The sequence below is a fragment of the Cervus elaphus genome, chromosome 22 (genome assembly GCF_910594005.1).
Source record: "Cervus elaphus chromosome 22, mCerEla1.1, whole genome shotgun sequence".
Classification (NCBI taxonomy): domain Eukaryota; kingdom Metazoa; phylum Chordata; class Mammalia; order Artiodactyla; family Cervidae; genus Cervus; species Cervus elaphus.
The window spans coordinates 41,390,301-41,967,016 of NC_057836.1; the positions used below are offsets into that span (position 1 = coordinate 41,390,301).

The window sequence follows — 576,716 nt, forward strand, 5'->3', positions numbered from 1 at the left end:
ATTATGTTAAAAAAACCTGCATTTAAGTTACAGTTAACTTATGCATACGGAGGTAAAAACTCTTTCATTATTTATATTTGAAAGCACTTGTTTAAATCATTTCTGAAATCATATAGTGTAGTAGATAACACAATTACAGAGGAGTAACAACAGTTAGTTACAATACAGTGATACAGGGATAATAAATCCAAAGGGAGCAAAAGCTCCTTTTAACAAGGTCTGAATGGACGCATTAAAAACTATGCATGTAGTTTCTTCTAAAAGGTACATTTATTGGAGTAATGGCCAAGGAGACTAAGACAGTTGAACTGCTTCCTGAAAGGCTTCTTGAGGAGGACTGGGTTATGGGACATACATCGGGGAGATGGAAGAGATGTTACCTGGGTGAAGGCCCATCTGAAAAAAATGTGGGGTGACTTCCAAGGTGGAGTGATGGCTGGGGAATTCTTTCTGCTTCAGCTGGGATACTTGGAACGCTGCTCTTTCACCCTCTATCTCTGTGGTTTTGTAACTCAGCCTCTTCATTATTAATGAATTCTAAAATGCAGGCAAGCAAACCAATGAAAAAAGTTTTCAATTTACTATTTAGCTGAAGCTTCTAAAAAATGACTTGACAAATTAAAGGATTCTGAAGAGCATTACTAACGAAGCCCCAAAAGTGTTTGTGGTGATGGAGGGGCTGATGCTCTTCAGGAAACCTGTGGATCGTCAGCGCCACCTTTTCTTTTACATTCACTCACCTTTTCACCTTTCTCTGTCTCGATGCTCCCGGCAAGATTTTTTGGTTGAGTGAGATAAGGCCAGACTTTGCGGCAGAGCCTCAGGTAAGCATTCTAGCTCTGCAGTACCAAGTGACCCAGCATAAGTTCCGCATCTCAGGTTCCTTATCTGAAATACTTACCTCACTGGGTAGCTCTACAACATAAGTAAGATCATTATCAAGGGCTCAGTAGCGTCTTGAGACACACGTGTGACCCTTGTGTTACGCGTCTGCGAGGATGGCAGGCCCTGTACAGAGTTCAGAGTAGCTGTTACTATCTCTTCTTTCCTCCGGAGCCCAGTGCGTGTGCCCCACCGGTGAGCGCGGCTGACCTTCGGAGCCCTCCAGGTCTGCGTCTGCAGGTGAGCGCCCCGTTGGCTCCAGTCGGCCGGTGGCGGGGGAGGGGAGAAGGAAGCGGGAGGGGGGAGGGGGAGAGGGAGGGGCGGAGCTGCCCGGGACGCTCCCGGCGGCACCGCGCGTCCTGGGCTGCTGCCCGGGAGAGACGAGGAGGCGGCAGCAGCAGTGGCGCCCACAGGCCGAGCTCTCGGCGCTCTGGGGGATCTGCCGGTGATTGGTCCAGAGAGGAGGGGGTAGCGGTAGCCAGAACCCGCCGCTCTAGCGGCGGCGTCAGGTGAGAGCGCTAGCCGCAGAGACTCGGGCGTGGCGGCTACCGCACAGGGAGTCGGAGCCAAACTCTCGGCGCGGCCTTGCGCGTCCTGGGAGGAAGGGACGCGGAGACACTTGCAGACGACTCGACGCAGAAGTTGCCCCTGTCGAGTCGCACCGAGCGTGTCATGCAAGCGACGCCCCCCTGGGTCAGGTCGCCCCTCAGGTGCCCGCCGAGCGCGCGCTCGCGGCCGGATGAGGGCGGGAGCGGGCGCCGAGCCGCGAACGAAAGCGGTCAGATGAGCGGCGAGGGCGACTATAACTTCAGGCGGGTGGCGATTCGGCGGAAGTCCAACCCCTCCTACCTGCCGCTCGGGACCCCCCGACCCTGGAGTCGGCCGTCGTCGCACCTGGCTTGGGCCGAGTCGGCCACGTCCAGGGGCCAGGCCTCGGCAGACGCCTCAGGTAAGCGTCTCGGGAGGTAAGGGTGGGCGGGGGCGTTGTCGCAGGTGAGTGACCGCCTTTGCTCGGCAGGTGCGTCGGGTCCGCAGCAGCCTTGGGAGCCGGCGCCGAGACCTTCCCGGGGGCCCGCGCCGGTCCGCCCAGCCACTTAGCTAATTGTGTCCCTTCCCCCAAAGGGCCTAGGTGGGGGCCCGCCTGGCGCCGAACTACCTGTCCTGGAGGTCACTCACCAGGGAATTCCGGAAGTAAAGGATAACTTTAAAAAACAAACAAAACCGTTTGGTTAGGAATTAATAAGACCTGTTTTCTACATACTGAGGTTTAAGTTTTTTCGCTAAATTGCTTCGGGCAGACGTTGTGAATGTTGTGAATGCGGCAGGCTAGATCCACCCTGGTCCGGCAGACGGGTTTGAGTGACTTCGGACCAGCAATGCTGAGTGCTCTAGTTTTTCCCTTTTGAAAAAGACGCTTGAGTCTGAAAAACTGCAGGTGTCTCAGAAGGAAACATATTCTTACTATCAAGAAATTGAATTTTATTGTGTTTTTGTGTTGTTAAATTAAGATGATCCGTAATGTGGCATTTGAATTCTGAATTCTCATTGACTCTTAGTCTTGGAAGAAATCCTCAGACTGACCTATTCCAGCCCACAATTTTTCTCCTTCTTTCTTTAAAGGCATTCTGTTCTCCCTAGGCAGGCTTGAAGCTATGTAGGACACGCCAGGGATTTTTCTCTTGAATTGCGAAACTTTTCTTTAAAATCCCTGCCCCCCGTTTTGCGCTCCTACTGTGAAAAACCAGAGATGGCTTGTATGTAGACCAGTTATGAGGCAGAAACCTTGTTTGAGTAGTGGAAATAACAATTCTTTTATTCACTTACACTCACTTTATTCTTATTAAGCAAAGCTGTTATGATGGTTTAAATGTGAAGTATTGGAACTTTAAAATTTTTCTCTGTCCTTGTCCTGAAGCTGTAGTATTCACAGGGCAGAAAAACATGATGGATGATGACTTACAAATTTATAGCTACATTAGATAAGGGAAGAAATAATGATGTGAGAAAATACATAAGTGAAAGTCGCTCAGTCGTGTCCGACTCTGCGACCCCGTGGACTATACATATGCTGTCCCTGGAATTCTCCAGGCCACGATACTGGAGTGGGTAGCCTTTCCCTTCTCCAGGGGATTGGTAATTGAATCACAGTGCTTTAGCTGTCAATTTCCTTATCTTCAAAGTGAAGACTGGTGAAATAATCTCTAAAATCTCTTCCAGATTTAGGTGTGAGTCACTCTAAAATGAATAGAAGAGGATTTTCTTTCATTTTCAGTGAAAATTCATTACTTTGTTTTGGAGTTACTATTTATCAATTTTTAAATTGAGTTACTTGATTTCTTAATCATCAGCAGTTTTCAGTTTGAGGGTAAAGGGATCCAGTTTCTTTACATCATTATTACTTAAAAATCAGTTCAGTTCAGTCGCTCAGTCATGTCCGACTCCTTGCGACCCCATGAATCACGCAGCACGCCAGGCTTCCCTGTCCATCACCAACTCCGAGTTTACTCAAATTCATGTCCATCGAGTCGGTGATGCCATCCAGCCATCTCATCTTCTGTCGTCCCCTTATCCTCCTGTGCCCAATCCCTCCCGGCATCAGGGTCTTTTCCAATGAGTCAGCTTTTCGCATGAGGTGGCCAAAGTACTGGAGTTTTAGCTTCGGCGTCAATCCTTCCAATGAACACCCAGGACTGATCTCCTTTAGGATGCACTGGTTGGATCTCCCTGCAGTCTAAGGGACTCTAAAGAGTTCTCCAACACCACAGTTCAAAAGCATCAATTTTTCGGTGCTCAGCTTTCTTCACAGTCCAACTCTGTGACCACTGGAAAAACATGACCATACATGACCACTGGAAAAACTATAGCCTTGACTAGACAGACGTTTGTTGGCAAAGTAATGCCTCTGCTTTTTAGTACTTAAAATTACTGTTACTTAAAATCACATGCTTAGTTTCAAACTCTGAGTCGGTGAACAGAAGTTGAATTTCTCTCCTAGAAGTAGGAGTGAGCAGTCTGTAAACCATTTCTACAAGGCAGCTGTGCCTTTAGAAGAGTCCTTTCTTCTTTTCTATTCTCTTTTTTCCTAAGGAGAAAATCCAGAACACTTTTTTTAAAAAATTGAGGTGGAGAACCTGCAATAACTTTTGTAGATCTGTTAGGTTGTCTCAATGTTGTTTAAAGAACTCAAAAGTTTTTGTTGCTGTTATTTTCAAGGTTGAAAATTAATTACCATGTGGAATAATTGTTTGTCTTTACCATAGTGTAATCTGTATTATCTGTTGGAGAGTGATCTAATGTTTTGCAAAGTAGTCTGAAACTATTCGGTTTGGTGAGATGAAAACATTTTAGAAATTGCTTCCTTTTTTGAGTCTTATCTTCCTCCCTATGAAGTTTTATCTGTTATCATTATATAAGTAAGATCCTCCCCTCATCAAAAAGTAAACCATGTTTAAATTTCCAAGAAATGCCAATTTACTCTGTAGTACCCAGAAAAGTATTTATAAATGAAAACTACAACATTTAGACCCATTGCATATGTAGTAGATATTACTCATAATTGAAATGTTACTTTCTCTGTTGAAGAAGGAACAAAAACTGAAAGGTCAAGAATGTAGAGAATTCAGTTTAATGATCTTGTGTTATATTCTATGATTGTGAAAGCCATTATTTTTAGAGTTCTCTGCTTTTTCCTAAAAAAGAAAAAGACAGAAGACAGTCTACTGACTGCATCTTCCATTTATATCTGAATGGGAATGTCCTCATCCAGGTGAGGTAATTAAATTAAGATATAGGCTTTGGGGTCATATAGCGCCTGATTTCAAGTCCTTACACTGCCAGTTGTATGAACTGAATCAAGTTTCTTAATTTCTCAGTTTCTTCATCTGGACAGTGGAGATAACAGAACTTTATAAGATTGTGGGAAGGATAAAGTAAGCTTATACTGATGAATGTCTGACACAAAACAAGCAATACAGCACATAAAAAGGAGTCATTATCCATCTGTTTCCCAAAGTCTGGCGCTGGGACTGGCACATAAGAGACACTGTAACTACTTCGGATGAATGAAAATCCTTCTCCTGTGATGTTCATGCTATTTATTGAGTGCATTTTCTGTACTAAGAACTGTGGTTTGCGATACACATATAAGTATGTATGTGCGCGAATTTATTTCACAACAATTTTAGTAGATAAGGGAGTATTATGCTCATTTTCCAGCTAAAGAAATTAAAACCCAGAAAATTTTAGTAATCTTGCTTGGAATCTTAAACTAGTACTTGTTAAGCTAGTTTCAAATTCATGTGTGCCTGGTATTAAAGGCAGTGCTCTTACCACACTCACATAAAGCATGTAATTCCATTATGTTAAAAACATATATTTAAAGGTATATTTTATGCATACAGTAGAATGAAAATTTTCTTATTTTGTGTGTGTGCATGTTTTTTTTTTGTTTTTGGTCCAGCTTTTTTTCTGTTTTCCCTTTTTTCTTTTCCATAGTCTGAATATCCAAAGCCCTTGGGGTTGAGGGAGAGTTTATCTATTGAATATCATTGAAGGTAGCTTATCTCCTCAGTTATTCCTTAGTTTTATGGGAATCTTGAAGAATCTTTATTGAAGATGATTTTCTGTAGAAAATATATTTGCTTCTGCTTCCAACCATGGCCGCTTTGATTAGCCAAGCATTTCTCAGACTTGAAGAATGTGTAAATTTAGCTCAGGTTTGCTGAGGGAAGATCAGCATTGTTGTCATTAATTTTTCCACTTAGATTTGGTGTAGGTTTACAGACTTCTCTTGGATGGAAGGCAGATTTTTCCTGAAAGTGAAAGTGGCTCAGTCTTGTCTGACTCTTTGCAACCCCATGGACTATCGTGGCCAGAATAATGGAGTGTGTAGCCTGTTCCCTTCTCCAGGGAATCTTCCCAACCCAGGGATCAACGCCAGGTCTCCTGCATTGCGGGCGGATTCTTTACCAGCTGAGTCACCAGGGAAGCCCAGGAATACTGGAGTGGGTAGCCTATCCCTTCTCCAAGGGATCTTCCCAACTCCAGAATCGAACCGGGGTCTCCTGCATTGCAGGCGGATTCTTTACCAGCTGAGCTCTCAGGGAAGCCCTAGGCCATTCTTTTTCCAAGGTTGTTACAGTAAGTCCTTCGTTGTGGGTTCCAGGTTCAGTCCCTTTCGAGTTTTACAAGCTCAAGACCCACGTCCTATCCTACCAGAGCGGAAGTTCCTGGGCTCTAGGTTCTACCACCTAGGTTTAGGTTTATTGGTTTTTTTCTTCTTTTTTACTGTTGTCCTTAGGAATCTCCTTTGTTTTCTTGTGATTTCAGCAATGCATTTAAAAGTATATCTGTTGTAATTTATTCAACATCTGGGTCCTTTGTGGTCAAGGGCTTTCCATACAATTTGATATGCAGACTTCCTATAAGTAGATTTCCTTTTCCCAGTTCTCACCCTTGTTAGGATGGAAGGCAGATTTTTCCTGAAAGTGAAAGTGGCTCAGTTGTGTCCGACTCTTTGCAACCCCATGGACTATAGAGTCCATGGATTTCTCCAGGCCAGAATACTGGAGTGGGTAACCTGTTTCCTTCTCCAGGGCATCTTCCCAACCCAGGGGTGTTTTTTCAACACATACTCCAATATCCTGTGCACTTTTTGAGGACTGACTTTTACCTTTGTTGGAGAAGGAGGGATGAAGATTCAGGTTATAGCAGTAAGAGTAATTGTAGGCTTCTCTGGTGGCTCAGCAGTAAAGAATCTGCCTTCAATGCAGGAGACACAGGTTCCATCCCTGGGTCAGACAGGTCCCCTAAAGAAGGAAATGGCAACCCACTCCAGTATTCTTGCCTAGAAAAATCCCATGGACAGAAGAGCCTGGCAGGCTATAGTTCATGGCGTCGCAAAAGAGTTGAACATGACTTAGGGACTAAACAAAACTGTAAGAGTACTTGTTTTTATTGAATGCTGGTTGTGAACCAGGACTGTTTGTGTTTTACTTATTCTTATGACAGCACTGCAAGATAGATGGTATTATCATTTTAAGGGAAAGGGAAAATCAAGTTTCAGTGCTCTACAACCAGTCTAACCTTCTGAGAGAGAATTTGAACCAGGTCTCTCTGATTCCAGTACTCACATGCTTATAATACTAGTTCTTAAGATTTTTTAGGGCTTTGGAGGCAAAGTGCAGTGCAAGTACTGTGTTTCACATACGTTAGGGTTAATGTTGTTTGTTTAATGAATGCATATTATATTTGAAACAGTGATCTAAGCAAACTATGTAAAGATTTATAATAAAGTGGTAATGGTGATCTTATCAGTTATTCTTAAAAGCTGCTTAAGATTGACTTTGAAATAAGAAAAGTCCTTCAGAGGAGCAGAAACCAGGAAGAGTTTTCTTATTTCTTGGAAGGCCAAGAGCAGTTTAAAGAGTAGTCAGTCGTCTTTCAGTGAGTAGCCACACTAACTTGTGAACCTGGGAATGTTGAGAGAGTTTTAATCCATAATTACCTTTCTGCTTGCAGAAATGCTGCTTGCCCAAAATGTAAGCTCTTCTAGGCACATATCTTCCCACCCTTTTTATCCACTTCCTGCTTAGCCCTCTGCTCCCCTTTGTTCTTATTCAGTTGCTAAGTCCGGTCCACCTCTTTGCGACCCGATGAAGTGCAACATGCCAGGCTTCCCTTTCCTTCATTGTCTCCCAAAGTTTGCTCAAACTCTTGTCCATTAAGTCCATGATGCTATCCAACCATCTCATCCTCTGCCACCTCTTCTCTTCTTACCTTCAATCTTTCCAGCATCAAGGTCTTTTCCAGTGAGTCAGCTCTTCGCATTAGGTGGCCAAAGTATTGGTGCTTCAGCTTCAGCATCAGTCCTTCCAGTGAATGTTCAACATTGAATTCCTTTAGGATTGACTGGTTTGATCTCCTTGCTGTCCAAGGGACTCTCAAGAGTCTTCTCCAGCACCACAGTTTGAAAGCATCAATTCTTTGGTGCTCAGCCTTCTTTATTGTCCATCTCTCACATCTGTACATGACTACTGGAAAAACCATAGCTTTGACTGTATGGACCTTTGTCAGTGAAGTGATGTCTCTGTTTTTTAATATGGTATCTAGGTTTGTCATAACTTTTCTTCCAGGGAGCAAGCATCTTAATTTCATAGCTGCAATCACCATCCGCAGTGATTTTGGAGCCCCCCAAAATAAAGTCTCTCACTGTTTCTACTTTTTCCCTTCTATTTGTCATGAAGTGACATGATGCTGAATGCCATGATCTTCGTTTTTTAAACGTTGAGTTTTAAACCAGCCTTTTCACTCTCCTCTTTCACTTTCATCAAAAAGTTCTTTAATTCCTCTTCGCTTTCTGCCATAAAGGTGGTGTCATATGCATATCTGAGGTTATTGATATTTCTCCTGGCAATCTTGATTCCAGCTTGTGCTTCGTCCAGCCAGCATTTCGCATGATGTACTCTGCATATAAGTTAAACAAGCAGGGTGACAATATACAGCCTTGATGTTCTTTCAGTATTTGGAACCAGTCCATTGTTCCATGTCCAGTTCTAACTGTTGCTTCTTGACCTGCATACCGATTTCTCAGGAGGCAGGTAAGGTGGTCTGGTATTCCCATCTCTTGAAGAATTTTCCACAGCTTGTTGTGATTCACACAGTCAAAGGCTTTAGCATAGTCAATGAAGCAGAAGTAAATGTTTTTCTGTAGCTCTCTTGCTTTTTCTGTGATCCAGTGGATATTGGCAATTTGATATCTGCCTTTTTTAAATCCTTTTTTAAAGCTTTTCTAAATCCAGGTTGAACATCTAGAGTTTCTTGGTTCACATACTGTTGAAGCCTGTCTTGGAGAATTTTGAGCATTATTTTGCTAGCGTGTGAGATGAGTGCAGTTGTGTGGTAGTTTGAACATTCTTTGGCATTGCCTTTCTTTGGGATTGGAATGAAAACTGACCTTTTCCAGTCCTGTGGCCACTGCTGAGTTTTCCAAGTGACAGGGTAGAAGGACGTGCACTCCTCTTCTCCTATGGCAACTCCAAAATTGCAGCTAACCATTGAATAACCATCGACAGGAGAATGTTGGATGCCACCAAAAAAAACATACCCCACATCCAAGGACAAAGGGGAAGCCCCAACAAGATAGTAGGAGGGCCGAAATCACGTTTAGAACCAAACCCCATGCCCGCCAGAGATGCTGTGAGGGCTCAAACAAAACCTTGTGCACACCAGGACCCGGGGGCCCCACAAGAGACTGAGCCAGACCTGCCTTTGAGTGTTTGAGTGTCTCCTGCTGAGGTACAGGTCAGCAGTGGCCTGTGACAGGGATGGGGCTCTCACTACAACAGACCTGGGAGGCACGGCGTGTGAGCCCCAGCATAGAGCCACTGAGCAGAGTACCCACAAACTGGCAAACAGTTATACCAAAGAAGTTCTTGCACTGTTGCGAAACTTCTAGGGCCCACAAGAGATTTCCCAATCTGGTGATCTGGCAAAGGGACTGAGAACCTCTGGAGAATTTGACTTTGAGGGCCAGTGGGATTTGATTACAGAACTTCCACAGGACTGGGGAAACAGACTCTTGGAGATCAGAAACAAAACCTTGTGTGCATCAGGACCCAGAAGAAAGAAGCAGTAACCCCACAAGAGACTAAGCCAGACTTGCCTGTGAGTGTCCAGGAGTCTCCAGTGTAGGCATGGGTTGACACTGGCCTGCCGTGGGTTCAAGGGCACTGAATACAACAGCCCCGGCATAAGTCCTTCTGAAGGAGGTTGCCATTACCTCTGTCATACTGAGGCCAAACTGCAGGGAGGGAACACAGTCCCACCCATCAACAGAAGATTGGATTAAAGATTTATTGAGCTTGGCCCCAGGGCTTCCCTGGTGGCTCAGACAGTAAAGAGTCTGCCTGCAAGGAGAGAGACCCGGGTTGGATCCCTGGGTTGGGAAGATCTGGAGAAGGAAATGGAACCCACTCCAGTATTCTTGCCTGGAAAATCCCATGGACGGAGAAACCTGGCAGGGTACACACCATGGGGTGGCAAAGAGCCCATCAGATTAAGACCCAGACTTCCCCTTTTCCTGGGTATTTTTCTTCTGCCCTCCTAGAAAAAAAATCCTTCTGAATTCATTCCTGCCAGCCACCTCAACTTCTTGGCTAAATTTCTCCTTGTATTTCCTGTGCCTGCCCCACCAGTCCCTGAATTGAGTCATTCATTGCCATTGCTCCTCAAAGTCCACTCAAGGGCTCAGTAAATATTGGGTCAACAGAAGAACCCCAAAGTAGCGCATCATATCTTGCTTCAACATAAGAATTTTCTGACAATGCTGACAGAATATGAAATTGATTTCCTTTGATGGTTGTGAATTCCCTATGAAAATATTCAAAGAGGCAGGATGCCTTGGCGCCTGTAGCGTAGACAGAATGTCAGATGTAACCTTTTCTGACTAGTAATCCCAGGTTACACACTAAAATATTCTGTCCGTGATCTTAGCTGTCCTTCTGTATCTACACCATTCATGTACTCTTTTATCAAGAATATGTACTGATTTTGTGCAGGAGTGTATCATTAGGAAAGGCATGGGAATAGTATACTTTGTTCTCTTTGAGGTTTCATGGACTAGATGTCCTTTTTAGTGTAACAGTTCTGGTTATTCCTGGCATCCTTTCTGATACTGTGATATGTCTTGGCGCAAGAATTTGTACTGGAGTTTGTAGGCCCTGGGTTGCTCCTCCACTAAAAGGCCTCAGAATGCTTTGTTACATTGTCAATAGTTTCATTACATCTGTCATTTCCAGTTCCTGGTGTCCTCTCCTTGAGCAGCCTTTTTTGTCTTTGCTTGTTATTTCTCACTATTTGGGAGCCAAGATTTAAACTCCAGCTCTTAACCGCTGTACTTTCCTACCTCCATACATTTCTTATTGCCAGATTTTTAATATCTCTAAATATAAGAATACTAATTATTGATCTTTAGTAATGGGAAAGACACTGTTTCTGATATTTTTATCCAGTTTTTCCGGAGTCTTAAAAAGGGCAACTCTGGTCAACTATAGTGAATGAGGAAGGGGAAAAAAAAGACATATCAAGGAAAAGGAGAAACAGTCTTAGAAACAATTCTGAAGATGGAAACAAAGCATAGCTTCTGGTCTTTGCTGTACAACCAGACCTCTTGGGAATACATACCTAATTCAGGCCCTACTGCTTTTTCTTACATCTCATTAGCAAGGTGATGGTTACATACCGAATTTTGAAATTATGTAAATAGTGTTAATTTTCAAGAATTCTGTTAAATTTGAGGTGTTCTGCAAAAAAGAGGCAAAACTGCATTTCTCCTCTTTTACCCCATTTAAAAAGGCTATAATGAGTGGCTGTATAATAGAAGGTATAGGATAATATAGAGTGTATATCTTAACATAATACATATCAATACAATATACATATACAGGTAGATGTATGTAGTTTTAATATATCAATACCATGATCCTATTGGTATATGTTGGCAAACCACTTTAGTTTTTTTAATTAAGAAAATGACGCATAGCTCTTTTCACTCTTTAAATATCTTGGTATAATAAAAACTTGGATGTGAGTAGTTATACTGAGAGAGGCTGTCTCCCATAGAAGAACTAGGGAACTGACTAGGGTGCTAATTAGAGGCCCTTATTGTCCTTTTACAGAAAGCAGTAAACTCAGGCCACTGGTTATGAAAACTGTGAAAAGAAGGGAAGAGAAGGATTCAGGAGGAAGCAGGGAGGAAACTGCCAGTGATGGCAGTCATTGTTCTGAAGTCAGTGTGGTGCCCAGTATAAGCTCATTTTCATGGAGAATTAAAGCCCATTTCTGAGTTTTGGAACTGAATGACTGACTTGTATATTTTTGTTAACCTGGGGGATTTGCCTTAACCACATTGTGGGCATTGGGGAGGTAGAAAAAAGAAATAGAAAATTAAAAGATATTCACATAACTGCCACCCTCAGTGGCAGCGGTCATCAAACAATGTCTGAAGGCCTCTGATGAGCCAGCTGGCAGGGATGGGGCCAGTGCTTCTCTTCCTCATGGTCTTGATGGTGGTTCATTTCTATAAACTTCCATCTATAACTGATGCACTAAATGCCATATTTCAGAACAGTCATTCCTGCATGTCTTTGTTAATTGTTCATTTCTGGCATAAATTCCTGGGTCACTACAGTTTATATTTTTTCATCTGGAAAAGGGATTTTTATTCTCACTCCTTAGTTTGGGTCTCAAAGCTAGTCCCTTACAGTTAGTTCCTTCAAATGCTATAGTGTTTCATTCAGAAAATAGACATTTGGACATTGAGAAAAGTTTAGTAGTTTATGTCTGCTTATTTTCCTTTATTCAGAAACTGCCACTCTCAAAATAGGTTAAAAAAGAATAATTTTCCTTTATTGATTTTTTTCTTTTAATATTTTCCCTTTGTTCTTATGTTAAATAAAACAACTTTTTATCGTAGACCTGAAAGTCTTGACTAACAGGAAATTTCAGTTAGTTGAAATCTTACTTTCAGTGTTTAAAATGTATTGAATTCATCTACTTCACATTTTTACTTAAATATACCTTCTCATTGAGGCCATTCCCTGGTCACTGTATTTAAAAGTGGAAGGCCCACTCCTCTACTCCTTTCAGTTCAGTTCAGTTGCTCAGTTGTGTCTGACTCTTTGCGACCCCATGGACTGCAGCACGCCAGGCTTCCCTGTCTGTCACCAACTGCTGGAGCTTGTTCAGACACATGCCCATCGAGTCGGTGTTGCCATCCAACCATGTCATCCTCTGTTATCCCCTTCTCCTCCTGCCTTCAATCTTTCCCAGCATCAGGGTCTTTTCCAATGAGTCAGTTCTTCACATCAGGTGTCCAAAGTATTGGGATTTCAACTTCAGCACCAGTCCTTCCGATGAATATTCAGGACTGATTTCCTTTAGGATTTACTGGTTTGATCTCCTTGCTGTCCAAGGGACTCTTATCGCGTCTTCTCCAGTACCACAGTTCAAAAGCATCAGTTCTTCGGTGCTCAGCTTTTTTTATAGTCCAACTCTCACATCAGTACATCACTACTGGGAAAACCATAACTTTGACTAGATGGACCTTTGTCAGCAAAGTAATGTCTCTGCTTTTTAGTATGCTCTCTAGGTTGGTCATAGCTTTTCTTCCAAGGAGCAAATGTATTTAATTTCATGGCTGCAGTCACCATCTGCAGTGATTTTGGAACCCAAGAAAATGAAGTCTGTCACAGTTTCCATTGTTTTGCCATCTATTTGCCATGAAGTGATGGAACCAGATGCCATGATCTTAATTTTTTGAATGTTGAGTTTTAAGCCAGCCTTTTCACTCTCCTCTTTCACTTTCATCAAGAGGCTCTTTAGCTCCTCTTCATGTTCTGCCATAAAGGTGGTGACATCTGAGTATCTGAGGTTATTGTTATTTCTCCCAGCAATCTTGATTCCATCTGTGCTTCCTCCGGCCCGGCATTTCACATGATGTACTCTGCATATAAGTTAAATAAGCAAGGTGACAATATACAGCCTTGAAGTACTCCTTTACTTGTTTTCTTTTCTTTTTTTTTAACTTGTTTTCTTTTTTTTCTACAACACTTACCATTAACTCTTTATTTTTTAAAATCTGTTTCTGTCCTTCCATCCCCATCCCAATATACAGTAAATTCTATGAGAGCATGGTTTTTTCCCCCGACATTTGTGCTTTATTTATTTATTGTTTAAGCTTTTTGTTTTATATTGGAGTAGCTGATTAACAATGTTGGATAGTTTTGGGAAGAGCAGGGGATTTTTTCTGTTGTGTTCTCTTTTCCAGAGGCAGGGAGCAATCAGGATACTCAGTGTGAAAACTACCAAGCCTGGGCCTGAGGACTTGTTCTCAGTGGCTGGTCTGTGAGACAGGGAAGGAGGTGGTGATTGTTCATATTTAGGGTTAAGGTAAGCGTTTGACACATCTTAGGGGTCGAGTGCCAGGTCTGGGCCCTTTGCACCAAAGCGCCAGCAGCCATAGCAACTGAGACAGCATGCTGCTGCTAAGTCACTTCAGTCGTGTCCAACTCTTCGCAACCCCATGGACTGCAGCCCCCCAGGCTCCTTCATCCATGGGATTTTCCAGGCAAGAGTACTGGAGTGGGTTGCCATTGCCTTCTCTGGAGACAGCATGGACTGATGCTTTAATGGGAACAGGTGGAGTCAGGCATTGGATTAAACTGAGTTAAGAGTAAAGGAGAGACAGGAGTTGGCATGAGGCCTTCAGTTCGTCAAGTTGAGCTGTGTATACAGAGAAACTTTTCATCATGTCTTGTAATTTGTTGAGTTATTTTGACATGAAGATGAAACTGCGTTAGCATCATGAGAGCAGTAGCCATACTTGTCTTGTTCCCTGCTGTTTACCCAACACTCAGTAGAAGTCTGTTTCATGTTAGGTGTTTGTGAAATTCTAACTGAGTAAGTGAATGAAATCCATGTTGAGTGCTACATTTCAAAGTACATGTTTTATGCTGGAAAGGGTGTGGAGAAAAGGAACCCTCCTACACTGTTGGTGGGAGTGTAAATTGATATAGCCACTAATGGAAAAGAGTATGGAGGTTTCTCTAAAAGTAGAGTTATTGAATTTAAAAAGTAAAGTTACTGAATTAAAAAAAATTCAAAGTGCATATTTTATGGCCAATATGTAAATATCTAGTTAATATACAAGATTTATCACTATCTTATCTCGATTTTTTAACTCAGTTTCTTTATTTTTCCAACATAGCATTCCTTTAAGTAAGTTTCCTTGATAATTTTGAGAGATGATTCAATTTAAAAGTGCATTAACTATATAACTTTCAGAACTATCTGTTTTATGTAACAAAGTATTTTCTAATTATAGCTCTTGAAGTTACAGTACTATTAATTGTTTCTTTGAGACAGGTTACATCTTTGGAAATCTCTTATCATGGGTTGAGGGTGGGATGCAGTGAAAAAATTCTTTGGCAAAGCAAAGGAATTGACTTTCTTATTGTAATTTAACCTCAACTATATAACAAGCTAAGCCTTTTCCCTTGGTTTTGTAATGTTCTGCACACATTCTGTTCCTTTTCAGCTCTTTTAGTTAATGCTATGTTCTCTGACTTTCTGTCTATACTTGTAAGATGAAGAGAACCTTAAACCACAGTAATATATTTTGTGCTATTAGTTTGCATTAGATGTTCCTTAGCCACAGAAAAGTTGGTTGTCCTATAACTAAAAAATTCGGCTCAGGTGAACAGTAACAGTTTGAATATAAATAACTCTTTACAACTGGAATATTTAAGTAGTTTCGTTCCCTCTCTCTATGGAGAAACTCATGCACATGAAAATAATTTTAAATTTGTAGGCTAAGTAAATTTCTTAGCTCCTTTGAAATAGTCTGACCTTTTCAAAAAGAAAGCTTTAATCATACTGTCTTCTTTAGGAAGGTCACTTCCTTCCTGTAAAGTAGTATATTTTTGCTTCTGAGCCCACTCTGGTTTTTTTCATGCGTATAATTAACTTAATTACCTTCTCAATTCTTTATGCCAGGAAGATGGAAACTACTTTAAACATTTGTATCAATAGATATTAACATTTAAAATTATAAACTTGTGAACAAAGTTCAACTTTATTCTAATGCAAAAATATGCACAATATGATGAGGCAAGATATGGTGTTTTGACTGAATTTCATGCACACATGTATAAATCATGGAATATGGACAAGATTAAAAAAATCAAATATTATGGTGACTGATGGAAATTTCTGTTCTGACTTTCTTGAAACTGGTGTAAAATGGTTGAAACATCTGGTTCAGTAATCAGACTGGCATATGGCATTTAGTCGTTAAGTCATGTCTCAGTCTTTTGTGACCCCATGGACTTTAACCTGCCAGGCTCCTCTGTATGGAATTTCCTGGGCAAGAATACTGGAGTGGGTTGCCATTTCCTTCTCTAGGGTATCTTCCTGACCCAGGGATCAAACCCAGTTTCCTGAATTGAGAGGCAGTTCTATACCAGTGAGCCACCAGAGAATCAGACTGGGCCTTAGGTTAAATACTGCCTCTGCCTCTTACAGCTTTCAGTGGGTTGTGTAACCTCCCTCAGGCCATTCCTTTATAAAATTGAGGTAATGAAAGAATATTTATTTCATGTGGCTGTGAAAGATTAAATGAAGTGATGCTTATAAAGTTTGGTACTTTTCCATAGTCACTGTGCAGTAAATGGTAGCAGTCAATTATGTGTATGTATTTTGTATGTATGTGTGTGGTGTGTGTATTGGAATTGGCCCAGTCCTTTTGAAGATGTCTGATAAAACTAATGTAGCAAAATTTCTAGACAGATACCCATGGTATGTATGTATGTATGTATTTATTTATTTTTAATTTTTTTCATTTATTTTTATTAGTTGGAGGCTAATTACTTTACAATATTGTAGTGGTTTTTGCCATACATTGACATGAATCAGCCATGGATTTACATGTGTTCCCCATCCTGAACCCCCCTCCCACCTCCCTCCCCATCCCATCCCTCTGGGTCAAATAGCCATGGTATTTAAATGAGTAGAATCAGTTCAGTTCAGTCGCTCAGTTTTGTCTGACTCTGTGATCCCATGGACTGCATGCAGCATGCCAGGCTTCCCTGTCCATCATCAGCTCCCAGAGTTTACTCAGACTCATGCCTATCGAGTCGGTGATGCCATCCAACCATCTCATCCTATGTCGTATCCTTCTCCTTCTGTCCATAGTCTTTCCCAGCATCAGGGTCTTTTCCAGTGAGTCAGTTTTTAACATCAGGTGGCCACAGTATTGGAGCTTCAGTTTCAACATCAGTCCTTCCCATAAATATTTAGGACTGAGTTCCTTTACGATTGATTGGTTTGATCTCCTTGCTGTCCAAGGGAATTTCAAGAGTCTACTCCAATACCACAGTTCAAAAGCATCAATTCTTTGGTGCTTAGCTTTCTTTACAGTCCAGCTCTCACATCCATACATGACTACTGGAAAAACCAAGCTTTGACTAGATGGACATTTGTTGGAAAAGTAATGTCTCTGCTATTTAATATGCTGTCTAGGTTGGTAATAGCCTTTCTTCCAAGGAACAAGCATCTTTTAGTTTCATGGCTGCAGTCACCATCTGCAGTGATTTTGGAGCCCCCCAAAATAAAGTCTGTCACTGTTTCCATTGTTTCCCCATCTATTTGCCATGAAGTGATGGGACCAGATGCCATGATCATGGAAGCAACCTAGATGCCCATCAGCAGATGAATGGATAAGGAAGCTGTGGTACATATACACCATGGAATATTACTCAGCCGTTTTTTCAATGTTGAGTTTTAAGCCAGCTTTTTCACTCTCCACCATCACTTTCAAAAAGAGGCTCTTATTTCCTCTTCACATTCTGTCATAAGGGTGGTGTCATCTGCGTATCTGAGGTTATTGATATTTTTCCCAGCAATCTTGATTCCAGCTTCTGTTCATCCAGTCCGGCATTTCACATGATATACTCTGGATATAAGTTAACTATGCAGTGTGACAATATACAGCTTTGATGTGCTCTTTCCCAATTTGGAACCAGTCCATTGTTCCATGTCTGGTTCTGTTACTTCTTGACCTGCATACAGATTTTCAGAAGGCAGATAAAGCAGTCTGGTATTCCAATTTCTTTAAGAATTTTTCAGTTTGTTGTGATCTACACAGTCAAAGACTTTGGTGTAGTCAGTGAAGCAGAAGTAGATGTTCTTCTGGAATTATATTGCTTTTTTTATGATCCAATGGATATTGGCAATTTGATCTCTGGTTTCTCTGCCTTTTCTGAGTCCAGCTTGAACATCTGGAGGTTCTCAGTTCACATACTGTTGAAGCCTAGCTTGGAGAATTTTGAGCATTACTTTGCTAGCATGTGAGATGAGTGTAATAGTGTGGTAGTTTGAACATTCTTTAGCATTGCCTTTCTTTGGGATTGGAATGAAAACTGACCTGTTCCAGTTCTGTGGCCACTGCTGAGTTTTCCAAATTTGCTGGCATATTGAGTGCAGCACTTTCATAGCATCATCTTTTAGGATTTCATATAGCTCAACTGGAATTCCAGCACCTCCACTAGCTTTGTTTGTAGTGATGCTTCCCAAGGCACACTTGACTTCGCATTCCAGGATGTCTGGCTCTAGGTGCATGATCACACCATCGTGGTTATCTAGGTCATATATCTTTTTTGTATAGTTGTTCTGTGTATTCTTGCCACCTCTTCTTAATATCTTCTGCTTCTTATATCCATACTGTTTCTGTCCTTTATAGTGTCCATTTTGCATGAAATGTTCCCTTGGTATCTCTGATTTTCTTGAAGAGATCTCTAGTCTTTTCCATTCTATTGTTTTTCTTTATTTCTTTGCATTGAGCTCTGAGGAAGGCTTTCTTATCTCTCCTTGCTATTCTTTGGAACTCTACCCTCAGATGGGTATATCTTTCCTTTTCTCCTTGCCTTTCACTTTTCTTTTGTTTTCTTGGCTATTTGTAAGGCCTCCTCAGACAACCATTTTGCCTTTTTGCATTTCTTTTTCTTAGGGATGGTTTTGATCACTGCCTCCTGTACAGTGTAGGAACATCTGTCCATAGTTCTTCAGGCACTCTGTCTATCATCAGATCTAATCCCTTGAATCTATTTGTCCCTTCCACTGTATAATCGTAAGGGATTTGATTTAGGTCATACTTGAATTGTCTCCTGGTTTTCCCTACTTTGTTCAATTTAAGTCTGAATTTTGCAATAAGGAATTCATGATCTGAGCCACAATCAGCTCCCAGTCTTGTTTTTGCTCACTGTATAGCGCTTCTCCATCTTTGGCTGCAAAAATATAATCAGTTTGGTTTCCATATTGACCATCTGGTGATGTCCATGTGTAGAGTCTTCTCTTGTGTTGTTGGAAGAGGATGTTTGCTATGACCAGTGTGTTTTTTTGGAAAAATTCTATTAGCCTTTGTTCTGTTTCATTTTGTACGCCGAGGTCAAACTTGCCTGTTAGTCCAAGTATCTCTTGACTTCCTACTTTTACATTCCAGTCCCCTCTGATGGAAAGGACATCTTTTTTGTTGTTAGTTCTAGAAAGTCTTCTAGGTCATCATAGAACTGTTCAACTTTAGGTTCTTCGGCATTAGTGGTTGGGGTATACATAGACTTGGATTGCTGTGATGTTTAATGGTTTGCCTTGGAAACGAATAGAGATCACTCTGTCGTTTTTGCTATTGCAGTCAAGTACTGCATTTCATACTCTTTGGTTGACTATAAGGACTACTCCATTTCTTTTAAGGGATTCTTGTCCACAGTAGTAGATAAAATGGTCATCTGAATTATATTTGCCCATTCTGGTCCATTTTAGTTCACTGATTGCTAAAATGTCGATATTCACTCTTGTCATCTCCTGTTTGACCAGTTCCAATTTACCTTGATTCATGGCCCTAGCATTCCAGGTCCCTATGCAGTATTGTTCTTTACAGCATTAGACTTTACTTCCATCACCAGTCACAGCTACAACTGGGCATTGTTTTTGCATTGATCACTTTCACTTGTGGAGGCAATGTGGCGTAGAGTCAACAGGTTTCATATTCACATATGCCTTTGTTGTTGTTGTTAAGTTGATATGTTTTGTCTGAGTCTTTTGTGTCCACATGGTCTGTAGTCTTCCAGGCTCCTCTGTCCACGGATTTCCCAGATAAGAATATTGGAGTGGGTTGTGATTTCCTTCTCCAGGGAATAAGCTGTTGATTGGGTTAAGAAGTACCAGGGATTGAACCCATGTCTCCTGCATTGGCACGTAGATTCTTTACCACTGAGCCACCAGGGAAGCCCAGCAGATGCCTCTATTTGCTTCTAACATCTTTCAAAGAGAAATTACATTAACATGTCTTATGAATTCCCCATTACCCTTTTGGATATTTTCTATCTGACCAGTGCCTTTTCATTTTCAGCTAAAGTGAAATATCTTTTCTAGGTGCACAATCCTGCTATCACACATTATTTCACTCTGTTATCCTAGATACCATATATATATGTGTGTGTGTGTATATATATATAGCAGGTATATAGCTTTTGTTACTGTGAAGATTATTTTTCACAGTTTTACTGCTCTCTGTTATGGCAGGTAGGAATGTGTTCTTGAACCGTTTCTTCACATCTTAGAAAACATTAAATTCTTACTTGCTTCATAGAAATGGTTTGGAAATAGAGTATCTTTTAAAACTGTGCTTTCATAGGTCATTCCTGACATAACATTATTAATCTCTAGGACATCAGCCCAACTTGAAAAAGGAAAGAGTATCTGCTGTTAAAATAATGTGGAAAGCTCTGTACTTTATTCATGTTAGCTTTCACTCAGCAAATTCTTTAATGAACTTGGTTTTAATTTTTTCACTGTTTATGCATGGCAAATAAAATGCCACAAAAGAGAAAAGGGATGACAGTTGATGTGATGGAAAGTGGCTACAGGAATGTGGTTTTAGATATGACAGTGGAAATTGTCTGACAATCTGGTATTAAGAGTAGAAATAGCTTTCAGTACCACCCGTAATTTCAGTAATGGATAGTCATTAAATATATCCTTTTCATCAAAAATGTTGAACAGTATTCAGCATTGTAGAAAACGAGTTAGTATTTAATTTCCTAGAAATTTCAACTGAAATATTTTTCAGCTATAGTTTCATATACCAGTATAGTATACATATATGCATATAGTGTAGTTTATACAGATATAATGTAAAATAATTAGAAATAGTGTTCCGACCATTATATTAATATCACAGCCAGGCATCTCTTTTCTTCTTTGGTTTCCATTGGCTGCACTTCTTAGGTCTTTGTGAGATCTAAAGAAACTGTTTAATTAAAGGGTCTTAAAATTTTATTTAGCAAATGAATGTAGTTAACAGAATTTTCTTTATTGATAATGATTATGATGTTTAAGATGGCCATCAATAAGGTATTTGGTTAGTGCTGGATTTCTCAAGTCAGCACTATTAATGTTCTGGGCTCGATAATTCTTTGTTGTGGAGTCTGTCCTGTGTGTTGTGGGATGTTTAGCAGCATCTTACCCTCTATTAACTAGATACCAGTAGCTCTGCTGCTGCTGCTGCTACTAAGTTGCTTCAGTCATGTCTGACTCTGTGTGACCCCATAGACGGCAGCCCACCAGGCTCCCTTGTCCCTGGGATTCTCCAGGCAAAAACACTGGAGTGGGTTGCCATTTCCTTCTCCAGCCAGTAGTTAGACATAGCCAAATATCCCTTGAGAGCCAAAATTGCCCCAGTTTGAGAACCACTGGCTTAGTGTAAAGGCATTTAAGTTAGGTGGGAACTTTAAGTATGAACCAAATGCATTGTTAGTTATTTTAGCTATGCAGAGCAGTCTCCAAAGTAGGCTTCAACAGTACATGAACCGTGAACTTCCGTATGTTCAAGCTGGATTTAGAAAACACAGAGGAACCAGAGATCAAACTGCCAACATCCGTTGAATCATCGAAAAAGCAAGAGAGTTCTAGAAAAACATCTATTTCTGCTTTATTGACTATGCCAAAGCCTTTGACTGTGTGGATCACAACAAGCTGTGGAAAGTTCTTCAAGAGATGGGAATACCAGATCACCTGACGTGCGTCTTGAGAAACCTGTATGCAGGTCAGGAAGCAACAGTTAGAACTGGACATGGAACAATAGACTGGTTCCAAATAGGGAAAGGAGGACGTCAGGCTGTATATTGTCACCCTGCTTATTTAACTTATATGCAGAACATCATGAGAAACACTGGGCTAGATGAAGCACAAGCTGGAATCAAGATTGCTGGGAGAATTATCAATAACCTCAGATAAACAGATGATACCACCCTTGCGGCAGACAGCAAAGAAGAAAAAGAACCTCTTGATGAAAGTGGAAGAGGAGAGGGAAAAAGCTGGCTTAAAACTCAGCATTAAGAAAATTATAATCATGGCATCTGGTCCCATCACTTCATGGCAAATAGATGGGGAAACAGTGGAAACAGTGACAGACTTTATATTGTAAAGGGGCTCCAAAATCACTGCAGATGATGACTGCAGCCATGAAATTAAAAGACACTTACTCCTTGGAAGGAAAGCTATGACCAACCTAGACAGCGTATTAAAAAGCAGAGACATTGCTTTGCCAACAAAGGTCCGTCTAGTCAAAGCTATGGTTTTTCCAGTAGTCATGTATAGATGTGAGAGTTGGACTATAAAGAATGCTGAGCGCTGAAGAATTGATGCTTTTGAACTGTGGTGTTGGAGAAGACTCTTGAGAGTCCCTTGGACTGCAAGGAGATCCAACCAGTCTATCCTGAAGGAAATCAGTCCTGAATATTATTTGGAAGTCCTTCCAATGAATCAGTCCTTCCAAAGAATATTCAGGACAGATGCTGAAGCTGAACTCCATTACTTTGGCCACCTGATGGGAAGAACTAACTCACTAGAAAAGACCCTGATGCTGGGAAAGATTGAAGGTGGAAGGAGAAGGGGACAACAGAAGATGAGATGGTTGAATGGCTTCACTGACTGAATGGATGTGAGTTTGAGTAAACTCCGGGAGTTGGTGATGGACAGGGTGGCCTGGCATGCTGCAGTCCATGGGGTCACAGAGGGTCAGACAGGACTGCGTGACTGAACTGAACTGAACTGATGCAGAGCATCCAGTTACCATCATTTCTGGTTGGTTATTTTGGATACCTTCTGGTCTCACTCTTTTGTTGTTGTTGAGTAGAGAAGAGAACTGCCTGTGTTTTCTACTTTTCCCACATTGTCCATATTGCCTCTTTAAAGTTCTGTAAAAGATTTCTGTGACTCACAAGGAAGTGTTTTATGAGTTGTTTTACTAATACATTGTTTTACTAATAGCTTCACATTGTAGAAGCTTCTAGAGTTTTTGGCAGGCCATATGATTCTAGTAGAATGCCAAGTGCTGGTTGAAGGGAAGAGCACTTGCAACTTGCCTGATTTGTACCTGGTGCCCTAAATTAGCTGGTTCTCTTGAATTAAATCTCTGGGTGCGCTGAACACCATGGGAGGGAACACCAGATAATCGAGGGAGATGAACGTTACCAGCCTTTATCTTCCTGGCCAGAGGGGATGCTGTTGGCCTTGCTTTTTCATTTTCTTCTCTTCTCATTCCAGCAAGAGTTTTAGCATTTTCATATTGGTTTTGCAGTAGCACGAACCAGGGATAGGCAGAAGCACTAAGAAGGCTGAGGCTATGGGGATGCTGTGAGGGAGTTTTAAATAGGCCCAGGAATAGTGGCAGAATGTGAGGAGTGCTTGGACAGTCAGAGGGGATTTGAAGAGATATTTCTATAGAGTAGACATTTTATTCATATTCATATTTGAGTCTTGTACATGCCAGGTGCTAAGCAAAGAACTTGATATACACAGCTTCAGTTAATCTTCTCACCAACTTGCTGAGGCATGTGCTGTTACACTTATTTCACAGATGAGGAGGCCAAGGCCTTAGAACAGTGACTGACTTGCCCAAAGGCTGCTAAATGGTAGAACCAGGACACGTCCAGCCCGGTCCAGTTCTGAAGCCTGCAGTAGCAACCACAGCATTATTCAGTTAATATGCTGCTGCTGCTGCTGCTAAGTTGGTTCAGTCGTGTCCGACTCTGTGCAACCCCATAGACAGCAGCCCACCAGGCTCCCCCATCCCTGGGATTCTCCAGGCAAGAATACTGGATTGGGTTTCCATTTCCTTCTCCAATGCATGAAAGTGAAAAGTGAAAGTAAAGTCTCTCAGTCGTGTCCGACTCTTAGTGACCCCATGGACTGCAGCCTACCAGGCTCCTCCGTCCATGGGATTTTCCAGGCAAGAGTACTGGAGTGGGGTGCCACTGCCTTCTCTGTAATATGCTGCTAGAAATTACATTTCTAGTTTGGAAGCTTTAGAGACACAAATAGTAGAAACTTATCTTTTATTCTAATTAAATAAGGAGAAACTAAAGTTCTTCGGACATGTCAACTTAAAAAATATTCACAACCTGGAAGTTAAGAGTTATGGTGTATTCAGTGGGAATTTTTAGGATGACAAGCCTAGGAAGCAGCATCTCAAGTAACCTTGAGCAACTGCTCTGAGCAGGCGAAGGGAGGAGCTGTGATATATGGGACTTTTGCAACAAAGGGAAGGTAGTAGGAAGACGAGATTACTGTTAATTAAAGAAAACTAGAAACTGAAAGTTTCCAAAATTTGGCACTTTTCTGTGAGTGGGAAGATGCCAGAGTCTGGACTCAGTGAAATCATTCCTTTGATATGAATGTCAGTTATCTGGGGCTGGTAGCCTGTGTTTTCCCTGTGGGGAGTGACTGCAGTCTGATGCCTGCTAGATGGCAGATATTCTTCCCTTCACTCAGGGCTCACCAGCTCACTATTGGCAGTAGCTGTTGTCTGTGACATCCTTTGCTTACTGATAGGTCAGACCACTGAGAAGAGGAGAAATATAGCACTCTCTGGCCCTGTGAGAGCCTGTGTCTTCTAGCAGAATAACACTCGTTCCTTTTCTCCTCATGTGTGTACATGTGTCTTCCTCGTTTGGGTTGGTAGGTTGTTAATATAGGTGGATATTTAGGTAGATTTCTTTTTTTTTTCATTTTTTGGATAGATATTTTTTAATGCTGTAAAGCAGATTACATGCACAGTAAGTGTTAATTTATGGTAAGATAAATCTATACATCATCTGGATATATCTCAGACAGTGTTCTTGCCCACTACTGTGCTTAAATAAAAACCTCTACATTGTTCTTTTCTTAGCAAATTACTTCAGGTGATCACATTTTATGAAGCAGTAGCCTAGTAGCCCTCTGGTTTTATGGTATGTTTTATGATAAATCAACTCCTGTGACCCTCCTAGTTACTGAAAGTTCACTGAACTATCAGCTCTGGGATTTGATCATAGTGACTCAGGCTCATTCTAATCTCAAATGGCCTTGGTTTGTAGTGGCTTGAAGCAGGGTTGTAGTTACCGGCCAGAGACTGAAGTTAGGCCATGGCAGTGAGAGTGCTGAATCCTAGCCACTAGACCAGTGGCCAGTGACACGGCTCTGGCCCTTTGATTTTGCAGAAATGAATTTCCTCAAAGGCACAGTAAGTAGTGAAACCAGTGAAGTGTTCATTTAGGAAAAAAAAAAGTACATGTGGATATACACATGGGTGGGCTCAGAGAGTCATGCTTTCATGGTAGTTTGAATTACTTATATGGGGCATTTCTTTTGGGTTTCCTTTGGCCAGTCATCTTGCTTCGCCTGCTTCTGAGTCTATATTTAGTATATAGCAGTACACTCCCATGTGTCTGTGCGCTTCTCTTAGCCAAAGTGGATTCTAGCTCTTCTTTTGCTCCTGCTGTTTGGGGTATCTGCCCAGCTGCCCAGCCTGGGGTCCTTCTGTCTCTTATCTCAATTCCTGTCCCCAGCTGTTCCTAAAAAAAGTTTTATCCTTAAAGTTCTTGTTGTGTATTGTCATATTCCTTAAAAGTTTTTGCTTTTCTTTCTAAGAAAAGAGTTTGTGAGAGACACATGTCAAGAAAATCTTTCATTCTAGAAGAGCATGGTACTGATACTGATCAAAAGGCCAGGTGAAAATGAATGATAAAGCTTTCAATTTCATTTTTTTTTTTTTGCATTTGACTGTGATGACAATTTTGAAGAAGCAATAGTATTTGAAAGGGCCTAAAACCAAACTAAAGTAATACATTGTGACAAAAAAAAAAAGTTGACAGGCTGGCTTTTAAAAAAGTTTTTTGAGGTAGAGTTCAGATGCCATACAGTTTACTCATTTGAAAGGGATAGACTGACTTCTGAGATGGAGAAACTTTGAATTGATTCGATACTATCCCATAGAACTCTGAATTAGGCAGTGATTTTTGACAGAGGAATTTCTTCTCTTCCTCAATGCTTAATTGTGGCAAGTTAAGAACTGAGGCAAAGATCAAACAAAGAATGGGTGATATTTCTTCAGAATTCAGAAAGGTTTGGCAGCCTTTATGAAGATACTCTGTCTCAGTTTGTAACCAAATTGTGTAACATTGAAATGGTGATTGATAATATAAATAGATACAGTTGACTTACTCATGCTATCTTGCACAGAAGCTTTTAGCAGAGTGGCATAGAAGAGCAAGGGTCATTGATGAATAAGTTCCCATGCAAATATGTACCTTCCTCTAACATTTACCAGTTGAAGACTTTGGGTGTGTTCATAATTGACAATGAAAGATTGTGAGGTGAATGAAGTGTAAAGATTCAAATTTCTTTTAAGAGATAGGAAAGCCTGTACTTGGTATAATAAGATTTGTTAGAAACAGAAGGTGTTGCTAATGAAGTTTTTAGTGAAACAGTCTTGTCTAGTTGTTGCAAGAAAAAAAATCCTTTAAAAACATATACAATATTCATAATATGACTCTAAAGATAACTTTTTATATACTTAGTATTTGTAAAAGCCTATGTTGAAATTTTCTTTTTATCTTGCTGTTTCTGTGATATAAAATAATTATTTAGGAAATTTGACTTTGACTTATGTAATTCTTACCCTTTGACCATTGCTTAGGAATGATTAGATTGCAGATTGGGGGTTGCCTATAGTACAATGGCTTTTTATATGTGTAAGAACTGAAGGAAACATCTCATGCTAGGACACTGAATAAAATCTGTTGTTTCTGTTAGTGCTGAAAATGGCAGTCAGGAAGCATATTTATTGCATTCTGTCAGTAGGTCTTTATGCATTGGTTATTTTGGAACCAAACTTACACATTTTATATAAATAATCATTTGGAGAATGAGGCATAATTTGAGACTGGGAGTTAGGTAAACTCTAAGTTGTGAATAAGAGACATATTATTTCTAAGAGTCTAAAATTTATCTGTTAAGCACAGGTTCAAAACAGCTCACGTGAGGACTTCCTGCTTGTCGAACTTCCAGTTTTTGTAGAGAAGCCTAAAGGCCATGTAAAATTTCTCAGTGATTGCAGCTACTTTTAAACATGTTGCTTGGTTTTGTTCATGTGCAGTACCTGGCCTAGGCAGAGTGGGATGTGATTCTGCCCTCATTGGAGAGAGCATCAATAGTACATGATCAGTACCTATGTGATCACTCCTAAAGCACATAGAGGTGCCAAGAATCGACAGCAGGAGCCATAAGGAACAGTCCAGAGAGGAGGAGGGGGCACCAGTCCAGGCCCTGATTTGGCCTTGGGTCAATCAGGAATGTTTGCCTTGCCTAGATTGGGAAAGTGTGCATGCGTGTGTGCTAAGTCCCTTCAGTTGTGTCTGACTTTGTGACCCTGTGGACTGTAACCCTCCAGGCTCCTCTGTCCATGGGGATTCTCCAGGCAAGAATACTGGAGTGGGTTGCCATGCACTTCTCCAGGGGATCTTCCCCACCCAGGGATCAAACCTGTGTCTCCTGCATTGGCAGGTGGTTTCTTTACCACTGGCACCACCTGGGAATAGGAAATCACAGGCTAGTTATTGTGAGTGCAGTTAATTTAGCCACCAGCCACAGGCTGAGATATTCCAAGTAAAGCCCTTCTCAAAATCTGGGTAAGCCACTTCCCACAAAAAAGTAAACAAAACCCACAACAAACTCCTCCAAACAAAAAATGAAAACAACAAACAGAAAACCTCCTCAAGTGCATCATGTACTTTTCTATTGGGGAGCTGCTGCTTGGTCTACTGTTCTTTAAGTAATCACCCATTTTTCATCTGACGAGTCACTGGACTGAAAATAAAACCTTCACACATCTGTAAGTAAAGAAAATTTTGGCTCAGTACTGGGAGAATTTATGTCTTTGGTCTCTTAAATTTTGTTTTTCCTTCACCATACTTTCATGTTTTAGAATTACCTTTATATTTCTCAAGGAGTAGTTTCTGGGGTGTGGTTGGATGACTCAAATAAAGGCTATTAAAGTTATTCTTTCACCTTTTCAGAGTTAAAGTTTATTGTCCTTCCCTTTAAGCATTAGATTGCTGATTTAAAGTGACACCATTATATGAACACAGTTGTGCTGTATTAAATGAGACTGCCATTTGAAGTATGAGCTGATCGGACACAACTAAGAGTTGAGTGTACAGTGAAAGGTTAACATTCTAGTCTTGGGTCATCCATTAACTTACTCAGTTACAGGGTAAATCACTTACCTTGAGTGACTTGCATTGTTTGTTTCACCTGTTAAATAAAGTGTAGTCTGGCTGAATACTTAATAGGGCAGGGTTTGTAATACCCTGTAATACAAACAGAAATTCTGTCTCTTCCCCCATGGCATTCTTAATATGTTCACCGTGGAATCTTCACACATAACAGGCATGGGGGAAGGGACAGCATTTTTTTTTTTTTTTAATTCTTCTAACACCACAGAGGGAGGGAATTTCCCTTCTACATTGGTTAAAATCGGTGTAGAAGAGGACCTCTGTGCTGCCCCCCGCCCCCATGGTGTTAGAAGAGGGGAAGAACACAGATATGAGACAAAATCTGTTTGGCAGAAATGAGAAGTGAATGCCTGCCTGCTTGCCTGATCTGTCCTTAAATCTTCAGGTTCCTCAGATCGATACCTTCTACTTTTCCCTCACTTGCTCATTCACTTTGGTCAATTCATTCAGTTAGAATTCACTTATTGGGCTCCTACCAGGTTTAAGCATGATGAGCTTGGGCTCATGCCATGATATTACTAGAGCAGTGAATAGAAGCAGATCACAGTGCTATATGGTATTAGAAGTACTGTGATGAATTTATGTAGAAGGTATAGTGGGAATATAAGAGAGACATCATTTCTGTCTGAGCACATGGAACAGAGTCAGATGGGCTCATAGGGGAAAGGGGGTGTTTTGAGCTTGGTCTTGAAATATTAATGTGTATTCAGCAAGGGGAAGGGAAAAATATTGAAAGGAAGAGAACAGTAGGTCATGGGGAACATAGGAGCAGACTGATCACTTCCTGTAGGCTGAATTATAGGAGAAGACGTGCAAGAGGGAGGCAGGGAAAAACTGGGGAAAACCTGAAACGATAAGACATCTCCTAAGACAGAATATTTTTAAAGCAGGATTATAAATTAATATATTTTAATGTTATATTTTTTTTCCTAAAAGTATACTAAATCTTTTCAGTTTAGTTCAGTCGCTCAGTCGTGTCCGACTCTTTGCGACCCCATGAACCGAAGCACGCCAGGCCTCCCTGTCCATCACCAACTCCCGGAGTCCTCCCAAACCCGTGTTCATTGAGTTGATGATGCCATCCAACCATCTCATCGTCTGTCGTCCTCTTCTCCTCCTGCCCTCAATCTTTCCCAGCATCAGGATCTTTTCCAGTGAGGCAGCTCTTCACATCAGGTGGCCAAAGTATTGGAGCTTCAGCTTCAACATCAGTCCTTCCAATGAACACTCAGGACTGATCTACTTTAGGATGGACTGGTTGGGTCTCCTTGCTGTCCAAGGAACTCTCAAGAGTTTTCTCCAACATCATAGTTCAAAAGCATCAATTCTTCAATACTGTGCTTTCTTCACATCCATACATGACTACTGGAAAAACCATAGCTTTGACTAGATGGACCTTTGTTGGCAAAGTAACGTCTCACATCCATACATGACTACTGGAAAAACCATAGCTTTGACTAGATGGACCTTTGTTGGCAAAGTAATGTCTCTGCTTTTTAACATGCTGTCTAGGTTGGTCATAACTTTCCTTCCAAGGAGTAAGAGTCTTTTAATTTCATGGCTGCAATCACCATCTTCAGTGATTTTGGAGCCCAGAAAAATAAAGTCAGCCACTGTTTCCACTGTTTGCCCATCTATCTGCCATGAAGTGATGGGACCAGATGCCATGATCTTAGTTTTCTGAATGTTGAGCTTTAAGCCAACTTTTTCACTTTGCTCTTTCACTTTCATCAAGAGGTTCTTTAGTTCTCCTTGAATTTTTGCCATAAAGGTGGTGTCATCTGCATATCTGAGGTTATTGATGTTTCTCCTGGCAATCTTGATTCCAGCTCATGCTTCCTCCAGCCCAGCTTTTCTCATAATGTACCCTGCATATAAGTTAAATATACAGCCTTGGTATACTCCTTTTCTTATTTGGAACCAGTCTGTTGTTCCATGTCCAGTTCCAACTGTTGCTTCCTGACCTGCATATAGGTTTCTCAAGAGGCAGGTCAGGTGGTCTGGTATTCCCATCTCTTTCAGAATTTTCCAGTTTCTTGTTATCCACACAGTCAAAGGCTTTGGCATAGTCAATAAAGCAGAAATAGATGTTTTTCTGGAACTCTCTTGTGCTTTTTCAATGATCCAGCGGATGTTGGCACTTTGATCTCTGGTTCCTCTGACTTTTCTAAAAACACCTTGAACATCTGCAAGTTCATGGTTCACGTATTGGTTAAGCCTGGCTTGGAGAATTTTAAGCATTACTTGACTAGTGTGTGAGGTGAGTGCAACTGTGTGGTAGTTTGAGCATTCTGTGGCATTGCCTTTCTTTTAAATATTCATAATACTGTTGGCTATATCATTTGCAAATATCCTTTCCCATTCCATATACAGCTTTTTCATTTTGTTGATAGTTTTCTTCTCTATGCAAAAACTTTTTAATTTGATACAGTCACACTTTGCTTTTGTTTCCATTACCTGAGGAGAGATATCCAAAAAAATACTGTTAAGACTGATGTTAAAGAGTGAACTGCCTCTGATTTCTTCTAGAAATTTTATGATTTCAGGTCTTACATGGAAGTCTTTAATTTATTTTGAATTTATTTTTGTGCATTGTGTGAGAGAGTAGTCTGGTTTGATTCTTTTGCATGTCGCTGTCCAGTTTGAAAACCATTTATTGAAGATACTAAAATTTTCCCATTGTATATTCTGGCCTCCTTTATCATAGATCGATTGACCATATAACTGTGGGTTTATATCTGGGCTTACTATTCTGTTCCATTGACCTCTGTGTCTATTCTTGTGCCACTACCATACTGTTTTGATGACTGTAGCTTTGTAGTATAGTTTGAAATCAGGGAGCATGATACCTCTAGCTTTGTTTCTCTTTCTTAAGATTGTTTTGGTTATTTGATATCTTTTGTGTTTCCATACAAATTTTATAAGTATTTTTTCTTTGTGTTGTTCAGTCACTAAGTTATGTCTGACTTTTTGCAACCCCATGGACTGCAGCACACCAGACTTCCCTGTCCATCCTGTTCTTCTCATCTCCTGGAGTTTGCTCAGACTCATGTCCATTGATGATGTCAGTGTCCATGTTGACACTGATGGTGTCATGTCCATGTCAGTGATATCATCCAACCATCTCATCCTCTGTCATCCCTTCTTCTGCCTTCAGTCTTCCCCAGCATCAGGGAAAGAGTTGGGCTCTTTTCCAATGAGTTGGCTCTTCACACCAGGTGGCCACAATATTGGAGCTTCAGCTTCAGCATCATTCCTTACAGTGAATATTGAGGGTTGATTTCCTTTAGGGTTGACTGGCTTGATCTCCTTGCTGTCCAAGGGTCTTGCAAGAAGTCTTCTCCAGCACCACATTTTGAAAGCATGAATTCTTCAGCACTCAGCCTTTTTTATGGTCCAATTCTCATATCCATACATGACTAGTGGAAAAACCATAACTTTGACTATATGGACCTTTGTCAGCAAAGTGATGTCTCTGCTTTTTAATACACTATCTAGGTTTGTCATAGTTTTTCTTCCAAGGAGCAAGTGTCTTTTAATTTTGTGGCTGCAGTCACCATCCACAGTGATTTTGGAGCCCAAGAAAGTAAAGTCGGTCACTGTTTCCATTTTCCCCCATCTGTTTGTCATGAAGTGATGGGACCAGATGCCATGACCTTTTTTTTTTTTTTTTAATATTTATTTATTTATGGGGTGCTCTGGGTCTTCGTCACTGTGCAGACTTTCTCTAGTTGAGCTGAGCAGAGGCTGCGGTGCATGGACTTCCCGTTAGAGAGTGCGGGCTCTAGGGCATGTGGGCTCAGTAGTTGTGGTGCATGGGCTCAGCTGCTCTGGGGCATATGGGCTCTTTCCAGGCCAGGGGTTGAACTGGTGTCCCTTGCATTGGAAGGTGGACTCCCAACCACTGGACCACCAGGGAAGCCCCCAGATGCCATAATCTTAAGCCAGCTTTTTCACTCTCCTCTTTCACCTCATCAAGAGGCTCTTTAGTTCCTCTTTGCTTTCTGCCATTGTGGGTTCTGTGAAAAATGCTATTTTGATAAGAGTATTTTCTAAAAATGGTATTTTGATAAAGATTGCATAGATCTGTAGATCGCTTTGGGCACTATGGTCATTTCAACAATAATTTTCCCAATCTAAGAAGACAGTGTATCTTTCCATCTGTTTGTGTTGTCTTCAGTTTTCTTTCATCAGTGTACAGGTCTTTTACTTCCTTAGATTCATTTCTAGGTATTTTATTCTTTTTCATGTGATTGTAAGTGGGATTGTTTTCTTAATTTCTCTTTCTGATAGTTTGTTGTTAGTGTATAGAAATTTGATGGGTTTATGTATATTAATTTTGTGTCCTGTAACTTAACCAATTTTATTAATGTATCCTAGTGTTTTTTTGATGATGTCTTTAGGATTTTCTAGGTATAACATCATGTAATCAACAAACAGTGACAGTTTCACTTTTTCCTTTCCAATTTGGATTCCTTTTATTTATTTTTTTTCTTGTCAGTATGGCTAGTACTTCTAATACTATGTTAAATGAACATGGTGAGAATGGGCATCCTTGTCTTGTTCCTGATCTTAGAGGTAATGCTTTCAGCTTTTCATGGCTGAGTGTGATGTTAGCCAAGTGCCTGACATATATAGCTTTTATTATGTTGCAGTATATTCCCTTGATGTCCACTTTGTTGAGGGTTTTTACAATAAGTAGAAGTCAGAGTTAAAAGATTTATTACATGTAGAGTAATAGACATAAGGATCTTGGTGGCAGATTTCTCCTCTGAAGTAATGTAAGCAAGAAAACGAAGGAGCAGCACCTTTAAAGTACTCAAAGAAAGAGTTTTTTTAACTTATTTTTCTGTACCCATTGAAAATATCTTTCAAAAATAAGAGTGAAATAAGGACATTTTGAACATTTTCTAGGACTTCCCTGGTGGTCCAGTGGCTAAGACTCCATGCTTCCAATGCAGGGGGCCCTTGTTCAATCCCTGGTCCAGGAACTAGATCCTACATGTCACAACTGAGAGTTTGCATGCTACAACCAAAAGACCCCATGTGGCTGCAACTAAAAAATCCTGTGTGCCACAGTGAAGAGTGAAGGTTCTATGTGCAGAGCTAAGGCCTGGTGCAGTCCAGTAACAAATGAATATTTCTTAAAAATTAAAAAAATAAACATATTCAGACATATAAAAGCCAGAGGAAGTCATCATCAAATAGATGGACTTTCAGGTACACTGCTTGATTGGGCAAAGATGATTTGACCATAAATAGGCAGACGTTAGCTTGGTCAGTCAGAATGTCTTTCTAGTGTCAACTACAAGTACTTGGTGCTTGCCAAGAGCATTTGCCACCTGCCTCTGTGGAGATTGAACCCTGGGCTGCTGCAGCTGTTGACCTTCAGCATGCCTGAAGGGAGTTCAGGGTGGAGAGTGAGGCACTCTGTGCTGCAGGGAAACTGGTAGAACAGGTCTTTAGATAGGTATTTTTCAGGAACTGATTTTGTAATCCCAATCCTTGCATCACCTCATATCTCGAAAAGCACTAAATCCCTTCATGGTGACATCAGCTCCTTGTGACTAGCAAAAATCCTTTTGTAAAATGAGCACTTGATTGCATTGAACTTCCCCTTCATCAAAATCTTATATATTAACCTTCCCTCACTACCTCTTTAGAGCAGTTTCTCAGCTATCTGAGGTGCTGTCTCTTGGGCTGCAGTCCTCATTTTGCCCCAAATAAAACTTAACTCACAACTTTCATGTGCATCTTTTTTAGTCGACACTAGGAATAGGGAACTTGGACTGAGAAAATCATATTAATATGTGAAACTTGGATCTCTGTGTGGTAAACCATGGGGACTGAATAACAGAAGGTTGTGAGCGGAGAAAGACTAGTCCATGAAATGAGATACAGAGGTGAGGCTGGCTTTTGGATGTGTTCCAGTTCTCTGTTTTAGTCTTTCCTGAGCCCATGATTGCATTCATCTCACACGCTAGTAAAGTAATGCTCAAAATTCTCCAAGTCAGGCTTCACCAATACGTGAACCATGAACTTCCAGGTGTTCAAGCTGGTTTTAGTAAAGGCAGAGGAACCAGAGATCAAATTGCCAACATCCACTGGATCATCGAAGAAGCAAGAGAGTTCCAGAAAAATACCTATTTCTGCTTTTTTGGCTGTGCCAAAGCCTTTGATTCTGTGGATCACAATAAACTTTGGAAAATTCTGAAAGAGATGGGAATACCAGACCACCTGACCTGCCTCTTGAGAAACCTATATGCAGGTCAGGAAGCAACAGTTGGAACTGGACATGGAACAACAGACTGGTTCCAAAGAGGAAAAGGAGTACATCAAGGCTGTATATTGCAACTTATATGCGGAGTACATCATGAGAAATGTTGGGTCCATCATTGTTGAGGTATTCAGCATGTTTTCTCAGAGAGCTTTAAGGCCTTGCATTTCTGTTAAGTCTTGGAGGAAAAAAATGTTTTTTTTTTTTTTTTTTGAAAAAAATGTTTTTAAAGTTGGTTCCTCTTACTATCTAGAGTGCCCAGGAAGCCAGAAATTGTTGAAGAAACAGGGAAACAGTGGCAGGTGCCTCAATGTTGGTATGAGAGTACAGGAAAAATTAAGAGTTTCATATATGCATAATTTGCTTTTCTAGTTTTCTCTACAAAATACCCTGTTTTGTTATTAAATAGATAATATCTTTGATTTTGTCCTTTCATTAATCATTAGTCTTTTGTAAGCCCTTTTAATCCTTTTAAAATCACTGATGTTTTAAAAGTAGTGCAATGTGATAGATTCCAGCCTCTGAATTCATACCAAATGATTGTTTTATACAAGTTTTGATTGTTATTGGTCTGTATCTCTAACCTAGCAGTTTTTTTAAAAAAATTATTTAATTCTACAAGGTTATAATCATGCTTTTGACCAGATATTTTGCTGATAAATTTCTTAAATTGACTAGACTCCAATTTAAAATCTCAAAAAATTCTTTTAATAGTTACCTTAAAAAAAATCCCCCCATGTTCTTGTTTTTAACAATGTATCTTGTGATTCTTTGTAGTTTTCTTCCTTTCTTGGTGAAGTAACAGAGTATTAAAGTCTTTCATGAAGGTTCTGGTGATCTAAATACTCTTTGCCCGGTGCTTTGACCTACTTAGAATGGTTCTTTGTGCTGGAGAGCATATTTATCCCCAGGGTTATTTCTGCTACAGAATTGCCCTGGGTGAATGCCTTGAAACTTCCCACTTACAAAGTCTTTTATTACACAAACACAATGAAGCTACATGCAGCCAAAAAGAAGTGAGGAAGTTTACATTGTGCTTGACTTCCTTGAATTAAGTTTTATTCATAGTTCTACAGACTCTACTACAATAATATTTTGAACAAGAATTTCATAGAAATAGCTTTATGCATTTGTTTAATAGGGCATCGTATTGATACATACAGAGAAAAGTTTGCTGAGAACTTTTAGGCATATGACTTTATGCCTAAAATTGCCATTTTTAAGAATATAGCATTGTAGTCCCTTACATATTTAAAGATGAACTATGAAGATAATTATATTTAATATATAGCATATGATTGAAACTGCATATAGTATACATTTTTAATGTTTGTACTTATTATTATTGATTTAAAGAATATTTATTTGGTGATACCGGGTCTTAGTTGTGGCAGGTGAATCTTTTCATTGCCTCATCTATAATCTTTAGTTGCGGCATGTGGTATCTAATTCCTGGACTGGGGATAGAACTCAGGCCTCTGCATTGAGAGTGCAGAGTCTTAGCCACTGAACCACTAGGGAAGTCCCAGTATTTGATTTTTTGATTGACAGAATATGTCATTGCCTTCTTTAGGGTTGGATCACTTGCAGTAGATTTTTTCCCTAACTGTTTCAGGTTTTTAAATGCAAGGAGATACAGAGATTAGAAAAAGAATCACTTAAAAAAATAAAATAGCTAGGTTATGTTCCATTTGGTCATTATCAAGATTTGAATTTTAAGATATGTGATGTTTGTTACAGTATGATGAATGTAGAAGTGTTTTTATGTACCTTGACCTCTAGGAGGCATCATGATCTAGTGTAAAGTTTCTGGATCCTGAATAAAGCAACGGTCTATGCCATTTTAAGAATTTTCCTGCGTGACATTTTTTTGCCCTCTGAATTGTAAAGTCACACTGGGAATGAATAAGATGACGGCTGATAGAGTCCTGGAGAAAGAGATTTGGTGATTTTGTCATTCTCTTTGTGATTACCTGAAAAGGAGTTACTGTGACTGCCAGAACAGTAGCCTAGTGATTGAGAAAATAAAGGAATTAATAATTTAATGAATAGGTACTTTTCCATTTGCAGATCACTGTCATCAAAGTACTATGTTAAGTGTTGATTTTAATACCATTTGATTAATTATATTTAAAATAGCAAATATCATAGCTCTCCTACATTAGCAAATATAGTTCTCTTACAGCTGTTATTAAGAGCTGTCTAACATTGGTTGAAATTCAGGAGATACATTTTATCAGTTTCCTCATTGTAGTTAGATACTTTTGCATGGGATCAAAATGTACTCATGACATGTGACTTGCTGGCTTCAGGAGAACAGAGAATGTGAATGTGTTGTATGAGGACAATGTAAGAACAGTAATCCTTTCGTCTATTTTCCTTGCTTTTCCTGTTTTCATGGCACCTGAATAAAGGCTATTTAGTGACTTGGCTGAGAGTATTGTAGTAAAAGGATAATGTCCCTTGGTTCTCCTGGAATTACCACTTTTAGGAGAATTTGTTCTGCTCAAAACTCAAAGGTATTCAGAAGGCAAAGGAACTCATTGGTAGGATTTATTTATAACCGTATTAATGAGATTGATATTGTTATTAGCATTAACTTAAACTTGGATCTGTTTCAACCAAAACCTGCAAAGTTCAGCATGCTCTTTTATGTTCAAATGTACTTAATCCAGAAAGAATTAACCAAGGTAATAAAAACTTATACTAAAAAAATTGATAAATGTTAAGAAAAATAGAGTGCTGTATGTTCTAAAGAAGTTCACTACTTTTTCCAAAGAGGGATGGGGTCGTTTAAGATGGAAGTTTCTGTGAACAAGTAATCTGACATTTTCTTGTTTGAATGATCTGAGATTTTTGCCTCCCTTTTGTGTTTAAGACACAAAGCTCTTCCGTCACCTAATGAGCTGGGCTACTTTTGCCTTAAAATAAATAAATAAATAAATGTTCATTGTTTCTGTGTTGCCTGGGTAATATTTGGGAAAAAAATGGAAATGGGAGAACATGAACCAGTAGGTTATACTGGTTTAGGTTATGAATTATGTAATAAGCAGGCATGTACTCGATGAAGGAATTAATTTGGAAACCTTTAGATTTTAAAAAGCAAAACAGGGCTTCTATTCTCTACTTTCCATGTACTCTATGTTGTCTTTAGAAAGTTACTTTCAGGTAAACCATAATTTTTATCAAGAAAAACAGTGTCATTTTATGCTTTTTGAATTATTTATTTTGACTGCTGTGCTGTGCTTAGTTGCTCAGTCATGTCCGACTCTTTGTGACCCCATGGATTGTAGCCTGCCAGACTCCTCTGTCCGTGGGGATTCTCCAGGCAACTGCGCCTGGTCTTAATTGCAGCACTCAGGATCTTCCATCTAGTTCCCAGACCAGGGATTGAACTCAGGCCCCCTGCATTGGGAATGTGGAGACTTAGCCACTGGACCACCAGGGAAATTCCAATAGTGTCATTTTAATAAGTATTCCATTCCAATATTGTTGATTTTTTTTTTTTTTTAGATTTTTTAAAATCAAAGTGTAGTTGATTAGTAATGTAATTTCAAGGGTACAATACAGTGATTTAATTATTTTTTCAGATTATGTTCCATTATAGGTTATTGCAAGATAGTGAAAATAACTATACAGTAAATCCTTGTTGCTTATATAAACAATACAAGAGACAACTCTACACATGGACATTAATGGTGTCAATGACCAATACCGAAATCAGATTGATTATATTCTTTTCAGCGAAGATGGAGAAACTATATATAATCAGCAAAAATAAGACCAGGAGCTGATTGTGGCTCAGATCATGAACTCCTTATTGCCAAATTCAGACTTTACTTGAAGAAAGTAGGGAAAACCACTAGACCATTCAGGTATGACCTAAATCAAATCCCTTACAGTTATACAGTGGAAGTGACAAATAGTGGTCAAGGGATTAGATCTAATAGTGTCTGAAGAACTATAGACGGAGGTTCGTAACATTGTACAGGAGATGGTGATCAAAACCATCCCCAAGAAGAAGAAACGCAACAAGGCAAAATGGTTGTCTGAGGAGGCCTTACAAATATATTTGCTGAGAAAAGAAGAGAAGTAAAAGGCAAAGGAGAAAAGGAAAGATATATCCATCTGAATGCAGAGTTCCAAAGAACAGCAAGGAGAGATAAGAAAGCCTTCCTAAGATCAATGTGAAGAAATAGAGGAAAACAGTAGAGTGGGAAAGACTAGAGATCTCTTCAAGAAAATTAGAAATACCTGGGGAACATTTCATGCAAAGATGGGCACAACAAAGGACAGAAACGGTATGGATCTAACAGAAGCAGAAGATATTAAGAAGAGATGGCAAGAATACACAGAACAACTATACAAAAAAGGTCTTAATGACCCAAATAATCACTGTGATGTGATCACACATCTAGAGCCAGACCTCCTGGATTATGAAGTCAAGTGGGCCTTAGAAGTGTCCCTATGAATAAAGCTAGTGGAGGTGATGGAACTCCAGCTGAGCTATTTCAAATCCTAAAAGATGATGCTGTGAAAGCACTGCACTCAATAGGCCAGCACATTTGGAAAACTCAGCAGTGGCGGCTTGACTGGGAAAGGTCACTTTTCATTCCAATCCCAAAGAAAGGCAATGCCAAAGAATGTTTAAACTACCACACTGTTGCACTCATCTCACGCACTAGCAAAGTAGTGCTCAAAATTCTCCAAGTTAGGCTTCAACAATACATGAACCAAGAACTTCTAGATGTTCAAGCAGGGTTTAGCAAAGGCAGGTGTTGCAAGCTGGTGGAGCAGAGACCAGAACCTGCTCCATGACTCAAGGGTGCTGCAAACTGTGCCCTCTCGATTGTCCTAGTAAGCATGTCGGACAGACATTCTTGGGGCAAGACGTGCTCTTTGCTCCACTTCACTGCTTGCCCCTGCGTCTCTCCCCATGGAAACAAAACAAGATGTTCCTGATCAACAGCAGAGCCTTAACTCTACTCCCTCTTGATGGCGCGATGATCAAACTCCCCAGAATAGCTATTCCGTGATGATCTCATGGCATCCGGTCTCATCACTTCGTGGCAAATAGATGGGGATACGATGAAAACAGTGACGGACTTTTATTTTCTTGGGCTCCAAATTCACTGCCGATGGTGACCGCAGCCATGAAATGAAAAGACACTTGCTCCTTAGAAGAAATGCTATTACCAACTTAGTGTGTTAAAAAGCAGAGACATTCTTTTGCCAACAAAGGTCCATATAGTCAAGGCTATGGTTTTTCCAGTAATCATGTATGGGTGTGAGAGTTGGACCATAATAAAGAAGGCTGAGTGCTGAAGAATTGACGCTTTTGAACTGTGGTATTGGAGAAGACTCTTGAGAGTCCCTTGGACTGCAAGGTGATCAAACCAGTCAATTCCTAAAGGTAATCAGTCCTGAATATTTCATAGGAAGGACTATACTCTGGACTTCCAATACAATACAATAAAGGACTGTACAATACTTTGGCAACCTGATGCAAAGTCTGAGTCATTGAAAAAGATGCTGGAAACTCTAATGCTGGGAAAGATTGAAGGCAAGAGGATAAAAGGACCACGGAGGATGAGATGGTTGGATGGCATCACTGACTCAATGGACATGAATTTGAGCAGGCTCCGAGAGTTGGTGACAGACAGGAAAGCCTGGCATGTTGCAGTCCATGGGGTCACAAAGAGTTGGACTGAGCGACTGAATGGAACTGAATTTGTATCTGTCAATATCATGCTTTTAATTTGTCTCTCTTACCCTACTATTGCCCTTTGGTAACTGTAAGTTTCGTTTTAACTAGAAATCAGAGTTACATGGAGGAGAATTATTATGAAATATTTATATTATAGCTGAAGTGCACCTAGGGTTATTTTTGTCCATTAACTTAATTCATGACTATACAGCCAAAATAATAACACCTAAAGGTGTCATGATCCTTTTAAGATAGGGAAATGCAATAACTAGGTTACTTTTCTTACCACTTAAAACTGTCCTCATTTTGGAACTTGTCTAATCAGTGCCACAAGCATACATCACAATACACCATAAGTGTGTACAGATTGTTAAAGGAAATTTCTAACTTCTAGTTGCTAGATTCTTTTGCAAAAAAAGATGGTTTTGTTTCATCTGTCAAATTAATGTGAAATAATATGCACTGTTACAGCATTCAGGGAGCTTCAAGATGTCTTCTGTGGACCTAAAACTGAAGGGTTGAGTTTAGTGGGTATCTGTTTATGTATGAGTGTGATGGGCTATTTCATTAAAAGTAGTCAACTTATTAGGCTCTATTAAAAACATTATATATATTTTTTGTGCCCAGAGCAGCTTGTAGCATTTACAGATAGAATACAAATTTCCATGGAAACAAGAATCCTAGGGCTGAAAGGAATCTTGGAGAGTGTCTTATTCTTCCATACTCTAGCTCTGTTTCTAGGTTCTGGAGTGAGGATTTCTGCTATTGCAATTAAATAAGTAATTAATAATTAACTTTTATAATGACAAGATTGCTTTCCTTTCTATTAGGTAATTAATTGAATTTCTTCATTTAAATTTTTTTGCTTAATTAAAAAAAATTTTATCATTTGTTTGCTTGGTAACACTAACTGAATTCAAAGTGAAATTTGTGCTAGTACAAATTAATGTAAATTAATAGAAAAATTCAGGCAGCTTATTTTTTTGTGGTAAATCAATACTTTATCCCACAGGAACATGTTCTGAAAAGATCATCATGAATTTCAAGTACTCCCATCACCCAGTAGTTAATACAACTAGTGGTATGGTCCAGTGTTCTGACTTATCAGTGAGGCCTAGAGAAATTTAATGACTCAATTAAGGTGACCCAAAAAATCAACAGTAGGGTTACGGCTCTTTTCAGTTCAGTTCAGTTGCTCAGTCCTGTCCGAGCTTTGTGGCTCCGTGGATTGCAGCACTCCAGGCTTCCCTGTCCATCACCAACTCCCGGAGCTTACTCAAACTTGTGTCCATTGAGTCGGTGATGCCATTCAATCATGTCATCCTCTGTGGTCCCCTTCTCCTCCTGCCTTCAATCTTTCCCAACATCAGAGTCTTTTCCAGTGAGTCTGTTCTTTGAGTTAGGTGGCCAAAATATTGGAGCTTCAGCTTCAGCATCAGTCTTTCCAATGAATATTCAAGCTGATTGCCTTTAGGATTGACTGATTTGGTCTCCTTCCTGTCCAAAGGACTCTCAAGAGTCTTCTCCATCAGCACTGTTCAAAAGCATCAAATCTTTGGTGCTCAGCTTTCTTTATTATCCAACTCTCACATCCATACATGATTACTGGAAAAACCATAGCTTTGACTAGACAGAACTTTGTTGGCAAAGCAATGTCTCTGCTTTTTAATATACTCTCTAGGTTGGTCATAGCTTTTCTTCCAAGAAGCAAGTGTCTAAAATTTCATGGCAGCAGTCACCATTTGCAGCGATTTTGGAGCCCAAAAAATAAAAGCCTGCCACTTATCCCATTGTTTCCTCATCTATTTGCCATGAAGTGCTGGAACTGGAATCATGATCTTAGTTTTCTGAATGCTGAGTTTTAAGCCAACTTTTTTACTATTGTCTTCCATCAAGAGGCTTTTTAGTTCTTCTTCGCTCTCTACCATAAGGGTGGTGGTATCTGCATATCTGAGGTTATTGATATTTCTCCTGGCAATCTTGATTCCAGCTTGTGCTTCAACTAGTTCGGCATTTTGCATGATGTACTCTGCATATAAGTTAAATAAGCAGGGTGACAGTATACAGCCTTGATGTACTCCTTTCCTGATTTGGAACTAGTCTGTTATTCCCTGTCCAGTTCTAACTGTTCCTTCTTGACCTGCATACAGATTTCTCAATAGGCAAGTAAGGCGGTCTGGTATTCTCATCACCATAAGAATTTTTCAGGTTTGTTGTGATCCACACTGTCAGAGGCTTTGACATAGTCAATAAAGCAGAAGTAGATGTTTTTCTGGAACTCTCTTGCTTTTTTGATAATCCAATGTATGTTGACAATTTGATTTCTGGTTTCTTTGCCTTTTCTAAATCCAGTTTGAAGATCTGGAAGTTCATGGTTCATGTACTGTTGAAGCCTGACCTGGAGAAGTTTTGACCATTGCTTTGCTAGCGTGGGAGATAAGTCCAATTGTGTGGTAGTTTGAACATTCTTTGGCATTGCCTTTCTCTGGGATTGGAATGAAAACTGACCTTTTCCAGTCCTGTGGCCACTGCTGAGTTTTCCAAATTTGCTGACATATTGAGTGCAGCACTTTCATAGCATCATCTTTTAAGATTTGATATAGCTCAACTGGAATTCCATCACCTGCACTAGCTTTGTTCGTAGTAATGCTTCCCAAGGCCCACTTGACTTCACATTCCAGAAAATCTGGCTCTAGGTGAGTGATCACACCATCCTGGTTATCTGGGTCATGAAGATCTTTTTTGTATGGTTGTTTTGTGTATTCTTGCCATCTCTTCTTAATATCTTCTGCTTCTGTTAGGTCCATACCATTTCTGTCTGTTGTGCCCATCTTTGCATGAAATGTTCCCTAGGTATCTCTATTTTTTTGAGATCTCTAGTCTTTCCCATTCTACTGTTTTCCTCTATTTCTTTGCTTTGAGCTCTGAGGAAGGCTTTCTTATTTCTCCTTGCTATTCTTTGGAACTCTGCATTCACATGGGTATATCTTTCCTTTTCTCCTTTGCCTTTCACTTCTCTTTTCTCAGCTATTTGTAAGGCCTTCTCAGACAACCATTTTGCCTTGTTGCATTTCTTTGTCCTGGGAATGGTCTTGATCACCATCTCCTGTACAATGTCATGAACCTCTGTCCATGGTTCTTCATGAACTCTATCAGATCTAATCCCTTGAATCTGTTTGTCACTTCCACTGTATAACTGTAAGGGATTTGATTTAGGTCATACCTGATTGGTCTAGTGGTTTTCCCCAGTTTCTTCAAGTAAAGTCTGAATTTGGCAATAAGGAGTTCATGATCTGAGCCACAGTCAACTCCTGGTCTTGTTTTTGCTGACTGTATAGAGCTTCTCCATCTTTGGCTGTAAAGAATATAATTAATCTGATTTTGGTATTGACCGTCTGATGATGTCCGTGTGTAGAGTCTTCTCTTGTGTTGTTGGAAGAGGGTGTTTGCTATGACCAGTGTGTTCTCTTGGCAAAACTCTGCTGGCCTTTGCCGTCCTTTATTCTGTACTCCAAGGCCAAATTTGTGTGTTACTCCAGGTATCTCTTGACTTCAAGAGTGCATTCCAGTCCCCTCTGATGAAAAGGACATCCCTTTAGGGTGTTAGTTCTAGAAGGTCTTTTAGGTCTTCATTGAACTCTTCAACTTCAGGTTCTTCAGCATTATTGGTCGGGGCATAGACTTGGATTAACGTGATATTGAAAGGTTTGCCTTGGAAATGTACAGAGATCATTTTGTCGTTTTTGAGATTGCACCCAAGTACTGCATTTTGGACTGTCTTGTTGACTATGATGGTTACTCCATTTCTTCTAAGGGATTCTTGCCCACAGTAGTAGATATAGAGCATCTGAGTTAAATTCACCCATTCCAGTTCATTTTAGTTCATTGATTCCTAAAGTGTCCATCTTCACTCTTGCCATCTCCTGTTTGACCACTTCCAATTTGCCTTAATTCATGGACCTAACAATCCAGGGCCTCTGCAGTATTGCTCTTTACAGCATGGGACTTTACTTCCATCACCAGGCAGATCCACAACTGGATGTTGTTTTTGCTTTCGCTCCCTCTCTTCTTTCTTTCTAGAGTTATTTCTTCACTGATCTCCAGTGGCATATTTGACACCTTCCTACCTGGGCAGTTCATCTTTCAATGTCATATCTTTTTGCCTTTTCATACTGTTCATGGGGTTCTCAAGGCAAGAATCCTGAAGTGATCTGCCATTGCCTTTTCCAATGGAGCACATTTTGTCAGAAGTCTCCACTGTGAGTCCATCTTGGGTGGCCGCTCACTGCTTGGGTCATAGTTTCACTGAGAGTTAGACAAGGCTGTGGTCTATGTGATCAGTTTGGTCACAATCACAGTCAGTGATTGTGATTTGCATTCTGCCTGTCCTCTGATGGATAAGGATAAGAGACTTATGGAAGCTTCCTGATGGGAGAGACTGACTAAGGGTGAAGCTGGGTCTTGTTCTGATGTTTGGGGCCATGCTCAGTAAAGCTTTAATCCAATTTCTGTTGTTGGGTGGGATTTTGTTCCCTCACTGTTGTTTGATCTGAGGCCACAGTATAGTGGAGGTAATGAAAATAACAGTGACCTCCTTCGAAATGTCCCATGCTGGGTTCCATGCCCGCACTGCTGCACCCAATTCTCTCGACCCTGCAGCAGGCCACCACCGACCCACACCTCCGCCAGAGGCTCCTGGACACTCACTGGAAGTCTGGGTCAGTCTCTTGTGGGGTCACTGCTCCTTTCTCCTGGGTCCCGGTGCACACAAGCTTTTGTTTGTGCCCCCAAGAGTATGTTTCCCCAGTGCTCTGTAAGTTCTGGTGGCTCTACGTTGGGGTTAATGGCGACTTCTTCAAAGAGGACTTATGCCACACCCAGGTCTACTGCATCTAGAGCCCCTGCCCCTGCGACAGGCTGCTTTCGACCTGTCCCTAAACACAGTTCTGGCTCAATCTCTGTGGGGTCTCTAGGTCCTGGTGAGCTCAAGGGCTCTATTATACGGCTTCTAACTTTATATTCATTGTTCTAGATTTAATAGCAATAGTTCACAGGTAGTATAGCAGAATTTGAAGTCAGCTTTTTTGTTTGAGAAGGACTTGCTTATTGTTCACTTATGTAATTTTCATTTTTACAGATGAAACAGGTTTATTACTATTTAAGGGATTTGTTTAAGTTTGCTTAAGTTTCTCTGCTGGTTGAAGACGAAGTTGGGTCATATACTGAAATTGCTGATACTTCATGAAATTGGTTAGAAATTATAAACAAGAGTGATGGTACTTTCAGAAATCTCTTGAGTCATTGACTCATTAGAATTACAAAATTTCAAGAATTTAGACATCAGGAAGAATTTGGCCTGCAGATGGATATTTGAAAGAGAGTATCATTTTGGTTGATATATTGTGGTTATTTTAGAATATTTGAATACTTCTATTATAAGGATTACAGAAAATATTTTTAAGGCGCTTAAAGACACTTATAAAGTTTTGTAAAAGGAAACATATGCATTAAATATTTGTTTTGAAATAGCTTAGATCAGTATGAGAAATCAAAGTATTAATTATGTAACTGACTAAAACTGTCATGTTTATTTACAAAATATTTTCCTTCTATAATTTTTCGGTCCTTTGAATTTTCAATTTAATATTTAAAAGAAAGCATTCTCATTTTTTAAAGAAGCTTCAATATTTAAAATCTAGATTATCAATCTCATAATGTCTAAATGTGGATGATCAGATAGTTGCTGAGATTCATAAAGACCTAAGGATGGGTGCAAAGTTTCTGGAGTGTGTTCAGTGTGTGAAAATCCATTGAGCATATGAGCACCTTTGTCTGTGTATGTTATACTTCCATTGAAGATTGGAAGTGGAAATCCCCCCAAAGAGCAATTATATTTCTTGAATAGTTAATCTTATTTTATTTCTTACATTGTCATTAAGTTATTATTTTACAGATTTTTCCCCAAGTCTTTCCAACACTTGAAGATCCTTTTGTTTTAAAGTTGTCAGTATGAAATAGCAGTGAGTATTATAACAGCATGACAAAGTGCTACAGGAGCTTCTGGGAAGAAGAGACCACATCTTTCCAGGGCAGTTTATGAAGTAAAAATTGACATTTTGAAGGGTTATTAAGAAGTTATCATACAAGGAATAAGGGAAGAGGGATTTAATTTTAAAGAGTAAAGAACAAGGGAAGTGGAGTGAGGTTAATGATTGGAAGGCGTTATGCTTTAGTCTGACAGGAAAGGGTCAGGGCTTTTTGAGGGAGTACAGTGCTAACCCGTTACCTTTCTTGGTCTGTAATGGACTGTCATGGCTGTTGGTAGTAAAATCAAATAATGAGACTCAGAGTCTGTTGGAAGTCAGTTACTCACATTCTTGGTTCTAGCCATTTTTGCTTTTTTTTGTTGTTATTGTTTGTAGCTTCCTTTTAAAAAAGAAATCTCTGGCTCCTTTGCTTTAAAGATTTAGGTTAACTCCTGCTAAAGGTGGGGGTTGGCAGATTTTGAGTAAAGATCTGTGTAGCTCTGGCAACACGAAGGAAAGTGTTTCTGACCCCAGACTTTCACAATACGTACTTTGTATATCTCCATCAGAGTACTTTTCACTTTATGCTGTAATTTTATTTACTTGATTGTCGTGCTGGGAGACTGGTGCCTTCAAGGGCAGCGACTGGTCTTATCATCCCCAGTGCTTCATATATGGCAGGTAGGCAATGATTGCTTGCTAAGTGAAGGGAGGTATATGAGACCATGTATGGAAAACATCTGACCTTTGGGTGGGGCTCCAGAATAAGGCATAGTGTGAGCATTGCTAAGAGATGAAGCTGGATGTACATGAGTTTGGAGCTAGACTTTTTATGCTACAGGCTTTTTATACCATGCTAAAGAGTTTGGATTTTCTCTGTAAGGAGTTGTAGTGCCATTGAGGTTCCTGAGAGGGAGTGGGTAGCAATATGCTTTATAATTTAGAAAGAAACAGTTGTAAGCAGTGTAGAAGATAGACTGAAGGAGGGGAGAGGCTGACATTGGTCATGAGGCTGTTTTAAGATTTGAAGGTCAAGTGGGTATAAGCTGTGTATACACTGGGGGTTTGTAAGGCAATCCAGGTGTTGGGAGAAAATATTAGAACTTCTGGTTATTGTTTAAAAAATAAGCCTTACTAACTTCTATTATATATGTTGAAAAATCGTTTTATGTGTTTATGGTGACTTCCTGATTTGAATGTCACACTGTCACATGGCATATCCCATGTGGTAGAGAAGGCTTCCTAAAAGGAAAATGGAAATTCTATGACTCAGAGAGATGGCAGGCCATTTTGCCCTTTCCTTTTGCTTTTTGCTAAACAGTATAATCTTTAAGTATTTGGTTTAGTGAACTTACAGGGTATATTTAGCTTTAACTAAACTCTCATAAAATGATACATGATATCAAATTCAAATACTGTCTTAAAGAAACCACAATTTGAAGATAAGCCTAAGAATACAAGACACATGAACATTACGTAAACAGTACAGTTTATTCTTCTAGTAACTGAGTCATATTATGATGTTAAAAACAATCAGACTGTCTAACCATTTAGGACAAGAAGGTGAACAAAAAGCAAGCAAACAAGCAAAATTACCATGAACATTATTTGAAGTCTGAATTTACATCTGCTCTCGCTTTTTAAACATTTTTAAATTTATTATTTATTTTTGGCTGAACTGGATCTTTGTTGCTGTTCATGGGCTTTCTTTTGCTGCAGAGCGGGGTCTTAGTAGTTGAAGTGCTTGGGTTTAGTTGCCCTGCAGCATGTGAAATCTTCCTGAACTAGGGATTGAACCCATGTCCCCTGCATTGACAGGGGATCTTTACCACTGGACCAGTAGGGAAGTCCTTCTCTTGTTAAGTATGTTAAGTTTTATCATGTCTTGAGATAGTATTAACTAATACTGTGAGGCCAGTATTTAAAACGCCTTTTGTGTCATCTTTAGCATCTTATTAAAATTTCTATTTTTGTATATTTTGTAATATAACATAAATATACATTCCTCAGGTGCGGAGTCAAAAGTTTTAATTGGTTGTATGATGAAAAAAATTTGAGATGACTGGTTGAGAGAAAGATGCTGAAAAACTTAAGGGAAAGAGGTCATGGAAGGATCTATTCAAATTCTACTACATATTATAGATTATGTGGTTTCTTTTGCATATTTTATGTGTTATAATGATAATGGTAATCCTATGAAGTAGATACTGCCATTTTATAGATGGCAAAACTGAGGCTCAAAGAAGTTCAATACCTTGCCTAAGGACACAATTTTGGTGTTCAGTATTTCAGCCTAGGTCTCTTTAAGACCCACATTCTTTCTACCTATTGTTTCTTTTGAATAACTGGGCATTTGAAAATTCAGTTAGCTGAGATTAAAGAATATAAGTAAGTAATTTTATCCAGTGGATTACTCGTGAATTCTTAATGAAGTTATATGTATAGTAACCCTACCTATCCTATTACCCTAGCTATTAGGTGAGACGTAATCCATATATGATGTGTATTATTAATTTCTGTCTCTGGGGATCCATATCATATTTATCACGTTCAAAGTTGATATTGATTCTTCAAAGTTTATGTTTGATAATAGAATATTCATTTAGGAAAAAATATTTTACCCTTGAGAAATTATCATATTTTGAATCAGGATCATGTGGGAAAAACTGTTTTAGGCAATTAAATACAATTAAATGGTATAAATACACATTTACTGACTTTTTTTTGCCCTTTTCAGATAAAGATTTTCATGGTCACTTATGATTCATGTATTTTCAGGATTGTAACAAAAGCTTGCAAAAAATTTCTTCAATCATAGAAGCTAACACAATGAAGAAAAATGCCACAATGTTTAAGAGGCTTTTTACTTGATGAGTTTAATCATAATTCCAGAGATTCCCCGGATGGCCCAGCGGTTAAGACTTGGACTTTCATTGCCGTGGACCTGAATTTGATTCCTGGTGGGGAAACTAAGATCCCACAATCCATGGTGCAGCCAAAAAAACCGAACCAACCAACCAACCAACTAAACACAACAAACAAAAAAACAAAAACAAAAAAACCTAGAAAACCCTAGGAGATACAAAACAGTTCCATACACACAAAGACTTCCTTCGCAATAGTAATATTTCCATCTATTTATGTTTCTCTGATTCTTTTGATTTTTAAAAAATATTTATTTATTTATATTTAATTGCACTGGGTCTTCATTGCTGTGCATAGCCTTTCTCTAGTTGTGGTGATCAGGGTCTTCTCTGTAGTTGTGATTTCTAGGGCTTCTCATCACAGTGACTTCCCTTTCTTGCAGAGCAGAGGCTCTACAGCACGCGGGCTTAGCTGCTCTGTGGTACATGGGATCTTCTCGGATCAGGGATCAAACCCGTGTCGCCTGCTTTGGCAGGCAGATTCTCAACCACTATACTACCAAGGAAGCCCTCTTTTGATTTTTTTTTTTTCCTTTAAATTTTTTTTTATTGAAAGATAATTGCATTACAGAATTTTGTTGTTTTCTGACATGAATCAGTCATAGGTATACATATATCCCCTCGCTTTTGAACCTCCCTCCCACTTCCCTCCCCATCCCACCCCTCTAGGTTGATACAGAGCTCCTGTTTGAATTTCCTGAGCCATACAGCAAATTCCCATTGGCTATCTTATTTTACATGTGGTAATGAAGGTTTTGATGTTACTCTTTCTATACATCTCAGCCTCTCCTTCCCTCTCCCCATGTCCATAAGTCTATTCTCTATGTCTGTTTCTCCATTGCTGCCCTGTAAATAAATTCCTCAGTACCATTTTTCTAGATTCCACATATGTGCGTTAGAATACGATATTTATCTTTCTCTTTCTGACTCACTTCGCTCCGTATAATAGATTCTAGGTTCATCCACCTCATCAGGACTGACTCAAATGCATTCCTTTTTATGTCTGAGTAATATTCCATTGTGTATATGTACTACAACTGCTTTATCCATTCATCTGTTGATGGATATCTAGGTTGCTTCCGTGTTATAGCTATTGTAAATAATGCTGCAATGAACAGTGGGATACATGTGTCTTTTTCAACCCTGGTTTCCTCAGGGTATATATGCCCAGGAGTGGGATAGCTGGGTCATATGGTGGTTTTATTCCTGGGTCCATCCTAAAGGAGATCAGTCCTGGGTGTTCATTGGAAGGACTGATGTTGAAGTTGAAACTCCAATACTTTGGCCACCTGATGTGAAGAGCTGACTCATTTGAAAAGACCCTGATGCTGGGAAAGATTGAGGGCAGGAGGAGAAGGGGACAACAGAGGATGAGATGGTTGGATGGCTTGATGGACATGGGTTTGGGTGGACTCCAGGAGTTGGTGATGGACAGGGAGGCCTGGCGTGCTGCGGTTCATGGGGTCGCAAAGAGTTGGAGATGACTGAGTGACCAAACTGAAGTGAACTGAATTAAATTGAGTGCTGAATTTTGTTAAAGGCTTTTTCTGCAGCTATTGCGATTATCATATGGTTTTTATGTTTCAATTTGTTAATATTATATATCACATTGATTGATTTGCATATATTGAAGACTCCTTGCATTCCAGGAATAAACGCAACTTGATTGTGGTGTATGAGCTTTTTGATGTGTTGCTGAATTCCGTTTGCTAAAATTTTGTTGCGGAGTTTTGCATCTATGTTCATCAGTGATATTGGCCTGTGGTTTTCATGTTTTATGTTGTCTTTGTCTGGTTTTGATATCAGGGTGATGGTGGCCTTGTAGAATGAATTTGGAAGTGTTCCTTCATCTCCAATTTTTTGAAAGAGTTTTAGAATGATAGGCATTAACTCTTCTCTGAATGTTTAATAGAATTCTCCTGTGAAGTCATCAGGTGCTAGGATTTTGTTTTTTGGGAGATTTTTGATCACAGCTTCAATATCACTGCTTGTAATTGGGTTGTTCATAATTTCTGTTCCTTCATGGTTCAGTCTTGGAAGATTGAACTTTTCTAGGAACCGGTCCATTTCTTCCAGGTTATCCATTTTATTGTCATTTAGTTGTTCATAGTAGTCTTATAATCCTTTGTATTTTTGTATTGTCTGTTGTAGCTTCTCCTTTTTCATTTCTAATTTTGTTGTTTTGATTCTTCTCCCTTTTTTTCTTGATGAGTCTGGAAAAAGTTTGTCAATTTTGTTTAGAACCAGCTTTTAGTTTTATTAATCTTTACTATTGTTTCTTTCATTTGATTTATTTCTGCTGGGATCTTTATGATTTATTTCCTTCTACTAATTTTTTTTGTTTTTATTTTTTTGTTCTTTTTCCAGTTGTTTTAGGTGTAAAGTTAGGTTGTCTAGTCCATGTTTTTCTTATTTCTTGAGGTAGGATTGTATTGCTATAAACGTCCCTCTTAGAGTTGCTTTTTCTGCATCCCATAGGTTTTGAGTTGTCGTGTTTTCATTGTCATTTGTTTCTAGAAATTTTTAAATTTCCCTTTGCTTTCTTCAGTCACCTGTTGGTTATTTAGAAACATGTTGTTTAATCTCCAAGTGTTTGTGGTTTTTACAGTTTTTTTCTTGTAATTGATATCTAGTCTCATAGAGTTGTGATTGGGGAAGATGATGATATGATTTCAGTTTTCTTAAATTTACTGAGGTTTGATTTGTGACCCAAAATGTGGTCTGTCCTGGAGACTGTCCATGTCTTCTTGAGAAGTAGGTGATTCTTCTGCATTTGGGTGGAATGTCCTGAAGATATCAATGAGATCCATCTCATCTAATGTATCTGTTAAGACTTGTTTTTCCTTCTTAATTTTCTGTTTTGATGATCTGTTCATTGGTGTGAGTGGGGTGTTAAGGTCTCCTACTATGATTGTGTTACTGTCAATTTCTTCTTTTATGTCTGTTAGTGGTTGTCTTATGTATTGAGGTGCTTCTGTGTTGGGTGCAGAGATATTTACAATTGTTTTGTCTTCCTCTTGGATTGGTCCCTTGATCATTATGTTGTGTCCTTCCGTATCCCTTGTAATCTTCTTTATTCTAAGGTCTATTTTGTCTGATAGGAGGGTTGCTACTCCAGCTTTCTTTTGCTTCCCATTTGCATGGAATATATTTTCCATGCTCTCACTTTCAGTCTATATGTGTCTTTAGGTCTGAAGTGGGTTTCTTAAGACAGCATATATATTGGTCTTGTTTTTGTATCCATTCAGCCAGTCTGTGTCTTTTGGTTGAAGCAGTTAATCCATTAACTTTTAAAGTAATTATTGATATATATGTACCTGTTCCCATTTTCTTAATTTTTTTCAGTTGATTTTGTAGATCTTTCTTCTCTTCTATTTCTTGACTATATAAATCCCTTTAACATTTGTTGTAAAGCTGGTTTGGTGGTACTGAATTCTCTTTAACTTTTGCTTGTCTGAAAAGCTTTTGATTTCTCCATCAATTTTGAATGAGATCCTTGCTGGGTACAGTAATCTTGGTTGTAGATTTTTACCTTTCAGTACTTTAAATATATCCTTCCATTCCCTTTCTGGCCTGCGGAGTTTCTGCTGAATGATCAGCTGTTAAGCGTATGCGGTTTCCATTGTATGTTACTTGTGGCTTGTCCCTTGCTGCTTTTATGGGACTCTTTGTGCCTCTTGGACTTGATTGACTATTTCTTTTTCTATGTTGGGGAAATTTTCAACTATAATCTCTTAAAATTTTTTCTCATACCTTTTCTTTTTCTCTTCTTCTTCTGGGATCCCTTTAATTCAAATGTTGGTGCATTTGATATTGTCCCAGAGGTCTCTGAGATTATCCTCAGTTCTTTTCATTCTTTTTACTTTATTCTGCTCTTCAGAAGTTATTTCTACCATTTTATCTTCCAGCTCACTGATTCATTCTGCTTCAGATATTCTGCTATTGATTCCTTCTAGAGTATTTTTAATTTCAGTAATTGTGTTGTTTGTATATTTATTCTTTAATTCTTCTAGGTCTTTGTTAATTGATTCTTGCATTTTCTCCATTTTGTTTTCAAGGTTTTTGATCATCTTTACTATCATTTTTCTGAATTCTTTTTCTGGTAGTTTGCCTGTTTCCTTTTCATTTATTCAGACTTATGTGTTTCTAGTTTGTTCCTTCATTACTGCAGTATTTCTCTGCCCTTTCATTATTATTTTTTTTAACTTAATGTGTTTGAGGTCTCCTTTTTCCAGGCTTCAAAGTTGAATTCTTTCTTCCTTTTGGTTTCTGCCCTCCTAAGGTTGGTCCAATGCTTTGTGTAAGCTTCCTATAGGGTGAGATTTGTGCTGAGGTTTTGTTTGTTTGATTTTCCTCTGATGGGCAAGGCTGAATGAGGTGGTAATCCTGTCTGCTGATGATTGGATTTGTATTTTTGTTGTTTGTTGTTTAAATGAGGTGTCCTGCACAGAGTGCTACTGATGGTTGGATGATGCCAGGTCTTGTATTCGGGTGGTTTCCTTTGTGTTAGTTCTCACTGTTTAATGCTCCCTACAGTTAGTTCTTTGATAGTCTAAGAGAGTCAGTGCTCTCACTTCAAGGCTCAGGGCTTGATGTCTGGTCAGGAACAAAGATTCCAAAAGTGGTTTGTTATGGCATTAAGTGAGATTAAAACAAATATCCAAAAACGAGAAACCAAAGATGAACCTCCGACAAATGGCAGTTACAAAAAATCAGCCAACTAATAATTTAAATAATGGATATACACATATACATATACATCCATGAGCACAGTCAAAAACAGTCCAACAAAAATAAAGTACAGTAGATTGACCCAGTAAACAAAGGAAATCAAATATTATATTTACCAGTTAAGAGCAAAACTAACTAAAGCACAAACTGGAAAACAAAACTAAATCAAGGTGTCAAGTGGGGAATAAAGCAATGAAAACAAATCTAACAAATATGTTGAGAGGAAAGGAAAGAAAGAAAACAAAGAATAGATATGCAGCATTAAATAAAGGTAGATAAAGAAGATGTGTATACATTAAAGATTAACTGCAAGGGGAAAAGAACAGTAGGAAAAGCAAACAAAGAAACAAATGTAGAAATAATAATAGGTTTAAAAAATTAAAATTAAAGAAAAAAAGAAAAGGAAAACTCCAGAGAACTGCAAAAGCCTGACATAGAGGCAGAGGTCTATAACAACCATAAAAAATGTGACTGAGAAGAAAAAAAGCTCAAAAGTCTAATTAGATTTCATACTGCCAATAAAATCAACAACTACAACAGAGGGGAGAAAAATAGCAAAAAAATCCAAAAGAATCTATGGAACAAGTCAAAACGTAAGAATAATATATATTTTTCTTGAGTCACTGCTGTCAGAGTCCTTTCTGTCACTGGGAGTCACAGTCCACCTCACCTCCCTAGGAGGCCCCCCAACACTGTGTTGATCTCTGGACCTGCTGTGAGGGCAGCTCAGATTCTAACCTGGCCCTACTCCTGTGTGTTCTCGCCTCCAGTGTCCACAGCTATCAGAACTCTTCTGTGCGTTTTCTTTTGTGGGAGCTCTCAATGACCTTTATATATTCCATAGACACAGAGTCTGCCTAGTTGATCGTGTGGATTTAATCTGCAGCTTGTACAGCTAGTGTGATGGCTTTGGGTCTTCTTCCTTAGCCACACTGCCCCTGGGTTTCAATGGTGGTTTCATTTCCACCTCTGCATGTGGGTTGTCCACTGGGGTTTGCTCCTGAGGCAGCCCTGGAGGACTTGGGTTTGCCCCTGTGAGGGCCAGGTGTGGAGGTGGTGCAGCTGCTTGGGTCGCAGGGGTTCTGGCAGCACCAGGGACTCAGGGGGGTTGGCGGCTAGGGCAGCAGGAGCTATAGTGCTCTAGAAGGGTATGGCAACCTGTATTGGCCAATATGCTCCAGTATTCTTGCCTGGAGAATCCCCTCCCCGACAGAGAGGCCTGGCAGGCCACAGTCTACAGGGTTGCAAAGAGTCGGATATGCACATAGACGTAAAACTTTTTTGCCTGTGGCAGCTCTGCCCCAGTGAGAGTTGAACTGAAGGTGGCACAGCTGCTTGACTTGCAGGGACCCTGGCAGTGCCAAGTATGCAGGGACATGGACTGTCTCCACCGCAGGAGTTATGGCCCTATCAGAGTCTTTTTTTCGAGCCTCTTGTAGCTGGCAATCAGAAGGCCTCTTTGGCCAGTCTTTCTCTGCAGTTCAGCCCATTCAGGCACTTAGAGGGCTCCCTTGCCTGGGGTCCTTCTCTGTTGTTTGACGTGTCATGTACATAGAGGGGCTCGCCTGGGTGTGGTCATACTCTTTAGTTTGGCACATCAGTCACTTAAAGGAGCACCCTGGGCAGGGTCCTACTCTATAGTTCAGTGCGTCAGATGTTTGTTGGGCCAGCCTCTCTATTGTTCAGTTGCCGATGCTGGCATGTGGGGAGAGAGAGGCTATGGTGATGGCTCCACCCACTATGCATGGCTGCCAAACTTTCCACCACAGTCTCCTCCCTCAGTTTCCCTCCGTCTGTATATCTGCAGTCAACAGCAGCCCTCACCCTGGGATTGCTCCACAATCCCTAAACTCCAACTCCCAGCTGCTGCACCTTCCAGGGGACCTACGTCCCTGTCTGGGATATGTGTGGCTGCAGCAATGACTGTCTGATTCTCATTCCATTTAGGCCGCCACGGATCACCTGTTTCACTCGCAGCCTTAAATGTTTCTCCTCTGACTTAGACAATTGCCCTGATGTGGGGATCAGACCCTGCTTCAGTTTCCCCACTGGCTGAGGGCAGGTCCAGTCCTACTAACACTCCTGTTTTTCCCCCTAGTTCCTTTGTCCTACCGAGTTTTGCATGGTTCTATATTCTATGTATTCTTTTCTACTGGTCAGGTACTCCTGTCTGCTCTCAACTGGTGTTCTGCATGTACTTCTGTGTCTGAAGGTGTATTCCTGATGTATCTGTGGAGAGAGATGTATTCTTTGTCCATTTACTCCTCTGCCATCTTGTTCTTCTGATTTTTTTTTTTTTTTTTTTTGGTGAGGTGATTTATCTGCTGTAAATTTATACAACTAGCAGAGTGGAATCTGAATCCACCTATTTGCACAGGTCACTGAAAGATGCTCTAAAGGGAGCAGAAACCTTCCTGGGGTAATTTCAGGAATGTTGGGTATTTTTAATATGGAAGTAACTGCTTCTTTTGTTTGGTTTTTGCCCTTTGCCCTGTGACTATTGTCCTTTCCTTTGGGCTGTGACTTTTTCTTTTTCTTTTTTTTTAACTTTTTTAGTTATGGATTTGACTTGGTTTCTGCATTATATCAGAGGTAGGTGGTTAATAAAAATAAGCATTACATATGTCATAGGAAAATTGGTATAGAATTTACTTCTCTATTTCCAATGTGGCAGCCTTAAAAGTCGTCACACCTTGGTCCTTAGTTGGCCTTTTCTGGTGAGTGTCAAATACATTGTGCATGCAAAACTTTTAAGTGCTCAGTAATTAATTGCTGTTATTATATTGTTTTCTCCTGTATTTGACTCGCTCCCTTTTTCTGATTCAAGGTCAGTAATTTTCACTATTTGCTTATACATTCTTTCCAGGGTTTGCTTACTTTTTAAAATGAATGCCATTGAACTTCTGAAAATAGTTGGTTAGTTGCTCAATCGTGTCTGACTCTCTGCAGTCTCATGGACTGTAGCCTGCCAGATTTCTCTGTCCATGGAATATTCCAGGCAAGAATACTGGAGTGGGTTGCCATTTCCTTCTCCAGGGGATCTTTCCAACCCAGGGATTGAACCCAGGTCTCCTGCATGGCAGGCAAATTCTTTACCATTTGAGCCCCAGGGAAATACTATTGAACTCCTTCCATGCACTAAAATTTGCCTTCTTTTTGATGTTTGAGGAAGCTGCTCTGTACCTTTATTTTAAATGAAACTTAATTCCAAATATTTCTAAAAATAAACAAAGACTGGAGGCAGTTTATAAGTGCTAAGATACATGGGACTCTACAACCCCCACCCTCTTCCCCATTGCTTTAAGAAAGCAGAAGCTGGGAATAGTAAGGGAGAGAATGCAGTCAGCACTTCACTGGCACAGTGCTTTAAAGTTTAGTAAAAATAGAATGTAGTAATCCCCGTTTTACACAGGCGGAAATAGTCTCCAGAGAATATAAATAACAAACATTTCAAGGTTGTAAACCTCTAGTAACTGACACAGAGGGAATTGATCTTTGATTTTTGAACTGTTGCACTGCTTTTTCTTGAAAAGTGTAACCTGTATATACAAAAGGCTTAATTTGGGGTCTGTCACATATTCAATTCTTCTTTTCTAAATGTAGTTGGCTTATTTAGTTGAAATATAGTTGAGTAGATTCTTATTAAGAGTAGATTCCCTTCTCTCTCTTTCTAAACTTTTGTAGCTATCAGTGAAGCAATTAATTAAAAAGAAGCAAAGGGGATAGTTGCTGTGTTTCCTTTCTTTGGGAGAAGGAGCAACTTGAGGAAATGAAATGCCCTACATGAAAAAGCTAACCACGCTTTTCTCTTTTGAAGGTAACTGGGAGTCAACTGAGACCTGTAGAAAGCTAGAACTGATTCAAAGGGTTCTGTTAAAAGTTTGAAGATTTTTTTTCCTTTTTTTTTTTTTAATAAGTAAGCATTTCTAGAGCTTAGCTTTGCATAAGGCAAGGAGGCCCTGAATACAAATAAAGCTATAAGGGGAAGTTCTGACAAGTTTTGCACAGTAAATGCAGAGATGTATTTATTAAGTAGTAGCAAGTCTCATCAAGGCCCTTGAGCCTATGTAAATGGTTGTTGGGGTGCCGTTCTTATATGCTAAGTTGTGAATGCCCCATCACACCCCAGAGCTGTGGCCTTGAGTCTAGTAGATGGATAAATTCTAAGAGTTCATTTTCTATTTTTATGGGTCTTTTAGTCTCTTTAGGATCCCATCTATATATTTTACCATTAAAAAAAAAATGCTTGCAAATGCTTGATGGCTTCTCAGGTTGATGTTTTTCTTCATAAAACTTCATCTTTTGAAGTTTCTCTTGATAAAACTTCATCTCATGAAGTTTCTCTTAAAGAAGACAAGTTTTGGAAGATGGAGGCATCTGAAGGCCAGATTCCAGTGAGGAGAGCAGAGAGAGCTCCCAGGTTTGCGTCTCCTGCCTGGTGACAGAGGAAAAAGTTTGTTGGCTCAGGAAACGGCCCTTACCTGTTTTTCTCTGGGCTTCCCTTGTGGCTCAGCTGGTAAAGAATCTGCCTGCAATGTGAGAGACTTGGGTTCAGTCCCTGGGTTGGGAAGATGCCCTGGAGAAAGGAAAGGCTACCCACTCCAGTATTCTGGCCTGGAGATTTCCATGGGCCGTATAGTCCATGGGGTTGCAAAGAGTCAGACACGACTGATCGACTTTCAGTTTCTTTCTCTTGAACACCAGGAGTCTGCATTTGCTATAGTCATGTGAATCCTGCTGCCACTAGGTGGCAAGACAGAAGCAAAAATTCTAGGCAGATGTGTAAGGTTAGGAAGCCTGCTCAGCCATACTTCACTGATGGGAGATATGGCGTGGTCAGTTGGGGTGCCACATTTGGAAAGAACTTGAGACATGGAGTTTATCTCTCTACTACTGATTTTAATTCTGCCCCTGGTAGTGAAGTTTCTGGTGATGGAAGTTAGTATTTAGCATGTATGGTCTTAAAAGCGTGAACCATAAAAGCTTAGCTTTTAGAAACTTTGTAGAGCTCTACCATCACGCTGGGAAGGCATTGTTATTGTTATTCCTATAGATACACAAATAGATGTCCACAGAAGTTGGTTTTTCCAAGATTTCACAGCAAGTCACTGGTTGGTCTTGCTCTTTGAATTACAGTTTTGTGCCAATTAAGCTATTATTTTAAGTGAAGCCTATTTATGAGGAAAAATAGAGAATAGAAGATGTTTTGGATTCTGCTTTCTGGCTTTCCAGTCCTGAGTAGGGCCCTATGCAGCGCAAAGCAGGCTGGTCACAAGTGGTAATGACTAACTTGCCAGTCCCGTGACAGTAAGGAAACAACCTTCATTAGACGGTCACTTAAAATGCAGAACTATAAAGTCCTAGCAGTTACCACATTGTGATAGTTACAGAATTGTGAAAATGAAAAGAGGAAGCCTATATGTGTGCTTGGCATATAACCTGAAATTAATAAAATAAAATGTTTTTCCCTCTGAAGCTGCCCCTCGTATTTGTTTCTTTGTTTTGAAAATATGTTAGTTATCTGGGCATATTAATGATTGGTTGGAACCAACATACTGAAATGGGAAAGAAAACTTTCTTCTCTAGAAGAAATTGTCTTCCTTTTCTTTGTCACAGCAGTGAACTTTGATTTTTCAAAGTAGTGTTACTGTGGAAATTGAATACATAATACTTTCCCACTTATTTTCAGAAGGAGAACAGTCCATCACTATGCTTCTGAATAGCGGCTTTCAAACTTTTTAACTATAACCCAGTACTCTGTGTGTGCTTATACATCTGTGTTTGTGTCTGAAATAAAAGTTAATCCTTTCTGTGTGTTTATATACTCTACTATTTTCTATCAGATCCACTAATAAGATGCGAGCATAGTTTGAAAAATCTTAGGCTGTAGAGAAAGATGAGAAAACATTCATTTTGGGATTCTTTTTTTTCTTCCATCTTAACTAAAGTCCTTCCAGATTGGCAAATCCAGGGTCACATTCAAAATAAGATGAGAAGGTTATACCTCTTAGAACATGTAAGTGCTTCCAGTAGTACCTGAGGAGTATTGACATTTTTCTATCAGCTCACTTCACAGTTAACTGTGCCCTACCTATGATTAAAGGCAGTGAGAACAGAAAGAAAATGCAGTGTAGGTACCGTGAGACACAGCTAACGTTTTTGCTAAAACTTTTACTCACCCTATATTTCTTTTGTGGGTCAATTGTAACCTCATTTCTTGCAGCTCTTGGATCAGTGGGCTTATGTTAACTCACATCATCTAACAGACCCACTTGAGGTAGCTTTGGAAATTCAGGTGTCAACTGTTTTGTTTTCTTTGAAATATAGTTGATTTGTAATATTGTGTTAATTTCTGCTGTATCGCAAAGTGACCCAGTTATCTATAGATTTTGTTAATATTCTTTGCCATTATGGTTTATCCCAGGATATTAAACATAGTTTATTGTGCTGTAAGGTGTGAACTGTTGAATGGAACAGATTGCTGCCTCAGCAATAGATAGAATAGGCCAGTAGTGTTGTTTTCTTGTTCATAACTTGCGGTGTGTGATCTTATTTGTTCCCCCCAACCCTGTGAGAGAAGAGATGAAATTACCATGTTTATTCAAAACCATCATCACCAGTGAAAAACAAGCAAGCAAATAAAATCCGAGGATTCAAGAGCTTAGCTAGCTTGTTCAAATCACATAGCTATGGAAGAGAGTAGAGCTTCAACCCAGGCCTGTCTTATTACTAAAAATCTTGATCCCAAAACCCTTCATAATTTAAAATGTTGATACCGAGAGTACTTTTCTTGTGGATTAAATACTACTTAAAATACTAATTCTTTGGAAGACAAATTAGTTCAAAGAATATAGCACAAGAGGGGCTTCCTTGGTGGTCCAGTGGTTAAGACTTTGACATCCAATGCAGTGGGTGTGGGTTCAATCTTTGGTTGAAGAGCTAATAAGATCTTACATGCCTTGCAGCCCCAAAACCAAAACATAAAGCAGAAGCAATATTGTAACAAATACAAAGAAAACTTTAAAAATGATCCACATTGTGTGTGTGTGTTGGGGCGGGGGGAGTCTTAAAAAGAGTATAAAGCATAAGAAAGTATCATTCAACTATCATTGTTTAAAGGTAAATAACCATTCTTCTCAACTTTGTACTTCAGATATTTAAGATGCCTTTAATTTGGAGGAATGTTGATGCAGTCCCCACAAATACATTTTTTTCCTCTTTGTAAACAAAGCTGGAAGCCTGTGGTAAATACCCATGTTTTTTGGTTTGTCATCTTTCCTGTTTTTTTTCTGAAAACCTCTGAAGTAGAGGGGGCATGTGGTGGAGATATTGTTGGCAACACTAAAATTTGAAAAGCTGGTGTGAGAGTTTAAGTAAGAGCTCGGATCTTCTGACAATCGGCTGACTTCTTTGCAGATGCATTAATCTATTTGGACAGAGTAACTGAGTGTTTTGAGTAAAGGCCCAAGGTTGAAAATGGTAGAGGAAGAAGACCTCATAATTCACAATGTATCTTTTGCTTGGGTTTAGAGTATAGCCTTGTCAAGACTATTTTGTCATTTTCAACAGCGTAATCACATGAGGCAACGAGGCAACGGAGTAATCCCATGAGGGAGGGAAAGGTTAAGTAAAGTTCTGCACTTACCAGCTATTTCATATAGCCAGTAACAGGTAGAAATATTCTTTAATACGATTTTCTTTTCTGCCCCGTTTCTTTTATAGCACTTAAATTTTGCATGTGACCCAGTGAAACATGTTATGTCAATAAACAATGAATTAACTTTGGTTTTTATATGTTTGGTCTCATCCAGCTGAAATTCATGATTCTACAAAAGATTAAAGAAAAAGGACACTGGGATGGGGAGGGAGGTGGGAAGTTCAAGAGGGAGGATATATATGTATACTTATGGCTGATTCATGTTGAGGTTTGACAGAAAACAAAATTCTGTAAAGCAATTACCCTTCAATTAAAAAATATGATAATAAAAACTTACAGAAAAAGAAGGACAAGGTGAGGAGGGCATTAATATTTTATACCCATTGGGAAGCTCATAAATAGTAATAAGGTGGATAAAGTGTATTGAGAGTACCCAGTGTGCTATGCAGTGTTCAAACTGTTTTATTAACCATTTTATCTCATGAAATTTTAAAACTCATGTGAGGGTAATACCATTGTTTCAAATTTTATAGGTAAAGAAACCTAACCACTAATAGTTTAGCTTAATATTGATTTGTAAGTGATCAAGCAGGTGGCTGAGATGGTAAAGAATCCACCTGCAATGCTGGAGACCTAGGTTCAATCCCTCGATTGGGAAGATCCCCTGGAGGAGCGCATGGCAACCTACTCCAGTATTCTTGCCTGCAGAATCCTGATGGACAGAGGAGATTGTGGGCTGCAGTCCATGGGGTTCCAAGGTGTTGGGCACGACTGAGCAACTAAGCACACAGCACACAGAGCAAGTATACTCTGACTTGAGAGCCTGTGCCTTTTATAACTCTTATTGTTATTGTTCACTCGCTTAGTCCTGCCCGACTCTTTGACTGCAGCACTAAAGGACTGTTGCATGTCAGTCTTCCTACTCCTTCATCATCTCCCAGAGCTTCTTCAAACTCACCTCCATTGACTTGGTGATGCCATCCAACGATCTCATCCACTGTAGTAACTTTGTCCTGCTGCTTTCAGTCTTTCCCACCATCAGGGTATTTTCTAATGAGTCAGCTCCTTGCATCAGGTGGCCAAAGTATTGGAGTGTCAACTTCAGCATCATTCCTTCCCAATAAATATTCAGGACTGATTTCCTTTAGGATGGATTGGTTGGAACTCCTTGCAGTCCAAGGGACTCTCAAGAGTCTTCTCCAACACCACAGTTCAAAAGCATCAATTCTTCAGTGCTCAACCTTCTTTACAGTCCAATTCTCACATCCATACACGACTACTGGAAAAACCATAGCTTTGACTAGATGGACCTTTGTAGGCAAAGTAATGTTTCTGCTTTTTAATTAGCTGTCTAGGTTGGTTATTGCTTTTCTTCCAAGGAGCAAGTCTTTTTTAATTTCATGGCTGTAGTCACTATGTGCAGAGATATTGGAGCCCAAGAAAATAAAGTCTGTCACTGTGTTCATTGTTGCCTCATCTATTTGCTGTGAAGTTATGGGTCAGGATGCCCTGATCTTAATTTTTTGAATGTTGAGTTTTAAGCCAGCTTTTTCACTCTCTTCTTTCATCTTCATCAAGAGACTCTTCAGTTCCTCTTTGCTTTTTACCATAAGGGTGGTATCATCTGCATATATGAGGTTATTGATACTTCTCCCTGCAGTCTTGATTCCAGCTTGTGCTTCATCCAGCCTGGCTTTTCACATGATGTATTCTGCATAAAATAAGCATGGTGACAGTATACAGCCTTGATGTACTCCTTTCCCACTTTTGAACCAGCCCATTGTTCCATGTCCAGTTCTAACAGTTGCTTCTTGATCTGCATACATAATTCTTAGGAGGCAGGTAAGGAGGTCTGGTATTCCCATCTCTTTAAGAAATTTCCATAGTTGGTAGTGATCCACACTGTCAAACACTTTAGCATAGTCAGTGACGTAGAAGTACATGTTCTGGAATTCTCTTGTGTTTTCTGTAATCCAACAGATGTTGGCAATTTGATCTGTGGTTTCTCTGCCTTTTCTAAATTCTGCTCGGACATTTAGAAGTTCTGCTTCATGTATTGTTGAATCCTAGCTTGGAGATCTTGAGCATTACCTTGCTAATGTGTGAAATGAGTACAATTGTGTGGTAGTTTGAACATTCTTTGGCATTGGCTTTCTTTGTGATTGGAATGCAAACTGACCTTTTCCAGTCCTGTGGCCAATGCTGAGTTTTCCAAATTTGCTGGCGTATTGAGTGCAGCGCTTTCACAGTGTCATCTTTTAGGATTTGAAATAGCTAAGTCAGAGTTCCATCACTCACCTCCACTAGCTCTATTTGTAGTGATGCTTTTTAAGGCTCAATGGACTTCCCAGTCCAGGATATCTGACTCTAGGTGAGTGATCACACCATCATGGTTATCTGGGTTATGAAGATCTTTTTTGTTTAGTTCTCCTGTGTATTCTTGCCATCTCTTTTTAATATCTCTGCTTCTGTTAGATCCATACCGTTTCTGTCCTTGATTGTGCCCATCTTTGCATGAAATATTCCCTTGGTATCTCTAATTTTCTTGAAGAGATCTCTAGTCTTTCCCATTCTATTGTTTTCCTCTATTTCTTCGCATTGATCACTTAGGAAGGCTTTCTTATCTCTCCTTGCTATTCTTTAGAACTCTGCTTTCAGATGGGCATATCTTTCCTTTTCTCCTTTACCTTTTGCATCTTTTTTCTTTTCTCAGCTATCTGTAAGGCCTCCTCAGACAACCATTTTGCCTTTTTGCATTTCTTTTTCTTGGGGATGGTCTTGATCACCACCTCCTGTACAGTGTTACCAACCTCCATCCATAGTTCTTCAGGCACTCTATCAGATCTAATCCCTTGAATTTATTTGTCACTTCCACTATATAATCGTAATGGATTTGATTTAGATCATACCTGCATGGTCGAGTGGTTTTCCCTATTTTCTTCAATTTAAGTCTGAATTTTGCCATAAAAAATTCATAATCTGAGCCACAGTCAGCTCCTGGTCTTGTTTATGCTGATGTATAGAGTTTTTCTATGGACCACAGACTTGTCTAACTCAATGAAACTATGAGCTATGCCATGTAGCGCCACCCAAGATGGACGGGTCTTGGTGGATAGTTCTAACAAAACAGGGTCCACTGGAAAAGGGAATGACAAACCACTTCAGTATTCTTGCCTTGAGAACCACATGAACAGTCTGAAAAGACAAAAAGGACACTGAAAGATGAACTCCCCAAGTCGGTAGGTGCCCAATATGCCAATGGAGATCAGTGGAGAAATAACTCCAGAAAGAATGAAGAGAGGGACCGAAAGCAAAAACAACACCCAGTTATGGATGTGACTGGTGAGGGAAATAAAGTCTGATGCTGTAAAGAGCAATATTGCATAAAAACCTGAAATTTTAGGTCCATGAATCAAGGCAAATTGGAAATGATCAAACAGGAGATGGCAAGAGTGAACATCGACATCTTAGGAATTAGTAAACTTATATGGACTGGAATGGGTGAATTTAACTCAGTATTATATCAACTACTGTGGGCAAGAATCCCTTAGAAGAAATGGAGTAGCCATCATAGTCAACAAAAGAGCCCAAAATGCAGTACTTGTATGCAATCTCAAAAATAACAGAATGATCTCTGTTCATTTCCAAGGCAAACCATTCAGTATCACAGTAATCCAAGTCTAGACCCCAACGAGTAATGCTGAAGAAGCTGAAGTGGAATGGTTCTATGAAGACCTACAAGACCTTATAGAACTAACACCCAAAAAAGATGTCATTTTCATTATAGGGGACTAGAATGCAAAAGTAGGAAGTCAAGAGATACCTGGAATAACAGGCAAATTTGGCCTTGGAATACAAAATGAAGCAGAGTGAAGGATAACAGTTTTGCCAATAGAATGCACCAATCATAGCAAACACCCTCTTCAACAACACAAGAGAAGTCTGTACACATGGACATCAGCAGATGGTCAACACCAAAATCAGATTGATTATATCCTTTGCAGCCAAAGATGGAGAAGCTCTATACAGTCAGCAAACACAAGACCAGGAGCTGACTATCGCTCAGATCATGAAATCCTTATTGCCAAATTCAGACTTAAATTGAAGAAAGCAGGGAAAACCACTCGACCATGCAGATATGACCTAAATCAAATCCATTGCGATTATACAGTGGAAGTGACAAATAGATTCAAGGGATTAGATCTGATAGACAGAGTTCCTGAAGAACTACGGATGTAGGTTGGTAACACTGTACAGGAGGTGGTGATCAAGACCATCCCCAAGAAAAGGAAATGCAAAAAGGCAAAATGGGGACTTCCCTGGTGGTTCAGTGGTTGAGACTCCGAGCTGCCAGTGCAAAAAGGCAAAATGGTTGTCTGAGGAGGCCTTACAGATAGCTGAGAAAAGAAAAGACGTGAAAAGTAAAGGAGAAAAGGAAAGATATACCCATTTGAATGCAGAGTTCCAAAGAATAGCAAGTAGAGATAAGAAAGTCTTCTTCAGTGATCAGTGCAAAGAAATAGAGGAAAACACAGAATGGGAAAGACTAGAAATCTCTTCAAGAAAATTAGAGATACCAAGGGAACATTTCATGCAATGATGGGCACAATAAAGGACAGAAATGGTATGGACCTAACAGAAACAGAAGATAATAAGAGATGGCATGAATACACAGAACTATTCAAAAAAGATCTTCATAACCCAGATAACTACGATGGTGTGATCACTCATGTAGAGCCAGACATCCTAGAGTACGAAGTCAAGTGGGCCTTAGGAAGCATCAATAGGAGCAAAGTAAGTGGAGGTGATGAAATTCCAATTGAGCTATTTCAGATCCTAAAATATGATGCTGTGAAAGTGCTGCAGTCAATATGCCAGCAAATTTGGAAAACTCAGAAGTGGACACAGGGCTGGAAAAGGTCAGTTTTCATTCCAATCCCAAAGAAAGGCAATACCAAAAAATGCTGAAACTACCGCACAATTGCACTGATCTCACATGCTAGCCAAATAATGCTCAAAATTCTCCAAGCCAGGCTTCAACAGTACCTGAACCGTGAACTTCCAGATGTTCAAGCTGGATTTAGAAAAGGCAGAGGAACCAGAGATCAAATTAGCTGCATCCGTTGGATCATCGAAAAAGCAGGAGAGTTCCAGGAAAACTTCTACTTCTGCTTTATTGAGTACTCTAAAGCCTTTGACTGTGTGGATCACAACAAACTGGAAAATTCTTCAAGAGATGGGAATACCAGACCACTTTACCTACCTCCTGAGAAATCTGTATGCAGGTCAAGAAGCAACAGTTAGAACCGAACATGGAACAACAGACTGGTTCTACATCAGGAAAGGAGTACGTCACGGCTTGTATTGTCACCCTGCTTAACTTATATGCAGAGTACATCATGCGAAATGCCGGGTAGATGAAGCACAAGCTGAAATCAAGATTGCCGCGAGAAATATCAATAACCTCAGATATGCAGATGATACCACCCATAGGGCAGAAAGCAAAGAAGAACTAAAGAGCTCTTGAAAGTGAAAGAGGAGAGTGAAAAGGTTGTCTTAAAACTCAACATTCAGAAAACTAAGATTATGGCATCTCATCCCATCACTTCATGGCAAATAGATGGGGAAACAATGGAAACTGTGACAGACTATTTTGGGGCCCTCCAAAATCACTGCAGATGGTAATTGCAGCCATGAAATTAAAAGATGCTTGTTCCTTGGAAGAAAAGCTATGACCACCTAGACAGCATATTAAAAACCAGAGAGATTGCTTTGCTGACAAAGGACCATCTAGTCAAAGCTACGATTTTTCCAGTAGTCATGTATGGATATGAGAGTTGGACTATAAAGAAAGCTGAGCACCAAAGAATTGATGGTTTTGAATAGTGGTGTTGGAGAATTCTTTTGAGAGACCTTGGACAGGAAGGAGATCCAACCAATCATTCCTAAAGGAAATCAGTCCTGATTATTCGTTGGAAGGACTGATGCTGAACCTGAAACTCCAGTACTTTGGCCACCTGATGGAAAAAACTGACTCATTGGAAAAGACCCTGATACTGGGAAAGATTGAAGTCAGGAGGAGAAGGATGTGATAGAGGATCAGATGGTTGGATGGCATCATTGATTCTAGGGATATGAGTTTGAGTAAGCTTCGGCAGTTGATGATGGCCAGGGAATCCTGGTGTATTGATGTTCATGGGGTCGCAAAGAGTTGGGCACAACTGAGTGACTGAACTGAACTGAATCGAGAACTTCTCTCCATCTCTGACTACAAAGAATATAATCAGTCCGATTTAGGTATTGGCCATCGGATAATGTCCATGTGTAAAGTCGTCTCTTGTGTTGTTGGAAGAGGGTGTGTGCTATGACCAGGGCATTCTCTTGGCAAACCTCTGTTAGCCTGTGCCCTGCTTCATTTTGTACTCCAAGGACAAATTTGCCTGTTACTCCAGGTATCTCTTGACTTCCAAGATGTGATGATTTATCTAATGAATATAGATTTATGACATAATATTGGGACTGTTGGTATATAATACTGTAGGGGGCCTAGAAAATACCAAGCTCAGTAAATTCTTAATCCGATTTTCTGGTGATGGTTGGACGTATATGCCCTCCCTGTAGTCTGGCCTCGGTAATGGTGGTAATGGCGATGTCCTTCAAAAGGACTCACGGTGGTATGCCTGCATTCCAGGACTGTTGTCTTCAGTGCCCCTTGCCCCGTAGTAGGCCCCTGCTGACCCGCACTTCTGCAGGAGATACTCACACACTCAGAGGCAAGTTTGGCTCAGTGTCTTGTGGGGCTCACTGCACCTTTTTGTAGGACCTGTTGCGCACAAAGTTTTATTTGCACGTCTCTAGTGGGTATGAGGTTTGATTCTAAATTCGATTTTTCCTCTCCTACCATCTTGTTGGGACTTCTCCTTTGCTGTTGGACGTGGGATATCTTTTTTTGGTGGGATCCACTATTTTCCTGTTGATAGTTAATCAGTGGCTAGTTGCAGTTTTGGTGTTCTTGCAGGAGAAGATGAGCGCATGTCCTTCTCTGCCATCTTAGGAGCTATATAATAACTGTTATATCACCATTCTATTTAATAGACATTCAACTAACAGGTCATAGAAAATGGGTCCTGATTACCATTAATTTAAAATTTGAACTTGCACAAGTTATTTCATCTCTTTTTGCCCATTTTCTCATCTCTAAATTGTGTGGTAATATCTATTCTATCTACAACTCTATTTTGTGTAGGCTATTAAAGCTGGAGAGATGTATTGGCCATGGTGAAGGATAAATTGTATAGCGGAGGTAAAGACAAGGGGGTAAAGACAATAGAAAGTGGAAGAGAGTATATTTTGTAAAAGTTTATGTGCAAAAATACTTCAAACCATTGATTTAATGAAGGAAAAGTGAGTACAAATATTGAAATTGTCAGTGTAGGCACTACCTTAATGGGAAGGTGAGTGGGAGGGGCCAGAAGTGTCGCTCAAGAAGTACAAGTAGCTCTGTTGTAGATGAGAGGAGTGAGGTAAAGGGCTCCTTTGTGGTGCTGCTGCATGTGGGGTGGGGGGGATGTCCAGACTAGACAGCCTCTGGAGGATGGGGAGTTTAGGGTGAAGCATAACCACAAGGTGGTGCCTTTGTCTAGTTAAGCAGATGACCCATGCTAAATGTTGATGAAGATTTTATTTTTTTTTTTTGACTTTTTTTTTTTTTTTGATGAAGATTTTAAAAGAACTGGGTAGAAAATTTCCATAACTATCAAGGGAGGTATTTGAGATATTATGATATTATTACAATTGAGATATTATGAGGCAGACATGAATAATTCAGTTATCTGTAATAGAGAATAATGTGTGTGATGCCCTGAATCAAAGGTCATTGTGCTTCCAATACTGTCAGCTTTACTTTTTTTCTTCTACTCTCCTTTCCACAGTGACCTCAGCAGGCATTGCTGAGGCTTATCTAGCTAATTTTGTGATTTTTATATTTGTGATTTTAAACTTTGAGCAGAGTGTGGACCATTTTCAGGACTCATTTCTCTTCCTAGGTATCTAAAAAGTAAGCAGTAACAAGGTGTGTATCTATCCCAGGCATATTCATGCATCCTCAAACAGTATTGTTTGCTGGAGAGCACCATGGTAGGGAGAGAGGTCAGGCATCCCCCAGTTAGGAGAGGCCACTTGTCCCTCACTGAGTGATCCTTCCTGTGTAGTTATTAAACTGTGGGACTCCCTGTATTAGTTAGGAATCTCCAGAGAAACAGAACCAATAGATTGTATGTGTACATATATATATATTGTAAGAAATTGGCTCACGTGTTTATGAAGGCTGGCAAGTCCAAGTCCACAGCATGGGTTGGCACACTTGAGACCTGGCAGACTTGAGACCCAGAAGAGCTGGTGGTGCAGCTTCAGTCCAAAGGTCAGCAGTCAGAGACCCAGGAAAGCCAGTGGTTCAGATGAAATCCATAGACAGGCTGCTGAAGAATTCTTTTTTGCTCAGGGAGGCCAGTCTTTTCACTCTATGCAGGCTGTCAACTGAATGGATGAGGCCCACCCACATTATGAAAGGCAGTCTGCTTACATGGAGTTCACTGATTTAAAATTTCTCTTTTCCAAAACACCCTCCATGTTGATACATAGAATTAACTCCCTCACCCCTGCCATGGAATGTGCTAAAGCAAGGCCTCCTTAGAGGATGTTGGGAGCTCTGTTCCATCCTTAGAACTCCTTTCAAATTCAGTTTTAACTAAACACATTAGGTAGATATCTTATAACCTGTTAAATCAAATTAATGGATGAGAGAGCACTTAAAAATTGTGAAGCAGTTTACAAATGCAAGGAATTTAGGGAAGTGGTGAGTGTAGAGGGTGTGGGTAGAGGTTAGCATAATTGGGTGGATTGCCACCTGTTGTGAGGGTTATAGGTTGGCAAGAGAACAATAAACCTTTCTTTTTGTGACTGGACTGCACATAATCATCCCCAGTGCAGTGAGGCCTTCTTAGAACCTTCTCTTAGGTCTACAGGAAAATCCCATTTTCATTCTGTGGGAGAGCATCTAGGGCGGGACCTGGGAATTCTGGCTCTGTTAATCAGCCATTGCATTCCCGCCTACTGTCAACTGCTACTGACCCTCCCGAGGACTCCTTGTGATGCTGTTCGAGCATGGGATTGGACAGATGAAAAATATAATTTCTTTACATAGCAGCTACCTTTTGAGCCATTTTATCTCATAAATCTTGGAAGAAAATAAAACAGATGCAGTGATTATGTTGCTGTTCATTCTGACAGAGTAACCACAGTTTTAATTCTCTAGTCAGTTTGGGACAGCATTTTGTACATAGTTGCTTAATAAATATTTTGTTTGGAAGAAATCTTATTCTGTTTCTGTGTTCATTCTCTTTTCTCTTAACGTCTGATTTTTCCACAGCTCACATTTGAATCCCTGTGGGTAACCTAACCCTTCTCCAAGGGATCTTCCTGATCCAGGAATCGAACTGGGGTTTCCTGCATTGCAGGTGGATTCTTTCCCAACTGAGCTACCAGGGAAGCTCTAACCAGATCTTATCATTTTTTAGGAGACGTTAAATAAATAGAATTATATCTACTCTTTCAGTTCAGTTCAGTTCAGTCGCTCAGTCGTGTCTGATTCTTTGCGACGCCATGGACTACAACACATCAGTCTTGCCTGTCCATCACCAACTCCTGGAGCTTGCTCAAACTCATGTCAATCGAGTTGATGATGCCATCCAACATCTAATCCTCTGTAGTCCCCTTCTCCTGCCTTCAGTCTTTCCCAGCATCAGGGTCTTTTCCTTTGAGTCAATTCTTTGCATCAGGTGGTCAAAGTATTGGAGCTTCAGCTCTAGCATCAGTCCTTCCAATGAATGTTCAGGGTTGATTTCCTTTAGGATGGACTGGTTGGATCTCCTTGCAGTCCTAGGGACTCTCAAGAGTCTTCTCCAACACCACAGTTCCGAAGCATCAGTTCTTCGGCGCTTAGCTCTCTTTATGGTCCAGCTCTCACATCTGTACATGACTACTGGAAAAACCATAGCTTTGACTAGATGGACCTTTGTTGGCAAAGTAATGTTCCTGCTTTTTAATATGCTGTCTACTCCTTCAGGAATTTTTAAATGATCCAGTTTATCTCAATATCACAGTGGAAATAAAGTGCTTAACATTAACTGCTGTGTACCTTAATACTTTTTAACATGGAGTACTTTTTTATGACTTAAATCTTTCATTTTAGTTTGCAGAATAAGCCTTTCTTTAGTTTCACTTGCAGCAATGGTAGTGTTGTTATCTTCCCATGAACTCTTACAACAAAATATTCATTAATTAAAAATAGCTGCCCGATACAGGAAACAGCTCATATATAGCAAGCAGCTCCTGACACTGTTCTAAAAACAGACCTGAGCTGCTTGTGTGCAAAGAAGAATAAGCACTGAAAACTCGTGAACTAATTCAGGTAAAAACATGCTTTGTTTTCAGAAGAATCTGTGTGTCTTTATTTTAATGTTTTTTTGATTGTAAGAGTCATTTGTGCTTGCTGTTAAAATAAATTTAAAAAATCTCAGATGTTATAGCAGAGACTGAAAGGGAAATCCCAACCCAAATTGTGCTGTTTAGTCTGATGACTCTAAGAAATTCTTTTCTATGCATATATAACAATATTACTTATTTTTAAAGTGGAGTTATATATTTTTTTCAATTTGGTTTTTCACTTATATTAGAAATTTTCCACATCAAATCTTTTAAAATCCTCTTCCTTTTTTTTTAATTATCTCATTTAAGGCAGCATAGTATTTATAGCTTTATAGCTGTACTACAGTTTGTTAAACGAGTTCCCTATTAATAGGCTTCTGAGTTGATACTCTTTTAATTTTTTTTTTCCTTGAAAGTTATTGTTTTTAGGGTAGATGCACTCGTAATTGAACAAATTTACCAAATGTAATTTATTGATAGTGTTGGATGTTGAGAGTTTACTATGTGACTAGAACTCTTCTAAGCACTGTTCTATGAAACTTAAAATAATAATACTACCATCTTTTGAAGAATTTACCTTTATTGTTCCTGTTCTCAAGATGCAGAAAGTCTCCAACCTCCCTGTATGCCATCATAGTCATCCACAGGATGGACTGGAATCAGGGTGATGGCTCAGATGTTTGAGGGCCCTTTAAGTCCAAAGGAGCTAAGCAGAGGGCAGCCGTGGCATCAGCACAGGAGAAAGCAGAGCTTGTAGTTTCTCATTGGAGATACTGATGGTAAAAATCTTGCTGTCTGCTATCACAGCAGGCTTTGGAAGACCTGCCACCTTCACTCTTGTGACTGTGCCTTGAGAATTCCTTGGCTGTTACCACAGATTGTTTGGTGTCTGTGTATTTTCCCCTGCTGATTTCCGAATTCCTATTGGAATTTACCTGATAAGCAGGGCCTTTCCTCAGTTTTGTGTGTACCCCTCGTATGCCTTGCTAAGATCTCCTTCCCTGTCTAGTCCTCCCTAATGTATAGGTGCTTATTGTTTTCTACTGAATGGAAACGCTAAAGTTTTTGTCCTTATTAGTGACAGACTCTAAGATCTGTCCGTAAATAGACTCTAAAAAAATTTTTTCTTAGACTTAGAAGGTATGTTTTATTTGTTTAAATAACTGTTAAATTGACCCTAGGTATAATATATACATTTTTTAATTGGAGTATTGTTTATTTAAAATGTTGTGTTATACATTATATGTATATTGGGTTGGCCAAAAGTTCTTTCAGGGTTTTCGTAACATCTTATTGGAAAAACCCAAATGAACTTTTTGGCCAACACAATAATATTCTTTTTCAGATTTGTTTCCCTCATAGGTTATTGCAAAATATTGAGTATAGTTTCCTGTGCTATGTGGTAGGTCCTTGTTGGTTATCTATTTTATATATACTAGTGGTATACGTTAATCCCAAGTTCCTAATTTATCCTCCCCTTCTTTCCCCTTTGCTAACCATAAGTTTGTTTTCCACGTCTGTGCGTATATTTCTGTTTTGTATATAAGTTCATTTGTATCTTTTTGTTGTTGTTGTTGTTGTTGTTGTTAGATTCTACATATGAGATATCATATGATATTTGTCTTTGGCTTGTTTCACTTAGCATGATAACCTCTAGGTCTGTCCATGTTGGACATTAAATTTTTAGAACAAAAAGTTTTCGCTGCATTTCTTCATAATTATCTAGCCTTTTATGATTAGAGAGAAGTGACATTTAATATACCACTGAAAGAAACCCGTGTTTTGGTTATTATTGAAGTGTAATAAACCACTCCAAAACTCAGTAGCTTAAAGCAGCAGTTTGTTATCTTGTGATTCAGTGGGTTGACCAGGCAATTTTGTTTTCATGTCCTGTCAGCTGGCTACTGGAATGGCTATAGTCCTCTGAGGTTTGGGTAGGAGCTCAGCTGGGACCCATGGCTGCTTAGGTCACCTGTGGTGTCTGGGTTCCAAAATGGAAGAAATAGGTGTTGCCGAGCCAAATAAGATCTGGGCCCACAATTGGTACTGCATGATTTCTGCCCTATTCTAAGTGGTCTAAAGCAGTAATGGGCTCTGTCCAGAGTCAATGTGGGAAGAGTCTCTACAAGGACATGAGTACCTAGAAGTGTGTACATGGAATATTAGAATCACTGGTTTAAAGGAAAAAGTCTATGAGGAACCTAAAATCTTTATGAGGGATCAACAAAGGATCATACAGTCACATCCTCAAGGCCACATTGTACTGGCAGTGCAGGATTTGATCTTTGCCCTGAACCATTTCTTACTTTGAGCTTAGTTTTTGCTAAGATGCTGAAATGAGCAATGGTTTTGTTTTTGAACCCGCCAAATGCGACGCCTTTATATTTCCTCTAAATTCTGTTTGAAAAGGAACCAGACAGTTCCTTTTTTAGTTTTTCTCACTACAGAAGCAGTTAAAATGAGCCAGTTGATACTTTCAGCATTCTTCCTTGAATTTTACTTAGGCAGATCATGAGCTCATTAGGTACCATTTCCACCTTCCACATCACTGCTTGCATTGATTTGCTGATTGTTTTCACAGTACATAACTTGGGTCCCTTTTCTTTAGGCATCAGTAACATTTCTTCACTTTTTCAAATCTTTATTAGCAGTCTCCTCAAAACTCTTCCAGCTTCTGCCCATCACTTGGATCCAAAGCTGGTACACATTTTAGGTTTTTGTTGCAGTAGAACCCCACTTCTGGTACCAAATTTTCTTTCAGTTATCTATCTATTGATATATAACAGATCAACCTCCAAATTTAGTGGCTTAAGACAGTAATGGCTTTTCTACTCACAAGTTTGGGATTTGGCAGGGTTTTTATAAGGACAGCTTACCTTATCTCAAGGTCGTATGCTATCAGCAGAGGCAGCTTGATTAGAGCTTTTAGGAGTTACTTTCAGGATAGCTCACTTTCTAGTGGCAAGTAGGTCCCGTTATCTGGGCCTTTCTTCTTTTCTCTGTGGGCCTTTCTCATTCCTGTTGCTGTTTGGACCTGCTCATAGCATGGCAGCTGGACTCTAAAAGGAAGGAAGGAGAAGTTGCCAGGCCTCTTAAGATTTAGCCCAGAATTAGTACAATATCATTTCTGCCTTTTTCCTTTGGACAGTCATAGGCCCAACCCAGAAGCAAGGAGGTGGCAAAATAGACCCCACCTATTGGTGGATTGTTGGTGGGAGTAGTGACAGAATTTTAGCTATCATGACTCTACTGTTGGGTTTTTTTTTTTTTTTTTTAATAGTACTGAAGAGGCACTCTTGGCTCGAGTTATGAGATAGTAAAAAGTAATTGTTTGTTCTTTGAAGTAAGATTGTAAGCTCTGGAAGAAGGTTAAAAGAAAACTTTTATATATAAAAAGCATTTTGATATCTGTCAATTTTAAATGTTATAATTTGGTGGGCAAAAGTCATCTTGGGGGTAAAATTAATTTTTAAATTTCTCATCAACAGGATAATATTCTCAAGCACTCCTGGTATGCAGATTTGTATGTGACAAGGATGTCTGAATGCACTTATGTATCTTATTTGGTTTTAACACTGGTCTGTTTATTTTTAGTAAAGGTTGTCCTATATGTTAACAGATGGAGAGAAATAGTCTCATTCCAGAGATTCCTCTTCTTAAAATAGGGAGTAGGTGCTGTTTAAGATTGTGTACAGTGAAAGGTGGACTCTGGATGCTTTGTTAAAGTGATTGTGGTAAAGCAGAGGGTAAGTAATAGAGTGAAAGGATCCCAAGGTTCTTTCGTTTGGAACTTTTGTGTGCAGCTCTTTCCATATTGGCAAGAGAAGACAAAACAGATGATGGTAGCAGAAGCTGCACTACCTTTTGCTTATTCACCCAAATCATCCTTTAGGTTAGCTAATGCAGACTAGTAAAATCACTTACTGAAGTTGTTAAAGACTTACATTAGTAAATTTTCCCCTAGGTGGCACAGTGGTAAAGAATCTGCCTGCCAATGCAGGAGACGCAAGAGATAGACATTCACTCCTTAGGTCGGAAAGAGTAGGAAATGACAACCCTGGAATAGGAAATGGCAACCCACTCCAGTATTCTTGCCTGGAAAATTCCATGGACAGAGGAGCCTGGCAGGCTACAGTCCACGGGGTCGCAAAGAGTCAGACACAGCTGAGTGACTGAGCACATGCATACAATCCAATTTTGGGCTATAAAAAAAATCTAAATTAATGTTCTATTATAATAGTGATTTTAAAGAGTTTAATTATATCTTATAGCTTTAAAATTCATACGCTTTTGTTGTTGTTCAGTTGCTCAGTTGTGTTTGACCTTTGCAGCCCCATGGACTGAAGCATGCCAGGCTTCCCTGTCCTTCACTATCTCCTGGAGTTTGCTCAAATACATGTCAGTGATACTATCCAATCATCTCATACTCTGTTGCCCCCTTCTCCTCCTGCCCTCAATCTTTCCCAGCATCAGGGTCTTTTCCAATGAGTCAGTTCTTCGCATCAGGTGACTGAAATATTGAAGCTTCAGCTTCAGCATTAGTCCTTTCAAAGAATATTCAAACTGATTTCCTTTAGGATTAACTGGTTTGATCTCCTTGCAGTCCAAGGGACTCTCAAGAGTCTTCTCCAACGCCACAATTCAAAAGCATCAATTCTTCAGCACTCAGCCTTCTTTATGGTCCATCTCTCACATCCATACATGACTACTGGAAAAACTATAGCTTTGACTAGATGGACCTTTGTAGGCAAAGTAATGTTTCTATTTTTTAATATGCTGTCTAAGTTGGTCATAGCTTTTCTTCTAAGGATCAAGTGTGTTTTCATTTCATGGCTGCAGTCACCATCTTCAGTGATTTTGGAGTCCAAGAAAATAAAGCCTGTCACTGTTTTCATTGTTTCCTCATCTATTTGCCATGAAGTGATGGGACCGGATGCCATGATCTTAGTTTTCTGAGTGTTGAGTTTTAAGCCAACTTTTTCCCTCATAGATTCTAACTGGTAAATTAAATCTTTGAGCTTTAATTCCTATTCTTAGCTTTGATTTCATACTTTTGAGTTTGGTTATATGTTATCTTGATAACACTGAGAAGTTGTTAAATACTGAAATAATTTGAGCATGTTTTCTTTAATTGTATATAAAAATGTTTGAGGCAGCACTGGTTTCCCTAACTTGCTTTTGGTTTTACTCTTCCCCAGTAGTTATCAAGTGTGACTAGCAATTTGCTTCCTTTTTTTCCTCTCTCTTCCTGGTTCATCTGTTGATGTTTTTCTTCTTTATTCTCCTCATACCCTACAAAGTCTGGTAGAATGACATATTTAGGAGTGAATGTGTATTGTGGATGAGATGATTATTATACATGTATTTATGGTTCTGTATGAGGAATCCTTCTAGCTTCTTCTTGACACTCTTCATGCAGTGTCAAACTTCTTTGGGATGATACCATTACCAGCAGTTTAGAAAATGTTACCTATGCTCTTCGATTTTAGGAAGTATTATCTTCTGTTTCTCTACAAAGTAACTTACCATTTGTTTTGTGTTATCCTAGTACCTTAGTACCTATCAATTCACCAAGCAGTTAGTGTGTCTGTGAACCAATAAAACATTCTAGGGACTTACAGGTGAATAGGAAGTGCTCATGGTCATTTGTTCCTTAGTCTCAAGTCTTCAAATTCTTCCTTCTCAGTCAACTTTGAAAGCTGGATGTCGATTTCCAAAGGCTTGGGTTAGACACTGGTAGAATGTTGATGGGAGGTAGGTAGGAAGGTCGCTGAGTTATTTTTGTACTCTTCCACCTTCACAACTATAGTTTATTCATCATTAAATAAGACCTTATTTATTTCAGGGTTTATACACCTACGGTAATCTCACTATTTTTTAACTCAATTGTTAATGTATTTTTGTATGTATTTAAAAATTGTTCTCTATTTCCTTTGTATAGGTACATAAGTTCCTGATTACCTTCCAGGTATTTTCACAGAATACTCATTTCTGGGCTAGATAATTTTAATCGCCTTCAGATTTCTTGTATCTCTTTCCCCCATAGCTTTAGTAAATTTTCCAAATGGTTACATACACTTATATTCAATAGAATTATTTTTTCCACTTGACCTGCACTCCAAAGATACCTATATAGCAAAATTCATAAAGCCTTTTCAACCACGAACTCTTCAAAAAAATAAAATAATTTAATGTAGGACTTGGAAGAGACTTTGAAATTATATAATTTAGAGCCTTCATCTTATACAGTTTTTGCATACATAATACACAGGTATGATGATTCATAGAATAAATATAATAATCCAAAAAAGGGAAGACAGTGCTGCATGTTATTGGAGGATATTTTATATCTGTTTTATGCCTCTAGTCTACTCTTTTTATTGTTTTAATTGCAAAATACCATGTTGTGCCCTTTCATTTCTTTGTAAATTATATAAAGCCAGTCTTTCAGCCAAATATACTTATTCCCGCAGTGGATTTATTTGTTATATTTGTGTTACTCTTGATTTTTAACTCTGTTAGCCAAAATTATTTTGACTCCTAAAATTTACTTGGACTACCACTTTTTATTTTGGTAGCATTTACAAACTGTTTCTAGTTCATCATTTGACTTGCTTTTAAAAGATATACCCAGGAAATCTATAAATTGCTGCTGATGAAATCAATGGTCTATATAAATGGAGAGACATATACTGTGTTCATGGTCTGGAAGACTCTCAGTATCGTAAAGATGATGATCTCCCAAATTAATATACAGGTTTAACAATTTTTCCCAAGACTCTCAGAGAATTTGTGTAGGTATGAATAAGGTTATTCTGAAATTTACACGGGAAGACAAAGTGACCAGAATACCCAAAACAGTTTAGATAAAGAAGAGTAATGTTGAGAAAATTACTTGATCTAATTTTAAAACATTATGTGGCTATAGTAATCAACTCTGTGGTTGCCAGAGGGACAAGTAGATTAATGCAACAGAATAGAGAACTTAGAAATAGCCCCATACAGGTACAGCCAGCTGATTTTTGACAAAGTTTCAAAAGTAATATAGTTTGTCTTTTCAGCAAATGATGCTTGAGTAGTTGGATAGGTATAGACAAAAACAAAAAAACTAAACCTTATAATATGACTCTAAATTAATTCAAAATAGATAATCAATTTAAATGTAAAACATAAAAAACTGTAAAAATTTAAAAAGACAACATAGGAGAAAATCTTCAGGACCTGGGTTTGGTAAAAAGTTATTAGCAGTATATACCCAGAGAAAACCATAATTCAAAAAGATAAATGCACCCCAATGTTTATTGCAGCACTGTTTACAATAGCCAGGACATAGACACAGCCTAAATGTTCATCAACAAAGAAATGGATAAAGAAGATTTGGTACATATATGCAATGGAATATTACTCAGCCATAAAAAAAATCAAGATAATGCCATTTGAAGCAACATGAATGATACTAGAGATTGTCATACTGAGTGAAGTAAGACACAGAAAGACAAACATATATGATCGTGCTTATATGTGGATTCTTAAAAAAGGTATAAATGAACTTATTTACAAAACAGTATTAGAGTCCCAGATGTAGAAAACAAGCTTACAGTTATCAAGGGATGGACGGGGAGGGATAAATTGGGAGATTGGGATCAATCTATATACACTACTGTATATAAGATTGATAACTTGTAAGAACCTATTGTATAGCACAGGGAACTCTACTCAATACTCTGTAATGGCCTGTATGGGAAAACAGTCTAGAAAAGGGTGGAGATATATATATATATATATATATATATATAACTGATTACTTTGCTGTATACCTGAAACTAACACGTTATAAATCAACTGTACTTCAATAAAGAATTTTTTTTAAGTTATTAGTCACGTGACCCAAAAGCATGACTAGTAAAAGAAAGGATTGATGAAATTTCATCAAAATTTAAAACTTTTGTCTGTTAAAAGGGTGATGAGAGAAGCTGTAGACTGGAAAAATATTTTGAAGCCCTATATTTGACAAAGGATCCTCTCTAAAATATGTAAAGAACTCTCAAAACTCAACAGTAAAACAACCCAAACAATCTAATTAGAAAATGGGCAAACAACATTAAAAAAAAAAAATCCACAGATGATGAGTGAAAATAAGCACATGTGGACACTCATCGTATAATCTAGCATCTGCACTTTGGAACATTTATTGCAGAGAAATGAGGACTTAGATCTACACTAAAACCTGTGCAAGATGTTCATAGTTTTATTTATTGTAATAGTCCAAACTGTGAATATCCTCATGTTCATTAACATGAATGGCTAAGTTAACTATGGAATATCCACAGTATGGAATTCAACAAAGAAGTAAAAAGGAACATTCTCTTGATGCATATAAGAAGTTGAATGGAGCTCAAAGGGTATTATGCTAAGTGAAAAAAAGCCAGTCTCAAAAAGTCACATACTGTGCGATTCCACTTAACAGTGCATTCTGTAAACGACAGCATGTTATGTAGAATAGATTAGTGGCTACCAGGGGTTAGAGAAGGTAGGGAGAAGGGTGTTCTCCTTATGTTCACCCTATAAAGGGGTGGCATGAGGGAGCTCTTCATAATGATGGAAATTGTTCAGTATCTTCATTGTAGTAGAGGTTACACAAGTCTATACAAGTGATAAAATGGCATAGAACTGAACATACACATTGTACAAATGTCAGTTTCCTGGTTTTGATATTGTACTATAGGTATATTGTATGACATAATGATTAGGGGAAATTAGGTCTCTTTGTACTATTTTTGTAACTTCCTGTGAGTCAATAATTACTTCAAAATAAAAGTTATAAGCTTTATATATTTTGTTAAAAAAAATACACACACATACACCCAAGCTTTAGAACTGTGTGTCCACTAGCCACAGATTGCTTTTAAAACTAAAATTAGCTAAAATAAGATTTTAGTTCCTTGATCACACATTACTTGATCATACAAGTCATGTTTCAAATCTCATATAGCTACTTTATACTATAACACAAATATAAAACATTTCCATCAATAACAGAAAGTTCAGTTGGTACTACTGCTTTAGACAAAACAGTGATGCCAGGTGCCATACATGTGAACATCTACACATTTCTTAGTAAACTATCTTAAGTTTATAGGTAAAAAAAATAGTATGTACCAGTAAAATTTAAAAAGAAAAAGGTAGATTTAATATGACACTTTTAAAAGCTATCAGTTTTTGAGGTTATATCCCATACTTTAATAAGAAAGGGAAATGAAACATTTGCTTCATGTTTGAAATAGGAATAGATTGTTTTCCTTTATCTGCCAAGGCAGTTGTGGTTTCTTTTCATACTACAGTATAGAATATATTGGCAATGGCCAAAATAGAAGGGCTGGACAGGTAGGGGAAATAAGCATCAACAGAAAAAGTATTTTAAGTATCCCATATCTTTTGTTATTTTCTGTCACTTGGTGACCAGTTTACCAATGGTGGCTCACTGTTGCAGAGGAAGCGTGATTTAGTGACCAGACCTTAAACCAGAATTCTATTTCTGGCTCAAAGTGACCTTGAGGAAGTGACTCTTCTCTTTCTCATAACTAATGAGCAAAATGAAAACTGACTGTTGCTCTGCTGGACTATAGGATAAGTTATTCTAGAATGATTCTAATGTTTTAAGGTAGGTATAAAATGCTTCACTTTATAAGTAGATTAGATACAAAGTTTTGAGGAGTTTAGTAATGGGAAGAGTTACATGAAGTAAAAAGAGGAAGTTTACTTTACCAGACATGAACATTTTTAAGCTTTGAGTTTGAGGGACACAGGGGTAAAAGTTTTTCTTATTCTTTCTGAAGTTAGAAATTTGGGGAAAACTTTGGGAGAATGGCAGGCAGTGTGCATTTTAGAGATCATATTTTTTTTTTTTCAACTTTTTATTTTGTATTAGAGTTTAGCCAATTAACAATGTTGTGATAGTTTCAGGTGGACAGCAAAGGGACATCGCCATACATATTCATGTACCATTCTCCCCCAAACTTCCCTCCCATCCAGGCTGCCACATAACATTGAGCAGGGTTCCCTACACTATACGAAAAGTCCTTGTTGGTTATTTATTTAAAATATGGCATGTTTATTAAAATATATGCTATACAGATAATCCTTATTGGTTTTTTGCTTAAAATACAGCATCATCTCATGCCGATCCAAAACTCTAATAACTCTTCCTCTCATCCTTCTCCCTAGGAACCATAAGTTTATTCTCTAAGTTTGTGAGTCTATTTCTGTTTTGTAGATAAGTTCATTTGTATCATTTCTTTTTAGATTGCACGTATAAGGGATATCATACGATATTTTTGCTTCTCTGTCAACTTATTTCACTCATGACAGTCTCTAGGTCCATCAGTGTTGCTGCAAGTGATATTATTTCATTCTTTTAAATGGATGAGTAATATTCCATTGTATATGTGTGCCACATCTTTATCCATTCCTCTGTTGATGGACATTTAGGTTGCTTCCATGTCTTAGCTGTTGCAAAGAGTGCTGCAATGAACATTGGGGTGCATGCCATACTGGGTGAATCATGAACTGACATGAAGATTACTGGGAGAAATATCAACAACCTCAGATATGCAGATGATACCACTCTAATGGCAGAAAGCAAAGAGGAACTAAAGAGCCTCTTGAATGCTAAGTTGCTTCAGTTGTATCCAGCTCTGTGCGACCCCATGGACTGTAGCCCACCAGGCTCCTCTGTCCATGGGATTTTCCAGGCAAGAGTAATTGGAGTGGGTTGCCAATCCCTTCTCCAGGGGATCTTTCTGACCCAGGAATCAAGTTCAGGTTTTGAAGTTAAAAAGTCCAAGGTTTGAATTTCAGCTCTGCCATATAATTTCATCACCTAATACAGTGGGGTTAATTAATGCCTTTTTGTTAGGGTTGTTATGAGAAGGATGCAAAATAATACACAGGTGTAATTACTAATGATAATATTAATTTTACCAAGACATGGAATGGAATGATTGTGGTGTTAAGAGCAGATAAATAGCTTTGCCCTTTTTTTTTATGAAGACTTATTTTTAGCCACGTAATAATGGTTTTTTTCTTTTTTGAGGGGGTTACTAATTTTAGCTTTATAACAAATTGGTTGATACTATGATTCTTAAAGTTGTTCTCAATTTATTATATGAATGAATTAATTAAAATCACTTGATTTAAAGTCAAGAGGTATAAATCTATTTTTATAAAAACTGGCAGACCAAAGTATAAACAGAAAACTAAGGGGAAAGAAAGCACATATGTATGAAATTTTATTTCAGTACAATCCCTGTAACAGATTTCTAGAGCTATATTCACATAATATCTGAATAAACAATGAAAAAGTTTAGCTAATTATAAAGATATTAAAAATCTACAATGTACAATGTCAAATAATCAGAAAATATTCCATAATTTTTCTTTTTCTTTGCCTGCCAAACTGCTAAAATGTTGAAAAAGAAGACATCAAGAACCAGAGCCAGCATACTTATTTGGATACTTCCAGCCCTGGTACACTGTAGCAGGGCAGAACAGGTCCAGTTTCAGCCAGTAGTTCACTGGCATGTGGTCAGTTTGAAGTTTCCTGCTGTGCTCTTCTGAGCTAGAGAGAAGGAACCAGAAATGCTGACATCCTTATTTGACTTCATCACTTATGCCTGAACACATACACCAACACTTCCTGTGCAAAACCTGCCCTGACTCTGCAGAGGACACTCTCAGCCCTCAACTGACCTGGGTGGGGGTGCTGGCACAGGTTGGTGAAATTTGGAAAGTGTTAGCCATTGGATACTTCTTCACACCATATGAACGTGCCATGTCTCATTATTATACCTTTCATTTCATAGAAATAAGCTTTCAGAGCTTGCAATGAAAGCTTGCAATAACAACATTCATTGACAGTAAGGGATTGTTGCAGGCCAGTTATTAACTCTCAAAACTACCACCCCGCGAAAGCATGTTTAAGAAAGACCTAATTTAGAAATAAAATGCCATGGAAATTGAACTGAAAAAAGCCTATCAGAATGTCTGAAATGTATATATCTTGTCTCTTTAATATCAATATGTCTATATCTGGCCTTAATACTTTTGATCTCAGTTTTCTTATCCGTACAAAGGTAGGATTTCTAAATTTCTAAGGGTTTGTAATTTTAGTGTGTGTTTCTCCAAGTAGTTTTCTCCATGTTTTGTTTTATTCTACCTATCAAAATTTCCTCAAATACTGTCAAGTACTTTAAGGTAGTACATGATTTTCAATTCTTTCAGAAACACAATAATTTGAAGAAGTGATGTTATAAAGTTGTTCTGAGCCTAGATTATTGTAGTTTGATTCTGACTATACCATCTAAATATCACATGAAAGGGAAATTAATGTCACTATGTAAATGTTAAATACATGTGATGATAAACCTTAGATGTTTTGAGAAGTCTGTGGTATACATTACCTAAAACATTAATTTTGATTAGTAGTTTTATCTTATAAGCATGACAAGGATGGGAAATTTGCTCATTGGTGCCTCTTGTTTAAAATTCTAATTTTTTTTTTTTCAATGAAGTCATTTGGGATTGCTAGTAACCTAGGAAGAGATAAAAGACTTGTTTTGGGGGAGATGGACATGGTTTTGCTATTCAGCATTTCTTATGATCCTTTTTTTCTTATGACCATGAAAAAAAATTCTGAAATTCTTTAAGACCTAGTTCTCAAGGATAGTTTGTAAATTTAAAGACTATAACTGCAATTAAATCACATGTAGTTGGCCCCATCCTTCCCATTTTGCCTCAGCGTTCTAGAGTTCTCTCACTACATTTTGAAATACCTTGTGGAATTTTGAAATTCATTACTTGCGTAGTTCTTTGAGGCTGCCTCGGTGGTGGAAGGAGTTGTGAAACATAGCTCTGCACTTCCCCTTAGTTAGTTCGTTACCCTGTCGAGCAGAAGATGTGTGCGTGACTGGTGTCTAAATGCAGAATACCTATCGATTTTACCCACAAACTGTAGATCCCGATAGTCCCTCCACAAGCAGGAATTAAGAATGATTAATCAGAAGAAAAAAAAAGGCACTGCTGGATGTTATTTGAAAGGAATTCTTTATGGGGGGCTGTGAGTATTGTTTTTACAGTTTCTATTTTTAAAATATTTTAGTTTAAAAACATTTGAACTTTTTGAGTATGCAAAGTATATGAGTAGATAAAGTAATTGGTATTTATCTCTTTGTTTACTACCAAATTATAAGTAATTTGTATCATTATTGAAAAATTATCCTGCCTCTTGTTTAGAATGGCTTCATGCTGTGATTTTAACCCAGAGGTACAGTTTTTCTTATTTTCATGGCCCAAGAACAGTTACTTGAGGTAATGACACTTCTTCCTGTGGATTTGCAGCACAGCAGTGTTCTCTGAGAGCAGTGAAAGTGAACTGTGCTAAGTGCGATCAGTGTTGCCCTGTCTTAGCTGAGTCTTTATTGTAGCCTCATTCCTCCTATTTCTATTTTCTATTTCTACTCCTTCCATTTCTAATATGTAAAAGCTACACTTCAGCAGGTTTCTTAGAATTTATTTATGCATTTAATATTCTCTCAGTATCAATTATTTGAGGATAAAATTCTCTCTACTTCTAAAACATCAGCAAGGTGCATTGGTAATACATCAAGGTTAAGGATTTCTTTAAATTACCTATGATTTATTGGTCTCCAAAGTCTAGTTGACTTGCCTAGATCCTCCTAGCATTGTGGCTTTAATGTTCTCAGGGTCTTTTCTGTTTAACTGAAAAACCATGTTAAGTGAATGTTTTATTCAGAAAAAAAACATTTTAAAACATATTTTTTATTTGTAATAAGGAGAAGGAAAATAAGCATTTGGGTGTGACTACTGATAACATTTTGATGTGTTCTTCCCTTTTGTATCTGTTGTTTGGTAAAACTGAGGTCATAATTTACATGGATTTTTAAAAATCATTCTTTCCCCTTTCCAAGTAACATTAAATATTTCACATTACAAAACTTCTTAGTAAAAATTCAACAGCTGTATGATATTCTGTTAAAAAGGAGTACTTTAGTTAGCATGTACTCTATTGTTGGATATTTAACATCTTTAGAGATTTTGGACTATAAATCAGAGAACATTACCATTTTTTAAAGACTATCTTTGCAAGATGACTTGGGGGAAAAATCCCATTGTATTTGTTTTTTCTTAATTTTATTTATTTATTTATCTCTGTCTTGGGTCTTCGTTGTGGTGTTCAGCCTTCTCTAGTAGCGGTTCATGGGCATAGTTTTCCCCGGGCATGTGGGATCTTAGTTTCCCCATCGGGATCAAAGCTGTGTGCCTTGCATTGGAAGGTGAATTCTTTATCGTTGGACCACTGAGGAAGTCCCCTCCCATTGTATTTGTATTCCTGATTTAAGACATTAATAATGCTGTACCTTAGAGTTGTTTTTTAATTAATTTATTTGGTTTTTTAATGTATTATTTTTGGCTGTGCTAGATCTTTGTTGCTGTGCATGTCATGGACTTTCTCTAGTTGTGGCGAGTGGAGTCTACTCCTTAGTTGCGTTAAACAGGCTTCTTGTTACGGTGGTTTCAATTGTTGCAGAGCACAGGCTCTAGGTACATGGGCTTCAGTAGTTGTGGTGCTTGGGCTTAGTTGCCCTGCTGCATGTGGGATCTTCCCAGATGAGGGATCAAACCTGAGTGCTCTGCATTGGCAGACAGATTCTTAACCACTGGACCACCAGTGGTCCTTAGACCACTTAGAACTTAAGGACAAGCATTGAATTAGGATTTTAAGCAAATGTGTTGGATTCCATGTTTGTTTAAACTTATGAATCACACATTTAAAAAACTTTTACTTCTGTGCGTCAGGCAGCCTGTGTGCTAGCTATTTTTCAAATGTGGATGACATTGCTTTCTTCGTGGACTGGGATTTATAGAATATTTGCAAATGATCATTGGTGAACACTGAAAGAGAACTTCCTTAACCAAAGCAGGTTCTTTTATGCCACAAGCTTCATGTGAATGGAAAACTAAATCTATGCATAGAACACTTGGGCTATGAAAATACTAGTGCCAGGAAAAACACGGATTTACAAGACTTCAGCCAAAGCCTTTGGTTTTTCCTTGTTTCACTAGCTTAGAAATGGCCTGGCCTGAGCTTCTCCCAATAATTCAGCCACAGAGAAAGAAAAAGCTTGTTGTTTTTCATTCCCATTGTGTAGAGGCCCCTATGTCACAGACTTGCACCAGCATGGAGTACTGACCTACCTTGTGGAATGAATAGAACTGAATTTAGAGTAACTTAAAGTAACAGAGTAACGTAATGTTCTTTAATGTGTCTTCTACTTAAAACTTTATAGGCATGATGATAAATTTTAATAGAATATAAATAGCAAGAGTAATATGAATATACAATCAAAATATGAAAGTTTGGAGTGTTTTTCTTCAAGTAATTGTTTTGGATTGGAATATTTGATTTCCAGATTATAGGGGGTTTATTTTTTCTTTATACTGCTTCTGCATCCATCTTGCTAGGTTAGATGGTAATATAAGTTAACACAGGGCTTCCCAGGTGACACTAGTGGTAAAGAACCTGCCTGGCCGTGCAGGAGAGTAAGAGATGTGGGTTCAGTCCCTGGGTCAGAAAGATACCCTGGAGGAGGGCATAGCAATCCACTCCAGTATTCTTACCCGGAGAATCCCATGGACAGAGGAGCCTGGCAGGCTGCAGTCCATAGGATCTCACAGAGTCGGACATGACTGAAGGCTACTTAACATGCATAAAATACCCGACTTTTCTTCATAAATGAGTAAAATTTTAGTGAACATCTATTACACTTAGAAATAGTCATTTCTCCTAATTTTTATTGTAACTTTAAAATTTAGGATTTTTTTGCTATTAAATACCAGGTTTTATATATATAGATACATATATATGTGCAGATGCTTTACCCTCTGAGCCACCAGGCAAATATAGATACATATATTTTATATTAAAAAGAAGTCAAAATAGGATTTATTTTCAGACTTGTAGTTTTTATTCTCTAATGGAAAGTATGAATAGATTTATCTAGAAGACCAAAGGAGACTCAGAACTAGGCGGAAAGCCACAGTAGTTCAAGGGGTTGTTTTTTTTTTTTTGCCTGCATTTTTTTTTTTTTTTTTTTTAGCCATCCCAACCTGCATATGCTTCTTCAGAGTGTGCATACAGCGTTCACAGCATCCTCAAAATCAGCTTTGTAACTGAACCAACTGGACTCCTGTCCAGCTGTTTATATACTTCTTGGCACTTCTCCTACCCATTTGTTTTCATCTTCCCAACTCATTTGATCCTGTGGCATTAGGGCCAACAGCTGCAATTGGTCCATAAAGTAGCTGAATAATAAAATGCTGTAATCTGATCCTTGTATAGTTTTCATGATGACTGAGTTGGTAACAGCAGTGCTACAGATTTGTTTGGCAGGTCAGGGGAAACATCATCTTTATTTTACCGGAAGAAAGTTTATGTATAAGAAGGATTGGTAATTGATCCTGAGTGGTATAATTGTATCTCCTGAATCCTAGACTTACTGTTTATTGAATACCTATTAGACACAGTACTTTGTATTGTATGCACATTATTTCTTATGCTCAGAATAAGCTTGTAAGAATGGTGATACGATCTTAATTTTCCAGTGGAGAAAGCAGACTCAGTAAGGTTATAACCCTTATCAACATATTCAGTGTTATAGCAGCATTATAGTATTACCTGGAATTCAAATCCAAGATTATGCTTCCAAAGCTTGTGACCTATCCATTGCATATTGTAGCAATAGGTTTTTTTTTATTGTGAATAATATTTTATTTCCATTTTGCTGTTAATGGACATCAACTACTATGATGAAAGTTTCTATGCACATCATTGTACATCATTTAGTGGAATTATTGCAAGTGCATATGTTCAGCTTTAGGAGATGTTGCCTAAAGGTTTTCCATAGTGGCTTTAGTGTGTGAATATTCTAGTTCCCCTTCCTAGCCAGTACTTTATCTAAAACAATTTTAGCCATGTGGCAGGTATCTAGCGGTATTATTTTGTGATTTTAATTTGCATGTCTCTGATTAATAATTTTTATATGCTTATTGGAGACCTTTCGTGAAGTTCCCAATTGAGACTTTTGTCCATTAAAAAATAGGTTAAGAGCCAAAAATAAAAAAAGTGAGAAAGAAATGTTTAATATAATGTTGCACAGTGATAAGTGCTATTAAATACCAAAGACCAAGGTGCTAGGACTAATAGAAAGCGACAAAAATGGGATTGTGAGGAAAGAAAGGCCCACCTGAGAAAGTGGCATCAAAGTGCAGATTTGCATGAAGTGTGTTGTGGAAGCACGAGGAAAATTGGATAAAACATACGGAGCAGAGGGAACTGCAAGTGCAAGGGACTTGAAGAACTTGGCATGAAAGTATTTAAATTCCTATACAACTTTCAGCTTATGAGGGAAGGTAACAAGGCCTTTACTTTTACTCTCTTCCAACTGTATGCTCAGTAAGGTATTATTTGGCTTGTTTTCTTTTTATAAAGATCAAAAGCCTTCTATTCATTCCCTGGGGTTCCGTGTTTGAACTAGCAACTTCATGTTTTGCCAACTAATTGCTGTATAATATCTAAACATATTTACTGGTGATGTGTTTTATGAATGTTTATTCAGTAAGTATTTATTGGACAGCCCTGATTGATTGGATGTGATAGAGGAGGGAGAAGAGTTGCTGATTAAAGCAAAGAAGAAAGGCGTTTACTGGAGAGAGTCCTAAAGAAGCAGGAGAGTTAGTTGTGAAGGCGTCCAGGAGGAAAGAATGTAAAAATTGAAAATGCGGTCACCACTGTCAGATGCTCCCAGAGAAGTATGGGGTAGGAGGGGTAGGCTGCTGATTGTAGTGGCCCACTGGCCTTTGTGGAAGCAGGATCAGGTCTGTGTTAGTCAGACAGGTGGGCTAACGGGAAGGTGAGGAAATGGAGGCAGTGACCTGGGCTTCCCAATTTTTGAGAAGTGTAAATAAGAAAAAGGATGAGATTAGACAGCTTGAGAAGAATATGGATGGAACCAAGAGCTTTTTGTTTTATTTTGGGTTTTGAGGGTTTTCGTTTTTTGGAAGAGACTTCAGTGTTTGTTTTTTTTTTTTCTTCTCATGACAGGAAGTCATCCTTTGCTATTCTTGGCTCAGAGCAGACAGTTGTGTCTCCCTCCCTCCCTGCCCTTTTAAACATGTTTAAAACTTCTTACAATTATATAATTTTCTATGTATTCCAAGAGGGTTCACCTTTGTGATCTCATTGATCTTCTTGAGAGGGGGGTACCAAATATTATGCCTGTTTCTTAGATGAAAGCCTCAAAGCTCAGAGGTTGTAGCTGAGAAGTCGTTCCACTGATAACTTGTAGGGCAAGAATATTTGTAAGTACACCCTGCCTTGCTCAGATTGCGAATCTGTGTTTACAGCATTAACTAACCTTGATTTGCCCCTTATTCAAGTGGTTATCCTCTGGTTACCCCAGAAAAAAATCCAAGTTTTTAGGTATAATTTATAGATCAGATTAAGAAGCTTTCCCAAATACCCTTTTACTTCCCCCCTGCCCACACACCTTTCTCACCCATCTGTGCACACTCCTATATCACACACACACACCACTCATCCCACATACAATACCTCTGCCACTCACACAGCCTGCAGATGTTCACAATTGGATACACTTTAGTCCTTGCCCACAAAAGTAGGCTACTTTTCTCTTTCTGCGGTTTGGATTTAGGGTAAAAAAAAGTAGCTAGGTTAGAAAGAATTGATTTTATGAGCTCAGTGACAGTCAATGGAGTGACTGAACAGCAAGTGCTAGACATCTATCCCAGTTGTAAGTGCCTTTCTAACCCTCATCTCCCGAAGAGGTGAAAGTCTTTGTTTTTTGAACATATTAAAAACTCATCAAGAGAAGGAAATCAGTGTCTCCTTTTTTTGTGTGTTCAGAGTTTAGGTTAGAACTTTTGCAAATTGTAGATGCTCAATAAGTCTTGTTTATAGAATATTCCTTGTTCTTAATCCTTTTCCCACTTGTCACACATATTTGAAAAAATATAGTCCCTAATATAATTAATATTAATATTTAGCATATATATTATGTTCCCGGAGAAGGAAATGGCAAACCATTCCGGTATTCACATCTGGAAAATCCCATGGATGGAGGAGCCTGGTGGGCTACGATCCATAAGGTTGCAAAAGGGTTGGACATGATTCAGTGACTAAACATATTTTATATATATATACTCAGCATAGAGAGTCTTCCCTTGCATATATTTCAGAAAGTTTCTTAGACAAAGAAAGATAAAATAATTAAAACACCTAGATTCCAATTTAGATGCATCACTTACTGAAAGAATGTGGGTAAGGATGAATGTGGAAGGTAACAGACTAGGACCCAGATATTTGTATACTTTCCTCCCACCTCTGTTTTAGAATCAATATTAAATATATGAAAAGACAGGGAATTTTACCCTAAAGAAGATAGCAGTAATCTAATGATGTGAAGAATTGGATCCCATTATTCTCATTTGGCTGAGATATAATATCCTTTTAATTTTAATAAAAAATATCCCTGGGGCATTGGTAGAATTGGATTAGAGTCCTGATGGTTGGAGTTTGATGAAAAAAGGGCTGGCACTCTGAAAGTCCCTAATGTAGACTTACCCTCAACACTTTGTTCTTTGCAGTATGGTAGCTGGACAGGTCCTAGAAAGTACAGTACTGCTGCTATGCTAACCATATCAGAGGAATGATGGGCAATTAAAAGAAAATGCTTTCATCAAATCAGGCTAGATTATTTCTCCATCATTGTTTTTCCTTTGTTGTTGTTTTTAAAGACAGTCTTGCTTTAAAAAAGTTTGTGTTTATTTGTTTCTGACTGTGCTGGGTCTTCGTTGCTGCGTGCAGACTTTCTCTTGTGGCGAGTGGGGACTACTCTCTAGCTGCAGTGCCTGGGCTTCTCTTTGCAGTGGCTTCTTATTGCAGAGCACAGGCTCTAGGGTGCACGGGCTCAGTAGTTGTGGCACACAGGCTTAGTCCCCCCAAGGCACGTGGAATCTTCCTGGAGCAGGGATTGAACCCATGTCCCCAGCATTGGTAGGTGGATTCTTAGCTACTGGACCACCAGGGGAGTCCTGTTTTGTTTTGGTTTTGGCCATGCAGTGCAGCTAATAGCTATTAGTTCCCCACCAGGGAATGAACCTGGACTATAGCAGTGAAAGTGTTGAGTCCTAACCATTGAACCACCAGAGAATTTCTTACTCCATCATTGTTATAAGACCTTACAAACTGGACAGAGAAGTTCCTTTTATTTCAGTGTTCTTTTTTTTGGCTTGTGAGGTACTTTGTACCTTACAAATGTGTATTTTTGCTCTAAATCTTTAAAGAACTTGTTGCAAAAGAGAAAAACAGTTAAATAAAATTTTACATAGAATGTTAAGCAAAAATACAAAATTCTATATTTTTAGACAATAATTTGAGTTTGTAACACAATGAAACTAACTTGTGAACACACTGGGAATAATTTGAGTCTGTTTAATATTCACAGACAAAACACTAACAATATCCAGTCACCATATAATATAAGCTACTTGTCAAAAAGCAGTTTCAGCAAGGAGAAGAAAGTGTGGCGAGAGCAGAACTGGTGGCAGGGTACCTACATGGGGCATCTTTGTACGGGTACAGTTGCCATCTCACCTGGTACTTTGGTAATACCCGCTGCTCAGAGCTTTCAGTCTTACCACACCCAAGGGTTGAACCCAGAAACTTTTACTATGCCATTTCATTCTGGAAAATAAGCATTTGTTCTTGCCCTTTTAGTGCTTTTTTCTCCTTTTCCGCTGAAATTAGTAAGAATGAGGAGGAACCCTCCTTCCACCATTCATTCTCATTATTTTAGAATGGTCTCTTTCAAGATGATCTAACTCAGCTCTCTCATTCTGCAATTGGAATACCCAGGGCCAGAGAGGGCAGTGGCTTGCCATGTCATACCAGTGGCTAAGCAGGGACTAGCGTCCAGGTTTCTTAATTTCTAAACAGCGGTTCTATTATTGAGCTTTACAAAAGCTAAGGACTTGAAAACTTCCTTACAAAAATATGTGTCTGTGTGCAGATTCAGCAGTGAAGGGAGATAGAATAGTACTCCCAGGGTTATTTGATCACTGCTTAGCTGACACAGTAACTACTGTAACAGCTTGTAGGCAACATTGCCAACTGCCCAGTATTTGAAGAAGATATCAGGCTTCTCTGCTCCCAACAACTTTATATCTTGAGAACCTTTATGGGGATTATTGACTCTCTGTCACGTGCCCTACAGCTTAAGTATGAGGACCCTATTATTAGACTCTGAGCAGTGTGGCTTAAGGTGCTATTGTGGAGACAATGTCAGAACAGCCAGAGGTGAACTTGGAGCTGAAAAGGACACTACTGCTTACTTGCTTTTCTTAGATCTCTCTCTCTCTCTTTTTCTTTCTTTCTTTCTGAGTGATTCCCTCAGAATCAGTTTCCTAGAAGTGGTGAGCCAGATTCATTTTTGGTTTTTTTTTTTTCCTATTGTCTTAATAGTTGATCCACCCAAGAATATAGTGGGGTAAACTTTGAAAAATATGTGTCGGAAGAATAAATATTACTTTTAGAAAATTATCATTTATGACATTAAGATTTTTGGAAAATAGAGAAAGGAAAATATCAGTAAAATCTCTTCTTCACAACTGCTCTTATAATTTTGAGATAGGTAGGCTTAGGCTTTGGTTTCTAAGAATCTTTCATTTTTTATTGCCATTGTTCATGGCAAATACTCAGTTATGTATTTTTTTCCCCTGTACTTCCAGGAGGTAGTGTGGTATAATGATCAAACCGAAGCTTTGGTCTCACTTGAGATTCTAGTCTCAGCAATGAGATATAGAGCAAAGAACTTAGTTTCTGAGTCTCAGTTTCCATAACTAAAAAATGATGATAGTAATACCTACTTCATAATCCCTGTGACATTCAAATAAAATATTTATAAATGCTAATTATAGTTCCTAGCACAGACTAGGGACTCAGCAAATAGAATATCATTATTAGTATACCAGTTGACATTTCCCTTATGCCCCATAGTCCTTGTGACCATATTTTTAATAACTGCATGATATTCTATCTAGGTGAGTATATTCCAATTTGCGTAACCATTCATCTATTATTAGATTCTTGTTTCCTCAAAATTTGCTGTAGAATAAAAAATTTTTCAGCAAGCTGTTATTCATTCAGCAGATTCAATAAATACTATGTATAAGGACCTTTGCTTGGCGGCAGCAGCACAGAACTCAGAGTGGAAAAGTCCCTAGCTTTGAGGGGCTCTGGGTTTGTAAGTGGAGATACGTGAAGAGAACTCTGGCCTGTGGTAAACATTGTCACTGTCCAAGTTACTGAAAAAGTGCTGAGAAGAGGACAGAATGTGAGATTCTGTTTAGAGAGCCTCATGGAAGACAAGAGAGGGTTGTGGGAGAGGAATCAAGTGATGGTGATGGCGTGAGGTGCAGGTTATTAAGGGCTTTTAAATCTTTATACAGAATGCAACATTTATCCTCAGTGCAAGGGAAAGTCAGTTTTGAGAAGAGAATTTGCATTATCTGCTTAGGTTTTATATCCTGTACAAGTCAAAGTGGAAGTAGAGAGTTTAATTAGGAAATTATTAAGGAATCTAGGTGAGAGATGGTATGGCTTCGATGAGGTGGAAGTGTGGAGGTGGTAAGAAGTGGCCATATTGGAAGAAATAGCCCACATCATGAGCTGTCAGGTTGGATGTGAAGATGTCAAAGAAAGAGAAAAGTCAAAGATGGGTTCTCAGGCATTCAGCTTTAGTGACTGGAAGAGTGGAGTTGCTGTTTCTAAAAACAAGGAAGGATGCAGGAGGAGCCGATTTGGGGGAGAAATCAGGAGTTAAGTTTTGGGATGTTATGTTCGAGATTTTTATTAAACATTCAGGCAGAGATGTTCAACAGATAGTTAGATGTAGAAGTCTGCAATTCTTGGAAAAAGAGGTTTATCCTGGAATTACAAATTTGGGAGATAGCTATATATTTATTGTATTTTAAAAACTTGGTACAGTTATTTTACCCATTCCTACTCCTCTCATAGAATTTCATTGGTGTTTTCATTTTCTAAAAATCCAGATAAACTTTAGGGTCACTTTGTTAAATTTATTTTGTAAAGTATGCTGGACATTTTATTAGAAGAATATGTATATGTATTACATATATATTTATATATAAATTTACTAAAAGACTGGTAATTTGAAAAGAATTGGCATCTTTAAAATGGATCTTTGTATTCAGCAATGCATTATTTTTCTCCATTTAGTTTTCTTTAATTAATATTTCTTCTGATAGTTCATTCTTTGTCCCCCAAATAGTTGATACACAGTTCTTGATAGTATTATTCCAAAGTATTGTAAGATGTCACAGAAAAACCAGAATAAACTTGTTGGCCAACCCAATACACTATTTGTTGATGTTGTTAGTAAATTTCAGTTTATTAATGTTCTGATGTTTTTGCCTTATAAAGGAATTACTTTAATATATTTAGCCACATCATTAAATTTCGGGTGATATAAATAATCTCTTTTATTTTTCCCCCAGCAATACAATCTGCAAATAATAATTTTGTCTTTTTCCTTTCAACATTTGTGTCTCACTTCTGTTCATTCCAAGAAAAGAGGTCCTGAATTTAAGATAGTGGCTAACTGTAAAGTAAGGAGGTAATTAAGATGTAAAAATCTAGTCACAGCTTACAGTTGTTGTTTAGTTTTTGCTTTAGGCCTATTCTAATTATTTCTTTTCCTTGCCTTTGAAAAATTTATTTCTGTTGGATTTATTTTGAGTGCCCAGAATTTGTCTGTTTTACATTTATACATTATCTCCAGTAGTTGGTTTTAATGTGGTATATATTTGGTTTTCAGTCATTTTGCTCTTCCAAGGACATATTCTCTGATTCCTTGAATACCATGAATTCAGGGAAAGCTCTTTTCCTGCTGAATTGGCATTGAACTTTCATGGATGCAGAAACAAATTAAAGCCCATAGAGAGTACATAACCAAGAGATTTCAGTCATATAACTAGATAAGGTCCTAATGAGAATGTTAAGTTCAGTAGCCTCTCCCTCTCCCCCCAGAAAACAAAAACAGTAAAAATGAATTCATATGTTTAAAAAATTAATATGTGTATATTTATAGGACAGTTGATTTTGAAAACTTATTTTCAAGCTAAGTTTTACAAATTTGAAAATTTTATTTTAAAAAGTCTAAATACAAAACCAATTTCACTTCTGATGTGGATTGTAAATCAACAGAAAGGACTTGCTGATACAGCTTAGATTTCTGGAATGCGTTATCTTGAATTTTCAAGTTTACTTTCAAGTTTTATTTTCTGTTTGTTAAGTTAAGCCTCATGTGACCTTTTTCTGTGAATGAGCAGTGGACACTATCTGGCATGTTAGCGCTTTGTACCTCCAAGGGTAGATTTGCAGGACAGCTTTTAATTGGCCTGCATTGCCTTGTTTAAATAGCCAAACACCTGCTAGGCAAGCCCCTGCACATGTGAGTGGCTATATGTTCCTTCCGTTAGGATTTGCATGGCTGGAGCACAAAGACAGCGATTGTTACCCAATAAGCAGTAGTCACACAATTCTACCAATCGCCTTAGGAGGGCTGGTTACCATGGAATCCACCATCTGTTCACTCCCCGTCGGAATGTGATTATCCTTGCTGGGGTGGGAACTGGGAGCGTGTGCAGTGTGGAATTATCTGCAATGGACTGGGTTAATGGGAGCTAGATTTGGCTCACTAGAAGAACAGATGAAGGGAGTTTTACTTCTTAACCATTTGTGACTACTAACCAAGAGGAATAAATTCTGCTTTTATAAGGTAAGTAATTCTAGTACTGTGTATCCCGTTTGTACTACGTTTGGTGTGGGGCATTATCTCCATGTGGTTCCAGGAAAGGGAGCTGTAAGCTCTTCTGGAAGGAGCCTCCAGCATTACACACTTCTGTTGTATTGATTTTAAGCAGCCCAGTTATACCTGTACAGTTACATGTTGATGTTGAAAAAATGAAATAATTATTTTTTAATCTTTAAAAATTTAGTCAAAATTGTATTATGACTTCTGAAAGTGGCAAAAAGACAGTAATTTTAAATGTTTTCTCAGAGCGAATTGTACCAATACTCTTCTTGAAATACACCCATGGCCACAACGTGTTCAATGTCTTCTTCAAATACGAAAATGTCTCAGGTCAGGGACATTTGTAGGTTATGATTTTATTCATCATTATTCTGGCCCATGTGACTGGCTTAACATTACTAGCTCATGTTTTGTAATGTGATGTTTATGCAGTTAATTTTGCAATGCTTTTGCACAAGTTTCAAGGGCTTGAGCATGTGGAAACAATGTGACAGTGCTTTACCAGCAGGCATATAGGCATAGTGATAAAAGAAAGGGCAAAGCTTGGAAGATCCGCTTCTATTTCAAGGGCTTCCTTTGTTTTTCTGTTTGAACAGCCCCTTAAAATGTGTGGTGCATATTGTAAGCAGTAGAAGGAGATTTTGGTGCTAACAAATGGATGACTGACATTTTTCTGTGTGGCTAAGAGGTTGGTAGCCCAAACAAGGGACTTCTATATCCTTTGTAAGGCAGCATTGTATATACCCTTCCCCAAAACTGTGCCCTAAAACATAAAAGTGAAAAACAAAAGAGTGCTGTCTATACTCTGGATACTTCTTTTGTGTAAGTTTTCCTGTCATTTAAACCATAGTGCCAGGGATATGTGCGTCTAGCTGGGTCTGCCATTTTTATTTGATATGGGAAGGGGTTGCAAAGAGAGGATTTGCTAATGCAGCTTTAGTTCCTGTAATTGTGCTGTTCTGCTGTCATCTTGGACGTTCATGTCAGTGGGTCAGTGGCTGCCCAGAGAGCTAGAACAGGTCATTGCTAACAGGCCTTACTTTGATTTTCTTTTTCTGATTGTAGAATAAAATTAGATAACCTTGTACTGGTCAAGGACTCATGTTCTTACTTCAGGTTTTCAAGCCTGACTGCTAATTATGGGTTCTTGGTATTTATTGTTGTTGACTTATTGTAGTTAAAATTCTTACCTTCTTTTGTGCTTACTGGGCTATTTACATTGTATTATTCTTATTATTCTCGAGTTTTTTAATATGCAAAATCAGATCAGGTACATACTACCTCTATAAAGCATCTTTTTCACTAACAATAGACATGTATCTGCCTGAAAATTTCCTTAGCAGCATCTGTAAAAAATTGTAAGTGACTGTTGTATTATTTGGATGAAATTTTCACTCATGAAAATAGTTGTTCATAAGCAATATAAGTTTTGAGAGGAAATGAGATAATTTAAAAGCATGTGCATTTAGGCTGTTTGTGTTACCTTAATTACCTTGTATCTTAGAAACCTGAAAAGGCCTGTGAGTGAATGGGTATGAAGTACTAAAGTATTCTGCATGCCTGGGATGTGATTGTTCAAGCAGTGGAAGTGAACTGGACAAATCAGTACACTTCTCAAGTTCCCTAAGTATTCTTGAATTTCCTTACTATTATGATTGTTACTGAGTTAAAGTTGTAAGATTGTGTTTTTTTTTTTAAGGGGTATTTATGCAGAATGTATCCCAGCATTTATAGGTATTGGCAGGCATTTATTTGTTTTCACTTATAAACATGTTTATTAATATGTTTCTTGGCTAAATTTTTCTGAGTAATAAACAATAAAGCCACAGGGTATTCAAAAACTGTTGAAAAACTTTGGTCCATCAGCCACTGACAAGAAGCCCAGGGTTATACTTTCTAAAATTGGTGAAGAGGAGTGGGCAGTGGGATAGTCCCTGACACTTGTGATTCCTAGTAGGGTGCCTGGGGGACAGGAGTGCACAGTCCCATGATGTGTAGTTCCCTTAAGGGAATGTGGCTTTTGGATCTGGTATTGCTCGTGGTGAGATGTTCACTTCCATTCACAAACATTGTCGGTGGTGACACCTACCACCATGTCCACAGTCTTGTGGAAACAAGCTGAAAAATTCAGGTCAGCTGTGAAGCATTGCTTCCTGGTTCTCACTCTCCTTGTCTCTGAAGGTGGAGGGAGGTGCTAGATTCAGTGCTTTCTGACCTTTCTTCCAACTTCTCAATGGCATGAGGCTTTTCAGTCTCCTTCAATACAACTTAAGATTTTACTAAATGGAAGATTTAACATTCAGTTCAGTTCAGTTCAGTCACTCAGTTGTGTCCGACTCTTTGCGACCCCATGAATTGCAGCATGCCAGGCCTCCCTGTCCATCACCAACTCCCGGAGTTTACCCAAACCCATGTCCATTGAGTTAGTGATGCCATCCAGCCATCTCATCCTCTGTCGTCCCCTTCTCCTTCTGCCCCCAATCCTTCCCAGCATCAGGGTCTTTTCCAATGAGTCAACTCTTTGCATCAGGTGGCCAAAGTATTGGAGTTTCAGCTTCAACATCAGTTCTTCCAGTGAACGCCCAGGACTGATCTACTTTAGAATGGACTGATTGGATCTTCTTGCAGTCCAAGGGACCCTCACGAGTCTTCTCCAACACCACAATTCAAAAGCCTCAATTTTTCAGCACTCATTTTTCTTCACAGTCCAACTCTCACATCCATACATGACCACTGGAAAAACCATAGCCTTGACTAGACGGACCATTGTTGGGAAAGTAATGTCTGCTTTTTAATATGCTGTCTCGGTTGGTCATAACTTTCCTTCCAAGGAGTAAGCGTCTTAATTTAATGGCTGCAGTCACCATCTGCAGTGATTTTGGAGCCCCCCCAAATAGTCTGACATTGTTTCCACTGTTTCCCCATCTATCTGCCATGAAGTGATGGGACCAGATGCCATGATCTTAGTTTTCTGAATGTTGAGCTGTAAGCCAACTTTTTCACTCTCCTCTTTCACTTTTTTCAAGAGGCTTTTTAGTTCCTTTTCACTTTCTCCCATAAGGGTGGTGTCATCTCCATTTCTGAGGTTATTGATATTTCTCCCGGCAGTCTTGATTCCAGCTTGTGCTTCATCCAGCCCAACATTTCTCATGATGTACTCTGCATATAAGTTAAATAAGCAGGGTGACAATATACAGCCTTGGTGTACTCCTTTTCCTACTTGGAACCAGTCTGTTGTTCCATGTCCAGTTCCAACTGCTGCTTCCTGACCTGCATACAGGTTTCTCAAGAGGCAGGTCAGGTGACCACCTGGTATTCCCATCTCTTTCAGAATTTTCCACAGTTTATTGTGATCCACACAGTCAAAGGCTTTGGCATAGTCAATAAAGCAGAAATAGATGTTTTTCTGCAACTCTCTTGCTTTTTCGATGATCCAGCAGATGTTGGCAATTTGATCTCTGGTTCCTCTGCCTTTTCTGAAACCAGTTTGAACGTCTGGAAGTTCATGGTTCACGTATTGCTGAAGCCTGACTTGGAGAAATTTGAGCATTACTTCACTAGCATGTGAGATGAGTGCAGTTGTGCAATAGTTTGAGCATTCTTGGGCATTGCCTTTCTTTGGGATTGGAATGAAAACTGATCTTTTCCAGTCCTGTGGCCACTGCTGAGTTTTCCAAATTTGCTGGCATATTGAGTGCAGTTCTTTCACAGCATCATCTTTCAGGATTTCAAATCATTCAGCTGGAATTCCATCACCTCCACTATGTTTGTTGGTAGTGATGCTTTCCAAGGCCCACTTGACTTCACATTCTAGGATGTCTGTCTCTAGGTGAGTGATCATACCATCGTGATTATCTGGGTCGTGAAGATCTTTTTTGTACAGTTCTTTTGTGTATTCTTGCCGCCTCTTAATATCTTCTGCTTCTGTTAGGTACATACCATTTCTGTCCTTTATCCTGTAAATATAGATGTAAATATGTATTATAAATGTATAAATATGAAATATAAATATAAATGTCCTGTAAATATGCAAAACAACCCTTATTCAGAGTTATTTCTTATAAAGGTATTATTATATAGATAAAACATTGGAAACTGAATAAAGTACCTGGAGTGATTCAGATCCATAGCAACCTGAGTAGACAGCATCTCAGTCCACCACTAGTGCAGTACAGTCAAGTCTTTCTGCCTCTTTGACACTTTATGCTGGGAGGCTGCCTCACAACTATTTCAACAAGTAGACCAAAGAGCTCATAAACATCAGTTAAATTCTTACATTTTTCTTATTACCACATTCAGTCTCACTTCTAAATTGACTCTGTCTTTTGGTTTTGAGATACTGATGTATAATCCATTTTTGCTGTTAACTGGTCTTGGCCATGATGGTCCATTTGGCCCTTGGACAGACAATGGAGCCCTAGGGATTTGAAGGGAAGAAGAACCTGCTCATGCTGTCATCGCTGGTGCTGCTTTGTTGTCATGTTCCTGGTAATATTGAAGCCATTTGCATAAAAATGTGACTTTTTAAAATAGATGTACTGAAAATTGCCCTTCTTTTGCCCTCTCCCACAATTCCATATTGCCATGGTTTCAAGAAGTGCTTAGAATGAGTTGTTAACATTGTGCTCAGTACAGTTTTGCATTGCTGTGTTAGATATAGAGCTACAGGGTGTGATGCCTATAAAATGTGCACATTTTGGGTGAGATGTAAACTCAAAGGTGGTTGTGTTTGGCAGGATTTTTCTTCCTTTGAGTGTGCCATATATTTGATTATCATCAGTTTCTTCTGAGATATTTCTTCTGTTTTTATAACTGCTTCTATGCTTCTGTAAAATAAAAAGGCAAACTTTCTCTACATTGGCAGTGCATGGGTCTCCGTAGGCAGAAGCAGATCCTTGGAACAGCTCTGTGTAATGTACTCATGCCTTTCTCGTACAGTTGTCGCCACTTAAAGCCCAGTGATGACTTGATGGAGTTGTACGGGAGTATCTAGGGATACCTTATCTGAAGAAACTTCCATGGTTTTACAGATAACCCTAATCTATGGGGGCTGCATTATTCTTTTGTAATAAAGGTGTTGAGTTACCGACTTCCCCTGTAAGTAGTTCTTTCCTTCTTCCCTGTCTGCTTAATTCCTGTGTTGTTTTTAAATTTTTGCCAATTTCCTGGCCCTGACCCCAGATTCATGAATTACGAGGCAAGATGTATTTCCATAAGGCAAGCAGATGAAATCTTTTAGAATTTTTAGATCCCTATTATACATTGCTAGATGTTTATTTTCACATAATTTAAAGATTGGATCAGTCAGAAGAATCTGAGGCCCGTAAGATTTAAGCAGCCTGTCCAGGGTCACAGAATTTGAGTTGCAAAAACAGCTAATGTTGACTATCGCGTATTGAGTACAAAGATACGGGCAAAGCCAACTTACTTCCTACATTGTTACCTTCATGAGGAACAGAACATTGGGGTATCACCCTAAAGTCTCACAGATACAATTTTCAATGTGCCCAAAGAGGGGTAACTTTGAAAGATAATTCCCTTAATAATCAAGGTCATAAGAAATATATATTTTTGTAAATGCCTAAAGGTTAAAAAAAAAAAAAAAAAGTAGCTGCCAGGTCAACTAGATGTTTGTATTTCTTAGTTTGCAGATTCTTGCCCTTGTATCTGTGTTTATAGTCGTAAAATCATGATCAGGATGTTGCTTGGTGATTTTGGAGCCCAGAGTGGGTGGGGGTGGAGCACTGAGGAAGGACAGCCTGAAGGACAAATACCATTCCATTCTAAGGCACAGTTGTCACCTGGTTAGTATATTTCTGTTCCGAGTTAATGCACTTTCTTCTGTGGACATTGGTGGAGACATAAAACCTGTTTGATTATCTGGCCTCCTTTTGCTCTGTTGTGCTTACCCCACCCACCTGCTTCACCTTGTTCAGGACCCCCCTACTGTCCACTGAGACATTGCTTCTTTGGCTGTGTTACTGTTATCATTCATTTATCACATATTTATTGAACGTTTACTCTGTGCTGGGCAATGTTGCAGGTGTGGAGGACAGGGCATGGAACACAATGGTCAGGTTCGTTGGTGAACTTATGTAATAGAGAGGGAGACAGATAATACACAGTTAAAAAAAATAAATGAACAGTGTAATTTTGAATAGTGATGAGTATGTGAAGACAAAATGTAATGTGTTAGGGGATTTTAGGGCAAAATTTTATGTTGAGTTATCAAGAAATTAGGGGAGATCTCATATAAGCTGAGTCACAAATGATAAGCCACCAGGTTGATCCAGGAAAGCTAGGAATGTGTTGTTATCCCCACTTTATTCCCGTGGAAATTGAGGAAAGCCTGTCATAAGGACCATTCCTTGTTCACCTGGTGCTGCAAAACCATACCACTTGTCTTTTCTTTCAGGACTTAATGTTGACTATATGCTCTTTTCCAAAGTCAGAATTTAATGGGATAGCATGGGAAGTAGTGTCTACTTCAGGGCTAAGAGCACAAGCAGACCTACATTAGCCCCATCTCACATACTGTCTACTCTGGAGGTCTCTAGGCAAGTTACTTAAACCAGTCTCCCCATTTTTTAGAACTGGAGTTATTGTGGATATTAAAAGAGTTAATATTAAAAAACCATTCGGTTCTCTGAGGGGCTTCAGTAATAATCCCATGAATATTAAAATAATTTTCTATGGTTGGCAGTGAGAACCTGGGAGTACTATTAGCCTTCTCTCTATAGGATAATTTTTCTTTGATCTCTTCCACTCCCTCTCTCATCCCTCACATTCATTTATTTTAACAAATGCTTTAAAAAACCCACTTTATTGAGGCATAATTGACATACAAAAAGCTGTACATACTTAATGTGTGTAACTTCAAGAGCTTTGAAGATAAGTATACACTTATAAGGGGCTTCCCAGGTGGCACTAGAGACAAAGAACCCACCTGAGTGCAGGTGATGTAAGAGACATTAGTTCGACCCCTGGGTTGGGAAGATCTCCTGGAGAAGGGTATGACAACCCACTCCAGTACCCTTGCCTGGAGAGTCCCATGGACAGAGGAGCCTGGCAGGCTGCAGTCCATTGGGTCACAAAGAGTCAAACACAACTGAAGTGACTTAGCACCTGTGCACGTGTACACGTGTGAAACCATCACTGCAATCTATGCCATAAATGTATTCATCACCTCCAAAAGAAGACTTTTTGCACATCCACCTGCCCTTGCTAGATTCTGCATAAAGAACATGATTAGACATGTTCTCACAGGTCTGTGCTCACCTGGTACTCGACTAACAATCTGTTAACCTGTCAGTTGCATTCAATATGATTGGTGACACAGTGCAGGACCGGTGTGGGAGACAGAGGAACAGGTGGTTGACTGTACAGGTAGCATGGGCTTGGAATCCTAGTCTGCGGCAGCAAATGCAGGGAGGTGTGCTGGTAGCTGAGTGTAGAATTTGAGCTAAGTAAGGTAGGACAGGATTTGAGAATGGAAAGCTTGGTTTGCATAGAAGTTTTTACTGTATCCTATAAAGAATGAGGAACCTTTGAATAGTTTTAAACATCTGAGGAATAAATCTTCAGTTTTGTCATCTAAAAAGATAACTGATAGTTAAAATGATGAAAACATTGGAGTGAACTACTTCCAAGGCAGGCTGAGTTCTTCCTTTTCTCATCTTCATCTTCATCCATACCAGGCAGGATTTTTCTTATGCTGTCATTACCACCACAACATAATTGTCATATTTATTCTTGATATTTAGATTTTAAAGTCAGCACATTAAGTAAAACTCACATAGAGTCCAAAAAGTCCTTGAGAATTCCTTTAGGAGGGCATAACTTTGGAGATCAACTCTCTCGTTAAGTCCAGTCCAGCATGTGTTTTTTTTTTCCCCTAGGGTTGGAATAGATTGCTGCTGTTTTGCTTGGGCACCAGATGAAATAATTCCTTTTGTACTTAGGGGTCATGCTGTATGCAGTAAGAGGGAGCAGCAGGCTCATGATCTCTCAGTCTGACTCCCGCAACAGAAACCATGAGCATTGTTGCCTTTAACTATTGTGCCTGTGTTTGTGTGCTTTCTGATAGAGGTGTTTTATATTTGCAAAACATATATAGTTCAGTTCAAGCCAGTTTAAATGCACTTACGATACAACTGCTGTAACTGCAGTACCAATTTCTTGTGTTTTCTATATGTCTGACCATGCAGAATACATTTATCATCTCATTTAACCTTTATTAAACATTTGAAATAACTGGAATTTATCCTTATTGAATAAGGATAAATGTTCCTGTTAGATACATACTATTTTCAAGTTCACTAATAATTAAATGATGAACTGGGATTAAAACCTTGATATGTTCTACTTCACTCCTATAATCTTAGCTATTATGCTCAGTTTCAATTAGAAAGCCATTGCATTAACCTAGACAGAAAAATATAACAAATGTTATGATAGCAGTGGTGTAGAAACAAGATTCCAAAGAGATAAAGGGAGAGAATAAATGACTCCTGTGTTTAAGAAGATCTTAAATAGTTATCTAGGAACATGAACAGATATTTAATAAAGGAAGAAATACAAATGCCTAATACCTGAAGAAAAAAAGTTTTGTATAGATACATCCCAGGTGACCCAGTGGGTGAAGAATCCACCTGCAATGCAGGAGACACAGGAGATGTGGGTTTGATCACTGGTTTGGGAAGAGTCCCTGGAAGAGGAAATGACTCTTTAATTCCTCTTCACTTTCTGCCATTAGAATGGTATCTGCATATCCAAGGTTGATGATATTTCTCCCAGCAATCTTGATTCCAGTTTGTGATTCATCCAGCCTGACATTTCACATTGGGTACTGTGCATATAGGGCTTCCTCAGTGGCTCAGCCATAAAGAATCTGCCTGCAATGAAGAGATGAAGGTTCGATTCCTAGGTGGGAAAGATCCCCTTGAAGAGGGCATGGCAACCCCCTCCAGTATCCTTGCCTGGAGACTCCCATGGACAGAGTGCTTGAAAGGCTACAGCCCATAGGGTCACAAAGAGTTGGACAAGACTAAAGCGACTGAGCACTCATGCAGTCTGCATAAGTTAAGTAAACAGGGTGACAATATACAGCCTTGACGTACTCCTTTCCTGGTTTGGAACCAGTCCATTGTTCTATGTCTGGTTCTGACTGTTGCTTCTTGACCTGCATGCAGGTTTCTCAGGAGGCAGGTACGGTGGTTTGGTATTCCCATCCCTTTAAGAATTTTCCATAGTTCGTTGTGATCCACACAGTCAAAGGCTTTACTGTAGTCAGTGAAGCAGTAGATGATTTTTCTGGAATTTTCTTGCTTTTTCTATGATCCAGTGGACATTGGCAATTTGATCTCTGGTTCCTCTGCCTTTTATAAATCCAGCTTGTACATCTGGAAGTTCTCAGTTCACATACTGTTGAAGCCTAGCTTGAAGGATTTTTACCATTACCTTGCACATAATATTGCAAGATTTTTTAGATGCCATCCTGGTTAATAAAGGTAATCTATTGTAAGCATATATGCTTGCTTACATTGATGCATGCCATAACTACAAATTATGTAAACTATAAAGTGATATTTTAGTATGAACTCTTACATTTAAAATATAATAATGTTTATCTTAATAGAAAAAAATTTCATTTGAAATTCCAGGAGAGTTATTAGACAATTCTAGTAGAAAGTTTTAGGTATACCAAAACTTTAATCCATTATTTAAATGAAAAAAATAATAGGAAACTTATCACTTTAATTTGAGATGATAATTTATCTAATGAATACAGATCTGTGACATAATATTGGGACCTTTATTATATAATACTATGAGGGGCCTGGAAATTACCCTAATTTATATTGGACAAGTTCAAGTCAGTATTTTTTAGTGAGTAGCCCAAAAATTACTTAAATGCTTAATAAAGCTTTTTTATTAATTCATTCAAATAAACACATATTGTGTGGCCCCAAAGTACTCTGAGCTGACCTTATCTTGGGGGAAGGACTATATTTATAAAAATAATTATTAAGCTATTAGGTTTTTTCTAATTTCCTTCTTTTCCAAATAACATTATACAGTCATTTTTATGTGTATACTTTGTTTAGGATACTCACCCCAAATGGGAAAGGTAGATAATGTGAAGTTTTCTGGTATTTGATATGCATTACTATTTTGCCTTCTCAATGCCTGTTTCACTTTCAGTTCAGTTCAGTCACTCAGTCGTGTCCGACTCTTTGTGACCCCATGGACTGCAACACGCCAGGCCTGCCGGTCCATCACCAACTCCCAGAGTTTACCCAAACTCATGTCCATTGATTCAGTGATGCCATCCAACCATCTCACCCTCTGTTGTCCCCTTCTCCTCCTGCCCTCAATCTTTCCCAGCATCAGGGTCTTTTCCAATGAATCAGCTCTTCACACGAGGTGGCCAAAGTATTGGAGTTTCAGCTTCAACATCAGTCCTTCCAATGAACACCCAGGACTGATCTTCTTTAAGGTGGATTGGTTGGATCTCCTTGCTGTCCTAGGGACCCTCCAGAGTCTTATTAAACACCACAGTTCAAAAGCATCAATTCTTCGGTGCTCGGCTTTCTTTTTTTTCTTTCTTTTTTTTTTTGGTGCTGGGCTTTCTTTCCAGTCCAACTCTCACATCCATACGTGACTACTAGAAAAACCACAGCCTTGACTAGATGGACCTTTGTTGGCAAAGTAATGTCTCTGCTTTTGAATATGCTGTCTAGGTTGGTCATAACTTTCCCTCCAAGGAGTAAGTGTCTTTTAATTTCATGGCTCCCACTCCTGGGCATACACACCGAGGAAACCAGATCTGAAAGAGACACATGTACCCCAGTGTTCATCGCAGCACTGTTTATAATAGCCAGGACATGGAAGCAACCTAGATGCCCATCAGCAGACAAATGAATAAGGAAGCTGTGGTACATACACGCTATGGAATATTACTCAGCCATTAAAAAGATTTCATTTGAATCAGTTCTAATGAGATGGATGAAACTGGTGCCCATTATACAGAGTGAAGTAAGCCAGAAAGATAAAGACCAATACAGTATACTAATGCATATTTCAGGAATTTAAAAAGATGGTAACAATAACCCTATATGCAAAATAGAAAAAGAGACACAGATGTACAGAACAGACTTTTGGACTCTGTGGGAGAAGGCGAGGGTGGGATGTTCAGAGAGAACAGCATTGAAACAAGTATACTATCAAGGGTGAAACAGATCACCAGCCCAGGTTGGATGCATGAGACAAGTGCTCGAGCCTGGTGCACTGGGAAGACCCAGAGGGATCGGGCAGAGAGGGAGGTGGGAGGGGGGATCGGGATGGGGAATACATGTAAATCCATGGCTGATTCATGTCAATGTATGACAATAACCACTACAATACTGTAAAGTAATTAGCCTCCAACTAATAAAAATAAATGGAAAAAAAAATTTCATGGCTGCAATCACCATCTACAGTGATTTTGGAGCCTAAAAAAATAAAGTCTGCCACTGTTTCCACTGTTTCCCCATCTATTTGCCATGAAATGATGGGACCAGATGCCATAATCTTAGTTCTCTGAATGTTGAGCTCTAAACCAACTTTTTCACTCTCCTCTTTCACTTTCCTCAAGAGGCTCTTTAGTATTTCTTCACTTTCTGTTATAAGGGTGGTGTCATCTAGATATCTGAGGTTATTGATATTTATCCCAGCAATCTTGATTCCAGCTTGTGCTTCATCCAGCCCAACATTTCTCATGATGTACTCCACATATAAGTTGCAATATACAGCCTTGACGTACTCCTTTTCCTATTTGGAACCAGTCTGTTGTTCCATGTCCAGTTCTAACTGTTGCTTCCTGACCTGCACACAGGTTTCTCAAGAGGTAGGTCAGGTGACCACCTGGTATTCCCATCTCTTTCAGAATTTTCCACAGTTTATTGTGATCCACACAGTCAAAGGCTTTGGCATAGTCAATAAAGCAGAAATAAATGTTTTTCTGAAACTCTCTTACTTTTTCGATGATCTAGCAGATGTTCTCAATTTGATCTCTAGTTCCTCTGCCTTTTGTAAAACCTGCTCAAACATCTGAAAGTTCACAGTTTACGTATTGCTGAAGCCTGGCTTGGAGAATTTTGAGTATTACTTGGCTAGCGTGTGACATGAGTGCAATTGTGTGGTAGGTTGAGCATTCTTTGGCATTGCCTTTCTTTGGGATTGGAATGAAAACTGACCTTTTCCAGTTCTGTGGCCACTGCTGAATTTTCTAAATTTTCTGGCATATTGAGTACAGCACTGTCACAGCATCATCTTTTAGGATTTGAAATAGCTCAACTGGAATTCCATCACCTCCACTAGCTTTGTTTGTAGTGATGCTTCTTAAGGCCCACTTGAATTCACATTCTAGGATGTCTGGCTCTAGGTGAGTGATCACACCATCGTGATTATCTGGGTTGTGAAGATCTTTGTACAATTCTTCTGTGTATTCATCCCACCTCTTCTTAATATCTTCTGCTTCTGTTAGGTCCATACCATTTCTGTCCTTTATTGAGCCCATCTTTGCATGAAATGTTCCCTTGGTATCTCTAATTTTCTTGAAGAGATCTGTAGTCTTTCCCATTCTACTATGTTCCTCTATTTCTTTGCACGGGTCATTGAGGAAGGGTTTCTTATCTCTCCTTGCTATTCTTTGGAACTCTGCGTTCAAATGGGTATATCTTGCCTTTTCTTCTTTGCCTTTTGCTTCTCTTCTTTTCACAGCTATTTATAAGGCCTCCTCAGATAGCCATTTTGCTTTTTTCCATCTTTTTTTCTTCGGGGTTGTCACGAACCTCCATCCATAGTTCATCATGCACTCTATCAGATCTAGTCCCTTATATCTATTTCTCACTTCTACTGTATAATTGTAAGGGATTTGATTTAGGTCATACCTGAATGGTCTAGTGGTTTTCCCCACTTTCTTCAATTTCGGTCTCAATTTGGCAATAAGGAATTCATGATCTGAGCCACAGTCAGCTCCTCGTCTTGTTTTTGCTGACTGTATAGAGCTTCTCCATCTTTGACTGAAAAGAATATAATCAATATGATTTCGGTGATGGCCATATGGTGCTGTCCATGTGTAGAGTCTTCTCTTGTGTTGTTGGAAGATGATGTTTGCTATGACCAGTGCGTTTTCTTGGCAAAACTCTATTAGCCTTTGTCTTGCTTCATTCTGTATTCCAAAGCCAAATTTGCCTGTTAATTCCAGGTATTTCCTGACTTCCTACTTTTGCATTCCAGTTCCGTATAATGAAAATGACACCTTTTTTGGGTGTTAGTTCTAAGAGGTCTTGTAGGTCTTCATAGAACTGTTCAACTTCAGCTTATTCAGCATTTCTGTTCAAGACATAGACTTGGATTACCGTGATATTGAATGGTTTGACTTGGAAGCGAACAGAGACCATTCTCTGGTTTTTGAGGTTGCATCCAAGTACTGCATTTTGGACTCTTTGGTTGACTATGATGGCTACCCCATTTCTTCTAAGGGATTCTTGCCCACAGTAGTAGATATAATGGATATATGAGTTAAATTCACCCATTCCAGTCCATTTTAGTTCACTGATTTCTAAAATGTCAACGTTCACTCTTGCCATCTCCTGTTTGACCACTTCCAATTTACCTTGATTCATGGACCTAGCTTCCAGGTTCCTATGCAGTATTGCTCATTGCAACATCAGACCTTGCTTCTATCACCAGTCATATCCACAACTGGGTGTTGTTTTTGCTTTGCCTCTGTCCTTTCATCCTTTCTGGAGTTATTTCTCCACTGATCTCCAGTAGCGTATTGGACACCTACTAACCTGGGGAGTTCATCTTTCAGTGTCCTGTCCTTTTGCCTTTTCATACTGTTCATGGGGTTCTCAAGGCAAGAATACTGAAGTGGCTTGCCATTCCCTTTTGTAGTGGACCACATTTTGTCAGAACTCTCCACCAAGACCTAGCCATCTTGGGTGGCTCTACACAGCATGGCTTCGTTTCATTGAGTTAGACAAGGCTGTGGTCCTTGTGATCAGATTGGCAAGTTTTCTGTGATCGTGGTTTCAGTGTGTCTGCCCTCTGATGCCCTCTCTGAGCGCCTACGGTCTTACTGGGGTTTCTCTTACCTTGCACGTGGGGTATCTCTTCACAGCTTCTCCAGAAAAGGGCAGCCACTGCTCCTTACCTTGGATGTGGGGTATCTCCTCATGGCCTCTGCTCCTGACCTTGGACGTGGGATATCTCCTCTCGGCCGTTCGCCACTCCAGTACTTGAGATAACAATTTCTTTAGGATGGATCTTATAATTTAAAAGCATTTAACTCAGGGTAAAAAAATTGTATTATTTAAATTTTTATCTTTTATTATGATGACATTCTGTTTCAAATATCTCTTTACCAATATTATCCACAGTAACCTTTAGATGAAAATGGAATCATGGAATTTTCTTAATTTTTCATTATCATAATTGTTATCCTTAGAATCAAACTGTAAGTGGGGTAGTCTTCATATCTAGACTGATGTAGAGAATGTGATTAAAATTTTGGAAAAATTCAGGTTAAAATTGTTCTGGAGATTTTTATTTTCCAAATTAGTGTATTTCCTTTTTTTTTTCTTAATACAGCTGTTTGACCTCTGAAAGCCCTTTTGCTCTCTTTTTTTAAATTTATTTTTGGCTGTACTGGGTCTTCGTTGCTGTGTGCGGGTTCTCTAGTTGTAGCAAGCAGGGCCTACTCTTCTTTGTGGTGAGCGAGCATCTCATTGCGATGGCTTCTCATATTGCAGAGCTCTGGAGCATATGGGCTTCAGGAGTTGCAGCTCTCAGTTTATAGAATGTGAGCTCAGCAGTTGCGGTGCAGCTTAGTTGCTCCGTGGCATGTAGGATTTTCCTGGAACAGGCATCCAACCTATTTCCCCTGTATTTGCAGGTAAATTCTTAACCACTGGCCCACCAGGGAAGTCATTATTTTAACATTGATACAGTACATTTATGTCAACATTATGACTTAATTTCAGGAATAACCTGAAGATTGAAGAGTTATTAGATGAAATGTATTTAACATCCCTGTGAAAAACTTCCTGTCTTCTAGAAATTTTCTTCTCAAAAGCAATTATCTATGAAACCATTTTGTGCCCTGAGGGTACAAAAAATGAATCATTGTAGTGTAGGAAGCAGATCCTAGAACTTGGAACATTTTGCCTAAGGGGTTGGACAAAAAAGCACTTTTTATTGGTTGCTCACCAAGTTGTATCTGACTCTTTGTGACCCCATGAACTATAGCACACCAAGCTCCTCTGTCCTTCACTGTCTCCTGGAGTTTGCTCAGATTCATGTCCATTAAGTCAGTGATGCTAGACTTACTCATGCACTTTCATTCAGTTTATGTGTTGAATACACCTAGTATTTCAGGTACAGGTGAGGAATTCTGAGGGAGAAGTGGGAGGTAGGCAGTGGCAAGTTTACTTGCCTGCTTTCTGCCCTGACATGTTAGGTACAAACATCTTTTGTACCACCCAGAGATTTGTAAGTTGTATGTTGTTGTTCAGTCACTCAGTTGTGTCTGATTTCTTTGTGACCCTATGGACCGCAGCATGCCAGGCTTCCCTGTCCTTTACCATCTCCTGCAGCTTGCTTAAACTCATGTTCACTGAGTTGGTGATGCCATCCAACTATCTCGTCCTGTTTCATCCCCTTCTCCTCCTGCCTTCAGTCTTTTCCAGCATCTGGGTCTTTTCTAATGAGTCGACTCTTCACATAAAGTGGCCAAAGTACTGGAGCTTCAGCTTTAGCATCAGTCCTTCCGATGAATATTCAGGGTTGATTTCCTTTAGGATTGACTGGCTGGATCTCCTTGCAGTCCAAGGGACTCTCAAAAGTCCTTCCCAACACCACAGTTCAGAAGCATCAATTCTTTGGCATTCAGCCTTTTTTATGGTCCAACTCTCATATCTGTACATGACTACTGGCAAAACGATAGCTTTGACTATACGGACCTTTGTCAGCAAAGTAATGTCTCACTTTTTAACATGCTGTCTGGGTTAGTCTTAACTTTTCTTCCAAGGAGCAAACATCTTTTAATTTCATGGCTGCAGTCACCATCTGCAGTGATTTTGGAGCCCAATAAAATAAAGTCTTTCACTGTTTCCATTGTTTTCCCATCTATTTGCCATTAAGTGATGGTATCAGATGCCATGAACTTAGTTTTTTTGAATGTTAAGTTTTATGCATGGCATAGTACTTAAATGAGTTGTCAAACCAAAGACAGTGTCTTTTTCTTTTAAGAAAAAACACAAATGTTCCCTGTTTACTAGCCCTTGATGTAAAGAGAGGTAGCCAAGGGGACTTCCCTTGTGGCTTAGTGGTAAGGAATCCCTTTGCCAATGTAGGAGAAATGGGTTCGATCCCTGATCCAGGAAGATCCCACACGCAAGGGAGCAGCTAAGCCCATATGCCACAACTCTTGAAGTGTTCTAGAGCTGTGAAGATGCAACTACTGAGCCCATGTACCGCAACTACTGAAGCCTGCATTCCTAGAGCCCGTGCTCTGCAACAAGAGAAGCCTTTTCAATGAGAAGCCCGCACAGCACAACTGGAGCAGCTCCCGCTTGTCTCAGCTAGAGGGAAGCCTGCAGAGCAGCAAAGACGCAGCCCGCCAGAAATAAAGTTATTTTTAAAAGGAGAGAAGTAGACACAGCACGTATTTTGCAGGTTCTTATCTAGTAGATATATTTGAAGAAATAAATACGTTCCTTTTTCAGGTAAAGGTGATATTTGAATCAGTGAGAAAGTAACTGCAGTCAGCAGAGAAAAAGTGCTCTATGGACAGAAAGTTTTTTAAATGATTGGAAATGTTTCCATTACTGTCATTTTACCACCAAAAATGACATATATCTTTTCCTTTTAAGTGTTAAGAAAATACAACACCCTCTTACACCCAAACTTAAGTATGGTTTTCAGTTTTTTTGGAGCATACTTGATTTACAATGTTGTCTTTGTTTCAGGTATACAGCAAAGTGAATCAGTGACTCATATACATCTATCTACTCTCTCTTTTTTTCTTTTTTTTTTTGTGTATCCTTTTCCCATATAGGCCATTCCAGAGTATTGAGTAGAGTTCCTTATGCTATACAGTAGGTTCTTAATATCTATATCATATATAGTAGTATGTAGTAAATTCAGGTCTTTTTAAAAATCTTCTTTAAATTTTTTGTAAGTAGTTTTAAGATATTAGACCAAATTAAAGAAAAAATGCAACAGCTTTCAAGACATCTAGGAAGATGGACGTTTACTAGAAGAATTTCAAGGAAATCCTTTCCATAATTGGTAGATAAGATTGAGAAATATATATCATGATTTTGTAAGTGTAGCCAGAGATATACTTCTTCCCTGTAGAATAGCAAATCTCAGCTATGGCAATCGTTAAAACCATGTACAGAAGTAAATTGACTTAGTTCCACTCTTTCAAATGTCTGTATCATGAAATATTTAACCAAGATATTTCTAAAAAACAAAGCAGATTGAATCACATTGTTTTTTTAAAACGGTATTCTATCTTTGTTGTTGTTTGGTTGCTAAGTCGTTTTTGACTCTTTTTCGACCTCATGGATTGTAGCCCACCGTGCTCCTCTGTCCATGGGATCTTTCTGGGCAAGAAGAGCAGAGTGGGTTGCCTTTTACTTCTCCAGGGGATCTTCCTGGCCCAGGGATTGAACTCACATCTCCTGCATTGGCAGGTGGATTCTTTACCATTGAGCCACCTGGGAAGCCATTTTATCTTTACCTTATCCTATTTTAAGTTGTTTTTGTTTTATAGTATTCATATATTCAGTCACCATTTTGTTTGTCTGCTCTCTCTTTGACTTCTTAGAAGAGACCATTTAGTGAAGTTTTATTATGTTTGATGCAACATCCACAGGACCCATAATAGTGAATGAGACACTTATGGTCCTTGCTTTCCAGAAGCTTTGGCAGTAGTAGGGATGACAAATGCTGAGAAGTTATAAATGCTCAAAGGAAATCCAGAAGATAGTGAGATTAGTCATATGTGAAAACCTTAAGGTCACAGGAATTGAAAAGGGTAGTGTGGCTAAAGAAAAATGAGATTCCAGAAAAGTGATGATCAGCACTTTCTAAAAAAGATTCCTAAGTTCTTAGCAATGAACTGTATTGAATCCCATGTAAGGACTCAGTATTTCTTTGTAATTATTAATAAATGGGTTAAACAATTTTAAAAGGGACCTCAAATCGATGGCTCCAAGTTTTCTTTGACTCACACAATGGTTTTTTGAATTTTAAAATTTAAATTTAAAAAATTATTCTCTAATTTGCCATACAGCTAATTCATACTGTTTTAAACCTGTATGCTTACCCATTTTCATTGTCTGCATGGATGCTGAATACACTCATCCCTGTTACCTTATGTCAAAGGTAAACATACTCCATGCTCCCTTAATAGTGGCTTGTTGACCATTATAAAGTAATTTATCTTGAGTTCTACTAGTCATTAATGTTCAAACTATTGTGCCTAAAAGACTATATGGATATTTTTTAGTTCTTAGTATAATACTTAAAATCTGTTTGAGCATTATTTGTAAAGTTCACAATATATAGATTGCTAGAATAATAATTTAAAAATTTCAACAAGTACATTTGTAATTTATCAAGTACCAATTCATCAGTTAAGGCCCATATGATGGAAATGGACCTTAAAATTTTTTTTTAATTAAAATGATAAGTTGCCTTTTTCTCCTTGGTCTTCTTTTCTGCCACCAAGACAGTAACTTAGAAAAGTTATTGAAAAGCTTATTGAAATCTAAATGTAAATTTTTCTTTCTTTCTTTGGAGTTTTCTTTATTCCTGTAATACAGAAGGTCCCTTACATACAAACTTTCAAGTTGCAAACTTTCAAAGATGCAGACATGCGCTTGCCTGTTTAATGCCTTGTTAGTTCATGTGTCTGGCGCACATCATCTCCTGCATGAACCCTCTGCAAGTGGTCGTGCTTCTGTGGACTTAAAAGTGCTTATATAGAGAACAGTAGTGAAGTGTCTTTATTTGAGGCCCGGGATGTCTGGAAGCAAGCTTAAAAGCAATGGTGATGTAGCTGGTACTACTGTACTTTTCAAGGTACTGTATGGTAAGATTGAAAATGTTTTATGTTTTCTTTATTTTTATGTATTTGTTTTTTAATATATTATTTGTGTGAAAACTACTATAAACCTAGTACAGTACAGTAGTATGTAGTCAATTGTGTTATTTGGGTACCTGAGCTAATTTTGTTGGACTTAATGAACAAATCTTGGACTTAACAATGTGCTCCCGGAATGGAACTCGTTGTATGTAGGGGACTTACTGTACACTTCTGAGATTGCATCAGAAATTAAACTGCATGTTTTAATTGTGCCATATTATCGTGGGGTAAAAGGGAAGGAATAATAAGTAGAGTGGAAGATAAGATACTGGTTATATTTAGGGTTATATTTATTTTTTCTTTACATTGAGTTTGTCCTTTAGGAATATTTGGGCCAACACCGAAGGCCTAAGCAACAGCTGTTACCCCAGTAAGTAGTGCATTAGAGTCTTCGGGAAAGGAAGACAGTACTTAAATCTTGGTCAAAAAGAGAGTATGCTGTATGGCTCAGGAAACTCTGTATCAACCTAGAGGGGTGGGATGGGAAGGGAGATGAGAGGGAGGGTCAAAAGGGAGGGGATATATGTATACCTATGGCTGATTCATGTTGAGGTTCGACAGAAAACAACGAAATTCTGTAAAGCAATTATCCTTCAATTAAAAAATAAATTAAAAAAAAAGAGAAATGAAAGCTCTCTCTCTCTTTACTCCCACGTTAGTAGCAAGTAACTGGCTGTATTTTATTTACCCTTTATCTGACCTGGCCAGGGCAAAGCCCAAGTTTTATTTTCTTAAAGCCTCAGAGGAGCCTTTTCTGGAAACTGCATGGCTATTTCAAAGTTGGGAAAAAAAAAAGTCGGTTTCTGTGGAAATTTATGAAGAGAAAACATTTTTCTTAACTTCCTTCTCAAAACCCATGATTGATGGAACATGGTTTGGGAGCATACTTTGAAAACAGAGTGGCAAGAGATGAGACTAGAAAGGTAAGCAAGGGCCAGTGCCTTGAGGCCTTATAAGGAGTTAGGATTTCATTCTCAATGCAGTAGGCAGCCATTGAGGATATCAGCTGACAAGTGAGAAATACTTCTGCAAGCCACAGTGAAATTTGTGAATCTGCTACGTGTTTCCTCACTTTAGAACTTGAAATAAGATCCTTGCCCTCTCTTTGGTGCCTAATGAAATCTTCATCCCTCAAGATAAAGTTTAAGCTTCCCTTCTCCAGTGAAGGAGAATGTTTAAGAAAGGTTGGTACTGGAATTAGATGTTTTAGTGGAGGAGTTGGAGCCCTTGACTGAATAGGTTGTCCAAGGTAGACACTGAAGAAAGGAAAGAATGCAGAGAAGCAGTACAGGCAGTAGAGAACATGAACAAGTAGACTGAGGAACAGCATATGTGTGTACATAAAATATACACAACATACAGTTTACCATTTTAGCCATTTTTAAGTGTACAGTTCTCTAGCATTAGTACATTCACAGTGTTTTACCACCGTCACCACCGTCCATGTCTAGAATTTCTGTTAGACATTATAAATTAGTAAATTTCAATTCAGGAAGCACAGGTTACATGGTAAAATTTTTGTTTTAGGTCATTTACATTAGAAATGGTAAGCTCTTGAAAATACTAGCAGGCTTTAATAAAAGGTAAACTAAGTTTAATATAGTGATAAAGCAAGTGGTTATGAAATACCTTGTGACTGGGAGAACTTTCTGACTTCCTTACTCAACAGAATTTGTGAAGAAATAACCACTCTACAAGGAGGAGAAGCATGATAGCAGGGTGTCAGCCCACTAAGTCTTTGTTGCTTCAGAGTCTTTAATACATAACTAAAGTGAATAACTGAGTTGGTTAGCATGGACTTTAGATATTTTTCAAGACTGATGTCAATGACAAATAATCTTACTAATTAACTAACAAACAGTAATTTGAAAGATCCTTTTAAATATATTGTTATAAACTTCATGTTCACAAATGGACATTGTGTGCGGAGCTAATTAGGTCACTTTTCAATTTTTCAATATTTTTTTAAAAAATCACAGGAAACAAATACAATGAACCAGTAACTATCTCTACTATTGATGACAAGAAAGGCAATAGATAATACCAAAAATCTTTATTTTTTTAAATTATTGGATAATTTATATACAGTAAAATTACCCTCTTCAGGGTACAGTTCTGAGTTTTGACAATGCATACAGTCATTTAACCAGCACAACAGTGCAGATATGAAACATTCCCATCACCTTTGACGATTCTGTTGTACCCTTTTGTACTCAATCAGTTCCTCCACCCTCCTGCAACCTTGGATCTAGTTTTTGTCTCTGTGTGCTTCAGTACTTTGGCCACCTGATGCGAAGAACTGACTCATTGGAAAAGACCCTGATGCTGGGAAAGATTGAGGGCGGGAGGAGAAGGGGATGGCAGAGGACGAGATGGTTGGATGGCATCACCGACTCAATGGACATGAGTTTGGGTAATGTCCGGGAGTTGGTGATGGACAGGGAGGCCTGGCATGCTGCAGTCCATGGGGTCGCAAAGAGTCGGACACGACTGAGTGACCGAACTGAACTGTGCTTGCCTTTTCCAGAATGTCATATGGAATCTTAAATGTGTGGCATTTATTTATTATTTTTGGCTTCACTGGGTCTCTGTTGCTGCCTATGGTCTTTCTCTAGTTGTGGGTGAGCAGGGCTTACTCTAAGTTGTGGTGTGTGGGCTTCTCATTGTGGAGGCTTCTCTTGTTGTGGAACATAGACTCAAGGCACCTGGGCTTCAGTAGTTGCAGCACATGGGCTTGGTAGTTGTGGCTCTTGGGTTCTAGAGCACGGGCTCAGTAGTTATGACCCACGGGTTTAGTTGCTCTGTGGCTTGTGAAATCTTGTGGACCAGGGATTGAACCCATGTCTTCTGTATTGGCAAGGGATTCTTATTCACAGTGCCACCGGGGAAGTCCTCTAGTGTTTTAAGTTGGCTTCCTTCTAACGCACATGCAAGTGTCCTTAGTTCATTTATTGAACTAAAGACAGATTTACCACAGTTTGCTTATCTCTTCACTGATTGAAGGTCAATTGTGTATTTTCCAGCTTTTGGTGGTTATGAATAAAGCCTCTGTAAACATTCATGTACATACGTGTTGCCGATTCACATTGATATATGGGAAAAACCATCATAATATTGTAAAGTAATTATCCTCCAATTAAAATAAATAAATTAAAATTTTTCATTTGCAAGTTTCTGTGAATGTAAGTATTCATTTCACTTGGGTAAGTACCTAGGAGTGTCATTGCTGGGTCATATGGAAGTGCTGGTTTAACTTTATAAGAAACTGCCATGGCTACTAGTGAGTAGCTTAAATTTAGTCGCTAGTTTGTGGTGGATGCTGAATATAATTTCAGATTATCCATTGTGAACAATAAGAGTCAATGATATTTTGTTTAAAACTGTAATTATCACTTCCTAGCTGCAAATCATATTGTGGTTTTTACGGTATAGATTCAAACATGAATTTTATTATATCTTTATTGTGCAAAAGAGAATTGAATTTCTTAGAGGTTATTATTTTACTAGTGTTACTGGCCAAGATTTTTAACCTGTTAAACCTAGGTTTCTCTTCTGCAGAATGGTAATTTTTACTCCATACCTTACCTATATTATTTATCCCTTTTGCAGAAGAGCATTCTCTTTTGTAAAATATTGACAAATTATTATTACCTCACAGTGAGGATTTAATGAAATGCTGCATGGAAGGTGCTTACCAGAGCACCAGGCACAAAGTAAATGTTAGGTATAAAAACCGAAAAGGTGTTTGTTTGAAAACCAAACCTAAGATTATAGTTTAAATGTGGCTATCAAAATTCAGCAAGCACAAAATTGGTGCATTTTATGACAGGGAAACATTCTGATTTTTGCATTACTGAAATTTGCCAAGGCTAAGTGGTCTTTGGAGTCAAAAAATAAAGAGTTTTCCTGACACAGTGAATTTTAAACAGACAGGTGAAGTTTGTGAAGGACATAAAAGGCAAGCAGGTTTCTTCTCTTTTGACTCCTTTTCTCCATGTTGTAATTGTCTATTCATGCCTAATATGCAGATTTCTTTTGTTAAAAATTAAGTTGATAAGTCTACTTCCTGATGAGCCTTATCTGAGTGTGTAATACATAGTTCCCTCATACCACACCTTGAGTGTTTCCTACCTGCCCTGATATTAAGCATTTCCTAAGCAGGTGCAATTGAGTCAGAGCTTTAGGCTGCCATTGAGTATCAAGTCTCTGCCCCAGTGGTTCTCCAACTGTGATTCCTGTAGTGTAGTCCCAGACCAACAGTGTCAGCATCACCTGGGAGCTTGTTAGAAGTGCAGATTATGGGGTTGAATTCAACTCCTGAGATAGGATCAGGCAGTGTGTGTTTTAAAATTCCATCCAGATGATCTGGTGTGTGAGAACCACCGCATCTGGACACACTAAGGAGGGGTTTGGAAATGCTGCTTTCAACTGTGAGAGTGAGGTCTATAGCCTGTTACTTCATTGTGATTTTATACATATTTTAATTGACACTTTCTGATTTTTCAGGGCTATGAGAAATTTTGAAAGTACTGATAAATGATAAAAACTTATAAAGATATATAAAAATAAGTAAACAGTGCTCTGAAATCACATAAAACTTGGTTTCCTTAAGAAATTTATGAGTAGTAGTTACTCACCCTGCATCAAGGTCGTAAACTGTGCTAAAATAGAAAGTCTTCAGTGGCAAAATAGCATTTGAGATCTTTCAAAATGACATTTTAACGTCTTAAGCCTGTGAATCCTGAATCTGTAAACCTCTTTGGTCCAGAGTATGGACCCAGTTCAAGTGGAAACAAACTGTTTTCATGTTGGCTTTTTTAGAGCATTACTAATAGTTAAGGAATTAGTCAGTTTATAAACTGTCCTATTCCCAAGTGTATTTCTAGTACATTTGATGCTTCCATGAGCTTTCATTGTTGTTTACTGTAATAAACAGACATCTCTCCATCCTCATATACTTGGTCTCTTGAAAAACACTATAGCAACCCTCCTCTGGGGAGGAGTGGCATATTATGCATGAGGTTGTCTGTGAGCAGTGAGGTCTGAGAAGGTCCTGAAGTAAGAGTGCATCATCAGAGCTCCCAGCTGACCTGTGGCTGCGAGAGGCTTTAGAGCCAGGAGTGAGGTTTTATCACATGAACTTTAAAAGAGTAAAGCCAAATATTTTCTTATCAAACCAAAGTAGACTAATTTTCAGTATATATGAAATGATGTCCACTGATGACGGTAAGTAGTTTCATTTTCTAGTGTATCTTTTCTCTCTTTTTTTTTTCTCCCCCCAATTTATGTGGGTCATTTTACAATAGCATGCTTAAAGGGCATGAAAGTTGCAGTTTGGTTTAAGTTAAGAATAAGGTTCACATTATTTTTCAACTTTAACATTCAAATATGTACTCTATTTATGGTTTCTGCTTCTTCCAGGAGGCTGTTTCTGGGTTAGCAAAATACAAGTTTAATAGTTCTGTTTCTCTGACTCATTCTTACTAACATTAGAAATCTGAAAATTTAGTCACTGACGGGAGAATGCAGAGAAAGAAAACCAGTTTTCTCTTTTTTTCTTTCATTTCTGGTGTGAACAAAGCTAAGAAATATTTGCTACTAAACATTTTCAAGTACTACTGCACAGAATACTGTTCTGTTCAAGCAAACAAATCATCCACCATCCCAGTCTTCTTGTTTTAGCAAAGTTCAGAAGAGTGAATATTACCTGCTTTTCAATATGAGATAGCAAATAGAGACAGGCATGGATGCATTTTTGTTGTTGTTAGTGGTATTAAGCCATCGTTTTTCTCTTCCAATATTCTGGAGTGTATTAATGAAAAATTGATTCTTTCAAAGAGGAATGAAACTCTCTGTGGTAGAAATGTAATCATGTGACAGGAAATTTCTGCTAAAAATATTTTTTTAAAACTGAGATGGGTTTAATTCTGTGATGCTGTTTTCCCACTCTCTGCGTGCATCTGTTAACCTTCCTGAGGAATGTCTACACTGCTGTCTACACTGTTAAATAAAATGAACTGAACCTTAAAACAGGTAGTCTTCATAGTTTATCAGGATTCTTTTCCTCGCAGTGTCACTCTTTCCTTCTTTAGGCTTTGGGGGGTGGCGGGGGCGAGGGGTGGGAGTTGCCCTGAGTATGGAAGTCCAAGGGTGGGGCTGGTCACAGTTCTGCAGCCAGGAAGCTGAGGCTCCCTCCTGCAGCTGCACAGTCTTGGCTGGCTCTTTTCCTGGGTTCTAGTAGTTGCTAGAGATTGAGTAACCCACTTCACGTCTGCCTTGGCTCCCTCCATTATCCAGGAAGAAGCCTCAGTTCCTTTGCAGGCGTTCTACTCTTCTTGCATAAAGTTTAAAGTTTTTGTGATCTCCACATGGTTTACCATTACACTCTAAACATGAAATTTGTTTAAAAAGCAGCAAAGGGGAAGTATTTCCTTTCTCGGTTAGTGAATTCTCTCTTTCTCTGATGCAACATCTGTTTCTTCTCTTTACACCTTCAAATAGCCAAGGATCATTGGAGAGAAGTGCTACTCGAATTTTCTGCTCTAATGGACAACTCCTTATAGTGAGGGGCCACTATAGTGTGGGTTTTAGAAGTTCCTTTTATGGTTTGTAAACTGAAAGGACAGTAATGTAGCACTTCCTGCCAACACCACTGGTTGTTTTATTGCTATTAAGTTGTTCAAGAAAAAATTTGAATATGTGCATTTAGTGTACATATTATTTCTAAAAGTTTTATCTTTTTTTAATGACTTGAAGAAACTTTCCTTTTTCTTTTTTTTCTTTTTTTTAAATCAAATAACTTTAATCAAGTTAACAGTAAGCAGTACAACTGTAGGAAAAGCCCCATATTTTACTTTCCTTTTTAAAAACTTTTGCTTATAGACAAACTCACATGAAAACTGAAGAGAAAAATGGAACATGAAGAGTGACTCAATGGGGAGTATTTGTCAGTCTTTGCAGGGATGATAACTTGGTTTTCATTCAAACTATATGTAAATTAAATTGTAATTCAAGATTAAGATTTAAACTTGTACCCTAGTGTTCATTCCAGCACTATTTATAATAGCCAGGACATGGAAACAACCTAGATATAAATGGACAGATGAATAGATAAAGAGGTTTGGAATATTAGTCAGCCATTAAAAGGAACTAATGAGGTAGATGACCTTAGAGTGTATTATACAGAGTGAAGTCAGAAAGTTGTAATGAGGCGGATGAACCTAAGAGCCTATTATGCAGAGTGAAGTCTGTTAAAAGAAAAAGACAAATATCATATATTAATGCATATGTATGGAATCTAGAAAGATGGTACTGATGAACTCATCTGTAGGGCAGCAGTGGAGATGCAGACATAGAGAAAGAGTTGTGGACAGGGTGGGATGAATTGAGAGAGTAGCATTGGAACATATACATTACCATATGTAAAATTAGATAGCCAATGGAAGTTTGCTGTAATATACAGGGAGCTCAAAGCTGGTGCTCTGTGACAATCCAGAAGGGTTGGATGGGGTAGAAGGTGGGAGGGAAGTTCAAGAGGGAGGGAACATACATATACCTATGGCTATTATATTCATGTTAATATATGGCAGAAACAAACACAATATTGTAAAGCAGTTATCCTCCAATTAAATAAATTTTAAAAAAAATGGAGATTGGAGTCAAAGTCTGAGACTCTTAATAAGGGTCAGATTTGGTGTGTAGGTTGGGGGATATAGAACTGGGACTTCTGGCAGTGTGGGGGCCCAAAACTCTATGTGGGGACCCAAACAGTTTGAACAGAACCGCTTAATGTTGTGACAGGCTTTTTTGTTTTGTAAGGGTAAGGCTACAATTCTGAGGTGGCGGTAGTAGGGAAACGGTTTGAGGGGAGTGGGAAGGGAGTTGGCTCAGAAACATAGCCAAGATCTAACATTAGGGAGAAAAAGCACTTACTAAATAACACAATTTGTTGTCTTCTCTCTATGTCTCAGTAACTGATATTTCTACCATTTAATGGTCTGTCTCTCACTTTCAAACTACTTCCTCTATGTTAACAAATTTTAATTCACAAAAAGCAGCAGTTTGGGGCAGTAAGTACTGGGAAAGCATGAGCTTTCCTTGCTCCTCCCTCTGTTTCCCCAAATATGCTACTAAGATGTGTTCTACAAGCTTGGCAGCCTGCCAGGGCTAAGGAGCAAGATGGCTTAATCAGTAAGCGAAAAGAAGCCAGCTAATATTTTATCTTGTGTCCTCCTCATCCTTTTTTGTTTGCTTGTTTTTTAATTGTAATTTCTCTTTGTTATTTCCTAGTCTTCAGCAGAAACTGGGAGAATTAGAGGAGGTGGCTGTATCCATGCTTTTTAGAAAATTAATATGGGGACACCAAGAGACCTTTTGAGAAGTAGTTTACAATGTTAAGAAGCAATTAACAAAGCATAATAGACATTCTGTGTAGGTGTTGCTTGTCATATGTCTAGCAGTGTACTTCTCATTTCTTTAATCCCCATAGCAGCACTATATGAGACTGGCATTGTGATTATATCTGTTTTATAAACAAGGAAAATGATGCTTAGGCAGGTTGAGAAATGTTAGTGATGGCTAACATGTGATGGAACCAGGAGGCAAATCAGAATTTCATGCTATAGCCCATCCTCTTAGCCCTTATGCTACTGGGTCAGGAGTTTGAAGCAACAAGCAACAACCAGGGAGGGTTTGAGGAAGTTTCCCCAGGAAGACTGCAAAACGTAGGGAGAAAGTGAACTTTTTGCTTTTATGCAGAATGAGAACTTATGTGTTAAAGAGGAGTGTTGGGCTCTTCAAGAGCTAGGAACTTGGACACATTTGAGTTTAAGACAGACATCAGAAAAATACCTTCAATTTTCTTATGGAATGTATGAAAGTAAAAGTGTTGGTTGCTCAGTGTCTGACTGTTTGTGACCTCATGGATGTTGCCTTGCTGGGCTCTTCTGTTCTTGGAATTCTCCAGGCAGGAATGCTGGAGTGGGCGGTCATGCCCTTCTCCGAGGGATCCTGCCAACCCAGGGATCAAATCTGGATCTCCTGCATTGCAGATGGATTCTTTTATCATCTGAGCCACCAGGCAAGCCACATGGAACCTATATTCATCTTTTATTCAACATATACTTGTGAGGAGAGTTTCGGGGGAGAGGGAGAATGTTTTGAGTTTGATGCTTACTGCTAATAGAGCAAATGGACTTAACTAATGTAAAACATTTTTAACAATCAAATATACAATTTTCTGATGTATTTAGTTGTAGCAGATATTTCTCATATTCTGGGTATTATAATCCCAGAATATGAAATTATAATTACATTTCTATATGTAATTATGTTACTATATATATAGAATATATATAATTATATGCAGAATATTAATATACAGAATATATAATTATGTTATAATTCCAACATCTCCTGGAGTAATATTAATATAACCAGCTCAGAAAAGACTAGGATTAAAAATAAATTCTCTACCCCACTTAGAACTCCCTAAAATCCAGTCTACAGATAGGCTGGCATAGATTAGTGAGGTACAGTAGTCCCTAGGTATCTGCAAGGGACTTCCTGCAAATACCAAAATCCAGGGATACGCAGGTCCCTTATATCAAATGGCATAGTATAATCAGCACCCAGGATCCAGAGGGTCTGTGTTCTAGGATACGGACAGCTGACTGTACTTTCACTCTGTTTCTCAGTTTATATGAGTATCTATCTCTTCTTGAGGGAGATTTTCGTTTGTTTTGCTTTTAGCTGTTTCAGAAAAGACTATGTTAGTTCAAGCACTGAAATAAAGGACTGTATTAGTTATTCTAATTATCAAATTCAACCAGGTTCAAGTCACTGTGATCTGAAATTGGTGGTAATTTCAATTGGTGGGGTCATTTTTAAGAAAGGGATTTAAAGTCTTTTTATTATGAAGATTGTATAACAAGTGTGCAGAAAGTTTGGAAAGTTGAGAGACAAAATCATCTATTGTCCTACCATCCCCAAAATTCAGTTCGGTTCAATCGCTCAGTCGTGTCTGACTCTTTGTGACCCCACGGGCCTGCAGCACCACAGGCATGCCTGTCCATCACCATCTCCTGGAGCTTGCTCAAAACTCATATCCATCGAGTCAGTGATACCGTCCAACCATCTCATCCTCTGTCGTCCCCTTCTCCTCATGCCTTCAATCTTTCCCAGCATCAGGGTCTTTTCCAGTGAGTCAGTTCTTCGCATCAGGTGGCCAAAGTATTGGAGTTTCAGCTTCAGCATCATTCCTTCCAATGAATATTCAGAACTGATTTCCTTTAGAATTGACTGATTTGATCTCCTTGCAATCCAAAGGACTCTCAAGAATCTTCTCCAATACCACAGTTTAAAAGCATCAGTTCTTCAGCACTCAACTTTCTTTATAGTCAAACTTTCACATCCACAAATGACTACTGGAAAAACCATAGCTTTGACTAGATGGCCCTTTGTCAGCAAAGTAATGTCTCTGCTTTTTAATATGCTGTCTGGGTTGGTCATAGTGTTTCTTCCAAGGAGCAAGTCAAGTGCCTTCTAATTTCATGGCTGCAGTCACTATCTGCAGAGATTTTGGAGCCCAAGAAAATAAAGTCAGTCACTGTTTCCATTGTTTCCCCAACTGTTTTCCATCAAGTGATGGGACCAGATGCCATGATCTTCGTTTTTTTAATGTTGAATTTGAAGCCAGCTTTTTCACTCTCTTTCACTTTCATCACTAGGCTCTTTAGTTCCTCTTCGCTTTCTGCATAAGGGTGGTGTCATCTGCATATCTGAGGTTATTGATGTTTCTCCTGGCAGTCTTGATTCCAGCTTTTTTTTCATCCAGCCTGGCATTTCACATGATGTACTCTGCATATAAGTTAGATAAGCAGTGTGACAATATACAGCCTTGATGTACTCCTTTCCCAGTTTGGAACCAGTCTGTTGTTCCATGTCCAGTTCTAACTGTTGCTTCTTGACCTGCATACAGATTGCTCAGGAGGCAGATAAGGTGGTCTGGTATTCCCATCTCTTTAAGAATTTTTCATAGTTTTTTGTGATCCACATAGTCAAAGGCTTTGGCATAGTCAATACAAAAATCCCCGAAGTACTTTCATATTAATAGGTATTCAATGTGCCGGGCTCATTGGTAAGCAGTGGGGATACATAAGGAAGCAAACAAGTGATGATCTGTGCTCTCTTGGAGCAAATGGACCACCAAACATACACACAAAAAAATACAAGATGGGAAAATAGGACTGTGTGCATAATGGGCTGTGGGAGCACACGAGAATGCAGTTTTGTGATTTAGGGATGTATCAGTTATGCTGAGGTTTAGGGAATTACGAAGTCAACTTCATGAAATGGGGAAATATGGGGGAAGGCATATTTAGAGGATTCTAGGCAGGAGGGCTTCCCTTGTGGCTCAGCTGGTAAAGAATCCGCCTCCAATGCAGGAGACGTGGGTTCAATCCCTGGGTTGGAAGATCCCCCGGAGAAGGGAAAGGCAAAATGTGCAAAGTTGCCGGGATGAGAAACCACAAGGTCTCTCTTGTTATGTGACCCATAAGTAGTTTGGTATGGCCACGTTTTAGACTGTGGGGAGGAAAGCTGGCTGAAGAAGGTGCAGATGGTGAAGTTTCCAATATCATGTCCTGTTTCTGCTTAATATAAAGATCACTTAACATAAAGTGGGGACTCATGGAATGACAGTATTGTGTGTTTACATGGATTCAAAGATATATAATTGTAACATAATAAATATAAAAATTTGTTTAAAATTAAGAAAGGCAAGATTTAAACCTGAACAGTTTTCCTTAGACACTGGAATACCACTCACTCATAAAATAAAAAGTATTTTTCCTAGGTGCTTATCGCTCTGTTAGTCTTTTTTTACTCTGTGGTATTTGATATATATATAAAATCAAAGCTAATTAAAAAAAATTTTTTTTTTTTTTAATTTTACTTTGACTGTTCTGGGTCTTTGTTGCTCCACGGGCTTTTCTCTGGTTGTGAAGAGCAGGGGCTACTCTTTAGTTGCCGTGTGCAGGTTTCTCACTGTGGTGGCTTCTCTTGTGGAGCAATGGCTCTTGGGTGTGCAGGCTTCGGTTGCAGCGTACAGGCTCGGTAGTTGCGGCTCCTGGGCTCTAAGAACACAGACTCAGTAGTTGTGGTGCATGGACTTAGTTGCTCCGTGGCATGTGGGTTCTTCCTGGATCAGGGGTGGAACCCGTGTCTTCCACGTTGGCAGGTGGACACTTTACCACTGAGCCAGCAAGGAAGTCCAGGAAGCTAGTTTTTTTAAAAAACATTTATTTTTGGTTTTCTGTGCTGGGTCTTACTTGTGACATGCGGGATCTAGTTCCCTGATCAGGGATTGAACCTGGACCCCCTGCGTGGGGAGCAGAGAGTCTTCACCACTGGACCACCAGGGAAGCCCCACAAAGCTAATTTTTATTGGCCTGAAATATATTTTTGAAGGTCTTCACTCTGATTTAAATACATTCTCTAATTTATTCCTTCCCGCAGTCCCTGTTAAACCCTATTCAGATCAGACCCTTCTAAGGGTTTTTCCTCTGCTGATTGACCCAAGATCTGTAGTTTTTAAGTCATATCTTGAAGCAGGCCACAGAAAAGTGCCTCTGAGAAGAAAAATAATGTTAGTCATCGAAGTTGGTCATTCTGCATGGTGGTTATTAAAACTTAGCCTGGGGAAAGACTCTCTTTCTTCTCATAAAAAAACCCCTAAACCTTTGTAGCCTGGTCATCTCCATGTCATTATGTAGTAACCATTACTTCCTATGCTCAGGCCTAAAACTAGTCTTCTTGAATCTTTTTTTCCTCTCCCCAGTCTGTCAATCCAATCTGTCAATCAGTCCTGCTTTGAAAGATATCAAACTGACCATGTGTTAATGCCTTCATTGCTACTCCTCTGGTTCAAGTCATGCTCAACTTTTCCTTGGATTATTAACCTCTTGAACTCTGTTCTCTGCCAGCAGCCTGAGTACTCCTTTAAAAATGGAAAGCACTCCATCTCTCTTTTCTTGAGACTAAGAAATTCAGAGAATAGTTTGCATGAAGAAAATTGTGGCAAGATGAAGAGAAACTATTTAAGGTATTTTGCTAAGTTCCAAGGGTGTGCTCCCTTCCCTTTTTTGTTTTCCTTTTTTTCCTGTCCTCTGTTTAAGACATCTAGCTCTTTGAAATTCTCCTGTTAGGAAAATGATAGGAAAAGAAAGGAGATAGAATAAAATGTAGCAATCTGGAAATGCTTCCTCTTCAACAGTTGTTGTTAAACTACTTGAAAGGGTAGAAAACCAGTGAAAGCAGTGATTGTGCATGACAGGTGTCATAGTACAGGTAAAAAAAGTGTGTGTGGAGAATAGAAAAGGAGGGGCAACTGACTGTTTTTCTGACTCAAGGAAATTTCCTCAAAAATGGTGACATTGAAACTAGATTAACGTGTTTAAAGATAGACTGTTGAGCTAAGGGAACCAATATGCAAAATCATACAGACTTGAAAAGAAGTATAGTGTGTTATAGGAATGGAGAAGATCAGAATGTGGTTAGAACATTAGGGGTGCATGACTGTGAGTAGGCAGTTATGAAGCCTTTTACAGGCTTATGTCTGATGATAAAGGGTCCTGTTTGGAAACAATGGAGTTTTTCCTACAGATCTTTCAGTACTATTATAGAATTTTAAACAAGAGCGTAATAAGATTGGTTTCATCATTGAGTGAATAAACTTTTTCTTTGTAGGAGCAATCGTGTTAGACATAACTAAATATGACTTATGTAGTGCAGTTTTAAAATTCAGAATTAGAGAAATGGTTATATTTGATAAATTGGAGTATGTTTCTTCCCTACTTCCTTCCTCTATCAACCAAAAAATACATATAAGAAATAAAAGATAAGCTATATCAGTATTTGCTCTTTAAGTTTTGTATGACTTGGAACAATCCCCCACAGTGTTAGAAGCTAAACACACAATACTGTTGTGCTCCTGGTCTGGAAATGTAGCCAGGGGAAAAATATGAGGCCTGCTGGTCTGATTACACAGCCAGGAGTAAGGAAAGCAAATATCTACATAAGCTGTGAAGCATTAACATTCTAGTCAAATGATATTTATGTTAATATTTGTCTTAAAAGGGTAGCAAGATAAAAAAAAGTTGAGATCACAGATTGTCACTGTGCCCTTTTTGGAAAACCACCTATCTTGTCAGATTTTTTAGAAAAACAGTCAATAATCAAAGTCTGCATCTACCTGTGATCTGTGCCTGAGCAATAAGCACTAGAGCAGTAAAAATTTCTGAGCTTAGTTTTCAGAGAGCATTAGGCTAGAATGTTTTGGGTGCTGGAAACCAGGTTTAGAGAAATCAAGTTCAGAAGAATAAATCAGAAAAGCAGATACAAAATGAATGAAAATCAAACTAGGTCAGGAAGGATTTGCTTATGAAAAGGATGTATTTTTTTCCCTTTGTGTAGAGAAATAGTAGTCCAGTCTTGGTTGCTGTAATTGACATTGTGAAAAACAATTCTGTTTGGTTTTAGCAACATCCTTGTCAAACCTTATGAAACATTTTGGCCAGTTTGATTTTTGTCTTCTCTCTGGACCGCAGATAAATTTATTGTGAATAAATGGAAAATAGTTTGGCAGTAGGTAAAAAGGAAGAGGAAAAGCCAAGATTCTGGTTAACTTATAAACCAGACATCTTGAATAAATGAGTTGGCTATAGCTCTTAGGAGAAAAGCCATCTTTTGCCCTTCAGGTTCATTTCTTACATCTGTTTTTATTTCTTCAGAGTTTATGAAGTCAAAAAAATTTTTAATTTTATTATTTTCAGAAGTCTCTTCTTCCATAGCAAAGTTTGCCATACTTTCCATCAGCCAGAAATAATCTTCTTCTGGATTCTCAAGGTAGCTTTTCATGTAAATGCAGCAGGTGTCTTTTTTTTTTTTTTTTTTTCAGTACTGGGTTCGAAAATCAGATAATCTTTATCAACCAGATGTTGAAGAAGGCCTCACGCTCAACACAGAAGCATTGGCTGTGACTTACACAAGAGTCAGTTGATGCTGCAAGCCTAAACCAGTTCTATTAAAATTTCACAGTCTTCATGGGATCCACATTTTGTGATATAACTTTGGTGGAACTTCAGCTCAACAGCTTAAAATTATGAAATTTATTTCATACAACTTCCACTGAATATACTAATTTGATCCAAGCCTGTTACGAGGACAACAGGAATGGTGGTTCTCAACCTTGGCTACACATAGGAATCACTTCGGAATCTTTATTTTTTTTATTTTTTTTTTTTTTGGTTAATGAATAGTAAATTGATTTATTGGTGAAATTAGCAACTATGGCGCTTCCTGATGATATAAAATCAGTAGATAATTCACAGAAATTAGCTTCCAGATTTTCATTTTAATTACTACTGTGAAACAACATAATTTAGTACCAAACGTTTAAAAACCCATTATAATTACCAGACTCTGAAACACGCATTATTTGGATCTCATCAACTACACAAAACTCATCCATTTTTCTTTTGGAAAAGGTAGTAGAAATCTCAAAGAATAAGGGAGAGACTACTAACTAAAGGTATGATAACTAATTGAGCACCATGATTCCATTCTCAGGACCTCCCAAGAGGCTGGAAGGAGGAAGGGAAGAAGTGAGGATGTTGGGAGAAATAAGGGTCGTTCTTAACTTCTGGTCCCTTTTGTGCTGTAAGGCAATGCAAGGTCTAGCGAAAACGAAAACTGCTGAGGCTGGAGATTAAAACAAAAGCTTTTGGTTCAGACGGTAAAGGAGGCCCTGGAGAACAGTACACAGTTTATCCAGAAGGCAGTGCTGGAGTTGGCTTCAGCAACTAGGGGGTTTCTTCTTAGCGTCCACGTCTTTTTTAATTTCTTCAAGTTTTTTAGCCAGGTTTGGTATGTCATAGTTTTGAGCCAGATACATTCCCACCACGTTGCCAAGAGTAAATCCAAGCAAGAACTGGAGCATAGTTTCGGCAAGCAGGGCGCGAAAGGCGGCTGCAGCTCCGAGGGCCGTCGGGACCTACCTCCCCCCACTTCGGAATCTTTAAAACACACTTATTCCTGGGTGCCAACCCCTAGAGTTTGTGATTCCATTGGCTTGGGATTCAGCCAAGGTATTATAGTTTTCTTTTCTAAAGCTCCATGGTGATTCATGGTTGAGCAGCACTGACCAAAAAGCATGACCTGTTGGCTTATTAATTCACATGCAGTAGATTCCTGGGGAAGATAGTTTTTGTGAAAAATGGGAAGGCACCTGCAACTGAATTACAAGGATGCTGGGCATGTGGGATTTAAACCAATAACAAACCAAAGATTATACCTTGTAACATTGTTAATTTACCAAATATATCCCAGGGTCATCTGTAACCCTAAATGTGCTAGATCAATTGTGCCACCAGTGAGTTCCCTGAAACCTAGTGGTTTTTCCTTGCCTGGGATCCCATTGCTAGCTGGGGACGGAACCAAGATTAATTCTGAAAATTATAGTATGAATGTATTATAGTGCTATAATAATAATAGTGTTGTATCATAACAGTAGTGTTATAATATCAATAATAGTGTTATAATATCATATAATATCATAACATTTATAGTACTAATTTATGGTTTGTTGCCTTGATTATTTAGGTCAAGGTCTGCAAACCTTTTCTGTAAAGGGCCAGATCATAAATATTTTAGACTTTGCAGGCCATATGGTTTCTGTTATAGATACTTAACTGTCAACCTAGCAAAAAAGCATCATAGACGGTATACACAAGAAGGAGTGTGACTGTATTCCAGTAAAACTGTATTAACTCTTAACTTTTTATCTTTTACTTCCAACCCACAGTTATAATCAGTCTTCAGGTAGGGAAAAATGTTGGCCTGTATTCCAGTTATGAAGAAGAAATACACTTTAGTCCTTTGAAGTCTGTAGCAAGTTATGATTGCTGGATTTAGTAGAATTTTTGAATGGAATAGAGACCTGATTCCCTGAGGTCATTTATTATGATCTTAATTTCTTATAGTAGATACCAAGACTTTGTTTAAAAACTCAAAATACTTCTTAAACTTGGTCTTGTGACAAATAGGGGGTCATTAACAATTTAAAGGGTATGTTTAGTTTCTCAGATCAATATTTCACTTCATTTGGATTTAAGATCACTGTAGTGCTTGTATGTGGTTAATGGAATCTTTGGCTAAGCAGAGGGAACACTAATGAGTCCTCATAGCCCCAGAAATACTGGAAATACAGCTCCAGATCATGAACTTATTTCCAGTGCAAAATGCAAACAAGCCTGACAACAGGGCCATCAGTTGTAGTGGACTGACCTTGGAATCAAAAACCCTGGTGTGACTCTTGGATTTACCACTATTTACCAACCTTACTTTCTTCAACCATAATATGCAGATATCTGTCCTACATACGTTTTATGGATGCTGAAGGTGAAGACTGCTTTTCACATGGTATGACATATGTGGAAGTGCCTCGTTGAGGAGGCCTGGGTCAGGTTTAGCAGAAGCGACAGCTGTGTAGCCGAAAGCTAAAGAAGACTAGACTGGCATGGAGTGAGCCTAAGGGCCTCTGTTGGTTTCCAGAGGGACTATCTAAGAGTCTCCTAGAGAGGCCTATCCTAGAGGAAAGATAACAGAAATCGAAAGACTGAAGAATAAGTAAGGAGGCGGTTCAAAGCTGGGAAAAGGGAAATCTGGGAGTCTGTCTCCGTTTAGTGACTCCAAATAAGATTCTCACTCTTGCATACTAGTATTTTTTTTTTTTTTAATGTCTTGGGTATTTGGAAGCTCCTGGCTGCACAGTATTCGCTAAAATAGAGGCATGGAGTCATGGCAAATAGCTATACTATAACAGATGTAATCACTTTGTTACTTGCTGAGTGAAAACCAAAGAATTATCAGCTAGACTCCCTGCCCAGAAGGTACTTACAAACTATAGGTAGATATGACATCTGTCACCAACCTAGTCACTTAACACCACCTCAGTTGACTCATCTTTGTCATGGACACTAAAATGCCTTGTTGTTTAGTTGCTAAGTTGTATCCAACTCTTTTGCCAATCCATGGAACTGTAGCCCTCCAGGCTCCTCTGTCCATGGGATTTCCCAGGCAAAACTACTGGAGTGGCTTGCCATTTCCTTCTTCAGGGGATCTTCCCAACCCAGGGATTGAACTAAGTGTCTACTAAACTGTATGTATTTGTCTGCTAGGCTGTGGGATTTCGCAGGTGAGAGGAAGAGAGATGGAGAGAATGGCAAGGAAGTAGAACCAGACTGGCAGAATTACACAGTGTCATTTAATCTCATTTTGTTTAAAGCTGACGGCTTCTCCAGTTTTAGACTCCATGTGCAGGACTCGAGCATCCTGGATCTGCCCCTAGTGCTGCTTTTGTGGTCAGCACATTGTGGGATTGTGCAGCATTGAAGCTGGGGACAGGAGGGTCATGTCTAAAAGCCAAGGCCAGGCTGGAGTTTCAGTTCATAATTTGAGAGTTATGGTCATGTGGGCAGCCAAAAGGATTATCAGGAAGTCAGGAGCAGTGGAGTTAGGAAAGTGTGGGAAGTAGCCTGAGCAATAGTTGTTAGAACGGGAGGAGTTCCTGGGGAAACTTGTCCCAAAATGTGTTCTAAGCACCACGGGATTTTAACTTGCAATAAATGGTAAAAATGTTTCCTGGACATATACTGGGTTCAAAGTTAAACAGGTTTTTGTTTTCGTTTTTTACTGTAGGGCTCTTGATGCCTCACTATGCCTATTGGTATCATGAGTCTGCAAGATAAAACTGTCAAATTTGGCAAGTCACAAATATTTCTCGTAGAATCATGATTAGTTGGTTGGTTATGGTGGAGTGGTAGAGGGGGGAATTGAGAGATCTTGTTCCCAGGACACACTTTGATGAAAGTTGTCCTAGGACATGTGACACCTCCTGTGAAGACTGCTGTTACTTTTCACCTGGGCTCTTGAATGGACTTCTGTGAGCCCTGTGGAGTCCTGAAGGAACCCACAAGCACCCAGAAACTTGGCCCTGCTCTCAAGTGCATTTTCTCTCCCTCCAGCCTAATCCCTTGACTGATATTTGTTATTGTTATTGATAAAATTAAGGAAATCAGCCCTTCTGAAGAAAGACAAGGGATTAACCCATAATTACTGGGACCAAAAAAAAAAAAAAAAAAAAAAAACGGGTCAGAATCTCTTTTAACTGACCTTGCATGGGGCAAATAGACTTTTCCCCCTTATCTTAACAAGCATTGAAATGATATTTTAAAGAAAATTTCAGAGGGGATATATCTGAAAAGTTTAACAATGAGATTGGAAAATGAGGCAGGTAGAGTGTTAAGATTGACCAAACCTAATGAGTGAACAGGGCAGACTGTTCTTCCTGCACAGTCTCACAGACTCCTATAATATTGCACGCAGAACTCTAGTCTTCTTGCACTCTTAAAGTGAAAGACACTGTTTCCCTGACAGTTAGTCAGGAGCCTAAGTAAATGTTATCCTTTCCTCCTCTCTGTCCCTCCCTTCTTAAGTCAGTCCCTTACTAATTCTCTCCTTTTCATCCTCTGCCATTGCTGATAGGGTAAATGGTCCAGTTGCCTCCTGATGGCAGTTAGCAAAGGGATGGGGGCAAAGGGACTGACACCTGTGGGACTGCACATATCTCTTTCAGAATTAGCCAAGGGTAATATTATGTCTTACTTGTCCTCCTGTCCCCAGTAATTAGCAGAGTACCTGACACTTTTAATTAGGGAGTTATCACTTAGGAACCAAAGGAAAAAAGAATAAAGTAGAAGGTTTTGTTACTTATTTTGCAGTTGACCATTGGATATTCTCAGAGCTTATAAAAGTAGTTTGTACTTTGAAGGCATAAAGATGAGAGCTATTAAATACTGAATTTAAGGGATTAAGGGCAGTTAAAGGTGCTTTTCAGAAAATGATTGTTAAAAACTAGTGAATGTGAATAATGTAAAATGGAGGAAAAATGAAAAAAGTTATGGAATCCAGGATATGTATTTATAATCATGGTAAAAGGTGAAGAATAATCATTAAATTGGGATTAAAACAATCTACAGCAAATTCAGGCTTCCCTGGTGGCTCAGACGGTAAAGCATCTGCCTGCTATGCAGGAGACCTGGGTTCGATCCTTGGGTTGGGAAGATCCTCTGGAGAAGGAAATGGCAACCTACTCCAGTACTCTTGCTTGGAAAATTCCTTGGATGGAGGAGCTTGGTAGGCTACAGTCCAGGGGTCACAAAGAGTTGGACACGACTGAGCGACTTCACTTTTCCTTCCTTCACAGCAAATTCTACTCTGCATCAAATGTCAGGCTCAAGGAATTCCCTGCAGTCCAGTGGTTAAGACTCTGCACTTTGACTGCCGAGGTTCAATGCCTGGTCAGGAAACTAAGAATTCACAAGCCTCATGGGGCAGCCAAAAAAAAAGTCAGATATCACATTGTCCTTACTAATACTGTTATCATGTTTAATGTGCCAGGCCACTTATTTGTAAATAATTCATTATTGTATTAATTTACAAAAGGGTCATTAACTGGTCAGAATCCAAAATGACCTATAGGGAATCCCTGAAAGTAGCAGAGACACTGAAGCAAATGGCAGCTGCCAGTAAGCAAGCATGAGCAAGTGCTGGTAAATCAAAATTCAGGCCTTGGTAAGGGTAAATATAAGGAGAATGGCAGGCATAGGAGGAGGCAAAAGGGAAGGGCCTTAAGAGATTAGAGCGAGAAGAGAGTAAAGATCTGGTCCCCTGATCCACCACCCTGACAGTTATACAGCACTGAGTATTATATGGGTTATAAGACTAATAGCAAATAGTTATATAGCAATTATCATGTGCTAGCTACTGCTCTAGTACTTTCACTAGAATTAAATCATAATTTTCACAGCAACCTTATAAGAGGGATACTGCTGTAAATCCTATGAATTCTCATTTACAGATCAGGAAATTTAAGTAACTCAGTCACCCAACTATTAAATGGTAAAGCCAGGATTTGAACCTAGGCAAATGAGAGTTGTATGACAGAGGTACCCTGAAGAATGTTTAAATTGCTGGAAAGGTGTGTTTGCATGTGTGCTAAGTTGCCTCAGTTGTGTCTGACTCTTTGCAACCCAATGGACTCTAGTCTTCTAGGCTCCTCTGTCCATGGGATTCTCCAGCCATGAATACTAGAGTGGGTTATCATGCCCTCCTTCAAAGGATCTTCCTGATCCAGGGATTGAACGCCCATCTCATGTCTCCTGAGTTGGCAGGTAGGTTCTTTACCATTAGAGGCACCTAGAAAGCCCAAGGGGTGTTTAGTAAACTAGCTGTGGAACTAGTACAACTGGCCCAGAAACAGCCCTGTGTTATGCTTCTGGGGATCAAGGAAAGCTGCCTGGGTGCACATGTGTGCAGCATCTGAGCTTATACAGATGATCCTATGGGGAAATCTAATACCAGTTAGCAGGCCCATCTGCACATTAATATACTTAGAGGTCTTTCATGGTTTTTTCATCAGTTTCAAAACTTAAAACTGTTATAAACCTTAGGCTCTGGCAAAAGTATGATGACTTCAAAACTCAGCACTTATTTGATGAGGTTGGACAGCTTCTCAGGGGATCTTTCTCATTGTCAGTACACTAGTAATACAGGATGTTTTGATAAATCTAGGGCTCAGTTTCTTCCACTTGGTTATAAGGAAGAAGGAACCAAAAAATGGGTGGTGTTATAAATTGGATAACATCATGGAATCAATGAACATGAATTTGAGCTAACTCTGGGAGATAGTGAAGGACAGGGCAGCCTGGCATGCTGCAGTCCATGGGGTCCCAAAGAGTAAAATATAACCTAGCCACTGAACAACAAATAAATTGGCAGCAGTTTATCCGATAAAGCACAGCAGGCTATGAACCTCCTCCAGCTCAGATGGTGTCAACTAGAACTGCCCTTTGCAAGTAGGCAAAAAGAACAACATGTTATTGATTGTGGTTTGTCTTTACTCTCACCTTCCGCTTTGGTCATGGCTGTAGACACAGAGTAATTTTTTTGTGCTTTAAATAGCAAGAGTTTTTCTGTAATCTTGACCAACATTCTTTGTTAACTATGGCCAAAAGGAGAACCTCCATCAGTGTATGGTTGGGGGTGGAAGAACTGCCTCCAGCTCCCTTCCCCACTCAGGATGATGCAGAGGAAGTTTGGTCTCTACCCAAAATCACTCTATACCAAGGCACAACAGAACACACTGATCAAGCAGTCCCAGCACCAACCCAGAAGGCATGGTGGAATGTGATTTTCAGCACTTTCTGTGTGGGGATTCATGGCACCTAACAAATTGATCACTCTGAAAGTGGGGATCAGGGATTCAGACCCCTAGAACTCCTGATTGAATTATAGTGTTATATGCAGTCTGCTGTATTGGGCTTTCCAGGTGGCTCAGTAGTAAGGAATTCACTTGGCAATGCAGGAGATGCGAGTTGGATCCCTGGTTTGGGAAGATCCCCTGGAAAAGGAAATGGCAAGCCACTCCAGTATTCTTGCCTGGGAAGTGCCGTGGCCAGAGAAACCTGGCAGGCTACAGTCCGTGGAATTGCAGAGTTGGATATGACTGAGTGACTGAACAGTAGCCACAGCATATGTACATATACATAACAGGTACTATGATTGTGGGCCTCATCTATAAGCTCAAAACTTCCATCAGAACTGGAGCTCAGTCTTAGTGAGTTGTGTTTCAGTTCATCTAATAAAATATTAACTTTGAAAGGATTAGTCTCTATAGCAGTCTTTAGAAATTTTATTAACCTTTCCATTACTTTTGAGTAGCAAAAATTTTAATAGAATTATGAAACATGTTTCAGGAAAATAAACTGTTACTAGTTTTGAAAACAAATTATTTTTGTGTTTTCAGAGGCTGCATTTATTTTATCTCATTACACATGTTGTTGGATTTGCCTTAGATACAGTAGTAACAGTTACTTTATACATGTTTTATTTGTAGCATAAAGCAGTGTGTGTTGCTGATCCTATTTGTTACACCAGATGTCTTGCTGTTCACACTGTCCACACTATTTGCTGAATTCAAGGTAGACAAGGCTCGAGGTAAGAGGCTGGAAGGAGACTTGAGGGGCCATAGGAACTACAGACATGAATATTCTCTCCCGGCTGGCATGGCAGCCATAACACAGCCTCTCTTCTGGCTGATGCAGCATCTGTAGCAGCAGCCACAACATAAGTAGCCATAACATAACCTCATATGACGTAACCATGATGTCACTCCAGTGTAGACTGATGCAGTAGCAGCCAGGGCTTCGAGGGTGATGTTCTTACAGGCGTACTGCAAAACGTAGCCTGTAACCAAGCGAGTACCTCATGACACGCATGCACAGTTCTGTAAGTGATCTCAGCCATACATAACCGTGTAACGTCATTGTTTACAGAACATGGGGTGAGAGGGGCTTGAGAGAGCTTGACTGGTGCCATCTTGTTAATTTCCCCACACAGTGAAACCTTTAAAAATAAGAAATATCTACAGTTACCTACCTTCAAGGCTTATTTTAAGTTCATATTACTTTTGAACTTCAAAGATCTGAAGCAATCTACTTTTCCTAACAGTTTAACTCTGTACTGTTCTATAGTTTTAGGTAGTATCGATGCTGAGTCAGAAACACTGGTAGCTGTAGTGCATTTTAGTTGGTCTAATAAATGTAAATAAAACTACAGAAAATATTTCAGTCCATTGCTGGGACTTTTTGCTGCTACATTTTTTTTTTTTTAATCAAACATCTAGATAGTTCCACAATTCCAGATGTTTAGAAATCTCCTGGGTTGAGGAAGATGAATTGGCTAAAGATTTTTTTTCCCCCTGCTACTGCTGCTATGTCACTTCAGTCGTTGTCCGACTCTGTGCAACCCCATAGACATCAGCCCACCAGGCTCCCCCGTCCCTGGGATTCTCCAGGCAAGAACACTGGAGTGGGCTGCCATTTCCTTCTCCAATGAGTCAAAGTGAAAAGTGAAAGAAGTTGCTTCGTCATGTCCGACTCTTAGCGACCCCATGGACTGCAGCCTACCAGGCTCCTCCATCCACAGGATTTTCCAGGCAAGAGTACTGGAGTGGAGTGCCATTGCCTTCTCCTTTTTTCCCCCTAGATATTTAGAATTTGTATATAAATAACTTGGAATGTTTAAATTTCACCTCAGAAGGGAAATGTTTGAAATTTTGTGTAGATTGAATTCTCAAGCAGCTCCATCTTTCCTTATTGTTGGAATTTAGAAAACACTTTTCATGAAATAGAAAATGAAAATGAAAGCAGATGAAGAGAAACTTGCCTAAAGTGTCTAGAATTTATTCCTTCAACAATTAGTTACTGAGCATCTACTTAATTTGGCAGGTGATATTCATGAGATGTTCCCAGGGCTTACATTCTAACCAGGGGAGAGAGACAACAAAATAAATAATGCAGTTTGTTAGAAGGTGATGAGTACTATGGGAGGGGGTAAAATGTGTAAAGCAGTTATAACAGTTAACTATATCTTATAGCAGTTAACTATATATATTATATATAGCAGCTCACTATATATATAATATATTTATTATACCAGTTAACTCTAACTATATATTGAATGGCAAACCATTCATTATCACAGTAATTCAAGTCTATGCCCTAACCACTAATGCCGAAGAAGCTAAAGTTGAGCAGTTCTATGAAGACCTACAAGACGTTCTAGAACTAACACCAAAAAAGATGTCTTTTTCATTATAGGGGACTGGAATGCAAAAGTAGGAAGTCAAGAGATACCTGGTGTAACTGGCAAATTTGGCCTTGGAGCACAAAATGAAGCAGAGCAAAGTCTAACAGAGTTTTCTCAAGAGGTCGCACTAGTGATAGCAAACACCCTCTAACAACACAAGAGAACACTCTGCACATGGTCATCAATACTGAAATCAGATTGATTATATTCTTTGCAGCTAAAGATGGAGAAGCTCTATATAGTCAGCAAAAACAAGACCGGGAGCTGACTGTGGCTCAGATCAGAAACTGCCTATTGCCAAATTCAGACTTAAATTGAAGAAAGTAAGCAAAACCACTAGACCATTCAGGTATGACCTAAATCAAATCCCTTACAATTATACAGCAGAAGTGACAAACAGATTCAAGGGATTAGATCTGGTAGACAGAGTGCCTGAAGAGCTATGGACGGAGGTTCATGACACCGTACAGGAGGCAGTGATCAAGACCATCCCCAAGAAAAAGAAATGCAACAAGGCAAAATGGTTGTCTGAGGAGGCCTTACAAATAGCTGAGAAAAGAAGAGAAGCAAAAGGCAAAGGAGAAAAGGAAAGATATACCTATTTGAACACAGATTTCCAAAAAATAGCACAGAGAGATAAGAAAGCCTTCCTCAGTGATCATAGCAAAGAGAAAGAGTAAAACAATGAGATGATGCTGTGAAAGTGCTGCACTCAATATGCCAGCAAAATTGGAAAACTCAGCAGAGACCACAGGACTGGAAAAGGTCAGCATTCATTCCAGTCCCAAAGAAACGAAATGCCAAAGAATGGTCAAACTACTACTATACAATTTCATTCATCTGACATGCTAGCAAAGTAATGCTCAAAATTCTCCAAACGAGGCTTCTACAGTACATGAACAGAGAACTTCCAGATGTTCAAGTTAGATTTAGAAAGGGCAGAGGAACCAGAGATCAAATTGTCAACATACTTTAGATCATAGAAAAAGCAAGAGAATTTCATCAAAACGTCTACTTTTGCATTATTGACTACACCAAAGGCTTTGACTATGCAGATCACAACAAACCCCAGAAAATTCTTCGAGAGATGTGAATACCCTCCTGAGAAATCTGTATGCAGGTCAAGAAGCAACAGTTAGAACTAGACATGGAACAACAGACTGGTTCCAAATAGGAAAAGGAGTACATCAAGACTCAATAGTCACCCTGCTTATTAAACTTATATGCAGGGAATATCATGCAAAATGCTGGCCTGGATGAAGCACAAACTGGAGTCAAGATTGCCCAGAGAAATATCAATCACCTCAGATATGCAGATAACACCACCCTTATGCAGAAAGTGAAGAACTTAAGAGCCTCTTGGTGAAAGTGAAAGAGGAGAGTGAAAAAGCTGGCTTAAAACTCAGCATTCACAAAACTAAGATCATGGCATCTGGTCCCATCACTTCATGGCAAATAGGTGGGGAAATAATGGAAACAGTGACAAACTATTTTTTGGGCTCCAAAATCACTGCAGATGGTGACTGCAGCCATGAAATTAAAAGACACTTGCTCCTTGGAAGAAAAGCTATGACCAACCTAGACAGCATATTAAAAAGCAGAAACATTACTTTGCCAACAAAGTCCTTCTAGTCAAAGCTATGGTTTTTCCAGTGGTCATGTACAGATGTGAGAGTTGGAATATAAAGAAAACTGAGCACCAAAGAATTGATGCTTTTGAACTGTGGTGTTGGAGAAAACTCTTTAGAGTCCCTTGGCCTGCATGGAGATCTAACCAGTCCATTTTAAAGGAATCAGTCCTGAATATTCTTTGGAAGGACTGATGCTGAAGCTGAAACTCCAATACTTTGGCCACCTTATGCAAAGAACTGACTCCTTGGGAAAAAAAACCTGATGCTGGGAAAGATTGAAGGCAGGAGGAGAAGGGGATGACAGAAGATGAGATGGTTGGATGGCATCACCGACTCAATGGACATGAGTTTGAGCAAGCTCCGGGAGTTGGTGATGGACAGGGAAGCCTGTCGTGCTGCAGTCCATGGGGTTGCAAAGAGTTGTACACAACTCAGCAACTGAACTAAACTGATAACTATATATTATAACAGTTAAGTATAACTGCTATAACTTTGAGTAGCAGGTATACTAGATAAGAGTGGTCAGGGTAGCCCATGTTGACCAGATGCAATTTGAGCCAAGATATGAAGAGAAAGCAGTCATCTGGGGGAAGAGCATTGCAGCAGAAAACAGCTAGACCAATGCCTGTAAAGCATGCTTTTCCTGTTGGAGGAATAGCAGGGCACCAGTATGACTATAGTTTAGTGAGCAAGGGGGCAGTGTTAGGCAATGAGGTCGTTTTTAAGGGGACTAAAGACCAGATCATGTAAAGCCTGTCAGCTGCAATCAACAGTTCAGTTGTTAAACTGTGAGTGAAATGTGGAGCTGTTGAAGAATTTTAAGCACAGGAATGACGTGATCTGCGTTGGGTTTTAAAAGGGACTGTCTGGCATTTTTGAAAACATGTGCTGAGTACAGTACTTTTCCCAATGGCTCAGAGGTACAGAATCTACCTGCAATGCAAGAGCTACAGGAGACGCAGGTTCAATCCCTAGGTTGGGAAGATCTCCTGGTGGAGGAAATGGCAACCCACTCCAGTATTCTTGCCTGAAAATGCAGTGGACAGAGGAGCCAGGCCGGCTATAGTCCATGGAGTCACAAAGAGTTAGACACGACTGAGCGACTAAGGACACACACACTGAGAACAGGGTGGGTGCAGGGAGACCAGATGGAGGGCTTGTAATCCAGTCAAAGACTGTGGTGATTTAGGCCAGAATAGTAGCTGCGCAGGTGGTAACGGTAGATGGTAGAGTCAACAATTTCCTGGTGGTTACATCCCCTTTTGGGCTTCCCTGATAGCCCAGTTGCTAAGGAATCCGCCTGCCAATGCAAGAGACCCTGGTTTGATTCCTGGGTCGGGAAGATCCATTGGAGAAGGGATAGGCTACCCTCTCCAGTATTGTTGGGCTTCCCTTGTGGCTAAGCTGGTAAAGAATCCGCCTGCAATGCAGGAGACCTGGGTTCGATCCCTGGGTTAGGAAGATTCCCTGGAGAAGGGCAAGGCTACCCACTCCAGTGTTCTGGCCTGGAAAACTCTATGGACTATATAGTTCATGGGGTCACAAAGAGTCAGACACAACTGAGCGACTTTCACTAGGATATAGAGCGCGAGAGGAAACAAGAGGACTTTAGAATACTTCCAAGCTTTTAGCCCTAAGCACAGATGAGGTTGCCATTTACTGAGATGGAGAAGATGGTAAAGGCAGTTTATTTTGAGTGAGAGTTGGGAGATAACAGAGTCAGATTTGGATGTGTCAAGTGTTAATTAGTTCTTAGACATACTAGTGGAGATGCTAAGTAGGCAGTTGAATGTATTATTTCTTTATTTTTTTCTTTACTAAGCAAGAAATATGCTCTTTTGGTTTTTTATTTAAATGCATAATTAAAAATTTAACATCTTACCTATTTTAAGTGTATAGTTCATTGGCATTGTTGTAATTTACTAAGTCATATCCAACTCTTTTGTGACCCCTGGACTGTAGGCTGCCAGGCTCCCTGTCCATGAGATTTCCTAGGCAGGAACACTGGAGTGGGTTGCCATTCCTTCTCCAGGAGATCTTCCCACCCAGGGACTGAACCCTGGGCTCCTGCACTGGCAGGTGGGTTCTTTACCACAGCGTCCCCAGGGAAGCCCTCACTAGCGTTAAGTACATTCCATTGTTGTAGTGCTGTGACAACCATCCATCCACAGAACTCTTTTTGATTTTATAAAACTTAACTTTTTTTTTCTTTTTTTTTCCATTTATTTTTATTAGTTGGAGGCTAATTACTTTACAATACAATAGTGGTTTTTGCCATACATTGACATGAATCAGACATGGATTTACGTGTATTCCCCATCCCGATCCCCACTCCCACCTCCCTCTCTGCCCGATCCCTCTGGGTCTTCCCAGTGCACTGGCCCCGAGCACTTGTCTCATGCATCCAACCTGGGCTGGTGATCTGTTTCACCCTTGATAATATACATGTTTCGATGCTGTTCTCTCTGAACATCCCACCCTCGCCTTCTCCCACAGAGTCCAAAAGTCTGTTCTGTACATCTGTGTCTCTTTTTCTGTTTTGCATATAGGGTTATCGTTACCATTTTTCTAAATTCCATATATATGCGTTAGTATACTGTATTGGTCTTTATCTTTCTGGCTTACTTCACTCTGTATAATGGGCTCATCCATCTCATTAGAACTGATTCAAATGAATTCTTTTTAATGGCTGAGTAATATTTTGTAAATATTTTGTAAATTTTGTAAAATAGTAACTTTGTTCTTCCATCCCTCTAGTCCCTGGCACCACTACTCTAATTGCTGTCCCCAGTTTTGTCTACTCTTTGTAACTCATATAAATGGAATCATAAGGTATTTGTGTTTTTCAGCTGACATGTTTCACTTAGCATAATGGCTTCAAGGCCACCCATTCTGTAGCATGTATCAGAATTTCCTTCATTTTCAGGCTGAATAATATTTGATTGTATATATATTCCACATTTTTTATTTATCCATTCATCTGTCAACAGATACTTGGTTTGCCTCCACAGCTTAGCTATTATGAATAATGCTGCTATGAACATATGTGTGCACCCATGAGTTAGTGAAGTGAAAGTCACTCAGTCATGTCAGACTCTTTGTGACCCCATGGACTAAAAAAACGTCCATGGAACTCTCCAGGCCAGAATACTGGAGTGGGTAGCCTTTCCCTTTTCCAGGGGATCTTCCCAACCCAAGGATCGAACCCAGGTCTCACACATTGCAGGCGGATTCTTTACCAGCTGAGTCACAAGGAAGGCCCAAGAATACTGAAGTGGGTAGCCTATCCCTTCTCCAGTGGTTCTTCCCGAACCAGGAATCGAACTGGAGTCTCCTGCATTGCAGGAGGATTCTTTTCCAACTGAGCTATGACATATAAAGGGTATTCTTTTCAAAATTATTTGTAGTACATTTACTTGGCAACTTTCATAGATTTTCTTTTTTATAGAAGTATATTTTTGTTATAAATGATTTTAATGATATTGCTCTATGGACAGCAAAACATACAAGTTCTCGTTTGTTCTCTCACCCTACCCCTTTGTCATATTACCTTCCATTCCTTTCAGTACATTTATACATGTTTGTATGTATCTTTTTTTTAAATTGGATTATATTATACATACTTTTCTAGTTTTTTTGTCTTTTATTTAATAACACCTTGAAGATTTTCCCAGGCTTATTTTTGTTCTTCACAGCTGTGTATGTTGCATAATGTTGCATTGATTATCCATGTACATATGCTTTTACACACACAAAATTTTTTCTGTAGATTGGATTCCTAGGTTTCGATTTTCTAGGTCCAAGGAAATATCTTGAAACTGTCCATATATTTTCTTCTCCAACAAGAAGAAAATTCTTCTCTTTTGTGATTTAATAATTACTTGGCAAGGCAGGGTGGGCGTGGGTATGGATTTTGTTATTGAGATCTTCAAGTTTGGGAAACTAAAGTAGTTTTCTGAAATAAATTTACTTGCTATAGATTTGTTAACCCTTGGCAAATGAGTTGTAAGCTGTGAGTTTTATAACCTTAATGACTGGTTTTTTTGTTTTTTGTTTTTTTTTTTAAGTGCAATTGATGTCTTAGTCTAGGCATTTTAAACAGCACATGGGAGATATGACCCATATCCAGAATCTGTGAGACAAATGGAGAGTCTTGAAGGGATGATAGGAGAAGACTATTGAAAAATGTCTTATAATAATTAGAACATTTTCCTGTGGATAAACTTGGCAGATACTGATCTCAGCAAGGCAGCATCATTCCTGCCCAGGAATTGAACCTGGGTACCCTGGATGAAAACTTGGAGTCCTAGCCACCAAATCAGCAAGGGCTGGAAGATAATTTTTCCTGGATCTTTACCTCCAGTGAAAAATGCGTTTATCACAGAGGCAGAAACTGTAAATACCAGGTACAAAGTTTATTATTAAAGACATAGCAGAACAACAAGTGGGAGAGCACATAGAGAAACATTTGTTTAGTTGAGATAGAAGCAAGGCAGAAATTTCCTACTGGAGAAAAAGGATGTGGGCATCCTCCCCTCTAGTGAGGAGGAACATTATAAAGAGTGGTGTTAAGTCATTTATATAAAGGCTGTTCTTCCGGGTCTGTCTTAAAACTAACTGACCTTAGTCTTCCTTCAAACCAGTTATCTGATTTCTTTTTCCACACCTGACCTTCCTGGGACCCTGCCCTGGGATGCGCACACAGTCAAGATGGATCTTGAAGTGAAGGCTTCTGGGAGGAGCAAGACTCATTATAGCCTGGAATCATCCTTTGACTTTTGACTTCAAGGAGCCTTTCTGAACATGTATAGTGTCTATCTTAACTTTTACTCAGAAGAATCTTTGCCTGTCTTTGTCCTTGCAATGATTATTGCCTTAAGGTGTTAACAAGAGATAAGACTAGCTATTTACCTGGTTTCTGTTGTTACTTCCATTTCCTAGAGCAAATGGGGGGCTGGTTGTAATACCTCAACTGCAGCCCACCTATCTCTTATCTCAGGAAAGGCAAAGAGAGGCTGACTGATTGTAAATGTCCAGCCTGGAGCCCATCTATCTCCTACCTTGAACTTCCTTACTCAGTGACCAAATTTAGCACCACATGTGTGCTAATCATGTTAATATCATGCAGTGATATAGTGAGATGGGTAAATCACCTCTAGAATGTTCTTTCCCCAAACCTGTAAACCCCACCTACTCATGAGAAAAGAATTTGAGGGCCACTCTACAAAATACCTACCAGCACTCTTCAAAAGTGCCAAGGAAATGAAAAACAAGCAAAGACTGAGTAACTCTCACAGATTGGAGAACTAAATGCAACATGATATCTTGGTTTGGAAGCTGTGACAGAAAAAGCTGTTAGTGGAAAAATGGTGAAGTCTGAATGAAATCTGTGGTTTAGTATTGTACCAATATTAAATTCTTAGTTGTTTAACATCCCATAGTTATATAAGATGCTAACCTAAGAGCCTGAGTGCAACTCTTCTGTAAATCTAAGGCTATTTCAGAATAAAGGGTTTTTTATTTCTGTTTTTGTTTTTCTTTTTCTTTTTTAAGTATCTCTTTCCTTCTGGGCAATATAATCCTAGGAAGATTGTCTTCCTTAGAAAACTACTCTGTGCTTGTAAGTTAAGAGATCCTCTTGTCCTGAGAGGTGGTCAGTCCATGAAGATCTTCTAGGCTAGAGAATTGGCCCAGTTGGAAGAGATGTTTTGGTTGTGTGAGGCAGTATAGACAAGGCTATAATAAAGCCATAAAGAGTGATCTGATGTCATGGACCCAATGACAAGAAGTTATGCCTGAAGAATCAGGAAGTGAGTGGACTTTGCTTTGAAGTAAATCCAACCTTAATTTGTGGAAGATCCATTCAACAGTAAGTTGGTAAAATACAACAACCCAGCACAAAGTTTTGCAAATAGGAGACAAAGTCACCCTAACCAGTCAGAGAGATTGTCTGCCACTCACAAGTATCATGCAGAAGACAATAAATGAAAATTAAGCCACAGTGGGAACCTTTCCAGTTAGAACAGGGAGGTTTATGCGGTCACAGATGAGGCTGGATTAACTAAGGATATCTGATGATACCTTGCAGTTACATATGTCTAGACATTTCTTACAGGAGATATGACCCAGTAAGCATGAGACAGAGGAATGCAAAAATGGTTAGGACCCCACTCCCCATGCTAACATAATGTTGTATCTGTGCCGAAGATACCTGTTTAATCACCTCTCCTGGTTCTTTGTTGATTGGAATCTGAAAGCCTCTATTGTTAATAATAAAAGTTCTTGAATGGGTAGACCATCTGGTTACAATTTTGGTTTCAAGTCCCTGTTATGCAACTGGTACCCAAATAAGGACTGTCTCCAAATGTGAGTAGGCTGAGTCAGTCATAAACAAGCAAAAAGAAATATTCCTCGTGCTGCTAATATCCAAATGTTAGAAGATGAAGTGTTTAATGAAATGGTGCTGCTTAATTTTAGTCACACTTCCTTTACCATGATGTGTTTTACCTAGACCATGGTCAACAAATTTTCCTGTAAAGGACCAGATAATAAATAATAAGATTTTGAACTTTGCATGGTCTCTGTTGCATATTTGTCTTTCTTTAAAAAAAAAAACAAAACACCTTTTAAGTATGTGTTTTCTGCATCTTTCACTATATTTTCATACCTTGTGATAATGGTTGAAGTCTGAGATGGCCTTTAAATAATGATCTATAATGAAGTTTCTGGCTATAGATTTACTATCACTGGCAAAAGATTTGTAATCATGACTTGAATGGATTTAAAAGAAAATAGGTTTGTAGTTGATCTCTTACTGCATTCATCTGAGATGAATAAATGGGATCTTGTAAACCCATCAGATCATACAAGTTTGCTATCCAGAAATTAAGTGCCTAGTTTCAGTTAAAAATTATTTATTCAAGACATGTTTTGTTTCTAAATAGGTTAGTTATTAAAGTAGCTTCATCTTTTAATAGGTAGCAGTGGTGGTCTATTTTTTCAAGATTCAGTTTAATTTATTTTCTCATTTACCCCCTCCAGCTGGCCCCCTTTTATTGTTTTGTTGCCACAAATCATCTCTAAAGTTGTATTCTTGCTTTCACAGTGTCTCATTTTACTGTTAGGTTGCAGTTTCTGCCTCTGATTTGTAGTTAGGTTGTGGATTTTCACTGTTTCTGCCCTAAGGCCATCCTTCACTAGACCCCAGCAGGTAGTCTTTCAGATACTAAGCCATTCTTGGGATATTTGTGGAACAAAAATTCTAATGCCCCTAAAAGACTAAGTGGCTGGATGGTACACTGTGGGTTTTTCCAGATATACTTTGACTACTAAATTGGTTTTTCTAAGAAGGTAGATAAGGTCATATATTTGAAGACTTAGCTTTTATTTCTTTGTTTATAATTTTACCAATATGCTGTCACATAATGTTCCTTAAACCTCGCATTCATGGCCTTTGTTATGTTTGGCTAAACAATGCTTTATTTAGATGGCAGTCCATTTTAGCAGAAGGGTGCCTGATGAAACTCTGTGTTTTAGCATTTGCTCTCTAATAACTTCTCAAACAATACTTGTAACTATTAAATCTTATAAAACTTGTTTTACCTAGATACATTTTAAGGTGTACCCAGAAAATAAAGCAGTATTATAGTTTTTAGTCAGTATTACTCAGTAATCAGTTGAAGTAAAAGGGAATTTTTTTACTCAGTAGGAAGTTGTTAGGTTTTATTAGTTTTTCTTGTTTTGAGTAATAATTAAGGCCTTTTATCTTTAATAGATCTCATTTTAGGTATTTGGATTCTATGAAAATAAACTTTCTTAGATTATAGTTTCTTAAATGGCATACATATTTTTATTTTCTCCTAAACAGGTTCAGTCTGTTGTTAATACCACTGTGCCAGCTGGAAGGAGGGAAAACTTAATATGTGTATAAAAACACTGGCATATGGTTTCTTTAAAAGTCTCTGAAATTCAGTATTTAACTTCATCAGAAATTGAACTGAGAATTGATCTGTTCTCTGTGTCTCGTGATGCATTCCAGTATTTAAAGCATTGCAGTGTGTTAAAGATTTTGAGTTGTAACTAAATATGAGTGTTACCTACATAATCTCATCATTTTTTGAAAACATAGGTATTGATAACATTGATTTGAATCCTGAGTATGTTAGTGAGACGAGGGACGTGGTGTGTGTGTATGTATTTCTTCATTTGTAATCAAGCCATTCTTTTTTTTTTTTTTTAAACAAAAGCACAACAGGACAAATCCACACTTTTATTTATTTTCAAGAAGTTTAAATCCTCAAGGGGTACAGCATCACACGGATTCTGTGTCCAACGGCCTTAGGAAGGTTGCTTCGGAATTTGGCACGAGCCATGCCGCTGTTTCCATGAGCTTGAGTTATCTTTCCCCAGATTACTCTGGTTCTGTTAGGTTTCCCCCCAGGAGTTACTGTGTTGTTCTTTGCTTTGTACACATAAGCACATCTCTTGCCTAGATAGAATTCAGTTTCATCTCGAGCATATATACCTTCAATTTTCAGGAGAGCAGTGTGTTCCCTTTGGTTCCGTAGACCCCGTTTATAGCCAGCAAGAATGGCCTTGGACCACAGCCTTCCAGACATATTTGTCGTTTTAGAAGTCCTGTTCCCAGCAGGCCTCCACAGGGTCCAAGATGGCTGAAAGAGCTCAAACCATTCTTCTAGAGTCTTCAAGTCAACTGTCATGTTCGTGGTTTCCTGCTTTGTTCTTTTGAGCCACTTGACTGGCAACTGAAGGGATCTTGGAAAGGAACTCTTAGCAGATTCGTGCTGGGCCCTTTGGTCCTCTCCTTCGCCTGCATCATAGCAGCTATGTTCTGTCCTGTCTGTGTCCCTGCAAGGAAAGGGATGAGAGAGAGAAAGAGTGAGTGTGAGAGAGAGAGAGAGAGTGTGTGTGTGTTGTAGTAGTAGTAGAAGTCAGCAATCGCTTGTCAGCATATGTTATAAGGTTTCTCAAGCACATGGAAAGAGATCTTTCTCAGGAAAACTGTCAGGGCCAGCACACATGGGAAAAGTATTTCAGTGCTTAGTGCATAGTCTTGTAACTGTGACTGTTTTTATTTTATGGGGTCAGAAGAAATTAAAGCATAAGACGTAGTTATGCTCCACATCATTATTTACCTGTCTTTTCTTCTTGAACTCTCCCAGGCAGCAGTATCTGTCCAAAGATCACCATAGTTCCACTCTGCTTGAAAAGCAGCACAACCGCACTGATTGATCAGAATGCATCTGATGAAGAGGCTCAGGGAATAAATGGGGAAACGCCAGCAAAACACTTAGCTGCAAGTCCAAAGCCACAAGGTATGCTGTTGGGGTTTTTTTTTTTTTTTTATCAAGTTAGGTGCTTTGTTCATTGAAGAAAGTGACACAAAGGAATGATGATCACTCAGAAAGAGTTTTAAGCTATAAATTGAGGAATTGGGTGCATTTGTTTTTTCAGGAGAAAAGTCAGGCAGGGTTTCTACTCTGAAAATACCGTCTATATTTCCCTATTATGGCTTTTTCATAAATTGTTTATATGTCCCCTTAATGGAAATGTGACCTCTTCATGTACTATGCTTGACATACTACAGAGTCTAACTTACTATTTGCATAATAAATATGTAACAAATTAATATGTACTTAGAAGTACTGTCAAAGTTGTCATGACTTTATAAATGTGAGAGGGTCTGTGAAACAGATCATTCTAAAACAGTGCTTTAATATACTTAGCTAGAATGTGATTTTATAATATGAAGGAAGTGGGGCTTTTCAGGCTTCTTGGTAAAGTCATCCACAAAAATTGAGTCCCTTCATCCAGGAATTGAGTGTCCAACGAGGGGAAAATTTTTAGTGATGAAAATCTCTAAATGCTTTGCTCAGTAACCATTTCATTTTATAAGTAAATTTTTAGTAAATGGTAATTAACTTTAAAAAGCCCAAAATTATAATTTTGATTTGATGATTGAGAGCAAGGTCTTTTGAAGTATACACAAAACTATGCTACACTGGCTTAAAGTGTAGTTTGTTTCAAACGTATTTTCATTTATATCAAATGCTGAACATTCAATCAGGAAACAACACTAGGCATTTTCAGAATCACTATACTTTGAAAAAATCAATTTCTGTTTGGATTATTTGTATTTTCTTTGGTCTCTTTTCTTGTTCTTATGTTTTAAATTTTTCTGAAAGAGATCTTTAAAGGGAGGTTAGAATGGAGTCTTCCCAATCACAGGCTATTTTTCTTATTGTTCTTACTACTAGTTATATTGGTGATGGTATGAGATGTATGAGATGGTATGAGATGGTATGATGGCTGTCAAACAAGGTCAGATAATTGGAAATTCAAGTGAATAACTCATTGATGAGTTTATAACCTCAATCTTTGACCATATTCCTCTATAACATTTTGAATATGAAAATAGAAATTTTTCTGATCATGATTAAAGCCATTTTATTTGCACAATACAAAATTCCACCTTGCTCATTAGTTGTAAGGTGACCTCAAAGTAAAAAATATAAGAAATAAAAAAAAAAAAAATAAGAAATAAATGCAATTCAATTTTATGTAATTCCCCAGATGAAAAGCAAGAATTTCATTATTGATAAAGAATGTTTTGGAAAGATGTATTGCATCACTTCATTGTTTTTAGTTCATTGAGATAAATTATAGCCGTGTTCTTTCTGAGCTGCTGTGTGCCAAAATAACCCTGCTCTTTAGGGAGAAAGCACCAACTTGCTGCTTGTAGTTCTGTTGAAGTCTGTGTGTTGCTAGTTAAATATATGTGATTACTTTCTATCTTGAATATGAATTTATATATATATATATATATTTTTTTTTGCATAACAACGGAGTATTTCCAGATATAAAATAAACAACATAGAGTATACTTTTTTCCAAAATAGTCTCGTTGTTTGGCCCTTTCCTGACCCCCTCCCTGCCCCAGCTAAACTTTTAGCTCCTCTATCACCCCTTAAATCTCACATTTAATCATCTCTTCTTTGATTTTTCTCATTCATTACAGACTGGTCTACTTTTTAGCTCGTCCATGTTTGTTTTTTTTTCTGCTTTGTATACTACCGTATTCCCTGTATCTCACACACAGTGTTGCAGGCCTTCAGTAATCCTCACTGAGTGAATCTTGCTCTATCACCATGTTACTTTGTTTCTGCTGTTCTCTGTTTAAAACTTAGAATGTGTTCCATGTACAGACTGTTGTGCTATGTCACTCAGTCATGTCCGAACCAACTCTTTATGACTCGATGGACTGCAACCACCAGGCTTCTCTGTCCATGGGATTTTCCAGGCAAGAATACCGGAGTCGTTTACCATTTCCTCCTTCAGGGGGTCTTCCCTACCCAGAGACTGACCCAGCGTCTCCCGAGTCGCCTGCATTGGTGGCAGAGTTTTTACCACTGGGCCACCTAGGAAGCCCGTATATAAAGACCAGTGTCCTGAAATGAGTCTATATCTTGATATTGTCAGATCAGCTGCCAAATAGATCACTACTTATTGACTTGACTGATTGATAGTATTTCCCACCCTTTAGCAGAGAGAAGCCACTTTTAGTTTCTCCAAATCCTTAAGAACATTTGGGTGACTGACGTTGGTTGAGAAATGAAGGTGATACCAGTGGGGACTTCCCGCTCAGACTAGGGATTATCACACTGATACCCTTATGCCCACGTCCTGGCAAATTCTTTATAAATTATGCATGATGCTGCTGCTAAGGCTTCAAGAGCCATTATATAATTTTACTTCAGTTGAAGACTCTTATTCTAGATCAGTAATTCTCAACTGGAGATAATTCTGCAGGCCTGTGGCACCCACCCTAGCACTCACTGGTATTATCTGGAGATGTTTTGTTTTGCTTGCCACATTTGGGATTTGCTACTGGCATCTAGTACGTAGAGGCTAGGGATGCTGCTCAACATTTTACAATGCACAGGTCAGCCTTTTCCACCCCCTACTAACAAAGAATGATCTGACCTGAAATAGCATTAGTGTGACAAACTGTGATCTAGATCCTAAAAATAGCTCATAATTAAATCTTGGACTTCCCAGGTGGCTCAGTGGTAAAGAATCTGCCTGCCGATGCAGGAGATACAGGTTCGATCCCTGGGTTGGAAATCCCCTGGAGGAGGAAATGGCAACCCACTCCAGTATTCTTGCCTGAAAATCGCATGGACAGAGGAGCCTGGCAGGCTACAGTCTATAGGGTAGCAATGAGTTGGGCGCATCTGAGTGCACACACACACCAATTAAATCGTATTTGTTTGTCATGTGAAGTGCTGATAATATCATGGCTGCGATTTATTATGGTGGTTTTTAAAAGGAGAGAATATTTACAGCTTTTATTAGTAGTGATTATGTTGTAATATAGTTAGAGGTTGTTTTGCCTCAGAAAATACCCTAAGGCCTTGGGAAACAATGGTTTATTCTCTTCATACCAGTCCTACTAGTAAATCAAATTACTGAGCAACCCCAATTACTAAGTCTTTCTTGTTCACCACTTCTAATATTGGCCTATTTTCTGCTATACTAGACATAACTCAAAAGAATTTCCTTAGCAATTAAAGATAGTCATACTTTTTCCCTTAGGAACTTTGATCCACAGCATTCTCCATAGTTAATTATTTTGATAAAGCCCACATACTGTCCCTTCTCAAACATTAAACCTTAATGTTTAAAAATTTTTCATCTTTTAAAGTCACATTATTGTTTCAATAATTTAAGTAAATAATTTGATTTACTCAATTGAGTGATTCATTTCATCTGCTTCTAAAGCATTCTATGTATAATGCTTCATTCTTAACGTATGTTACAAATTTATAATGCATTAATATATAGCCAGCTGTTTTTCATAGTAAGTAAAATAAGAGTAATAGAAACCTACCGGTAATCTGCAAATTTAAACTGGTGTAAAGGAAAAAAAAAATGTTACCTTCCATTCCAGTTCTACAGGGATCAAGCTAATATCCCACTAAATGTGTTCCCGGAGGAAAATTTGTGATAGAGAAAAACAGGGAGCATTCTTTGCTTTGGATATGCCATCCCCTAGATAGTAAGATACCTGTCTAAGGAAAAATTTCAGTGACTCCAGATCCTTGAATCTTCCCTACAAAGAAAAGCATTAAAGTCATTAGCTTAAGATATCTTTCATTCTTTGTGATTCAGTTCAGTTCAGTTCAGTCACTCAGTTGTGTCCAACTCTTTGCGATTAGTAGTAATCTTTTTGTGCTTGGCTACATGTTTTTCCCAGCAAAAAAAGCTCATATTTATCTTGGCCCCTTCCTTAACTCTTTGGAGCAGTTCTTCAGATCTATCTGAGAGGCTGTCTCCTTGCTATAGTCCTCAGTAAGGTCCCTGAATAAAACTTAACTCACAACTTTTCTGTTGCATATTTTTCTTTCAGTTGAGAGTGGCAAATACTTTTTCATTCTCTAATTATTTTGCATATTTTGAAATTTTTAATAATTAAAAATTTTTTGTTCTATTTAGTATCTGTACAATTAACTCTAGTGGAGCCCATTTTGCTTATCATCAGTGAGAGACCTCAAAGTTAACATGTCATTGCCATGTCCTTGACTAGACTACTGATCTCTCCAAACATTGCTTAACCTATTATGTGAGTTGTTAGTTATATAAAACTTGCATACAATTGAGCTCATTTCACATGCTAGCAAAATAATGCTCAAAATCCTTCAAGCTAGGCTTTAATAGTACATGAACCAACAACATCCAGATTTACAAGCTAGATTTAGAAAAGGCAGAGGAACCAGAGATCAAATTGCCAATGTCTGTTGGTTCATAGAAAAAGCAAAGGAATTCCAAAAAATATCTACTACTATTTTATTGACTACTTAAAGCTTATGACTGTGTAGATCACAATGAACTGTGGAAAATCCTTAAGAGGTAGGAATATCAGACTACCTTAGCTGTCTCCTGAGAAACCTGTATACAGGACAAGAAGGAATAGTTAGAACCAGACATGGAAAAATGGACTGGTTCAAAATCAGGAAATATACAATAGGACAAGGCTATGTATTGTTACCCTGCTTATTTAACTTAAATGCAGAGTACATCATCCAAAAAGCCGGGCCGGAAGACTTACAAGCTGGGATCATGATTCCCAGAGAAATATCAATAACCTCAGATATGAAGATGATACCACTCTGATGGCAGAAAGTAAAGATGAACTAAACAGCCTCTTGATGAAGTTGAAAGAGGAAAGTGAAAAAGCGGGCTTAAAACTAAACATTCAAAAAATGAAGATCATTGCATCTGATTCCATCACTTCATGACAAACAGATGGGGGGAAAATGGAAACAGTGACAGATTTTCTTTTCTTGGGCTCCAAAGTCACTGCAGATGGTGACTGCAGCCACAAAAATAAAAGATGCTTGCTCCTTGGAAGAAAAGCTATGACAAACCTAGACAGTGTGTTGAAAAGCAGAGACATCGCTCTACAGTCAAAGCTATGGTTTTTCTAGTAGTCACTTATGAATATGAGAATTGGACCATGAAGAAGGCTGAGCCCTGAAAAATTGATGCATTCGAATTGTGGTGCTGGCGAAGACTCTTGAGAGTCCCTTGGAGAGAAAGGAGATCAAACCAGTCAACCCTAAAGTAATTCAACCTTGAATATTCATTGAAAAGTCTGATGCTGAAGCTCTAATATTTTGGCCACCTGATGTGAAGAGCTGACTCATTGGAAGACACCCTGATGCTGGGAAAGATTGAGGACAAGAGAAGAAGTAGGCGGCAGAGGTTGAGATGATTGGATGTCATCACCGACTCAATGGACATGAGTTTGAGCTTACTCTGGGAGATAGTGAAAGACAGGGAAGCCTGGCATACTGCCGTTCATGGGATCACAAAGAGTCAGACACGAGTTAGCAACTGAACAGCAAGTATCAAAGAAGGTATGTTCACCGAGTAAACCATAGATGAAAGAGTTATTTTATAATTCTTTAGACACAGAATGATAAAGAACACATTCACTTCCTCCTTTGCATATTCTATTTAGGAATACTGAAATTATTACTAATGTTAAAACTATTTGGTGGGGAGGTGGAATATTGTCCTGGTTTACTATTTTGGTATATATTTGTTCTACACAGAAAAATTTTCCTTTAAATGAACAAATATCACACTTGTTTAAGCCCCTTCCTTCTCAATGGTTACTATACTATTCTTTCCACCCCCAAATATTATTATATCTTAGAAAATGGTATCATTTTCATAAAAAGAAGCATGTCATTTTTTTCATTGGAATTTTTTTCTTGTTTGTGTTGATGGAGAAAGAGGTAGATTGTTATACCTATAGCACATTGTGTTATATATATGTTTTCCCTCCTCTCTGTAAGAATTGATTACTGAAACAGAAATGATGAAATCTAGGCCAGTAAGCATCAGACAACTGTCAGCTTGCTGAGTTTATAAAAGAGATAAGATTACTGAAAACCAGGGTAACCAGCTCCAGGAAAAGGGTCATATAGTTAGAAGAAGACATGATTCTCCACCCGTTTTCAGGAAGTTCGGAAAAGGATTAAAAAAAAAAAATGGAGATGATTCTGTTTGATTTATTGAAACATGTATAATTATATATTATTTTACCCAAAATGTTAATTGAAGAGAAAAAGGATACTGTACTGGTTTTCAAAATTGAAGTAATTCTTGTAATAATTAAGCATTTATGGCATATTATGTTTTCTCACATACAGAATTTCTGACCTATTAGAGAAAACCCGTAGATTTTAGTATTTTGGAAATGATCTGTTCATATTCTGTTAATTGAGTGGAAGACTTATTAGTAAGCAGATTATATGTGGTATATTAATGCTAGACAACTATTAATGTAGCAGTCTAAGTTCTGTAACCACCTTTTGCAGATTTATGATGAGAAGCAGTGCTAATAATGGAAAAAGCTAGAGTCTGGGTACCAGTTATAAAATCTGATCAGCCTTGTTACCCCAGGCCAGTAATCGCTTAAGCTCTCTAAGTCTTCATAGACATAGGAGGCAAATAATGATCTATCTCAGAGGTCTGTAAAGCAAAAAATTTATCTAAGATCAAATGAGATACAGTGCGTTTGTTAACTGAGAAGATGCTTAAGTAATGCAACATTATATTAATGTTTATTTGTTGGCTTTTTTGTTGGCTTTATGTCTCACCTACTACCTCTGGATTTTAGTATATCTTTTATCACTCATTATTAGAAAATCTTTTTTATAGCAAGCGATGTATCTCTAGGAATTAGTTTCAAATTTAGTACTTTCCTTTCTCTGTTTAGATAAAAAATTTCTATGTCATCTCTAGTAGAGTTTGGAATGCCTTAGTCATATGTAGATCCATAGATGTTTACTAAAGCCATATTTTAAAATCACTTAAAATTAAAAGAACCTCTTGAATCTTGGATATCGGACTTCTACAGGACACAGAACAAGTGTCCAAGATAGATAAAGGTCTCTTGGTTAAGGTTCAGCCCAAATTTGTTGGATCTCTTAACAAAAATTTGGTAATGGTAAAGATTTTTTTCAGCAAGAACACTAGGATTTTTTGCTTAGGAACAAATATCAGTGAAATACTGAATTCTATGAATTCTTTTTCTACAGTGCCTCCAAAGCCACTACACCTGCAGAATTTACCTTCAACCAATATTCACCAAACTCCTAGGCATAAAGCTTTATCTAGTGCAAAACCAAGGATGGAGGAAGTTAAACCTGCCTCTGCTTGTGTCTCAAAGGAAAAGCCCAGTAAGGTATCAGATCTCATCAGTCGCTTTGAAGGAGGCAGGTAAGAGCTAACTTAAAATGGGAGAAGGCTGAGGGGAGACTAAAGCTGATTTTTGAAAAAAATGTATGATAGAGATGTAGATTTAAAAATAAAAAATACAGTTTTTTATTCCATTAGGTGTGGTAGGCCTTTAGAAAGAGTGGATTTTTAAAATGCTGATCTTGCCCTTTTTGTCTTTTCATACTGTCCATGGGGTTTTCCAGACAAGAATACTGAAGTGGTTTGCCATTTCCTTCTCCAATGTAAATTGTCAGAATTCTTCACTATGACCTGTCTGTCTTGGGTCGCCCTGTATGGCATGGCTCCTAGCTTCATTGAGTTACACAAGCCCCTTAGCCATAACAAAGCTGTGATCCATGAAGGGGACAGAGGAGCCTGGCATGCTGTAATCCATGTGTTTGCAAAGAGTCGAACGCAACTTAACGATTGAACAACAGTCTTCTCTATGTGAATTGTCACTTATCATGTTTTTTTGCGTGCAGGGCCCTCTGCCCCAGCCTTCTCATCACTCAGCACTGCGCACACCTTGCTTCCTCTGTCTGTGTGCGTCACTCCATGCGTTGTTGCTTCTTGTGGGCGGTCATTCCATTGGTCACTGGCTATCTGGGTTGGAAGGGCAGGAAGTTATATCTGTCTCTCATTTCATATGCTTGAATGAACTTCTGTGGGCCTGTTCCATCTTTTCTTTCCATTTTATTTCGTATAGATCTGTATCCATTCAGTCTGTTTTCCCTCGCCCCATACACCTATACTGTTCTAGGTTTGTGAAGACATACTGGCAGTAGCAAAATTTATGTTAAATCTCTGTTTCTATTTATTAGATATAATTTTTTATTCTTTAGCTCTGTTTAAAAAAAGTAGCTGAAATGTATATATTGAAAAGATAAAAACAAACTCACATAAGTTACTTTTCTACTTATATGATCCTCAGTTGTTTTTTTCTTAGAATTCCCACCACTGACTTAAATAGAATTTTTTTAAAATTTATCAGAAGGATTTTATTGTATGTCACCAAAACTCTATATATAATTAAACAATATATGTAACTTCACTTTCATTCATGAAGCCAAATATTTCCATTTATTCTAGTGTAATATTTGGGAACGGTTATCCATTAGATGATTTCATTTTTTATTTGCAGGACATATTTTTATTTATGCAGTGAATCATAGCTTGGAAATACTTTCAACATCTTCTAGAAATTGTGACCAAATGCAAAACTGTAATGTCCCTCATTTGTGAGACTATATTTAATAACAAATTCTGGAGAAAAGTAGTTCAGAAGCCTGTCTTCATTTTTTCACTCTTGATCAATTATGGAAACTTGTCATAATATTTAAATTTCAACATTTCACTCTCTGATGTAGGATTTTTAATACCTTTGCTATCTTAAATTATAGTAATCTTTACTAGAAAAGATTGTTTTCTGTGGCAAGTTGATTCTGTAGCACAAAGTGATGTGCCTCATGTTTGCGGATTCCCAGGTCCATGTCCAGTGATTTAATAATAAAAGGAGAGGGGATGGGCCCTGACCCCAATTCATATTACATGCCAGAGCCTGTATCCTCAGATTTGGGTATAACTTTGGGAAGCCCCAAATGGGTCAATACTCCTCACTGTTTTGGTAACCCAGTGTTATTTCTCTCCATACACAAAAAGGACAGTTTTTCCATATCAGTTATTTTTTCAATATATTCTTCCAAGTCAGTTTTCTTTTACAGTTAATAGATTCAAAGCCTTTTTTTTTTATGAAAAGCTTGAAGGTTGGCTCTAAGGAAAGATGTGGTATAATGTATGACATTTTAAGCAAAATTGTTCTAAGAGCAGGTAGGCTGTAATGTGAGCATTTGGGCCAATCTGGTAAAGGGATGTACTTGTGGCAGAAATCCACTGCCAGTACAAAAAAAATTATATGTTTTTAATGAAGTACTACCCATAGGAACAGGCCCTGGAAAGTATCTGAATGGATTTCTGTTGCGTTGTGTCTATAGGACTTGAACGGGAAGTTTTTATTTCTTGTTGAGTGAGGTTCGTGTACTTGTAGTGTGGCTTCCCTCCCCACCTTATCCTACCTGATTCTCCCATGCATACCCTCTGGATGTCACTTATTACAGGAGGTTCTTGCTGCTTGTTCACAACAGTCCTTTCCAAAAATCCTAAGTTAAGTCCAGAGTTTGGTTCAGAGGATCTTCTGAGGATCTTTCCACTGTGTTGCTGGACACTAATGTGTCCAGGTAAAGGACAGTTTGATTCATATCTTGAAGGGCTTTTGGAGAAATTTGTTGTTGATCAGTTGTGTCTCTGACTCTTTGTGACCCCATGGACTGCAGCACGCCAGGCTTCCCTGTCTGTCACCAGCTCCCGGAGCTTGTTCAAACTCATGTCCATTGAGTTGGTGATGCCATCCCACCATCTCGTCCTCTGTCGTCCCCTTCTCCTCCTGCCTTCAATCCTTCCCAGTGTCAGGGCCTATTCTAATGAGTCGGCTCTTCGCATCAGGTGACCAAAGTATTGTAGCTTCAGCATCAGTCCTTCCAACAAATATTCAGGACTGATTTCCTTTAGGGTTGACTGGTTTGATCTCCTTGCAGTCCAAGGGACTCTCAAGAGTCTTCTCCAACACCACAGTTCAAAAGCATCAATCCTTTTGCACTCAGCCTTTTTTATGGTCCAACTCTCATATCTGTACATGACTATTGGAAAAATCATAGCTTCGACTATACAGACCTTTGTTGACAAAGTAATGTCTCTGCTTTTTAACACGCTGTCTAGGTTTGTCATAGCTTTTCTTCCAAGGAGCAAGCATCTTTTGATTTCATGGCTGCAGTCACCATTTGCAGTGATTTTGGAGCCCAAGAAAATAAAGTCTCTCAGTTTCCATTGTTTCCCCATCTGTTTGCCATGAAGTGATGGGACCGGATCACGTGATCTCAGGTTTTTGAATGTTTAGTTTTAAACCAGCATTTTCAATTAGGCCTAAGGAATACACTCCTAGAAGGCAGACATCAGTGGTGGAGGGTGTCACATTTACTTACACTAGCAACCTCCAACTTTTTTTTTTTTAAACACCAAAAATATTTCATGTTGTGGTATAGCCAATGAGCAATGTTGTGATAGTTTCACATGAACAGCAAAGTACCTCAGCCATATATATACATGTATCCACTCTCCCCCAAACCCTACTCCCATCTAGGCTGGTACATAACATTGAGCAGAGTTTCATGTGCTGTACTATACGTCTTTGTTGGTTATCCATTTTAAATATAGCAGTGTGTACATGACCTTCCCAAAGTCCCTAACTATCCCTTTCCCCCAGCAACCATAGGTTTGTTTTCTAAGTCTGTGGACAACCTCTGACTTTTATAAGACATTTTCCCCTACCAAATTTTTCCTTCCCTTCTTGTGATAATAAACTTCACTGTGTTTTTTGTCTTCTCTGACTGCTTTCTTACCATTTATTAGCCACATTACATTGGCCATGTTATCTAGGTTTCTTAAGTCTGTATTGTGGGGTCCCTTCTTTGGAATTATTTATGATATAGAACAAGATAATCTATGTAAAGGGCTTAATGTAGTTTCTGGCACTTAATAAATGTTAGTTGGTATTATTGAATTGCTGTTATGATCATCATCACAATTAGTTATTCTATTGTTCCTCCACTTTTTATTGAGCACTGTCACATACCAAGTGCTGTGCTAAAGCAGAGAACAAGATGGGTACATTTTGTCCCGTCACAGAGTTTTGGTCTGTTTTAATTTTTTCTTATTAGGTCATAAGAATCTCTTCAAGACTGAAGTCCAGAGTTTTATATTTTTCCTTCCTGGAATCCTAGATTAAAGTACTATATTAGGAGAAGGCAATGACACCCCACTCCAGTACTCTTGCCTGGAAACTCCAATGGACGGAGGAGCCTGGTAGGCTGCAGTCCATGGGGTCGCTAAGAGTCGGACACAACAAAGCGACTTCACTTTCACTTTTCACTTTCATGCATTGGAGAAGGAGATGGCAACCCACTCCAGTGTTCTTGCGTGGAGAATCCCAGGGACGGGGGAGCCTGGTGGGCTGCTGTCTATGGGATCGCACAGGGTCGGACACGACTGAAGCGACTTAGCAGCAGCAGAAAGAACAAATTACCAATATAAAATTAGGTTTAATGTCTTATGCAGGCAAAAGTACTTGAAGCTGAAACTTTCTATTAACTTTATGCTAAATCTCTCTTAAGCAATTGTGGATGAGAAATGGCATTACCACTGTATTAGTTTTCTGTTGCTCCTGTAACACATTACCGTACATTAAATAAGCTTAGAACAAGACAAATTTATTATCTTTTTCTTCTGTTTGTCTGACACAAGTGTCTCACTGGACTAAAATCAAGGTGTCAGCAGGACTCTAGTTGTTTCTGCAGGTTCTAGGGAAGAATCCACTTTCTTGCCTTTTCTAGCTTCTAGAACCTGCCTTTTACAGCATGGTCTCTTCCCTCCATCTTCAGTGCCAACCATGGCAAGTCAGGTCCTTCTTAAACCATATCTCTATAACCTTTATTCTGTCATTGCATCTCTCTAGCCATAGCAAGGAAAATCCTCAGCTCTTAGGAACTCACGTGGTTTGATTGGGGCCACCCAAATAACCCTGAATAATCTCCCCATTTCAAGATCTGTAACCTGAATTACTTTTCCAAATCCCATTTGCCATGTCAAGTTCACAGGTTCTGGGATTAGGACATGGACATGTTAAGTGGGCCATTATTCTGCCTAACATAGCCACATTGGAGAGAGGTCTCTTTCCACTTGATGATAATGACCAATGACATAATCTTACCGATTTGAAAAAGCAGCCGGAAACTACCAAATTCAGACAAACCTAGGCATCTTGTCCAGAATCAACCAACATATCAAAAATCTTAAGTGCAACTTTTGAAGGAAGACATGGTATAGAGCAAGTGTTAGAGATTGCTTATTGTGTATCCAATTTGTATTTGGAGGTTAGTGTTAACAGTGTTGTAGCAATTTGCCCCTGACTTAAAATAGCGATCTTACTATGGCTGATTCATATCAATGTATGACAAAACCCACTGAAATGTTGTGAAGTAATTAGCCTCCAACTAATAAAAAAAATAAAGAAAGAAAGAAAAAAAAAGAAAAAGAAAAAAAATAAATAAAATAGCGATCTTAATGAAATAATTATATTTTCCAAAACAAAAATGATTATTGGCATTGTCATATTGTTTATTGTAAATCTCTTCAATGCATGGCTTAAGGGAAGACAGGTAGATTCTCATATCTGCTTCTGTATTCAGTCTATTGGAATATTTGTTTTCATTGACATATAAGAAGAAAAATCCACCCTCACAAAGATATGTTGTCAGATATGTATTAAAGAGTACTTTAATAACCTTTTAAAAAAAAGTACTATATTAGTATTTCCACAGAAGCATTTCTGTATACTGGCAGTTAAACTTAAGCCTCTTTGAGGTGACATCTGAGCCGAAACATGAATGATGGGAAGAAGTAAACCACACTACTGACTTGGGGAAGACTGTCCTGGGCAGAGAGAATTCCAACTTAGATATGCACATTTGCTTATTGGGTATGGGAACAGCAAAGTGACTAATATGACAAGAACACAGTGAGTGAGGCGAGAACAGAATTTAATGAGGCCAGAGCTAGTAGGGGCTAGAGGATAGAGAATCTTGTAGGTCATGATTAAGATGCCAGATTTACCTTCAAGTGTTCGGGGAAGCCCTCACCCAGAGTTTGAGCTCTGTGGCCTACGTGGGGCTGGAGGGGATCTCTGTGGAAGCAGAAAGACCAGTTAGGATGCTGTGGCAACACATGCAGTAAGGTTTTTGAGAAATGTGTCTGCTTTCCAGAGACAGATAATCTTTGGTTTCTAACCTGTTCATAAATTGAGGGCTGACTATACTTGTCTATAAAATGTTAAGAAAGTAAAAATCTTGGGATAAGGTGGCCTTATTAAATATATTCCTCACATCTAAGTCTTTACTAATTAACTATGTTAATAAACAACCCAAGGAAATGTTTCCAAACCTATAGGTAAAGCTCAGACTTATTGTCTTTATTTAAATGTTTGAGTGTAGATAACATCCTGAACAACTGAGAGCTACTCTACCAGTTTTTATCTAAGTTTCTAAAACCAACGGGGATGGATATCTTCACTAAATATCCCTAAACAAATGGAGTAAATTTGTTTTTATTCTAGAACTTGTCCATGCCAGCATTTTCATACTTCCTTTGTGTTTTATCTTTTAGTGCTTTATCAAATTACAGCGATTTGAAAAAAGATTCTGCTGTGAACCTAAATGCTCCTAGAACCCCAGGAAGGCATGGATTGACAGCCACACCTCAGCAGAAACTCCTCTCCCAGCACTCACCACAGAAGCAGGGAAATGGTACAGATCAATCTCAGGGTGAACAGACTTGTGTGGCAAATGGTATGGTAGCAGCACAAAACCAGGCGGAATGTGAGGAGGACAGAGTGGCCACTCTTAGCCCAGATACTCCTATTCAAACTTCTGAACCCTTGCCCGATACAAACTTAATGAATGGAGAAAAACAAGAAACAGCCACAGGCCCGGCATCACCCACAACAAATAACTGTCATGAAGATCCTTCTGACAGTAGCTGCAGGACTTTACATGCCAGCCCTGTGCTCCTCCTGGAAGAAGAAAGGACAGATACAGAAGCCAAGGTACAAGAGAGGGAAAGTGAAGAAAGCCCCCTAGAACTGGAACAGCTGGACCAGCACCATGAGATGAAGGTAAAGCATAAGTAGGAGGAAGCACTAACTATTCCACTACGCTTGGAACTCTATTTTATAGCACTTATGTGTTGAAGAAGTCTGATCACCCTCACCACCAGTTCAGCAGTTTTCGAGCTCTAGCTGCTGATGCATGTTTTCCCTACTCTGTGAGGAGACACTTTACTTTTTCTTCTATATAATTTCTGTTGATCTCTCTATTATGATTTCAAGATTCAGAACAGTGTAAAGACTTTGATATAGGAAAATCACAAACATAGTGTTTATATTTACATCAAAAATTGCTCCCCATCAACATATGGGCATCCCTAATAATAAACATAGGGCTGCATCCCTAATATTTATGGTCTGAGTAACAGGAAATTATTTAATCCTGAAAATCATCTTAGTTCAGTAGTTCATTTATAGGAGAAAAAATAGTCCCGGGAAGCTTAAATGATGTTCCAGACTCACAGTAAAAGCCCAGACGCCTTGTGCTTTGACACTCAGGCCAATATTGTGTCCTGACTCAAGAAGTCCCAAGCATAAATGCCTAATTGCAGTAAATGTCAGTGAATGCAGCAGCCATGAGTGATGGGCTAAGGAGAGGTGAGACTGTGGCAAACTAGAAGTTCATTTCCTTTCTGAACAGAGCAGCAGTTTGATAAGCCACCTGAATGGCATTTCTAAGCTAATAAAGGGCTGATTTGCTGATGAAATAATATTCATAACCTACCTGTGCGACAGCAGAAACTTTTATACCACTTCAGTAACAAGACCACTGCATTTGTATTCTTTATTTGTGCCAATTTAGTGTTTTGGGAATATCAATAAGGATGACTTTTACACATTGAAAATTTAGAATTTGAAATTCCAATTCCATTTGGAATTTCTTGAATCAGAGATGCAATATAAGCATTATTATAGAGTTCCCTGGAGTGGTGAGTTGTTTATAATTCTGAAGACAAGGAAAAAAGGGTTTCCATTGTTTAGTCTGTCTTTTTGATTATAAATAATAATCCAGGTAGGAGAGTTGAGAATTGAAAATTGGACAATTATAGGAAAATTTGTAAATAACAAATCCAAGTTCTAAATCTGTTTAGAATTTTTTTTTATGATACTGTGTCTTAAGTGGCACTACCATAGGCAAAAATTCAAAAAGACTGATACTAAAATATTAGAGTAAAAATGATTGGTTGATGTGTTCAGAACTTTAAAGTGAAATCTGTCTTATAGTTCAATTCACAGTGACCCTGAAAAATATCACATATGGGCAAAGTGCCAGAGGTTTAATTTTAAATGCTGACTCTGAAGCAAAGAAAGTTTAAATAAGGAAGTGGGTGGGAGAAAGTGAGTCATCCTTGGCAACAATATCTGAAACATTAAATAAACAGGACCATACAAAGTGAATCTCTTTACATCTCAGTATAGTAGTAGATTTTAGTGTCTCTGTGCTTAAATTACTTTGAACAGAAGAGAATTTTAGAACCAAAGAACTCAAGACTCCTATCTGTCATTTTACAGTTGGGATGATGCCACCAGCAAGTATCAGTAAAACAGCAAGAACTGTTTTTATTAAGGGAAATATTTTAATTGGTGATGATGTCTGTGGTTGCTGGGTACTACTTTTTTTCCCCCTGTCATGTATTATTATGTATACATTTTCATAGATGTGTCTTGCATGGTTTGGGAGAGACTTAATTGGGCTTCCTATTACATTAGTGAAACATGTACATCTGGTCTTTCTCCTAATGGGCATTTAAGCAACAGTTGGCACATGCTATATGAAGGAAGAAAAATTAAATTTTCTCTTCAGAGCTATTGATTCAAACACTACATGAGTCCCCCATCTAAAAAGGACTATTAGGATTTAATTTCTACATGGTGACAATATGCTCTCCTTTGTTGCTCTAATGCTTGTTACATTGCCTTTCCTTGTTCCAAAATGCAAAGATAAATGTTAGCAGTGTTAGGAGGATACATTTTATGTTAAGTGTTCAGTTCAGTTCAGTTCAGTCGCTCAGTCGTGTCCGACTCTTTGCGACCCCATGAATCGCAGCACGCCAGGCCTCCCTGTCCATCACCAACTCCCGGAGTTTACTCAAACTCATGTCCATCGAGTCGGTGATGCCATCCAGCCATCTCATCTTCTGTCATCCCCTTCTCCTCCTGCCCCCAGTCCCTCCCAGCATCAGGGTCTTTTCCAATGAGTCAGCTCTTCACACGAGGTGGCCAAAGTATTGGAGTTTCAGCTTCAGCATCAGTCCTTTCATTGAACACCCAGGACTGATCGCTTTAGGATGGACTGGTTGGATCTCCTTGCAGTCCAAGGGGCTCTCATATTTTACTACAATTTTAAAAATAAATTAAAAAATTTTTTGGTTAGTAGTATATTGTGGACCAAACAATTGGAACCAGGAAATGTTTGTTTTTTTTTAATTGAAGTATTGTTTCTTTCCTGGAGAAGGGCATGGCAAGCCACTCCAGTATTCTTGCCTGGAGAATCCCCATGGACAGAGGAGACTGTCAGGCTACAGCCCATGGGGTCATAAAGAGTCAGACATGACTGAGCAACTAAGCACATAGTTGCTTTACAAGGTTGTGTTCGTTCCTGATGCTAATAAGTTGTTTCAGTCATATCTGACTCTACAACCCCATGGACTGCAGCACACCAGGCTTCCCTGTCCATCACCAACTCCCGGAGCTTGCTCAAACTCATGTCCATCGAGTCAGTGATGCCATCCAACCATCTCATCCTCTGTCGTCTCCTTCTCCTGCCTTCAACCTTTCCCAGCGTCAGGGTCTTTTCCAATGAGTCAGTTCTTCGCATCAGATGGCCAAAGTATTGGAGTTTCAGCTTCAGCATCAGTCCTTCCAATGAGTATTGAGGACTGATTTCCTTTAGGATGGCCTGGGTAGATCTCCTTGCTATCCAAGGGACTCTCAAGAGTCTTCTCCAGCACCACAGTTCAAAAGCGTCAATTCTTCTGTGCTCACCTTTCTTTACAGTCTAGCTCTCACATCCATACATAACAAAGCTATGGAAAAACCATAGCTTTGATTAGATGGACCTTTGTTGGTAAAGTAATGTCTCTGCTTTTCAAAATGCTGTCTAGGTTAGTCATAGTGTTTCTTCCAAGGAGCAAGCGTCTTTTAATTTTATGGCTGCAGTCACCACCTGCAGTGATTTTGGAGCCCAAGAAAATAAAGTCTGTCACTGTTTCCATTGTTTCCCCATCTGTTTGCCATGAATTGATGGGACCAGATGCCATGATCTTTCTTTTTTGAATATTGAGTTTGAAGCCAGCTTTTTTCACTCTCCTCTTTCACTTTCATCAAGAGGATCTTTAGTTCTTCTTCACTTTCTGCCATAAGGGTGGTGTCATCTGCGTATCTGACGTGATTGATGTTTCTCCCAGCAATCTTGATTCCAACTTCTACTTCCTGCAGCCCAGCATTTTGCGTGATGTACTCTGCATGTAAGTGAAATAAGCAGGGTGACAGTATTTCATACAGCAAGCCAAATATAAGTGTAAAGATGTGTACTTTTTAAGATTAACGTTCATATAAATAATAGATCTAATATTAGTCTCTTCTTCCACCAAAGATGAAAGAAATCATATAATGAAGTGGATGAGTAGATGAAGATGGTATCAAGAATGTGGAGATTTATATAAATACGAATTTTTTAAAAACTTACATATTTATTTCCTGTTTTTTAATTGCCATTTTACTACTTTTTTTATAAACCTTGAGGATTTATAACTTTTGAACATACTCAAAAATTAAGATAATTATCTCCTGGGGGAAGAAATATGATAGAGAATCATATTCAGAAGTAAATTGCAAACAGAAAACCAGTGGTGTAATCCAAGTTAATTCCCTTTTCCTATTTTTCCTTCAGTTTCTTCTAAGTTTAATTGTAATTCTTAAAATTGTTGATTAATTCATAGAGTGTAATATGAGTTATCAGAGTTTTCTGAGAGTTAAAACATGCTTACATAGGTTATCCATTTCTTATGGACTACAAGTTCTTTTATAATCAAGCTTTATTTTTATTTTAAATTAATTTTTATTAGAGTATAATTGATTTACAGTGTTGTGTTGGTTTCTGCTGTACCCCAAAGTGAATCAATTATACATATCCATATATCTATTCTTCTTTAGGTTCTGTTCCCGTATTTAGGTCATTACGAAGTATTGAGTAGAGTTCCCTATGCCATACTGTAGGTTTATGTTAGTTATCTATTTTATATATAGTAGTGTATATATGTCAACCCCAGTCTCCCAATTTATCCCCATTCCCCAATAAAACTTTAAATTTCTTTTGGTTTACATCTTGAAATATGAAGAGACAGCTTTTGTGGTCTTGTTAGATTTGAAGACAAGTAGAAAATTACTCCTATATTTCTTCTTTTGCTCAATCAGCTTTTAATTCCAAGAAAATGAAAGGCAGCACAAACAAATTATCCAGCTTTACTAATCAATATTTCATTGTTGCTAGTATTATAATGAAGGTTCCAACTAAAGTCGTAGGCATTTAAAAATGGCACATAGGATAATGGACAAGTTTCCCCACTAACGATGTGGATAGTTCATAAAAGTCTTGTGGATAGATTTTCATTATTCATTTAGAACTGATGGGAATCTCAGAAACTTGTTTACATTGTGGTGACTAAACAGTATGTTGGAAAGTTCTAAGAAAGAAATGAGAAAAAGTGAACTTCAGAGAGCCTATACCTGGAAAAAAAACATATGTCTACTATTGTTCACTTTAAATATTCAGTATGCAGGACTTACTTTTCTAGGTCCTGGAGACAGAAGTGAATAAGGCAGGCCCTTTCCACAAAGTCTCAGTCTGCTGAGGGGAGAGAGACATGAGTAAATCACCACGATGTGGTACAATAAGGGCTTAGGAAACACTATGAGAAAACAGCCGCGCCTGGAGGATAGCTGGTGAGGGGAAGGCTGCTAGCATGATTGGACTTGAAGGAGCAGTGGGAGGTGCTGGTGGTCCAAAATAGAAGGGAACAGGGGGGTAGGGAAGAGGAGTGCCTCTAGGCTGAGCACAGGGCTGAGAGTAGAAACAGGAGGGTAGTTGCTGTGTCTAGGGATTTTTCTGGCCTCATATTAGAGGCCAGAAGGGCTAGTGAAACGAGTGTTGGGATAGAAGGATAGACTTAACAAGAAAATATAAGCTAAGGATAAATTGCAGTGGGTTTGTGTGCCTACGTTGTATTTTTTCCCCCTGAAAGCACTGGAGACTTTTTTTTTTGAAGATTTTTTTAAAGTCTGAATAAAAATTAATAATCCTCATAGAAAATCAAGAAAATGCAGTAAAGCATTGAGAAAACAAAATCCCCTGGAGAAGGAAATGGCAACCCACTCCAGTATTCTTGCCTAGAGAACCCCATGGACAAAAGGGCCTGGGGATCTATGATCCATGGGGTTACAACTTAGCGACTACACCACAACAACCATAACAACAAACCCACAATCAGGCAGATTATGATTCAGGGAAATACCTTTTCATGAAAATGTGGCATAAAATGGAGCATGAAGAGATCTAGCAATGTGGAATGTAGAGTTTTGTAAGAAATTAAAATGTGCGTATAGAATAATAGTTGTTAATATTCAAACGATAAAGTCCATGGCTAAAGGAAAAAAAAGAAGAGAGAGGAATACAAAATCACTCATAGTTCTACCACCTAGAGAAACGTGTTTTGATATCTGACTTATTTGCATTTATTGAGGTGTTTTGATATCTAGCGTATTTTTCTCAGCTGATTTGAAAAAAAAATTCCAATAGCATAATATATGGTCATCCTGCATCCTGTTTTGTAGGATAGGTATTTTCCCATGTTATTTCAAGCTTTCCATAAGCCTAATACTAGCTGGTCTAAGAGACATTTAATTAAAGCGTGGAAGTGACATGATTGTACATCTGTGGGTTTTAGAAAAATGACTCAGATGAAAGGAAAAACAGATGGAGCAGGGTACATGGTTAGTAAGCAACTGTTGTATTCCAGGTGTGAAAGGAAAAGGTCCTGGATGAAGCGGAGGGTTAGGGACAAGGAAGAGAGATTTTTTGAGAACTGCATGACTGGATATAGGGAATGAGTCATGTTCATTCCCTGTAGCTTCATCCAATGAAGTGGCAGATGAGATGGTGTACCATTTACTGAACTATAAAGGAATAGAAAGAACAACATATTTGGGGACAAGAAAATTAATTGACTTTATAGACATAATGAATTTAAAGGACTTTTGCAATGTCCTGGAGAAGGAAATGGCAGCCTACTCCAGTATTCTTGCATGGTGAGTCCCGTGGATAGAGGAACATGCCGGGCTACAGTCCCTGGGTCCCAAAGAGTTGGACACCACTGAGCAACTAACACAACACATTGCAAAGTCCAGGTAAAGATATCTAAAACAAAAATGGAATATTCTGGAGACATTATGGATTATTGGTTAGGGATGAAAGCTGTAGAATTAAAGCTTTAGGATTCTAAAGCTTTAGAATTAAAAGAGATGAGTTCAGATCCCAGCCCCATTACTTCCCAGCTGTGTAACCTTAGGGCATGTTAGTACTAAATTCTACAGGTCCTGGTTTCCTAACCTGGTTGAGATGACAGACAAGAAGGAAAGTGATTGTGTTTGGAATGAGGGGAGGGAGTAGAACTGTTAATTAGACTTCTTTTGTACTACTCAACTTGTGGCACCTACAAGACATCCATTGGAAGATATTAGGCAAGTGAAATAAAGATCTGGAGCTCAGGAAAGAGGGTAGTAATGTAAGAGGATGTTTGTAAGCAAGTGATTAATATTGCCAAAATAGAATGTGTAGGAAGCAGAAGAAGGCCAGGCACTGAGCCCTGAAGAGTACAAGCATAATCAAAAGGGGGACATAGTGATTTTTCCAAGAGGAGAAAGAAGGATTCTATTATGAGAATCACTGGGCTTCAGAGGGCAGAGGATGAGGGGCTGGAACTGGTGAACTTGCAAGGACTGTCATCATTTAAAATGTGGAATTAGGAGTTAACCTGGAGACCTAGGCCTTTACTGGGACATTATAGCTAAGTAGCTCAGTAAATCTGGCTATTCAGATTAAATACAGTGAATCTATATTGCACATAACCCATGGGCAAGGCACTGCGTAAATTCAAACTAGCAGTTGAGCTGATCAAGATAAATGACCATTATTTAAGGCACCATGAGGGAAAGGAGAGCTCAAAGATAAAGCCAAGGTCTGGAGCATGGCTGGGAGGATGAATTACCTGTTGTTAGCGGAAATGGAGAAGTCAGGCAGTCTGGAGCTCACCGAGTAAGTGAGTGAGGTTCTCAGACACAGCCCGTAGACGCTTGGTGCTGGGTGTGTCAGTTTGAACCCCAACCTTTTTGGTACCAGGGACCGATTTCATGGAAGACAATTTTTCCATGGGCGGGGGTAGGGTTAGGTGGTTTAGATTTCACCTGGCGCTCATCTCCTGCTGTGCAGCCTGGTTCCTAACAGGCCATGGACCAGCAGCAGTCTGTAGACCGGCGGTTGGTACCCCCTGCCGTAAAGGCCAGTGGAATATCTTCAAAGAATGGGACTTTGAGTTTGAAGACAGTGGAGAGATCAGCTTTTGTGGTGCCTTGTGACCAAGACTCTGAGGACTCAGGTCCAAGGTGGTGGGACCAGTCAGCAGTCTCTCCAGCTTGCTGAGTGGCCTGGAACTCAAGAAAGAGAAAGCTAACTTGAAGTGGGATTGGCCTTGCAGCAGAGCGAAGAGCAGCGGGACAACAGAATCAGGGATTGGGTTTAACAGAATGTTAATGTGAATCAGGAGATTTGGGAAAGTCAGGTGCTTGGAGGCCACAGTGTGCGCAAAGATTCAGTTTAGTGTGGTTGTAAGAAATAGAAAGGTCAGAACTTGGAAAAACAGCGGTTGTTGTATGTGGCTTAAAAAAACAAAAGCAAAACAGAGCAACAGGAAGACAGGCTCAAGAACCAGACTTTCTCAGTTTGAATTCCAGCTCAGCTACTTACCAGCTATGTGACCTTGAGCAGGTCACCTTAAACCTCTGTGTACCTCAGGTTGCCTCATCTATAAAATGGAGGTAATATTACATACTTCTTAACATTTTTACAAGGTGTAGATCTTTTAATAGTTGTAAAGTATAGAGAACAGTGCCTTGAAACAATGTGAGCTGTACGTTTGTTAAATAAAACAAAAAATAAAAATCCCGTTTCCTTATTTGTAAATCTAAATGAATAGACTCATGATCTGAGATGTCCCTTGATAGACATTCAGCATATTGTGCCTGCTGAAGATCCCAGCACCTCACTCTTAGTTCTTCTTTAAACTGAGGTACTCCTTACAGGATACACAGATAAGTTTGCATGCCTCTTGCCCATTAACTTAGGTTTTTTATGTTTTGTTTGTTTGTCCTGCCTGAACATCATAGATTATTACCATGTAAAACACTAATATGTACAAGGCTGTACTGTCATCAGAAATATCATGTGACCTAGTTACTGTGATATTCTGCCTTGGCTTGGGATAGGTTAATTCAGTTATTGATTCTGAGTATATATTATATTTTCTTGATGTTTGATCTTAAATTTCTGCTAAACCCAAAGGACACCTTAGTCTAATAATGTATATGAAATTGTGTATAAGAGCAAAGTTTCCCTCTCGTTGTCATTTTCTGTCTGATCTTGTGCAGGTAACCAAATTGTCCTCCTCGGTTCAGGCTCTGTTCCTCTCTCCTCTGCAACCTCTATCAAAAAGATGTAATTTAAACCTTCAGGTTTAAAGCTCTTACTTTCAAATTTGATAAACAGTGTTGAGGATGTAGACTGGGTAAGTATTGGTGCTGGTCTCAATTAGGCTTGGCTTTTGCTCCCAAAACTTCCTGAAGGATCATGTTAAAGTAACAGACTATTTATGCTTGTGAGACTATATTATGAGGCAGGGAAAGGTATAATGCCTACATGTTATAGTGGTTGTTCTCTTTTTCTTATAATGTGTACCTAGTAATACATTTCTTCCTGACCCTGAGACCATGTGACCTTACTTATGGCATTATTATATGATCTTATTAAAATACAAAATCTGTGTTTTATTCCCATACCTTCTCATTTTCTTCTTCCCTAGATCCAGGGGAAGTTCTCTTATTTATAAGGTGGCAGCAGAATAAGAACTTTGTTTTCACAAACCTGAATTGAATTTAACTCAGTCACTTACAAGGCTTCCCTTGTGGCTCAGCTGGTAAAGAATCTTCCTGCAATGCAGGAGAACTGGGTTCGCAAAGAGTAGGACACAACTGAGCTACTTCCACTTCACTTCAGTCAGTTACTAGCTCAGATCATAAACTCCTTATTGCTAAACTGAAGAGTATAGTTAACTGACGACAGATTTGGATAGAAATTCCCCACGAGCAAGAAACATCCATTCTATAAAACCTGATAATTTATTTTATATATATATAGTTTTATATATAACATATTTAGTATGTTATAAATATATATATGAAGAAGGCTATAAGAACTTTTAGTAGGTTTGATTCAGTGTTTTTAGGAAAAAAGCTGCTTAAAATAAAGTGACATGAGAACATTTATTGAAGAATTATAAAGCATAATGTCAATATCTGATTCATTTTTAAATAAGTTAAGATTCTACCCTTAAGGAATCTTTCAGGAAACAGTTGCTCATTGGCATTTCCAAAATTTTTTTCAAAATATCTACCCCCTTTCTTGGTAGTTTTGAAGCATGTGACAGGGAGTATGGCACCAATATTCAGAAGAGTGAATTGCTGGCTCCACACAAGCATTTTCAGCCTATCCAGTGAGTGAACTCTGTGAGCTGCTCCTTGTCCCAGTTCCTGCCATGTGGAAGAGTCATGCCAAAAGGTCTGAAAAGAGCTGCAGGAGTTGGTGACATCTGCAAAGGAGATAGAATTGACACTGCAATGTGCCAGCGGGTACATTGACTAATAACTGGGCTGACCCTAACCCTAGTGAAAAGGAGCAGGTCTCTGTGAAAAGATTATTGGAGGTTTAAAGGTACACAATAATAGCCTAGGAATGTATTAAGCAGAGAGAAGTAGGGCAAAATAAATTGTATAGTCTTTTATTGTAAGGGAAGTGTATCTTACTTTTTCAGTTCTGATAGTTTAATTATACTCTGGTGTATTTTTGTTCAAGGAAATACTCTGAAAATCAGCTTTTAATACAGTATATATTTACAAGTAAAAATGGAATTTAAAAATAATCCCTTTATAGAGGTATATCAAACGTAAGATACTTTTCAAATGGCATATTTATACTTATTTTGTAAAGTCAGGCCTGTGTATTCAGTTCCAAAAGAACCAAATGAGATTACTCATCCAGTCAGTATTGTGTAACCATTATTGTTTTCCCAAGAATTACAAAAACAAATGACTTCTTAGTAAAGGGCTATTTAAAAAAATATCAGGCTACAGCCCCAATGTACCAACAGTTCTAAAACTCCTTGGTTTATTATTTAAGCGTAAGTCTGATAGAGTAATAGAGTCCTGTGGATACAGAGAGATCATATACTTCTCCCTAAATGTACTGAAATATATATGTTTCTGAAATGTAAGCAAGTTTCAGGAACTAAACCAATTTTTTAAAATTTGGAAGCCATCATATTATTACATCAAATGTGACTGAAATTATTATACCTGATAATTATTACTAAAATGCTTAGAAGTCTGCTTTAAGTAAAATTTATGTTGGAAAAATAACTAGTATATAAATTAAAATGCTCATTCCATTTTTAAATGGATAGTTAGTATTTTATTAGTCTGTTCACTTGTAGGCAAGTAATAGTCTCAGTTTTTGTTGCAAAGAAGATTAGAGTGAAAGCCAACCATTTACTAATAGTTACTCAAAATCACATACTCTGCTATATAAATAAAATCTGATTTAGACCTGTGTAACCTTGGGCGAGTTTCCTGGCCTCTTTTGAGTCTTGTTTTTTTTTTAAGCTCTGGAATTTTGTTGTATATGTATACTACATACAACATAGGGATAATATTGGTGCCCATTTTATAGACTTGTTGTAAGGACCAGTCAGTCTGTGTAAAGTGCTTGTAACAGTCTGCCCCATTTCCTATTCCAGGGGATCTTCCCAACCCAGGGATCAAACCTGGGTCTCCCACATTGCAGGCAGATTCTTGACCATCTACCAGGGAATCCCACACATAACAATCAATAAGTAAATAATTGTTAGCTATTCTTATTATGGTGATATTATCAACATTATTGTTGTGATTAACCTAAAAAATTCTTCATAACTCTGTGATGTCCTCACTTTCACCATAAAGTCCCTTGTAACTTTTCACAAACCTTATATATGAGTGATTAAACCATTTGTTAGCAAGTTTACTTTTGCTTATCTTTGTGTTGGCTTTGGCAAGGTCAGGGACCTAATGATAGAAGACCATCTGTGTGGAAGGAGTATAGTTTTTATAAATAACTGCTGGCATTCCCTTGGATTTTGCAAAATATGACCAGAATGCCCACAATTTGCCACAATCAGCTAAAGTATAATTTGCAGTCAACAAAAGACTTTTTCTTATAAGCTTCCTATTCCACTTCCTCTTCTTCCTCAGGGGTGACCTCATTGCATAGCAGTAGTAGACAGTATAATCTGTTGTTTAGTGAATTCTCTGACTCATAAAATGTATTATTTTATCATAGCACAAATTCTGCTGGGTTGTTTTCTTTAAAGATTTCTGTTAGAAATCTTAGCATTAGAAGATAGAAAAGAACATGGTGGGTCAAAGAGATATCACCACTATAAGAATAAAATGAAGGGCTGGAAAAGAATGGACTGCTAATACTAATAACAACTTGGATGTATCTCAAATGCTTTTTGATAAGTGAAAGAAGCAAGACGCAAAAGACACATACATACTTTGTGATTCCATTTACATGTCTTTCTGGAACAAACCAGATCAGCATTACTAGGAGTTAGTGGTAGAAGAGGAATGTGATTGACTACAGATACCTAAGAAGAGTTTCAATAGGGTGGTAGTAACATGATTGTAAGCCTTTGTCAAAACTCCTAGAACTATTCACTTATTTGTAATTTTATCCCAGTAAATCTGGCTTAAAACCTGAAACAATTAGCTGTAGTGTTCATGCAGGTCAGTATTTCCTGTATGTGAAACAAGATATAACTTATTCTGAATCAGTAGATTTCTTATGTATTTACTTATTATACTTATAGCTTTGTAAGTAACATTTTTAGTTCATTAGGTATTTTTTTTTAATTTATTTATTTTTAAATTTTTATTTATTTATTTATTTTTTTGTCATACATTGATATGAATCAGCCATAGATTTACACGTATTCCCCATCCCAATCCCCCCTCCCACCTCCCTCTCCACCCGATTCCTCTGGGTCTTCCCAGTGCACCAGGCCCGAGCACTTGTCTCATTCATCCCACCTGGGCTGGTGATCTGTTTCACCATAAATAGTATACATGCTGTTCTTTTGAAATATCCCACCCTCACATTCTCCCACAGAGTTCAAAAGTCTGTTCTGTATTTCTGTGTCTCTTTTTCCGTTTTGCATATAGGGTTATCGTTACCATCTTTCTAAATTCCATATATATGTGTTAGTATGCTGTAATGTTCTTTATCTTTCTGGCTTACTTCACTCTGTATAAGGGGCTCCAGTTTCATCCATCTCATTAGAACTGATTCAAATGAATTCTTTTTAATGGCTGAGTAATATTCCATGGTGTATATGTACCACAGCTTCCTTATCCACTCATCTGCTGATGGGCATCTAGGTTGCTTCCATGTCCTGGCTATTATAAACAGTGCTGTGATGAACATTGGGGTGCACGTGTCTCTTTCAGATCTGGTTTCCTCAGTGTGTATGCCCAGAAGTGGGATTGCTGGGTCATATGGCTTTTTCTTCTCTATAAATAATGATCATCTAAAAGTTCCTTGAAAGTTTGTTTCATGGAATATACTGCATATGTTTTTTAGTATTTTAAGTTTTTTATATTGATCAGGATGCTACCAGTAACAGCAGTACTACTCATCAGTCAGTCGGTTCAGTCACTCAGTTGTGTCCAACTCTTTGTGACCTCATGGACTGCAGCATGCCAGGCTTCCCTGTCCATCACCAACTCCCAGAGCTTGCTCAAATTCATGTCCATTGAGTCAGTGATGCCATCTAACCATCTCATCCTCTGTCGTCCCCTTCTCCTCATGCCTTCAATCTTTCCCAGCATCAGGGTCTTTTCCAGTGAGTCAGTTCTTCTCATCAGGTGGCCAAAGTATTGGAGCTTCAGTTTCAGCATCAGTCCTTCCAATGAATATTCAGGACTGATTTCCTTTAGGATGGACTGAGTGGATCTCCTTGCAGTCCAAGGGACTCTCAAGAGTCTTCTCCAACACCACAGTTCAGAAGCATCAGTTCTTCAGCTTTCTTTATAGTGCAGCTGTCACATCCTACATGACTACTGGAAAAACCATAGCTTTGACTAGGTGGACCTTTGTTGGCAAAGTAATGTCTGATTTTTAATTTGTCATAGCTTTTCTTCCAAGGAGCAAGTGTCTTTTAATTTAATGGTTGCAGTCACCATTTTCAGTGATTTTGGATTCCAAGAAAATAAAGTCTGTCACTGTTTCCATTGTTTCCCCATCTGTTTGCCATGAATTGATGGGACCGGATGCCATGATCTTAGTTTTTATAATGTTGAGTTCTACACTTGATCTTAGCCAAAAGGCCAAGAAGCAATGAATGTTGAGTTCTAAGCCAGCTTTTTCACTCTCCTGTTTCACTTTCATCAAGAGACTCTTTAGTTCCTCTTCTCTTTCTGCCATAAGGGTGGTATCATCTGCATATCTGAAGTTATTGGTATTTCCCTGGCAATTGTGATTCCAGCTTGTGCTTCATCCACCCTGGCATTTCTCATGATGTACTCTGCATATAACTTAAATAAGCAGGGTGACAGTATACAGATTTGACATACTCCTTTCCCAGTTTGAAACCAGTCCGTTGTTCCATGTCCAGTTCTAACTGTTACTTTTCTTGACCTGCATACAGATTTCTCAGGAGGAAGGTCAGGTGGTCTGATATTCCCATCTTTTTAAGAATTTTCCACAGTTTGTTGTGATCCACACAGTCAAAGGTTTTGGCGTAGTCAATAAGGCAGAAGTAGATGTTTTTCTCAGCCTCCTTAAATAATAAGGAAGTTTATTGGCTTCATTTCTGTGGTTATGAGATGACTGCTTTTTAGCACTTAAGCCTGCACATGCCCTCATCTACATGGAGCAGCAAACAGATCTCTTTTTCTTTGTTTCTTCATTAAGGGTAGGGAGCCTTCTTTTCCAAAGCTGCCATTGCATATTGTCTCATGTCACGTTGGCTCCTAAACCAATTGCTGTATACCGTTGATAGCGACACCATTCAGGGCTCCTTTTTCATCTGTGGATAAGGTCAGTTTCCGCAACGGAAAGATTACAGTACTGGGATAGACACACCAACCAAATCTGGATACCATTAAGAGATAAGGGGAAGGGAGGGATGCCAGGCAGGCAAGCAACAATGCTAGTACTTTACTCTGAATTTATTAAGTTAAACCAAAATCTTGACAAATTGTGGAATTTGATTGCTATGTAGTTCCTATTTCAGTGTTTCTGAGACCACAAATTATTTAAACAGCATTATGTCACTTTATCCTAAAGACTCACATAAAAATATCTCAATTCAGTGGTAATGTAAGAAGCAACATGGTAACTTTTCACATTAGAATATACATTGCATATAAAGCATAAAGTAGATGTCGTATATGTTTAATACCATGAAATATTTACACAATTTCATAGCATTTTATACAGAGTTCAAAATGTAGCCTTTATACACATTAGACACTGGCTTAAAGTATACTTTGGTCTGCTTTGGTACTAAAGTTTTTACTAAACTCATTATATTCATACTCTCCTAGAATGAAAAGAGTATTTCAGAAAAGTAAGTAGGTAGAAACAACTCTGAATGGTACACAGAGCCTAGATTTTATCCTGTTAGTGAGAAGAGGACTGTTGGAGACTTTTTTTCCCTTTCCTATTAGAATTAGAATTAGGTGAGCAGAGCAGAGTTTTAGAAGGATTCCTTATACAGTAGTATTCAAGGTGGGTTAAGTGAAAGTGAAGTTGCTCAGTTGTGTCCGACTCTTTGCGACCCCGTCGACTGTAGCCTACCAGGCTTCTCCGTCCATGGGATTCACCAGGCAAGAATACTGGAGTGGATTGCCATTTCCTTCTCCAGGGGATCTTCCCGACCCAGGGATTGAACCCAGGTCTCCTGCATTGCAGACAGATGCTTTAACCTCTGAGCCACCAGGGAAGCCCTCAAAGTGGGTTAGAGCCACCAAAATAATGGAATCAAATAATTGGACAACTGTTGATTGGCCTGGGCTTGAGATAAGGTATGAGCAAACAGGGTACTAGTGATGAGAACTTAAAAGATGATGCTAAAGACAGAATATTATGAATAGGAGTTGGTGGCTGACTGGATTTTGTGATAGGGAACTAAGCTTAAAGTAATTTAAGTCAGCTGACTAGAAAGGGATAGAACCACTGCTGGGTTGGTAAGGTCCAAGGATGGTGGTAGGATGGAGATTTTACAGAAAAGGTAATGAGGTCTTAGATTTACAACATGTCAAAGCAGTAATAAATGTCCAGCAATATTTAGGCATGTGTGACTGCTGTTCATCATTCATTCAGTGATATTTTATTGAATGCCAGTGTTTTTATTGAAACACTGTAGTAGACACAAGAGATGGATCAGTTAACAAGGGGAAAATGTTCCTATCCTCATGGCACTAGTAAGGTTATACAAAGATATTTAAGAGTTAAATAGACGTAAACTGAGGAAATAATAAAGTATGGATTTAATTAAAAATAACATAGGTAGAGGGGAGATGGGTAGCAGCATAGATGAAAGACCATTAACAATGCGTTGATGTTGGATCTTGATGATGGACACATGGGAATTTGCTTTACTGTTTTCTCTAGTTCTATATAAGATTGAAATTTTCTATAATTAAAAAGAAATTTTAAGCTAAAAAGTTCTGTGCATCGAGCTAATAAAGTGATTCAAGCATGTGCAAAGAGTAGCCTGAAAGAGGTAGAGGGGAAATGAGGAAAGTGTAGTACCTGGGAAATAAAAAAAATAAAAGATGTTTCAGGGAAAAGATGGATGATACTGTTAATTGATACAGAGATCAGAGAAGTTATAACCTAAAGAAGTTGTCATAGGTTAAATCTAGCAGATCGCTGATGTCTAGTTTTGTTCATTTCTGGTTGGATGTTCCTCGATGACTTAAGGAAATTGGGTATGTGAGAAGCTTAAGAAAACTTTTGATGAAACCATTTGATAATGTTTATTACTTTAGAAATACCATCCAAGCTTTCTTTACTAATATGTGAATTTCTCTTCTGTTTTTAGGAGACTGATGAGCAAAAACTTCACAAAATAGCCAATGAACTTTTGCTTACAGAAAGAGCTTATGTCAGCCGACTTGATCTCTTAGATCAGGTAATATATTCTCTTTCAGAATTACTTTATTTTTGTCATTATACATCACTTTAACTTATTAATTAAAGTGTTTTAGAAACTGCAAGAAGGACTTGCCTATTTCTGGCTGTTTCCTCAAGGAAACTGCTAACATTTTCAACTTTGTCAGTGAATTAATTAGGTATAAAGGTTTCATAATTCATAGAAAACAGATTGAAAGACTCTCTTATGGGTCTTCATCTGTGTCTTCCAAACCTAAACCCTACTCTGTTTTTTGACCCTTTATTGTGACCTTGAAGACCATGTTACTAAATAGGAGATTCTGGTACTGGCATGAATACATCACTGATTCTTGTCTCACTTGCTGTTCAGCCATTGAGAGTGATTGGAATTGCCTACAGTCATAGGACCAGATGGAAATTTGAGATTTCACTTGTTCAGCCTTGCATGAAAAGTTAAAAACAGTGCCTGGTGTTAACAGTTGTTGAATATGTGAATAACATTTTGTACTTTTATCATGGTAGAGGCTTGTGAATCATCTCAAGTATACATCGCAAAAAAAGTTTTAAAATGCATCATTAAGAATAACTGTTCAACACAATGGCCCCTTAATCCTGTTACATTGATAAAAGATCAAGATAATTGGTAGATTGCAGATACAGACTCCTCTTATTAGAAGAGAAAATGAGTATTATGTTTGAGTGTTACTTTCAAGAAGGCTTGTCCCACTGTAGCAATTGGAAGATGGAACTTTGTGGAAACAGGTCATCCTGGGCATGCCTCCTCATCAGGAGTCCCTGGACTAAGCTATGTTGCCTGTTAGGGTGAGCCTGAAGGGGCCTGATTAAGACTTGTGTTCTCCAAAGTAATGAGTTTGTGACTCAAATACTCACTTTCCAAGGAATTTCTCCATAAATCAATCAATTTATGTTGATTTGTACCTTTGAAATAATGTCCCTTCTAATGGAGATTACAAACCTGAAACTTTTAGATATTCTTCTAGTGGAAATGTGCTTTTTCCTCTTATCAGGTTGCACTTTTTTTTCTTTCTTTTTTCCAGCCATAGTATCTTGTTAGTGACATTGGCCGACCTTTTAGAATTTAGAGTCTTAATTGGTAAAATATCCTATTGGAGTCTCTAAGGACATAATTTTGTATTCTTTTTGCCTCCCAAGAAAATGCAATAGAGGTGAATTTAGAAAATAAACAACCATCTGGACATTATGAAAGAACAGACTTCCTTCTGCCTACATTTAACAGAATGGCAATTAAGAGGTATAGTAGCCCTACTGGCGTAGAGCTAAGACTGCAAAACTATTTTTACTGTCTTTAAAATACCTGTTATTATGTACAAGAAAAGATTTTTTTATGCTCATTTCTGAGTTTTAAGTTACCATACATTATTACTTTGTAAAGCAGGAAAACATCTGAGAACCAAAATACTCTTTTGTTCATATGTGGACTGCCTTTTTATTAAGTGCCTGTCATGCTATGAGAACTAATTCACAGTGTTCTCTGTCCCCAAAGAGTGTACAGTTTAAATAGGGAAGATGAGATTTATGCCAATAAATTATAATAAAGGGCAACATGTAATACATAAAAGTCATTCAAAATATAAAGAGGAGTGGAAAATACAATTATTGTGCATATATATCATTTTCCACATCTCTTAACTCTGCCTATGGATAGGAAGGGTAAATCCTATTGAAACCATTTTTCTCAGATTTGAACTTCAACCCATGTTCCAGGACTCAGGCCTGGCCAAAACTCTGCTTAGGACTCTAACCCACATGGCTGGGACTTGACATTCACCTAAAACCTACAGTAATGAAGCTCAGGTTCTCGATGTCTCATCGCAGAAAGAATTCAGTGAGAGACAAAGTGATAGATAAAAAGTGGATTTATTCAGAGAGAAACACACTCCACAAACAGAGTGTGGGCCATCACAGAAGGCAAGTGTTGTGGCCCAAAAATGCGGCATAATCAGTTTTTATGAGCTGGGTAACTTCATAGGCTAATGAATGGAAAGATTATTCCAACTATTTTGGGGAAGGGGTGGAAATTTCTAGGAATTGGGCCACCACCCACTTTTTGGTCTTTTGATAGTGCCTTGGGACTGTCGTGGCGCCTCTGAGGGTGTCATTTAGCTTGCTGATTGAGGATCAAAGCCTAGTTGAAGTTGGCTTGTCTGTCATCTTGGACTCATTTGATTCTAATTGGTTTACATTGTGTTCTTGGGCTATGTCATTCTTTCAGAAGTTGTTCCCGGCCCCTTTCTTCCTGTTTCACCATTAACCTCGATTGGAAATTTCTCTGGAACAGAAGAGATTAGTAGATAGAGGCACAGCCTAGGTTAGAATTAGTTTCCTAATTCTAATTTCTGGTCTTTCTCTATCAAAGCATATGCTCATTTCTACATTTCAAAAGTGATTGATTTCTTGAATCATGAACTTTTACATTTATTCAACAAAAAGTTATTAAGAGCCCACTGTGTGCCTTAGCACAATGCTAGATGGTTAACCAATAAATTTGAAGTAATATTTGCTTTATTCTCTTATTCAGGTATTTTATTGCAAACTATTGGAAGAAGCAAATCGAGGTTCATTTTCAGCAGAGCTGGTGAATAAAATCTTTTCTAATATTTCATCAATAAATGCCTTCCATAGTAAATTCCTATTGCCAGAGCTGGAGAAAAGAATGCAAGAATGGTAAGAGGAGTAGATAACAAACAATATATCTAAGGCAACATTTATGCAAAATTTTTATCTTAAAGATCACTGAAAGACCTTGTAGTACATTTTTTGGCTTTAGTTGAAAACATTTTAGCTCTTCTTTCCAAGCTATAGTTTGATTAGTGGAAACAAGGTATTAGGGATTATCTGGAACATCAAGAATTCCATAACATCTCTCTTTACTGTGTCATTCCTAACTCTTTTTTAAAAAGTGTTTGTTTCATTCTGTCAGTTTCACAGCAACGTGGATCTGATAAAAGCACAGGATGTGTGTATGAAAAGTGATTACTTCAATTAGCCTCCAACTAATAAAGAGAAATGAAAAAAAAAGTGATTACTTCATTTGGAGTCCTCTTAATTCACTCATTCTATAAGAAATCTTAATAACTTGCTTTTATGTTTTATACAGGGAAACTACCCCTAGAATTGGTGACATCCTTCAGAAATTGGCACCATTCCTTAAGATGTATGGAGAATATGTGAAGGGATTTGATAACGCAATGGAATTGGTTAAAAACATGACAGAGCGTATTCCCCAGTTCAAATCAGTAGTTGAAGAAATTCAGGTAAATAGAACTCTTTTGTTCAAGGTTATAAATTAATTTTTCTGTACAAATTCTAAGGTTTTCTAGATCTAAATTTTAGATTTAGACTTCTAGCCAAATTCTATTCTAAATTATGCAAAAATTATCTCTGCAAAGTTAAAATATTTATTGGGCTCATGCTATATACTGAACAGTAAATTCTCCATTTATTTTTAAGGCAAGGAGACTCTGATTTTATCAGGGTCCACATAAATTTACAAAGTAAGTTTCCATCCAGCTCTGTGTGACTCTTGCTTTCAGAGGTTGAGATGTTGGAATGAATATAAAGAATGCTATGAACCATGACATTTTGGAAACATAATTACAGCTAACCCTTGGACAACACAGGGGTTAGGATCACTGATCCCCCACTGTTTGAAAATCCCAGTATAGTTTTATGGCCAGCCCTTCATATCCATTGTTATGCATCCATGGATTCAACCAACCATGGATTATGTAGTACTGTAGTACATATTTACTGGGGGGGACAAAAACAACGTGTGTATAAGTGGACCTGCACAGTACAAACCCATATGCGAGGATCAACTATATTCTGTTTTGTTCCTTGGGGGTGGGGGGAATTGGTCATCTCATATATGTGGCTTAAAATTTCATCAAACCTGAATAATACATTTTAATAATACCATAGTACTTTCTATTTGATTCTTTAGTCAAGACTGTTGATAACTTCTTTGCTTAAGTTTAAATATTGAAAAGGATTTCTTAGATCACCTAAGATTATTTGGGTGTGTATTCTTGACTGCCTTCTTTTGTCTTACATGGATATATTTTACCTGTGTTTAAAACCCATTAATACAGTGATATGATTACTATTTTGTATAATTTTACATCTTAAAGAAGTTAGAATATTAAAAGTATCTATATACAAATAAATGTGATATACAATATTAAGAAAAGGAAAAACAGAAACCACATGATAATCTCAATAGATGCAGAAAAAGCATTTGATAAAATGCAACATCCATTCATGATACAAATTCTTACCAAAATGGGTATTGAGGGAACATGAAGTGAAAGTGAAAGTTGCCCAGGGATGTCCGACTCTTTGCGACCCCATGAGCTATATAGTCCATGGGATTCTCCAGGCCAGTATACTGGAATGGGTAGCCTTTCCCTTCTCCGGGAGATCTTGCTAACCTAGGGATCGAACCCAGGTCTCCCTCATTGCAGGTGAATTCTTTACCAGCTGAGCCATAAGGGAAGGCCAGGAATACTGGGGTGGGTAGCCTATCCCTTCTCCAGCAAATCTTCCCAGCCCAGGAATCAGACCACTGTCTCCTGCATTGTAGGCAGATTCTTTACCAACTGAGCTATCAGGGAAGCCCTTTGAGGGAACATATCTCAACATAAAAGTTATGACAGACCTCAACCAGCATAATACTTAACAGGGAAAAGCTTGAAAACCTTCCTGCTAAAATCTGGAACAAGACAGTGATGCCCACTCTCAGCACTTCTCTTCAACATAATAATGGAAGTCTTAGCCACAGCAATCAGAGAAGAAAAAGAAAAGTTATCCAAATTGGAAGAAGAAGTAAAGTTGTCATTGTAAGCATATGACATGATACTATATATAGAAAACTCTAAAGACTACACACAGAAACTACTAGGACTGATAAACAAATTCAGCAACATAGCAAGATACAAGATTAACATGCAAAAATCTGTTCCACTTCTTTACACTGACAATGAAATATCAGAATTAGTTCAGTTCAGTTCAGTCATGTCTGCCTCTTTGCAACTGCGTGGACTACAGCACGCCTGGCTTCCCTGTCCATCACCAACTCCCAGAGTTTACCCAAACTCATGTCCATTGAGTTGGTGATGCATCCTACCATCTCATCCTCTGTCGTCGCCTTCTCCTCCTGCCTTCAATCTTTCCCAGCATCATGGTCTTTTCCAGTGAGTCAGTTCTTCCCATCAGGTAGCCAGAGTATTGCAGTTTCAGCTTCAGCATAAGTCCTTCCAATGAAAATTCAGGACTGATCTCCTTTAGGATGGACCGGTTGGATCTCCTTGCAGTCCAAGGGACTCTAAAGAGTCTTCTCCAACACCATAGTTCAAAAGCATCAATTCTTCAGCGCTCAGCTTTCTTTATAGTCCAACTCTTACAATCCATACATGACTACTGGAAAAACCATAGCGTTGACTAGACAGACTTTGTTGGCAAAGTAATGTCTCTGCTTTTTAATATGCTGTCTAGGTTGGTCATAGCTTTTCTCCCAAGGAATAAGCAGCTTTTAATTCCATGGCTGTAGTCATCATCTGCAGTGATTTTGGAGCGGCCCAAATAAATAAAGTCTGTCACTGTTTAACCATCTATTTGCCCTGAAGCGATGGGACCAGATTCCATGATCTTAGTTTTCTGAATGTTGAGTTTTAAGCCAGCTTTTTCACTGTCCTGTTTCAATTTCATCAAGAGGCTCTTTAGGTCTTCTTCACTTTCGGCCATAAGGGTGGTGTCATCTGCATATCTGAGGTGACTGATTTTTCTGCTGGCAATCTTGATTCTAGCTTGTGCTTCTTCCAGCCTAACATTTCTCATGATGTTCTCTGCATATAAGATAAATAAGCTGGTGACAATATACAGCCTTGACATACTCCTTTCCAAACTTGGAACCAATCTGTTGTTCCATGTCCAGTTCTAACTGTTGTTTCCTGACCTGCATACAGATTTCTCAAGAGGCAGGTCAGGTGGTCTGATATTCCCACCTGTTTCAGAATTTTCCACAGTTTATTGTGATCCACACAGTCAAAGGCTTTGACATAGGAAATAAAGCAAAAATAGATGTTTTTCTGGAACTCTCTTGCTTTTTTGATGATCCAGCGGATGTTGGCAATCTGATCTCTGGTTCCTCTGCCTTTTCTAAATCCAGCTTGAACATCTGGAAGTTCATTATTCATGTACTGTTGAAGCCTGGCTTGGAGAATTTTGAGCATTACTTGGCTAGCGTGTGAGATGAGTGCAATTATGTGGTAGTTTGAGCATTCTTTGACATTTCCTTTCTTTGGGATTGGAATGAAAACTGACCTTTTCCAGTCCTGTGGCCACTGCTGAGTTTTCCAAATTTACTGGCATATTGAGTGCAGCACTTTCAGAGCAGCATCTTTTAGGATTTGAAATAGCTCAACTGAAATTCCATCACCTCCGCTAGCTTTGTTTGTAGTGATGCTTCCTAAGGCCCATTTGACTTCACATTCCAGGTTGCCTGGCTCTAGGTGAGTGAACATACCATCATGATTATCTGGGTCATGAAGATCTTTTTGTACAGTTCTTCTGTGTATTCTTGCCACCTCTTCTTAATATTTTCTGCTTGTCTTAGGTCCGTACCATTTCTCTCCTTTATTGTGCCCATCTTTGTATGAAATATTCCTTTGATATCTCTAATTTTCTTGAAGAGATCGCTAGTCTTTCCCATGCTATTGTTTTCCTCTGTTTCTTTGCATTGATCACTGAGGAAGGCTTTCTTATCTCTCCTTGCTATTCTTTGGAACTCTGCATTCAAATGGGTATATCTTTCCTTTTCTCCTTTGCTTTTCCCTTCTCTTCTTTTCATAGCCAATTGTAAGGCCTCCTCAGACAACATTTTGCTTTTTTGCATTTCTTCTTCTTGGGGATGGTCTCGATTCCTGTCTCCTGTACAATGTCACGAAACTCCGTCCATAGTTCTCCAGGCACTGTCTATCAGATCTAATCCCTTGAATCTATTTCTCACTTCCACTGTATAATCGTAAGGGATTTGATTTAGGTTATCCCTGAATGGTCTAGTGGTTTTCTCTACTTTCTTCAATTTAAATTTGAATTTGGCAATAAGGAGTTCATGATCTGAGCCACAGTCAGCTCCCAGTCTTGTTTTTGCTGACTGTATAGAGCTTCTCCATCTTTGGCTGCAAAGAATATAATCAGTTTGATTTCGGTGTTGGCCATTTGGTGATGTCCATGTGTAGAATCATCTCTTGTGTTGTTGGAAGAGGGTGTTTGCTATGGCTAGTGCATTCTCTTGGCAGAACTCTATTAGTCTTTGTCCTGTTTCATTCTGTACTCCAAGGCCAAATTTGCCTGTTACTCCAGGTATCTCTCGATTCCCTACTTTTGCATTCCAGTCCCCTATAATGAAAAGGACATCTTTTTTGGGTGTTAGTTCTAGAAGGTCTTATAGGTCTTCATAGAACTGTTCAACTTCAGCTTCTTCAGCATTAGTGGTCGGGGCATAGACTTGTATTACTGTGATATTGAATGGTTTGCCTTGGAAACGAACAGAGATCATTCTGTCATTTTTGAGATTGCATCCAAGTACTGCATTTCAGACTCTCTTGTTGATTATGAGGGCTACTCCATTTCTTCTAAGGGATTCTTGCCCACAGTAGTAGATGTAATGGTCATCTGAGTTAAATTCACCCATTCCAGTCCATTTTAGTTTGCTGATTCCTAAAGTGTCGATGTTCACTCTTGCCATCTTGCTGATTCCTAAGATGTTGATGTTCACTCTTGTCATCTCCTGCTTGACCACTTCCAATTTACCTTGATTCATGGACCTAATATTCCAGGTTCCTATGCAGTATTGCTCTTTACAGCATCAGCCTTTGCTTCTTTCACCAGTCACATCCACAGCTGGGTGTTGTTTTTGCTTTGGCTCCATCTCTTAATTCTTTCTGGAGTTATTTCTCCACTGATCTCCAGTAGCGTTTTGGGCACCTACCGAACTGGGGAGTTCATCTTTCAGTGTCCTATCTTTTTGCCTTTTCATCCTGTTCACTGACAGTATTGCTGGGTGTGTGCTGTGTTTATCACTGTAAATCAAATGAGCCCTCTTCAGTTTCAGCAGAGAAACTGCCGGTCCTCACAGCCTGTCCCACCCTGGGAAAACCTTTACTGACTGAGCTGATAGAATAGGTGCAGCCTCAGGCCAGAAGCCTCAGGTCAGAGCTTCCCTGGTGGCTCAGACAGAAGCGTCTGCCTGCAATGTGGGAGACCCTGTTTTGATTCCTGGGTTGGTAAGATCTCCTGGAGAAAGAAATGGCAACCCACTCCAGTATTCTTGCCTGGAAAAATTTCATGGATGAAAGAGCCTGAAGGTCTACAGTCCATGAGGTTGCAACCAGTTGGACATGACTGAGCGACTAACACACGCAGGCCAGAAGACCACAGATTTTTACTGTTCTTACCCAGAGTTCAGCAGTTTAAAAAACAAAGTAAAATTTTCAGATCGTTACATGCTTTTGGTCAGTTTCCAAAGTACTGAAATGATTGTTGTTGTTAAGTTTTATCCAGCTTTAAAGTTGCTTTTTAAAGGGGTGATTTTGCCAGCATTCTTATACTCAGTCATAGCCAAAAGTCCTGCCCTTTTCTTTAATGTCTCTTTTCTCTCATGATTAAGCAGTCACCTATCTCTCTGAACACTGGGTCTTTCTTTGATCCTTTCACTAGCTCCTTTTGCTAATATTGAAATGTGGGCAGAATATGAGGTTTTTTGCCCTGCATAATCTTTCTTTCCACTCTCTCAGTGACGTCATAGCTTCTCAAGCCTTTAACCATAATGTCATACAGATGCTTATAGGGTCAGTTCAGTTCAGTCTCTCAGTTGTGTCTGACTCTTTGCAACATCATGGACTGCAGCATGCCAGGCTTCCCTGTCCATCACCAACTCCCGGAGCTTGCTCAAACTCATGTCCAAGTGATGCCACCCAACCATCTCATCCTCTGTCATCCCCTTTTCCTCCTGCCTTCAATTTTCCCCAGCATCAGGGTCTTTTCCATTTAGTCAGCTCTTCGCATCAGGTGGCCAAAGTATTGGAGGTTCAGCTTCAGCATCAGTCCTTCCAATGAATATTCCGGGTTGAGTTCCTTTAGGATTGACTGCTTGGATCTCCTTGCAGTCCAAGGGACTCTCAAGACTCTTCTCCAACACCACAGGTCAAAAGCATCAATTCTTTCGTGCTCAGCTTTCCTTATGGTCCAACTCTCACATCCATACATGACTACTGGAAAAACTGTAGGTTTGAGTAGATGGATGGACCTTTGTCAGCAAAGTAATGTCTCAGCTTTTTAATATGCTGTGTAGGTTGGTCATAGCTTTTCTTCTAAGGAGCAAACGTCTTTTAATTTCATGATTGCAGTCACCATCTGCAGAGATTTTGGAGCCCAAAGAAGATTAAGTCTGTCACTGTTTCCGCTGTTTCCTCATTTATTTGCCATGAAGTGATGGGACCAGATGCCATGATCTTAATTTTTTGAGTTTTGACTTTTAAGCCAGCCTTTTCACTGTCTTCTTTCACTTTAATCGAGAGTCTGTTTAGTTCCTCCTTGTTTTCTGCCATAAAGGTGATGTCGTCTGCATATCTGAGGTGATTGATGTTTCTCCTGGAAATCTTGATTCCAATTTGTGCTTCATCCAGCCCAGCATTTTGCATAATGTACTCTGCATATAAGTCACTATCTGCTTAAAAGGTCATTATTTCTAATTTAGTCCTTCATGCCTATACTCTAGTTAAAAAATTCTGAGTGCTGGCTTCACAATTCTGTATGAGCATCTTGTCATCAATACAAAGTCAACATGTTCAATTCCCGTCTTTAGCTTTCAAACATTTTTTCCACATAACATTTATACTTCGTGACCTTTGTGATTATGTGATTTGATTTATTACACAGCACCAATATTCTTTTATTCACCAGAATTTGATCACGGTACTTTATCTTTGATTTATTTTTCCTCATTCTCTGTATGTGTTCATTAAACAATATATTCAAGGGACTTAACATGGAGCTTGTTGCATGTAAGTGCTCAATATGGTGATGGTGATAATGATTATTATTATTGTTTCATCAAATATTAAAACTCTGAATCAACAATATCTGTCTTCTCCTCATTATAAGGAAAGGATGGAGTTGTGAAAGGAATGGTAGATTGAGAATCAGCTAAGCTAGTTAGGATTCTAATCTGCCACTTATAGTCACTTGACCTTAGAAAACTCCCCTAACTTTTCTGGACCAGTTTCCTTACGTAAAATTTGGGGATCAGTAATATTTTCCTGAAGATATATATGTGTACGCGTATGTGTGTGTGTGTCCCCTAGGCTTGCTGGAGAAAGTCAAATGGGATAACTAAACTTATAATAATTGTATCTTACAGGTTATTAAGGAGAGCCATTCACTCTCAGCTTCCATGCTAATTTCAGGCTGTTTTTACTTTTTTTCCTGGTTTACAATAACTTTCAAACTAGTTTCCCTACATGTTCCCAAAGCCACCTTGCAGTAGATTAATCTTAATAGATGTCATATCTAATGATATCATTCCCCTGCCTGAAAACCTGCATTAGATAAAGTAAATCTAAACCCAGCTTGACATTATTACACCAGATTACATTTTAGTTTCTTGTTTCCTTTGAATGCAAATATCATGTCTTATCTTAATATTGACACATTTTTTACCCTGCAGTGCCCTGGTCATGGTCATCAGTAAATATATTAAGGGGTTTCTGCTTTGTTTAATATGAAGAGGAACACATCTTATTTTTCAAGTAATCTTTTTTCTCCCCTTCCACATTAATTGCTTACTGAAAGCATGTTCTATAGACTCAATTTTGCCAAAGGAAATCTATTCAGAGTTTGGTTTCTAATGGAAAAGAATGCCATGACGTAATGAAAAATTAAAATTTTATTGTCACCCTTCTCCATGTGGAGTCTTTTCAGTTCAAAGGAAATGACATTTATAGTAGCCTTATTATGGGATAGTTTCTGCTGAATCCATAGTCATTTAATATAGTTACTTAGTGAACCTCTTTAAATAGATGCTTCTTTTGAAAATCTCTGGAGTTATGATTTGATAGTGTGACCTGACAAGTGAAACAAGGGTTTCTTGTAATGACCAGTGAAAGTAGATGCTGTCAGTCTGGAATTTTCTTGCTTAAAATTCTGCTTGATTTTTTTTTTTTTTCTGAGTAGATTGGTGGTCCTCAGACTTTAATGGAAAAAATTGGGGATATTCTTAAATACATATGCTCAGGCTGTGGCCTCAAAACTGTGGTTTCATAGTTTGGAGTGGGGTTTAGGATTTCCATTTTTAATAGCATCCCAAGAATGTATCTAAGGCAGGTGTTGGGCAGGCCACACTTTGTAGAGAAATGCTGCCCTTAGTGAAAGTTCTGTATTACCTTGAGTTTTTAGACTGGCTAACCTAATTTTTAAATCTTTCTTTAAAAACCTTTCTCATTACAGAAACAGAAGATCTGTGGGAGCTTGACTTTGCAGCATCACATGCTAGAACCTGTTCAGCGCATTCCCCGGTATGAGATGCTCCTTAAGGACTACCTAAGGAAATTGCCCCCTGATTCTCCGGACTGGAATGATGCTAAAAGTAAATCCCCCCTTCCATTATGGGATAATTTAGTGGCCAAGTAGCCTTGTGATTTCAAAGTGAAGTAGAAGCCACTTTAGTAAAATATTGGTGCCAGAAAATAACCTCACTGGAAATTGTTATCAACACCTCAATTAGGCAAGCACTTTTTAGCCCAAATCATAGGCTTAGAGCAATGCAAATCACATTTCTCATGCTGGTTTCACATTAGTGATTAACTCTGAAATATAAAACTGTAGTCTTAGAGACATCTGGAATAGCAATACACAGTTACCTTCTCACAGGAAGAAGAAAACCATTCGGAATTACTAGTGCTGCTGGTTAATTAGGGGGGTAGATATATACCAAGAAAACTAAGATGACATTTACTATTTAAAAATAGCCTAAGCAAAGTGATTTCTCTCCACCTTTTACTAAGATAGAAGAGAAAATAATGCTGTTTAGTGTCAGTTAGCATTTTCCCTAAGAAAACTTAATTCCTGTTCTACTCATTATCTTTTTTTTTTTATTAGGTCATAATGAAAGACTTTTTAGGACCTAAGTGTTTCAATAAGATATTTGTTTTCTTGTGTACTTTTGAAAAAATCAATTAACTGTGTAAAATGAAAGTTTAACTTGGGTTGGTAATCAACATGTACTACAACTGCTACTAAAACCAGCAGAACTAGTGGTAGGATTGGAAGTTGGATTACTATTGCTACTGCTCAGACTAGTCTCTTGGGCAGTAGCCCCAGCCCATCTTAACTTGTCTCCCTCTACCTTGGATCCTATATGGAATGTACTGAGTTGCCCAAATCAGGATAGTTCTCTAAAATATAAATAAAAATTCCTTTTCATCTGTATTCAAAGACTTTGACTTCTGCTGAGGTACTTATGTCAAAAGTGAGAAAGTCGGAATTATCTGATGGTCCAGTAGTTAAGAATTCACTGCCAATGCAGGGGATACAGTTTTGATCTCTCTTCTGGGAGGATTCCACATGCTGCAGAACAACTAAGGCTATGCACCACAACTGTGGAGCCTGTGAGCCACAACTACTTAAAGCCCGTGCACCATAGAGCTCATGTTCCACAACAAGAGACGCCACAGAAGTGAGAAACCCATACATCACAACAAAGAGTAGCCCCTGATTACTGCACTAGAGAAAGCCTACACACAAAAACAAAGACCCAGGGCAGCCAAAAAATAATTAAATAAATAAAAATTTTAAAATAGGAAAAAAAACTGTGTGGTGAGAAGGGTAGGGGCTGGTGGTCCCCACTCCACCTCCCCCCTTTCCAAAATGAGAATCAGCAACATAATAGGGTATTTTATTACTCTTTGATTTCCCATTACTGCTTATACTAACATTCTAAGGAAACACAAAAATACTTTTAGAAACCTAAAAGTAGAGGGGAAAGCAGCAAAAGTGCATTTTTTTCAGCAGTAGAACAAAGAAGACAGAAAAGTTGGTTCAGAATGATGAGGTTGTTGTGATACCAGAATTAACCCAACCAGTATTCATAAGATAGAAAAGAAAGGAGGAGAGCAGGACATGATGGAGGATTGAGAACATTCCCTCAGGTTAACCCAGCAGGAAGCCTCAGCTTCCACCTTCAACCTGTCTTCACCAGTAGTCCTAAAGCTCCTACCTTGACCAGTTCAAAGATCCTACCTTCCCCATTCCCATCTGTCACTACCACCTGCCTTAGCAACAAAACCTTCCATCGACATTGGCATCAGAAAATTCTCTCTCACCTAGATTAGAACTGTGAGTGTGTTTTCCCAGAGAAAACTGATTATGTTTCTTGGTTAATTTACTTGTAAAATTAGTTAAATACTTACTACTGCTGAAATGTAGAACTTTTGAGTCAGAAGACTTAGGTTCAAATGTAGCCCTTCAGTATCATAATTTGTGACCCTACCCAAGTAACATCACTCTCTACTTCTTTCACCTGCCAAATTAAGCTAATGTATTTTCCATTCAGGGTTGCATAAAAATGAATTGACATAATATATGTGAACACCCCTGACAAAGTGCCTTGTAACAAGCTATTGTCATGATGTTTACTATTTTGAAGATTCCTAATGAATTAAATGTACCTGTGAGTCTAGTCACTAAGCTGCTGCTGCTGCTAAGTTGCTTCAGTCGTGTCCGACTCCGTGCAACCCCATAGACGGCAGCCCGCCAGGCTCCCCTGTCCCTGGGATTCCCCAGGCAAGAACACTGGAGTGGGTTGCCATTTCCTTCTCCAGTGCATGAAAGGGAAAAGTGAACGTGAAGTCTCTCCGTGGTGTCTGACTTTTAGCGACCCCATGGACTGCAGCCTACCAGGCCCCTCTGTCCATGGGATTTTCCAGGCAAGAATACTGGAGTGGGTTGCCTTTGCCTTCTCCCTAGTCACTATATATGACTTTTTATGACTAAGTACCTTTCAAATTCCAAATCATCTGCTTAAAAATGAACTTTGGAAGTATCCAGTTTGTAAATGGAAATTGCCCTTGCTTTTACTGTGTGTCTTTGCTCTCAGATTCCTTATTAAACTATATATTACTCAGCTATCTAGTAATATAGTAAGGACAGAATATATTTACTTTTCTTTTTTCCTGTTTAGAATCACTTGAAATTATATCTACAGCAGCAAGCCATTCTAATAGTGCAATAAGAAAAATGGTAAGTAGTTTTCAGAGGAAATGGGAATCTTTTAGTTAGATAATTGTTAATAATGTAGTCTAATATTATCTACAGTTTTGGACCAAAATGAATTGAGACAAGTGAACAAAAAATATTGTTTATAAAATGTTTAGGACTGTCTGTGATTATGCTCTTCCCTCTTCTCCCAGGTTTTAATTTGCTCTTAACTGATCTTTATACTTAAGTTTATACTTAGTTCCAATCCTTTCTGAATTGTGTATATTTTAGCTGCAGTCATTGATTAAAGGCATTAAGGTGAAACCTCCTTATATTTGATCTTTCTGTGTTTGTTTTAATTTCCTAGGAAAACCTAAAGAAACTCTTAGAGATTTATGAAATGTTGGGAGAAGAAGAAGACATTGTAAATCCTTCAAATGAATTAATAAAAGATGGACAGATCCTCAAACTAGCTGCTCGGAACACATCAGCACAAGAGCGCTACCTTTTCCTAGTGAGTTTTGTAGTATGAGGAAGTCACATAAGAATACCTCATAACACTGTTTTATGTATCTTGGAAAAGTAGGGTGCTTTCTTGCTCACCCAAGCAATTATTTCTTATCTGATTTAGTCAATACTGTCTGAATTCCACATCAGGGAAGGTCCATAGTAACTAAAACTTGTTCTTTGAAGGACATAAATCTGTTTTTCAAGTATTTTTCTATAATTTTTCTGTGTCCTTATCATGAGTAATTTATTTCAGTAACACATAGTAAAGATAAATTTAACCTTTCCTTGAAGATCATAGGCATCAGTGTATATATGGGGATCACTATTTTAATTATTCTTGTTTAAAGAAATATATAGACAAATCTGCAAAACTTGTGCGTCAAATGTCTGTGTAAAAGTGCATGAGTTTGCCACATAGTTCTTTTTCACTGTAGTCACTCTCTGCCCCTCTCTTAACTTCCTGGAAATGACAGTTAGTCTAGAACTACCTGGAGAAGGGAATGGCAAACCACTTCAGTATTCCTACCTAAAGAACCTCATGAATAGTATGAAAAGGCAAAAAGATAGGACACTGAAAGATGAACTCCTCAGGTCAGTAAGTGCCCAATATGCTACTGGATAACAATGGAGAAATAACTCCAGAAAGAATGAAGAGATGGAGCCAAAGCAAAAACAATACCCAGCTGTGGATGTGACTGGTGATGGAAATAAAGTCCGATGCTATAAAGGTCAATATTGCATAGGAACCTGGAATGTTAGGTCCATGAATCAGGGTAAATTGGAAGTGGTCAAACAGGACAAGGCAAGACATTTTAGGAATCAGAGAATTAAAATGGACCAGATGGGTGAATTTAGTTCAGGTGACCATTATATCTGTCACTGGGGGGAAGAAATGGAGTAGCCCTCATAGTCAACCAAAGAGTCTGAAATGCAGTACTTGGATGCAGTCTCAAAAATGACAGGATGATTTCTGTTCATTTCCAAGGCAAACCATTCAGTATCACAGTAATCCAAGTCTATGCCTCAACCACTAATGCCAAAGAAGTTGAAGTTGAACAGTTCTATGAAGACCTTCAATACCTTCTAGAACTAGTATCAAAAAAAGAAGTCCTTTTCATCATAGGGGACTGGAATGCAAAAGCAGGTAGTTAGATATCCGGAGTAACAGGCAAGTTTGGCCTTGGAGTACAAAATGCAGTAGGGCAAAGGCTAACAGTTTGGTCAAGAGAACACACTGGTCATACAAAACACCCTCTTCCAACAACACAAGAGAAGACTCTACACATGGACATCACCAGATGGCCAACACCAAAATCAGATTGATTATATTCTTTGCAGCCGAATATGGAGAAACTCTATACAGTCAGCAAACACAGGACCAGGAGCTGTCTGTGGCTGAGATCATGAACTCCTTGTTGCAAAATTCAGACTGGAACTGAAGAAAGTAGGGAAAGCCACTAGACCATTTAGGTATGAACTAAATCAAATTCCTTATGATTATACAGTGGAAGTGACAAATAGTTTCAAGGAATTAGATGTGATAGACAGAGTGCCTGAAGAATGATGGACAGAGGTTCATATAACTGTATAGGAGGCAGTGATTAAAACCATCACTGGTTTTGCAAAAAAGCAAAATGTTTGAGGAGGCCTTACAAATAGCTGAGAAAAGAAGAGAAGGTAAAGGCAAAGGAGAAAAGGAAAGATACACCCATTTGAATGCAGAATTTCAAAGAAAAGCCAGAAGAGATAAGAAAGCCTTCCTCAGTGATCAATGCAAAGAAATAAAGGAAAACAATAGAATGGGAAAGACTAGAGATCTCTTCAAGTAAATTAGAGATACTAAGGGAACATTTCATGCAATGATGGGCACAATCAAGGACAGAAACAGTATGGATCTAACAGAAGCAGAAGATATTAAGAAGAGATGTCAAGAATACACAGGAGAACTATACAAAAAAGATCTTCATGACCCAGATAACCACGATGGTGTGATCACTCACCTAGAGTCAGACATCCTGGACTGGGAAGTCCACTGAGCCTTAAAAAGCATCACTGCAAATAGAGCTAGTGGAGATGAGTGATACAACTCTGACTTAGAATATTTGACTCAAGAATATTAGAGTTAACAGGGGAACATTTCACGCAAAGTGAAAGTGAAAATCGCTCTGTTGTGTCCGACTCTTTGCAACCCTATGGACTATACAGTCCATGGAATTCTCCAGGCCAGAATAATGGAGTGGGTAGCCTATCCCTTCTCCAGCGGGTCTTCCCCACCCAGGAATTGAACTGGAGTCTCCTGCATTGCAGGTGGATTCTTTACCAATTGAACTATTAGGGAAGCATCTTCATGCAGAGATGGGCACAATAAAAGACAGAAATGGTATGGACCTAACAGAAATATAAGATATTAAGAAGGGGTGATAAGAATACACAGAACTATAGGAAAAGGTTCTTAGTGACCCAGATAACCATGATTGTATGATCACTCACCTAGAGCCAGAGTGTGAGGTCAAGTGGGCCTTAGAAAGCATCACTATGAACAAAGCTAGTGGAGGTGATGGAATTCCAGCTGAGCTATTTCATATCCTAAAAGATGATGCTGTGAAAGTGCTGTCCTCCATATGCCACTGAATTTGGAAAACTCAGCAGTGGCACAGGACTAGAAAAGGCAAGTTTTCATTCCAATCCCAAAGAAAGGAAATGTCAAAGAATATTCAAACTATCGCACAGTTGCACTTATCTCACATGCTAGCAATGTAATGCTCAAAATTCTCCAAGCTAGGCTTCAACAGTACATGAACCAAGAACTTGTAGATGTTCAAGCTGGATTTAGAAAAGGCAGAGGAACCGGAGATCAAATTGCCAACATCTGTTGGATCATAGAAAAAGCAAGAAAATCCCAGAAAAACATCTACTTTTGCTTCATTGACTAAGCTAAAGCCTTTGACTCTGTGGATCACAATGAACTTTGGAAAACTCTTCAAGAGATGGGAGTACCAGACCACCTTACCTCCCTCCTGAGAAATCTGTGTATAGGTCAAGAAGCAACAGTTAGAACCTGGCGTGGAAAGCAAACTGGTTCCAAGTTTGGAAAGGAGTACATGAAGGCTGTATATTGCCACCCTGCTTATTTAACTTACATGGATAGTGCATCATGCAAAATGCTGGGCTGGATGCAACACAAGCTGGAATTGAGATTGCTAGGAGAAATATCTGTCATCTCAGATATGCAGATGACACCATGCTTATGGCAGAAAGCAAAGAGGAACTAAAAAAGCTCTTGATGAAAGTGAAAGAAGAAAGTGAAAAAGCTGGCTTAAAACTCAGCATTCAAAAAATGAAGATCATGGCATCCAGTCCCATCACTTCATGGCAAGAAAGTGAGGAAACAGTGATAGACTTCATTTTTCTGGGCTCCAAAATCTCTGCAGATGGTGACTACAGCCATGAAATTAAAAGGCGCTTGCCCTTTGGAAGAAAAGCTATGACCAACCTAGACAGCGTATTAAAAACCTGAGACATTACTTTGTCAGCAAAGATCCATCTAGTCAAAGCTATGGTTTTTCCAGTAGTCATGTATGGATGTGAGAGTTGGACCATAAAGAAAGCTGAACATTGAAGAATTGATGCTTTTGAAATGTGGTGTTGGAGAAGACTTGAGAGTCCCTTGGACTTCAAGGTGATCAAACCCGTCACTTCTACAGGAAATCATTCCTGAATATCATTGGAAGGACGATGCTAAAGCTGAAGCTCCAATTCTTTGGCCACCTCATTGGAAGAACTGACTCATTGGAAAAACCCTGATGCTGGGAAAGATTGAAGGCAAAAGGAGAAGGGGACGACAGAAGATGAGATGGTTGGATGGCATCACTGACTTGATGTACATGAGTTTCAGCAAGCTCTGGTAGTTGGTGATGGATAGGAAGGTCTGGCATGCAGTAGTCCATGGGTTCGCAGTGAGTCAGACACAACTGAGCAACTGTTTTGAACTGAACTAGGACTTACTGAAAATAAGAGCTCTTCTTGGGGCATCCAGGTCTTTATTTTTAGTCTCTCTTATTTCCAGTCCCTTTCTATATCTAATGATCAATAATAATCATAACAGCTAACAATGTTAATAATAAGCTAACCTTGAATAATTGAATAATAGATCAGTAAATTTTAGCTATTTCTATGATTGTTATTATAGGCAAAGAAACAGAGTGACATTGATAAAGAGGATGCCCTGTGACTGTCACATGACACATTCTCAGGATGTTATTCATGTCTGACTTTTCTGCTGCATGGCAGTCATATCACCAGCCTTAGTATGAGTTGTTGGGGACTAGAGGATTCTGTTGTCTGATTGAAGCTTCCCTTGAAAGACAAATTTATAGGAACTAACTGTCATGCAGAGGGTGTTCATGATATCTCTCATTTTTAAAAAAGAACATTTGGTCACCAGGTGATCAAACATTTCTAGTTCAAGTTTATAAAACTCAAGAAAATTGAAAACATGTCCACACAAAATTTGTACGTGAATGTTTGTAGCAAAATTATTTATTATAGCCCCAAAGTGGAAACAACCTAAATGTTCATCAACTGATGAATAGATAAACAATTTGGTATACCTATTCACTGGAATATTATATGGCAGTAAAAAGGAGTAAAATACTAACATATGCTACGTGGATAAACTTTGAAACATCGTGTAAGTGAACAAAGCCACTTACAAAAAGGCCACACTGTATGATATTATTTCATTTAAATAAAATGTCTAGAATATTACTTACTACTTATAGGAAATGAGTAGTGGTAGCCATGGGCTGGTGGGGAGAGGAAATAGGCACAGGATTTCTGTTTAGAGTTATGAAGTGTTCTGAAATTAGTAGTGATGGTTGCACAATTAACAACTATATAAAATCCATGAATTATACATTTTAAAAGGGTTTTTTGAATTATATCTCATAACATAATTTTTATAGATAGTTTCCAAATTACCTATAAAAAAATCTTCATTTGGGCTCAAAAGAAGAACTTCACCTTTCAGAGGTTTTATAGAGACCTAAATGTAAATCAGGGACTTGTAATGTTTTATTAGGGTTCAGAGAGCTATTTACTTAGAAATATAGGTTTTGTTACTCAGATATGGTGAAGCCAACACATCAGGAGATGATTGCCATTGAAAAGATAGTTATAATCACAGATCCCAAAAGGCGGGGGGAATGCCACACCAAGGGCTTCGTGAAAAAGCACCAGCGTTGGCCAGAAGGCAGAGGGAGCAAGCAGAACATGTGGGCAAGAACTTTTAGTTTGGTTTCTGCAAGAAGGAATAGGCAAGACAGGGAAAACATGCTTAGAATTTACTGGTTTAAATCATTTCATTAGGCTGTGAGGCACAGGGACCATCGCCTGGTACCTAGCCTTAGGGTTCTTGGAGAAGGGGAACACTGGCCCAGAGTATGAAAACTCAGTGGGGAAGGTGGCTGGGGTGTGGGATGTGCGCCTGTTAGAGTTATACTTGCACGTGAGTCCCTCACTGTCTCAGAACTGAGTAGTCCTGAGAGGGGGCATCACTTCATGGCAAATAGATGGGGAAACAGTGAAAACAGTGGCTGACTTTATTTTGGGGGGCTCCAAAATCACTGCACATGGTGATTGCAGCCATTAAATTAAAAGACACTTACTCCTTGGAGGGAAAGTTATGACCAACCTAGACAGCATATTAAAAAGCAGAGACATTACTTTGCGAACAAAGGTCCATCTAGTCAAGGCTATGGTTTTTCCAGTGGTCATGTATGGATGTGAGAGTTGGACTGTGAAGAAAGCTGAGCACAGAAGAATTGATGCTTTTGAACTGTGGTGTTGGTGAAGACCCTTGAGAGTCCCTTGGACTGCAAGGAGATCCAACCAGTCCATCCTAACGGCAATCAGTCCTGAGTGTTCATTGGAAGGACTGATGCTGAAGCTGAAACTCCAATACTTTGACCACCTGATGTGAAGAGCTGACTCATTTGAAAAGACCCTGATGCTGGGAAAGATTGAGGGCAGGAGGAGAAGGGGATGACAGAGGATGAGATGGTTGGATGGCGTCACCGACACAATGGACGTGGGTTTGGGTGGACTCCGGGAGTTGGTGATGGACAGGGAGGCCTGGCGTGCTTCGGTTCATGGGGTCCCAAAGAGTCGGACACAACTGAGCGGCTGAACTGACTGACTTAAAGGGGGCAGTCCTCCAATGTCAGCAGGGCCCCAAAATGTCAGAGCATCAGAAATCCAGATTAAAAAGACATGCTTAATATCTATTCTGGGCATAATGCCTGGTAGTCAGTGTCTTCTGTTTGTCTTTACTCTACCTTTAGGTGCTTAGGTAAATTTCCTTCCCCCTCTTCAACATTAGTGTTACAGTTTCCATAGTTAAACTTTAAGCTCTGTGTCTCCCAGTGGTCTTCGTTTAATTTTCACATTTGAGAATTATTGTGAAATAGTTTTGGATTGAATACCTTAATACAGAGCCAGAGTAAGAAGCTGTTCGGAGAACAGATGGCAAAGGGCCTTGAGGGGATACAGCAGTAGTGACTTTGAGGAAAGTACCTGAAAGTACCTATCTTGTTCCAGTTATTATAAGTTATCAAACATATCATTCTCCTTCTGAGAGAATGAAGTCCAACAGTAGAAATTTTAGGAAAGCCTTATCCATCTTTTGAAGACCATCTTAGAAGCATTTCGTATGATGTTCTTTCTTTCAGTCCTCCCCCTCTATTACTGCACTTATCATAGAACCTCTCTTCTCTTCAGCACACATTTATTCCCATGGAGTATCTTACTTTTCTTATACGCAGAAACTTCCGAAGTACCTTTTTATTTTCCTTTCTCTCTAGACATAAAATGAGGGCTAGTTTTCTATTTCTTACTCTGAAGATGTTATATTTGTAAATCTGAAAAGCCAAATTTATATTTAAAATTTGATTTCGGCTTTCAAATGATCATCATGTGTTTGCATTGTTTTGTTGCCTCCACATTATGCTTTTCATGTTAATGAAAAGGGCACTCTGTTGAGTAAGTATATAATCACATCTGACATCTGAAAGTTAAAAAGAACCCACTAAATTCTCCCATAGAATAAGAGATTTTACTTATTCTTGGCTTTTTGGAGTTCTAGTCCTTATTTCCTTGTAGCTTTTGACCGGGTTATTATATATATATAAAATGTATAATATATATATATATACACACACATACATACATATATGTATATATGTACATATATATTTTTTTCTCTTGACTAATTTAAAACTTTGAATATAGACCAGGCACTGGAAATTTTCTCCAACAGTATATTTTTACCTTCTAAAGCAAACTTTAGTGAAGTGTCATGAGTGGGACATAAAATTGAATTGTTTCAGTCAGATAATATATTTTAAGAGAATTGAAAGAATCAAGGAACACTGGAGATTAAGTAGGTGAAGCCCCCCTACTCTTTTAATAAAGTTGAGATTTTCTTCTAGGTTTTGGCACAGTCTAGCTCTTCTAGATTGGAGAAGGAAATGGCAACCCACTCCAGTATTCTTCCCCAGAGAATCCCAGGGACGGGGGAGCCTGGCGGGCTGCCGTCTATGGGGTCACACAGAGTCAGACACGACTGAAGCAACTTAGCAGCAGCAGCAGCAGCTCCTCTTCTAGAGCTTGCCAGCCAGAGAGTGCTTTGTCAGTAACTACTTCTGAGCTATGGGCATGGAATAAAAAGAATCTCTTTCACTGAAAGGGAAAGTCAGTCTACTTGGTCCTACAGTTGTTATAACTTCCTCTTTTAGTCCTAGCAAAAACCCAGAGAAGGTGATGGTGGCTTTTGCCATAGGAGCAAGATTTCACAGAGGTAACAGGACTAGCTATTTAATTCCTCTGTGTATATGACATGGACTTCTTTATAAGCAATATCACTTGCACCTCTACGTAGAAGAAGAAGGGTATTTATTAGGTATGTTGTAACCTGAGTTTATATAAGGTTAATATATAGTATTGACAATTTAGAATGTGAAGTCCCACTTAGGAAGAATAGGGAAAATGTAATCCTGAAAGCATGAAAGGGAAGGAGAAGCACATCATTGTAAGACAGTCTGTCATCTTTTGTGAGCATAACTGCCAAAAGCCAAATGCTCAGAACTTCCACATTCATGGGCTTGTGTTTCTATAAGATTATAAGACTTTGTCGAACTTTATACAGCAAATTTGAGTATGTGTATCTCATAACTCAGAAATTTCATTCCATAACATTACATTTGTCACACAGTTTACAGAAAAATTTGATTGTTGTTGCTGTCTTGAAAGTGTGAGTCCTCTCCATCTTGGTGGCTGCTTTGTAGCCCCGCCGCACTGTTCAGATGTAGCAAAACCCCCTTCTGAGAAGGCCTTGATAGGAGAGAGAAAGAAATACTAACACAAACAGTTAGCAAGCAAGGTGTTGCCTTAATCAAGCTGCATTGATGATGATAACCTTTAAGAGTAGTTTCAGGTCTCCAGATTCTGTGTACTACAAGGAGGCTGTGATTGCCATACTTAGAATATAGTGGGCAATTAATGATAATGATGGATTATATTCCCTTCTAGAAATGTGAATTTGAAGTGTTGTACTTAGGTATATCTGATAAAAATGTATTCAGTGACCTTTTATTTCTGCGTTATCCAGTGTGGAAATGAAATTTATGACACTGGTCATAGGAAGTTAAAAATAATGTATGAGGAACAACTGGTAAAAAAAAATTTGCTTTCAGAATGAGTACAGTGGACATTGTCACATAAACATGTTGAAATGTTTTAAATATCCATCAACATTTCTTTGATGTTTGGAGCTAAACAGAAGACCTGGCAGAACAGGACATTATTACTCATTTAATCCTCTCAGCAACCTGTGACTTTTACAGATAATGATCCTGAGGAATGAGAGGTTACATAAGAGGTTAAGTTCTCAATTGCTTTTGTCTTATAAAAAATATATTTAATCCTAGAAACAATGTTAGAAAGAATAAATATGAAGTAGGAAGAAAATTATGGACCTTCTTTAGTAATCTGCCTACAAGTTAATCCGGATACTTAGACTTTCATCCTTTTGCATGATTTAATATATTTAAAAGTTAATTAAATGCCCTCCCCAAATCATTGCTTGGTAGTGATTAGCAGGGGCTGTTCATTGTTGACTAGAAATGAGGTAGTAATTTGATTCAGTTTCAAAATAAATTCTTCATTTTAAATAAAGACTTTTTACTAAAATAGATGACTTTTCTGTTTTAATTGAGGGATAATTGCTTTACAGACTTTTGTTGTTTTCTGCCAAACCTCAACATGAATCAGCCATAGGTATACACATATCCCCTCCCTTCTGATCCTCCCTCCCATCTCCCTCCCCATCCCACCCCTCTAGGTTGATACAGAGCCCCTGTTTGAGTTTTCTGAGCCACACAGCAAATTCCTGTTGGCTGTCTGTTTTACATATGGCAATGTAAGTTTCCATGTTACTCTTTCTGTACATCTCACCCTCTTCCCTCTCCCCATGTCCGTAAGTCTATTCTCTATGTCTGTTTCTCCATTGCAGCCCTGTAAATAAATTCTTCAGTATCATTTTTCTAGATTCCGTATATATGTGTTAGAATAATAATATTTATCTTTCTCTTTCTGGCTTACTTCACTCTGTATAATAAACTTAACATTAAGCACATTGGTAAAAATAATTGCTAAATATTGCTCTTTTCCTTTAACAGCTATTGTAGACTTGTTGCCTGAGATACAAAAATTAGAAATTTTATTGTCTAAGGGCTTCAACTTATATGGTTGAGAACTTCAGTTTCTGGTGTATCCTTAATAAATTGTTACTGAACCTAATTTCTTTCTTTCTTTTTTTTTTTTTCGATTTTATTTATTTATTTTTTCATTTATTTTTATTAGTTGGCGGCTAATTACTTCACAACATTGCAGTGGGTTTTGTCATACATTGACATGAATCAGCCATGGAGTTACATGTATTCCCCATCCCGATCCCCCCTCCCACCTCCCTCTCCACCCGATTCCCCTGGGTCTTCCCAGTGCACCAGGCCCGAGCACTTGTCTCATGCATCCCACCTGGACTGGTGATCTGTTTCACTATAGATAATATACATGCTGTTCTCTCGAAACATCCCACCCTCGCCCGAACCTAATTTCTTTAACTGATTTTCTTACTAGTATAAAATGATTTCTTTACTTAAATATTAGCAAAATATTTATGAACCAACAAAGGAAAATACATGCTACAAATTTGTTTATAATATAATCATTTTGATATAGGCATAAAAGCTCTATAGTACAGAAATAATTTTTTCACAGAGAAAGCATGATATTCCCTGGAATTTTTGTCTTGGGCTACTTTCAATGTTGGTCACTTTCCTCTGCCTTGCTTTCCTGTTTTTTTAACCTGTATTCCTCTTTCTTGCAGTTCAACAACATGTTGTTATACTGTGTGCCAAAATTCAGCTTGGTGGGCTCTAAGTTCACTGTTCGAACCAGGGTAGGCATCGATGGAATGAAAATTGTAGAGACTCACAATGAAGAATATCCACACACTTTCCAGGTATCTGGGAAAGAGAGAACACTGGAACTGCAAGCCAGGTAAGAGAACCATTCCTCTCTCACAACTTTCCAAAAGCATCAGGTTAAATCATAGGATACAACAATTCTGAGGCCTTTTCCCAAGCGTGGTTGAATATAAATGGAAAGATATAAGCTCTTTAAAGTCAGAAATTGTCTTCCTTTTTGATTCCTGGTGCCTAGAATAGTGGTTTTTCAGACAGTAAACATTCAATAAATTAATTTGGCTGTTTAGATTTACAAGGTGCAGAGAATGAAGTTGTTGCATTCAAGCTGAAGTTTCAAGTCTTGGAGGAAAAATTTCTCTCCTAACCATTTTCCCTTTCATCTTTCCTTTTGGTTCACAAATGTTTACTGATGTTTATTATTTCATGATAAACATTGAAACTGTAGCAATCTGTCCTTCACAGACTCTGTGTCTGTAGGACTTAATGACACTTTGGTCTAGGGAATGACTGGAGGAGGCATTTTGGAAAAGATAATTCTCCTGCCACAATTGAGGATACATGAAGGGGGTCATCTGGGGCTCTAGTAGCCTCTAGCAACCAGGACTTCTGGAAGGGGTGGCTCTTCTTATATGCTTTATTGAGTAGGAGAAAAGAGCTAGAGGTCTAGCATCCATCCCTCTAGCATAACCATGTTTGGAAAGAAAAAAAAAACCTGAGAACCACCTGTAGTAGATCACAGCCACCTCATGTGTGAAACTCTAGGAAACAGAATGCTGTCAGAAACTATCATCCTTTTATCCTATAAAGACCAAGCATGGTGAAAATTGAGATTTGCCAGAAGTTTTGTACAGATCAGAAGATTAACTACTAATCCCAGGTCTAATAGTTCTGATACCTTAGAGCCTGTGGAGAATCAGAGAGCCCTGGTGTTCCTTTCTATGTGGTTCTGGCTGCCCGCGTGAGCTCATCCAGGATATTTGTGCTTATTAGTAAGGCGCCTGCCAGGCTACAGTTGATAGGGTTGCAAAGAGTCAGATACAGCTGAAGCGACTTAGCACACACAATTCTGTACAAGCTTAAACTTCATGTTTTCAAAAGAGAATAAATTATTTTAGTATGAATTTGTGCCCAGGGAGCAAGGGAATGGTGAATACAGATATGGAATGTGTGGCAGACTAGGAAAGTTTGAAGAAATACCTTGCCAGTTCTTTGATTTTCCACAGAAAATATTTAATGAACCTGTTTTGCTTAGGGAGCTTCCAGGAAGGTTCTCTGAGGATTAGAAGGTGGAATTTCAAGCATGAGTTAGAGTGGTGAAGTACTTGGCCTTAAATGTTACGGTTTTCCTACTTTATCATGGTGAGATTTGGACCCTGCTGTCAAACCTAAGAGAACAATGTATGTTACTGTGCGTGGAAGCTCTTGACTGAAGTCTTTATTCAGTGGTCGACTTACTGAGTGACCCTGGTGACAGGGAAGACTCATCAATATTTCAGATCATCATAGAAGTCTTCATTACTGATGAATGAAGGTGTTGCTGGCTCTGAATATGAGCACAGTTTCAAATCTGCAAACCTAAGAGATGTGTCTGAACAGCAGACAAGAGATTGTCAGGGTTTCTTGGCTTTCCTGAGTAGTGAGGAACTCCAGCCCCTCCATTAGCAGGCTGGGCTATTTTTCCCTTCAGGATGGGGCTGATCCATGAAATTTTTTCTTAAGTAGAGGCAGTTTATTATTTTGCAGAGTTGCATCATGTACTACAGGATACATTACAATTAGTATTGAAAACACATTCATTTTTCCTTAAATTTCTTATTTCCATAATCTCATTCAGAGGAGGCAATGGCAACCCACTCCAGTACTCTTGCCTGGAAAATCCCATGGATGGAGGAGCCTGGTAGGCTGCAGTCCATGGGGTCACAAAGAGTCGGACACAACTGATCAACTTCACTTTCACTTTGCACTTTCACGCGTTGAAGAAGGAAATGACAACCCACTCCAGTGTTCTTGCCTGGAGAATCCCAGGGACGGGGGAGCCTGGTGGGCTGCCATCTCTGGGGTTGCAGAGTCGGACACAACTGAAGCGACTTAGCAGCAGCAGCCTAATCTCATTGCATTAGTTGTATTTATCATTATATGGTGACTTGAAGGTCTGAATGAAATGTGATTATTTATCTTCTGGTCCATAATGACTCTCTCAAGAGTATAGACGCACATTGAAATTCTCAGAAAGTCAGAGGAATTAAATGGAACCTCAATTTGGGTATATATTTGATGGTATTTAAAGAGAATTCACTTCTGAAGCAAATACGGGGAAAAACGTACTGCTTTTCTAACTAAATAAGTCAGCCTCAAGACTGACCTCTTACATTTTGCTTCCCCTTCCACATTCAAAAGAATATAAGCTTTTGAATCAGAATTATTTTATATAGTTTTTATCAGTGGTTTTCTATTGCCAAATGGTTATAAAAATAGAGTAATGAATAAACAAAGGAGTAAAAAAAATCTGTCATGATTGAGAAAGTAAAACAAAAAACATTGAAGACTTGTCAAGTTACTTTGCATTTAAAAAGTTAAAAGCAGCTAGCAGATGACTATGCTTCCAGAGCAACAGAGCTGATTTTGTGGGAGTGGGCATAGCATTAGGGGAAATCTTTTTTGAGGGTTAAGATTGAAGCCCCTGCCCCAACCAAGGTTCTTGGTTCAAGGATCCCCATATGAAAAATAAGCAGAGTCTTTAACATTTGACAGGCACAGATTCCAGCAGCATTCCTGGCATATCATGATAGATACTCAGTAATAAATTTGTGAGAAAGATGGATGGTGTTATAGGAGCAAGCCTCCTGCCAGACTCTCACATATGTGATACCTGTGGGACTGAGGCATGTGACATTCAGACTGAGACTGGGACTCAAACTTAGCCCTAGCCTACCAAATACACACAAATAAAGCCCATTCTTCACAATCCCTCAATTTGGAGATAAAGTCTACTAAATGGGAAATTATTTTCCCACCAGAAAATTATTAAATACTGGGGTTCATTAATCTGTGAAATCTCCTTCCCACAGGCATTTAAATTTTTGTTGTACTTTATCTATAATGAATTAAGCATGGTGTTGCCTGAAGCCTCCTAGCAAAATAAAATTAAATTGCTTATCAAAGGAAATGTTAAATAGCTCCCCCTTACAAAGACAATTTATGTTCTCAAGGATAATTACAATCTTTCCTAAGATGGGTTGTGACTAGTAGCCTTTCAAAGCCTCATGTGTTTTCATAAAAGTGAATTGGAAGACTAAGCCTATATCTAGTATAATGCTAGGTCTACAGATACCTAATATATACAGCTAGTTGATGGTTGTTAAACCAGTAGAAGCCCAGCTTAACTCTCTCTGTCAAAAATTGTATGTACCGAAATAAATGGATAGTTTAAAACTATGTTTATAAATTCATTTGTTCAGTTGCCAGAGATTCTGTTTTATTTTTATTATAACTCCTTCTTGGACATCCCCAAATTTTTCATAAAGTTGGAATAACATAAAAGCATAGTTTTATGCACCAGGTATAACTCATTAATATTCTCTTTTTTTTCACTTTAATTTTTTGTTGTTCATGTTTTAGTTCTGAGCAAGACAAAGAAGAATGGATCAAGGTAAACCTGATTTCTGTTTTCATTTTTGTTTTGTGGTAACCTCTGTATGTCTGCTGCAGTATTCTTGCCTGAGAATCCCACAGACAGAGGAGCCTGGCAGGCTATAGTCCATCGGGTCATAGAAAGAATCAGACATGGTTTAGCAAGTAAACAACAACTGTATGCATACCCAGATGTGCATATATTGTTGTATTATGCACATATTGTAGTCATCAGAATAAGGTCATTTAATTTTTAAGGTGATTTATATCTTAGGTATTTGTTTAATAAAGTATTTATTTAATTTGCATGTGACACTTTAATATATATTTGAATTTCATATGTATTTTAGGCACTTCAAGAGACTATTGATGCTTTCCATCAGAGGCATGAAACTTTCAGAAATGCAATTGCCAAGGATAATGAGATTCACTCAGAGGTTTCTGTAAGTTGAATTAATTCTTTTGAGTTCTTTTCTTTCTGCAGTTGCAGAAGATCTGTCTAGTCATTTTGTTATCCACTTTTTTTCCCTTTCCGACACCAAAACTGGCTGTTTGAACGGAATCTCATTTCTTATTTGACTAAAATAGAGTGCCTTTTCATGCTGCTTAAACTTCTTTGAACCTTTGTTTTCTTTTGCATCCTGAGTTTCAGGACATGGTATGAACAATGTTGTTAAAATGTTTCTTAAAATGAATGAATGGATGGATGGAAATGACAGTTTTTGCCATTAAAATTCAATCTCTTTCCTTTTTAGACTGCTGAGCTAGGGAAAAGAGCTCCAAAATGGATCCGAGATAATGAAGTTACAATGTGTATGAAATGCAAGGAGTCTTTTAATGCCCTGACAAGAAGAAGGCATCATTGTCGAGCATGTGGACATGTACGTGAGATTTCTTCGTCATTGAGGTTGCTAATCAGTATTTAAGGGTTATAAAATCATTATCTTGGAAAATAAAAAGAAATAATTCAATAAATCACTTAGTTGGTAAACTTATTTTGGTGATAACTTTATGCAAAAGATTGTGCTGGGTCCAGGGGGAAAACTGGTAAGCAAAGTGATAGCTAGTTTCACAGAGCTTACATTTTAATGGGGAAAATAGATCAGTCAAGTAAATAAGAATTTCAACTGACTATAAATGCAATAAGAAATCAAGAAGTTAAAATGGAGAATAATAGTAATGAAACAAGATTTGGAAGCAATTTTACTTAGAAAAATGAAGACATATCTGAGGGGTTGATATTTAAGCTGATGCCTAAAACGTGAGCTAACCATAAAAAAGAAAGGCAGGAAGTACATTCAGGCAGTAAGAGTTGTATATCAAAAGCCCTTTGGTAGGAAAAAACTTGATCTATTCTTGAGACTATCAAAAGGTCACGCAGCTGAAGCATAATGAGCGATCTAAGAAATAGATAAATAAGAATCAAAGGAGTCAAGAGCTTTGAGAAAATAAGAGATGAAATCTGTAGCTTAAGTAGAAGTTCAGGCTTTTGATAGGGAGAAGGGAACTTCTCTCCATTATAACAGAGGATGAAGGGAAAGGTGAGGGCTAATGTAGATGTGGTTTTGTTTTTTGTGTTTTTTTTAATGCTATTTATTTTTTGTGGATGTGTTTTTGATTTTCTGGTGGGAAATGAGGGGATTTAGATCTGATAATATCTACATTTTCATTGAAATATGAGGAAGAGTCATCATCCAAAAATAAAAGGGGAAGGAAGATGAGGGCAGGCGATTTGAAAAAGAGAGTTGTCTCTGGGCAAGGAAAAGAACCTACCAAAGAAACAGTGATGGCCTTCTGGCTACCTTTTAGAGGTTTATGGTTATAAATTTAAAAGGACACACTAGTCCATTTAATACAGTGATATTTCTCTAACAAGATTCAGCAGCGCAAATCAGAAAAGGCAGCTGACAGGTTTACAACAATTGAATTGTTTCATATGGAAAGAGTGAGAAGAGACAAAAGCATGAACTGAAGCTGGAGGGAAGTAGCAGGTTTTGGAGGGCCTTGTAAGCCAAGTTGAAGATTAGTACTTTCTTCTAAAAAGCAACACAAAGACAGAAGGGTAGGCATTGTAGTGTCATGATTGAATGTATTATTAGTATGCTTTTGTGCAACAGTTTTCATTGATAGTACTCATAGATTATTCTCAATTACTCTGCAGATTTATTCTTCCTTTTTTCCCAAGATTTGACTCAAATGAAAGTTTTATAAGCAAAACCAAATTGATAGCAAATATCTCCCCCCACTCCCCCTCAGGGTAAGACTCTTTAATCTATCACTGAGTTTATTTGAAATGATATCAGATATTGACATACTATTTTAAATAAACAAAAATACATTTGAATATTCTGTGGCCTAATTTGAAGAATAAATATTAGTTGATATGAATTTGCAGATACAGACATGTCTAATTTTAAATCCTAGAGTAATTTCATTGTAATCATGAGAAAACAATGGATAATTTTTATCATGAATTTTATATGCTGTGAATCTACCACAAAAGTTTTGCTAATATTTGTATTTCTCAAATATAGTTTTTCTACTATAAATGGAAAATTGCTTCTAGAAGGAAGGAGATAATTTTTTATTTTTTAATTTTTTTTTCATTTATTTTTATTAGTCAGAGGCTAATTACTTTACAGTATTGTAGTGGTTATTGTCATACATTGACATGAATCAGCCATGGATTTACATGTATTCCCCACCCCGATCCCCCCTCCCACCTCCCTCTCCAACCGATTCCTCTGGGTCTTCCCAGTGCACCAGGCCCGAGCACTTGTCTCATGCATCCAGCCTGGGCTGGTGATCTGTTTCACCCTAGATAATATACATGTTTCGATGCCATTCTCTTGAAACATCCCACCCTCGCCTTCCACAGAGTTCAAAATTCTGTTCTGTACATCTGTGTCTCTTTTTCTCTTTTGCATATTGGGTTATCGTTACCATCTTTCTAAATTCCATATATATGCGTTAGTATACTGTATTGGTCTTTATCTTTCTGGCTTACTTCACTCTGTATGATGGGCTCCAGTTTCATCCATCTCATTAGAACTGATTCAAATGAATTCTTTTTAATGGCTGAGTAATATTCCATGGTGTATATGTACCACAGCTTCCTTATCCATTCGTCTGCTGATGAGCATCTAGGTTGCTTCCATGTCCTGGCTGTTATAAATAGTGCTGTGATGAACATTGGGGTGCACGTGTCTCTTTCAGATCTGGTTTCCTCAGTGTGTATGCCCAGAGTGGGATTGCTGGGTCATATGGCAGTTCTAATTCCAGTTTTTTAAGAAATCAAGGAGATAATTTTTTAAACCACAAGGTTTTCTTTTCACTAAGAAGTAGCTTGCATTTGCATTGTAGTTATTCATTCTATAAATGTCCTTGGTATTCTATAAATGTCATTGGCATTCTATAAATATTTATTATATAAATAGGGAGCAAAATATACAAGGATGATTCCTCATAGAGCTTAGAGCCTAGTGAGGTTGACAGACATTAATCAAATAATCACACAGGTATATGATTAAAAATTGTGATCAGTAAATGAAAAAAGTGCATGAAACTTTAGTACACAGTGGTGAGATGGGCTATATTCTGGAAGCTGGAGGAGTCTTCCTTGAGGAAGTGAACTTTGAGTAAAATATCTGAAGAATGAGCAAGAATTAACTCACTGAAGCATAGATGAGAGAGGGAAGGATGCATAGCACTGTAGGAACTATAAGAAGTCAGTGACACTGAAGACAGAATAAAAGGGATAGATCACGCAAGACTTTATAGGCCATGGTTAAAAATTTGCTCATTATCCAAGAGTAAAGGGAAGATGTTAAAGGAATTTAAATAGAAGAGAAACAGATTAGCATTTTAAAGGAAGTATCTCATTCCATTTGGAAAATAGCTTGAAGGGGCTCTTAAAGCAGCACCTGCACTCCAGTAAATATGCTCCAAGGACCAGCCATGAGGCTATAATGGTCCAAACCAGGACACTGATAGCTTGGACTCAGGTGATTGCAAGGAAGATATGACAGATTGAAAAAGTGTCTGGGAGGTAAAATCAGCAGGGCTTTATAATAAGGTGAATCTATGGGGTGAGGTGAAGAGAGGGGTCAGGATGACTCCTAGGTTTCTGACTTGCCATGTCTGGTTAGAAGACTGTTATTTAGAGCAATAGAGAGTACTGTTAAGAGGGGAACAGGTTGGGGGCGGGGGGCAAGTGTAATAGGGAGAAAGCTGAGGGCAAGGAAGACTATGAATTCCTTTGGGGAGGATATTGATTAAATATCCAGAAGTATGCTTCCCAGGAAGATCCTCTGGAGGAGGAAATGGCAACCCACTCCAGTATTCTTGCCTGGAAAATCCCATGGCAAGAGGAGCCTGGTGGGCTGTAGTCCATAGGGCACAAAGAGTCAGACATGACTGAGTATACATGAATGCACATGAAGTATGAAAATGTGTACCAAGCCTTTGAAGATCTCCTACCTTTAGGGGCCAGAAAGAGAAGGATGAGCAAGCAGAGCCCATCACAAATAACATTATAATAAGATGACAAATATTCCAAGTGTTCATGGGAATATTAATAGTCTAGTAAAAATTTGCATTTAGCTTTTTCTCATTTATTATTACCCATAACTGATTACTGCTTAAATCTTATTTTATAAATATGGTTATTCACTCTTATTTTTTCTTAATTTAAGGTGGTTTGTTGGAAGTGTTCTGATTATAAAGCTCAACTTGAGTATGATGGTGGTAAATTGAGCAAAGTCTGTAAAGACTGTTATCAAATAATAAGTGGATTCACAGACAGTGAAGAAAAGAAAAGGAAAGGAATTTTAGAGGTATGAAATATTAAATATTGGATATCTTTCAGATTTTTTCTTTTTTTCTTTTGTTTTTTATACTAGAAATAGAATTTCCTTTTAACTCTGAAAAATACAAGTAATATATTTTTTTATTTCTCTTAGTATAACAATTTGGACCATGACAAGCAAGATTTATACTTTTGTTCTGTTGCTGACTCTTGGGATCGTGCTCAGTTGTATAGAAAGAAGAGGGGCAGTGCTTGATTAACCAAAATGCATTTGAGAGTAAATCTAGTCCTTCCTTGGTATCTGGGGGATTGGTTACAGGCCCCTCCACAGATACCAAAATCCATGGATGCTCAAATCTCTTATATCCATTCAGTGGTGTGGTACAGCCAGCCCTTCATATCCTTAGGGTCTGTATCCACAGATATAGAGGGCTGATTGTGTATTGACTCTGTGAAGGTGTGGTCAAATATTAGAGTATTAATTGTATCTCTTTTAATGCTCAACTTATTACAATATATCTATTTATTTTTAAGAGGAAACTGTCTCTCTCAATTTCATCATATTGACTTTGAAAACTATTGTATGATATAAAAATTTAGATTAAAGTCTTATTACCTGAAAAACTCTTTCAGCTTATTGCATTAAAAGCATTGTTTAATGGCCAGTGACAGTAATCTGAGAACTACACTGAAATATGAAATGTCTTACAACTGAGTTTTATTTAATGTTTTACATAAATTCAGACCTCCCAAACCTAGGAACTATAATGCAGCTAATATCTGAAATGAGTTTTATACCCAAATATATTAACAACATAAGTAATAAATTACATAATAAGGCTCTTGGTGAGAGAAGTTCAAGATAGCCTGGAAATCTGTGATCAAAATTCTTATGTATCTAAAGTTATAGAAATACTTGGTTAATCTAGAATTTCTACAATTCATTGATTCTAAGAATCACTTAGTATTTTTTAAACATCTATGCTGTATAAACATACAAAAATAATTTCTGTTAACTGAAGAAGGATCATAAACTTTAAAGTCCACTTGAGGTTAAAGTATGGTCCCACAAGCTATAACTGTATTCTTCTAGGATGGATGTTGCTTGTATGGCAAACCAGAGTGGACTTTCTCTGGCAGGGGATGGTGCAAAGACATGCTTCAGTAGCTCCTAGAAACAAAAGTCATAATTTAGTATAAAAATTTTGCAATATGATAATAAAAAGTATGGAATGCCTTGGAGTCAAGGAAGATAGGTAACATTTCATTTGAGTCCATGATTAGTGTTCCTTGTCTTCAGATTGATTTTAAGTGTTCATCTATAAGATCTCTGCTTAGCTATATTTTTGTAAAATACATAATTATGTACTCAGGTATCATCACAAGTCAGATTGCTGTAAAAGTTTCTAAATGCTTATTCTTGCTTTTTGTGCTTATCTCTGACTAGTAGCAAAACAGTTTGCACACCAGCACTGCTCAGTGGATGACACTGGATTTGAGAGATACAAAATAGATGCAGGGATTTCCCTGGCAGTCCAGTGGTTAAGATACTGCGTTTCCACTGCAGGGAACACAGGTTCAAAACCTGGTCAGGGAACTAAGATGCTGCATGCCTCAAAAAGAAAGAAAAGAAAAAGGCAGAAAATAGATGCAAACCATTGATCATTTTTTAGCATGGCCAAAAAATAGAAAAGAAAAAACAGAAAATAGATGCAAACCAATTGCTTTCCATAATATATGTAATAAAAACCATCATTAGTCAAAGGATTTTGTTCCCTTTTTAACCAGTTATTTATGTAATAGGAGCCAAAGCAGAAAACTGTACAGGGCTCTACCAAGAGTTAATGTAATTTTAAAAACTTTGAAATTATCTCAGGTAAAGGGCAGAGATTGCTGGTAATCATTTGCCTTTTTGCTATTGTATTCTTAAATAGTGATGCTGATATAGCTTTGTGGCTGAGTTCAAGTTCTGGATCCAGACTCAAATCCTAGGACACCATTTCCTAAATCTTAGGAAAGCTATTTCATCTCTAAACCTCATGATAATGAAAGTAATAACTTTTCAGTGTTGGTGTGAATGTCACATGAATTGATACAAGTAGTAAGCTAAGAAAAGTGCCTTCATAGTAAGTAGTCAATAAATGTTTAATTTTGTATAAATTCAAGGTCTGCTAATACAATTAAAATTGACTAATTCATCATAGATCTAGATGCATATTTAATTAACTGTTGCAGATGAACCTTTTTTTTGGACAATCCCAGGAGGCATTTTATGTAAATATAATTTATGAATATTCCCTGCAGTTGAATCACTTCGCTGTCTGGGTTTATTTTGTGTTCATTTCTCTGTCTCACTGTCTCTTTGCATTATATTTTCTAGATTGAATCAGCGGAAGTATCTGGAAACAGTGTGGTGTGCAGCTTTCTGCAGTATATGGAAAAGTCAAAACCTTGGCAGAAAGCTTGGTGTGTGATCCCCAAACAAGACCCTCTCGTGCTGTACATGTACGGTGCCCCCCAGGTATCTAAACTATATCTTTCTGAAGGGACAGAAGGAGGCCAGTGGACCCTGAACTTAAAATTTTTCCATTACTTCTCTATAGAACAAAATAATTCATACAGTTTCACTATTTTTCAATATAGTTGAAAAATATAAGTAACTATAATTCAGATTCGTTTAGACTGATTCCTTCTATGTGTGCTTAGTCGCTCAGTCATAGCCAACTCTTTGCAACCCCATGGACTGTAGCCCACCAGGCTCCTCTGTTCATGGGATTCTCCAAGCAAAAAATATTGGAATGGGTAGCCATTTGCTTCTCCAAGGGAGAGGGGATCTTCCAGACCTAGGGATCGAACCCATTCTCCTGAATTGCAGGCAGATTCTTTACTGTGTAAGCCACCAGGGAAGCCCGATTCCTTCTATAGACAAAAATGTCTTCTCCCTATGGATCATTTGCCCTCTTCTGTCAATCCTTTTCAGTGGGTTTGAGAAAATATGGGTTGAATTAGTAAAAAGCATGGGAAGAAAAGGTTGAGTCAGAGGGAAAGGCAAGGAGACTTTTTAATGATAGGAAATATCAATAAGCCTTTTTTTCAACCCCTGAAAGGATGGATACCTGAAAAAGAAAGCAATGTGAGAAGAAGGTGACTTTAAATCAACCTTGGATTACCATTATCCAGTAATAATTTTGGGGAACCTCGTATGAATGTATCTGAAATAAGTATTTGGGAACAACAGACATATACCTGGCATTAATGGATTGTATTGTGCTTAAAAACCAACAACACATAAATCAATTGTGCACTCACCTAGAAACATGAAAATTTTGATGTACCTACTGTATTTTAGCCTATATCTACTTTAAGGGCTAGTGAAACTTTATTTTCAAAATAGACTAAAAATGCCAAGATGTGTACATGTATTTTTTTAATTGAAGTATAAATGATTTACAATATCATATAAACTTCAGATGTATAGCACAGCTATTCAGAAATCACTCTGTGTGTGTGTGTGTGAAAGTGAAAGTCCCTCAGTCGTGTCCAACTCTTTGCAACCCCATGTAGCCTGCCTGGCTCCTCTGTCCTTGGACTTCTCCAGACAAGAATACTGGAGTGGGTAGCTGTACCCTTCTCCAGGGGATCTTCCCAACCCAGGGATTGAACCCAGGTCTCCTGCATTGCAGGCAGATTCTTTACTGTCTGAGCCACCCGGGAAGCCCATATACATATTTTTTAGATTCTTTTCCCTTATAGGTTATTACATAATATTCAGTATAGTTCCCTGTGTTATCAGTAGGTCCTTGTTGGTTATCAATTTTATACATATGAGTGTGTGTGTGTGTGTTAATCCTAGCCTCCTAATTTATCTCTCCTTCCACTCCTTTTTCCCCTTTGGTAACCAAAAACCAATTATTTTTTCTGTGTGAGTGTCTTTTTCTGTTTTGGAAATAAGTTCATTTGTGTCTTTTTTTTCTTTTAGAGCCCACACATAAGTGATATCATATAATATTTGCCTTTCCTTTCCTGGTTTACTTCACTTAGTATAATAATTTCTATGTCCATCCAAGTTGCTGCAGATGACATCGTTTCATTCTCTTTATGGCTGAGCAATATTCCATTGTGTATGTGTGTGTATATATATATATATATATATATATACCACATCTTGTTTATACTTTCATCTCTGGATGGATATTTAGGTTGTTTCCATGTTTTGACTATTGTAAATAGTGCTGCACTGAACATTGAGGTGCATGTGTCTTACATGCATGAGTTATGGTTTTCTCTGGATGTATCCTCAGGAGTGGGATTGCAGAATCATAGAGTTGCTTTTTGTTGTTTTTGTTCAGTTTCTAAGTCATGTCTGACTCTTTGCAACCTGCATGAAGCAACACATCATTTTCTCTGTTTTTAGTTTTTTAAGGAAACTTGACAGTGTTTTCCATAGTGGCTGAACCAATTTACATTCCCACCAACAGTGTAGGAGGTCTCCCTTTTCTTTACATCCTCTCCAGCATTTATTATTTATAGACTTTTTGATGGTGGCCATTCTGACCAGTGTAAGATGATACCTCATTGTAGTTTTGATTTGCATTTCTCTAATTAGCGATGGTGAGCCATCTTTTCATGTACCTTTTGGCCATTTGTATGTCTTTGAAGAAATGTCTGTTTAGATCTTCTGCCCATTTTTTTATTGGGTTATTTGTTTTTTTATTCTATTTTATTGTTTTTCCTTTCTATAAGTAAATTGATGCATGAATGAATTAAACACCAAATGGAACTGTGTTTGGTAATGAAATCATCATTAACATTCGCTGATTTTGTACAATAAAATTACTGTTCTTTTCTTCTTTTTTACACTGAATAAAGAGCTGAATGGGCTCCCTCACAAGGAAAGAGGTGTGGGGTCAGTGAATTCTGGCTGATTTAGGCATTAGTGCTTATTCATTAATTCACTAAGGTGACATTACCAGTGGCCTCATGCAGAGGCACAGTGCTGAGCAATGGATCTGTCCCATCTCCATGGAGAGCTCACAGTACAGGTCTACGGAGAGATGGTGGGAAAGGAGCGTTAGTGGGAGCCGGATCACATCTCACCATGTTTTTTCCTTAGGATGTCAGAGCCCAGGCCACCATTCCACTCCTAGGCTATATTGTGGACGACATGCCAAGAAGTGCAGACCTGCCACACAGCTTCAAACTGACCCAGTCTAAGTCTGTGCACAGCTTTGCTGCCGACAGTGAGGAACTGAAACAGAAGTGGCTGAAAATCATCCTTTTAGCTGTCACAGGTGAGACGCCAGATGGTCCTAGCCAGCATCCAGACACTTTGGACGATCATCTTGAACCTAAGAGAAAATCAGAATGCTAAGTTTCAAGACCTACCACGGTGTAGGGCGTGTCTCAAGATTTATAGCTCACGATATTCTCAGCTCTCCTTATTCATCTCTTAGCACTTTATGTTGAAAAATTTTACAGACTCATAAATGCATCTTTTGGGGGACTGTTTTCCTATGTTTATGTACTCTTAGTGAAATTAATGTGCACAGCCATTCTACCCATAAAGATTGAAATAATGTGAAAAGTGGAGCATTTTCTTAATGAGCTATTCCTTGCATATGTACTTTTGTCTTGGAAAAAAGTGATATCATTTAATTCTATCACTTCAGGTTAGAGAAGTCCTCTTTCTTCACTTATACATGTAGGCTTTATAACAGTTAAAGATATACCTCCATGTTGCCAAAATAGATCCACAGTAAAAAAAAAAAAAAAAAGAAAGAAAAACAACAATACAGGGACAATTTAGGCTATTGTATTAACTTATTTAAGTTAGTTTATAAAACAAGCTGCATAAATAATGAACATTCTTTTAAAGCAAAAGAAAAAAGACACATTGTTGGTACTCAAGATAATAGTTGTGTTTGTAGAAATACTTCTAAGAATAAAATATCTTAAGTATATAGCAATTATGTACATATAGTATTAAATACAAATATATATATACACAGTATCCACACTTTTCAGGTTAGGTTCATATTTGTCTCTAATTTATTTTTAAATATACAGCATGTTTTATCTTGGAACTGAGGAGTGTCCTAAACTTATGAGATGTTTTTGCTGATTTACATTTAATTGATTAACATCTAAGGGTATTGGTATTTTTATAATAAAAAGCTGTAATTTATGTGGCATGGGATATATTAGTGAGTTCCAACAGTGTTTTTAAAGTACTATTTTTCTTTGTTCTGTGCCTATTTAAAACAGTGCCTCTCTTTGAAGGTGCTAATAATACCTAGTTAAATATAAGATGAGGGTTTAATTAATGCTTCAGTCTTGATTACTCTGAGATAAAGTGCATTTTGGTCACTGGGATGATCAAGTCATACAGATTTTTACACCTTCTACCGTCCTCTAATTGTTGTGGCAGTTGATATCAGCATGTTCAAGATTCCTGACCTTACACAGAACTGGGACATACAGCAACTACATTTATTGTTATGTTTTCCTTTCCCTTAAGACTGTTAATTTTGGTTAAATGAGGACTATATATAATTAACACTTAAGATAAACTGTGTGGGCTTATTCCTTTGTCAGATATGGAAAAAAATTCACATGTGATAATCTATGATTAAGGGTAAAGGATAGGTAATTAAGACAGTTTATGCTTAACTTTTTAAACCACCTCACTAAAGAACAGTTGGGGGAAAATACAATATAGAAAAAATAGTATTTTAATGGCAGGTTTTGGGGGGTACAGTATGATTGATGAAAATTTGAGCATTTTCCCCCTTTTATCCTCTGGGGAATTTTAATAAACAGTTTTAATATTAATAGATTCCTTGTCACAAAGGCCGTTCTTTATTATATTGTAGTCGTGATTAAAATCTCATATTGTTGGATATTTAAGTTAATCCTTTTCTCAAACTTAGATCTCTCTCTCTCTTGTTTTTCATTTACTCTATCATGTTCCAAACATTGTCATTTTTTAAATGTATCTGTCTGCTAGAAATCCACAAGAATGATCCTACTAGCCTTTGGGGATTACACCTTAAAGATAGATTAGATTCACTCAGAATTTGAGATTGCCACACATTTTGTTCAGGCCCTATTTTTTAAAGAAATACATGAAGTTTCAGTATCTCTTTTTTTCCCCCACATCCCTAAGGAGAAGCTAAACTAATTATAGTGGGCATGATTGGATTGCCTTCTTCTGAAAAAGGAATACCAGCCATTACCATCAACATTATGCCAAATACTTGGAGCCAAAAAAGATAAAGGTAGCTTCTTAGGCCCTATTAAATTAAGGACAAATTTAAAATATTTCACATTGTTTCTCTTTTCTAGTTGCTAGGCGTGGGTGTATTTGTGTATGTGGTGTTTAGGGGTGATTATTGAGAAGGTTATAATATGGCTGTAGGTGATGCTTTGATTTTCTTAATCTCAAGAAAAGAGAAGCAGTAAAAATGTAGAATGATTATCAGGAGAAGGTGACTTTTGTAATGAGGATATAAAAATGGAAATGTAAGGGCCAGTTAGATTTACAAGTCAAATTATTTTTGAAAACTGTTTTGAAGAGTAAAAAGATCACATTTTTCCTACAAATAAGTCCTCCTGGAATGGAAGTAACATGAAAACATTCAAGTTTTGGCTCAGTAAATCTCAGATGTTATTTAATTTAGAGTATTGAAAGAAGACTCATGTAAAGGGAATATTTATTATCATACTCTTAACATTATCTTTATTTTTTTTTTTCCAAAAAAGTAGAAATGTTAGTATCAGAAGAGAATTTCTGCTTATCCAATCACTGTCTTCACATTCCACATGTTCTTTGTCAGGCACAAAGAGAAGCAATGAAGCAGCTTTGTTTTCACTAATGCTTTTACTTGGAGAAAGGCAAAGGAATACTTTTAGCCATTTAGAAACACTCAACCAAAAGACCTCAAAATGCACCTAATTGATTATAAGAGTAATGTCTTTGCTTTTTGAAACACCTGAGCTGTCATAATAAATTGAGCCTAGAAAAGCAATTGATTGTTTTACTATTAAAACAACATTCCATAAGGGCCTTGTTCTTTATTTTCCTCTAAGTCATCTTTTCTTTAACATGCCCTTCCTTCAGACTTAAAAAAAATTACTTCTTTGATAAAAACTACTATTTATTATAAAACATTCCAGTTTTTTTAATATAAGTTTTGCTTTATTGAAAGTCTACCATTTGGTAGATTGAATATGAAATGTAGTGCAGACTTATCTTCAGGTTTTAAGTGGGACCCAAAAATGAAAAATGTCACCAGCCACTTTTGTAACAGTGGCATCTATAATGCCATCATGTACACAAGCAATAAAACTTTACAGGGTAGGATTTTATACTGAAATTTTAATGTGAACATTCCTAGCCACAAGGATATAGAGAGAGAACTTCTAGGAGTGATACTGTAATTCAAATTGCTCATTTTAAGGAAAAGAAAGTATATGTGGCAGGGTTTGGGGTAGGGACAACATTATTGTTGGGATTCAAGTAACCATCAAAAGCCTTTTTATTTTTGCAAAGGGTCTGGATGGTTTAAAAAAAAAAAAACAGTTAAAGCACATCTGCACAACTTCATCAGGTTACATTTCATTTTCCATGAAGCTTAATGTAGATTGGTATACTTATATTTACTGGCTAATGTATGCAAATTAAAAAAGAAAAAGAAAATCCCAATTTTTAAAACTTACCAAACCTTTTATTGTCTTCTTTGTGGAAACAGGATTTGTCCCCCTCTAAATTTTAGATCTCATTTTTGGTTATACCCAAAGCCTTAAGTTCTTAGTCTGAGCTCATTGTCTATGATAACTATAATAATGATCTTTCTGGGCTGAGTATATCCTGAGGAAAAGGTAACAATGGGAACAAATAAATTTCTAGGGAGCAAAAGGTTTTTGTTGTTGTTTTTTTTTGTTTGTTTTTGCAGGTATTCTTGCTATATTGCAGAATAGAAAATTTTTTCTACATTACATAATGTTCCTGTTAGCGCCTCTAAGATTGAAAGCACATGGTATATATAAGCTAAAATTAATTCAAAAAGCAAAAATATCTTAATGTCTTCATTCTTAAGTTTTGTATTCTTTAAGAATATATTAATATGAAATCTGTGACTAATGTGGTCTTATTCTTAGGGCTATATTGAACATCTATAGTGAATCATGCTACTTTTTCATCCTCATCCAATTTTAGTAGAATCAAATTGCTTTTTATTGTAATACTATTATTTACTATAGAGTCTCCAGATTTAGAAAATAGGAGTATGATGTAGAAAGACTACTAAATATACTTTTGAAACCCTTTCTGTGAGTTTATGCATACAGGTATATATGTAAAAGCACTATTGATTTCAAATTCTGTTTTTCCATCGGAATAAAATTTTTATAGAAAGTATTCTTTTTAACTTAAATATTTTAACATAAATTATATACATGGATTTTTAGTAAAATCTATTCTTATGTATGCCCTGTAATCATGTTGTCATGAGAAGATAACTTTGCTTTCTTTACTGATATGGCAGAGAGGAATATGATTAGGAACTGAAACAAGCAAGTACGGACAGAAAGGTGGACAGAAAGAGACCTATGGTCTCCAAATCAGAGCAATATATCTAAGATAAATGAAAGTTACTTAAACTGCAGGGGATATAAACTGTAAGATGCAAATCTGTGTAATTGCACACTCATGGATCTGTTGCACCTGGGCCTTTCACCGTGACCTCTAAATTATAGCATTAGTATCTTGTCATTGGGCTTCCCAGGTGGCTCAGTGGTTAAGAATCCACCTGCTAAGCAGGAGATGTGGGTTCAATCCCTGGGTCAGGAAGATCCCCTAGAAAAGGAAATGGCAACCCACTCTAGTATTCTTGCCTGGGAAGTCCCATGGACAGAGGAGCCTGGTGGGCTGTGGCCTATGGTATTGCAAGAATCAGACACAACTTAGCAACTAAACAGCAACCATCATATTGCTTTCTTTTTCTTTTAGACTTAAAAAAATAATAATAATACTGTTGGACCATTTTCTGCACTGTTTAATGACATAAAAAAAATATCACTCTAAAGTCAGTCATGGTCTGTCTTCTACTTTTTGGACTGAACATTTGGCAGGAAACAGTGTCTTTTCTGTCTTTTGAAATGAAATAGCACATCGCTTCTACAAGATAGTTAACTCATTGTGAGTCACTGAGAGTTAAATGATGTTTACCCATTCCTAAAATTCATTATAGATTGAATTAGTGAGATTAGGTAGACTAGTGAGAAATTAAATCAAGAAATATTGTAGCATATTTGAATAAGTGAATACCAAATACATAGAGTGAGATATATATACATTAATATATAGGTTTGGGAAAAGACATAATAGTCTATGGGACCATTATGATAACAGAATTGCATTATATAGTACATATTATATGGATGTTGGAATGTATCACTTGGGAAAGGTCTCCATCAGCAATCATATCTGTATATAAAATTTGGGGGATTTTATTTGTTTATTTTACAAACTAGCATTTCATTTTGTGAGTGACAATTGACTGTTATTTTTGAATGAGTGCTATCTGGGTTTTTGAATTGTTGAATGATCAATTTGAAAAGGTATGTTAGCAAAATTTTAGAGTTAACTCAAATGTGAAAAAGTGTACACAAAAAGTAAATTTTCTTTTCTAGCTGTATGAATGTAAAATACTTGCAGATAGTGTATATATTGTGTAAATATGTATATTTGGTCAGAGAGCTGGAAACATTGTAAAATTAAGCACTTTAATTCTTATTAAATAAACACTTGTATCTTGTAAATAAATACATCCTTGAATGAAATCTAAAGGCTTAGATGTTATTTGAGCTAGGATTATGTATGTTCAATTCACAATGATTTTGGTTGTTAGAAATTTTGGTTGATTCAGAAAAAAGTTACTGCATAAGGTACTGATGTTCCTTCCTACCTCCAATCCCACCAAACCCTGTGTAAATGTTTCAAGAATAAAGTTTGTGACAGAAGCCAGGATTGCCTGGTTATAGAGATATAGGGGCTTCTCCCTGTAAGAACTACAAGGCTAGATCTCCAGGAACCGGTAAAGCAGTGCTGCTTTGTTCTCTTTGAAATGACTGCTTTCCTCCATAGTGCTCCGTCTTGTGAAACAGAAATCAAGGGAACTATGTTTGAGTCTTAGTCCTGCAATTACCTGTTATGTGATCTTACACAGTTTGCCTGAATCCCAGTAACAAACTCAAGTTCATTTCAAGGAATAACAAAAAGACATTTAGTAACTATGAAGCACTATACAAAATAGCATTTCATGGAACACTTCATTGGGATCATACCTTATTGGCCTTTAATTTAACAAATAAAAGATATCCTTCAAAGGAATCCTAAGTGACTCTCAGTGTTATAAGTAAAATATTTCTAGAAATAATCCTTTTTAGGCATTTATTACCTTTTCAGGCATTAAAGAACTATTTATTGATACTTACAAGCAATTGGGATCAACTGAAGAATTTCTTAAACTAAATGTTGCCCTTGGCCCATTGATATGAATTGTTTGGGTCCATCTTACCCCAGAATAGAAATTATGGTGGAGAGAGCTTGTGTGGCCTGTTTTGGAACTTTAATATATGTAGGAATCTCCTAAAGATCTTATTCAAATACAGATTCTGATTTAACAGGTCAGTGTGAAGGCAGTTCTTCATCATCAGAAGCAGGTGATGCTGCTGCTCCTCAAACTAGTCTTGGAGTAACAAGCTTTATATCATAGACAACTGGCTAGACATCCCTGGCTCTGTCACTTACTGTTTGTCACTTTAGGCACAAACTCTTTGAAAAGTAGCGGAACTTAAATGAGAGAATACTATAGTATGTTGCCTGGCTCATAGGAGACATTTATTAAATAATTGTATCATGAATGGAGATCATTAAGGTAACATGGAAGTTTGCTGCCCTGACTATACATTAGAATCACCTGGAAAGTAGTTAGACTGAGTCATCCTTGGCCTTACCCTCAGAAATTCTATTTGGGGAGCTGGGCTGTGGACAATAGTAGTGTCAAAAATACCCCCGGTGATCCTGATGAGAAACCTTGAGAACGTGATTGCACACATTATTCCACATAAGCCTCACACAGCACTCTTAACATTTTCATATTAAATAAGTAATTTGTCACTCAGCTTTTTAAAAATAATAATTTGTTTTTGGCTGTGCTAGCTCTTCATTGCTGCGAAGGCTTTACTCTAGTTTCAGTGAGTGGAGGGTACTCTTCAGTTGCAGTGCATGGGCTTCTCATTGAAGTGGCTTCTCGTTGCAGAGCCTGGGCTCTAGGGAGTGTGGGCTTCAGTAATTTTAGTTCCTGAGCTCTAGAACACAGGCTCAATAGTTGTGGTGCACCAGCTTAACTGCTCCACGACTTGTGGGATCTTCCAGGACCAGGGATGAAACCCGTGCCCTCTGCATTGGCAGATGGATTCTTTACCACTGAGCTACCATGGAGGGCTCTGTCACTCAACTATTGAAGTCCTCTCTTCCTTATCTGGTTTAAACATTCAATCACTATAATCACTCCTTTGCATTCAATTCACTCAACCTCCTCTCTAGCTTTGTCTTATTTGCTTGACAAGACCAAAACCTGGTTGACTCTATTCTGTCTTCTCCATGCCTACAGCCAAGTAGCCAGACACAATGAACAACTATATTGATTGGTCTCATTTTAAATTCATTACTGGATTACCATTTCGTATCCCCTTTCTCCTCATATCTCCAACACCACCTCCCTCATCCTCCACCCAATTGATGACCTTCTTTCTTACTTTACTCAGAATATTAATTGACAGAGGACTCCTGCAGTTTCCCACAGCCACATCCAGCCGTCTACCAACACAGATTCTACTTACTCTTATCTTTTTTTTACTCTTATCTTCCTAACCATCCATATTCCTACTTAAATCTGATTTCTAGTTTACACTGTATCCTGTCCCCACTCACCTTCTCAAGAATGCTGTTCCAACCATTATCTTTTTCTCATACAATATCAATTTTCCCTCTTAACTGAATCTTTCTACCAGCAAACACATAGGTTACCGTATTTCCCAACCTAAAAAAACCTGTTTACTCCACTTCCCCTGCCAGCTACCACCCATTTTTCCTTCCCTACCACTTTGAGTTTTCTATACTTATTTCCAATTCCTCTCTTCCCATTCTTTCCGGAATGTACTCCAATCAGGCTGAAACATGTACCTCCCCTGATAAAACCTGCTTTACCCATAATTTTCTCCATCTTCGTTAATTGCAACTCTGGTTTTCAAGTTTCTTAAGCCAAAAGCTTTCATCTTTGACTCCTCTCTTTCCCAGAGTACACATCCAATAATCAGGAATTTATATTAGCTCACCTTTAAAATATTGCAAAAATTTTTCAGATTCTTTTTTTACCAATTCCCACTGCTACCATTCTGGCCTAAACCATCATTGTCTCTTGCTACATTATTTCAGTAGCTTTCTAATTAGTCTCAAGTCTTCCAGCTCTTCCTCCACTCCTCCACTATTAAAAAGGCAGCCAGAGGAGTCTGTTAAAACACAAATCAAATTATGTGGCTTCTGTACCCCAATCCCTCCAGGGACTCCCATCTCACTTAGAATAAAAGCCAAAGTCCTTTGGCCTCACAAGTTTCTATGTTTCCCCACTACACCACCCCATAGCATACATTTTACTTTTCTTTAAGCAAGCCAAGTACACTTCAGCTTTGTAACAGAAACTGTTCCTTCTTCCCTGCAGTGCTCCTTTACCAGATGTCTGCATGATCATCTTTTCCAGTTGAGAGTCTGCTCAGTTCTCATCACCACAACCTCAGTTTACTGCCTCCACTTCCAACATAGCACTCTCATTCCTCAACCTGATCTATTTTTTTCCTATAGCACTTGGCACCTTGTAACAAACTAGATAATTAGCTGTTTGGTTTTTTTGTTTTCTATGTTCTTTATCTACTAGAACATAAGCTCCTTGAAAGTAAGGGTTTTTATCTGTTTTAATCACTGATGCCCCCAATCCCCAGTACTAGGAGTTGCTTGGCACTTTGTAGACATTGAATAAAAACTGGATACAAAAGCTAGGCTATAAAAATTAAAAATGAACAGAAATGTACTTCCAAAGTATCAAATTGTTGTGAACACAGAACTTTGGAATAGGGAATGAGAGGAAAAGAAAGCAACATTTTATATAGTTAAATTGTTTTAGTAACAAAACCAAATTCCTGATTGTTTAAAACATAGTCAAGGACTTCAAAATATAATAATGAAAATCTTAGTCAGCCTTTGCAGATGGAGTCTTGCTATAAAAAAGTCAGTCTCAACTCGCTCTCATCACCATCGTTGCAACATCTAGTCTGTGAGGAAATTAGAGGCAGCTGGTCACTGTTCCAGAAAGAGCCAGAAGTGGTGAAAGATGCATTTCCCAAGGAAGTGGGGTTAGAGAGGACCTGTCAGAGGGTTTGGATAATGAGCTCCTGGTCTGGAGTCAGTCTCTTACAGAGGAAATGATCCATGTTTTGTTTTGGTCTTGTATTTATAAATACAGAACCAGGTTGCTTTGTCTCAATAAAGGAAACTGCTTTTATAGAGTAAGATGTTACCACACAGTCACGGTGTTTTCACAGGAAACCATATTTTTAGATTGCTTACATATATGGTTATCATACACTGAACAAACGTAATAACTGAAATAAACAAGTATATTTTTCTATATGGAATCATGTTCAAAGCTGGGAGAAGCATACCACATCCTAAAGATCATCTTGCAGTTTTCCATTAAGATGTGTGTGTCCTTGGGGAGTGGAAAGCAGGGAGGCACAGGCTCCCAGTTTTAAATAGAAGGGAAGGAAATGAAGAGAAATTATTTTCTTAAGTCTTAATGCTTTTCTGAGAATAGCTTTTTTGATGAGTTTTGATTTTTGAGCTCTTTTGATGTTTTATGTACACAAGCACACATGATAAAAAATGATGAAAAAACTGAAATGGAACATAAATACCAATGAACATATCAGTTGTCAAAAAAATGCCAAGCGAGTAACAACCACTCTGTAGATAAAAATTAGAATTAATGCACATTAAAAAAAAAAGTAAATATTTATGTATTTTTGGCTGCAATTTATTTAAGGTGTTTGTTGCTGCTCACGGACTTTGTCTAGTTTTACTGTGCGGGCTTCTCACTGCAGGGGATTCTCTTTTTGCAGAGAATGGGCCCTGGAGCTCACAGGTTCAGTAGTTGCAGCTCTCAAGCTCAGTAGTTGTGGTAGATGGGCTGACCTGCCCCGCAGCACATGGAATCTTCTTGGACCAAAGGTCGAACCCATGACCCTGTGTTGGCAGGCGGATTCTCACTGGACCACCAGGGAAATCCCTAATGCTCACTTTTGAATGCAGTATGTTGACAATACATGCTTAGACTAAAGGCAAATAGAGTCTTAGAGATGTAATGAATTCTAGGTCATTGATTTGTTTTATCCAATGTTAATGCAACATTTCAAAAGTCTATGAGTTTAGAACTAAGCAAATTAGCATGTTGAATATAATGGGAGCCAAATTTCTCACTGACAAGAGAAGGCAGTTACCATATGGGAAAGGGGGAATGCGATAAATTTTGTGTCGTTGGACTAGAATTACAGGTATCAGTATGAACACATAATTTTATAAAGTTATCTAGCTAACTGGGTATAGATATAATACCCATATAGATGTGTGTACATATGTGTGTTTGTGTATGTGCACATGCTGTGAGGCTCAAGAAGCAATAATACCCCAATAGCAATGTGCATACCTATGTTGGTTTCTAAATACCATTTCCACTAAAGGAGCCAGAGCTGCTTGAGAAACTGACTGATTCTAGAGGTATAGCAGAGAAAATTCAAGATGACCCTGAATATCACACTGTGACAAAAAGTGAAGGGGCTTCCCTGGTAGCTCAGCTGGTAAAGAATCTGCCTGCAATGCAGGCGACCCTGATTCAGTTACTGGGTCAAGAAGACCTGCTGGAGAAGGGATATCCACTCCAATATTCTTGGGCTTCCTTGGTGGCTCAGTCGGCTACAGTCCACGGAGTTGCAAACAGTTGGACATAACTGAGTGACTCTCTCACTCAGAAAAAGTGAAAAAGTACGCAAAGAATGATGTGAACATGTCAAAAAACCCAGACGTCAGCTTGAAAAGGCTCCAAATAGCAAAATCTGGGACAGTTGAACATAAATATTGAGTGTTTCCTATATGCTAGTTGCTTATTGTATCAATATTTAAGGTCTAGGATTACTTTGAATATACTGACGGTTGGTTTCTTTTTAAATTTCTCTTAGCATACAAATAACTCTCCTTATATTTTATCATGCCTCTAATCAGAAAGTATGTTCTTTGTAAACAAAATACTCTGAATATTTTAAAATATATTAGTCACATTGTCACAAAATGTACGTATGTCAATATTCACAAGGTAAATTTCTGACACTTGTCATCTATGATTCAACCTAATATAAGATCTATAAAATGAAGTAAAAACAGAAGCATCCTATTTTAACCAAAGTGGCAACATGGACAAATAAGTATTTAAAATATTATAAAATTACACATTGTTTCAAATAAGGGACTATGTTCCTGGTTGTTTAATATTTAGTAATATTAGTTTATTTAAGGAATCCAAGAAATGCTAATGGAATTTGAGTAGGAAACAATTGTGTCAGAATAAAAGATAGCAAGCTGAGAAAACCTCTTGACTTTTCCAAGTTCCAGAGCTCCTTCATGAATTTGGTGTTCTTACACAGATATAAATGGCTGCGTCATTTATTTTAAAAATCCTATATTTCAAGAGGACCTGAGTTTCAGAAAACAGTAGGAAAAGTTCAGTAGAACAAGTTATACGTTTCAGGATTCAGAACCCAAGGCAAGGAAACTATGAAACCATATGAGCAGAAAACCAAGCTGCCAAAGCAAAGTTCGATGAAGTTGAAAAAATGGTGAAATACTGGGCGATTTTTTTTCTTAACTCTCCTTCCCTGTATTTTCCAGTTTTTCTAAAGTCTAAAAATAGAAGTTAAGAAGTGTCATTATTAAGGAACTACCAACATTCACCAAAGAATGTGCTACCAGCCCACCTACCATCATTTACCAATAGTGGTGGCAACAGGGCAGACTCAAACTTCCTCTCAGCCACAGGGCATTATCTGGTGGTTAAACTGGGCTCCACGCAGAAGAGAGAATCTCCAGCTCATGTACTTTGCATTACTGTTTGTCACCTGAGCTCCAATTATATGACGTATGCTGCAGATCTCAGTATTCAAAAGATTCCTTGGTCAACATAACCAGCATATAACAAGGGAATTTCTTCCAACTTCTGCCAATAATCTGCCTTTTATGGCCCCGAAGGAGGCCAAGGATGAGGGTCCAATGGGATACACAGGTTCCCAAGTACAGTAATAATTTGGTACCTCTTAAAATTAGTGCTCAGTTGTGTCTGACTCTTTGCAACCCTGTGGACTGTAGCCCACCAGGCTCCTCTGTCCATGGGATTCTCCAGGCAAGAATGCTGGAGTGGGTAGCCATTCCCTTCAGGGGATTTTCCTGACCCAGGGATCAAACCCAGGTCTCCCACATCACTGGCAGCTTCTTTACCATCTGAGCCATCAAAATTATTGTTACTGAAATAGTTGTTTAATATTTATTCAGAAAAGGAATAGCCAAGTATTAAGACTTGGGGGAAGTTCTTCTATTGTATTCTCAGTTCTTCAGTTTGGGCAAGAGAGTTGTATACACTTACTATTCACAAAGTAAAAAGATGGAAATCAACTGGACCCAGTTTCACTAAAAAGCAACTTAGAGACCATTGCTCGAGTGTGCCCCCTGGGGGTTTCAAGCTATGACAAATGATTTTAACCACATTCTGTTCATAAGAAGAATTTTCATAAATACGGTTTTCTCCATATCAGTATTTTCTGCCGCGACAGTGCTCACTACCATGGCAGTCCCTACAGTGGCCGCATGGGCAGCCCCCCTGCTGGTTCACGCCTTAACCCAGCTCTGCTCGGAAGAGCAGGTGACAGTGCAGCAGCCTCGTGGTTCTCCCAGTCACCTTTGTCCCCTCAACCCTGTCCCCTTGCTCTCCTTCCCTTAAAAATGACAGAATAATTTCTCAAATATGTCTACACTGAGTCCAAGGGATAGACTATCACAACTCAGTCTTGATCCCCAAATTATGAGTATCTTTTTATGAAATAGGGATCTACTGTTTGTAGTCTTAGATCTTATTAGTTTCATTTAACATCATACTCTAAGCACTTTATCTTTAAAAACAGTTTTTAATAGTTATGGTCAACATTTGAGGGCTTACTACACATTATTGTAGGATCTTTACATGGATTATTTCATTTATTCTCCCCCACAAATTTATTTAGAAAATCTACCCTGATTTTCCCATTTTGAAAATCTCCCATTTTGCACTAGTTTATTTTTAATGCTTCCAAATGCTTATAGTTTGTTTTTCCCATTTTTTTCCAGTTTCTCATTCTTTTTAATTTACTTTTGATGTCCCATTTTTTAAATTTTATTTTATTTTGGTATCCTGTATTTAATAGAAGTCACTTTTCCCCCTCAGTTTCTAGTTTATCGGTATAAAAAGTTGTTTACATTTATTTCTAACAGGTTTAAAAAATCTCAATGGTTGTATCTATTGTTCTTTTCTTCTTCCACTTTTTTTGAGAGATAATTGACATGCAGCACTGTATAAGTTTGGGGTGTACAGAATAATGTTTTAACTCAAGTGAGTCAGGAAGTAATTACCACAATAAATTTCTTGAACATCATCTCAAAATTAAAGAAGTATAAAACCTTTTTTTTCTTGCAGTGAGAAATCATAAGATTTACTCTCTTAACAGTTTTCATGTATGACATAGAGCAGTGTTACTTATATTGTATGTTACATCCCTAGTACTTATTTATCTTGCAATTGAAAATTTGTACATCTTGACTACCTTCCTCTGATCCCCCTTCTCCCCAACCCCACTCCAGTTCAGTCACTCCAGTCGTGCCCAACTCTTTGTGGCCCCATGAACCACAGCACGCCAGGCCTCCCTGTCCGTCACCAACTCCCAGAGTTTACCCAAACTCATGCCCATTGAGTCGGTGATGCCATCCAGCCATCTCATCCTCTGTCATCCCCTTCTCCTGCATTCAATCTTTCCCAGCATCACGATCTTTTCAGATGAGTCAGCTCTTTGCATCAGGTGGCCAAAAAATTGGGGTTTCAGCTTCAACATCAGTCCTTCCAATGAACACCCAGGACTGATCTCCTTTAGGATGGACTGGGTGGATCTCCTTGCAGTCCAAGGGACTCTCAAGAGTCTTCTCCAACACCACAGTTCAAAAGCATCAATTCTTCGGCACTCAGCATACTTTATAGTCCAACTCTCACATCCATACATGACCACTGGAAAAACCATAGCCTTGACAAGACGGACCTTTGTTGACGACCACAAATCTGATCTCTTTCTATGAGTTTGTTTCTTTGTATTTGAAATATAATTGAACTACAAAACTATGTTAGTTCCTGGTACAATGCATAGTGATTCAATATTTCTATATCAAAATGATCATCATGATAAGTCTAGTTGCCATTGTTACCATATGAAGATACTGTTAATTCATAATTATTGACTATATTCCCCACATTGTATAATTAATACCTATGACTCATTTATTTTGTAACTGAAAGTTTGTACCTCTCAATCTCCCTCACCTACTTCTTTCTTCCCTCAACCGCTCCCCTCTGGCAACCATCTGTTTAGTCCCTGTATCTATGACTATTTCTGTTTAGTTATGTTTACTCATTTGGTTTTTTTAGATTCCACATATAAGTGAAATCATACAGTTTGTGTTTGTATTCCTCTTTCTGTGTCTGACTTACATCACTTAGCATATTACCCTCTGCAGCACCAGGAAAGCCTGGCGTGCTGCAGTCCATGGGGTCGCAAAGAGTTGGACATGACTGGGCAACTGAACAAAAGCATTACCCTCTAGGTCCTTCCATGTTGTTGAAAATGGCAAGATTTTATAGTAAGTCCCCTACATATGAACCTTCACGTTGAAAACTTTGAAAGGTGTGGATGTGCATTCCATCAGGGTCAGATGTGGGTGAAATTGCAGCTGGCCCTTTGTCTCCTGTTGTTGACGATCCTTCGGCTCTACCATCTCCCACCTTCTCTCCCTTCTCCAGTCGGCAGCACTTCTTGCCTGTTCACTCACTGCCAGCCCCTGGATGACAGCTGCTGTGCTGTCCTCCTGTGCTTTTCAAGGTACTGTACTGTAAGCTTAGAAATGTTTTCTATACTTTTCTTGTCTGTTTTTATGTATTATTTGTGTGAAAAGCATTATAAAGCTATTACAGTACAATACCATATAGCAGATTGTGTTAGTTGGGTACCTAAGCTACTTTGTCAGACTTAAGAAATTGGACTCACAAATGTGCTTTCAGAATAGAACTAATTCATATGTAGGGGCTTGCTATATTCTTTTTTATGGCTGAGTAATATTCTATTATCTTTATAATACCTTCTCTACCCACTCATCTATCAGTGGGCACTTAGGCTCCTTCCATATTCTAGCTATTGTAAATAATACTGCAATGACCATAAAAATGCCTATGTTTTCAAATTAGTGTTTTCATCATTTTTCACTAGTTCAAATAATGCTTCAAGGCACATCTGTAACTTGTTATTGAGAGTTACTCTTCAATATGTTAGATATCATAGAAAACTTCTTAGACAGGTGGTTACACTGGAAGAAGAGACTGAGTAACACCTTACAGTAACTGTGCATTGGAGTTGAAAACATGCATACCTATGCCACGCCTTGCTGCAATTTTGACCTGCCTGGGGCTATATGCTGGCAGATGGATAAAGATGTGTCATTCTCTCCCAATGATTCTGATTCTTCCTATTCTTCCTGTACCTACCCACCCTACTTTTATGAACCACTGTGACAGCCAAAACTGAGGGAATAACATTAATCTTCAGTGTTGTACTCAGGCTGGATACCACAAGCGCTGTCAAGAGGAGACCTCAGTCTCTGGCCTGTTGCCTTGACCTCATGCTCTCCTGCTCTCCTCCCAGCTGCCCAGGACTTCACTGAGGGTCTCTGAGGTAAGCCTCAGCCTGTTCTGGGGTGACTGGAATGAAAACAGAAATAGCTACCCAGGAAGAGAGAAGAGAATTAAGATATCCATAAAAAGCCTTTCTAAAGCAGCAAAATATTTGTAAGGGAAAAAGGAAACTGGGGGTGACCAGGGTATATTCCTATTCCTTGCTTCCACTTACTCCAGAACAGTGGTTCTCAACCTGGTTTTCTATCTCCTTTCTCCTCCATCCCCAGGAACATTTGGAAAGTCTGGAGACATTTTCGCTTGTCACAGCTGGGAGGGAAATTGTGCTACTGGCATATACCATAGAGTCCAGGGGTGCCGCTCTGTATCCTACAGTGTGCAAGACAGTACCCCACAACAAAGAACTCTTCAGACCACAATGTCAGTAGTGCCAGAGTTGAAGCCCTACAACCCTTTTCTACAACGCTTTTTTTTCTTTTGTTCCCCTGTCCAATGCTCTTCTTCTCTCAGATTCAAATGGAAAGATGGCTGCATCTAGCCAGAATGCTTCATGGGCCTCAAGCAATTTCCCTATGTTCCCAGTCTATAGTTGGTGAGTCTTTAGCAATAAGTTTCCTTGAGTTAAGTGACTCCTTATCTCATTTATAAGATCTGGGAACTCATGGAGAGACAAGAATAGCCTAAACACCTGGGGTGGGACATGATCTGTGTTCTTCAGAGTTTGAGAATTACTGTCCTTAAGTGGCCTTGGACTGTGATTGCAAAGCTTTTTTTCTCTCAGAAACTGTTTCTCTAATTTAACATCTTCTTAGAATATTTCTCAGTGTTGCCTTTCCTCTGGACTATGATTCAGTCTCCAATAACCACTACCCATCCCCACAATATGCCATTATGATTCATATTTCTATTGAACTTGTAAATTCAACCGAGAACTAGAACTTGTGTTAATTGTTATTTGATAAATTAATTTGATGAAAATATATATACTTTGAAGAAAGTAGTTCTCTATGGGCTTGTTTTGCTTAAATGATTAATGTTCTGATCTGAATATACTTTATCACTATTCATTACACATCATTACCTTTCTTATGAGTTGTAGGGTAAAACTAGCCCATAGAAAGGACTTTAAAATTAACAGTGAAAAAAAAGGAGCAGAGATTCTGACTTTAAAATTCTATCTTCAACACTCCTGCACTAGTTTAAATACACCTCATCTATGCAGTGAAGAATTGGAAAGGAAAAAGAGAAGTTAACTGATGAGGAAAGCATCTGATGTGTGTTTCCATTCAAAGACCTGGACACAGTGCTAAGTGCTTGTATCTACCATGTTTTGGAGATGATACTAAGCATCTGTTTCATCCTCACAATCCAATAAGGTGGGATGAGGAAACTAAAGCTCAGAAACTTCAAGATGGCTCCTTAGAGACACATATCTAAGGAATGGCACAAGCAGGTTTTAAGCCCAGATCAAGGGCCTCATTCGACAGTAATGGGTACTATTATTACTGAGCACATTTTAGGAAAAAGATACCCTAATATGACCTTCATATACATTATTTTGTTTTAAATCTCACAACTATTTTTTGTGTGTGTATTTTATAGAGAGCGGACTGAGGCTCAGAAGCTTACCTCACTTATCCTGATTTAGAACTGGTAAACTGATTGTGGATTCAAGCACATTTCATCTGCTTTAAAGAATACAGTATATTTGGTTTTGTCTCCCCAAAACATCATTTCCACCTCACCAGGTTGTGCTACAGGCATTATCTCATCAAATTCTACCGCTAGCCTCCTGCCAAGAAATTGTACCTTTTTTGCAGATGGAAAAACTGAAGCTCAGATGGCACAGGTAACCTATCTAAGCCATATACATGGATTGTATTAGGTAAGAAATATGATATTAGTACTCCAGCAATAATTTTCAACTTCAATCAGTGTAGGTCCCTTTTGGAGCACCAGTGCAGTTTTGAAAACAAACCAAATCATAAGAAAGTTGTGTCCTACATACATATTATACATTTCCAGGTTTAGAATGAGGTAATTTTAAAAGGCAACTACAAGATAGTATGTGAAAATTTAAAGAAATAAATTATAAAACAATGTGATGGTACTCCTACCTAGGCATGTGTGGAAAATTTCTAAAAGCACACATAGGCAGCTCTTGATGTAGAGAAAAGGGAATCCTCTTACATTGTTGGTGGGAATGCAAACTGGTACAGCCACTATGGAGAACAGTGTGGAGATTCGTTTAAAAACTGAGAATAGAACTGCCATACAACCCAACAGTCCCACTGCTGGCATATACACAGGGGAAACCAGAATTGAAAGAGATACATGTACCCCAGTGTTCATTGCAGCACTATTTATAATAGCTAGGACATGGAAGCAACCTAGATGTCCATCATAAGATGAATGGATAAGGAAGTTGTGGTATATATACATAATGGAATATTACTCAGCTATAAAAAGGAATGCATTTGAGTCAGTTCTAATGAGATGTATGAAACTGTAGCCTATTATAATAGACTGAAGTAAGTCAGAATGAGAAAGACAAATACTGTATATTAACACAATATATGTAATTTAGAAAGACAATAATGATGATCCTACATGCAGGGCAGCAAAGAAGACAAAGACGCAAAGAATAGACTTTTGGACTCAGTGGGAGAAGGCAAGGGTGGGATGATTTGAGAGAGTAGCATTGAAACATGTATATTACTATGTGTAAAATAGGTGACCAGTGCAAATTTGATCATGAAGCAAGGCACCCAAAGCCAGTGCTCTGGGACAATCCAGAGGGATAGGGTAGGGAAGGAGGTGGGAGGGGTTCAGGATGGAGGGACACATATAACCCTTGGCTGATTCATGTTGATATATGGCAAAAACCATCACAATATTGTAAAGTATTTATCTTCCAATTAAATAAATTCAAAAAATTTTAGCTGAGGGAAGGAAGGGATAGTTAGGGACTTTGGGAAGGTCATGTACACGCTACTATATTTAAAATGGATAAACCTATTGTATAGCACATAGAACTCTGCTCAATGTTACGTGCCAGCTTGGATGGGAGGGGGTTTTGGGGGAGAATGGACACAACTATGTGTACGGCTGAGTCCCTTCGATTCTTCACCTGAAACTACCACAACATTGTTAATCAGCTATACCCCAATACAAAATTACAAAATAAAATGTTTAAAGTTTAAAAAATTTAATTGGAGGATAATTGCTTTACAATGTTGTGTTAGTTTCTGCTGTACACCAACATGAATCAATGAATCAACTATAAGTATATATATAGATAGATACATACATACATACACACATGCCCTCCCTTTTCCATCTCTCTTCCTCCCTCCCATCCCTCTAGACCATCACAGAGCACCAGGCTGAGCTCCCTGTGTTATACAACAGCTTCCCACTGGGTATCTATTTTACGCATGGTAGTATATGTACGTCAATGCTACTTTCTCAATTCGTCCCACTCTCTCCTTCCCACACAAGAAACTCTTAATAGCAGTTAGCTCATGGGCAAAAGATTGAACAGACATCAGGCAACTTCTGCCTTTCCCTTATACTTTTCATTAAAATGACAACCCACTCCAGTACTCTTGCATGGAAAATCCCATGGACAGAGGAGCCTGGTAGGCTACAGTCCATGGAATTGCAAAGAGTTGGACACGACTGAGCAACCTCACTTTCTACCCTTTCTTTCGGATGAAACAATCTAAACAGTCTCAGAGAATCTCCTAGCTTGAGAACATACACTAGTTTGGGTGTCATAAAAGTAATCCAAAGATTGCCAATAGGCTAATGTTTCATAAAGGGATCTAGACAGTGAGGTGTGCTCTCTGACACACAGTTGGCAAGGGGGGATGGCTGGGGTTGAGGGTGGGAAGTGGCTTTTAGAAAACCTACAGACAAGGTACATAGGCCAGAGGTGTGTCTTGGGTAGCTCTGAGTTGCTGATATGGGGAACTGATTGTCTAGATGAAATCAGAGTCTGTGGGCAAAACTCAGGGATGCTGCTTCCTGGGGCTTTGAGCTGGCTTCGGGGCTAGGATTCACCTTCTACCAAAGAGTGCAGTGGGTCTCAGACAGAGACTTAAAATAATTTTAAAACCTGATTACTAATTTATCATATTTTAATTCTACTAAAAGTCTCATTTAAATGTATGGGTTTTTTGGTTGTTGTTTATCCAGAGATACAAAGAACTCCTAAATCAAGGAGGTTTTGTCAAATTGAGAGTCAAGAGAACTGAGTTCTAATCCTGTCTCTGCTAGTAACTAGAGCTGCAAACCTGAGCTCATCGTATTACTTCTCTGAACATTTGTTTCCTTATTTGTAAAATACTGAAGTGGACTAAAATTTAAAATCATGAAAATTGCTAATGTTCCCTTAGGTTTTAGTGTTGTAACATTCTTATTGTTTACATTTTTATTATTCATTGTTCCCATGAATCTTCTTGCCTTTTTGAAAGCCTGTATTTGATATCATATGCAAGTTTAATGTATTGTATGTATGAATACACATAGTCACTTCCATTTTTTCAGATGTTACTCAAATGCTTCCTCAATTTGGTGCTGTAGACCAGTCTGCTCTCCCTTCCTTTTCATTCAGAAGGTTCCAGTCTCTCAGCCACAGTCCCTGAGCATCAGTGGATCCTGTGAGAATCAATAAGGTAGCTGGTGGTCTTAGCATTAGTGCTGATAAGCATATAAAATTTCCTCTTCAAGATTCAAAGATTTTAGTCAGGCAAATAAGTTTGGCTGATTGTCAGATAAGGCATTCTAAGTGTTGCACTTAGGCACTGAGAAGGTATCTGTAGTGGCTATTTTTGCCTTGCCCACCTGTCATGCCTGGAGTCTAATTCCTAACCCCCAACATACATATGCTGTACCATCTACCTGAAAATGGGCCAAATTTGACCCTGTCACTTCAATTCCATAGAGTTAAGAATACCATTAACAAAATTAAAAGACAAAGTGCACATTGAGAGAAAAATATTTGAAACACATATAATAAAGTTTATCTGCCATCATAAATATAAATGACTCTTAAAAATAACTATTTTATTTTATTTTATTTTCATTTATTTTTATTAGTTGGAGGCTAATTACTTCACAACATTGCAGTGGGTTTTGTCATACATTGACATGAATCATGAAGTTACATGTATTCCCCATCCCGATCCCCCCTCCCACCTCCCTCTCCACCCAATTCCTCTGGGTCTTCCCAGTGCACTAGGCCCAAGCACTTATCTCATGCATCCCACCTGGGCTGGTGATCTGTTTCACCCTAGATAATATACATGCTGTTCTCTCGAAACATCCCACCCTCGCCTTCTCCCACAGAGTCCAAAAGTCTGTTCTGTACATCTGTGTCTCTTTTTCTGTTTTGCATATAGGGTTATCATTACCATCTTTCTAAATTCCATATATATGTGTTAGTATGCTGTAATGTTCTTTATCTTTCTGGCTTACTTCACTCTGTATAATGGGCTCCAGTTTCATCCATCTCATTAGGACTGATTCAAATGAATTCTTTTTAATGGCTGAGTAATATTCCATGGTGTATATGTACCACATCTTCCTTATCCATTCGTCTGCTGATGGGCATCTAGGTTGCTTCCATGTCCTGGCTATTATAAACAGTGCTGCGATGAACATTGGGGTGCACGTGTCTCTTTCAGATCTGCTTTCCTCGGGTGTGTATGCCCAGGAGTGGGATTGCTGGGTCATATGGCAGTTCTATTTCCAGTTTTTTAAGGAATCTCCACACTGTTTTCCATAGCGGCTGTACTAGTTTGCATTCCCACCAACAGTGTAAGAGGGTTCCCTTTTCTCCACACCCTCTCCAACATTTATTGCTTGTAGACTTTTGGATAGCAGCCATCCTGACTGGCATGTAATGGTACCTCATTGTGGTTTTGATTTGCATTTCTCTGATAATGAGTGATGTTGAGCATCTTTTCATGTGTTTGTTAGCCATCTGTATGTCTTCTTTGGAGAAATGTCTGTTTAGTTCTTTGGCCCATTTTTTGATTGGGTCATTTATTTTTCTGGAACTGAGCTGCAGGAGTTGCTTGTATATTTTTGAGATTAATCCTTTGTCTGTTGCTTCATTTGCTACTATTTTCTCCCAATCTGAGGGCTGTCTTTTCACCTTGCTTATAGTTTCCTTTGTGGTGCAAAAGCTTTTAAGTTTCATTAGGTCCCATTTGTTTATTTTTGCTTTTATTTCCAATATTCTGGGAGGTGGGTCATAGAGGATCCTGCTGTGATTCATGTCGGAGAGTGTTTTGCCTATGTTCTCCTCTAGGAGTTTTATAGTTTCTGGTCTTACATTTAGATCTTTAATCCATTTTGAGTTTATTTTTGTGTATGGTTCTTTTACAAGTGGTTGACCAGTTTTCCCAGCACCACTTGTTAAAGAGGTTGTCTTTTTCTCCATTGTATATCCTTGCCTCCTTTGTTGAAATTAAGGTGTCCATAGGTTCGTGGATTTATCTCCGGGCTTTCTATTCTGTTCTATTGATCTATATTTCTGTCTTTGTGCCAGTACCATACTGTCTTGATGACTGTGGCTTTGTAGTAGAGCCTGAAGTCAGGCACGTTGATTCCTCCAGTTCCATTCTTCTTTCTCAAGATTACTTTGGCTATTCGAGGTTTTTTGTATTTCCATACAAATTGTGAAATTATTTGTTCTAGTTCTGTGAAAAATACCGTTGGTAGCTTAATAGGGATTGCATTGAATCTATAGATTGCTTTGGGTAGTATAGCCATTTTGACAATATTGATTCTTCCAATCCATGAACACGGTATATTTCTCCATCTGTTTGTTTCCTCTTTGATTTCTTTCATCAGTGTTTTATAGTTTTCTATGTATAAGTCTTTTGTTTCTTTAGGTAGATATACTCCTAAGTAATTTATTCTTTTGGTTGCAATGGTGAATGGTATTGTTTCCATAATTTCTCTATCTGTTTTCTCATAGTCAGTGTATAGGAATGCAAGGGATTTCTGTGTGCTAATTTTATATCCTGCAACTTTACTATATTCATTGATTAGCTCTAGTAATTTTCTGGTATAGTCATTAGGGTTTTCTATGTAGAGGATCATGTCATCTGCAAACAGTGAGAGTTTCACTTCTTCTTTTCCTATCTGGATTCCTTTTATTTCTTTTTCTGCTCTGATTGCTGTGGCCAAAACTTTCAAAACTATGTTGAATAGTAGTGTTGAGAATGGGCACCCTTGTCTTGTTCCTGATTTTAGGGGAAATGCTTTCAATTTTTCACCATTGAGGGTAATGCTTGCTGTGGGTTTGTCATATATAGCTTTTATTATGTTGAGGTATGTTCCTTCTACTCCTGCTTTCTGGAGAGTTTTAATCATAAATGGGTGTTGAATTTTGTCAAAGGCTTTCTCTGCATCTATTGAGATAATCATATGGTTTTTATCTTTCAATTTGTTAATGTGGTGTATTACATTGAATGATTTGTGGATATTAAAGAATCCTTGCATTCCTGGGATAAAGCCCACTTGGTCATGGTGTATGATTTTTTTAATATGTTGTTGGATTCTGTTTGCTAGAATTTTGTTAAGGATTTTTGCATCTATGTTCATCAGTGATATTGGCCTGTAGTTTTCTTTTTTTGTGGCATCTTTGTCTGGTTTTGGAACTAGGGTGATGGTGGCCTCATAGAATGAGTTTGGAAGTTTACCTTCTTCTGTAACTTTCTGGAAGAGTTTGAGTAAGATAGGTGTTAGCTCTTTTCTAAATTTTTGGTAGAATTCAGCTGTGAAGCCATCTGGCCCTGGGCTTTTGTTTGCTGGAAGATTTTTGATTACAGTTTCGATTTCCTTGCTTGTGATGGCTCTGTTAAGATCTTCTATTTCTTCCTGGTTCAGTTTTGGAAAGTTATACTTTTCTAAGAATTTGTCCATTTCTTCCAAGTTGTCCATTTTATTGGCATAGAGCTGCTGGTAGTAATCTCTTATGATCCTTTGTATTTCAGTGTTGTCTGTTGTGATCTCTCCATTTTCATTTCTAATTTCTAATTTCATTTCTAAATTTGGTTAATTTGGTTCTTCTCTCTTTGTTTCTTAATGAGTCTTGCTAATGGTTTGTCAATTTTGTTTATTTTTTCAAAAAACCAGCTTTTAGCTTTGTTGATTTTTGCTATGGTCTCTTTAGTTTCTTTTGCATTTATTTCTGCCCTAATTTTTAAGATTTCTTTCCTTCTACTAACCCTGGGATTCTTCATTTATTCCTTCTCTAATTACTTTAGGTGTAGAGTTAGGTTATTTATTTGACTTTTTTCTTGTTTCTTGATGTAAGCCTGTAATACTATGCACCTTCCCCTTAGCACTGCTTTTACAGTGTCCCATAGGTTTTGGGTTGTTGTGTTTTCATTTTCATTCATTTCTATGCATATTTTGATTTCTTTTTTGATTTCTTCTATGATTTGTTGGTTATTCTGAAGCGTGTTATTTAGCCTCCATATGTTTGAATTCTTAACAATTTTTTTCCTGTAATTGAGACCTAGTCTTACTGCATTGTGGTCAGAAAAGATGACTGGAATGATTTCAATTTTTTTGAATTTACCAAGACTGGATTTATGGCCCAGAATGTGACCTATTCTGGAGAAGGTTCCGTGTGCACTTGAGAAAAAGGTGAAATGGATTGTTTTGGGGTGAAATGTCCTATAGATATCAATTAGGTCTAGCTGGCCCATTGTGTCATTTAAGGTTTGTGTTTCCTTGTTCATTTTCTGTTTAGTTGATCTATCCATAGGTGTGAGTGGAGTATTGAAGTCTCCCACTATTATTGTGTTACTATTAATTTCCTCTTTCATACTCGTTAGCATTTGCCTTACATATTGTGGTGCTCCTATGTTGGGTGCATATATATTTATGATTGTTATATCTTCTTCTTGGATTGATCCTTTGATCATTATGTAGTGTCCTTCTTTGTCTCTTTTCACATCCTTTATTTGAAAGTCTATTTTATCTGATATGAGTATTGCGACTCCTGCTTTCTTTTGGTCTCTGTTTGTGTGAAATATTTTTTTCCAGCCCTTCACTTTTATTCTGCATGTGTCCCTTGTTTTGAGGTGGGTCTCTTGTAGACAGCATATATAGGGGTCTTGTTTTTGTATCCATTCAGCCAATCTTTGTCTTTTGGTTGGAGCATTCAACCCATTTACATTTAAGGTAATTATTGATAGGTGTGGTCCTGTTGCCATTTACTTTATTGTTTTGGGTTCACGTTTATACAACCTTTCTGCATTTCCTGTCTAGAGAAAATCCTTTAGCATTTGTTGAAGAGCTGGTTTGGTGGTGCTGAATTCTCTCAGCTTTTGCTTGTCTGTAAAGCTTTTGAATTCTCCTTCATATCTGAATGAGATCCTTGCTGGGTACAGTAATCTAGGTTGTAGGTTATTCTCTTTCATTACTTTAAGTATGTCCCTTCTGGCCTGGAGGGTTTCTATTGATAGATCAGCTGTTATCCTTATGGGAATCCCTTTGTGTGTTATTTGTTGTTTCTCCCTTGCTGCTTTTAATATTTGTTCTTTGTGTTTGATCTTTGTTAATTTGATTAATATGTGTCTTGGGGTGTTTTGCCTTGGGTTTATCCTGTTTGGGACTCTCTGGGTTTCTTGGACTTGGGTGGCTATTTCCTTCCGCATTTTAGTGAAGTTTTCAGCTATTATCTCCTCGAGTATTTTCTCATGGCCTTTCTTTTTGTCTTCTTCTTCTGGGACTCTTATGATTCGAATGTTGGGGCGTTTCACATTGTCCCAGAGGTCCCTGAGGTTGTCCTCATTTCTTTTGATTCTTTTTTCTTTTTTCCTCTCTGCTTCATTTATTTCCACCATTTTATCTTCTACCTCACTTATCCTGTCTTCTGCCTCTGTTATTCTACTGTTGGTTCCCTCCAGAGTGTTTCTGATCTCATTTATTGCATTATTCATTTTTAATTGAGTCTTTTTTATTTCTTCTAGGTCTTTATTAAACATTTCTTGCTTCTTCTCAATTTTTGTCTCCAGGCTATTTATCTGTAACTCCATTTTGTTTTCAAGATTTTGGATCATTTTTATTATCATTATTCTACATTCTTTTTCAGGTAGATTCCCTATCTACTCCTCTTTTGTTTGGCTTGGTGGGCATTTTTCATGTTCCTTTACCTGTTGGGTATTTCTCTGCCTTTTCATGTTTAGATTGCTGTGTCTGGAGTGGCCTTTCTGTATTCTGGTGGTCTGTGGTTCCTTTTCATTGTGGAGGTTTCTCCCAGTGGGTGGGGTTGGACGATTGGTTTGTCAAGGTTTCGTGGTTGGGGAAGCTTGCGTCCGTGTTCTGGTGTGTGGAACTGGATTTCTTCTCTCTGGAGTGCAATGGAGTGCCCAGTAATGAGTTTTGAGGTGGGTCTATGTGTTAGGTGTTACCTTGGGCAGCCTGTATGTTGACGTTCAGGGCTATGTTCCTGCATCGCTGGAGAATTTGCGTGGTATGTCTTGCTCTAAAACTTATTGGCTCTTGGGTGGTGGTTGGTTTCAGTGTAGGTAAGGCGGCTTTTGGATGGTCTCTTATTACTTAATGTTCCATGTAGTCAGGAGGTTTCTGGTGTTCTCAGGTTTTGGGCTTAAGTCTCTTGCCTCTGGATTTCAGTTTTATTCTTCCTGTAGTCTCAAGACTTCTCCAACTATACAGCACTGATAATAAAACTTCTAGGTTAATGGTGAAAAAATTCTCCCCCGTGAGGGACACCCAGAGAGGTTCACAGAGTTACATGAAGAAGAGGAGAGGGAGGAGGGAGATAGAGATGAGCAGGAGGAGAAACAGGGGGACTCAAGAGGGGAGAGACAGATCTATGCAGTTGTCTGTTCCCAGGGTGTTCTCCGTCGCCCAGACACCCACAAAGATTCTCAGAATTGGATTGGGAAGAGAAGGAGAAAGGAGGAAATAGAGGTGTTCTGAGGTCGAAAACGGAGAGTCAAGATTGGGAGAGAGTAATCAACACAGTCCTGAATAAAAATGGGAACTGAATATTGGATTCTTAAATGTCCACAGTTTATATCATATACTGAAAAACAAAGATTAAAAATCTAGAGTAGAGGTTAGACTATTAAAAATAAAATATTAAAAACAAAAGCCAAACACAAAAAAAATTTTAGAAATATAAATGAAGTTCGGTTTAAAAATAGGGCTTCTCTTTTTTTTTTTGGCAAGGTTATAGTGTAATGAAAATGAAAATTAAGGAGTAGTAGAGGAGTAATAGAGGACTTTAAAAGAAAATAAGAGAAAAAGAAAAATAGAAAAAAGAGAAAAAGAAAAAAAAAGAAAAAAAAATTTTCCTAATTAAAAAAATCATAAAAATCTATGAAAATGAAAGTTAAGGAGTAATGGGGGAGTAATAGGGGATTTTAAAAGAAAATAAAAGAGAAAAAAGAAAAAAGGAAAAAAAATTTTTTTCCTAAAATAAAAAAAAAAAAGTAAAATATCTAGGAATTTCTCTGGAGCTGTTGCGGTCAGTGTGGGTTCAGTTCCATTTCAGATAGCTCCTCGTTCCAGCTTACACTTCTCGATATCTACAGGCCCCTTCCGGTGTAGTCAGTGTTTTCTACAGGGATTTTAATCTGTTGCACCGGTCCCTTCTGAAGTGGTTCCCTTTGTTTATTTGGCTTCTGTTTGCCGGGCTCTTCAGTGCCTAATTTCTGCCCTGACACAGGCGGGTGGAGGTGTTCTCTTATTCCAGTTGCTAGTTCCGTCACGCTGCGGGGAGGGACTGGCGCTGCTTTCCCCGTCTATGCTGCTCAGGCTCCTGGCTGTTCTATATGGAGCGTGCCCTGCACTGCGCGCGGTTCCAGCCGTCCGGTGTTCCACAAAAGCGCGGACTCAGCTGCGCCTGCGTTTTGTGCCTTCCCCGTTCGAGAGGCTCAGGCAGCCAGGAGCTTGATGGTCGCACTCTCCCCGGGTGCGGCGCGCCTTCTCCCCTCCGCCGTCCCAGTCTCAGTTTCCGCAGGCGCCAGTCGGGTGCGTGCGCCTTCTGCCCTCCGCGTCCCCAGCCCCAGTCCCCGCCCGCGCCGGTCGGGTGCCTGCGCCCTGTGTCTCACTGCGACCCTCCCGGTGGATGTCGACCATCCAGAATCTCAGGAAGTCTTTGGTTAGAAACTGGAGGCCTGTTTGCAGTGTGGTAGGGGATGTGGTCCTTGGGGCCGAGCCTGCCCCTTTCCCCTCCCCCCTGCCTCCTTCCTCCAGCGGGGCTGGGCCAGTCCGCAGCCTGCCGGCTCTTCACTGGACTTGCTCAGACCGTTTGTTCTGCAAATGGCTGGCAGTGTGTTCAGCCAGTTAATTTTCTCTCTCTCTCTTGCTATCCCACAGTTTAAGTTGGTAACTCACAAAAGCTCCCTCCGATTGTCCTGAGGGCACTCAGGCCTGGTCCTTACCCTAAGCAATGCCGCCTGCTCCACTCCGTTCCGCCCCCACTTGCTGGTGGCAGATGCGGGAGTCTGGTGTACTTTTCTGCTGGGAGTTGATTTTAGGCATGTAATCTGTGGGTTTTATTTATTCTTCCCCTCCCAGTCAGGTTGCCCTCTGAGATTCAAAAACTTCCCCCAGACCTGCCAGTCCGAGGGTTTCCTGGTGTTTGGAAACTTTCTCTATTAAGACTCCCTTTCCAGGACGGATCTCCGTCCTTAGCTCTTTTGTCTCTCTTTTTATCTTTTATATTTTGTCCTACCTCCTTTTGAATACAATGGGCTGCTTTTCTGGGCACCTGATGACATCAGCTAGCGATCAGAAGTTGTTTTGTGAAGTTTGCTCTGCGTTCAGTTGTTCTTTCGATGAATTTGTAGGGGAGAAAGTGGTCTCCCCGTCCTATTCCTCCACCATCTTGGCCCCTCCCTGATCAAAAATAACTATTTTAAAATAATAGAGCAATGGAAATGGGCAAAAAAATGTGAATAAATAACTCACAAAAAAGAAATAAGGACAAACATGCAAAAATTTACTAATAATGAAATACAAATAAAAATGTTTGCTTTTTAACCTTATTATATTAGCAAAAGTAAAATTATTGATACTATTCAAAGGTGGGCATGAGGAAATGGGTACTCCTATATAACTTCATTAGTATATAAACTAGCACACAATATCTATTCAGATTTAAATATGCATTACCTTTACTTAGCAATTTAACTTCTAGGAATCTACTTTGCTGAAATATTAACAAAACTATGAATATACACATGTATAAGGATATTTTCTGCAGCATTGTCCATAATAAGAAATTAAGAAATTCCAAGTGATCTATCAACTACCAAGAGAAAAACTGTTAAATAAATTATCACAATCCTTATAAGAAATTACTGTGAAGCCATTGGGAAGAATATTTTGAGATTTTTATGTCCTCATATGGAAGACATAGCAATAAGTGAAGAAAAACTGTAATAAATGGAACTTTATTTATTATAAGTGAAAAACCAGAATTATATGTGCGGAACTATATGGTTGTCTGAAGAGTTCTTACAAATAGCTGAGAAAAGAAGAGGAACTAAAGAAAAAGAGGAAAAAGAGAGATATACCCATCCAAATGCAGAGTTCCAAAGAATAGCAAGGAGAGATAAGCAAGCCTTCCTAACTGAACAATGCAAAGAAACAGAGGAAAACAATAGAATGGGAAAGACTAGAGATCTCATCAAGAAAATTAGAGATACCAAGCGAATATTTCATGCAAAGATGGGCACAATTAAGGACAGAAATGGTATGGACCTAAGACAAGCAGAAGATAAGAAGAGCTGGAAAGAATACACAGAAGGACTATACATAAATGATTTTAATGACCCAAGTAACCATGATGGTGTGATCAGTCACCTAAAGCCAGACAGCCTGGAATGTGAAGTCAATTGGGCCTTAGGAAGCATCACTATGAACAAAGCTAGTGCAGGTGATAGAATTCCAGCTGAGCTATTTCAAATTCTAAAAGATGATGCTGTGAAAGTGCTGCACTCAATATGCCAGCAAATTTGAAAAACTCAGCAGTGACCACAGGACTGGAAAAGGTCAGTTTTCATTCCAATCCCAATGGCAATGCCAAAGAGCGCTCAAACTACTGCGCAACTGCACTCATCTCACACGCTAGTAAAGTAACGCTCAAAATTCTCTAAGCCAGACTTCAGCAATACGTAAACCATGAACTTCCAGATGTTCAAGCTGGATTTAGAAAAGGCAGAGGAACCAGAGATCAAATTGCCAACATCTCCTGGGTCATCAAAAAAGCAAGAGAGTTCCAGAAAAACATCTACTTCTGCTTTATTGACTACGCCAAAGCCTTTGACTGTGTGGATCACAACAAACTATGGAAAATTCTGAAAGAGGTGGGAATACCAGACCCCCTGACCTGCCTCTTGAGAAATCTGTATGCAGTTCAGGAAGCAACAGTTAGAACTGGACATGGAACAACAGACTGGTTCCAAATGGGGAAAGGAGTACATCAAGGCTGTATATTGTCACTCTGCTTATTTAACTTATATGCAGAGTACATCATGAGAAATGCTGGGCTGGATGAAGCACAAGCTGGGATCAGATTGCCAGGAGAAATATCAATAAACTCAGATATGCCGATGACACCACACTTATGGCAGAAAGCAAAGAGGAACCAAAGAGTCTAAAGATAAAGATGAAAGAGGAGAGTGAAAAAGCTGGTTTAAAACTCAACATTCAAAATACAAAGATCATGGCATCCAGGCCCATTATCTCATGAAAAATGGATGGGGAAACAATGGAAACAAGGATAGACTTTGTTTTCTTGGGCTCCAAAATCTCTGCAGATGGTGATTGCAGCCATGAAATTAAAAGACGCTTGCTCCTTGGAAGAAAAGCTATGACAAACCTAGACAGTGTATTAAAAAGCAGAGACGTTACTTTGCTGACAAAGGTCCATCTAGTCAAAGCTATGGTTTTTCCAGTGGTCATGTATGGACGCAGAGAAGGCACTGGCAACCCACTCCAGTACTCTTGCCTAGAAAATCCCTTGGATGGAGGAGCCTGGTAGGCTACAGTCGTTGAGGTCACTAAGAGTTGGACACAACTGAGTGACTTCACTTTCACGCATTGGAGAAGGAAATGGCAACCTACTCCAGTGTTCTTGCCTGGAGAATCCCATGTACAGGGGAGCCCGGTGGGCTGTTGTCTACGGGGTCGCACAGAGTCGGACATGACTGACGTGACCTAGCAGCAGCAGCAGCAGCATATATGGATGTGAGTTTCACCATAAAGAAGGCTGAGCACTGAAGAATTGATGCTTTTGAACTGTGGTGTTGGAGGAGACTCTGGAGAGTCCCCTGGACTGCAAGGAGGTCAAACCAGTTAATCCTAAAGGAAATCAACCCTGAATATTCATTGGAAAGACTGATGTTGAAGCTGAAGCTTCAATACTTTGGCCACCTGATGCGAAGGGCCAACTCATCAGAAAAGACCTTGATGCTGGGAAAGATTGAAGGCAAGAGGAGAAGGGGATGAAAGAGGATGAGATGGTTGGATCACTGACTCAGTGGACATGAGTTTGAGCAAACTCCGGGAGTTGGTGAAGGACAGGGAAGATGGCATGCTGTAGTCCATGGGGTCACAAAGATTCAGACACAATTGAGTGAATGAACAACAGTATGTGTAGTATGAACTGCTGCTCAGGTGGCGCTAGTCGTAAAGAACCCGCCTGCCAATGCAGGAGACATAATAAATGTGCGTTTGATCCCTGGGTTGCAAAAATCCCCTGGTGGAGGGCATAGCAATCCACTCCAGTATTTTTGCCTGGAGAATCCCATGGACAGAGGAGCCTGGCAGGCTACACTCCATAGGGTTGCAAAGAGTTGGACGTGACTAGGTGACTCAACAACAGCAATCTAATTTATATTATATGTTTGTGTCTGGACAGTGGAAAGTATGAACAGAAAGAAACTATTAACAGTGATTCTCATCTGGAGAGTACAATGTGCAGTGAGCTTTTTTATTTTTTATACTATTCACTTAGTAATATTATTATGAACTGAACTGTGTCTCCTCTAAATTCACATGTTGAAACCTTAACACCCAGTGTGACTGTAATTGGAGATAGGGTATGATAATGGCCATACTTGTGGTGCCCTTATAAGAAGGACACCAGAGAACTCCCTCTTTCCATGTGTGTTCAGAGGAAAGGCTATTTGAGAACATATCGAGAAGGCAGCTACTGTGCTCACTTTGGCAGTACATATTAAAATTGAAACTGTACAGAAATGATGAGCATAGCCCCTGCATGAGGATGACACACAAATTCATGAAATGTTCCATATTTTTTAAAACAAGATCAACACTTTAAAAGAAGGAGGAGGAAGAGGAGGAGGCAGCAGCTATCTGCAAGGTAAAAAGTGATCTTAACCAGAAACCAAACTTGCTGGCACCTTGATTATGGAATTTTTGCCTCCAGAACTCTGAGAAAATAAATCTCTATTGCTCAAGCCACCCAGTCTACAGTATCTTGTTATAGCAACTTGAGGAGACTAATACAGATATGTAGAAATTTTTATACTGGTGTTATTGGATAGTCTCTGTTGGAAGAGACACTTTTTTTTTTTTTTTAAAGCAGATGCTTTAAAAGCCTACTTCAGGACAGAACCTGAATTTCCATCACAGGAACTTTTTCAATGATATGTCCATCAGGGTTCAGTTCAGTTCAATTCAGTCGCTCAGTCATGTCAGACTCTTTGCGGCCCCATGAACTGCAGCACACCAGGCTTCCCTGTCCATTATCAACTCCCAGAGAGTACTCAAACTCGTGTCCATTGAGTCAGTGATGCCATCCAACCATCTCATTCTCTGTCATCCCCTTCTCCTCCCACCTTCAATCTTTCCCAGAATCAGGGTCTTTTCAAATGAGTCAGTTCTTCGCATCAGATGGCCAAAGTATTGGAGTTTCAGCTTCAACATCAGTCCTTCCATTGAACACCCAGGACTGATCTCCTTTAGGATGGACTGGTTGGATCTCCTTGCAGTCCAGGGGATTCGCTCAAGAGTCTTCTCCAACACCATCAGGGTTAGACTGTATTAATGAAGATAATTAACACCAACTGCTGAAACTGGCCTCTAAATCTTAGTATTTCTACACCACAAAGATTTACTTCTTGTTCATGTTGCATGTCTAACAGGCTTTGGCAGGGAGCTCTATTCTATGTAGACAGGCAGAGACCCAGGCTGACAGGATTGACCATCTTGCTACATTACTCTTTCAACATATGGTTTCAGAGTTTGCCAAAACATGGAAAGCAAACCAGAGTGTCAAACAAGGCTTTTCACTAACCCAGCTCAGGAGAAACACACACTAACTGTGCTCATAGAACTAGTCACATGACCCCAACAAACCTGCAAAGGAAGCTGGGAAATATGAGAACTACATGAATATTTATTTATTGATTTTTATTTGAAAATATTTATTTGGCTGTGTTGTGTCTTAGTTGCAGCACACAGGATTTCTTCATTCTGTCATGCTGGGTCTTTTGTTGTGGTGTGCGAGCTCTCTGTTTGTATCACATGGGCGCTAGAATGCTCAGTAGCTGCAGCATGTGTGAGCTTAGCTACCTTATTTCATTTGGATCTTAGTTCCCTGACCAGGGATCAAACCCATGTTCCCTGCATTGAAAGGTGGATTATTAACTACTGGACCACCAAGGAAGTGCCACTACATGAACATTGTTGCTATTGTTCAGTTGCTCAGTCATGTCCAACTCTTTGTAGCCCCATGGACTGCAGCACGCCAGGCTTCCCTGTCTTTCACCATCTCCCGGAGCTTGCTCAAACTCACGTCCATTGAGTCAGTGATGCCATCTAACCATCTTGTCCTCTGTCGTTCCCTTCTCCTCCTGCCTTCAATCTTGCCCAGCATCAGGGCTGAGTCAGCTCTTTGCATCAGGTGGCCAAAGAATTGCAGCTTCAGCCTTAGCATCAGTCTTTCCAATGAATATTCAGGGTTGATTTCCTTTAGGATTAACGATTGGATCTCCTTGCAGTCCAAGGGACTCTCAGAGTCTTCTCCAACACCACACTTCAAAAGCATCAATTTTTCAGTGCTCAGCCTTCTTTATGGTGAAACACTCACATCCATACATGACCACTGGAAAAACCATAGCCTTGGCTAGATGGACTTCTGTTGGCAAAGTAATGTCTCTGCTTTTTAATATGCTGTCTAGGTTTGTCATAGCTTTTCTCTCAAGGAGCAAGCGTCTTTTAATTTCATGGCTGCAATCACCATCTGCAGAGATTTTGGAGCCCAAGAAAATAAAGTCTGTCCTTGTTTCCATTGTTTCCCCATATATTTTCCATGAAGTATTGGGACTGGATGCCATGATCTTCGTATTTTGAATGTTGAGTTTTAAACCAGCTTTTTCACTCTCCTCTTTCATCTTTCCCTGGTGGCTCAGACAGTAAAGTGGTAAAGCCTACAATGCGGGAGACCTGGGTTCAATCCCTGGGTTGGAAAGATCTCCTGGAGAAGGAAATGGCAACCCACTCCAGTATTCTTGCCTGGAAAATCCCATGGAGGAAGAGCCTGGTAGGCTACAGTCCATGAGGTCACAAAGAGTCGGACATGACTGAGCGACTTTTCACTTTCACTTTCATCTTTATCTCTAGACTCTTTTGTTCCTCTTTGCCTTCTGCCATAAATGTGGTGTCATCTGCATATCTGAGGTTATTGATAATTCTCCTGGCAATCTGATCCCAGCTTGTGCTTCATCCAGCCCAGCATTTCTCATGATGTACTCTGCATTTAAGTTAAATAAGCAGAGTGACAATATACAGCCTTGACATATTCCTTTCCCCATTTGGAACCAGTCTGTTGTTCCATGTCCAGTTCTAACTGTTGCTTCCTGAACTGCATACAGATTTCTCAAGAGGCAGGTCAGGGGGTCTGGTATTCCCACCTCTTTCAGAATTTTCCAGTTTTTTGTGATCCATACAGTCAAAGGCTTTGGCATAGTCAGTGAAACAGAAGTAGATGTTCTTCTGGAATTTCTTGCTTTTTCTATGATCCAACAGATGTTGGCAACTTGATCTCAGGTTCCTCTGCCTTTTCTAAATTCAGCTTGAACGTCTATAAGTTCACAGTTCATGTACTGTTGAAGCCTGGCTTGGAGAATTTTGAGCATTACTTTGCTAGCGTGTGAAATGAGTGCAATTATATGGTAGTTTGAACATTCCTTGGCACTGCCTTTCTTTGGGATTGGGATGAAAACTGACCTTTTCCAGTCCTGTGGCCACTGCTGAGTTTTCAAAATTTGCCGGCATATTGAGGGCAGCACTTTCACAGCATCATCTTTTAGGATTTGAAATAGCTCAGCTGGAATTCTATCACCTCCACTAGCTTTGTTCATAGTGATGCTTCTAAGGCCCACTTGACTTCACACTCCAAGGTATCTGGCTCTAGGTGAGTGATCACACCATCATGGTTAGCTGGGTCATTAAAATCATTTATGTATAGTCCTTCTGTGTATTCTTTCCAGCTCTTCTTATCTTCTGCTTGTCTTAGGTCCATACCATTTCTGTCCTTTATTGTGCCCATCTTTGCATGAAATATTCGCTTGGTATCTCTAATTTTCTTGAAGAGATCTCTAGTCTTTCCCATTCTATTGTTTTCCTCTGTTTCTTTGCAGTGTTCAGTTAGGAAGGCTTGCTTATCTCTCCTTGCTATTCTTTGGAACTCTTTTTTTCAGATGGGTGTATCTTTCCTTTTTTCTCTTGCCTTTAGCTTCTCTTCTTAGCTATTTGCAAGACCTCCTCAGAGAACCATTTTGAACATATAAAGAATACCAAATGTTCCTGTCATACTCCTTGTTATGGATTGAAATATATTCCACCAGGGCCTCGGAATATGATGTTATATGGAAATAGTGTATTTACAGAAGTAATCAAGTTAAAAAATGCCTTGATGTAAAAATCTTTCTCCTGGGACTTCTCTGGTGGTCCAGTGCTTAAGACTTTGTCTTCCAATGCAGAGAGGTGCAGGTTCAATCCCTGGTGGGAGAGCTAAGATCCCACATGCCTTGCGACCAAAAAAACAAAACTTAACACAGAAACAATAGTGTAAGAAATTCAATAAAGGCTTTTAAAATGGTCTACATAAGAAAAAAAAAAAAAAAAACCACCAAACTCAAAAAATCTTTCTTCTGTCTCTAGTAAAATGAGGTCATTAGAGTGAGCCCTAATTCAATAAGACTAGTGCTTTTATAAAAGGAGGACATTTGGAGCCAGAGACAGACATGCACAGAAGCAAGTTGATGTGAACACATGCAGGGAGCAGACTGTCACGTGAAGAAGGAGACAGAGATTGGAGTTATGCTTTCACAAACAAAGAAATGTTTGTGGTCACTAAAAGTTAGGGGAGAGCCATGGAACAGATTCTTCTTTACAATCCTTAAAGGAAACCAAACCTGCTGAGGTCTTGACTTTGAACTTTTAGCTTGTAGAGCTATGAGGCAATAAACATCTATGTTTTAAAGAAACCGGTTTGTGGTACTTTGCCACAATAGCCCTAGAAAACAAATACAATTCTCTATCAAATCTAAGCAGAAAGGGATTTAATACATGGGATTAGATGCTTAATATTTCCTCTGTTAGGATGAATGAAAAAACAGGCTCTAGGCTAGACATCTTGGAAATACTCCCAGAATCACTGGGACTCCTAGGATTACTGGTATGTTTACTACAATCAGGAGCTGGCTCTCAGGATCTCTTCACCTTAGCCACTATCTGAGAATCAGGAAAATATCATCAGAACCATCAACTCCAGAACTGTGTCTCACATTCATGATCTGCACAAGCAAAATGGATGCCTTGCATACCTCCTCCATCCTCTCACAGTTTAGTTCAGAATTTAAGCCTTTGAGCCTGTTTTGGGGAACAAAAATACCTGGAGTGCTTTGTTGCAAATATATCTGGATATGTAGCTTTTAGCTTTTTAGTTTCTGAAGCAAAAGAAAAAGAGAAAAGGCCCACAAGAAAGAGGCTGAAATACATTTTGAACAAGCTGTTGTTTTCCTTTTATCTTTTTGGTCGCCATTTTATGATTTATTTCTTTAACATCCTTCTTCTGATTCCTCTTAAATATTCCTATTACCCATTTTGCCCTTGGTCATTTTTCCTCTTCTTTATATTCTCTGAACAAGTGCATTCTAAATTAGTCCAGGTGTCTCAATCATTCTTGCCTGGAGAATTCCAGAACAGAGCAGCCTGGCAGGTTACGGTCCATGGGGTCACAACGAGTCGGACACAACTGAGTGACTCACACACACACACACACACACACACCCCATCATTACCACTCCAGGATATACTACCGTCATCTCTGACTTGATTACCACAATACTCCCTATCAGGTTTCCTGTTCTTCCCCCATCCCAAATCAGTGGGATGGAGGTGATTTTTGTAAAATTCATAACATCATGTCTCTCTTTGGTCACCCTTCTGATTCTCTTCATTACCTTCAGGAGACATCGCTCACTCCTCCCTCTCATGAGTTCACCTTGGTCTGACCAGCTATTAGCCTTGACACTCACTATTCCCTCATAGGCCGCGCCCTATCTAAGTTACACTAAGCTGTTTAAACCATCCAGAATGCCTCATGTCCTTTCCTTTCTCTTCACTTTTGCACAAGTCGTTCCCTCTGTCTGGTTTGGAAGTTGTTTCCCTTCATCTTTGTCAGGTCAACTCCTATTAATCCTTTCATCTAGGAAGCCCAGGCTAGATCCCTCTCCTATGTGCTGACTTCTGTATTAATTCTAGTTACTTGCTGATTTCCTTCCTCAGAGGAGAGAATGAGAAGAGAGATTTGAGCAATTTTGCAGAATGTATTCTATTCACCTTTGTAGCGTTAGTTTTTAATATAGCTTTGATTTAATTATTTATATTCTCTATTTTACTTTTGGTTTGTTTGCTTTTGGTTTTGCCAGTGGTGTGAAGAGTGGCACACATTAAAGTCTGCTGTCAGGATTTTGAGGTATATCATTTTCTACCTTTGCATTAGCTTCCTAGTACTGCTAATGCTGCTTAAAAACTTAATTTCATTTTGGTAGTAGGTCACATCTTTAGTAGTTATGTTATTATTCCTATTTCATAGATTGGGATTGGGAGTAAGGTCACATCATTCTTAAATAGAATGATTAATCCAGAACTTCTTCCCTCATGATGTACTAAGTCTAAAATAATAAGTTCTAATTCTTGACTAGCCCAAATAAAGTATATTTAATATGCAGAACATATACTCATTCATTTATACAGACATCTATTTACCCATTTAGACAAATATTCAGTAACTGAAGAGGAAAGAGAATAAATAAAAGCCATCAAAAAGAAATGAAAAGTCAACTGATGGATAAAACTTTATACATATTATATGTAATATACTTAGAACTTTATGATACACTATGTTATTCACTAATTTTGCTGTGTCACTGATGTGTAAGTTTTATCATCCATCCCAGTTATACAGCATTTCTAGAAGATTGGTTCTTTTTTAAAAAAATATTTATTTATGTCTTGGCTGCGTCAGGCCTTAGTTGCGGCACACACGCTCAGCAGTTGTGGTGCATGGGCTTAGTTGCCCTGTAGCACGTGGGATCGAAGGGAACGAAGGTTCCCTGACCAGGGATCGAACCCATGTCCCCTGCATTGGAAGGTGGTTTTTTAACCAAACCCAGGGAAGTCCCAGAAAACTAGTTCTTAAAACTCAAATTGACTCATGCTGCCCATTACTGGTTAGATGGACTGGTTGGGAATTAGAAAGGAGAGATGTTCAAAGTCTCTCCTAGACTGGGCTGGTGACAGAAGAAATCCTGGCTTTTGTCCCTTTTGTTTACCACAGTGTAGCAGTGAGCCCTTGGATATGCAAAGGCAGCTAACCAAGGGCTGAAAAGCTACATTTTTCTTCACCGTAAAGTGTGGGCTTTGAGTTGGTATAGGAAAGATGAAGAAGGAAACAGCAACCCATTCCAGTATCCTTGCCTGGAGAATCCCAGGGATGGAGGAGCCTGGTGGGCTGCCGTCTATGGGGTCGCACAGAGTCAGACACGAATGAAGCGACTTAGCAGCAGCAATAGGAAAGGTGAAAAAGAGTCCTGAATAACAAAGGAGAAAGGAGGTTTGAGGAGTTTCTATGAATGCAAAACAACATTTTGGGAACCTGAAGTACAGATAGAAAGAGGCTAATGAGAAATTCTCAGAGATAGGGTAGGTGTTTAAGAACAGGGATGCCAAACATGTAACATTTTGTTGTTAGCATTGTTGTGAGGTAAAATCAGCCTATTATCTCAAACAGTTAATAAAATATGCCACATGTTTTGAAGGTGGGAGGATTAAAGGAGGTGATAAGTTCCACTGGTATATGGGCGAGGAGCAAAGCGAAGAAAACAGTCTAGAGCAAAGAAATAACTCTACTACTCTTAATTCTTAATTGTGTTGTCACACTGCCCTCTAATGGTTTGTCAGTATTTCACCATTAGCAGATTCAATTGTTAGCTTCTGAGCCACCTGACTGATGTTACCATTTGCAGACAATTTCCCGGTTCAGTTTAGTTCAGTTCAGTCGCTCAGTCGTGTCCGACTCTTTGCGACCCCATGGATATATTATAATATTACCCCATATTATATTATATATTAATACACCTGCTCTTTAAATTTTGCCATTAACAAATAAAAAAGACTATGTCCTTTGAGGCCACAAATAAAGGAAAAGCAGTTGCATAGTTGTTGCCCAGGGCACCTTGCCCCTATGAAGCAGTTACTGGTTATGCCCATTGAACTTCACTGTGAGCCTACCTTCTCCTTTTGTCTGTCGTTTCTTCTCAGACAAAATATAGACTGCTCAGAGATAAAGAAGAGACCAAAAGCTCCATCAACAGAGTGCTGAGAAACAAAGTGGGTAACATCTGACTGTTATATAATACTATCTTTGGTAGAAAATAAATACTATCTTTGGTCTGCTTTCTGTTTTTGGAATTCTCAAGTTGTTCGTCTCATTTTGACTCTGAAATTAAAAAAAAAAAAGAGTTAGAAGGAAATGTTCATAAAACTTGATGCCAAAACAACACTAGTGGACCTTCAGGTCTTAGCTTAGATGAAATTTAATTCATTTGTTCAGAAGTATTTACTGAGTATCTCCCATGTGTCTTGCTGAACAAATCAAGCATATTCCCCACAGCCAACGTGTATGGGGGGCTTCCCAGGTGGTGCTAGTAGTAAGGAAGTAGTAGTAGTAAAGCCAATGCAGGCGATATAAGAAATGTGGGTTCAATCCCTGGGTTGGGAAGATCCCCTGGAGGAGGGCATGGCAACCACCTCTACAGTGTTCTTGCTTGAAAAATCCCATGGACAGAGAAGCCTGGTGGGCTACACTCCATGGGGTCGCAGGGCTGGACACAACTAAAACAACTTAACATAGGATATGTATGGCTGTGCCGGTGAATGGTACTCAGTAAGGTTGTGCAGTGGTCCTTACTCTCAAGGGGGTGGTGCTTACTCTCAAGGAGATTATACCTAGTGATTTCTAGGAAGTCTTGCTTGAACTTTCACTCCTATCTTGGATTAGAAAAAGGGCTCCATAATAAACCCAGTAATAGCACTTTACCCATTTGTCTATTACGGTGTTAGACTGCAAACTCAGAGGATAATGAGTTTGGAACTATCTTGTTTGTCCCTTTCCAGGGGTTAGGGATGCATCAGTGAATTAAACAGTCAAAAATCCCTGGCCTCTACAAGCTGGTAATCTAGAAGAGAGAGAAAGTCAACAAGTTCAATATGTATTATGTTACATGGAGATACACCATGGAGAAAAGTCAAGTAGGTAAGGGGTCTTTTTCCTCCCCTACTTTGGCTCTTTGTTCAGATGTCACCTTTTTTTATTTTGAGAGAGGAAACCTTTGGAGGTTCACAGTAGAGGAGAGATAATGTCCGTCTAAAAAAGAAAAACACTTAGAAATAAAACAGTAGGCACACTTAGCAAACAGCTAGTAAGGCAGTTATCAGCTCTCCACTTTGCCAGAAACAAGGCCACGGTGAATACATATTTATACAGAATATAGAGAATGAGGGCCCAGTCCTAGCCCTTCTCTTGAAAACCTGGCAATTTTATATTCTTTCTGAATACATTTTAACATTCTAGAGAACCCTCGTGTTCTAACCTGAGCTGGTTTAGTATTTTTTGTTGCGGAATAGCACCTCACATCTAGTATCAGCCTGCATACCATTTGTAGCTGGCTGGGGGGTCTGAGGCTACTTTTCTTTTAAGCCTTTCCAACCAGCCCGACTTGACAGTGTCCTTTTCAGGAACTAACGTCCTGGATAATTAACAGACTCCTCTATATTTAACACATATTCCTATCCGAAATTTTCACACTTATTTTGCCTCGCGGACAAGTATAAATGTATCTCTTCCTTCTGACTCTCTGGGCCTCGCTCCCTATTCTTTTGACAGCAGCCCAATCCCAAGCATCTTTCCCTCCACGCTGGCGACCCGCCTGCGCTGCGCAGCCTTCCGGAAGCTGTAGGTCGCGGAGGTCCACCTCGCCAGAACTACAACTCCCAGCAGCGACTGTTTTCCGGCGCCTCCGTCTTGGCGCATGGCCCGTCGGGAGTGGGCAGGTAGCGGGCGGGCGGGGTCCAATGGGTGCCGGCTCCCGAGGAGAGGGCGGGGGAGAGGAGGAAGGAGGCGGACTCTGGGCCCCGGCCCCATTCATTGCCGCGGCCGGCCGGGCTGGGGTCTTGTGTGTTACGAGTTATGGAGGCGCTAATTCCTGTTATTAACAAACTCCAGGACGTCTTCAACACGGTGGGCGCCGACATCATCCAGCTGCCTCAGATCGTGGTGGTGGGAACGCAGGTGAGAGAGGAGGGCGGCTTCCGTCCAGGCCGGAGCCTGGGGCGCAGGCCTGGATGAGGCTGCGGCAGCGCTTGCTCCCCGACCGGCCTTCGCGGCCTGTGGGAGGAGGGTACTGCCGCGCCTGGACGCCTGGGGCTGCGTTGCACCGGGGCTGGTAGTCCGGGGCCTGGCGGGGAGGCGAGGGGCGGAGCCGGCGCGGCGGTCCTGCGGGTCCCGGGGGCGGGGTGGGGGAGGGACGGGCGGGCGGAACTGGAGTCCGCGGGGACCGGGCGCGGCTTCGCCCGCGGGCCGCTGCTTCCAAGGGCACCTGGGGGACGCGTGGGGCACGCGGGGCCAGGTAGCCCCTTCTACGTTGGTTTCAGGGCGGCGGGGTGTTTGTTTCCCTCCTTGCCTTGCTCAGGGGCTGCGGAATCAGTTTTGGAACTGCGGTGTCGGGGCCCAGGAGGCCCCTACTTGTGTGCACCTGAGTGTTCTCTTGCCGTGTGATTCCCGTTTCGAAAACACCGAAGCAGTTAAAAACAAACAAAAAAACCCCAGACCAACTTGTGCTTGGAGTTTGTGGATATAAGGAAGAGATAGTCAAATTTTCTGCGTAGGCTGTGGTTTTTTGACTTCCATCTAAATTGGGCATCAAGGTTCTCTGATCTTTTCATGTTGGCATCTCTTGTAGATAATACATTTTTACATGTGGAAATGTTGAAGAAATAACTGTTATGTTTAGTATGACAGAGAAGTATACATTTCATTTTCTCTGCCTGCTGCTTTTCTTGGTTGAAGAGAATCAACCACAGGCTTTTCAAAATGATGTTTTCCGTTGGAAAGGGGACGGTTTCCTCACTTTCCATCAGGTTCATCACTACTTCTTGCTAAAAAATTAAAGTGTAGGGTATATATATTTTGAGAGGGAACTTAATATAGAGTATAGGGTATAAATATTTTGAGAGGGAACTCAAGAGTGTTTCCAGACACTAGTAACCCTGGAAACCATAGACATCCTGTCTAGGGTGGGCGAGAGGGGCTTTTAAATAGTTAAAACAATAGAAATTATTTCAGAAACACATTTCCTTGGTTGATTATAGGATTGGTATAGATCCTATACCAATATGTGCTCAATTCTGCCTTCACATATTATGGTACTTGTAACTTAATGTTTGTAATGGCTAGATACTCTGGTTCATTAACATAGTAAATTATGAGAATATATTTTTTTTAGTTTATTTTGTTCACTGCTGTGTTCCTATTCCTAGCTCTTGGTACAGTCTCTGTGTATGTAGTAGATGCTTCAAAGATAAATACTTTGAATGAGTTACTGGGTAATACTTTTTAAATACTTGGACTTTTATCATCAAAACCAATCTGTTTTTGTAAATAAAAATAGAGGAGAAGAAATTAAATCTTCTTTGATAGTAATTTGTGTTTCCTAGCTGTAGATCAGAAACTTTCCATATACTTTTAAGAGGGTCTCAGTGCTTTTTAAGCATGAAGCAGTAAAAGAATCAGAGCCTAGTGTGTCAGCATAGTTTAAAATCAAGAAGGATTTTCCTTACATGAAATAGAGTTTATTTCAGTGAGTAAATCTGTTGGCAAAATTGGGGAGGGAGCAGGGTAGAAAAGTAAAGATCTCAGCACTGTGAAAGTCATTATTAATATATGTCAGCAAAAACCATCACAATAGTGATAGTTAGATGCTATATAGGTGTATGCCATATTTGCATGCTAATGTTTAGAATTACGCAGAAGGGAAATATTCAGATTTTAGACTTGATTTAATAGGGGTTATCTTCATTCATGCCCTTAATAACTGAAATTCAATCCTTTATTATTCAGGTACAGAATAAATACATAAGAATAGAAGCAATGTATTTTTTCCCCATATTTTCCTCAGTATGTTGAAAAAAACTTTTTTTGATTTGAATATAAGTACATCACTACTTTGTCATCTAAGCCATTTAATGTTGTATAGCATATATACAGCACCTCACAGTCACATTTAATGGAGTAGTGTACAGTGAGTGAGTTACAGATGTAGTAAGTGCTCTGTAGTTAGTTCGAGTGGTAAACTTCTCAGTGCCAGTAATGTCTCTATCTTACACTTTACCTATACTTTAAATGGCTACAGATCTCATTTTGGGGAACTTTTTCTCAAACTTGAATGTATAAGAATTACTTTGAAAATAAATTTCCTGGACCCCATCCCCAGAGATTTTGATTTTACAAGTCTGGGGTGGTCCAGGCAACATAGATGATTCTGATGTAGATGGTTCATAGAACCTGATTTGAAAAGTGTAATAGTGAGTCTTTGATTTTAAAACTGGAAAAATCAGGGAAGCTTAGTCTAAGGGCATGCCACTCTTCAGTAGCCTGTTGATTTTGGTGGCATTCTTGCTCCAAAGTATCAACTTCCAGGGAACCTTTGCTGACCCCTGAATATTTTTATTTCTTAAATTTCAAATAGTATTTATATGAGGCCGAGAGAGTTGGAGAAGTTGAGGAGAGGGATGTTTTATTTGATCATTCACAGGTTTTATGATTTAGCTAAATAAATTGCTTTTCTTTTTCATTTGCTGAGAACCTCCATGTGGAAAGAACAGAAAATGGGAAGAGAGAAGGTCGATACTTTTAAACCTTGGTGTACTTTGCAGGTAGAGGAGGAGATAAGATTTCAGTGACATTTGTGATTCCACTTGGGAAATTTGATCATTGTTTAAGTTGAGAATCGGAAGGGGGAACCCTCCAGGTATGTAATCCACATAAACCATGTAAACCACAACCTAGTAGAGGAATCCCAATAGAGGTGACATGAGTGCTGCTGCTGCTGCTAAGTCGCTTCAGTCGTGTCCGACTCTGTGCGACCCCATAGACGGCAGCCCACCAGGCTTCCCCGTCCCTGGGATTCTCCAGGCAAGAACACGGGAGTGGGTTGCCATTTCCTTCTCCAATGCATGAAAGTGAAAGGTGAAAGTGAAGTCGCTCAGTCGTGTCTGACTCTTAGCGGCCCCATGGACTGCAGCCCACCAGGCTCCTCCGTCCATGGGATTTTCCAGGCAAGAGCCCTGGGATGGGTCGCCATTGCCTTCTCCGATTAGTGCTGCTAGTATTGTGCTTTTCACTTTGCCTGTTATTTCAGTAATTTCAGCACTTTACTTTCAGCAATTCAGACAAATACAGAAGGAAAAGGAATCTTGGATTTTAAATGACCAACCTGCAAACCAACTGTTTAACATTTTAAAAATTAAGGTATAATTCATGTAACATACATTCCAACCACTCAGTTAGTGGTTTTTGGTGTATTCACTAGATTATGCAACCATCACCACTATCTTAATTCCAGAATATTTGCATAACCCCAGAAAGAAACTCTATATCCATTAGCACTCACTCCTCATTTTGCCCCCCACTCTGGCCTGGCAACCACTAATTTCTGTGTCTCTGGTTTTGCCTCTTCGGACATTTCATAAATAAATGTAATCATACAATATGTGGCCTTTTGTGTCTGGCTTCTTTTGCTCAGCATAATGGTTTTTATGTTCATCCATGTTGTAGCATGTATTGATATTAATACTTCATTACTTTTTATGGCTGAATAACATTCCCTTGTCTAGATATGCCACAGTTTGTTTATCTGTTCATTAGCTGATGAATATTTGGGTTGTTTCCGCTTTTTGCATATATTGAATAATGCTGCCGTGAACTTTTGTTTAGAAGTTTTTGTGTGAAAATATGTTTTCTTTCAGTTCTCTTGGGTATATGTAGCTGACTCTTGAGCAATATGTGTTTGAACTGTACAGGTCCACTTATATTCAGATTGTTTTCAGTAAATATTTCAGTACTGCCTACTTGAATTTTTTTTTTTCCAGTAAATACTGCAGTACTACACAATGTGTGGATGGTTGAATCTGTGGATGTGGAACTGCAGCTATAGAGGGCCAACTGTATAGTTACATGCAGATTTTTTACTGTACTGTTAGTGCCTTTAACCTCTTGTGCTGTTCTGGGGTTACTTGTATGTAGTAGTAGAATTACTGGTTCATTTGGTAACTCTTGGGCTTCCCTCATGGCTCAGCTGGTAAAGAATCTGCCTGCAATGTGGGAGACCTGGGTTTGAACCTGGATTGGGAAGATCCCCTGGAGAAGGGAACGGCTACCCACTCCATATTCTGGCCTGGAGAATTCCATGGACTGTATAGTCTATGGAATCACAAAGAGTTGGACACAACTGAGCGACTTTCACTTTGGTAGCTCTTGTTTAACTTTTTAAGGCACTGCCATTAAAAAAAAAAAAAGGCACTGCCATAGTTCCTTAGGAACTGTTTTCCACGGTAGTGTACCATTTTACAAACCTCTATCTGGTATATGAAGGTTTCAGGTTCTGTAAACCTTTATAAACTCTTGCTGTTGTCTTCTTTTAGAAATTGCTAAATCATTTCTGGAATTCTTTATTTTTAAAAAAGTGTGCACGTATCTATTCCCTCTTTCTGCATTCTGCAGCACTGTTATCTACATTTTATTGGATTCTTCTGAAATCTTGCCCTCTTCTTCCTGATACGTCTACATTTGTCTTGTGTTTGTAGAGGTGATGGCTTCGTTAAGTTTAGTAATTTGGTGCCAAATACTGATCTTAGTTTCATTCCTTCAGTGTTTAATTCTTTCAATATTGTGAGTACTCTTAAGTAAACTCATGTTTTTCCCTTTCCTTTTCTTTTTCCCTTGTTTCTCTGTGTAGACCTTAAAAGATCAGATCTCTGTGCTGATTACTTAAAAGAAAAAATTTTTTTAAAAGCATTGAGGTGAAATGTATATAGCATAAAAATTAGCTATTTTAAAGTGTACAATTCAGTGGCATTTAGTACATTCATAATGTGCAACCACCACCTCTGTCTAGGTCACATATTTTCATCACCCCAAAAGAAAACTGTGTATCCATTAAGCAGTCATTTTGTAATTCTCTTTTCCCCCCAGTCCCTGGCAACCACCAATTTTTTTTCCCTCTTAATAGAGTTACCTTTTCTGGAAATTTTTTAGAAACAGAATCATACAATATGTGGCCATTTATGTTTGGTTTCTTTCACTTAGTATAACATGATTCATTTACATTGTAGCATGTACCATTGTTTCCTTTTAATTGCTGACTAATCTTCTATTGTGTGAATCTACCATAATGTTATCATTCATCTATTGATGGATATTTAGATTGTTTCTATTTTTTGGTTGTTGTGAATGGTGCTGCTGTGAATATTTGTGTACAGATATTTGAATGCTTGTTTTTAGTTCTTTTTGGTATATATCTACAAATAAAAGGAGGTCGTATGGTGATTCTATGTTTTAACTTTCTGAGGAGCCACCAGACTGTTTCTACACTGTCTATGTGTGTATTAGTCACTCCTGTCTGACTCTTAGCCCACCAGGCTCCTCAGTCCATGGAATTCTCCAGGCAAGAATACTGGAGTGGGTTGCCATTCCCTTCTCTAGTCGATCTTCCCAATCCAGGGATTGAACCTGGGTCTCCTGCATTGCAGGCAGAGCCTTAACCATCTGAGCCATCAGGGAAGCCCCAGATGATTTATGGTAGCAAAATACCAGGGTCCCAACTTGTTTACATCCTTGTCAAAACTTGTTGTTGTGTTTTTTTTTTTTTATTATAGCTATTCTGATGAGAATGTGAAGTGGTATCTCATTGTGGTTTCAATTTGTATTTCCTTAGTGACTAATGAAATATCTATCTTTTTAGGTGCTTGTTGGGATTATTTATCTTCTTACTGTTGAGTTGCCAGAATTCTTTATGTATTTTGGATACAAGATCATTATCAGTATATGATTTGCACGTATTTTCTCCCATTCTTTAGGTTGTCTTTTTACTTTCATGATCATTCCTTTGATGCACAAAAGTTTTCAGTTTTGATAAAGTCTAACTTGTCTATTTTTTTCTTTCCTTGCATGTGATTTCAGTGTCATATATAACACATTGCCAAGTCCAGGGTAATGAAAATTTATTATTTTATTATTATTTTGTATTTTCTTTTAAGTGTTTTATAGTTTCAGCTGTCACATTTAGGTATTGATCCATTTTGAGTAAATTTTTGTCTTTGGTATGAAGTACGGGTTCACCTTCATTCCTTTCCATGTGCCTGTCCAGTTGATCCAGGACTATTTGTTGTAGACTATCCTTTCCTGCTTTAGGTCTTGGCACTATTGTTGAAAATCAATTGACTATAGATGTATAGGCTTATTTCTGGACTCTCAATTATTTTCTGCTGGTCTTTAGGTCTCCTCTTAAGTCAGTACCACACACAGTTCTGATTACTGTAACTTTGTAGTATATTTTGAAAACAAAAAGAATGAGCCTCCCAACTTTGTTTTTTTTTTTTTTTGCAAGATTATTTTGCAGTGAGGAGTCCCTTGCCATTCATTCCATAGCAGTTTTAGAACTGGCATTTCCATTTCTGCAGACAAGATTGTTTGGATTTTGGTAGGGGTTGTGTTGAATCTGCGTTGCTTTGGGGAGTATTGCCCTCGAAGTATTGAATCAGATCTAGAATTCTTGGTTGATAGATTTTTTTGTCTCACATCTTTAAATGTCATACTATTACCTCTGGCATCCAAGATGTCTAGTGATAAATTTATTGTATTATTATTGTTAATCTTATTGAGGATCCCCTGTATTTGTGTTGATTCTTTGCTTCTCTCTTGCTGCTTTCAATATTTGTCTTTCACCAGTTTGACTATAATTTGTCCCCATGTGGATCTCTTTGTCTTCATCCTACATGGTGGAGTTTCACTGAGTTCTTTAATATGTAGATTCATGCCACATTCCCCAAGTTTTCCTGCTTTTATGGAAAAAGTAGGGATTTTTCTGGATATTACTTTTGCTTTTCAGATATCTACATTTCACTCTTACTATTTATGTTCCAGATAGCACTGGGCCTGTATTTTATAACCAAGGAAAAAACTGCTCCTTAAGGACTGTTAGATCTTTAGCATTTTAGCAAGTTTGGATCTGGGATAATTGAAGTGGTTTAAATTTTAGATTTATATTTTGCCAGTATGTGCTCTGTGCTTAGTCACTCAGTTGTGTTCGACTCTTTGCGACGTCATGGACTGTAGCCCGCCAGGCTCTCTGTCCATGGAATTCTCCAGACAAGAATACTGGAGTGGTAGTCATTCCCTTCTCCAGGGGATCTTGCTGACCTAGGGATTGAACCTGGGTCTTCTGCATTGCAGGTAAATTCTTAACTGTCTGAAGTACACTGGGGAAGCCCATTTTGTCAATAAGTGGAGTGTTTGAGCTTTGTGATAAAAACATATTAGTGTATTTATTTAAATACCCAAAAAGTTAATATTTCTAAGGATACTCAGAAATATTTTATTTAAAATAATGAGACAGGACTTCCCTGGTGGTCCAGTGCTTAACAATCAGCCTGCCAATCAAAGGACATTAGTTCGATCCCTGGGCTGGGAAGATTCCATATGCCTTGGGGCAGCTAAGCCCATGTGCCGCAACTGAGCCTGCAAGCTGCAGCTACTGAAGCCTGGGCCCTGGAGCCTATGGTCTGCAACAAGAGAAGCCACTGCAGTAAGAAGCCTGCACACTGCAACTGGAGAGTAGCCCCTGCTGGCTGCAACTAGAGAAAACTTGCATGCAGCAACCAAGACCCGGTACAGCCAAAAATAAAAAATTAAAAAAAGAACTCTTTAAAAATAAACATGAAAAATATTAAGGAACCCTTCTGTAAAACTAAAACTAGTTCAAAATAAAAAGTTAAAAAATTAGTAAATGTACGTTTTTATCTGTTATATTAATATCAAAATAAACAATTGAGAGGTCTGCTTTATGCAATGAAAAGTAAAAGTTTAGAAGTTAAAAACTAAATCAGCTTTGGTTAATGTGACATGAATGAATATTTACAACAATCCTATTTTCAGTTGCATGAAAAGAATACAACTTCCTGTTCCCAGTTGATGTTATCAGAAAGAGCTAAAGCTATGACAAAATGTTAAGGGTTCATCTCAAAATATAAATTCAGGACATTATAAATTTCAATACAGTGCAGTTTGGAAGAAACTAAAAACTGACCCTGAGACTATATACACACATTTTTAGCCCCTAAGTATACAGGGTATTGAGTCAGTTTTGGGAATATCAGAGATGTAAAGAGCAAAGACATTGCAGTGCCAAGTGAGCCCTATTTTCACAGCAAGGTGGCTGTGACTTTTGCCACTTTGAAGCTCCTGTAGCTGCTCACCTTTGTGGAAGAGTGCAGACATGGGAGTGTTTATATCACCAGGGGGAAACAATTGTTGATCTAACCAATTGTTGAAGAAACTGATGGCATTTAGAATACTAAGGTAAAAATTGGGAGTGCACAGATATGTTTTGTTTGGTGTATGTGTGTTGACACATAAATTTTTAAAAATTGTGATATGATTGACATGTAAACTTTATATTTCAGTTATGTAACATAATGATCTGACATGTATGCATTGGGAAATAATCACTCCAGTAAGTCTACAACAGTTAATATCTGTCACTACACAGTTATAATTCTTGCTTATGATGAGAACTATTAAGATTTACTATTAAGATTTTCTCCATTCCCTGGAGAAGGGAATGGCAACCCACTCCAGTATTCTTGCCTGGAGAATCCCATGGACAGAGAAGCCTGGTGAGCTACAGTCCAGCCGTGCAGAGTCGACATAACTGAGCAACTCTTTCTTTCTTTCACTTAGTAACTTTCACAGTTTATAAATATATACTATAGTATTATTACCTATAATCACTTTGCTGTACTTAACGTCCCCGTGACTTAGTTTTAACTGGAAGTTTGTACCTTTTGATCACATTTACCCATTTCACCCCCCGTCCCCCGCCACCTCTGGCAACCACTGGTCTGTTTTCTATGACTTGTTTGTTTTTGCTTTAGATGCCACTTACAAATGAGATCATGCGCTGTTTGCTTTTTCTCTGACTTATTTTACTTAGCAAAGTTCATTCATGTTGTTGCAAATAGCAGGATTTCCTTCTTTTTTTTTTAATGGCTAAATGATATTCCTGTGTGTGTGTGTGTGTGTGTGTGTATTTTATTTATTTATTTTATTTTATCTGTTCATACACTTGTGGGCATTTAGGTTATTTCCATTTCTTGGCTATTTGAAATAATGCTGCAGCGAACATGGTGATACATATATCTTTTCAGTTCAGTGTTTTTGTTTCCTTCAGATAAATACCCAGAAGTAGAATTGCTGGATCATAGCTCTATTTTTAATTTCTAGAGGAATTTCCATACAGTTTTTTAAAAATAGTGGCTGCACCAATTTACATGCCCACCAGCAGCATATGAGGGTTTCCTTTCCTTCACATGCTCAACAACATTTATTTTTTGTCTTTTTGGTAATAGCCATTCTAACAGGTGTGTGGTAATATGTTGTGGCCTTGATTTTTTTTTTTCCCAGTGATTAGGGGTCTTCCCAGGTGGCACAGCAGTAAAAAATCCATCTGCCAATGCAGGAGACATAGGAGACACAGGTTCAAACCCTGGGTTAGAAAGATTCCTTGGAGGAGGAAGTAGGAACTCACACCAGTGTTCTTTGGAGAAGGTCATGGTACCCCACTCCAGTACTCTTGCCTGGAGAATCCCATGGATGGAGGAGCCTGCTGGGCTGCAGTCCATAGGGTCGCTAGGAGTCGGACACGACTGAGTGACTTCACTTTTACTTTTCACTTTCATGCATTGGAGAAGGAAATGGCAACCCACTCCAGTGTTCTTGCCTGGGGAATCCCAGGGACGGGAGAGCCTGGTGGGCTGCCGTCTATGGGGTCGCACAGAGTCGGACATGACTGAAGTGACTTATTAGCAGCAGCAGCCAGTGTTCTTGCCCATGAGGTCGTAGAGAGTCAGGTACTACTAAGCACACAAAACAACACACTGATTAGTGATGTTGAGCCTTTTTTCATTTCCTTATTGTCCATTTGAATGTCTTCTTTGGAAAAATATCTACTTGGCTTTTAAGTTCATTTTTATTTATTTATTTTTGTCTATGTCATGTGGCTTGTGGGATCTTAGTTCCTCCACCAGGAATGGGACCTGACCCTTGGCAGTGTAAGCCTGGAGTCTTAATCATTCAACTGCCAGGGAATTCCCCAAAGTTCATTTTTAAATCAGGTTATTTGTGTGTGTGTGTGTGTGTGTGTGTGTGTGTGTTTGTTGTCTTTTGTTGTTTGTTATGGAGTTGTCTGAGTTCTTTGTATGTTTTGTATGTTAGCCTCTAATTGGATGGTTTTTTTTTTTTAAATAAAGGCATTTAGTTTATTTTTCAAAAAATATTTTTGCTAGAAGGTTTGAGTAATTTTACATGATCACAATCTTTAAATAAATTTTTTCTGACCAAAAGGTACCATTTAAGTGGACAGCTTGTCTAGATCTGCTTTTGTTAACACCCAAATACAATTAGCATGTCTGATGGTATTCCCTAGGTCTTCTTAAATTATCTACAGGCCAGGAGGCAGAGCCTAGCACATAACAAAGTATGTGCTTTATAACTGCTGATTAGTTCAGTTTCATAGCAATTAAGCAGAGCAGGTAGTCAGTATATCTAATTCACACTATTAACACACTGGTTCTTGACTGAAGGGTCTGATCCATGCAGAGCTCTCAGTTACTCCTTCTAACCCGGGAAGTAGTAAACCACAGCTGCAGAGAAAGGGGGCACCTCTACTTAGGCTAGTGCTGGTGATGTCTTAGGTCTGTTCCTTTGTTACAACTATGAATTCAAGGTGACCGGTGTTAATTATATTCAGTGATACATAGAAAATAAAAAGCAAAGCCAAAAAAAAAGATTTGGGGACTGCTGGCAGCAAGCAGCTGCTGCTTCTCCCTTTCTTAAGAGAAGGCTGGTTCTCTATGATTGAGAGAACTAAAAGTGAAAGTGAAGTTGCTCAGTCATGTCTTGACTCTGCGACCCCATGGACAGTAGCCTACCAGGCTTCTCCGTCCATGGGATTTTCCAGGCAAGAGTACTGGAGTGGGCTGCCGTTTTCTTCTCTGGGATAAATGTTTTGAAAATATATTTTCCCATTCCATAGGTTCCTTTTTCACCTTATTGATGGTTTCCTTTGCAGTGCAGAAGCTTTTTAGTTTTTTGTACTCCTCCTTGTTTATTTAGTTTTAGTTGGCTTTGATTTGGTGTCAAATCCAAAAAAATCATCCCCCATACCAGTGTCTAGGAGCTTACAGTTTATGTTTTTCTTCTAGGAGTTTTACATTTTCAGGGCTTATATTCAAGTCTTTAACCCATTTTTCAGCTGATTTGTGTTTGTTTGTTTGTTTAGTATAAGATAGTGCAGTTTTATGCTTTTGCATGTGGCTGTTATGTTTCCCAACACCATTTATTGAAGAGACTATCCTTTCCCCATTTTATATCCTTGTTGTCTTTGGTGTAAATTAATTGTCCATATATGTGTAGGTTTATTTCTGAGCTCTCTGTTCCATTGGTCTGTGTATTTGTTTTTAAAACAGTGGCTGTACCAATTTACATTCCCACCAACAGCATATGAGAGTTTCCTTTCCTCCACATCCTGCACAACATTTATTTCTTCCCTTTTTGGTAATAGCCATTCTAACAGGTGTGAGGTGATATCTTTTATGGCATCATCTTATTGTGACTTGAGGGATCTCAGTTACTCCTTGACCAGGAGGATTGAACCAGGGCCATGGTAGTGAAAGCTCAGAATCCTAATCACTAGGCTGCCTGGGAACTCCCAGATTATTACAACTTTTAAACATAGTTGGAAATCAGGAAGCATGTATGATGCCTCTCCTCTAGTTTTGTTCTTTGTCACAGTTGCTTTGGCTATCCTATTTATAAATTTTAGGATTATTTACTCTGTTTCTTTGAAAAATGTTATTGGAATTTTGATAAGGATTATATTGAATTTGTAGATTACTTTGGGTAGTATGGATATTTTAGAAATCTTGATTCTTTTAATCCATGAGCACAGAATATCTCTACTTGTATCTTCAATTTTTTCATCAGTGTTCCATAGTTTTTAATGTACAGGTCTTTTACCTTCTTGGTTAAGTTTATTCTTGGGTATTTTATTCTTTTGAAGCAATTGTAAATGGGATTGTTTTCTTAATTTCTCTTTCTGATAGTTCATTATTACGGTATAGAAACAAAAACTATTTTGCATATTGACTGTATCCTACAACTTTACTGAATTCATCGATTACTTCTAGCAGTTTTTTCTGGAGTCTTTAGGGTTTTCTTCATATAATATGGCAAATAGTAACAGTTTTCCTTTACTTTCTAACTTAGATACCTTTTTCTTACCTAATGGTCTGGCTGGAACTTCCAATGCTTTGTTGAGTTGAAGTCTCAGGAGTAGGCACCCTTGTCTTGTTTCTAATCTTAGAGGGAAAGCTTTTACCATTTTACCATTGAGTATGTTAGTTGACAGCTTATCATATATAACCTTTATTAAGTTGAGATATGCTCCCTATTTTACTCACTTCGTTGAGGTTTTTTTTTTTTAATTATGAATGGATATTGAATTGGATATTGAATGTATTTCTTGCATGTATTGAGATAGTCATCTGATTTTTATCCTTCATTTTGTTACTGCGCTGTGTAACAGAGCCATCCTTGTATCCCTGGAATAAATCCCATTTGATCATGGCATATGATCCTTTTAATGAATTTTGAATTCAGCTTGCTGTGATTTTGTTGAGGATTTTTGCATCTATGTTTTTGTGGGATATAAGCCTGCAATTTTCTTCTCTTGTGGTGGTCCTGCCTGGTTTTGGTATCAGGTAATGCTGGCCTTGTAAAATGAATTTTGAATTATTCCCTCCTCCTCTTTCTTTGAAGAGTTTGGGAAGTTCAGTTCAGTCACTCAGTTGTGTCCAACACTTTGTGACTCCATAAACCACCGCACGCCAGGCCTTCCTATCCCATCACCAACTCCTGGAGTTTACCCAAACTCATGTCCATGGAGTCGGACATCCAACCATCTCATCTTCTGTCGTCCCTTCTCCTGCCTTCAATGTTTCTGAGCATCAGTGTCTTTTCAAATGAGTCAGCTCTTCACATCAGGTGGCCAAAGTATTGGAGTTTCAGCTTCAACATCAGTCCTTCCAGTGAACACCCAGGACTGATCTTAAGATGGACTGGTTGGATTTCCTTGCAGTCCAAGGGACTCTCAAGAGTCTTCTCCAGTACCACAGCTCAAAAGCTTCAATTCTTCGGCTCTCAGCTTTCTTTATAGTCCAACTCTCACATCCATACCTGATTACTGCCTTCAGGTTTCTCAAGAGGTAGGTCAGGTGGTCTGGTATGCCCATCTCTTTCAGAATTTTCCACAGTTTATTGTGATCCACACAGTCAAATACAGCTTTGGCATAGTCAATAAAGCAGAAATAGATGTTTTTCTGGAGCTCTCTTGCTTTTTTGATGATCCAGCGGATGTTGGCAATCTGATCTCTGGTTCCTCTGCCTTTTCTAAAACCAGTTTGAACATCTGGAAGTTCATGGTTCACGTATGCTGAAACCTGGCTTGGAGCATTTTGAGCATCACTTTACTAGCGTGTGAGATGAGTTCAGTTGTCCGGTAGTTTGGACATTCTTGGGCTTTGCCTTTCTTTGGGATTGGAATGAAAACTGACCTTTTCTAGTCCTGTGGCCACTGCTAAGTTTTCAATTTGCTAACATATTGAGTGCAGCACTTTCACAGCATCATTTTTTAGGATTTGAAACGGCTCAACTGGAGTTCCATTTCCTCCACTAGCTTTGTTTGTAGTGATGCTTCCTAAGGCCCACTTGACTTCACATTCCAGGATGTCTGGCTCTAGTTTGGGAAGGAAGAGTGTTAATTAGTTTTTTTCCATTTATTTTTATTAGTTGAAGGCTAATTACTTTACAGTATTGTAGTGGTTTTTGCCATACATTGACATGAATCAGCCATGGATTTACATGTGTTCCGCATCCCAATCCCCCCTCCCATCTCCCTCTCCATCCCATCCCTCTGGGTCTTCCCAGTTCACCAGCCTTGAGCACTTGTCTCATGCATCCAGCCTGGGCTGGTGATCTGTTTCACCCTTGATAGTATACTTGTTTCAGTGCTGTTCTGTCAGAACATCCCACTCTTGCCTTCTCTGACAGAGTCCAAAAGTCTGTTCTGTACATCTGTGTCTCTTTTTCTGTTTTGCATATAGGGTTATCGTTACCATCTTTTTAAATTCCATATATATGCGTTAGTATACTGTATTGGTCTTTATCTTTCTGGCTTACTTCACTCTGTATAATGGGCTCCAGTTTCATCCATCTCATTAGAACTGATTCAAATGAATTCTTTTTAATGGCTGAGTAATATTCCATAGTGTATATGTACCACACTTCCTTATCCATTCGTCTGCTGATGGGCATCTAGGTTGCTTCCATGTCCTGGCTATTATAAACAGTGCTGTGATGAACATTGGGGTACATGTGTCTCTTTTAGATCTGGTTTCCTCGGTATGTATACCCAGAAGTGGGATTGCTGGGTCATATGGCAGTTCTATTTCCAGTTTTTTAAGGAATCTCCACACTGTTTTCCATAGCGGCTATATTAGTTTGCATTCCCACCAACAGTGTAAGAGGGTTCCCTTTTCTCCACACCCTCTCCAGCATTTATTCCTTGTAGACTTTTGGATAGCAGCCATTCTGACTGGCGTGTAATGGTACCTCATTGACATTTTGATTTGCATTTCTCTGATAATGAGTGATGTTGAGCATCTTTTCATGTGTTTGTTAGTCATCTATATGTCGTCTTTGGAGAAATGTCTGTTTAGTTCTTTGGCCCATTTTTTCATTGGGTTATTTATTTTTCTGGAATTGAGCTGCAGGAGTTGCTTGTATATTTTTGAGATTAATCCTTTGTCTGTTGCTTCATTTGCTATTATTTTCTCCCATTCTGAAGGCTGTCTTTTCACCTTGCTTATAGTTTCCTTTGTGGTGCAAAAGCTTTTTTGTTTCATTAGGTCCCATTTGTTTATTTTTGCTTTTATTTCCAATATTCTGGGAGGTGGGTCATAGAGGATCTTGCTGTGATTTATGTTGGAGAGTGTTTTGCCTATGTTCTCCTCTAGTTTTATAGTTTCTGGTCTTACATTTAGATCTATAATCGATTTTGAGTTTATTTTTGTGTATGGTGTTAGAAAGTGTTGTAGTTTCATTCTTTTACAAGTGGTTGACCAGTTTCCCCAGCACCACTTGTTAATGAGGTTGTCTTTCTTCCATTGTATATTCTTGCCTCCTTAATCGAAGATAAGGTGTCTGTAGGTACATGGATTTATCTCTGGACTTTCTATTTTGTTCCATTGATCTATATTTCTGTCTTTGTGCCAGTACCATACTGTCTTGATGACTGTGGCTTTGTAGTAGAGCCTGAAGTCAGGCACGTTGATTCCTCCAGTTCCATTCTTCTTTCTCAATATTGCTTTGGCTATTCGGTGTTTTTTTGTATTTCCATACAAATTGTGAAATTATTTGCTCTAGTTCTGTGAAGAATACCGTTGGTAGCTTGATAGGGATTGCATTGAATCTATAGATTGCTTTAGGTAGTATACTCATTTTCACAATACTGATTCTTCCAATCCATGAACACGGTATATTTCTCCATCTGTTTGTTTCCTCTTTGATTTCTTTCATCAGTGTTTTATAGTTTTCTATGTATAGGTCTGTTGTTTCTTTAGGTAGATACACTCCTAAGTATTTTATTATTTTGTTGCAGTGGTGAATGGTATTGTTTCCTTAATTTCTCTTTCTGTTTTCTCATTGTTAGTGCATAGGAATGCAAGGGATTTCTGTGTGTTGATTTTATATTCTGCAATTTTACTATATTCATTGACTAGCTCCAGTAATTTTCTGGTGGAGTCTTTAGGGTTTTCTATGTAGAGGATCATGCCATCTGCAAACAGTGAGAGTTTCACTTCTTCTTTTCCTTTCTGGATTCGTTTTATTTCTTTTTCTGCTCTGATTGCTGTGGCCAAAACTTCCAAAACTATATTGAATAGTAATGGTGAGAGTGGGCACCCTTGTCTTGTTCCTGATTTTAGGGGAAATGCTTTCAATTTTTCACCATTGAGGATAATGTTTGCTGTGGATTTGTCATATATAGCTTTTATTATGTTGAGGTATGTTCCTTCTATTCCTGCTTTCTGGAGAGTTTTTATCATAAATGGATGTTGAATTTTGTCAAAGGCTTTTTCTGCATCTATTGAGGTAATTATATGGTTTTTATCTTTCAATTTGTTAATGTGGTGTATTACATTGACTGATTTGCAGATATTAAAGAATCCTTGCATTCCTGGGATAAAGCCCACTTGGTCATGATGTATGATCTTTTTAATATGTTGTTGGATTCTGTTTGCTAGAATTTTGTTAAGGATTTTTGCATCTATGTTCATCAGTGATATTGGCCTGTAGTTTTCTTTTTTTGTGGCATCTTTGTCTGGTTTTGGAATTAGGGTGATGGTGGCCTCATAGAATGAGTTTGGAAGTTTATCTTCTGCAATTTTCTGGAAGAGTTTGAGTAAGATAGGTGTTAGCTGTTCTCTAAATTTTTGGTAGAATTCAGCTGTGAAGCCATCTGGCCCTGGGCTTTTGTTTGCTGGAAGATTTCTGATTACAGTTTCGATTTCCTTGCTTGTGATGGGTCTGTTAAGATCTTCTATTTCTTCCTGGTTCAGTTTTGGAGAGTTATACTTTTCTAAGAATTTGTCCATTTCTTCCAAGTTGTCCATTTCATTGGCATAGAGCTGCTGGTAGTAGCCTCTTATGATCCTTTGTATTTCAGTGTTGTCTGTTGTGATCTCTCCATTTTCATTTCTAATTTTGTTGATTTGGTTCTTCTCCCTGTGTTTCTTAGTGAGTCTTGCTAATGGTTTGTCAATTTTGTTTTATCTTTTCAAAAAACCAGCTTTTAGCTTTGTTGATTTTTGCTATGGTCTCTTTTGTTTCTTTTGCATTTATTTCTGCCCTGATTTTTAAGATTTCTTTCTTTCTACTAACCCTGGGGTTCTTCATTTCTTCCTTCTCTTGTTGCTTTAGGTGTAGAGTTAGGTTATTTATTTGGCTTTTTTCTTGTTTCTTGATGTAAGCCTGTAATGCTATGAACCTTCCCCTTAGCACTGCTTTTACAGTGTCCCATAGGTTTTGGGTTGTTGTGTTTTCATTTTCATTCGTTTCTATGCATATTTCTTTTCTTTTTTGATTTCTTCTATGATTTGTTGGTTATTCAGAAGCATGTTATTTAGCCTCCATATATTTGAATTTTTAATAGTTTTTTCCTGTAATTGAGATCTAGTCTTACTGCATTGTGGTCAGAAAAGATGACTGGAGTGATTTCAATTTTTTTGAATTTACCAAGGCTAGATTTATGACCCAGGATGTGATCTGTTCTGGAGAAGGTTCCATGTGCAGTTGAGAAAAAGGTGAAATTGATTGTTTGGGGGTGAAATGTCCTATAGATATCAATTAGCTGGTCCATTGTGTCATTTAAAGTTTGTATTTCCTTGTTAATTTTTGGTTTAGTTGATCTATCCATAGGTGTGAGTGGAGTATTGAAGTCTCCCACTATTATTGTGTTATTGTTAATTTCCTCTTTCATACTCGTTAGCATTTGCCTTACATATTGCGGTGCTCCTATGTTGGGTGCATATATATTTACGATTGTTATATCTTCTTCTTGGATTGATCCTTTGATCATTATGTAGTGTCCTTCTTTGTCTCTTTTCACAGCCTTTATTTTAAAATCTGTTTTATCTGATATGAGTATTGCGACTCCTGCTTTCTTTTGGTCTCCGTTTGCGTGAAATATTTTTTTCCAGCCCTTCACTTTTAGTCTGTATGTGTCCCTTGTTTTTAGGTGGGTCTCTTGTAGACAGCATATATAGGGGTCTTGTTTTTGTATCCATTCAGCCAGTCTTTGTCTTTTGGTTGGGGCATTCAACCCATTTACATTTAAGGTAATTATTGATAGGTATAGTCCCGTTGCCATTTACTTTGCTGTTTTGGGTTCGCATTTATACAGCCTTTCTGTGTTTCCTGTCTAGAGAAGATCCTTTAGCATTTGTTGAAGAGCTGGTTTGGTGGTGCTGAATTCTGTCAGCTTTTGCTTGTCTGTAAAACTTTTGAATTCTACTTCATATCTGAATGAGATCCTTGCTGGGTACAGTAATCTGGGTTGTAGGTTATTCTCTTTCATTACTTGAAGTATGTCCTGCCATTCCCTTCTGGCCTGAAGAGTTTTCTATTGATAGATCAGCTGTTATCCTTATGGGAATCCCTTTGTGTGTTATTTGTTGTTTCTCCCTTGCTGCTTTTAATATTTGTTCTTTGTGTTTGATCTTTGTTAATTTGATTAATATGTGTCTTGGGGTGTTTTGCCTTGGGTTTATCCTGTTTGGGACTCTCTGGGTTTCTTGGACCTGTGTAACTATTTCCTTCGCCATTTTAGTGAAGTTTTCAGCTATTATCTCCTCGAGTATTTTCTCATGGCCTTTCTTTTTGTCTTCTTCTTCTGGGACTCCTATGATTCGAATGTTGGGGCATTTCACATTGTCCCAGAGGTCCCTGAGGTTGTCCTCATTTCTTTTGATTCTTTTTTCTTTTTTCCCTCTCTTCTTCATTTATTTCCACCATTTTATCTTCTACCTCACTTATCCTGTCTTCTGCCTCCATTATTCTACTCTTGGTTCCCTCCAGAGTGTTTTTGATCTCATTTATTGCATTATTCATTTTTAATTGACTCTTTTTTTATTTCTTCTAGGTCTTTGTTAAACATTTCTTGCATCTTCTCTATCCTTGTTTCCAGGCTATTTATCTGTAACTCCATTTTGTTTTCAAGATTTTGGATCATTTTTATTATCATTATTCTCAATTCTTTTTGAGGTAGATTCCCTATCTCCTCCTCTTTTGTTTGACTTGGTGGGCATTTTTCATGTTCCTTTACCTGCTGGGTATTTCTCTGCCTTTTCATCTTGTTTAGATTGCTGTGTTTGGAGTGGCCTTTCTGTATTCTGGTGGTCTGTGGTTCCTTTTTATTGTGGAGGTTTCACCCAGTGGGTGGGGTTGGACGATTGGTTTGTCAAGGTTTCGTGGTTGGGGAAGCTTGCGTCCGTGTTCTGGTGTGTGGAACTGGATTTCTTCTCTCTGGAGTGCAATGCAGTGTCTAGTAATGGGTTTTGAGATGGGTCTATGTGTTAGGTGTGACTTTGGGCAGCCTGTAAGTTGACGTTCAGGGCTATGTTCCTGCGTTGCTGGAGAATTTGCATGGTATGTCTTGCTCTGGAACTTACTGGCTCTTGGGTGGTGGTTGGTTTCAGTGTAGTATGGAGGCTTTTGGATGATCTCTTATTACATAATGTTCCTTGTTGTCAGGAGTTCTCTGGTGTTCTCAGGTTTTGGGCTTAAGTCTCCTGCCTCTGGATTTCAGTTTTCTTCTTCCTGTAGTCTCAAGGCTTCTCCAGCTATACAGCACTGATAATAAAACTTCTAGGTTAATGGTGAAAAGATTCTCCCCCGTGAGGGACACCCAGAGAGGTTCACAGAGTTACATGAAGAAGAGGAGAGGGAGGAAGGAAATAGAGATGAGCATGAGGAGAAAAATGGGGACTCAAGAGGAGAGAGACAGATCTAGGCAGTACTCTGTTCGCTAAGTGTTCTCCGCAGCCCAGAACACCCACAGAGATTCACAGAATTGGATTGAGAAGAGAAGGGGAGGGAGGAAATAGAGGTGATCTGGGGGAGAAAAAGGAGAGTCAGAAGGGGGAAAGAGTAATCATCACACTCCTGAGTAAAAATGGGTATTGAATATTGGATTCTTAAATGTCCAAAATTGATATCAAATACTGAAAAACAAAGATTAAAAACCTAGAGTAGAGATTAGACTCTTAAAAATACAATATGGAAAACAAAAACACAAAAAATTAAGAAATATATATGAAGTTTGCTTTAAAAATAGGATCTTTTTTTTTCAAGGTTGTAGTGAAATGAAAATGAAAATTAAGGAGTAATAGAGGAGTAATAGAGGACATTAAAAGAAAATAAGAGAAAAAAATTTTTTTTAATTAAAAAGTAAAAATATATGAGAATGAAAATGAAAATTAAGGAGTAATAGAGGAGCAATAGAGTACTTTAAAAGAAAAAAGAAAAAAATTTTTTTCATTAAAAAATAGTAAAAATATATGAAAATGAAAATTAAGGAATAACAGAGGAGTAATAGGGAATTTTAAAAGAAAATAAAAGAAAAAAAATTTTAAAAAGTGTTTTTTTAAAATTAAAAAAATAGTAAAAATATATCTAGGAATTTCTCTGGAGCTGTTATGGGCAGTGTGGGTTCAGTTCAGTTTCAGATAGCTCCTTGTTCCAGCTTACACTTCTGTATATCTATAGGCCCCTTCCCGTGTAGTCAGTGTTACCTACAGGGATTTTAATTTGTTGCACCGGTCCCTTCTGAAGCGGCTCCCTTTGTTTATTTGGCTTCTCTTTGCCGGTCTCTTCAGTGTCTAATTTCCGCCCTGACACATGCGGGCGGAGGTGGTCTCTTGTTTAGGTTCACTTGTTCAGTCGTGCTGTGGGGAGGGAGGGGTGCTGCAGACAAATCTCAGGGAGCGGGCCCTGAGTTGCATGCAGTTCCAGTTTTCAGGTTCTCCACAAAAGCACAGACTTGGTTGGGCCTGCGTTTTGTGCCTTCCGCGGCTGGAGCAGCTCAGGCGGCCAGGAGCTTGATGTGCGCACTCTCCCCATGTGCAGTGCGCCTTATCCCCTCCTCGGTCCCTGCCTCAGTTTCCACGCACACTGGTTGGGTGCACCTTGTGTCTGCTCTGGGGAGCTGGTCTCTAGCCGCGACCCTCCCGGCGGATGTCAACCATCCAGAATCTCAGGAAGTCTTTGCTTAGAAACTGGGAACCTGTCTGCAGTTTGGTAGGGGGTGCCGTCTCTTGCCCCTTTCCCCTCCCCCCTGCCTCCTGCCTCCGGCAGCGGATGGGCAGGTCCGCTGCCGGCAAGCTCTTCTCTGGAATTGCTCAGTCTTTCTTTTGTTCCTAAGCGATGCTGCCCGCTCCTCTCCGTTCAGCCCCCACTTGCTGGTGGCGGATGCGGGCGTCTGGGGTACTTTTCTGCTGGGAGTTGTTTTTAGGCATGTAATCTGTGGGTTTTATTTATTTTTCCTCCCAATTAGGTTGGCCTCCGAGATTGGAAAACTTCCCCCAGACCCGCCACTGAGAGGGTTTCCTGGTGTTTGGAAACTTCCTCTATTACAGCTCCCTTCCCCGGACGGGTCTCCGTCCCTAGCTCTTTTGTCTCTCTTTTTATCTTTTATATTTTGTCCTACCGCCTTTTGAAGACAATGGGCTGCTTTTCTGCGTGCCTGATGTCCTCTGCTAGCGATCAGAAGTTGTTTTGTGCAGTCTTCTCAGCGTTCAAATGTTCTTTCCATGAATTTGTAGGGGAGAAAGTGGTCTCCCCGTCCTATTCCTCTGCCATCTTTGCTCCTCCCCACTTCTTGGCATTTTTTAAAAAATTGTAATTTTATTTTCTTAAATTTGTTATTTTTAATTTATTTTTGGTTGTATCAGATTTTGTTGCTCTGCATGGGCTTTCTCTGGTTGTGGTGAACAGGGGCTCTTTGTTGGGATGCCTGGGGTGCTGCTGTTTTTTTAGTCTTTTGTTTTGATTATTGTGTATTGAAAGCAGTAAGAGGTTTGATGACAGCAAATAAGCCAGTTCTGAGGTTTTCCCCAAGATAAAGTTTAATAGCTCCAGTTTCTTCAGTGTTTTATGAAAATATAAAGGAAAAAGGTAATCATTTTTGATGGCAGATCTGACTCTTAGGCTGAGGGAGTGAAAGCATATGTAGACAGGGGCCTCCAGATCAGGCAAGCAAGGGGACTTCAAGGACTCCTGCTCCAGCCAGGGTGTTTCAACCAAAGTGCCCATGCTGACCCAAGCAAAGACTGGGGTTCTTCCAAGGGGTCTGAGAGTGGTGGCTATAACCTTCACCCCATTTCCTGGGTTGCCATGTAAGCCCAAAGGCAAGACAAAAGCTCTGGGGTGTGGGATGACCCAAGACAGAGCAAATCACAGGGACCCTATTGTGACTATGCAGAATGGATCATGGCTGGTTTTGCCCTGTTCCACGTTCCCAATGGGAAAGAGACCACCAGTAGACTGGATTCAGGCCATTACTGCAGAACTTATACTAGGCATATTTCTCCCTTCTGTGTGTTCAAGTATTCTCCTTGTCTTGTATTTGTAACTATTTTTAAAAATGCACTGAGTTTGGGTTAAAAATCAACCACAAAATGCATCTTAACACAGATCTAAAGCCCAGAGGAGGAGCATCGGATTCGTCTGACACAGCAACTCCTGGATGACCTGTGTGCTTAAAATCCCTTCTCTGTTAAAAAAAAAAAAAAAAAAAATCCCTTCTCTGTACTAAGCAGTGGGTTGATTTTCCTTTTACAATTAAAAAAAAAAAAAGCTGAGTAATATTGGATAGGGGGACTTCCCTGTAGTTCAGATGGTAGAGAATCTGCCTGCAATGCAGGAGACCTAGGTTTGATTCCTGGGTTAGGAAGATCCCTGAAAAAGGAAATGGCAGCCCACTCCAGTATTCTTGCCTGGAGAATTCCATGGACAGAGGAGCCTGGTGGGCTACAGTCCATGGGGTTGCAAAGAGTTGGCCAGGGCTAAGTGACTACCACATGATATTGAACAGGAGTACCAGAAACTGCCTCATTGGAAACAAGAACTATTTACATTAAATAAAAACCCAGTTGCTGGCTGCATCTGCACATTTACAGCATGGTGAAGCACACTGTGACCAACCGTGGAGACCGCGTCTGGCACTCACATCATAGGGTCACGTTTGCCACGTGAGAGTGAAACGAGGGTAGAAGGAGGGAGTGAGAGGGGAGGAGGGAGTAAGGAGAGGAGAGAAGAGTACAGCTCATTTCTGGTTCTGGAGCTGATTGGACAGCCAGTCCAGTCCCTCATAGACCCATCCCCGCTGGTGGCACAGGTGGCCTGAATGTACCAATTCCTGTGGCGCAGCGTGTGTAGACCTAGCGTGTCTGTGATCTTGGCTGCATTCATGGCATTGGGAAGGTCCTGTTTGTTAGCAAACACGGGCAGAACAGTGTCCCTGAGCTTGTCTTCTGCTAGCATCCTCATGAGCTCCTTGTGGACCTCATTCACATGCTCTGTGTCATTGCTGTCAGCCACAAAGATGAGACCTTGTGTGATTTGGAAGTAGTGGTACCACAGAGGCCAGATCTTGCCTGCCCCCCCGTGTCCCACACAGTGAAGCTGATGTTCTTGTATCTCCACATTGAAGCCTGTTAGTGGGAATGGTGGTCACCATTTCACCCAGCTTTAGTTTGTACAGGATGGTGGTCTTTCCGGCAGCATCTAGGCCCACCATGAGAATGCACACTTCTTTTTTGCCAAAAAGGCCCTTGAATAGGTTTGTAAAGATATTCCCCATGCTGTAGACTGGTGGGAGCAACACTGGCCAGAGAAGCCCTCCTCGGCCACAGGGCAGCTGCTGCTCGGAGGTGTTGGTTTCACTCACCGGGCTTCTCTTTGTGCCAGCTGTTCTTATTGCTCAGCACAGGCTCTAGTGCGTGTGGGCTTCAGTTGGTGTGGCTCATGGGCTCAGTGATTGTGGCACAGGGGCTTAGCTGGTTTCTCAGCATGTGGGATACACCCAGACCAGGGATAGAATCCATGTCCCCTGCATTGGCAAACAGATTCTTATCCACTGTGCCACCAGGGAAGCCCCTTGTGGCATTTCTAAAAGAGCTTCCTGCAAAGATCCACCTTGTCAACTACCAGGTGAAATAAAAGAACGTATTCTAGAGGAAATAATACCTATAGGACTGGGGGGAAAAAAAGTGCCGCCAGAAAGTGTCGAGTCTGCTCTTCCGGGGCAGGATGCAGTGAACCATGGTGTGTGTGTGCTGGGTGTTCCGTTCCCCTGCACAGAGGTGCCTGTTGTACTGCCTGTCACACTTTAATGAAATACTAAAATGCTTTAGTGAGGCATGTACAAGGCTTCAAATAAGTATATGAAGTGCAATGTAAGTTGGTGATATTTACGCAAATGGAGATGTTTCAATATTCTCTTACATAACAAATCATGGGCCATGGACTTTAGTTTCTACAAAAATCCCCCAATGAATAATGTGTTAAAAGTCTATTTTGTCTGATATAAGTATGGCCACCCCAGCTTTCTTTAGTTTCCATTTGAATGTGAATATCTCCATCCTTTCACTTTCAGTGTGTGTGTTATCTTACATCTGAAGTGAGTCTCTTGTAGACTCTGTATACATGGGTCTTTTTTTTTTTTTTTTATGCTTTTAGGCACTCTATCTTTTATTTGGAGAATTTAGCCCATTTAACATTTAAAGTAATTTTTTTTTCATTTAAAGTAATTTTTGATAGATATGTACTTATTGACATTTTGTTAATTGTTTTCTGACTTTTATAATTTCTTTTCTTTTTTTTCCTTTTCTTCTCATCCTTCTGTGATTTGATGATTTTTCTATAGTGGTATGTTTAGATTCCTTTTCTTTATCTTTTACATTTCTACTATAAGTTTTTGGTTTGTGGTTACCATGAAGCTTATTTAAAACTTATTTATAAGTCTGTTTTAAATTGATAATATAGTATATTTTAATTTGATAACATCAGTATAGTGTTATAAAAAGCTTATATAAAGCTTTTACTCCCCTCCCTCGCTAATTGTTTTTACTACTTTCGTCTTTTATACTAGATTTACAAGTGATTAACCTACCATCTTTACATTAGATTATTCTGAATTTTACTATATATTTATTTTTACCAGTGAAATTCATACTTTGTTTCCCTGTTACTAACTCACTCCCTTTTGTTTCAACTTGCAGGAATCCCTTTAACATTTAAGGCCAGTCTAGTGGTGATGAACTCCTTCAACTGTTCCTTGTCTGGAAACTCTTACCTGTTTTTCCATAATGAAAGACAGCTTTGCTGGGTAGAGATTTCTTGGTTGGCAGTTATTTTCTTTCAGCACTTTGAATATGTTGTGCCACTCACTCCCTTCTGACCTGCAGTGTTTCTATTCAAAAACCTACTGATTTTGTGGGAGATTTTCCTTATACATAGTACGTTGTTTTGTACTGCTATTTTAAAAATTCTCTCCTTGTCTTTAACTTTTGACATTTTAATTATAAATGGTTTGGGTCTCTTTTGGTTCATCTTATACAAACTCTCTGAACTTCTTGGATCTGAATGTCTCTTATCTTCCCCAGTTTAGGGCAGTTATCAGCCATTATTTTTTCAAGTTTTTTGCCCCTTTCTCTCTTTTTCTTCTGAATCTCCTATAATGTGAATGTTGGTCCACTTAATGTTGTCCTGTAAGTCCCTTAAACTGTCTTTTTGCTGCTGATTAATGAGTTCCAGTGCTCTGTGTTCAAGTTTACTGATTCTTCTGCTTCATGTAGTCTGTTGTTGAACTCTGGTGCTTTCTTGTATTTTCTTTCTGTTGAAAATCTCTCTTGTTCATCTGAGCTATTTTAGCATTTTTATGACTGTTAACTTGAACTTTATCAAATATATCCTTGATCTGCATCTCATTAAGGCTATTTTCCTGAAGTTTTATCTTGTTCTTTTGTTTGGAACATACTCCTCTGTTTCTTTGTTTTCTGTGAGTCTCTGTGGTGGTTTGGGTGCATTAGAATAAACAGCAACCTCTCCAAGTCTTGAAGAGTGGCCTTGTGTAGGAGATGAATCTTACTGTTCAACCTTGCCCTAGGTCTTGGTTGTCTCTCTAACCTTTGTGATTGTCCAAATAGCCTACCTTATTCTTAGTGGGTCCCATTAGTTTAGGTTGTCTAAGATCTATCAGTATCTCTAGAGGAGGATCTTAGTATCTAGGTTCAGCCCAGTTGGAAGCTGGAGGCTCAGGGAGCAGCTTTTGAAGTACATGCAAAAATACCTTTTTCGGGGGAAACTGGGACATGGGTGTTTCTTTCCGCTCGCTTTGCACTGTAACCTGGGAGGTTAGCCACAGTGAACCTGTACAGTCTCCCCAAGAACTCTTAGTTCACTCTGCCTTGTTCTCATGAATGCAAGCCCTGTTTGCTTTCAAAGCTAGATGTTTTGGTGGCCTGTCTTTCAGGTGCAGGTCTTAGGTGTTGGGGCTGCCAGAGGTGGGGCTCAAACCCTTTGTTCCTCACAGAGAAGCTGAATGTTGTGAGTTCCCTCACGATTGTGGGTCACTACCCCTGGGTGAGGTTTACGGTGAGACTGTGTCTCAGCCTCTCCAGCCTGTTTCAGTGTGGGTTTTTGTCATTTGCCTGATATGTAGGAGTTGCTCATCTAATTTTTTAGTTTCTTTCAGAGGAAATTGTTGTATCTGTGGCTGTAAATTCAGTGTGCCCATGATAGGAGGTGAGTTCAGGATCTTTCCATGTTGCTGTCTTGAATTGATATATACCACATACAGAAAGTGAAGAAGAACTAAAGAGCCTCTCGATGAAAGTGAATGAGGAGAGTGAAAAAGTTGGCTTAAAACGAACATTCAGAAAACTAAGATCATGGCATCTGGTCCCATCACTTCATGGCAAATAAATGGGGAAACAGTGGAAACAGTGACAGACTTTATTTTTTTGGGCTCCAAAATCACTGCAGATGGTGATTGCAGCCATGAAATTAAAAGATGTTTGCTCCTTGGAAGGAAAGTTATGACCAACCTAGACAGCATATTAAAAAGCAGAGACATTACTTTGCCAACAAAGGCCCGTCTATTCAAAGCTATGGTTTTTCCAGTGGTCATGTGTGGCTGTGAGAGTTGGACTATAAAGAAAGCTGAGCACCGAAGAATTGATGCTTTTGAAGTGTGGTGTTGGGGAAGACTCTTGAGAGTTCCTTGGACTGCAAGGAGATCCAACCAGTCCATCCTAATGGAAATCAGTCCTGAATATTCATTGGAAGGACTGATGCTGAAGCTCCAATCCTTTGGCCACCTGATGTGAATAACTGACTCATTTGAAAAGACCCTGATGCTGGGAAAAATTGAAGGCAGGAGGAGAAGGGGACAACGGAGGATGGGATGGTTGGATAGCATCACTGACTCAATGGACATGAGTTTGAGTAAGCTCCAGGACTTCGTGATGGACAGGGAGGCCTGGCGTGCGGCAGTCCATGGGGTTGCAAAGAGTTGGACACGACTGAGAAACTGAACTGAACTGAAAAAAAAAAAAAGTTGCCAATGTTTAAAATTTGGTAGATTTTTTTTTTTTAATTTGGTAGATTTAAACATTGAAAAGCAGTAGCTGCAAAGGAGGAGACTAAGGTAGATAGTCAGAGTAACAAATTGAGGTTGATAGAGAATTTAGGAGAGGAATTTAAGAAGTATTTTTTGTGACATATTTAAGGAAGAATAAAAGGAAGAATTTAAGGAAGAATAAAATGGCATAGTGGGTGATGGGGAACAGCAGTCACATTGATATTGTTGAGAACCTAATTTATGAAATAGAAAAATAACTGTAGAAATTCTATTAAAAGACAAATCAAAATCATATGTTATGAAATTAGAGATAAGAGACTTGTTGGTGAGAGCTAAGAGAGCCAAAATCCTTGCATAGTTAATTGAGAAAGAACACTTGGAACAGAGGGACAAAGAATAGTCAAACAGTAAGCCAAAGTTCCCCACATCTTCATATTTCAGTTGCTGGGCACAAATATTGAAAGGATTGACATAACCTGGGTAAACTTCTGAAATCTAAACTTTTACAAAACCCCAGAATTCTCCCAAGTGTCAAAATAGAAGGAAGGAGGAAAAAAAGATTTCCCGAAAGGGAAAGAGACTCAGATTGGCACCATACTTTCAATCTGTGTCAGTAAATATTAGATGACATGGAGAAATGTTTAAAATTTAGAGTTCCTGGGGGAACTAATTGTGATTATAAAATTCTGTATCCATTTGCACTATAACTATTCATCGAATGCACTGAAGCATAAATAACTGGACAATAAGAACAGAAAAAATTTCAAAAATTCTTTTATTTCCCATCTATGATATTGTGAAATAAAATTGGAATGTTACCTGAATTGCTTCCAGATATCTGTTATAGCTTGACTAATACTTTGAACTTTCTAGCAGAGCTGGGCACTTAAGCTAGTATAAATCACTTGCACAGGACAGAGTGGACAAAGGGACCAGTCTGTAACGTGTATCCAAGCTGTGTGTGGCTGTACCAAATGTCTGCTTAGGTATGGGAGGGAGGTGGAAATGTAAGTTGTTTAATTTCCTCATCAGTATAAAATCATGTGCCACATTTGAAGGATTAAAACATTGTTTTGAAATACTGAAAGCATCAAAAAGATACAAAGAATATTAGGACAGCATTGTGTCTACCTCCCAGTTAAAGAAATAAAATATTAACTACCCAGATGAATGTTCATTTTTCCTGCAGAGACATAACCAATTTTTTGTATTTGGGGATTCTGGGAGGATGACAGCAATGGTAGAATAGTTTCTTAATCCTGTATGACTTTCCCATAAAAACAGAACATATAGGAAAACCCCAGATCCATGAACATTGACGAGAAAATTAGTTGACCTTGTTTCTCTCTACAAACCCTCACGTACCAGTGGTTTGGGAATAGACCACCAAGAGCTCCAATACCTGTGTATTAATATCTACTTAAGAAGAAGAAAGAAGGCATGGAATTTCAGATGAATGTGAGAATCAAAAAATAGCCGATCAATGGAAAGTCTGGAGGACAATTTAAGAATACCAGCTGAAACTGGGAGGCGTTTTGCGCACACTGATAGGAAGAAATTAACAGTATTAAAAAATAAATAATAATTACAAAGTGAAATCAATAAAATACAGATTTGATGCAGAAATCAATGTCATAGTCAATTGGGAAATTTGGTCAGAAAAAAGAACATAAAGGTAAAGAATTAGAAAGAAGTCAACAGTTTAAGTAGCTACACTAAGATTTTTAGTTGGCGTTTCGTCAAACTCTCAAAAATTAATAGAATGAATATACAGAGAAGTAGAAGCATATAGTAGACCTGAAAATCATGGTGAACCAATTCAACATAATAAAGATTTATACAGTTTTGACACAACGCAAATTCCTTTTCAAGTTCCCATAGGCTGTAAGCTAGGAGACACTGAAACATATCCAGGAACGTAAAACAAGGTTCAAAAATTTTGTGGTCTAAAGGTATTGAATAGAGATAGTGAAGGACAGGGAAACCTGGTGTGCGGCAGCCCATGGGGTCACAGAGTCAGAAATGACTTAGTGACTAAACAACAAAGGTATTGAAATCATACAGTCTATTCCCTTATCATTGTGGAATTATGTTAGAAATCAATATCAAAAGGTATTTGAAAATAACACCTATTTTCAAGTGCAGAGTGACATTTACCAAGAGAAATTTTTGACTTAGCCATCGAAAACCATCAAGTTTTAAATTTTGACCCACTTTATACACTCAACATTACTGTTCTCCATCATAGGGGACCTTTCTGGACAACAGGAATGGGCCCTTAACGTTTTCTGCCTTCTGATTGGATTTGGAAATGGGGAGCCTCGACGGGACTTGGGGACTAAAGTCTGGGTATAGTCTCCCCTGACTTGACTTCCTATGTGTAGGTGCTGGTTCTCCCTGAAAATCCTCATCCTTCTCTTAGAGCTTGTGGGTGATAGGAGCTGCTGTGTTGTTACTAGCCTGGGATATTCCACTATCTTTTGTGATCCCCCTCATCCAAAACTTTGTAAATAGTCTGCTTGTAAATAAACTGTCCTTAAATTAATCTAACTTGAGTGGGCCATCTGTTTCCTGAAAACCCTTTCTGATACAGTAGATGAGCTTAGGTTTTTTGCCTTTGTAGAAAGTAAGAAATTAGAAGATGTACTGGTTTTGATTAAGAAGAAATACAGTACAGAAAAAATACTGTTACAGAAAAACATATGAATTACCAACTTGAAAAAATATCAAATTTTTCAAATTTATGTATTATATAAAAATGTATAATAGGGACAGTGGGTTTATATATATTTGATAATTTACTGTTCATTAGTATTGTGTCTGTTAAATTTCCTCAGTGAGATCATTGTAGTGTGATTATATAGAAGAATGCTGTTTTCTTAGAGCTATGCCACAATATTTAGGGATGAAATGTCATGACACATTAACTAACACAAAAGGGACAGCAAAAGAAAAAAGTATGTGCATGTGTAAGAGACATAAAGCAAATATGTCAAAATGTTAATAATTGGTTAAGATATAGGGTACCTTTGTTAAGCTATATGGCTATTCACTTACTATTCTTGCAACTCTTGTGGCTTTGAAATTTTCAAAATAAAAAGTTAAGAGAAAGTATTCAGCATAATAAAAGATAAATGCTTATATGGATAAAGATCTTTAAACTAATGAGAAACATAATATACCAGCATTTGAACAAGCAGATCACCAAAGGAGATATACAAAAGGTCCTTAAACAAAGTGATACTTGACTGAATAAAGAAATGCAAATATAAGTGAACTTTCAGTGTTTATTCAAAAAAAGTATTTAAGATTCAAAAAAGTGGTAATGCCCAGCGCTGATGTGGATGTAGCAGATTGAATGTGAAGCACAGCGTGGTCCCTCCTATCTTGTAGTGTGTGGTCTGGCAGTATCTGTGAAAGTATAAAATCTGTATGTTCTTTAATCACAGCAGTTTCACTTAATGAACTAAATAAGTCTAACGAAAGAATAAGTGAGTATGGTTGTATGTACAAATCATGTTCATTGCAACATTGTAGCAAGGCCCATTTATATGTCCATCAGTTAGGGTTTGGTTTTACATGCAGAATACTATTTAACTATTAAAGAAATTAATATATTAATATTGAATGATATCCCTGATTGTTACAATAAAAATAAAAGTGAGTTAGAGAAAAATACACATAATACTACCTCATTTAGAGTAAAATATCTACATGTTATGGGCATAATTTACGTATACTAATACTATATGGGTTTTGAAAATACCTTATACACACACACACATATATCTATATATACACCAATATTATATGGTTGGGAGAGTATTAGAAGAGGTGGGAAAATTATGGGCAAGTGGAACTTTTATATTCCTTTTTTTTGAATTACAGATTTTATTTTGTACTAGCATTTATATTCTTTTCATACCTTTTTATTTTAAAGAAATAAAGATCATATAATCGAAAATACAACTAATTTTATTTCATTTTAAAAGACCTTGCAATAATTTTTAAAAATTATATAGTATAGTCTTACTGAGTTGCAAAACAATCTGTTAAGAAACTCATTTTGCTTTTGTGTATTCCATTTTCAGAGCAGTGGAAAGAGCTCAGTGCTAGAAAGCCTAGTGGGGAGGGACCTGCTTCCCAGAGGCACTGGTATTGTCACCCGGAGACCTCTCATTCTGCAGCTAGTCCATGTTTCACCTGAAGATAAACGAAAAACAACAGGAGAAGAAAATGGTAAATTTTAGAATTGGAATAAACATTATTTAAAAATTCTTCATTTTTGGTCAATCTTAAGAAGATATGAGTTAATTAGACAGAAATTAGTGGCTGTAGCGAAGTCAGAAGTCCTGTAAAGAAAGTGATATATGTTCTTTTCTCATGGGAAAAGGGAGTAACTTTTTTTTGTTTTTGAGGACTGTGAGTCAACTTTTTGAAAGAATCTTTTTGGTAATGTAGTTCAGTAAACTTGTTAACACTATTTAGTGGAGGATCTAGTGAGATACTTAGTAAACAAGAATCAATTATTTTTAAAAGTTTTTGTGTCTTTTGGAATGTTTTAAACTTTTCCTAGTGTTTAAAGCAATGTTTTTTTCACTTTGTTTTAGAATTTAAATATTTTACATTCTAGTTTAAAGATTTTATTTTAAATAAAATTAAAATGATTCAGCTTTTCAGCATAACAGTGTTATCTCACCTTCACTTTTCTGTCTTGCCATGTGCCTGTGAATTTTGAATCTTTGGCCCTTTGATCCAAAATAAATATTATTTGTAGAAGGAGTTTTTTAAAAAAGATATTTTTGCCACACTGCACAGCATGTGCAATCTTATTTAGTTCCCTGACCAGGGATCCAGTGGATCCCTGCAGTGGAAGCATGGATTCTTTTTAACCATTGGACTGCCAGGAAAGTCCCTAATTATTATTATTATTTTTACTATGCTTATTTTGCTAAGACTTACCTATAGCAGTGAAAGCATGGAGTCCCCTGCAGTGGAAGCATGGAGTCTTTTTAGCCACTGGACTGCCAGGAAAGTCCCTAATTATTATTATTATTTTTACTATGCTTATTTTGCATAGTCCCCTGCAGTGGAAGCATGGAGTCTTTTTAACCACTGGACTGCCAGGAAAGTCCCTAATTATTATTATTATTATTATTTTTACTGTGCTTATGTTGCTAAGACTTACTTATAGCATGTATTACTTTGATTCTTTAGATTCCTCCCTCACCCAAATAGTAAACGTGGAGTATCAAGATTAGAAGACATGCACCATCCTTTCTTCTTTAGTTACACTGAAAATATTTTAAGAAATGCTCTCTTTATCAGCATATTTAAGTTTGCTTATTAAATGTGTGCCCTATTACATACTGTACCTTTACATTAGAGAAGTTTGGAATGTTTGATGAGAGTAATATATTTGATCTTCAGTGTTTGGCTCAGACTCTGTCTTATTTGTATGTTAGTTGCTCAGTCATGTCCAACTCTTTGTGACCCCATGGCCTGTAGCCCACCAGGCTCCTCTGTCTGTGGGATTCTCCAGGCAAGAATACTGAAGTGGGTTGCCATTTCCTTCAGGGAATTTTTCCAACCCAGGGATCGAACCCTAGTCTCCCATATTGCGGGCAGCTTCTTTTACCATCTGACCCATCAGGGAAGCCATCTGTCTTACTTATGAAAGTCTGTAAAATGTTGTAGTTGTTAAATTACATTTGCAGCAGAGTACCATGGTTGTTTCTCATTCTGCGAGAGATCTGTTTTAAATGCAGCTTCCTTGCTGCTGCTAAATTGCTTCAGTCATGTCCGACTCTGTGCGACCCCATAGACAGCAGCCCACCAGGCTCCTCTTGTCCCTGGGATTCTCCAGGCAAGAATACTGGAGTAGGTTGCCATTTCCTTCTCCAGTGCATGAAAGTGAAAAGTGAAGTCGCTCAGTGTCCGACTCTTTGCGACCCCTTGGACTGTAGCCCACCAGGCCCCTCTGTCCATGGGATTTTCCAGGCAAGAGTACTGGATGGGGTGCCATTGCCTTCTCCAGCAGCTTCATTAGTTTGATGCAATGAAGTTACTTTAATTTCCGTATCTGATCTTTTCCTTCACTTACTGGGTGGTGAGAGCTTGATTTTTATTTTAAAGGGATTTTTAAAAAGACATGTCATGAGCATCTACAAGGACTATAGAAAGTTAATCACTGAAGTAGATTAATGAAGTTGTAGATGTCACAAGTTACAAGTAATATTTTTGGATAGGATGCCAGAGGATATGTAAAAGTCATTTGATTATATTAGGTAGCTTCTTGGTATGTTATTTATCACTTTGCATTTCTGTAATATTTCTTTATTATTGAAATTCTGAACCTTGAATTTAATCATTTTGGGCTAATTTATGGTCCAATTTCAAATGTATAGAATAATTATTCAAAAATTTCAGTCTTGCTAACATCATCAAATTTACAAAATGCCTTAAACTAAAATTTCAAGTAACTGTATGATGATGTCTGTTTCCTTTAACTCTTAATTTTCTTCAGTCACCTTGGAAAGGGCAGATGATATCTTTTCTCTCAGAGTACGTGGGCAGTATTTCTAGAAAGGGTGTACATTTCACAACTGTAGCGGTGTCAGTTCTTGTTATCTATTTGTATTGTTCACTTTGTTTTGTTGACATCTCTTATTGGTGGTGGTAGGTCAGTAAATCTGCATATCTTTACCTATATATATATATTTTTTTTTTCCCCAAGCTTAGTGCTTATTTTTTATGTTAAAAAACATAATACTTAAAATGACAACTCAGCTACCCAGAACACAAAATAGATTTTGTAAATTTTGAGTACTAAATATCATGTATCTTATTAATAATTAGGATAGTTCTTTAACTTATCATTAGAGTCTGTTTATCCTTAGGATAAACAGTTCTACCTTATCACAAATCACTCTATTCTAGAGGAAATTAGAAACAATGAAGCAAGAGATAGCCTTTTCTGGCTAGAAAAGTATGAACTACCTGGCAGCCTGGCAACCATAGAGGAGAAAGGGGAGGAAAACAGGAGAATTTCAAAAAAGAAAAAATTAGTCTCTTTTGTATAGGGATTTGTAGTCTATACATAAACGGCTTTATTATGTAACAAAGACCTAAGTTACCATTAGTAGGTAAGTTTAAGGGCAGTGGATTCTAACATAACATGGATAGGTCCATCAAAACTAGCTAAACTCTTACAAAATATTTACCATGTATAATTATCAGGAAAATTTATTTAACATGAGATCATTCAGCCAACTACATAATATAATTTAGGTGTCAATATATAGATTTATAGTATTTCTCATCTTGCTCCCCACTTCTGCCAATGTAAAAGAATTTTCTGATAAAATCTTATTAAAAACAAAAACTGTTTTCAAGTGGTTTAGTTTGAACTTTGAACTTTATGATTACTTTTCATGTATGTCCTCAGATCTCCTTCTAGACTATTTCCAAAGGTAGCATGCTGACGGAATACCAAAACTATTTCTGTTAAATTTATTATATATTTCAAAGAAAATAAACCCCTACTAAGTTCAGTGTTAGCAATTAGGGTAAATACTTTAATAATTACTTTCAAGGTTTTATTACTTTCAAGATGTATTTGATATGTTTTGTAGATTTTTTTTCATTAGGTAATTTATCTTTTCCTGTAGTTATCAGATAGCAAATTTCTGAATAGTACATTAGTTTCAATCCACTTATATTAGAGTTAGAAACCAGAGGTGATAAAATTAATGTAATGGAAAATAAAAATAAATTATGACTCTCAATATACTTCATTTATGCTATTTAAAATATTATTTATACACATCCCTCTAATTATAACTAATGGTAATGGAAAATTTACAGTTGTAAATTTGGAATAACTGAATGCATTTGGAATGTGCATTTGAAATGTGTTCCGGTTCTTGCACATTTGATTTTTTAAACAGGTTTGAAATATTAGGGATGAGCACTAAACTTCTCACTCTGTGCTGTTTCTCTTTGACTACAGACCCTGCTACATGGAAAAACTCAAGACACCTTTCCAAAGGTTTCCTTATCCATTTGCTTTGGCCCTTCTTTTCCCATCATGCCTGCATGTGTGCTTTTGTACTCTGACAGGCTGTGTGCATTTTTTTTCTTCCATTTTTATTTGCTTATCCACATTGATTGATTGCAGGTGTTAGTGGTTCTTGTTACCTTTTGGCATTGCATCACAATGCAGGCTTTTTTTGGTGAATGTAATTTATTTTTATTTTTAAAAAACATGCTTGTGAAGCCAGATCTCTTCTATAGGATAATGTAAATTAAAAAAAAACAACCCTTTGGTGTACAGTACTTGCCTCTGAGTTCTGTTCACTTAGATTATTCCAATCCTCCAGTGAGACTTCTTGGAAGAATGTACTAAGCTTCAAGTAGGTGAGCATTTTATTTGCAAAAAGGATCCAGTTTTGTTACCTTTACCCACCAAAGAAACTGCTCCACCTTTTCCTCCGTAAACATTTATTTGAATATCTTACAGTCATTTTTATTTTGATATCAGGTGGCTGATAATGTGTTAATCATTAAGACATTTAAAACTGTGAATTTGACAAAAGCAGAATAGTTGTGCTTGGAGAAGGCAAAGTTAATTTTTCTGCATTCTAGCTTGTCTGGAAAAATTAGAGCAAAACTTGCTTTCCAAGTCCTGGGCCACTCAAAACAGTACTTACAATGAGTAATTTTTTCCTTTTTTCAGCAAGTGCAAGAGGAACAGAACTATTATTGGAAACTACTGGCGAGTAGCAGTTCCATACAGTATACATGCCAGGTTCCCCCAACCTTTTACCCCTTGCCATTTCATTTCTTTCCTTCCTTCAATTCCAAGGAAAAACATAATCTTGTTCTTAGGGGGAAAAAATCACCTTGAAAATGCATACAGAATACCTTCATGCTACTGAGAGCTCTTTAAAGTAACAGCAAATTGTGACTTTATGGGTTGCCAACAGTAAACTGAATTAAAATGAAAAATGAGAAAACAGAACAAAAAGTTAACTATTCTGTTGACATGTTGCCAATTTTTACTTTGAATTATGTGTGTAAGTCTATAGTATATGCTTTTTGCATTATTATTCAGTATGATTCATAAGTGTTCTTCTTTTAGCCATTAGCTTGAGTATTTTCATCAGATAAAATTGCTTTTATATGTGAGATATTTAAAAATAAAGTATACAGTATATGCATGGCTGAGTCCCTTTTCTGTTCACCTGAAAACATCACAACATTGTTAATCGGCTGTACCCTAATACAAAATAAAAAGTTCAAAAGAAGAAAGGTCCCAGGTTGGATGAAAATGAACAATTAAATATAATCTAATACTTAATTGGCCATTGCTGTAAATTATACTAAATTCTTGGATTCTTGGAATCCAATTCTTGGAGGATTCTTGGAAGAAACAGTTTTAACTGAACACATAATGAATTAGAAGGAGTTATTCATTTTATAGAATTGTAGTGAGTCATTTAATATATGGGTTAAGGTCTTTTTAAAATACACTTTATATCTACTTGCTCAAATAAAAAGTTTTAGATACCAAAAAAAAAGTATACATATTTTATTATAATATGAGGAGAGGTGAACAGTTTTATTAGTTAAAATCTAGATTTCAAATATAAGTTAACTTCTAGTTAGTGGCAAAGTAGGAACAAATAATATTGTGCTGTCTTTTTGAATTCCTAAGGTAATTTCCATAGTTTTCAATAAGTGAAGTTTCTCTCTTTCCAGGGGTTGAAGCAGAAGAATGGGGTAAATTTCTTCACACCAAAAATAAGGTAATTATAAAAGAACATGTTGAAGAAGTAACATGTTGAAAATATTTTTTGGTACAGGTAACTGATAATTTAGTTTTCTTATGATTGGCAATGTAGCACTGTTATCTTATAAAATAAATCTTATCTTAGTAACATTTCTAACCATAGTAGTTTATTTGGAAGACATTAAGTTGAGCCTTATTCTCTCTTAATTTGGAGACTCTTAACTGTTGTGGGCTCAAGCAGCTTTGAAAAACTCATGAAAACTCTGACTTTGGCTCAGAATGATGTTTGTGTATATTAGAATTTGTTTACTAATTCTCTGACGCAGATCCAGAGACATCCTTGAAATTTATCAAAGCCCTCTTAGGAACTTTTAAAATCTTATTTTGAATACTTTTTTTGTTTCAATAATTTTTAGCTTTACACAGATTTTGATGAAATTCGACAAGAAATTGAAAATGAAACAGAGAGGATTTCAGGAAATAATAAGGTAGGTATCTTTTTAGAGCTGGAAAGTATAACCATCAGTAAATTTATCTTTAAGAGCATTCTGGTCTTTTAAACTAGTCTTTTAAACTAATGGAGTATTTTCTCAAATATATAGAAACTTCATATAAAACCACTTTTATTTCTTAGAGCTTTCATATACAAACAGGTATTTCATTTAGATGTTTATTCTTGATCTTATATATATCACTTTATTATGTAGCTTTTCAATTTAATACTTTCTACAGTGTTATTTTTTTTCTGCTGGATTGTAACTCAAGTAATATATAACTTACAAAATACATTTATTTTGAAGAGCTCTTTTTCTTACCTGAGTAAGTCGAAATTTACTTATGAAAGCAAAGAGAGGCAAAGCAAGGTTTTTTTTTTTCCCAGTGAAAATGAAAAGTAATGTTAACAAGTGAATTGTTTTCTAAGATTCTGAGAATTTAAATTAGATGTCTCAGATACCATTATATGGTAAATGAGGCACATTTAAATGAGGTACTGTCACTGCCTTCTTTAAATGCTTCTATTTTCTCTGTCTTCTTTCTTTATTCTTACTACCTTTCTGTTCGCTTCCCTTTGTGTTGTTACCTCCGTTCTTGAATGGGTACATTTAATTGCACAACTGGGCCTGAGCTGAGTACTAATATTAAAAAAATTTTTTTATTGAGTCCTTTTATCTGCTGGATACTGTGTTGGAAAGGTTTTCCTGACCCAAAGGCATTTTTTGAGCCATGTTAATTTCTTTATGCCTATTCAAGATATTTATCTCTTTTTGAGTGATTGACTAAGATTTATTATTGAACTCTGGGTAGGTTACCTTCTGGTTACTGCTGCCATAATTCCCTGATTTGGATTACTTGTTACCTATGTCTCACTCTGAATTCAAGAACCTCATAAATTTGGATAGTAATACACTGTTCTTTTGTTCAGCACTGAGTCTATTAAACATATTTAAGAAATGTTATCTCTGAGAATCAGGAGAAAAGAATGTGAAATAACAGGAAATAAATTGTGTATATTAATAGTATAAGGTTGGATAGGATTATAATCTATGGCAGGCTGCCTTGTTTTCTATATGTTTCATTGGGTTTTGATTATTGAAATGTTTTAGAGATTATGGTTTAATATTTAAAAGCATCTAATGTATAATACTTGAAATGAGGTTTTACTTTAGCATTTTTATTTCATTGACATTTTAATGTGATTTTAATATAATATTTTAAAATTTATTTTTAGGGAGTAAGCCCTGAACCAATTCATCTTAAAATTTTTTCACCCAATGTTGTCAATCTGACACTTGTGGATTTGCCAGGAATGACCAAGGTAAAAATCGTTGTTACTCATTATGGATGTGGTCATGTTTGTTTTTACTTGAACAAACAACATAGCTTTTCCTTAACCTCATATGGAATGATCAGCCTTTTTTTTTTTTGCAATTATCTTGATCTTTTAGCAGCATTTGACATAGTTGAGCCCTCCTTTCTCCTTGAAACACTTTTCTTTACTCAGCTTCCGGGACACCACACTCTAGAGGATTATTTCTGATCTTCCCAGCCACTCCTTCTCAGTCTCTTTTGCTGATTACTTATCTTCTCAATGTCTAAACAGTGAGTATCCCATAGCTCAGTTTTTGGACCTCTTGTCAAGGGGCTACACTTAACCTCTTGATGATTTCATCCAGTCTTATTATTTTAAATATGAGTATCTGTATGCTGACAACATTAAAATATTTCCAGACTTACATATTCATCTTGTATGTCTACTTGATGTATACATGTCTGAATTTAGAACATGATTTGTCTAATACCAAATGTCTGATCTGTCCCTCAACCTGACTTGGTCTTTCTATAGTCTCCCCCATCTCAATAAATGGCAACTCTGTTGTACCAGTTGCTTAGCCAAAAAGTTTGTAGTCATCCTTGACATTTCTTATCCTGTACCCTGCTTTCCCTGTTAGCAAATCCTGTTAGCTTTCCTTAACTTAAAATACGGGCATACATTGTGGTATTTCAAATTTGGTTCCAGACCAGTCCAGTGAGTGAAGATTGCAGTGAAGTGAGTATCACAGTAAAACAAATATACAAATTTTTTTGTTTATCCATTGCATATAAAAGTTATGTTTACACTATACAATTGACCCTTGAACAAGGGGTTTGAACTACATGGGTCTACTTATATGTGATATGTGAATTTTTTTCAATAAATACATTGGAAAATTTTTTGAAGATTTGTAACAGTTTGAAAAAACTTGCAGACAACTGCATAGCCTAAAACAACTGGAAAAGATTAATTAAAATTAATATACAAATCTAGTGTAAAAAGTTAAAATTTATCAAAACCTACACCCACAGACATAGACTGTACCTGGTGCTTTAAGTAGAAAGAAATGTAAACAAATGTGAAGATGCAGTATTTAATCATAACTGCATAAGATTGGTTGTAGTACATACTGTACTAATGTAATAATTTCACAGCCACCTTCTATTCCTGTTGCACTGAGCTCAAGGTTGTTGAGTATCCCAAAATGTTGTGTGATGGAAATCATCTCTCAGTAGTTCATTGCTTCAGTAATTTGCATATCACAGTAAAATGTGATCTCTTGAGGTTCTTGCATGTTTTTCATATTTAGTGTAATGCTGTAAAATACTTACCTAGAGCCAGATATTCTGGAGTCTGAAGTCAAGTGGGCCTTAGGAAGAAGCATCACTATGAAAAAGCTAGTGGAGGTGATGGAATTCCAGTTGAGCTGTTTCAAATCCTAAAAGATGATACTGTGAAAGTGCTGCACTCAACATGCCAGGGAATTTGGAAAACTCAGCAGTGGCCACAGGACTGGAAAAGGTCAGTTTCCATTCCAATCCCTAAGAAAGGCAATGTCAAAGAATGCTCAAACTACCACACAATTGCAGTCATCTCACACACTAGCAAAGTAATGCTCAAAATTCTCCAAGCCAGCCTTCAGCAATATGTGAACCATGAACTTCCAGATGTTCAAGCTGGATTTAGAAAACGCAGAGGAACCAGAGATCAAATTGCCAACATCCATTGGATAATAGAAAAAAGCAAGAGAGTTCCAAAAAACATCTACTTCTGCATTATTGGCTATGCCAAAGCCTTTGACTCTGTGGATCACAATAAACTGTGGGAAATTCTTAAAGAGACCACCTTACCAAGCCTCCTGAGAAATTTGTGTGTAGGTCAAGAAGCAACAGTGAGACATGGAACAATGGACTGGTTCAAAATCGGGAAAGGAGTACGTCCAGGCTATATACTGTCACCCTGCTTATTTAATTTATATGCAGAGTACATCATGCGAAATGTCGGGCTGGATGAAGCACAAGCTGGAATCAAGATTGCTGAGAGAAATATCAATAACCTCAGATATGCAGATAACATCACCCTTATGGCAGAAAGCAAAGAGGAACTGAAGAGCCTCTTGATGAAAGTGAAAGAGGGGAGTGAAAACACAGGCTTAAAACTCAACATTCAAAAAACTAAGATTTTGGCTTCCAGTCCCATCACTTCATGGTAGATAGATGCGGAAACAATGGAAACAATGACAGACTTTATTTTCTTAGAGGGCTCCAAAATCACTGCAGATGGTAACTGCAGCCATGAAATTAAAAAATGCTTGTTCCTTGGAAGAAAAGCTCTGACCAACCTAGACAGCATATTAATAAGCAGAGACATTACTTTGCCGACAACGGTCCACCTAGTCAAAGTTGTGATTTTTCCAGTAGTCGTGTATAGATGTGAGAGTTGGACTATAAAGGGAACCTGAGCCCTGAAGAACTGATTCTTTTGAACTGTGGTGTTGTAGAGGACTCTTGAGAGTCCCTTGGACTGCAAGGAGATTAAATCAGTCAATCCTAAAGGAAATCAGTCCTGAATATTCATTGGAAGGGCTGATGCTGAAGCTGAAACTCCAATACTTTGGCTACCTGATGTAAAGAACTGACTCCTTGGAAAAGATCCTGATGCTGGGAAAGATTGAAGGCAGGAGGAGAAGGGAACGACAGAGGGTAAAATCATTGGATGCTATCACTGACTCGAAGGACGTAAGTTTGAGCAAGCTCTGGGAGTTGGTAATGGACAGGGAATCCTGGGGTGCTGCAGTCCATGGGGTCACAAGTTGGACGTGACTGAATGACTGAACTGAACTGAACTGAGGTTCTTGCATTTTTTCATCGTGTTTAGTGTAATACTGTATACCCTGAATAACACCATGAGACCCATATGAAGTGCCACTAGTGATGTTGGAAGTGCTCCCAACAAGCAGAGAGAAGTCATGACATTACAAGAAGTTAAAATGCTTGATGTACTCTGTCTGTAGATTGAGGTCTTCAGCTGTGGTTGCCCACCACTTCAAGATAAATGAATCCAGCTTAAGCTTTGGGGGAAAAAAAAAGGAAATTCATGAAGGCAATGCTGCAGCTATGCCAGGAGGCATGAAAACCTTGCACTTTATGTTAAATGCCTTTTTATTGAAATTTCAGCTTTTATCTGGGTATAGGATTTTTATAGGAAAGGCATATCTGTAGACTCTAACATGATTTGAGAAAAAACATATTCAATATATGACAACTTAAAGCAACAGGAAGGTGAATGATCTAAAGCTGGATTATATATTGCCAGCAAAGGATAGTTTGATAATTTTAGAAAGTTTTGCTTACGAAAAGTCAAGTTAATAGGAGGCAGCAGATGAGTTCTCAGATGCCATTAAGAAAATCATTAAGGAGAAAGGATAGCTGCCTGAACAGGTTTTTAATGTTAATGCAGATGAAAGTGCCCTATTTTGGGGAAAAAAAAATGCCACAAAGGACATTTATTAGTAAGGAAGAGAAGTGAACACCAGAATTCAAGAAAGAAAGGGATAGGCCAGCTCTACTATTCCGTGCTAATGCAGGGGGTTTATGATTGGGACTGCCCTTATCTGTAAAGCTGCTAACCCTTGATCCTTGAAGGCAAAAGATTAAACACCAGCTGCCAGTCTTTTGGTTGCTCAACAAGAAGACCTGGACACAGATAACCCTTTTTCTGGATTGGTTCCATCAATGCTTTGTCCCTGAAGTCAGGAAGTACCTTTCCAGTAATGGACTGACTTAAAGTTCTTTTGGTATTAGACAGTGCTCCAGGCCACAGGTGTTGAAGTGGTCTACTTGCCCCCAAACACAGTGTCCCTTATTCACCCTCTAAATCAGGGGGTCATATGGACCTTTAAGGCTCACTGCATATGGAACTGTATGGAAAGGATTGTCATTCCTATGGAAGAGAACCCTGATAGAACAGCATGAAAGTCTGGAAAGGATTACGCTATTGAAGATGTTGTTGTTAAAAAAGCCATGAAGCCTGAAATAATAACTTCCTGCTGGAGAAAGCTGTGTCCAGATGCTATGTATGACTTCAGGATTTACAACAGAGCCAATCAAGGAAATCATAAAAGCAACTGTGGACACGACCAAAAAAGAAAAAGTGGGTTAGATGGGTGAAGGCTTTCAAGATATGGATCTCGTAGAAATCCAAGAGCTAAAGTAGACACTACGTGAGAGGAATTAACAGAGGGTAACTTGATGGAGATAAGTGCTTCTGAAACAGTGCCAGATGAGGGGGGTGCATGTGTGGTCAGTCGCTTCAGTTGTGTCCAACTCTTTGTGACCTTATAGACTGTAGCCTACCAGGCTCCTCTGTCCATAGGATACTTAAGGCAAGGATACTAGAGTGGGTTTCCATTCCCTCCTCCAGGGCACCTTCCTGATTGAGGGATCGAACCAGTGTCTCCTGCATTACAAGCAGATTCTTTACTGCTAAGCCACCTAGGAAGCCCAGATGGTGGGAAAGAAGATTTAAAAGAAACTGTACTGGAAAACATAATGACAGTAAGCACTTTGTGAGAAGAGTCACAGTTACTCAAGACTACTTTTGATTTGGTTGAAGAAAGAATGGAACCATACAGAAACATTTTTGGAGTGAAAAAACAAAAGTATCAGACAGAAATTATGATGTATTTCCATCAAGTTACACTGAGTGTGCCTACCTCTCCTGCCTCCCCTTCGGCCTCCTGCACTTATGCCTCTGCTACTCCTGAGACAGCAAGACCAGCTCCTCCTTTTCTTCTTTTATCTACTTGATGTGAAGACGAGAGTGATCCACTTCCACTTAACAAATAGCAAATAATCATGGGTTCTGTTGTATGTGTCTTCTTGTGAAATCTAGTAACTATATGGCAAGAACTGTATGTTTTTATGTCATCTTTATCATCATTGCCTGTGTACTCATTATGTGGAACATCATGTACAAGACAAGACTTGTATAGAAGTGAGTAGCCTATCCTTACACAGGCATGTACTTAGTCGCTCAGTTGCATCTGACTCTTTGCAACCCCGTGGACTGTAGCCCGCCTCCTCTGTCCATGGGGATTCTCGAGTGGGTTGCCATGCCCTTCTCCAGGGGATCGTCCAAACCCAAGGATCAAACCAGGTCTCCTGCATTGCGGGTGGATTCTATACTGTCTGAACCACCAGGAAAGCCCTACATAGGCATAATGGGAGTGATATTTAATATAAAATTAATAATGTGTTAGGTTTTCTTTTTTCTTTTTCTGTTTTGTAACTTTGCTTTCAAAGAATTATTTTACTGTATAGTATGCCTTCACTTGTAATTGGAGAAACTGCGTATCAGCCCATCATCACAGGTAATTGGTTTCTGTGTGGTGTTATGAATATGACTTCAACATTGGAATCTATAAACATTTTATAATGATTCACTCTTCGCTGCATACTCTAGGCTACTGTGAAGCAATCATTTCAATTATACTAGGCTATCATAAAACAGTCTTATTGCTACTTCATTATCAATGCATGAATTGTTATATCTTTAAATATGAATTTCTCTTTCACGTTATCTTTTCCTTTTTTGTATTTAGTGTCAGTAATGTATAACAACTAACAGTGTTTTGTATCATAAGACAGTATTGATGCAGGTACTGATAGATGAGATATCTTGTAAACAGATGACATAAACTTAAGTATTGACAGAGTACAGTACTGTAAATGTATTTTCCTTACAGTTTTCTTACCAACATTTTCTTTAGCTTTATTGTAAGAATACAGCATATAATACATATAAAATATATGTTATTGCCTATTGCTGGTATAAGGCTTCTAGTCAACAGGAGGATATTTCTAGTTCAGTTTTTGGGGAGTCAAAAGCAGATTTTCAAGCACATGAAGGGGTCAGTGCTCCTTACCCCTGTGTTATTCAGGGGTCAGCTGTACTCTGGTCTGTTAGGTGTGTAACAGCATTATGTCTAATAAAGCAATGTACATACCTTAATTAAAAACATACTTTATTTCTAAAAAAAATGCTAACCATCTGCACCTTCAGTGAGTTGGATGTCATCTTTCTGCTGGTGGAGGGTTTGAAATATTTTAAGAACTACTAAAATGTGATACAGAGGCACAGAGTGAGTAAATGCTATTGGGAAAATTGGCTCCAATAGACTTTCTTGTTGACACAAACCTTCAATATGTAAAAAAATGCAAAATCTGAAAAATGCAATAAAACAAACTGTGCCTGTATATCTGGAACTCTGTCATGTCTTAAAAATTTATAGCTACCATCCTGAGCTAGCCACTGTCATCTCAGCTGGATTACCACCATAGTCTCCTAAATGGTCTTCCTCATAATTTATTAACTAAGCAGCCAGGGTGATACTGTTAAAGTGAAAATAAGATTTTGTCATTCCTTGGCTCAGAATCTTTCTAGAGGCTTCCCATTTCACTCAGAGTAAAAGCTTATGTTTTTAGAGAGATTGAAAGTACCTCCTTGATCTGTCTCTTATTACTCTTCTTACTCCTTTTGCTCCAGTCAGTCTTCTGCCATTTTGTTCAAATGTTCATCCCCCAGATAGCTGCCTGTACCTCTCCCTTATCTCTTTCAGTCTGCAGTCATTCTCTTAAATGTCATTGTCTGGGTGAGGTCTCCCTGATTACTCAATCTAAAAGCATAATCCAATTTAAAATAATAGTTTAAAGTATAAGCTTTAACCTAAGTATTCCTTAGCCTCCTGGTCTTTATTTTTTCCATAGTCTTACCAACATCTAGATGCTATGTATATGAAGTGTTTATTACCTCCTTTTTATCACTAAAACTCAGTGAAGGCAGGAAATTTGGTCTTTGTTTATTCACTACTGTGATATAATCTGATATATGGAATAGTACCTGAAATATAGCAGGTTGTCAATAAATATTTGCTAATTGAGTGAATGAATGAGTTTGTCTTTAGACAGTTAACACTGACCAATCCTTAACATGGTAGACGTTTAATATTTGCAGGAGTTACATTTTGAGACTTATACATATTACCAAATTTGTATGAACACTGAAGTATATAAATGCATTTTATTTGTCTGTAAATGGAGTAATACCTATATTCTGTGGATTAAATGAGGGGAAAAAGCTGAGTTGATTTTTATTACCTGTTTCTTGATCATCTCTGTTTTGTTCAGGTGCCTGTAGGTGATCAACCTAAAGATATTGAGCTTCAAATCAGAGAGCTCATTCTTCGGTTCATCAGTAATCCAAATTCCATTATCCTCGCTGTCACTGCTGCCAATACAGATATGGCAACATCAGAGGCACTGAAAATTTCAAGAGAGGTAGATCCAGATGGTAAGGACGGATATAAATTTTTAATGAGATGCTTGGTTAACAGAGGTGAATCTGCCCTCAAGAGAGGTGTTTTTAATTTTTAAAAGGAGTATGTCTAGCTAGTAATGCTTTTCTATTTTACTTATAGTATCAAATAGAAATTTTGATGGAAATAGATAAATTGCTATATAGGCTAGGCAAAAATAGCTAATAAAAATTACATGTGAAAAAATTTTAAAATTAAACATGATTAAAATTAGTTTTAAAAAATATTTGTAAGCAAAGGTTAGACAAACATTAACAAAATGATGGCAGAGATAACATTAGGTGGGATTATAGATTAGGATTTTCCTTTCTTAATACTTAAAAGCTTAATTTAATGGGTCATTTCTTTTCTTTTTTGCATTTATCAGGTCGCAGAACCCTAGCTGTAATCACTAAACTTGATCTCATGGATGCGGGTACTGATGCCATGGATGTATTGATGGGAAGGGTTATACCAGTCAAACTGGGAATAATTGGAGTAGTTAACAGGTGAGCAATCAAGATCGCAGTGTTCTCATTTCAAAGCAAACCTAAAGTTTTTGATTCAGTCTGAAATGTGATAGTGTCCCTATATTTTCCCCTTTTACTATAATCTTGGTATTGTTAAAGAATTCGTTGCTCTAAAGGAAGAAAAGAGATTCACTAAAACCTCCTGTAGATACTTTTAAACAGAAAATGTTTATCAAGTAACCAGTGCCACAAAATGGAAAAAATTTAATGGCTAGGCTTAAAAAAAACAAATCCCTGTCTATTATGTTATGTATGATGAGGGCACTCGGTATTAGAAAACTCATGTATTAGAAAAAAGTATTATTTAGTTTACATCTAGTCAAGAAAGAGATTTTTAAGGTGGTAGTATTTTAATAGATCAATGTAACCCCTAGCATTAATGATTCTACGCAATTGCTGGGATGTGACTTGGGAGACATTTTATTAAAGGTATCCTAATAATACCTAATTTTGCTGGGAGAAATATCAATAACCTCAGATATGCAGATGACACCACCCTTATGGCAGAGAGTAAAGAGGAACTAAAAAGCCTCTTGATGAAAGTGAAAGAGGAGAGTGAAAAAGTTGGCTTAGAGCTCAACATTCGGAAAACTAAGATCATGGCTTCTGGTCTCATCACTTCGTGGGAAATAGATGGGGAAACAGTGGAAACAGTGTCAGACTTTATTTTCTGGGGCTCCAAGATCACTGCAGATGGTGATTGCAGCCATGAAATTAAAAGACACTTACTCCTAGGGAGAAAAGTTATGACCAACCTAGATAGCATATTAAAAAGCAGAGACATTACTTTGCCGACAAAGGTCCATCTAGTCAAGGGTATGGTTTTTCTAGTAGTCGTATATGGATGTGAGTTTTGGTATGTAAAGAAGGCTGAGCACTGAAGAATTGATGCTTTTGAACTGTGGTGTTGGAGAAGACTCTTGAGAGTCCCTTGGACTGCAAGGAGATCCAACCAGTCCATCCTAAAGGAGATTAGTCCTGGGTGTTCATTGGAAGGACTGATGCTGAAGCTGAAACTCCAATACTTTGGCCACCTCATGTGAAGAGTTGACTGATTGGAAAAGACCCTGATGCTGGGAGGGATTGGGGGCAGGAGAAGGGGACGACAGAGGATGAGATGGCTGGAGGCATCACCGACTCGATGGACATGAGTTTGAATGAACTCCGGGAGTTGGTGATGGACAGGGAGGCCTGGCGTGCTGCAATTCATGGGGTCGCAAGGAGTAGGACAAGACTGAACGACTGAACTGAACTGAACTGAATAATACCTAAAGGTAGCTGAAATTAAAAATTATGGACAGGAAACTAATTACTATTGAGTGTCTGCTTATGTTTTGGCCACTCTGCTGTGAGAAATTTGCAAATGGTATCTCTTTGAACCTTCCCAACATACTGGAGAGCTATTATTTTAGTCTGTTTTACAATCAGGAAACTTACTAAGTGATACATTTACCAAAGTCACATGGCTGGTGAAAGCAGAGCCAGATTCAAATGAAGATCTTATCCAAAACCTTTATAAAATAGGAAACACTGAAGCTGTCATGAAGTCTGGGTTCTACTCCCAGTTCATCCACAAACTAGGTGTAATGTGGGGTTAAATGATTCCTGACATCTTTGGTCTCAAACCTTTTAAAATGAAAACGTTACTCACTGATATCTTCTTACTTGTCTGCTTCTAATCACACGTCTTTCTCCCTCACCCCTGCTCTTTTTTTTTTTAAATTCCCATTATCTCTTTTCACGGCAAGCGTTATAAAAGTGTTGTATTTTGCAACCCATTCTGGTACTCTTGCCTGGAAAATCCTATGGACGGAGAAGCCTGGCAGGCTATAGTCCATGGGGTTGCAAAGAGTCGGACACGACTGAGCGACTTCACTTTCACTTTCACTCTCCAATTTAGTTTCTTGTCCATGGATAAAATACACAGTTGATTAAGACACATATATTTTTACCTGTTACTTAAGAGTACTGCTTTTGACTGTGGTTAATGGTAATAATGTGGCCTACATTATTCAAACATTGCTTACTTAAAAGTCACACAGTTTGAATCTTGGCTGAATTACTTAATATGTGACCTTGGATAAATTAATATCTCTGGACCTTCCTTACTTTGTTATAAAATGAGACAATACCTATTGCATGGAATTGTTGTGAGAATTAAATGAAACAGTTCACGTCAAGCATTATAGACAGTTCCTGGTGCCACCATCATTAATTTCAGGCTATCATTGTCATCCTCCTCACCATCCAAACTACTTCAGTTCAGTTCAGTTGCTCAGTCGTGTCCGACTCTTTGTGACCCCACAGACTGCAGCACACCAGGCCTTCCTGTCCATCACCAACTCCCAGAGTTTACCCAAACTCATGTCCATTGAGTTGGTGATGCCATCCCACAATCTCATCCTCTGTCGTCCCCTTCTCCTCCTGCCTTCAATTTTTCTCAGCATCAGGGTCTTTTCAAATGAGTCAGCTCTTCACATCAGGTAGCCAAAGTATTGGAGTTTTAGCTTCAGCATCAATCCTTCTAATGAATATTCAGTACTGATTTCCTTTAGGATGGACTGGCTGGATCTCCTTGCAGTCCAAGGGACTCTCAAGAGTCTTCTCCAACACCACAGTTCAAAAACATCAATTCTTTGGCACTCAGCTTTCTTTATAGTCCAACTCTCACATCCATACATGACTACTGGAAAAATCAAAGCCTTGACTAGACGGACCTTTGTTGGCAAAGTAATGTCTCTGCTTTTTAATATGCTGTCCAGGTTATCATAACTTTCCTCCCAAGGAGTAAGCGTCTTTTAATTTCATGGCTGCAATCACCATCTGCAGTGAAACTGGAGCCCAAAAAAACAAAGTCCGCCACTGTTTCCCCATCTGTTTCCCATGAAGTGATGGGACTGGATGCCATGATCTTAGTTTTCTCAGTGTTGAATTTTAAGCCAACTTTTTTACTCTCCTCTTTCACTGTCACTAAGAGGCTCTTTAGTTCTTCACTTTCTGTCATAGGGGTGGTGTCATCTGCATATCTGAGGTTATTGATATTTTTCCCAGCAATCTTGATTCCAGCTTGTGTTTCATCCAGCCCAGCATTTCTCATGATGTACTCTGCATATAAGTTAAATAAGCAGGGTGACAATATATAGCCTTGACATACTCCTTTTCCTATTTGGAACCAGTTTGTTGTTCCACGTATAGTTCTAACGGTTGCTTCTTGAACTGCATACCTATTTCTCAAGAGGCAGGTCAGGTGGTCTGGTATTCTCATCTCTTTCAGAATTTCCCAGTTTGTGATGATCCACACAGTCAAAGGCTTTGGCATAGTCAATAAAGCAGAAACAGATGTTTTTCTGGAACTCTTGCTTTTTCCATGATCCAGTGGATGTTGCCAAAGCACTTAGTACCTCATTTTACTTCAGTTGAAACAGCTTTGTTATTTTTTCAACCTTAGGAGTCAGCTAGATATTAACAATAAGAAGAGTGTAACTGATTCAATCCGTGATGAATATGCTTTCCTTCAAAAGAAATACCCATCTCTGGCTAATAGAAATGGAACAAAGTATCTTGCCCGGACTTTAAACAGGTAACATTTTACCTTTTGGAAAATGAGATGCTTTTGGTTTGCCAGTAGGTATCTCAGACCTTTGATTTTCAATTCCTTACATTTTTATAATGTGCTTGTCTATGAAATTTCACTTTTGTTTCTTGTATAGTAGGTTCTTATAATGTATTTATTTTTATTGAGCTGTGCCCAGTCATGTCTGACTCATGGCCGCCCCATGGACTGTAGACTGCCAGGCTCCTCTGTCCAGGAATTTTCCAGGCAGGAATGTTGGAGTGGGTTGCCATTCCTTTCTCCAAGTGATCTTCCCAACCCAGGGATCAAACTTGTGTCTCTTGCATCTCCTGCATTAGCAGGTGGTTTCCTTACCATTAGCGTGCCACCTGGGAAACCCTTTTATTGAGGTAGTTGGCATTAAATCATCATGTAATCTAGGAATGCTCAAGTGATTTTTAAAATACATTAATCATGAAATTATTTACAGTCATTCTACTTTGATGATAGAAATAGATGGCAGTTGATGTCATTTCCATTTTGTATTTCAAGAACTGAATTAAAATATATAATTTTCACATAATCTTGTCCTAATTAGCATGTCTTCTAGTCCTGTTATAAAAAGAATGTAAGCTGTATACCTTGAATTCTTTTTTTTTTTCCTTTGAATTCTTAATACCCACTGATGGTATTAGATCATTCAAAGAATTAGAAGAACTTTCTAGACTATTTATACACAACTTAAGTGAAAGCTATTTCCTTCTGTTGTTGTCATTCAGTTGCTAAATCATGGCTGTGTCTTTGCTTATTCCCTAAATAAATTAAAAGTGGATGGACATGGATTTTAACAAGATTGATTTTCACTGTGCTGAGTACCTATTATAAAAGATAAGTCAGAAACCAAAATAATGTAGGTATAATTAGATTGTGTAGCTAACTTTCTTTAAGGTAATTGCTGTAATAGAGAAAAAATTCTTTAAATTTATATTTGATTCTCTAGCAGTTGTTACCATTTATTGGATTGAAGGCAAATTTAAAAGGCATTTTAACAAGACAGTTTCCTTCCTGTCATTTTTTTTTTCAGACTAAGTATTTACGTCTATTCTAAAATTGCATTATTTCCTGCCAAGACAAGTTGTTTGACAGGTTTCCCCATTATTTGCATTTTTAAAATTTGAGCTCCTTGGATCTTCAAAATACACAATTTTACTTTAAAATTCTTCCTTTCTAACCTTTGTTAGGTTACTGATGCATCACATCAGAGATTGCTTACCAGAGTTGAAAACGAGAATAAATGTTCTAGCTGCTCAATATCAGTCTCTTCTAAATAGCTATGGTGAACCTGTGGATGATAAAAGTGCTACTTTACTCCAGCTTATTACCAAATTTGCCACAGAATATTGTAATACTATTGAAGGAACTGCAAAATATATTGAAACTTCAGAGCTGTAAGTAAGAAATTTCTCTATGGATTTGGCTACCTGGATTGCTAGGTTAGATAAAGAAGAAAGATAAAGATCTTTTGTTACAGTGACTTTGAGATTATCTGATTATGATTTATTATCTATAAAACAGGAATATCATTTTGTAGAAATTATGAATGATATTTGATATGTATGTAAAATGCCTTATAAAGTATGTAAAAATATGTAAAACATGGTAAACTTTCAGGTGTTTTTTTTAAAAAACAAGACTTTAATTGATAAGTATAACATTTTCTAATTTAAAAGTTTGTTTCTTTAATATGGACAACAACATTGTTCATGAAAAAATAAAAAAATGCAGATAAGGAAAAAGAGTAAAGTATAAGGATAAAATTACTTTCAATTCCATCATCCAGAAATAATCCCTATTACTTTGGCATTAATCTAGACATTTTTCTATATATTTATAGAACATATAAATGCCTATAATACACACCTTTAAAAATCAGATGCTACAGAATCATTTCTTTAAATCAGCTTGTCACAAACAGCTAGTAGAAATTGCATATTTGTATTTTCGTTTTTAGACATATACTCTTATTTGTTCAATCAGTCCCCTACTCTTGGTAGTTTGCTTTCAGTTATATACAAATATATACAATGTTGTGATGGACTATCTTTGGAGCATGTATCCAAGTAAATCCTTAGGGTAAATTTCTAGCAGTAGAATTACTAGATCAAAGGTGCATCACACCCTCAGAGTCTCTTATCATTGCTCTGTTAGTAGTGCACGCTAAGCTGCTTCAGTCGTGTCTGGCTCTTTGCGACTCTGTGGACTGGAGTCCACCAGGCTCCTCTGTCCATGGGATTCTCCAGGCAACAATACTGGAGTGGGTTGCCATGTCTACCTCCAGGAGATCATCGTGACCCAGGGATAAAACCTGGATCTCTAACGTCCTCCAACATGTTAGGAGTTCTGTAACATCCTCCTGTATTGGCAGGCAGGCTCTTTGCCGCTAGTGCCACCTGGGATGTTAGTAGTAGATTGTATTGTATTACTAGTAGCAATATATAAGAATATATTTCTCTGAACTCTCACCTTTAAAAAGTCTTTTACTTTTGAAAAATAACTATAGGTTTCTAGCAAGTTGCAGATAAATATACAGAGAGGTCCCATTCACCGTTCACCCCACCTCCCCCAGCGTTGACATCCTGCATATCTGTAGTACAATAACAAAGCAAGAAAATGGACGTTGGTACAATCCACAAAGTTTATTCAGATTTCACCAGTTACACTTCATGTGTGTGTGGGTGTACAGTTCTGTGTACTTTCATGTGACCCTGATAGCCTTCTGTGTGAGTCAACTCCATAGAATATTTATATCTTTGTAATTATCTAATCAAGCCTCATTAGAACATTGAAGAGAGACCACTTATATCTCTTTCAAGGATTGGGAGAGCTCCATGGCTGGAATGCATTTGGGTTGGGCTGTGAATAGAATATGGGGAAGGCCGTAAGCAGTAAGCAGATGGGTATTTTAGGCTTTGGAACAGCAGAGAATAGTGCAGGGTGAATTTGGAGAATGGCACGTACAGTGATGGGATGTAACAGGAAGTAAGGCAGGAAAGGTGTCTAATAAGAACAAGACTGTGGAAAGTGTAATGTGTCAGAATTTGAAGAGCTTCCTACTATAAAAAAATGAAAACATTTTTGGTCACAGGAGTTCCCCACTTTAGAAGGGTAATTCTGGTCATTATGCAGACTATTTGGAGAAGGTAAAGGTTGGAGGCAGAGAGACTAGTTACTGGTAATTTTAACTATTTTTAAGTATAATACGTACTACCAAGTATATTCACAATATTGTACAACCATCAAATAGTATCTATTTCCAAGATTTTTCATCATCCCAACAAAAACTCTGTATCAAATAAGCAGTGGTACTTGTCTTCCTTTCTTCTCGTAGCCCATGGTAACCTCTGACTTACTTTCTGTCTATGTGAATTTCCCTATTCTAGATATTTCATATAAGGAAAATCATACAATATTTGACCTTTTCTGTCTGGGTTATTTCACTTAGTATAATGTTAGGCTGGTACCTTCTGCCTAGGCTACTGTAAGAAAGTAGTGAATAGTGATGGTTAAAATAGAGAAGAATGAATGATTTGGGGGGATATACCATATTTGTAAAGTTTCAACTGGACTTGAATGAAAAAAAATAAAAGATAATACCAGGATTTCTAGTCATTAAGACAGGAAACACAAGGTATCCAGTAGGTAGGCGTAGAGATTTAATTTGTTTAAAGCAGGGATAAGCCCATTGACTAAGAATCATTTTTACATTTTTTAAATAGTTGAAAAAAAATTCAAAGAATTTTTTATGTAGTGTATATGTAAAGTTCAAATTTTAGTGTGTGTAAGTTTACAGGAACATAGCTATGCTTATTTGTTTACATACAGTCTGTGGTTGCTTTTGTGCTCAATGGCAGAATTGGCAAGTTGTGACAGAGGCCTGAAAAGTCTAAAAGTATTTAATTGGCCTTTCATAGAAAAAGTTCACTGATCTCTACTCTAGATTGTGAATAAATAGAAATTAGTAGGATACTTTTCTTATCCTTAAGGAGCATGTGGTCTAGTTGAAAACTAGAGCAGAGAAAAATGTTTAGTCGTTGTTAGTTAACTGATGTTTTCTGACAGAACAGTTTACTCTGTGTGTGCGCATGTGCACATGCATACATGAATGCCTTTTGTGAAGTGACTCCTTTCCCCATTAAAAAGATCAGAGAAATTGGTTCATAACAGTTGAGAATACATGGAAATGGTCTAATGGTCTAAATGTAGTTGTCCATCATCTTAATGCTTACAGAAAGACTTCTAGTTTGTAGTGTCTTTCCCTTTTAGTAATACCAGAAATCATATATTTCATTGCCTTTCAGATGTGGTGGTGCTCGAATATGTTATATTTTCCATGAAACTTTTGGGCGAACCTTAGAATCTGTTGACCCTCTCGGTGGCCTTAACACTATTGACATTTTGACTGCCATCAGAAATGCAACTGTGAGTATGCTTAACTTTTAGAATTTTTTGAAATGAGGTTAAAGATTATTTTTTAATCCATATATCCTTTTTAATGAATGGGACAGTTTGTTATTTTGCTCTTATTGAAATTAGGAAGTACTTTTCATGAAAAAATGCCAAAAAATGTGATTTATTTTAACCTTAGGGAAGAACCAAAATTATACATAGCTATAAGAGCTCATGATTGTATCTTTTTAGGGTCCACGTCCTGCTTTGTTTGTGCCTGAAGTTTCATTTGAGTTACTGGTCAAACGGCAAATTAAACGTCTGGAAGAGCCCAGCCTCCGTTGTGTGGAACTGGTTCATGAAGAAATGCAAAGGATCATTCAGCACTGTAGCAATTACAGTACACAGGTATTGAGAAATGTAACAGGTTTCTGATTAAGTAGTAAAAGACATGAGGTGATAGTTTCAAGGGACAGGAGGAAATATAGAAGATGGACTAAAAGTTAAAATTTTAGTTCCTTATCTAAAAGTGATATTTGAAATAGTATAGTTAAATATAGCTTCCAAATCTGGTTTAGTATTTCAGTGATTAATTTTCCTTCAAACCAAACAGACTGTTTCTTACTTCCATCATATATAGGAGCTGTTGCGGTTCCCTAAACTTCATGATGCCATAGTTGAAGTAGTGACTTGTCTTCTTCGTAAACGGTTGCCTGTTACAAATGAAATGGTGAGCTATTATTTCATAAATCATTCTAGTCACTGTTAATAAAATCATTTTGTATACTTTATGAGTTTAGGCATAATGTTTCCCAGTGTATCAAAAAGAAAAAGAAGTGAATTTCAGTCTTATTTCAAAGGAAACTTCAGTAGTTCTAGTATAAAATGCATTTTTCCTCATATTTTAGTCATTGTTAGCCTGCAGCCACATTTTCCTAAAAATAGCCAGCAAAAGTTTACTGTTGAGGATTGTATTCAGGTATGCTTTATTATATATATGGGCTTCCCAGGTAGCGCAATGGTAAAGAATATGCCTGCCAATGCAGGTAGACCCAAGAGACACAGGTTTGATCCCTGGGTTGGGAAAATCCCCTGGAGTAGGAATGGCAACCCACTCCAGTATTCTTGCCTGGAAATCCTATGGACAGAGAAGCCTGGCAGGCTACAGTCCATGGGGCGGCCATGAGTCAGACATGACTGGGCACAGCTCAATAAAAATAAATATATTATAAGAACCTACTATACAAGAAACAAAAAGTGAAATATTATAGACACGCACAGTAAAAAAATGTAAGGATTAAAAATGTAATCAAAGGTCTCAGACACCTATTGGCAAACCAGAAACATCCCATTTTCCAAAAGGTAAAAAATGTTACCTGTTTAAAGTCTGGACAAGATACTTTGTTCCATTTCTATTAGCCAGAGATGGTTATTTCTTTTGAAGGAAAGCATATTCATCACTGAGTGAATCAGATACATTCTTCTTCTTGCTAATATCTAGCTGGCTCCTAAGGTTGAAAAAATTAACAAAACTGTTTCAACTAAAGGAAACTGTGTTACTAAGTACTTTGGATGGTGAGGAGGATGAGAGTGATGGCCTAAAATTGATGATGGTGGCACCAGGAATTGTCTATAATGCTTGACATGAATTGTTTTATTTAATTCTGACAATAATTCTATGCAATAGGTATTATTTTATAACAAAGTAAGGAAGGCCCAGGGAGATTCATTTGCCCAAGGTCACATATTAAGTATTTCAGCCAAGATTCAAACTGTGTGACTTTTAAGTAAGCAATGTTTGAATAATGTAGGCCACATTATTACCATTAACCACAGTCAAAAGCAGTACTCTTAAGTAACAGGTAAAAATATATGTCTTAATCAACTGTGTATTTTATCCATGGACAAGAAACTAAATTGGAGAGTAGCCATCTACAAATACACTTTTATCTTGCTTGCCTTGAAAAGAGATAATGGAAATTAAAAAAAGAGCAGGGGTGAGGGAGAAAGACGTGTGATTAGAAGCAGACAAGTATGAAGACATCAGTGAGTAACGTTTTCATTTTAAAAGGTTTGAGACCAAAGATGTCAGGAATCATTTAAACCCACATTACACCTAGTTTGTGGATGAACTGGGAGTAGAACCCAGACTTCATGACAATTTCAGTGTTTCCTATTTTATAAAGGTTTTGGATAAGATCTTCATTTGAATCTGGCTCTGCTTTCACCAGCCATGTGACTTTGGTAAATGTATCACTTAGTAAGTTTCCTGATTGTAAAACAGACTAAAATAATAACTCTCCGGTATGTTGGGAAGGTTCAAAGAGATATCATTTGCAAATTTCTCACAGAGTGTCTAAAACATAAGCAGACACTCAATAGTAATTAGTTTCCTGTCCATAATTTTTAATTTCAGCTGCCTTTAGGTATTATTAGGATACCTTTGATAAAATGTCTTCAAGTCACATCCTGGCAGTTATGTAGAATCACTAATGCTAGGGGTTACATTGATCTATTAAAATACTACCACCTTAAAAAACTATTTTTTGACTGGATGTAAACGAAATAATACTTTTTTCTAATACAGTGCCCTCATATGTAACATAATAGACAAGGATTTTTTTTAAGCCTAGCCATTAAACTTTTTCCATTTTGTGGCTCTACTTACTTCACATCCACAGAGTCGGACACAACTGAGCACACGTACATATAGCAGCACTGTTCTAATGGAAAGTTGGTTTTATCTTCAGCCCCGGTAAACTGAGTCTTTATATAGCAAGTTATTTTCTAACTTTGATGTATGTCAGGATAATTTGGCTCTTTGTACAGCTTGCTTGTTTGATGACCTAATGTCATAATATCATGGCTGCTATCCTTAAAAATAAAATCCTGAAATTGGCGTAAATATGAGATAAGCATTTGAAATTGTCCATATTGCCTCTAATTGTTGACTGTTTCTTTTTTTCCTTTCTGGTCTCTAAAAGTGCATTTGGGTCCTTGGCTAAGGGTGGTGAGCCCCATTGGACATTTACTTACATTTACTTTACAAGTACAAAACCATCCTTGGAAGTATAGAATGTAAGTGCTGCTGCTCAGCTGTTTTCCTGGCAAGCATAACCACGAATTAAAATGAGTGAGAACATGATTAGCCTGATCTTGGACTCTACCCACTGATACCAGAGTCATAAGAATTTCATTTAAATAAATCATTTTCACTGGTTTTGATCTTTTAATGCTGTTCTGATACCTAAGATTTGTCAGGACAGTGAAATGAAGGACTTAGTTTAATCTCTCTATAATGCTAGAGTAATTAATTTTAACTTTCCTTTTTGATTACTGTCCCAATTAGGATTTTGAACTACATATATTTACACTAGGTTCTTCATAATTAGGGCTAATCAATTAGGTTAGCTCAGGCCTTTAAATGTATTCTTTACCCAAGTAAAGTTAACATCTTTAACTTATATCTGATTCTGTAATGTTTTATTACTGAACCTGAGCTTTTGACATGGAATAGTGGATGATCTAAGGTTTTTATATAGCAAAGTTGCTTGGAAGTTAGATACGCATCAAGTAGATAACTTTTTTCTCCCTAACAGTATACTTTTATTTACTTCAGTGTCAGAAATGCAGTCTTAGATGCTGAAATATAAATAATTTAAAAGAGAGAGCAAATTGTTATTTGGTATAAGATTTATCAGTTGAAGCATAATTATCAAGTATTTCTTTAGGCGTGTTTCCTGTACGGTCTTTCAGAATTTATCTGTTAAATAAATTAATATGTTTCCTAAATTAAAATTAGGTTGACATAATATTGTATATAGCCTAATTTTATTTTTTTCTAGGTCCATAACTTAGTGGCAATTGAATTGGCTTATATCAACACAAAACATCCAGACTTTGCTGATGCTTGTGGGTTAATGAACAACAATATAGAGGTAAATACAATTTGAATTTGTGTTTTTTGAGAGAGAAAATCTGTTTTAGATCAATTATATCAAATTTACTGAGCAAGGAATAACTATAAGACATTTATGTACCTTATTATTGTCATATTCCAAGAATTATGCTGAGGGCATTACATTGTTTTCTTAAATTTAATCCTCAAAATCACCTGGAGGGATTGTTCTTATTTTCTGCTTATGAAACTGTAACTCAGAGAGGATCTGGGACTCATTGATTTAGTATTTGTATTTGAAGGACTGCCTGGTTCCATTTCAGTTAACTGTTGTTGCAGTTTATTAGACTGAAGTATGTAAAACAATGGATGTTTAAACTTGTTTTTACTTGATTCTGAAAGCTTTGAAGGAAACAATCCAAGAATTACCTAAATTATAGTGTATTTGGAAAAACAGTACTGTTTCACCACTACTATGTTTGCTGCATTTCATGGATCCTTTCTTTTTTCCATTTGAGGTTAATGTTGTAGGTTGCATAAGAACTCAGAAGGAGCCAAGGCTGATGGATAGAATGATTTATCTGCATGCATTTTTTTCTCTGCCATTTTTATACAAAACAGTAAAATTTTCTGCTGTTTCATAGTCCAGGAAGACCTCAGTCTTTCTTCTGTATCAAATTTTCTCTTATGCACAGAGAGAGAAAATTGTAAACATGGAATTTGGAAACTGCAAGGGACCTTTTAGTTGAAAAGATGAAGAACCCGAGACCCACAGCTGATAACAGCTGTTACTTTACTGCATATTTTGCTGGACATTGTTAGAGGGGGAAAGCACCTTCTCTTTAACAGGTACAGGGAACTGTTTTTTAGCTGCATAGTTGAGGTAACTCCTATTGTCAGAAAAAATTCCAGAGAATTGCTGTGGCCCAGCTTCAGTCTCTGATTGGAGAACTAAGGTCTTGCAAGCTGGGTAGCATGGCCAGAAAAAATTACAAAACACATGTAAGTAAGGCACTTGAAAACACTTAAGAAAGTGGATTCTATAACAATTATCATGTTAAAAATTGGCATGTAGACACTTTCTTTAAGATAGGAGTTAGTTCTTGTAACATGGAAACCTTCAAGGAAGATTTTTGTCTGAAACAGTTTTTCTAGTACTGACAAGGTCATTTATGATATGATTTCAGATCAGTATTTTTCTTACAGGTGAATGTCTGATTTTAATAACTATGTGTCAGAGAACAAACACATAGATACTCTCATTTAATCTTTAGAGCAACCTTATAAAGGTAATGTTAATAGACTAGGAAACCGGGGCTGAGAGTTAGTAACTTGTTCAGTTAACAAAGCAAGTAAGCCAGCTCTCCGGGGCCGGCTAAGGTCATAACTGGTTGGTAATGGTTGGTAATAGACTAGCATGAAAATTTCTGGTCTCTTGATTCCTCTGCCTTTTGCTTTGTGTTCTTCTTCAAAATGTACATTTAAATGCTAACTTGTAATTCTGAAAGTTGTTAAAAATCCATATATTTTTATCATTTCCTATATTTTTTATCACTAGGTAAGTGAAAAGTTAGTATAATTTGTTACAAAATTTTCTTACCCAAAAACAACATTGTGAAGCTTTGTTAACTTACACCTTTTTTGCAAGTCTGAGTGTTCATGAAATGCTTTCTACTCAGGAGCATTTTGACTGCATTTAACTTAAATGCTTTTCTGCTGTATTTGATGCTGCTTGTGAGCCAGTATTAACACCTTCGTCCTTCTGTATTTTCATAGTCTTGCACCTATTATGGTGCTTTACATACAGTAGGTGCTATTGGTTTGAATTTACAGTTTCTTTAGTTTGGTACCAGAATTATATTGATGATATCAACAAACTAGAAGAGTGGCAGGTGATCAGTCTGTTAAATTGCCCAAGTTATAGAACAGACTGTCAGTTTCTAACACTAAGAAAGCAGAACATTCTTATAGATATTTCTTACTGTTTTGTGAGAACTGTGTGAATGTAACACAAATGTCAGCAGGTTGGAGTGATTTTTAAAGGCTTTGCTTAAGTTTTCTGTGATCTGTGTACTTCAGATTCTATATGGTGTGTTGAAGGCTTATGTACACTTTTATGTGGGAACAGTTTAAATCAGTGATTCTTAACTTAGTGGGAAAGGCAGAGATGATGCTGGTCCACTGCCCCTCCCTTGAGAATTCTTGGTACAGAAAGCCACTATTACTGATGTTGTATTTATCCCTCAGGTATGTTGGAGCAGAAAAAAGATTGAGAAGCATCAGGTTAAATGATTTCTTGTTTGTTTCAAAATATAATTATGGTATGAGTCTCAACAGTGGGAGGATATACTGTTAGTTATTCCATACTTTTCAATTAAGCTGAACATTTTTTTTAGTAGCTGACATCTCTTATGTTCTGATAATCATGAATCTTATGCTTGCTTGTGTTTTATAGGAACAAAGGAGAAACAGGCTAGCAAGAGAACTGCCTTCAGCTGTATCACGAGACAAGGTAAAAAATGTTTTTAAAGCATATTCCCAACCAATATGCAGAGATGGATTGGTGAGCCTCAGAATATTACTGAGTTCTAGGAATAATTTTTTCTTCTCACTTTAATATTCCATTGGCATATTTGAGTAAAGGTATGCAAGTTTCAGAACGGCTTTGAGTAATTTAAAGATTAAGCATTTATTCCAATGTATTAAAAATATTTTATCTTTAAGTATCAAGGCTTTTTGAAGAATTCAGTGACTGTCAACTTTGTAAAATTAGTTGAAATGACTAATGACTTTATTGTAACAAGAGGCTTTTTTGGAAAGGGAAGATGACAATATTTGCGTACCAGGTTTTAGTTTCCTGTAATAGTTGCATATATTAAAGTTTTTGTGTAAAAATTTGTTACCTTGAATTCTTTACCAGAAAAGATTTTATCAGCTTGTAAAAATCAAAATGAAGCTTTTGGATTTGAACTTTTCTTAGGAATTCATCTGAACAAGTCTTAAACAAAGGTGACAACAGTGACAATAGTACAGAAGATAAGGCAAAATAAACATTATGTCCCATTTTTGTTTTTCATGGGGAAAATTCGTATTTATAGAATGTTTCTGAATGCATTTTTGGCATCCTTGATTTTTTTTTTCCCTGAATTTTTTGCCTTTAGTCTTCTAAAGTTCCAAGTGCTTTGGCACCTGCCTCCCAGGAGCCCTCCCCTGCTGCTTCTGCTGAGGCTGATGGCAAGGTCTGTTCTGATTCTTAATCTAAGCCTGCATGCCTAATTTGGTGCAACCTAATCATCTGGAAACAATACACTGAATAGCAGAATATTAATATGGGATATTGTGCTAAGATCAAATTTTAGTCTTAATAGAAATTTTGAATCGTTTAACAGTGTATTTTCATAACATAAATTTGTTAACATGCTTTTGCTTGCAATATAGAAGATGCACACAGAAAAAGAATTTAAAGAGGAAATTATCCTGCACTTTCTGAATTTCAAGCCATCGGTATTTAAATTTTGATTGTTAAACTGCATGTTTTAACATATCTTTTAACAGTTAATTCAGGACAGCAGAAGAGAAACTAAAAATGTGAGTCTTGCTTCACAATGAAAATGTTGGTACCCCTGGTTTTCAGAAACACTGTCTTCAAAACCATTGAAGAACTTGTTTGTAACAGTGGCATCTATCTCTCATTGTCTTTGTTATGTTTAATGTTTCTCTTATTCAACTAACTTCTAAGATGGTATTTATTCTAGTTTTAACATTGTTTTAAATAATAATAGCCTTTCCCACCATTTTCTGTAACCTTCAAGAATAGTGTTGAATTTAATATTTTGGTAGGGAATTAAAATTCTGGAGGTGAAAATTGTACTTTTGGACTTTTCCTCTTTAAAGGTTCTGAGATCTGTCCAGTGCTAACAGATGGTCCTCTTAGGCTTCTTTCTTACGCACTTGTCACTTCCTTCTTATGCACTTGTCACCCTAAAGCTTAACATATGCCTCAACAGCTTAAGCAAATTCAGAGCATAGAGGGGGACTGTGAGAGTTTGAGACTGTTGTCAGTTCTTGATAAAATAACCTGTAAGTTATTCAGACCCATTCTTATTTTTATTTTTGCCATTCAGCTCCTTTCTTTATTTATTGTCCAGGTTTAAGATTCTGAACCTCAGATAAAGCCTTATAATTAAATGTCTTATCTTCTCTCAGCCCACTGTACTAAGATCTTAAGAGAACCATTTAAATCATTGCTTTTTATTTTACTCATGGCTTCACCTTGAATTTGCTCACTCTCCTTAAGATTTCATATGTAGGTCTATCACTCATGTATGGTTAACAGGCATTTAGAAATACAATTACTCATTTGAAAAGTAGTATATAAATATTCCACCTATATATTGATAAACATCATCTTTAATACATATTTTAGAGACAAATTTTGAGTAGTGTTTTGAATCAAAATGATACAAAAAACATTTAACAATTGCTATAACACTGTTAAATTTATATAAAGTCATTTTTATTTCTATAATTCTGAATGCCATTTTATCTTCATTTTAGATTGTAAAATCTTAAAGAATATATAAAAACATGTCTTAAATATTGATGAATTAGTGTTCCCTGTTACCTTAAACAGTCATTTTTCTTTTATAAATCAAGACTAACAGATACCCTAAAAAAGAAGGTGCAAAAGCACTTGTGATTAATGACAACACTAGATTTCTTTTAGCAGATCCTTTCTCAAGGGTATAAACATTGAGGGGACTGATGTTGTGTTTGTCATATTCCACATTTTAGGCAGCTTAATGTCATCATTGGGCCTTCCAGGTGGCTCAGTGGTAAAGAATGCACCTGCCAATGCAGGAGACGCGGGTTTGATCCCTGGGTCGGGAAGATCCCCTGGCGGAGGAAATGGCAACCCACTCCAGTATTCTTGCCTAGAGAATCCCATGGACAGAGGAGGCTGGTGGGCAACAGTCCATGGGGTCACAAAGAGTTGGACATGACTTAACACACACACACAAGCATGCATGCGAACTCATAGACTCATGAGTGTGTTCTTGTTTCTGTTAATTAAAGCATTCCTACTTTTATCCTGTGACTATAAGGAACATAAACTGACTTGAGAAATATATAAAGTCTTAACTTTTGGAGACATGAGTTCACTGAACTTTCAGAGAGATCACAGTTCAACAGTGTTTAAAGTTACTTTGAAGAAATAATGTGAATAGCAGTTTTGGCTCTCCTTGTGCTTTTAATGGCCAGTCTTGTTTTTAAAGGGTAGCTCATATTTTCTCCACAGTCTCTAGTGTTAGAGGTTGGAGAGGAGGAAAAACTTTGAAAAGTTAGCAAGTAATAAAAAGGGAATTTAAGATCCTGGCCAAGGCCTTGCCAGCAATTTAGAACAGGACCTCTTATTTAGACAGCTCAGGGTTCCAGTTGTACATGCCAGTCACCATCTCTTTCTGACCCTGCTATCTCTCTGAATAGATTAACTCCAGATGAGTACTAGATGGGTATTCTCTTTGACTCCTATCAAAAAAAATTAACTTTGTTTAGATAATGCCAGTTTGATATGGTTGGTACAGGTCTTGGAACACGTTTTTTTCAGGTTGCATCTGGAGGTGGTGGGGTTGGAGATGCTGTTCAAGAACCAACAACAGGCAACTGGAGAGGAATGCTGAAAACTTCAAAAGCTGAGGAGTTACTAGCTGAGGAAAAATCAAAACCAATTCCAATTATGCCAGCCAGTCCACAAAAAGGCCACGCTGTGAATTTGCTGGATGTGGTAAGCTGTAGAATTTGGTTGAGGACAAAGAACCAAATTACCACGAAAGCATTTTAAAAGACAGAAGGAACTGGTATCTCAAAAACGTATTGTTATGTGTTGTCATTTCAAAATGGCACAACAGTAAATTTGTTCTCCGCTTCACCCAATTTAGCCAGTACCTGTTGCACGAAAACTATCTGCCCGTGAACAGCGAGATTGTGAAGTTATTGAACGACTCATCAAATCATATTTTCTTATTGTCAGAAAGAATATTCAAGACAGGTTAGTATTATGTATATAAACCAGACTAGAATACTGCTGGATAATTTCTTAATCGTTTTGAAATATATGTATTTTTAAAAATTTAGGTTTTTATTCTCAAAGAAATGGATTATTTGATTGTTTTGCAGTGTGCCAAAGGCAGTAATGCATTTTTTGGTTAATCATGTGAAAGATACTCTTCAGAGTGAGTTAGTAGGACAGCTGTATAAATCATCCCTATTGGATGATCTTCTGACTGAATCTGAGGACATGGCACAACGTAGGAAAGAAGCAGCTGATATGCTAAAGGTAAACTGTGAATTTTTAAAAAATTTTCTTATTTGGGTTGTAGGTATAAACATTTATTATTTAAAATAAAATTATTTAAAATTACAACCCAACTTATTTGTGTTGTAGGTATAAACATTTTTATTTAAAATGCTTTAAATAATATTTAAAATATTATTTAATATATATATATAGTCTTTGTATGATGGCTAAATATTACTCTGTTGGTACTTGATTCGATTCAAATTTCAGCAAAGATATGAATCAACCACATATAAAGTGGAGAGATTATCCCATATTAATTCAGATTCTTTGGTATTATAATTTAGACATTTATAATTTTTATCATCTTCTTTAATGCAGGCATTACAAGGAGCCAGTCAAATTATTGCTGAAATCCGAGAGACTCATCTTTGGTGAAGAGAACTATGTAATCCTGAGATTTTGTTGACTTGTTAGTACCGCCTACTTGAGTAGAATTTTATTTATGAACTCCTGTGTCTTGCAGTGATATGAATCTGCTCATGTGAAGACTGGCTATAAACTGAAAATTGTACTCTGTATTCCAGAGCAAATCACACATTTAATCCAAATAATAAATGGCTATTTCTAAAATTTCCTAGTATATACAAATACATCAAGTCTGTCTTGTGACAGTTTCATTTGAACTTAAAAGGAACCGTTAATAGTCCTAGCGGTACAGCAGTCTGTCTGTGAATAAATGACCTGTGTGATATGCTAGTAGTCTTAAAGCTGCTGCCATAGCCCTTCGAGAAGAATGCACCAAGACGCCATTTCATACGACTACGATGCATGCACTATATAAACTGACCTGGCTTTGAAAGAGATGGGTTGACAAGTTACTCACGTAGTCACTGTTCCAATTATCTTTTGATTTAGTTTTATTGAGCTTCTCTGCAACCTTTGATGTGTCTGTAAGAAAGCTGAACACACGAGAGGATCTGTAACATTGACAGTGATGTGATGTGCATAATGTGTAGCTGCCGTCCTTCCACTTCTGGGTCCACTTTCCCCTGGTGCATTAAAAATTAAAATACCTTTGATCTTACTTAAACTTGGAAGCATGAATTATGTTTGTTACTGCATTAAGAACCAACCATCTAGACTTGATTATCTGGTAAGATTTGGTCATGACCATTTCCTTTTAGTTTTTAGAAGAACTAGTAAATTCTCCTTGGCTTTCAAATATAATAGTAGTAATCCAGTAATCCATTTATAAATTGGAGCCCACAGACCACACTTCAAGATTCACTTGGAAGAGGGTCTTAGAACCAAATACTGTACTGATTTTAAGTATATCTTCTTTCTCTAAGTATTAGTTGGTAATAAGTTATTACTTTTGCTTCACACCAACAAAGTAGATTAGAATAAAGGTACGAAAATAATGGTGGGGCTTTATTATTCACAGAAAAACATCCTGATACACACATACTCCTAAATGCTCTCAGAGGGCTGGGAGTGAGGTTTAGAACATGAACACATTTTACCAAAATTCCCCAGATTATTCTTGATATGAATCACATGATGAATTTTAAGATGAATTCTATATTGCAGATATTAAATTTATTTTTATGTTATGATATTTATGAAGAAATACTGGCAGGAACATATGAATGTGTGTCACCTTTAGCTAATGATGCTGTACCAAGAAACAACAGGATCAGCAACTGATCTCAAACATAACAGATTCAGTCTGGTGATACAGGACTAAGAATCTGTTAGCAGTACCATCTTCATAGAACACATGCTTCCAAAATGTTTATTAGCATACTTTAAAATCACTCTGCTATTATTAAGCATCAGTTTTGAAATTATAGCCATCCATGATTCATGTATTTGAGATAGATCAAATGATTACCATTCTAGTCTAACTTTTTCAATTTGTAAAGGAGGACAGAACCTTATAATGCACCTTTCTCCAGCAAACTTCAAATTGAAAACTACCTGCTATGGTAATGCACGTGTTAGTACTACACACCATGTACAAAGAAAAACAGGCAAGACAGGTACAGAAAGAGGAAACCTCCTTTTGTTGGCCCTTAAACCGAGTGAAGTTCTGAAATGTAGAGATGATCTCTGACTTACAATGGATACCTGTATGTTCTCACTTTGTAAATAAAGTTGCTGGTATGAAGTGACATTAAAAAGCTTGTCAATAAGTGAATTCTTCCTAACTGTACTCCCAGAAGAGTACATGAAAATCTACTTTGGAACATAGTGATATAGTTTATACTATATAAAAGTTTAATGACTTTTTTTCTTTTTAGATTTTTATAATTGACTGAGGTTTTATTATAATACATTTCCATTTTTTTGCATATGAAAATGACTTGCTCCAAATAATCCAGGTAGTAAATAGCTAGAATTTGAACTCTAAAGCCATGCTTTGCTGCCTGTAAGATTTTCTAGAACAAATCTGATTGTTAACTATTTTGTGTGTATGTGTGTGTTTTACTTGATCCTCAAGTGATCAAGTGAAATTAAGGAAATCAAGAAAAATCAATGATCTGATTTTTTAGATGTTGCAAACGGTTCTGGAGAATCAACTTGCCTAAAGAACGTAGAGCTTAATTTGACTGAATCTTGATTCCAGATCCTTTAAATTTGACCTGAAGACCTCCCTTCCTGGAATATCTTTTGATATTCTCACATGTTTGGATATCTCCGTGTATATATTTTGCCTCTATTTTATCTTGTTGGTTACTTAACTTTTTGGTTCATTTCAAACTGCAATCTGCTGGGGACAGAAGTTGAAACTTAAGACTAATTTAAAAGTTGATATAAGACATTGCTACCTTTTTTACTGAGTTAAAACAAGGCTAATGAGTAAATTTAATTTCATGGAAACACAGGAGACTGGAACACTGAATTATAAGCTTTCTGAAAAGTCACGTACTGATTTTTCTTCAAAAAGAAACTATTTCTACTGTAATTTCTAATGCTGTCTATGGCTTCCTCTAACTTTTCTCCTTTTTCATAGAATTTGCTTCCCAAACAACAACAACAAAAATCCAGTGATATATTTACCTGATACAAGAGCAAGGACAGGATAGGAAACTTAGCATTTACTTTTTCATAAAGCATAATTATTAAAAGAGATTAAACCTAGAAATCATGCTTTTCTGTGTTAGTGTTTAATATTTAAGGATCAGAAAATAAAATATTCCACAAACTTAACCAACCTGTATGAACAATGAAATTACTCACAGAGGCCTAGAATATACTCCATTCTTTGAGTTGCATAAGTGAAGATATAAGTTTGTATATCTTGATAATGAATGATGATGTTTGAACACCAGAAGGATTTTTCATCATAGCTGAAGCCATTTTATAATGTAGAAGTTCCTTTTTCCTATTTTAAGTAATGAAAGTCCATTTTTAAGAATATGTTGTCCAACAACTAAAACACTCTCAGGATTTGTTACTTGTTTGTGATTTATGCTGACTCCACCTTCTGTAATCATCCGATACCTAAAAATAGAAATGTTTAGTAACTAGATAAATCTAATCATTGTTGACCACTCCCAACAATACACATATATCATTGTTTCATTTAAACTTCAAAGGCTAACAAACCATTTAGCACTGAGTTGTTATCTTCATGTTTGCTAGATTCTGCCTCCCCTTTAGTTCTTCTAAAGGAACAGATGGAAAAAATTCAACTAAAATTTTAAAACAGGCTGAGCAACCCCACTATGCCCCTCAAATAAAGATGATACAGGCTGAGCATGAGAGAGGCTGTGTGAATCTGTATACTTAGGGCCTCTGATCTTGTGATCTTCTCAAACTGACTATCCCTGAGCCAACTGATCCCAGCCTATTTATGCAACTGTGGTCCCTTAAACCAATTCTCTAATGCTGGAGAAAAAACTTACCAGGTTAGACTTAATAAGAGAGTACAGTAATACTGTATAGAAAATTTAAGTTATTTTCAGCAATAAGTACTCTCAGTTTTCACTTTATTCTCAGACTAACCTAACATCTATAAGGAATGAGATGCCATTATCGGAAAACACCATCTCTGGAAACACATGCTATGAAATATAACTGTGAACCTAAAAGGTAAATAAACTTACCCTCGGGGACCATCTGGAATGGCATTTGCTTTGCGGCATGTATCTAGGACGCTTGTTCCAGGGTCGAGAACTAATTCAGAAAATGAAGCTTCTTTAAACAATTCTTTTAACTCTTGATCAGACATGACTTCCAGTGCATCTATGCTGCTGTGATAAAGGGCTTGGGTACACCTGGAAAACATGTTTTGAGAACCACATCACGTTGACAGCTTATACAGATCTGTGTCTACTACCCAGTAACCAATTATGAAGTGCCCGTTATATTCCAGATGGGAAGTTTTCCAAACAGCAACATTTATCTTGTATAATTTATAAGCTTAATTCAGGACAATCTTACTTCAATCCTAGTAAATGAAGGCTAGTATTTTAAGCCAGTTAACATTGACAGTCCTTGTTAGTGGTAAAAAGTAACTCTAAAACAGTGGCTCCAAATGTTCTGCAGTCTCTTTAACTAATTAATCAAGTGATCATTATTCTACAAGGTCACCTTTTAGCAGAGGCCAGCCCTTCTTGTCCATGAACAAGCTTTGTTACTTCCGCAGCAAGTCGCTTCTGAGGACCCCGCTTTTCTGGCTCTGTGACATGCAGCTGCATGATGTGGTCAATCTCTGGAAGAGGCAGAAAAGTGAAGAGCTTCAGGTATCTTTGGGGTGAAAAAAAAAAAAAAGCCTGTTAGAGTTATGTAACACAACTAGTTTTTGTCTCCCCCCCTCTATTTTAGATTATGGAATATAACATGCAGAAATGTACCAAAAATATGACAATAAAACAACATCACCCTGATTGAAGATTTACTTTAGCCATCTTTGTTTCAGATACTTCCTTTTTAAAAGTAATAGTCTAGACACAGATGACCCCATCCCCATCATATATATGCTTCTTGCTCCAGAGACATTATCAAAAATGCTCAGCTGGATGATTCACAAGCCGGAATCAAGGTTGCTGGGAGAAATGTCAACAACCTCAGATATGCAGATGATACCACCCTAATGGCAGAAAGTGAAGAGGAACTAAAGAGCTGCTTGATGAGGGTGAAAAAGGAGAGTGGAAAAGCTGGCTTAAAACTCAGTTTTCAAAAAATGAAGATCATGGCATCCAGTCCCATCACTTCATGGCAGATAGATGCGGAAACAATGGAAACAGTGACAAACTATTTTCTTGGGCTCCAAAATCACTGCAGATGGTGACTGCAGCCATGAAATTTAAAAAAGACACTTGCTCCTTGGAAGAAAAGCTATGACAGTGTATTAAACCTAGATAGCATATTAAAAACCAAAGACATCACTTGCCCACAAAAATCTGTATAGTCAAAGCTGTGGTTTTTCCAGTAGTCATGTATGGATGTTGAGAGCTGGACCATAAAGAAGGCTAAGCACAGAATTGATACTTTGAAACTGTGGTGCTAGAGAAGACTCTTGAGAGTCCCTTGGACAGAAAGGAGATCAAACCAGTCAATCCTAAAGGAAAACCCTGAATATTCATTGGAAGGACTGATGCTGAAGCTCCAATACTTGATGCAAAGAGCAAACTCACTGGAAAAGACCCTGATGCTGGGAAAGATTGAGGGCAGGAGGAGAAGGAGGCAACAGAGGATGAGATGGTTGGATGGCATCACTGACTCAATGGACATAAGTCTGAGCAAACTCCAGGAGATAGTGAAGGACAGGAAAGCCTGGCGTGCTACATTCACAGGGCTGCAAAGTCAGACATGACTTTGCAACTGAACAACAATAACAGATACACAACAGTGCTCCTACCCAAGGAAGCACGATTGTATCACGTCCCCTCACCCTTCAAGGTAACCACTCTCCCAGCTTTGATGGTAGTCACTACTTTGTTTATATTTTTACCATCTCAGTATGCCTCCCTAAACAGCGTCACTTAGTTTTGCCTCTTTTTAGACTTTATATAAGCAATCATACAGAACATTTTTTTTTTTTTTTTACTACTCTGGCACATCAGATTTCCTTGGTGGCTCAGATGGTAAAGTGTTTGCCTATAGTGTGGGAGACCTGGGTTTGATCCCTGGGTCAGGAAGATCCTCTGGAGAAAGAAATGGCAACCCACTCCAGTACTCTTGCCTGGAAAATCCCAAGGATGGAGGAGCCTGGTGGGCTACAGCCCATGGGGTCGCAGAGTCGGACACGGCTAAGCGACTTCACTCACTGGCACATCATGATGTTGGCAATGCAGCCATGCTGCTTTGTGTGCAGCTGCTGAATACAGCATCCCACATTAAAAATAGTTCACAATGTATGTATTTTGGTGTGGATGTTTTGTGTTGTTCCTACTCCTGGACAGTAGTTAATGGTGCTGCTACGACTATTCCCATGTATTTCTCTTGGTGCACTAATCTGTCAGGGATGTGCCCGGAAAGGGACTGCTGGTATTAACACAAGTCATAAATGCATTCTACTGAGCTGGTACAGCCACATATTTTTCCAAGTGGTTCTATATGTATAATATAAGTGCTTGACATTAAGCTTCTGACTGCTTAATGCCAAAGTATCCATTTCAAAGACACTGATCTCAAATAAACAACTGCCAATTGTATGTCATCAGTTCACTTCAGTCTCTCAGTCGTGTCCGGCTCTTTGCAACCCCATAAACCACAGCATGCCAGACCTCCCTGTCCATTACCAACTCCCAGAGTTCACCCACCAACTAGGCAAGGAACCAGGCTACCCCCACCGATGAAAATCCCCTTTTAGAAAACCCTGGGTAACTGAGATAACTGACTGCCTGAATGACCCCTCCCCAACCTTCCCACTCCTTAGTTTTCCGTTTTAAATTAGCCAGTGAAGAGTGAACCTGTGGAATCCTAGGCACCCAATAAAGGCAGAGCCCTGGGTGGGTCCTCCCTCCCTTTCTGTCCTTGACTCACTGTGTGCCTGTGCCCTTCAGACACTAAGTAATACATTTTACTTCTTAAGGTTCCCTGATGATTGTTGCTGAGGCTTGTCTTATAGTCATAAGGACCACAAGTCTAGTCTAGTCACAAGTTTGGCTCTGGCCAAGGAAATGTCTGTGGGGGCTCCCACAAGCAGTACGGGCCCAGGTGAGGGCCGCCTCCCCCTCCCCTGCCACCAGGCATTTCTAGCTGATGGTAACACTACCAACAGGTTGAGGCCCACATAACTGGCAAAGGCAGGACTGCACGACTGCCCTTTAGCTTTGACTAGTTTACTAACTGGATAACCCAGATAGAGAACATGTTTGTAAGGGTAGCAATGTATGCTGGAGGTCCATAATGCTATTATGTCTTTTGCATATTGCCTCATGTTACCTCAGTTCTCATCCCAAGATGTCACTGCTGCCACAATTCAACAATATCCGCAGTATTGTGATCAACAATCAAAGTCATGTCCTCTAATGAGATGATCAGACCACTAATTATAAAAGCCTTGATTGACTCCTAGTGTACATGAAGGTCCTTGACATCTCAGGGTAAGGAGAGCTATGGAGGGTGGAATGGATCCCAAGGCTATTATCACTGCCCGACCTGAGGCTCTGAGTGCAAGGCAAAGGAAAGGATACTCACATACGTCAGGAGGAGAGACCTGCCCTGTGAGTGAGTCATACTGGGACTACACTTCCTAACCTGGATGAATGAAACAACCCTGCAACAGGAAAACAGCAAAGAAAGGGAAATACAGCTGAAGCGTGCTGTTCCTCTGTCCCCCAAACCCGATGGGACACCAAGGGTTCAGAATCTGGTGTGATGTTGAACAATGGATAAACATAAATGCTCAGAACGTCTTGTGCCAATGCCTTGTAAGACCCCTGAGGAGGTACAGCAGCTCCTTGATAAATCAGAACCCCTATGGAGGCTTCCTGGGCGTTGCTTACTGCTGCGTGTACCAATATGCCAAGGCTCTAGTGTTATGCTCCAGACGCCGAGGGCTTTCCCGAAGACCCTGTGGTAACCTGCCATTGGAGGGATAGCCCAGTCCTGGGGAGGATGACTGGGACACCCTGAAAAGGGAGGCAGCCACCTATGAAGAAGGCTCATGGGGATGTCTTCCACAAACTTTCTGGTGACAACATGTAAGATTAAGGTAATGAGAATCAGGAAGTAAACATAGATCAGACATTATACCTTAACTGAAATTCTGTGCATGAGGAAGAAAAGGAAGGAGTTGACTGGCAGTTGCAGGTTTTTGGAACCTAAATTGCTACTCATTGCTGCTGAAATGCATCAGCTGGCTGGTATCTAAAGATCCTAAAATCCACAACCTTCTCAGAGATCTATCTGTCCAGGATACATGTTTCCTTCCTCTAAGAAACCAAAGATCTTGAGTCCCCTCAGATTTCCCCTGAATGGGATAGAACAAAGCAACATGCCTCATGAGATACCCTTGCCACCAATGGAAAGGCTGACTGGGTTATAGGCCTCCAGTGAGGATGAAGAGGGAGAAGAAAGGAAGGCAGATGATCCTAGAGCCACCAGTATTGGTACCAGGGCCCTCCCTTGCCTCATCCGGATATTTTACTGCCTGACTCTGGGCCCATCCTTCCACCATGGTGATTACTGCTAGAGGCTTGTCTCCTGCAGTGCAAAACTGGCATGGCCCAATTGGTTTATCATTTCTATGACCAGAGTGACTTCAATGACCCCCTCTTCATTCTAACCCTGAGTCTCTTTGACCCTAAGTCCAGAGAATTCTTTTTACAAGGTGCTCTGTCTAATCATGGGGTAATGCTTGTGCATTTTACTGGGTCTGTCAAAACCATTCAAAGGGCACTGGAGAGCACTGACAGGGTTCCTAGACATGGAGGAAATGTGTACTAGGCCTTTTCATGTTCTGGAGGCAACACATCCCTCACCTTTTACCAATTCTTTGCCACAATCACATGCAAGGCACCACCTTTCACTGGGGCAAGCCCAACAATACACTTGGGAAGCTGCCCAGCAGGCAGGCCGATGAGCCCTACCTTTAGTCCCATCTGGCTCCACATTCCAAGTCAGTACTTGACCATATCTGATTATGTCTCCTTGGAGTCTCTGGACCAAATATAAGTCTACTTGCTTTCCTATGGATTTTGGATTAAGTGGCTAACCCCAAAGGATTCTATGGGTTCTTTTAGAAACTGAGGCCCTAAACAGCCCCCAACCAATAAACCACCTAATGCCCTGGGTTAGAGACGCACCCTTGGTAAAATGAAAATGATACCTTCAGGAGAGGGCTAACCTGGATATCAAAGCTTTTAAAAATTACAGGAGAATGGCGCTTCCCTCATGATCAGCTCCTTGCCTAAGAGCCTTCTGGAGTTGGTAGTGGTGCTCCTGCTGCTCGGGGAGTCCCTTGGGGCCAACTGTCTGAGATGGACAGGGAGTCCATATTCTTAACCAATGACAGCACCACCATTGTATGTATGCACTGCAGCTAGCTGGAGGACTGCAGCATTCCCCCTGGTCTCAGGGGACTCTCTAGCTGAAGAAGGCAGTCCTGACTCAGCCCAACTGGCACAACTTGTAGCTGTTCACTTAGCCCTTGAAAGTGTAAGTCGCTCAGTCATGTCCAACTCTTTGCAACCCCATGGACTATGCAGTCCATGGAATTCTCCAAGCCAGCCAGAAGACAAGCTGTTCCCATTTCCAGGGGATCTTCCCAACCCAGGGATCAAACCCAGGTCTCCTGCATTGCAGGCAGATTCTTTACCAGCTGAGCCACCAGGGAAGCCCTTAGGAAGCCAAAAAAAGAGAATGTTGGCAGACTTACATTTTCATATACTCCTGGGCTACTGCTAATGACCTCGATTTGGTCTGGCCAATGGCTAAGGGACAATTTTCTCATATAAGCCAAGCCTGTTTGGCCCAAACCTGGAAGGAGTCCCTAGTTCCTATCATTGCTACTTATGTTTCTGTTCAGACTACCTGCTCTGTGTGTGCGTGCTAAGTCATTTCAGTCGTGTCTGACTCTTTGTGACCCTATGGGCTGTAGCCCACCACTCTCCTCTGTCTAAGGGAGTCTCCTGGCAAGAATACTAGCACCACCTGCTCTATGCTAGAAGCCATTTCAACAGCACTGCAGACTGTTGCAGTACTAAGCCCGCCACACTCTGCCCAGCACACACCCTACCAGCTCAAAAAAATGGGCTCCTTGGGTCACTAAGGAATTCAGGCCTTAACAGCTTGGGCTCTAGTGAGTGGACTCACCATCATCTTCTTAGCAGCAGCCAAAGTTGTAACAGATGATGGTATTCTCTGTTCCCAAACCAATGGAGGATATTCAGATGGGGACATATTCCCTAGGGAGACCAACCATGTTCCCATTGGCAGTTAATTTCACTGGCCACTGCCCTTTTCTCCTGGGGCCTCCAGATACGCCTTCAGTCTTCAGACTTCTCTGGATGACGCAAATCTCTTGCCTCAGTAAATTTATTTTTGTTCCCTTTGGATTGCCAGGCATTACTGACTCTGACCCACTTTACCCCTCCAGAGACTAAACAATGGGCTTTCCAACATAATATTTTTTGGAATTTCCATCTAGGTTATAGCCCCAGGCATCTGGCCTCACTGAGCATCATCAACCTCCTTAAAGAGATACTCCTAAAATTACTCTCAGGCAATTGGTTCCCAAAATGAACTGAACTCTTGCTCCAGACCCTCATCTTGCTTAATTCTCACCTGTTGGGCCTTCACATCCTATATACCAACTATTATACACTCACCCAAATCCCACTGTTGGTCCCCTCTGGCAATCCTCAAGATACCCTCTGAGAGAAGTTTTTTCCCCTACTCAATAGTGTTTTTTCATGTTCTGTAGTAAAGTCTCAGATATTTAAAAAACTTAAGAATTATTCCTAAATTATTTTTGATGATCATTATGGCAAATGGCATTTTTTGTGAAAAATTCACTTTTTCTTTGTTGCAGGTGTATTTCTCATTAATTTATATTCTTCCAAGAGTTTGACATATTATGAAACAATGAGAAAAATCACTTTAAAAAAGGACCTTCTTTTATGTTAAAGAAAAGGAACTTTAGAGACAATGGTAAAATAAAAGTTTACGATGAAAGGAGTAAAAAACTAGAATATGCAAGTAATTATGTCCTAAGTACCTGCTAGATGTAGATCATAAACTTGGCTCTAACTTTTTTAGTACCCACAGTGGCTTTCTGCTTTAACCAACAGTGTTTAATGACAATGTTACATGATGTACTGCCTTAAATAGAATCTACATTAAAATAAACAAAAAACCCAAAAAACTATGAAGGGATGAAAGGTACAGAGAGAGTCAATGACTAAAATTGTATCATGAGCTTAATGAACTTAATTTTTTCCAGCACACAATTATTAAGAACTCACCTTTCTACCAAATCATCTTGTTGCCTGAGAAAAAACTGATACAATTCAAATGGAGATGTCTTATCTCTGTTTAGCCAAACAGCATTGCCAGCAGACTTGCCCAGTTTCGCTCCAGTTGTACTTGTAATTAGAGGAACAGAGATTCCAAACACATCTTCTCCAGTCAACCTGTGCATAAAGAAGAACTTTATTATGTGCTTCAAGCTCAAGTGGTGGTAGATTCTGCTAATCATTCTGACTTCAGTGTGGTTTTTTGCTCTAAGAAACCTTCCTTAACCTTCTAAACCAGGATTCTTGTCCATCTTTCTGCTTTCACAGCACCGTATTTTGACATTCGTCATTCTGAACTGCAATTGAACCAGTGACTCTGGGCAAGCCAAGGGGAAATGCCACATAATTGGGGCCTAGAAATTTTTAAAGGTTGGGTGGGAAGAGGAGAGAAAACTAGGTGAAGGTGTGGTCAGGTAGAGACACTAAAAGAGGTATTTTTAAAATGAGAATATGAGCTAGCCCTGTATTTCATCTCCCTCAGGAAATGCCATTACAGATACATTATTCGCAAATATTTGGTGTTGAAAAAAATTTTTTTGAGATGCCACCCAATGACTAACACTTAGCTTCAAGAAAGGTGCAGAGCAAAAGCAGAAACTACTCAAGGTGGCCCAGTCACGGTCAGATTATAAACAGTCTTTCAAATTAGAAACACAGAAAAAGCTTCTTAGAAGCAGCAAACAGGTACAATCTGAATCCTGGCTAGGGGGTCTATTTCCTTCAGAGCTCTAGAATATATCCCACACCTAATATCATTAATTCAGCACTTTAGTTCTCATTAGCCAGTGATATAAAATTAACTCCGTTAGACTCTTAGGGGAAATAAAACCAACAAGGGCTGAAACAAAGGGCGTCACTCCACAATACTGACAGTGCATTACAAGCTATTTGTGTGTAATTTATTTGACCTAAGATTTCTCCCGGCCTATAGGCGCTTACTTGTGGATGAACTCGTATCCAGACATGATATTGCCCAGCTGATCTGATCCACCCAGCTGGACCCGGCATCCATAATGCTGGAACAGGTAGTAGAAATCATAGGCCTGGAGCACCTGGTATAAAAACTCGGCCAAACTCATGCCTTCGGGGCTCTTGAGCCGAGTCTGCACACTCAGCCTGCTCAGCAGTGTTCCCATGCGGAAGTGGCCACCCACTGCCGCTAGGAAGTCCACCAGGTCCTGCTTCTGGTACCACGCCGAATTGTCCAGCACGGTGAAGCTGCCCCAGGTCCGCCCATTTGCAAAGAGCTGCTGGTGATTAGTCGCCAGAGCCTTTAGCCCTTGGCTCAGGGCACGCGCGTTGCTTTGCACGCGCTCCGCATCCAGCGCCTCGCGCGCCTTGGTACGACCGCTTGGGTCTCCCAGGCGCGCCGTGGCGCCTCCCACCAGCGCGATCACGTTGTGGCCCGCTCGCTGGAAATGAAAAAGGCCCAAAAGCGCCAGCAGATGCCCGACATGAAGCGAGTCGGCCGTTGGGTCGAAGCCGCAGTAGATGGTCTGGGGAAATTTCCCCCCCGTGCCGCGGTCGAAGAGCTCTGGGAGCTCTGTCTTTGTACCCCTCTCGGGGAAGAATTCCTTGAACAGACCCCGAGCCTTCTGCACCGCCAGCAACCCCTGAGCGGCCGAGTGGGCCTCACGCAGCCCCAAGGGCAAGACTCCTGACAGGCCTTGGGTACCAAGCCACTGGCTCCGGGAAATGCACCGCAATATGGGCGCCGCCATCTTGGCGGCGGCACGAAGGGAATGCTGGGACCTTAAAGGCCCATCACACCCCTCAGTTCCCGCCTCTTGAAATTCCTATAGAATTTGTCAGTGTTTTTCTGCGCATGCCCAACTGAGGCGGAGCGGTTAGTTATTGATCTCCTCAGCCTTTGAGTTCTGACTTCCTGGGTGGGGTTTTCGCTAAAAGTCGGGTAACCGTAAGTTCCGTAGACCTTATTTTCCTCCTTGGTAACGTGGATGTGTTTATAATAGTTCCTACTTCAGAGAACCGATGTGAGGATTAAGAATTAAGACCTGAGAGTTCTAAAATATTATTTTTTGTTTAAACTTAAATTACCGTTTTCTTGTCACCTAAGAAAAGTCGTGATGCACAAATTCTTTGAAATCTTGGTCCTATGCAAAAATTTTTTCACAGAGGTTGTGAGAGGTTAGGAATTGGTTTAACCTCATGGAGAGATACTGAGGTGGCTTGGAGATGCAATCAATTTCCTAATACCAATTCCCAAAAGGATGGGAACACCTCAGTCACCAGTATTTATTAGCTTCGCCAGGAGGTGGCAGTCTTGTCTAAGCTATAACCAGATATAATCCAACGAATTAAATGAAAAGGCCGTGTTTAATTCATTTACTTCAATTACAGGTAACTAAGTGGGGCACAGCTTTGGCATGTGAGTGCTCAGTCGTGTCAAACTCGTTACAACCCCCATGAACTGTAGCCCGCCAATCTCCGCTGTCCATGGGATTGGAGTGGGTTGCCATTTCCTCCTCCAGGCGGAAGTTATGACCAATCTAGATAGCATATTAAAAAGCAGAGATGTTACTTTGCCAACAAAGGTCCGTCTAGTCAAGGCTATGGTTTTTCCTGTGGTCATGTATGGATGTGAGAGTTGGGCTGTGAAGAAAGCTGAGCACTGAAAAATTGATGCTTTTGAACTATGGTGTTGGAGAAGACTCTTGAGAGTCCCTTGGATTGCAAGGAGATCCAACCAGTCCATCCTGAAGAAGATAAGTCCTGGGTGTTCATTGGCAGGACTGATGCTGAAGCTGAAACTCCAATACTTTGGCCACCTCATGCAGAGTTGACTTGTTGGAAAAGACCCTGATGCTGGGAGGGATTGGGGACAGGAGGAGAAGGGGACGACAGAGGATGAGATGGCTGGATGGCATCACTGACTCGATGGGCATGAGTTTGAGTAAACTCCCGGAGTTGGTGATGGACAGGGAGGCCTGGTGTGCTGTGATTCATGGGGTCGCAGAGGGTCAGACACGACTGAGCGACTGAGCTGAACTGAACTGAACTGAACTGAATAATTAATGATCAATATCTCTTCATGTGTCTTTCGGCCATCTGTATATCTTCTTTGGAAAGATGTCTATTTAGGTCTTTCACCCATTTTTTGATTGGGTTTGTTTATATTGAGCCTCATGTGCTGTTTGTATATTTTGGAGATTAATCTTTTGTCAGTTGTTTTGTTTGCAAATATTTTCTGCCATTCTGAGGGTTGTCTTTGCATCTTGTTTATGGTTTCCTTTGCTGTGTAAATTCTTTTAATTAGGCCCCACTTGTTTATTTTTATTTTCTTTAGGAGGTGGGTAAAAAAAGATCTTGCTATGATTTATGTCAAAGAGTGTTCTGCCTGTTTTTTCTCTAAGAGTACTATAGTGTTCAGTCTTACATTTAGGTCTTTAATCCATTTTGAATTTATTTTTCTCTATGGTGTTAGGACGTGTTCTAATCTCATTCTTTTACATGTAGCTGTGCAGTTTTCCCAGCACCACTTACTGAAGAAACTGTCTTTTCTCCATGGTATAGTCTTGCCTCCTTTGTCATAAATTAGGTGACCATAGGTGCATGGGTTTACCTTTGGGCTTTCTATCCTGTACCATTGATCGATATTTCTGTTTTTTTTTTTTTTTTTTTTTGTGGCAGTGCCATTCTGTCTTGATTACTGTAGTATTGTAGTATAGGCTGAAACTGGGAGCCTGATTCCTCCAGCTCAATTTTTCTTTCTCGAGATTGCTTTGGCTATTCAGGGTCTTTTGTTTCCATACAAATTGTAAAATTTTTTGTTTTAATTCTGTGAAGCTTGCAATTGGTAATTTGATAAAGATTGCACTAATTTGTAGATTGTTTTGGGTGGCACTGTCATTTTCACAGTATTGGCTCTTCCAATCCAAGAATATGGTATATTTCTCCATCTATTGTGTCATCATTGATTTCTTTCATCAATGTTTTGTAATTTTCTGAGTACAGGTCTTTTGCCTTCTTAGGTAGGTTTATTCCTAGATATTTCATTCTTTTAGTTGTGATGGTATATGGGGTTGTTTTCTTAATTTCTTTTTCTGATTTTTCATTGTTAGTGTATAGGAATGCAAGAGGCTTCTGTGCATTAATTTTGTATCCTGCAGCTTTATCAAATTCATTGATAAATGAATTCATAAATGTACACAGACAGTTTTACTTCTTTTCTAACTTGCACTCTTTTTACTTCTTTTTCTTCCCTGATTGCCATGCTAGGACTTCCAAAACTACGTTGAATAATAGTGGCAGGAGTGTATGCCCTTGTCTTATTCCTGGCCTTAGAGGAAATGCTTATAGTTTTTCAGTATTGATAATGATGTGGGTTTGTCATATTTGTCCTTTATTATGTTGCGATAGATTCCCTCTATGCCCAATTTCTGGTGAGTTTTTAATCATAAATAGGTGTTGAATTTTGTCAAAAGCTTTTTCAGCATCTATTGAGATGATCACATGGTTTTTATTCTTCCATTTGTTAATATGGTGTACCACATTGGTTGATTTTCATGTATTGAAGAATCCTTGCATCCCTGAGATAAATCCCACTTGATTGTGGTACATGATCCTTTTAATGTGTTGTTGGATTCTGTTTGTTTGTACTTTGTTGAGAATTGTTGCATCTGTGTTCATGAGTGATATTGGTCTGTAGCTGTCTTTTGTGTGTGTGTGTGATCGTTGTCTGGTTTTCGTATCAGGTAGCCTTGTAGAATGAGTTTGGGAGTGTTTTTCCCTCTGCAATTTTTTGTAAGAGTTTCAGAAGGATGGATGTTAGCTCTTTTCTAAATATTTGATAGAATTTGCCTGTGAATCTGTGTAGTCCTGGACTTTTGCTTGTTGAAAGATTTTTAATTACAGTTTCAACATCATTACTTGTGATTGGCCTGTTTATACTGTCTGATTCTTCCTGATTCAATCTTGGAAAGTTGTACGTTTCCAAGGATTTTTTCATTCCCTCCAAGTTGTCCATTTTATTAGCATATAGTTGCTTGTGAAAGTGAAAGTGACAGTCATTCAGTCGTGTCCAACTCTTTGCAACCCTGTGGACTGTAGCCCACCAGGCTCCTCTGTCCATGGAATTCTCCAGGCAAGAATACTGGAGTGGGTTGCCATTTCCTTCTCCAGGAGATCTTCCTGACCCAGGGATTGAACCTGGGTCTCCTGCATTGCAGGCAGCTTCTTTACCATCTGAGCCATCAGGGTAATACTCATAGTTGTTTGTAGTAGTCTTTTATGATCCTTTGTATTCCTGCAGCGTCAGTTGTAATTTCTCCAAATCAATTTTATTGATTTGAGTTCTCCCTTTTTTTCTTGATGAGTCTAGCTATCAAAATTGATGAGATTTATCAATTTTATCTTCTTAAAGAACCAACTTTTAATTTTATTGATCTTTGCTATTGTTTTCTTTATTTCTTTCTCTTCAGATCTTTATGACTTCTTTCTTTCTACTGATTTTCAGTTGTCTTTAGTCTTGTTTCTCTAGTTGCTTTGGGTTTAAGGCTAGACAGTTTGAGATTATCCTTGTTTCCTGAGGTGAGATTTCAGGAGACTGTTGTAGTTTCTTTTTCCCTGTCCTCACTTTCAGTCTGTAAGTGTCCCTAGCTTTGTTGTTAAGCTGTTTTGGTGGTGCTGAATTCTCTTAGTTTCCAGCTCACTTATTCTGTAAAACTTTTGATTTCTCTGTCACATCTGGAAGAGATCCTTTTTAGAATAATCTTGATTGTAGTTTTTTTCCCCCTTTCATCACTTTAAATATATCCTGCAGAAACTAGCACAATATTGTAAAGCAATTATCCTCCAATTAAAAATTTAAAAAATTCAAATTAAAATAAATAAATAAATATATCCTGCCACTGCCTTCTGGCCTGCAGAGTTTCTGCTGAAAAATCAATTGATAACTTGATGGGGATTCCCTTGTATGCTATTTATTGCTTTCCCTTGATGCTCTTAATATTTTTTCTTTGAATTTAAGTTTTGCTTGTTTGATTAATATGCATGTGTTTCTCCTAGGGTTTATCTTGCATGGAACTCTCTGTCCTTCCTGAACTTGTGTGGATATTCCTTTCCCATGTTAGGGAAGTTTTCAACTATAATCTCTTAAATATTTTATTACACCCTTTCTCTTTCTCTTCTTCTTCTGGGACCCCTATAATTCAAATATTGGTGCATTTAATGTTGTCCCAGAGTCTCTGAGACTGTCCTCAATTCTTTTCAATTTTTCCCCCCTTATTCTGCTCCTTGGCAGTTATTTCCATCATTCTATCTTCCAGCTCACTTATTCATTCTTTTGCCTCAGCTATTCTGTTATTGATTCCTTCTAGTGTATTTTCTTTTTTATTTCAATTTTTGTATTGTTCATCTGTTCTCTAGTTCTTCTAGGTCTTTGTTAAACATTTCGTATATTTTTTGATCTGTTCCTCCATTCTATTTCTGAGATTTTGGATCATCTTTACTATAATTATCCTGAATTCATTTTCAGGTAGATTGTGTATTTCCTTTTCATTTATTTAGTCTTGTACATTTTTACCTTCCTTCTTCATCTGTAACATATTTTTGTTGTTGTTTTATTCTTTTGATGGGTGGGAACATGTTCCTGTCTTACTGGTTGTATGGCCTGAGGCTTTCAGCACTGGACTTTGCAGACAGTTGAGTAGAGCCAGATCTTGGTGCAGAGCAGAGATGAGGATCTCTGGGAGACCTCACTCTGATAAACATTTTTGGGGGTCTGAGGTTCTCTGTTAGTCTAGTGGTTTCAGGATGATGCTCCCACCACAGGAGCTCAGGCCTGACCCTTGACTTTTGAATCAAGGTCCTGCAAACTGCATGACACCACAAAGGAAAAAAAAAAGGATAATAATAACAAAGAATAAAAAATAAAATAAAATTAGAAAAATAACAGATATATTAGAAAAAATAAAAATAGAAATGAAACAAGATAACATCAACAAGATAAACAAGATGAACATCAACAAGATAAAACAGAACCACAATGGCAAAAAATAAAAACCAAAAGACTCTGGAAAAGGCCTTGGCAGTTGTGGGGCTGGAGCTTAGGTGTGGGTATGGATTAGGTGGGGCTGATGTTTGGTGGGGGCGGGGCCTAGGTTCAGGACCCAGGGGTCTGAAAAGGGCCCTAGGGGTGGGGGTCAGGGTGCAGCCTTGCATCTCCAACTGTGGAGAATCAGGACCAGGACTGCTGCAGGCTTGCTGGGGCCCAAGTGGATTGGGGAGACACTGGCTGTGTTCCCCTTTGATCCTCCTATCCCTAAGGGTCCCTCCCTGTCACCCCAATTACTTCTACTATTCCTCTCCTCCTCCTCCCTCCCATGCTCCCAGGACCTGAAGGGGGCACTGAAGGGGGCATTGGAGGGAGCATCAGAGGGTGGAGGATCAGGCTTGGGACCCAGTAGGCTCTCTGGGGCTGAAGTGGACAGGAGAAATGTTGGCCACATTACCCTCCCACCCCCCAACCCCTTGAGGGTCCCTTCCTGTCCCTGTTGCTCTCCTCATGGTGAGTGGACCCCTCCAGTAGTGGGACCCCCGCTTCTCTCTCCCAGTTCCCCCTCAAGGGTACCTGTCCCTTCCTGCCTCCATCTCTTCCCCCTCTCTGCTCCCCCCCACCCCCACATCCTACATAGTAGCTTGGGCATTCTTCTCATCCTCTTAGGTGTCCATATCTATCCCCCACCAATGTCAAGTAGGTGCCCTAGTTGTGAGGAGACATGAACTTCACATCTTACTACTCCACCATTTTGACTTCACCCCCTCCAGTTTAGCTCTTGCGTGTGGCTGTCTGGTTTTCCCAATACCATTTTTTAAAGAGATTATCCTTTCCCTATTGCATAGTCTTTGAAGCTGTCTTTCTGATGCTGTTTCTCCTGGCAAGCAAGTCATGGAAATGTGTCAAGAGTTTGAAAGGGTGACTATAAGGAGCCAGACTGTGTTCTAGTGTCTGGTGTCCAGCTTCGTGGGTGTTGTGAGGCAATTATGGAAGTAGTAGAAGCAGCTATGGTTTTCTGGTTCTAGCTTTCTGATCCTCCTTATTACTAGCCCACAGAAATTCCAGTGGCAGCCCCTTCACTCCTACTCCTTTGTTCCTTCCAACAGTAATGATTCCTTATTGAATCCCTTGCCCATAAATTTTCTGGAGTTATTTGTTTCCTGCACTGAATCTTGAGTGACAACTCAATTCTTATTTGATTTATTTCAATCTCATGGTTCTAGTTTCATGCTCCCTAGGCAGCCATCCTATCATGACTTGATAGACAGTCTGTGTAATGGATAAGAATATAATTTCTGGAATCAGGTTTGGCATCAAATTTTCTTCAATTACCATAGGAAAGTCATTTAGCCTTTAGGAGTCTCAGTTTCCTTACTGTAAAATACGAATAGTGATGACAATATACCTCACAGGACTGTCATGGAGATTAAATGCCACCTTGTGTAAGTGCTGTGTACATAATGAAACTTGATAAATGACAGTTATGTTATTCCTATTGTTATTGTTGTTGCTATTACTACTGTGTGTCTGACTTTCACACTCTTTCTTTGGATTCTCAAAGCAGATGATAGGTCCTCGTGACCTAATCAAAGCCCTGTTCTTAGACATCACTGTTACTATATATCATAAGATGATATATTCTGTATTCATTAAAATAAACTTTTAGAACAATTTTTCATAGCATACATAATGATTGGACATTTGCATGCATGAAAACCACATGATCTGAGGGTATAATCTATGCTTTTACCTCGCATTCCAGAAAGCATATTAGAATTCACATGAGCAAAAATGATATTGTTATTGCAATACATCTATGTATATATGTATTTGTTTATGCTATAATTTGTTAAATAACAGCAAAATGATTCACAAAATTTTATACATTTCTGTTTCCTCACTGCTTGACTGATGATGACATTTTCAAACTTTCCTGAATAATTTTCTCCCTTTACTTGTTGGCAACTGCTCTTCTCTGGTTGGATCCTTCCTCCCTATGCTATGGGTTGGAAAATGCCTCCAGGCAGAAAGATGAGGTGATCATAGGGATCCCTTCATTTTATTCTTTCTCTCAGTGATCAAAGTTCTGGAATGTCTATTGTCTCAGGTCTAAAACCAGGTGTTTCACATATTTTTGTTTAATTTTCCAGTTGTTTACAGTGGAAAGACAAGTCTGCTAACAGTTATTCCATCTTGGTAGGATTAGAAATGCCTCCATAGATATTCTAGATTGAATGAATCATGTAATTTGAGAGGAACTATTAGAATATAATGTCTGATTTTCTACCTAATTTCTTTTGTGGTCTCTCAGGTATTGAAGATGGCTCTTACTTTGGGAATAAAATGTTATGAGATTCTTGTCATTTTGATCTTTTCTCTGCAGCTGCTGGATCCCAAATCACCCTCAGAATGACACTAAGTTTCTTAAGATTAAAAAAAAAAAGCATGGCTTTTTAGTTTCTCACTGCATACATGTAACCCTTCTTACTTCAAGCCTTAACTTAATCCTTGATTTCTCTCTCTTTTTTTTTTCTTTGACTTTCGTTCTTTTGCTTACTCTTCTTATTCTCAGTCTTGTTTTCTCTCGGGGAATCTATTTTCCATCACATTTTAATATTTAAAGACATGCATTTACATTGATTTTTTATTTTTATTTTTGGCTATGCTATATGGCTTACAGGATCTTCGTTCCTCAACCAGGGATTGAAACTGGACCCTCAGCAGTAAAAGCACAGAGTCTTAACCACTGGACAGCCAGGGAATTCCCACACTTACATTGATTTTACAAAATATTATTCCTGGAAAAATTGACAAGATATACATTCAAGCAAGAAAGAATGATTTCTTTTAGATATCAGCTGGATTCAGCCCAAGATGGAAAGGACCTGGAAGCCACTCAAAGTCTTGGATAATTGCTAATTGGCTGGAATACTGGAAAATAACTTGCCATTTCCCACATGTAAAATATATATATATGTAAGAGACATGAATAGAAATAAGATATTTATTACTTTTCCCTAGAAAGGTAGCTATTTTTAAAATTTTTTCATTAAGATAAAATTTTATTTAAAAGGTGTTATACTGTAAGGATGTCCATTAAACATTATAATTAAACATGCCAGAGGAGCAGCCATGTAATTAAAATGTCCACTTAATTCACCCAATCATTTCAAAACCATACTTTGCTGACCTCTATAACCCCATTTTAAAAAGATTTTTTGTTTTAAACAAGAGAAAAATAGACAGATACATGTTGGTAAATGCTAACTGTCCATATTCACATAGATACACAGTATAATCTCTGAGTCCAATATTCAGAGAGAGGAGTAAAAAAGCTAGAACTCTGTACTCTACTATGTAGGAGCTAGCACCCTCCAGCTTCCAACAGAACTGAGGGAGCAGAAGGTTTTTCTGTTTTCTCACAGAACATGGTGGTGTTGATCACATAAAGTTTTTATTGAGACTGGAAGGAATTAAAATGAATTGGGAACAGAAAGAGGGTAAAAAGTTTCTTTTAACTGAGTTCCGCTCAAGGTATCTGCCCCCCCCCAAATAAGTTGTGAACCATGGTATAAAGGAGAAAAGAGACCTCAAAAACAGACCAACCCAGCACAAGAGGAGAAAAAAAAAAGGTTGCAACTTGCTTCCACGGACTGAAGAAAATTAAAAAAGGAAGGGCTTCCCAGCAGCTCAAATATTAAAAGAATCTGCTTGCAGTGCAGGAGACCTGGGTTCAACCTCTGGGTCAGGAAGATCCCATGGAGAAGGGAATGACAATCCACTCTAGTATTCTTGCCTGGAGAACTCCATGGACAGAGGAACCTGGCAGGCTGCAATCTGTGGGGTCACAAGGAGTTGGACATAACTGAGTGACTACTACTACTGGAATCAATTAGTGTTCCATTTGTCTTCTCCTTCATCTTCCTCTCCTTCCTTCCACTCACCATCATCTTCATCTTCATGTTTATCCTCATCCAATTCAACAATATCTTCCAATCCTTCCTCTTCTTGCTGTTCTTTTCCTTCCTTAGGTAAGTTCAGAAAAGCAGATGTTTCCTTTGACTTGGAGGCAGGAGTCAGTCTCAATTTCTTCAGTTTTTTCACTTGGGGTGGAAGTGAAGACTGGTGTTTGGGGTCTGTGCTACAAGAAAAGCCAAGAATCCACCCAAGGGAAGAGACACATACGAGGAGCTCTACGAACTAGAAGGGTGACTCTTCACTGCATAATGAGGCCTGTGATCTCAGCCATGTGGCCGTCATATCTTAGGATCAATGTAAAAACCTAATAGTCAAATTTGAGGCAGTTAGATAGGCCCAGTTTTCTTCCAAAAGACAACCATTGTTATCAGTTTCTTTCATATCTTTTCAAATATACCATATATAACACTGATAATGACTGTTCTTCATCTTTCTTTTTTCATTTAACATTGTATCTTGGCAAAGTTGCTAGTCAGTACAGAAAGAGCAACACCCTTATTCTTTTTTTATAGTCTAAGGAAAAGCTATAACCTAATTCATTTGTTTTCTTTTTTAGTTGAAATATAATTGATATATAACTTTATATTAGTTTCAGGTGGACAACATGATCTTTTGATATTTGTATAATTTGTGAAATGATTACCACAATAAGCATCCATCACCAGTTACAGGGCTTCACTAGTGGTTCAGACAGTAAAGAATCCTGCAATGCGGGAGACCTGGGTTTAATCCCTGAGTTGGGAGGAACCCTGGAGGAGGGCATGGCAACCCACTCTAGTATTCTTGCCTGGAGAATCCCCATGGACAGAGGAGCCTCGCGGGCTACAGCCCATGGAGTCACAAAGAGTTGGACATGACTGAGTGACTAAGCACACACCATAGTTACAAAGTTCTTTTTTTGTGTGATGAGAGCTCTTATGATCTACTTTCTTAGCAACTGTCACACATCCATTACAGTATTACTAACTGTAGCCACATGAGGAACATTACATTCTCATGACTAATTTATTATTATTATTTTTTATTTGACTGTGCTGTGTGTCATGCCAGATCTTAGTTCCCTGACCAGTGGCCCCTTCAGTGGAAGCATGGAGTCCTAACCACTGGACAGCCAGGGAAGTCCTGACATTTATTTTATAACTGGAAGTTTGTACTTTTTAACCCACTTCATTCATTTTGCCCACCCTCAACTCTGCCTCTAGCAACCACCAACCTGGTCTCTGTATCTATGAGCTTGGTTTTGTTTTTAATTTAACATATAAGTGAGATGATATGGAATTCCTCTTTCTCTGACTTATTTTACTTAGTGTAATGCCCTCTAGGTTCACCCACGTTGCTGTTGCCACAAACGTCAAAATTTCATTCATTTTTCTGGCATAATTTTATTAATTTATTTGACCATGCCACACGGCATGTGGGATCTTAGTTTCCCAACCAGGGGTTAAACCTCTGCCCCTTGAAGTGGAAGTTCAGAGTCTTAACCACTGGACCATTAGGAAGTCCCCTTTTTTAGACATGGCTGAATAATATCCTATCGTGTATATACACCACATTTTCTTTGTCCATTCATCTATTGATGGACAATTAGGTTGCTTCCATGTCTTGTCTGTTGTTTAATTTGTTTAACCAATACTTAATGATGATCAGTAGCATTAATCTTTAGCCAGTACAAATTCTGCTGCATGAATCATCTTACACATGCTATTTTACATATGCAGAAATGCATCTGTAGTATGAACTCCTAGAAATTCAATTGCTGATTAGGGGATATGTAATTTTAACTTTTATAGGTATTGGCAATTTTTTCCAGGAATTTGAGAGTGAATAATGTGTCCTTTACAATACTGGGTACAGTGCTTTATAGTTGTTTGAGAACTCATATATTCATTTGTTGATCCAATTTACCTTTGTAAAGTCACATAAAGCAGTATATGTGACAGCAATGTGAAATATATAATCTTTAAGACTAAAGCATTATGACTTTTTCATAATAAATTCAAAATCAGCTCATGTTTGACAAATAAGTTTCTGGGTTTATTGCTTCCTTGTCCTGGTGTGGGCACAGTGAGATAACAGAAGTAAGCCATCCATCTAAACTCTGCCCTAAGCTTACATCATATTAACTGCAATGGCTCTGGCTACAAAGTAACATTCACTTTAAGATAGAAGGGTAACTTAGGTTTTACAACCTAAAAAGCAAAAATAAGTCATTTTCACTGGACTTGTTTGTTCAGATGAGAAACAAAGCTTTGTTCTTCCAGGTGTGCATCTTTGGATAAAGACATATTCTTGTTAATGCCTCAGATGAAGTCAATGTACTTAGCAAAGATACAGTTCAGCGTTCTCTCAAGTTGAAAGCATTTAGGGTGTAAATGAAGTCTTATCAGCAGAGAAGATGGCAACAATATGTCCAGAGCTCTCCACTGAAAATATAGGAAGACTGAGGCGTAGATTGTAGTTGTAATTACAGGGCAAGAAAGTTGGTGCTCTTACAATGGGGTTTGCACTATTTGTACCTTTACCCAAATGGTGAAGATAATTATAAATGTCATCTCTTTTATGGTTACATTAGCTCTATTAGAACTAAGACGGCTTTGCAGAAGACCAAGTCTTCTTTAAAGGGCATACAGAGAATCTTGCCTTGATTTGATAGCTGAACACATGGGCTTAGCTGTATTCACCCACATATAATAGCAATTTAAAGTGACAGCAGAGGATAGAAAGACCCTGTACTTGGGATAATGAGTCAATCCTGATGAATGTTACTTCTCAGTGGGTACCCTCTACTTTTAAAGAGTCTGTGATGCTAATCCAAACAGTTTTAAACTCAATTCTACTCCTGTTTTTTCAGAGTTGGCTTAAGCCTTGTGTCAATCTGTATCTTGCAATCCACGACAGGCTGCTTCATGCTGACCTCTTATCTATGATCCTAGTCTTAGGGGCTTTAATTCTTCACTCTGACCTGCTTACCCAGGGTTTGAATTTTGTAGGGGCCTCAGACGAGGAGTAGCTCAACCCTTGCTTTTGAATCTCTGCTTTTGCTGTTGGAAGTCAAGGTAACCATGTGCTTCTTTTCCAGGAGAGCTGGTGCATGCTCACTTCGGAAGCCTGCATCCTACTCTAGCAGCTTTCCTGGCAGAGTTCTGATTAGAGTTCTTTTGAATCAGGGGAGCTATATAGTGCAGTTAAGAAGACAAACATGGTCTTGAATCTCAGCTTAAATTCTTTCTGGCTGTGACTTTGAGCAAGTTATTTAGCCATTTTGAATTTCAGCTTTCTTATCTGTAATAAAATGAGAATAGAGTCTACTTTTTGAGGATTTATTGACAAGAATGGAAGCAGTAACATGCGTTGCACCTTTGGTAAAATACGGGCTATTATTTTATGCACTTTATTAGTTTCTGCAGGCACCTTTGACCAGAGCCTGCTTTCTCCTTCCAATCAGTGAGGGCTGTGACAGTCTTGATGACTTGTATGCCTGTAAGGAGATGAAGAGGAAGCATTTCTTTTTCTTCTCTTCCAACATGATTCTTCTTCATCACTTCAGTTCACTTCAGTCGCTCAGTCATGTCTGACTCTTTGTGACCCTGTGGACTTCAGCACACCAGGCCTCCCTGTCCATCACCAACTCCCAGAGTTTACCCAAACTCATGTCCATTGAGTCAGTGATGCCATCCAACAATCTCATCCTCTGTCATCCCCTTTTCCTCCTGCCTTCAACCTTTCCCAGAATCAGGGTCTTTTCAAATGAGTCAGCTCTTCGCATCAGGTGGCCAAAGTATTGGAGTTTCAGCTTCAACATTAGTCCTTCCAATGAACACTCAGGACTGATATCCTTTAGGATGGACTGGTTGGATCTCCTTGCAGTCCAAGGGACTCTCAAGAGTCTTCTCCAACACCACAGTTCAAAAGCATCTGTTCTTCAGTGCTCAGCTTTATAGTCCAACACTCATATCCATACATGACTACTGGAAAAGCCATAGCCTTGACTAGATGGACCTTTGTTGACAAAGTAATGTCTCTGCTTTTTAATATGCTGTCTGGGTTGGTCATAACTTTCCTTCCAAGGAGGAAGCGTCTTTTAAGTTCATGGCTGCAGTCACCATCTGCAGTGATTTTGGAACCCCCAAAATAAAAGTCTGCCACTGTTTCCACTGTTGCCCCATCTATTTCCTATGAGGTGATGGGACCAGAAGCCATAATCTTAGTTTTCTGAATGTTGAGCTTTAAGCCAAATTTTTCACTCTCCTCTTTCACTTTCATCAAGAGGCTCTTTAATTCTTCTTCACTTTCTGCCATAAGGGTGGTATCATCTGCATATCTGAGGTTATTGATATTTCTCCCAGCAATGTTGATTCCAGCTTGTGCTTCTTCCAGCCCAGCATTTCTCATGATGTACTCTGCATATAAGTTAAATAAGCAGGGTGACAATATACAGCCTTGACGTACTCCTTTTCCTATTTGGAACCAGTCTGTTGTTCCATGTCCAGTTCTAACTGTTGCTTCCTGACCTGCATACAGATTTCTCAAGAGGCAGGTCAGGTGTTCTGGTATTCCCATCTCTTTCAGAATTTTCCACAGTTCGTGGTGATCCACACAGTCAAAGGCTTTGGCATAATCAATAAAGCAGAAGTAGATGTTTTTCTGGAACTCTCTTGCTTTTTCGATGATCCAGTGAATTTTGGCAAGTTGATCTCTGGTTCCTCTGTCTTTTCTAAAACCAGCCTGAACATCTGGAAATTCACGGTTCACATACTGTTGAAGCCTGGCTTGGAGAATTTTGAGCATCACTTTACTAGTGTGTGAGATGAGTTCAGTTGTCCGGTAGTTTGGACATTCTTTGGCATTGCCTTTCTTTGTGATTGAAATGAAAGCTGACCTTTTCCAGTCCTGTGGCCACTGCTGAGTTTTCCAAATTTGCTGGCATATTGAGTGCAGCACTTTCACAGCATCATCTTTCAGGATTTGAAATAGCTCACCTGGAATTCCATCACCTCCACTAGCTTTGTTCGTAGTGATGCTTTCTAAGGCCCACTTGACTTCACATTCCAGGATGTCTGGCTCTAGGTGAGTGATCATGCCATCATGATTATCTGGGTCATGAAGATCTTTTTTGTACAGTTCTTCTGTGTATTCTTGCCACCTCTTCTTAATATCTTCTGCTTCTGTTAGGTTCATACCATTTCTGTCTGTTATTGAGTCCATCTTTGCATGAAATGTTCCCTTGAAGTGAAGTGAAGTTGCCCAGTCGTGTCCGACTCTTTGCAACCCCATGGACTGTAGCCTAACAGGATACTCTGTCCATGGGATTTTCCAGGCAAGGTTACTGAAGTGGGTTGCCATTTCCTTCTCCATGTTCCCTTGGTATCTCTAATTTTCTTGACGAGATCTCTAGTCTTTCCCATTCTCTTGTTTTCCTCTATTTCTTTGCACTGATCACTGAGGAAGACTTTTTTTTTTTTTTAATCTCTCCTTGCTATTCTTTGGAATTCTGCATTCAAATGGGTATATCTTTCCTTTTCTCCTTTGTTTTTTGCTTCTCTTTTCACAGCTATTTTTAAGGCCTCCTCAGAGAGCCATTTTGCTTTTTTGCATTTCTTTTTCTTGGGGATGGTCTTGATCCCTGTCTCCTGTACAATGTCATGAACCTCCATCCATAGTTCATCAGGTACTCTGTCTATCAGATCTAGTCCCTTAAATCTATTTCCCACTTCCACTGTATAATTGATCCTGATTAAAAAGATTAAAATCTTTCTCAAGTGCCATGTTGGGGTGTGGCTCAGTCAATCCTGTTTAAGAGAGATATCATCCTAGGGGAGGTCTCAGCCTGAATTCTTTTCAGTCCTGGAAATGGCCTTTAACAGGGATCTTCCTGGCTAAGAAAATGCAAACTTTCAGCATGGAGCTCACGTACGCATGTTCCTTATCATTATCTTTGTATTTCATATTACAGTATGAAGAGGGAAGCAGATTATAAATATTCTTCTCATTGTGAAATTCTTACATTGAGAAGGCCAATAAGCATCAGTTAGTGTACAGACCAAGAAGACTATAGACGACATCACAATATGTTGTACAAAGGGTCATAAGGAAATGTAACAGGTTTATTTGCTAACACTGAGCATTCAAAAGGGGGAAAAAAAAGGCGGGGGGGGGGTAGTTTTCTTGTTCTGAACCCAAGAAAAATACTAGATTGTTTGTTACTGTTTTTGGCAAAAACCTTTCAAGTCTGAGGACCATTATTAAGGCTACCTTCTGCCATTTCTTATAATGATTCTACTTTTTTCCAGTTTTACTGAGAAATAATTGATCACTGTTTTAAGTTTTAGGCATACAGAATCATGGGTTGATTTACATATATTTTGAAATATATTGTGAAATATATTCAGCAAATATCCATTTTCTCATAAACATACAATACAAAGAAAAGAAAAAAAAAGAAAGGGAAAAATTTATTTTTTGATGAAAACTCATAGGATATACTCTTAACTTTTCTATATATCACACAGAAGTGTTAACTATAGTCATCATGTTGTACATTATATCCATAATATTTATTTATAACTGGAAGTTTATACCTTTCTACCACCTTCTTACACTTTCTCTCCCTTGAACCTCTACCTAAGGTAACCATAAATCTGGTTTCTTTTTCTATGAGCTTGCTTGTTCTTTTTAAAATAGACTCCACATACAAGTGGGATCATGCACTATTTGTCTTGTCTGACTTATTTCACTCAGTATAATACCTTTACCATCTGTCCATGTTGTTGCAAATGATAGGATTTCCTCATTTTCATGGATGAATAATATTTCATAGTATATGTGTATAATATCTACATGTATCAGAGCTTCTTTATCAATTCATCCAACGATGAATTAGGTTGCTTATCTGTCTTGATTATTGTAAATAATGCTGCCATGAATATGGGGTGGCAGATAACTTTCTGAGCTAGTATTTTCATTTTCTTTGGATATATTCTCAGAAGTAGAATTGCTGGCATACCAAGGGAACATTTCATGCAAAAATGAGTTTGATAAAGGACAGAAATGGTATGGACCTAACAGAAGCAGAAGATAGTAAGAAGAGGTGGCAAGAATACACAGAAGAACTGTACAAAAAAGATCTTCACGACCCAGATAATCATGATGGCATGATCACTCACCTAGAGCCAGACATCCTGGAATGTGAAGTCAAGTGGGCCTTAGAAAGCATCACTATGAACAAAGCTAGTGGAGGTGATGGAATTCCAGGTGAGCTATTTCAAATCCTGAAAGATGATGCTGTGAAAGTGCTGCACTCAATATGCCAGCAAATTTGGAAAACTCAGCAGTGGCCACAGGACTGGAAAAGGTCAGCTTTCATTTCAATCACAAAGAAAGGCAATGCCAAAGAATGTCCAAACTACCGGACAACTGAACTCATCTCACACGCTAGTAAAGTGATGCTCAAAATTCTCCAAGCCAGGCTTCAGAAATACGTGAACCGTGAATTTCCAGATGTTCAGGCTGGTTTTAGAAAAGACAGAGGAACCAGAGATCAACTTGCCAAAATTCACTGGATCATCGAAAAAGCAAGAGAGTTCCAGAAAAACATCTACTTCTGCTTTATTGATTATGCCAAAGCCTTTGACTGTGTGGATCACAATAAACTGTGGAAAATTCTGAAAGAGATGGGAATACCAGAACACCTGACCTGCCTCTTGAGAAATCTGTATGCAGGTCAGGAAGCAATAGCTAGAACTGGACATGGAACAACAGACTGGTTCCAAATAGGAAAAGGAGTACGTCAAGGCTGTATATTGTCACCCTGCTTATTTAACTTATATGCAGAGTACATCATGAGAAATGCTGGGCTGGAAGAAGCACAAGCTGGAATCAAGACTGATGGGAGAAATATCAATAACCTCAGATATGCAGATGATACCACCCTTATGGCAGAAAGTGAAGAAGAATTAAAGAGCCTCTTGATGAAAGTGAAAGAGGAGAGTGAAAAATTTGGCTTAAAGCTCAACATTCAGAAAACTAAGATTATGGCTTCTGGTCCCATCACCTCATAGGAAATAGATGGGGCAACAGTGGAAACAGTGGCAGACTTTTATTTTGGGGGTTCCAAAATCACTGCAGATGGTGACTGCAGCCATGAGCTTAAAAGACGCTTCCTCCTTGGAAGGAAAGTTATGACCAACCCAGACAGCATATTAAAAAGCAGAGACATTACTTTGTCAACAAAGGTCCATCTAGTCAAGGCCATGGTTTTTCCAGTAGTCATGTATGTATGTGAGAGTTGGACTGTGAAGAAGGCTGAGCACCGAAAAATTGATGCTTTTGGACTGTGGTGTTGGAGAAGACTCTTGAGAGTCCCTTGGACTGCAAGGAGATCCAACCAGTCCATCCTAAAGGATATCAGTCCTGGGTGTTCATTGGAAGGACTGACACTGAAGCTGAAACTCCAACTCTTTGGCCATCTTGTGCAAAGAGCTGACTCATTTGAAAAGACCCTGATGCTGGGAAGGATTGGGGGCAGGAAGAGAAGGGGACAACAGAGGATGAGATGGCTGGATGGCATTATCAACTTGATGGACTTGAGTTTGAATGAACTCTGGGAGTTGGTGATGGACAGGGAGGCCTGGCGTGCTGTGATTCATGGCGTCACAAACAGTCGGACATGACTGAGTGACTGAACGGAACTGACTGAACTGAACTGAGTAGTTCTATTTTTAATGTCTTGAGGATCCTTAATTCTGTTTTATATATGAGCTGTATCAATTTACATTCCCATCGACAGTGTACAGTGTTTCCTTTTCTCCACATTCACAAAAGAAATTGTTATCTCTTATCTTTCTTTAGGTGATGGCCATTTTAACTGGAGAAGGGCATGGAAACCCACTCCAGTATTCTTACCTGGTGAATCCCATGGACAGAGAAGCCTGGTGGGCTACAGTCCATAGGTTGCACAGAGTCAGACACGACTGAAGTGATTTAGCACTCACAGCCACTCTAACAATGAGGTGACATTGCATAGTGGTTTCTTATTTTTTCAGTTTTATTGAAATATAACTGACATACAGTATAAGTTAAGGTATACAGAATACTAATTTGATTTATGTATATCATGAAGTGATATTAAGTTTAGTGAACATCCATCATCTCATAGAGGTACAAAACAGAAAAAAAATTTTATTCTTGCGATGAGAACTAGGATTTATTCTTTTAGCAACTTTCATATATGACATTTGGCCATGTTAACTCTATATGTTATAAATTATAACCTTAGTACTTATTTTCTTGTATCTGGAAGTTTGTACCTTTGACTGCCTTCATTCAATTCCCCTTTCTCCCACCCCTGCCTCTAGTAACCACAAATCTGATCTCTTTTTCTGTTTGTTTTTGAAGTATAATTGACTTACAACATTATGTTAGTTCTTCAGTTCAGTTCAGTTCAGTCACTCAGTCATGTCTGACTCTTTGCGACCCCATGAATTGCAGCACGCCAGGCCTCCCTGTCCATCACCAACTCCCGGAGTTTACTCAAACTCCTGTCCATCGAGTCAGTGATGTTAATTCTTAATACACAATATAATGATTCAGTATTTCTATACGTTTCAAAGTGATCACCAAAATAAGTCGTTACAGTGTCACTGAAGATATATAGTTATCGCCAATATTTCCCACACAGTGCATTTTATGCCCATGCCTTATTTCCTTTAAAACTGGAAGTCTGTACCTCTTATTTAAAAAATTATTCACTATTATTTAAATAATAAAATTATATATTATAAAAATAATTTATAATTATTTGCATTAATATCTATATATTTTATAATTTTATATTATTTTATATTATAAATTATTTATAAATAAATATATTTAAATACAGGCTTCCCTAGTAGCTCAGAGGGTAAAGAATGTGCCTGCAATGCTGGAGACTTGGGTTTGATCCCTGGGTTGGGAAGATCCCTTGGAGGAGGGCATGGCAACCCACTCGTGTATTCTTGCTTGGAGAATCCCCATGGTCAAAGGAGCCTGGTGGGCTACAGTCCATGGAGTCACAAAGAGTCTAACATGACTGAGTGACTAAGCACACATATAAATATACATATAAGTTTCTCAGGAGACATGTAAGGTGGTCTGGTATTCCCAAATAAATAAATACTATACAGAACTAGAAAAGGTCAGTTTTCACTTCAGTCTTAAAGAAGGGCAATGAGAAAGAATATTCAAACTACTGCACAGTTGTGCTCATTTCACATGCTAGTAAGGTAATGCTCAAAATCCTTCAACTTAGGCTTCAACAGTACGTGAACTGAGAACTTCCATATGTACAAGATGGGTTTAGAAAAGGCAGAGGAACCAGAGATCAAACTGCCAACATTTGTTTGATCACACATGGAGAAAGCAAGGGAATTTCAGAAAAACATCTACTTCTGCTCATTGATTTTGCTAAAGAATGTGACTGTGTGGATCACAACAAACTGGAAAATTCTTCAAGAGACAGGAATACCAGACCATCTTATATGTCTCCTGAGAAACCTGTATGCGAGTCAAGAAGCAACAGTTAGAACTGGACATGGAACAACAAACTGGTTCCAAATTGGGATATGAGAACAGCAAGGCTGTATACTGTCACCCTGCTTATTTAACTTCTGTGCAGAGTACATCATGCGAAATCCTGGGCTGGATGAATCACAAGCTGGAATCAAAAGACTGCTGAGAGAAACATTAACAACCTCAGACATGCAGATGATACCCCTCTAATGGGAGAAAGTGAAGAGGAACTTAAGAGCCTCTTGATGAGGATGAAAGAAGAGTGTGAAAAAGCTGGCTTAAAACTCAACATTCAAAAAACTATGATCATGGCATCTGGTCCCATCACTTCATGGTATGGATAAAAAGAAGGGGGAAAAGTAGAAGCAATGACAGATTTTATTGGGCTCCAAAATCACTTTGGATAGTGACTGCAGCCATGAAATTAAAAGTCGCTTGCTCCTTGGAAAGAAAGCTATGACAAACCTAGACAGTGTATTAAAAAGCAGAGACATCACTTTGCCATCAAAAATCCATATAAGTCAAAGCTATGTTTTTTCCAGTAGTCCTGTAAGAATGTGAGAGCTGGACCATAAAGAAGGTTGAATGCTGAAGAACTGATGTCTTGGAATTGTGGTGCTGGAGAAGACTCTTGAGAGTTGCTTGGACTCCAAGGAGATCAAACCAGTCAATCCTAAAGGAAATCAACCCTGAATATTCATTGGAAGGACTGATGCTGAAGCTGAAGCTCCAATACTGTGGCCACCAGATGCAAACAGTCAACTCATTGGAAAAGACCCTGATGCTGAAGGCAGGAGAAGAGGGCGGCAGAGGATGGGATGTTCAGACGGTATCACTGACTCAATGGACATGAATTTCAGCAAACTCTGGGAGATCATGGAGGACAGAGGAGCCTGGTGTGCTACAGTCCATGGGGTTGCAAAGAGTTAGACACAACTTAGTAAATGAACAACAACAATCACTATGTTTTATTAAGTAGGAGCCAGACATTTGAAAACATCATGTTAGTTTATTTCCTCAACAATCTTATAATCAGTAACTTTCAACTCCATTTTATCAATGAGGTAAAATTGACATTCAGAAAGTTAAAGTAACTCTCCAGAGTCACACAGTCATTGAGAAGTAAAGTCAGAATCCAAACCCAATTCTCTACTCAGCTAAACTAATGTCTCATTGAAGTAACTGGAGATTATCCAAACAGCTCATGCTCAAGCCAACTTTCTTCCAAGGTAATCTGCTCAATGAAGGTACAGCTTGTGTTCCATAATTAGTTAAAGGTGAGGAATGGCAGCTGTCAAGAAAAGTAAGGAATGAAAAAAGAGGCACAGTAGTTTCTGAAATGACTTTATTCCATCCCTGTAGTTTAATTGCGCATCATCATCTTTTATTGTTCTCCTTGAAACCATGATTTTTGGTTTAACTGCAGCTCTTAGCTCACCTATCATTCTTTAACCATAAATTTTCATGAACTTTGTCCTGAATACAATGAAACAGCCATAGTTGATAATCTGTAGCATTTGAAAGAACACTTATCTTGAAAGTCAGATGAAATCAGTTTGCTAAAATTGTTGAATTCTTTTTGAGTGTCTCTACATAGAGCAGGCAATGTTGGTTGACTATTCTGCAGCCCCCTTTTTCCTTGCTCAATAAAACACTGATTTTTTTCAAGTAGTCACCATTCATGAGTCCTAGGGAAGGTAGCCCCTGCCTTTGGTGAAATATGATTGGTTTAATAAACGAATTGTAGTTTCATTTTTCTTACCATGAATTGAGTTAGGAATGGATGTGTGATCTAATACTGGACAGTATGAGTGATGTCTGATGGAAACTTCTGGGACATTTTTCTTTATTTAAAAAGAAGAATGCAAGAAAGGAATGCTTACTTATCTGGCCTTTCAACATGGCTCTGTGAAGATGAGGTGTTTGGAATTGCTATAATCATTTTGTTAAAATGAAGAAATCAACCTAGAGACAAAATGTGATACAGTGACAATGATCCAGCAAGCAAATAGAAGGAATCTGAGTTCTTGATGACTGCAATGAATCTCTAAATAACCAAATCTGAGCCTATTCCTGACATTTCTGTTTCTTAGGCAAAAAATATTTACTACCTAAACCATTTTGAGTTGAACTTTCTTGCTAACCATAAATGAAGCATTTTAAGTGATAAACTGAAACAGGAGAAACACCACCTGAGATGAGGAGTTGGGTCACTTTAGATATGAGCCACCAAAAGTGGGAATATGTTACTTTGCTATTAATATGTTCACACCTAATTCTTTAAAAAATCTGTTTTGATTATGCTATTAATACGTTCACACCTAACTCTTTAAAAAATCTGTTTTGAAAATACCACTAAAATAGATTACTTCTATCTTTTAAATTTATGACTGCAAAAATCTCCAATTTGAGCAAGGAGTAAAAGAAACAAGTTCCTGAGGAAAATAGTGTCAATTTTCAAAAATACTAGTTTTCATGCACTCTTATTATAGAGGCTGCCAATTCTGACTTCACCCATTTTGGCTAAAACAAAAGTATTTTCTTAATAATTCTCTGCTTCTCACTCTAATCATTTCTTGTTTTATGAGAGATCTTTTCCAGAAGACCTGTATAGGTCTAGAGTGCCTTAACTCTCACTACACAGTTGATGACTCCTCATTTCCCAGGTGGATCAAAGGACACTATAAACTGTGAAGGTGTCACAGTGAAGTCAGTTCCATCAAGAGTTGTGAGTGCTTCCTTAGAAAGGTACATCTCACTGGTCCACAGCTCTAGGAATAAGTGTTCAGTGTAGGTATGTTGAAAGATACTCTAAATGAAAATGGAAATCCCTAACTTCTTTTAAACATAAGAAAACACCCTGCAATGGTTCAAAGAAAATCTGCAACAGTTTGGACTTCATTTTTATTCAAAATAAAAATGCCAGATGTATGTTAGCAGCTTACAAGCAAAATTCAGGCTTCTGAGAGAATTAATTGCCTCTTGAAGTGGGATTTTTGAAGGTCTGATCAGTCAAGATGAAGTGTCTGTGGCTGCCTCAACCTGTTTCTCTGGACTTATGTATACCTCCTGAGTTGTCTTTCCATCCATAGATGCAGCACTCCAGGTGGGAATAAGACAAAATGTTCAGGAACTAATCCTAAATCTATTGAAATCACTGATTTTCAGGTTTTACTAAATCATGATTAGGCCCGGGTCCGATTTACCAGTAGTCCAGACTTTAGCTAGATGAACTGAGCTAGACTGTTGTGTTGTTTAGTGGCTAAGTCATGTCTGACTGTTTTGTGACCCTATGGACTATAGTCTACCAGGCTCCTCTGTCCATGGGATTTCCCAGGCAAGAATACTGGAGTGGGTTGCCATTTCTTTCTCCAGGAGATTTTCCCTGCCCAAGGATCGAACCTGTGTCTCCTGCATTGCAGGTGGATTCTTTACCACTGAGCCACCAGGGAAGCCCGGGCTAGACTGCGAATAAGATAAATGCCTTTTCCCCTCTTAACTATGGCTCAGATCACTGATGTCACAGTGTTTACAGCAGAGACACAGCTTCAAGAATCATCTGGAAAAAAAGGGGTTTATTGATTCAAAAAGATTGGCGACATGCAGCATACTCCATTCCTTCTGGGAGATTTCACAATGCATGCTGCATATTAGGGACTCTGAGAAATCTTATAATCTCGATCTTTTCAATCTTTGTATAACTCAGCCATCTTCAAACTTATTAAATATAGGCTATTTCTTATCACATAACATGTATAAATACCCCCAAAGAACCTGTGTTCTGAAGAATAGACTTTGAGGAACACTTGTCTGGGCAATATTTATCTTCCTCATTCTACCTGGCCTTCTGAGGGATAAGTCAATAAGTGTCTATGTTTGTGTATAAAATGGTTGACTGGGGGGAAGATTGGGCTTTTATCTAAATCAACCTATCTGAAAAGAGAAATTCAAACAAATAGATTAAAAAAGTGAAAACAAAGGCCCATCCAAACAGAAAACTCCAAATAATTTAGTCAGTGTTTATTGTGAAGATACTGTCAGGCATTAAGTGCTTTACAATTATGAAAACATTCAATCCTTAAAGCGATCTCATGAGGTAACTACCCCTATCATTCACGTATAACAGAGAAGGAAAGCTGAGGCTCAGAGAGAGTAAGGACTTTATCCCAACTAAGCCTAACCCTTATCCTCCCAGCAAGTGGAGCAACTGCAATTTGAGTTCAAGCTGGCTGGTCCTAGAATAAGTCCTCTTAACTGGCCAAGAGACAAACCAAAAAGAGCCCCTCATTTCCCCAGAGTGAAGACAGAGTCTTGCATTCTTGGCTCCCAGGGAAACCCCAGAGAGAAGCCATCTCACCTGGATTCACATGGCCCCTCTGCATTTTCCAACTAAGACGCTTTGGAATGTAACCTAACCTTTCTCTGCTTCAGGTTATTTTCACATGTAAAATGTAAAAAGAAAAGAAAAAAGTATATACTTTATGAGGAGGTTGTGAGAAACGCTCAACATATGTCCATTCTTGTTCAGTCAAAGATAGTCATACAAGCCTCCCCCTACTGACCCTAGTCTGTCCTCTACTCTGTCAGAGGAAGACCATGTCATCTTCTACACAGTGGTCTTTCAGATATTTAAAGATAGATAACGTGACACTCTTCTTCCAGGCTGAATATTGCTGTTTTTTAAACAACTGTCTTCCAGACTATGACTTTTAGAATGCTTCCCCCTTAACAAATTTTAAACAACTCCTATGCCAATATGTGGTATTTTGATTTTTCTCTCCTGAATAGACCATAAAAAATTTTTCCTTTTACTCATAGTCCTTAAAGGGTTGAAGTTTATTTCTTAAGAGATGAAACTGTCAGTATTACTATAAATAAAACATTAAAGTAGAATTTTATTTTGAAAAGTTTGTTTCCTTTTTAATCTATTTTCATTCCTACAACAAATACTTTAAAATGTAAGTTACTGAATCTTAAGATGGGCCAGTTACAGGGTCATGTTGGGCATTAACTGAATAAATGATTGCACATTTTTCTTCTCTGTCCTCCTAATAAGAACTGAATCTTTTCTGATACAAGAAGATATTCTAAAGAGGACTTGACCAGATGTTCTCTAAATTCGCTCCTAATCCTCAGATTTTGTGATTTGAAGCCTCTGCAATTTTGTTCAAAGTATATACATATTGAAGTCCTCACTCCATGCACTTTATTTAGAGGAAGTTTCATTTGTAACGATAGTATGTAAATTATATATACATGTTTTTATATATATATCTCCCCTCCATTTCCTTCTTTCTTCTAAAGAATTGCTCTTTTATGCGGTGATTAGATTGGTTTTATGGTTTATCTACTCATGTTGCTTATTTTCCCATTTGACACATTAATCCCCTCTTTATCTTGTCAGATAACCCTTTGGTTACTTCCATCAAGTATAAACAATGTTTCCATTTAATAGAAATCCAGGGCAGCAACCTCCCCCATTCCAGAAAATCATGAAGAATTCTTGACAAAGCAGCAAGGCCTTTAGATCCCTTAGCAGAAATAAGTGCAGAGGTCCAACTCAGTCCCTTTGATGACATGGACACAGTCTCAGACACACAGAAAAGAAGAAAAGCTTTGTGTATGTATATAGCCCTGTGATCAAAGTGATATTCAGCTGCATACGGACCTCCCTCGGAAGTGTTCATAGACAGTAAAGTACTGAGGTTTTTGTAAACAAAGTAGGACTTGGGGATCAAACATAGTCTATCTTCTCATGGTCGCAGACCCACTCAATTTACTAAAATCTAACAATATCTAGATTTGTATGTCTCTCCGTCTTTAGTCACTAGCTACTCCCATCTTTCTTATAGGAAGTGTTTCTTGGAAAAGAATTTAGGACTAATTAGGGGAGAAATAGAAGCAATTATATTTCTTATTACACTCTTAGCAATTAAAGTTGAACTTCATAAGTCAAATACTCAAACATCATGTCAATCATACCACACAGATACCAAAATACACAAATAAGTCACATATACCCAGCTACCAAGGCAGGCAATGCTATTTTTGCCTCATTTTATGTTTAATATTATTGAAGGCTCTACTGTGCCTTAAAAGCACAGAAATTTCTAAAATATATATTAATTATCTGGAGGAATAAATATACTCCAAATGCTTACCATCAGAATTTTAGAAAAAGAGAGAAGATTTCTCTCTTCAGCGTTTTAAAAATTGGTATCTAAATAATTTCATTTTGAAGTAGTAACCTTAGTCTTCTTCACTGAGCTTTTGAAATGGAAAGAATTTAAGTTCCAAATAGAATAAAGACTTAAGTACACATTCAAATTGAAAGTGGCAATTTATTTCCTATCACACTTTGGTGGCCAAAAGGAGCTGAAGGATTTTTTCCCTTCTTACTTTCTTGAAGTAAATATTGTCAGATTCTTTTAAAAAGAAAAATATAACAGAATTATGGTTAAGAAGACTAATTCTATCTGAATGGTATTAATCATAGTCCAGTTAAAATAACACTTAATATAGACTCCAATAGATGATGCTGTCAACTTTTAAATGCTAGCATTTCTCATATCATTTCTAGATGGCCTAGACAACATTTTTTTCCTCAACATAATTTCATTTTTCTTCTCTAGTGTTTTCTTGACTTAAAATAATGGCTTAAGGAAGATCACATGAGACTTAGTGGTTCTGTGCTATTTTTAAAATTTTAGGCAAAGTAGGCTGGTTGATAATGTAATTCATTAAAATGAGCTGGGTTTTCATGGCCCTGGCTGATCCAACAGATTGACAGATCTAGATTCCTTCTGTAGCCAAACAGTAAAGTCCATTCTTCACCAGCTCATTGCAATGGCTAACGTCCAGGAAACAGTATCGCGAATACTACTGTCAGGAGAAATTTGCATTTAATAGTGTTGTTATAGGTGAAGTAAAAATCCTATTTATTATTTAGAGGGAACACCAAATTTCAAACTGTAGAAAAGATTTTTAAAATTTTCTATGATCACTTCCTTTCAATTTCTTCTTCTTATAGTCATGCATGCTCTGTGATCTAAATTTCTTACATTTATTGAAAAGCTGAGAAAAAAATCCAAGAGGATAAAAACAAGCACAAAGTAAACAAACAGGCAGTGTTGCCATTATATTTTCTCCTGGACAACTCCAAAATATTTCTTGTTTCTGTTTCAGCACTGCAGAACAGTACACTCATGGCTCAACGGTGAAACAACACACATGTGAGTGACAAAACATGGAAATCAGAACAGGAATATAAATGCAAGTCAAAATTTAAAATCCTAGTGATACAACAGCTTTCTTCCTTATTTACTTTGTTAATGTCCATTCCATATAAATTCATATTTTGATTCCAGGAGGTCATGCACTATTAGCCCTGATCAAAAAGACCACTATTTGTAGAGGGTAAAATTGAGCCTGTTGCCAGTATCTACTGGTGTCAAACTCACAAATGTCTTCTGGATTCAAGGACCATGGAAATAGAAAAGTGTAGAAACAGGATATGCTTTTTTGAGGTTTCTTAAGCTGGGAAGTAGAAAAATAGGTGTTTTCCTTTGGGGCTTTTTGTAACTGAGAATGAAGAGGTTCATATTTCTGAGAGCACTTTTTCACATTCCTCAGTCTTTCAGGGAGTGGTAGGCTTTGGTAGTCCTGCTGTTGACAAAATCTGTCTTCTTAAACTGAGCCTTTGGAATAAGCAAACAGAAATGTGAAAGGTAACAACATTTACACACAAGACAATGTAGGTTTTAGTAACTTATCACCAGGGTCAAATCAAGTGGGACATCATTCGCTGGCTCTTTTTAGCATTCTTACCTTCTTGTAGGCATTATGAAGCTCTGTGTGGGTCCACAGAGAATACAGGAGAACAGAAGCAGCTTTACTTGCTTTGCTGGAGGCGCAGCTGAAAATAAGAAAAGGACATTTCCCCTGATCAGTGAGAATGTGTGAGGCTTCTGGATGCTACCCTTGGATGTTCTGTAAATCTTCTTTAATTGCTGTTGCTCAGGAGCCATCCATTACGTCAGGCCACTCACCATGACAAGAGGTTAGGATGGAGAGCTTTAGGAGGCAGGAGTCATGTGGGTGCTTTTTTTTTTTTAATCTTTTTAAACCACTAGCAAAGTGCTAACAAATAAATAGTTATAAAGCAAATTTGCAGACAGATACTTTACCATCTGAGCCACCAGGGAAGCCCCTCCTGATATTTATAAGGCATATATTCTTAAAAGTTTTATAAATCCTTGAATTTATAGAATAAAATTTATATTTGTATTTATATTTTATATTTTTAGAAAATATGTCTATAATGCATATTTATAGAGCCAACCATTGAAAGTATGACTGAAAAATATGTATAACTCTTAGACTTAGTGACTCCATGAATGTAGGAGTTATGTATCTTTTTCAAATTAATAAATTCTTACTGGAGCATTTAAAATAGTTAAAAAATTTATGCTTTTTTGCATAGCAAATGGAAAATGTGTTCCTGTAATAAATCCGAGTCACCACTGATTTTGACACTGTCCTTCCTTTTTTTTGGCCACACTGCACAGCATGTGGGAATTCTAGTTCCCTGACCAGGGATCAAACTCATGCTCCCTGCATTGGAAGTGTGGAGTCTTAACCACTGGACAGCCAGGGACGTCCTCTTACTTTTTTTTGTTTTAACTTTATTATTATATGTTCTTAGTTTTTGATGTTCTTTTAAATTCATCTCAAACTTCTAGTTTCTGGCTAAAGATCACTACTTTCATAGATATTTTTCTCTTGAATTTTATCACTTGAAGTAGCACCTGACTGTATTCTCTTCTCTGAACAAATAAACAAAAGATTTTATTTTTCCTATCATAGGAATTTGTAAGTATGCAACCAAGAATAGAGAATGCAAAGCTGTATGAGGAAGCCCATGCTGGGCTCATTCAATAGCTAGCTACTAGCATAATAAGGGAGGGTAAGTCAAATTAGCACTTCACAGATTCTTTAGTATCTCAGGGGCTTTTCAGAGTGACTTGCTAATAACTGAAGTATTAGGACATCCATGAAAGCTATGGAGCTCTAATATTTATTACTGAAAGTTCTTAAATTGCAAAGGTGTTACAAAGTCTGTTTGTAAGTTGATTGCTTGGCACTTGGAACTCATTTACTCAAAGAGGAAATGTAATTGATGATTGGTTATCAGGCTAGTCTATAAATTATGGGTTAGCTATACAACACTCTAGCAAGGAAGCAGACCCAATGGGAGGGTGTCCTTGTTGGTTTTTTTTCTGAGACAGAACAGGTGAGGATGAACTTACAAATGGATACTCAGTACAACAAAGAGGTAACAGAATAGCACACCCCATAACTGGCTAAGCTACAAGAAATTTCCAAAAGTGATGGTATATTCCCTTGTGCTTATTATGATGTCTGAATATTCATATAAAAAAAAAGTCATATACCGTCTTTGGAGATTTGGTTAGAAGTTTGGATGACTATTTCCACAAAGGAAAGTCAAAGATGACTTTCCACAAAGGCAGAGAAACTGCTACATGGGAACAGGTAAATATTCCCTGCTTTTGGGAAACTGACATTCTAACTGTGCTCTTTTTAATCATGTGACTCTGAATGGAGTCCCCCTTCCCTGTGAACTTTGCAGAGGGATATCACAAAGCACAAGGGGCTGAACTGGGTGGAGCTGTGGGAGAAGGGATGTACTCATTCTAGGAAACCACAGATCCCTATGCTAGCCCCTGTGCAGCCAAGCACAGGTTTGTCTACGACAAGTCAATAGTCCATTTGCTTTGCAACTCATTATGAATCTGGACTATAATAACATTGGTTTTCTTTTATGGTTACTTACAAAACTAATTTTATTTAACAAGTCAAACTATTCAGAATTGTATAAAGAGAAAAAATAATAATCTTCATACCTCCTTGTATTCCCACCACTGTAAATTAACTAACAGTAATAATTAGTTACATTCTTCTTCATCTTTTTTTAAAAAATGGAGAGTATTTAAAGACACAGAAACAAGGATGTGAGATGACTTACATGCATTAAACTTTCTACTTTCAAAAGAAAGTAAGAGGTGGAAGAGATGTGATAAAGAAAACTGAGGAAGCAAGAACTTCTTGTTATGTGGCCTCCTACTTCTCCTCCTGGGGTGACCCTGGTTTCACATAGTTAAGTGAGGATAAGGGCATTCCTTGTCCATAGGACTCCAATTTGCCTACATTCTTCTCTTCTTAAATCACAGCTATGGCTCTGGGAAACAATTCATTAGGTCAGTAAAATGCTGGAATGCATGACTCAGATAAGTTATGAAGTTTGACTATTTCTGGATATTTCAGTAGAGAATGAATAACTATTTGGCTTAGAGGATTCAGCTTTTCACTTAACTGATCACCAGGGACTGGGCCACATGATCTGGCCCAGCTTTACAATCTTATTTTTTGGCCATGGTACTCAAAGACTGAATATTCACTACATTATTTATATATGGGATTGGTGGTGAGGAGAGGGGAGACATTGACAGGCAGTGCTAAAGGACTTACGTGTCACCTGCGCTTATGGTCATAATTTTCTGCAGGCCTCCAGTGTTTAGAAGATCCCGTGCATTCTGGTAACTATTTTGGATTATGTTGTTCAATGTGTAACAGGCAGAGGCTGTAGTTTCAATGAGAAGATCAGTACTTGGGACTGTGTCAGGAATTATGGAAACCAAATCAGGTAGAGTTTCTTTGGCTACAGATGAAAGAAAAAAGAACACCTGATTAAAAAGATTGTTTCTTAACCTTAGGATCTCAATAACATTTAAGAAGAAACATTTGGTTAACAAATATGAAAGGATGCAACCATTTTAATATTCAAATTACAAAAAAAAATTTTTTTAAATATGATATTCTGTGCTCAGCACACTGGAACTCTTTCCAGAAAGCAATCTGACAGAAATGTCAAAAAATTTTTTTTAAATATTCACATTTTTTGATTCAGTATTTTCACTTTTGAGAATTCATCCTGAAGATAACACTTTAAAAACTGAAAAAGCAGAGATCTTTATTATAGTGTTATATAAAATGAAAAATTTACAAAGTCTAAACATCCCAATAATATGACTATGATTAATTAAAACATGTCATCAAAGAATCTCATGCATCCCAAAACATATCTATGAAGCATGTATAATAACAAGAAAATATTTATTAATATTTCATGTGCAAATAACTGATATACTTAAAGGAAGACTCATACAGAAGAAACCTGAGAAGAAATACACTAAAATACTAATAGGACTTATTTTTCTACAATATTGATGGTGATCTCAAAATATTCTTTAAAAATTATCTGTGCTGCCCAAAGTTTCCTTAATGTGAAAATAACAACATTATTTAAAAAAAGATAAACTATTTAAAATTTATTTTTTCACTACATATGTAAGATCCTGGTTACAGAGTTTTTGTTTAGCTTTTTCTATTGTAACAAGAGAGGTTTTCTTTTTTCTCCACCTCTACCTACTTTGGACTCTCCTTGAAAGACAGCATGCTTCTATTGCTTTTGTTGTTGCTCACAGCTCTTTAATACAGTGCTGTGTTTATCATGGTTATACAAATATTTCTGCCTAACTTCATTGTTTCTTCATTTGAATTTACACGGCACCTTGAACTGCACTTCTCTCTCTGATACATGCATGCATGCTCAGTCATATCTGACTCTTTGTGACCCCATGGACTGTAACTCAGCAGGCTCCTCTGTCCATAGAAATTTTCAGGAAAGAATACTGGTGCTTGGAGAAGGAAATGGCAACCCACTCCAGTATTCCTGCCTGGAAAAGTCCATGGACAGAGGAGCCTGGCGGGCTGCAGTCCATGGGGTCACATGACTGAGCATGTGTGCACGAGGGTGGAGAAAAAAAAAAAAAAAAGGAGTCACAGGAGACCAAAGATGAATTTCGAGGGAGAGGAGGTGATCAACACAGCCAAACAGCGAGAAGAGGAAGATGGAAAATAGGCCAAGGATTTAGTGTCTAGGAGGTCACCCATGACCTTAGCGAGTGTCAGGAGTGTCCACATTGTGACGGAACTGAGCTCACCTGTGGGAGGTTGGGGAGAGGTGAGAAAGTACAGACCGCCATAAGGACTCCTTCAAGAAGCTTCACAGGGAAGAGAAACCAAGAGATAGAAGACTAAGTTGAAAGGGAGACAGAATTGAGAAAGGGATTCCGATTTTTCAGGTGGCAGTGACACGAGAATGTAAGTTGAAAGTGCAAAGACTATGAAACAGACTAAAAGTTTGAGAAAGAAATACAGGGAAAACATAGGCAAACAAAGCACAGAGGGTGTGGAAAGGATGGGCTCCTGGGGTGGGGACCCCCGTTGGCCTCAGTCTCTGCTTTCTCTGAAGTGCAAAGAAGGATGTAAGATGGGTGAGGACTGGGAGTCTCAGGAGAAAGTAACTCCCCACCTCTGTCCTTTCTGACCCTGACTGGCAGAGGAAGAAGGATGGAAGTCTGGAGGGCAGTGGGGGGTGGAGAATCACAGGCTGGGCCTGCTGAACAGGGAGGCCTGGAGGGCTACTGGGCAGACTTAGGCTTCCAGCTGAAACTGGAAATCATAAACCCACCTGGTCAGAGTAAAGGCCTAAAGAGATTCCAGTTTAACTGGTCTGGTTTTTAAACAACAAGGTCCTACTATATAGCATAAGAAAGGAACTATGCTCAATATCCTGAGACAAACCATAATGGGAAACAATATAAAAAAGAAATTATCTGTATGTATAACTGGGTCACTTTGCTGGATAGCAGAAAGTAACAACATTGCAAATCAACTGTACATTAATAAACTGAAAATTAAAATAAATGAATGAATAAATATGTATAAATGAAAGAAAAAAAAAAAAAAAAAGAATACTGGTGCTGTGTGTGTTTAGTCACTTGTCGTATCTGATTCTTTGTGACCCACTGGACTTGTAGCCTGCCAGGTTCCTATGTCCATTGGATTTTTCAGGCAAGAACAATTATTGGAGTGGGTTGTCTCTTCCTACTCCAGAGGATCTTTTTTGCATCTCTTGCACTGGCAGGCAGGTTCTTTACCACTGTGCCACCTGGTAATCCCTCTCTCTAATACCAGACTGTAATTAGTTACATGCCTGTCTGAATTCTAAATGGAACTATGAGTTTCTTGAGGATAATTATTGTATTTATTTCTGGATTTCAACATCGATCACTATGCCTAAAAGAGAAACTCAATAAAAGGAAATGAACTGTATGTCTTCCTTTGATAATACCTGGAACTGATTGACAGGAAAAACATGCCTTCTGCTCAAAGGCCTGAACACTTCCTTTTTCACTGTTGTCTAAGCATCACAGTGTAATGTTGGCTCTCAGAGCTGAGTCTCTGAAGCTACACTTTTAAAATTTTAGTCCTGTCTCTGCCACTTCATGGCTGTGTGGTCTGGGCAAGCTACTTAACCTCTTCTATGCTACATTTTCCCAATATGTAAAATGGGATAATAATAGTATTTACTTCACAGGACTGTTTTGAGGGATTAAATGAGTTACTATGTGTGAACTGTGTCACAGTTCCCTGCACACAGTAAGTTCTCCACAGATGTGAGTTATTACCAGAAGGCTTCCTCCTTTTAGAAAGGTAAAACACAGAATGAAAAGCCTTGAGAACCTGAATTTTCCTTTTGCTGAATTTAGGTTGACGGCATGAAAACAAATGTGAGACAATGACACCAGAAAATGTCTAATTGATCTCTCTGCAGGATGCAGCTATGGCTGGCTGAGACCAGGCTGCCCAGACTGAGACTGATCCCTGCTGAGAGTTTCAGTTCTCCTGCCTCTGTGTGACCAACAAGAACATTCAATTCTACAGATCAATTTTATGGTTGAAACTTTGGCTTATGTTTGAAGAGGAGTGAGAATTAGAGAAATTAGAGTCTTTAACATTTTATATCTTGTTTTTCTTAGAAAAGTAATGTAACTGCTTACAATGACAAAGTTAAATATTACAATATAGTAAAGGAGGGTCATTCTGTCTTTATACACACACACACATACCCTGTGGACCTGAGTAAATACATTCACTTTGAGATAGTTAAAATTAGATCTTCAACAGTGAAATATAACATTAAGGGCCCTATCATGATATTGGAGGGTCATAGCTCAATGTCATATTGTTGAGGGAGACTTTATTTAATGCTGGTGCTTTCACATACTTTAGGTTATCTGATCCCTGGAAAAACACTGTTCATAGTGATTACTAATGTTACTCAGCTTAGGGCAGTTAAATGACTATCCAAGGTGACATGTGGCAAAGTAGCATTGGAAGACACAGATCAGTGTCTTCTGCATGAGACCTGTTATTCTGTCACCATGCTAAGTTGCCTATCTTCAAGTTTTTAAGAAAATATAATTTCAAGTTTATTTCTGTAAATCTAAGTAAAATGTGATGACTTCATTCCAAGTCAACACATGGCAAGTTTTACTTGGCCTACAAATCTCAAGAAAAACAAAAAGCTTATGTTTCAAACTGATTTTCGTTTCTTCCTGGCTATTAATACTCTAATAAATCAAGACAGGTTATTTTACTCAAATTACATATTTGACATAATGCCAATATGGAATTCAAAAATTGCATTTATCTTACTGAAGCCACTTCTCATGATTGTCCATAACACCTGGAGAGGTTTATCAGTGAAATCACCTTAACGTAACTTGTGGGGCTACAGCTCTATTATCCCAACAGCTGGAGGACGGTGGAACCTGAGACAATAGCATTTCTGCCCTGAAGGCACAGGCTCAGTGTGTAGAGCACTCTACACTGAGAAGAACACACTGAGTTCTTCTCATCAGCTGTGTTCTAAAGATGGAGTCAATATTTCATTTGAGAGAAAAAAAATATCAAAGGATAATACACCTGATTGAAGTACAGCACAAAAGTCCATAAAAGACAATGAGGAGAACACTTTCATAATTTTGAGATACTGCCTTTGGCAAAGTTTCTTTCAGATTTCACTGAAAAATTTCCAGGCTCTCTACATTTATAATGGACACAAAACCATTGTATGAGACCTCCTGTTCAACGTTGTGCTGTTGGTTGTCTTTGAAAATGACATTATTAAAACACAACCACACTGTGCGAGTTTGTGTGTAGATTCCAAAGTAATCTAATTCATTAAAAACAAACTAACAAACAACTATACTGGAATTTCTGAAAAACTGAATTTTAAGTAGTCTGAAATGACTAATTTATGGAACATTAGGAAGCATGATTAATTTTAGCATTATCATCCTATTATCTCATTTTACAGCTTTTGACTTAATTCACAAACATTTACATATTCAGATATAAAGAAAATGAATAAAAAATTATGTTATTTGAAAGGGTAACATGTTATTATTTTTGTCAATAATACGGGCTTACAAAAAAGGGAGCAAATGTGTTTTATCGTATTTATTCTAATACCTATGCCAAATCTGCTATATTCAATGACTCATTCTTTCTGTGATTATCTGTCCATCCATTTTTTCTAGTATAACAATGACCAAGCTTCTTAAGTGAACAATCACTGTGTGTGTGTGTTTATTTAATAGTTTAGAAGGATGGTGCTTAAGCAGATTACACAGAACATTCTGAAAGACATGCTTTAAAAAAGACTTCATCGGATGGCATAGCTGAGGGCCAAGAAATATTATATATATTACCTACCCTGTTCATTATTAGTATGGTTTAAAATTTTTCTTCAGTAGTAATTGGAACAAAAATGAAGTTGGATACTAAGAAAAATCCTATTTGAGACCAGTGTGAAAGTCTACTCTTGATGTCTAGGTACACAAAACCCAGTTCTATTGATCACATTTTGCTTTTTATTCACACTTTCAACTCATCATTGTAAAAAGAATGGGATAAGGACAATGTTTTTGTTTTAGTGCATTTGTATTTTCAATACAGACACATTACATCTAGAGATTTATACTCACCAATTTCATTCTGTAGAGAAAGATTCCGAGACAAATTCCTCAGCAGAGAGACGGCAGTCTTTTTCACACTTGGATCACCAATATGCAGCATCTTTCGTGTGTGCTGAAGGCCATTTTCCTTCTGGACAACCGTCTGAGCTACTGATGTTGGCATCTGTTTTGTGAGACATGTCCTATAAATACTTACGATATTTCATTTTGGGGTAAAATTTCTAAGTTTCTGTAAATTACTAGAGATTGTAATATATAAGATGTTTATATAATATGTAAATATGTTTAAAAAGCTAGCTTCAAATTCTTATTAAGTTTTCAATTACTGGATAAAGACAGTTTATTCAGTATTTTAAAATAAAAATATTGGATTTGGTTAGCTACAATGTTTTTTGAATCAGTTTAGCTGAGATGGTAAAGAGTCTGCCTACAATGTGGGAGACCTGGGTTTGATCCCTGGGTCGGGAAGATCCCCTGGAGAAGGATAGCAACCCACTCCAGTATTCATGCCTGGAAAATCCCATGGACCGAGGAGCCTGGTGGGCTACAGTCCATGGGGTCACAAAGAGTCAGACACGACTGAGTGACTTCACTTCATTTTACTTCATAAATAAAATGGGTCTGTCTTTCCCTTTCTTTTTCATCATATTCTGCTTTTTACTCACATTTTCAGTTCATTGTTGTGAAAAGAATGTTTTAGGATGAAATTTATACTAATGTCATAAAATTTATTGTTTTTTTCCTTTTTCTATTTCCTTAAACTATGTGTGTAATACAAAAATACTCTCAACTTTGTGGCTCTGGTAGAACTTAGCTATAAACCAACTGAGCTAAGAAAAATCTTATAGGGAGATGTCTTTGATTACTATTTAAATGTATTTACTGGCTGTTGGCTTATTCATATTTTCTGTTTCTTTAGTTTAAACTTTGGCATTTTATATATTTTAATAAACTTATTCATTTCTAAAAAGCCAGTTTATTCTGAAAGATATATTGGACTTTAAAAGAAAGGAGTGTATGGCTAGTCAGATTACCTGTAACTCTATGCTCTGTATGGGAGGCTGCATGTGCAAGTTTCTTGTTTCAGGTCTAAGTCCACCAGAAGCAAATCTTACTTGGAATCAGGTTGGTCACCTACTTTCACAGGTCTGAGTACCAAGTAGGCCCTACCTGGCATCAGCAAACCCCCAACAATACTGGGGCCTTAACTTGTGTCTGCAACTTTATGTATTTTTATTTGAAGCTAATATTAGGTCACTGTGCCAAAAATCTATATATTCTTCACCATTCTTGAGGGTGTCTATCTCCTGTTTATCTTACCTAACACTGCTTGCTTTCCTTACCTCCTGCAGACTGTTCTCCTTATATTCTCCACTATGCCTTCCAGAGAAGGAGTTAATATAGAAGTAGGATTGGTTTCAGGGCAGGAACAGGAGGTCCTTAAAATTATTTTTGTGTTTATAATAATCTTTCTCAAGGAAAGAATCTATCATTTTTATTAGATACTCAAAATATCCATGAGTATCTCATGGAAGTTTAATAACTACTATTTTGCAATGTTTATTCCAAAGTTATGCTTTGTCTTTCACTAATTTGCAGAACATTCCATTAGATTCTTTTCTCTCCTCTGAGAAAAATCCTTCCTCTGTAGGATTCTGTAAAACTCCTCCTCCTTGAACACGGAGGTATTCATCTCTCTTTCCAATGGTCCATCTAAGTAATTACATCTTTCCTCATATGCAAAAGCTCTGCTCTTCTGAGTCACTGCCGTTGAGCTCTATCACTTTCATAGCATTTTCTTTGTCATCTCAAGGTCTAGTATATAAAAATGATTATGGAAACATGAATTCTGATTCATTGAAGGAAATGGGAGAGGCTGACATGGAATGGCCTTTAGAATTTGCTCATTAAGGAAAATAAGCAATGAGATTTACCAAATAGAGATTTCAAATTCCAGTTTTAGGGAATTTGTGAAAATGACTGCTATAACTATTTACACATAGCAATTCTAGTTCATATTGTCCTGATTACTAATGAGGCTGAGCATCTTTACAGATGTTTAATGGCCATTTCTAGATTATGTTTTGTGAAATGCCTGTTTAAATCTCTTGTCCATTTTCAATTTGGTTGTCTATCCTTTCATTGTTAAATTGATGAGTTTTTTTTTTTAATATTTCCTAGATACCAACCTTTGTTACTTATATATGTTATCAAAATCTTTTCCTCTTCTGTGCTTTGCCTTTTTACTGTCTTTTGCTAGCATCAGTTCAGTTCAGTCAGTCAGTCACGTCCGACTCTTTTTGACAGCATGGACTGCAGCACACAGGCCTCCCTGTCCATCACCAACTCCCGGAGTCCACCCAAACTATTGTCCATTGAGTCAGTGATGCCATCCAACCATCTCATCCTCTGTTGTCCCCTTCTCCTCCTGCCTTCAATCTTTCCCAGCATCACGGTCTTTACCAATGAATCAGTTCTTCACATCAGGTGGCCAAAGTATTGGAGTTTCAGCTTCACCATCAGTCCTTCCAATGAATATTCAGGACCGATTTCCATTAGGATGAACTGGTTGGATCTCCTTGCAGTCCAAGGGACTCTCAAGAGTCTTCTCCAACACCACAGTTCAAAAGCATCAATTCTTCAGTGCTCAGCTTTCTTTATAATCTAACTCCCACATCCATACATGACTACTGGAAAAATCATAGCTTTGAATGTATGGACTTTTGTCAGTAAAGTGATGTTTCTGCTTTTTAATATGCTGTCTAGGTTGGTCATAGCTTTTCTTCCAAAGACCAAGCGTCTTTTAATTTCATGGCTGCAGTCACCATCTGCAGTGATTTTGGAGCCCCCAAAAATAAAGTCTGTCACTGTTTCCCCATCTATTTGCCATGAAGTGATGGGACCAGATGCCATGATCTTGGTTTTCTGAATGCTGAGTTTTAAGCCAGCGTTTTCACTCTCCTCTTGCACGTTCATCAAGAGGCTCTTTAGTTCTTCTTCACTTTCTGCCATAAGGGTGGTGTCATCTGCATATCTGAAGTTATTGATATTTTTCCTGACAATCTTGATTCCAGCTTGTGCTTGTTTGCTAGCATAAGCTATTAATTTTTATGTAATCAATTCATGAAACTTTTATGTGCTTTTTATGTCTACTGTTAAGAAATCTTTCCCTATTTCAGGTCATGAAGATATTCTATGTTAACATTTAGAATCTCTATTGTTTTATCTTCCACATTTAAATCACACTGCTGTTGGAACTAATCTGTGGGTAAGGTGTGATATAAGAAATATGTTTTTTTTTTCCAGTGGGTATCAAATTAAGTGCCTTTAGTGTTTTAGAAACTTGAAAACTGCTTATTTCAATGGATTTTAACTTGTACAATGTATTTTTTAATTTTACTTGTATACAACATAATGAGTTGATATATGTATTGATATACATTTGTGAAATAATTACCACAATAAGTTTAGATAACACCCATCATCACACATAGTCACAATTTTTTTCCCTTCTGTGATGAGAACTGATACAGTTACTGTTAACTATAGTCACCATGCTGTACACTACACCCCCAGAAGTTATTTATATTAAACTTTATACTTCACATTATATTTAGAGAATTTTCTAAATGGGCAAATTTTATCATCCCATCCCCTTTCCTTATATTTTTTGTGTTTTTTGTGTCATGTAAAGGTAATGGCCCTTATACTTGAGCTAATAAAGTTTACACTAAGGTATTCTTACTGACAAGAAATTATTGTCATATATTATATAAAAATTCCATACTCTATCTTTTAGAAGCTATTCAGTCCAGTTCAGGTTCTTTGCCATCTAAGACACATGGCCATCAATTTTCAGTGATGTCTCTGTTATGAACACAGGTAGATGGACGGAGTATTTTCTAGAACTATGTTTAATGGCCAGTTTTTCATGTTTTTCTATTCAGTGATTCCTTTTATAAATTACAAAGCCAAGTATTCTTTTTATCATATATCTAACACAGAAAATCAGGGAATGCAATAATTAGAAAAGAAATACATACAAGTCAAAACTTTAATAAAAAGCATCTCACAACTTAAAAGAATAAAGAGTCCTCTTATCACTGAATAAATATCAAGAATAAAGAGTCCTCTATCATTATCATAGCAGCAGCCCCATGCTGCTAATAATTTTCTCCTATAAATCTCTATTTAAGTTCAACTCCAACAGCTTTGGGTACGGATTAATACCAGTTTAGTACAGGTCTCCTTTCAGGGGACTGGACTGGTCTAAGGTAAGGTATGATTTTAAATGCCTTCACATAAATAGAACAGTTGTGAAGATATCTCCATTTCCTGGATTCCTTCTGGACTCAGAACTCTCCTGGTATCTTAGATTTCTGTTTATTTATTTATTTATTTTATCCCAGCTAGATTATTACCAAACACAGAGATTTTGTCTTATTCATCACTATATGCTTAGCACTAATCTAGTACCTTTTAGTGCTCAAGTACTGTTTAATAAGTGAATAGAGGAATTAGAATCTAGGTAGCAAACTACATATTCAGAATTGAAGTGGCATATTCCTGTATATTAGGTGGCAAATATTCTTGTTTTGATAGGAATATGGAAACACTTCTGAATGGTTTTGATCCAACATAGATTTTGGAATGGAAGAGGCTAAGATCCAAATTAAAGGGTTAGCTCACATTGAACCACCCTCAGAGCACAGTGAGCTTAAATCATAAATACAAGCAATTTAATTTCTGATCTCTTCTATTAAGTTGACTGGTTGCTGGTTAATAAGAGCCTCTGTAGTTTGGGAAAATGAAAGAAGTGGTTTTGGGAAACCAAGCATGGGGAAGTGGGAAGATAAGATGATAAACTATGTCTCTCTGTCTGTCAGGGCTCCCTGGCCACTCCCCATTTTCTTCTTGTGCACAAGTATGTTTTAAAGAATTTCAAAGAGATTAAAGTTTGGTTGTATTCTTAACCACAGTGCTAAAATTAGAGAAATACTGGCTTCAGTATTTCACAATTTTATTTGAAGCTGAACAAGCTTTTGTATAAACACAATAAAAGGATGAACATGGCTTCTCAAGTAAAGAACAAATAATATTTTTGTTATCTACAAGAGTGCTTTCCTCTCTGATGACGGATAATTAGGCTGGCCTTATAATGAACTATTGGAAGAGAGATTAATCATTTTATGATCAAGGCAAAGAACACAAGCTTAGTTCAAATAATTAAATATTTATAGAATTCCTTACCATGTTGCAAAATACATGGAAGAAGGAACAAGTTTTTACTCCTTTTTAAAATAATTTTTTAAGACTTCCCTGGTGGTTCATTGATTAAGACTCTGCACTTCCAATGCAGAGGGTACAAGTTTGATCTCTGGTTGGGGAACTAAGATCCCACATGCCATGTGGGGTGGCCAAAGAATAAAAAAGTAAATAAAATTTTACTGGAGTGTAGTTGATTTACAGTGCTGTGTTACTTTCTGCTATACAGCAAAGTGATTCAGGTATACATACATATATATACACATTCCTTTTCATATTCTTTTCCATTATGGCTTATCACAGGACCTTGTAAGTTTTTACTCTTTTTAATATTTTGATTTTGCTGGTATAAAGTAAGTACATCTGAGAAGAGACGTCGCTCTTTATCTTGTAGTTGACTTTCCGGGACACAAAAGCACAGACGTCCTTTGCAACTGCAGTGGACATATGTTGTCTCTGCCTTCTGGCAGTCACTCTTTTGTTAACAACACTGACTTTCCATCAGAGAGTCACTCTACATGGTACAAGTGGCAGTGACCCTTGCTCACTCAGCCACATGCCCCTGAAATTCACATGTGAGCACACAACTCAGACTTGACCAGTTAGAACATCACAGACTCCTAGCCACAAAAACTGATTTGCAAATGGCTAAGTTCTTAGAGCTATTGGGAAAATAGTAGCAGTTTCTTTTCTTGTGGAGACACTGGGCTGGATGATAGGTAAGCCTGAAATCACCGGTGGCTATCTTTGCTGTAATATGAAGAAAGCCTTTGAGAAAGAAACCAACAGAGGAAAGAAAACAAAGGCCAGAGATAGAGAATCACAATTACAATCCTGGGGCACCTACATCCCACCACGATAGAAGGAAAACCCATCCTGGACTTTCAGTGATGAGTCAAGAAATTCCTTTCTTTTGCCTAAGCCAGTTTAGGTAGGATTTTGAAACTTCTAGCTGAAAGAGCTCTGACTAACACTGATAAATACTGAGTCTTTCACTTACAGTTTGACTTTGCTCTGCAGAAGCTGAGGCTGAAAGTCCTGGAAAGCCAAACTCTCTGGCAATTCCTGAGAACTTTCTTGACTAAAGCAAGAAAACTGATGGTTTTACTTCACTATCATTTCTGAACTTAATGTAGGTGTCTCTATAATGTCATTATTTTTAAAAGTAGCACGATACTCACTGGTCCACTTCCTGCTGTGAGATTCTGGAGAGCTCCCAAGGATGCTTCTTGAGTATAGTTTCGGACACTCTTGGCGATCAAGGACAAATACATTCGTATCACAATGGAGTGCCACAGCCACTCCACGCCCTTGGGGTTGCTCTTTTCCTCTGGCATTGGCATGTCCTGGTATTGCTAACACACACACAATGGAATCCAAAATTAAAGACTTCAAGTGATTTCTACAATTCCATACCCAAACCAAGAGACCAGAAGTATTGTCTTATCTAGAGAGACTAGTAGTAAGACCTTAAACATTAAAAAGGCACACATGTATGATTTACAATCACTTAACTTTTAGCCCATGATGATTATTTCTCCCTCACCATGAGAGAGAATACAGAGAATTAAGCAAAGACTGTTCTAGAATATTTTTCAGGCTGCTGATAAGCTAAAAGCTAAATTAGTCACAACTGCTCTGAAGATAAGAAAAACAGGCCTCTTTTCACAGAGTCTTGTGAAGTTGTCCAGGATAGCATGAGGATTCTAAATTTACCAAGTATTCTCCAAGTTCATCAACACTGTGGTAGGAGTAGGAGAGATCACATTCCCTCAATTTTCATAAAATGCCAGTCTGGAAGGTATCCTTCCTATGCGGTTTGCTTTTAGGATGTCTTGTTTGTTTTCTAGAACATTTAAAGCTGAATGTCTGGGCTTCTTTTAATGTTAAGACAATGCTATACCACTGGCCACATGGTATTAAGTTTACTTCCTAAACTGCGGGGCATAGAATAGTATGGTTTGATGGCTAACAACATAAATCTGGGGCCAGATTGTCTGGGATGGAATTCTATCTCCACCACTAATTCGCTGAGTTATTTCGGGAAAATCAATTAACTTTTCTGTATCTCTGTTTCCTCATCAGTAAAGGAAAATATTAATAATACACACCTCATAGGATTGATACAAAGATTAAAGGAACTTAAAATAGAGCCTGACATATACTAAGTACTTAGAAATACACACGCACACTTATTCTTTCAAAGACTTCCCAGTATACCTCTTTTACTTTTCTGCTTCGACTGCCAAAACACCCAATACTTTTGTTGTTGTCAGCCTGGATATTCCGGTTTTGAATATAAATACTCTGAGAGTATTTCTCTGGGAGCTCTGCCTCCAGCTGGTAGGAGAGGTTATGAAGAATGCACACACAGTTCTCTGTGGCCTGAGAAATAGGACATGAATATTGATTATATATATGTATATATAGGTAACTTTGCAGGTATCATATCACAGAACTTTTGAGGCTTTAGATCTTACAAGGTTAACTGGATGCAACAGGGTGTGCCTGGACTAGGGGGTGCCTGGGGGAGTGACTAAGTATGGCTAGAAAGGCTAGGGTTAAATCATAAATGGTCATGAGCACAATGCTAAGAAGTAGAGGCTGAATTATTTAAAACATTGGTTTTTACAGTGTTCAGAATGATTTTATATTTTAGGTACATTGCTTACCAGCCATGTGGAGTTGGAAAACAGGAGGAGATATTGCTTATGGGGACCAATCAGGAGTTGACTACAATAGTCAGTATGAAAGATGCACAAATTAGGGTACAGTAGCAGCATTAAAGAGGAGTGGTTAAACTAAAGAGCATTTCAGAAGTAGAATGCACATGATTTGCTGTCCAGTGGATGTGGGATGTGATGGAAGAGAGGAAGTCCTAGATTACTTAGATTTCTATTTTCATTTGGTAGATGGTAATAACTATTAAGAAGGATTATACAGAGGAGCAAGTTTGGGGATGAAGGAAGAGATGAATTTCATTGCTGAAAATGTAGCATCTAAGCTCCTTTCAAATATCTAGAGGTGTTATACAGTTTGAAATTTGGGTCTGGAAAGTAGAAAGAAAAACCGGACTACATAGATTTTAAAATTTATGAGCATGTATGGGAAATCTTAAGCTCAACAAATGAGTTAATGAATAAAGCCAAACCCTAGCGGCTACTTCAAGAATACTCTGAAGTCTTAGTAAGACAAAATAAGTAATTTAATATGAGAGATATCTAACTCTTAAATCACCTTGTCATCTGGTTGGTAATCCGCAATGGTGCCTCTGACATAATGGACCAGTGAGTCAATCAGTCCATCACACCTCCTCATCACTTTTCTCCCTTCAGGGCCAGCTGAACTCATGTTTCTATCAGGAAAAACAAACAATCAGTCATAAGATTTAGGCTTAGGCTAAGATACACTTAGGCTGTGTATCTAATAGGTTTTTGTTTCAAAGCTTTACTTTTGTTTCAAAGTTTTTTCCAAGGGTTTGGAAAACTGGAAAATGTGTCAAAGTATGACAGACTTGTCCTAGACTCAATAAATCACCAATTGCCTACAGTCATCAAATTTGGACACAGCTTATAAATATATTCATAAAACATCATAGTGTAATATAAGCCTTCTGTCTACTTTATTCCAAGCACCAAGGTCAGAGCATTATATATTTAATCGTCACCCTATTTTTGAAAGGGTATAAATATATGAGGAAAACATCTTACAGTTAAAAGTAGAATAAATGGCATATTAGCTGTAGCAATACACTACATGTCCAAGTTTCAACTTATTCCGTGCCTTAACTCCAATTAAATTAAAATTTCTTAAATTCTCTGGGCCTTAGCTTCCTCATTTGTAAATACAGAGTGTTAGACTATACCATTTGGAGGTTTTCCAGGCTTCAATATAAACTGTTACTGACAAATATTAAACCAAATGCTCTAAAATGTGATAATTTTATAATTAAAATGACAGAGAGATGTCATGAAAAATGCAGTTTCACAGTGTATAAGACCTAGGTTACAAGCCTGACCTATAAACATCTTTGCACTTAGTCTATTTCTAATTTGGCTAAGCCATGACACCTTTCTATAAACAGTAACTAAATCTACAAGTGGAAGGTGCTTCCTTATAGACACTGAAGGTTATCAAATACAGTAAAGTAATATATTTAGGGATCATATTTCAGATTCAGATAATGTTTTTATGCTGGTATTACTATGTTCCTTTGCATTAATTTTTCTTGTCAGCATTAACTATTTAAAAAATTTTTTTCCAAAAATGTTAACAGCTGTATAAACACGAATGACAAAAGAACGACTTCAGGTTTATAGAATTTTGAGAACCACCCTTATTCTCTTTTGCTAACTTCATTGGCTAAGAACTATTCCTATAAAATTTATCAGACCAGCTCCTTTCACTGTAGGCAGAACATTACAAAGCATATTCTTTTTGTGTATAATGTCTCAGTGTGATCCTCAACATTGAAAGAACTACAATTCTGAGAACTTTGGGGGTCATATTTTCTTCATCTTTAATATACTGCACTAAGTGATTCTTAAAAGCCTTTCTGTCCCCAAATACTGTTTTCAATACATATTGTCAAAGAACAAAAGTACCTGGCATTGTATAAAGAACTGCAGGGAACAAGGAAGGAGCACCCAGCACTGCACCTGCTCCCAGGGAGATCACATCTATAATATTCAGCTGTCTTTAACCCATGAAAATGCAGTTTCAGAATCCAACCTAATAGCTGAGGAGATAAGACAAGTACCCTAAAACTAAGCATGTACTAATAATTTAATGGTTGCTGAATTGATACAATTGAGTTTTTTATTTTAACAAAATCCCCTCTGTGACTTTGGTTCTTATTTGATGTTTCTAATGTAATTATTCACTTCCTTATTTTCACTGTACTTGAAAGATTTTTGATACTTTGTCCACTAAAAGAAAGATTATGAATTGGCTCATAGACTGTAAATAAAACCATTTTTTCCTATAATTTTTTTCTCAAGAAATGATTATTTGAACCAAGATCCTCTGTCTATTCTCTGAGCCCGTTAAGGTCATGGGATCTTAAGCTTGACAAAACTTGAAAAAGCATCTTTCATAGTCTCCTTATATTGCACATGGAGAAACTGAGGACCAAAGAGCTGAAGTTACTTTTACTGGTGAGATTAAGTTAGTGGTGAAGTCAGGATAGGAGAGCTGTTCTTTACTCTGTGCCGAGGGCGGCACCAGAGTAGAGCAAACCTTATCTAACATTCATTCAGTCTGCCATTTGTTTAGCAAGAACCATATGTCCCCCAACTCCGAGACAGTGTTATCATCTTTTAAAGCTTCCCTTTGACCTTTTCAGCATCTGGCTTGGAGAATGGCAGTAGTTTTAAAATGGCTAGGACAAATCAAAAGGTCTTTCTTCCTAGCGAAGCCCCTTACATACCGTGCAGATAAATGACTCAGCTTTGTTTAACTTCAGGCTGTTTATTTTGGGTGAGGATGGTAATTCAATTTGGCAGTACTTCCAGCTCACACACACTAACTGTTGTCTTGTAGTTTGGTATTATCCAGACTCTACTGGCTTGAAACGGGACTTATCAGGGGTTCCTGACAGCTGATACCTTTGCTGACAGAAAGTGCATGGAACACTACTACCTCAATATTTGTTCTCGCATATCAAAAATAGTTCCTACCTTACTCAGATACTTAGAAATATAAATGATAAGGGTGGATTATTTTACAGCAATACATCCATGAATAGAGGTCACTAGTTAGAAAGGAATTTGCTATTGTATCACTCTGAAAATAATCAGTAATTATTAGGAAATTATTAAGAAATTCATCTTACAGTATTTTTTCAACAGTTAATACATAAATTTGTGGGAATGAGAGAATTAACATGGCTAATCTTAGGAAGAATCAATCCTTTCACACTGTGTCTCCTGAGTCCTGAGAAATATGTATCACTGTTTCCTAGATGTAGCCCGATAGAGGTTTAATATGGAAAACTACCTCAAAACTGTTCACGAAATATATTAAAACAACTATCTTGTTGAAAAGTAAAAAAGAGCATAAAAACCACAGTAGTTACTCAATAAAAGTTCATTATCAGAGTTATCAATGAATATATTGGGTTGCCATTTCCTTCTCCAGGGGATCTTCCTGACCCAGGGATCAAACCTGAGTCTCCCACATTGCAGGCAGACATTTTACCCTCTGAGCCACCAGGGAAACCCAATGAATATATTGGAAATGTTTAATTTAGTGTCTATGGTTTGAATTTGATTAAATGACGAATTTATTTCCCCTTGGTATAATTTAGCAGAAGTCTGAGTAAATATGTGAGCACCTTTCTGGAAATTAGAACTGCACCCTGTTGTATATTAAAATTTAAATACCAGGTCTTTGGGGCCAGGGGCCCCAGGCTGGGGCCTCAGGAGGAGATGTGTACAGAAGGATGTGAACTACTCTAAATATAAAGGCAGGGCTGTTTCAGAGCTCTTCACCTCCACCGGGCCTGAGTAGGAGGATACCAGCGCAAACTATAGCTGCTTGTGTTTGATATTAAGAAGAATTTTTTTTGTAATGTGACCTGTGACGGGTGAGAAAAAAATAGAATCCGAACCTCTGTATGTCTCTGACCAAAACTTCACATAGGAGGCTTCAGGTGATTTATCTGAAAGTGAATCAGTGATTCCTGACTCTCTCCAGGACCATTTATCTCACACATTCCTCAGTGTCACAATCAAAAGGAGGGGAAAAAAAAAAACAAAAACGGAAAACAAACACCCAGGACCTTGCTGGAATTAAAATAAGGAACTGTCTTTGTTAAGATTAATGACAATATACTTTAAATTCTATGGCAAATCAAAGTGTGAACAGTGTCAAATGATAAGAATAACTGCAATTTAGTGCATGTGCTAGACATTATTGTATACTTTGCAAATATTATGCTTTCACAAAATTCCTGAAATTAGGGTGTGCTGAATTTCATTCAGATTCCTGACCTATGACTATTTTTTAAAATCAGATTTACCCACTTCTAATGGGATTTTTAATGGCCCTATCATAAAAAGTTATATGTGTGGGGCTATGTGCAGGCAAGCTGTCAAATATAGTCTATCAGCATTGAGAGAAAGTTTGTTATAACACAGAATGTCCAAATGTCGTGTATGGACAACTGGAATTAAAGGCCATAGTTAGTCACCAGGGTGTGAGAATGGCAGGCAATAATAGGATAGGAGTGAATCTTTTCAAGACATTTCACCGACAGGTAATTCTAAGATGCAGAAAATAAAAAAATAAAACAAAACAAAAAAACACGAGGGACTACTTCTTCTGATAATAGGTGGTATTCTAGTAACACACAAATTTACATGTATGTTAATATACCTATCTTAAAGGTCTAATCAGCATACTTAGTGATCACCACAATGGTTCTTAAAAAACTGTGGCTATATTTTCATTTTCACCAACAATTTTAGGCTTCCTAATAACACATGTTATAAATTGTATCCCAAGTGGTACCAGTCAATTTAATAACTTGGTCTGAGTCCATTCTAAGACCCAATAGGCACTTGATAAGACCCTGGCTGATAAGGAGGCATCCTTCTTCCTCTTGTTATTTGAGATTTAGGTCTGGGCTTTTGTTTAGCTCTCAGCTGATACATATCAAACAGTTGGGCCTTGTCTGTGATTAACCTGGAGAAAGCAGCAGAGGCAGCTTGTGGTTGCACAGAACAAAAGGGGAGCCTCACTTGAACTGGCAGAGGAACAAAAACTCTATCCCAAAAGAAGGGTTTGTCTTTTACTCGGAAGTCAACATCAGATCCTGCAGGTAACCGCAAACATCAGCCAAAGTCAGCTGCTCATTCTGCAAACAGAAGCAACATTGGGAACAGAACAAAGCTGTACAACCTACATGTCTTGTTCCTTCCAGGACAAGGAACGTCAACTTTACTAAAGATATGTCTTACAAAAAAGGAAAACAGTTATTTGATAATAAGAGGAATTAGACTGTCATTTAATTATCTAATTCTTAATTATTTGAGTAACTAAATAGGATTATGCACAGAGACAGACCAGATAAATCTTTTTGTCAGGAGTACTCAGATAAGGGATAACTAAGCAAAGGTAAACAGAATGAAAAGCATAGTTAAGGAAACTCAGATTCAGCAAAGTTCTGAAGTTTGATATCCAGGTATGTGTAAAAAATGAAATTCAAAAATACAATTACATGTTTTATTGTGCAGGAGTAGACAGATATAATTGAATGTATTAAAAATATACATGGAGATATTCTTTTTCCAAAAAGTAGTTGGTATTGATATTACCAAAAACCTTGTCTTTAATCAAGAGGCTCATCACGATTAAGGCTAATAATTATTGCTTTTCTTTCTAGAAATACAGTTTGCTTCCTCTGATTACTCCCCATCTTAGCTAGATCTTCAGTGATAAGTGAAAATGGAATTTTCTTTTAAGACTTATAAAGTTTAGTACAAATAACTACATTATACATTCATTAAAACACAGTTACTATCCGGGGGAGAGGGTGTAAATCTCGCGCCGGGCCGTACCCATATCCGAAGAAAAAAAAAAAAGAAAAAACACAGTTACTAAACCATGACATATGTAGGAAAGAGTTAAGTTTAAGTCATTTGCAGGTGAAATGCATTACCAATTGCTTTTCTTCTTCATCCAGCATAAAATACAATTAGGAAAAAGGAATATGTTTCATAATGTTTCATAGTAATGTTTTGTCATTTTGTCCTATTATTCTAAACAAAATTCTGATGTAGCCTTTACAACGCAGAAATGGTTGTGTTTTTTTTTAAAAATTTTTATCTTATAATGGAGCATAGCTGATTAACAATGTTGTACTAGTTTTAGGTTTACAGCAAAGTGATTCAGTTATATATACACATGTATCTACTCTTTTTCAAATTCTTTTTCTAGCTTATTACAGAATTGACCAGAATTCCTTGTGCTGTTGGTTATCTATCTTAAATGAAGCAGTGTGTATATGTCAGTCCCAAACTTCCAATCTATCCCCTCCCCCTAATCACACACTGGTTCTCTAAGTCTGTGAGTCTTGGAAACATTTGGTAATCAGATGTGGAGATAAAACTAAACAAATGGTTAACAAATAACAGGACTTCAGGAAAGCAACTTTTCAGACTTTTGTGAATTCATATTTTTATATGGCAATACTGAAAAAGGACAGAGATGAACCAGTGATGGAATGATGAGCTATGACTGAGGAGACATTCATTCACACAGCTACTCATCCTTTACCACATGTGACTCTCCAGTCAACATTTTCCCCACCTCCCAGGAAACATCAGTTAAGCAACTCAGAGCCTCCATGACAGTCTTTTCAAGACCGCTTCTACACTTCTTATCACATGGATTGTGATTATCTCTTCTGGTGCCTTTCCCCCACTAAACCTGGAGTTCCTCCAGGGCAAAAATAGGTCCCATTCCCCTTTGAAATTTCAGAAATTTAAACAGTACTTTGGATACAGGAGGCACTCAAGTACTGGACAGGGCTGGATAAGAGCAAGAGGAAAGACAGACCAGTGGTAAAATCCCAAGAAGCATGGATTAGCTGCTTTTCTCAAATTTCTGCTAACTGCTACTATTTTTCTGGAAGAGTCACTGGCACTTAATTTTTTCAACTGAAGAATGAGACTGCTAACAGAGGCTGCCTCAGAAGAGTCTGTGTCTGGCCTCAAGTGTTTTCCAGAACTTTGAATATTACTTCTCTTTGGGGTAAGCATTCCCCCCACACTTTCTAGTCGGACAGCAGCCCACAGTCTCACACCTGTCCACTTAAGTGCCTGTCTGACCCCTGGAGGCAGGGGAAGGGGAGTGGGGAGAGTTCTGGTTTGTAGCGTTTGCAAATTTCTGTGGTGTAAATATTCCTACCATGGCCGATTTCAAGGTGGCAACATGATGCCACTGCATGCGGAGGTATGGATAGATTCTAATAACTGCTTCTGACAGCTCTACCACAAATTGGAATGTATCAGTTTATTTTTCTTCCACTAACTTTACTATTCATGATGCTAGCATATTAAGAAAAAATTGCCACAGTCCATAGGGTTGCAGAGAGTCGCACATAACTGAAGCGACTTAGCATGCATGCACATGCTGTACCTGACAATTTTTGAAGGATAACCCGTGTGTGTTCTCCTGTCTGAATGCCACCTCACAGTATGGCATTGGAGCTGGTAACAGCTCCAGGTGGGCAGAACTGGAGTCACTGTCACAAGTTCATTAATGAGGCAAACGTTTTACCTGCAGAGCATATTCACTCTGCACCACTGCTACATAAAGACCTGGGTAGTCCCTCTCAGAATTGATCTCATCATCAAGTTAATCAAGAGACAAAGTCACTGGTATGCAGAAGTTTTACTCCAAAGTAGATTGAAGGAATTTAGCTACACTAACCTAAGTCAACCACAATGTCAAAGATACACTCAGGATGCCAATTCATTGTTGGTTCCACACTCAGCAGGGGAGACAATACCTCCAAGGAACTTGTAGAAATTATATTTGTTAACATTTATGACCTTTTAATGTAGTTAAGATTCATTTTTATCAGAGCTAGTCAACACCAGTCAAAAATCTTTTTAGAGTAACTTGGAGTCAGAAAAACCATAATTCCTAAAGATATATGTACCCCAATGTTTTTTGCAGCACTATTTACAATAGCCAGGACATGGAAGCAACTTAAATGTCCATCAACAGAAGAATGGATAAAGAAAACGTGGCACATATATACAATGGAATATTACTCAGCCATAAAAAGGAACGAAATGGTGCAATTTGCAGAGACATGGATGGACCCAGAGATTGTCATAGAATGAAGTAAGAAAGAGAAAAATATTGTATATTAACACATATATGTGGAATCTGGAAAAATGGTACAGATGAGCCTATTTGCAAAGCAGAAATATATACACAGATGTAAAGAATAAATGTATGGACACCAAACGGGGAGAGGGGGAACAGGATGAACTGGGAGACTGGGCTGGACATATTTACACTACTCTGTGTATACAGATAACTAATGAGAACGTACTGTGTAGCACAGGGAGCTCGAGTCAGTGCCCTGTGGTGACCTAAATGGGAAGGAAATACAAAAAAAGCAGGTATATATATACATACACACACACATAGTTGATTTACTTTGCTGCATAGCAGAAAATAACATCGTATTGTAAAGCAACTATACTCCAATACAAATTTAAAAATTAAAAAGAAAAAAGAAGTAAGCAACTATTCAGAAGACAGCTTTGCTCTCATGGAAATCCAGTCGATTTGACTGAAGTTTCCCTATAGGTCTTTTCTTAGGTTCTAATTTACATCTCCTTGCTGACTTTTATACCCATTGTGACATCTACAAAGCCAACTCCTCTCTTGGAAAGACCTCCAACTTCATATGCTTTCTGTCTTCTCTGTTAATAGGAAATTCAGTTCAGAGGTTCTACTTGCATAGAACTCTTTAAAAAAGACAATTACTGAAACTCATATAACACCTATAATAAGACAGAACACGACTGTGAGGTTACGAGACTGTAAAGGGCAGAGGCTTAATCCACAGCAGAGCAGTCTGTAAACAGGTATACAGTTTGTATACATTGATTAATATCAACATATCCAGGACAACATGAAGAGCTCAGTTTTGGAGACAGGCTTCCTGGATTAGAATTCCAGCTTTGTCTCCTACTGGCTGTATGATGTTGTGAAAATCACTTAACCTCTCTCAGCTCCAGTTTCCTTATCCATAAAATGGGAAGGCCTACTTTACAAGGGTCACTCTGAGAAGAAACTGAGTAAATTCTCATAAAGCAATTTGAACAGTTTTTACAACATAATATATAATAAATGTTAGCTATTATTATTATAAATTAGATATACAGATGAAATAAGAATAGATTATTTTAGTAAGCAAATACCACGATGCTCAATTTCCCAGTCTTTGTGTAATATTCTGCTTCTGAAAGGAGTTCAAACCAGTGGTTTGGATTGTCTTTGCAAACAGTTTAAAATGGTATCATTATGATAGGAGTGGATTTAGGATAAAATATATCTGAAAAATGTGCTTCATTCAAACCATGCAAGTCTGTTATTCCTTGTTTATAAAAGAAGACTACAGGACAAGATTTGTAACCAACATCTTTGTCTTTAGATTTCTACCTTCCCAACACACCTTTCATGTTGATATAATTTTTCTACTTCACACAGAACTTATATTTCTATTCTCCCCACACTCTGAATTTTGCTTACAGAAGAAGAAAATTAACTCATTAGCATGTTTTATAATGCCCCCCCATAGTCTTGCCTTAGCTAATGTTTCTAACTTCTGTTTCATTACTTTCCATTACAAATTTGTTACCTTTCCAGGCTTGATTATCCACCTAATTTATGATGGATTTTAATTTGCTCATTCATTCATTTACCCATTTCACTCAAATACTTTATACTTGCTTACTATGTGTCAGAAACCTTGCTGCTGCTGCTGCTGCCAAGTTGCTCCAGTCATGTCTGACTCTGCTACCCCATAGACGGCAGCCCACCAGGCTCCTTCATCCCTGGGACTCTCCAGGCAAGAACACTGGAGTGGGTTGCCATTTCCTTCTCCAAGAAACCTTGCTAGGTGCTAGGAATTAGAGATTAAAACAATGCATAGGCTCAGCTCTTAAGAGTTCACAATCTAATAAAAAAAGTATGTAAATCACTTCCCATAAAAACAGTAATGGATGCAAAATCTGTACACAGGTGATTTACCTGTAAAAATTCCCATTTGAATTCTTAAAAACAAGTAATGGTGTTTGTCTGAGGAGCAGAAAAATGTTTTATAGAAAAGAGGAACTTTATCTTTGGTGTTAGATGATTAGGAGATTAAGTATTTAATGGGAAGATAATGGAAAATGTTTCCCAGGAAATAAAATTGAATAAAGCCTTGACTATATGAAATTACCTATAATATCTAAGAAAAGCAAGTATTTTGTAGTTTGCTTGTACTTTGACGTATGTTTGTGGAAAAATGTGAAGTAAGACTGTAAAGAAGCTTGTAGACAGACCCAGAAAGGTTGCATATGCTGTAACTGAGGAAGGTGTCTTCTATTTTTGCTTTATTTTCCCAGCAAGTGTTCCCCTCCCTCTTGCTATTTTAACAAATCTTGTTGTCATTGTTGCCATGAAGCAAGTATCTGATCCAGGTCTGGCCAATCCAGGGGACAGAGGCTCAAATGATATGCACTTTTCAGAAGCAGGGCCAGGGTTAAACCTTCCCTGAGACTGACATTTGAAGAAAGAAGTGTACTTTTTCTGCTGGGTGGCCTGTGATTTAGGAATCTGCTATGTGGAGAAGGCTTGTTCGCATTTTTAGAGAATGAGCCCAGTAGTCTTCAAAGAAGAGTAAGCAGAGATGGGATGTACAGACATATCTTGTTTTATTATGCTTTGCTTTATTGAGTTTTATACATATTGCAATTATTTTTTAACAAATTGAAGGTCTGTGGCAACTCTTGTGTTGTTAGATGATGGTTAGCGTTTTTTAGTAATTTAGTATTTCTTTTAATCTTTATTTATTTATTTAATGCCTTTATTTATTTATTTTATGCCATGTGCAGCACGTGGGATCTTAGTTCCCCAATCAGGGATTGAACCTGGGCCCTCTGCATTGGGAGCATGAGTCTTAACCACTGGAATGCCAGGGACGTCCCAGTAGTAAAGTATTTTTACATTAAGGTATGTATACTGATTTTTTAAAGACATACTGCCACTGCATATTTAACAGACTGTAGTATAATATAAACATACTTATGTATGCACTTGGGGAACGAAAAAATTTGTGACTTGCTTCATTGCAATATTCACTTTATTGCAGTGGTGTGGAACTGAATTTACAATATATCTGAGGTATGCCTGTCAACAGGAAACTGAGTCCTAGGGATGCTGAATTTCTGTCCCAGTCCTTGAGGCCATGGTTCCTGGTGTACTTCTTTCACTTCCACAAGTGACTGTCAACATCTCAGCTACATGAGTCACTTGGTCTAAGGAAGTTTGGAAGTCCCAACCATGGCAATCAGAGAAGAAAAAGAAATATAAGGAATCCAGATTGGAAAAGAAGAAGTAAAATGGCCACTTTCCCAGATGACATGATACTACATATAGAAAATCCTAAAGATGCCATCAGATAACTACTACAGCTAATCAATGAATTTAGTAGAGTCACAGGATACAAAATTATTACACAGAAATCCCTTGCATTTCTATAAACTAACAATGAAAAATCAGAAGGAGAAACTAAGGAAACAATCCTGTACACCAATGCAACAAAAAGAATAAAATACCTAGGAATAAAACCTACCTAAGGAGACAAAAGACATGTATGGAGAAAACTATAAGATACTGATGAATGAAATCAAAGATGATACAAACAGATGGAGAAATATATCATGTTCTTGGATTTGAAGAATCAATATTGTGAAAATGACTATACTACTCAAAGCAATCTACAGATTCAATGCAATCCCTATAAAATTACCAATGGCATTTTTCACAGAACTAGAAAACTTTTTTTTTTTTTTACAATTTGTATGGAAACAGAAGAGACCCCGAATAGCCAAAGTAATCTTGAGGAAGAAAAATGGAGCTAGAGGAATCATACTCCCTGACTTCAGACTATACTACAAAGCTATAGTAATCAAGATAGCATGATACTGCAAAAAAGCATAAATACAGATCAATGGAATAGGATAAAGTCCAGAGATAAACCCACACATGTATGGTCACCTTATCTTTAACAAAGGAGGGAAGAATATACAATGGAGAAAAGACAGCATCTTCAGTAAGTGGTGCTGGGAAAACTGGACAGCTACATGTAAAAGGATGAAGTTACAACACTTCCTAATACCGTACACAAAAATAAACTCAAAATGGATTAAAGACCTAAATGAAAGGCCAGACACTATAAAACTCTTAAAGGAAAACAGGCAGAATACTCTTTGACATAAATTGAGCAAGATCCTTTCTGATCCACCTCCTACAGTAAGAAAAATAAACAAGTGGGACCTAATTAAACTCAAAAGCTCTAGCAGAGCAAAGCCAGTCACAAACAAGATGAAAAGATAACCCTCAGACTAGGAGAAAATATCTGCAAACAAAGCAACTGACAAAGCATTAATCTCCGAAATACAAAAGCTCCTCAAGCAGCTCAAAATCAAAAAAACAAACAAGCAAATCAAGAAGTGTGTAGAAGACCTAAATAGACATTTCTCCAAAGAAGACATACAGATGGCCAGCAAACACCTGGAGATGCTCAATACTGCTCATTATTTTAGAAATGCAAATCAAAACTACAATGAAGTATCACCTCACATTGATCAGAATGGCTATCATAAAAAAAATCTGCAAACAATAAATGCTGGAGAGGGTGTAGAGAAAAGGGAACCCTCGTGAACTGTTGGTGGGAATGTAAATTGATACAGCCATTATAGGGAACAGTATGGAGGTTCCTTAAAAAACAAAAAATACCATATGACCTTGCAATCCCACTACTAGGCAAATACCCTCAGAAAACCATAATTGAAAAAAACACATACTCCAATGTTCACTGCAGGACTATTTACAATAGCCAGGACATGGAAACAGTCTAAATGTTCACTGACAGATGAATGGATAAAAAGATGTGGTACATATATACAGTGGAATATTACTCAGCCACAAAAAGGAATGAAACTGGATCATTTGCAGGGATGTGGATGAACCTAGAGTCTGTCATACAAAGTGAAGTAAGTCAAAAGAGAAAAACAAATACCACATATTAATGTATATATATGGAATCTAGAAAAATGGTACTGATGAACCTATTTACAGGGCAGGAATAGAGACACAGATGTAGAGAATGGATTTGTGGACACAGTAGGGGAAGGAGAGGGAGTACAAATTGAGGGAGTAGCACTGACATATATACACTACCATATTTACACTATCTGTAAAACAGACAGCTAGTGGGAAGCTGCTATATATAGCACAGGGAGCTCAGCTCGGTGCTGTGATGGCCTAGAGGGGTGTGAAGGTGATTCACTTTGTGATATTGCAGAAACTAACACAACATTGTAAAGTAATTATACTCTAATTAAAATAAATAAGCAAAAAAATTTAAAAAAGGAACTTTGAATTGTGTATCTGCCATGTACACAATGAAGTGAAAGAGTCCTAACCTAATCTGCCACACTAAGAACTCTGCTGCACGTGGTAAGGCAATGGGAGCTATAGAAAAATTTGCTGTAACATATTTCATTGCATTCTAGTTTATTCATCTGCATCCCCTGCTAGATTAAAGGTTTCTTAAGAATTTTCTCATTCATCTTTGAAAAACTCTCAGTGGCTGACATAATTCTTCATAATAACCTGGTATTTGATATGTATTACTATGTGATTATGGGCTTTCCAGGTGGTGCTAGTGGTAAAGAATCTGCCTGCTACTGCAGGAGACACAAGAGATGTGGGTTTGATTCCTAGGTTGGGAAGAGCCCCTGGAGGAGGAAATGGCAACCCACTCCACAGCTCTAACCTGGGAAATCCCATGGACAGAGGAGCCTGGAAGGCTACAGTCCATGGGGCCACAAAGAATTGGACACAACTGAGCGCATGTGCATGCACACACACAGTGATTAATTATGGAGATAAGATAAACATCTTACCATAATAAATTCCCTCTGTTATCATCCAAACAGATTCCCTCAAAATGTGAACTGTGAAACTAGAGAAAAGATCAAAAGGTAGAATATATCCCAGTTTCTTCTGGGCTGCCTAATTTTGATTACATATCTATTTGGTTTCTTTCAATCTTTAGACATAAAGGACAACGATTATTTTCAAATATATGTAAGAAAGCCTGAGACACACATTTCTAGAGGAGTTAAGACTAACATTTCCTCTTCCTGCATGCACTTCTATTTCCTCCTGGTTTAGCTGGCATCTGACAGTCCAGGGGAGAAAACATTTCAAGCACCTTTTTCATCCCAATATTTAGAAATGCTGATCAAACTAATTTCTTTTGTAGCTATTCTTGTGGCAAGATAATCTATCCTTTTAGGTTTTGTTGCCTATTTAAAAACACCAGGTTCAAAACTATTTTTTTTTTTTTACCATGTCATTAAATTATATTTTTGTCAACTGAAAAATAGCATGCAGCCTGACTTAAATCCTGTGAGATAGGGAATTCCAGTCTGCCTGGACTTGTAGGTGTTCAGATTGGATTTCCAGTTTACCTATTGGAAATGATATGCTGTCTCTCTACTGAGCTAAGTGGGTAGCTTCTGGAATCAAACATTTCAGGAAAAACAGTACTCTTTTCTATACTGTGCTTCTAGTACTTAGAGTGATCTTTATAATTTTTAACTGTATTTCCAGGTAATTGGGTAGAGTTTAAGACAGATCTGGATGTAGTATTTAGAGTCAGCAGAGACAATGTGGAGGGAGATGTAGACTGGCATTACCTTAGGCATCCTGTGACATTGTAGAATATATCAAAATCAAGCAAACCATTTGCTTTGGGGTAGTCTCCTTCTGGCCACCCCGAAAAGGGGATGATGATATTCTCAGTGAGGATAAGCAAGGCTTCTGTTATCATGAGATTCTTAAGTTTGTCATTAGAGGATAAGTTCCACAGCAAACCTAGAAAAGTAAAGAGTACCATCAAAACAGGGCTAGGTCAAAATGACTGCTGAAAACGTCAGTTAAGACCATCACCCTTAGATCCATGGCTGGTTATAAAAAGGAAAAAAAAAAAAAAGAAGGTGGGAGAGAGAGTCCTTTTCACAAGGGAAAGTACCTGTTTAGACATCATTAGATGCCAATGGAAGCTGTCCCAAAAAAACAATTAAAATATATCTAAAACAAAGAGAACTTACAATGTGAAACTATACATATTTAAATTAATCAAGAACATAAATGAATGCCAAAAATTCTTATTACTATTCTCTTAAAAGATCCTACCACAAAGCTGACCTCATTAGGATAATAAATTTTGGGCTCATCAACAGGAAAGCTTGAAATGATCCTACTGTAATTAAGAGTTCAACATTTTAAGGCTCATATTTCTCTCCCTTAGATACATATCTAAGAATATCTCTGCCTGCCTCCTGCTTCCCTACTACCTACCTGACATTTGCTTTCCAATAACAGCAGGAAAAGCCTGTAGAAAGCCTTTGCCTATGCCTGTCAAGAGTAGGCTGATCAATATCACCAAAGAATATTTATTAACTCCTACCCAATGGTAGACTTTATGTCCTCCCAGAATTTATGCTAGCCCTGCTGCTGCTGCTAAGTCACTTCAGTTGTGTCTGACTCTGTGACGCCATAGACGGCAGCCCACCAGGCCTCTTCTGTCCCTGGGATTCACTAGGCAAGAATACTGGAGTGGGTTGCCATTTCCTCCTCCAACGCATGCATGCATGATAAGTCGCTTCAGTCATGTCCGACTCTGTGCAACCCTGTGGACAGCAGCCCACCATGCTCCCCTGTCCACGGGATTCTCTAGGCAAGAATACTGGAGTGGGTTGCCATTTCCTTCTCCGATGCTAGCGCTACCTCATCTTATATTAAAGTCTGGCAGAGAAGGTGAGATGAGTATTTACTCTACTTGCCAACTTGCAGTGGATAAGAATCGGTCTAAGACTGGTACCACATTTACTCACTTAACTTTCCCATCCTCTTGAATCCCCTCCACCCCCAATTAAAAAGAAAGGCCGTACCAGCCAACTCAGGGAGAAATTAAGATAACAGAATACTGTACTTCCAGGGCATCCACAGGGACTGAAGCTGGGTACTGAGAGAGAATACAAAGTTGCATATATTTACATTTAGGATTTGTTTTTCTCACAAATTTGGTGCTCAAATACCTCTGATTCAGTGGAAGGACTATATACCTACCGCTTGCTAGTCCAGTGACTCCCAGCAGGTGTCAAGTTCCTGTGCCATCATTCGTTCTTCAGTAAATTACCATAACTCACTATCACCCAAGAAAGAGAATTTTCTTCCTATTTATGCCCCACCGCCCAGTCAGTAATTCTTCCTTCTTAAATTTTTTTTTCTTTTTTTTTTTTCCTTCTTAAATTCATTGCTCTGTCTGTGTGAAGAACAGAGTTTGCTTTATGAATAAAGCAAACATGGTGGTCTTAGCTAAATTATGTGGTGATATTACCTCCCCTGATATTAACGACAGAAATACTAGTCTGTGATTAAAGCTGAGTAGTTAATCAACCATACTTGTATCTCGCCCTTCAATTAGAGCATTCTAGGCCTGATGTAGTCTTTTGGGGCTTAAACAGTTTACTTTAGCTGTGTACAAGTAACTAATTTTTTAAATCACCAAATATCCACCACAGCTTACACCTAGCTTCCATTAGACAAAGCAATGTGGGGTCTAGTGTTTCATGAGGACTAGAATTCTGGCTGATGAGGTCTTTTCCTGATCAAACAGGCATTTGGGGTTAGCAGTGTCACTCAGCCACAGGCTTTGCAACACAATGACTTCATTGGTCACACCTCATATTAAGAGGTCTTGGAAGGGGAGAGACAGAATAAAATTCCAGAAAACTCCTAAGGTGGCTGAAAACAACTGAATGGCAGGTCTGAGGTTGAGGTTTAGTTACTAAGCTACAAAAGAAAGCTGAAGAGAAAAGAGAGAAGAGGAAAATAAAAGCTTCCTGTTCTAAATAAGCAAACAAATTAACAGCCTCTGCCTGCCAGAAGCTTAAAATGTGAAGCATAATGGCATTTCCTCTCTTTAAAAAGGACCACACAGAGCACTCAAAGGAAAAGTACACCTTACAATAAAAACCAGAGAGGATTAATTTGAACAAAGGGAATGGAATTTTCTCCCAACAGTCAATGTCCTTTGTAGTTTGGCATGCTATATTATTACTACAGAAGTATATGGTTTGGGGAGTTTCAGTATAGTTTTTGAATTTTTAATGTAAGATATTGTACAGAAGTGTCACGCTTGCCAAATTTCTGTATGATACAAAGCTAGGAAAGAGCTTAAATGTTCACCAGAGGTTCAGGATTGTACATCCTTACACACATCATCACACACATTCATACAAAATCGGTAAATGACCAATTACCAATTGGGAAAAGGCATATGACAATACAGGACAAAGGTTAGATACCATTAATATACAAAGTTCTTATAATCTTTAAAAATTAAATTATTAGTAGAAAAATTAACCCAAAGCTCAGTCGTGTCTGACTCTTTGCGACCCCATGGACTATACAGTCCATGGAATTCTCCAGGTCAGAATACTGGAGTGGGTAGCCTTTCTCTTCTCCAGGGGATCTTCCCAACCCAGGGATCGAACCCAGGTCTCCTGCATTGCAGGCGGATTCTTTACCAGCTGAGCCACAAGGGAAGCCCAACCCAAAGTGAAAAGTGTCTAATACACATAAGAACACAGGCTCTCTAGTAACTAAAAAAAATGCATTATTTAACAACTACATATCATTTTCTGTGGTTACAGGTGGCAAAATCAGAGCAATGAGTGGAAATTCTGAGGAAGGAGATTTTGGCTCAGTGAAAGCATAACTTCTAAAAGAACTCTGAAGAAAACAGAAAGATCTTGTAAGATCCAGCATTATCACTGGAGCCAACAAAAATAAGCTCATCTTTTATGAAAATATGAACAAGGGCTTTATCTCAAAAATAGAGTATTAGAAGAGACTAGCAGTTTTCAAATGAGCCCAGTGGCAAATCAGAATCACGTACTCTTGGAAGGACTGATGCTGAAGCTGAAACTCCAGTACTTTGGCCACCTCATGCGAAGAGTTGACTCATTGGAAAAGACCCTGATGCTGGGAGGGATTGGGGGCAGGAGGGGAAGGGGATGACAGAGGATGAGAGGGCTGGATGGCATCACCGACTCGATGGACATGAGTTTGAGTAAACTCCAGGAGTTGGTGATGGACAGGGAGGCCTAGTGTGCTGCGATTCATGGGGTCGCAAAGAGTCGGACACGACTGAGCGACTGAACTGAACTGAACTCTTGGGCCACACCTGAAATTTTTTTTAGGCATACTCCTAAAAAAATTTACTAAGCCTGACTCTCAGGATGGATACGAGGAATTTACATTTTAAAAATGATTCATATTTTTGGCATTGGGAAATTAATGGTTTAGATGACCCTGAATAGATGTCCCTTTCAATGATTACATTCTGTATTCCCTGATACTGCATTATACTTTGGGTTTAGATTTTCATTTGCTTTAACTTCCGGTCAGTTTATTTATAGTGCCTTAATTTCTATTATTACAGTTCTTTATTGTAGGTGTACTGTCTGTAATTTTCTGTCACTAAACTCTCTTTCTAGCCAAAAAGAAAGGAACAGGATTCTGGTAAGGGGTATAATTTGAATAATTGGCAATTTTAAGTGAGAGAATGATAACTGCACTATTGAGAAACTTATTGCCAACTGATATTTACAAAATATAGTTACTGAATAAAGGGATCTAATAGATATTAAACCCCAGTTTTATTAGTATTGCCCTTACGACAAGAAATATAGTTAACCAAATCTGTATAATATTAATAGCAAAACTTGTAAATTTTATGATTAAATCTTCAAGGAGCAGCAGGAGGAGAAGTGATTCTTTTTAAACTTATATTTCAAAATGATCATAGCACAGGAGGAATGTGTTTCTGTAATTTCCCTTACATGGATCATTCCTTCTTTAATGTAACTTTTGTAAAACTTATCAGGAATATCATATTATAACAAAGGTCATTTATTTGAAAATAAATCTCAGGAAAAAGAAATTCAAGGCTAAATGGTTGTCTGAGGAGGATTTATAAAAAGCTGAGAAAAGAAGAGAAGTGAAAGGCAAGAGAGGAAGGCAAAGATATACCCCATTGAATGCAGAGTTCCAAAGACTAGCAAGGAGAGATAAGAAAGCCTTCTTAAGTGGACAATGCAAAGAAATAGAGGAAAACAATAGAATGGGAAAGACTAGAGATCTCTTCAAGAAAATCAGATACCAAGGGAAAATTTCATGCAAAGACAGGCACAATAAAGAACAGAAAAATTAAGAACCTAACTAAAGCAGAAGATATTAAGAAGAGGTGGCAAGAATACACAGAATGGTACAAAAAAGGTGTTAATGACCCGGATAACCACGATGGTGTGGTCATCTCATCTAGAGCCAGACATCCTGGAGTGTGAAGTCAAGTAGGCCTTAGAAAGCATCACTACCAACAAAGCTACTGGAGGTGATGGAGTATCAACTAAACTATTTCTAATCCTAAATGATGATGCTGTTAAAGTGCTGCCCTCAATATGCCAGCACATTTGGAAAACTCAGCTGTGGCCACAGGACAGTTTTCATTCCTATCCCAAAGAAGGGCAATGCCAAAGAATGTTCAAACTACTGTACAACTGAATTTATTTCACATGCTAGTAAGGTAATGCTCAAAATCCTTTAAGCTAGACTTTAACAGTACATGAAATGAGAATTTCCAGATGTTCAAGCTGGATTTAGAAAAGGCAGAGGAACCAGAGATCAAATTGCCAACATCTGTTGGATCACAGAAAAAGTGAGAATTCCAGAAAAACATCCACTTCTGCTTCATTGACTATGCCAAAGCCTCTGACTGTGTGGATCACAACAAACTGTGGAAAATTCTTCAAGAGATGGGAATACCAGAATACTGACTACCTTACCTGCCTCCTGAGAAACCTGTATGCAGGTCAAGAAGCAACAGTTAGAACTGAACATGGAATAACGAACTGGTTCTAAATTGGGAAAGGAGTACGTCAAGGCTGTATATGGTCACCCTGCTTATTTAAATTCTATGCAGAGCACATCATGCAAAATGTCAGGCTGGATGAATAACAAGCTGGAATCAAGATTGCTGGGGAAAATATCAATAACCTCAGATATGCAGATGACACCACCCTAATGGTAGAAAGTAAACAGGAACTAAAGGGCCTCTTGATGAAGGTGAAAGAGAGTGAAAAAGCTGGCCTAAAACCTAGATAGCATATTAAAAAGCAGAGACATTACTTTGCCAACAAAGGTCTGTCTAGTCAAGGCTATGGTTTTTCCAGTGGTCATGTATGGATGTGAGAGTTGGACTGTGAAGAAAGCTGAGTGCCGAAAAACTGATGCTTTTGAACTGTGGTGTTGGAGAAGACTCTTGAGAGTCCCTTGGACTGCAAGGAGATCCAACCAGTCCATCCTGAAGGAGATAAGTCCTGGGTGTTCATTGGCAGGACTGATGCTGAAGCTGAAACTCCAATACTTTGGTCATCTCATACGAAGAGTTGACTCATTGGAAAAGACCCTGATGCTGGGAGGGATTGGGGGCAGGAGGAGAAGGGGACCACAGAGGATGAGATGGCTGGATGGCATCACTGACTCGATGGGCATGAGTTTGAGTAAACTCCAGGAGTTTGTGATAGACAGGGAGGCCTGGCATGCTGCGATTCATGGGGTCACAAAGAGTCAGACACGACTGAGCAACTGAACTGAACTGAAAACTCAACATTCAGAAAACTAAGATCATTGCATCTGGTCCCGTCAATTCATGGCAAATAGATGGGGAAAAAAAGGAAACAGTGACAGACTTATTTTCACAGGCTCCAAAATCACTGTGGACTGTGACTGCAGCCATGAAATTAAGAGACACTTGTTCCTTAGAAGAAAAGCTGTGACAAACCTAGACAGCATATTGAAAAGCAGAGACATCACTTTGCTGACAAAAGTCCATATAGTCAAAGCTATGGTTCTTCCAGCAGTCATGTAGGGATGTGAGAACTGGACCATAAAGAAGGCTGCATGCTGAAGAATTGATGCTTTCTACCTGTAGGACTGGAGAAGACTCTTTGAGAGTCCCCTGGACAGCAAGGAGATCAAACCAGTCAATCCTAAAGGAAATCAACCCTGAATATTCACTGGAAGAACTGATGTTGAAACTGAAGCTCCAGTATCTGATGTGAAGAGCCGACTCATTGGAAAAGATTCTGATGCTGAGAAAGATTGAAGGCAAGAGAAGAAGGGGGCAACAGAGGATGAGATGGTTGGATGGCATCGCTGACTCAATGGACATGATTTTGAGCAAACTCCAGGAGATAGTCAGTTGCTGCCAAAGGGAGCAAGTTTGGACACTTTGATACAGCAAAACACTCAGGTAATACTGGACTCACATCTGGGCTTTGTTGTTTTGCTAGCTGTGCAACATTGGGCAATTCATGTAACCCCCTGAGTCTTACACTGGTCATGTGTGAACAGTCAATAATACCATACTTTATGGAGCTGTCAGGAAGAACGGAGGTAAAATATGGAAAGTTCAAGCTTATGACTGGGCATAGATGTTAAGGAATCTGCCTGTAATGCTGGAGACTCGGGTTTGATCCCTGGTTTGGGAATGATTCCCTTGACAAACAGAATGGCTACCCACTCCAGTATTCTTGCCTGGAGAACTCTATGAACAGAGGAATCTGCTGAGCTACAGTCCATGGGATCGCAAACAGTCAGACATGACTGAGCACATAATGAGGCTCAATAAAAAAAAAAGATGTTTACAAAACAGACAAGAAAAGATTCATATATATGACTACTCACTTTATGTTTCTAAACAAAGATATAAATATGTCTAAACTAAGTTAACAATTTATTTTTGAGGTCCACAAAGCACTTATTTAGCACTTCTATTAATAGAGCTAAGGGAAGTTATTTAGTAGTGTGAGTCGCTCAGTCGTGTCCGACTCTTTGGGACCCCATGGAGAGTATCTCACCAGGTTTCTCTGTCCATGGAATTCTCCAGGAAAGAACACTGGAGTGGGTTGCCATTCCCTTCTCCAGGGGATCTTCCTGACTCAGGGTCCGAACCCAGGTCTCCTGCATTGCAGGCAGATTCTTTACCAACTGAGCCACCAGGGAAGCCTGTTATTTAGTAGGATTTGTATCAGACATTCAAGTATCAACTCAGTTAAATGAATATATAACGACCATTTTCTGGTAGTGATGTTTGGCTTATATCAGAAACTCTGGGAATTGCACAAATTCCATTTATCAGCTCTGTAGATTATCTAAAGAAGACTGAATGATTTCTATGGGATCAATACCATAGAATATTCTTTGTTCTGTTTCCTTCTTCCTACACAGAAGAAGAGGAAGTTCACAAACAGATTATTTCCTTTACAAACACCCACACACCCTCCTAAGTTTTCTGGCTATCATGCACCCTAACCTTGATCACTTTATTACTGAAGATTCCTCTAGATGAACAGCAGTTTCTTTGCTCTACTAGTGATTTTCACTATGCTGGGAATAACTTTCATTCTCCTTCAAAACACTAGTCCAAAATCTATACCTCTTTTAAGGTCCACAATGAAACATGTCTCCTTCATGAAGTCCTTTCTGACTGTGTGTATATCTGGTTCTCTTTTGTGTTCACTACTGTAGTTTAATGAAGAAAATGTTAAGTTCTAAACGTGAGGATTGGTTTTTGTTTTTTTTTAAAGGCCAACCATTGTATAATTGTTCATGCTTTAGTAGATAGAAAATTAAATTCACAACCTCTCTAGTCTGTGATGTGCCTTACTTGACACTGGAAGGCTGCTCGCTAAATGTTGGCTGAATGAATGAATGAATAAGTGAGATTACTCTTAATTTCTGAGGTACTTTAATATAAGTTATGGATATGAAAGGAAATCTCTCACAGGACATGACAGCATGCTGGCAGAGGGGTAGTATGCTGCAACTCTTCATATAGTTTTATACAATTACAAAACTTCATGTAGTTTTACAAAATTAAATTATATCAAGATAGGAAAATGTGATATTTTGAGATACAAATGGGTAGAGAAGATATAATGAAAACATTTTTATAGGAAAAAAGACAACTATTATATAATAAAGATAGCAGAAGTGCAACAGACATTCAGTTCAATTTAAACAATATTTATGGAGCACCTCTTTCAAATAAGTATGAACACTGTCAACTATTATCACTAAGAAAAACTTTTATATATTAAAAAGGGTTAACTTCTTTGGACTTAACTTTCTCATCTGTAGAACTGAGATTTAGTACCCAATACCTCAAAATATCTCAAAAGCTAAGGTTTTTGTGAGAATAAATTAAAAATTTCTACTACCTAGGACACTGAAGATATGTAAAAGTTTCCCCAAGATAATACTGCTGATGATTATACTCAGTAATGGTTTCTTACATTCTTTGAAATGTGTTCAGGGAGCTTCAGCAGAGAACTGATGAATCATTTTCAATGAGTTATTTTCTATCATATGCACTATTCCTGTAAATGAAATTAAGCCTCCTTTCTCCATGCTTCAAGAATTATTAAAAGCATTACTTACTTCTGATTATTTTAGTTTTCCAATCCACACACAGAAAAGAGATATTTATTTTTCCAAATCAGTATTTGAATAGAAATATGAAATGGAGAAGTGAAAAACCTATCTAGTCATGTTTTCTTTTTAGGAGGTCAAGGGACAGGGAAGTTAGGAAGTTGGCATTGACAGGGGTCCAGGTGATGAATGGTGCATACAATTTTTAATTAAAAATATTAACCAAAAGCTTCAAAAAAATTTCCCCTTTAGAAAAAAAAGGAATTCAAACTGGACTTGAATCTGGGGTCTAAGCCAGCAGTAATAATGTTCCTTAAAAGCATTTCACAGATAACAATGAGCGCATCTGTCATCTGTTTCAGGAAACTTCAGAAACAGATGACATTGGCTGGGGTGCACCGTGCTAACCCTGTTAATAGTCAGTGAGCGTTACCTGTTATTTGCTTCTTAGTCTCCAAGTCTCTGGTGTGCTTTAACACCTGGAGCAGCCGAGGCACCCCACTGAGTTCAGCTACCTCCAATTTATTGTCATTATCTTCAAACACCAAGTTTCTCAAGGCCCCACACACGGCTCGCTGGATATCTTCATTCTGAACTTTTAGGAGCTGTAGAAGCTTGGGGATGCCACGAAGCTGATAAACCTGGGGAAATAGATGCATATTTCAGATACTTATTAATTTTTATTTGATAGTAAAGATATTCAATGTAATATGAATGAACAGATGAAGTTCACTGAATCTGCTGATAGCTCCCCCCAATTAATGTGTGGTGCAACCTGACACTCCAGTGTACAACACACCCCAGCTCTAAGGCAGTAACTCTCATCAAGGGCTCAGGATAAATCCGCAAAGCTAAGATTGAAACCTATGAAAAAACTGAAGGACAAAGTTACGTGATAAAGGGTGAATAAATGGTAATTAAGTGCATGTTGTTGCTGTTTAGTCAGTCATGTCTGACTCTTTTGGGACCCCATGGGACTATAGCCCATCAGGGTCCTCTGTCCAAGGGATTTTCTAGGCAAGAATACTAGAGTGGGTTGCCATTTCCTTCTCCAGGGGATCTTCCTGACCCAGGGACTGAACCTGAGCCTCCTGTATTGTATGCAGATTCTTTACCACTGAGCCACCTGGGAAGCCCAATTAAGGGGACAGAAAAGCCTTAATCACAATAAAGATGAAGAGAACTAGGAATCCAAGAAACAGAGAAAGTTTTATGGAAGAATACCATATTACATGAATTTGTTTTCTAGGACAGAGCTATACAGTCAATACACACAATAGAAATCACCTCCATTAGTAGTAGAAATAAAAATTCATTTTTCGTTTACCATGGCAATTGTAGTAGCAATGCAAAACCAACCCTAAATGCAAGTTGTTTGTTTTTTTTTGAGATATAAATGACATAACATTTATGTTAGTTTCAGGTGTAGAACATTGTGATTCAATATCTGTATTTAATAAGTCTATTACCACCACAGATAATTGGGCTACCCTGGTGCTCAAATGTGAAAGAATCCACCTGCAATGTGGAAGACCTGGGTTTAGTTCCTGGGTTGGGAAGATCTCCTGGAGAAGGGAACTCCAGTATTCTGGCCTGGAGAATTCCATGGACAGAGAAGCCTGGCAGGCTACACAGTCCATGGGGTTGCAAAGAGACAGACACGACTGAGCAACTTTCACTTTCACCACACATAGTTACAAACTTTTTTTCTTGTGATAAGAACTCTTAAGATCTATTTTCTTGGCAACTTTCTATTGTCATCATGCTGTACATTACATTCCCATGACATTTATTTTATAATTAGAAGAATGCAAGCTATTTTTATAATCAATTGTTTTCACTATTTAAAAACATTTAAATAAGTTATGCAAGCATTTTAAGTAAATAACATAGCTTTATAATTTTTAATATGCTACTTAAAAAATATTTCTTCTATACAAATATGTAAGAAAGGGTATGCTATTGGAGAAGGAACCTGAGGGTAGTAGAACTAGGAAGAAAAAAAAAGATGGCTTTGATTCTGAAACCTAAGGCTGTTTAAGAAGAGGCCAAATAATGACAGTCTGAACAAGGTGACTTTGTGTTTTAGGTTGCAAATGTTGAAAGAAATCAGGAGGTGGATGCAGTATTGCTGAAGAGAAATGTTAAGTTACAGACTGAGGGCTTGCTTTCTCAGAGGCTTCCACTAGCATCTGATTAAAACTTTTGGTAAGACCTTTTGGTAAGGATCTCAGTCACTTGTACTGTCTTAATGCAGAAATTTATAGGAATTAAGTTGCTGTGAATATATTTCCCCTTAGGATAAAGTTCATCACTTTATGAATGATGTCCTAACTGCACAACAGTTTCCAAACAGGAGAGAGCTACACACTTGGCTTGGTGGTCATCTCACATTTTCTATGTATCTGATAGGCAGATAAATGGAATTTAAGACACTGTCTTCCAGTCTTACATCTTCCTTTGTCAGGACTGGGGAGAGATTAGCAAGTCAGGAATAAAAGTCAAGGCGATAAGATAATCTAGTAAAAATAATAACCACAATAATAATAAAACAAAAATAACAACTCTTCCTCCTACTTCTGTCATTAGGAGGTATTGGCATAGTATTAAAAATTTTATATATTAATACATACATTATCTAAGCAATAGCTTGCAAGAACCTTAAGAACAAATTACTCTTTGGGTCCTTTTAAGGCAATAAAGAAGAACACTTCCACTTTTGACTCCCTTCAGAGGGAACAGACAATGGGAGACTGGCTACAGCAATTTTGTTGGGCTATGTCTAAAATCATTCTAATGTGTTCATAAGAAAATGCTAACGATAGCTATCAATTAGATCTGGTCCAGCAGATCATCTATTTGATCATCTGTTTCAAAAGCAGAAAGGCAAAACTTACTTGAAAATAGCCAATAACTCTTATGTTTCCCTAATTCTGTCAATAGTTAGGTTTTATGATGGCTGAATTCCTATCCTATAAGCTCCTTAAACGGTAGATAGACTATGGAAATATTTCATTTCTTAATTTATAACTTACAAGTTGCCTTCTTCAAACTATGATGTGAAATGGCTTACTGGCCAAATTTCATTTCTACCTGTGATGACAGCATGGGTCAGAAGTGGCTAGTGGAAACCTCCACTGCCTTGTCCAGGTGGCATGAACGGCTGGCTTCTGCTAACAGCCCTCTGACCCATTCCATTACCCTGTCACCTTTATCCCCTTGGCTTTCAGCACTTGCTCCAGTCTAGAAAGAAGAAACTTCAGACACACCATACTCGGATAAATGCTGAAATCCAGCTACAGCTTTGCTCACTGGAGAATGTGCCTCCCTAGTGCTTGGCACCTACCTCACATTTAAAAACAGATTTTAGCTATTTTTACCCATTTTATCAATTAAATGAATATAAATCATATCAAGTGCAAGAAGTTGATGACATTCTGTGTATTGCCTATAACTTGGACAGCTGCTAATGACTCCTATACACATTTGTTGTTGTTGTTGTTTAGTTGCTAAGTTGTGTTTGATTCCTTGTGACCCCATGAACTGCAGCCCACCAGGCTCCTCTGTCCATGGGATATCCTAGGCAAGAATACTGGAGTGGGTTGCCATTTCCTTCTCCAGGGGATCTTCCCAACCCAGGAACTGAACCCATGACTCCTGCTTGGCAGGTGAATTCTTTACTGCTGAGCCATCTGGGAAGCCCTATATACGTTAGGTCCAATGTTAAAGGCACTGTTCTTGCCCCTTTGAATTCAGGGAAACAGGCAGGACTAGAGAAGTCGTATATGTTTACTTTACACTGAATCCTCAGGGGGGAAAATCCTTTGGGGAAAGGAAAAAAACCAAAATTACATGAACATTTCAGAACTTCAAAAAAACTTCATTTGAAATGGTTTCTAAATATATGAAAGGGCAGAATCACACACTAGAATTTTAACTTTCTCCTTCATTATTCCAATTCTCTTCCCTGAAAACTCTTAAAGAATTAAATGATGCGGGTTTCTGATAGCAAATAAGTAAGAGGGAACAGATCAACTCTCTTGGCACAAGGGCTCCCTCATGCCCTGGTGCCTTCACTCTCAATTCTTTTCCTGTCTGGAATGCTCTGCCATTCTGCCTTTCTGTTGGCAAAGTCCCACTCATCTTGCATAACCAGCTCAAATGTTACCTCCCTCTGCAAAGTGTTACTCTTTCTTTTCCTCTCATTACAATTAATCACTCCTTGTAAATTGGTATAACCTTTAAGGAAGGCAATTGTCAATATGTGTTAAAAACTTCAAACATACTCACTTTTAGTAAACTTCATTAGGAAATAATTTGAAATGCAGACACAGATTAACATGACAATAGTAACTACATTATTTATAATACTAAAAAATAAGAAACCATAAATGTCCAATGATGGGGAAGGCTGGTTAATGGTTAACTGTCACATATTCATATACTGAGGAATCCACAGAAGAGGCAGAGCAATGCCTGAACTGACAGGGATTTTATTGGTCATATAGTTCCCTCATCAGTTCAATGGGATTATATAAGATGAGCAATTGTGTGCTACGCCCACAGTAGTTCTCAATAGGTAGTAGTTACTACTATTATGATTACTATGCCACCAATAAAAAATATATATTTTGCCATGCAGTGGCATGTGAGATCTTAGTTCCCCAGCTAAGAATCAAACCCATGTCCCTGCAGTGGAAGCATGGCATCCAAACTACTGGACCACTAGGGAATTCTGTTTAAAAAATATCTTTAATGTATAAGAAAATGATTCATGCAATGTTACTGAAAAAAGTTGAATATCTATGCATGTCTGCTCACAGATACAAGGAAGGGAATGTGACTAGGGAGTTTGGGAGAAATGGTGGGATTATAATGTATGAATGGGGATTGCTACTTTGTATTGTTTTTGAACAGCAAGCATGTATTTATGCATGCTTTTTAAAAACAAAACAAAAAGTCCTCATAAATAAAGCTACATATTCAATTTGATGACATCTAAGTACATGCATACATTAAAAAATTAGAGAGTAAAACCAAAATAATAACAATAGATAGACTGTGGGCTTTTTTCTTTCTTAATTTCCTTCTAAAGCATTTTTTCTTTTTTAATTTCTCAAATTTCTTATAATAAACTTAAAAAGATTTTGCAAAACAGTTATGGCAGTCACTGCTTCAGTGATGAGATTTGAAGTAGGCATGGAAATAAAACCAGCCTAAGAAGGGTCTTACAGAATAAATTACAGGATTTGTTCTTTATACTGTAGGCAAGCAGGACAGATATTGGAAAGGTCTCCTGGATGCTATGAAGAGAGTGGGCTTAGGTGTGGATAAGAATGGACGCAGAGAGGTTAATTAGGAGCTGTATTAACAAAGATGATGGTGACAGGGATCAGCATGGTGGCACTGAGTAGGAAGAGAAAGTGTAGGTAGAGACCAGACACGTGTAAGAGCAGCATTAACAGGACCTGAAGACTGCATGAGTATGAGAGGTAAGGAAAAAAGAAGCTTAAAGTCTGTCCACATTTTGGTATCAAACACCTGAGTGAATTACCACTCAGAGAGGAGAGAGCTATTATTTCAGGGCAAGTGTTGTATGATTATCTAACTGCATTCTCACAACAACTCAGTAGTAGGACTATTATTTTCAGTTTAAAGGTAGGAAAGCTGAGGTTGAGAGTGGTAAAGTATAGGTAATTAGGGTACTAGGACTCACACTCAGCCCCTGGCTACTTTTTGAGAGTCAATGCTTGAACCTCCCAACTCAGCAGAACAAGTTTAGAAGGAGGACTGGATACTTGAGAAAATGCAGCAAAGAAGCCGTGTTCATTTTTAGATGAGCTGGTATTGAGTACAGCAGGATGCCTAAGAGATAAACAGACATGGAGTTTGGGACCCAGGCAAAGACATGGTCAGGAGATGCTGTGAGTCGTTAGCACTGAGATCACATTAGTGGAAGTCAGAAGAGAAGATAAGGTGGGTCAGGAGATGGTCTCAAATAAGAAAAGTCCCAGGAAAGCATCTAAGAAACATAAACATTTAAGGTACAGGTTGAGGATAATTTTTTTTTTAAACAGAGGAAACCTGAAGAAGCCAGAGAGACGGAAAAAGAGCCAGAAGACTCTGGGCCAAAAGAAGAAAGTTTCAAAAAGGAATGAGGAATTGATGGTGTAAATGCTGAATCTTATCTAAAATAATAACTGAAAAGTTGCCAGTGGTCTTAAAAGTTTTTTACTTCAAATATTGACCTTTATATCCAAATTGTTGCTGTTTTTAGTAAATACATTAAAAAAACTGTACCATCATTCTTAATATTAATGGGATTTTGTGAATGCCCTTGGGTTATATTGTCACAATTCTTAGATTTCCTATCAAGCATGTATGTGTTTAGGTTTCATATAGTTTTCATGATTCATTATTCTCAAAACCAGTCTTTGTCTTAGCTTTATCACACTGAATAAGAGCTAAGAGGAAAGCACAGGTTTAATCCTACATGTAAGCAGAGTTATATTTATAGTCAAATTAGTAATTTAAGAGTGGAAATCTAGCCCAACTTGGGTAACAAGAGAATATTTCATGTAATCCCACATTATAAAATGAAAGCATGTATAAAAGTGCTCAGTTTTAAAAACTGGGAATAAAAAAAGATTTGTGTATAAAGAAGGTTTATTACTAAATATATTAGATATTACTAAATATACTATTTTTTTTAAATCCTTATTTTTTCCATGGAATAAACATAGATAAAGGGTCAGTGAGAAATACCCAAGACTTATGTAACTTTTAAAAGCAAAAATAGATGGAATAGATCTTTTGAAACAATACATAATAGATATTGTGAAGAAAAATACTGACAAATTTACTTCATAAGAATTTAAAATCATGCATAATGAAAGATATAAGAGAAGTTAGGAAAAAACATTGTCACATATGTAGCAATGGGCTAATGTGCATAATAAAGCACTCTTACAACTCAATAAGAAGCAGGCAAACGTCTTAGAAAAATAACAAATGAGTTAAACAATGACAATGAATAAATATGAAGTCAAAAAATATAAAAAGGTGCTCATCTTCATGAATAATTAATGAATGCAAGTGGGGGAAAAAAGAACAGTGGAAACTCTGACTTACTACTCAATCTGTAGGATTAATCACATGCTCTTTCTACTCTGTGAAATCCAGATTTCGAGTACTGTCAAAGCTGGCAGGTTAGTATATGTTGGCCTTTGGACTCTTATTTATTCTGTTTTACCAAGAGCAAATTAGGTTTGTTACCCAATGCATTTATGCCAACTGTACTTGTTGCTGTAATTATGTAATTTATTTACCTATTCTGAAAAAGCTGTCTGTCTGAAAGCTAATTTGAATGCTTCAGAAAGACTAGATAAAGGTGAAGAGCTTTGAAAAGATCTGTAATTGGAAGAAATTAACCTAAAAGGCTAGATAAAAATATAAGAATCTAGAAGGATATGAACTCCAATGAATTAGGGCCATTAGGTTCTCATTTTACTCCCAAAAATCTAAATAATGGCAAGTGAAACATAATGGGCATAGTTTATATATGAAAAACAGTGACAAACTCTGTGTGTTTATAATTTTTTAAAAGAATTTTCTCTGTAATTCTGATAACCAGATCAGTTATTAAGTCTTGATTTCAAAAAGAGGAAAATTTCTAATATAAAGTAATACCTTTCTTTCTGCTTATCAGATTAGCAAAAATGAACGAAGAAGAATATCTTGTGATAATGGTGCATGTAAATAGGCACTTTGACACCATGTTGGTGGGAGGGTAAATTTGTATAATTTAGGGGAAGATTTATAGCAAGTTATTTATCAAAATTAAAAATGACTTACTAGTAATGAGGACTGGATTTACCTACCACTTAAATGATTTTAAAAACCAGACAAAATATCTAATTGTTTCAATAGCTGGACATGAGGCAATGATAGACAGCGATCCCTAAGAGATGGAGAACAAGGAGAGCCCTACTGCTGCCTCAGATCACAGTCTTGAGAGAGACCTCAGGCTGTGGTGTTGTGAGGGAAATCTTAAGTGGAATTCAACAAGCAGAGCTGAGAAGAAAGAGTGAAGAATCTAAGAACAGGGAAGGAAGAGTACTAATAAGAAAAGTACTACACAGAAGGAGAACTCCTGAGATCTGCAGAGGGTCCCCATTTAGGATTCAGTAGAGTATTAACCAGTTTTAACTTTGTGAGGAAATTGCCTGAGGCCAGGGAAGTAACTGCCTAAATAAAGTTACTGCTCCTCAGGCTCACAAAGGCCTGTGAACAGTGCCTAGTCTCACCAGCCAGCCAGAAAGACAAGGTTAGTCAAATAGCTATTTTAACAGTCTTGCATATGTTCAGAAACATGTTAAGTATGGACACAGAAGATATAAAAAAAGACTAAAACTTAACTTCTAGACACGAAAACTATAATTTACAAAATAAAAAATACACTGAATGAGAATAATGGCATATTCAACAATGCAGAAGAAAAAATCAGTAAATTTAAAGCACAGAAACTGAATTTACCCAAAAAGAAACATACAGGAAAAACAACTAAAAAAGAAAAACAGAGTACGCATGATCTGTGGTACAACTTCAAGCAGCCTAATATATATGTAATGGCAGTTCTCAAAGGCAGGACAGAAGATTTCCCAAATAAAATTTCAAAATTTGATGAAAAGTAGAAACCCACAATTTTGAGAAGTTTAATGAACTCCTAAGCATAAGAAACCTATGGAAAACTGCACCAAGGTACATTGTGATCAAACTGTCCACGACAACGAGAAAGATAAAATGTTAAAAGCAACTTGAGTAGGCAGGGAGAGACACATTAAGTATAATGGAACAATTAGGAGGACAGGAGAGTCCTTGTTTGAAACAATGCAAGTGGCAGGACAGTAGAGTAACAAGTTTTAAGTTCTGTTTTTAGGAGTTTTGTTGCTAGTAAAGCAAAATGAAAGCAAAAATGAAGTTCTTTCTCAGATATACAAAAGCTAAAATAGTTAATCATCAGAATACTTGTACTATAATAAATGTTTTAAAAAATTATTCAGGCAAAGGGAAATGACATCACATGATATTTATAAAAAGAAATGAAGAGCACAGAACAACTTAGACAAAATGAACAAAGATTTTGGTCTTTGAGTAGCACAAACTGCCAAAGTTCAATAGGAGGAAATGGATTGTCCAAATAGCCCCATATCAGTTAAATTAAATTTATGGTTAATAACCTCACAAATAAGACTTAAAGGTAAAATCAGTTTCACTGGTGAATTTTACCAAACATTTAAGGAAGAAAGAGTACCAAGCCCAATCACATTTGTTCAGGAGGAGAGGTCACTTTCCAATTTATTCTCTGAGGCTAGGAGAATCCTCAATCTAAAGCTGGACAAAGATACTATAAGAAAGCTCCAGATTAATATCATTTATAAATTAGCTGTGCAATTTCTTGACAAAATTTTAGTAAATCTAATTAAAAAATATAAAAAGTGACAGTACATCATGACCAAGTGAGTTTTATCATAGGAATGGGATAAATTTAAAAATCATAGTAAGATACCATATTAGCAAAATTAAAATAAAAACCCCAGAAATCTTTCAATAGATGTATAAAAAGCATTTGGTAAAACTCAAGTCATTCCTTAGTAAAAATTTCTGCTTGCTTAGTCCCTCAGTCATGTCCAATTCTTTGCAACCCCATGGACTGTAGCCCGCCACGCTCCTCTGTCCATGGGGATTCTCCTGGCAAAAATACTAGAGTGGATTGCCATGCCCTACTCCAGGGGATCTTCTCAATCCAGGGATCAAACCCAGGACTTCCACATTGCAGGAGGATTCTTTACCAACTGAGCCACAGGTAAGCCCTTTAGTAAAAATAAAATCTATTAAATTAGGGATAGACGGGAAGTTGTTCAACTTGATATGGTGATTTATGGAACGTCTATACCCACAGGTAACATCAACATGAAAGCGAAAGTCACTCAGTCATGTCCGACTCTGTGTGACCACATGAACTATACAGTCCAAGGAATTCTCCAGGCCAGAATACTGGAGTGGGTAGTCGTTCCCTTCTTCAGAGGATCTTTCCAGCCCAGGGATCGAACCCATGCCTCCTGCATTACAGGTGGATTCTTTACCAGCTGAGCCACAAGGGAAGCCCAAGAATGCTGGAGTGGGTTGCCTATCCCTTCTTCAGCGGATCTTCCCGACCCAGGAATTAAAGCAGGGTATCCTGCACTGCAGGCAGATTCTTTACCAACTGAGCTATCAGGGAAGTCATCAAACTTAATGGTAAAAAACTGAAAGCTTTTCCTTGAAGATCAGAAACAAGGATGTCCACTCTCACCACTTCTATTCAACATAGTATTGAAAGCCTTAGCCAGAGCAATTAGGCAATACAAAGAAATAAAAGGCATCAAATTAGACAGGAAGAAGTAAAATTGTCACTATTTGCAGATTACACGATATTATAGATAGGAAACCCTAAAGACATCACAGAAAACTATTAGAACTAATCAACAAATTCAGTAAAGTTGTAGGATCCAAAATCAATATACGAAAATCAGTTGCATTTCTATATACTAATAACAAACTATCAGAAAGAGAAATTAAGAAGACAATCTCATTTACAGTTGTACCAAAAACAGAAATAAATAAAGTACTAGGAATAAATTGAACCAAGAGATGAAAGATCTGTACACTGAAAATTATAAGGCGTGGATGAAAGAAACTGAAGACACAAATAAATGGAAAAATATTCCACAATCACAGACTGGAAGAATTAATACCATTAAAATGTCTATACTATCTAAAGCAATCTCCAGATTCAATGAAATTTCCATTAAAATTCCAATGGTACTCTTCATGGAAGTAGAACAAGCAGTCCTAACATTTATATGGAACCACAAAAACCACCCTGAATGAATAAAGGAATCTTGAGAAAAAAGCACAAAGCTGAAGGCATTATGCATCCCTGATTTCAAACTATACTAAAAAGCTATAATAATCAAAAGAGTATGATATTGGAAATAAACACAGACATACAGATCAGTGGAACAGATTAGAGAGCCCAGAAGCAAATCCAAACACTATAATTGAGTGATTTGCAACAAAAGAGCCAAGAATACATAATAAAAGGTTTTGCATAAGCTGCACAGCCACATGCAAAAGAATGTAACTGTATCACTATCTTATTGTTTAGTCACTAAGTCATGTCCGACTCTTTTGTAACCCCATGGACTGAAGTCTGCCAGGTTTTTCTGTCCATGGGACTTCCCAGATGAGAATACTGGTGTGGCTTGCCATTTCATTTTCCAGGGGATCTTCCCAACCCAGGGATTGAACTGACGTATCCTGCATTGCAGGTGAATTCTTTACCACTGCGCCATCTGGGAAGCCCAATATATATGCATACATGTGTACATATATATATATATATATAGATACACACACACATACATGTATATATATATATATACACACATATACAAGACTGGGAGCTGACTGTGGCTCAGATCATGAATTCCTTGTTGCCAAATTCAGAATTAAATTGAAGAATGTAGGGAAAACCACTAGAATATTCAGGTATAACCTAATCAAATCACTTATGATTATAAAGTGGAAGTGAGAAATAGATTCAAGGGATTAGATCTGATAGACAGAGTGCCTGAAGAACTACGGACAAAGCTTTGTGACATTGTACAGGAGGCAGGGATCAAGACCATTCCCAAGAAAAAGAAATGCAAAAATGCAAAATAGTTGTCTGACGAGGCCTTACAAACAGCTGTGAAATGAAGAGAAGCGAAAGGCAAAGGAGAAAAGAAAAGATATACCCATCTGAATGCAGAGTTCCAAAGAATAGCAAGGAGAGAGAAGAAAGCCTTCTTCAGTGATCAATGCAAAGAAATAGAGGAAAACAATAGAATGGGAAAGACTAGAGATCTCTTCAAGAAAATTAGATACACCAAGGGAACATGTCATGCAAAGATGAGCAGAATATAGGACAGAAATGGTATGGACCTAACAGAAGCAGAAGCTATTAAGAAGAGGTGGCAAGAATACACAGAAGAACTGTACAAAAAAGATCTTCATGACTCAGATAATCATGATGGTGTGACACTCACCTAGAGCCAGACATCCTGGAATGTGAAGTCAAGTGGGCCTTAGGAAGCATCACTATGAACAAAGCTAGTGGAGGTGACGGAATTGCAGTTGAGCTATTTCAAATCCTAAAAGATGATGCTGTGAAAGTGCTGCACTCAATATGCCAGCAAATTTGGAAAACTCAGCAGTGGCCACAGGACTGGAAAAGGTCAGTTTTCACTCCAATGCCTAAGAAAGGCAATGTCAAAGAATGCTCAAACTACCGCACAATTGCACTCAACTCACATGCTAGTAGAGTAATGCTCTAAATTCTCCAAGCCAGGCTTCAACAGTATGTGAACTGTGAACTTCCAGATTTTCAAGCTGGATTCAGAAAAGGCAGAAGAACCAGAGATCAAATTGCCAATGTCTGCTGGATCAACGAAAAAGCAAGAGAGTTCCAGAAAAACATCTACTTCTGCTTTATTGACTAGGCCAAAGCTTATGACTGTAGATCACAACAAACTGTGAAAAATTCTGAAAGAGATGGGAATACCAGACCACCTGATCTGCCTCTTGAGAAATCTGTAAGCAGGTCAGGAAGCAACAGTTGGAAATGGACATGGAACAATAGACAGGTTCCAAATTGGGAAAAGAGTACATCAAGGCTATATATTGTCACCCTGCTTATTTAACTTATATGCAGAGTACATCATGAGAAATGCTGGGCTGGATGAAGCACAAGCTGGAATCAAGACTGATGGGAGAAATATCAATAACCTTAGATATGCAGATGACACCACCTTCATGGCAGAAAGTGAAGAAGAATTAAAGAGCCTCTTGATGAAAGTGAAAGAGGAGAGTGAAAAAGTTGGCTTAAAACTCAACATTCAGAAAACTAAGACCATGGCATCTGGTTCCATCACTTCATGGCAAATACATGGGGAAACTGTGGAAACAGTAGCTGACTTTATTTTGGGGGGCTCCAAAATCACTGAAGATGGTCACTGCTGCCCTGAAATTAAAAGATGCTTGCTCTTTGGAAGAAAAGCTATGACCAACCTAGACAGCATATTAAAAAGCAGAGACATTACTTTGTCAACAAAGGTCTGTCTAGTCAAGGCTATGGTTTTCCCACTAGTCATATATGGATGTGAGAGTTGGATTATAAAGAAAGCTGAGTGCTGAAGAATTGATGCTCTTGAACTGTGGTGTTGGAGAAGACTCTTGAGAGTCCCTTGGACTGCAAGGAGATGCAACCAGTCCATCCTAAAGGAAATCAGTCCTGAATATTCATCAGAAGGACTGATGCTGAAGCTGAAGCTCCAATACTTTGGCCACCTGATATGAAGAACTGACTCATTGGAAAAGACCCTGATGCTGGGAAAGACTGAAGGCGGGAGGAGAAGGGCACGAAAGAGGATGAGATGATTGGATGGCATCACCAACTCAATGGACATGAGTTTGAGTAAACTCTGGGAGTTGGTGATGGACAGGGAGGTCTGGTGTGCTGCAGTCCATGGGGTCTCAAAGAGCTGGACACAACTCAGAGACTAAAGTGAACTTACTGATATATATATATATATATATATATATATATATATGTATATATATATATATACATACACACACACACATATACACGCTGCTGCTGCTGCTAAGTCATTTCAGTCGTGTCCGACTCTGTGCGACCCCATAGACGGCAGCCCACCAGGCTCCCCTGTCCCTGGGATTCGCCAGGCAAGAATACTGGAGTGGGTTTCCATTTCCTTCTCCAATGCATGAAAGTGAAAAGTGAAAGTGAAGTCGCTTAGTTATGTCCGACTCTTAGCGACCTCATGGACTGCAGCCCACCAGGCTCCTCCATCCATGGGATTTTCCAGGCAAGAGTACTGGAGTGGGGTGCCATTGCCTTCTCCGATATATATATACACATAAATTGTAGTAGAAAGCATAGAAAAGGGCTTCCCTGGTAGCTCAGCTGGTAAACAATCTACCTGCCTTGCAGGAGACCCCAGTTGGATTCCTAGGTCAGGAAGATCCCCTGGAGAAGGGATAGGCTACCCACTCCATTATTGTCCAGAGAATCCCCATGGACAGAGGAGCCTGGGAGGCTACCGTCCTTGGGGTTGCAAAGAGTCAGACATGACTGAGCAACTAAGCACAGCACACATAAAACGCAGAAACATAAGTATTTTGTTGATTTTTGCCACTTTATCTGTTGATAGAAGGCAGTTTAAGAACTTAGCAGCTGTATTTTAGCTAAAATTATATTGATAATGTATTTTTAGGTGCCTCTGAAGAAATACAGTTTTTGTGCAAGTATTTAATATATTTATTCCTAGATTTCAGAAATTTATTTCAGTACCAGAAAACCCAAAACTTGTTGAATCAAATTATTGAACATTCATAGACATCAAAAAGCATATGAAAATGCCCTACTGTATCTAATTTTGTGTTTCCATTTTTTTTCCCCCAGAAGGGTGACTGCTGGTCATGTTGTAAAGGGCTGGAAAAATCCCTTCCAACCACCTTATGATGCCCAGAGCACCCAAAGGAATGACTTTAAAAACCCAACATGTCCATTCTCCAGTCAAATATAGCAAGTTGCAAAAGCTTTCTTGTGGAATAGGTAAGATTAGCTGTTCTCCACTGTCTCAGGTTAGTGTGATCAAATTAAGATGTACTAGATGTGTTTGCACCTCCTAGGATAATTAGTCCTCTACAGGAGTTGAAAATATACATGCAGCAAGTGCAGCCCTTGACAAGTTTGTTCCTTATCCCTTCCTGGTGGACAACTTAGCTCCAAACATGTTTAATACAACTACCTTATACCATACCCCAAAATCAAATGAAAATGGATTGAAGAGTTCAATGTTAAGACCTGAAACCATAAATCTCCTTAGGAAAATATAGGCTGTAAGCTCCTTGACCTTGGTAATGGTGATGATTTTCTGGATTTGACACACGAAGAAAGAAGCAACAAAAGCAGAAATAGTGGTCCAGTGGTTAAGATTACATGTTTCAGTGCAAGGGGTATGGGTTTGATCTCTGGCTGGGGAGCTAAGATTCTACATGCCTTGTGGTCAAAATACTAAAACATAAAACAGAAGCACTACAACAAATTCACTAAGAACTTTGTAAATAGCCCACATCCAAAAAAAATCTAAAAAAAATCAAAAAGGCAACCTGTAAATGGGAGAATATAACTGCAAATCGTCTGATAAGGGGTTAATATACAAAATGTACAAATATATCATACAATTCAACATCAAAATAACCTGATTAAAAAATAGGAAGAGGACAAGACTAGACATTTTTCCAAAGAAAACAGACAGATGGCCAAAAAATATATGAAATGATGCTCAACATCACTCATCATCAAGGAAATGCAAATCAAAACCACAATGAGATGACTACCTCACACCTGTTAGAATGGCTATTACCAAAAGACAAGAAATAAAAGCACTGGCAAGGACGTGGAGAAAAGGAAACCCTGTACACTACTGGTAGGAATGTAAATTGGCACAGTTTGGAAGATGGTATGGAGGTTCCTCAAAAAATGAAAAGTCGAACTACCATATGATCCAGCAATTCTAATTATAGGTATTTATCCTAAGAAAACAAAAACAGTAACTCAAAAAGATAGATGAATCCCCATGTTCACTACAACATTATTTATAGAGACATGGAAACAACGTAAGTGGCCACTGATGAATGAGCAGATACAGAAGTTGTGGAGTATGTGTGTGTGCACACATATATTTCATATATGTATAGAATATTATTCAGCTATAAAAAGGAAGCAATTACGGTCACTGCAACAACATGGATGGACCTTAAAGGCAGTATGTTAAGTGAAATAAGTCAGAGACAGACAAACACCCTATGATCTCACTCACATCTGGAATCTAAGAAACAAACAAAACAAAACAAAAACAAAATCATAGATACAGAGAACAGGTTGGCAGTTGCCAGAGGTTGGGGAGGGGGCCTGAGGGAGGATACACTGGATTAAGGGGGTCAAAAGGTACAAACTTAGAGCTGTAAAATAAATAGTTCTGGGGATGTATTGTACAGCCTGATGACTATAGTTAATAATACGGTACTGCATATTTGAAAGTTGCTAGACAGTAGATTTTAAAACTTCTCATGACAAAAAAAAATCTCATAACTATGTGTGGTAATGAATGGTAACCAGATTTATTGTGGTGATCACTGCACAATACATTCATATATAGTATCATTATATTGTATGCCTAAAACTAACATATGCCAATTATATCTCAATTTAAGAAAAAAGCAAAAGACAAAACAAAAAGCAGGAAAAACTGTTGTTAAGAATCTTAAAGTATAGGCCTTTCCCTTTCTTCCAAAAAAAAAGAAAAACAACAAAAATCCCCCAAATTAAATTCCTAAAAAAAAAAAAAAAACCAACCAGAAAACCTTACAGGTAAAAATCATACTTAAGAATTAAAGCACAACTGAATGCTTTCCCTTATGATCAGGACAGGACAACATATCCACTCTTCTTTTTAACACTGTACTGGAGGTTCTAGCCAGCACAAAATCAAAGATTGGAAAGGAAAAAAAAAACTGTCTTTATTTGCAGATGGTATGATCTTTTATGTAGAAACGTGATGAATCTATAAATATAAGAGCTAATAAGTAAATTTAGTAATAACACACATACAAAATAAATAGATAAAATGAATTGAATTTCTATCTACTATCATGAAACTATAAAAAGTTAAAATGAAAAAATCATGACCATTTATAGAAGCATCTAGAAATATGGTACTTTAAGGACAGGTCTGACAAAAGACATGAAAGATCTCTAGAGTAAAAACTAAAAAACACCACTGAGAGAAACTAAAGACTAACATAAGTGGTAAAATATACCATGTTCAGAGGTCAGAAGACTTGTTTAGATGTCAGTTTTCCACAGATTGATCTACAGATTCAATGCAATCTCAAAACAAAATCCCAACAGTTGGTTTTAAAATATGGAAATTGACAAGCTTGTTTCTAAAATTCAAATGGAACTGCAAAAAAACCTACAACAGCCAAAATAATTTGAAAAAGAACAAAGTCAGAGGACTAACAGTACCTAATTTCAAGACTTAATATAAAACTATAGTAATCGAGACAGTATGGTATTTGTATAAACATAGGGGTCAATGGGATAGAATGCATAGTCCAGAATTAAACTCATGTATATGATTAATTCCTTTTCAACAGAAGTACAAAAATAACTCAATACCAAAAGGGTAGTCTTTTTGACAAATCCTGCCTAAACGATTGCATATATTGATATATATATTTTAACAAAAGGAACTTTGGTAAACATCTTGCAATATATACAAAGATTAACCACAAATGGACTATTCAACATAAAGACTTATACTTAAAAAAACTTCTGGAAGAAAATATAGATTATTTTTGTGACCTTTGAGTACGGAAAGATTTCTTGGATACACAATGAGAAGTGTGATCCACGAGGGAAAAGCTGATAAATTATACTCCATCAAAATTTAAAACTGTTGAAAGAATGAAAAAACAAAACACAACTGAGTGAAAATATTTCCAAATCATACATATGAAAAAAGACTTATATCCAGAATCTATAAAGAAATATCAAAATTCAATAATAAGAAAACAGAAGACCCAAATAAAAAATAGGCAAAAGATCTAAAAACACATTTCACCAAAGAAGGTATCAATATATAGATAACAAGCAAATGAAAAGATGCTCAACATTAATCATTAGGAAAATGCAAATTAAAACCACAATGAAATACTACTTATAACCTATTGGCTCTAATCAAGACTGACCATATCAAGTGTTAGGACATAGAAGAACCAGAACTCTCATACATTGCTAATGGCAATGTAAAATGGTATAATAACTTTGCAAAACAGTTTGGCAAATCCTTAAAATGTCGAACAACTACAATATCATCCAGGCATTCTACTCCAAGGTATTTACCTTAGAGAAATTAAAACATTTGTTTGTAAACATGTTCATAGCAGCTTTATTTGTAATAGCCAAAACTCAAATGCCCATCGACAGGTAAGTGGATAAACACATTATGGTAACCACAAAACAAAATACTGCTCAGCCACACACACACACACACACACACACACACACCTTTTGATACATACAACCTTAAAAGATTTAAGCTGAGTGAAAGAATTCAGACAGAAAAAATGCATATTTACTCTATGATACCATTTATATACAATTCTAGAAAATTCAACTAATCTATAGCAACAGAAAGCAGATCATTGACTGCCTGGGGATGGGAAGTGGGTTGTGGAGGGGTGGGATGTACTGATTACCAAGGGGCACAAGGAAACTTTGGAGGTAATGAATTTGCTCACTGTATTGACTGTGATGATGGTTTCACTGCATCAAAACATGTATCAAAAATTTTGTCATTTTTAACCTTAATAAAACTGTTAAAAAACTGAACAAACAAAATTAGTGCATTTATACAAGAGAAATCTATGTAGCAGTTTTAATTAACACACACACACATATATGGAATCTAGAAAGATGGGACTGATGGGAACCTATTTGCAGGGCAGCAAAGGAGACACAGACATAAAAAACAGACTTGAGGACACAGTAGAGGAGGGTGAGAGTGGAATGAATTGAGAGTTAACATTGAAACATACACACTACCATATGTAAAATAGACAAGAAGCTCAAATCCAGTGCTCTGTGACAACCTAGAGGGGTGGGATGGGGTGGGAAGGATGTTTAAGAGGGAGAGTACATATGTATACTTACGGCTGATTCACGTTGATGTATAGCAGAAACCAAGACAATACTGTAAAGTAATTATCCTCCAATTAAAAAGAAAATAAATTAAAAAAAATCTATGTAGCAGTTTAAAGAATGATGGTAGGGCTAATACATACTGAAGATTTCCAAGATATAGTGTTAAATTAAAACAAAGTACTGAATATTGTAAGTAACCTGTTACCATTTGTGATTTTATTTTAAAACAAAAAGGATATTCAATCAACCCATCCAATAACTGCTTCTACATGCATAAACTATCTCTGGAAAGATACCTTAAAACTGATGTGAGAGACAAAGAGAGAAGGAGGGGAGGAGGAGGACAGAGAATGGGAGGTTGAGAGAAAAAGAGGGAGATGGAGGCCTAGACTGGGGTTTGAAGTAGGAGAAAAACTTCTTTTCACTGTGTACCTTTTCAAACTATGATTTTTTTCCCCCCTACAAATGTACCATTTAAAACAAAGTGACCTATTGATTCCATCTTAGAGGATCTGTCCTATAGCAACACTGGTGGAAATGCCAAAAGATAAATGTATAAAGTTATTCATTGAGTCACTGTTGTAATGTTAAAGAAACTGTTTAGGGAAAATAAAAACTTAGAACACATTGCTCACATTTAATATATTTTTTACATATAGAAAACAATAGCCTAAAATGTACACTCATTTTCTCTCTCTCCCCTAGAAGAGAAGAAGAGAGAGAAGCTCTCAAAAAAATCTGAAAGTACACAGACTGCTACAAACAATGGTCTCTGCAGGTGGTTCTAAAGGGAGAGGTCAGACAGAGAAGGGAGAGGTACATGTAGTCATTTATGTTCTAATTTTCTGGATTGCAGAAAATTTTTTTGGTATTCAGTATATATTTTTAGATTAAAAGGTCTTAATAAAAGATTATTTTTAATTAATTAATTAATTAAAAAAATAAGTTATGATTGACATGAAAAAAATGAAAGTTAAAGTCACTCAGTCGTGTCCGACTCTTTGGGACGCCATGGACTGTGAATTCTCCAAGCCAGAATACTGGATTGGATAGCTGTTCCCTTCTCCAGGGGCTCTTCCCAGCCCAGGGTTCAAACTCAGGTTTCCCACATTGCAGGTAGATTCTTTACCAGCTGATTCACCGGGGAAGCCCACAAATAATTCATTAATTTCAAATATTAAATTAAATTTGGTTTCAGTTTGCAGGATCACCATAATAGATGTGAAAGTATGCTTGTTTTGCACCAGACTTGAGATGATATACTCACCCTTTTCCGTGCTTCAGATTTCTGGAAGCATTCATGCTGTATGAAAGTAGCTGCAATAGGAATCTTGGACGGTGGCGTGTGGTCTGCCTCAAGCATGCTCACTGCTCGCTCCAGAGTCATCTCCATGTCTACATTCCTAGACAAACAATCACAGATTCAGCAAGATTCCAAACCTGCTCCCTCCTGCCTGTCAACTTGATCCTCCAGGGGATAACCTGGCTAATATTGGGAAGCACCTAGAACATCTGAGCCTTGGCTCCTGTTCAGGCAAAGGAAAAATTAGCTTCTGAGGTCAGAAGGTATAGGAAGCCAGCAGCAGAAACACTCCACTTCTGGTCAGACTAGCCTCTGAGGACACCACTGAATTGAGAAGGAACTTCCCTCTATTTAAGATACATATATGTCTCACATGAAATATAAATGTATCTGACATGAAATTAGAAGAAATTTGGTCACAGAAATTAAAAATTATTCCTACCTTGGTAATCTCACACCTGAAAGTTAAATACCTACCCTCAAAAATTATTAGATTTTTCTCACAGCTGCTCAAAATCTGTCATTACACCTGAGAATAAGTTTTAAAAGAAGCATTCTAAAAGTGCTACTACTTAATGAATATAGTAGTATATAAACAGTATAAGCCAGGAAAACTGAGTGTGTTTGGTTAAAATAAGTTATGACAGAATCCAACAGAAAAGGTAATGATTAAATGCAATAATATTAATAAAAAGCCCCTTTTAAATACAATTTAATAAACATTCTGTTACCATTGTAATGACATTCAGCTACAGTCTAAGTAACATACCTTGTCCTCTACTAATTGCAAATGCACACAGTATTGATGAAATCTGATATAGTTTGATACTGAGAAGGTAATTTATAGAGAATAAATAAAATTGCTATGAATAAAACAATAACTCCCAAATGCCTCATAAAAGTGGCATTAATTCCCCTTCCCCTTTTACTTCTGCCTAGAGGGTGACAAAGTTTAGGCAGCCTATTACCAAGGTGTATTTGTACTTCCTTTTTTATTTTTTAAATTTTATTTACTTATTTTAAAGACGGCTGCTCCTTGGAAGGAAAGCTATGACAAACCTAGACAGCATATTAAAAAAGCAGAGACATTACTTTGCCTACAAAGGTCCATACAGTCAAAGTTATGGTTTTTCCAGCAGTCATGTATGGATGTGAGAGTTGGACCATAAAGAAGGCTGAGTGCCAAAGAATTGATGCTTTTGAACTGTGGTGCTGGATAAGACTCTTGAGAGTCCCCTGGACTGCAAGAAGATCAAACCAGTCAATTCCAAAGAAAATCAAACTTGAATATTCATTGGAAGGACTGATGCTAAAGCTGAAGCTCTAATACTTTGACTACCTGATGGGAAAAGCCAACTCATTAGAGAAGACCCTGATGCTGGGAAAGATTGAAGGCAAAAGGAGAAGAGGAGGGCAGAGAATGAGATAGTTAGGACAGCATCACTGATTCAATGGACATGAATTTGAGCAAACTCCAGGAGATACTGAAGAACAAGGAAGCCTGGCATACTGCAGTCCATGGGGCCACAAAGAGTCCGACATGACTTCGTGACTGAACAACAACAACGACAAAGTATCACCTCAGAGAAACCATACTGAGGATGGAACACCTTAGGATTGCGCTAAAGACATGCCTTAAAAGTAACCTAGGATTCTCTATGGTGTCAAATAGGATTACAACTGATTCATTTCAGTTAACAGAGGCTTCTTAGACATTATGGGAGGGTATTTTCCAGCATCTGCTAGCAAGCGTGGTGAAGAAATTCTCTCTTATATCAGGCTAACCCACCAATACGTGCACCTATGTACTGAGGGGGGCATTTTTATGTTGTGAGGGGCATGTTTGTGTGTGAATGGTGGCACAGGTGAGAGGATAACAGTAACGGGCCTCATGACTAAAAACTAATTCCCAATGCTTCTGAAACACATGTTCAAACACGGAAGTGTTACCTCATGAGTATGAGGGTATTAAAAATGAAGCAGTTCTGGCATCTATACTGAGAATTACATAATGATCTCATATTTTAAACTTTTACGCCTCAGGAGTCAATTTAATTGGTAAAAATGTAGGCTATTACCATTAAAACTAGAATCTGAATCACTTTTATTTAACATAAACTCCCTTTTAAAAAGAGATGGAAATATTTCACAGGCATGGACTCCAATTACTTTACAGGGAAATCAAAAGTCAAAAAAATTTTAAGTCTTTCACCATCTACCACTATAGGTGTTTAAACTGATGACAGAGCATTCATAAGCTAAGAATAACCCTTCTGTTTAATACTTCTTTTTTAAAGATTTAGCCACTAGTCCATTTCATAAGTCATAAATGACTCAGGAAAGTGTGAATTTCCCAACAAAATTTCCCATCCAAACCAAAATTTCCCAACCAACAAATAATTCCATTACTCTAATCCTTTATTTTTCTGAACGTGAGTCACAAAGAAGTTCATTCACTACCAGCCGACCTAATGCTACTTCAGTTTATTACTAAAAACAATTCCCAAACAGAACAGACTTCCTCAACAAGAATGTCTGCCACCGCTGTCAGGGCCATCAGTTTTCTGTTTTGTTAATGTCTGTAAAGTCCAACCGTATAGCTTGGCATATATTCTGACCTCAGTCTGGCTCCATCTCTTGCCATCCTCCACCCCATCTTCTCTCCCTCCCCTGATGGACTAACTCATCCTCCAATCACACCCAACTTTTAATCCTTTTCTCAATGCTGCATGCCCCTTCACAAGCCACTCTCTCTGATGTTTCTAGGAAACCCACCCTTCTATCTATTTCTTCTCATTCTTCAAGACTCAATTCAAATATCATCCCTTCTGTATTCCTATCCCCAGCTAAAGCTATTCCTTTCCTCCTCTATTCTCCTCTCTTTACCCAGTGGAATTGGAGTCTGCTCACCTAACACACAGTGAAGCCAATCTAATGACACTGGGTTGTGCTGAAGGAAAGTATAGTGTTTGTTACAGGACACCAAGCAAGGAGAAAGGGCAGCTCATGCTCAAAAAACAGGATGGCTGTCAGGACAGGATATTTAAAAGGAAAACTAGGGGTGAGGGTTGCAGGGTGCCTGGTCAGCTTGTGGATATGCTTCTGATTGATTCCTAGTGCAGTAACAGAATGATGGTTCCAGAATCTCAACACTCAGCCTTCTGGTTCCAACCAGTATGGGGTCAAGGTGCTAGTGGTGAGCATACAGTCACCATCCACTATGATTAGGGGTCCTAATTTCTGCAAAACAATTCTAAGATACATGTCAGATTGTTATCTATATTCCTCAGGATGAACCAGGAGTCCTGTGACTCATGTTCTAATCATTAACTGCTGAAGCTTTTGCTCTTTGGGTCTCAGAGAAAGCCTAGGAGACTAAAGCCTTTCTTCAAACAAGAAATGGGCGACATGGAGGGAATTTTGTATGCAGGCAAGGCCCTACAGGCTCCTCTTTGGTTTCACTTCAATCTCTCTCTCTTCCTCCCTACTTTCTTCTCTGCCTCCCTTTCTTCCCTCCTCCTTCCCTTTCTGCTCACTCACAAAACACTTCTTGAAGCCTATAGAAATGTGGCTTGGGAGAAAGGGTTGGGGAGGGAAGGATCAGGATGAGCAGTTGTTCCTGGGTCCCATTATCCACTGAATATATTCTCCAATAGTGAGTCTTTTTAACCACTTTAGTTAATATGTTAATATGATGTCAATACATTCATCATAAAAATGTAAACAGGAAGCAGTGTAAAGTATTATTGGTCAGAATATGAGAAATTACAGGAAAAAATTAAAAACAGTACTTTTTTTTGGTATGCAATCCCTCAGCAACCACATTCCTGACCATAACAACACAGCCCTACCCCAGGCTGGTTCACAGATATCAGAACAGCTCTGAAGGTCAAGCAAACAACAGATGATGAGTGAAGAGCTCCCTCGTGTTGTCAGATGCTTAGGAAATGCAAACCCTCCTACCTCACAAAGATTTTAGGTGTGATGAAAGCATTGCTTTACAAACGTGACTTTACAGTGGATATGAGTTTCTAGAGACAGTTTTGAGGGCATTACAAAAGTCTTAGGTGAAGCAATAAAGTTGTGAACTGGGCTGTTAAAAAAGGAAAGAAGGATATAGTTGAAAGAAACCTGAATAATCAAAGAATTAAAGAATCAGGTAACTAAGAGGATGTGAAGGGAAGTTAATACGACATCTCTTCTGTTCTGTGCTGCTCTACATCACAAACTTGACTGGCGATCATACCAGAGACATAGTCACTCACCTTTGTCTCCCTCTACTAATGCAAAAGCATCACTCTTTTGTTCTCTGAATTCCTACAGACACTAGTGCAATCTAGCACTTGATGTGTCATATTTTCTTCTTTACAGATCCTCTCTAGACCTTCATATATCCCATTAAATTTTTATCTCTATGGTGCTTACTGCAGTGCTGGGTATAGCGGAGCAACCTAATATTCATTTGCTGAACCACCAGTCCCTTATGTGTACAGAAATCATATTTTCATAAAACTGATTACAGTTTTACTTAGTGATTTCTTAAATCTTTTTCAATAGTCTGATTTACAGCAGCTGTTGACTATCTCTCTTCTACTCCAATGTTTTGATTTTCAGTTACATTAGAAAATGGCTACATGACCAGACATTCTTCTTTTAGAAACAAAGACCCATTGTTTAATACCTTCTGTCATTATGTAGGCTTACAGTTTTAGAGAGTATAGTTTTATTCCTACTCTATAGGAATGTTCCACAAATGTGAAAGAACACTTCTTCACATGTGGGACTTTGTGAAAAAATTGAATTCCATATATAGGCACTAGATAGAGCTTGAAATGTGAGACACTGCAAGGCATAGGGGAGCAGAGTATGTGTTCTCAGGGGCAGGCTGGGGAACTGAAATGAGCCATGGAACATATTAAAGGAGGCAGAGAATCAGATATGGATGCCACCTTTATCATTATAGGAAATATCCCTGACCCCCTTTCCTTTCCATACATAGCAACATTTTCAAGAAGTGGTCATTTCTATGATTTCTGTTCCCTAGGATGGCAACTTTGGGAATCATTAAGAATAGATTTCTTGCCCTTTATTTTAAATTTCCTGATCCCAAGTATTTCTTCTATTCTTGGAACATGATTAATTATTGTAATAAAATCTTCTCTATTAAAACAATAACTCAAAATTAGAGGGAGAGCAGACAGGTAAATGAATAACCACAATGTATTCTGTATTAGAGACAGCCACACAGTGCAGCTATCTGGAGCACGTAGTGGTCAAGGAAAAGGTGGTAACTGAGATAAATCTAGAATCATGATTAGTCAGTCAAAAAATAGCTACTGGGAAGAAATAGATTAGATATGTAGATAAGAAAAGAAGGAAGGAAGAGGAAAAGAAAGGAAGGAGATAAGAAGGCAGAAAGAGAAAAAGAAATAAAATAAGTGAATTAATACTTTTCATCCCAAAGAAGGACAATGCCAAAAAATGCTCAAACTACTATACAATTCTGCTGATTTCACATGCTAGCAAGGTAATGCTCAAAATCTTTCAAGTTAGGCTTCAACAATACGTGAACTGAGAATTACCAGATATAAAAGCTGGATTTAGTAAAGGCAGAGGAACCAGAGATCAAATCGCCAACATCTGTTGGATCACAGAAAAAGCAAGAGAGTTCCAAAAAAACATCTACTTCTACTTCATTGACGATGTTAAAGCCTTTGTGTGGATCACAACAAACTGTGGAAAATTCTCCAAGAGATGGGAGTAACAGATCACCTTACCTGCCTCCTGAGAAACCTGTATGCAGGTCAAGAAGCAACAGTTAGAACTGGACATGGAACAATGGACTGGTTCAAAATTGGGAATATATATCAAGGCTGTATATTGTAACCCTGCTTATTTAACTTATATGCAGAGTACATCATGAGAAATGCTGGGCTGGATGAATCACAAGCTGGAATGAAGATTGCAGGGAGAAATATCAGTAACCTCAGAAATGCAAATGATACCACTCCAATGGCATAAAACACAAAGGAACTAAAGAGACTCTTGATGAGGATGAAAGAGGAGAGTGAAAAAGCTGGCTTAAAACTCAACATTCAAAAAACTTAAGATCGTGGCATCTAGTCCAATCACTTCATGGCAAACAGAAGGGAAAAAAAATGGAAGCAGAGACAGATTTCATTTTTTGGGCTCCAAAATCACTGTGACTGCAGCCATGAAATTAAAACACGCTTTCTCCCTGGAAGAAAAGCTATGACAAACCTAGAAAGAAAGAAAGAAAGTGAAGTCACTCATTTGTGTCCGACTCTTTGTGACCCCATGGACTGTAGCCTAGCCAGGCTCCTCCATCCATGGGATTTTCCAGGCAAGCATACTGGAGTGGGTTGCCATTTCCTTCTCCAGGAGATCTTCCCAACCCAGGGATTGAACCCGGGTCTCCAGCACTGTAGGCAGATGCTTTACATTCTGAGCCACCAGTGAAAACCTAGACAGCGTAATCAGGGTCTTTTAAGAAAAAAGAAAAAAAAAAAAAAAAAAACCTAGACAGCGTATTAAAAAGCAGGGACATCCGTTTGCTGACAAAGGTCCATATAGTCAAAGCTATGGTTTTCCAGTAGTCATGTATGGATGTGAGAGTTGGACCATAAAGAATTGATACTTTCTAACTGTGGTGCTAGAAAAGATTCCTGAGAGTCTCTTGGACAGCAAGGAGGATCAAACCAGTCAACCCTTAAGGAAATCAACCCTGAATATTCATTGGAAGGACTGATGCTGAAGCTGAAGCTGGGAAAGATTGATGGCAGGAGGAGAAGGAGGCTGATAGAGGATGAGATGGTAGAATGGCATCACTGACTCAATGGACATGAGTTAGGGCAAACCCAGGGAGATAGTGAAGGGCAGGGAAGCCTGGCATGCTGCAGTCCATGGGGTTGCAAATAGTCGGACACAACTTAGCAACGGAACAACAACAAGAGAAGCAAGAGGTTCAAGGTGCTTTGAGTGTTTAGGTGTGTTTTTGGGGATGGTGATGATGAAGAGTGAAGAAGAGCAGAAAGAGATCAGACTAGAGTGTAAGCAGAGGTGGAAACATGGGCCTTGTGTGCTATGCTAAAAAGCACAAAAGTTTGGTGGAATTATGGAAAGATTATCAGTTGTGGAGAGGAATCATTCTAACAGTTTTAGAGAATGGTTGAGTGAGCAAGACCAGAGGCAGAGAGACCTATGCAATAGAGACAGAAAGAGGGTAAAAATTTACAACCCATTAAGGAGTTAAAAATAACAGCATGGTGATATGTGACTATCAAGGGAAAAGACAAGAATGACTCCCAAGTTTATAAATGACAAGACTTTAGTATGAGGAGATGGTCAGGAATACAAGGTAGAGAAGAGCTGATAAATTTAATTTTGAACATACTGAGTCCATGAGGTTGTTAGAAATACACATAAATTTAGAGTTAGGGATGGTGGACAGAGATGAAAATGAAACACTGGGAATCACAGGATGTAAGTGCAGTATGAAGGGCCTCTTTAGTAGAGCACCAAGACCAAAACAGAAAGATTGATGATGACTTCCTTGGGCATGCAAAAAAGTCCTCTCAGGGAAGACTAAGACATGGCTAGAAGAAATCAGGAGAAGCTGGTGTCCCGACAACCCAGGGAAGAGAGAATTTCACAGACAGTTTATCAAATGCTGCCCACAGACTAATATAAGTGCTAATTATGTGTCTGCTTCAGATGTAGCGTTAGGGCAGTCTTTGGTACATCTGTGGGGAGCCTATTTCAGAAATGCTGGGGACTAAAGTCATACTGCAGTGAGTGGATGACAGACTGGGAAGTGACAAGGTGGTGGAAGCATGAGGACAGAGATGGAAGAAGAGAAGAGTGCCAGTTGTGGAGAAGGTGAAGCAATAGTTCTGTTACTGTTAGAATCACTTCATTAAAACTGACCAAGCACAAATCTTACAATATAGCAGGCATTTAATACATCTTGAATTATCAATTTAAAAGAATTGATCAGCTTTTCCCCTCCATAAATAATTACCTCATGCATTTTTATTTTTATAAGTGTGTCCATATGGACAAAGATCTACTTTCTAAAGAAAGGTTTTAAGTCTCATATTCAATTTCGCTTTATAAAAAATATTTCTTGCTTCAAGATTAGATTAGCCTTAACATCTTTTCTCACTGGTGCCTACCTAATCAATAAGTATACTGCACAATTTCACTTAAAGGGATGATTAAAGGTAATAATTTCCATCAACCAACTTCAAAAGTTAAAAAAAATCAAATATTTAATGTTTTACCATAATGATACATATTTTAGTAGTTACTAATGTAATCATCCATCCATTTCTCAACTTTTCTCTTAGTGAGTTCCTCAGTTTATGAAATTTGTGCTCCAGCATTAAACCTGAATAAAAGTTAAAGTTCCAAACACTAGATTAGTCAAGCCATAACGTAAACAGGAGAGGCAAAGGAATGACTTTGACACTTCAAGTATTTTAATTATTCAGTACTACAAAACAAAAACTCTGATAAATCCCTTATACTAGAGTCAAATAATATTGAATAAAATTATCAGGTATATCAAAGAAAGGAAAAGAGACATTTAGAAATTAGTTGCCTCTGATTAGCTCTTCCTTTTTCGGTAGTGTTATCAAAACAGAATTTGCGGTTCACTTTTAACACCGGGAGTAAACATTTTTGCCTTTTTCCTTCCTTTATTTCAAGGAATGATTGAGAAAAATGCATGTAGTTATTCATTTCTTCATCTACTTTGGAGTTAGCTCTCATTCAAAGCAGATTTTCACATAACCAAGGGGTCAGGCCTCCCTTTAGCCATCATCTAAACTGAAACAGATGGACTAAAAGCCACATTTCCCCGCAGAGCTGCCATACAAGCAGGTAGCTTGGCCCTTGTCCCTGAGGTAAATAGGCTAATCTGTCAATTAGGCAGCAGCCTGAGAAGTCATTATTTTAATCACTTATCTCTGGAAGCCTTTCTCTGCAGCCCCAGAAGCGCCAGCTCACGCAGTTAAGGGCTGTGGGAACAGAATGTGCTGGCACTGACAGCGCTGCAGATTGAGGAGGGACTCACCCAGACTGGGCCTCGGTGAAAGTGCTTCTCTCGCCGGCGACCACGATCCCACTTCCTCCTGCCGCCACCTGGCCCACGGTCATGTGCGGCCTCCTCCCGCCCGCCTCGGCTTCCCTCAGAGTGGCTTCCCTCAGAGTGCGGGTGCTGTGGAAGGAGCTCTGATGCCAGGACGAGCGCTCTGCCCGGCCCTGCGTGCCCGGCGGCACGGGCGCCGGCCTGGCCTGCCCGGCGGCGAGGCCCGCAGTCACGTAGTTCTCCTTCTCCAGGAGGTTGCCCAGGCTGTGGCTGGTCCCCGGCCTGGGGTAGGTGAGCACTACCGGCTGGACCGGGGCGCCGTCAAAAACGGCTTCGTTCGCAGACCCGTACTGGTAGCGCCTGTTGTAGGTGTCGTAGTGACGCTGTCTGCCCACCGCCCCGGAGTGACTGAAACCTACAATTTCTGAGCGGGCATAGCGAGGTGGCACGAGAAGCGTGGACCTCCTGCTCTCCTGGTGCCGCAAGGTGTGGCCGGCCTGGCTTCTCTGGCTGTACTGGTGCTCGCTGTGTGCGTACTGAGCCCTCTCAGGGCTGCTGTCTGGGGAAATCTCAAGTCTCCTTAGAGGCTGCCTGAAGAACCTTTCCTCCACCGACTTCTGGGAGCTGTATTGCGAAGTTCCTCTTCCCCAGCGACCTTCATAAGTGGGGGCTGTGCCTGTCTGCACAAAAGAGAAATAAAATGAGGCATGAATCAGTTTTATCTCTGTTGAAGATCAATTATCCTAAGACTATTACACAAGATGTTGGTTTCTCTAAATCACATGGAGAAGTCGGCTCCTTTCTGGGTAAAATCTGTTTTTAACAAGACTTGGTTGTCTAGTTACTTGCACCAGGATTTGATACTGTTTAAAGTTTCCAGTTTTCCATGATGTCCACACAAAACCAATCTTCTTATAACACATTTAGGAAACGGTAATACTTGAGAACGGTACACATTAAAAAATAACCCATAGAAGTTTAAAAATATTTTCTTGGTATTCTAATAACTATGGTTATATTTTTTGGTATCCTACCTTTAGCAAGTCATAGGTTTTAGTAACAGGGGAACGCACACCAGCAAAATCATTTTCAACCAAGTGTAGATTGTAGACATATTCAGGAACACTGCTAGTTCGGTGAAGATTTCCTGTAATCAAGCATATAATAAAATAAGTGGGCCAATCAGTGGTGGTGGTGGTTTACTCGCTAAGTTGTGACCGACTCTTGCGACCCCATGGACTGTAGCCTGCCAGGCTCCTCTGTCCATGGGATCCTCCTGGCAAGAATATATAACAATAGTATATTTTAAATTTAAGTAATTAAAGTCAATGACAAGTATTAGATTTATATTAGTGTTTTTCAGTGCTAGGCTATCATGGGGCTTCCCAGGTGACGAAATGGTAAAGAATCTGCCTGCCAATGCAGGAGATGCAAGAGATGCGGGTTCGACCCCTGGGTTGGGAAGATCCCCTGGAATAGGAAATGGCAACCCACTCCAGTATTCTTGCCAGAAGGTTCCATGGACAGAAGAGCCTGGCAGGCTAGAATCTATGGGGTTGCAGAATCAGACACAACTGAGCATGCATGCAATGCAGTGCAAGGTTAATATGACACTTGGATGTGGCAGAGGATCACAAGTTCTGGCAACATCCTCCACAAGTTTTTCAAAATAAAAGCTGAATTAAAAATAAAGTTAAAACTTTTTTTGGGGGGAAAGGGAAGAAAGGAGAGAGGAGAGTTTCACAAAAATCTAAACATTTATTACAATGCTGAAGAATTTGGAAAACACTCAGCTGGCTTATGTGATCTGTACTTATAATAGTTTAGTTTCTATAAGTTAGAGGAATACCCAAGGCAGGAACTCTGAAGGTTCCTGAGAGAATGTAGGTGAGGCAACAAATATAATGGGTCAATGTGGTCAGACAAAACATGAGTCAGTTTGAAAAATGCCAACTCTGGGCCTGGGGCATTAGGCAATGTGAGAGTTAGGCAGGAGAGGGAATCCACTTCCACACCAAAAAAGAACTGGTGGCTGGTTTAGTTTGGGGTGTAACAGGTAGCCTGTTCCTGCAAATGCTGCACAGGAGACGAGCCCTTCATGCTCAGGTTGGTGGGGACTACAGGGACTCTCAAGTAAGTTTGTTGTTGTTTAGTTGCTAAGTTGTGTCAGACTAATGGAGGCACATCTTAAAATACTCCTCTTTGAGCTTCAAATGTCTTAAAAAGCTTCCAGTTTTTTAATCAGTTGTTTTGTAATCTCCCACTGCTTTACAAAAAACAAAAATAAAAAAAGCCAAAAAACTAATCAAAATAATCAAATATCTCTAAAACCTAGGTAATTTCTAATTTCCCAATGTTAACCATGGACATGGGTTTGAGTAAACTCCGGGAGTTGGTGATGGACAGGGAGGCCTGGTGTGCTGCAATTCATGGGGTCGCAAAGAGTCGGACACGACTGAGCGACTGAACTGAACTGAATGTTAACCAAAATTACTGTCACATAGCATTCTTTTAGAAATTAGAGGAAAAATAAAATACTCAATTAACTCTTCTAGGCTTCAGAGACTCGTGAAAGATGTTGGTAATAAAATCACACAGGTAGACCCTTTCCAATACAACTGGAACATACCAACATACTTTCCCAAAAAATTGTTATAGTCTAACTAACAATATATTCATAAGTTATTTTGAGGGAGAGGTGGAATGGAGAGTGTTGTTGTCAAAAAGCTAAAAAAGTAAGAATCCATCCCAGATTATTTTTGTACATGTGTTTTATTTCCTGGAGCCAAATAATCTGGCTAGTAAACATGTTTCAGGCCTCAAGGGGTCCTGGGGAAGACAGCTATGGCTTGTAACTATCACCCTAAAGATCAGGGGAGTTGAGCAAAGGCAGACAGCTGTTTCCAGGGGCTTGATTTCTTCTCAAGGGTTAGCACAAGGTCAGTCAGCCTCTTAATTTTTAACTTCAGTGTCAGAAGAAGCCTAGAACCTGGACACTGAAAGGAATCTTCTGTACAACCCCATATCAAAAGCTGTGAGAGGCTTAAGTACTCAGCTCTCAGTGTCTGCCCGAGGTCCCTGCTCAGGCTGTCTGTAGTCCCCAACTCAGGTCTCACTGCTCCTTCTCTCGCCCCTACCCCACCCCTCACTACCAGGGAGGTAATGCTGCAAGGAAGAGTCCCACCCATGTGGGAAGGGAGGCTAAATGTTTGACTTACAATCTTAACTCAACATTGTTGCTGTGGGTGGTAAGGCTTTTTAAAGCAACATGGATTAACACCTTAAACTGCAAGATTACTTTTAAGGAACTCAAATTATTTTATTTTATATTTTGTGATGCAGAGTTAGCTATTATCTTATCCCTTTAAAAGAGGGAAACTTAAAGTCAGTTCAGTTGCTCAGTCGTCTGACTCTTTGCCACCCCATGGACTGCAGCATGCCAGGCTTCCCTGTTCATCACCAACTCCAGGAGCCTACTCAAACTCATGTCCATCGAGTCAGTGATGCCATCCAACCATCTCATCTTTTGTGGTCCCCTTCTCCCCCCACCTTCAATCTTTCCCGGCATCAGGTTCTTTTCCAATGAGTCAGTTCTTCACATCAGGTGGCCAAAGTATGGGAACTTCAGCTTCAGCATCAGTCCTTCCAATGAATATTCAGGACTGATTTCCTTTAGGATTGACTGGTTTAATCTCCTTGCAGTCAAAGGGATTCTCGAGTCCCCACATCACAGTTCAAAAGCATCAATTCTTTGGTGCTCAGCTTTCTTTATTGTCCAACATCCGTACATGACTACTGGAAAAACCATAGCTTTGACTAGACGGACATTTGTTGGCAAAGTAATGTTTCTGCTTTTTAATATGCTGTCTAGGTTGGTCATAACTTTTCTTCCAAGGAGCAAGCGTCTTTTAATTTCACGGCTGCCGTGACCCACCATTTGCAGTCATTTTGGAGCCCCCAAAGATAAAGTCTGTCACTGTTTCCATTGTTTCCCCATCTATTTGACATGAAGTGATGGGACCAGATGCCATGATTTTAGTTTTCTGAATGTTGAGTTTTAAGCCAACTTTTTCACTCTCCTCTTTCACCTTCAAAAAGAAGCTCTTTAGTTCTTCTTTGCTTTCTGCCATAAGGGTGGTGTCATCTGCATATCTGAGGTTATTGATATTTCTCCCAGCAATTTGATTCCAGCTTATGCTTCATCCAGTCCAGCATTTTGCATGTTATACTCTGCATGTAAGTTAAATAAGCAGGGTGACAATATACAGCCTTGATGTACTCCTTTCCCAATTTGGAACCAGTCTCTTGTTCCATGTCCAGTTCTAGCTGTTGCTTCTTGACCTGTATACAGATTTCTCAAGAGGCAGGCCAGGTGGTCTGGTATTCCCATCTCTTGAAGAATTTCCCACAGTCTGTTGTGGTCCACACAGTCAAAGGCTTTGGCATAGTCAATAGAGCAGAAGTAGATGCTTTTCTGGAACTCTTGGTTTTTCGATGATCCAGGAGATGTAGGCAATTTGATCTCTGGTTCCTCTGCCTTTTCTAAAACCAGCTTGAACATCTGGAATTTCATGGTTCATGTACTGTTGAAGCCTGACTTGGAGAATTTTGAGCATTATTTGGCTAGTGTGTGAGATGAGTGCAATTGTGCCATAGTTTGTACATTCTTTGGCATTGCCTTTCTTTGGGATTGGAATGAAAAATGACCTTTTCCAGTCCTGTGGCCACTGCTGACTTTTCCAAATTTGCTGGCATATTGAATGCAGTACTTTCACAGCATCACCTTTTAGGATTTGAAATAGCTCAACTGGAATTCCATCACCTCCACTAGCTTTGTTCGTAGTGATGCTTCCTAGGGCCCACTTGACTTCACATTCCAGGATGTCTGGCTCTAGGTGAGTGACCACACCATCGTGGTTACCTGGGTCATGAAGATCTTTTTTGTATAGTTCTTCTGTGTATTCTTGCCACCTCTTCTTACTATCTTCTGCTTCTGTTAGGTCCATACCACTTCTGTCTTTTATTCTGCCCATCTTTGTATGAAATGTTCCCTCAAATTTTCTTGAAGAGATCTCTAGTCTTTCCCATTCTATTATTTTCCTCTATTTCTTTGCATTGATCACTGAGGAAGGCTTCTTCTCTCTCCTTGCTATTCTTTGGAACTCTGCATTCAAATGGGTATAACTTTCCTTTTCTCCTTTGCTTTTTGCTTCCCTTCTTTTCACAGCTATTTGTAAGGCCTCCTCAGACAACCATTTTGCCTTTTTGCATTTCTTTTTCTTGGGGATGGTCTTCATCACTGCCTCTTGTACAATGTTACGAACCTCCATCCATAGTTCTTCAGGCACTCTATCAGATCTAATCCCTTGAATCTATTTGCCACTTCCACTTTATAATCATAAGGGATTTGATTTAGGTCATACCTGAATGGTCTAGTGGTTTTCCCTACATTTGTTAATTTAAGTCTGAATTTTGCAATAAGGAGTTCATGATCTGAGCCACAGTCAGCTCCTGGTCTTGTTTGGCTGACTGTATAGAGCTTCTCCATCTTTGGCTGCAAAGAATATAATCAATCTGATTTTGCTATTGACCATCTGGTGATGTCCATGTATAGAGTCTTCTCTTGTGTTGCTGGAAGAGGGCGTTTGCTCAAAGCAAACTTAAATTGCTTGCTTTAAATTGCAAAGAGACTTAATATCAGGTTTGAACTCTGGGTTCATCCTTTCCACTGATCTCTACTATTGATCTCTACTATTTGACTGCATTGTGGCTCTTCTGAAATTGTCATTTATCAAAACCCTGGAGGAATTATCATCAGTTTTTTATGAGAACCAAAACAATCATTCTCTTTCCTCTAGCACCTTTACCTGGACAACTCCAAATACTCTGTAAGTTTTTTATTTGCTGACATAAATCCTTATAAGGAAGTTCTCCTTCTGTTTTCAGATGAATGAATTGAGACTGATTTACTGGTTCCCAAAATAACTACAAGGTAGTTGGTAACAGGGAATAAAATAAAATTAGATCTTTAAACCACAGACTCTCTTCCTGGCAAGAAAAGTTGTGACTCTTTATATTCAAACTGCAGGATGGCTCAATAGATAGTTTCTCTGGTTAAAAGGCCAATCTTAAACAACAAATAATGCACATTAATTTGCCTAGGCCTTCATGAGTTTGAGATCAGTATAGGGGACTAATGAATTAGCAGCTGTGATCTAAGATTTTAAAGATATTTTGAACTGGCTGGAATTAAAAAATATTAATCAGGATGGAAACATATCTCTTTAAGGCAAGTCATTATTTTCTGTTCACTCAGAGGATAAAACACATAATAATATAACTACTGAACATATAACTCAGCCATGCCCTTCTCCAAAAACAGAAATAAGAAATCAACAAAAACATATTATACACACAGGTACATACCGCTTTAAACAAATCCAGCATAAAAATTCATATTTTCTAACATGGAAAATTAGGTCATGCCTTTATTTCAAAGGATTTGTTTACGTCACAAAAGGACATGGGTATCTTCTTTAAACTGAAATAATCTGTCTGAGGCCCCCAACTCTACTACTTTCTCAGTGTCTTGACAAATTACCTGCATTTATTTCCCATAATTCCACCTATTAACAGAGTTGGTGAGAGACATTTACCTGAGAAAGCATATATTCAATGCTTTTAAAATTATAAAGCAACATGCAAAAATGAGATAAGGCTTTAAAAACAGAATTTGGATAACAAAATTTGTATTTCACCCATTTTCATGAATTAATCTGTTGTAGAAAGAGGGATAAACTGGTTTGCATGCTTTAATTCACACTGTATTATATCTAAGAGTTTTTATTCAGGTATTGAATTTGTCTTTTTCTAGTTATTTTGATTGACCCATCCATGGAGGATGATCACAATGACATTACTGTGGTTTTAAATAGTCATTCATATAATGTGCTTTTGCTATTTCCTAAAAAGGCAATGATTTATAGGGACTATTTCAAATTAATACTGACTCAGGCAACATTATCCAAACTGTTCCTTCTAAGAACACTGCAGACATCTATGGAGCCCAATTTAAGGAAAATGAAGGAGGAAGTTACAGAACTCAGTCCTCCTCAAATAACAAGCAATTCAGATCAAAGCAGTTGCGGGGGCAGGGTAGGAGGGTGAGAGTGAGGGGAGGTTGGTTTTGATTCCAAATGGCTTAGAGGACTGCAGAGGTGTAGACCTCACAGGAAATGTAATTTTCTCTCTTTCCAGTTCTGAATGTTAATCTGAATGATGTGATCCCTAAGCAGCTGTTCGTGGGAAAATATCTTGGTTTTTGGTCATCTATGCAAGTATTGTCCAAGAAAATGAAATACTCTTCGAGTTAAAAATAGAAAATTAATTTCTATAATCAGTTCTTTCTTTGTAGCTTTTGTGACCAGCTTACTACTTAAATTGGTTAAATTTAATAATTTATTTATATATATTACATATATATAAGTATCTAATTGGTTAAATTTAGACATTGATTTGTATATATTATAGATAAATAAATCGAATACATTTATTATATTGAAGAACAGGATAGCCTAGCGTGCTGCAGTTCATGGGGTTGCACAGTCAGACATGACTTAGCGACTGAACAACAATACATTTATGAAACTAAATTGACAAGCCTCTAATTATGACTCCATTACCTGTATCTGGCACATTTAAAAAAAAAAAACACAGCTTCCCTTATGGCAAGCATTAACAGGTGAAACAGTTGTTAAACAAACACCTTAATAACCTGTGTTTATTAGAGAGATGAGAGTAGCATTCATATTCAGAAAAGCATCTTTTTTTCAAGCCTCCAGCACTCTCTAAGCATGGCTGCAAAACTGACTTGGTTCACATTCAGCTCCAAATGAAGAATGTGTAGAGATGGCAGTATAAGAAATTCCCATGAAAATAGGTACGCATAGAAATCAGTGTGTGTTCACTACCGGTGTTGATTTAAATGCTACAATTTATTGTGCTCAATCCCAAACAGTTGCCTTCACTGTGTGAATTCACAATGGTCTTTTTGATGGAAACAGACTAGACTCTGGAAGTCTAAAAGCTATCACCTTTTTCTCTTTGGTCTTTTCACAGCAACCTCTGGGTAACAACATCTCTCTTTCTCCACATACCTTAAAAAAGATTTAACTACATGACGTCTTGAAACTTATTAGAAGGAATCTGTATAGCAATTCATATTTAAATAGCTCCTTAAAATCATTTACTAACAAAAGTAGGTACTAAAAGAAAACACAAAATAGGACCCATCAAGAACCAATGGGCTTGCCTGGTGGCTTGGATGGTAAAAAACCTGCCCGCCAATGCAGGAGACATTAAGAGACCCAGGTTCCATCCCTGGGTTGGAATGATCTCCTGGAGAAGGGAATAGCTACCCACTCCAATATTCTTGTCTGGAGAATTCCATGGGCAGAGCCTGGTGGGCTACAGTCCATGGGATTGCAGAGAGTTGGAAACGACTGAGTGACTATAACTCTTTCAGTTTCACTAAGAACCATACATCAGGACTCCTGAGTTAGTGAAGAACTTTTGTGTGGTCATGTAACATAGAATTCATTTTCCCTAACTTAACATTAAAAAAAATTATTTCTTTTACCTTCTGTTTTTACTTTCTAAGAAAAATGTATTCATGAAAACCACAATTCCACAACCCTGTGTAACAACTCAGGTAAGCACTTGCTCAGGCTGGAAAATGAGTGGAATTTGTTGGTTGAAAAAACTATGGTGAAGAATTGCTTTAAAGAAGACTAGAGTCTATTCATGTCTTGCATCATGAAAAAATCAACAAAACGTGGCGGTGCTGTAAATGACCAGTTAAGAAAGTTCACATGATCAACCATGAGGAACAGCTCAGCGTACTGAGTATACAGTTGCAAAGTACTGGCTATGAGTTCTTACCAAGTGGAATATGCCAGGAGTCAGTGTTGCCAGTACAGTGGTGACCACAGCTGGCTTCAGAGTTGAATATGCCAGAGACAGACAACAATCCTGGCAGAAAGGGCCCTGAACTCCAAGTGCCCCTGTGTCACTAGTCAATGGCTATTACCCACTAATATACTAACCAGCCGCCAGAAGTCCTTATTTTTTAGGAGTCCCTTATGTAGTTTATAGGACTTCCCTGGTGGCTCAGATGGTAAAGCGTTTATCTACAATGCGGGAGACCCGGGTTCGATCCCTGGGTTGGGAAGATCCCCTGGAGAAGGAAATGGCACCCCACTCCAGTACTATTGCCTGGAAAATCCCATAGATGGAGGAGCATGGTAGGCTACAGTCCATGGGGTTGCAAAGAGTCGGCCACGACTGAGCAACTTCACTTTCACTTTCTATGTAGTTTATGATATCAGTTTATGACATTTTGGAGGTATTCCTCAAATTATTGCTTTAGATAACCATAAAACACACATTTAAAAGTTCCTCCTATACTGCAGGCATATATATCATATACTTTGAGTAGCCATAATATGTGATTATAAAATTTGTGATTATAAACTGGTAATTTAGCATACTGGTAAAATACTAAGTTGATACATCCTGGAATTTTTTTAATCTATAGGAATTCCTATAATTTATCACCATACTTTGGCATTCCTGCCAATTTATTTGCTGAGATATCTCATAATGATTACTTATAAAACTTTAGAACTGCAATGACAAATAACACATTATACTCACAATGATGCAACTAATAGTCAAATAGATGAATTTATAGAACTTTTTCCTTTAAAAAACTACAAGTTTTTGTAGTAACTCTTAAATCATGATATTTCCACTACCTCTCACTTGCCAGTGCTAACCTCTTCTCTCCCAGCTGATTCAAAACTTCTGTCCCTTCTTGAAATCCACCAAGTCTGCCAAATGTATTTTCAGAAACCCCCTGGATATTTCATGTTTCTCCCCTATCGAAACATCTTATTTGACTCACAGTGATCAAATCTTTGACTTGGGTCTTTAACTTGACACTATGAGGTGGAGGGGTGAGGGAAAGCTGCCTATACAGGGGCACAGGCTGAACTGAGTTTTGAGGGGCATTTAAGAGTTAAGCCAGCCAGGAGAAGGGAAGGGGGAGGGAGGGTAAATAGGGAGAGGAACTGAGCAAGATAAATTGCTGGCGTTTGGTTGTGTGCCAGAAAAGTGGTGATAGGACCCAGTTTGAGAAGATGCAGGCATCAGAGCATAGAGAAATTGAAATGCCATGCTGAATAAGGAATTTCGCTCCTGTAGAGAACAGCAAGAAACTGAAGGCATTTAAATCAGGAAATGGTGCGCTGAGATTTTAGAAAGTTTACTACCTAGGTGGAGAACAAATTGGAGTAAGGCGAGTATAAGCAGGAAGAGGTCTTACGTTCCAAGTAAATTTTTATCTTCTTAACATAGAATCCATCTTTTACTACCACTTCCGGCAGTCCCACATCACCACTTGACATGTTAATGGGTGATCAGTCAATATTTCCTTGTACATTCAAAATATCCCAATTACACATATTCAGTTTGCACTGAATCCTTCCTGTGGATCACCACGGTGGAGCCAAACCGGGAGGATGACAGTTGCATATACACTTTTGTCTTAGAGTGGATGGAAGGTGCTCAAGTATTTCCTATTGTTTCTCTGTCATTCTGGAAATAAAGAGAGGAAGAAAAAAAATCTCCCCAAAAGGTAGGCAGACTTTTTCTAAGTGATTAGAAAAGCTGACTATGTTCATTGTGGCAAGGTTGATTCTACATCTGCATAATATACATTTACTGTCATTCTCTTATCTTTTTGGAGTGTCTATTTATCTGTAATATTTTGATATTCTATAATAAGTTCCTGTGATCTGTCAAGAAAAGTTTAAATTTATATTCCTCCTTCAAAAGAAAAGGTCATCAAGATACAATAATTCCAATGTGATCTTCCTCACCACCATCCTGTGACCATACTAGTGAGATTTAAGATTTAGTGGGAATAATTTATTAAGCATCTAGTGAGTAGTATTTTCTTCTGGATATCAAGGAGTTGCAGAACTTTGGTTATGATGTTTTGGCCAATTAATACTTTTAAGCCTAAAGCTGACTATTCCAAGAACACAAGTATGTGAATTCTTTCAATGGTAACAGCAAGCTGTGTTTTCAAATGCTCAAGTTCTTTTTTCTGAATATTCATTTTCATTTAAGTCTACATATTGACTGGGCTCCTCAGCTCATCTTTAAGCACATTTTCTTAATAACAGAGCAACTGTTTTTATGTCATATATCCAGTCACCATTAATGGCATTACACAAAAGATACACAATAGATTTTTCAATAATTCTAAGAGGACCTGAAATTCTGCTTATTGTTCTTATCCTAATAAGTCAGGGGATGGTTCACTCTAATACAAAGATTAAATATTCTACTAATTGTATTTCTACTAATTGTCTATTCCCATTTGCAACACTCTTTTTACTATTTACTCTCCCAGAAGAAGTATGATATTTATGTCTTCAAACATTTGTGTACATGCACAAAATAGCTGGTGTCCAAGACTTACCTCAGAATTGTATAATTTAAAATTCTTGAATGTCATCTGAGATAGTACCAAATGATCTTGTTATAGACAGTATTAATCAAGTCTGATATAGAAATTCCAGAGGTTTTAGCAACATATTTGTTATTTATATTTCATTATTATTAAAGATATGCTTGTTCTCTCAGAAAATTAAAAAAAGTTTTTAATAATTTCTATTGATCAGACCAGAAATTCAATTTGAATGTAAAATTAATGTTAACTATTTGAAGATAATATGTAAAGCCTTATTTTAATACATAGGAAAAAATTTAAAGCTGATATTCAAAACAGTTAGGAGAAGGTGAACAACATATGCCTAGAATATCTAGCTCAAGTGAGCTACCCTCTGTTCTCATGACTGAAACTTACTAACACAGGGCATAAATAACATTAATGCAGTCTTTAAAAAGTCTAAGTGAACAGCTGTCTTCTCTTAAGGTAATTTCTGATACCTTATCTGGGACGTAGAGCAATGTACTTTTATAATCAAACACTGTTACATTTCAATTGACTCTTAAGCATCCCTACTCATGCCCTCACTCAAGACCTTATCCATAAAAGATGTGTTTTCACCATTATCTAGGGATGAGGAGTTAGTTTTTTTGGTAATCAGCATGTTGTTAATATTCTATTTCCTTTGACTAATTATAATCAGAAGAATTTCTGAAAAAAAAAAAAAAACACTTTTAAAAATTATTGCAATTGCTTTGCCAGACACTACGCTATATTATATATTAGGCAGACAACGAAGAACATTAAATCAGGTGGCACTACTGATACTTTACCTTCACAGCAACACGGCCATGTTCCTGCCACCCCACCATCTAACTTTTTTTCCTTCTCTCCAGAATTCTCCTATTTTGTAAAGGACTAGTCGCCTTGTTCCCAGAATTGCTTCATTCCTGGAATTCCTTTTTTTGGCAACAAATAATTCACACAGGATTTAAACAATGTCCAACAACCCTCACCCCCCAGCCCCAATAATACCTATTAATTGCCTTTTTTTGTTACCTTAGCCAATTTTTAGTCCTTTCCCCCCAAATCCTTCTGATCACAGATATTCAAAACATCTTGGCCAGGAAAACCATTTAAGTAAACAGCACGCCTTTGGTTGATTTCCAAAGTTGCAAATTTTATTAGGATATTGTTCATTGTGTTTATAAGTATTACATATGACAACTTAAAACATGACTTCCTTACCCAGGCACCCAAGGGGGAACTGTTATAATAAGTAAAGTAGTAGTATTTTCAAAATAAATGTAGTAAATAGGATATGGACACTTAAAATTCTTCCCTTTGCTAATATAATAATGGACTTCCAATTTGTAAATGAGTTCTAACTTTTATAAAAGAATTAAAATTTTCTATAATACAGACTCATATCACAATGCTGCTCTGTTACGTCTCCCCAACCCCCAAGAGTTACAGCCAATTTTAAAATGTTCAACACAATTTAAAAATAACATCAAAAGTTAGAGTAACTTACAATGAAAACCACTCACTTACATAAAGGCATTAGAGAGAAGTTGACAAGTTAAAGAACCCTGCAGGATATTTATCAACAAATATTTATCTCATCTCTGCTTTCAGCAGCTTATCTGCTGCTTCAATCTTACAGGTATGTCAACAATTCAGAATTCTCCAGGGCCCTGGAGCAGTTAACATTAGGGTCATTTCTTCCTGGAATTTATATTGATACAGGATTCTTTCCAGACCACCACAGTTTCAACAGTCCCCTGTCTGTTTTAACTTTAGAGACAGGATTGTAACATTGAAACAACACTCACAACCCTAAGAAGCCCCCAGACCTTTTCAAAGAACTTTAACAATATACACAAACCACCCCTGGTAATTGTTCCATAGTATGTTAATGCTAAATTCCTCTGAAGCTCATTTCCTCTTTGAGTCTCAGAAGCTTTGTTCCTTAGTTGGACTCAAGCAGTTATAGCAGAAGCATCATGACAGGGCCCTTTGTTCTACCACATCAATTCTGTGAACTGTGTAATATTCTTGCTGTTCCCCCGAAAATGCTCTTCCTTCAACCCATTACCTATGTCCAATCCTACTGAATTTTTGAGACCTAAAATCCCAATTCCTCCAAGAAACTTTTTAAAATTCCCTCCAGAAAATAGTCTAACTCATACTTCTAAACTCTATAATTTGTTGGCTGTTATTCCTTTGGGTAGCTTACCATTTTTTATTTGATAAACACATTTTTTAGAGAGCATTTTCCTTCTACAGACTTGGAACTCCTTGCTTTAAAGCAAAAAGAGTGTGTGTTTAGTTCAGCACCTGCACAGTGCCCTGAATGAAGACTAGACACACCAGAAAGTTCTTGAATTCTCCACACAACACGAATGCACCATTTTCACGAGAACAAAGCATGTGTGGGTTTGGGACTAAGCGTCCAATAAATACTGAGAGACTGACAGACTTTTCATATGTGAAATGGATCCTCGTATCTATCTCATATAATTATTTGAAGGATATAATAAAATGCAAATGTAATCTTGAACAGGGTTAGGCACATGGTAGATGCTCAGCAATGCTCCCTTTCCTTTTGTTCATTCCCTATATTTACTGAATAGTTGATGTCTGGTTGCTCTTCCTCGCCATTCTCAAAGGGTAGGAAGAATATTTCATGTGCCTTCCTTGTGTTCCCCTATGCAGAAGCAGCTAGTCTGGCTCCAGTTTAGCACTGGATCTGCACAGACTAAAGGAGTACAATGATCTCACTGGTCAAAAACTGGCCTCAGTGGTCCTGGGGTCTTTAGTCAGATTCCTAAATGTAAATTAGGTTCTTGTTTTCCATGTGCTATGGCAGTTCTGTGTCACTGAGATGTCTCCGCTCTCTCAGAACTCTATCAATTATATTTAAAGGAAAAATGGAAATGGACCACAGAGAGGCTTGGGTCTAATAAAAATCCTACTTTGTATTAATTACCAAAAAGCTTAACAACATAACTGATGAGTAATTTAAAAATTGAGGTTTGGGAGTTTTTCGGCTACTTACTATCCGTGGGAAATAAAGTGTTACTTAACTGCTTAGCAAAGCAACCTGCCTCACAAGCATCCCCCCACCCCCGCCCCCCGGGAAACATAAATAACACAATGAATACACACCACAAAGTCCAATTCTTAGCACATAGTAGGCACACAATTACATCAACTCTAATCATTAAACAGCTTCTCTTTACCTTTCAAGTATGGAAATATTGATTGCCTGATCCTTTAAAATTATTTTGCACAAATGGAAAACAATACAGCCTCTCAGCTTCTCCTGTTTCATATCTCTGATCTGGTCTGCAAGCATTTTTCTTGTTCCTAATCGATTCTACATTTGTCATTTCTCAAGTTAACTTCCTAGGGAAACAGTTCAACATTGCATGAAACAACTGGTAAGCCAACTTAACTGTTTCTCTCCTCTTCTCTTTATTTCCATAATAAGCCTAGAATACTTTTATATTAAAAAATTAAACAACTAATAAAATAATTACTGGGGGATCGGATCATCTGACTTTTAGCAAGAGAGAAAAGGTATTTCACATTCTCTAATTTTCAGAAGTGGTTTGCCATCTTCTTCCCCTTCCACCTCCTTGACTATCAATTACTAATATAGTTTTTTTTTTTTTTTTAAAAAAACAAAACCAAACCTTGTTCACCTTCAAAGTTTAATTTTTCGGAAATACCAGCGCTGTGCTCACGAGTGCGTTGGCAGGGCACAGCAAGCAAGGCAGGCGGGACTGCTGCTGGCCGGGTCAAAGTCCCCTTCTTTCTCCTCCTCCTAGTCAACCCACGGGGTGGTGTGATTGCTCTCCAGCCCAAAGACTCCCACCTTTCACTTCCTAGATGAAACCACTCGCTCCGTACACTGGGTGGAGTGCCCCGAAGTATCTGGGCAAGGCCCACAATCCCAATCCATAGGTTGTAGGAGCGCCAGTACTTTCAGGTTTTCTTCTTAAAAATATTTATGGAGGTCACAGATCCTTTAAAATTTTTAATAAAAGCTAGGGGCGCTTTCTCCCAGAAAAAAATGATCATATCAAATTTCTGCACAGAATTTCAAAATGTTTACAAATTCCTGGAACCTCCAGATGAAGTCCCCTGGGGTCGGGGCGGGGGGCCTAGGGGAGTAGGTCAAGGAAGGGATGAAAATCTTGGACTGAATTCTTTTCAAATATATACATATACATACGTATATGCATTTAATGTACGTAGATACATACATGACAAATCTGAGTAAGAGGTTATTTTAAGAAAGAGTGCCTTTCCAAAGTAAGCTGGTCTGAGTCTGGAGGCGCGACTGGCCGTACAATGGCCCGCAACCAACAGGTGTGCACAAAACCAGGTCCTGCAGCCTCAGGAAGAAGCAAGAGGAAGCAACCGGGCGCTGAGGGTGAACCGGCGGTAGGGAAAGGATAAAGGGCAGGATGAGGGCGGTGTAGGGGACAGCGGGACTCCACTCACCGCTGCCCGCGAAACTGCGGCCCTTCCGGGCCAGGGTCTGCTGCACCTGCTCCTGGATCCGCAGGCTCTTGACCGCCTGGCCGCTGCTCCCCGCCAGCTTCAGCTTGGCCTCGGAAGGCAAAGCCAGGCTGGAGCTGTCCAGCTGCCCCAGGATCTGCTGGCCCAGGACTGTCCGGATGTAGCCGCACTCAGCCGAAGAGCCGGGAGCAGCCATGAGGCCGGAGCTGGCGACCAAGCCGCCTGCCTGCCGCGAGACCTGCTGGAGAAGCTGCGGCGGAGCCCGAGGCACCGGTGCAAGCCCCGCCCCACCGCCCCGGCCCCTCCTCCGGCCCCGCCTCCGCGCCGGTGAGAGGCCGGAGCTGAGGAGAGCTCGGCCTCCGGAGGCCGGAGCCGAGTCTCAGCCCGGAGAGGGGCGCGGCTCTAGCGCGCCTAGCACTCGGCTAGGGAGCTGGGCCGAGCGGACCTCGCGCGCCGACACCTGGCGAGTTGACCTGCTCACAAGGAAGCCGGAGAGGGGCGCGGCCCGCCCTGGGGCGCACACACTCTCAGAGTCACCTCGGATCCTGCGGGCCGGGGCCGCACCCCGCTCTCTATGCCTCGCCCGGCCTCCGCCTAGCCCTCGAGAAGGATGTGATTTCCTCCTGATTGCCGGGGCCGACCTGCAGGCACTTGCTCCCTGGAGGGTCAGTGCTTTTCTTGGGCCGAGGTTTGCCTCTGGGATCTCTGAGGGAGTAGTCTGTCTGGTTCATCAGGCTCTGTCAGACTGAAACATTTCCTGGATCTGAGATGAGAAGGGGCTATTTGATCAGGCTTCAAAAGGCAGTAGAAGAGAAATGTGCTGAGAAGACGACCTGTGTAAAATAAAAGACTTTTTAAAATAGTTTTTTTCTTTTTTTTTCCTTAGTACAGTTTCAGGGACTGTGTCCTTTTTGCGCAGATGCAGTCCCGGAAGCATATGTTCTTCCTTACTGAGAGTTTCTGTTTTCTCTTGCACATACACAAATTGTACCCAGTACACCCTTGCTCACCCACACCTCTCTTATGAACACTCCCACACAGAGAAGTTCCAATGAGAGAGCAGGCACGCTTTCAATAGCTGATACTTTTAAAGTCCTTGTTATGATAGGCTCTTTGTAGGGATCCCATGGAAGGAGTCTATGACTTTTCAGTCGTGTATTCCACAATGTATTGCTATTAGTTGGTTTCACACTTAGTTAATTACAGAGAACATGATGAGCTAAACTCAACAGAAAGAGCCCTTGACCTTAAAGCTTTCAAATTACGTCACTCATCCTGCTTTCCCTCTTTGGACCTGAGAGGCAGAAGGAAAAACATCTATCCCCAGTAATAAGATAAATTCCATTTGATTACTTGAGGGCAGGAGGAGAAGGGGACGACAGAGGATAAGATGGTTGGATGGCATCACCGACTCGATGGACATGGGTTTGGGTAGACTCGGGGAGTTGGTGATGGACAGGGAGGCGTGACGTGCTGCGGTTCGTGGGGTCGCAAAGAGTCGGACACGACTGAGCGACTGCACTGACTGACTGACTGACTTGGGATTCTATGTCCACTCTCCCTCAAATCACTCACTTATTGTAGAACCTCACTTATTCAGGTTTCTGGTGGCTAGAGAACACAGCTTCTCCTGTCCCCATTTTCCTATGGCATATCCTTCTGTCTTTACACACACACTTAAGGCACAGTATAAAGCCTTCCAAGGGATGTAGAGGAAGTGAAGGGGCCCAAAGCCTGGACAACTGGAGTGGCGACAGTTCTGCCATCCTTTCTCAGCTCGCCTCGTGGCTTAAGTGAAGCCGTGTAGATGGTGGGTCTTCTATGCAATTCCTCCTATCCTAGTCAGTTCAGTTCAGTTCAGTCGCTCAGTCGTGTCCGACTCCTTGCGACCCCATGAATCGCAGCACACCAGGCCTCCCTGGCCATCATCAACTCCCGGAGTTTACTCAAACTCATGTCCATTGAGTCGGTGCTGCCATCCAGCCATCTCATCCTCTGTCGTCCCCTTCTCCTCCTATCCCCAATCCCTCCCAGCATCAGGGTCTTTTCCAATGAGTCAACTCTTCACATGAGGTGGCCAAAATATTGGGGTTTCAGCTTCAACATCAGTCCTTCCAATGAACACCCAGGACTGATCTCCTTTAGGATGGACTGGTTGGATCTCCTTGCAGTCCAAGGGACTCTCAAGAGTCTTCTCCAACACCACAGTTCAAAAGCATCAATTTTTCCATGCTCAGCTTTCTTCACAGGCCAGCTCTCACATCCATACATGACCACTGGAAAAACCATAGCCTTGACTAGACGGACCTTTGTTGGCCATGTAAAGTCTCTGCTTTTTACCTATCCCAGTAGGACTAGTCTTAAAGTAGATTATATCTTGTGAGAGCTTCCCAGGTGGTGCTATTGGTAAAGAACCTGCCTGCCAATGCAGGAGATGTAAGAGACACGGGTTTGATCTCTGGTTTGGGAACGATCCCCTGGAGGAGGACATGGCAACCCACTCCAGTATTCTTTCCTGGAGAATCCCATGGACAGAGGAGCCTGGCAGGCTACAGTTCATAGGGTCGCAAAAAGTTGGACACAACTGAAGTGATTTAGCACACAGACACACATACCTTGTGAAGAACTTAATTATATTAGCCAAATGTAAATATCCAAACCTGGTGCTGAGATTCAGCTGAAAAAGAGAGGGGTGAACTGAAGGGAAAGTGATGATAGAGACTTCCAACATCGAATTTCATTCCTGTCCCCTTCTTCCTTCCTCCACCGCCCACCTGGTAGCCTCCTCTGGCAGCTCTGTAAATGCTGCTTTGAAAGATAATTTAAGTACCTGTTCCACAGGGTCAGCTGGGCCATTCCTTGGTTTCTGTGCCTAATAAAGTCAGCTCTGCCTCCATATAGATCCTTCAGCAGGGGAGTGGAGAGGAATGTTTCTCATTTATTTATTTGATTGGTCCAAACCTCATTTACTTTCTTCCTCTTAAATTGATTTTTTTTTAGTGTGATGTTGTAGTTGACTAGCCTAATATCCTATTGAGAAAGTAGAAATCTTGCTAATGAGTAGTTGGGTGATTTGACAGGATGGTTAAAAGCACCAGAGTTGTGAATGAGGCAGATCTGGGTTCAAATCTTAGCTTGTCCTTTTATAGTGTAGCCTTAAGCAAGTGTCTTTACATTTTTAAGCCTTAATACTATTATCTGTAAAATGGGAGTAATAAAAGTATCCACCATGAAGCGCTGCTGTGAGGATTAAATAAGTGGTTCATAAGAAAAACCCAGTGACTCATTGTTCAGTACTCTTTAACAAACATCCCACTGAGTTCCACTTTTGCATTCTTCACCTTCTTCAATTGGAGAAGGAAATGGCAACCCACTCCAGTATTCTTGCCTTGAGAATCTCAGGGACGGGGGAGCCTGGTGGGCTGCCATCTATGAGGTCGTACAGAGTCGGGCACGACTGAAGTGACTTAGCAGCAGCAGCAGCACCTCCTTCAGGTCTTTCTTCATATGTTAACTTATCATTTGGGTGAGATGCTTTGTCTCTCAGTCTCTCTCTGTCTCTCTCTCACACACACACATGCGCTTGCACACACAGAGTCACTCATTATCTCCCTTCTCTGCTTCATTTTTCTTCACAGCACTTATTTTCATACATATGCCATATATTTATAACTGTTGATTATTATTTTCCAACTGGAATGTAAACTCCTTGAAAACAGGTTCTTTGTTTTGTTTACAGTTGCCTCCAGGACCTAGAATAGTGCACATAGTAGATAATAGTGATATGTTGAATGAATGAATGAATCATGTATAAAAGCAGTTAGTATATTACGTGGTATATAACAAGTGTTCAACAGCTGTTAGTATTCTAGGTATTCTACTAGTTATCTATGTAATAATCCCTGTAAATAAAAAACAACTAAACTGAGGTCATTTTGAACACTTTCAGAATTCAATGATTCGTTAGAATAATTCCTTTGAAAATAAGATAAACATATAAATTAATTGAAAGAATATCTATGGAGGTGAGAATCCTATTGCAACAGCAATAATTAATTATGGGGTAAAGGAATGCAGACTCTGGCACTGTGCTCCAAGACAGTCTTAACTGTACTTCTATTCCAATAGAGTGCAGGCCCTTTCATGTTCTTTGTATTTCCTGGGAAAGTTGCCTAGCTGACTTCCTAAATTGTGAGCAATCTCTATCTCTGTGAGATAACTATTAAAGGTAGTTTCTACCCAACAAATTAAAGCGTGGAAATTAAATGCTATGAATACTGTTGTGGTATATGCATGTTCTGCAATCTGCTACTATTTAGTATTTAGGTTCAGTTTTGAAAACTCTTCCATCTCTTCTGTTTTTCATTTACCAACACAATCTGATAAAAGAAAAAAAAGTAAAACCGCAGGAAGATTGAAGTGGACTATAAATAACAGATAACAATTATGAGCCTACAGTTCCTTCTGCTAGAAACCTACGATAAGGATTCAAAAACTGTTTAGTTTTAAACTTGCATTTTTATTTGATTTACATACTATAGCCTTAAAACACTAATCTTTTATAGTTTTCAAAATTATAGTTAGATCTTCCTCAGCATAATCTTTACTGTTTTTCACCATAAATAAATTCCAATATGTAAAAATCCAGAAAGCTACTAAAAGACTAAACACAGTATAAATTCTATGGCAGAAATAAGATTTTCATAGAGAACCTCAGTGGCACCCAAACTCTTCGGTTCAGATTTAGAAAATAAACTCTAACACATTTTCATCAATGTCTTCTCTTGTGAAATATTTTCCTGTTACTGTTTGTAGGCTACTAATATCTATTGCTTAAAACATATTTTCCTGAATTCCCTGGTGATCCAGTGGTTAGGACTTGATGCTTTCACTGCCATGGGCCTGAGTTTGATCTCTGGACAGGGAACTAAGATCCCTGCAAGCTGCCCAGCACAGATTAAATAAATAAATAACTAAAACATTTCCTAAATTAGTGTAAGAGGCCCAGCAGATAGAAAATGTAATATAAACCATGGGTTTTAGCAAATGGATATGCTGCCAAGGCAATGGTAGCAGGCTTATCAGTAGCCGCATGCATTGAGGCTGAATCAGAAGTGGAAAAGGAAGCTCTGAACATGTAAGTGCTCAGCACCACACTTTGATGGGGACTTTCAATAACAGTGAGGGTTAGACTGTTTATCTTTAATGCAGATGTTCATTTTATCTGTTATTTTGGATATATTGTGAGTATGTTTATTTTTAAAAGACACCAAATGTGGTGTGGGAGATGGAAACCAGGTGGACAACCATGAGGTCTAGCAATGAGCAATTTGTTCATGCAGAGGCTTTTTTTTTTTAAATTATTTATTTATTTTTTCAGTGGGTTTTGTCATACATTGATATGAATCAGCCATAGATTTACACGTATTCCCCATCCCAATCCCCCCTCCCACCTCCCTCTCCACCCGATTCCTCTGGGTCTTCCCAGTGCACCAGGCCCAAGCACTTGTCTCATGCATCCCACCTGGGCTGGTGATCTGTTTCACCATAGATAGTATACATGCTGTTCTTTCGAAACATCCCACCCTCACCTTCTCCCACAGAGTTCAAAAGTCTGTTCTGTACTTCTGTGTCTCTTTTTCTGTTTTGCATATAGGGTTGTCGTTACCATCTTTCTAAATGCAGAGGCTTTCAAAACAGTTCCTTTCATGACTGTTTTTCATGTATGCGTTTGGTACATCAGCTAAAATGATTATGTTCTCCATGGATGACTCCAGCTGCTACATAATTGTTGTCAGATCTTTTGTCTCATGGCCAGAGAGGCTGAAGGGAGGGAACAACTTGGTGGATTTTCATTATACATTCTTGGCTTCATGTGAGATGAATATTAAGATTCTTTGTTTCTGACACAGAACCTAGCAATGAGATTTTTAGTAAGTGCTCAATAAATAGTTAATTGAGTGTAACCTCTCACCTATAGGCATTTTGATTAATTAGCTTGCCTCTGAGTGGACCCAGGTTCAACTGTGCAAAAGGATCCTAAAAGTGGTGGTCTGGCATGAAACAAAAATTTCAAAGTGACTTAAGTGCCTAAAGAAGCACAATGTTTAGTGTTTTTTAAGCTTATGAAGGTATCAAAAAAATTTGGTAGAATTGACTTTTTGTAACTTGGTGAAGGATCTAGTGCCTTTGTAGCACGCATTGTGTAAATTTTAAAAATTATTGCACTATACACTTTTTGAAGTGCTTGAAAATTATTTGAGTATGATGTTGATTGATATATGAATATACATATTCAATCACAAATAAATTATCTGTATTTAAAGAAATATTTATTTATTTATTTTGGCTGTGCTGGGTCTTCATTGCAGCACACAGGTTCTCTAACTATGGTGCATGGGCCTGAGACATGTGGAGCCTTTGTTTCCTGATCAGGGATCGAACCTGTCTTCCCTGATTTGGAAGGCAGATTCTTAACCACTGGACCACCAAAGAAGTCTCACATTTTCTGTGCTTTACATTTATCTCCTTTTCCCATGCATACTATGTTTTTGCAGTTCTGGAAACTGAAGTATTATATTCTATGTAGAAAAATAATACTGGCTTGGATCTAAAATCCTCGTCACTTACCTTTTTCTCTTTCATAGACATTATCATGGAATGATATTTTAAAATGTTCTTATAGAATGGTGTGTGTGGGTGCGTGGGTGCATGCTCCATCGTTCAGTCATGTTTGACTCTTTGCAACCCCATGGACTTGTAGCCTGCCTGGCTCCTCTGTCCATGGGATTTCCCAGGCAAGAATACTGGAGTGGCTTGCCATTCCCTTCTCTAGGTCATCATCCTGAATAGTAAAGTGATGTAAATAGGTTCTTGAGGCCAGACAGAGCTTGATTTTATTTATTGTTTTACTGGGTGACCTTGAACAAGCTGCTCAAATTTACTGAGCTTTCAGTTTTTTATTTGTAATGTGGTGTCTTTGGCCACACAGGGTTGTTGAGATCAGTTAGATACTAAATAAAACACTTAGCTTTTCTAAGCCATGTTTAGGGTATCATTTATCAATAATTGGAAAAAAAAAAAAAACCTCATTCCGATGTTTAAGAGCTTAAAACAATGATTTCTTTCTCATGATTTTTGTTGACTCAATTCTTATATGGGTCTCGCCTGGGTTCATTCATGTAGCTGAAGTCAGCTGGTGGCTTGACTGGGGCTGGTCGGATGGTGTAGGACAACCATTCTCATGAAACTGAGGCCTGAACTTGTATGGCTGGAAAAACTAGGATGATTGCCTGTCTCTTTCCATGTGGCCTCTTATCCTCCAGGTGGCTAGTTTGGTTCTCTTGCTAGAGAGCAAGAGCAGAAGTAAAAGACCTTTTAGGCCTAGGCTGTCAGACCTGTCCAATGTCATCTGACCACATTCTGTTTGTTAAAGCAAGTCACAAGACCAGCCCAGATTCAAAGGGTGAAGAAAGATCACTTCTTGAGAGAGAGATTACAAAGTTTTATTGTGGCCAACTTTGCAGACTAACATCCTTACTGCTCAATAAATGGTAGCTGACATTATTATCATTATTGTTTAGAACTGGCTTATGTCTTGAGGGTTGACAGAATTGTTGTCAGGATTGTTGTTACCTTTTGATGGCTGAAGGAATGAATCTAAAGAAAACACCTGTGATTAGTGGATATGTGTAGCTCTCTGTCTATTGTATCAGTGCAGTTTAAACTCTGTTAAGAGGAAGCTTTGCTACCCTTAGAAATCAAGTGCTGTTAATCCAGACTTACTTCACTGGATTTGAAGGATTCCCTGTTGGTCCTCTACTGGTTCAAAAGTGGATGAAGTTCCAGTTTGTTCACCATCTCAGTGATGTCACTGGTGCTCCAATGATCTTCATTTTGGATTATATTTGGAGTATATTTAATTATTAACAGTGAAAAATTGAATCTCAAAAGTGATTAATAACATTATTTTATTGTGGCACTCCTACTTATAATGATAAAAGAAAAATACATAACATTTTTACAATAGTAAGAAGGACAATATACTATTCACTTGGAATATTGCTGCTGTGATCCAAAAGAACAACATTTACCAAGAGAACATGTGGATAAGAAAAGAGAGTCAACTGTTAGTCCAACCCCATTTCACATTGCTTTTCCATTATTGTCACAGTCCATTCATACTACAATAAAATACTATGAAATGGGTAGAATAACAAACATTTATTTCTCAAGTTCTGGAATCTGGGAAGTCCAAGATCAAGATACCAGTAGACTCAGTGCTTGTTGTGAACCCACTTCCTAGATCACAGAAGGTATCTCCTCACTGCATGCTCACACTGCAGACAGGGAAAGGATCTCTCTGGGGTCTGTTATATGAAAACACTAATCTCATTCATGAAGACTCCACCTCCATGACCTAAGCACCTCTAAAAGGCCTTACCTCCTAATACAATCACAATGGACATTAGGTTTCAACATATGAATTTTAGGAGGACATTTAGACCATAGCAATTGTGTTCTGTTGTCTTTTATTAGATTGGAAGCATGGATTGCAATTTAAAAATTCTCCAGGTAAGGCTGAATGATGGAGTAGTATCCTCTTTCATATCTTTGTGAAATACACTTGTGCATTAGCTTTTCCCTCTTCTTGAAAGACACTTTCCCACATCTTCTTTAAGCAACATCATCTTTTAGGATTTGAAATAGCTCAGATGGAATTCCATCACCTCCACTAGCTTTGTTCCTAATTACACTTCTTAAGGCCCACTTGACTTCATGTTTCAAGATAGCTGGCTCTAGGTGAGTGATCACACCATCATGGTTATCTGGGTCATTAAGATCTTTTTTGTATAGTTCTTCTGAGTATTCTTGCCACCTCTTCTTAATATCTTCTGCTTCTGTTAGGTCCATACTGCTTCTGTCCTTTATTGTGCCCATCTTTGCATGAAATGTTCCCTTGGTATCTTTAATTTTCTTGAAGACATCTCTAGTCCTTCCCATTCTATTGTTTTCATCTGTTTCTTTATACTGATCACTTAGAAATGGTTTTGTTTTTTTTTTAATGTCTCCTTGCTGTTTTTTGGAACTCTGCATTCAAATGGGTATATCTTTCCTTTTCTCCTTTGCCTTTACCTTCTCTTCTTTTCTCAGCTATTTGTAAGGCCTTCTCAGACAACCATTTTACCTTTTTGCATTTCTTTTTCTTGGGGATGGTTTTGTTCACCACTTCCGCTACAATGTCATGAACTTCTGTCCATAGTTCTTCAGGCATTCTGTATGTCAGGTCTAATCCCTTGAATCTATTTGTCACTTCCACTGTATAATCAAAAGGGATTTGAGGAGGAGGAGCCAAGATGGAGGATGAATAGGATGGGGAGACGACTTTCTCCCCTACAAATTCATCAAAAGAACATTTGAACGCTGAGCAAACTTCACAAAACAACTTCTGACCATTAGTAGAAGACATCAGGTGCCCAGAAAAGCAGCCCATCGTCTTTGAAAGGAGGTAGGACAAAATATAAAAGATAAAAGAGAGACAAAAGAGCTAGGGATGGAGAGCCATCCCAGGAAGGGAGTTGTAATAGAGGAAGTTTCCAAACACCAGGAAACCCTCTCACAGGCGGTTCTGGGGGAAGTTTTCAAATCCCGGAGGGCAACCTAACTGGGAGGAAAAATAAATAAAACCCACAGTTACCTGCCTAAAAGCAACTCCCAGCAGAAAAGTACCCCAGACGCCCGCATCCACCACCAGCAAGTGGGGGCAGAACAGAGAGGAGCGGGCGGCATTGCTTAGGGTAAGGACCGGGCCTGAGTGCCCTGAGGGCAATCGGAGGGAGCTAACGTGAGAGAGCAGCTTAAACTGTGGGATAGCAAGAGAGAGAGAGAAAATTAACTGGCCTGAACACACTGCTGGCCATTCGCAGAACAAAAGGACTAAGCAATTCCAGAGAAGAGCTAGCCAACTGTGGACCAGCCCATCCCCGCCGGAGGCAGGAGGCAGGAGGGAGGGGAAAGGAGCAAACTCAGCCCCAGAGACGGCACCCCCTACCAAACTGCAAACAGGCCTCCAGTTTCTAACCAAAGACTTCCTGAGATTCTGGTCTGGATGGTCGACATCCACCGGGAGGGTCGCGGCTAGAGGCCAGCTTCCAAGAATAGACACAAGGCGCATGCACCCGACTGGCGCGCGCGGAATCTGAGGCTGGGACCACGGAGGGGAGAAGGCACACCGCACCGGGGAGAGTGCGCCCGTCAAGCTCCTGGCTGCCTGAGCTGCTCGGCCGGGGAAGGCACAAAACGCAGGCCCAACCGAGTCCGCGCTTTTGTGGAAAACCCGAAAACTGGAACCGCAGGCAACGCAGGGCCCGCTCCATATAGAGCAGCCGGGAGCCTGAGCAGTGTAGACGGGGAAAGCACACACCCGTGAGCGGGGCGAACCCAGTGTGGCCGGAACACTGTGAGTGCTCCCCACACACAGCGATATCTGTCTGCAGCGCCCCTCCCTCTCCGCAGCACGACTGAACAAGCGAACCTAAACAAGAGACCACCTCCGCCCGCCTGTGTCAGGGCAGAAATTAGACACTGAAGAGACCTGCAAACAGAAGCTAAATAAACAAAGGGAACCGCTTCAGAAGGGACCGGCGCAACAGATTAAAATCCCTGTAGATAACACTGACTACATCAGAAGGGGCCCATAGATATTGAGCAGTGTAAGCTGGAATGAGGAGCTATCTGAAACTGAACCGAACCCACACTGACTGCAACACTGCAGAGAAATTCCTAGATATATTTTTACTTTTTTTTTTAATTAAAAAATTTTTTTTCTTTTCTTTTTTTTATTTTTTGTCTTTATTTTCTTTTAAAATTCTCTATTACTCCCCCATTACTCCTTAACTTTCATTTTCATATATTTTTACTATTTTTTTTTATTAGGAAAAAATTTTTTTTCGTTTTATTTTTTTCTCTTATTTTCTTTTAAAGTCCTCTATTACTCCTTAATTTTCATTTTCATTTCATTATAACCTTGCAAAAAAAAAGAGAAGCCATATTGTAAACCAAACTTCATATATATTTCTAAAATTTTTGTGTTTTTGTTTTTAATATTGTATTTTTAAGAGTCTAACCTCTACTCTAGATTTTTAATCTTTGCTTTTCAGTATTTGATATCAATTTTTTACATTTAAGAATTCAATATTCAATACCCATTTTTACTCAGGTGTGTGTTGATTACTCTCTCCCAGTTCTGACTCTCCGTTTTCTATCTCAGAACACCTCTATTTCCTCCCTTCCCCTTCTCTTCCCAATCCAATTCTATGAATCTCTGTGGGTGTCTGGGCTACAGAGAACACTTTGGGAACAGAGAACTGCGTAGATCTGTCTCTCTCCTCTTGAGTCCCCCCTTTTCTCCTCCTGCTCATCTCTATCTCTCTCCTCCCTCTCCTCTTCTTCATGTAACTCTGTGAACCTCTCTGGGTGTCCCTCACAGGGGAGAATCTTTTCACCATTAACCTAGAAGTTTTATTATCAGTGCTGTATAGTTGGAGAAGACTTGATACTACTGGAAGAATAAAACTGAAATCCAGAGGCAGGAAACTTAAGCCCAAAACCTGAGAACACCAGAAAACTCCTGACTACATGGAACATTAAGGAATAAGAGAACATCCCAAAGCCTCCATACCTACAGTGAAACCAACCATCACCCAAGAGCCAGTAAGTTCCAGAGCAAGACATACCATGCAAATTCTCCAGCAACGCAGGAACATAGCCCTGAGCGTCAACTTACAGGCTGCCCAAAGTCACACATAACACATAGACCCATCTCAAAACTCATTACTAGACACTGCATTGCACTCCAGAGAGAAGAAATCCAGTTCCACACACCAGAACACTGACGCAAGCTTCCCTAACCAGGAAACCTTGACAAGCCAAAGGTCCAACCCCACCCACTGGGTAAAACCTCCACAATAAAAAGGAATCACAGACCACCAGAAGACAGAAAGTCCACTCCAGACACAGCAATCTAAACAAGATGAAAAGGCAGAGAAATACCCAACAGGTAAAGGAACATGAAAAATGCCCACCAAGTCAAACAAAAGAGAAGGAGATAGGGAATCTACTTGAAAAAGAATGTAGAATAATGATAATAAAAATGATCCAAAATCTTGAAAACAAAATGGAGTTACAGATAAAGAGCCTGGAGACAAAGATTGAGAAGATGCAAGAAATGTTTAATAAGGACCTAGAAGAAATAAAAAAGAGTCAATTAAAAATGAATAATGCAATAAATGAGATCAAAAACACTCTGGAGGGAAACAACAGTAAAATAACGGAGGCAGAAGACAGGATAAGTGAGGTAGAAGATAAAATGGTGGAAATAAATGAAGCAGAGAGGAAAAAACAAAAAAGAATCAAAAGAAATGAGGACAACCTCAGGGACCTCTGGGACAATGTGAAACGCCTCAACATTCGAATCAAAGGAGTCCCAGAAGAAGAAGACAAAAAGAAAGGCCATGAGAAGATACTTGAGGAGATAATAGCTGAAAACTTCCCTAAAATGGGGAAGGAAATAGTTACACAGGTCCAAGAAACCCAGAGAGTCCCAAACAGGATAAACCCAAGGCAAAACACCCCAAGACACATATTAATCAAATTAACAAAGATCAAACACAAAGAACAAATATTAAAAGCAGCAAGGGAGAAACAACAAATAACACACAAAGGGATTCCCATAAGGATAACAGCTGATCTATCAATAGAAACCCTTCAGGCCAGAAGGGAATGGCAGGACATACTTCAAGTAATGAAAGAGAATAACCTACAACCTAGATTACTGTACCCAGCAAGGATCTCATTCAGATATGAAGGAGAATTCAAATGCTTTACAGACAAGCAAAAGCTGAGAGAATTCAGCACCACCAAACCAGCTCTTCAACAAATGCTAAAGGATCTTCTCTAGACAGGAAACAAAGAAAGGTTATATAAAAGTGAACCCAAAACAGCAAAGTAAATGGCAACGGGACCATACCTATCAATAATTACCTTAAATGTAAATGGGTTGAATGTCCCAACCAAAAGACAAAGATTGGCTGAATGGATACAAAAACAAGACCCCTATATATGCTGTCTACAAGAGACCCACCTCAAAACAAGGGACACATACAGACTGAAAGTGAAGGGCTGGAAAAAAATATTTCACGCAAACGGAGACCAAAAGAAAGCAGGGGTCGCAATACTCATACCAGATGAAATAAACTTTAAAATAAAGGCTGTGAAAAGAGACAAAGAAGGACACTACATAATGATCAAAGGGTCAATCCAAGAAGAAGATATAACAGTTATAAATATATATGCACCCAACACAGGAGCACCACAATATGTAAGGCAAAAGTTAACAAGTCTGAAAGAGGAAATTAATAGTAACACAATAATAGTGGGAGACTTCAATACCCCACTCACACTTATGGATAGATCAACTAAACAGAAAATGAACAAGGAAACACAAACTTTAAATGACACAATGGACCAGCTAGACCTAATTGATATCTATAGGACATTGCACTCCAAAACAATCAACTTCACCTTTTTCTCAAATGCACATGGAACCTTCTCCAGAATAGATCACATCCTTGGCCATAAATCTAGCCTTGGTAAATTCAAAAAAATTGAAATCATTCCAGTCATCTTTTCTGACCACAGTGCAGTAAGATTAGACCTCAATTAAAGGAAAAAATTATTAAAAATTCAAACATATGGAGGCTAAATAACACGCTTCTGAATAAACAACAAATCATAGAAGAAATCAAAAAAGAAAATATGCATAGAACCAAATGAAAATGAAAACACAACAACCCAAAACCTATGGGACACTGTAAAAGCAGTGCTAAGGGGAAGGTTCATAGCATTACAGGCTTACCTCAAGAAAAAAGAAAAAAGTCAAATAAATAACCTAACTCTCCACCTAAAGCAACTAGAGAAGGAATAAATGAAGAACCCCAGGGTTAGTAGAAGGAAAGAAATCTTAAAAATCAGGGCAGAAATAAATGCAAAAGAAACTAAAGAGACCATAGCAAAAATCAACAAAGCTAAAAGCTGGTTTTTTGAAAAAATAAACAAAATTGACAAACTGCTAGCAAGACTCATTAAGAAACAAAGGGAGAGGAACCAAATTAACAAAATTAGAAATGAAAATGGAGAGATCATGACAGACAACACTGAAATACAAAGGATCATAAGAGACTACTACCAGCAGCTCTATGCCAAGAAAATGGACACCTTGGATGAAATGGACAAATTCTTAGAAAAGTATAACTTTCCAAAACTGAACCAGAAAGAAATAGAAGATCTTAAGAGACCCATCACAAGCAAGGAAATGGAAACTGTAATCAGAAATCTTCCAGCAAACAAAAGCCCAGGACCAGATGGCTTCACAGCTGCATTCTACCAAAAATTTAGAGAAGAGCTAACACCTATCTTACTCAAACTCTTCCAGAAAATTGCAGAAGAAGGTAAACTTCCAAAATCATTCTCTGAGGCCACCATCACCCTAATTCCAAAACCAGACAAAGATGCCACAAAAAAAGAAAACTACAAAACTACAGGCCAATATCACTGATGAACATAGATGCAAAAATCCTTAACAAAATTCTAGCAAACAGAATCCAACAACATATTAAAAAAATCATACATCATGACCAAGTGGGCTTCATCCCAGGAATGCAAGGATTCTTTCATATCAACAAATTAATCAATGTAATACACCACATTAACAAATTGAAAGATAAAAACCATATGATTATCTCAATAGATGCAGAAAAAGACTTTGACAAAATTCAATGCCCATTTATGATTAAAACTCTCCAGAAAGCAGGAATAGAAGGAACATACCTCAACATAATAAAAGCTATATATGACAAACCCACAGCAAGCATTACCCTCAATGGTGAAAAATTGAAAGCATTTCCCCTGAAATCAGGAACAAGACAAGGGTGCCCATTCTCACCACTACTATTCAACATAGTTTTGGAAGTTTTGGCCACAGCAATCAGAGCAGAAAAAGAAATAAAAGGAATCCAGATAGGAAAAGAAGAAGTGAAACTCTCGCTGTTTGCAGATGACATGATCCTCTACATAGAAAACCCTAAAGACTCTACCAGAAAATTACTAGAGCTAATCAATGAATACAATAAAGTTGCAGGATATAAAATTAGCACACAGAAATCCCTTGCATTCCAATACACTAACCATGAGAAAACAGAAAGAGAAATTAAGGAAACAATACCATTCACCATTGCAACAAAAAGAATAAAATACTTAGGAGTATATCTACCTAAAGAAACAAAAGACCTATACATAGAAAACTATAAAACACTGATGAAAGAAATCAAAGAGGACACAAATAGATGGAGAAATATACTGTGTTCATGGATTAGAAGAATCAGTATTGTCAAAATGGCTATACTACCCAAAGCAATCTATAGATTCAATGCAATCCCTATCAAGCTACCAACGGTATTCTTCACAGAACTAGAACAAATAATTTCACAATTTGTATGGAAATACCAAAAACCTCGAATAGCCAAAGTAATCTTGAGAAAGAAGAATGGAACTGGAGGAATCAACCTGCCTGACTTCAGACTATACCACAAAGCCACAGTCATCGAGTATGGTACTGGCACAAAGACAGAAATATAGATCAGTGGAACAAAGTAGAAAGCCCAGAGATAAATCCACGAACCTATGGACACCTTATCTTCGACAAAGGAGGCAAGAATATACAGTGGAAAAAAGAACCTCTTTAACAAGTGGTTCTGGGAAAACTGGTCAACCACTTGTAAAAGAATGAAACTAGAACACTTTCTAACACCATACACAAAAAATAAACTCAAAATGGATCAAAGATCTAAATGTAAGACCAGAAACTATAAAACTCCTAGAGGAGAACATAGGCAAAACACTCTCCGACATAAATCACAGCAGGATCTTCTATGACCCACCTCCCAGAATATTGGAAATAAAAGCAAAAATAAACAAATGGGACCTAATGAAACTTAAAAGCTTTTGCACAACAAAGGAAACTATAAGCAAGGTGAAAAGACAGCCCTCAGATTGGGAGAAAATAATAGCAAATGAAGAAACAGACAAAGGATTAATCTCAAAAATATACAAGCAACTCCTGAAGCTCAATTCCAGAAAAATAAAGGACCCAATCAAAAAATGGGCCAAAGATCTAAACAGACATTTCTCCAAAGAAGACATACAGATGGCTAACAAACCCATGAAAAGATGCTCAACATCACTCATTATCAGAGAAATGCAAATCAAAACCACAATGAGGTACCATTATACGCCAGTCAGGATGGCTGCTATCCAAAAGTCTACAAGCAATAAATGCTGGAGAGGGTGTGGAGAAAAGGGAACCCTCTTACTCTGTTGGTGGGGATGCAAACTAGTACAGCCACTATGGAGAACAGTGTGGAGATTTCTTAAAAAACTGGAACTAGAACTGCCATATGACCCAGCAATCCCACTTCTGGGTGTATACACCGAGGAAACCAGATCTGAAAGAGACACATGCACCCCAATGTTCATCGCAGCACTGTTTATAATAGCCAGGACATGGAAGCAACCTAGATGCCCATCAGCAGATGAATGGATAAGGAAGCTGTGGTACATATACACTATGGAATATTACTCAGCCATTAAGAAGAATTCATTTGAATCAGTTCTAATAAGATGGATGAAACTGGAGCCCATTATAGAGAGTGAAGTAAGCCAGGAAGATAAAGACCAATACAGTATACTAACGCATATATATGGAATTTAAAGAGATGGTAATGATAAACCTATATGCAAAACAGAAAAAGAGACACAGATGTACAGAACAGAATTTTGGACTCTGTGGGAGAATGCAGGGGTGGGATGTTTTGAGAGAACAGCATCGAAACATGTATATTATCTAGGGTGAAACAGATCATCAGCCCAGGCTGGCTGCATGAGACAAGTGCTCGGGCCTGGTGCACTGGGAAGACCCAGAGGAATCGGGTGGAGAGGGAGGTGGGAGGGGGGATCAGGATGGGGAATGCATGTAAATCCATGGCTTATTCATATCAATGTATGACAAAAACCACTACAATTAAAAAAAGGGATTTGATTTAGGTCATACCTGAGTGGTCTCATGGTTTTCCTTACTTTCTTCAATTTAAGTCTGAATTTTGCAATAAGAAGTTCATGATCTGAGCCACTGGTTTTGCTGACTGTATAGAGCTTCTCCATCTTTGACGGCAAAGAATATAACCAATCTGATTTTGATATTGATCATCTGGTGATGTCCATGTGTAGAGTCTTTTCTTGTGTTCTTGGAAGAGGGTGTTTGCTATGATCAGTGTGTTCTCTTGGCAGAACTCTGTTAGCTTTTGCTCTGCCTCATTTTGTACTCGAAGACCAAACTTGCCTGTTTCTCCAGGTATCTCTTGAATTCGTTCTTTTTTATTCCAGTCCCCTATGATGAAAAGGACATCTTTTTTGTGTGTGTGTGTGTGTGTGTGTGTGTGTGTAAGTTCTAGAAGGTCTTGTAGGTCATCACAAAACCATTCAACATCAGCTTCTTCAGGATTAGGTGGTTGGGGCATAGACTTGGATTACTGTGATATTGAATGGTTTGCCTTGGAAATGAACGGAGATCATTCTGTCATTTTTGAGATTGCATCCAAGTACTGCATTTCAGACTCTTGTTGACTATGAGGGTTACTCCATTATTTTTAAGGGATTCTTGCCCACAGTAGTAAATATAATGGTTATCTGAATTAAATTTGCCCATTCGGTCCATTTTGATTCACTTATTCCTAAAGTGTCAATGTTCACTCTTGCCATCTCCTGTTTCACCACTTCCAATTTACCTTGATTCATGGACCTAACATTCCAGGTTCCTTTGCAATATTGTTCTTTACAACATCAGACTTTACTTTCACTACCAGATACATCCACAAGTGTCTAATATTTCCTCTTTGGCTTAGCCTATTCATTCTTTCTGGATCTATTTCTCTTCTCTTCTCTAGTAGCATCTTGGGCATATACTGAGTTGGGGATCTGGCCATAGAACCAAAGTCAGATTGGAATTCTAGTGATGGCCCTACAAGACAGGAGAAATGGTAAGAAAGTAGTCCCTATGAAGTTGTGATTGTAGCAATAGCTTCTGATATAATGGTTCAGAATGATTTGCCAGGTGTTTTGATTGACCCTGCTAACATTTCAGTGTTGTAGATTTCAACAGAAATATCAAGCTTTGGGGTCATAAATAACAAATAAATTGACTCAAATCAAATTTCCATATTATTAGGAAAGGACATAAATGAGGAAATTATCCCATTAACAGCTGGTTGCATAAGGGATTAAGACAGCTTTAACTTCCTGGCATTTTAAGATCTCTTACATCAACTTCTCTCTACCAAGCTCAGTTTATCTCACAAGTATGGAACTCTCTAGCACAAATATTCTGAAGTAGTCAAGCTCAAATTCTCACTGAAATCACTCAAGTAGAGTGATCACACTCTAAAAATTGATGGTGCTCATTTCTTATTTTCAGTGGCTATCTAGTTTATTTCTACCCATCTTTTAAAGTCCAATTCATGTTTCCTCTTCTTAGCAAAGCTGATTTAATTTGCCTTCTTGGGTTTTCCCTTACTCCACCCCCTAGGCTCTTTAGAATCATTTGTTTTTGCTCTTAAGAAATAGAGACGGCATTTTTAAGAGCTCAGATGTATTCCTGAATATGTAATATACTTAAGATAAAAATGAAGGGATAAAAAAGTAAATAGTAATGGTATGAGATATAAAGAAATATAGCATAATAACTCAGAACTTAGCTTCTGGAATTAGATAAACCTGGATTATTTTTCATACTCTTCCAATTAACACTTATTTGACCTTGGTCATGTTGTTAGACTTCTCTAAGCCTTCAGTTCAGTTCAGTCGCTCAGTCCTGCTGACTCTTTGCGACCTCATGGACTGCAGCATGCCACCCTTTCCTGTCCGTCACCAACTCCCAGAGCTTAGTCAAACTAATGTCTGTTGAACTGGTGATGCCATCCAGTCACCTCATTCTCTGTCATCCCTGTCTCCTCCCGCCTTCAATCCTTCCCAGCATCAGGGTCTTTTTAAATGAGTCAGCTTGTCGCATCAGGTGGGCAAAGTATTGGAGCTTCAGCTTCAGCATCAGTCCTTCCAATGAATATTCAGGACTGATTTCCTTTAAGATGGACTGGTTGGATCTCCTTTCTGTCCAAGGGACTCTCAAGAGTCTTTTCCAACACCACAGTTCAAAAACATCAATTCTTCACGTTCAGCTTTCTTTACAGTCCAACTCTCACATCCATACAAGACTACTGGAAAAACCATAGCTTTGACTAGATGGACCTTGTTGGCAAAGTAATGTCTCTGCTGTCTAGGTTGGTCATAGCTTTTCTTCCAAGGAGCAAGCATCTTTTAATTTCATGGCTGCAGTCACCATCTGCAGTGATTCTGGAGCCCCAAAATAAAATATCTCAGTTTCTACTGTTCCCTAATCTATTTGCCATGTAGTGATGGAAATGGATGCCTTGATCTTAGTTTTTTCAATGTTGAATTTAAAGCCAGCTTTTTTACTCTCCTCTTTCACTTTCATCAAGAGGCTCCTCAGTTCCTCTTTGCTTTCTTCCATAAGTGTGGTGTCATCTGCATATCTCAGGTTATTGAAATTTCTCCCAGCAATCTTGACTCCAGCTTGTGCTTCATCCAGTCCAGCATTTCACATGATGTACTCTGCATAGAAGCTAAATAAGCAAGGTAACAATATACAACCTTAACGTACTTCCTTCTTAGTTTGGAACCAGTCTGTTTTTCCATGTCCAGTTCTAACTGTTGCTTCTTGACATGCATACAGATTTCTCAGGAGGCAGGTAAGGTGGTCTGGTATCCCCATCTCTTTCAGAATTTTCCACAGTCTGTTGTGATCCACACAGTTAAAGACTTTGGTGTAGTCAATAAAGCAGAAGTAGTTGTTCTGAAATTCCCTTGCTTTTTCTATGATGCAACAGATGTTGACAATTTGATCTCTAGTTTCTCTGCCTTTTCTAAATCCAACTTGAATATCTGGAAGTTCACGGTTCACGTACTGTTGAAGTCTAGCTTGGAGAATTTTGAGCACTGCTTTGATAGCATTTGAGATGAGTGCAACTCATCTCAGCTATTTGTAAGGCCTCCTCAGACAACCATTTTGCCTTTTTGCATTTCTTTTTCTTGGGGATGGTTTTGATCACCACCTCCTCTACAATGTCATGAACTTCTGTTCATAATTCTTCAGGCATTCTGTCTGTCAGATCTAATCCCTTGAATCTATTTGTCACTTCCACTGTATAATCAAAAGGGATTTGATTTAGGTCATACCTGAATGGTCTCACGGTTTTCCTTACTTTCTTCAATTTAAATCTGAATTTTGCAATAAGGGGTTCATGATCTTAGCCACAGTCAGCTCCTGGTCTTGCTTTTGCTGACTATATAGAGGTTCTCCATCTCTGACTGCAAAGAATATAACCAATCTGATTTTGATATTGCCCACCTGGTGATGTCCATGTGTAGAATAGAGTTGTGTCCATGTCTTGTGTTGTTGGAAGAAGGTGTTTTGTATGACCAGTGCATTCTCTTTCAAAACTCTGTTATCTTTGTCTTATTTCATTTTGTACTCCAAGGCCAAACTTGCCTATAACTCCAGGTATCTCTTGACTTCCTACTTTTGCATTCTAGTCCCTATGATGAAAAGGACATCTTTCTTGGGTGTTAGTTCTAAAAGATCTTGTGGATCATCACAGAGCCATTCAACTTCAGCTTCTTTGGATTAGTGGTTTGGGGCATAGACTTGGATTATTGTGATATTGAATGGTTTCCCTTGGAAACAGAGACCATTCTGTCATTTTTGAGATTGCACTCAAGTGCTGCATTTTGGACTCTTTTGTTGACTATGATGGCTATTCCATTTCTTCTAAGGGATTCTTGCCAACAATAATAGATATAAAGGTCATCTGAATTAAATTCATTCATTCGGGTCCATTTTAGTTCACTTATTCCTATAATGTCAATGTTCACTCTTTCCATCTCCTGGGAAGTTTGACCACTTCCAAGTTACCTGATTCATGGGCCTAACATTCCAGTTTCCTATGCAATACTGTCCTTTGCAGCATCGGACTTCATTTCCATCACCAGTCACATCCACAACTGAGTGTTTTTTTCACTTTGGCTTGGTCTCTTTATTCTCTCTGGAGCTATTTCTCCACTCTTCTTCAGTAGCATATTGGGTACTTACCGATCTGGGGAGTTCATTTTTTAGTATCTTTTTTTTTTTTTTTTGCCTTTTCATACTGTTCATGGGGTTCTCAAGGCAAGAATGCTGAAGTTGTTTGCTATTCCCTTCTTCAGTGGACCACGTTTTTTCAGCACTCTCCACCATGACCCATCTGTCTTTGGTGGTCCTCCACAGTATGGCTCATAGTTTCATTGAGTTAAGATGAGGCTGTGATCTCTAAAGCTTAGTTTCTGGCTTGAAGACAGTAGTAACAGATACTACCACATTTAATAGAGCTAATGTGAGAAACCCCACATCCAAGGACAGGGGCGGTGGCCGAGAGCAGCTACCCTACGTCCAAGATAAGGAGCAGTGGCTGCACTTTGCTGGAGCAGCTGTGAAGAGATACCCGATGTCCAAGGTAAGAGAAACCCAAGTAAAATGGTAGGTGCTGAGATAGGGAATCAGAGGGCAGACAGACTGACACCACAATCAGAGACAACTAGCCAATCCAATCTGATCACACGGACCACAGCTTGTCTAACTCAATGAAACTAAGCCATGCCGTGTGGGGCCACCCAAAATGGATGGGTCATGATGGAGAGTTCTGACAGAATGTGGTCCAGTGGAGAAGGGAATGCAAACCACTTCAGTATTCTTGCTTTGAGAACCTGATTTACAGTATGAAAAGGCAAAAACATAGGACACTGAAAGATGAACTCCCCAGGTTGGTAGGTGCCCAATATGCTACTGGAGATCAGTGGAGAAATAACTCCAGAAAGAATGAAGAGATTGAGCCAAAGCAAAAACAACACCCAGTTGTGGATGTGACTGGTGATTGAAGCATGGTCTGATGCTGTAAAGAGCAACATTGCATAGGAACCGGGAATGTTAGGTCCATGAATCAAGACAAATTGGAAGTGGTCAAACAGGAGATGGCAAGGGTGAATGTTGACATTCTAGAAATCAGCGAGCTAAGATGGACTGGAATGGGTGAATTTAATTCAGAAGACCATTATATCTACTACTGTGGGCAGAAATCCCTCGGAAGAAATGGAGTAGCCATCATGGTCAACAAAAGAGTCTGAAATGAGTACTTGGATGCAATCTCAAAAACGACAGAATGATCTCTGTTCGTTTCCAAGGCAAACCATTCAATATCATGGTTATCCAAGTCTATGCCCTGACCAGTAATACTGAAGAAGCTGAAGTTGAATGGTTTTATGAAGACCTACAAGACCTTTTAGAACTAACACCCAAAAAAGACGTCCTTTTCATTATAGGGGACTGGAATTCAAAAGTAGGAAGTCAAAAAATACCTGGAGTAACAGGGAAATTTAGCCTTGGCATACAGAATGAAGCAGGGCAAAGGCTAATAGAGTTTTGCCAAGAGAACATACTGGTCATAGCAAACACCCTCTTCCAACAACACAAGAGAAGACTCTACACATGGACATCACCAGATGGTCAACACCGAAATCAGATTGATTATATTCTTTGCAGCCAAAGATGGAGAAGCTCTATACAGTCAGCAAAAACAAGACCAGGAGCTGACTGTGGCTCAGATCATGAACATCTTTTTGCCAAATTCAGACTTAAATTGAAGAAAGTGGGGAAAACCACTAGACCATTCAGGTATGACCTAAATGAAACCCCTTATGATTATACAGTGGAAGTGAGAAATATCTTTAAGGGGTTAGATCTGATAGACAGAGTGCCTGGTGAACTATATATGGAGGTTTGTGACATTGTTCAGGAGACAGGTATCAAGACCATCCCCAAGAAAAAGAAATGCGAAAAAGCAAAATGGCTGTCTGAGGAGGCCTTACAAATATCTGTGAAAAGAGAAGTGAAAAGCAAAGGAGAAAAGGAAAGAGAGACCCATTTGAATGCAGAGTTCCAAAGAATCACAAGGAGAGATAAGAAAGCCTTCCTCAGAGATCAATGCAAAGAAATAGAGGAAAATAATAGAATGCGAAAGACTAGAGATCTCTTCAAGAAAATTAGAAATACCAAGGGAATATTTCAGGCAAAGATGTGTGCAATAAAGGACAGAAATTGTTTGGACCTAACAGAAGCAGAAGGTATTAAGAAGAGGTGGCAAGTGTACACAGAAGAACTGTACAAAGAAGATCTCTAGACCCACATAATCATGATGGTTTGATTGCTCACTCTCACCTAGAGCCAGACAACCTGGAATGTGAAGTTAACTGGGCCTTAGAAAGCATCACTATGTACAAAGCCTAGTGGAGGTGATGGAATTCCAGTTGAGCTATTTCAAATCCTGAAAGATGATGCTGTGAAAATGCTGCACTCAATATGCCAGCACATTTGGAAAACTCAGCAGTGGCCACAGGACTGGAAAAGGTCAGTTTTCACTCCATTCCCAAAGAAAGGCAATGCCAAAGAATGTTCAAACTACTGCACAATTGCACTCATCTCACATGCTAGTAAAGTAATCCTCAAAATTCTCCTAGCCAGGCTTCAGCAATACGTGAATTGTGAACTTCCAGATGTTCAAACTGGTTTTAGAAAAGGCAGAGGAACCAGAGATCAAATTGCCAACATCCGTTGGATCATTGAAAAAGCAAGAGAGTTCCAAAAAAACATCTATTTCTGTTTTATTGACTATGCCAAAGCCTTTGACTGTGTGGATCACAATAAACTGTGGAAAATTCTGAAAGAGATGGGAATACCAGACCACCTGACCTGCCTCTTAAGAAACATCTTAAGAAACCTTATGAAGGTCAGGAAGCAACAGTTAGAACTGGACATGGAACAACAGACTGGTTCCAAATAGGAAAAGGAGTACATTAAGGCTGCATATTGTCACCTTGCTTATTTAACTTATATGCAGAGTACATCATGAGAAATGCTGGACTGGATGAAGCACAAGCTGGAATCAAGATTGCTGGGAGAAATATCAATAATCTCAGATATGCAGATGACACCACCGTTATGGCAGAAAGTGAAGAAGAATTAAAGAGCCTCTTGATGAAAGTGAAAGAGGATAGTGAAAAAGTTGGCTTAAAGCTTAACATTCAGAAAACTAAGATCATGGCATCCGGTCCCATCACTTCATGGCAAATAGATGGGGAAACAGTGGAAACAGTGGCTGACTTTATTTTTTTGTGCTCCAAAATCACTGCAGATGGTGATTGCAGCCATGAAATGAAAAGATGCTTACTCCTTGGAAGGAAAGTTTTGACCAACCTAGACAGCATATTTAAAAACAGAGACATTACTTTGTCAGCAAAAGTCCATCTAGTCAAGGCTATGGTTTTTCCAGTGGTCATGTATGGATGTGAGGGTTGGACTATAAAGAAAGCTGAGTGCTGAAGAATTGATGCTTTTGAACTGCGGTGTTGGAGAAGACTCTTGAGAGTCTCTTGGACTGCAAGGAAATCCAACCAGTCCATCCTGTAGATCAGTCCTGGGTGTTCATTGGAAGGACTGATGTTGAAGCTGAAACTCCATTATTTTGGCCACCTGATATGAAAAGCTGACTCATTTGAAAAGACCATGGTGCTGGGAAAGATTGATGGCACGAGGAAAAGGGGATGACAGAGGATGAGATGGTTAGTTGGCATCACTGACTAATGGGCATGAGTTTGGGTAAACTCAGTGAGTTGGTGATGGTCAGAGAGGCCTGGCATGTTGCATTCATGGGGTTGCAAAGAGTCAGACACGACTGAATGACTGAACTGAACTGAACTGAATGTGAGAAATGAATTAACTGATAAAAAATTCTTAGCAAATCATAAAGTATTATGTGAGTGTTAAACATTATCTTGCGTATCTTAGAATATTTGATATGTGCCATCAAATAGCAGATTGTTTTAAAACTAGCAGTGTGAAAGACAGTAGCTAGGGACTTGATATCAAAAGAATGAGGCACATTCTTGTGCTGGAGGTTTTTACATTGTAGATAGGAAAATAAAACAGAAAAACAGTCAAAAGTTATTCAAAGCAACAGTAAAGGAGGTGGTACAGTATGATGTGCCAAATAAATTGAAAGACAAACAGTATTTCTGAAGTCCTAGGAGTAAGAGTTTCCCTTCCAGTTGATACAACCAGGAAGGATATTTGTAGAGACTGTGATTGGGTATTAATTGAACTACATCTTGAAGGTGGGTAGGACTTGATTAGGTGGAAAGAGGGCAGAGGATATAAGAAGATAGGCAGCAGACATGTGGAGATAGAAAATGGTGATAGTTGGAAGACTGACTAGGAAAGCAAAGTAACTCCAGCTCATGTTCCCAGATCCAGTTGGACATTATAATCAAAGAGGGAACTTTAAAAATTATACAGATTTCAGTTAAAATGTAATCTTTTAGAATTAAATCAGAATCTCAAGGGGTGGCATCTGGAATCTGTAGCTTGAAAAAAGGTGATTCTGATGAACGGCTAGGTTTGGAAACCACAGGTAAGCACAGTTAGTGAACTATAAAGCAAGAAATTTAGTTGAGGTATAAATTCCAAAGACCTTAAATATTAAGAGCAGGTTTTGTCTTTTATACAACAGCACTTCTTAAGTTTAATAATGTATGAATATTTTTAAAAGGGAAAAATATCTCTGGGGACTCTAAGATAAAACTGTAGGACTCATAGAGAGAATCATAGAAAACTGCCACCAACTTGTAAGAAGTGGATTGACAAAACATAATTACTCAGATTTGGGTAATTGGCAGGTATTTTCTTAAAAATCAGCAAGTAAGTGTTCAATTCAAGGACACCAGCTGTAAGTATTTGTTGCAAATTACAAGATTCAAACTTTTAAGTAAAACTTAGAGTTTTGGAAAAATGTTTCTGCCACCATTGGGACCTTGAAAGCTTTGCATATTTTTCTAATGAGATTTATTATGATATTAACAAGTAAATATTTTTTTGCTATTGTGATATATGTATATGTGTGATATATATATTTGTGTATATATGTTATATGTGTAATATATATATGTGATAAATGTTATTGTGATATATATATATATAACATGATATATCAACAGTTTAGGAGAGACATAACTCAGTAAATCAACATTTTTAAATTCATGCATGGATGAAAAAGCTATTCAATGTGCTTAAAGAGACAAAATGGATTTTAATGTAAGCAGCTAGGAAAAATTCATTAATATAGTTGCAGATTCCACATCACAAGTAAACTTTAAGATTCTATCATTTGTTATGTTTTCATGTAGTATCAAAGAAAATGCCTATAAATATCTGAAAAAGCTATTAAACCACACCACCTCTTTTCAACTGCATATCTGTGTGCAGCTAGATTTTTTTCCTATACTTCAATAAAACGACTTATCATAACAGGTTGAATATAGAAGCAGATATAAGAATCCAGCTGTCTTACATTCAGTTCAGTTCAGTTCAGTTCAGTCGCTCAGTCGTGTCCGACTCTTTGCGACCCCATGAATTGCAGCACGCCAGGCCTCCCTGTATAATCACCAACTCCCAGAGTTTAATCAAACTCATGCCCATAGAATCGGTGATGCCATCCAGCCATCTCATCCTTTGTCATCCCCTTCTCCTCCTGCCCCCAATCCCTCCCAGCATCAGGGTCTTTTCCAATGAGTCACCTCTTCACATGAGGTGGCCAAAGTATTGGAGTTTCAGCTTCAGCATCAGTCCATCCAATGAACACCCAGGACTGATCTCCTTTAGGATGGGCTGGTTGGATCTCCTTGAAGTCCAAGGGACTCTCAAAGAGTCTTCTCCAACACCACAGTTCAAAAGCATCAATTTTTCGGTGTTCAGCTTTTCTCACAGTCCAACTCTCACATCCATACATGACCACTGGAAAAACCATAGCCTTGACCAGATGGACCTTTGTTGGCAAAGTAATGTCTCTGCTTTTGAATATGCTATCTAGGTTGGTCATCACTTTCCTTCCAAGGAGTTAGTGTCTTTTAATTTCATGGCTGCAATCACCATCTGCAGTGATTTTGGAGCCCAGAAAAATAAAGTCTGACACTATTTCCACTGCTTACATTAGCTGTGAATATATAAAAATTCTTCTCTTGTCACTAAATATGTTCATTTGGAAAATACAGTTATCTTCCTAAGACTTACTTTATGTTAATATGGAATGGCTCCATTATTTTAAAAAATCCTCGATTTAAATTTCTTACACAATAAATATTGACAGATATGACCAATAAAATCAAAAGCTCTTTGGATTCTTTAAATATGTTTGGGGTCAGAGTGGCAGCTACTTCTGCAGTGAGGCTGAGCTGGGGACTGGCCTGCCCCTGTATCTGAAGGAGGACCAGGAAGGTGCAGAGCTCAGCGCCAACTCTGTGTTGGCCCACAACCTGCACTGCTTGGGTTCATGGGCCACAAAGACTGGATGGACAACTGTGTGTGCCTACTGAGCACCTCCTCTGAGCGCATGCACCATGTCCCCATGGCATTGCCTAAGGTTGTCTGTGCCCTCAGCCTGCCAGCAGACCCTTAAGCAGATTGTGATCTGTGGGGACCCCCAGGCCAAGGATACCAAGGCTCTGTTGCGGTGTGTCCATTCCATCTACATCCCTAACAAGGTGCTGATTCTGGCCCATGGGGACCCCTCAAGCTTCCTGTCCCACCTGCTATCAGGTACCAGGTACCAGGTACCATGTGGCAGCTAGAAGACCAGGCTACCGCCTCTGTGTGTGAGAATTAGGCCTACTAGATGCCCAACACTGAGCCCTGTGAACTACAGAAACTGCTCCATCAGTGACTGCCTCCCCTACCTCAGGTTGGGGCAGAAGGAGAAGCTTCTGAACAAACCAAGGACTCAGGCCCTGCAGGGCCCTGCAGAACCTGTGGCCACCCTGGGCATCCTGTCATCAGGTGACCTTGGCCATCCTTGTCTACCCTCCATGGGAACCCGCTCACCCTGGAACAAAACTAACAGCATTCTGTGGTTAAAAAAAAAAAAAAAAAGTTTGGGAGTGTAAAGTGTTATGGTGACCAAAATGTTTGAAAACTGCTGGTTTAATTGAAGTTGTCTCACCAATTCCTGTCATTTTCTATCTTAATGGGGGTTGATGGCAGGAGAAGAGATGTGCTACAAGGAGTATTAGTTGCTCCTCAAAAAGTTAAACATAAAATTACTGTATGATCTAGCAGTTCTTCTCCTAGCTACACCAAAAATAATTAAAAACTGCTACTCGAATACATGTACACACATGTTCATTGCAAAGCAACACTATACATGTTAGCCAAAAGGAGGAAATAAACCAAATGCCCATCAACAGATGAATGGGTAAACAAATTGTGACAAAGACACACAGTTAAATGTCACTCAGTCATAAAGAGGAATGAAGTACTGATACATGCTGTAACGTGGATAGACCTTGAAAACACGCGAAGTGACATAATCCAGACACAAAAGGTCACGTATTGTATGATTCTGCTTATATGAGATCTCTGGAGTAGGTAAATTCATAGAGATATAAAGCAGATCGGTGGTTGGTGGGGCCTTGGAGAGAGAGGAACAGGAAGTAACTGTTTAATGGGTACATAGTTTCTTTTTCAGTTCAGTTAGTTCAGTTGCTCAGTCCTGTCCGACTGTTTGAGACCCCATGAACCACAGCACGCTAGGCCTCCCTGTCCATCACCAACTCCTGGAGTTTACCCAAACTCATGTCCATTGAGTCGGTGATGCCATTCAACCATCTCACCCTCTGTCGTCCCCTTCTCCTCCCGCCTTCAATCTTTCCCAGGATCAGGGTCTTTTCAAATGAGTCAGCTCTTCTCATCAGGTGGCCAAAGTATTGGAGTTTCAGCTTCAACATCAGTCCTTCCAGTGAACACCCAGGACTGATATCTGTTAGGATGGAGCGACTGAATTGAACTGAACTGATATGGGAATGGAATATTTATCTTTGTCCAGTAATGTCTGCCTCAGTCTCTTCACATAATTGCTTTCTTTCTGCAGAACAAGAAAAAGAAACAAGATGGAATAACCCAATTTAAATGGGAAGACCCAGAGGAATCGGGTGGAGAGGGAGGTGGGAGGGGGGATCGGGACGGGGAATACGTGTAAATCTATGGCTGACTCATATCAATGTATGACAAAACCCACTGAAATGTTGTGAAGTAATTAGCCTCCAACTAATAAAAAAAAAAAAACAAAACTGAAACAACCACTACCTTTAAAAAAAGTCCATAAAAATATTAAAAGTACATTTGTCTAACTTTTCTTTTCTGGTGACTTAAGAAGAAGGCAACTTCTATTTCTCTCTAAAGCTAGAGAGAAGCTAAAGTAGTGACATCAAGTGGTTGTTATAGGGTATTTCCCTTTTTATTTGGTATTTTGATATTAAATTAACTTAAATAGGGTTGTTTTCCTTTTTCTCCTTGGAACAGTTAGAGAATACATTCTTTAGTTCTCATATATTTTACTGCTGGAAATGCTAAAAGAATGAAAAAAAAGTAACCAAAATTTGATCCTACCATGTGATCCTTTGAGTGCTGATCCAGTATAAACCTTTGTTTAGTTGTTTATAGAAACAGGTAGTTTCAGTGAAGTGACAGAAAACGTAAACTAAACTCAAAATGCAAAAATTGTTGCATGATGATGCTGATGAAACTGTCATTGTATTTAAAATAATAAGACACATAAACAAGAGAGCACTATGAACTTGACTAAACTGAGAATACTCTAGACTGATGTCAAGAACTCAGTAGACTATCATGAAGGGCAAATCTCCCTTCATAATAATCTGTGGTAAGCTAAAGCTTTAGTATTCACAGAATAACAACATTCAAAATATCTTAATTAAACAAAGTAAAAGTAGATTTCAAAAGCCTTTATATTCTAAAGGCCAAAACCATCTATTGATACATTCCATTTTATGCAACTCAGTTAGTGGAAATCAGACTTTATAGGAGAGAAATTAAGAGGTGGCTGTTAGGATTTTTACTTTATAATAGCATTTGTCAAAATCTCCTTTAAATAGTGACCTCTGTTTATAGTAACAGTATAAACAGTAAGCAGTAGCCCAACCTTTTTGGCACCAGAGACATACTTCATGGAAGACAATTTTTCCACAGACCAGGGTAGAGGGTAAGATGGTTTGGGGATGCTTCAAGCACATTACATTTATTTTGCACTTTATTTCTATTGTTATTACATTTTAATATATAGTGAAATAATTGTACGACTAACAACAATGCAGAATCAGTAGGAGCCCTGGGCTTGTTTTCCTATAACTAGATGGTCCCATCTAGTTGGATGATGGAAGACAATGACACCTGAAGTGTGTTGCTTATGTCCAGTCTACTCTGTAATCGCATTTTGATCACTGTCATTGTTGAAAACCATGCTTCACAAAGACAGGATGTTGAAAATGGAAGCAGGCTTTTCAGTTCCTTTGTGAAAATCTTAAAATAGTCTGTCTTGACTTTAATCCAGAACATATGGAGATTTGAAGTTGTCTCAAACATATTTTAAGGCCACCATCATTTGCGATCTCAGGCAGATGATCCCCCTCTAGCATGGACAAAGTTGATTCACCTGGCTTATTCACAAAAGGGTTGCAGATTCAGTCCTTCCCAGTTCAGAGGCCTCTCATGGTTGGGAAGTAAAGCGCAAACTCTTTTAAAAGATGAGATAGGTGATGATGCACCAGCTGGGAGAAACAAGGCCCTACCTCAATCTCTTTCAAAACCTCTGCTAATGTTTGAAACAGGTCAAAAATCCCAATATTCACTTGTCACCCCCATAATTCCAATTTGGCTTCAAATGCAGCCACTCTATCTGCCGACTTGAACTTAGCTGTTGTTCTCCCCTGAGGTGACAGATTGAGTTCATTGGGCAGGTTGAATATGTCACACAAGTAAAAAAGTTTTGCAACCCATTTTGTGTCACAGAAATGTGCTGCCAGTGGTGACTGTTTTTCTAAAAGAAATCTCTGAAGTGTGTCTTGTAACTCAAAAACTCTGGCCAGTGATTACCTTTAGAAAGCTATCTCACTTCTGTGCATAAGAGAAGATGTGTGTGCTCTGTGTCCATCTCCTCATAGAGCTGGGCAAACAGACATGAGTTAAGAGCATGTGCTTTAATGTGGTTGATAATTTTAATCACATCCTGCAAAATGTTGTTAAGTTCAGCCAGCATTTCTCTATGGATGACACAGTGCATAGACTCACATTCAGATCCATCTCTTTGACCTGAGTAGTGAAACCAGAAAGCCGTCCAGTCATGGCACCTGCTCTGTCCACGCATATACTCAAAAAAAAAAAGACAAAGTCAGTTTTCCTGATAAGTAATCATTCAAAGACTTGAATAGTTCTGCACCTGTGGGGTTGGTTGGCAACAACAGTGCACACAACATATTCTCATGCACACAACATCCTCCAGAAAAATATATCACACAAAAATATGCCATGTTGCCCCGCTGTTAACATTGGCAGACTCATCAACCTGGATTGCATACCACGGTGACTCATGAATCCTCTCTAACAGTCATGCCTCAAAATTCTCTGCTATCTCATCAATTTGTCTAATTATGGTGCTAAAAGAAAGAGGAACATGTGCCACATTTTGAACTGCAACCTCTTCTAAAAGTTCATGACAAATGTCCTTAGTGGCAGGCAGGATCAACTCTTTACCAATAGTAAAGGACTTGTTAGCTTTAGCAACAACTCTAGTGCAGACACATTTGATGAAGTGGTGGCCTTCACTAGTTAATTCTGTTTTTTGTATTCACATTTTTTCCTTTTGAAAAACTCCAAAGGCTTGTCTTTTAATGCAGGGTGCTTAGTCTCCATGTGGCAAAGCAGTTTTGAAGGTTGCATGGCTTCATTGGATAGCCAGTTACCACATATTGTACAAAACAGGCTTTGAGAATATGAATCACCTGTTGCAATGAACCCATAATTTAAGTAGGATTCTTGGTATTTTCTTTCAAATGCAGCTTTTTTTTGTTGTTGTTGTTGTTGGCTGTCTTAGTGTCTTCTGATCTCTCATCATTGGATCTTTCCCCACTTTTAAAGAAGTCCTACCGTGATGTTTGCTTTTTACTCATTTTGGCTAGGGTTAGCTTGTGGGCTTAACTAAAACTGTGACTGAGGCAAGTGCACAGTGTGGGAAAGAGGCATGGATGGAAGTGGTAAATAAAATAATGGAGAAGCCATGAGCAGGCTGAAATATGTCGGATTCTGACTTAAAGCCTGCCACCAGATGCAGCTTAATTGTCACTTGTTACTCACTGATAGGGCTTTGATATGAGTCTGCAAGTTATTGATTTATTATGGTCTCTTTGTAGTCAAATCTCTGCTAATGATAATCTGTATTTGCAGCTGCCACTCAGCACTAGCATCACCTCCTCAGCTCCACCTCAGATCATCAGGCTTTAGATTCTCATCAGGAGCAGGCAACCTAGATCCCTGCACACACAGTTGATAGTAGGATTCGGCCTCATATGAGAATCTAATACCACCGCTGTTCTGACAGGAAGCAGAGCTCAGGCAGTTATGTGAGCAATGGGGAGTGGCTATAAATACAGATGAAGCTTTTCTTGCCCACCTGCCACTCACATCCTGCTGTGCAGCCCAGTTCCTAACAGGCCATGGACCAGTGTCAGTCTGGCCTGGGGGTTGGGGACCCATGATTTATACTTTGACTAAGTTTATAAACATTTAAATAGACACTTAAAAAAATTTGCTAAACAGAGTCATGAAAGCATGCATGCTCAGTCACTTGGGCATATTCACCTCTTTGTGACTCCATGGGCTGCGGCCCAGTAGTCTCTGTTCCTTGGATTTTCTCAGAAAGGATACTGGAGTGGGTTGCCATTTTCTTCTCCAGGGTATTTTCCTGATTCAGTGATCAAACCTGCATTTCCTGCAATGGGAGGTGGATTCTTTGACACTGAGCCATCTGGGAAAACTAAACAGAGTAAGACATTCCCAAATTATGAACACAAGAAAGAAGAGGAAGTTAAGCAATTAATTGTAAATAAGAGAGTTGTGTTTACTTACTCTGGACTATGATTCTTCCAAACACTGGCAGAGGAGAGCACTTAATTTTAAAGAAGAAGCATAAAGGCAATGGGATCACTCTTGGTCTCTTCATCTCAGGGACCATCATTTTGTATGTGGAACCAATGAATAGATTTGGTTAAAGAATCAACAGCATGGGGCTTCCCTGGTGATGCAGTGATTAAGAATCCACCTTGAGAAACAGGGGGCACCAGTTCAATCCCTGGTCCAGGAATATCTCACATGCCTCTGGGCAACTAGGCCCATGGCTACAACTGCTGAGCCTGTGCTCTGGAGCCCATGAGCCACAACTACTGAGCCCACTTGCAGCAACTACTGAAGCTCACGTGCCCTAGAGCCCATGGCCCACAACAAGAAAAACTAATGAGAAGCCAGCGCACCACAGGTAGAGAGTAGACCCCACTCTCCGAAACTAGAGGAAGACTGGCACAACAATGAAGACCGAGTACAGCCAAAAACAAACATTTTTTTCAAAAAAGAAATAACAGTATGCATCTAGATTAGCCACCAATCCCAGGCTCCCTGTGCTAGGGTGAGAGATGTAGAATAAAGTCACCAATTTACAGGACATGCTCTTTCCTTTTCCTTCTGTATTTCTCAAATGTCATTTTTCCTAATTTTTTTTCATTATGTCTATCCTATTCTTCTAAAATCTGAAAAGCAAAGGAAATATGTCTTATTTAAAAAGGATATATTTAACCACTTTCTAAGTCAGGGAAAGGACTGGTCCTTAGTTTAACTCCTTGATGCTTACTCATTTTAAGTCACTGGTAGAAAGCTGTCACATTTAGAAAATTGGCAGGAGGAAAATATATATAAAAACTAAAAACAGCAGTAGGCTGACATGATGTGTCATGAACTTGATGCCGTAGACAATTTAATAATCAGAAATAATAAGTATGGAGAGAACTTTTAGGAGTTATCATCTATTTTTGAGCTGAATGTTCTAAAATTTGTGAATGACTAAGTGATGAGGCATCCCTCTGCATTTCACATTCATATGTGAATAATAGGGAGAGATTAATGAGTATTTTTCTTTAGCTTCTTAGAAATAAACAATTCCATGATGAGGAAAAGTGCTTTGCCCTACTTTAAACCAAGTTTGTCTCTGGATTGATATACTGGGAATTTTAAAAATCCCTATGAAATTATCTAAAGCACCCAAATAAGAGGACTGAGTTTTCACTTTTATTTTACCCAATCAGATGTTACAATGTATTGAACAAAACTATACCTACTTGAACAACAGAGGTAGCATACAAATTTATATTGTAGCCAATAATAGTTGTCCTTTTGTCAGGTCTTTCTATATTTTTTCCCCTCCAATGAGTATGTATTAAGTGCTGACTGAGCATGAGATAAAGCTGGAAGAGTAGACTGGTTCAAAACATAAATCATCCATATTTTCTTCAGCAATAAATGGATATTTTCAAGAAAACAAAAGAGATTATCAGGTCTTGGGAAGAAATAACAGGTAGTGTGTAAGACATATTGGAGGAGGATAAGGCCAAAGGTAGGGAAACTGGCAAATATCATTGCTGGGGAAATGGAGAGGAAGGTAGAATTAATGGGGTTGCCTTGTGTAAACTACTGCTGTGTCTTTTAATTTCACAGGCTTGTATCTTGTATTCTTCTATTATTGTCTTCCATAAAAAAGTCTTCTGAGCTAAGATGCTTTCCTAATAACTTCAATTTAATGAATATGAAAGTCTAATGGGCTAAATTCTGGTAAGCAAAACTGGCACTGAGGAATGAAGAAGATTACTGACAGTGTTGGGTTATCTACATATTTTAGGGCAAAATTCAGAATTTCTTCCAGTATCTCCTTTTATTCAAAGAAAAGCTCTTACTTTATTGGAATAAGATTCTATGTTTTAGGTTAGATGAGCTGGAGAAGAGGTAGGTTGTAGACTAAGTAACTTCTAATTGTTTTCTTTTCTGTTCTTGTCTGGCAGAACAATAAATTGCCTGAAATCGAGTAGTCAACTAGGAGGTGAGGAGTAGAGGCAGTATGGAGTGAATTTACGAAATAAGCTTGGCAAGAGTGACAAGAGGTTGCTAGGAAAGGAAAATACTGCCATTAAGGAAAAAAAAAGAAGGGGTAAAAACACAGTTTTTACTGGACATTCCTGATTCCAGTTCAGTCATTCCACAGGTGCTCTTCTCACTCATTTTTTTTTCAGTTGTCATATTCTCTCTTCAGACACCCTTTGAAAACTCACAATTCTTAAAAAGTCTTTCCTAAAAATAATCACCATATCATATACTACTATATATTGCATATGTAATGTTTTAGCTATAATACGTGAACTGTGAACTTCCAGATGTTCAAGCTGGTTTTAGAAAAGGCAGAGGAACCAGAGATCAAATTGCCAACATCCGTTGGATCATCAAAGAAGCAAGAGAGTTCCAGAAAAACATCTATTTCTGCTTTATTGACTACACCAAAGCCTTTGACTGTATGGATCACAATAAACTGTGGAAAATTCTGAAAGAGATGGGAATACCAGACCACCTGACCTGCCTCTTGAGAAGGCTGTATGCAGGTCAGGAAGCAACAGTTAGAACTGACTAGTCTGACATGGAACAACAGACTGGTTCTAAATAGGAAAAGGAGTACGTCAAGGCTGTGTATTGTCACCACGCTTATTTAACTTATATGCAGAGTACATCATGAGAAACGGTGGGCTGGAAGAAGCACACACTGGAATCAAGATTGCCGGGAGAAATATCAATAACCTCAGATATGCAGATGACACCACCCTTTTGGCAGAGAGTGAAGATGAACTAAAAAGCCTCTTGATGAAAGTGAAAGAGGAGAGTGAAAAAGTTGGCTTAAAGCTCAACATTCAGAAAACTAAGATCATGGGATCTGGTCCCAGCACTTCATGGGAAATAGATGGGGCAACAGTGGAAACAGTGTCAGACTTTATTTTTTTGGGCTCCAAAATCACTGCAGATGGTGACTGCAGCCATGAAATTAAAAGATGCTTGCTCCTTGGAAGGAAAGTTATGACCAACCTAGATAGCATATTCAAAAGCAGAGACATTACTTTGCCAACAAAGGTCCGTCTGGTCAAGGCTATGGTTTTTCCAGTGGTCATGTATGGATGTGAGAAGTGGACTGTGAAGAAAGCTGAGCACTGAAAAATTGATACTTTTGACCTATGGTGTTGGAGAAGACTCTTGAGAGTCCCTTGGACTGCAAGGAGATGCAACCAGTCCATCCTAAAGGAGATCAGTCCTGGGTGTTCATTGGATGGACTGATGCTGAAGCTGAAACTCCAATACTTTCGCCACCTGATGTGAAGAGTTGACTCATTGGAAAAGACCCTGATGCTTGGAGGGATTGGCGTCAGGAAGAGAAGGGGACGACAGAGGATGAAATGGCTGGATGGCATCACTGACTCGACGGGCATGAGTTTGAGTAGACTCCGGCAGTTGGTGATGGACAGGGAAGCTTCTGCAAGGTCCGTCGCAGCCGGTGCGCTTCTGCGCGGGATTATTGGCCTCTGGATTCAATCTGGGACCAGGGACGAGGCTTGATTGCTCAGAACTTTTGTGTAATATTAAAATCAAGCCTTGTCCCTGGCCCTGGATTGAATTCTTCTCCTCCGGAGGCCAGGAATCCTGGTATCTCGAACAGCTCAACAACAACCTCTCAGAGGCTTGGGTGGCTTTGTGGCCTATGCAGCTATTCATCTATCCAACAATCGATGTCTCCTTTTCTCCTAGCTAATTGATACTTGCTTTTGTTGATGTATTAGACAGAAAGCAATTGACTTAGAGAAATTATGCCTGTCACTTGGTGCAAGAAGTGAACCACAACCAGTTAAGCGAGTCATATTAATCTTGTTCTTCTTTGCCAATGGGAAAATGTTGGTCTTAGTTCTATTTGTGGCAGTAGACTGTACTTGGTGGGGAAGTACTTTCTTATTCCTCTATATTTTGCTAGGTATACCAGTAGGCGGAAGTAATGACTGGAAGTATAGTAGCCATCTTGACTCTCTTGACTTAGTCAAGAGAATCTCAGAGACTTAAACTTGGAACGCTGGCAGCTTTGAGCCACTAAAGTGTTTGAAACCACTTACCTCTAGACTTTTTGTTAACCATAAGTTAAACTTTTGTGGTTTCAGTTCAGTTCAGTTCATTCACTCAGTTGTGTCTGATTCTTTGTGATCCCATGGACTGCAGCATGCCAGGCCTCCCTGTCCATCACCAACTCCCAGAGTTTACTCAAACTCATGTCCTTTGAGTCGGTGATGCCATCCAACCATCTCATCCTCTGTCATCCCTTCTCCTCCTGCCTTCAATCCTTCCCAGCATCAGCATCTTTTCAAATGAGTCAGCTCTTCGCATCAGGTGGCCAAAGTATTGGAGTTTCATCTTCAGCACCAGTCCTTCCAATGAATATCCAGTACTGGTTTCTTTTAGGATTGACTTGTTGGATCTCCTTGCAGTCCATGGGACTCTCAAGAGTGCTCTCCAACACCACAGTTCAAAAGTATCAATTTTTCGGTGCTCAGCTTTATTTATGGTCCAACTCTCACATCCATACATGACTACTGGAAAAACCATAGCTTTGACTAGACAGACAAAATTCTGGATTTCTGTTGTTGCTGATACTTGTATCTGAAAGCATCCTAGTAGAAGCTCTGATAAACACCCTTGTCCATGAAGGAAGGATAGCTAGGTGGTACAAAGGCAAGTTCCATTGTTGAGTCAATTGAGGGAGGTTATTTGTTAAGGAGAATGTGAAATGGGGCAGCTGGAGGAAGAATAATTACTGAAGGTTGAAAGTAAAGAGCTTGGAGAATGTCCCCCAAATTGAGTCACTGTCTGGAATGGAAAGTCATAATAAATACTTATTAAATGTTGAATGAAGACAGTGCTGATGATCATATTTAGCATATGTGATAGGGGTAAGGAAAGTCAGATGAAACACATTTTTAAGGAATGGTCTTCTTACAAGGAAACTAACCTCATGATGTGTTCCCCACTCTCATGACCTCATCCAAACCTAATTACCACCCTTGAACTCCACCTCCAAGTACCATCACACCACGGGGTGGGACTTACACATATAAAATTTGGGGAACACGAACATTTAGTCCGTAACAGTCTAAGTTTTAATTTTCTGACACCCCGCAGTGTAAAAAGAGAAAGCTCACAAAGTTTCTGTTAAGATTAATGAATTAATATGTGTAAGGCATTCAACCAAATAATGACCAGTCAATAAATGCTAATTATTATTATTACTATTATTACTGCTACTACTTTTTGTTGTATTTTTATTTTAATCTTTGTTGTTACCTTTTTAGTATTTGTCCTCTTCTTATCTCTCCAATGTCACATGACCATGGCTAGCATATCTCAGTCAGGACATGGTAGCCATTGGCAGATCAGTGAGCTGGAAGTCTGGGACCTGGTTCAACCACTAACACTAGTGTTCTGAATGCTTACTTTGGATATCTTATTCAATATTATCTTCTCGGTCATATCCGTATACACATTTTGACACAATTGTGTAGGCTGGGCCAGTAATAACATTTCCCTAACAGAGGGACAAATATGTATTAAGTGGGGTATGTGCTATGTAAAGGACTCAATATTTATGGATGTTTTGTGTGAATAACTGAGAACTGCACCAAAATAGAATAAAATGAGATTTCAATTCACTTTAACTTAGATAAGTCAAAACCAACAATAGTAAAATTATTGAATATTTATTTTATGATAAATTTGCTGAAAGGCACTAGAACTATAAAGATATAAAATTGTGAATTTATCTGCAAAGAAACAACAGACTGGAAAAAGAAACTTGCAAGCAAATAGTTATAAAGAAAGTTGAAGACTTTCTTGAAGGGATTGGAAGAAACATTACAAGTAGAATGGCACCACATCATGGGATAGGGGAATCAGATTGACCCTCTGAACAGGCCAGTGAGAACTTCTTAGGGGATGTGATATCTAGTCTCAGAACCAGACAACTGGAAATCACATGAAAGGAATTCCAGAGAGTTTTGCATGTATTTGGGATTAATACTGAGACGCTGGCTAAGACTTTAGAAATGAGAAAAATAGATTGCTATTTTAAGTTTCAGTGGTAGGTCAATATACAGTGGATTGGAGCATAGTTTGAATTCAATACATCTGGGATGGATTCTGAATTCTGAAAAATCTCCCCAAGTCATATGGCTACTCCTTGTGCTTAAATAGTCTGGTGTACCTCTTATAGGGAAGAACAAAATCTGACTGTACCTTGGATCTGTTTCTTTTTCTCTAACTTTGCTTCCTGTTGGTTTGTTCACTAAAACAATACTGTCTATACACAATGGCCTGCCTTGGGGAACCCTGCTCCTCTGCCTGAATGTTAAATCAAATTACCTTGGAAGGAAAGCTATGACAAAGCTAGATAAAAGCAGAGAGATGTCATTTAGCTGACAAAGATCCATATAGTCAAAGGTATGTGTGAGGCTGTCACGGCTAACGCCATGGCAGGCAGCCTAGATTAGGAGTAGGCCTGGTTTCCCAGGGTAACATAATAATCAGGCCTCCTAGAGCCAGCCAATCAACATATGCCTAGCCAGAGAAAAGGGAACTTATCAGGGGAAAGCTGAAAGCCCCACGTTGGGCCAACAAAAATTACCTTGCAACTGTGTAACCTATCAGCTTGCGCCAACTACCCACTGTGTAACCAATCCGATTGCGCCAACTACCTGCTGCTTATTTTGACCTAATAAATACCCGAGAGAACTGGGGCTCGGGGCCTTTCGTCCTCACACACCTGGTGAGGGCGGGAGGCCCTGGCTCGAGTCAGTAATAAATTCCCCTATTGCAAGTTGCATTGTTTCGAGGAGTCTTCTTTCCCGACCGGGGACTCGGACTACTGGCAGAACAGTATGACTTTTCCAGTAGTCATATATGGATGTGAGAGTTGGACCATAAAGAAAGTTGAGCACTGAAGAATTGATGTTTCTAAATTGTAGTGCTGGGGAAGACTCTTGAGAGTCCCTTGGACAGCAAAGAGATCAAACCAGTCAATCCCAATGGAAATCAACCCTGAATCTTCATTGGAAAGACTGATGGTGAAGCTGAAGTTTCAATACTTTGGCCTCCTGATGAGAAGAACTGACTCATTGGAAACGCCCATGATGCTGGGAAATTGAAGGCAAAAGATGAGGGTGGCAGAGGATGAGATAGTTAGATAGCATCACTGACTCACAGGACACGAGTGTGAGCAAACTCCAGGAGATAGTGATGGACAGGATGGCCTGGTGTGCTGCAGTTCATGGAGTCATAAAGAGCTGGACATGACTTAGTGACCAAACAACAACAGGGAAACATCCTAAGCCTGTCCGCCTTTAAACTGCTGCAGAAAGAAAGAAATTAACATATCCCCTCCCTAAGGCTGGTGGTACCAGGAGATATTTGCAAGACTTCTGATCTTTTTGCTTTACTTCAGTGCCTCCTCTCCCTCTCTGTTCTATAAAAAAAGCCTGGCATCCAGACCATGAGAAGGTTTTTTTTTTTTTTTTTTTAAAGAGACACTAGTCTGCCATCTTCTCAGTCTGCCTGCTTTCTGAATAAAGTCTTCCTTGCCTCAATACCTCATCTCCAATTTATTGGCCTGTCATGCAGCAAGCAGAGCAAGCTTGTATTCAGCAACATACCCACTTCATGGGATGATTTTGCTATGTCTTACAGAAGACTGTTCTTACAAAGCTAGTAGCAGTGTAAAGAAGATTTGTGTTCAAGTAACTTTGGAAAATTCTAATTAACTTAATCCAGTTTCTTGACTTGAGATCCCTTAAAGCAAGATCTGAATCTCTAAGGGAGGATACAGTGTGTAGCAATTTTGTATAGATTTAAAAAACTTTGTAAGTCTGCTTATAAGAATTTCATTGTGTGTGGATGAGGAAAAAGGAAAAAAATCTCCTCTAACAATCTAGGTTTTACTAGCTGGTCTAAGAATTAAATTGACACGAGGCAGATTAACAAGAGTAATCAAGTTTCTTATATATTTATGAAGATTCCATAAGTATATGAGGCCCAAGAATGGTTGAAACTTATAAAACTTTTGAAGGAAGGAGAAGAGTGTAGGTGTTTGAGACTTCAAAGGGAAGGAAGGCAATACTTTATGGAAAGACCAAAAAAGATCAAATATTTGGTGGACAAGTATTTGTTGGGCCATGCAGAGACAATGGGACACAGAGAGAACTTTGATCAAACAGACCTTGCTAAGTTTCCCCCAGTCTACCATACCTAGTTCATATTAGGCTTTAGTTGTCTATGGTGATAGTTCTTTCTGGAACAGGCCTTTTGTCTAAATTGTTTTAGACAGTTAGGGGAAGGAGGTATAAGATCTTCCTGAGCCTTTGTTTCTTGAAAACAATCAGCCCAAAATAACACTCACACCCAAGAGACACATTTTGGACTGGCAAGGTTTGTTCCCCTCCAGTGTCTTTGTTTAAGTTTGTGTATGTTCACCTATGTTTATGTGTATGTGTCTGCCTGTTTGGTTGTCTTTTTATGTATTAGAGTGGTATGTATGTTTGTATGTGTGTATATCCATGTGCATATACATGTACATGGGTGTGTCTGGATGTTGTATAAAGTAACAGCTTCCCTGGTGGCTCAGACATTAAAGAATCTGCCTGCAATGCAGGAGACTAGGGTTCAATCCCTGTGTCAGAATGATCCCTTGAAATAGGAAATGACAACCCATTCCAGTATTCTTGCCTTGAGAATTCCATGGACAAGAAGAACCTGACAGGTTACAGTCCATAGGTCTAAAAGAGTCAGACATTACTGAGTGACTAACACTTTACACTCTATTTTTAGTCAGTTAGGGGGAGGTAAAGAATGTTTCTTGCATCTGCTGGTTCTCAGTGACCTTTAGCTCAAAGCTGTCTCTACATCGGAATATTTTGGAGTGGCACATTCTGGTACCATTCAATGTGCTTCTGTTTGTCCTAGGGTAATGTCTGAGTGTATTTACGAAGGAGGTAAAATTGGGAATAAAGGTATAGAAAAAGGAAAGCAAGTATCACCACGAATATGGAAAGTTTCAAAAGAGAATTGTAAAACATATGGTCATACTGAGTAAAGTTGAGTTAGATGTTCAGCATGTTTTTGTTTAAAATCAATAATGAATCGGAGATAATGCAGTCAGTTCATTGAGTACTGTTTGTAATAATATTTTTATTTCTAAAATTAAACTTTCTCCTTAAGTATGATAAAATAATTGGGTCAAAAATAGTTTTAATTCTTTCTTTGAATAACTGTTTAGCAAATAATTATTGAGTATCTACTATATGTTAGGCATAGTTCTAGATGTTGGATATATTATAATAAACAAGATGTATTTCTTGCTATCATGAAGCTCATTTCTTTCCAGGAGGTGAAAAAGACAGCAATCCAATAATTATATAAATAAGTGAAATGTAGTATTAAGTAGTGATGAGAGCTGTGAAGAAATATAGCAGAGTAAGGGGTGGGGAGTTCTAGAGTTGTTATTTTATTTATTTAAAACATTATGTAATGTTTTGGAATAATTTTCATGTTTCCTGTTCTTGAATTCTGTTGAACTTTTTAGATGAATGAGCTTATAGAGTTCACTAGACTTGGAAAAAATCTTAGCCATTATTTAAATAATTTTTCTGTCTACTCCTCTTTAGAAACTTCAATTATGTGTATATTAGGGTGCTTGAAATAGCCTTATAGTTCACTGATGTGATTTTACAGTTTTTTAACATTGAGGTATAATTGACATGTAACATCTGTTTCAATTTTGGGGGTCTTTTTTTTTCTGTTGGTGATTCATTTTGAATGGTTCATTCATTTTGAATGGTTCATTCATTTTGAATGATTTCTTCTATTATGACTTCACGTTTACAAAGTTTTTTTTGACAGTGTCTAATCTGTTATTAATTCTAACTTGTTTGCAAGCATGCTAAGTCACTTCAGTCATGTCCAACTCTTTGTGACCCTATGGACTATAGCCCACCAGGTTCCTCTGTCCATGAGATTTCCCAGGCAAGAATACTGGAGTTGGTTGCCGTTCCTTTCTCCAGGGAATCTTCCCAACCCAGGGATCAAACTTGTGTCTCTTACCTCTCCTGCATTGGCAGGCAGGTTCTTTACCACTAGTACCACCTGGGAAGCCCAACTTGTATATTTTTTACTTAACACATTGTATTTCATCTCTTAAGTTTAGATTTTTAAAATATTTGTTATTTCTCTACTTAACATGCTCAATCTTTTCTCTACTTACTTGAACATAAAGAATATATAATATGTTAAACATACATTTTAGTATCCTTGTATAACCAAGCAGAATCCTATGGGGCCTTCCTGGGACAGGCCTTCCCCCATATCTTCTGCTTTAGCTCCTCTTTGAAGTACATGTTGAATAGATAATAGTATTTGATACACATTTCCTGAGTTGCTTTACAGCTATGACACCCCCTCTCCCCCCACAAGATGGAAGATTTAAATACTTGATGACTATGAGCACATAGCCCCAGGCCTCCTGGAGCTTAAGGACTGCTAAAGTTAACCTCTGTGACAACCCTATTCCATCACCATCAGCCAATCAGAGAACTGTGCACAAGCTAATCACAGACCCTGTGACCCTGCTCCCTCACATTTTAAAAATGCTTTGCTGCTGAAACCCTTTGGGGGAGTTCAAGGCTTTTTAGGGCATGAGACACCCATTGCCTTGCATGGTCCTGCAATAACACTTTCTCTGCTTCAAACTCTGATGTTTTGGTTTGTTTGACCACACACTTGCACTAACACTTGTCTACTAATTCTATTACCTGCATCTTTCTGAGTCTTTCTATTGATTGATTTCCTCATTATTGGTGTTATTTTTCTGCTTTTTGCATGTACAGTAATTTTTCTTGGAGTCAGACATTGTGAATTTTACCTGTCCAGTGTTGGATATTTTGTATTTTCTATTAATATTTCCTGAGCTTAATTCTGGAATGCAGTTAAGTTACTTGGTACAGTTTGATTATTTAGATGCTCACTGTTGGCTTCTGTTGGGCAATTGCTACTGCTACTGCTAAGTCACTTCAGTCGTGTCCGACTCTGTGCGACCCCATAAAGGGCAGCACACCAGGCTCCCCCATCCCTGGGATTCTCCAGGCAAGAACACTGGAGTGGGTTGCCACTTCCTTCTCCAATGCGTGAAAGTGAAAAGTGAAAGTAAAGTCGCTCAGTTGTGTCCGACTCTTCCTGACCCCATGGACCGCAGCCTACCAGGCTCCTCCATACATGGGATTTTCCAGGCAAGAGTACTGGAGTGGGGTGTCATTTGCTAGATCAGAGCAAACTTTATTGTTGTTGTTCTGTCCCTCAGTCACGTCTGACTGTTTGAGACCCATGGACTGCAGCATGCCAGGCTTCCCTGTCCATCTTGCTTGCTCCCCTGTCCAACTCCTGGAGCTTGCTCAAATTCATGTCCATCGAGTCAGTGATGCCATCCAACCACCTCCTCCTCTGTCATGTCCCCTTCTCCTCCTGCCTTCACTCTCAGCATCAGGGTCTTTTCTGATGAGTTGGCTCTTTGCATCAGGTGGCCAAAGTATTGGAGTTTCAGCTTCACCATCAGTCCTTCCAATGAATATACAGGACTGATCTCCTTTAGGATTGACTGGTTTAATCTCCTTGTAGTCTAAGGGACTCTCAAGACTCTTCTCCAACACCACAGTAAAAGCATCAATTCTTTGGCACTCAGCCTTCTTTATGGTCCAAACTCTCACATCCATACATGACTACTGGAAAAACCATAGTTTTGACTATATGAATCTTTGCTGGCAAAGTGGTGTCTCTGCTTTTTAATATGCTGTCTAAGTTGGTCACAGTTTTTCTTCCAAGGAGCAAGCGTCTTTTAATTTCATGGCTGCAGTCACCATCTGCAGTGATTTTGGAGCCCCCCAAAATAAAGTCTGTCATTGTTTCCACTGTTTCCCCATCTATTTTCCATGAAGTGACTGGATGCCATGACCTTAGGTTTTTGAATGCTGAGTTTTAAGCCAGCTTTTTTGCTCTCCTTATTCACCCTCATCAAGAGACTCTTTTAGTTCCTCTTTGCTTTCTGCCATACGGTGGTGTCATCTGCATATCTGAGGTTATTGATGTTTCTCCCTGCAGTCTTGATTCCAGCTTGTGTTTCATCCAGCCTGACATTTCACATGAGGTTTTCTGCATAGAATTTAAATAAGCAGGGTGACAATATACAGCCTTGATGTACTTCTTTTCCTATTTAGAACCAGTTGTTCCACGTCCAGTTTTAACTGTTGCTTCTTGATCTGCATACAGGTTTCTCAGGAGTCAAGTAAGGTGGTCTGGTATTCCCATCTCTTGAAAAATTTTCCAGTCTGTTGTGATCTACACAGTCAAAGACTTTGGTGTAGTCAATAAAGCAGAAGTAGATGTTTTTCTGGAACTCCTTTGCTTTTTCAAGGATCCAATGGATGTCGGCAATTGAACCTCTGGTTCCTCTGCCTTTTCTAAATCCAGGTTGAACATCTGGAAGTTCACAGCTCATGTACTGTTGAAGCCTGGCTTGGAGAATTTTGAGCATTACTTTGCTAGTATGTAGAATAAGTACAATTGTGTGGTAGTTTGAATATTTTTTGGCATTGTCCTTCTTTGGGATTGCAATGAAAACTGAGAGCTACCTTCAGGTCAGGGCTAATTTGACCCAGTGCTGCACAATTGCACTCACCTCACACGCTAGTAAAGTAATGATTAAAATTCTCCAAGCCAGGCTTCAGCATTATGTGAACCGTGAAATTCCAGATGTTCAAACTGGTTTTAGAAAAGGCAGACGAACCAGAGATCAAATTGTCAACATCCACTGTATCATCGAAAAAGCAAGAGCATTCCAGAAAAACATCTAGTTCTGCTTTATTGACTATGCCAAAGCCTTTGATGGTGTGGATCACAATAAATTGTGGAAAATTCTGAAAGAGATGGGAATACCAGAACACCTGACCTGCCTCTTGAGAAACCTATATGCAGGTCAGGAAGCAACAGTTAGAACTGGACATGGAACAACAGACTGGTTCCAAATAGGAAAAGGAGTACATCAAGGCTGTATATTGTCACCCTGCTTATTTAAATTCTATGCAGAGCACATCATGAGAAACGCTGGGCTGGAAGAAGCACAAGCTGGAAACAAGATTGCCGGGAGAAATATCAGTAACCTCAGATATGTAGATGACACCACCCTATGGCAGAAAGTGAAGAGGAACTAAAAAGCCTCTTGATGAAAGTGAAAGAGGAGAGTGAAAAAGTTGGCTTAAAGCTCAACATTCAGAAAACTAAGATGATGGCATCTGGTCCCATCACTTCATGGCAAATAGATGGGGAAACAGTAGAAAAAGTGTCAGACTTTAATTTTATGGGCTTCAAAATCACTGCAGATGGTGGTTGCAGCCATGAAATTAAAAGACGCTTACTCCTTGGAAGGAAAGTTATGACCAGCCTAGACAGCATATTAAAAAACAGAGCCTGCAAGGATTCTTTAATATCCAGAAATCAATCAATGTAATACACCACATTAACAAATTGAAAGATAAAAACCATATGATTATCTCAATAGATGCAGAAAAAGACTGACAAAATTCAGCATCCATTTATGATAAAAACTCTAGAAAGCAGGAATAGAAGGAACATACCTCAACATAATAAAAGCTATATATGACAAACCCACAGCAAGCATTATCTTCAATGGTGAAAAATTGAAAGCATTTCCCGTAAAATCAGGAACCAGACAAGGGTGCCACTCTAACCACTACTATTCAACATAGTTTTGGAAGTTTTGGTTACAGCAATCAGAGCAGAAAAAGAAATAAAATGAATCCAGATAGGAAAAGAAGAAGTGAAACTCTCACTGTTTGCAGATGACATGATCCTCTACATAGAAAACCCTAAAGACTCTACCAGAAAATTACTAGAGCTAATCAATGAATACAGTAAAGTTGCAGAATATAAAATTAACACACAGAAACCCATTGCATTCCTATACACTAAAAATGAGAAAACAGAAAGAAATTAAGGAAACAATACCATTCACCATTGTAACCAAAGGAATAAAATGCTTAGGAGTATATCTACCTAAAGAACAAAAGACCTATACATAGAAAACTATAAAAAACTGATGAAAGAAATCAAAGAGGACACAAATAGATGGAGAAATTTACCGTGTTCATGGATTGGAAGAATCAATATTGTGAAAATGAGTAAACTACCCAAAGCAATCTATAGATTCAATGCAATCCCTATCAAGCTACCAGCGGTATTCTTCACAGAACTAGAACAAATAATTTCACAGTTTATATGGAAATACAAAAAACCTTGAATAGCCAAAGCAATCTTGAGAAAGAAGAATGGAACTGGAGGAATCAACCTGCCTGACTTCAGGCTCTACTGCAAAGCCACAGTCATCAAGACAGTATGGTACTGGCACAAAGACAGAAATATAGATCAGTGGAACAAAATAGAAAGCCCAGAGATAAATCCACATACCTACAGACACCTTATCTTCAGCAAAGGAGGCAAAAATATACAGTGGGAAAAAGACAACCTCTTTAACAAGTGGTGCTGGGAAAACTGGTCAACCACTTGTAAAAGAATGAAACTAGAACACTTTCTAATACCATACACAAAAATAAACTCAAAATGGATTAAAGATCTAAATGTAAGACCAGAAACTATAAAACTCCTAGAGGAGAACATAGGCAAAACACTCTCCGACATAAATCACAGCAGGATCTTCTATGACCCACCTCCCAGAATATTGGAAATAAAAGCAAAACTAAACAAATGGGATCTAATGAAACTTAAAAGCTTTTGCACAACAAAGGAAACTATAAGCAAGGTGAAAAGACAGCCGTCAGATTGGGAGAAAATAATAGCAAACGAAGAAACAGACAGAGTATTAATCTCAAAAATATACAAGCAACTTCTGCAGCTCAATTCCACAAAAATAAATGACCCAATCAAAAAATGGGCCAAAGAACTAAACAGACATTTCTCCAAAGAAGACATACAGATGGCTAACAAGCCCATGAAAAGATGCTCAACATCACTCATTATCAGAGAAATGCAAATCAAAACCTCAATGAGGTACCATTACACGCCAGTCAGAATGGCTGCTATCCAAAGATCTACAAGCAATAAATGCTGGAGAGGGTGTGGAGAAAAGGGAACCCTCTTACACTGTTGGTGGGGATGCAAACTAGTTCAGCCACTATGGAGAACAGTGTGGAGATTCCTTAAAAAACTGGAAATAGAACTGCCATATGACCCAGCAATCCCACTCCTGGGCATACACACCTGAGGAAAGCAGATCTGAAAGAGACACGTGCACCCCAATGTTCATCACAGCACTGTTTATAATAGCCAGGACATGGAAGCAACCTAGATGCCCATCAGCAGACGAATGGATAAGGAAGCTGTGGTACATAAACACCATGGAATATTACCCAGCCATTAAAAAGAATACATTTGAATCAGTTCTAATAAGATGGATGAAACTGGAGCCCATTATACAGAGTGAAGTAAGCCAGAAAGATAAGTACCAATACAGTATACTAATGCATATATATGGAATTTAAAAAGATGGTAATGATAACCTTATATGCAGGACAGAAAAAGAGATACAGACATATAGAACAGGCTTTTGGACTCTGTGGGAGAAGGCGAGGGTGGGATGATCTGAGAGAACAGCATCGAAACATGTATATTATCAAGTGTGAAACAGATCGCCGGTCCAGGTTGGATGCATGAGACAAGTGCCTGGGGCTGGTGCACTGGGATGACCCAGAGGGATGGGATAGGGAGGGAGGTGGGAGGGGGGTTCAGGATGGGGAACACATGTAAATTCATGGCTGATTCATGTCAATGTATGGGAAAAACCACTACAATTTTGAAAGTAATTAACCTCCAACTAACAAAAATAAATGGAAAAGAAAAACAGATTTAAAGACTGTAGTTATACAAATACAGTGACTTGAAATTAAAAATAAAATAAAAGGCAATTGTTATCATTATTTAAAAAAAAAAAGCAGAGCCATCACTTTGTCAAAAAAGGTCCATCTAGTCAAGGCTGTGGTTTTTCCAGTGTCATGTATGGTTGTGAGTTTGACTCTAAAGAAAACCGAGTGCTGGAGAATTGATGCTTTTGAACTGTGGTGTTCGAGAAGGCTCTTGAGAGTCCTTTGGACTGCAAGGAGATCCAACCAGTCCATCCTAAAGGAGTTCAGTCCTGAGTTGTTCTTTGGAAGGACTGATGTTGAAGCTGAAACTCCAATACTTTGGCCACCTGATGCAGAGCTGACTCATTGGAAAAGACCCTGATGCTGGGAAAGATTGACGGCAGGAGGAGAAGGGGACGACAGAAGATGAGATAGTTGGATGGCATCACCGACTCAATGGACATGGGTTTTGGTGGACTCTGGGAGTTGGTGATGGACAGGGAAGCCTGGCATGCTGTGGTTCATGGGATCGCAAAGAGTTGGACGTGACTGAGCTACTGAACTGAACTGAGGCCTTTTGAGCACTGTAATAGGTGGGAACATGATCATTTCCCAGCCCTTTGTAAGCTCTGAGAATTGTTCCTTCTACTGCTTCCTGATTGTTTACCCCTTAGCCTCAGGTAGTTTCTTATACACCTACGCTAACTGGTACTCAGCTGAAGATTTGATAGGTACCTCTTTTGATCTCCAGAGTTCTCTGTCTACATAGCTCTCTCTTCTCTGGTCCTCTGCCCTGTGAACTATATCCTTGGCCCCTCTGGATTCTCAGTTTTCTCTCTTCAACTCCAGTTGATCCCCAGTCTTTTCTTAGGTTTCTTACTGCCTGTGTTATTGCCTCCAAACTCTTTAGGCAGGAAGCTGGAGAAATTGTAGTTTCACTTTATTTGCTTTCCTTCTCTCAGGGATCACTGTCTTTCACTGTCTGATATCAAATGTCTGAGAACTATTGTTTCATATATTTTGCCCTTTTTTTTAAAGCTGTTTCAGAGAGAATGGTAAATCCAGCCTCTTGTCATAATGACTCAGAATATTTATAGAGAGCTTCACATGATAGACTTCCCTCCTGGCTCAGACAGTAAAGTGTCTGCCTACAATGCGGGAGAACCGGCTTCAATCCCTGGGTCGGGAAGATCCCCTGGAGAAGAAAATAGCAACCCACTCCAGTACGCCTGCCTGGAAAATCCCACGGATGGAAGAGCCTGGTAGGCTACAGTCCGTAGGGTCATAAAGAGTCGGACACGACTGAGCGACTTCACTTTCACACGATAAGGAACTGAAGCTTCCTGGCAACAACGAGCACAAAATCATCAAGGCAACTGAGCAATCTTGGAAGCATATGGTCCAGTCTCAGACATTCAGTTGACTGCAGCTACGTCTGATATCTAGCTGAAATCTCACAAGAGATTCTGAACCAAGACCATCTACTTAAGCTACTTCCAATTTCCTGACCAATGGAAACCTTGTGAGATAATAAATGTTGATTGTTATTTGAAGTTGCTATGTTTTAGAATCATTTGTTATGCAGCACTGGATAGCTATTACATACTTGGGTGCCCAGAAATGGAGTGCTATCAGAACAAAACATAAAAATGTTGAAGTAGATTTGGGACCTGGTAGTGTGGAGGAGATGGAAGAATACTTAGAAAGTGTACATGAAAGCCTAAGATGCCTTGAAGACTCTTAGTAGAGGGCTAATGGCCTTTCAGAAGGCTGCAAGTAAAGGTGGAAAGGAGACTAGGGAAAATGTTTTTAGAAACTAGATAAAAAGGATCCTTGCATGATGGTAGAAAGTTTAGCAATATTGTCACCTGAGGTAATGTAGAAAGTAGAAAATAAACCTCATATACTAGATGATCTAGTTAAGGAAATTTCTAGGAAAACTGTTGAAGATGCTCCTTATGAAAGTGAGGGGGGTAATGAGAGGGAGAGGGAAAGAGAGAACCCACGTAGTTCAGGGATCTTGGTAGGGGCCAGGCTAAAAGGCATAAACCTGAACCTGGCCTTCCTGGGTTAGAGGTAGAGAGAAGTGTTTAATAGATGCTTCTTTGTCTATCTAGGAATGGAAAAGGGGTGTGGTGGTAAATCTGTCATCATTTGATAAATATATCTTGAGATTCAACTCTCCTTTAGAATATTTGGGAATATCAAGGCAAAGATCAGTAAACATGAGGTGTGTGTGTGTGTGTGTGTGTGTGTAAATAAAAGCTATTTCTTAGTGATTTAATAAATTTAAGTTTGTGATTTTTCAAGTTTTAATAAAACTTTTGGGTTTATGTAATTTTGAAAAGAAAACCCGAGTCTATCTCCTGTCTACCTCCCCCCTACCCACAATGACAAAATGAATTTTCCCTGATGTAGTAGTGTTTTGCTTATGAATAAACTAATTTTTGCAATATTTATGTTGAATTCCAATGTGTTCTTTGTGTTTGGAAAATATCTACAGCTGCAAAGTGATCTGTGCTCCATAGAAGTTTACTTGTGCACTAGCTATTTATCATGGTAAAGTTCAGATTATGGCCTTTAATCCAAGTATATTACTTTCTGATTATTTTTACATGATGGGAACATTTAAAATATTCTCTTTTCCACCTGCTAATATAACTGGGGCACAGAAGTCACCTGTGACGGTCTATAATAGGCCCCCTTCTTGAAATTAAAAGATGCTTGCTCCTTGGAAGAAAAGCTATGACCAACCTAGACAGCATATTAAAAAGCAGAGACATTACTTTGCCAACAAAGTTCCATCTAGTCAAGGCTATGATTTTCCTAGTAGTCATGTATGGATGTGAGTATTGGACTATTAGGAAAGCTGAGTGCCAAAGAATTGATGCTTTTGAATGTTGAAGAAGACTCTTGAGAGTCCCTTGGACAGCAAGGAGATTAAACCAGTCAATCCTGAAGGAAATCAGTCCTGAATATTCATTAGAAGGACTGGTGCTAAAGCTGAAACTCCAATACTTTAGCCACCTGATGCAAAGAACTATCATTGAAAAAGATCCTGATGCTGGGAAAGATTGAAGGCAGGAGGAGAAGGGGATGACAGAGGATGAGACGGTTGGATGGCATTACCGACTCTATGGACATGAGTTTGAGCAAGCTCTGGAAGTCAGTGATGGACAGGGAAGCTTGGCGTGCGGCAGTCCATGGGGTCGCAAAGAGTCAGACACAACTGAGTGACTGAACTAAACTGAACTTCATGTTGAATTTGGCTCTAATTTAATGTGATCTTGGGATCACTGATTATTACAAGAGATGCTGGGGTACGAAACACTAACATAAGAGTCATAGTTTCTTTCTCTGCGCAGTCTACTGCTTCTGATAGGAAAGAAAATTTTCTCAGAGCTTTTTCTCCACACTTTTTATTCCATACTTGAAGTTTAAGTTGTGTTTGTTACAATGTACACAAGAAACTTGAAAGCAACAAACATAGACTAGATTTTTGTGTCTTCCTAACCTAAGGGGAAGGTCTTTATTTCTAAACCAGAATAAGTTGAATACCTCCACTTTTTCCTTGAACTCACATGAGAAGGCTGAATCAACAAGTTGGTCATTGACCCCACTGTGACAATAAGTGTGTGAGGTAGTGAAAGGTTGTTGCTGAACGATAAGACGCGGGATTCTTGGCCTCCGGAGGAGACGAATTCAATCCGGGGCCAGAGACGAGGCTGGATCGCTCAGAGCTTTTGTGTAATAAAGTTTTATTAAAGTATAAAGGAGATAGAGAAAGCTTCTGACATAGGCATCAGAAGGGGGCAAAAGAGTACCCCCCTCCTAGTCTTTAGCTGTATGTTATATAGTCACTCACAGTCTGTTAATGAAATGAAAGGAATGTCATAAAGTTTAGAATGGCACCAGATAATTCATATCAGGCCATAAAACGATTGACTTGAATCTTGTAGAAGGGCAGAATACCAACAAATAGTTCCGTTTACATAGATTAGGGGAACAATACCTGAGTAAGTAAGTTAGGCCGTTTGGCGGAACCAACTTGAAGATAGAGTCTGGGGTTCATTAACATAGCTTGAGACAACATTTTCATACGAGAAAGAAATGTATTGGTTAACTCAAAGTTTGAGAGTAGTTAGCTTTAGGTGAGACCAGGTGTCATGGCAACACAGAATGTTAAGAGAAACTTCCTTTTAAATTTGTATAGAGAAGGAAAAACAGATCGCTGGTTTGTTTTTTCCTGCCGCTTAAGAGAAATAAAAATGTCTGGCAAGTACAGCCTCTTTCCTTCATTTGGAGAACCCTGGCCTTCCTGCCTGTTACCTTCTCAGTAACTGCTAGCTCACAACTGCCTGTGAACTCTGTCTCTGTAATTGCCTTTTGTAGGTTAGGTGTTAAAGTTGTTCACACCAAGGTTAATACATAAAAATACTTCCTGAATCAAAGAATATAAATGAGCAGGAGATTAATACGCACCTTTATTCAGGCCATTGGTGTGTTGGAAATCAACGTGGAAATTATTCAAGAAGAAATTACTCCTCAGCAGGAAAAGGTTTTGCCATGTTGAATGGCAAAGATAATATATGCTGCGTAAATTTAAGATGCAATTGAGGCTTGGATGTCACTGGGAAATTGAACTGCATGGATCAGTTCAGTCAGTTCAGTCGCTCAGTTGTGTCTGACTCTTTGCAACTCCATGAACTGTAGTACACCAGGCTTCCCTGTCCATCACCAACTCCCAGAGCTTGCTCAAACTCATGTCCATCAAGTGGGTGATGCCATCCAACCATCTCATCCTCTGTCATCCTCTTCTCCTCCTGCCCTCAGTCTTTCCCAGCATAAGGGTCTTTTCCAATGAGTCAGCTCTTCGCATCAGGTGGCCATAGTGTTGAAGTTTCAGCTTCAGCTCAGTCCTTCCAATGAATATTCAGGACTGATTTCCTTAAGGATTGACTGGCTTGATCTCCTTGCAATCCAAGGGACTCTGGATGGCAGAAAGATAAATGACTGTGTTAAGGATTTTAAGTGTTTCATTTTTACCAAAGGCAGTAAGCTAGATAATCATATCTTCTTAATTGCTATTGGCTGCCATTGATGACAAAATTTTCTGAAGATGATTTTACATGGAAGATAAGTGTGTTTCCTAGTAAGCATCCATTTTGATATATGAGCATGAAATCTAAATGGAAAAAGTAAAAACCAAAGTAGCAAAACCAACTCTATTCCTGCTAGTAACTGGGATCTCTAATAAAAGTTGTAGTTTTCTCTCTCTCATATATACTACTTAATTTAGAATTTTGATAAATTACTTCGTCTTGTAGTTCCTATTGTTTACTGTTTGTTATGTTATAGAAACATGAATATACTCTTAAAAATGGCTGAACCGTTTCTCTCAAATTTCATATATTGAAATTCTAACCTCCAGTATCTTAGAATATCACTATGTTTGAAGATGGCAGGTCTTTAAAAATGGCAAAATGAGGTCATTAGGGTGGGCCCTAACTTAATAAGTTGATGTCCTTATTAAAAGAGATTATGATACAGACATGCACAGATGAAAGATGATATGAAGCTACAAGAAGACAGCCATCTGTAGCCAAGGAGAGAGGCATTAGAGGAAACAACCCTGTCTACACTTTAATTTTGAACTTCTAGTCTCCAGAACTGTTTGGAAATAAATTTCTATTGTTTAAGCCACATGATTTTTGGTACTTGCAGTGGTAGCCATACAAAACTAATACAAACTCAAATTACTGTTTTGAGAAAGAATGGGAGAGTCTAGAAAAATGAGTACTTACTACCTCTGGAGAGGTATATCTTTTCCTTTTGATGGGGAGTTAGACATGAGGGCTAAAGTAGTTGACAGCAGAATTCTCAAATTTTAGTCAGCAGTGTCATGATCTGTCTATGATCTGTCATTCATCTTATTCATGAGATGACTGGCAAAAATAAGAAAGATCAACATGCTCTAAAACCAAAGAATATTCATGATACATACATGCTTAGTCGCTTAGTCATGTGCAACTCTCTGTGACCCCATGGACTACAGCCCACCAGGCTCCTCTGTCCATGGAGATTCTCCAGGCAAGAATACTGGAGCAGGTTGCCATGCCTTCCTCCGAGGGGTCTTCCGAACCCAGGAATTGAACCCAGGTCTCCCACATTGCATGTGGATTCTTTACCATCTGAGCCACCAGCAAAGCCCATGATACATATATTAAATATTAAAAAAATCACAGGACAATTCTGTAGTTTGATTCCATTTATATGTAAATTCAGATTCCTGATACTGCTTGTGTCTAGATACTGACAAATTATCCCTCAGCAAGCACGGTGGAATAATGTTAGGGAGAAGATCTTTTCTGCTGAATAGAATCAAACACGTACTTCTGAAAATTATTTTGAAAAGAAAATGCTTGGAGTTTTCTTGCTTTAAACTTGTTTTTAGTAAATTTAAAGCACTAATTTGAGTGACATTAAAATGAGAAATTCATGATAAGACCTGGCAAACATTTTTACTGTTATGAAAATTTATTTAATGTCTTCTGGCTGATACTGTTTTTTAATATGCATTTCAGCTTGGAAAGAAATCTAGGGGTAAACCAAGCTTACATTGGTATCTTCTTTAACTGAGTACTTATTATGTGTTATACACTATTGTAGGCACTAAAACACAGTGGAGAATAAGACAGAGAAAGCCCCTGACTCATAGCTTTTTTTTAGCAGTGGTGTTGATGGTGAGATGTATAGAATTCAGACAATACATAAACATGATTTGCCATGATAGTTATGCACAGAATTACCAAAAAACAAACAAACAAACAAACAAAACAAAACACCAACAATGGCATTGTTTAGACAGGCACTAGCAAGATATTGAACTTATCAATGGTTTTCAAAGTGATATTAGGCAAATTGTTTCCCCTTAACTCAGTTTCTTTCTGTGACTAATTTATTTCCCATTCATTTTTATCTTAAGATGGACTATTATTAGGGCCTTTAATTCTTTAATTTGTATCCTGGCAGTGGAAACCAGAAAGAACCTATATTGAATGATAGTACACAGACCATGGGGTACTTAATTTTCACAGTTATGTTTATTTTTTCTTTAATAATCACAATTAGATTTTTTTTTAGAAAGACTATCCATGTCTAGTGGTGAGGGATAGACATCTAAATCTTATCATCTTTGGGTTGGCATAATTTCTGTTGTTGTCATTCAGTCACTAAGTCATGTCTGACTGTTTGTGACCTCATGGACTGCAGCATGCCAGGATTCCCTGTCCTTCACTAACTCTCCGAGTTTTTTCAAACTCCTGTCCATTGGGTAGGTGATGCCATTCAACTATCTCATTCTCTGTCACCCCTTTCTCCTACTGCCCTCAATCTTTGCCACCATCAGGGTCTTTGCCAATGAGTTTGCTCTTCACATTAGGTGGCCAAAGTATTGGAACTTCAGCTTCAATCAACAGCCCTTTCAATGAATATTCAGGGCTGGTTTCATTTAGATTTGACTGGTTTGATCTTCTTGCAGCCCAAGGAGCTCTCAAGAGTCTTCTCCAGCACCACAATTCTAAGCATCAATTCTTCAGTGCTCTATCTTCTTCATGGTCGAACTCTCACATCCATATATGGCTACTGGAAAAACCATAGCTTTGACGATATGGACCTTTGTTGACAAAGTGATGTCTCTGCTTTTTAATATGCTGTCTAGGTTTGTCAGCTTTTCTTCCAAGGAGTAAGTGTCTTCAATTTTGTGGCTTCAGTCACCATCTGCAGTGATTTTGGAATCCAAGAAAAGAAAATCTGTCACTGTATTCACTTTTTGTCCATCTTTTTGCCATGAAATTATGGGACTGAATGCCATAATGTTAGTTTTTTTGAATGTTGAGTTTTAAACCATTTTGAACACTCTCCTCTTTCATCCTCATCAAGAGGCTCTTTAGATCCTCTTCACTTTCTGTCATTAGAGTGATATCATCTGCATATCTGAGACTGTTGGTATTTCTCCCTGAAATCTTGATTCCAGCTTGTGACTCATCCAGCCTGGTATTTCACATGATTTACTCTGCATATAAGCAGGGTGACAATATACAGACTTGATGTAATCCTTTCCTAATTTTGAACCAGTCCATTGTTCCATGTCTGATTATAACTGTTGCTTTTTGACCTGCATACAGGTTTCCCAGGAGACAGGTATGTATTTTTTGTGAATTGCAGAGTCACCCTCACTTTTACTCATCTAGCTATTAACTCATTCATTTACTCTTCCAACCCACAAGTATTTTTTCACTTAATGCAGCAGTAAAAATTAATAATTTTACTAATTTTCAATCTTAAACAGCAAATTTTAATACTTTATGAGATGAAATGAGCAGTAGACATAACGTACTTTTGCTGAATACTCAAGTATGACTGCTAGCTCGAAGAAAAACACTTGATTTGTAAACTGAAAAGGAACATTTCCTTGAAACTCAATATTTACTTGGAAGAACAGCTGATACAAAGTTATGATTATGTTAACCTGGGTATTAACATATTTTTTTCTGAAAATGAACAATGTGAGCCTACAGGTCAAGAAAAGTAATTGATGGTATTTACCAACCCACAAGTATTTACTGAATGCCTAAACTTGTTCACAGTTTGGATTTAAGAAAGTGAATTTCTAGGAAGGCAAAAATGGCTAAGAAGATTTTCAAGGTATGTTATCATTGCACTGAAAATTATAACCCAAAGGAATGGGTATGTAAGAATGCAATTTTGCATAGCCACTGAGTAAATGAAGACTAGATTAGTCCTCAAGAAATTTATGTACATGAGTAATCTCTAGTGAGATTGTGAATTGAAGTGGTTTTGTTTGTTGTACAATGTTATTATCCAGGATCTTTCATTATGCAACAGTTATTTAATGAGTGATTACCTTAGACAAGGAACTATATTGATCCTGAAAGGAATATACAATTGAATGAGATTCTGTCCCTTCCCTCAAGTAGTTTACATCCCAGTAAAGAAGATGACACATTCCCATAGGTGATAGTCTGTAAGGCAGAATGTAAAAATTTCTATATGAAGCAATTTCATGGCAGAAATTTTAACCATTAAGTTATTGAATGCATTGTGGAGGGGCATGAAAGCCAGACTAAGGAATTTAAATTTTATTTGATAGGTAATGGAAATACATCAACAATTTTTGAACAAGATTAATGTAAACAATTTTAAACAAGATGGTGGAGTAGAAGAACATGCACTCATCTTCTCCTGGAAGAACACCAAAATCATAACTAACTGCTGAACAACCATTGACAAAAGAATGTTGAAACCCACCATTAGGACAAGATACCTCGTGTCCAAGAACAAAGGAGAAGCTGCAACAAGATGATAGGAGGGGTGCAATCTTGTTGAAATCAAACTCCTTATCTGCCAGGGACTCTTGGAGGGTACAAACAAAACCTTGTGTGCACCAGGACCCTGGGGAAAGTTGCAGTGACCCTTGACAAGAGACTGAACCAGACCTACCAGTGAGTGTTTGAGGGTTTCCTGAGTAGGTGTGGGTCAGCAGTTGTCTGCCACACAGAGAGGGCCACTGGCAGCAGCAATCTTGGGAAGAGTGGTGTGTTGGCATAAGTCCTCTTGGAGGAGATCACCATTAGCCCTACCATAGAGCTGCCAGATGGGTGACCCAGAAACTGGAGAACAATTATACCAAGGAAATTCTCACACTGTTGAGAAGGTTCTAGGATGCACATCAGACTTCCTAACTTGGGAATCTGGCAAAGAGACTGGGAATCCCCAGATTTGAAGGTCAATGGGATTGGATTACAGAACTTCCACAGGACTGGGGGAAATAGAGACTCTTGGAGGACACAGACAAAACCTTGTGAGCACCAGGACTCAGGGGAAAGGAACAGTGACCCCACAAAAGACTGAGCCAGGCTTGCTTGTGAGTGTGTGGGAGTCTCCTGCAGAACTGTGGTTTGACAGTGGTCTGCTGCAGGGTCAGGACCACTGGCAGCAGCAGTTCTGTCAGGCACAGTGTGTTGACATAAGCATTCTTGGAGGAGGTTGCAGTGAGCCCTACCATAGAGATTAACATATGGCAGCTCTACCATAGGGACTGCAGACTCCAGGACTGGGTTGCTTCAGACGAGACTACAGGGAGGGAGCACATCCTCAACCATCAGCAGAAAATTTGATTAAAGATTTACTGAGCATGGTCCTGCCCTCCAAAGCAAGATCCAGTTTTCCCCATAGCCAGTCCTTCCCATCAGAAAGACTGCACAAGCCTCTTATCCTCATCTACAAAGGGCAGGCAGAAGAAGCAAGAACTACAATCCCACAGCCTCCAGAACAAAAACTGCAATCACAGAAAACAAACCAAAATGATCACATGGATCACAGACTTGTCTAACTCAATGAAATTATGAGCCCATGCCATGCGGGGTCATCCAAGATGGACTAGTCATGGTGGAGAGTTCTGACAAAACCTGGCCCATGGAGAAATGAATGGCAAACTCCATGAAGAGTATGAAAAGGCAAAAAGATATGACACTGGAAGATGAACCCCCTAGACCAATAGGTATCCAATATGCTACTGGAGAAGAGCAAAGTTCCTAAAAGAATGAAGGGAATGAGCCAGAGTGGAAATGATGCCCAGTTGTGGATGTATCTGGTGGTAAAATTAAAGCCTGATGCTGTAAAGAATAATATTGCATTGGAACATGGACTATCAGGTCCCTGAATCAAGGTAGATTGGAAGTGGTCGAGAAGGAGATGGCAACAGTGAACATTGACATTTTAAGTATGTGAACTAAAATGGTCGGGAATGGGAGAATTTAATTCAGATGACCATTATATCTACTATGTGGACAAGAATCCCTTACAAGAAATGATGTAGCCACCATAGTCAATAAAAGAGTCTGAAATGCAGTACTTGGGTGCAGTCTCAAAAATGACAGAATGATCTCAGTTCGTTTCCAAGGCAAACCATTCAACACCACAGTAATCCAAGTCTATGTCCTAACCACTAATGCCAAAGAAGCTGAAGTTGAACGGTTCTATGAAGACCTACAAGACCTTCTAGAACTAATGCACAAAAAATGTCCTTTTCCTCAAGGGGATGGAATGCAAAAGTAGGGAGTCAAGAGATACCTGGAGCAACAGGAAAATTTGGCCTTGGAGTACAGAATGAAGTAGGGCAGAGACTAACAGAACTTTGCCGGGAGAATTCACTGGGCATAGCAAACAACACAAGTGATGAAATCACTTGGAAATCACCACATGGTAATCATGTGAACGTGGAAATCACCAGATGGTCAATACTGAAATCAGATTGATTATATTCTTTGCTGTCAAAGATGGAGAAACTCTATACAGTCAGCAAAAACAAGACCTGGATCTGACTGTGGCTCAGATTATCAGCCCCTTATTGCAAAATTTGGGTTTAAATTGAAGAAAGTAAGAAAAACCACTAGGCCGTTTGCTGCTGCGGCTGCTGCTAAGTCGCTTCAGTCGTGTCTGACTCTGTGCGACCCCATAGATGGCAGCCCACCAGGCTCCTCCGTCCATGGGATTTTCCAGGCAAGAGTAATAGAGTGGGTTGCCATTGCCTTCTCCGACTAGGCCATTTAGGTATGAGCTACATCAAATCCCTTACGATTATACAGTGGAAGTGATAAATAGATTCAGGGATTAGATCTGATAGACAGAGTGTCTAAAGAACTATGGATGAAGGTTTCTAACATTGTACAGAAGGCAGTGATCAAAACCATCTGAAAAAAAGAAATGCAAGAAGGCAAAAAGGTTGTCTAAGGAAGCCTTACAAACAGCTGAGGAAAGAGAAGTGAAAGGCAAAGAGAAAAGGAAAGATATACCAAACTGAAGGTAAAGTTCCAAAGAATAGCAAGCAGAGATAAGAAAGGCTTCTTAAGTGAACAACAAGAGAAACAGAGGAAAACAATAGAATGGGAATGACTAGAGATCTCTTCCAGAAAATTAGAGATATGAAGAAAATATTTCATGCAAAGATGAGTACAAAAAAGACAGAAACAGTAAGGACCTAACTGAAGTAGAAAAGATTAAAAAGAGGTGGCAAGAATATACAGAACTGTACAAAAAGTGTTAATGACTTGGATAACCATGATGGTGTGGTCACAAACCTAGAGCCAGACATCCTAGAGTGTGAAGTCAAGGGGGCCTTAGGAAGCATCACAACAAAGGTAGCAGAGGTGATGAAATTTCAGCTGAGCTATTTCAAATTCTAAAAGATATTGCTGTTTAAGTGATGTACTCAATATGCCAGCACATTTGGAAAACTCAGCAGGGGCCACAGGACTGGAAATTGTCAGTTTTCATCCCAGTCCCAAAGAAGGGTAATACCAAAGAATATTCAACCTACCATACAATTGCACTCATATCTGCATGCTAGCAAGGTAATGCTCAATATCCTTCAAGCTAGGCTTCAACAGTTTGTGAACCAAGAATTTCCAGATGTTCAAGCTGGATTTATTTTATTTTATTTAGTTAATTAATTAATTTATTTTACTTTACAATATTGTATTGGTTTTGCCATACATTGACTTGAATCTGCCATGTGTGTACATGTGTTCCCCATCCTGAACCCCCCGCCCACCTCCCTCCCTATCCCATCCCTCTGGGTCATCCCAGTGCACCGCCTTCAAGCACCCTGTATCATGCATCAAACCTGGACTGGTGATTCATTTCACATATGACAATTTACATGTTTTGATGCCATTCTCCCATATCATCCCACCCTCGCCCTCTCCCACAGAGTCCAAAAGACTGTTCATAACATCTGTGTCTCTTTTGCTGTCTCACTTACAGGGTTATTGTTACCATCTTTCTAAATTCCATATATATGCATTAGTATACTGTATTGGTGTTTTTCTTTCTGGCTTACTTCACTCTGTATAATAGGCTCCAGTTTCATCCACCTCATTAGAGCTGATTCAAATGTATTCTTTTTAATGGCTGAGTAATATTCCATTGTGTATATGTACCACAGCTTCCTTATCCATTCATCTGCTGATGGGCATCTAGGTTGCTTCCATATCCTGGCTATTATAAACAGTGCTGTGATGAACATTGGGGTGCACGTGTCTCTTTCAGATCTGGTTTCCTCAGTGTGTACGCCCAGGAGTGGGATTGCTGGGTCATATGGCAGTTCTATTTCCAGTTTTTTAAAGCAATCTCCACACTGTTCTCCATAGCGGCTGTACTAGTTTGCATTCTCACCAACAGTGTAAGAGGGTTCCCTTTTCTCCACACCCTCTCCAGCATTTATTGCTTGTAGACTTTTGGACAGCAGCCATCCTGACTGGCGTGTAATGGTACCTCATTGAGGTTTTGATTTGCATTTCTCTGATAATGAGTGATGTTGAGCATCTTTTCTGATAGCCATCTGTATGTCTTCTTTGGAGAAATGTCTGTTTAGTTCTTTAGCCCACTTTTTGATTGGGTCTTTTATTTTTCTGGAATTGAGCTGCAGGAGTTGCTTTTATATTTTTGAGATTAATTCTTTGTCCGTTGCTTTGTTTGCTATTATTTTTTCCCATTCTGAAGGCTGTCTCTTCACCTTGCTTATCATTTCCTTTGTTGTGCAAAAACTTTTAAGTTTCATTAGGTCCCATTTGTTTAGTTTTGCTTTTATTTCCAATATTCTGGGAGGTGGGTCATAGAGGATCCTGCTGTGGTTTATGTCAGAGAGTGTTTTGCCTATGTTTTCCTCTAGGAGTTTAATAGTTTCTGGTCTTACATTTAGCTCTTTAATCCATTTTGAGTTTATTTTTTGTGTATGGTATTAGAAAATGTTCTAGTTTCATTCTTTTACAAGTGGTTGGCCAGTTTTCCCAGCACCACTTGTTAAAGAGATTGTCTTTTCTCCATTGTATATTCTTGCCTCCTTTATCAAAGATAAGGTGTCTGTAGGTATGTGGATTTATCTCTGGGCTTTCTATTTTGTTCCACTGATCTATATATCTGTCTCTGTGCCAGTACCATACTGTCTTGATGACTGTGGCTTTGTAGTAGAGCCTGAAGTCAGGCAGGTTGATTCCTCCAGTTCCATTCTTCTTTCTCAAGATTGCTTTGGCTGTTCGAGGTTTTTTGTATTTCCATACAAATTGTGAAATTATTTCTTCTAGTTCTTTGAAAAATACTGTTGGTAGCTTGATAGGGATTGCATTGAATCTATAGATTGCTTTGGGTAGTATACTCATTTTCACTATATTGATTCTTCCAATCCATGAACACGGTATATTTCCATTTATTTGTGCCCTCTTTGATTTCTTTCACCAGTGTTTTATAGTTTTCTTTATATAGGTTTTTTGTTTCTTTAGGTAGATATATTCCTAAGTATTTTATTCCTTTCCTTGCAATGGTGAATGGTATTGTTTCCTTAATTTCTTTCTGTTTTCTCATTGTTAGTGTATTGGAATGCAAGGGATTTCTGTGTGTTAATTTTATATCTTGCAACTTTACTGTATTCATTGATTAGCTCTAGTAATTTTCTGGTAGAGTCTTTAGGGTTTTCTAGGGAAAGGATCATATCATCTGCAAACAGTGAGAGTTTCACTTCTTCTTTTCCTATCTGGATTCGTTTTATTTCTTTTTCTGCTTTGATTTCTGTGGCCAACACTTCCAAAACTATGTTGAATAGTAGTGGTGAGAGTGGGCACCCTTGTCTTGTTCCTGATTTTAGGGGAAATGCTTTCAATTTTTCACCTTTGAGGATAATGTTTGCTGAGGGTTTGTCATATATAACTTTTATTATGTTGAGGTATGTTCCTTCTATTCCTGCTTTCTGGAGGGATTTTATCATTAATGGATGTTGAATTTTGTCAAAGGCTTTTCTGCATCTATTGAGATAATCATATGGCTTTTATTTTTCAATTTGTTAATGTGGTGTATTACATTGATTGATTTGTGGATATTGAAGAATCCTTGCATCCCTGGGATAAAGCCTACTTGGTCATCATGTATGATCTTTTTAATCCATTGTTGAATTCTGTTTGCTAGAATTTTGTTAAGGATTTTTACATCTATGTTCATCAGTGATATTGACCAGTAGTTTTCTTTTTTTGTGGCATCTTTGTCAGGTTTTGGTATTAGGGTGATGGTGGCCTCAAAGAATGAGTCTGAAATTTTACCTTCCTCTGCAAATTTCTGGAAGAGTTAGAGTAAAATAGGTATTAGTTCTTCTCTGAAATTTGGCAGAATTTAGCTGTGAAGCCATCTGGTCCTGGGCTTTTGTTTGTTGGAAGATTTCTGATTACAGTTTCAATTCCCGTGCTTGTGATGGGTCTGTTAAGACTTTCTATTTATTTCTGGTTCAATTTTGGAAAGTTGTACTTTTCTAAAAATTTGTCCATTTCTTCCAAGTTGTTCATTTTATTTGCATACAGTTGCTGTTAATAGTCTCTTATGATCCTTTGTATTTCTGTGTTGTCTGTTGTGATCTCTCCATTTTCATTTCTATTTTTGTTGATTTGATTTTTCTCCCTTTGTTTCTTGATGAGTCTGGCTAATGGTTTGTCAATTTTATTTATCTTCTCAAAGAACCAGTCAAACTGGTTTAGAAAAAGCAGAAGAACTAGAGATTATGTTGTCAATATCTGTTGGATCAGACAAAAAGCAAGAGAATTCCAGAAAAACATCTACTTTTGCTTCATTGACTACACTAAAGCCTTTGACTGTGTGGATCACAACAAACTGGAAAATCCTTCAAGAGATGGGAATACAAGACCACCTGACCTGCCTCCTGAGAAACCTGTATGCAGGTCAAGAAGTAACAGAACTGGACATGAAACAATGGACTTCCTCAAAATTGGGAAAGGAGTATGGTCACCCAGCATATTTAACTTCTGTGCAGAGTACATTATGCAAAATGCCAGTCTGGAAGACTCACAAGCTAGAATAAAGATTCCTGGGAGAAATATCAACAACCTCAGATATGCAAATGATACAACTCTAATGGTAGAAAGTGAAGAGGAACTGAAGAGCCTCTTGGTGAAGGTGAAAGAGGAGAGTGAAAAAACTGGCTTTAAACCTAACATTCAAAAGCTAAGATCATGGCATCCGGTCCCATCACTTCATGGCAAGTTGCTTTTGTTCAGTCGCTCAGTTGTGTCCTCCTCTTTGTGACCCCATGGATGCCATGTTCCCTTGTCCTTCACCATATCCTGGAGCTTGCTCAAATTAATGATGGCGATGCCACTCAAGCATCTTGTCCTCTCATCTCCTTCTCCTCCCACCTTCAGTCTTTCTCAACATCAGGGTCTTTTTTAATGAGTCAGGTCCTCACATTAGGTGGCTAGAGCATTGGAGCTTTAGCTTCAGCATCAGTCCTTCCAGTGAATATTCAGGGTTGATCTCCTTTATGATTGACTGATTTGATCTCCTTGTTGGCCAAGGGACTCTCAAGAGTTCTCCAACACCACACTTCAAAAGCATTAATTCTTAAGTGCTCAGCTCCAACTGTCACCTCCCTACATTACTCCTGGAAAAACCATAGTTTTGGCTATACAGACCTTTGTCAGCAGTAAAGTCTGTCTACTTTCTTGGGCTCCAAAATCACTGCAGATGGTGATTGCAGCCATGAAATTAAAAGAAGTTTGCTCCTTGGAAGAAAAGCTATGACCAACTTAGACGGTGTATTTGTATAGACATCACTTATGTGGACAAAAGTCTGTATGGTCAAAGCTATGGTACCATGTGTGGATGTGAGATTTGGACCATAAAGAAGGATGATCGCCAAAGAATTGATGCTTTTGAACTGTGGTGCTAGAGAAGACTCGTTAGTCACTTGGAACAAGGAGATCAAACCAGTCAATCCTAAAGGAAATCAACCCTGAATATTCATTGGAAGGAATGATGCTGAAGTTGAAGACCCAATACGGGCCATCTGATGCAAAGAGGTGGCTCATTTGAAAAGATCCTGATGCTGGGAAAGATTGAAGACAGGAGGAGAAAGGAGACAGAGGACGAGATGATTGGATGGCATCAATGAACATGAGTTTGAGCAAACTCCAGGAGATGGTGAAGGACAGGGAAACCTGGCATAATATATTCCATGGGGTCACAAAGAGTCACACGATTTAGTGACTGAATAAAAACAACGATGTATACAAAGCAGAATTGGGAAGCACTCAGTTGCTCCTCTTATCACACTGTAATGCACATTTGCACTCATTTCACACACTAGCCAAGTAATGCTCAAAATTCTCCATGCCAGGCTTCAACAGTATGTGAACCATGAAATTCCAGATATTCAACCTGGATTTAGAAAAGGCAGAGGAACCAGAGATCAAATTGCCAAGATCCGTTGGATCATAGAAAAAGCAAGAGAGTTTCAGAAAAAGATCTATTTCTGCTTTATTGACTATGCCAAAGCCTTTGACTGTGTGCATCACAACAAACTGTGGAAAATTCTGAAAGAGATGGGAATACCAGACCACCTGACCTGCCTCCTGAGAAATCTGTATGCAGGTCAAGAAGGAACAGTTAGAACTGAAAATGGAACAACAGACTGGTTCCAAATTGGGAAAGGAGTATGTCAAGGCTGTATATTGTCACCCTGCTTATTTAACCTACATGCAGAGTACAACATGCAAAATGCCAGGCTGGATGAAGCATAAGTGGGAACCCAGACTGCTGGGAGAAATATCAATACCTCATATATGCAGATGACACCACCCTTATGGGAGGAAACGAAGAGGGACTAAAAAGCCTCTTGATGAAATTGAAAGGGGAGAGTGAAAAAGTTAGCTTAAAACTCAACATTCAGAAAACTAAGATCAAAGCATCTGGTCCCATCACTTCATGGCAAATAAATGGGGAAACAATCGAAACAGTGAGAGACTATTTTTTTGGGCTCCAAAATCACTGTAGCTGGTGACTGAAGCCATTAAATTAAAAAGCGCTTGCTCCTTGGAAGAAAAACTATGACTAACTTTGATAGCATATTAAAAAGCAGAGACATTACTTTGCCAACAAAGATCTGTCTTGTCAAAGCTATGTTTTTTCCAGTAGTCATGTATGGATGTGAGAGTTGGACTATAAAGAAAGCTGAGCTCCTAAGAATTGATGCTTTTGAACTGTGGTGTTGGAAGACTCTTGAGAGTCCCTTGGACTGCAAGGAGATCAAACCAGTCACTCCTAAAGGAAATCAGTCCTGAATAGTCATTGGAAGGACTGATGCTGAAGCTGAAACTCCAATCCTTTAGCCACCTGATGCTAAGAACTGACTCATTGGAAAAGACCCTGAGGCTGGGAAAGATTGAAGGTGAGAAGAGAAGGGGAGGACAGAGGATTAGATGGTTGGATGGCATCACCGAGTTAATGAATATGAGTTTGAATAAGCTCTAGGAGTTGGTGATGGGCAGGGAAGCTTGGCATGCTGCAATCCATGGGGTCCCAAAGAGTCAGACACGACTGAACAACTGAACTGAACTGAATGCATATTAATTTGCTATTATCTGTCTTTCCTTTCTAAAATGTGAGTTCCAGAAGAGTAGGGATTTTGTTTTTGTTTATTGCCATTAATGCCTGCTTCAGAACAGTGCCTGGTATCCGATCAGTTCTCAAATATTTGTTAACTAGTGAATGGATTAATCCAGAAGTTCTCAAACTTTTTTGCTTCATGTTGAGAAAAAGAAAAAATTAATAATTCTAATTGATTTTCAAATGGTGCCTATTTAAAAAAAATTTTTTTCTGTGTGTTCATTTTTTATTTTTATTTTTTTCCCATTTATTTTTTATTAGTTGTAGGCTAATTACTTTACAATATTGTAGTGGTTTTTGTCATACATTGACATGAATCAGCCATGGATTTACATGTATTCCCCATCCCGATCCCCCCTCCCACCTCCCTCTCTACCCCACCCCTCTGGGTCTTCCCAGTGCACCAGGCCCAAGCACTTGTCTCATGCATCCAACCTGGGCTGGTGATCTGTTTCACCCTAGATAATATACATGTTTTGATGCTGTTCTCTCGAAACATCCCACCCTCGCCTTCTCCCACAGAGTCCAAAAGTCTGTTCTGTACATCTGTGTCTCTGTAACTATAGAAAACTCAAAGGTATGACATCAATTAAAGAAATATAGTGTGAACTAATGGTGAATCTGAACTACTCTCAGCTATTAAGTTAATGCAATAGAGGTCAAGATAGATTTCAGTTGAAAATTTAACATATCTTGCAGTAGCCCTGTATGTTTCCTGCAGTGCCCTGGGGTGCCCTGATTTACAATTTGAGATAAGAACATGTTGAGTCCCTATATCTTCATTGTTCTTCTACAGGACATATTACTACCATCCTACTAAGTGTAGAATTTTTAGCCAGGTTTTACTTTTCCCAGCTGCTCTAACTCTGGGTTTCAAACCATTAAATAGATCACAAAGGTGAAATTGATTTTCACAGTAAGAGTGTCAAAATAAATGTGCAGTTAACCAATTTATCATGATAACCATTTAATACTAGATCAACATTTTACATCTGACCTATGATAGAAATATATTATGTGGAACATATTTCTTTATTTTATTTTATTTTTTTAAATTAGTTGGAGGCTAATTACATCACAACATTTCAGTGGGTTTTGTCATACATTGATATGAATCAGCCATAGATTTACATGTATTCCCCATCCCGATCCCCCCTCCCACCTCCCTCTCCACCCGATTCCTCTGGGTCTTCCCAGTGCACCAGGCCCGAGCACTTGTCTCATGCATCCCACCTGGGCTGGTGATCTGTTTCACCATAGATAGTATACATGCTGTTCTTTTGAAATATCCCACCCTCACCTTCTCCCACAGAGTTCAAAAGTCTGTTCTGTATTTCTGTGTCTCTTTTTCTGTTTTGCATATGGGGTTATCGTTACCATCTTTCTAAATTCCATATATATGTGTTAGTATGCTGTAATGTTCTTTATCTTTCTGGCTTACTTCACTCTGTATAATGGGCTCCAGTTTCATCCATCTCATTAGGACTGATTTAAATGAATTCTTTTTAACAGCTGAGTAATATTCCATGGTGTGTATGTACCACAGCTTCCTTATCCATTTATCTGCTGATGGGCATCTAGGTTGCTTCCATGTCCTGGCTATTATAAACAGTGCTGCAATGAACATTGGGGTGCACGTGTCTCTTTCAGATCTGGTTTCCTCAGTGTGTATGCCCAGAAGTGGGATTGCTGGGTCATATGGCAGGTCTATTTCCAGTTTTTTAAGAAATCTCCACACTGTTTTCCATAGCGGCTGTACTAGTTTGCATTCCCACCAACAGTGTAAGAGGGTTCCCTTTTCTCTGTGGAACATATTTCTATGGGATGCTCCAAGAAGACAGAGAGACCAACATTCAAATAAAAATTGTTAAAGCTGCAAATTGCTATATTTATCCTTAATAAAAGTGTAGTTGTAGTTTTTCTTACTTTTCTTTTTTTTGGCCATGTAACAAGCAAGAACTTAGTTCCCTGACTAGGGATCAAATCTGTAACCCCTGCAGTGGAAGCCCAGAGTCCTAATCACTGGACCACCAGAGAAGTCCCCAGTAGGTGTACTTTTAAGTCTTGCCATTGAAGTAATTTTTGGAGAAAATTCTATAGCTATGTGAAATATACTCATCAGTCATAGGTGAAGTTCACAATTCTAAAAATATCACAAGATGGGCATTATAAGGTGAAAAATGCTTTGAGAAGCCTCACATTAAAAAAAAAACTTAAAAAGAAAACTTGTTTACTTTGTTTTATCCTGAGTTTTATAAAATTACTTGACCATAAATGTTTTTTTTTTTCATGTATCATCTGTTCATATATTGTAACTCCAATTATGAAGAAATTCTGCCTTTTCCTTTGGCTGTTTAAAAATAGTCTTCAAATATTTGATTCACATGCTCAGATTTCCCACAAGGTGGTAGTGTTACAACATCAAAATCGTTCACAATAATGGCTTAGCAACTACAATTCCCCAGGCATTAACTGAGTGACTGCTATGTGTAAGATATTGTCTAGTGATACAGAGTAGTGTCTTTTCTAAAACAAGGATCCAAGTTTTTTCACTCTCAGGCTAATGCTGTTTCCATTACATACAGCATGCATACATACTTCCATTACATACATACTAAAAGAAAGCAACTACCTAGCTTACTTAACCAAAGTCTTTGAGAAGCTATATACTTATAAACTTGCAAAAGAAAATTTTCTAGGGCATTTATGCAGGGCAAATCTCTTCATGGGAATGCAAAGCTGACAGGACAAGATTCATGAATCCTAGACCCCAGGAAGGTAAAAGAGTTTATTTTAGAGAGAGTTCAGCTCAAGAAAACTTACAGAGCAGATGTAAAGCAGTACTAGCACATATGATGAATACATATACTCCAGGTCATAGTGTGATCTATGGCTTGGATAACTGTCTTGTGATTCTGAAACTGCTAAACAGACTGATGTAATGGTATGACAAGAAGGGGCCTGAGGTCACTGAAGTTAAAGGAAAACAAATTATTTGTCAGGATCACAGGAATTTTTCTAACTCATGAGCAGAGTAAAATCTAAGCAAATCTTTAGATTCTTAGATTATTTATTATTCTAATAATAATGTTATTATTATTTTAGGTTATTATTATTTATAATTATGTAATTGTTATTATGTAATAATAATTAATATTATTATTATTCTTACTTCATTTCTAAAATCTCTGATATATATCTTTCAGGGCCAGTACCTCCTGAGTCTCACAGCCTATCCAGAGCTCCCTGTCTTATGAGCAGAAATCTGTCTGATTCACCAGACTTAAAGTTCTTCTAACATAGTATGGGATAATCTCAGCATACCTAGAACCTGCCATGGTGCCTAGTACACCATCAATATCTCAGAAATGTAGATGCATCTATTCTGACCCATCCCCTCATCACCATACAGTCAGAGAGCTGTGCTAGTAGACCGGAGGCAAGAGAGAGAATTTGATAAAGTCTTCAGAGCCTTCCTCCATTTTTAGTAATATATTTTTTTAAGAGTAATATTTTGCAAACGGCATTGCTGCTTTTCTTGCCTATCACATTTTATATTACATGGCAGACTCCTTCCTTATCCTGATATTTATATATGTTTTTCTACATTTTTACCTAGTATCACTTATTTTTTATGCTGACATTTGAATCTCTAATCATTCTAGAATTTATTTGTGCATAAGTTTAGATAGTTTTTAGGGCTTCTCTGGTGGCTTAGATGGTAAAGAATCTGCCTTCAATGCAGGAGACCTGGGTTCAACCCCTGGGCTAGGAAGATTCCCTGCAGAAGGGAGTAGCTACCCACTCCAGTATTCTTGCCTGGGAAATACTATGAACAGAGCAGCTTGGAGGGTTTTTACAGGCCATGGGTCACAAAGAGTTAGACACGACTGAATGACTAACACTTTCACAACACTTTTCAGATAGTTTTTAATACCATTTATTGATTTACTTATACTTTTTCCACGGATTTAAGATATCACATTTGTGATGATTTTTACATATAATACAATAAAAATACAATCTTGGAGAAGGGAATCTTCCCAACCCAGGAATTGAACCTGGGTTTCCTGCTTTACCTGCAGATTCTTTGCCATCTAAGCCACTGGGAAGCCCCAATATAATCCATAACTGTAAACAAAATACAACAATAATGCAATAGTAAAAATAGGTAATTCATATGTACAAATATGTATTAATGTGTGTAAAATATATTCATATATAATATATAAGATAATATATAAGCTGTTTTTATAATTTTATTATCTATTACAGATTTGTCTATTTCCCTAATTTTTTATTGTGGAAAGGACAGAATGTATTACTCTTTCCTTTGCAACAAATCAGGAAGAATATTTAATAAATATTATCAATATAGTCCCAATGAATTGACAGATGTATGACGGTTTAGCTTTTATTACTGTCAAAGCTGAGGATTATGGGAGATAATGAGGGACTATGGTGACAAAATCCTTGAGCTGAGTAGGGGGTTTGCATATTTTTCACATCTATTCTTTGGGACATTTCAGATAGGTCTTTATATTTGAGAAACACAGTCATTGAGAATTAAGGAGAACATTATCTTTTCTATAGACAAAATTATTAAATTTTAAAGATAGTTGAAAGAAAGAACAGAGTAATCCCAAAGAGCAAGATAAAATTTTTTTCATTTTCCAGTTTCTGAAGGATGGATACCAGGAAATTGCATGAAAATATTATGAAGCTGAGCACTGACTATTGACGCTTTTGAACTGTGATGTTGGAGAAGACTCTTGAGAGTCCCTTGGACTGCATGGAGGTCCAACCAGTCCATCTTAAAGGAAATCAGTCCTGAATATTCATTAGAAAGACTGATGCTCAAGCTAAAACTCCAGTACTTTGGCCATCTGATGTGAAGAACTGACTCTTTGGAAAAGACCCTGATGCTGGGAAAAATTGAAGGTGGGAGGAAAAGGGGACGACAGAGGATGGCATCACTGACGCTAAGGATATGAATTTGAGTAGGCTCCGGGAGTTGGTGATGGACAGAGAAGCCTGGCGTGCTGCAGTCCATGGGGTCACAAAGAGTCGGACACGACTGAGCGACTAACTGAACTGAACTGATTATGAAGATTAAATGAGATACCCCCAAATTAGTTGATTAATGATATCTTCCCTAAAGAAGTTTCTATGAGATCCTTGTAGACAGTAGAGACTTGAGTAAGAATACAGAAAAGAAAAAATTGCTCAAATGTGGAGCTGATAAGCCTCCTTCATTTTTGATGAAATAACAACTGGATGCATCAAAAATGAATATTAGATTTAGGTTTTTTGAACTATGGTATTGTTTTCTCTGAAATATGTGCCTAATGCTACAAATGTCCCTGGAAAGTTCATGTGCTTTGACCGTATGGGTAGAGTAACCTTTTAATTTTTTTTCTTTCTGAGGAGGGTAGGTCTCATATACCTTTGTTAATTAGTTTTGAAGGCTAGGTCAAAGTAAAGCTCTTTAATTTGGAGATACATGGGTGAGTTCTAGCAAGTCTCTTGTTAATGAGAAAATTATTAACCAGAGATTAATTATCAACTAGATATTAATTAACAAGACACTAATTATTACTAAGAGACTATTAATTAATTGTTGTTATTACATCCTGATTAAGCCAGGACATAGTTGATCTATGATTTGAGGAGGAACTTTCAAAGGTCTTATCTCCATATGTCTGAATCCCCTTGGTTAAGGATCATTTTACTGGGTCAGATAGTTTTAGTATAAAGTCAAAAGTTTTGTGGGCTTCCCTGGTGGCTCAGTGGTGAACAATCCACCTGCCAATGCAGGAGATGTGGGTTCAATCCCTGGGTCAGGAAGATCCCTTGGAGAAGGAAGTGCTACCCACTTTCTTGCCTGGGAAATCCCAAGGAAAGAGGAGCCTGGCAGGCTACAGTCCATGGGATAGCAAAGAGTTGGACATGACTTAGTGACTAAACAGCAAAAACAACAAGAGTTCTGTACTTCTCTGGTTTTGCAATGCAAAAATCACACCTTAGCCAGGTGGAATCATAGGCATGGGACGCAAAGCCATTCCTGGATTGTTTTATTGGCAACCCAAGAATAGAACACTTACTTAGCAAGAAATTAAAAACCTTTTGTGGTAGACTGATGGCATTAAAGTCTCCTTCTACCCACACTTTTTGCTATGTAAATGTGTAGGGCCCTCCAACTCTGACTCTGGGCTGGGCCATGTTCCTTGCTTTGCCCAATGGGCAGTTGTAAGGTTGAAAGGGAGCAGGACCTAATGGTCCTCGCTTCCCCATGTCTTCAGCCTGCCTTTTTTCTGTGAAAACAATTAGCTTTAGGCAAGAATAAGTTTAATCAGAGAAGTGAGAAAGTGGAGAAACAAAGGAAAACAGTCCAACAAGACTAAATAATAATAGTTTAGTCATTAAGCGGAGTTAAGGACTTTAGTTCCTTCTCAAGGGCTATAGATAATATTCTGAGTCATATTCTGTGAGCTGTCTTATAGATGCTGAAGCCTCTATCATGCAGAAGAAGTTATTTACATGATGACCAGACTGCAGCCACGATAAGGTGCTACAATTTTAAGAACTGATCTCAAAGAAATAAGAACAAACCAACCATGGAGCTGAAGATTAACTGTACTTAAAACAATCAAGATATTGCTGGTTGGATCACTAACGACCAATTTTATGATAACTTTCAGAGTTGACTGTGCTGTTCCAGCATGTAACCCCTTCCCTCTGTCCATAAAAGCTTTTGCCTCCTGATTGTTAGAGGGAGAGTTGGCCTTTGGACAAGAGTCCACCCTTCCTTTGCCAGCATCCAAAATAAAGCAAGCTTTCCTTTCCACTAATCTTACTTCTTTATTGGCTTTTGAGCAGTGAGCAGCCAGACTCTACTTTTGGTTTTAAGGCAACGAACTGCCCTGGCTTGCTGGAGTTGCGGGGGCTTCCTGGATTTGAGCTAGGATAGGCAAACCAAGACTCATCAAAGTGACCTAGCAGAGGTTTGAAGGGAGCCTTCACTTGCCACTCTTGTTGCATCTTGTTGAGAATGTTCAGATTAGTCTGCTGGATGGTGGTAGACGCCTGGAGCAGAGCTGTGTTCTCCCAGCTGAGGATTCATATTTCAGCTGATCCTCAGGGGGTCGTGCATCCCCTCTGAGTTAAATAAATATCTGTTGTTGAATGCCACTGTGGGTGTTTGCTACACAGCATTATTGTGCAGTAGATAAGTGGTACATCTAATTGCATTTATTCAGCATATACACTATTTAGATTTTCTGACTAAGGAAAAAAGAACAGAGCAATGCTTAATCCGTAAAATAAGAATATTATGTTTTCATGTTTAAAATAGTTTTATAATTTAGATATCATTATTATCCTATGCCAGATGACTGTATTGATGACTTTTCAGGATATGGCTGGAGGATCAGAGATGTAATTTAGTAAAATTCAGTGAACAGAGATTTGGTAATCATTCCCCAGCATAGTTTGTGCCAGTTGCTTCATAGCTATTGGTGGTTTTGAGTGAATGGTTCCATGTTTTTCTGGATGAGGAAGACAGGTTCTTCTGTTTCTCTCCTTCCCAGCTGCTTATATTCATTATTTGAAGTCATGTTTCAATTTTCCAGAAATGTGTCCATTTTAGTGTTTACTAGAGCATCTGTTTGTAGAGTCTATTAGCGTTTATTTCCTCATGAAAAACAGAACTTTGTAGTTGGGAGGAACTATATAAATGACTATTCTCTCAGTTTTCGGACAGAAAAAGTGAGATTTGCAAAAGTTAAATTACTTTGCCCTGAAAGCAGTCAACAAATTAATTACAAAAGTAAGATTGGAGCTTGAGGACACTGACTGTTAGTCTAAATGTGTTTCAATCACCTCAGGAACATTTCCTCAGGTACGGTAGGGCATTTTCCCTCTCTAAGGATAGGAGTCTACTTTCTGTGGGTGGCTCACTTCAAAACTATCTCCTGCCATAAAGATCTGAGGGGTTTGTTTCTCCTCCAGATAAAGTCAATTGTGTAACCCAAATGGCCACCCCAATTATCAAGTGAATCTAGGATGGACTATGTGTGTGACAAATGGTGCTCTGAAGCTCTTACTTGATTATTAGCTTTAATTTTGCTTCAGTGCATGAGTGCAATGTACTGAATATGCCTGGCTACATAAAAGGGTGAGATTTCTTCTGTCTTTGCAATCTCTTAGTGGATTACCTATGATGTGCATGGCTTTCTGGTTTAATGCTTATTCAATAATAAAAGTGTTTTCTTTCCCTTCTACCTTTGTGGAGAGATTATCTGAATTGGCAGGAGAGGTTTTTGTTTTGCTACATGGCTTCTGGGCCCCAACTAGGGACAGAACCTGGGCCCTTTGCAGTGGAAGCACCATCACATTCCTAAGATTTTGTTTTTAATTACATTTGCACAACACATGATAGATAGTAGTGAGGCAGAGGGAGAGGATAGGAACAAAAGCTGACTGGACTAGGAGGAGTTTTTAGGTGGCTTTGAAGACAGAAATTAAGGTCAAAGGGCATCAAAATGAGAGAATGGATGGGAGGAAAAATAGAATTTTTAACATACTATTATTCATTCTATGTATTCATTTTCTTTTATAGCATCCAAGAAACAGAGTAAAGAACTTGCATTTACACATTGAAATGGTTTTTGACTACATGGACCATGATTATTGACTATGTTGTGTTAAAAATTGAAATTACTTTGGTATATTGTTCTTCTGACCACAGTATCATTCTGGTCCTAAACAAAATAAGCTAAAGCTTTACAGCAATGTAAATGAAATGAAGATTTATGGTTCTGAAATATTATTTTCTTTCAGTTGAAGTCAGGAGGCACATATGCCTCAATTATTTAGCATATCTTAACTAGATTTATCTTTCAAAAACACTTGAACAAACATATCAATAGAAAAGAGAGGAAAGGATATGAGCAAGCAATTGAAACTTCATATTGTTAGTATGTGTATAAAAAATTGTTGAAATGCACTTTATTTATTTATTTTTCTTTTTAGGAAATGTACTTTTGTTTTTTAACAAGGAGTTTAGTTTAATTTTCTCTGGGTATTTGTAAAACACTTAGGGCCAACATAGAAAAAAAATAATAATGAAGCCTCCTGTGAAAAAATTACACTTACAAAAGAAAGGCCTGAGAGGGATTAGTGCCTTAGCCCCTCCGAGCTATAGCAACTCTGATTGGTCCAAGGAAGTGAATAGATATTGGGAGGCTACACAGGAGGAAAAACAAGGAGAAATCACTGAGGGAGAGGGCCTCGAAGTGGGCCTCCAGGGGGAACTGGAGGTCGGGGAGTGGGTCTGGGTGGAAGGAGGGGCCCCCGCTGGTAGCCGTAGGGTGGAGGTCGTGGAGGGCCAGTGTATCCATGAGGAGGCATCAGTGGAGGAGGTCCACGCATACCATGCAGAGGCATAGGACCTGGGTGACCCATGGGAGAGCCAAACGGAGGCCCTCGGGGGGGCATGCCCATTGGAGGAGATCCAGGATGAGGCATTCCAGGTGGTGGTCGGGGTGGTGGCTGCCCCCCAGAGCCAGGGGGCCCAGCGTGGGGGTGCCCTAAGCCATGAGGGCCATGATGGGCCAGCTGCATCTGAGACATACCTGGATGGGGCATCCCACCCGGTGGGAATGGGTGAGGATATGAGTGTCCGTGTCCACGATGTCCAGCCCCTGGGGTTCCCGCTGATGGGGGGCCATGTCCTCCAGCCCCAGGAGGCATAGGTGGTGGTGGCATGGCTGGGGGTATCCCAGGGGAAAGGGCTCCAGGAGGCGGTACTGGAGGTGGGAAGGAGCCAGGATGAGGCATGCCTGGTGGAGGAAGCCCAGATCCCAATGATGATAACACAGGATTGGGAGCAGATGGTGGAGGGAGTGCATCTGCAAACAGCTGATGAGGGCAGTCAGCCTGGGAGAGTGGGTTCTGTGCTGCCAGAAGTCTTTCAGTGGCTAAGCCATGGTGCTCACCCTTGGAATCCTTCTTGAATGCGTAGGACACAGTGATTGGGCAGTTACAGAGGTATTGCCCATTCATGGCCTCAATTGCTGCATCCGAAGCATCAAATGAAGCAAAATTAATAAAGGCATAACCTTTGGAGTTGCCTGTGTCAGGGTCCCGCATAATCTTGGGGGTTTGTAAGATAACCCCAAAGGTGCTAAAAGTATCATAAAGCAACTTCGCATCAATCTCTGGGTCCAGGTTCCCAATAAAAATGTTGGCCCCCACATCCAGGTTTTTGTTGTGAGCTGATGCCTTGTTCACCCGTATTGGCTTCCCATAGAGTTTGATCATGTTCATGATCTTAATGGCATAGTCAGCATCTTCCTCACTCAAGAATTCCACAAAGCCATAGCCTTGGTGCTGACCAGTGACTCTATCTTTTGGCCTGTGCGTGTTCACTACTGGCTCTGCCTGGAGAAATAATTCCCACAGCAGTGGTTCGCTAACATTCTCATCGAGGCCGCGCACGTACACAGTGGCATCCTGGTTTTGCTCGGAGATCGGCCTGGCCGCTATGGCGAAAGCGCTCCCGCCGTCTCCAGGAAATGCACTTTAAAGTAACCATGATACACTAATTTTCACTTGACATAGATATAAAATTATAATCTCCAATTTAGATAAATGTGTGGTGGGAAGTTCCCAGAATTTAAATTGTTGTAACATTTTCAGTAACATGTTCATTAAAATATGTGTATTTCCTTTCATTCACACATTTTCTCCTAGAATTGTAATCAATAGAAATAATTGGACAATATTCTCATATCATTCAGTTCAGTTCAGTTACTCAGTCTTGTCTGATTCTTTGCGACCCCATGAACCGCAGCTCGCCAGTCCTCCCGGCGAGCTCAACCAACTCCGGGCGTCCACTCAAACCCATGTCCATTGAGTCGATGATGCCATCCAACCTCTGTTGGCTGATGCCATCCTCTGTTGTCTGCTTCTCCTCCTGCCCTCAATCTTTCCCAGCATCAGGGTTTTTTCCATTTTTCCCAATGATCAGGGTTTTTTCTTTGCATCAGGTGGCCAAAGTAATGGAGTTTCAGCTTCAGCATCAGTCCTTCCAATGAACACCCAGGACTGATGTTGGACCACTTTAGGGTGGACTGGTTGGATCTCCTTGCAGTCCAAGGGACTCTCAAGAGTCTTCTCCAACACCACAGTTCAAAAGCATCAATTCTTTGGCGCTCAGCTTTCTTTATAGTCCAACTCTTACATCTGTACATGACCACTGGAAAAACCATAGCCTTGACTAGACAGACCTTTGTTGACAAAGTAAGGTCTCTGCTTTTTAATATGCTGTCTAGGTTGGTCATAACTTTCCTTCCAAGGAGTAAGCGTCTTTTAATTTCATGGCTGCAATCACCATCTGCAGTGTCAGCCACTGTTTCCACTGTTTCCCCACCTATTTGCCATGAAGTGATGGGACTGGATGCCCATCATTGCTTTAACATAAAAAATTTGATAACATTATAATAGCTAAGCAGTAGACTTGATAAGTTATGGTATATCCATACAAAGTGTGAAATAAAATTTATATTGATATTTTATAACAAGACAAAAAAAATTTAAATGTAAAAATTTTCTGTCCTTGACTTCCTCTTTCCCTTCTGCTGTGCATTTTGTATCCCCATTATGCATCAACCAACTCGCCTTCATTGGCAAAAACACTTACTCAACCATAAAGAACAGCATTCTCCTAGCTCCAACAAGATAACTCTTTAAAAGGTAACGTTCATTCTTAATCTTCCTTTTTTGGCCACTTCACGCAGCATCCAGGATCTTAGTTCTTTGATCAGGGACCAAATCCACTTTCTCTGCATTGGAAGTGTGAGATATTAACCACTGCACCACCATGGAAGTCCCCCTTCTTAATCTTGTGAGGGACCACAATGACCTATGATGACACTTAGATCTGGATTGTGTGGACTGTCAATAATATGTCATCTAATGTACAAGCCTGTCTCAAAAAACTTATGTAGCTATACCTTGACTTCTAATGTGCAGAAGGACAGTTCTAAGAATTTTCTGAGAGGCTGTTTCCAGGTTATAATCCTCACTTTGGCTCAAATATAGTATTTTTTTCTTAGATAGACTGATTAATTTTTCATTGAAAAATACTATTTAGCCATTAATATGATCTTTAAGTCTCACTGACTTGTAAAAATAGTCTTATTATCATGTCAAACCAAAAAAAAAAAAATTTCATAATGGCAGGTTTTGTATAATTTTATTTTATTTAAAAGCATTTAGAAGAGCATATATAAAATGTTACACTAATTATATATTATTATTATTATTATTCACTACTTTTTAAAGTTATATTTTCAAAATTTAATATAGGAAATACCATTGTATTTACATTTATAGTAAAGAAACTTTTTATTTATTGGGAGGAATTAACTTTTTTTAATCCTTATAAGTTCTTCTATTTGGTCTGAGAATTAAATTGACATGAGACAGAGTAACAGGCAAAAATCAAACAAACTGTTTAATAACATTGTAGGGGAGCAGAATTTGCCACCCCAAAATATATCTGGTATAGTAATTATTTTAATCTGGTTATAATCTAAGAAATAGCAGACATGAGAGAAACTCTGAAAACCAAGTAGAAGTTACCCTTTTGTAAAAAAACACATTTACAAGGGAACTCTCCATTTGTAGAGGTGTCTTTCTCTCTGTACAAGTCTCTAGGAACTCTTATTAACAGAGAAGGCTATAACTTATATCTGCATACCAACCTTACTTTTGTTTACTGTGCTTCTCATGGTCAACTCTAAGAACTGACTCTTACCACCCTTAACATCCTCATTTGACTTTAGCCAAGGATGAGATTCAAAGTGAGGACTTCTACCACCATTTTGGTGAGTTACTCTGTTTTCCTGAGTCTCTCCCATATGTACATGTTATTAAAACTTTGGTTGAGTTTTTCTTGTTAACCTGTCTTGTGTCAATTTAATTCTTAGATCAGCCAGAAGAACCCAGAAGAGTAGAGGAAAATTCCTTCCTCTCCAACAATATGTACCACCCGGAGTGATTCAGGAAATCTGAATGTTTCCCTCAAATAGTTGAAGCCTTCACCTTAAACACTATCTTCAGACAAAAGAGGATAAAAAGAGGATATTGAAGGTAGTGGTTTTCAACTTCAAATGGGGGGAAGACATTTCACACAGAGATGGAAAAGCAAATGCTTGGTAAACAAATGTTTGCTGAGCCATGAAGAGACAATAGAACACAGAGTGAACTCTAATCTCCAAACCCTGCCACTACACTAGCCCATAATTCTTGCAAATATCTCTGGTAATAGCTCTATTCTGGGATCAGGCTCTTGATTTAAATTCTTTAGGCAGTTAAAGGAGAGGTAAAAAGAAGACTTCTTGAGTCTCTTATTTCTTGAAAATCATCAGCCTAAATTAATTCTTACTCTAAAGACACATTTTGGGGTGGCAAATTTTGCTCCCCTACACATTGAAGCAAGGAGAGATAAGAAAGCCTTCCTCAGTGATCAATGCAAAGAAGTAGAGGAAAACAATAGAATGGGAAAGACTAGGGATCTCTTCAAGAAAATTAGAGATACCAAGGGAACATTTCAAGCAAAGATAGGCACAATAAAGGACAGAAATGGTATGGACCTAACAGAAGCAGAAGATATTAAGAAGAGGTGACAAGAATACACAGAAGAACTATACAAAAAAGATTTTCATGACCCAGATAATCACAATGGTGTGATCACTCACCTAGAGTCAGACAACCTGGAATGCGAAGTCAAGTGGGCCTTAGGAAGCATCACTATGAACAAAGCTAGTGATGGAATTCCAGCTGAGTTATTTTAAATACTAAAAGATGATGCTGTGAAAGTGCTGCACTCAACATGTCAGCAAAATTGGAAAACTCAGCAGTGGCCACAGGGCTGAAAAGGTCAGTTTTCATTCCAATCCCAAAGAAAGGCAATGCCAAAGAATGTTCAAGCTACCACACAATTGCCCTTGTTTCACACCCTAGTACAATAATGCTCAAAATTCTCCAAGCCAGGCTTCAACAGTACATGAACTGTGAACTTCCAGATGTTCAAGCTGGATTTAGAAAAGGCAGAGGAGCCAGAGATTAAATTGCCAACATCTGTTGGGTCATTGAAAAAGCAAGGGAGTTCCAGAAAAGCATCTACTTCTTGTTTATTGACTATGCCAAAGCCTTAGACTACGTGGATCACAATAAACTGTGGAGATTTCTTAAAGAGATGGAAATACAAGACCACCTGACCTGTCTCCTGAGAAATCTGTATGCATGTCAAGAAGCAACAGTTAGAACTGGACATGTAACAGCAGACTGGTTCCAAAGCTGGGAAAGGAGTATTTCAAAGCTGTATATTGTCACCCTGCTTATTTACTTATATGCAGAGTACAACATGCGAAATGCCAGGCTGGATGAAGCACAAGCTGGAATGAAGATTGCTCGGAGAAACATCAATAACTTCAGGTGTGCAGATGACATCACCCTTATGGCAGAAAGTGAAGAAGAACTAAAGAGCCTCTTGATGAAAGAGGAGAGTGAAAAAGCTGGCTGAAAACTCAACATTCAGAAAGATAAGATCGTGGCATCCAGTCCCATCACTTCATGGCAGATAGATGGGGAAACAATGGAAACAGTGAGAGACTATCTTTTTGGACTCCAAAATCACTGCAGATGGTATTGCAGCCATGAAACTGAAAAATGCTTGCTCCTTGTAAGAAAAGCTATGACCAACTTAGACAGCATATTAAAAAGCAGAGACATTACTTTGCAGACAAATGTCCATCTAGTCAAAGCTATGGTTTTTCCAGTAGTCACGTATGAAAGTGAGAGTTGGACCATAAAGAAAACTGAGAGCTGAAGAATTGATGTTTTTGAGCTGTGGTGTTGGAGAAGACTCTTGAGAGTCCCTTGGACAGCAAGGAGATCCAACCAGTCACTCCTAAAGGAAATCAGTCCTGAATATTCACTGGAAGTACTGATACTGAAGCTGAAACTCCAATACTTTAGCCACCTTTGGAAAAGACCCTGATGCTGGGAAAGATTAAAGGCAGGAGGAGAAGGGGATGACAGAGGATGAGATGGTTGGATGGCATCACTGACTTTATGGACATGAGTTTGAGTAAGCGCCGGGAGTTGGTGATGGACAGGGAAGCCTGGTGTGCTGCAGTCCATGGGATCCCAAAGAGTCGGACACAATTGAGCGACTGAACTGAACACAGTGAAAACATTATAGATATTTAAACATTTTAGTTGTTTAATAAAGAATTCAAGAAATTAAAAAAACTTTCAAAGAATTGCTTTTCAGTATTTTCATCATTTTTGAAAAGCACTTTAAGAATATAAAAGAAAACAACCACTATGCAAATATACTAAATAAAAGTAAATGAATTAAATTATATTAGCTCTCTGAGCAAAAACCTTTGCTGCCTCCCTTTACCTTTGGGATATCTTCTTCAGCTTTAACATCTATCAATAATGTGATTCTAATATATTTATTTATTGATCAGTTATTTGGTTGATTATTTTCACAGATACATATTTGTAGGTACTTTTTCTATTTTCCCTTCTACTGCCATTTAAACATTTTGTATACTTCATCTCTGACAATGAAGTTTTTTATAACTTCAAGTCCATTTATTCAATATCTACCATCCATTAAGGGCTTCCCTGTAGCTCAGACAGTAAAGAATCTGCCTGCAATGCAGGAGACCAGATTTGATCCCTGGGTCAGGAAGATTCCCTGGATAAGGGAATGCATCCCATTCTAGTATTATTGCCTGGAGAATCCCATGGACATTGGAGCCTGGTGGGCTCCATGGAGTTGCAAAGAGTTGTACACGACTGAGCGACTAACACTACTACTACTACTATCATCCATTAAGGCATACTTATGAATCATTTTTTTCCTTCAAATATTCTAAGTCACTTTTCTTCCTTTCAAATAACACTATTGTTTACTCTGGATAGTCTATACATTATACGATTCAACTTTGGGATAAGGGTTGACTGAGTGGGAACTCTTGTTACCAAACTCAGGTCTGGATACTTATCATTCAAAACCCAATAATTTGAGAGGCAAATATCAATAGAAAGGAAAGGTGCTTAAATCAGAAAAGCTAACAATCTGGGGAGACAGTGGATTCATGTCCTGAGTCCAACTCTGAAGATTCTGCTCAGGCAAGACAGTTTTCAAAGAGGAAAAAGGGGGAAGATTCTCAGTGCCTCACAGAGGCAGGAGGTTTGATACATCATTCTCCATTGTGTGCAGATTGGCTGACTTTTTCTTCAAGTGTTACCTTGCCTACTTGATCTACTTGCATGATTGCTAAGGGAGCTGTTGGGGCTTAGAGAGCTAGTCATTTTTAATTGCTTAATTCTTAATTTTTACTTCTTTTTATCTAGGAAAAGAACCAACAGTTTAAGCAGGGCATGGTGTGCATTCAGGAGAGCGTAAATCAAGATTTAGGCTAAATTGTCTATAATTAGGTTCTCATTCCTATAGTTAAGTTCTTTTAAAGTTGGAAAGGACCAGAAGTCGGCGAAGAGGAAAGGGGCAAAAGAGCTGTTTTCACCCTGATGGTGACACATGCACCCATCTCACTTGCCAATTCCAACCCAGGCCATCACCTGAGTTTCTGACTGACTGGCTATAAATTTAGATTGCAATATTTTAAAATGTTTATAACTGTCTTAATTGCATTTCTCAGTGTATTCTTCTAGAACTAATTGGAATTTTACAACTTAGTCCTACATTTAAAAATGAGTTCCATTGGTAAAAAAACAAAAAGACCATCCCCAACCAGTTTATTACATCTTTTTCACTCTTTTTTATAAGATCCTCTGCTACAGCTGTCTTCTACTAACTTCCTTCCTATCCATATTTGCTTGTGTAGTGCCTTCAGCCTCTATTGCTAGCCTCATTCTTTCTATTCATCAATATTTTGCTAAATCTTATAGGTTTGGTTCAAGACCTATTTATATCACTATTACTAATTAAATTTAGTATAAACTGATCTTTTAAAATTTGTGTTTCTGCAAAGATTTTATTCACAATGTCTGTGTGTACGTTATACCCTTGTATTTTCTCAAAATTATTGTGTTCATCTTTTAAAAAATTGTCGGGCTGGAATTTGGCTCCCTCAAGAACAGACTGCTTGGGTGGTAGAAAAAGCATGGATTCAGAACCTAGTTTCATTTGTGGCTTTGCCATTTTCCAGTTGTTTGATCTAGGGCAAGTTACTTAGTCCCTCTGATACACAGATTTCCTCTCTGTCACTTGCTCTAAAAAGCAATTGTCTTTTTTCTTTTTTTCTTACCAGATCAGAAAAGTTTGATTATTCTGTGGTAACAAACAATCCAAATCTCAGTCACATGACAGAAATTTATGTCTCTTGGATTTCATTTGCAACATAGGTCAGCTGCATGTCTTTGCTCAATGGAATGACTCAAGGACCCAGGGTAATGGAAACTTCATTTTGCCATTTGCTTCCACTGTTACAGAAGCAATGGGGAGAGAACATGGCAAATGCATTGGCTCTTAAAACTTCTTAGAAGTAATATACTTCCCTTCTATTCATATGCCATTGGTCAAAAAAAGTTGCAAGTCTGAGTTTAACTTCAAAAAGGGGCAGTAAGTACAATCACCATGTATTCTGAAAACTCTCTAGCCAGAAATATTTGTTGAATAGTAATGATGATATATTTTTCACAACACTTGTAATCCTACACATGGAATAAATTCTCCATGAATAGTTGCTTGTAGAATGAATATTGACATGTCTAGAAATGAATTAGAGCCTACAGTTAAATAAAAGCTTTATTTGAATATGTTCACAAAACTATAAATGGTTTTTTAATAGGAAAATGGAAAATTATTTTTATTTGGTAATGTGAGATAATAGAAAATATATATCTACATATCTATCTATACCTATATCTATATCTATATCTATAGGTCTCTGCCCTTGATTTCTGGCTTAGAGCTCTAAAACTCTTGTAATTTCCTAAGTGATAAGAGCACTAGGAGTATCTTTTTTGGTCTTTGACTCCTGTTTCCAGACTCAGAGCTCTGAAATCCTTCTAATTTCCTGGGTGATAGGAGTATATTTTGTTTTAGTGAGGCAATTCTGGGTGGGCTCCTGGATGGCTCCTGCATGGGGGCTGACTATCAATAAGACCAAGACTTGAATAGAAGTTTGGAACTTTCAGGTCCACCCTTCATTTTCTTAAGAAGGGAGAAGGGCTTGATATGGAGTTAATGATTCATCATGCCTATGTGATGAAGCCTTTGTAAAAATCCCAATACTATGGGTTTCAGAGAGCTTCCAGGTTGGTGGACTCATCTATATAACAGGGTGATACAGCTCAATCCATGAGGACAGAAGCTCCTGTCCTGGGAGACCCTCCCAGACTCTGCCCTATGTATCTGTTTATCTGTACTCCTTTATCATATTCTTTGCTGAACTGGTAAAAGTAAGTAACTGTTTTCCGAATTCTATGAGCTGGTGGCAAATTAACTGAACTAAAAGTGGGGAGGGATCAGGAGAATCTTCAATTTATAGCCAGTCAGTCAGAAGCTCAGGTGGTGTCCTGGATTGGAATTGACATGGGAAATGGGATGAGAGGAATCAGAGGCAATCTTGTTGAACTGAGCCTTTGGGATTTGACACATACCTCCAGGCAGATAGTGTCAGAATTGAGTTAAATTGTAGGGCACTCAGCTGGTTTTACTTAGAATTGCTTGGAGAGAGATAAGCCCCCATATATCTGGTGTCCTAAATGCTGTGAGTATGGTGATTGTGTGAGAGTAAAGCAGACACACAAGAGAAAAACTGGGTTTTCCCTTCTTAGGTGGAAAACTGGGAATTTTCTCAACTCAGAGAGGTTGTTCAGTTTTAAGGCTGGGAACCATTGTGACTGTATCACAGAAGTATGATATTTTAATGTGTTGAAGGTGCTGTAGGCTAAGGTCTTATCCATCTATCCTCCATGTTTTCCCAAAGTGAAGCTTCTGCCTTTGCACCTTTAGTGATTAGATAGACTCAAAATTTGGCAAAAGTTTCTTATTGAATTAGTTAGATTTCAGTAGCATCTTCTGTGCAGGTTTGTGATTTACAAATTTATGGCTCTCTGTTTTACATTTAGAGTATTTTGGATCTTGCTGTGTACTCATAAATCTTGCTGTGGTGCTAACACCTGGTAGCACAAAGGACACTATTAGCTGTATAAAAAAGATTGATGTATTCTACCCTAACCTGTAGATGAATTGCTGCTTTAATGTGATTATTCTATTTTATGCCTGAGCTTTGTCCCACCTTGGTGAATACTGAGACATAATATTGCAATTTAGTTGGGAGAGCACCGGGTGGTACATAATGTCATCATTGAAGATGCCGTTACTATGGCATCCAGAACCCTATTCCAACTCTGTGCTTTCACCATCTTTCTCTATTTTCACAGAGGGACAGAAGCTGCTGCAAACCAGATTTTAATATTTTAAGCACAGCTAGGAGGCTTTGTTCTCTATCAGGATAGATGTTCTTTTCCATCATTCTTTTTTGTCAAGCACTCTGCACATGGCCCAAAGCTTCCTTTGGTATTAATAGATTCATTTCCAGATAGAATATTTTGAAATATTGCCATTGTGATCTAACAGTTGAACAAGGGAAAAAGAATAAGCCTTTGGGAAAACCATATTAGTGAACAGAAAGTTGACAGCCTTCCTTTTCACTGGGGTGGCTAACTGGTAAATAAAATAAGAAACTTAAAATATGTGGATTGTTTATTTGGTTCTCCAGACACTTAAAGGTAATCTTCTGAGTGATAAATCTTTAAGGAGAAGTTTGGACACAACAAAGGCTTATGATATTGATTCCTCTTAATTAACCCTAACAATCTTCATGGTGATATCTCAATAATTAAGTATGATATTTTTGTATGTTATTTAAAAAAGAGAAAATGAAATTCTGAATCTCAAAATCAGCATTTCCCAAAGAATGCTCTGCAGGATGTTATTGAATAGTATACAACAAATGATTCACTGAGAAATGCTGGGTTAAACCAAATTAAGCAAATTTGTTTACTGCAAGAATTCACAGGTGCCTTGGTAGATTAATGCACAGTGTGAGTTTCCAAGAGTTGGATAAAATAGGCAGCATTTTCATTCTTATTTTGTCATAAATTTTGTTAACAGAGTATTTTTATGGTCTCATGTTCTTGAAAGCAAACTTTGGGAAGATTTGCTCTAGATTCACCCTTTGAAAAATATTTTGACTGCTATACAGGTGACATAGGTAAAGCATGTCTTGCTTATTTAAGCAATGGACATATGATCAGATAAAGGCCTAGTTACTGTAAACAACAATGGATTATAAAATTGGAATCTTTGTCAAACTTGCTATGGCATTATCTTCTGTGACAAATCATTGAAAGGACTTACTACTTTAGCTTCAGGTGACAGAAGATCATCAGAAACTTGGCCCTCTCATGATTTAAGTGCAATTGAGCAAGTGCCATTGTGAGGGAGCTATACCCTCATGAATGTGAAAGTGGGTAGCAAATAGCTGTGTGTGGAAAGCTGTCAGGCTCATGTGGGATATTGTCTTGTCCTCTGTTTATATTCTTATTGGAAAGAGCAGTTTTACACATACAAAAAGTGAAATAACAATATAACTTGATATTTAATTGATCTAAATTTGTTGTATAGACAAAAACATATGAATTTAGAGCAGGGAGAGATTAGTTGGAAGGATTCAGTAGTAGATGAGACTTGAGCTAGTTTTATTTGTTTCTTCATTATGATTATTATTATTATACTTTTATGGCAGTATAGTTAATTTATAATATTATACTAGTTTCAGGAATAAAGTTTAGTAACTCAATATTATTGTAGATTATATTTCCCTTAAGGTTATCTGAAAATATGGCTATATTTCCCCTTACTATATAATATATTCTTGTTGCTTATACATTTTGTACATTTAGTTTGTATCTTTTAATCCCATACCCCTACCTTGCCCCTCACTATCCTTTCCCCAATGATATCTACTAGTTGTTTTCTATATCTGCCTGTCTGTTTTTGTTTCATTATATATACATTTGTGTATTTTTTAGATTTCACATTTAAGTGACAATATACAGTATTTGTCTTTCTCTCTGACTTATTTCACTAAGCATAATATTCTCTAGGTCCATCCACATGTTGCAGTTGGCAGAATTTTATTTTTTTATGATTAAATAATATTCCATTATATTTATTTTATGTATATAATATATTAAAATATATATGCCATATCTTCTTTATCCATTTATCTGTTGATGAACAGAGGTTGCTTCCATATCTTGGCTATTGTAAATAATGTTGTTATAAATATTGGAGTGCATGCATCTTTTAAATTAATGTTTTTTTTTTTCAGATGTATACTCAGGAGTAAAAATGTTAGATAGTATTGTAGTTCTATTTTAATTTTTTGAGAAATTTCCACACTATTTTCCATAGTGGCTGCACCAACTTCCACTCTTACCAACAATGTACTAGAATTCCCTTTTCTCCACATCCTTGCCAACAATTTATTATTTGTAGTCTTTTTGATGGCAGCCATTCTGACAGGTGTGAAGTAATATCTCATTGTGGTTTTAATTTGCACTGCTCTGATGATTAGTGATATTGAACATATTTCAGGTGTCTTGGCTACCTGTGTATATTCTTTGGGGAAGAATGTCTATTCAGTTATTCTACCCACTTTTAATAGTGTTGATTGTGTTTTTGATATTGAGTTGTATGAACTGTCTTTATATTTCAGATATTAACCCCTTATTAGTTATATCATGTGCAAATATTTCCTCCCATTTAGTAGATTGTCTTTTCATTTTGCTGATGATTTCCTATGTTGTGCAAAAGGTTTTAAGTTTAAATAGATCCTGTTTATTTATTTTGCTCTTGTTTATTTTGCCTGAGAAGATAGATCCAAAAACTGTTGCTACAATTTATGTCAAAGAATGTTCTGCCTGTGTTTTCTTCTGGTAGGTCTTTAATCTATTTTGAGTTTATTTTTGCATATGGTGTGAAGAATGTTCTGGGCTTCTCAGGTAACACTAATGGTAAAGAACCTGCCTGCCAATGCAAGAGGAATAAAAGATGTGGGTTTGATCCCTGGGTTGGGAAGATCCCCTGGAGGAGGGAATGGCAACCCATTCCAGTGTTCTTGCCTGGAGAATCCAAAGGACAGAGGATCCTGGCAGGCTGAAGTCCACTGGGTCACGAAGAGTCAGACATGACTGAAGTGATTTAGCATGCATACATGCAGTCACATGAGAAATGTTCTAATCTCATTCTTTTACATGTAGCTGTCTGGTTTTCACAGCACCACTTATTGAAGATATTTTATTTCCTATTATATATTTGCCTCCTTTGTTTTAGATTAACTGACTGGACATATGTGGGTGGGTTTATTTCTGGGTTCTCTATTTTGTTCCATTGATCTATGCACCTGTGCTTTGTGCCAATATTATGCTGTTTTGATGACACTAGCTTTGTAGTATAGTTGAAAGTCAGAGAGTGTGATATCCTCAGCTTTGTTCTTTTTTTCTCAAGACCTTTGGCTAATTGGGGCCTTTTGTGGTTCTGTAACACCTAGTGTGCTGTTAATTCCTTCTAGTGTGCTTTTCATTTCAGTTATTGTATTCTTCAGCTCTAACTGCTTTTATTTTTTTTGGCTGTACTACATGGCATGCAGGATTTTAGTTCCCTGAAGTGAAAGTGAAAGCGTTGGTCTCTCAGTCACGTCCGACTCTTTGTGATCCCCTGGACTGTAGCCCAACAGACTCCTCTGTCCATTGAATTTCCCAGGCAAGAATACTGGAATGGGTTGCCATTTCCTTCTCCAGGGAATCTTCCTGACCCAGAGATTGAACCTGGGTCTCCTGCATTGCTGGCAGATTCTTTACTGTCTGAGCCACCAGGGGAAAAAACCCACACCTTTTACCTTTGCGAGTGCAGAGTCAACCACTTGACTGCCAGGGAAGTCCCTCTGGCTGCTTCTTTTTATATTTTTTTAGTTCCTTGTTAAAAGTCTCTATGATCATCTAGCCTTTTTACACATTCAGTTAACATTCTTATGATTATGCTTTGAACTCTGATAGATTATCTCTATTTCACTAGTTGTCTTTTCAGGGTTTGTTTTTTGTTCTTTTGTTCAAAATGATTTCCTCTGTCTTCTCAGTTTGTTCAACTTTTTCTGTCCCTGTGAAATTAGGTGCAACAGTTATCTATCTTGGTTTTGAAGGGGTGTCCTTGTGTAGGAACATCCCTATGCAGTTTGCATGTGCCCAGTGTCTCTGGTGATAGAGCTAGATCTGAAGTCATCATGGGTCGCATTTTCCCCTGGTGTCTGGCAGCTGTCATGTTGGTGGGAGGTGGGGGTGGAGATGGAGGGGCTAGAGATAGAGCCACCAGGTGTGAGCCAGGGTTTCTCCTATGCTTAGTGGTTGACAGTGCCCTATCAGGGGTGGGGTGGGGTCCCAAGGTGTTGGAGCAAAAGCCCTGAGGTCTGGGTCTGAGGCGGCTCTGCCCAGCTGATTTGTACACTTTTCTTGGCAATGGCAGACTCGTCCTAGTTGGGAGCTGCATATAAGCTAGAGGAGCCAGAGTGGGCACTTGGTGTGGGTCAGGGCACATGATGGGGTGGTTATGGGAAACTGGCAGGGCCTTGGGCAGTTTGGGTCTGCTTCCTCCACCTTATTCTTAGGAGTAAGCAAGTGTATACATGATTTTCACAAGCAGAGTCTCAGTTTCTTACAGCCCTCACGTATGTCTAACTGGTTTTCAAATCAGCTAAGGGAACTATCTTCCTGGTGCTGAACCCCAAGGCTGGGGTGCCCAATATGTGTTTCAAACACTGTACTCCCCAGGGAAGACCTTTAAGCATACGATATCCCTCTACTCCAATATCTCTTCTTGGGGATTTGGGCCCTAACCTGATTGCATATCCTCCATTTTCACTTGACTGTATGGATATTTCTTTACAGAGAAACCGATAAGCTTTTTAAAAATGGCTTAACCAAAGATATAAGAATTATATCACAAAAGGGTATGTAGCCCTCCCAAGATCCAAGATGTTCACTCCCAGAATTAGTCTAAGAAAGTAAAAGTCCTTCATTGCTACAGGCAGTTAAGAGAGATGTCCTGAAGTCAATGAAGGTTGAGATGACAAAGCCTCTTATGGAATGGTACTTCTTATGACAAGTTCGGCTGAGAGCTGGCATAGCCAGATTAAAAAGATTGCTGCTTATGACTTAACATCTCAGATTCCTAGTCTATTCAACTGGCCACCAGATGCACCTTGGTAAACGGACATTCTGGATGGCAGAGACCAGGGTGAATATTCTTACTGTACATAAATCCAAGCTCTTAAGACACAGAGGAAGAAGAAAAATAAACCTAATCAGACCAAAAGTTTTCTTCCTTATGACAAATGACATAATAGACAGAGACAAAGAAAGACAGTGACCATCTCTAGGAGGAAAAGGATCCCCAAGAGTCACTAAATTTAAGGAGCTAGCTCCACAAATATCTTCACCTGCTAATCTAAGTTGAGAGAAAAAGGGACTCTATTTTCCTTTCCACCAGACCTTACAGGCAGAGATCTAAGAGGTTGATTTGTAAGAAATTTCACCTTCTATTGACCTTTGTCAGATGTCCCACAATCTCTTAGCTGTAGCAGTGTCAGGGTGGGAAGCAGTGTCCAGCCAGTCTCCTGCATGGTTTGCCAATTGTTGATTCCCCCTTTCCAACATACAGAAGACTAATCTATATGAAAAATAATATATATGACTTTTACATATGAATTTATTATATGTATATTTATATTTTATAAAAATGGATTTATAGTATGTTACTTTTAAACCTGAATTTTTTCACACAAGAGTATTGGTCAACTTGAATGCATATTTATTTTTCATTCATGATCTGTTGAATCACTCCCTTGTTGTTGGACTTTCAGATAATTTCTTCTATAGATTTGATCAAATATTTATTTTTAAATAAATCGCCCAAAAAACTGACCCATAACTGTGTTCTTAGAATTAAAATCACCTGAGATGTAAGGTGCTAGCTTTTATTACTAATCAGTACATGATATAACCAACCAGCAATTAGGGAGAAGGAATTGTCAACCTACTCCAGTATGCTTGTCTGGGAAATCCCATGGACAGAGGATCCTGGTGGGCTACAGCCCAAGAGGTTGTAGGAGCTGGACATAACTGAGCACACATGCATGCATGTGCCAGCAATTAGGACACTGTGACACACAAGAAGTGTCCCAAATTGGGGTTTCCTTATTTCGCAACTGCGTTTTATAGTAAAAGCAAATGAAACAAAAAGAACCCAAAATTGTTAATCAGAATATTTTACTTTTTAAAAGATGTTTAAAATCTTTTATTTTTCCATATAGAGGAAGGAAAACTTTTTTTTTGAAAGTCAGCAATTGCCACTCTGTCCTTTTTGGGCACTTAAAATATGCTGATTGCAGCTGCGTCTCAGTTACTGCTGTGGAGTCAGTAACATGCAGAGAATCTCTGACTGTTTTTGTTTTTAAGTTCCACCTGTGAAAGAAAAAGAGTGAGAGAGCACAATACACAATATAATGGCGGGTCCTCAACTCTCAGTGCACATTAAAAACACTAGGGAAACTTTAACAAGTACTCTTAGTTCTTTTTTCTTTAGAAGATTCTGACTTAATTGACCTGAAGTGGGGCCAGATGATCAGTGTTTTAAAGACTTATAAAAGTGATTCTAAGGAATAGATTCCTTCATGGATCACAGTCTTGTCATGGTGAAGAGGCTTGCATAACTCATGAAGCTATGCGCCATGATATGCAGGGCCACCCAAGATGGATGGATCATAGTGAAGAGTTCTGACAAAATGTGGTCCACTGGAGGAGAGAATGGAAAAACCACTCCAGTATTCCACATGAACAGTATGAAAAAGCAAAAAGATATGACACCAGAAGATGAGCCCCCCAGGTTGGAGAGTATCCAATATACTACTAGGGAAGAGCAGAAGGCAATTACTAACAGATCCAGATAGAATGAAGTGCCTGGCCAAAGTGGAAACAATGCTCAGTTGTGGATGTGTCTGATGGTGAAAGTAAAGTCTGATGATATAAAGAACAATATTGCATAGAAACCTGGAATATTAGGTTCATGAGTCAAGGTAAATTGGACATGGTCAAGCAGGGGGTGGCAAGGTTGAACATTGATGTCTTAGAAATCAGTGAACTAAAATGGATGGGAATGGGAAAATTTAATTCAGGTGACCATCATATCTACTACTGTGGGAAAGAATCCCTTAGAATAAGTGGAGTAGCCCTCAGAGTCAACAGAAGAGTCTTGGGTGCAGTACTTGGGTGCAATCTCAAAAATGACAGAATGATCTTTGTTTCCAAGACATTCAACATCACGGTAATTCATTCAACATTAACATCACAGTAATTCATTCAACATCAGCACCACAGTAACCCAAGTCTATGCCCAGCCACCAATGCTGAAGAAGCTGACATTAACTGGTTTTATGAAGACCTACAAGACCTTCTAGAACTAACACCAAAAAGCATGTCCTTTTCATCACAGGGGACTGGAATACAAAAGTAGGAAGTCAAGAGATACCTGAAAGAGCATGCAAGTTTGGCCATAGAGTACAAAATGAAGCTGGGCAAAGACTAACAGACTTTTGTCAAGAGAACACGCTGGCCATAGCAAACACTCTTTTCCAACAACACAAGAGACAGCTCTATGCATGGATATCACCAGATGGTCAATATCACAATCAGATTGATTCTATTCTTTGCAGTCGAAGATGGAGAAGCTCTATATAGTGAGAAAAACAAGACCTGGAGCTGACTGTGACTCAGATCATGAGCTTCTTATTGCAAAATGTTGGCTCAAATTTAAGAAAATAGGGCTCAGTCATACACTTGGTAATATGAGAAACAAAAATCTTGTGAAACAGGCAAAATACAAATACTATAGTCAATAACATTAGTGGAAATAAAAGTAGATATTTTAACCATGAGCCTCCCACACCAAAGCAGGTTTTTAAAAGATCGTCAAGACTAGAGAATGGGTCACTGAAGGCAGAAATCTGATTTTTCATATGGTTCATCAAATGTGTTATATTAAAGGATTTATCAGGTATGAAATATAGCATTCAGTTTGAATTATAGGACAGATATCTCCCTGAGAGGCTGTAAGGTGTCAAGGGCCTTGCAGTTGTGTAGCACTGCCTTTCTCATTAAAGAGATCTCAGAAGTCAATAGGCTAATAGCCTGGTTACTATCATGTAAAGCTTATGAAAGTTGTTAAGTCTTTGATATGGCCAATTACATCCTCCAACTCCATTGAAGGCACGCGCGCGCGCGCACACACACACACACACACACACACACACACACACAGACAGCTGCTAAAGGTCATACCAGTAGAATACAGATTTTTGACCCATTGGGATCATACCAATGGTAAATTGGTTGGGGTTACCTCTAATTTATTAGCGTGTATGACCTTAAATTCATGGGAATCCCAGGCTACACCTTTGTATCCATCTCTGTAGATGTCAAGGCCATAAGTTAGTACCAGAAATCCACTGAGTTCCATAACAATCATTCTCTCTAAGGGTAATAATAGGCATAGTACATAAAGCACCTGGCCTTGTCTCATAACATTACATTGGTCATTTTTAGTATTACTTAATTGTTCCCAACATAGAGGAGCTTTAAAGCTTAAATGATCATAGCCTGGTGTTAACCGTATAGATCCATCTGATAATTGTGGGAATTTTCCTTTTAATAGATGAGAGATTAATTTTTTTTTTTGATTGAGACTTACACCTGGAAAACATAGATTCAACCCAGTAATTTTTCAGATAGAAACCATATTATAAGCATATTTTCCAGTTCATTCAGTCCTTTTGTTAACCTTTGTGAAGTCATCAAGTTTTTCATTAGAATCCTTACCTAGTTCAGAAACTGGAATTTATCCAGAAGTCTTTCTATAATCTTTTTTAATGGTTATTTGTTAAAATTTTAATTGGAGGCTAATTACTTTACAATATTGTGGTGGTTTTTGCCATACATTCACATGAATCAGCCATGGGTGTACATGTGTTCCCCATCCTGACCCTCCCTCCCACCTCCCTTCCTATCCCATCCCTCAGGGTCATTCCAGTGCACCAGCCCTGAGCACCCTGCCTCATGCATTGAACCTAGACTGGCGACCTTTTCACATATGATAATATACATGTTTCAATGATATTCTCTCAAATCATCTCACACTCGTCTTCTCCCACAGAGTCCAAAAGTCTGTCCTTTACATCGGTGTCTCTTTTGCTGTCTGGCATATAGGGTCATCGTTACCTTCTTTCTAAATTCCATATATATGCATTAATATACTGTATTGGTGTATTTCTGTCTGACTTACTTTGCTCTGTATAATAGGCTCCAGTTTCACCCACCTCATTAGAACGGATTCAAATGCATTCTTTTTAATAGCTGAGTAATACTCCATTGTGTATATGTACCACAGCTTTCTTATCCATTCATCTGTCAATGGGCATCTAGGTCGCTTCCATGTCCTGACTACTGTAAACAGTCCTGCGATGAACATTGGGGTACATGTGTCTCTTTCAATTCTACTTTCCTTGATGTGTATGCACAGCAGTGGGATTGCTGGGTAGTATGCCAGTTCTATTTCCAGTTTTTTAAAGAATCTCCACACTGTTCTCCATAGTGGCTGTGCTAGTTTGCATTCCCACCAACAGTGTAAGAGGATTCCCTTTTCTCCAAATCCTCTCCAGCATTTATTGTTTGCAGACATTTTGATAGTAGCCATTCTGACCAGTGTGAGATGGTACCTCACTGTGGTTTTGATTTGCATTTCTCTGATAATGATTGATGTCAAGCACCTTTTCATGTTTTTTGCTGGCCATCTGTATGTATTCTTTGGAGAAATGTCTGTCTAGTTCTTTGGCCCATTTTTGGCTTATTTTTCTGGAATTGAGCTGCAGGAGTTGCTTTCATATTGTTGAGATTAATTCTTTGTCAGTTGCTTCATTTACTATTATTTTCTCCCATTTTGAAGGCTGTCTTTTCACCTTGCTTATAGTTTCCTTTGTTGTGCAAAAGATTTTATGTTTAATTAGATCCCATTTGTTCATTTTTGCTTTTATTTCCATTACTCTGGGAGGTGGGTCATAGAGAATCCTGCTATGAGTTATATCAGAGAGTGTTTTACCTATGTTTTCCTCTAGGAGTTTTATAGTTTCTGGTCTGACATTTAGATCTTTAATCCATTTTGAGTTTATTTTTGTGTATGGTGTTAGAAAGTGTTCTAGTTTCATTCTTTAACAAGTGGTTGACCAGTTTTCCTGGCACCACTTGTTTATTTATTTATTTATTTATTTTAATTTTTTTATTAGTTGGAGGCTAATTACTTCACAACATTTCAGTGGGTTTTGTCATACATTGATATGAATCAGCCATAGATTTACATGTATTCCCCATCCCAATCCCCCCTCCCACCTCCCTCTCCACCCGATTCCTCTGGGTCTTCCCAGTGTACCAGGCCTGAGCACTTGTCTCATGCATCCCACCTGGGCTGGTGATCTGTTTCACCATAGATAGTATACATGCTGTTCTTTTGAAACATCCCACCCTCACCTTCTCCCACAGAGTTCAAAAGTCTGTTCTGTATTTCTGTGTCTCTTTTTCTGTTTTGCATATAGGGTTATCATTACCATCTTTCTAAATTCCATATATATGTGTTAGTATGCTGTAATGTTCTTTATCTTTCTGGCTTACTTCACTCTGTATAAGGGGCTCCAGTTTCATCCATCTCATTAGGACTGGTTCAAATGAAATCTTCTTAATGGCTGAGTAATATTCCATGGTGTATATGTACCACAGCTTCCTTATCCATTCATCTGCTGATGGGCATCTAGGTTGCTTCCATGTCCTGGCTATTATAAACAGTGCTGCAATGAACATTGGGGTGCACGTGTCTCTTTCAGATCTGGTTTCCTCAGTGTGTATGCCCAGAAGTGGGATTGCTGGGTCATATGGCAGGTCTATTTCCAGTTTTTTAAGGAATCTCCACACTGTTTTCCATAGTGGCTGTACTAGTTTGCATTCCCACCAACAGTGTAAGAGGGTTCCCTTTTCTCCACACCCTCTCCAGCATTTATTGCTTGTAGACTTTTGGATAGCAGCCATCCTGACTGGCGTGTAATGGTACCTCATTGTGGTTTTGATTTGCATTTCTCTAATAATGAGTGATGTTGAGCACCTTTTCATGTGTTTGTTAGCCATCTGTATGTCTTCTTTGGAGAAATGTCTGTTTAGTTCTTTGGCCCATTTTTTGATTGGGTCATTTATTTTTCTGGAATTGAGCTGCAGGAGTTGCTTGTATATTTTTGAGATTAATCCTTTGTCTGTTGCTTCATTTGCTATTATTTTCTCCCAATCTGACGGCTGTCTTTTCACCTTACTTATAGTTTCCTTTGTAGTGCAAAAGCTTTTAAGTTTCATTAGATCCCATTTGTTTAGTTTTGCTTTTATTTCCAATATTCTGGGAGGTGGGTCATAGAGGATCTTGCTGTGATTTATGTCGGAGAGTGTTTTGCCTATGTTCTCCTCTAGGAGTTTTATAGTTTCTGGTCTGACATTTAGATCTTTGATCCATTTTGAGTTTATTTTTGTGTATGGTGTTAGAAAGTGTTCTAGTTTCATTCTTTTACAAGTGGTTGACCAGTTTTCCCAGCACCACTTGTTAAAGAGGTTGTCTTTTTTCCATTGTATATCCTTGCCTCCTTTATCAAAGATAAGGTGTCCATAGGTTCGTGGATTTATCTCTGGGCTTTCTATTCTGTTCCATTGGTCTATATTTCTGTCTTTGTGCCAGTACCACACTGTCTTGATGACTGTGGCTTTGTAGTAGAGTCTGAAGTCAGGCAGGTTGATTCCTCCAGTTCCATTCTTCTTTCTCAAGATTACTTTGGCTATTCGAGGTTTTTTGTATTTCCATACAAATTGTGAAATTCTTTGGTCTAGTTCTGTGAAAAATACCGTTGGTAGCTTGATAGGGATTGCATTGAATCTATAGATTGCTTTGGGTAGAATTGCCATTTTGACAATATTGATTCTTCCAATCCATGAACACGGTATGTTTCTCCATCTGTTTGTGTCCTCTTTGATTTCTTTCATCAGTGTTTTATAGTTTTCTATGTATAGGTCTTTTGGTTCTTTAGGTAGATATACTCCTAAGTATTTTATTCTTTTTGTTGCAATGGTGAATGGTATTGTTTCCTTAATTTCTCTTTCTGTTTTTTCATTGTTAGTATATAGGAATGCAAGGGATTTCTGTGTGTTAATTTTATATCCTGCAACTTTACTATATTCATTGATTAGTTCTAGTAATTTTCTGGTAGAGTCTTTAGGGTTTTCTATGTAGAGGATCATGTCATCTGCAAACAGTGAGAGTTTCACTTCTTCTTTTCCTATCTGGATTCCTTTTACTTCTTTTTCTGCTCTGATTGCTGTGGCCAGAACTTCCAACACTATGTTGAACAGTAGTGGTGAGAGTGGGCACCCTTGTCTTGTTCCTGATTTCAGGGGAAATGCCTTCAATTTTTCACCATTGAGGGTGATGCTTGCTGTGGGTTTGTCATATATAGCTTTTATTATGTTGAGGTATGTTCCTTCTATTCCTGCTTTTTGGAGAGTTTTAATCATAAATGAGTGTTGGATTTTGTCAAAGGCTTTCTCTGCATCTATTGAGATAATCATATGGTTTTTATCTTTCAATTTGTTAATGTGGTGTATTACATTGATTGATTTGCGGATATTAAAGAATCCTTGCATTCCTGGGATAAAGCCCACTTGGTCGTGGTGTATGATTTTTTTAATATGTTGTTGGATTCTGTTTGCTAGAATTTTGTTAAGGATTTTTGCATCTATGTTCATCAGTGATATTGGCCTGTAGTTTTCTTTTTTTGTGGCATCTTTGTCTGATTTTGGAATTAGGGTGATGGTGGCCTCATAGAATGAGTTTGGAAGCTTACCTTCTTCTGCAATTTTCTGGAAGAGTTTGAGTAAGGTAGGTGTTAGCTCTTCTCTAAATTTTTGGTAGAATTCAGCTGTGAAGCCATCTAGTCCTGGGCTTTTGTTTGCTGGAAGATTTTTGATGACAGTTTCGATTTCCTTGCCTGTGATGGGTCTGTTAAGATCTTCTATTTCTTCCTGGTTCAGTTTTGGAAAGTTATACTTTTCTAAGAATTTGTCCATTTCATCCAAGTTGTCCATTTTATTGGCATAGAGCTGCTGGTAGTAGTCTCTTATGATCCTTTGTATTTCAGTGTTGTCTGTTGTGATCTCTCCATTTTCATTTCTAATTTTGTTAATTTGGTTCTTCTCTCTTTGTTTCTTAATGAGTCTTGCTAATGGTTTGTCAATTTTGTTTATTTTTTCAAAAAACCAGCTTTTAGCTTTGTTGATTTTTGCTATGGTCTCTTTAGTTTCTATTGCATTTATTTCTGCCTTAATTTTTAAGATTTCTTTCCTTCTGCTAACCCTGGGGTTCTTCATTTCTTCCTTCTCTAATTGCTTTAGGTGTAGAGTTAGGTTATTTATTTGGCTTTTTTCTTGTTTCTTGATGTGAGCCTGTAATGCTATGATCCTTCCCCTTAGCACTGCTTTTACAGTGTCCCATAGGTTTTGGGTTGTTGTGTTTTCATTTTCATTCATTTCTATACATATTTTGATTTCTTTTTTGATTTCTTCTATGATTTGTTGGTTATTCAGAAGCGTGTTAGTTAGCCTCCATATGTTTGAAGTTTTAACAATTTTTTTCCTGTAATTGAGATCTAATCTTACTGCACTGTGGTCAGAAAAGATGACTGGAATGATTTCAATTTTTTTGAATTTTCCAAGACTAGATTTATGGCCCAGGATGTGATCTATTCTGGAGAAGGTTCCGTGTGCACTTGAGAGAAAGGTGAAGTTGATTGTTTTGGGGTGAAATGTCCTATAGATATCAATTAGGTCTAGCTGGTCCATTGTGTCATTTAAAGTTTGTGTTTCCTTTTTAATTTTCTGTTTAGTTGATCTATCCATAGTTGTGAGTGGGGTATTAAAGTCTCCCACTATTATTGTGTTACTATTAATTTCCTCTTTCATGGGGAGGAGCCAAGATGGCGGAGGAGTAGGACGGGGAGACCACTTTCTCTCCTACAAATTCATCAAAAGAATAACTGAACGCAGAGCAAACTTCGCAAAACAACTTCGGATCGCTAGCTGAGGTCATCAGGCGCCCAGAAAAGCAGCCCATTGTCTTCGAAAGGAGGTAGGACAAAATATAAAAGATAAAAAGTGAGACAAAAGAGCTAAGGATGGAGATCCGTCCCGGGAGCTCTTAGGCGGCATTGCTTGGGGTAGGGTCCGGGCCCGAGTGCCCTGAGGACAATCGGAGGGAACTTCTGTGAGTTTCCAACTTTAACTGTGGGAGACCAAAAGAGAGAGAGTAAATTAACCGGCCCGAACACACTGCCGGCCGTTCGCAGAACAAAGAGACCGTGAGGGTCCAGAGAGGAGCTCGCAGGCTGCGGACCGGCCCAGCCCCTCCAGAGGCAGGGGGGAGGGGAAGGTCGCGGCGAGACACAGGCCGCAGGCACCCGACCGGCGCGGGCGGGGACTGGGGCTGGGGACGCGGAGGGCGGAAGGCGCGCACGTCCGACTGGCGCCAGCGGAAACTGAGTCTGGGTCCGCGGAAGGGAGGGGGCGCGCCACACCTGGGTAGAGTGCGCCCACCAAGCCCCTGGCTGCCTGGACCGCTCTGACGGGGAAGGCACAGGGAGGGGGCGCAGCTTTTCCTTCCGCGCTTTTGTGTAACACCCGAGGGCTGGAACCTCGCGCAGCGCGGGGCACGCTCCATATAGACCGGCCGGGAGCCTGAGCAGCACAGACGGAGAAAGCAGCGTCAGCCCCTCCCGGCAGCCCCAGCCCATCCCCGCGGCGCAAGCCTGTCCCCACAGCGCAAGGCCCTCCCTGCCCCGCAGAGCGACGGAACTAGCTACCTGAGTAAGAGTCCACCTCCGCCCGCCTGTGTCAGGGCGGAAATGAGGCTCTGAAGAGACCGGCAAACAGAAGCCAAATAAACAAAGGGAACCGCTTCAGAAGGGACTGGTGCAACAGATTAAAATCCCTCTAGGAAACGCTGACTACACCGGAGGGGCCTGTAGATATCGAGAAGCGTAAGCTGGAACGAGGAGCTATCTGAAACTGAGCCGAACCCACACTGACCGCAACAGCTCCAGAGAAACTCCTAGATATAATTTTACTTTTTTCTCTTTTTTTTTTTTTAATTTTTTTAATTTTTTTCTTTTTTTCTTTTTTTTCTTTTTTCTTTCTTCTCTTTTATTTTCCTTTAAAATCCCCTATTACTCCCCCATTACTCCTTAACTTTCATTTCCACAGACTTTTACGATTTTTTAATTAGGGGGAAAAAAAATTTTTTTTTTTCTTTTTTCTTTTTTTTTCCTTTTTCTTTCTTTTTTTTTCTTTTTTTTCTTTCCTTTTTCTCTTCTATTTTCTATTTTTCTTTTTCTCTTATTTCTTTTAAAGTCCTCTAGTACTCCTCTACTACTCCTTAATTTTCATTTTCAATACACTATAACCTTACAAAAAAAAAAAAGAAGAGAAGCCCTATTTTTAAACCAAAGATTATTCTCTCCCAATCTTGACTCTCTGTTTTCTACCTCAGAACACCTCTATTTCCTCCTTTCCCCTTCTCTTCCAAATCCAATTCTGTGAATCCTTGTAGGTGTCTGAGATACGGAGAACACTCTGGGAACAGACAGCTGCGTAGATCTGTCTCTCTCCTCTTGAGTCCCCCTTTTTCTCCTCCTGTTCATCTCTATCTCCCTCCTCCCTTTTCTCCTGTTCATGTAACTCTGTGAACCTCTCTGGGTGTCCCTAACGGGGGAGAATCTTTTCGCCATTAACCTAGAAGTTTTATTATCAGTGCTGTATAGTTGGAGAAGTCCCGAGACTGCAGGAAGAATAAAACTGAAATCCAGAGGCAGGAAACTTAAGCCCCAAACCTGAGAACACCAGAAAACTCCTGACTACATGGAACTTTAAGTAATAAGTGACCGTCCAAAAGCCTCCATACCTACACTGAAACCAACCACCACCCAAGAGCCAATAAGTTTTAGAGCAAGACATACCACGCAAATTCTCCAGCAACGCAGGAACATAGCCCTGAACATCAACATACAGGCTGCCCAAGGACACACCTAACACATAGACCCATCTCAAAACTCATTACTGGGCACTCCATTGCTCTCCAAAGAGAAGAAATCAAGTTCCACGCACCAGAACACTGACACAAGCTCCCCTAACCAGGAAATCTTGACAAGCCAATCGTCTAACCCCACCCACTGGGTTAATCCTCCACAATAAAAAGGAACCACAGACCTCCAGAATACAGAAAGTCCACTCCAGATACAGCAATCTAAACAAGATGAAAAGGCAAAGAAATACCCAACAGGTAAAGGAACATGAAAAATGCCCACCAAGTCAAACAAAAGAGGAGGAGATAGGGAATCTACCTGAAAAAGAATTTAGAATAATGATAATAAAAATGATCCAAAATCTTGAAAACAAAATGGAGTTACAGATAAATAGCCTGGAAACAAAGATTGAAAAGATTCAAGAACTGTTTAATAAAGACCTAGAAGAAATAAAAAAGAGTCAATTAAAAATGAATAATGCAATGAATGAGATCAAAAACACTTTGGAGGGAACCAAGAGTAGAATAATGGAGGCAGAAGATAGGATAAGTGAGGTAGAAGATAAAATGGTGGAAATAAATGAAGCAGAGAGGAAAAAAGAAAAAAGGATCAAAAGAAATGAGGACAACCTCAGGGACCTCTGGGACACTGTGAAACGCCCCAACATTCGAATCATAGGAGTTCCAGAAGAAGAAGACAAAAAGAAAGGCCATGAGAAAATACTCGAGGAGATAATAGCTGAAAACTTCCCTAAAATGGGGAAGGAAATAGCCACCCAAATCCAAGAAACCCAGAGAGTCCCAAACAGGATAAACCCAAGGCGAAACACCCCAAGACACATATTAATCAAACTAACAAAGATCAAACACAAAGAACAAATATTAAAAGCAGCAAGGGAAAAACAACAAATAACACACAAAGGGATTCCCATAAGGATAACAGCTGACCTATCAATAGAAACCCTTCAAGCCAGAAGGGAATGGCAGGACGTACTGAAAGTAATGAAAGAGAATAACCTACAACCTAGATTACTGTATCCAGCAAGGATCTCATTCAGATATGAAGGAGAATTCAAAAGCTTTACAGATAAGCAAAAGCTGAGAGAATTCAGCACCACCAAACCAGCTCTTCAACAAATGCTAAAGGATCTTCTCTAGACAGGAAATACAGAAAGGTTGTATAAACGTGAACCCAAAACAACAAAGTAAATGGCAACGGGACCACACCTATCAATAATTACCCTAAATGTAAATGGGTTGAATGCCCCAACCAAAAGACAAAGATTGGCTGAATGGATACAAAAACAAGACCCCTATATATGCTGTCTACAAGAGACCCACCTCAAAACAAGAGACACATACAGACTAAAAGTGAAGGGCTGGAAAAAAATATTTCATGCAAACAGAGACCAAAAGAAAGCAGGAGTCACAATACTCATATCAGATAAAATAGACTTTCAAATAAAGGATGTTTAAAGAGACAAAGAAGGACACTACATAATGATCAAAGGATCAATCCAAGAAGAAGATATAACAATTATAAATATATATGCACCCAACATAGGAGCACCGCAATATGTACGGCAAACGCTAACGAGTATGAAAGAGGAAATTAATAGTAACACAATAATAGTGGGAGACTTTAATACCCCACTCACAACTATGGATAGATCAACTAAACAGAAAATTAACAAGGAAACACAAACCTTAAATGACACAATGGACCAGCTAGACCTAATTGATATCTATAGGACATTTCACCCCAAAACAATCAACTTCACCTTTTTCTCAAGTGCACACGGAACCTTCTCCAGAATAGATCACATCCTGGGCCATAAATCTGGTCTTGGAAAATTCAAAAAAATTGAAATCATTCCAGTCATCTTTTCTGACTACAGTGCATTAAGATTAGATCTCAATTACAGGAAAAAAAATTGTTAAAACTTCAAACATATGGAGGCTAACTAACACGTTTCTGAATAACCAATAAATCATAGAAGAAATCAAAAAAGAAATCAAAATATGTATAGAAATGAATGAAAATGAAAACACAACAACCCAAAACCTATGGGACACTGTAAAAGCAGTGCTAAGGGGAAGGTTCATAGCATTACAGGCTCACATCAAGAAACAAGAAAAAAGCCAAATAAATAACCTAACTCTACACCTAAAGCAATTAGAGAAGGAAGAAATGAAGAACCCCAGAGTTAGCAGAAGGAAAGAAATCTTAAAAATCAGGGCAGAAATAAATGCAAAAGAAACTAAAGAGACCATAGCAAAAATCAACAAAGCTAAAAGCTGGTTTTTTGAAAAAATAAACAAAATTGACAAACCATTAGCAAGACTCATTAAGAAACAAAGAGAGAAGAACCAAATTAACAAAATTAGAAATGAAAATGGAGAGATCACAACAGACAACACTGAAATACAAAGGATCATAAGAGACTACTACCAGCAGCTCTATGCCAATAAAATGGACAACTTGGATGAAATGGACAAATTCTTAGAAAAGTATAACTTTCCAAAACTGAACCAGGAAGAAATAGAAGATCTTAACAGACCCATCACAAGCAAGGAAATCGAAACTGTCATCAAAAATCTTCCAGCAAACAAAAGCCCAGGACCAGATAGCTTCACAGCTGAATTCTACCAAAAATTTAGAGAGGAGCTAACACCTATCTTACTCAAACTCTTCCAGAAAATTGCAGATGAAGGTAAGCTTCCAAACTCATTCTATGAGGCCACCATCACCCTAATTCCAAAACCAGACAAAGATGCCACAAAAAAAGAAAACTACAGGCCAATATCACTGATGAACATAGATGCAAAAATCCTTAACAAAATTCTAGCAAACAGAATCCAACAACATATTAAAAAAATCATACACCATGACCAAGTGGGCTTTATCCCAGGAATGCAAGGATTCTTTAATATCCGCAAATCAATCAATGTAATACACCACATTAACAAATTGAAAGATAAAAACCATATGATTATCTCAATAGATGCAGAGAAAGCCTTTGACAAAATTCAACACTCATTTATGATTAAAACTCTCCAAAAAGCAGGAATAGAAGGAACATACCTCAACATAATAAAAGCTATATATGACAAACCCACAGCAAGCATCACCCTCAATGGTGAAAAATTGAAGGCATTTCCCCTGAAATCAGGAACAAGACAAGGGTGCCCACTCTCACCACTACTGTTCAACATAGTGTTGGAAGTTCTGGCCACAGCAATCAGAGCAGAAAAAGAAGTAAAAGGAATCCAGATAGGAAAAGAAGAAGTGAAACTCTCACTGTTTGCAGATGACATGATCCTCTACATAGAAAACCCTAAAGACTCTACCAGAAAATTACTAGAACTAATCAATGAATATAGTAAAGTTGCAGGATATAAAATTAACACACAGAAATCCCTTGCATTCCTATATACTAACAATGAAAAAACAGAAAGAGAAATTAAGGAAACAATACCATTCACCATTGCAACAAAAAGAATAAAATACTTAGGAGTATATCTACCTAAAGAACCAAAAGACCTATACATAGAAAACTATAAAACACTGATGAAAGAAATCAAAGAGGACACAAACAGATGGAGAAACATACCGTGTTCATGGATGGGAAGAATCAATATTGTCAAAATGGCAATTCTACCCAAAGCAATCTATAGATTCAATGCAATCCCTATCAAGCTACCAACGGTATTCTTCACAGAACTAGACCAAAGAATTTCACAATTTGTATGGAAATACAAAAAACCTCGAATAGCCAAAGTAATCTTGAGAAAGAAGAATGGAACTGGAGGAATCAACCTGCCTGACTTCAGACTCTACTACAAAGCCACAGTCATCAAGACAGTGTGGTACTGGCACAAAGACAGAAATATAGACCAATGGAACAGAATAGAAAGCCCAGAGATAAATCCACGAACCTATGGACACCTTATCTTTGACAAAGGAGGCAAGGATATACAATGGAAAAAAGACAACCTCTTTAACAAGTGGTGCTGGGAAAACTGGTCAACCACTTGTAAAAGAATGAAACTAGAACACTTTCTAACACCATACACAAAAATAAACTCAAAATGGATCAAAGATCTAAATGTCAGACCAGAAACTATAAAACTCCTAGAGGAGAACATAGGCAAAACACTCTCCGACATAAATCACAGCAAGATCCTCTATGACCCACCTCCCAGAATATTGGAAATAAAAGCAAAACTAAACAAATGGGATCTAATGAAACTTAAAAGCTTTTGCACTACAAAGGAAACTATAAGTAAGGTGAAAAGACAGCCGTCAGATTGGGAGAAAATAATAGCAAATGAAGCAACAGACAAAGGATTAATCTCAAAAATATATAAGCAACTCCTGCAGCTCAATTCCAGAAAAATAAATGACCCAATCAAAAAATGGGCCAAAGAACTAAACAGACATTTCTCCAAAGAAGACATACAGATGGCTAACAAACACATGAAAAGGTGCTCAACATCACTCATTATTAGAGAAATGCAAATCAAAACCACAATGAGGTACCATTACACGCCAGTCAGGATGGCTGCTATCCAAAAGTCTACAAGCAATAAATGCTGGAGAGGCTGTGGAGAAAAGGGAACCCTCTTACACTGTTGGTGGGAATGCAAACTAGTACAGCCACTATGGAAAACAGTGTGGAGATTCCTTAAAAAACTGGAAATAGACCTGCCATATGACCCAGCAATCCCACTCCTGGGCATACACACTGAGGAAACCAGATCTGAAAGAGACACGTGCACCCCAATGTTCATTGCAGCACTGTTTATAATAGCCAGGACATGGAAGCAACCTAGATGCCCATCAGCAGATGAATGGATAAGGAAGCTGTGGTACATATACACCATGGAATATTACTCAGCCATTAAGAAGATTTCATTTGAACCAGTCCTAATGAGATGGATGAAACTGGAGCCCCTTATACAGAGTGAAGTAAGCCAGAAAGATAAAGAACATTACAGCATACTAACACATATATATGGAATTTAGAAAGATGGTAATGATAACCCTATATGCAAAACAGAAAAAGAGACACAGAAATACAGAACAGACTTTTGAACTCTGTGGGAGAAGGTGAGGGTGGGATATTTCAAAAGAACAGCATGTATACTATCTATGGTGAAACAGATCACCAGCCCAGGTGGGATGCATGAGACAAGTGCTCAGGCCTGGTGCACTGGGAAGACCCAGAGGAATCGGGTGGAGAGGGAGGTGGGAGGGGGGATCGGGATGGGGAATACATGTAAATCTATGGCTGATTCATATCAATGTATGACAAAACCCGCTGGGAAAAAAAAAAAATTTCCTCTTTCATACTCGTTAGTGTTTGCCGTACATATTGCGGTGCTCCTATGTTGGGTGCATATATATTTATAATTGTTATATCTTCTTCTTGGATTGATCCTTTGATCATTATGTAGTGTCCTTCTTTGTCTCTTTTCACAGCTTTTATTTGAAAGTCTATTTTATCTGATATGAGTATTGCGACTCCTGCTTTCTTTTGGTCTCCATTTGCATGAAATATTTTTTCCAGCCCTTCACTTTTAGTCTGTATGTGTCTCTTGTTTTGAGGTGGGTCTCTTGTAGACAGCATATATGGGGGTCTTGTTTTTGTATCCATTCAGCCAATCTTTGTCTTTTGGTTGGGGCATTCAACCCATTTACATTTAGGGTAATTATTGATAGGTGTGGTCCCGTTGCCATTTACTTTGTTGTTTTGGGTTCACGTCTATACAACTTTTCTGCATTTCCTGTCTAGAGAAGATCCTTTAGCATTTGTTGAAGAGCTGGTTTGGTGGTGCTGAATTCTCTCAGCTTTTGCTTATCTGTAAAGCTTTTGAGTTCTCCTTCATATCTGAATGAGATCCTTGCTGGATACAGTAATCTAGGTTGTAGGTTATTCTCTTTCATTACTTTCAGTACGTCCTGCCATTCCCTTCTGGCTTGAAGGGTTTCTATTGATAGGTCAGCTGTTATCCTTATGGGAATCCCTTTGTGTGTTATTTGTTGTTTTTCCCTTGCTGCTTTTAATATTTGTTCTTTGTGTTTGATCTTTGTTAGTTTGATTAATATGTGTCTTGGGGTGTTTCGCCTTGGGTTTATCCTGTTTGGGACTCTCTGGGTTTCTTGGATTTGGGTGGCTATTTCCTTCCCCATTTTAGGGAAGTTTTCAGCTATTATCTCCTCGAGTATTTTCTCATGGCCTTTCTTTTTGTCTTCTTCTTCTGGGACTCCTATGATTCGAATGTTGGGGCATTTCACATTGTCCCAGAGGTCCCTGAGGTTGTCCTCATTTCTTTTGATCCTTTTTTCTTTTTTCCTCTCTGCTTCATTTATTTCCACCATTTTATCTTCTACCTCACTTATCCTATCTTCTGCCTCCATTATTCTACTCTTGGTTCCCTCCAAAGTGTTTTTGATCTCATTCATTGCATTATTCATTTTTAATTGACTCTTTTTTATTTCTTCTAGGTCTTTATTAAACAGTTCTTGAATCTTTTCAATCTTTGTTTCCAGGCTATTTATCTGTAACTCCATTTTGTTTTCAAGATTTTGGATCATTTTTATTATCATTATTCTAAATTCTTTTTCAGGTAGATTCCCTATCTCCTCCTCTTTTGTTTGACTTGGTGGGCATTTTTCATGTTCCTTTACCTGTTGGGTATTTCTTTGCCTTTTCATCTTGTTTAGATTGCTGTGTCTGGAGTGGGCTTTCTGTATTCTGGAGGTCTGTGGTTCCTTTTTATTTTGGAGGATTTACCCAGTGGGTGGGGTTAGACGATTGGCTTGTCAAGATTTCCTGGTTAGGGAAGCTTGCGTCAGTGTACTGGTGCGTGGAACTTGATTTCTTCTCTTTGGAGAGCAATGGAGTGCCCAGTAATGAGTTTTGAGATGGGTCTATGTGTTAGGTGTGACCTTGGGCAGCCTGTATGTTGACATTCGGGGCTATGTTCCCGTGTTGCTGGAGAATTTGCATGGTATGTCTTGCTCTAAAACTTATTGGCTCTTGGGTGGTGGTTGGTTTCAGTGTAGGTATGGAGGCTTTTGGACGGTCACTTATTACTTAAAGTTCCATGTAGTCAGGAGTTTTCTGGTGTTCTCAGGTTTGGGGCTTAAGTTTCCTGCCTCTGGATTTCAGTTTTATTCTTCCTGCAGTCTCGGGACTTCTCCAACTATACAGCACTGATAATAAAACTTCTAGGTTAATGGCGAAAAGATTCTCCCCCGTTAGGGACACCCAGAGAGGTTCACAGAGTTACATGAACAGGAGAAAAGGGAGGAGGGAGATAGAGATGAACAGGAGGAGAAAAAGGGGGACTCAAGAGGAGAGAGACAGATCTACGCAGCTGTCTGTTCCCAGAGTGTTCTCCGTATCTCAGACACCTACAAGGATTCACAGAATTGGATTTGGAAGAGAAGGGGAAAGGAGGAAATAGAGGTGTTCTGAGGTAGAAAACAGAGAGTCAAGATTGGGAGAGAATAATCCTCGGTTTAAAGATAGGGCTTCTCTCTCTCTTTTTTTTTTTTTGTAAGGTTATAGTGTAGTGAAAATGAAAATGAAGAGTAGTAGAGGAATACTAGAGGACTTTAAAAGAAATAAGAGAAAAAGAAAAATAGAGAATAAAAGAGAAAACGGAAAGAAAAAAAAAGAAGAAAAAAGAAAAAAAAAGCAAAAGAAAAAAAAAGAAAGAAAGAAGAAAAAAAATTTTTTTTTTCCCCTAATTAAAAAAATCGTGAAAATCTATGAAAATGAAAGTTAAGGAGTAATGGGGGAGTAATAGGGAATTTTAAAGGAAAATAAAAGAGAAAAAATAAAAAAGAAAAAGTATAAAAAGAAAAAAAAATTTTTTTTTTTTTTTTGCTTACTTAGAAAAAAAAAAAAGTAAAAATATATCTAGGAATTTCTCTGGAGCTGTTGTGGTCAGTGTGGGTTCGGCTCAGTTTCAGATAGCTCCTCGTTCCAGCTTACACTTCTCGATATCTACAGGGCCCTTCCATGAAGTCGGTGTTTTCTACAGGGATTTTAATCTGTTGCACCAGTCCCTTCTGAAGCGGTTCCCTTTGTTTATTTGGCTTCTGTTTGCCGGTCTCTTCAGAGCCTCATTTCCGCCCTGACACAGGCGGGCGGAGGTGGACTCTTATTCAGGTAGCTAGTTCCATTGTGCTGCTGGGAGGGGTTGACGCTGCGGGGATGGGCTGGCGCTGCGGGGCGGGGCTGGCCCTGCGGGGGCGGGCTGGCGCTGCCGGGAGGGGCTGACGCTGCTTTCTCCGTCTGCGCTGCTCAGGCTCCCTGTTCTATATGGAGTGCGCCCCGCGCTGCGCGAGGTTCCAGCCCTCGGGTGTTACACAAAAGCGCGGAAGGAAAAGCTGCGCCTGCTCTCTGTGCCTTCCCCGTCAGAGCGGTCCAGGCAGCAAGGGGCTTGATGGGCGCACTATCCCCAGGTGTGGAGCACTCACTCCCTTCCGCGGACCCAGTCTCAGTTTCCGCTGGCGCCAGTCGGGTGCGCGCGCCTTCCGCCCTCTGCGTCCCCAGCCCCAGTCCCCGCCCGTGCCGGTCGGGTGCCTGCGCCCTGTGTCTCACCGCGACCTTCCCCTCCCCACTGCCTCCTGCCTCCGGCGGGGCTGGGCCGGTCCGCAGCCTGCGAGCTCTTCTCGGGACTTTCTCCGTCCCTTTGTTCTGCGAACCGCCGGCAGTGTGTTCGGGCCGGTTAATTTTCTCTCTCTCTTTTGGTCTCCCACAGTTCAAGTTGGAAACTCACAGAAGCTCCCTCCGATTGTCCTCAGGGCACTCAGGCCCGGACCCTAGCCCAAGCAAGGCCGCCTAAGACTCCCTTCCCGGGACGGGTCTCCGTCCTTAGCTCTTTTGTCTCACTTTTTATCTTTTATATTTTGTCCTACCTCCTTTCGAAGACAATGGTCTGCTTTTCTGGGCGCCTGATGACCTCAGCTAGCGATCAGAAGTTGTTTTGTGAAGTTTGCTCTGCATTCAGTTATTCTTTTGATGAATTTGTAGGAGAGAAAGTGGTCTCCCCGTCCTACTCCTCCGCCATCTTGGCTCCTCCCCCCTGGCACCACTTGTTAAAGAGATTGTCTTTTCTCCATTGTACATTCTTGCCTCCTTTGTCAAAGATAAGGTGTCCAAAGGTGCATGGATTTATCTCTGGGTTTTCTATTTTGTTCCATTGATCTATATTCTGTCTTTGTGCCAGTACCATACTTTCTTGATGACTGTGGCTTTGTACTATAGCCTGAAGTCAGGCAGGTTGACTCTCCCAGTTCCAATCTTCTTTCCCAAGATGCTTTGGCTATTGGAGGTTTTTTGTAATTCCATACAAATTGTGAAATTATTTGTTCTAATTCTCTGAAAAATACCATTGGTAGCTTGATAGGGATTGTATTGAATCTATAGATTGCTTTGGGTAGTATACTCATTTTCACTATATTGATTCTTCCAATCCATGAACACGCTATATTTCTCCATGTATTTGTGTCATCTTTGATTTCTTTCATCAGTGTTTTATAGTTTTCTATATATAGGTATTCTGTTTCTTTAGGTAGATATATTCCTAAGTATTTTATTCTTTTCATTGCAACAGTGAATGGAATTGTTTCCTTAATTTCTCTGTTTTCTTATTTTTAGTGTATAAGAATGCAAGGGGTTTCTCTGTGTTAATTTTATATCCTGCAACTTTACTGCATTCACTGATTAGCTCTAGTAATTTTCTGGTGGAGTCTTTAGGGTTTTCTATGTGGAGGATCATGTCATCTGCAAACAGTGAGAGTTTTACTTCTTTACCAATCTGGATTCCTTTTATTTCTTTTTCTGCTCTGATTGCTATGGCCAAAACTTCTAAAACTATGTTGAATAGTAGTGATAAGAGTAGACATCCTTGTCTTGTTCCTGGCTTTACAGAAATGCTTTCAATTTTTCCCCATTGAGGATAATATTTGCTGTGGGCTTTCATAGATGGCTTTTATTATGTTGAGGTATGTTCCTTCTATGCCTGCTTTCTGGAGGGTTTTTTTTTTTTATTGTAGTAAATGGATATTGAATTTTGTCAAGGACTTTCTCTGCAGCTATTGAGATAATCATATGGTTTTTATCTTCTATTTTGGTAATGTGGTGTATCACATTGATTGATTTGCAAATATTGAAGAATCCTTGCATCCCTGGGATAAAGCCCACTTGTTCATAATGTATGATTTTTTTAATATGTTGTTGAATTCTGTTTGCTAGAATTTTGTTAAGGATTTTTGCATCTATGTTCATCAGTGATGTTGGTCTGTAGTTTTCTTTTTTTTTGTGGCATCTTTGTCTGGTTTTGTTATTAGGGTGATGGTGGCTTCATAGAATGAGTTTGGAATTTTACCTCCCTCTGCAATTTTCTGGAAGAGTTTGAGTAGGATATGTATTAGTTCTTCTATAAATTTTTGGTAGAATTCAGTTGTGAAGCCATCTGGTCCTGGGCTTTTGTTTGTTGGAACATTTCTGATTATGGTTTTGATTTTTGTGCTTGTGATGGGTCTGTTAAGATTTTTTATTTCTTCCTGGTCAGTTTTGGAAAGTTATACTTTTCTAAGAATTTGTCCATTTCTTCCAAGTTGTCCATTATATTGGCAAATGGTTGCTGATAGTAGTCTCTTATGATCTTTTGTATTTCTGTGTTGTCTGTGATGATTTCTCCATTTTGATTTCAAATTTTGTTGATTTGATTCTTCTCCCTTTGTTTCTTGATGAGTCTGGCTAATGGTTTGTCTATTTTGTTTATCTTCTCAAGGAACCAGCTTTTAGCTTTGTTGATTTTTGCTATGGTCTCTTGTTTCTTTTGCATTTATTTCTGCCCTAATACTTACGATTTCTTCCCTTCTACTAATCCTGGGGTTCTTAATCTCTTCTGTTTCTAGTTGCTTTAGGTGTAGAGTTAGGTTATTTATTTGATTTCTCTCCTGTTTCTTGAGGTAGGCTTGTATTGCTCTGAATCTTCCCCTTAGCACTGCTTTTCCTGAATCCCATAGGTTTTGGATTGTTGTGTTTTCATTTTCATTCATTTCTACACATATTTTTATTTCTTCTGTGATTTTTGGTTACTCAGAAGTGTGTTGTTTAGTCTCCATATGTTTATTTTTTTAACAGTTTTTTCCCCCTGTAGTTGACATCTAATCTTACCACATTGTGATCAGAAAAGATGCTTGAGATGATTTCAATTTATTTGAATTTACCAAGGCTAGATTTATGGCCCAGGATGTGATCTATCCTGGAGATGGTTCCGTGTGCACTTGAGAAAAAGGTGAAATTCATTGTTTTAGGGTGAAATGTCCTATAGATATCAATTAGGTCTAACTGGTCCATTGTATCATTTAAAGTTTGTGTTTCCTTGCTAATTTTTTGTTTAGTTGATCTATCCATAGGTGTGAATGGGGTATTAAAGTCTCCCACTAAGAAGGCAAGGGTGGAATGTTTTGAGAGAACAGCATCGAAACAAGTATATTATCTAGGGTAAAACAGATTACCAGCCCAGGCTGGATGCATGAGACAAGTGCTCGGGCCTGGTGCACTGGGAAGACCCAGAGGAATTGGGTGGGGAGAGGGAGGTGGGAGGGGGGATCAGGATGGGGAATACATGTAAATCCATGACTGGTTTGTGTCAATGTATGACAAAAACCACTACAATTAAAAAAAAAAAAAGTCTCCCACTGTTATTGTGTTACTGTTAATTTCCCCTTTCATACTTGTTAGCATTTGCCTTACATATTGCGGTGCTCTGATGTTGGGTGCATATATATTTATAATTGTTATATCTTCTTGGATTGATCCTTTAGTCATTATGTAGTGTCCTTCTTTGTCTCTTTTCATGACCTTTAGTTCAAAGTCTATTTTATCTGATATGAGTATTGTTACTCCTGCTTTCTTTTGGTCTCCATTTGCATGAAATATCTTTTTCCAGCCCTTCACTTTCAGTCTGTGTGTCTCTAGGTTTGAGGTGGGTCTCTTGTAGACAGCATATATAGGGGTCTTGTTTTTGTATCCATTCAGCCAGGCTTTGTCTTTTGGTTGGGGCATTCAGCCCATTTACACTTAAGCTAATTATTGATAAGTATGATCCCATTTCCATTTACTTTTTTGCTTTGGGTTCAAGTTTACAAACCTTTTCTGTGTTTCCTGTCTAGAGAAGATCTTTTAGCATTTGTTGAAGAGCTGGTATGGTGGTGCTGAATTCTCTTAGCTTTTGCTTGTTTATAAACCTTTTGATTTCTCCTTCATATTTGAATGAGATCCTTGCCCTCAGGGCATTCAGGCCTGGTCCTTACCTTAAGCAATGCAGCTCACGCCTCCCTGTGCTTGCTGGTGGTGGACGTGAACATCCAGGCTACTTCTCTGCTGTGAGTTGCAGTTAGGCGTGTAATCTGTGGGTTTTTTTAAATTTATTTTTTCCTCCTGGTATTGTTGCCCTCTGAGATTCTAAAACTCCCCACAGATTCACTGGTGAGAGGGTTTCCTGGTGTTTGGAAACCTCTTTTAAGACTTCCTCCCTGGTATGGGTCTCTGTCCCTAACTCTTTTGTCTCTCTTTTTATCTTTTATATTTTGTCCTACCTCCTTTCAAAGACAATGGGCTGCCTTTCTGGGTGCCTGGTGTCCTCCGCCAGCATTCAGAAGTTGTTTCATGGTGTTTGCTCAGCATTCAAATGATCTTTTGATGAATTTGTGGGGGAGAAAGTGGTCTCCCCATCCTAATCCTCCACCATCTTAGGACTGCCCCCCATAAATCTTTAAGAGGAAGCATTTTTGTGAAACTTGGTTAATGCTATGACAATATTTTGAGATAATAGCTAGAATTATGACTGATAACATTTTACCCAAATATATCAGAATTTTGAGAGCTTCTCTGGTGGCTCAGATGGTAAAGCATCTGCTGACAATGCGGGACACCCAGGTTCAATCCCTGGGTTGGGAAGATCTCCTGGAGAAGGAAATGGCAACCCACTCTAGTATTCTTGCCTGGAAGATCCCATGGATGGAGGAACCTGGTAGTCTACAGTCCATGGGGTTGCAAAGAGTAGGACACGACTGAGAAACTTCACCTTCACTATCAGAATTTTAGGAACTCCATACAGTTTCTAGGATATCTATACTAGTAACATTTACCATACAATATAACCCGAGACTTACTACTCACTTGACAATACTTCCCAAGTTACTCTGTATACAAAATGAACCTAATTAGTGTAATATCTCCCTTTGGGGTGTTTCAGGAGCCCTCTGAATCATCCCAAACTTAGCTATAAATCCTCATAAGAATGATTTAGGAAGTTTTGTCAACAAATATAAAAAATGTTTAGAATAGGCAGTCATATAGGATTACAGGTCATTGTGAAACAATAGCCATTCACTTAGCCAAAGTAACAATAAAGAATTTCAGAATAGATCATTTAAGAGATAAATATACTTAAATCTATTATCAAAGGCAGTTCAACATCTGAACAAAAGGTGTCATCTTAGCAAGAGAGAAAAGCTAAATTCAAGTTTATGCACCAGCTTACTTTATTTAAAAAGTAAACTTAATTAAACTTATTTTAAACCCGATATAAAACTCTTTTCTCATGGTTCACTCTCCACAAACCTTTATATCACTTCTGTACCCATTACTTTGTTCTTCCACCCTAAAAAACCACCTGTAAGTCAGGTTTACTTTCTTTTCCCTTGGCAAAATGCAATTCCATTCCTCACACCTTCTTTACTGAAAACACACTTCCTACTTTCCTTAAGCAACCATGAACTACTTGTATATTGGCATTTCCTAAATTGATGAGCATTAATACCAGTGATAATTTAAAAAACCTTGGGTTTTTTTTTTTTTTTTAAAGAGAGAACCTTTTAGGATGGCACCAAACAGCATTCATTTTTAGCCCCAAATCTCTTTCAGTTCAGTTCAGTTGCTCAGTCATGTCCAACCCTTTGTGACCCCATGAACCGCAGCATGCCAGGCCTCCCTGTCCATCACCAAATCCTGGAGTCCACACAAACCCGTGTCCATTAAGTCAGTGATACCATTCAACCATCTCATCCTCTGTTGTCCCCTTCTCCTCCTGCCCTCAATCTTTCCCAGCATCAGGGTCTTTTCAAACTATACAAAAAAACCCCCTTCATGACCCTGATAACCACGATGATGTGCTCACTCACCTAGAGTCAGATATGCTGGAATGTGAAGTCAAGTGGGCCTTAGGAAGCATCACTATGAACAAAGCTGGTGGAGGTGATGGAATTCCAGCTGAGCTATTTGAAATCCTAAAAGATTATGCTGTGAAGGTGTTGCACTCAATATGCCAGCAAATCTGGAAAACTCAGCAGTGGCCACAGGGCTGGAAAAGGTCAGTTTTCATTCCAATCTCAAAGAAAGGCAATGCCAAAGAATGTTCAAACTACCACACAATTGCACTCATCTCATATGCTAGCAAAGTAATGCCCAAAATTCTTCAAACCAGGCTTCAGCAGTATGTGACCTGAGAAATTCCAGATGTTCAAGCTGCATTTAGAAAAGGCAGAGGAACCAGAGATCAAATTGCCAACATCTGTTGGATCACTGAAAAAACAAAAGAGTTCCAGAAAAACATATACTTCTGCTTTATTGACTATGCCAAAGCCTTTGACTGTGTGGATCACAGCAAACTGTGGAAAATTCTTCAGGAGCTGGGAATACCAGACCATCTTACCTGCTTCCTGAGAAATCTGTATGCAGGTCAAAAAGGAACAGTAAGAACCGGACACGGAACAATGGACTGGTTCCGAATGGAAAGGAGTACATCAAGGCTGTATATTGTCACCCTGCTTATTTAACTTATATGCAGATTACATCATGCAAAATTCTGGGCTGGATGAAGCACAAGCTGGAATCAAGTTTGCTGGAAGAAATATCAATAACCTCAGATATGCAGATGACACCACCCTTATGGCAGAAGGAGAATAAGAACTAAAGAGCCTCTTGATGAAAGTAAAAGAGGAGAGTGAGAGAGCCGGCTTGAAACTCAACATTCAGAAAGCTAAGATAATGGCATCTGGTCCCATCACTTCATGGCAAATAGATACGGAAACAATGGAAACAGTGTCAGATTTTATTTTCTTGGGCTCCAAAATCGGTGCAGATGGTGATTGCAGCCATGAAATTAAGATGCTTGCTCCTTGGAAGAAAATTTATGACCAGCCTGGACAGCATATTAAAAAGCAAAGACATTACTTTGCCAACAAATGTCCGTCTAGTCACAGCTATGGTTTTCCCAGTAGTCATGGATGGATGTGAGAGCTGGACTATAAACAAGGCTGAGCACTGAAGAATTGATGCCTTTAAGCTGTAGTGTTGGAGAAGACTCTTGAGAGTCCCTTGCATTACAAGGAGACCAAACCAGTCAATCCTAAAGGAAATCAGTTCTGAATATTCATTGGAAGGACTGATGCTGAAGCTGAAATTCCAACACTTTGGCTATCTGATGCAAAGAACTCACTCATTGAAAAAGACCCTGATGCTGGTAAAAATTTAAGGAAGGAGGGAAGCGGGTGACAGTGGATAAGACAGTTGGATGGCATCACCAACTCAATGGATGTGAGTTTGAGCAAGCTCCAGTAGTTGGTGATGGATAGGGAAGCCTTTTGTGCTGCAGTCCAGGGGGTTGCATAGCGTTGAACATGACTGAGCGACTAAACTCAGTCTTAAAACAAACAACTCAAAGCTGTTTGCTCAGTCCTGTCCAACTCTTTGCAACCCCATGAACTGTAACTCACCAGACTCCTCTCTACATGGAATTCTCTAGACAAGAATACTGGAGTGGATAGCCATTCACTTCCTAGGGGATCTCCCTGACCCAGAGATTGAACCTGGGTCTCTGCATTGCAGGCAGTGCAATGCATGTGAACCACTAGGGAAGGCCCTCAGTAATCTTGGCCCTCAGCTGTTGTATTGAATACTTGAATAATGACTCATTTAAACATTAATAAGGTAGAACAAATGAAAATAAACTAACAAAATGAAAGTTTTTTGGGATGACAATAAATAAGGAATTCAGAAAATCAACTTTGTTCATTTAGGATATGGGATTCATGGTTTAACATTGGTTCACATAAAAACGAATTAAGAGCTTTAGTTGATCGTAGGCTCACCAGGTGCTACCAGTGTTACATACTTATTCAAATTAACTAATGCAATTAAATCTGCAGAGAGCAAGAAATCATAAAGGTAACTTTATTGTGCATTGGAAAGACCACTGGAGAGCTGCTAGGTTGTGCATTTAAAGGTCTACTTATTTTCTTGGGCTCCAAAGTCACTGCGGATGGTGGCTGCAGCCATAAAATTAGAAGATGCTTGTTCCTTGGAAGGAAACTTATGACAGACCTAGAGAGTGTATTAAAAAGCAGAGAGATCACTTTGTCAACAAAGGTCCACATAGTCAAATCTATGGTTTTTCCAGTAGTTATGTGCAGATGTGAGAGTTTGACCGTAAAGAAGGCTGAGCACTGAAGCACTGACGCTTTTGAACTGTGCTGGAGAAGACTCTTCAGAATCCTTTAAAATGCAAGGAGATCAAACCAATCAATCCTAAAGGCAATAAACCCTAAATATTCATTGGAAGGACTGATTCTGAAGCTGAAGCTCCAATACTTTGGCCACCTGATGGGAAGAGCTCACTCATGGGAAAAGACCCTTATGCTGGGAAAGATTGAGGGCAGAGGGAGAAGGGGGCAACAAAGAATGAGATGGTTGGAGGGCATTACTCATCACTGACTCAATGGACATGAATCTGAGCAAACTCTGGGAGATAGCAAAGGACAGGGGAGCCTGGCATGCTTCAGTCCATGGGTTTGCAAAGAGTTGGACACGACTTAGCGACTGGACAGCAATAACAGCAACAATAACATTTATGGGAGTAAGTCGATAGAAGGAATCTTGAAATCATGTCATATGAAGAATAGTAGAAGGAAAAGAGGAGAATTAGTTTTTGGAAAAGAGGATTAAAATCGTTGGGCACACGCTCCTTTCAAATATAATGGTTCTCAGCACAGCCTGCACATTAAAGTCACACAGGGAGCTTTTAAAACTTTAGATGCATAAAACACACTCCAGGCAAGATGAATCAGAATTTTGCTGATGGAATTTAGGCATCTGGTATTCAATGTCCCCCCATATTTGAGATTCAGTAATTTAAAGAACAATCAAGTGGCAGAAATTTAGCCTTATTTTTTAAAAAAAATTCATGGAATAGATCTAGCTTCTGAATGTTACTTTGGCTCAATAAAGAAAGCACTTTTTAACTCATATTTTAAAAAAACACTTTGACAGGAGAAGACCTCCATCACAGTTATAGTTTACATAGAGGTTGGGTATTGTGGAGGAAACTTTTGCTTTGACTGAGAGGTTGAATTACATAATTCTTATTAGCCTCTCAATTTTAATAATTATATTACCCTGTCCCCCCAAATTATCTAGTAATCCACTTTAGAATGAACATCCTTTGCTTACTTTGATCTTAGAATTTCACTGACCAACTTTCTGCCTCCCTACTCAATTAAAATAGATTAAAGCTGGAATAATTACATTCATAGTGAGAGCTTTTAGTCTGAGAAGATTATCACCATGATAATCTAATTGCATAGGTGCAGAAACTTGGCAGAAATGAATATTTGACAGAATATATCTAAGCATTCCTTTTTTTGTACAGAATGTAAACTACAGCATCTCTGATGAACCCTTAAGTATTAGGATATAACTTTGATTATACTCTTAAACATGAAAGGGGTAAGTTGCAATTTTATCTACTGGAGAGTTGTGGGTAGGAGAGAAGGGTCAGTATAGAAAGAAATCTTTCATATATTTAAAACAAGTATACTCTTTTCTTCACTTAGTTCAGTGATAGAATAATTGTTGTTGTTGAGTTGCTCAGTCATGCCCAACTCTGCAACCCCATGGACTCCAGCATGCTGGGCTTTCCTTGCCTCCCAGAGTTTGCTCAAACTCATATCCACTGAGTTGAAGATGTCATCCAACCATCTCATCCTCTGTTGCCTCCTTCTCCTCTGGCCCTCAGTCTTTCCAGCATCAAGATCTTTTCCAATGAGTTGGTTCTTTGCACCAGGTGGCCAAAATATTTGAGCCTTAGCTTCAGCATCAGTTCTTCCAATGAATATTCAGAGTTGATTGCCTTTAGGATTGACAGCCTTGATCGCCTTGCAATCCAAGCGACCCTCAAGAGTCTTCTCCAGCACCACAGTTCGAAAGCATCTGTTCTTCAGTGCTGGAATGATACATGATGTTTATGTGTATCAGGTACTGAGATAATAAAAATCTCCATGAACCAGAAGTATTAAATAAGTGGTATTAAATGAGATTATGCCCCTTTCAAAGTGAACATCTCTATTCATCTACATTTATTTCCAAATATTTTCTCCTGGTAGCTTATTGTTTTTTTATTAAACTTGAATATTTAAAACAATTTACCTTTTCTCACTATATATATATATATATATATATATATATATATATACACAATATACACTAATTAAAAAATTTCAAAGTTCTGGAAATTCCTCTTAATTAAAAATCCTTTATGTTGAATATAAAAAATCTTAACTACTAACAAACACTACAGTTCACTTAAAAGTAATATTAGAGAGCTCTAGTCTTGTGATTTGCTATCCTTCAGGTTACTGATAATATTTTGCTCTGTGTGCAGTTGTAAACCTGTATGACAGAGCATGAAGAACTAGGTCTAAAGTCATTACTACTAATTCATCCATTTAAAAATTTTTTACTGAATGTCCACTCTATGCCAGGCACTATGCTCAATGATTGACCTGCATTTGGACAGGATGACAAAGCTTGGGGGATAGATAATTAAAAAAATACATAAAAGAATAAACATATAATTCCAGGCATTGAAAAGTGCTACAAAAGCAATGCAGGATAGTGAGATAGATAGTCATAGGTCAGGGCAATCTATTTTAAACAAGTAAGGAGATCATATTTCAACAACGACCTGAATTAGGTGAGTTAACAGAAAGTAAAAGGATCTGAGAAGAGTGTGGTAGTAGTTATCCTTACCTCTTGCTATGCCCTTATCCAATTATCCTTACCT

General features: G+C 38.5%; 7 protein-coding genes, 1 long non-coding RNA gene, 1 other non-coding gene and 1 pseudogene across 22 annotated transcripts; 4 read left to right on the forward strand and 6 right to left on the reverse strand.

Annotated features, from left to right (window-relative positions):
• The first annotated feature begins 1,221 nt into the window (after positions 1 to 1,221).
• FGD4 (FYVE, RhoGEF and PH domain containing 4) lies at positions 1,222 to 237,811 on the forward strand. Of its 4 annotated transcripts, none has more exons than XM_043881495.1 (19): positions 1,222 to 1,831; positions 151,634 to 151,786; positions 159,083 to 159,263; positions 165,534 to 166,041; positions 182,505 to 182,594; positions 185,136 to 185,281; positions 185,715 to 185,871; positions 194,123 to 194,261; positions 196,854 to 196,912; positions 197,238 to 197,384; positions 207,825 to 207,997; positions 211,543 to 211,573; positions 211,905 to 211,997; positions 212,310 to 212,435; positions 216,249 to 216,389; positions 218,742 to 218,882; positions 221,475 to 221,652; positions 237,428 to 237,541; positions 237,771 to 237,811. In XM_043881495.1, exons 1-18 carry the CDS (start codon positions 1,555 to 1,557, stop codon positions 237,538 to 237,540), a joined length of 2,853 nt encoding a protein of 950 aa, XP_043737430.1. In that variant the 5' UTR covers positions 1,222 to 1,554; the 3' UTR covers position 237,541; positions 237,771 to 237,811. The 4 variants fall into 4 exon arrangements, with proteins under 4 accessions (XP_043737430.1, XP_043737431.1, XP_043737432.1 ...); XM_043881497.1 differs by lacking the exon at positions 1,222 to 1,831 and adding an exon at positions 84,803 to 84,970 and having other exon boundaries at positions 237,416 to 237,541; positions 237,771 to 237,809; XM_043881496.1 differs by lacking the exons at positions 237,428 to 237,541; positions 237,771 to 237,811 and having other exon boundaries at positions 1,224 to 1,831; positions 221,475 to 227,203.
• LOC122680295 (short transmembrane mitochondrial protein 1-like) lies at positions 131,445 to 132,111 on the reverse strand. Its single transcript, XM_043881500.1, has one exon. It carries the CDS (start codon positions 132,047 to 132,049, stop codon positions 131,906 to 131,908), a length of 144 nt encoding a protein of 47 aa, XP_043737435.1. The 5' UTR covers positions 132,050 to 132,111; the 3' UTR covers positions 131,445 to 131,905.
• On the reverse strand, positions 150,740 to 151,126 carry LOC122680294 (60S ribosomal protein L35a-like). The gene has a single exon (XM_043881499.1). The coding sequence runs from the start codon at positions 151,067 to 151,069 to the stop codon at positions 150,740 to 150,742; it is 330 nt and encodes a 109-aa protein (XP_043737434.1). The 5' UTR covers positions 151,070 to 151,126.
• Positions 237,812 to 253,722: 15,911 nt separating the features above from the next.
• Positions 253,723 to 253,830, forward strand: LOC122680886. Its single transcript, XR_006336806.1, has one exon. It is a non-coding gene; the product is annotated as a U6 spliceosomal RNA (small nuclear RNA).
• A 9,306-nt stretch (positions 253,831 to 263,136) lies between these two features.
• Positions 263,137 to 329,474, forward strand: DNM1L (dynamin 1 like). Of its 9 annotated transcripts, XM_043880644.1 has the most exons (21): positions 263,197 to 263,395; positions 294,788 to 294,935; positions 298,708 to 298,746; positions 300,459 to 300,505; positions 300,906 to 300,977; positions 302,219 to 302,305; positions 309,490 to 309,652; positions 310,045 to 310,165; positions 313,635 to 313,766; positions 314,981 to 315,187; positions 318,098 to 318,218; positions 318,438 to 318,593; positions 318,826 to 318,915; positions 322,031 to 322,123; positions 324,539 to 324,595; positions 325,245 to 325,322; positions 325,639 to 325,671; positions 327,692 to 327,868; positions 328,023 to 328,132; positions 328,261 to 328,420; positions 328,763 to 329,474. In XM_043880644.1, the coding sequence occupies exons 1-21, from the start codon at positions 263,294 to 263,296 to the stop codon at positions 328,817 to 328,819; spliced, it is 2,250 nt and encodes a 749-aa protein (XP_043736579.1). In that variant the 5' UTR covers positions 263,197 to 263,293; the 3' UTR covers positions 328,820 to 329,474. The 9 variants fall into 9 exon arrangements, with proteins under 9 accessions (XP_043736586.1, XP_043736581.1, XP_043736583.1 ...); XM_043880646.1 differs by lacking the exon at positions 298,708 to 298,746 and having other exon boundaries at positions 263,141 to 263,395; XM_043880645.1 differs by lacking the exon at positions 325,639 to 325,671.
• LOC122679858 lies at positions 286,377 to 286,913 on the reverse strand (annotated as a pseudogene).
• On the reverse strand, positions 319,468 to 341,663 carry YARS2 (tyrosyl-tRNA synthetase 2). Of its 2 annotated transcripts, XR_006336559.1 has the most exons (6): positions 340,798 to 341,663; positions 339,808 to 339,975; positions 332,984 to 333,139; positions 332,497 to 332,667; positions 331,628 to 331,891; positions 319,468 to 319,693 (listed from the first exon to the last, which is right to left on the reverse strand). XR_006336559.1 is itself a non-coding variant. In XM_043880654.1 (5 exons), exons 1-5 carry the CDS (start codon positions 341,577 to 341,579, stop codon positions 331,732 to 331,734), a joined length of 1,437 nt encoding a protein of 478 aa, XP_043736589.1. In that variant the 5' UTR covers positions 341,580 to 341,663; the 3' UTR covers positions 331,582 to 331,731. The 2 variants fall into 2 exon arrangements, 1 of the variants encoding a protein (XP_043736589.1); XM_043880654.1 differs by lacking the exon at positions 319,468 to 319,693 and having other exon boundaries at positions 331,582 to 331,891.
• A 26,778-nt stretch (positions 341,664 to 368,441) lies between these two features.
• On the reverse strand, positions 368,442 to 454,609 carry PKP2 (plakophilin 2). Its single transcript, XM_043882047.1, has 13 exons — positions 454,331 to 454,609; positions 439,332 to 439,444; positions 438,283 to 438,977; positions 429,150 to 429,285; positions 409,436 to 409,643; positions 400,137 to 400,314; positions 385,870 to 385,987; positions 384,853 to 385,017; positions 383,814 to 383,987; positions 377,377 to 377,530; positions 371,948 to 372,137; positions 369,227 to 369,314; positions 368,442 to 369,096 (listed from the first exon to the last, which is right to left on the reverse strand). Exons 1-13 carry the CDS (start codon positions 454,542 to 454,544, stop codon positions 369,028 to 369,030), a joined length of 2,502 nt encoding a protein of 833 aa, XP_043737982.1. The 5' UTR covers positions 454,545 to 454,609; the 3' UTR covers positions 368,442 to 369,027.
• LOC122680548 lies at positions 376,932 to 403,477 on the forward strand. Of its 2 annotated transcripts, none has more exons than XR_006336716.1 (3): positions 376,932 to 377,579; positions 396,261 to 396,378; positions 403,161 to 403,477. It is a non-coding gene; the product is annotated as an uncharacterized LOC122680548 (long non-coding RNA). The 2 variants fall into 2 exon arrangements; XR_006336717.1 differs by lacking the exon at positions 376,932 to 377,579 and adding an exon at positions 393,449 to 393,489.
• A 76,619-nt stretch (positions 454,610 to 531,228) lies between the features above and the next one.
• Positions 531,229 to 533,096, reverse strand: LOC122679970 (splicing factor 3B subunit 4-like). Its single transcript, XM_043880817.1, has 2 exons — positions 533,032 to 533,096; positions 531,229 to 532,763 (listed from the first exon to the last, which is right to left on the reverse strand). The coding sequence occupies exons 1-2, from the start codon at positions 533,094 to 533,096 to the stop codon at positions 531,455 to 531,457; spliced, it is 1,374 nt and encodes a 457-aa protein (XP_043736752.1). The 3' UTR covers positions 531,229 to 531,454.
• Between the last annotated feature and the right edge of the window lie 43,620 nt (positions 533,097 to 576,716).

Excerpts from the sequence above, each read along its gene's own strand:
- LOC122679970 (XM_043880817.1), bottom strand. The coding sequence starts at position 533,096 with ATGGACATGGGTTTGAGTGGACGCCCGGAGTTGGTTGAGCTCGCCGGG. Across the intron at positions 532,764-533,031 it reads GGGAGGACTGGCGAGCTGCG|TGCATTTCCTGGAGACGGCG; the intron begins GTTCATGGGGTC and ends GTTACTTTAAAG.
- DNM1L (XM_043880644.1), top strand. The coding sequence starts at position 263,294 with ATGGAGGCGCTAATTCCTGTTATTAACAAACTCCAGGACGTCTTCAAC. Across the intron at positions 318,219-318,437 it reads CTGCCATCAGAAATGCAACT|GGTCCACGTCCTGCTTTGTT; the intron begins GTGAGTATGCTT and ends GTATCTTTTTAG. Across the intron at positions 325,672-327,691 it reads GCAGAAGAGAAACTAAAAAT|GTTGCATCTGGAGGTGGTGG; the intron begins GTGAGTCTTGCT and ends CGTTTTTTTCAG.
- YARS2 (XM_043880654.1), bottom strand. The coding sequence starts at position 341,579 with ATGGCGGCGCCCATATTGCGGTGCATTTCCCGGAGCCAGTGGCTTGGT. Across the intron at positions 333,140-339,807 it reads CAAGATGATTTGGTAGAAAG|ATACCTGAAGCTCTTCACTT; the intron begins GTGAGTTCTTAA and ends TTCACCCCAAAG. Across the intron at positions 332,668-332,983 it reads GGGCTGGCCTCTGCTAAAAG|GTGTACCCAAGCCCTTTATC; the intron begins GTGACCTTGTAG and ends CATGTTTTCCAG.
- LOC122680294 (XM_043881499.1), bottom strand. The coding sequence starts at position 151,069 with ATGTCTGGAAGGCTGTGGTCCAAGGCCATTCTTGCTGGCTATAAACGG.
- PKP2 (XM_043882047.1), bottom strand. The coding sequence starts at position 454,544 with ATGGCTGCTCCCGGCTCTTCGGCTGAGTGCGGCTACATCCGGACAGTC. Across the intron at positions 400,315-409,435 it reads GACTAAGAAGCAAATAACAG|GTTTGCTGTGGAACTTATCC; the intron begins GTAACGCTCACT and ends TTACTTTTCTAG. Across the intron at positions 385,988-400,136 it reads AATGTCACAGGATGCCTAAG|AAACATGAGTTCAGCTGGCC; the intron begins GTAATGCCAGTC and ends TTTTCCTGATAG.
- FGD4 (XM_043881495.1), top strand. The coding sequence starts at position 1,555 with ATGCAAGCGACGCCCCCCTGGGTCAGGTCGCCCCTCAGGTGCCCGCCG. Across the intron at positions 151,787-159,082 it reads TGCAAGTCCAAAGCCACAAG|TGCCTCCAAAGCCACTACAC; the intron begins GTATGCTGTTGG and ends CTTTTTCTACAG. Across the intron at positions 221,653-237,427 it reads CATCCTTTTAGCTGTCACAG|GCTGGATACCACAAGCGCTG; the intron begins GTGAGACGCCAG and ends TGTTGTACTCAG.
- LOC122680295 (XM_043881500.1), bottom strand. The coding sequence starts at position 132,049 with ATGCTCCAGTTCTTGCTTGGATTTACTCTTGGCAACGTGGTGGGAATG.